Here is a 527,809-nt window from a genome sequence, read left to right on the forward strand (position 1 = left end):
TCTCAGGGTTCGAGGATGGAATTCTTTAGTTGGATACTGGTCTGAAGGTCTAAAGGTCAGTGCTTCATAAAGAGGAAATCAGATTTCCAAAGCTCTTTAAATTAATGCCTTTCCCAAGAATTCTGGGTATCCTGCTGCCTTCATGCAGTTCCCATATAGCATCAGGAGTACCATGTGGTAAATAACCAGGCTTGGGTTTGGAACTGGCAGTTTTTGTTTATTTTTCTATGCAGGTGCATGGGGTTTGGGATTCCGTTGCCCGTGTTTCTCTTAATCAGGGTTACAGGAGGGGTCACTGGTCACTTCCATTCATTTTCCGCCTCGGTGAATCTATCTGTTTGGATAACTAGATAACTTGAACCTATTTCCTCTCAGTACAGCTTTTCGAGGCTATTATCCTCTCTTTGGGTTTTTATTGCTCAATTAAATGATATTCAATACAGTCGATTAAAGACAGACTTTGGTTATGAGGAATTCCTCCATGCTGTAAAAGGAACAGGATTCTGCCTAAAGAAAATGGGAAGCGATAAGTCATCCTGTTCATTGTGACCTTTCCATGTACAGGAGTATCTCCATACCCACCTACCCCCAAGGAATAGAGGAATAAGTCTATTTGCCTCAGTTTCCTTGTCTGTAAAATGAGCTGGAAAAGGGGATAGCCAACTTCTCCAGTGTACTCTCTCCAGTATGTTTGCCAAGAAAATCCAAAATGGGTTCACCAAGAGTCAGAAATGACTGAACAACAATATAGAGTGCTTTAAAGTTTGCAAAGTTAGCACTGTACAAATATTCTTTTATTCTCACAGCAACCTTAGGAAGGCAAAACTATTATTTTCCCATTTTACAGATAAGAAAACTGAGACAAATAGATTAAGTAACTTGCCAAGGATCACGCAGCTAGTAAATGTCTGAGGCTGGTCTTCCATTCCAGGTCCATCACTCCATCCATTCTGCCACCCTGCTGCCTCTTCCAGAAGAAAATTTGCTTTTCCCTCTGCAGGTTCTTGATAAATTTTATAGAATTAGGCTCTTCTTGTTCCATCCTCTTGCTCTTCAAGGAACTCCATGAAGAAAATTTTATTAACATGGTTGTATGTAGAATGTTTAAGTTCTGTGACTTGTTCCTATCCACAAAGGGGTTTGGGATTCCGTTGCCCATGTTTCTCTTAATTGGGGATACAGGAGGGGTCACTGGTCACTTCCATTTCTCCTATCTTCCTCTCTATGCCTTTTCAACATGCATTTCTTTTTTTTAATTCTCTCTTTTTAATAAAAAATTTGCCATCAACACAAAAATTTAAGATCAAAGAACAAGAAAAAACAAAAACTATTAAGTAGCCTTAAAATGAATGTACATATATAGATAACATTCATTTTAACCAGATAGTAACATGATTATTGTATTTGTTTGTAATTCCCGTCCGTATTTCCTTTTGTTTTCTTCTGAGCATTTAAAAACATTTTTGATGGTCATTTTTCATATAGGTCAGTATCCATTAATTTGTCATGTCTCATCATCAAGTATCATACACTTGTTTTTGTAGCCCCACCCTGCCCTTGCTTCACATTATTCTCTATTTTATTTTATTTTTTATTATTCTCTATTTTAAAATGCAGGTGCTTGCTCGTGGTGATGCCATCACATGTATACCCTGCCTCTCATCATAGTAATCAAACTGTAGGACAGCAACACAGATTAACTGGAGCCATATAAGAACACAAGTGAATAAGAATGAATGGATAAAAAGATGATCACAAAAAAAAAACTTGGAAAGACTTCTATGAAGTGATGCAAAGTGAAGTGAGCAGAACCAGGGAACATTGTACATAGTAACAGTAATAATGTCTGATCAGCACTTGTGAATGACGTAACTTTTGTCAACAAGGCAAGGTTCTAAGATAATTCAAAGGGACTCGGAACAAAAAAACGATATCCATCACCATAGAAAGAACTAGATAGAGTCTGAATATAGATTTAAGCATACTATTTTCTTTATTTCCTCCATGAAGTTTTCTCAAGTGTAAGTAATATGTGTCTTGTTTCATAACATGTCATAACATGGAAATATGTATTGTATGATAGCACATGTATAGCCAATGTCATATTATTTTTCTTCTTGGGTAGGGGGAAGTGAGGAGAGGAAGGGAGAGGACATGGATTGCAAAATGTCAGAAAATTATTATTAAAAATAGTATCAACATGTAATCTGGAAAGAAAATTCAAATTACTTATTTATTTTATTTAAATTAATTTATTTAAATTAATTTATTTAGTCAATTTAGAACATTATTCCTTGATTACAAGAATCATATTATTTCCCTCCCTCCCCTCCACCCATCCTTCCCATAGTTGATGCACAATTTCACTGGGTATTACAGTTGTCCTTGATCAAAACATATTTCCATGTTGTTGGTGTTTGCATTAGGATGTTCATTTAGGGTCTACATCCCCAATCATTTCCCCTCGTCCCATGTATTCAAACAGTTGTTTTTCTTCTGTGTTCCTATTCCCACAGTTTTTCCTCTAAACGTGGATAATATTTTTTCTTGTAGATCCCTCCAAGTTGTTCAGGATCACTGCATGGCCATTAATGGAGAAGTCCATTGCGTTCGATTATACCACAGTGTATTAGTCTCTGTGTACAATGTTCTCCTGGTTCTGCTCCTCTCACTCTGCATTACTTCCTGGAGGTTGTTCCAGTTCACATGGAATTCCTCCAGTTTATTATTCCTTTGAGCACAATAGTATTCCATCACCAACATATACCACAATTTGTTCAGCCATTCTCCAATTGAAGGACATCCCCTCATTTTCCAATTTTTTGCCACCACAAAGAACACAGCTATGAATATTTTTGTACAGTTCTTTTTCCTTATTATCTCTTTGAGGTACAGACTCAGCAGTGCTATGGCTGGATTAATGGGCAGACAGTCTTTTAATTCCCTTTGGGCATAGTTCCAAATTGCCCTCCAGAATGGTTGGATCAATTCACAACTCCACCAGCAATGAATTAATGTCCCTACTTTGCCACATCCCCTCCAGCATTCATTACTTTCCTTTGCTGTCATGTTAGCCAATCTGCTATATGTGAGGTGATACCTCAGAGTTGTTTTGATTTGCATTTCTCTGATTAAAAGAGATTTAGAACACTCTTTCATGTGCTTATTAATAGTTTTGATTTCTTTAACTGAAAATTGCCTATTCATGTCCCTTTCCCATTTATCAATTGAAGAATGGCTTGATTTTTTGTACAATTGATTTAGCTCTTTATAAATTTGAGTAATTAGACCTTTGTCAGAGGTTTTTGTTATGAAGATTGTTTCCCAATTTGTTGCTTCCCTTCTAATTTTGGTTGCATTGGTTTTGTTTGTACAATTGTCAATTATGTGGATGGTTTTCCTAATATTGAACCATCCTTGCATTTCTGCTATGAATCCTACCTGGTCATAGTGAATAACTCTCGTGATCACTTGCTGGAGTCTTTTTGCTAGTATCCTATTTAAGATTTTTGCATCTATATTTAAGAAGATTGGTCTATAGTTTTCTTTCTCTGTTTTTGACCTGCCTGGCTTTGGAATCAGTACCATATTTGTGTCAAAACAGGAATTTGGTAGAACTCTTTCTTTGCTTGTTCTGTCAAATAGTTTGTATAATACTGGGATTAGGTGTTCTTTGAATGTTTAATAGAATTAATTTGTGAATCCCTATGGACCTGGGGATTTTTTATTACGGAGTTCTTTGATGACTTATTCAATTTCTTTTTCTGTTGTGGGGTTGTTTAGGCAGTCTATTTCTTCTTCCGTTAGTCTAGGCAATTTATATTTTTGTAAGTATTCATCCATATCACCTAGATTGCCATATTTATTGCTATATAATTGGGCATAATACTTTTTAATTATTGCCTTAATTTCCTTTTCATTAGAGATGAGGTCTCCCTTTTCATCTTGGATACTGTCAATTTGGCTTTCTTCTTTCCTTTTTTTAATTAGACTGACCAGTATTTTGTCTATTTTATTTGTTTTTTCAAAGTACAAGCTTTGACTTTCAATTTTATTAATTTCTACTTTGATTTTTAGGATCTCTAATTTAGTCTTCATCTGAGGCTTTTTAATTTGTTCACTTTCTAGTTTTTTAATTTGCATGCCCAATTCACTGACCTCCACCCTCTATAATTTGTTTATATATGAACTCAAGGATATAAATTTCCCCCTGAGTACTGCTTTGGCTGCACCCCATAGATTTTGAAAGTATGTCTCATCACTGGCATTTTCTTCAATGAAATTATTAATTTTTTCTATGATTTGTTCTTTAACTAAACAATTTTGGAGAATCATATTGCTTAATTTCCAATTAATTTTTTATTTTCCTCTCCATGTGCCCTTACTAATTATTATTTTCATTGCATTGTGATCTGAGAAGGTTGCATTTATTATTTCTGCTCTTTTGCAATTGTTTGCAATGTTTTTATGCCCTAGTTAATGGTCAATCTATGTGAATGTACCATGTGTTGCTGAAAAGAAGTTGTGTTTCTTTTTGTCCCTTTTTATTTTTCTCCACATATTGGCTAACTCTAATTTTTCTAAGATTTAATTCACTTCTCTTACCTCTTTCTTATTTATTTTTTGGTTTGATTTATCTAGTGTAGAGGATATATAGAGGAAGGTTCAGGTCTCCCTCTAATATAGTTTCTCTATCTATGTCATCCTTGAGCTCCACTAGTTTCTCCTTTAGAAATTTGGATGCTATGCCATTTGGAGCATACATGTTGAGTACTGATATTTCCTCATTGTCTATACTGCCTTTCATCAGGATGTAATTACCTTCCCTATCTCGTTTAACTAGATCTATTTTTACTTTGGCTTTGTCAGATATCATGATTTCAACTCCTGCCTTCTTTTTATCAGTTGATGCCCAATAGATTTGGCTCCATCCTCTTACTTTATGTGTGTCTACCTTCTTCATGTGTATTTCTTGTAGACAGAATATGTTAGGGTTTTGGTTTCTAATCCGCTCTGATATTTGTTTGTGTTTTTTGGGTGAGTTCATTCCATTCACATTCAGAGTTATGATTACTAGCTGTGTATTTCCCAGTGTTTTGATTTCTACTCCTAGTCCTACCTTTTCTTATTTCACTATTTCCTTTTACACCAATGTTTTGTTTTTAATCAGTCCCCCTAATTCCCACCCTTATTTTACTCCCCTTTCTACACCCCCTTCTAGTTCCCCTCTTATTTTATTTACAGTCTTTTTATACTACCCCCACCCTCTCCCTCCCTTATACTGCTTGCTTCCCTCCCCACCAGTCCGTTTGTTACCCTTCTACTTCCCTATAGGGAGCAAATCAATTCTCTGCCCCAGTGGATTGGATTGCTCTTCCCTCTTTGAGTCAATTTCAATGCACCTAAGAGTTGCATATTTCCTATCTCCAAACTCTTTACCCTTCCAGTGTATTGATGTTCTCCCTCCTACCACCATGAGCTTCTTTGTGACATATAAATTTACCCCCTTTTGTTTCTTTTCCCATTTCTTTTAGTATTAACCTCTTTTTTTAGCTATAATTATATGTATGTGTATGTATTTATGCATACATATACCTACATACATATTTATGTCTTGGTATTTCATCCTATACAGTTTGTCACTGTTCCCTCTAAGTGTAATTCTTCTAGCTGCTCAGGAGATAATAATTTTTAAGAGTTACCAATGACCTCTTTTATAGGGATACATATCATTTTAACTTATTGGATCTCTTTAAAAAATTGTTTGGGTTTTTTTTGTTTTATTTATCTTTTTCCCCTCTTTCTTAATTACCTTTTGATGATTCTCTTGAGTTCTGTGCTTGTACATCAAATTTTCTGTCCAGGTCTGGTCTTTTCTTTACAAATGCTTAGAATTCTTCTATTTTGTTAAATGACCATACTTTCCCCTGTAAGAATATAGTCAATTTTGCTGGGTAATTGATTCTTGGTTGTAGACCTAGTTCCCTTGCTTTCTGGAATATCATATTCCATGCTTTTTGGTCCTTCAGTGTAGATGCAGCCAGATCCTGTGTTATCTTCATTGTGGTTCCATGGTATGTAAATGAATTCTTCTTAGCAGCTTGTAATATTTTTCCCTTGGTCTGATAGTTCTTGAATTTGGCTATAAAATTCCTGGGTGTTGTCAGTTGGGGATTAAGTACAGGACATGATCTGTGGATTCTTTCAATCTCCACTTTTCCCTCTTGTTCTAGAATATCGGGGCAGTTTTCTTGGATAATTTCCTGTAGTATGATTTCCAGACTTTTTCTTTTGTCATGGTCTTCTGGTAGACCAATGTTTCTTAAGTTGTCTCTTCTGGAACAATTTTCTAAATTTTCTGTTTTGTGAATGAGGTGTTTCATATTTTCCTCAATTTTTTTCATTCTTTTGATTTTGTTTTTTAGTGTCCTACTGCCTTGTGAAGTCATTTGTTTCTAATTGCTGTATTCTGGTTTTTAAAGGCTGGATTTCATCCCTGGCTTTTTGGTCATCCTTCTCCTTCTGGTCTGGTCTTCTTTGGAGGTCATCTTTCATCCTCTTTGCCTCATCTTTCATCTTCTTTGCCTCATCTTTCATCTCCTTTGCCTCATTTTCAAGCTGATTAATTTTGGCTTTTAAGACACTGTTTTCTGTTTCCAGATGACTTATCTTGATTTTAAAGTTCTTTTACCAGTTGTCTTCAGCCTCTCTTAATGTGTTTTGAATTGTATTTTGAGTTCTTCCAAAGCCTGTATCCAATTCTCTGGGGTTTCTGTTTTTTTGCTTGGTGTTCCCTCATCCTTCTCTGTTCCATTTGCTCTTTGTTTATTGCCTGTATAGAAGCTGCCCATTACAATTTCTTTTTTCTTTTTCAGTTGTTTGCTCATATTTACCCCTTCTTTACTCCCTCCAGTTGCTTGTGCTCTTGCTCCTCTCATTTATTTTTATTTTTTTGTGGTTTTGGGCTTTTCTTTCAGCCTTCACTCTTGGAGCTTTGTCAGCAAATCTCTCAGCACAGTCTGTGGGGGAAGGGTGTTGGAGCTTGATCTTCCCTGCCCTCTGAAGGCTTTGGTGGGATTAAGTACAGCTGGGTTGAGCTTGATATGTCCTGAGGCCAAAACTTCAGGAAGGGGGGCCAATATGGAATGTCCCTGCTGCTGCAACTATGCCTCTCGCTTTGTGCTTCTTCTCTAATTGGTTCCTCACTGCCTGTGTTTGATGTTCTGAGTGTGGCACAGCTTTGCCAGCAAGGTACTCCCTCCAGACCAGCACCCTTGCCTGCCCAGAGGTTCTAGCTGCCACTGGAGGCTTAGAGCTCTAGGTGGGGGAGGGGTCCCTGAACCTTCCTTCTTCTTTCCCTTTAAACCCCAGTGTTCTCAAATTCCTGTTTTGGGGGGCATACCTTTTAAGTTGAGTCCAGCAGGAGAGTTCCTTGACTCTGTCTTGTTAGATTTGATTTTCAGTCCCCTAGGAGCATTTAGTTTTTAATCGGTAAGGAAGGGTTTTCAGAGAACTTTCACTGCTTCTATACCACCATCTTGACTTTGCCTCCTAAATTTCTTAAAAGAATGAATGCACATAAAATTTAAATGTAGAAATAGCTGAAAAAAATTTACTGTACTTCAGGCATTAAAAAATATTTATTTAAATGTAAAGAGTAACCGAACAGTTTACTTGGTTGTATTGCTATCTAGGATTTTAAACATTTCTAAAACATTCAAATTAAGCAAATAAAAAAAAATAAGAAAGTCAAGTTAGACCAGAGAACAAGGTGGCATTTATGTGTTCAGAGCTCTGGCTCTGTGGAGTGGGAAGGTTCCCACCTCTTCCATCTGTCTGTAATCTCTAAGCTTTCTCTCTAGGAAGGAAGCCAAGTTGCTATATTTTTTCCTAAGGCATTTTTTCTTTTTCCCAGACTATTATTTCCTATTAATATGAAACACAATCAGAGAACAGAATTAAGATATTTGGCAATATGTCAAGATGCAATACTAACATGCCCTTTGGGTAACGTTGCATTTGCTTTACCCTTTGCCCAGTAATCCATTTTGGCATTCTCCAAAATAAGGAGACTCTTATTTTATTTTACATGTATATAGGATCATAGCTTGAGAGCTTGAAAGGGCCTCAGAGGTCATCTATTTCAACCCTTTCATTATTTGATGAAGATGAAGATGAAGATGAAGAAAAGGAGGCCCAAGGTGGTGAAGAGGTTGTCCAAGGTTGCACAAGAAGCAATCATCAGAGTCAGAATTTAGACCCAAGTCTAATTGGTATTTCATATTGTTAAGGTTCCCAATTAGAGGAACCTTTCAAGGTCTTTGTAAATAAGATGAAGAAATGTAGAACAGAGGCATCTTCCTACTGGTAGGTGAATTTCTAGCTGGTTATTTTCATATTCACTATTCATTTTTTATCTGAACATTTTTATTTTTATATTATATATTTATATATATTATTTAAATATATTATATAATTATTTATATATATAATATATATATATAATATATATATAAATAAATATAATATATTTAAATAATATATAAATATATATATAAATAAATATAATATATTTAAATAATATATTTATATAATAATTATATAAATATTATTATTTATATATATATATATTATATATATAAATATATATATATAAATATATATATTATATATAAAAATTAAATAAAATAATATATTTAAATAATATATATAAATATATAATATAATATAAAATATATAATATAATATAAATATATAAATTATATATATATTTAGATTTATTTTAATTTTATATGAACATTTCATATTCACTATATTCAAAGATGGATGATAAACTACTAGATGGAGAAAGATCTCTAATGATGGAGTAAAAGGCTTTATCCTGCTTAAAGTTTTTTCAAGGACTTGGTTCAAGTCTGGGGCAATTGTATCAAAATTATGGATGCTAGGAATTAGAGGAAATTACTGAATGATGAAATCAAGTTTATCAATGCTCTTAATGCATTGTTGGTAGAACGGTGACTGATCCAACCATTCTGGAGGGCAATTTGGGACTATGCCTGAAGAGCTATAAAACTGTGCATACCCTTTGATCCTATAATACCACGACTAAGTCTGTATCCCAAAGACATTTTTTAAAAAGGAGGAAAGGGCCTATTGTATAAAAATATTTATAGCAGCCCTTTTTGTGGTGGCAAAGAATTGGAGATTGAGGGGATATTCATCAGTTGAGGAATGACTGACCAAATTGTGGTGATGGAATACTACTGTGCTATAAGTAATGATAAGCAGATAAGAAATGATAAGCAAGGTGATTTCAGAAAAACATGGAAAGACCTACAGGAAAAGATGCAAAGCAAAATAAGCAGAACTGAGAGAACACTGTACACAGTAACAGCAATATTGTATGATGATTATCTGTGAAAACTTGGCTACTTTCAGCAATGCAGGGATCTGAGACAATCCTGAAAGATTTATGACATGGAATGTTATCCACCTCCAGAGAAAGAACTGTTGGAGTCACTTTCACATCAGGGTATTCATGGTTTTATTTTCAGGTTCTGGTTATGTGAGTGTGCTCTTATAACAATGACCAATATGGAAGTGTGTTTCACAGGACAATAAAAATTTAATTTAATTTAAAAAAAGAAATCATAAGCAGGATGATCTCAGAAAGATCTGGAAAGATGGACATGAACTGATGCTGAGTAAGACAAGCAAAATCAGGATTACATTGTACACAGAAACAGCAATATTTTGGGATGATCAATTGTGAAAGACAACTGTTCTCAGCAATACAATGATCTAGGACAATTCTAAAGGGCTTTTGACACAGAATGCTATCCAGCTCCAGAGAAAGAACTGTTGGAGTTGGAATGCAGATCAAAGCATACCATTTTTCTCTTTAGTTTGTGTTTTTATTTTGGAGTTTGGGTTTTATATGAGTATTCTCTTACAACAATGAACAATATAGAAATAGGTTTTGCTCAATAATATCCCAGATTAAATTTTTTGCCATCACCAGGAAAGGGTAGGGAAAGGAAGGAGGGAGACAATTTGAATCTAATAACTTCAGAAAAATGATGTGGGAAATTGATGTTACGTGTAATTGGGAAAATAATATATTTTTACCAAAAAAAGATTCTCAGTGATCTTGACAGCTAAAATGAGATGCCAAAATAGGCAACTTAAGTTTTTTAAAGTGATAAATATTTTTTAAATGAGGTTAAAAATGAGTTGCACAAGGAAAGAATGGCAATGACATGGTTTAATCTTAGTTCTTGAGAAGGAAATTTAGGAATTTCTGTTGACTAAAAAACTTAGGAAAAGTCAAAATGGCTTTCAAAAAGCTAGCATAGTCGTACTTAAAAAAAAAAACAAACATTATTTCATGGCTGTGAGTACTCTCTCCATGGACACAGATTACAACTCTTCCATCCCTTAGTATATGATTTATTTTAACTTTTGTATAATCTTTTATTGATAATTTCTGCTCCTTATATCACCAAAGTTATTTCAAGTATTCCTCTTTCTTCTCTTCCAAAAGAATCATCTCATATGACAAAGGGGATGTTTTATAGAGTGGAAAAAAAATAAGCACAATTGATTGATACATTGAAAAAGTCCAAAACCATGTGCAATATGTATCAATTGACCTCCCATCTCTATCAAAGAAGAGGATTGAGGATATCTCCTCATATGTCTTCTTTCAAGTCCTACTGGGACTTTATAGTTTTGATGTTTACTTTTTTTTTTGGTGTGTTCTTTCCATTTATGTTATCATAGTTGCTGTGTATAATGTTTTCTTGGCTCTACTTCACTCTGCATTAATTCATATAGATCTTTTCATGCTTCTCTATATTCATTACATTTAACCATTTCTTTCATGTATTACAATTTGTTTAGTCATTCCCCAGTTGATGGAAATCTACTTTGTTCTTGATTCTTAGCTATCACAAAAAGTATTACTATAAATATTTAGAAATAAATGGGGATTTTTTTTCTTATGGATGGCTTCCTTGGGGCACAAGCCCAATGATAGAATCTTTCATCTCTACTAACCAATTTAGAGGAGTGAGTTGCCATGGTAAAAAATAAAAATAAGAGAATTTTTAAAAAGAAAAAATTCATCTCCTGGAAGTCAACTGTCTAATGAGAATTCTCAGAATTTTGCTAATTTGAACTTTGTTTAACTCTTTTTGAGGTTGAGAATTTTCCATTTTATGGGATCTGTCAGAGATTGTACTCTGTTGTCATAAATTTTAAGAACCTATCATCACCAGGGTTTTATAAGGCATTGGAAAAAAACTTTAGTGAGGAAAAGCCATTTCTTAATTAAAAGTATATAATATATAAATTAGAAGTTAATATAGTCTCACAGAACTCTTTTTGGTCTCATTAAATCTCAAATTTCATGTTCCATTTTGAGGATGTTGGTAAATATTTAACAATTTGTTTTGAGGAGGAATGTATTTATGGCATTCTTTTTTTCTTTTCTTTTTAAACTCAGCTTCTTTCTTGGAATCTATACTAAATATTGGTTCCAAGATAGGGGAGAGGCAAGGGGTAGGCAATTGGGATTAAATGACTTGCCCAGAGACAGACAGCTAGTCATGACATACTTTTAAGTTTGATATGCATTACTAATTGTTTCTGTATCACTTTATTAAGTCTACACAATCAACAAAACAATAAATCAAGTCCAGATTTGTAGCATTTCTTCATTTCTGAGGAGAAATTTCTGAGAAAGCAAAATTGTGCACTATATGGATGACGTTCTTCTTGCATCCCCATCTGCTAAAGTTTGTTACCAGGACAGAAAAAAAAAAAACTCCTCCTAGAGGTATATAAGAAAGGCCACAAAGCTTCCAAATCAAAGCTACAATGGGTCATGCCTAAAGTGGAATACATAGGATTTATCTTGGGAAAGGGGACAAGGAAAATTTCCAAGAAAAGAGTAGAGGATATACAAAAGCTCAGCATGCCAAAGACTAAGAAACAACTGAGAGCCTTTTAAAGAGTAACAGGTTTCTATAGACAATGGATCCCAGGCTATAGCCAAATAACAAAATGCCTTACAGACTTAACCAAAAACAGAGTCACAGAACCTTTAAAACTAACAAAAGAGTATCTCAAAACCTTCACACAGCTCAAAGAAGCAATCATAATAGCTCCAGCCTTAGGATTCCAGACTAAAACAAAGAATTCCATCTCATTCTACAGGAAGCAAGAGGCATAGCTTCTGGAGTGTTGGTCCAAACTTTAGGACCTAATTTTAGGCCACATATTATAGTACACAGCTGGATATAGTTGAGAAAGGAATGATTCTCTGTTTGAGAGCAATCACAGCCACAGCAACCATGATTCAAAAATCATCTGATTTGGTATTAGGATAAAAACTTAATGTCTACTCTTCACACCAACTAGAATCCATAATGAAGAAATGTCATTTACATGCTTGACACAGCAAAAACTTTCTCAATATGAAATTGTGTTACTAAACAACAAAAACATCACTTTAAAATGTTGCCAACCATTGAATCCAGTAACCTTTATTCCAGATCTGCCATTTGAAGGGGAATCCACACATAATTGCCAGGAAACAATATCATTAGTAGAAAAACCAAGAAATGATTTAAAAAACACTCTCCTGGAACAACCCAGCATTGAAATATAGACAGATGGTTTGAGCATGATAGTTAACAGGGAAAGGTACATCAGAGCAATAGTAGTAACACAAACAAAGACATTATAGTATGCCTCCTTACCAAAGCACATGAGTACTTAAGGGGCAGAGCTAGTTGCTTTATTAAAAGCTTTACAAATTGGGAAAGATAAACAGGTCAATATATACATAGATTCCTGGTACACATTCTCAGTAATTCATGCAACAGAAGAAATTTGGAAACACAGAGGATTTTTGACAAGTGCAGGCAAAGAGATCACATATGCCAAAGTCATAATGCAACTTCTTGAGGCCATACAACTGCCCAAGGAAGTGGCAATAATCCACTGGAGATCATACATGGGGTCTAAAGATCATGTGTCTTTAGGAAACCATAGAGCTGACATTATAGCAAAATTTGGAGCTAGAGAAGGACCTCTCTATATATTGAATTTCTTTTTTTTTTAATATTTTATTTGATCATTTCCAAGCATTATTCATTAAAGACATAGATCATTTTCTTTTCCTCCCCCCCACCCCCCATAGCCGACACGTAAATCCACTGGGCATTACATGTTTTCTTGATTTTAACCCATTGCTATGTTGATAATATTTGCATTAGAGTGTTCATTTAGAGTCTCTCCTCTGTCATGTCCCCTCAACCGCTGTATTCAGGCAGTTGCTTTTCCTCGGTGTTTCTACTCCCACAGTTTATCCTCTGCTTATGAATGGTGGTTTTTTTTTTTTCCTAGATCCCTGCAAATTGTTCAGGGACATTACACCGCCACTAATGGAGAAGTCCATTAGATTTGAATATACCACAGTGTATTAGTCTCTGTGTACAATGTTCTCCTGGTTCTGCTCCTCTCACTCTGCATCACTTCCTGGAGGTTGTTCCAGTCTCCATGGAACTCCTCCACTTTATTTATATTGAATTTCTTAATAGTTGAACAGGACACTCTATCTAATGCCTACAATGAACAGGAAACTCAATCATGGATAAAGAACTTAGAGGCAAAACAAATGAGGGGTATATGGTTTTCACAACTAAGTAAGACCATCCTGCCTAGAACATTATTCTATCATATGTGTGATGCAATACATGCACACGAACACTATGGAACCCAAGCCATGAACAATTCAGTGAGATGATTTTGGACTGCACTAGGAATATGCTCATATGCCATAAGAGTCTGTCAAAAATGTAAAATTTGTATGCAATTAGTTTATAAGGGGAGTTTATAAGACCAATGGGTTAGGAGGTCATCCCTTAGCATATACTCCATTTTGAATGCATTTTATCAATATGCTTAAAGACAAAGGGTTTAAGTATTGCCTTGTCATCATAGACAGACTGACTAGATGGCGACAAGTTTTTCCTGCCAAAAAGAACAATGCAGCATTTGTGTTCAAAATCTTATTAAAAGAAATCATTCCTAGATTTGGGATTCCCACAAAATTGGACTCAGATCATGAGAGTCACTTTACTCAATCAATATTAAATGAAATTTATAAAAATCTAGGAATACAAGCAATATACCACACACTGTATCATCCCCAAGGTTCAGGGCAAGTGGAGATATTAATTCATTAATCAAAGACATTAATCAAAGGAAAATTTTGTGCAGAAACACACCAAAAATGGAAAGACATCCTACCATTATTTCTGTTCCATCTTAGAACAAGACCCAGTGGAACTCTGCACATATCTCCATTTGAGATGCTATACGGACACACAATTTGACAGGTAAGGACTTGTAAACCAGCTTACATTGCAATGATAGGTGGAGATTGCCAATTAACAAAACATATACAAGCTTTACAAAAAAGAACAGTAGAGTTGCATGAAATGGGCTTGATACAACAAACAATACCCCTGGATTGCAACTTGCACAACATCAAACCAGGAGACAAAGTATACTTTAAAGATTTCAGTAGAAAATTGGCTACAGACATAAAATGAACTGGACCACATGAAGTATTGCTTACTACCCTGACAGCTATAAAAATTTTCAGGGAAAGACTCATGGTTCCACTGTTATCACATAAAACCAGAAAAATCCAACATCACTGTAACAGATATAGAAGAAGAAGTTAAAAGATAGTGCTGAGAAATGAAAACAAAAACTGATTAACATCAAAAAGTACACCACAAAGAAACAATAGTGACACATAATGTTTGAGACAACAAGATCCTGGCAGTCAAGCATACCACAGCAACAAAGAGAAGGCAATTCTCCAGCCCAGAGGAAAAGATTTTAAAGCATCCCAGAGGAAAAGCATAAAAAAAAAGCTGCTAGGGAGAAGAAACAAAGAGAAAAAGCTGAAATGGACATCTAAGACATTGTTTGTAAATTTGTTTAAGTAAGAAGAGGACAGATGGAAAACAAGAGTTATATGTAAGACTGAGTGTGGCAAAATCATAAAACAAAATCAATTTCACATATTGGGGAAATAGCTTACGCTACATAACTTGGAAGAAAGAAGAGATTCATCAATCAACATGAGAAGTGGAAATCTGAAAAAACTTGATAAGTATTCATTCTACACAACACTATTAGACACAAACACAAAAATCACAAACTGACTTATATTGGGAGACCTTGTGTAAATAAACAAGTGTCTGAAATTGCATTAATGCAAAATGTAAATACATATATAGTTAGTTCCATAAGGTCTTAGATAGAAAGATCAACAAATATTTCTATTTGACTGACATCAGGATGCAGAAACAATGTATATTATCGTATTACATGTAAATAATCTCTATAAATAATGTATATACTATAATTAGGTTAGTAACATAGTGATCGGGTCTATAAATATGTAGCACAGCATGTATATATGTTGTACATAAGATTAGGTTATAGATTAAGCTAGGGACTATTATGTTGGGATGTTGGATGAGGAAAGAACAAGAGGGAACATATAAATAATTAAGATTTATTGGTTGGGAAGGGGAGGAAGTAACAGGTTTAGGAGGAAATTATACTAGTTATCTAACATCTAATATCTATAAACTATCTAAACCTATCTTATTAAACTAAGCAATAAAATCCCCAATAGCCAATTCTCACACCAGGAGTCCAATCAAATGGGCCAGGATCTTCAGTTGGTTAGTCTATCTTCAATCTCAAAGCTGTCAGAAGCCAGATCCAAAAGATTACTTTCCTTATGTTGGTCTCAGGAGAAAGCCTTTCCAAGCATCAACCTCAGATCCTTCTAGGAGAGATCTGATGAAGTCTGTTGGGCATAGAATCTTTCTCAGATCTTTGGACTCAGGCTCCCATGTGACCCTTAGTCACATGCACCTGTCAATCACTCACTCTGATGTTTGCACCTCTCAGTTTTTGCAAACCATTCATCTTTATCACAGTACTTAGAGAATAGTTATAATAAGTAGGGAATAGTTTAGAAGTAAGTTAAGTTAAACAGCATAGACAGTTATACTTAGGAATAGACTTAAGCTGCATTTGAAGATAGTAAACTTTTAATTGTTTATTGTAAAGCTGTTGCTGAAATTGTGTTTAATGGAAATATATATATATATATATAATAGTTTGCAAATAATTATAGTTAAATAAAGTAGGAAAACTGTTTGTATTAGTTTAACTTAGCAAGAGTAAGTAGTATTAGCCTTAAGATTCAAATTTCTTTGTAATGGTTTTGTTCAAACATTTATTGTACTGAATTTATTGTAAAACCTTAAAACTACCCTTACCCAAACTTTCCTGCATAGAATTCCTTAGAGTAGATAAAGTTAGCATAGAACAGTGAGAGAGTAATTGAGGGAGGTTTATTATTTTGGGGAGAGTAGTTAGAAATTACATTTAGTAGCTTGGTAAGTATAAGAAATATGTGACCTTGGGAAGGTCACAACAAAAAAAGAGGATGATTTTGGAAAGGAAAACTGAATCAAGGTCTGTACTTTCTGCCACTGATTTGGAGCAAATAGCAGCTGCAAGATTAGAGTGAAATTGATGGTCAGCAATGACAGTTGGTGGGGGTAGGGGGCCTTGGAGAGTGACAGTTGCTCTTTAAAGGAGGCTTGCTCTTTCCTAGTCCTCGGACTGGAAGGAGCGCTCTCCCTGTCTCTGAATAGAACTACCTCTATTCCTGGATTTTCCCAACTGTGTGCTCTACCTGCGTTCCTGTGATCTTATCATTGAACAAAAGGATTTAAGGGGAGCAATTTGAACTGTAAGGCCAGTCTTTAGGGGCATCAGCCCAAAGAGACAGACCCAATCAGCTCTGAAGGTCAGGACCTTTTCTTCCTCTTGCTGTCTACTTACTGCTAAAGGCTTTGAATTCAAGAAAACTAGCACAGATTAGCATAGACAGGAATAAAATAAACCCTCCACCAGCCTGTGAGGCCTGGCCTCAGCTCAAAAGCTGACAGAGACTCAAACCCAATCTAGGGTTCTGATTCCCTCTTCCCTGATACCTTCCCAATCCAAACTTATTAAATGTCATTTTTATTTAAATAAACCACAGTAAGATAAGAGAACGACTATTTCAGGGGAACATAGAGGGATCTGAACCTAAGGACAGACATTCAACCATAAATGGTCCTTATCGGACCCCTGCTGGGCAACCCTTGGTGGGGTGGAGAGGTTTATCCCTCAGGGGGTCCATGCTTACCTGCTCTGGGGTATTTTCAACATCAATCAATAGAGAATACATTCCCTCAGGCTATCATAGTTGGCCCATTTCTCAGGAACCCCATTTTTCAAAGACAGCCTCTCAGCAGGGCGTATCTCCCTCTTTTAAGAGGATATTCCCTCTATCCTTTCAAGTCCTCCATTTCCTGTTAAAAACCTTCCTTATTTGCTATACCTTTTCAATCCTGTACAATTTCCTTTAACTATTACACTGAGGAGTAAATGTTCACATGGAACATTTAAAAATCAGCTCTCCTCAGCTGGTTCAAGCTAGCTCCAGCACACCACTGCTAATCAACATTTTAGAAGAGCATCTTAGCAAAAAAAAAAAATAGAAAGTTGGCTTCAGAAATAGAAAGCTCCAAGTTCAAGTCTCATCTCTGACAAATATTGCCTGAGTGATCTTAGGTTAAGTTCATTAAAGTCTTAAGACTCCAATCAATGCTCCAAGATTTAAAGTTGAATGGTTTTAGATGGGCACTGGGCCAGAAATTCCTCATTGGGAATTCCTGACATCAGTGGCTTCAAAACTTTATTTATTTTATTTTATTACTAATTTTCTTTTAAAATATTTTCCATGTTCACACTATTCATTTTCTTTCTCTCCCCTCTTCCCTTCCCCCTCCCAGAGCACACAAGCAATTCCACTGGGTTGTATAAATGTTGTCACCCGATACTTATTTCCATATTATTCATTTTTGGTATAGAGAAATCTTTTAAACCCTATATCCCAAATCACATAGCCATATATGCATGTGATAAGTGATGTCATATATTTTTCTTTTGCATTTCTACTCCCATAGTTCTTTCTCTAAATGTGGTTGGCATTCTTTCCCATAAATCCTTCAGGTATGTCCTGGCTTGTTGCATTGCTACTAATAGCAAAGTCCATTACATTGGATAGTTCCACAGTGTTTTACTTTCTGTGTACAATGTTCTCCTGGTTCTGCTCATTTCACTCTGCATCAGTTCATTGAGGTTCTCCCAATTCATATAGAGATCCTCCAGATGATCACTCCTTATAGCACTGCAGTATTCCATCACCATCATATACCACAATTTGTTCCTCCATTCCCCAATGGAGGGACCCCCCCCCATTTTCCAATTTTTTGCCACCACAAGAGTATAGCTAAGAATATTTTTGTACAAGTATTTTTCCTTATTATTTCCTTGAGGTACAAACCTAGTAGTGGTATTTCTGGATTAAAGGGTATGCATTCTTTTAAAGACCCTTACGCATAATTCCAAATTGCCTTCCAGAATGACTGTATTAATTTACAACTCCACCAGCAATGTATTAGTGTCCTGATTTTGCCACAACCTCTCCAACATTTATTATTTTCCTTTACTGTCATATTGGCCAATATGCTAGGTGTGAGGTGGTAACTCATCATTGTATTGATTTGAATTTCTCTATTTATGAGAGATTTAGAACACTTTTCCATGTGTTTATTGATAATTTTGATTTCTTTATCTGAAAACTGCCTATTCATGTCCCTTGACCGTTTGTCAACTGGGGAATGGCATGATTTTTTTTTGTACAATTGACTTAGCTGCTTATACATTTGAGAAATTAGATCTTTGTCAGAGGTTTTTGTCATAAAAATTTTCCCCCAATTTATTACTTCCCTTCTAATTTTGGTTGCATTGGTTTTGTTTGTACAGAAACTTTTAAATTTGATATAATCACAATTATTCGTTTTACATTTTGTGGTGTTCTCTATCTTCTGCTTGGTCTTAAATTCCTTCCTTTCCAATAGATCTGATAGGTATACTATTCTATGTTCACCTAATTTGTTTATTATTTCCCTCCTTATATTTAAATCATTTACCCATTCTGAATTAATCTTGGTATAGAGTATAAGATATTAATCTAGATCTCATTTCTCCCATACATTTTCCAGTTCTCCCAGCAGTTTTTGTCAAATAGTGGGTTCTTGTCCTAAAATCTAGGATCTTGGGGTTTATAGAGCACTATCTTGCTACTATCATTTATCCCAAGTCTATTTCATTGATCCACCCTTCTATCTCTAAGCCAGTACCATATTGTTTTGATGATCACTGCTTTATAGTATAGTTTGAGATCTGGTAACACTAGGCCTCCATCCTTTATATTTTTTCATTGGTTCCCTTTATATTCAAAACTTTTTGAATATATATTTGTATCAAGAGAACATTTTTGAATATGATCCCCAACCTGTAAATATATACTTATTTAAAACTATATGCATTCATTATTATACTGATACTTACATATGGTATAAAACTTATGAAAAAATAGAAATGAGAAAGGATGAGTTAAAGATTAAATATCTGATCTTTACACCAATAGGGAGATGCCTGAGTTATGTATTCAGATTTGAGCTTTAGGAAAATCTGTGCTATGTGAAGGCAGCTAGGTGTAGAAGTGGATAGAGTACCAGGCCTGGAGTCAGGAAGACTCAAAATCTGTTCAAAATCTGGCCTGAGACACTTATTAGCTGTATGACCTTGGACAAGTCATTTAACTTTCTTGACTCTTAATTTCCTCATCTGTCAAATGAGCTGGTAAAAGAAATAACAAACCACTGTACTATCTTTGCAAAAAAAAAAAGCCAAATGGTGTTGTGATGAATCAAACACATTTTAAATGACTAACAACTCACAACTAACATCCTTCTATCTGAAAGATGGATTACAGATGAGAGACACTTGAGGTAGAGTGATGATGAGGGTTTGTATAAGTATATAAGGAGATAAGTGGACGTATAAGGAGAAAGGGTCAGATGGTGGAGAGACTTGGGTGTAAAACTGACAACATTTGCCAAGTGTTTAGATACGTGGATTAAGGGAGAGTCAGGCTTGAAAGCTTATACCAAGGTTGTGATTAAGGGTGAACACAGATAGTGGTGTCCATGATAATGACAAGAAAGTTTGGGAAAAGGGCATATTTAAGAGGAAAGATTATGTTCCAAGTCTATGAACTGCCACAAATCATCCATCCAAGCCTTGTTCATCCTGTGCAACCCAAATCTAAAAGGAGGGAGATGGGATTTTTTTTCATTACCACTGCCCTAGAGGGTAGGGATGGGGGAGACTTCTTTAGTCACATGTGATGGTGGTAGGGAGAGAGTAGGTATCCAGGGGGTGGGGATGGGTGCTGGAATTTTCCAGCTGCTTCTGTAGGTATCCCAGGAGAGCAGTTAGGTGTTAAATACCTTGAGGGTCCCAAAGGAGTTCTGAAGGAAGGAGATTGGGAGTTTGCACTGCATCAGGAGGGAATGGAATCAAAGGGGCATTGGGAAATATGGTAGAGTGGTTTGCATTCACAAGTCCAACAATTGGCTTTTGGGGGGGAAGATGGGATTCATTTTATCATTCTCCCTTTGATTGATTACAGACTCTATAGGGCAAGACCCCAGACTGCCTTGCTCCCTTTTCCTGTTTTTTTCCTTTGGAGATCACTGACCGATTGTAATGAAATCATAGGACCCGATTTTGTTTTGTTGTTATTGCTGTTTTTAAGGACAAATTAGAGCACTTCTAGGGTTTGATGATCAGGTTGGTGTAGGTTCTGAAAACAATGTCACATTTGGAATGGAAGGGAAATTGGATATTTAATATAGAAAAATAAGAGATTGTAGATATGATATCTGTTATCACACCTTAAAAGTTTCTTCATGAGGTATCTGACTTCAGCTAGCATTGACAGGTATATGAACTGTACGTACTATGTATTTGAATTTGGACAAAGCACTGTTACTTTGTAAAGACTTGTCCACCAAAATATCAGGTTTCATTTCCCAATAAGGGGAAAATATTACCAGCATTTAAAAATAAACTGCCATATAGTGTGCATTAAAAAAAAATTGTGAAATTATAAGGAGACAATCTTAAGACAATGGATACAATCTTCAAGGAGGTAGATTTTGTCCAGTAAAAACTCTCCTCTACTGTGGTTGTTCAGTCATTTCAGCCATGTCTTGCTCTTTGTGAAACAGTTTGGGGTTTTATTGGCAAAGGTACTGGAATGGTTTGGCATTTCCTTCTGCAGCTCATTTGACAGATGAGAAAACTGACATCAAAAGGATTAAGTGACTTGCCCAGGGTTACACAGCCAGTGTCTGAGGCTAGATTTGAACTCAAGCTGAGTGTTCTTGACTTCAGGCTTGACACTCTTATCTACTGTACTACCTAGCTGCCCAGCCCCTTATTTTAACTAAAAAAAAAAAAAATTTTTTTTGTAAATGTTGGAGGAAATGTGGCAAAATTTGCTCAGTCCTTTCTAATAGTTATACAAAAAGGGCAGCCTTGTGAGTTGATGAGTTTCCCATTACTGGAAGTGTTTAAGCAGAGACTGACTGACCATTTGTGAGGAATGTCATAGAGAAGAATCTTGCTTGAATGGCAATTATACTTGGATGATCTCTAAGATGCCTTCCATTTCAGAGATCTTGCTATTTTCATTTTCATGAAGACCTGAGATCTAATTGGCAGGGAAACTTTCAGTGAGGAAACACCTTACACTCCAAGTCTATGGAGATCTGAAACTGTTCTGTACCTTGGAGTTCGGGGGCACTTTTACTTTCCTAGAGTCACTTAACTAGTATGATTGTCAGAGTTGGCTTTGAACATAGCCTCTTGAAACCTCCTATCCACTAAAAAGCCACTCTGTCCCTATTATTGCCAGTGCTTTTCAGTATTTGCCCATCTATGGCTTATGATGCTCTATTGCAAGATTGCATTCTCCTTTTTGGTCTTGACCCTCTTCTACTAGGTGAGCTTTGAGTCAGTTATCTTTCATTTTGAAAGAAACTAGAATTCAGTGCGGCTCTTCTGTTCACTAACAACTTTCACAGGGAATATTAACTGCTTGGTCAAAGCCTAACGGCCTGTCTTGCTGCGGACAGAGAGACCGGGACGACAATGTCAGTGACACTGTCCAGCTGAGAGCCCGCATTGTTGCTGACACGCGGCGGCAGAAACCCTCAGGAAGCTTCACAAGCCAGTTGCTGTTTATTTCTCTGAATAAATAAATACTGGAATGGTAGCTTGCCAAAATGAAACAAATCCCAGGCACTCTTCCAGCTCCAGCCAGTAGATCAAATTCAGCTGCAACTTCACTTCTCTTCTTTTAGGGAGACCAAAACCAATCACCCACTCCCTCAAAGTTTATTTGGATGATGTAACAGAGTAAGCAGGGCGGGCAGGCAATGGGCAGCTAGGTGGCACAGTGGATAGAGTACTGGGCCTAGGAGTCAGCCACACTCATCTTCCTAAATTCAAATCTGGCCCGTACTTAGTTGTGTGACCCGGGATAAGTCACTTAATCCTGTTGACCTCAGTTTCCTCATTTGTAAGATGAGCTGGATAAGTAAATGGCAAATCACTCCAGTATCTTTGCCAAGAAATGGGATCACAAAGAGTTGGATGCGATTGAAAAATGACTAAACTAAAAGACAGGCAAGAAGACAGGATTCGGGGCTAAGTAGTAGATTGCTAAATGGCTTTTAAGTGAAGTGTTTGGGGGAAACAAAAAAAAAAGTTGTCAGGGGGCGGGGCTAAAGGCTGCTCTCTGCATTAAAACCACTGACTTCAGGTACAATTTAACTTGCATCTGAGTCTTCCGGAGAAACATTTTCAACTTTGCCATGGCAGATAAGGTGTGTTAGGTACCAGTCCTTTGTTAATAGGACTTTGTATAGGAGTTAAAGAGGGGAGGGGCCCGGGGTTTGGCGGGGTCTTCAGATTCGGGAAAGTTCTTTTCTCTCGCTTTCAGTGACCCCCCAAAAGTACTTTTGCTCCCTCCTCCCATTCCCCAGCTTCCCACTGGTGCGGGTGGACTTGGTCAGGTTCTTCCACCGAGAAGTGGGCGCTCCGTAGCGTCGGCGGTAGCCTAGGCAAAGGCTGAACAAGCCAGTGCTGGGGTATTAGGGAGGCGGTGCCAAAGCCCGCCCAGGCGCAGCGGAGGCGGTGGCTCTCCCTCGCTCCTAGTTCCTCGCCTGCCCGGCGCTCAGCAGAGCCAGCCGGTTGCTGCTCTCAGTCGCAGGTTGTTAATCTGTAGCCGTTGCTGTCGCCCGCTGGTTGTTAATCTGTAGCTGCTGCGAATCCGAGTTGCCAGTCCATTCCAGCCCTTCTCCTCACACGTTACTTGGCTGTGAGGAGCGCTGCCCGAACCTCCCGGCAAGGACTCTGCTCCGAGGTCAGTACTCACGCATGAAGCCTTGGGCGCTTTGTTTGTCTTTTTCTTCTGCTTCTCTAGTCCTTAAAGCTTGTAAGTGGGGAGTGCCGACTTCTCCCCTCGGGAAGACCATCTAAACTCTCCTCTCTGCCGCTTGCAATGGTTGCAACTGCCGCGGGGTTTGCGCGGGCTGCCCCTCCGGCTGAGCGAGGCGGGAGCCCTGGGCTCAGCCCCAAGTTGCTGGCGCTGCAGAGATCCCATCCCTCTCGCTCGCCCCCTCCACCTGCTTCCAGGCGCTTCGGTAAAACACCTAGAAGAAGAATGAAGAGCCGTGGGTCTCTCACTTTCCTCTTCCCCGCCAAGGCAACCTAATAAAAGCAACCTGTCAGTGCGAATCTGTGGGTGATGGGCACGCATTCCTGCTTTTGTTTCTGGGATGTAAAGCATGGACCACCATTGTTTCCTTTGGAGCGGCCGTTAGGAAACAAACTAGTGTGACTAGGGATTGGTCCCTGGCTAGGGGAATCCACCCTAACATCTTTGAAAGTCAAACTACCTGGCAGCTGAGCTAGTCGATAAATAGTGTAACCAGCTCCGTTTCTTTTGGGGGGGGAGGGGAGGAGTGGCAGGTGAAAAAATGAGAGAGGGTTGTGCTTTAGCGTTTAAATTACTCTTCTTGCAATAGTGACTTCTGGAGAAATATTTTCAACATTTCTGCATCTTTTGGCAAGCTTTGGAAATAGAGAGGGTTTGGGGAAAAGAGCCTTCCTGGTATTTAAAATAGCACCCCAAAACATAAGAATCAGAGGGACAGGTTAGTTGCATTCTTCTTGATTCATTTATGGCTTTGTGGATTCATGTTTAATTAAATCTGAACCTTTTCATGAGAGTAACTGAGAGATTGGAACTAGGCTCTCTTGCAGTTTTTCAAGGAATCTTTCTCTTGACTGCTTATGCCTTCTCATTTGGAAGAGGAGCAAATTACTGCATTACTCTCTTCATTTTAGGGTTCCCAAGGAAAGGAAATTCAGCCTTAAGCTAATTGTTGTTGTTTTTAACATCAAATACAAATTGGGGAAAAAAAACTTTATTTGCAGTATTTACAAAAATTCTATAGTGTTTTCCATGCAACTATTTTTTCTTTTTGGAACCCTCCTGAGGTATTATTACAACCATTTTTAAACTCCCAAATCTGGTGACAGAAGTCAGAAATATATGGGTGTAGAATGGCAAAGCTCATGTCCCAGAATAGGCAAGTTAACATCAATCTCTTAATTTTAGGGGGAAGTTCCCTATTCAGAAAAAATCAATCTTATTGTTGAACCAAAGAGCAACAGGTCTGTCAATAGCTCTGTGAAGTGTGAAAGGGAAACTCTAGCTGTAGTAAGGGCAGGATGTTCAGAAGACTGATGAGTGGGAGGCTACCAGGATATGTGACAGTAATAGGCAGGGTCAACATTATAAAAATAGAAAAGAGTTTCAGAAGAGCAAGTGGGGATGCCTCCCTGGTCACTTTGTCCCATTGGAATTTCAAGAGCACTTAGATTCCCTAGAACTAGAGATTTTCATACATCAAAAAATACTATTGCCTCCAGGAACAAAGTAAAGATACTGTTTGGCATTCAAAGCCCTTCATATACTAGTTCCCTCTTACCTTTTGAGTCTTCTTCTACCTTACTCCATGATATGAACCTCTGTGATCTGGTGGTCCTGGTCTACTAGCTGCCCTAGGAAGCACAGAACATTTTCTCTGGCTGTCCCCATTGCCTGAAAGGATCTTCCTCCTCTGTTTTGACAAATCAGAAGACCTGGGCTCAACTCTTGGCTCAGCTACTTTCTACCTGTATGACCCTGGGCATTTTGTTTCTGGGCCTCAGTTTGCTTATCTGTAAAATGAGAGACTGAATTAGGTGACTTGGAAGGCCCCTGCCATCTCTAAATCTGTGATCCCAAAAGGCCCAGCCAAAAAAGGTCACAGGTTATCAAAATAGTAGAAATGTGCCTCTTTAACAGTGGGGGAGGTAATAGGAAAGGAACCATGTTCAGATTTAGGAAACCAAGATGTAACTTCTAGTTCTGGCATTAATTTCATAACCTATGCCAAAACATTTAAATTCGGTGTCTCAGTCTTCTTATCTGTAAAATGGGGGTTATAATAACATTTATCCTTTTCATATCACTGGGTTTAGGCACAGTACTCTCATGATCTGGGAAATCCACTTAAATTCATTTTTCTTTTTACCCTCCCTTCCTATCAGAAAAAGAAGTTTGATTTTTTCTTTTTCCTTTATAGGATGTTTACAGTACCTTATTGTAAATTTTAAGTTAAGATTGCATTTCTGATTTTCTAAACTTTTTCTTGATTATCTACTGGCCTTCACAAGTTGTCAACAGCTTCAGCAAGACTCCTCATATATTCCCATTGAATTTCTTAGGCCCACCTGGGATATATCTAAACCCTGACAAGAAAAGGATACCTGTTTTTCATTGCTCATGTCACTGAGTTATAAGAACCAAATGAGAGTTATGAAATCATTATGAAAATATAAAGTGTTAATATATAACAAGGTAGTAGCATTAAGCCACTTGACATTTGCTAGCAAATGACTTCATGTTAAATGCTCCTTACTATACTTAGTTTTGGGACATGGACCCTTACATATGTGAGCATGTATTTTAACTTTCCTTATTCTCCAAATGAGCATGCATTTGGAGAATAAGTTAAAATTTGGTTGCAGAGGTACCCTGTATATGAATATGTATGAAGGGAATAGAAATGACAGAGAGAAAGTCTGTTAGCATATGAATATTGTGAGATTTGCATATTGGAATGAACAGAGTACACCTGAAAGATGAAAGGATTTTGTGTAATTGGAAATCATGTCTTCCTATAGTAAATTGAACTGGATTCTCTCTCTATATTCCTTTGAAGACTGGTAAAGTCTCTACTTAACATGTTGCTTTGACTGCTCTGAGATTAACTTTCTCTTTGAGAGCCTTCTTTAGTGAGATTTAGAATCCTATTATAGAAGACTTTAACTCAAATTTGAACATTTATCTGGGAAAAGTAAAATGTTTAAGTCATTCATAGCAATAATTATAGTTAACTTCAAAGGAGAAGTTCTTAGTGTTTTAAGTTTTAAAAACATTTAAAAATATAACCCCCTCTCAGTAATGGAGATTTCAAAATAAATGTGCACATGAAGGTTATATTTAGTTAAGGATGCTGAATGGACAGAATTTTGTTTGTCTGATACTATATAGTATGATTAAAAGCACTTAACCAACAGTCAGGAGATATTAATTATAATAACTTCTTCTGCTGAAATTTCCTGTTAATTTCAGTAAGTCCTACTCATTCAGGTTTTAGTTTTATACTCTGTTATGAATCTGGGCTCAAGACTCACCTTTGACGCATGCTGGCTCCAAGCAACTCTCTAAGACTCTTGACCTGCATTTGTGGAGGGAAATTCCTCACTGGGAGTTCCCTCCCCCAACAAAAGCATGACTTTTATTTAAAAAAAAAAAAGACTTTGAAATCCTTTTGAGCTTCTGAATTTTATGATTTTTATTGTTTCTTGAGATATTATTGTATGCATAGTTACTAATCAAGAAAAGGCAACACCTTGGAGTAGTGAATAGAGACCAGCCTTAGAGTCAAGGAGACACAGGTCAAGTCTTGCCTCTGACAGGGACTAGCTACATGATCCTGGGAAGGTCTTTCACCCAGGAGCTCTCCCAGAGTTCTTGATCTATGTTGTAGAATGGTGTTTACATACAGGGAGTTCATATCTCTCTGAAGCTGACATGCAGATCTGGATCAAAACCCTTCATCAATAATCAAATATATGATAATAAAAATAGCAAATGTTTCAGCTAGTGCTTGTGGGATAGAGAGAAGAGCACTAGTTTTCCAGTCAGAGGCTCTGGGTTCAATTGCCACCTCTGATTTTTAACCTCCCGCAGCCTGTTTCCTCATCTATAAAATGAAGGGGTGTGACAATCTACTTAACAGGGTTGTTGTGAGAATCAAATGAAATAAATATGTAAAGAGAGTGCTTTGAAAATATGAAAGTGCTACCCAAAAGCATTATTAGATGGCCTCTGAGATCCTTTCCAACTTCATCATTATCCCATGTACAAATCAGTTCTGTGAAGTAAATGTTATGTATTATGACTTTCATTTTGTAGATGAGGATAAGAGGAGTGGAGGATTCTTTCTATTTTGCCAGTTGCATGGTAGTAAGTGTCAAAGCTAGAGTTCTTATCTGTTGCCAAATCTAGCAGACTTTTTCAACTAACCATTTTGTTTCATTCAGTAATAAGGAATAAAAGCCTTATTTACTTTGGTGTATACCACACGGGATATTTATCTAAGGTACTTCATACATTGTTTCTCTTATAGGACTATTTTCTATTCAAGTGAAATATATGTAAATCGGTTAAACTTTTAAGTACTTTATACATATTATTATTTAACAGATACAATTTCAGATGTTTTCAGACCAATTACCTGAGTGTAATTTAGATTGCAACAAATTCATTACTAACCACTCCCTTCAAACTAAAGGTTTAACCTGAGATCACTCTATTTTATCTGATATTCTAATTCAAAGAGGAGAGGTGGGAATAGTTGGGATTCCCCAAAGGAAGGATAAAATTCTTTGTTGCTTAGAACACAGAACTTTCTCCTGTGCTTAGATCTCTGTCTATTGCTAGAAAGGTTTTGTTATTGTTCTTTGGTGGGTTTGGGTTTTGGCTGGAGTTGGATGGGGAATGGTTCTCAAAAGGTTCTCAAGGAAATAATCTACTACTGATGAGATGTCAGTAGCTGGAAATATTAGTTGATTTCAGTTAGAGAATTCCATTAGGGGTTCATCCTTGATGTTTGTAAACTGCTTAAGGACCTGGATGTGAGTTCTAAAACAGGTCTGAATGTTGCCTTTCAAAAGGTTACTTTGTTGAATAATCTCAATTCATTGACTGTCTAGAGTACTCTTTATTGTTTTAGGCATGCTGGAAGAAACAGTTAGAGGGAGACATTCTCAATCCACATAGAATTTGTGGATGTTCTCTTCATTTGTTGTTGTTCAGTCATTGATCTATGTTTGTTGACTTAGTTTGAGGTGTCTAAAAGGCAGTCTTCTTGACTCTAGGACTAGCACTCTATACTCTGTTCAGTCCTTTCAGTCACACCTGACTCTTTGTAACCTCATTTGGGGGCAAAATACTGAAGTGGTTTGCTATTTCCTTTTCCAGCTCATTTTTTTTAAACCCTTACCTTCTGTCTTAGGCTAGTCAATGGGGGATGGGGGTGGGGTTGGGGATTAAATGACTTGCCCAGGGTCACACAGCTAGGAGGTGTCTGAGGTCTTTAAACCTAGGATGTCCAGTATCCAGTACTGGCTCCCAATCCATTAAACCACCTTGCTGCCCCCTCCAGCTATTTTTTACAGATGAGGAAACTGAGACCAACAGGGTTAAGTGACTTACCCAGAGTCACATAGCTAGGAAATGTCCAAGGCTGGATTTGAACTCAAGAAGTTTAGTCTGCCTGACTCCAAGTCCAGCACTCTATACACTGTACCACTTAGCTATCCCCAACAGACATTAAGTGGTAGAGATAGAAAGAAAGGCAATTAGGAGTCATTTAAGGATTTTAAGTAAAAGAGTGACATGCTTATATCTATCAGGAGGAAAATTAGGCAGACAGTATTGTAAAAGATGATTTGGAGAACAGATATGGAAAATCTGTAGTAGAGGTGGACAGTCCTGAAGACTTTGACTAAGGTGTTGGCTCTGGGAATAAAGAGGAATAAAGAATAAAGAGTGGATATGTGAATCAACAGGAATTGGTAAATGTTTGGATAATAAGAAATGGAGGAGAGGAAGAATCAAAGATACATCTAGGGTTTTGAAGAGAGAGATCTGGTGAACTTTTTGGCTTGGCTTTGTTTTAGTAACAGATTGAAATAATTGCCCATGGCTATTAAACAGACTCTAAAACAAAATTAGGCCTACAAGTTTTTATTAAAGGGACAAAGCAGAAAAGGAAGGAAAGTATATATAATTTGGCAAATAAATGGAAAAATATTTACAGGGGTCAAGATTCTCTGTGGTAGGAAATTGGCAAATATTTTTAATAATAAAAAATATTTTTATATCTAACGCATTCAGGATCTTGACTTTAGAGAAAAGTAAAAATGCAAAACAATATTGATAAATGCCCTAGGCAAACTATTTCTTTTCTTGGCACTGATGGAAAGAACTAAAAAGAGGTAGAGAGACTGTCAAAATGTTCTTTTTCTCTTTCTTTCTTTCTTTTATTCTTTCTTTCTTTTCTTCTTTGTTTGTTTCTCTCTCTCTTAATCAGCTGAACAGCAGGTATGAAGACTTGGAGATCTCAGGAGACTAGGATGATCAGCACATTTGCCTTCTGTTTTCTCCCCCTATCTCAGGGTTAATTTGCTTTTTATTTCTTAAAACATGCATATCATACTAAAAATAAATAAATAAAGACCCCCCCCCCAAACAGTGGAGTATAGTGGAATGTCTTTGCTGAATTCCCCTTGGGCACCTCCCTCTTGATGCTAGACATGAAGTGAAGAAATAGGTACTTTGGGGGTTGATTGATAACCCTGATATTAGTAGACAGAGATCAAAACTGAGTTATGTCAGACATTCACAGAGGGAAGTTACATAGCTAGGAACACAACTGACTCCAAAGCTATCTGATTTAGTGCTCTGATGCATCATCATACTTTTTTTGAAGCCCAGGGAGAACTATTAGTTACTTTTAAAAATTAAGAACCATTATGATGATGTTGCTTTTCTAACATCATCTAAAATTTTCCAGAAAGTGAAGCCTCAGCTTGATTGTCCTTGAGATTGGAGCTTGGCTTTACTCTTTTGGGAACATGTTAGCTCTTTCAAAAATCCATTTTTTTGTGCCCTTGCAGACATCTTCTTCCATGGAAACTGCTGACTTGCTCATTCTTTAAGGTCATATTTTATTGTAGTGTCTTTCTAGCCCATGTTTTTCAGAGTAGATATAGAAAATCCACAGTAGAAGTGAACAGTAATGAAGGCTTTGACAAAGATGTTGGCACAGGGAATAAAGAGGAAGGAGTGAATATGAGAAATAATGGAGAGAGAATCAGCAGGACTTGGTAAATGTTTGGAGAATAAGAAATGGAGGAGGGGAAGAATCAGAGGTAATTCTAGGGTTTTGAAGAGAGAGAGATGGTGAATTTTTTTACTTTCTCCGTTCTTACCCTGTAATGATTTCAAATGCAGTTGTCCAAAAGACATTAGCTCTCTCATCTGTAGTGAAGGTACTAATGGGATTTAGAGATAGACAATGCCTTAGACTTAATCAAATCCAACCCTCTCAAATCTATATATAGACAAGCAAATGATGATGCAGGCAGTCCACATGATTTGGTTAAAATTCACACAGCTCATGAGCAACAGAGCTGGGATTTGAACCCAGATCTTAAGATGCCTGAGTCCAATATTCTTCTCATTTAGTATGCTTTCTTTCCCTAGATGGTACCTCCAATTCCTTTCATATAGCTACAAAGCTTTATCCTAAGTACCTAGTCCTTAAGAAATAGAATCTTACTGGACAAAAGATAGGGGACCTTTTGGCAAGGCAGCTCTGACCTTTGTTTCCTTTTTCAGCTGGTTTTATTATTCATAGAATTAAGATTTTTTTTAAACTAATACCTATTGAGTCCACCAACTTGGGGAAATCCTGTTTTTAATACTTATCCCTAACATGAAGTTAAATCCAACATGCTCATTTTTCCCAAGGAGATTCAGCTGCCACTTATTACCTGTGACCTTGGGCTCATTATTTGATAGCTCTTGGCCTTAATTCTTCTTCTGCAAAATGGGGGGTGGGGGGTCTGGATTACATAACCCTGAAGTTTCTTCTCAACTCTAAATCTATAATCCTGTATGTGATCCTTTCTTTTTTTGTTAAATCAGTTGTAGGACTTGATACACGCACATATGTGTATGCTGGATAGCCATATTGAAGGCCCTTATTCTCCTACATTTGTATCAAAAGGACTTATAGCATTTTTTTAGGCACTGGAAATAAATATGAGCAGAGACTAGATGAGATTTTTTTCCCCTTCTTATGGTCAAATTGGCTGCCAGTAAGCCCATTTGAAAATTTCTTGGAGTAGAACTTACAGAGGACAGTGAGGTGTCACAGTAGATAAGAGTGCCACGCCTGGAATAAAGAAGATCTGAGTTCAAATTTAACCTTAGACACTTACTAGATGCAAGACCTTGGGCAAGTCACTTTACCTTGTTTGCCTCAGTTTCCTCATCTGCAAAATGAGCCAGGGAAGAAAATGGGGAAACCCCTTTTTATCTTTGTCAAGAAATCCCAAAATGAAGTCACAAAGAGTCTGACATGACTGAAACAACTGAATATCAATAACAGCAGACTTAAAGAGCCACAACTAGAAAATTTTTCACCTAGGTCAAGGAACGAACAGAGCGGGGATGGAATGTACAGTACTTACATAGAGGGAGGCCCTTTTGGGTAGGAAGTGCTACCAAGGATGCTACTGATTTCAAAATCCTTTAAAGTACAATTGCCTTGAAAAAAACCAAACCCTTGTTATCCCTCTTTAGCTTTGACTCTGAGTAACTGGGGGGAACTAAAAACCATATGGATGCTAAGCCATGCAAATAAATGGCTTACACTAGTATTTTTTCTTTAGACTTTTATGATAGATAGCACAGTGCTTATGTGAGCTCTACCTGAATAAAAAAAAGAGCCCAAAATGCTTACAGTGAGCAAAACTGACAAATGAACAATGAAGAAAATTTCAAACCAAAAAAAGAGAAAAGAGAAAATGTTAAGTAGAAATGAAAGGATAATTTTTAGGGGAGTGACAAATAAATGAGAAGCCATGGAGAGAAGACATGAGTAGAAAAATTGTGCTTGTGGTGTGTGTGTGTGTGTGTGTGTGTGTGTGTGTGTGTGAGAGAGAGAGAGAGAGAGAGAGAGAGAGAGAGAGAGAGAGAGAGAGAGAGAGAGAGAGAGATCCTACCACAGAATTGATGGAGGAGGTGGGATCTCAAGACTTACTTAAGTGAAGAAGAGATGGTTTAATTGGGATGGAAGGGAAGAAACCCCATATGCAAGCTATGTTTTGGACGAAACCTCAGGGAGGAACAAAAGATAAATGTTTCCTTATGTTTGTTTGTTTGTTTTTTACCCCCACCTATCTTTCCTAAAATCATTGGCTCTAGAAATTTTTCACCACATGACTTGAAATAGCTCTCTTGTGTTCAGAGATCTTTTGAAATTACCTATGCGCGAACATTTCATCATGTCTGTTTTTTTGTATATTGCTTTTAAATATTAAGGGATGCTAAACAAATGCTATGCTTTCTAGTATCCATTATTTTGCCTCCTATTGTCATGACTTTTACATTTTTGGTATGTTAATGTCAGAGAATGTTAGTGTTAGAGAAAAGTCTGGATTTTAGCACTAAATATTATTACAATATCATAGTCTTTTGTGATATTGCAACTTTATAATACCACTTATTCTGCTTGACATCTATACATTTTTTACATTTATGCTTTGAACATTTTAAAGATTAACTTGATTGGTGTGGAATAAATAACAACATTAAAGGACTACATCCAAAAAGAGGGAGATTACGGTTATGAAATGTTTTGCACACTATCAGACAGAATCAGTGGATTTCAAGGATTCAATACTTGAATCCATTCTGAACAAGAATTTCCATTTTGACATCACCAATTAGTGGTTATCCAGATTGAAAACTTCTGCAGAGGAGAAATCTCTCCCTTCACCTCTCTACCTCTTAAGGCGTCTTACTGAACTTGTGAATAACTGATTATTAGGAAGTTTTTTCTTATATCAAACCAAAATCTTTTCTGCAACTCTTACCTGTTATAATGTGCCTAGTTGTTTACTCAATGCGTCTGCAGAACAGGTCTACCATAGCATTGCCTTTCAAACAATTGAAAATGGTCTTCCCCTTCCCCATTTAAAATAATACTATTCGGGGGCAGCTGGGTAGCTCAGTGGATTGAGAGCCAGTCCTAGAGACGGGAGGTCCTAGGTTCAAATCTGGCCTCAGCCACTTCCTAGCTGTGTGACCCTGGGCAAGTCACTTGACCCCCATTGCCTAGCCCTTACCACTCTTCTGCCTTGGAGCCAATACACAGTATTGACTCCAAGACGGAAGGTAAGGGTTTAAAAAAAAATAATAAAATAAAATAAAATAAAATACTACTATTCTCTGCATCCATTTCTGGGAACAACAGTTAAAGAAAGATGTTGGTACTTTGTGTGAGGAACAAAGAAAAGGCTAGTTTGAATGGAACATAAAAATCTAGAAACTTGAAGGTTAGTAATGTTGCATAAGCTTAGAAAGGTAGGCTGGAACCAGATTATGAAGGGCCTGAAAAGACCGGTATATGTATCTTACCTTAGAGCTTCTTCAACAGGTATGATGTGCTCAGACCTGTTCTTTAAGAGTATCCCTTTGGCTTTGGGAGTAGAAAGTGGACTAGAGTGGTTGTAGGGGGAACAGCTAGGAGATATATCATATTGATATTGATATATATATTGATATCATATATCAATAATGTAGACCAGTGCAACTCAAAAGGTACTTCAGGGACCACTGGGGTCTAGGAGACCATTTCAGGGGGCATCTGTGGTCAAAACTTTGTATAATAATAAGATTTTGGGGGTAGCTAGGGGCCACTGTAGGTAGAGTACTAGGCTTCAATTAGGAAAGACTCATCTTCAAGATTCCAAATCTAGTCTCAGATATTTACTAGCTATGTGATCCTGGGCAAGTCAACTCTGTTTGCCTCAGTTCCTCATTTGTAAAATGAGTGAAGTCCCAAGCCACTCCAGTAGCTTTGCCAAGAAATCACCAAATGCAGCAATAAAGAGTTAGACATGACTGGAAGGACCCTACTACAACAACAGTAATAAATTATCTAGGCCAGTGGAACTCAAAATGTGGTTCAAGGACCTCTGGAGTCCTGGGGACGGTTTCAGGGTACATCTGTGAAGTCAAAACTATTTTTATAATAATAATGAGATATTTTTACTTTCTAATATGATAAATGTTAATAGATGAAACACACATAAACAAAATCTTTTTGTGGAAGCCCACGATAATTTTAAAGAGTGTAAAGGGGTTATGACACTAAAAACTTTGAGAAACTCTGGCTTAGCCAAAAAGGTCTGAAAACCTAAGCTAGGTTGGTGGTTTTATGAGTGGAGAGAAAATGAAATAGAAAGAATATTGTGGATATCGTATCCAGAAGATTTAACAACTGGTTGCCTGTGATGGTGAGGGAGAGGGAAGTATCAAAGACAATACAAATCTAGGAGACTGGTATGTTGGTCGTGTCTTCAGTTGAAATGGGAAAGGTTGGAAGAAGAAAGGTCGGAGGGCTGTATTCTCTTGCTTTTTTTTTTTCTTAAATGGAGACATCTGATTCCCTTTTTTCTCTTATTCTCCAAGGTTTCTCACAGCACTGATTGTTCACCATTGCTCAGAGATTACATTGTCTAGTTCTCTTTGTACCCTAGGATGCGGTCCATCTGGCTCTAGTAACTTGAAATCTTTGAGTGGAGATGGAGGCTCTCTCGCTGTCTTATCCCTTATCTCAAATTTCAAATCTCTATTAGTCATTTTTGTCCTATCCTTCCCAGTCCAAAGATCATTGTTCTTAGAATACAACACAGAAGGCAAACATGAGTTGCGATTCATTATCACTATCCATTACCATCATTAAACATACCCAACCAAAGCTTTTTTTTTTCTCTATCTTAATCTTCCTTATGCCCTGAAATAGCTTTAAAAATCTTTTTTGTTGTTAGTAGTATTCACTGCGAGCATCAGCTCATTTGGGACTTTGACCATTTTCATGCTTTTTTATTTTCCTTAAAAAATGTTACAAATTTAATCGTGGTCAACCAAAAAAAGCTAAAATATTCCAAACAAGGGATAAAATGTATTCACAAACTGTTAGCCAAGACAAATGAATAAACAGCCAATAAGCAAAAGATGCACTTTTGTTCTGTGGCCCACAGGTCTGCTCAAAGATTTGTCACCTTTGACTCTTTCAGTTCTTCCCTTGTTAGCTTAGAGTTCTCTTTGCCTTATAGATGAAGGGATTGGACTAGCTGAAGCCTGAGGTCCTTTATAGTTCTAAATTCCCAGTCCGAACTTCTTCCTTCTTTTATTTAAAACACACACACAAATTATACATAATATAAATATAGTTGTGATCTGTTCATATAGTTCCAGTCTGCTGACTTTTGTTTTCTATCACCTTATATAGGTCTTTCCTTATTTTACTGTATACTTTATAGTTATCAGTATTTTTAAAATAGTTCCCAATGCCATTTTTTCCCCAAGATTCTTAATTGTTTTTAATTTTAAGAATGAATTTCCACAGGAGTTTTCCAAAGTTGTATAATCCCAACTTGTGTCCCTTTTTTCTTCCCTTTCCCTTCCCAGAGCTGACAAGCAAGTCAGTCTGGGTAATACATGTATTATCACACAAAATATTTCCATGTTATTCATTTTTATAAGCAAATAATCATATAAAACCAAACTCCAAAACATTTACCCAAATAAATTAATAATAAGTCATGGAAATCAATATAGATTCTAAGACAAAATAGTGGTACGGGCTAGGCAATAGGGGTTAAGTGACTTGTCCAGGATCACATAACTAGAAAGTAAGTGTTTGAGGCCAGATTTGAACCCAAGACCTCTCCCCTCTCATCTCCAGGCCTCACTCTTCATCCACTGTGCCACCTAGCTACTCCACAAAGTAGATTCTTAATAGTTGTTACTTATTTTGCTACTTTTTAAATAGTATGTCCATCTTTCTTTGTTTCTTTTTAAATTTTTATTAATTTGTTTTTAGTGTTCCCTTTAAAAAATGGAGTTCTAGATTTTCTCCTTCTCTCATGCCTCTCCCTCACCTATTGAGAAGTCAAGCAGCATATCAGTTATACATGCGAAATCATATGAAACATATTTCTATATTGGCCGTGGCACAAAAAGCAAGAAAAATAATGGTGAAAACATTTTATCTTGCAACCTTAAACACATTGTCATTAGTCCTTTGCCCCTTTCCCCCCATCTTCTGTGTATGGGTTTTTACAAAATCTAAGATGGTAAATGAGTTTCCTGAGTAGTCCTGTTGGTCTCTCCAGGCAGTTTTCTTCCCCCAAATCATTCCTGTTTGGGTGTCTTTCAGTGAGCTTTTATCGTCTTGGGTGACTTCAGGCAAGGCAAACAGTAGGGAAAGTAGGATTAGAATTGGAGCCTCCAAGCTCAGTGCTCTCTCGATTAGAGTATTCTGGGAGGTTGGTGCCAGGTTATGAAGACCAGTGAAAGCCAACGTGCGGAGATGGGCTTTACTTTGGCCCAGTGTGCACAGTACCTTGTATGTATTGTAGTGGTTGCTTAATGTTTTATTGGATTAAAGCAATTGCTAGTAAAGAGCATTGTGTAATCTAGGTAAATTGAGACTGGAAGTAAAGCAAATCGTCAAATTAGTAACACTTTATTATGTGTGTCTGTTTGATACACACACCTACATCGTTTTGGGGAAAAAACCAGAACCAGCCACATCGTCTTTAGCCCTTGTCTTTCCCCTAATTTGTATCCTTGGGCTATCTCGAACCACTCAGAACTACCACACCGGACCACACAGATGCCTGTCTCCTCAAACTTTCCCCTCAGCAATCCTAGAGCCCTTCCTGTAACCATCCAGTGGAGGAACCCTGCAGGAGGAAGAACTGTCAGTGCAGAGAACCCAGCCCCACTGACTTTCTCTTTTGACCTTTCTATGATTCAGGGCATCCAGAATCTCTTTGGGCTACTTGACTCTTCCCTTGGCTTATATGAGATGAGACTCCATTCTGGCAATATGGAAGACCACCAGGCTTTACCATCTACCCTACCTCTAAGTCCTCCAGACTCGTGGCACTGTCATCTTACAGACTGAGCCTTGCCATCTACCCTGCTGCACCCTTAGAACTTTTAGATCTTTTCTTCTGCTCCAAATTCAGATCATTTTTTCTTTTGTTGTCTTTTCCAATTAGAATATGAAGTCCTTGGTGGCAGCTGGGTAGCTCAGTGGATTGAGAGCCAGGCCTAGAGATGGGAGGTCCTGGGTTCAAATCTGGCTTCGTGTGACCCTGGGCAAGTCACTTAACCCCCATTACCTAGCCTTTACCACTCTTCTGCCTTGGAGCCAATACACAGTATTGATTCCAAGATGGAGGGTGAGGGTTAAAAAAAAAAAGAATATTTTCCTTGAGAGGTGGGTATGTCTCACTATTTCAGTTTGTATGTCTGGTGCTTAGCAGAGTGCTTAACCCGATGTTATAAAATTAATAATGTGTTTTTTTTCTGTCATACAGAAAATATTAATCTAAAAAGTAAAATATTTATGAGCCATAAAAGATAAATAACAGATAAACTTCTAAAAGAATTTAACCATAAAGAGGTGGTATACATGGCAGACAACTGACTATTTTGTCTAGAAGACTTGGGATTAGCTTCCATTTCATTTTTTTTTTAAACCCTCACCTTCCATCTTGGAGTCAATACTGTCAATACTGTGTATTGGCTCAAAGGCAGAAGAGTGGTAAGGGCTAGGCAACAGGAGTTAAGGGATTTGCCCAGGGTCAAACAGCTAGGAAGTACCTGTGGCCAAATTTGAACCCAGGACCTCCTGACTCCAGGCCTAATCCTCTAGCTGCTGCAAGGTAGCAATTTTTTTTTTTGTTGTTATGCAAGTGATTTTGAGTAGGGAGATGGTAGATTATTTAGTAAACCAAAACTGTGGGAATGCCCTATAGCAATGAAATCAAAGACCCAGTCCCTTGTTCCTGACCCTAATATTTGTTTTTCAAATTCTTTCAACTGATGTGATGTATACTTTGAAATATGACTGCTAACTTTTTAAAAATTCAGGATTGTTAAAAACTTCCCATGAGTTCATTCCCTAAACTTTTTCATGGACAAAATAATACCTTTCTTGTGTATTCTGAACTTCAAGCATTGCCTTATTTACATAGAAACATTGAAAAAAATTTGAGGTCATCTTAATAGGCAGCCAGAAACAGTTTTGAAAGCTTGCCAGGGAAATGAATTAGGAAATGTCACTTGAAACTAAGAACCTAGATTTTTGGAAATCAGTGAAACAAGAGCCTAAATGTCAAGGTGAAAACTAGAATTTTAAGCATCGAAGGTGGGAGGTACATTTTTACTACCCTTTTCCACTGGTTTTTAGAGTAGTAAGAAAAAATTTGCTGTTAAAATTATTTTATGGAGTCAACTAGGTGGCTTAGTGTATGGTCAAGCCTGGAGATGGGAGGTCCTGGGTTCAAATTTAGCCTCAGATAGGTCTTCCTTATTTCATCATATACTTCATAGTTATCAGTAATTAAAAAAATACTTCCTAACACTATTTTTTTTACAAGAGGTGTCAGTATCCTGTCTATATTGTGTTTGTACAAGAAATATTCTTCTGGTCTCAGATACTTCCTAGCTGGGTGACCCTGGACAAATCACTTAACCCCAGTCACCCAGCCCTTACCACTCTTCTTCCTTGGAAACAATATACAGTATTGATTCTAAGACACAAAGCAAGGGTTAAAAAAAAAAAGGAAGACTATACGGATACAGGATGAGACATATTTGGGGGTATCACCAATATAGGAATTTATCTTGCTTGATTATTCATATTTGGGTTTTCTTTTTCTTTTTCAATGGTTGGCAGGAGGGTAGAAATAATAGAGAAAATAGATTACTGTTAACTGAAAATAAATAAATTAAAAACAGAAAAGTAAGAATAAGCCTGTATATCTCTTAAATAGAAGAAAAGTTGGACACAAGTAGAACATGTGGGTTCTCTCCAAAAAGAATTCCTATAAGAAAAGAAGAAAGAGAGAACAGTCATGTTTTCCATCAGTTTTATGTCTACCTTTTCATAAGATCTTAGATTTAGATCAATAAAAGATTTTTATGGTCATCTGGTCCAACCCCAATTGCCTGATCCTTCCTGCTCTTCTGCCTTGGAACTGATATTTCCTATTATTCTGATACAGAAGGTAAAAAAAATTATTTTGTGGGTACAGTAAAAATACAAGGAAATAACTTTTTAAAAAAGATACAGTACTCATTTCAAAGTGAATGTGGCCAGAACCTACACCCAGTTTATTGAAATAATTTTTCTAAACAAATGTCAGAGACAAAATACTGTTTTAATGAATTATAGTTTTGATCACTTGATTTATCTCCACGACGTTTATTTAAATTGCAGGTAACAACTCACTTTTTCATGTTCGACTGCTGGAGGTTTATCCTGTGTAAGGAAACTGGAAGCAGCCATTGTTCTTCACCCCCACTTCAGACCAATGAGGTCAAAGAGGAAGAAACTGAGCATCAAATTGATGTGTCTGATGTCATCCAGCTGGTTCAAGATAGACAGCAGGTGACAGTTGTACAACCAGGTAAGAGCTTGGCGGTTCACCACTTATATTGTAGAACTCTTGGATTCTTGTTAATCAAGCTTCATAAGGGACCCCTCCTGGGTATCAACTCCTTAGTAGGCAATGAGGTGCTTTTGAAAACTGATTAGCTCTTATGCCATAGGAAATAATTTGATAAATTATCACTTCTCTCAATGGTTACCCTAGTAACTTGGAAGGGTTGAAGGCAGAATTGCCCAAGAATTGCATTATGGGAGAATCTGATGCTACATATTATAAGAATCTCAAGGTGTAAGTATCCAGTATATGGGGGTAAGGAGGTATTTAAGGTATTTTAAAATAGAATAAATTGTGAATTTTGAACTACCTTAAAATCATTTCAATTAATTCAGTGATACAATGAAGCATTTCGGTGTAGAGGAAAGAATGCTGGATTCAGAGGAAGAGGACTGTAGTTTGAATCCTTAACTAGCCAGTTACTCGGGATGTTGGACAAATCACTTTAATGTCTCTTGATCGTCTGTTTCCATATCTGTAGAGTGATCTTGTTGGACTAGATCATCCAGCTCTTACATTCTGTTTGTGTGTATAAATAAAGTATAGAGTACATACACTTCAGGGAGGAATATTTAATAGGCTCTACTTTATTTTGAAAAACATAAAAGAGCCATTGTTCAGGTGTGATGTGTCATCAGGGCAGATTCCATGGTGCCAAGCCAGAGCCATGAAGTAGACAGGTGGAGATAGTCCTAAGGCTGTAATCAACTTTAAAAGCTCCATCTGGATTAAGGAGGTAAGGTCAGGATAACACCCTTCTAGCTGGCCCCCTCACCCAATTTAAAGCTCTCAATATACTTCTTAATGAAGGTCATTGCTTACCTTTTATTTTTGGCCACACTTCATTTCAATGTTTTTGTTTTTGATCTTCTTCCATCAGTTTCCCAAATGAAGTTTAATTTGTTTTCCAATGAGCATTTGTGGTTCCCCCCACCCCTTTTTAAATGAAGGAAGCCATTTGTTGAACTGATCTATTAGTGGAATACTGTGATATTATATGTAAACTGGCGCTTCCTGTTAAGGGCTTCTTAACATTGAGTAAGATGGCCAACGTAAAGAGATCAGGACTTCCTAAAGAGGATGTAATGTTTGATCTCAGGTTATAGCACTTGTTTACAGTGAAGCACTTAGACAAACACCAGCCTCTCTGAATGAGTGGCAGGGCCATGTAGAAAGAGCACTAATCTGGAGGCAGAAAACCAAGGCTCTCAGTCTTACTGGCCAGGTCACTCTGGGCAAATCACTTAATCCCTGTAGCACTATGTTTCTTCACCAATAAAATGGACACAATAAACCCTGCTCTACTTAGTTAATGAGATTGTTGTGAAGAAAGGTTTAAAAAAAAATCTATATGTAAATGTGAGTTATTCAGGATATTTTAGTGTTAGAGAAACTAGACTTTTTTCCTTCTTATTTTAATTTGAAGGCAGAATTGTAGAAAAGGCATGCTTTAGGGGCATCTAGGTGGGTGGTTCAGTGGATAGAGAGCCATGTCTGAAGACAGGAAGTTGTGGGTTCAAATTTGGCCTCAGTCACATACTAGCTTTGTGCTCCTGGGCAAGTCATTTAATCTCAGCTGCCTAGCCCTTGCCACTCTTCTGCCTTGGAACCATACTTAGCATCAATTGTAAGACAGAAGGTAACGGTTTCAAAAAAGAAAAGATGTCTTTGGTGAGTGGAAGAGTATTATGATGTAGTGGAGAAATTGTTGGAGTTAAGTTAGGAAAAGATGCTATTAAGAATCCAATAGCTCATTAGTCATATGGCTAGGGGCTAGGCAATCTTTCTAAACCTCATCTTGGTCACATGTAAAAATGGATATGATGACACTGAAATTACCCCATTTGATGGTTGTTGGGATCAGATGGGAATCATCTTTGCAGAACTTAATGTTATAAAATTCAAGAGACTGTGCAACATAGTGGATAAAGATCCTCCAGAGGCCTCCGAGTCAGGAGACATGGGTTCAAGTCTTGCCTCCAAGAGTGCTGACTTTTCAACCCTAGCAACTTCTCAGCACCCCATCTATTGTATAGTTATTGTTATTTTAAACCCTTACCTTCTGTCTTAATATCAGCTCTAAGCCAGAAGAGCGATAAGGGCTAGATAATCAGAAATGTCTGAGGCTACATTTGAACCCAGGTCCTCCTGGTACTCTATCCACTGTGATATCCAGCCCTCCCACCTATTGTATTATTAAGTACACTTTTCAGATAAGTGATACATAGTTTAGCACAAGATCTTATAGAGAGCTATGTCCATTTATACTTATGAACGTTCTTCAATAATCTTTAACTTAGTTACTGCTTAAATGAAGCCTGGTTTTCCCCTAGACTAGAGTGGATCTTACATTGAGTATCTTAACATGAAGATTGATCTTATCCATAGGAGAAGGAAGGGGAAGGGAACATTCATTTACTAAACACATATCATATGCTAGTCACTGTGCTAAGTGCTTTACATATATTATTTCATTTGATCCCCAAAACAACTCTGGGGGTAGGTATAATTATTATTCCCATTTTACAGTTGAGAAAACTGAGGCCAACAAAGCTTGAGTGATTTGCTCAGGGTCATTGAGCTAGGAACAATATGAGGCAAGATTTGAATTCAGGTCTTCTTGACTTCAGACCCAGCATTTTATCTACATAGCTTCCCAATGCTTTAGGTTGCAGTATGCTTAGGTGGTTTTAGTATAACTCTGGAGGGGAAATCCCTAATAGAGTAGATATAGTAAAGTCTTTGCTGTCTTGTGAGCAGAAGAATGTATTGGTTATTAGGGGAAAGACTCTGGATTCATTTATTCATTCATTTTATCTGTTCATTTGTGTATTTGTTTGTTCATTTATTTATCCATTTTATTCATTCATATGTTTATCCATTTTCTTCATTTTATCTGTTCATTTATGTACTCATTTGTTCATTTATTCATTCATTCATTCATTTTATATGCTTATTTTGTTCATTGATTTATCCAATCTTTTTTCTTTCATTCATTTTATCTGTTCATTTATGTATTCATTTGTTCATGTCTTTGTCCACTGATCCACTGATCCATTGATCCATTGATTCATTCCTTAGTTTATTTATTTGCTATTCTCCTTAATTCCTTGTCCTAATTACTGACATGGCCCTTTTTCAGTTGGAAACTATTTCCATGCTGTTGGTGTCTGCCCAAGGATGTTCATTTAGTCTACATCCCCAATCACATCCCCCTTGACCCACGTGATCAAGCCGTTGTTTTTCTTCTGTGTTTCTATTCCCACAGTTCTTCCTCTGAATGTGGATAGTATTCTTTCTCGTAGATCCCTCCAGGTTGTTCAGGATCACTGCATTGCCACTAATGGAGAAGTCCATTACATTCAATGCTACATACACCCTTTTAAAAGGCATGAAATTAATGAATTCTCAGCTTTTATTTGGGAGTTGTTTCATCTCTCAAAAACTCATTTAACTGCACGATTTTAGAACTAAAGATATGAACAGATTTTAGTGCTTATAAGGATAGAATCTGGTTTTTAAAAATCAGGATGTAAACTCATATCGTTAGAGAGCTCTATTTGTATCTGCAGCACTTAACACTATGCATTTCACATAGTAATATTTAATCAATGTTTCTTTCATTTGTAGAACCCCACACTCTCCTGTTTTAAATGGGCAGGAAAAGATTAGACTACATGACTTTTGAGGATCTTTCCAATTTTATGAACTAAATATTCATGTCTTTCTCTTGGATGGTTCTAAATGAAAGCTGACAATATCATACTCTAAAATTCACTCTTCTAGTATCCATACGCACTACGATCCTTCTGTTTGCTTTTTTTCCCCCATCACCACCTGTCTTCATTTTAAAATGTATTCATAACATGTTCCAATTTCCAAACTTGCAGATTGTTTTTCCTTGATTATATTTCAGGCTGGCTGTTTCCTGATCAGTAGCACATCTAACAATAATAATGATATCTAGCATTTACAGAGCACTCTCAGGCTTGTGGTATCGTGTTATTTCATTTTATTCTCACAGCAACCAAGGGAGGTAATGCTATTATTATCCCCATTTCACAGATGAGCAAGCTTTACCTTCTGTTAAGTAAATGCCCTATTGCATTTCTAGGGGGAAGAAATATTTATTAGGTACCAGGCATTGTCCTAAGGACTTTCCAAATAACATCTTGCTTAATTCTGACAATGACCCTGTGAGATAGGTGCTTTTGTTAACTATTTTATAGTTAAGGAAACTGAGTCAGACAGAAGTTAAGTGGCTTGTCCAGGATCACACAGTTACTAACTGTAGCTGGAGGCAGGATTTGAACTTGGGCCTTCCTGGCTCCAGGTGTGGCACTCTCCAGTACACAACCTAGATGTACTGTGAAATCTCCATTGTACACCGGGGCTCTGTAGACAGATCTATCTAGGTGTTTGTTGTAATTTGGAAGATCCATCTTACTCTCTATCTGCTCCCTGCAAAAGTTCAGTTTTATAAAACACTTTAAAAAATCCAGATAACCCTTACCTTCTCCCCCCTCCCCAATTAATGTTCTTGATTTTATTTTATTTTTATTATCATTTGAAAATATAATTCCATATTGGTCATTGTTGTAAGAGCAAACTCATGCAAAACAAAACCCCCAAAATGAAACCATAAATATACTGATGTGAAAGATAGTGTGCTTGGATCCAAAACCAACTGATTCCAACAATTCAACCCTTACCTTCTGTCTCAGAATAGATACTAAGTATGGGTTCCAAGGCAGAAAAGTTGTAAGACTTAGACAAATGAAGTAAGTGACTTGCCCAGGGTCACACAGCGAGTAAGTATCCAATGCTAGATTTGACACCAGGACTTTCTGTCTCCAGGCCTGGCTCTCAATCTGCAGAGCCACCTAGAAATTCCTATCAAATAATTTTACATAAAATAATTCAGTTTTATAAAATTGTTTTATAGAATACTCATACTTTTTTTAAAAAAATCTGAATTTTAAGGTGACAACAGGTCTTGAGTCACATTTATAATTGTGACCTTCAGATTTACACTTTGTAGAGATACTTGCTAGGGCAGGAAGGTGCTCAGTGGATTGAGAAACATGCCTAGAGATGGGAGGCTTTAGGTTCAAATTTGGCCCCAGACACTTTCCAGTTCTATGACCCTGGGCAAGTCACATACTCCCAGTTTCCTAGTTCTTATCATTCCTCTGTCTTGGAGCCAATACAGTGTATTGATTCTAAGATGGAAGATAAAGGGAAGGAAGGAAGGAAGGAAGGAAGGAAGGAAGGAAGGAAGGAAGGAAGGAAGGAAGGAAGGAAGGAAGGAAGGAAGGAAGGAAGGAAGGAAGGAAGGAAGGAAGGAAGGAAGGAAGGAAGGAAGGAAGGAAAGAAAAGAGAAAAGGAAAGAAGGAAAGGAGAAAGGGAGAGAAGGGAGAGAGGAAGGGAAAGAAAGAAAAAGAAAAGGAAAGAAGGAAGAAAATAAGAAAGAAAAGAAAGAAGAAAGAGAAAGAATGATTTGTATATCTAGATGCCCTTTATGAAATTAAAAATTGTTATTATTTTTTATTATGTTTTTTTCTAATACGTTAGTGTTCAAATGCCTGATCTAGGTCTGGTGTGAGAATTATACTCATTTCTTACCTTAGAGTGTTTAAATCTTCCAATCTGACATTTGAATTAATTTTTCACATAGATAACTTTGTGTGCTAAAGGATATTAAATAACTATTGAGACACAGGTGCAGTTTTGGTTCTTCCTTATTTTTTTACCCTTCTCCACCAATTACATTCCTTATAAAATACATACCAGGCAATAAGAGGCATTTCAACATAACAAAAATGTATCTTAGTTTGGGATCCTTTCTGTTCTTTTAGCCTTTCCTTTTTAGTAAGTTCATTAGTGATATTTGTAGGCTTTGTGGCAGGTCATGTAATAGGATGATGATACTGATCACTGAATTCTGTGTGAATTCTCATGTATATTATATACCATTTGCTGAGAGATACTGGAGAAAGCATTGGACTTGGAGTCAGGAAATTCTGAGTTCGGTGCATGCCTTAGGCCCATGTTGGTGAGCCTATGGTACATGTGCCAGAGCATGCCAAAGCGGAATTTCCCCTTCCCCCTCTCCTCATGCCCCTGAGGACATTTTTCACTTCACCCTCTTACCAGCAGCCCATTGGGAGTACTTCCTCCCTCCTTTGTCTTGGGTACCTTTGTCAGTGGTTTTTCTTATGAAATTTTTCCCCCAATTTGTTGCTTCCTTTCTAATTTTGGTTTCACTGATTTTTAATTTTTAAATTTTTAAATCTTTTTTAAAGATTTTTAAATTTTAATTTTTTAAATCTTTTTAATTTAATGTAATGTAATTAAATGTAATTTAATGTAATGTAATTTAATGTAAAATTTTAATTTAATGTAAAATTACTTATTTTACATCTTGTAATTTTTTCTAGCTGTTGCTTGGTCTTAAAATCTTTCCTTTCCCAAAGATCTGACAAATATACTATTCTGTGTTCACCTAATTGACTTATAGTTTCCTTCTTTAAATTAAGTCATTCACCCATTCTGATTTTATCTTGGTGTAGGGTATAAGATGTTGATCTAAACCGTATCTCTCCCATACTGTTTTCCAATTTTCCCAACAGTTTTTGTCAAATAGTGGATTTTGGTCCTAAAAGCTGGGATCTTTGGGTTTATCATAGACTGTCTTGCTGAGATCATTTACGCCAAGTCTATTCCACTGATCCTCCCTTCTGTCTCTTAGCCAGTACCATATTGTTTTGATGACCACTGATTTATAGTATAGTTTGAGATCTGGTACTGCTAGGCCACCTTCCTTCACATTTTTTTTTATTATTTCCCTAGATATCCTTGATATTTTGTTCTTCCAAATTAACTATGTTATATTTTTTTCTCATTCAGTAAAAAAAGTTTCTTGGTAGTTTGATGGGTATGGTACTAAATAAGTAAATTATTTTGGGTAGGATTGTCATTTTATTATGTTAGCTTGTCCTACCAATGAGCAATCAACGTTTTTCCAATTATTTATATCTAGTTTTAATTGTGTGGAGAGTGTTTTGTAGTGTTCATATAGTTCCTGTGTTTGTCTTGGCAGGTAGATTGCTAAGTATTTTATGTTGTCTAGGGTGATTTTAAATGGGATTTCTCTTTCTAATTCTTGCTGCTGAGCTGTGTTGGAAATATATAGAAATGCTGATGACTTATGTGGGTTTATTTTGTATCCTTCAACTTTGCTAAAGTTGTTGATTATTTCCACTAGCTTTTTAGTTGATTCTCTAGGATTAAGTAGACCATCATATCTGCAAAGAGTGATAGCTAGGTCTCCTCGTTGCCTATTTTAAATAGCTTCAATTTCCTTTTCTTCTCTAATTGCTACTGCTAGTGTTTCTAGTACAATGTTAAATAATAGAGATGATAATGGACATCCTTGTTCCACTCTTGATCTTATTGGGAATGCTTCTAGTTTATCTCCATTGCAGATGATGTTTGCTGATTGTTTTAGGTATATACTGTTTATTATTTTTAGGGAAAGCCCTTCTATTCCTATACTTTCTAGTGTTTTCAAGAGGAATGACTGTTGTATTTTATCAAAGGCTTTTTCTGCATCTCTTGAGATAATCATGTGATTTTTGTTTGTTTGCTTGTTGATATGGGCCATTATGTGAATGGTTTTCCTAATATTGAACAATCCATTCCTTGTATCAATCCCACCTGATCATAAGAAATATTTGTGTCATAAAATGAATTTGATAGAACTCCTTCTTTGTTTATTCTGTCAAATAGTTTATGTAGTATTGTGATTAGTTGTTCTTTGAATGTTTGATGGAATTCACTTGTGAATCCATGTGGTCCTGGGAATTTTTTCTTAGGGAATTCTTTGATGGCTTGTTCAATTTCTTTTTCTGATATGGGGTTATTTAGATATTCTATTTCTTCTTCTGTTAACCTAGACAATTTATATTTTTGTAAATATTCATCCATATCACCTAGATTGCCATATTTATTGCTATGTAATTGGGCATAATAGTTTTTTAATGATTGCCTTAATTTCCTCTTATTTAGAGTTGAGGTCTCCCTTTTCATATTTGATACTGTTAATTTGTTTTTTTCTTTCCTTTTTTAAATTAGATTGATCAGTACTTTTGTCTATTTTATTTTTTTTCAAAGTACCAGCTTCTAGTGTTATTTGTTAATTTAATAGTTCTTTGACTTTTGATTTTATTAATTTCTCCTTTAATTTTAAGGATCTCTAATTTAGTTTTCTTCTGAGGATTTTTAATTTGTTCACTTTGTTTATGGTCTTTTAAATTAATTTATCATCTTTAAATTTAGTGGCTATATTTTTAGGTGACTGATTATTTTGGTCATTTTCTTGAAAAGTTAGGAGTGACCTATGGTGAGCTTGTGTCTTGTTGTTGTCATTGTTGTTTTTCTTTCCACGTGGTTTTTGTGGCAAGAATACTAGAGTAGTTTGCCATTTCCTTCTCCAGTGAATCCTTTTGTTAGACAACCAGAGGTTATTACCTAACTTATTATTATTACCTTGACTAGGTCACACAGCTAGGAGGAGTGTTTGACCTTAGGTCTTTCTGACTCCAGACCCAACACTCTATTCACTACACCACTTAGCTACCCCAACTAGGCAAATAGAGGTTAAGTGACTTGCCCAAGGTCACACAGTTAGGGAGTATCTGAGGCTGGATTTGAACTCAGGTCTTCCTGATTCTAGGCACAGTGCTCTTAACCATTGAACCATAGCTGTCTCTTTATAACATCCTGTAATATCTGGACAGACATCAAATTGATAGGTTCCCAGATCTGCTGATTTCCAAGTGTTTGCCTATAAGACTATTCTTTTTCCAGTAAGATAAATTGCATTGCCTTGTGCATTATGATAAAAGATAAGGACTAAATTAAATGATATTTCACTGGGTAAAAAATTATACTTTAGAGAAAAAGCATAGATTATATGCTTTAAAAAATCTCTCCCTACATTTTGCATGAGTGGTTTTTAATTTTGAAAAGAATATACCTTTTTCTGACTTTATTTTTGCACAATATGAAATATAGTTCACAGCAAAAAGATACTTGACTGATTATTCAAAAAAAACAATCAAGCCTCAACAAGCATGTTTTTATACAGGATTTTATTATTTTGCCCAACAAGCTAATAACTGGTTTTGGCGTTGGAGGCCAAAGGTGAAAGGAGGTAGGTGCCCAAAGTCATCCGGTGTTTAGTAGAGAAGTAGGATTTTCTTAAGATGATGCTGATTTAATGTGTGTCTATGAAAACAATTTTTTTGTTTTCTTTTGAAAAGGAAGTCAATGAGACAGGGAATACAAGTACAATGACTTGTTTTATATAACGCCCTTTCCTCCAAATGAACAGCTTCCACAGGGAGAGGCTTAGTCTAATCCAGAGGAACAGATTAGATTCCCAATTAACTTCCAAGGTAAAAGCTTGTTGGTGTATAACAGGAAATAAACTTCTGAGATGTAATCTCTAGAGCTTCCGATGGTCTAAGGTTGTTCAGCTAGATTGAATCCCATTAGTAGCCCACCGGATCTTTCCCATTTTCTTTCTAAACTAAAATGAACATAGCATATTATCTAAAAGCTTGGTAGTTGAGGGTAATTATTTTGAACTATTAGAAAAAGACCCTCTTCAATAGATATCTGGAAGGAGATCAGGAAATGAAACAGCTGATCGGTTCTCATAAGTTTTCCTTTTTATAATTAATTCTAGCATCTAGCTTCTGGCTATCGCCATGGCTTCTGGAGCTATATCAATAAAATATGAGCTATTCTAAATGTTTTATTAGACAATTATTTTCCTTTTAAAAAGCCATGATTTTCAGGAGGTTTGTTGTATTCTTAAGTATGTATATGTTAGGATAAGGTGATAATTTTGTCCTTTGAGAAATGTCCCTAGAGTTAAGCAGCAATAAAAGAATAATGCAATAATAGCACCATTAACAAAAGAGCTATATTTCGATGATTTACACATCAGAAGCTTCATGACCATGAGAAAGAATAGTTCACATTTATATAACTCTTTAAATTTTAGACAAAGTTTTCTTGGCAATTTTGCCTTTTGGATATCTTGAATTGGATGTCTTATTGGTATTTCAAACTAAATAGAACTCATTAGATTTCCTCTCAACATCTCCTTTCTTTTTAACCCTTCTATTTAAAAAAATTCTCATAAGTGTCCCTTCCCACCTTCCCTTCCTCACAGAAGATATCATTCAGGAGACAGAAATGTGTCCCGTGCCAGATTTGAACTCAGATCTTCCTGGCCCTAGACCTGGTGCTCTATTCACTGTGCTATCCAGCTGCCCCAAGACAGAGGCATTTGTTTTCTAGTCGTGGTTCTGCTACTTTCTGTGTGGCCTTGGGCAAGTCACATAATGTCCCACTGTATATATTTGAGGTTTGTTGTTCAGTCATGTCTGTCTCTGCTTGTCCCCATGGACCATAGGTATTCATGGGGCTTTCTTGGCAAGGATACTGGAGTAGTTTGATATTTCCTTCTCTAGTGGATCCTTTTGTCAGGCAAACAGAGGTTAAGTGGCTTGCCCAAGGTTACACATTTAGGAAATTTATGGGGCTAGATTTGAACTCAAGTCTCCCTGACTCTAGGGAAAGGGAGAGGGAGAGCCCATTGCACTCTGGATTTGAATATAGTACTTATCAAGGAAACTGTACTTTCAGATAATGGGGGCAGCTAGGTGGCACAGTAAAGAGTGCTAGCTTTGATGCCAGGAAGAATCACTGATTTCAAACTTGACTCTTACTAGTTGTGTGACCCAGGGCAAATCACTTAACCTTGAGTTCTTAATACAACAAATGTGCTGGAGAAGGAAATGGTAAACCATTCTAGTATCTTTACCAAGAGAACCCCAAATGGGGTCATTCGAGTCATACAAGATTGAAACACAACCAGCAATCTGATGTAACAGTTCAAAAATGACGTGTGATAGTGCTTGTGACCTTCCCAGTTCCCATGTTGTTGTCTCAATGACATACCTTTATGGAGGGGGAGAGATAGCCTCTGCACTTGATTTCTTTTTTGAGTTTATATGTTGGATTTTGTATATTTCAAGTTGACAGCCATTGAGATGCCCAAATGGACCAACCATTCACAATGTGCACTGCCTACACAAATTGTGTCCCTTTTCTCAGCTCCTGAAAATTGTGTTTGGAGGTAGAGGAGTTTTATGGTGATATGTATTTCTGGATTACTGTTAGAATTTTCTCTAGGCCAGTTCACCTCCTGATTTTAGTTGATGGTGGGCTTATTAGGAACTAATGATACAACAAAATTAGCTCCAAATCTTTTGTGACCTTAAGCTGTATCAACAAAAATGTTGTATTCAGTACTCAGGATGGTGCAGCAAATAGAATGCTGGACCTGGACTCAGGAAGAGTCATCTTCCTGAATTAAAACTTGACCTCAGCCAGGACCTTGGGGAAGCCACTTAACCCTGTTGTCCTCAGTTTCCTCATCTGAAAAATGAGTTTGCGAAAGAAATGGCAAACCACTCTAAAACTTTTGCCAAGAAAACTTGTTATGGGGTCACAAAGAGTTGGCCACGACTGAAACGACTTGATTAACAACAACCATACATTCAATACTCATCAGGCCACATCTAGAGGATTATACTGAGTTCTGGATGCTACATTTTTTTTTAAACCCTTACCTTCCGTCTTGGAGTCAATACTGTGTATTGGCTCCAAGGCAGAAGAGTGGTAAGGGCTAGGCAATGGGGGTCAAGTGACTTGCCCAGGGTCACACAGCTGGGAAGTGTCTGAGGCTAGATTTGAACCTAGGACCTCCCATCTCTAGGACTGGCTCTCAATCCACTGAGCTACCCAGCTGCCCCCCAGATGCTTCATTTTAAGCCGGTACATGTCCAGGGATGGGAATAATGTCATATGAGAAATGGTTTCAGCAACTGGTATTTTTGTGAAAGAGACTCTTCCCCCCCCAATTTTTGAAAGCTGTTTTTATTGTTCCAGAGAGTCGATAAAGGATCTATTCAGGGTGGGGCAAATCGGAAGATTTTGGTTCTGCTTTCAAAGGAAGTTTATAACAACAAACATTATACCAAAATAAGATAGACTACTCAGTGCAGCAAAAAAAACTATTTTTTTGCTGGAAATGTCTAAACACCTTCAGCCAATTCCTTCTATGACAACTATGAATTACCTCACCATCCTTGTCATTTTCCTCTGAACATTGTTCCGCTCATCACTATCCTGCCCTTTGTATGTTTTTAACAGCTTGAATAGAGTTTGTTCTGTTAAATATGTTAAACATTCTCCTACAGCCTTGTTTGTTCTACACTGTTAATTTAGTTAGCAAACTATTCAGAGAGTTCAAACTTCAGTAGGCTCTGGATTAGGGTGAATTTTGAGTAGTGGTTGTCGACGCTGTTTTTTAAAGTTATACTTTCAGGGGCAGTTGGGTGGCTCAGTGAATTGAGAGCCAGGCTTGGAGTTAGGAGATCCTGGTTCAAATCTGGCCTCAGACCCTTCCTAGCTGTGTGACCCTGGGCAAGTCTCTTAACCTCCTTTTTGTAGCCCTTACCTCTCTTCTACCTTACAACCAATACACCGTATTGATTCTAAGATGGAAAGTAAGAATTTTTCAAAAGAAAGAAATTTATAGTTTCACTGATATTAGTGAATTTTCCAGCAGGAAATTCCTTCTACCAATGAAGATTCCAACTGTTCTATAACTTATAGTTTTAGAGACTCATTTGGATGTATTGAAACATTAAGTTTCTTGTCCAGGATCACATAAGCATAATGTGCCTGAGGTAGTACTTGAACCCAGATCTTCCTGATCCTCTCTATTAACCACTGCAAGATGCTTCTCATTTTTCTGAGTTAGAATGTTTTGATTTTCAGAATATGTATGAATATGCAGACTAACTAGGTTTAATTGCTAATCGTGACTTTTTAATTAAGTTGTATATATCTACATTGGCTTTTGATTTTCGATATGTAGTTTTAGGGACATATTTTATAATTGTCCGGTTGCAAATCATGCTAATCTGAAAGTCTTTACCCCTGAAAATTTCAGTAGCTACAGTTGAAAATCTGAGAACTGATCTCAGGTTGAAAAAGAAATAGACTGTGAAGCTTTTGGGGAGCTAGGTATCTTGGTGGTTAGAATGCCAGACCTGGACTCAAAAACACTCATCTTCTTGAGTTTAAATATGACCCCAGACTTACTGGTTGTGTGACTCTAGGCAAGTCACTTAATCCTGTTTGACTCAGTTTCCTCTTCTGTACAATGAGCTGGAGAAGAAAATGGCAAACCATTTTAGTAGCTTTGCTAAGAAAATGCCCAACTAGGTCCCAAAGAGTTGGTCAAGACTGAACAATTAACAAGTTACTTTAGATTGTTTGATTTGTTTTTGCAGCACTAAGGGAACACTTCGTGGGAAGACTTCTTTATTAGAGGTGTAATTTTCACAGGAAATGCTCTAATGATTGTGGGTTATTGAAATTAAGCTAGTAGTTATTAGCAAAGCGTTAGGTCCTGTAATGTTTTGCAAAGGTGAAGAGAAGATGTTTCTAGTGACTTGAAATTATGTTGTTGTCAATGTGCAGAAGAGGCTACAGAAAGCAATAACTTCTGCCTAGGGTTGTTAATATATAAGTAGAATGTAAAAATAATAATACAAAGGGCCTATCAAGGCCCAACTAGTTTCCTTTGGGCACTCTGAAGTTGTTTTTTTGGGGATTTAGAAATCATTAGAGCTATCTGCAAAATGGCTATTTGAATGAATCAGTAAAGAAAACACATGGAAATAATGGTCCTTATTAGGCTCACATTTTGGCAAATGCCATTTGCTTAAGTCCTAAGGCATTTCTAAAGACAAGGGAATAGGTATTTGGCTAATATCCTAGAGAATTTGATGTAAATAAATATTCAACCTAGTTATAAGCATTTAAGGGCAGGGTGTGCTGTACTCTATGCTTTAATCAAAGTGCTTGTCCTATATCATCAGCTTGAATTCTTGCTGGATGATAACTAGGATGAAACAGGCATTCAGTTTACAAGATGGCAGTGTTTCAAGAAATACAAGTGTTCAGTAAACTGGTAAAATCTGTGTATTTTGCTTTCACAAATCTTAAAGCTATGACCCCAGCCTACTTCTCAAGGTGAGTAGCTCCTGCCCATTTCTCAAAAGCTCTTTTTATCAGAGATCTTTAAAGTGAGATTGTGGTTTGACTGGAAGGGATGTGATCATATAGAAGGAAGATGGATCTCTTTATTTTTTAAAATTCAATTTTATGTTATTTTCATTTCTAAATTCTCTCCCCATCCCTCACTCCTCTGCACACTGAGAAGAAAAGAGAAATAAAACCATTACAAAGATGTATAGTTATGTAAAACAAATTTTCACACTAGTCAAAAAAGAAAGAAAGAAAAAAGGGAAAAATAAATATTTCAGTGTCTGCACTCTTGCTCATCAGTTCTCTGTCGAGAAGAGATACCATGTTTCATCAGCAGTCCTTTGAAATTATGGTTATCATAGTGTTGATCAGAGTAACTAGATTTTTCAAAGTTGATAATTTTCACTTTATTGCTATTGTTCTATAAACTGTTCTCCTGGTTCTGCTTACTTTACTTTGCATCAGTTCATATAAGCTTCCCAATTTCTCTGAAACCATTGTTTTCATTATTATAGCACAATAGTATTCCATCACATGCATATACTGCAACTTATCTAGTCATTCCCCAATTGATAGGTATTTCCTGGGGTTTGTAAACCTCAAATTTCCTTAGACTTATAAATGTTGGAAATTTCACCATTGGGATATTTCATACTTGGAAAATTTCTTACTGATAGTCTATTGGAATGGGAACTCCATTGGCATGGGAGGTTCCTTCTTTTCCCTTCTTAAGATTACTTTAGGACAGAAACCCTTTGCTGAACAATGTAAAGAACTTTGACCTATGCTTAAGCATAGAACAGGAATTTCTTTGAGTCTTGATTGATTTTAGAATTGATACAATGGAGATACTTGGAATAAATCTCCACCTTATTCAGTCCTAATAGGATTGAGTAAGGGCTGCAGCCTAGATCAAAATTTAATTATTCCAATCTCTACCCTACTCAAGTTAACAGGATTTAGAAAGGGCTGTAGCAAAGGAGTAAAGATTTAATCATTTGAAAATATGACCTTCAACAGACATGTGCAAAAGCCAGAAACCTCTGGGCAGTCCTGGGTTAAGCGAGAGCCTCCATTGACAGGGAAATTGATGAAGAGTGATTGGTAGATGTGAGGACTGAGGGGAGGCAACTTGGATGGTTTCCTTAAAGATAGGAGGGTCTGGAGACTCGAGAAGGTGGTTGAGTTTTTGAGCGGTGTGGTTCCTGGGCTCTGAGGAAGCTTGCTCTGAAGGAAGCTGAAGGTGGGGGCCTCTGAGACTGTTTCTCCATTTTGGACACGTGAGTAATAGGGACTGATCTCTTTTCTTTGCCCCAGCTATCTAAGGGCTTGGGCCTTTTGGCCCAGCCTAAACAGAAGGGGTATTTAAGCCCTATTCCCTTCTCTCCCCTTTCTCTCTCTATATATATCTCTAATTCCTTTCTTGCTCCTATTGTAATTAAACTCCAAAAAAGGCTGACGGCTGACTTGGGTTTTTCAATTAGGAATTACATAGCTGATTCCTTGGCGACCTTAAATTAATATATATCAGTCTTTTAAAGTGATTCCCTTGTAACAGGTTTCAGTTCTTTGCCACCACAAAAGAAATTATTATGAATATTGTTGTATATATGGGCCCCTTTCCTCTTTGAATACTTTGAGTTATAGTCATAGTAGCAGTATTACTAGGTCAAACAATATGAATAGTTTAATAACTTTTAGGACATAATTCCAAATTGCTTTTCATGATGGTTGGACTAATTCTCAGCTCCACCAATATTACATTTTTGTACCTGTTGTTCAGTGTCCCTAACAGCACTTGTCATTTTTCTTTTTTTGTCATCTTAGTCAATCTAATGGATGTAAGGTGGTACTTCAGAGTTGTTTCAAGTTTTATTTCTCTTGATTATTAATGATTTAGATCATTCTTTTATATGGCTATCGATAGTTTTAATTTTTTCCTTCCAAAAACTGTCTGTTTACATTTGGATCACTTAATCAAATGGGGAATGGCTCTTAGTTTTAAAATTTTGACTCTTTTCCATATATGTTAAAAATGAGATTTCTAAGATAAATTTCTTTCTTTCCTTCCTGATGCAACCAAATGTACCTTTTGCTCTCAACAGTCACTACAGTGTCCTGTCCTTCTGATGTTCAAGCTATAAACTTCTCTTTTCCTCTGCAGGATGTGGGCTCCTCTAGGCAGTTATGATCTAACAACTTCCTCAGGCACTATGGCAGCCATGCTTGTCCTATTTGGGAAAATTTTATACATCCTTCCACTATGACATGATGTACAGTATGAACAAGCATAAATGGGTTCTGACAGACATAGTTTCATTACATCATCTTTTCTCTCAAACCCACTTTACTGTGCTAAGCATTTTACAATTAAATATTATTATTACCCCGTTTTACAGTTGAAGAAACTTGAGGGAAACAGAGGCTAAGTGACTTACCAGGGGTCACTCAGTTAGGAAGCATCTGAAGCCAAATCTGAACTCAGGTTTTCATGACTCCAGACCCAGCAATTCCAAATAGGGAAAGAGGGAAGACTCTATGGAGGAGGTTGGCACTTGTGTTGGGCTTCGGTAGACCCTGTGTGGTAAACTTCTGGGAAGATGCACATGAGTGTAGCCCAGGGTGGGAAGACACAGAAGGGTAGCAACTTGTACCAGTGATCACCTACAGAAACATTTGAATATTATTTTAAAATATGAATCAGAATTCAGCAAGTGAAGTAGTTGGGGAGGGAAGGATGATTTGGGGTCATGGGATGCAGTTTGGTCAAAAGTAAGGAGGTCATCCTTACTTACTTACATACTTACAAGGACAGAGTACATCCAGACATGCCTTATTTTCCCTGCCAAATTTTAAGTTCCTAAAGAGTAAAAACCAAAACTATGAAATCTTATATTCCCTCTCCTTCAGCATGCTTCATAATGCTTTGCACATAACAGGTGCTCAATAAATACTGAATGAAGGCTTTGTAACTCTCTAAACCAAGACAGTAAAATTTATCAAACTGCCCTCACAACTGTTGTTTTTTAAATAATGCATAAGAAAACAGGAAAAGTCCAAAGAATTTTGATTTATGTTTCTCCGGCATGGTTGCTTGAATAAGCACTTAAAAAGCATTACTAAATTTGCTCATTAGTAACTAGGTTACCTAATGCAGCAAAAATTTGGTTTTTACTTAATTATTAGAAGGAAAACAGTTATAATTTTTAATGAAATTATAATCACTATCATTTTAAAACCAGGAGTAATAATACTGTCCTTAATCTTTAAAAACAAGAAAAAAATCTCTTACACAGCAGCTTTTTACCTGATTGTTTTCACTCTCAGGGACCCCAAAGGATGCCATTTTGTTTCTGTTCTCCTAACTCAAGACACTTCGGAACACACTTGGAGATTCCCCTGGAGTCCCAGATACAACCAAATCCTGTGACACAGAGCCATTCACCTTGTCTGCAAACACTGAGCCAGTTGCTTATATATATATATATATATATATATATATATATATATATATATATATATATATATATATATATATATATGCTAGCTCTGGGCTATTGGCATCCACTCAGGTGTACCCTGAAGATGGCTGAGGGCTCAGAAATAAGACCCTTGGCAATCTCAGATCTGCCTGGACTGGTTTTTTATATTTGGAAGCTATGATATTGCATCACAGGGTACAACCCCGTTCTGAAGCCTTGTCTACAACTTCTCTGGGCAGATACACAGGCATGGTGACTGCCTCACCTTGAAGCTTTTCCCTACAGATACCATAACTCATTCTGATCATGGAACTGGCTCCAAGGATGGACCCTGGGTACTCTCTTCACTCATATTCATTCTCTTAATATTCTGCTGCTGAGAATTGGTTCTGAGGAGTTTTCCTTGAATGTTATTCTTCTCTTTTACTCAGTAGTTTCCCATGCCTGGCATTTAAACATACTCCATCCCTTGTTCCCAACTCCACAATCATTTGTACTCCATTCTACTTTACTCATTCAATAACTGATACATCAGAAGCATACCCAGGAGCCAGGTCTTCTCCCACCACACAACACAGTGATCACCAGCATCAATGATGTTTTTTTGCTCTTTATATCCCAGTAAACACCTTTTATTGAAAAAACAACTGTGACACTCTTTTGCTTTCCCTTTATGGGAATCTCTTTCAAGTCTGTTGTCCCTGGGTGTAACACCAAGGGCCTACTGAATAATAATTTGAGGGAGATCCAGGAAGGGAGAATTGGGACAAAAACAAAACAAAACAAAACAAAACAAAACAAAACAAAACAAAACCAGTGTCATGTAGTCAAAGGAGCTTAAGATTTTCCATCAGAGGATCTGAGTTCAAAACCTACATTTGCCATTCTATAGGGAAAGACCTGTGGAACCTTAAAAACAAGTCAGTTAAATCCTCTGAGCCTTACTTCCCTCAGCTGTAAAATGGGAAAGTTAGAAATGACCTCTACAAGTTTCTTTTTCATTGTGGTGACGGCCATAAAGTAAAGTAAAATGGCATCACCTCAAAGCAGCACTCAATCATTTTGGTTGGAGAGCCACTGGAGATCTCTTAGGAGTTTGGATTTAGAGCTAGAAGAAACTTGTAGAGGTTTTTTCTCTTTGGGTCCACGTGACTTAGTGGTGGTTCAAGGGAATTCCTAAGGATTTGGACTCACTTTATTATAAATATTTTCTCATTAACAAAACTTTTGGAGTTAGGGGCAATCTGAGAGGTCATCTGTCTCAAAGCATTCTTAGAGCATTGACTTTTTCCTATGATATCTTTTATAAGAAGTCATCCAGGCTTCACTCGAAAAAACATTAGTATGAGAAACTCGTTGCTTCATGAGACAATTTGTTGTATTTTTTGGATTGCTCTATTTTTTACGAAACATTTTGTTATATTGAAAAAACTACCTTTCTTTGCTTCTACCCATTGATGCTAACTCCACTATTAACAAAATAAATCTTATTTCCGTTTTACATGATGCTCTTCAAATATTTGAAAAAGGTTGGGGGTTTTTTCCCATCTCACCTAAGTCTTTTCATTTCCAGACTAATTATTTCCTATTGTTTCATTCCAAATGGAACCTTCCAAACGAACCTTCTGTGATGTGGTTTTGAAAGCCCTCATAATCCTGATGGTTTTCTTTTTTTTTTTAAACCCTTACCTTCCGTCTTGGAGCCAATACTGTGTATTGGCTCCAAGGCAGAAGAGTGGTAAGGGCTAGGCAATGGGGGTCACTTGGTAAGGGCTAGGCAATGGGGGTCAAGTGACTTGCCCAGGGTCACACAGTTGGGAAGTGTCTGAGGCTAGATTTGAACCTAGGACCTCCCTGCTCTAGGCTTGGCTCTCAATCCACTGAGCCACCCAGCTGCCCCCTCCTGATGGTCTTCTTCAGGATACATTCTAGCATGCCTGTCCTTAGCAAAATATATCTCCTAGAACTGAATACACAGTTTCAGACAGTCCCAAAAGGACAGTATCTAATGGGAATACAACTTATTTGGAACTTTTTTTATTAATGCCACCCAATATTGTGTTAACTGTTTTGGTTTCCATGATATACTGTTTTGATGTATGTTGAAATTGTTCAGAAAGAGTCCATATGACAATCCGGTAAGTTTTAACCAAAAAGTCAAGTATTTTTCACATATACTATTTTCTAACCATTTTTGTCCTATCCAGTGCTTGAGTAGATTTTTATAAACCCAATATAGGTCTTCCCTTCTTTTTAGTATTTGGAGCTAACATCTCATCAATCAATTAGGCAATAAACATTTATTAAATACTACCAATATTCTAGGTTCTGTGTTAAGTTCTATCGATACAAATGATCCCTCTTCTCTCTTAAGTTCTTTGCATGCCTTTTCATATTAATTTCTTTTTTATTTATATGTTTTAACCTAATTACACTTACAATGTACTTTCCATAGTTTTTTTGACACCCAAAATTTTGAATCTGTATAAACTCTAGTATTTCATAACTCAGTTACATATGATGAATACTAATATTAAAAACAATGGTCTTCCTCAACTATGGTGCCATCTGCAGGAAGCCCATACTTGCCCCATCTTCCCAGTTGGTAGGACCTTCTTGCATACAAAATACTTTGACATAGATCTCATATTTAATTTTCCATATATATTGTTTTCTCCTCGAGAGAACATAAGCTTTTTAAAAGCATGGAATGAATCACAACTATTTGAAAGTTGGAACAGACTTTAAGAATCATCATATATAATCCACAGAAGAAAGGAATTCCCAATATAATGTACCCAACAAATGGTTATCCAACCTCTGCATGAACATTTTCAAGGAAGGCCAATCACCTATTGAGTTAGTTCACTCCCTTTTTGAATAGCTCTAATTGTTAGAAAGCTTTTCTTGACATGAAGCTTAAATTTGTCACTTGGCAATTCTTAATCACCATCACCCCTTGTTCTGTCTTCTGTGACCAATTGGTCCTGCAACATAACAGCTTTTCAAGTATCCGAAGACATCTCTTGTGTCCCAACTGAACCTTCTTTTTTCCAAGCTAAAAAGGCTTTCATTCCTTCAACTAGTCCTCATAGGACATGAACACAAGCTTTTCACATCCTGGTTGTCTTCTTGTAGACACTCTTCAGCTTTCAACAACCTTCCTAATCATGGCATCCAGAACTGAAGACATTATACCACATGAGTCTTGACAATGGCAGAGTCATTGTCTACCTATTCCTTGAAGCTTTGCCCCTTATCCTGTCTGGGCAGGCAGTGGATAGAGTGCTGAGCCTGGAGTCAGAAAGACCTGAATTCAAGTCTAGCCTCAGACACTTATTAGTTATTTGACCCTGGGCAAGTCACTTACTCCTGTTTGCCTCCATTCTTCATCTGTAAGGAAATGATAAAGCATTCCAGCATCTTTGCCAAGAAAACTCGAAATGGAGTCATGAAGTGTCAGGCATGTCTGAAATGACTGAATGACAAATGCCCCTCTTAAAGCTGTCCAGAATGGTATTAGCATTTTTTGGCTGCTGCATCAGACTCTTGGCTAAATTGATTCTGTATTCTACTAAAACCTTTAGATCTCTTTGAGAACAATCATGCTCTAAGCATGCCTACTCCATTTTGTACTTGTGAAGATGATTTTTTTTGTACCCATGTAGAAGACTTTATATTTATCCCTATTGAATTTAATCTCATTAGATTCGGTCTATTGTATTAGTAAAATCCTTTTGGATCCTTCCTGGAGTCCAGTATGTAAGCCCTCCTTCCTGGTTTTGTGTCATCTGCAAAAGTGATGAAAATACAGGGCAGCTAAGTGACTTGGTGATTTGAGAGCTAGATCTAGAGATGGGAGGTCCTGGGTTCAAACCTAACCTCAGATACTTCCTAGCCCTGTGACCCTGGGCAAGTCCCTTGACCCCCATTGCCTAGCCCTTACCACTCTTCTGTCTTAGAACCAATACACACAGAAAGTAAGGATTTAAAAAAAGTGATGAACATAGCATCTCTGCCTTTATCCAAGTTACTGATAAAAATGGCAAATAGAACAGAGCCAAATATAGATCTCAGTGGTATACCTTTAGAGACCTCCTGCCATCTCGATATTGAACTATTTCCAACTACTTGTTTAGTCTTGTAAATCCATTGAGAATTCATCTAATTATATTTTCATCTAATCCATCTCTCCATCTCCCCCACAAGAACAGCATGAGGCATTTTATTAGTCTTGCTATAGTATAAGTAAATTTTATTCACAGCAATTTCTTTATTTATGTTATAATATTGTCACAAAAGGAAATTAAGTGGTCTGATCTCCTCCTCCTTCTTCTTTTCCTTCTCCTCTCCCTCCCCCTGTCACCCACTAACTTTCTGTTTTAGGATTAATACTAAGAATAGGTTCCAAGCAGAAAAACAGTGAGGGCTAGGCAGTTGGGGTTAAATGACTAGCCCAGGGATTCACAGCTAGGAAGTGTCTAAGGCCAGATTTGAACCCAAACTCCCTGTTAATCATTTTTGTCTTACCTTTTCCAGTGCTTTGTGCCTACTGTATAGACCGTATAGTGAAGCCAAGAAGACCTGAGTTCAATGCGACCTCTAACACACACACTGTCTGTGTGATTCTGGGAGAATCATTTAACCTATTAGTTAAACAATAAACAATATAGAGGTTCCTAACCTGGGTCCATTTTGGTAAAAAAAAATTAATTAGATCACTTTATTTCAATATAATTGGTTTCCTTTGTAAGCTTTCATATACCCTTATCTTCTGTCTTGGAATCAATGCTGTGTATTGGTTCCAAGGCAGAAGAGTGGTAAGAGCTAGAGGGTTAAGTGACTTGCCCAGGGTCACACAGCTAGAAAATGTCTGAGGCCGTATTTGAACCTAGGACTTCCCATCGCTAGACCTGGCTCTCAATCCACTGAGCCACCCACCTGCTCCCGATAATACATTTAAAGATGCTATACTGATGTATGGGTATCCCTAGACTGTTAAGGGGGTTTATCACAACAAAAAGAAACTCTGGGTAAAAGGTAATAAACTGAAGAGGAGGCATTAACCCAATTTGGTAGAAGAAGTTGCCTTACCTCGAATTTCCCTATAAAAATAAAATCACAAGTTCAGTTTCTATCCATTTTCCAGTGGAAAGGTCATTCTCTATGGTAGAGAAGACAAGCAAATTATGAAGCAAGCACCTCTGCTTTCCTAAACAATAGTCCTATCCCTTCTTTGATCTTTTCTCTCCCAATATAGCTTAAAACAAAACAATTTTTCTTCTTCGTTTTCCTTTCCAGTCTCTTTAGCATCACCCACAGTGTTTTTGAAGGGCCATGCCACACTCTTACATGAAAATGTCATGTCCTTGCTTCTATCTATTGTACATTTCTTCTTTAAAATGTAAAGTGGTTGGCAGAATTCTGTGCATTGACTTTAGTCTCTTCAGCCTAATCCCATTTTTCTTCCGCAGTAGAATTATTTCTCGCTATGTCTTCAGAATTTCATTCTTAAACACTCTGGATCAACCCTTTCCCTGTAGCATTTCAGTCCATGAGATTTTACCTTTCTGAAACCTTTGAAAAATAGCTTTTAAAAAATTAAGGGCATGTGCCAGATTATGCCTTGCTTTCCTTTTCTCTATTAAAAACCATAGGAGGGGAAGTCGCTGCCTTCCTCCATTGCCCCACCAGAGTTACCATTATTTTTACTATGGCAGGTAATCTTTTCTTGTTAGGAAGAATTGGATCCAGAACTGAATTTCCCATTTGGTTCCTTCCCCTTGTGAGAAATGAAATGATCTATCAAGCTAGAAAAGAAGTTATTACCTATTCTCCTTTTGGATAAAGAACATCAGTAAATGCCTGGATAATTGGCATCCCCCTTCACTGTAGTAGCCTGACTCCTTAATAGGCTTATAATCTGTTTCCCAGCGTCCTTATTTATTTCCTCTTTTTGTTTAGGTGGTCTATAGGATATTTCAGGGACAATATCCTGATTTTTTCCCCAAGACTAAAATGATCTATCTCGTTAGCTGGCATGGCACACGGCTCTGTTGGCCAGCTGGCAGTGAAATGTGCCTCTCTTGGGGACAGCTAACATGACTCTGCCAGCCACCTTAGAGAAAGAAAGTCACCACGTGGCTGACAACATAAACCAGTCAGAACCCACAGCAACAGTTTCTTTCAAGTTTTGCTGGATGTGAAGGGAAAGGCTCAAGCGCATTGTCATTCACTGAACTACTAAGTTAGACAAAAGACTTATCCAGAATAAGAACATCTCGAACATTTCTTTCTCATTAATATTCTGGAATTAGCCTTTTAAAATAGTGGTTGGTTAGCTTTGAGGTTAGGCTAGTGGGGATATAGTTAGAAATCAAAGGGATTTAAAAACAAAAGATTTCAATAATTTAAAATAGGAAATTAATAATATTTAGCTTTGACATCAACAGATATATGAAAAGGGTTGTTTAATGCTATATATAGAAATCTGGAATGAATATTAGTCACTGAAGTAGAATTATATATATTTCTAACACCACTTGCTTACAGAGCAGTGAAGAGTAATACCAAATTTGGACAAAAAAATAGGAAACAAAAGTGGATGGCTGTTGATTGGGGAAGGGCAAAAAAACAACAACCAAAAACAACCCTATGCTTTACGAATAGCTTGGAATTCTTTTTTCAGGTAGCAGTATTTAGCTATGATGTTCCTTCCAAAGTCTTGTCATCTTCAGGCTAACCATTCCCAGTTCAGCCAACCAATGGTATAACTCAAGAACTTCACCACTCTGGCTTCTTTTTATCAAAGTCCTTTTGAAGATGTGTCTATAACTAAAGACAGTACTCCTTATTGAGTGTAGTCATGGGAGACTACAGTAGAATATGTACCTTTATTTTTTTTGGAAGTTAGACCTCTCTTAATGTAGTAGAAAATTGCATTAGTTTTCTTGGCGGCCATATTTCACTGTAAACTCATATTGAACTTTCTATCCATTAAGATTTTTAGGTCATGTTAATTTAACTACTTTCAAGATATAATTTTCAATTTTGTACTTTTGAAATTACATTTTTACATGCAATAGTACTGTTTTTCATTTATCCTTATTAAATTTTATCTTGGTCCAAATCATGTACACATTTTAACTATATCTTGGCATATGGTATGAGGTGCTGGTCAATACCAATTTTCTGCTAAACTGCTTCCCTTTTTACATATTTTTGTAAAAAAGTGAATTCTTATCTCTAAACTTTGGATCTTTTCATTTATTAAACACTAGATTACTATGGTCATTTACTACTGTGTATTTGGGGCCTAATCTGTTACACTGATCCACCACTCTATTTAGCCAGTACCAGATTGCTTTGATGATTACTATTTTACAAGACAGTTTGAGATCTGGTACAGCAAGGTTACTTTTCCTCCCCCCCTTTTTTTTCATCGATTCCCTTGATATTCTTGACTTTCTTTTTCTTCCAGCTGAATTTTGTTATTTTTTTTCTAACTCCATAAAACCAGTTTTTGGTAGTTTGATTAATATAGTACTGAATAAATAAATTAGTTTTAGATAGAATTGTTATTTTAATTATGTTGGCTCAGTCTACCCATCAGAAGTTAAAATTTTCTCATTTGTTTAGATCTGATTTTATTTGTTTGAAAAGTGTTTTATAATTGTGTTCATATAGTTCCTGGGTTTGTCTTAGTGAGTCAGCTCTCAGGTATTTTAATTTGGATTGCAGTTATTTTAAATGAAATTTTTCTTTTTATCTCTTGTTGCTGGATGTCGTTGCTAATATATAGAAATGCTGATGACATATGTGTGTGCATTTTGTATTCTGCAACTGCTGGAATTGTTCATTATTTCAACTAGTTTTTTTAGTAGATTCTCTAGGATTCTCTAATTAGATCGTCATATCATCTGCAAAGAATGATACTTTTGTTTCCTCTTTGCTTATTCTAATTCCTTCAGTATATTTTTCTGTCAAGTTTTTTTTTGAATTTTGATTGTGTAACCAAAAAAATGGTTTAGTTGTAATCATGAGAAGGTTTGGTCTTCCAGTATAGAGAGAGAGGGAGAGAGAGAGAGGTGGGGGGGGGGGGAGAGGGAGAAAGAGAGAGAGAGAGAGAGAGAGAGAGAGAGAGAGAGAGAGAGAGAGAGAGAGAGAGAGAGAGAGAGAGAGAGAGAGAGAGAGAGGAGACCTCCCTTCTCAAAGTGGGGTTCAGGAGAGACAGCTGATGTTTAGGGGTTGCTCAGAGAGAGGAGAGGGGGTTTGAAGATTTTCCCCCTTCTGCCTTCCCTCCTTAACTATGACTGCTCTCCCAGATTTGCTCTTGTCCTCTTGTCCCTCCTCCACTACGAGAGAGCAGAGGCTTTCTTCTTTGGAAGATGTCTCTTCCCTTGATCTGTTCACTCACACTTGATTCACAGCTTGGGGGAAAAATAACTACTTTAATGTCAACTCAATTAGGAATAACTGGCAGGGAAAGAATGGGAAAGGAATGTGGAAAAAGGGGTCCTGGTCTCTGTCTAAAACCCTTTTCCCTCCCTCCTCAAGTTTGGGGGGAACTCAGGCCTTGGCAGCCTGAGCCTCCTGAGAGAAAGTCAGGTTGACTCACCCCTGGGTTTGGCCCCTTGGCCACAGTTCAGACCCAGGGCACCAGGAGCTGAGGTAAAGTCTGACATATTTTAAATGCCTTTCTCAGGTTTCTCTTTGATAGTCTTTTTCAATTTGGAAATGTTGGGGGGAAGGATTTCTAGTCACAAGCAGGAAAAGTGGGTAAACTTCAGGAGAAAGTCTTATTCAACCTTCTCTCTTTGGCTTCTCTAGACTGAGAGACCAATAACTCTTCCAAAGGAGCTTCCTGCTTCTCCTCAAGATTCCATCCTCCTGGGGCCCCTCCCCCATCAAGGAGATCAGTTTCTCACACTCTTCAGCCTGTCACTTTCCTTATGTGCCAGCCTCTGTCACAGTTGTCAGCCAGTGTGTTAGCTATCTATCCAAAATCTGTGTCAACTGCAGATTTGATACACATGCCATTTAGGCCCTTTTCCAAAGAATGGATGAAAATGTTCACTAGCAGAAAACCAAGCACAGATTACTAGGGCCCTCCAGTAGAGAGTTCCTTCCAAATTGACATCAGCCCATTAATGGATCCTTCTGGCCAATTGTGAATTCAACTAATTTAATTATAAGTTAACCCATATCTTGACATCCTTTCCCTCCTTGTTCACTCAATCCATCATCCTGGCTCTGTCTTCTCCTTCTTTTACAGTTGTGACTCAGTTTGCCATTCTCTAAATAGCGAAACCATCCCTAATTCCAAAAAATCTTACATTCTACTGGGGAGTCAATAATGACATTTCATATCTATCTCTCCATATGTAATATATGTGTGTATGTAAACATAAAGAGATTAATAATAAATACAAAGAAATTAATGATAAGGTAGTTTGAGAGGATGGCATTAGAAGTGGAGTGGACTAGTCAAAGCTTCCATAGAAGTGATGCTTATAATAAGAGAGGAAGTCAGTGAGGCAAGGGGAGGAAATGGCATTTCAGACTTGGGAAATAGCTCGTATAAAGGCATGGAAATGGGAAATGGATTATTATGAGCAAGAGCCCATTTAGCTGCACAATAGAGGATAGAATGGAAAGGAACCTGGAAAAGATAGGTGGGAGTGGGGTAATAAAGAGTTTTAAAAACTGAATTGTTGTTGTTCAGCTGTTTTTTAATCATGTGCGACTGTTCACAACCCCTGCAGATGAAGAAACTGAGGCAGACAGGGTTAAGTGACTTACCCACAGTTACACAACTAGTAAGTTTCTGAGGCTGGATTTGAACTCAGGTTTTTCTGATTCCTGGCCCGGGGCCCTGTCCCCTGCACCACCCTGCCCAGAAACCAAATAGAAGCATTTTTATTTTATCCTAAAGGCAAAGGAAGCCACTGAAGTTTATTGAATAAGGGAGTGACATGATTAGTTCTGTATTTCAAGAAATTTACTTTTATAACAATATAGGAGATGGCCTGAAGTGGGGGAAAAGACAAAGCAAGGAAAAGAATTTGGCATATTGTGCAATAATATAAAGGAAAGACAATGTGGACCTGAGTTAAAGTGTTAGCTGAAAATAAATATATAGATTTGTGAGTCATCATAATAGAAATAATCATTAAACCCTGGTTTTAATGGGAGCTGGTAAGAGAGAAAGGAGAGAAGCATAGGAAGCCTAGGTTAAAGCCTTAGAGGGGCATTCACTATCACAGAGAATGTATAGATAATGAGCCAGCAAAAGAGAGTAAGAAGGAACAGTTGGACAAGTAGGGGGACCAGGAGAATAGTGTGAAAACTCAAAGAGGAGGCAGCGAAATATAAGATAATAGCTTAAGGGGACGGGAGAAATTAGTGAAGATTTTTTAGAGGATAAGGGAAACAAACATAATTGTGGGGGGAAGGAACATGTACAAAGGGAAAGGCTGAAGTTTTTGAGAGAGGATAGATTTATTATAAAGATATTCTATTCTATTTTATTTTTTAATCAATGACATTTATTAAATTCCCACAGAAGTTCTCTAAAATACAATCCAAATTGTCTCCTCCTGCCCCTCTCAGATCTGGTAAGAAATTTTACCTGGATTATATGTGCAGAGAGAGAAGGACAGGGAGAGACACTGGTTGAGGCTATATGATCAGTAGAGAAAGAGATATAGACTTTGGTAAAGATAAGGGTAGTATCAGCTCAGGGATGGGAGAAAAGAGTAGAGAATGAAGGGCAGAGATTTTGAGATGAAGAAAGAGGAGAGAGTAATGAGTTCATACTGAGTAGCCTCAACTTTCTCAGTAAAATAGATGAAATCTTCAGCTGAGTAAGAGAAAGGAGGTAGAGGTATGGGCGATTTCAGAAGAAAAGCTTTGAAAAGGTAATAGTGGGTGGTGGATAAAAACCAAACCAAACAAAGTGCTCAGTCTTTAAGGGATGGGGTGGGGGTGGGGTTGAATTTATTTATTTATTTTACCTTGAATTTTGTTGTTGTTCAATAATGCTTGACGACACAAAGAGTTCTTTATAACTTTTTGGAATTTTCTTGGCAAAGATACTGGAGTAATTTGTCATTTCCTTCTCCAACTTGTTTTACAGATGAGGAAACTGAGACAAACAGGGTTACCTTACTTGCCCAGATCACATGGCTAGAAAATGTCTAAGGCCAGATTTAATTCAGGAAGTCTTTCTGACTTCAGGCCTGGTATTCTATCCACTGCACTACCTTTATCATATGTGAAACTGAATCTTTTATATTTTTTTATCTCTTTAAATACATTCAACACAGGACTTTGAGTACTTTTTTTCATGTGGTTGACTAATAATTTGATTTTTTTTTCCTTTGAAAACTATCTGTTCATATTCTTTGACTATTTATTTATTGTGGAATGGCTCCATTTAGTTCTTATAAATTTGTATCACTTTTTTTCTTAGATACACTATCTTGGATAGAAGATGTATATCAGAGAAACTTGCTGCAATTTTTCCCTCCATTTAATTGTTTCCTTCTAACTTGAAGTGTATTGATTTCCAAGAAAGCATTATGGATGGTTAAGGGCCAGGGATATTGGACTGCCCAATACAGTGGGTACATCTGATGTGATGTATGATACTTTGTGTAGTATTCCTCTGCATCTCTTGTTTCGTGGAAAAATAAATATATCATTACTTATATCACCTAGCTTTCTTTTAGTGATCTCTTAATTTTTGTTGTTGTTTTTACTTTTACATGGGGGAGCTAGGTGATAAAGTGGATAGAGTACCTCCATCACTAGCTGTGTGACCCTGGGCAAGTACTTAACTCTGTCTCAGTTTCCTTAACTGTCAAGTAAGCTGGAGAAGAAAATGGCAAACCATTCCAGTATCTTTGCCAGGAAAATCCCAAATGGAATAAAAAAGAGTTGAACATGACTCACAATGACTGAACAATTAAAACAATTATTGTGTATTTTACTTTTTTTACTTGTTTTGTTCTATATCACTTCATAGAAATTTCATCTTTTAATATATATGTATAACCCAGTGGAATTGCTTGTCAACTCTGGGAGAGGGGGGGAAGAAAACATGAATCGTGGAACCATGGAAAAAATTAAAAAGAAAACAATTCATCTTACGCTGAATTCCTCATATTCATCATGTTACTGAATAATAACACTCCATTACATTAAGATATCATGCTTTTTTTCAGCTAATCTCTAATCAATGGGCACTTTGTTTCCAATTTTTTGTTACCACAAATAGTACTTCTGTGAGTGTTTTGTGTGTATTGGACCTTTGTCCTCTTATCAGATCTTTCAGAGAATTTATTTACCTCTTTATCCTTTGTCACTTAGACAAAAATATCTTCAAGGGGTCTTTCTTGCAAATGTCCATCAGGAATACTGTAATATGAGATGGGATCACATGTACCAGGAAATGTTCCTTTTTTCCCTTTGAATGCTTGGTTAATTTCTTTGTTTGCCTTTCCAACAAGTCTCTTTGAGGCATCATTCCATTCAGTTGCAACTTCCTTTTGTCTTCTTGTTTCACTTGTATTGAGAATGAGAGTGATTCCAGTTCTCTACTGTATAATCTCTTAGTTGGTCATTAAACAAAAGTCCCACATGTAGAGTACCAGGAGCAAAGTTAATGTTGATAAAAATCCTGAAATACATTATTTATAGGATCCTTTGCCCCCTTTTTCACTGCTTTGCTTCTGTCATTGAAGAGTTAGGGGCCATCTGGGATTGAGCATTATTTTATAACTATCTTTGTTCTGTGGGCTTTCATGACCAAAGCATACATGATCCTATGACTATTCTTAGCTAGATTGGTCTTTGGAAAGCAACTATCATCTGCTACTAGGACTGTATTTCAAGCTTTTTCATCATTTAGAACCTGCCAGTGCTTGTGCTACTCTGATAAAATCTTCAAGAATTAAGATTCAACTGATCCAGCCATTCTAGAAAGTAATTTGGGACCATTTCCAAAAATCTATTATATCTGTTCCTGAAACAGATCAAAAAGGAAAGAGCATTTATGTACAAAAATATTTATAGTAGCTCTTTTTGAAGTGACAAAGAATGGGAAACTGAAGGGCTGCAAATCAGTTGGGATATGGAATCAGAGCATATGAATATGATGGAATAGCTGTGATGGTGCTGTAAGAAATGATGAGGAGGATGGCTTCAGAAAGTCTTGGGAAGGCTTGTCTGAACTGATGCAGAATGAAGTTAGTAGAGCCAGAAAACTAATTTATACAGTAACAATATTGTAAATATAATCAACTTTGAGAAGCTTGGTAATAATTCCGATCAGTACACTGTTCAATCATGTTTCCAGAGGACTCATGGTGAAACAGACCACCCACTACTTGATAGAAAGGAGATGGAATTAGTGGGGAGATTGTGACATGTTTTTTGGACATGGACAATAGAAGAATTTGTTTTGCTTGACTATACATATTTGTAGAAGAGTTTGGTTTTTTCTTTCTCATGGGAGAAAGAAAGGGGAATGAGACAAAGAAAAAATAAATATTTCTTTGAAAAAAATTTTAAAATTTGAATTCTTTCACATTGCGATGAAACATATTTGATATTATGAAAGTTTTTCATTTTTTTCCATTAAATTTCACCTTATGAGATTTGGACTGTTATTTTTAGCTCATTGAGACTTCTCTACATACTGATTCTGGGATCATTCCAAGCTTCATAGCATCTGCACATTTTATAATTGCACCTTCTGTGTTTAGCTAAGTTATTACATAACAAGGCTAACCAAAGTACATCTTTAGGAATTCCATCGGTCCTTCCTTCCAGTTGACTCCAATCTATTAATCAATGCTTGTTGAAAGCAGAAGTCATGGCAGAGAGATAGCTTGGAAGTGACAGAACTTGGGCCCCAGCGAGATAAGGCAGAAAGCCTACCTATCAGAATCAAGGGATCTTGGGCAGAGTTTAGGGTTCTGATGGGTGGAATATGAGGATAGTGGCCTGAAAGCAGAAGGCAAAATATGGGGATAGGAAGCACATAAAAAACGCTTTTAAAAGTATAACAAATCTGATCTGTTGTTGTTATATGGAGTTCTATAGATAATTAGAGCCACCAAACCCTGGAATGATACCCTTCAGGCTAGCAAAATTCAAAATCAATCCCATGTTATTGTCTTAGATCCTGATTTCTAACCACAAGATAAATCCTCTTCATTGTAATCTCCTTTTCAACTAATAAAAATTATGAGTTTATCTCATATATCTTAACAATTAGGGATCTGGTTATTGTCTCTGGGCACCATTTATATTCTGCTCACTGAGCAGCCCTTAAATCACATAATGTCATCTCTTGTCCAACCACAGCAAAGGAAACAAAGGCCATATAGAACAAATAACTTCTGCAAGGTCACAAAGTTGGAGTGGAGCTGCTGCGGGTGCAGATCTGCTGATTCCAGTGATCCTTTCACACTTATCATGCTATTTCCCCTTAACTGGACTCTATGGGGTATCTCTCTGATTTTCCAAGTTTCCTTGAGCACTTTCTGTGATTATGTTTTCTGTATTCAGGAGTCTTAGTGAGTTACTAAGCAGTTCCTTTTATCCCTCACAGTCCCTTTGGGATCACACGAGGTCTGGAAAAAAGTATTATATTGGAACCTGTCCCAATGCCCTCTCGGCCATGGCTGGGGAAGGTAGACATCAATCCCATTCAGCTTTCTTGCCAAGAATTTAGTGCTTTGATTTTTTTATATTAGCTTCCCTTGGATTATGAACAGTAGGCTGTGTGTGCATAGTCAGAACACATCTTTAAACTTACCTGGTGAAGTGTAAAACAGCCAGGTAGATGCTCGGAGGTTTATTACATCTCAACTGCAGGAATTGTTCCAAGATTCCATTAATACTGCACCTCGTTTTTTGTGTAGTTAGCTGCTTTGTTCCAAGGAGCTAAAGTGGGCTTTGTTAATTCAGTTAAAAATAACATTACACAACCATTTGGAAGGGAAAGAGAGGCCAATATTTGAGTGCCCTTTGAGCTGCTCATGGCAATCTTGTTAATGCTTTCATACCCACACACATGGATTATATGGTGGTTTCATAACAGAATGGAGTTTTAGGATTTGTATGTATGAATAAAGGTGGTGCAGAGGATAGAATGTTGGACCTGGAGTTAGGAAGATTCATCTTCCTGAGTTCAAATCTGGTCTCAGACACTATTTGCTATGTAATCCTGAGCAAGTCATTTAACTCTGTTGGCTTTAGTTTCCTCATCTATAAAGTGAACTGGAGCAGGAAATGACAAACCACTCCAGTATCTTTGCCAAGAAGACTCCAAATGAGATCACAAATATTTAAACATGACTGAAATGATAAAATATCAGCAATATTAAATGTGTCTAAAAGTATTCATATATCCCTCATATGGAACATACATTTCTTTGGGGACATTCTTTATTCTGTTATAATGGAAATTTTAAAAATGTACTTTTTAATCTCTTTAGAAAAGTGACAGAATTCAAAGATCTCTGTATTAGGTATTATATAGACAGCAACATATTATAGTGAATAGAATCTGTTAGGGTCCAGTACGTCGCCCACCACCAAGGAAAGACCCACAGACAATGCAATCAAGCAGGAGGGTCCTTTATTCTAGTACACGCCAGGGGAACCTCAGCACAAGAGTTCCGCCTGCAGTTGTGAGTGCAGTCTTTTATACCCAATGCCTGACAGCATATCACTAGCCACCATACGTGGCCCACAAATTCTCCTGGAATCTATGTTTTGGGCGTTGGTACTAGTTTCTCCTAGACTCTACATTTTGGGTGTTGACACGTTCGTGTTCCCTGACAGGGGTCTGTTGGCCAGATGTTCTACAGTGATACGTGTTGGACTGAGTAGCTTCCTGCTTGGGGCTCCCTCATACTCAATCTAAAAATGTCTGTTAGACATTTCTTGTTTGTATACAGTGTCGTTTGGGAAGGTAGGGAAAAGGTTTTTCACTCTCAGTCAGAACCTCTCAGTTCTGATCAAGCAGGAATTTCATCTTATTTAAGGGCAAAACAAATTGCCTCCTACTGTTCAGATTTCCTAACCCCCCAATTATATAAATTCATAGAATTTGTAACAGAAGATACCTCTAGAGGTCATCTATTTCTATTCCCTTATTTTATAGATAAGGAAATTAAAACCCAACAGGGGAAAAGTCACTCATTATTCAAGGTCACAGAACTGGTTAGTGGTAGATTCAAAGCAAGAACCTAGGTGTCCTGCCTCTCAATTCAGGGTTATTTACATCATATCATGCCACCTCAGGTAAAATTACATTCTGAACTTTAATTATGACACAAAGAATTATAGAATATAAAAACTGAAAGGAACCTCAAAAGTCATGTAGCCAACTCCTACCTAAAGTATGACTCTAATTTGCTACGTCCTAGACAAGTGGTTATCTGTTCTCTGCTTGGTGACATCCCAGAAGTACTAGATCTATTTGAAAACTCTCTGGAGTACAGGAGTGGAGTTTCAATTACTGCAAGATAGCTAAATAAGAGGTCATATCTAAGATCAGCTCTGTTCCATCATCTTGAAATAGCAAGAAGTGTGGAAAATAGAGAAAAGGGAAAACAAACTGCAAAGAATGGGAACGAAATAATTCCCAAGAAAGATATCACACACACACAAAATCCCAACAGAAGTCATTAACAAACATTTTTAATTTAAACAAAAAATTTAAAGGATCTAAAATATTGAATAAATACTTCAGAGTATAAAAATTAGTGATCTAATGAAGGGGGAAAACTGAAATACAATACTCATCATTAATATTTTTTTTAAAAAACAACTCCCAATTCCTAGATGGAGCAAGTCAAGTAATTCCATTTAATGATCCTTTTCTACTCTTCTGCCTTGGAACCAATACTTATATTAATTCCAAGATAGAAGGTAAAGGTTTAAAAAAAAAACTCCCAAGAACATCCAAAATGGTTCAGAAGAATGCTAAAATAACTAATAAGAAACAATTATGGAAAATAATGTTCTTAAATAAGAAATAAAAAACAAATAAGAAAATAGGTGAATGGAGATGCCAGTAAATCAGAACAGTAAGTTCACAGGTGATGAGGATGTATGTTAGGTTAAAAACATAAAAATGCAAAGATTGGGGCAAAATTAACAGAACAAAATCAAGTATCAAAAGGGTGGATGACAAAATGAAATATCTATAAGTAAAGGCAACTAATTTTGTAGATAAAAATGTGAAGAGAGAATCTAAGATACAGATCTTCCAAAAAAGCATTATGAAATAAAAAAGTTTAATGCCATATTTTAGGAAATAATGAAAGGATTGTTTATAAAGATGAGTCAAAATATAGATTGGTAGAATCAAGATGAAAGCAGAAAAAAAATCTCAAGTTGAATTCACCAAGAAACATCCTGGTCAATCATTAAGCAAATATTGTAATATTAAGAAAAAGTAGTGAAACAATGTCTGTTTACAAGAAATTAAAGGATAAATTATCATATTACATTATGAAAAGCAAAGGAGATTCATCTATAACCCAAAATAATATACCTTACAAGACTGAACTTAATCATCAGTGAAAAAGGGTAGAAAAATTAACAATAGGAGGAAATTAAATTTTAGTTTCTTTTTGAAAAGAAACCAGTACTGGGCAGGGAATTTGACACACAAACTCAAGCAGAAGACATAGACGAAAGGTAAATAGATTGGGGGAAGGAAAGAATTAAATAATTACATAAATTATTAACTCTTTCTAGAGGATATTCCCCCCCCTAAAGATTCTTATCTTATTTGATGGTTATTGAGAGAGTAAGGGGAGTATCTGTAATAGTTCTTAACCTTTTTGGCAGTCTGGTGAAGGCTGTGAACTCCTCAAAATAAAGTCTTTAAAATAATTGAAGGGTATGTTAAAGGTCAGCTTTCAGTCAAAGATTAGTGAAAATAAAGATGTATTTTTTTCCATCCAATTTCACTGACCTCTTAAACTCTACTCATGAACTCCTTAGGGGACCTCTCACATATGTTAAGAACTCTTCTGGTGTGGATAGATTTTAAAGGGATTGAAAGAACTGGTAGGGGAGAATTGAGTTTATACTTCTTGGACCTTGAAATGTATATTATTCAGTAAGTAACATTTGTGAGACTGATAATGGACAGAGGAAGGTCTTTCATGCAGGAAGATACAGAGAGGAAGGATTAAAGGAATAGGAAGATGTATTACCCCTGATCTTGGAAACACAGAAAAAAGGTTTGTGGCCCCCTCTCTGCCAGTAGAAATGAGAGTAATGCAGGCTAAGACACTGGTTAGGGATAGAAAAGAGAGTAACAAATGGGAGCCAGGTTCTCAATGTAGAGGGAAAATATAACAAGATCCACTAGGCTTGACTGGGCAAAATATACTCCCTACTGAAGCAGATGACTTTCTTTTTAGGAGAATGTCCCACTCCCAGGAAAGGGGAATTTTGGTTCCCAAGGGAGAGGGAAAGAGGTCCAAAAGGATAAATTATTGAACTTATTATGAACAGGTAATGGGTAGAAGTTAGGTTATATAAGTTTTATTATTCTCATTTTTATAATTAGGGAAGTCTCCAAGAAGTTAAGAAACTAAATTAAGCTTTGCCTACTATTGCAGATTGACAAGTATTAGAGACCGGATTGGAGTCCAGATATCCTTGATTCTAAGTCCTGGATTTGAGGGAGCCCCAAGCAGGGAGCTACTCAGTACAACATGTATCACTGTAGAACATCTGGCCAACAGACCCCTGTCAGGGAACATGAACGTGTCAACACCCAAAACGTAGAGTCCAGGAGAAACTAGTACCAATGCCCAAAACATAGATTCCAGGAGAATTTGTGGGCCACGTATGGTGGTTAGTGATATGCTGACAGGCTTCGGGTATAAAAGACTCTGCACTCACAACTGCAGGCGGAACTCTTGTGCTGAGCTTCCCCTGGCGCATACCAGAATAAAGGACCCTTCTGCTTGATTGCATTGTCTCTGGGTCTTTCCTTGGTGGTGGGCGACGTACTGGACCCTAACATTTGGGGGCTCGTCCATCTGCCTCGTCCCCACCTTGGAACCCCTGGACAAAAGGGCAAAAGGCACTGCCTTGGACCAGACCTTCAGGTGAGCCGAGTGGGGTGTGAGAGTGTGTGTGAGTGTGGTGACCGGATGTGTATGGGGGAGAAGAGGACCCTCAATGAGCATACAGCTTAGTGAATGACATGTGCTTGCAATTCAAACAGGACATTCAATGCCAAGCTCTGAGGCCCATCCCGTTCTGGGGTGAGGGGGCTTACCCCCGCGGCATCGGTCCAACCCTTCCACCTGTTTCTGAGTGCGGACTTGGGAGTACCGCAGTTCTATGTCCTTTGAGAGAAGGCCAGTCGGGAAACTAAGGAAGCATCTGTGATCAGCGGGGAGGGAAAGGATACGGTCCAGGGCAGGTGCCGAGATCGGAACTTCCAGGTGCTTAGAGGCCCCTGAGGACAGAGGTCTGACTCTGTCATACAGAGTTAAAGTCTCCGTCAGGTCTGACTCTGTCATACGGAGTTAGAGTCTCCGTCAGGTTGAGAGAGCCCCGAGTGCGGAGCTCTGTGTCTCTACCAGGTGGACACTGCTCTCCACTGGTTTGCAGGGAAAGGGGTTCAAGTCCCCTTTTGGGAAGATACTGCACCCCTAAGGGAGACCAGGGGATGCCCCACAATTTCTAGGCGATTTTTACAGCCCCAGGAGACCCTCATAAACACACTGGGTCTTTTTGGTCGCACGGGAGAGACTGGGCAGCCAGCCTCTGATGAGCCGTCTCCTGTATCGGAATTTTTTTCCCTTTCCAGCATCACCCCCCTCCTCGTCCTAGTCTCCTTGACCTATCTCCTCATCCTCTCCTTAACCGCAGGACCCAATATGGGTCAAAGCCAGTCCACCCCCCTGGACCTGGTCCTCCAACATTATGATGACTTTAAGTCATGAACCGAAAACCTAAGCCTGATAGTTCATAGGGGAAGGTTTTAGACTCTCTGTAACGTATAGTGGCCCACTTTTGGGTGCGGGTGGCCCCGAGGAGGTACTTGGCAGAACAGTATCATCTCTGCCATCTGGGGGCGGATCCTCCTCCCTGGACCAGAAGGGCACCCAGATCAGGTCCCTTATATTTTGACCTGGCAAGACTTAGCCCTAGATCCCCCACCTTGGCTGAAACCTTATACGGAGGCTGTCCACATCCTAGTGGCTTCACTAGACGATAAGAGCAAGTCCAGGGAACAGCCTGAGAAACCTGATCTTGAAAAGCCCTGTCTGCCTCCAATCCTCCCGCCACCCGAGGAACCCCTCCCTGACCTGCCTCTACCACCCCCTCCCTATAACCCCCAGTTATACCCTCCCCTCCTCCTTGATGGAAATGAGGCAGCAGCAGTACAGGGAGCAGGCTTACCCAGCCCTCCCCCAGCCCATCGCACCAGAGGTCGAGTACCTACAATGCAACTGCCTCCTCCCATTCCAGCGGAAGCCCCCTCCTCTACCACCATCCTACTGGTTCGCAGCGTTGGACCTATGGTGGAAGGAGTTCCCCTTGTTTTTCAATACTGGCCTTTCACTTCTTCTGACTTGTATAATTGGAAACATCAAAAACCCCCTTTCTCTGAGCAGCCCCAGAAACTAATAGACCTGGTTGAGTCCATTTTTCTCACCCATAGTCCCACTTGGGACGACTGCCAGCAATTACTCCGTACACTTTTCACTAGTGAAGAGTGAGATCGGATCTTTGTGGAAGGGAAAAGGCTGTTCCTGGGGGACGATGCGAGACCCACCACTAATCCTGTGCGCCTCGCCGCGGCGTTCCCCACTGAGCAGCCTGACTGGAACTTCGCCACTGATCAAGGTAGGGAGCGTCTTCAGTCCTACTGCCAGACTCTCTTTGCTGGGCTTCGGGAAGCAGCCCATAAACCCACCAATTTGGCTAAAATTGATTCTGTTAGGCAGGGCCCCAAGGAAACCCCCGCCGCATTTCTTGAGCGGCTGCAGGAAGCTTTTTGCATCTATTCCCCGGTGGACTCAACAGCACCCAATAGCCAGACAGCTGTTCTCCTTGCCTTTGTCAATCAGTCAGCCCCTGATATTCGCAGGAAGCTCCAGAGGGCCGATGCATTTACAGCCCAATCTCTAACCAAATTACTTAAAGTAGCTGAGAAAGTTTTTAACTCCCGCGAAACCCCTGAGGAACGAGCTGACAGGCTGAGACAGGAGGACATTGCTAGACAGGAACAGAGACAGAAAGAGACCGAAGAACGGGAACTCAAGAATTTGCAGGACCTCCAGTCCAGGGAAGAGAGGGCTAGGAAGCAGCTAATATGGACCCAACAACAAACAGCCCGGGTCCTCGTGGCAGCTCTAACCCAATCCCAACCTCCTCCCCTTGGTGAGCAACCGCCTGACCAGCGCCCACAGGGCCCTTGTTTCCTCTGCGGGAAAATTGGCCATTGGCAGCATAACTTCTCCCAGAAGATGCAAGGTGGAATGAGGCAAGGCCGGCAGGGCCCCCCTCCCTCAAGGCGCTGGGATGGCCCCTCCAACATAGATAGGGTACGGCCCAATAGGAATGTTATTGCCTTTGCTGAGGATGACTGAAGGGGACGGGTCTCAAGCCCCCTCCCTGAGTCCTGGGTAACGGCTTATATTGAGGGGAAACCCCTTCCCATGCTTGTGGATACAGGAGCCGAACATTCGGTCCTCCTGTCACCCTTGGGGAAGACCAGCTCCAAAACCTCCTTGGTCCAAGGGGTGACGGGGTCCAGCTGATACCCTTGGACCACAGCACATACCGTCAACCTAGGAACCTGCCAAGTTTCCCATTCCTTCCTCGTCATCCCTGAGAGCCTGGCCCCCCTTATCGGGCGGGACCTCCTCCACAAGATCGGGGCCTACATTCACTTTTCTCATGGGATCATGTTCCTTACGGATGATTCGGGGGCCCCCCTCATGGTCCTCACCCTAGCCCTCCAAGATGAACACCTTTTATATTCAGACCCAGCCCCCCTAGACATTCCCCCCCATGTGCGAACGTGGGTGGAATCCATTCCTAAAGTTTGGGCGGAACTTTCCGGAGTTGGGCTGGCCATAAACCAACCTCCCATTATCATCCCCCTCAAGAGTGGGGCCACCTCTATACGGGTTAAACAATACCCAATGTCAGCCGAGGCCAGAAACGGCATTCAACCTCACATTAAGCGCCTTCTGGCCTCCGGAATCCTTACACCTTGCAAATCTCCATGGAACACCCCACTCCTCCCCGTCCGTAAACCAGGCACAGGGGATTACAGACCCATTCAAGACCTACAGGAAGTCCACAAGCGTATTGAGGACGTCCACCCCACCGTCCCAAACCTGTATACTCTCCTTAGCAATCTACACCCTTCCCTGACCTGGTATACTACTTTAGACTTGAAGGATGCCTTCTTCACCCTCCCACTGGCCGCTGTTAGTCAGCCCATCTTTGCCTTTGAGTGGTTCTCCCCTGAAACCCACTCGACTATTCAACTCACCTGGACTGGACTTCCCCAAGGGTTAAAACTGAGCCCGACCATCTTTAGCAACGCTTTGGTGGAAGATTTGAAACCTTTTCACCAGCTACACTCCGCTGTGACTCTTTTGCAGTATGTAGACGACTTGCTGATCGCCTCTCCTACAGAGGAATCCTGCAAGGAGGCTACAAGGGACCTCTTGCTCTGCCTCGAGGCCGCTGGCTACCGTGTCAGTGCCAAGAAAGCGCACATAGCCCGCCGAGAGGTCACCTTCCTTGGCTATCGCCTGCACAATGGCCTCCGCTGGCGCACCCCAGCCATGACCCAGGCCATCCTTTCCATCCCCACCCCCTCTTCGCCTCGGCAGGTACGGGAATTCCTGGGATCTGTGGGGTACTGTCGCCTTTGGGTGCCCAACTTTGCAGAAACAGCAAAACCCCTCTATGCTGCTGCCTGGGAAACCTCAAACTGGATCTGGACGAAGGACATGGAAATAGCCTTCCAAGACCTCCGAAAGGCTATGCTGCAAGTGCCGGCCCTGGCCCTTCCTGACCCAGAGAAACCCTATCAGCTGTTCGTTGACGAATGTCAGGGGGTGGCGAAAGGGGTCCTCACTCAGAAACTGGGACCCTGAGACCGGCTGGTGGCCTACCTGTCCAAACGGCTCAACCCTGTCTCGGTGGGATGGCCTTCCTGTCTCCGCATTATCGCAGCCGTGGCCCTCTTGGTCAAGGATGCTGACAAACTCACACATGGCCAGCCGCTTCTCATCACCACCTCACACGCCATTGAGAGTGTCCTCCGTCAGCCTCCGGTGCGCTGGCTGTCCCACGCTCGGCTGACCCACTACCAGTCACTCCTCCTGAATGAGGCTCGGCTGTCCTTCCGGGTAGTGTCCACCCTGAATCCTGCCATGCTTCTCCCCACCGGGGACGACGACACCGAGACGCTCTCCTGCCAAGAGATCCTTGTGGAGTCGATATCTGCATGACCTGACCTCAAGGACGTCCCTCTGGCCAGTCCGGACCTCCTCTTCTTCACCGATGGCAGCAGCTTCATGTCCCCACAAGGCAGGAGAGCCGGAGCCGCGGTAGTAGATCACACTGGCCAGGTCATCTGGGACGCTTCCCTCCCCGAGGGGATGTCCGCACAGAAAGCTGAACTAGTTGCCTTGGCAGCAGCCTTGAGGGCAGCAAAGGACAAGCGGGTCACTACATACACTGACAGTCGCTACGCCTTCGCGACTCTGCATGTGCATGCACCGATATACGGGGAAAGGGGGTTTGTCACTTCAGCTGGGAAGTCGGTGGCCCACCTCGAGGACATCCAAGATCTCCTCGCAGCCGTCTGGGAGCCCCGTGCAGTCGCCATTGTCCACACTCCTGGACACCAAAGTGGCTCGTCCCTCCCCGCCATGGGGAACCGCTGGGCAGACGAGGCAGCTAAGGCAGCGGCAACGTGGGATCGGGCCCATACCCTAGTGCTGCCCATCCAGGCCGACCCAGAGCCACCGGGCCCCCCATCCCTCATCCCAAACCCCCACCGGACCCTCCACAATATTCGGACAGTGACCACCGATGGATAAAAGGGAAGGAAGGATGGCCAGTTGGGTCTTTCTTCCAGGACCCTGCTGGTAACCTGCTTTTACCTAGAATCGCTGGCCAACTTTTGACCACCCACCTCCACCATCTCACGCACCTGAGAGCTAACAAACTCCATGAACTACTCTGGAAAGGACGGATTTGCTTCCAAGGCTCTCGGTCCTTCCTAACAGAATTGGTCGACAAGTGCACCGCCTGCCAGCTGACCCGGCCAGCAAACGCGAATTCTCACTTCGGAACCCGCCTCCGCGGCCCCCGACCCTGTGAGCACCGGGAACTCGATTTCACTGAAGTACGCCCTGGGAAGTTTGGATTCCGGTACCTCCTGGTTCTTGTGGACACCTTCACAGGGTGGCCTGAAGCCTTTGCAACAAAGACTGAGACCGCCCAGGCAGTCGCTAAAATCTTGCTGGAAGAGATAATCCCTCGGTTCGGGGTGCCCTCCTCCCTAGGCTCGGACAATGGCTCTGCATTTGTGGCCAAGACTCTACAGGCGCTGGCAGGGGGTCTCGGGGTCCAATGGAAATTACACTGTGAGTATAGCCCCCAGAGTTCAGGGCAGGTAGAAAGATTGAATCGGACCCTAAAAGAGACCCTTACTAAACTCTCTTTGGAGACTGGCCGGGACTGGGTGACGCTCCTTCCCCTCGCCCTTTTTAAAGCCCGCAATACTCCTGGGCCCCTCTCCCTTACCCCCTATGAGATCCTTTATGGTTCCATTCCCCCTGTCCTCTCTGCCTTCCCGGATGCGACCCCCAGCAGCCCCCCACTGCGGGACTTTGTCCTCTCTCTCTCCCAGATTCAGTCTGACCTCTGGCCGAGGCTCCAGGCATGGTTCCAACCTCCTCCCCATGACCCTCAGCCCTTCAAACCCGGGGACTGGGTCTGGGTGAAGCGACACCGTAAGGCCAACCTTCAGCCGCGGTGGAAGGGGCCCTATGTAACCCTCTTTGTCACCCCTTCAGCCCTTACGGTCGACGGAATTGGCCCTTGGATCCATCACTCGCACGCGAGAGCCGCAGAACCGCCAAAAGCCACTGAAGTCTGGACAGCCACATCCCATCCTGACACTCCTCTGAAGCTTAAACTTCACCGGACAGCATGACTCTCCCCTCGCACCCCCTTTCTCTCCGTTGTTTTCTCTCCCTTCTACAGGCAGGGTCCTCCCACCAGCCATGGAAATGGACCCTTAGTAGCTGGGAACAGGACAAAACCCTGCTCTCAGTGGTCACCTCTACGGCCCCGACTTTTGCCATCCACCCCTGTGACTTGGTCCCATCTGGACCAAGTACCCCGGACCGAGGAAACCAACCCCCATCCCAGCTTCCTGGGAACCTCGCCCCAATATAGCTTTGCCCCGCCTCCAACCCTGGGAAGTCATACTGCAACTCCCCGGGACATTATTACTGTGCGTATTGGGGATGGGAGACTTATGCTTCCTTATGGACAGCTTCCCACCCAGAGGAATGGATCTCAGTCCACAGAGTCTCCAGCGGGGACCAGATTCAGTGCACGAAACCCCCATCGTACCCAGAATCTGTCCATCCTCCAGCACGGCCCTCTTACTGCTCTAAGATCACAGTGATGTCCCCCGACCACAACAGCTGGGTCGTAGGACGAACCTGGGGCATGAGGTTCTGGGAAGACGGGGCAGACAGAGGCGGGAATTTCCTCATCAAAAAGGAACTTTATAACATCGCAGTGGCCTTGGGGCCCAACCTCATACTTAACCCAAACCCCCCTGCGCCTCCCCTACCGAATAGTCCCCATAAACCAAACCCCCCTGCCCCTGCCAAGCCAACCCCCCCTGCCAAACCAAGCCCCCCTGCCCCTGCAGCCCCCATCCCTGCCAAACCAAGCCCCCCTGCCCCTGCAGCCCCCATCCCTGCCAAGCCAACCCCCCCTGCCCCTGCAGCCCCATCCCTGCCAAACCAAGCCCCCCTGCCCCTGCAGCCCCATCCCTGCCAAACCAAGCCCCCCTGCCCCTGCAGCCCCCATCCCTGCCAAGCCAACCCCCCCTGCCCCTGCAGCCCCATCCCTGCCAAACCAAGCCCCCTCGCCCCTGCAGCCCCCATCCCTGCCAAACCAAGCCCCCCTGCCCCTGCAGCCCCCATCCCTGCCAAGCCAACCCCCCCTGCCCCTGCAGCCCCATCCCTGCCAAACCAAGCCCCCCCCGCCCCTGCAGCCCCCATCCCTGCCAAACCAAGTCCCCCTGCCCCTGCAGCCCCCATCCCTGCCAAACCAAGTCCCCCTGCCCCTGAAGCCCCCATCCCTGCCAAACCAAGTCCCCCTGCCCCTGCAGCCCCCATCCCTGCCAAACCAAGTCCCCCTGCCCCTGAAGCCCCCATCCCTGCCAAACCAAGTCCCCCTGCCCCTGCAGACCCCATCCCCATTAACCTGAACCCTCCAACTCCCCCCAAGCCAGGGACTACCAAGCCCTATCTTCCTTTGCTATGAGCCTCCTTTTCAGCCCTTAACCATTCCTCCCCCAGCCTCACCGAGCACTGCTGGCTCTGCCTAGTCGCATCCCCGCCCTATTATGAGGCTTTCAGCCTTAATGTTTCCCACAACATCTCACAGGAAGAAAACCCGCCACAGTGCCGCTGGAGTGAGTCAGGCCCGGGGAACCCCAGCCATGGCATAACCATTTCTGCAGTGATCGGGCGTGGCCACTGTGTAGTGGAGAGAGCCAGCCGCCTGACCCCCGCCACTGTGCAGCCAGGACTTATCCCTCAGCTGGGAAGTACCTTATCCCGCCCCCGGGAGTGCACTGGCTATGTTCCCATTCCGGCTCTCTTAATGACCGCCATGAGTTCTGCACCCCTGTCACAATAGTACCCCGAGTAAACTACTACGCCGAGCAGGACCTCCTGCGAACGTGGGACCACATCTCGACCCGACGGTGGAAGCGAGGACCTGTCACTGTAGCTGTTACCGCGGCCACCCTCTTAGCGGCGACAGGGACGGGGTGGGCATCGCCGCCCTCTCCTTGCATACACAGGGACACACCCACCTGCGCAAGGCAGCCAGGCTTGAATCCTCTATCAACTTCCTTGAGAAGTCTCCTGCCTCCCTAGCCGAAGTAGCCCTCCAAAATCTGCGCGGTTTGGACCTCCTCTTCCTTAAGGAAGGAGGACTCTGTGCAGCCTTAGGTGAGGAATGCTGCTTCTACGTTAACCATTCAGGGATCATCAGGGACTCCCTGAGCAAACTGCGGGAGGGGCTAGAAGCCGACGGAGGGAGAGAGCAGCTATTGGCCCCTGGTACGCCAACCTTTTTAACACCTTCCCCTGGCTCACTACCCTGGTCTCGTCCATCCTAGGACCCCTCACCATCCTAATCCTACTCTTAACATTTGGCCCCTGTATCCTCAACCGCCTTGTTCGGTTCGTGAAGGATCTCTGGATGCGGTCCAGGTACTGGCCCTCCGACAACAGTACCAATCCCTAGCCACTACCGAGCCCAAGCCGAGGGCTGCGAGATGCCCCCACAGACAGGCCTTCCCTCTGACCCTTGAGAGAAAAAGAGTAGGGAATGAGGGAGCCCCAAGCAGGGAGCTACTCAGTCCAACATGTATCACTGTAGAACATCTGGCCAACAGACCCCTGTCAGGGAACACGAACGTGTCAACACCCAAAACGTAGAGTCCAGGAGAAACTAGTACCGACGCCCAAAACATAGATTCCAGGAGAATTTGTGGGCCACGTATGGTGGCTAGTGATATGCTGTCAGGCTTCGGGTATAAAAGACTCTGCACTCACAACTGCAGGCGGAACTCTTGTGCTGAGCTTCCCCTGGTGCGTACCAGAATAAAGGACCCTTCTGCTTGATTGCATTGTCTGTGGGTCTTTCCTTGGTGGTGGGCGACGTACTGGACCCTAACAAGTAAAGGAGCCAAGAAGTTACTTCAGAAGACCAGTTGGAACAATAAAGCAATCATCCAATCCATTGTGCTAGGTTAGGAAAGTAGGAATGTAGGATGGATAGAAAGAACATTTGTATAATTGGCTGAAACTTGATTTTATCTTATGACTTAGAAACCTGAGCAGCATTAGGGAAACATAGATAGGGAAATCCTATGAACAAGTTCCCCTTCCCTACCAAAAAAAAAAAAGTCAAATAGTGCATTGTGCTTTACTCTTCTACCTTTCAAAAACCTCTATTTTCTCTTTAAACAAGATATATGTCAGCATTTGTAATAATACAAACTCTAATAATAATATAGATTGTAATTTTTCATTACTAAGCCAAGTTTTTGTTTTTTCTTGTGCTCATTTTTTTTACTTTGAAGAGTATTATTTTGACTGTTCAAAAAGTTTACCCCACTTTCCTACCTAGACGATGTGAACTTTTGTAATTTTTATAAGAAGAGTCTTTAGTTAGTTTCACATAGACCATCTGTAATTCTGAGATGCAATTTTCTCTGCTTATTAGGTTAAGTAGACCATGAAATGTATTTGAACTATGATATTACATTTCTTCATGCTTTGAAGGACACCAGCCATCCTATAGTGTTCCTCTACCATTTTATCTCTCAGAATATTACAGTGCAACTGAAATGTTTATAATAATAACAATTTACATGTGTGTCATACCTTAAGGCTTAACATGCATTTTAAAGTAATAGTCCTTGAAGATAAGTAAAACAAATATCATTACTCCATTTTACAAATTAGGAAAGTAAGACTTAGAAACTTTAAAGGAACTTGCCCACTACTGTTGTGTCTTCCTGCTCCCTCAAACTTAAAAATTCATAACATTTTGTAGTAAAAGGGACCATTAGGGGTCATCTATTTCTACTCTTTCACTTAATGGGTAAAGAAATTAAAACTCCAAAGGAGAAAGTTGTTCATTCAAGGTCACACAACTGGTTAGTAGGTCACACAGCTAAAGGGTGTCCAAGCTAGGATTTAATACTAAATTTCCTGACTATAAAACCAGTGTGCACTTTGCTACACTGTGCTATCTTCTATTTGAAATGGCTTTGAGATTTTTCTTTTAACAAATTGTGATCTATAATTATAATGGAATACTATTGTGCAATAAGAAATGATGAGCAGGATGATTTTGGAAAAACCAGAAAAGACTTACACAAACTGATGCAAAGTGAAATGAGCAGAACCAGAAGAACAGCATAGACAATAACATCAATATTGTACTATGAACTACAATGAATGACTTAACCATTTTCAGCGATATAGTGATCCAAGACAATCCCAAAGACTCGTGATAAAAAAAATACTATCTGCTTCCAGAGAAAGAGCTGGTGGAGCTTAAATGCAGAATAGAACATTATTATGTTTCACTTTCTTCTCTTTTCTTGAGTTTTTTTTTGTTTGTTTTTCTCTAAGTTATTTCCCCCAAAGACTAATCTGGAAAAATGTTTTACATGATTTCACATGTAAAAATTTAATCAATCGCCTTCCATCTCAAGCAGAAGAGGATGGGAGGGAAGTGGAGTGAGGTGTGAGGGAAGGAGAGAATTTTTGACCCCCCAAAACTAAACCATAAATATTAAAAATAATAAAGTATTGAAATAATTTTTAAGAATAGTGTTTTTCTGATTTTTATACCATTGCTTGTTCCATTTTTGTGAATCTTTCTGATTTTTCTTTTTTTTTTACCTATAAATGAAGAAGTAGCTCTAATACTCTGTTAGGAATTTTTCCTTTGATCTTCAAGTTTTAGGCAAAAAAAAAAACTAACTCAGTTTCTCTCACTCAAGAACTTAAAGTACATAATTGAGATTAAAATGCCTGTAGTATTTTGCTATGCATCACAGCAGGTAAGCTATACTAAAGTGGTGAAATAGTAAGGAAAGAAATTTGGGAGAAACAAAAAATATATGAACCCTTTACTTTAGTCCTTAACTAAAAAAAGTGAAAGGTTCTATTCTCCCCTTCAGCATCCCCTCTAAGAGTATAGGAAGTAGTGATAATTGTTATTCTTCATCTCCATAGAACATATCAAACACACAGTAGTAAGTAATCGATAATTCAGTGGTGTTATTCAGTCAAATGATAAATATTTGTTTGAATTCCAGCTATGTGTAAGGCACTATATTAGATACTGTGAGGTTATGGTTTCTGGTCAGAGTATGAAGTGCCTTTCCTAAGTTTAAGACAATTTTACAAAAGACCTATATATGATAATAGTTATATTATTAATAGTTGAGAAAATATGGGCAGCTAGGTAGTTCAGTGGCCTGAAAATGGGAGGGCCTCAGTTCAAATGTGTCCTCAGACACTTCCTAGCTGTGGACCCTGGACAAGTCACTTAAATCCAATTATCTAGCCCTTACCACCCTTCTGCCTTGGAACTGATAGCATCAATTCTAAGTCATAAGGTAAGTGCTTAAAAAAATAATTGAGGAAATGCATAATGACATAAAGAGGTAATAAACTCATTGATGGTTTTGGGTAAATTCTCATTTTATTAATTAAATTCACATTATTATTAATTTAAGTAAATTCACATATCAAATTTTAAATTCACAAAGTAAAAATACTTGGAAAATGTATAATATATATTCATATGTTTTTTTTTATCTTGGAGCTAAATGAAGATCAAAGTAACCAGCTTTCATGAACATATGGATATGAAGATACCTTGATTTATTTATTTATTTATTGAAATTTTGATTTCATTAGTCAATTTAGAATATTTTTCCTTGGTTACAAGAGTTGTGTTCTTTCCCTCCCCTTTTCCCACCTTCTCCTATAGCCAACATGAAATTCCACTGGGTTTTACATGTGTCCTTGATCAAAACCCATTTCCATATTATTGATATTTACACTAGGGTGATCATTTAGAGTCTATATCCCCAATCATATCCCCATCGACCCATGTGATCGAGCACTTGTTTTTCTTCTGTGTTTCTATTCCCACAGTTTTTCCTCTGCATGTGAATAGTATTCTTTCTCATAAATCCCTCTGAATTGTTCTAGATCAGTGCATTGCTACTAATAGAGAAGTCCATTACATTAGATTGTACCACAGTGTATCAGTCTCTGTGTACAATTGGTTCTGATCCTTTTACTCTGCATCACTTCCTGGAGGTCATTAGAGTTCTCATGGAATTCCTCCAGTTCATTATTCCTTTGGATACAATAGTATTCCATCACCAATATATATATATACCACAATTTGTTGAGCCATTCACCAATTGAAGGGCATCCCCTCATTTTCTAATTTTTTGATACCACAAAGAGCGCAGCTATGAATATTCTTGTACATGTCTTTTTCCTTATTATCTCTTTGGGCTAAAAACCCAGCAGTGCTATGACTGGATCAAAGAGCATACAGTCTTTTAGCATCCTTTGGGCATAGTTCCAAATTGCCATCCAGAAAGGTTGAATCAATTCACAACCCCACCAGCAATGCATTACTGTCCCAACTTTGCCACATCCCCTCCAACATTCATTACTTTCCTTTGCTGTCATGTTAGTCAATCTGCTAGGTGTGAGGTGGTACCTCAAAGTTGTTTTGATTTGCATTTCTCTGATTATAAAAGATTTAGAACACTTTCATGTGCTTATTAATAGTTTTGATTTCTTTATCTGAAAATTGCCTAGTCATGTCCCTTTCCTATTTATCAATTGGGGAATGGCTTGATTTTTTTGTACAATTGATTTAGCTATTTATAAATTTGATTAAGTAGACCTTTGTCATAGGTTTTTATTATGAATATTTTTTCCCAATTTCTTGCTTCCTTCTAATTTTGGTTGCATTGGTTTTGTTTGTACAAAACCTTTTTAATTTAATGTAATCAAAATTATTTCTTTTACGTTTTATAATTTTTCTAACTGTTTCTTAGTCTTAAAATCTTTCCTTTCCCAAAGATCTGACAAGTATACTATTCTGTGTTCACCTAATTTACTTCCATAATTTTCTTCTTTATATTCAAGTTATTCACCCATTCTGAATTTATCTTGGTGTAGGGTGTGAAATGTTGATCCAAACCCAATCTCTTCCATACCATCTTCCAATTTTCCCAGCAGTTTTTGTCAAATAATGGATTTTTGTCTCAAAAGCTGGGATCTTTAGGTTTATCAAAGACAGTCTTGCTGAGGTCACTTACCCCAAGTCTATTCCACTTATCCTCCCTTCTGTCTCTTAGCCAATACATATTGTTTTCATGACCACTGTTTTATAGTATAGTTTGAGATCTGGTACTGCTATACCACTTTCCCTTTCATTATTTCCCTGAATATCCTTGATCTTTTGTTCTTCCAATTGAACTTTATTATATTTTTTTCTAATTCAGTAAAAAAAGTTTCTTGGTGGTTCAATAGGTATGGCACTAAATAAGTAAATAAATTTGGGTAGGATTGTCATTTTTATTATGTTAGCTCTTCCCACCCATGAGCAATTAATGTTTTTCCAATTATTTAGGTCTGATTTTAATTGTGTGGAAAGTGTTTTGTAGTTGTGTTCATATAATTCACAAAGTCCTCTATTTGTCTTGGTCGATAGATTCCTAAGTATTTTATATTATCTAGAGTGATTTTAAATGGGATTTCTCTTTCTAATTCTTGTTGCTGAGATATGTTGGAAATATATAGAAATGCTGATGACTTATGTGGGTTTATTTTGTATCCTGCAACTTTGCTAAAGTTGTTGATTATTTCCACTAGCTTTTTAATTGGTTCTCTAGGATTCTTTATGTAGACCATCATATCATCTGCAACGAGTGATAGCTTGGTCTCCTCATTGCCTATTTTAATACTTTCAATTCCTTTTTCTTCTCTAATTGCTATTGTTAGTGGTGGAGTACAGTGATAAATAATAGAGGTGATAATGGGAATCCTTGTTTCACTCCTGATCTTATTGGGAATGCTTCTAGTTTATTTCTATTGCAGATGATGTTTGCTGATTGTTTTATGTATATATTGTTTATTATTTTTAGGAAAAGTCCTTCTATTACTATACTTTCTAGTGTTTTTAAGAGGAATGAGTGTTGTATTTTTTTTAAAATATATTTTATTTGATCATTTCCAAGCATTATTCGTTAAAGACATAGATCATTTTCTTTTCCTCCCCCCCACCCCCCATAGCCGACGCGTAAGTCCACTGGGCATTAGATGTTTTCTTGATTTGAACCCATTGCTTTGTTGATAGTATTTGCATTAGAGTCTTCATTTAGAGTCTCTCCTCTGTCATGTCCCCTCAACCTCTGTATTCAGGCAGTTGCTTTTTCTCGGTGTTTCCACTCCCATAGTTTATCCTTTGCTTATGAATGGTGTTTTTTTCTCCTGGATCCCTGCAAGTGTTCAGGGACATTACACCGCCACTAATGGAGAAGTCCATTACGTTCGATTATACCACAGTGTATTAGTCTCTGTGTACAATGTTCTCCTGGTTCTGCTCCTCTCGCTCTGCATCACTTCCTGGAGGTTGTTCCAGTCTCCATGGAACTTCTCCACTTTATTATTCCTTTTAGCACAATAGTATTCCATCACCAACATATACCACAGTTTGTTCAGCCATTCCCCAATTGATGGGCATCCCCTCGTTTTCCAGTTTTGGGCCACCACAAAGAGCGCAGCTATGAATATTTTTGTACAAGTCTTTGTGTCCATTATCTCTTTGGGGTACAGACCCAGCAGTGCTATGGCTGGGTCAAAGGGTAGATATTCTTTTGTCGCCCTTTGGGCATAGTTCCAAATTGCCCTCCAGAATGGTTGGATCAATTCACAACTCCACCAGCAATGAATTAATGTCCCTACTTTGCCTCATCCCCTCCAGCATTCATTACTTTCCTTTGCTGTTATGTTAGCCAATCTGCTAGGTGTGAGGTGATACCTCAGAGTTGTTTTGATTTGCATCTCTCTGATTATAAGAGATGTAGAACACTTCTTCATGTGCTTGTTAATAGTTTTGATTTCTTTATCTGAGAACTGCCTATCCATTTCCCTTGCCCATTTATCAATTGGAGAATGGCTTGATTTTTTATACAATTGATTTAGCTCATTATAAATATGAGTAATTAAACCTTTGTCAGAGGTTTCTATGAAGATTTTTTCCCAATTTGTTGTTTCCCTTCTGATTTTAGTTATATTGGTTTTGTTTGTACAAAAGCTTTTTAGTTTGATGTAGTCAAAATTATTTATTTTACATTTTGTGATTCTTTCTATATCTTGCTTGGTTTTAAAGCCTTTCCCCTCCCAAAGGTCTGACATGTATACTATTCTGTGTTTACCCAATTTACTTATGGTTTCCTTCTTTATGTTTAAGTCACTCACCCATTTTGAATTTATCTTGGTGTAGGGTGTGAGGTGTTGATCTATTCCTAGTCTCTCCCACACTGTCTTCCAATTTTCCCAGCAGTTTTTATCGAATAGTGGATTTTTGTCCCAAAAGCTGGGATCTTTGGGTTTATCGTATACTGTCTTGCTGAGGTCGCTTTCCCCCAGTCTATTCCACTGATCTTCCTTTCTGTTTCTTAGCCAGTACCAAATTGTTTTGATGACTGCTGCTTTGTAATATAGTTTTAGGTCAGGGACTGCAAGGCCCCCATCATATGTGTTTTTTTTTTCATTATTTCCCTGGATATCCTTGATCTTTTGTTCTTCCAAATGAACTTTGTTATGGTTTTTTCTAAATCAGTGAAGAAGTATTTTGGTAGTTCAATGGGTATGGCACTAAATAGATAAATAAGTTTGGGTAGGATGGTCATTTTTATTATATTGGCTCGTCCTATCCATGAGCAGTTAATGTTTTTCCATTTGTTCAAGTCTAGTTTTAGTTGTGTGGCGAGTGTTTTGTAGTTGTGTTCATATAGTTCCTGTGTTTGTCTTGGGAGATAGATTCCTAGGTATTTTATTTTGTCTAAGGTGATTTTGAATGGGATTTCTCTTTCTAGTTCTTGCTGCTGAGCTGTGTTGGAGATATATAGAAAAGCTGATGATTTATGTGGGTTTATTTTGTATCCTGCAACTTTGCTAAAGTTGTTGATTATTTCAATTAGCTTTTTGGTTGAATCTCTAGGATTCTTTAAGTAGACCATCATGCCATCCGCAAAGAGTGATAACTTGGTCTCCTCCTTGCCTATTTTGATGCCTTCAATTCCTTTATCTTCTCTAATTGCTACTGCTAGTGTTTCTAGTACAATGTCAAATAAAAGAGGTGATAATGGGCATCCTTGTTTCACTCCTGATCTTATTGGGAATGCATCTAGTTTATCCCCATTGCAGATGATATTAGCTGTTGGTTTTAGATATATACTGTTTATTATTTTTAGGAATGACCCTTCTATTCCTATGCTTTCTAGTGTTTTTAATAGGAATGGGTGTTGTATTTTATCAAAGGCTTTTTCTGCATCTATTGAGATAATCATGTGGTTCTTGCTAGTTTGCTTGTTGATGTGGTCAATTATGTGGATGGTTTTCCTAATGTTGAACCAGCCCTGCATCCCTGGTATAAATCCTACTTGATCATGGTGAATGATCCTTCTGATCACTTGCTGGAGTCTTTTTGCTAGTATCCTATTTATGATTTTTGCATCTATATTCATTAGGGAGATTGGTCTATAATTTTCTTTCTCTGTTTTTGACCTGCCTGGTTTTGGAATCAGTACCATGTTTGTGTCATAAAAGGAGTTTGGTAGAACTCCCTCTTTGCTTATTATGTCAAATAGTTTGTATAGTATTGGGATTAACTGTTCTCTGAATGTTTGATAGAATTCACAGGTGAATCCATCAGGCCCTGGGGATTTTTTCTTAGGAAGTTCTTTGATGGCTTGATGGATTTCAATTTCTGATATGGGATTATTTAAGAATTCTATTTCCTCTTCTGTTAGTCTAGGCAGTTTGTATTTTTGTATATATTCATCCATTTCTCCTAAATTGGTGTATTTATTGCCATATAATTGGGCAAAGTAATTTCTAATGATTGCCTTAATTTCCTCCTCATTGGAGGTGCTGTCCCCCTTTTCATCTTTAATGCTGTGAATTTGCTTTTCTTCCTTCCTTTTTTAAATTAGATTGACCAGTACTTTGTCTATTTTGTTTGTTTTTTCAAAGTACCAGCTTCTTGTCTTATTTATTAAATCAATAGTTCTATCACTTTCGATTTTATTAATTTCTCCCTTAATTTTTAGGATTTCTAATTTGGTTTTCTGCTGGGGGTTTTTAATTTGATTGCTTTCAAGTTTTTTCAATTGCATTTCCAATTGATTGATCTCTGCTCTCCCTTGTTTGTTAATATAAGCTTTCAGGGATATGAATTTGCCTCTGATTACCGCTTTGGCTGCATCCCAAAAGGTTTGAAAGGATGTTTCGCCATTGTCATTTTCCTTGATGAAATTATTAATTGTTTCTATGATTTCTTCTTTAACTAAACGGTTTTGGAGTATCATATTGTTTAATTTCCAATTGGTTTTAGATTTGGTTTTCCATGTACCATTACTAATCATTATTTTTATTGCCTTGTGATCTGAGAAGGCTGCATTCATTATTTCTGCTTTTTTGCATTTGTGTGCTATGTTTCTGTGACCTAATGTATGGTCAATTTTTGTGAATGTGCCATGTGGTGCTGAGAAGAAGGTGTATTCCTTTTTATCCCTATTTATTTTTCTCCATATGTCTATTAATTCTAATTTTTCTAAGATTTCATTCACTTCTTTTACCTCTTTCTTATTTATTTTTTGATTTGATTTATCTAAATTTGATAATGGTTGGTTTAAGTCTCCCACTAGTATGGTTTTATTGTCTATTTCTTCCTTCAATTCTCCTAGTTTCTCCATTAGAAATTTGGGTGCTATATTATTTGGTGCATACATGTTGATTAATGATATTTCCTCATTGTCTAGAGTCCCTTTTAACAAAATATAATTACCTTCCCTGTCCCTTTTGATCAGGTCTATTTTTGCATTGGCTTTATCAGATATCATGATTACCACTCCTGCCTTCTTTCTATCAGTTGAGGCCCAGAAGGTCTTACTCCATCCTTTAATTCTGACCTTGTGGGTGTCAACCCGCCTCATGTGTGTTTCTTGAAGACAACATATGGTAGGGTTTTGGATTCTAATCCATTCTGCTATTCGTCTACGTTTTATGGGTGAGTTCATCCCATTCACGTTCAAAGTTATGATTGTCATTTGTGGACTCCCTGGCATTTTGATTGCCTTCCCTAATTCTAACCTTTTCTTCTTCGGCTCTACCTTTTAGTCCAGTGATTTACTTTGAATCAGTCCCCCTTGTCCCCTCCCTTGATGTTTCCCTTTTTAGTCCCTCCCTTTTTCTTCCCTCCCCCTCCCCCCTCTCTTTCCCTCCCTTTTTGTTCTCCCTCTCCCCCTCCCTCCCTTGGTTTTCCCTTCTCCTTACCCTTGTTGGGTAAGATAGAATTCAAGATCCCAATGGATCTGGATGTTTTTCCCTCTCAGAGTTGATTTTCCTGAGATTGAGGTTTGAGTAAACCCCCCCCTCTCTCTTCCTCTCCTTCTTATAGGAGTTTTCTTCCCCTCCCCTTCCCATGTGAATCTTTGTGTGAGAACCATTATTCTATTTGGTCTTTCTTTACCCCCTATTTATACATTACATTTTCCCCACATGTTAGTATACATGGATTGATATAAATGTAGTCCTTATAGAAGAGAGTTTGAGTAAAAGAAGAAGATAACATTTTTCCCCTTTCCTTAATATTTACCTTTTCAGGTATTCCTTGCTCTTTGATTTTCGGTATCAAACTTTCCACAGAGCTCTGGTTTTTTCTTTGCAAAAAGTTGGAAGTCTTCTATTTTGTTGAATGCCCATACTTTCCCTTGGAAGTATATAGTCAGTTTTGCTGGGTAGCTGATTCTTGGTTGGAGACCCAGCTCTCTTGCCTTTCTGAAGATCATGTTCCATGCCTTACGATCATTCAGAGTAGAACTTGCAAGGTCTTGTGTGACCCTGATTGGCATTCCTTTATATCTAAATTGTCTTTTTCTGGCTTCCTGTAGGATTTTTTCTTTTGTTTGATAGCTTTGGAATTTGGCAATTACATTCCTGGGAGTTGTCTTTTGGGGGTTTAGTGTAGAAGGTGTTCTGTGAGCTCTGTCAGTGGCTGTATTGCCCCCTTGTTCTAGAATCTCTGGGCAATTTTCTTTGATTATATCTTGTATCACCATGTCCAGTTTGGTGTTTATTTCTGGCTTTTCTGGGAGTCCAATTATTCTTAAATTTTCTCTTCTCCCTCTATTTTCCAGATCTATCACCTTGTCGGTGAGATATTTTATGTTCTCTTCTAATTTCTTGGTGTTTTGGCTTTGCTTTATTAGTTCTTGCTTTAAAGCCTGGTTTTCTTTTACAGTTTGGTCAAACTGGTTTTGTAGATGTGTGAATTCTTTTGCATTATTTCCCACTTTTCCTCCCAGAGGGCTTCCATCTTTTTGGTCATTTCTGATTCAAATTCTTCATGGGTTTGTGGAGAGTTTCTATTTCCTTTGGAATATTTTGGAGAATTTTCTTGTATATCTTCTTCTATCTGCTCTGTATTTTGTATTTTGGCTCCATAGAATGTGTCCAAAGTCGCCCCTTTCTTCTTATTTTTCTTGGTATTTTGGGGCTTCTGTGCTTCTGTGGAGTTTGTCATCTCTGAATGTGGAGGATTAGCTTTTCTTATCTCTGTCTGGTGTTCAGAGGCTTTAGTCCTGGGCCGATGGTTCTATGAGCTTTCCCTGGGTTAAACTGAATATGCCTCACTGGAACTGGAATGGAAGGGTCGGACCACGAGGCCACACTCTCCCCCCGGCTCGCTTTCCGGAAGTTGCCTTCAGACCGTGAGGCTGTTTCATTGGCCTGCGGGGGGATGGGCTGCAGCTTCCCCTAGCTCCGAGGGCAAGGACTTTCACTGAGACTTGGATAGTAGGATCCAGCCCATGAGGCTGTCTTGCCCGCCCTGAGGGTTGCTGTTGTTTCGACCAGCTCTCTGCAGCGGGAGCCCCAGGCAGTAACTTTCACCGGGACTTGGGTAGAAGGCCCTGAGGGTTGTTGTTCCGAGGACCCTGCTCTCTGAGCCCGGCCGGGCTGCAGCTTCCGGGAGCCTTGGACTCTGTGCTCCTACCCCTGAGGTCCGAGTGATCTCGGGTTCTGGCTTTTGAGGGGAGCCGTACCTTTTGAACCGGGTCCAGGTCCAGGAGGAGGGTTCCCAGGGTTTGTGCTGTTGATCGTTTTGAATTTCGGCGCCTTAGGAGCTTATAGTTTGAGATCGGTCGGGAAGGGTTTTCCGGAGATCTGAACTTTAGCTTTCTCTAAGCCGCCATCTTAACCAGAAGTCCCTAGTATCTGAGTGTTGTATTTTATCAAAGGCTTTTTCTGCATCTCTTGAGATAATCATGTGATTTTTTTTTGTTTGTTGATATGGTCAATTATGTGAATGGTTTTCCTAATATTGAACAATCCTTGCATTCCTTGTTCATTCCCACCTGATTCATTCAATTCCCACCTGATCATAAGAAATGAACCACATGATTACTTGCTGGAGTCTTTTTGCTAGTATTCTATTTAAGATTTTTGCATCTATGTTTATTAAGGAGATTGGTCTATAGTTTTCTTTCTCTGTTTTTGACCTGCCTGACTTTGGAATCAGTACCATATTTGTGTCATAAAAGGAATTTGGTAGAACTCCTTCTGTGCTTATGATGTCAAAAATAGTTTGTATAATACTGGGATTAGTTGTTCTTTGAATGTTTGATAGAATTCACTTGTGAATCCATCAGGCCCTGGGGATTTTTTCTTGGAGAGTTCTTTGATGGCTTGTTCAATTTCTTTTTCTGATATGGGATTATTTAAGTATTCTATTTCTTCTTCTGTTAATCTAGGCAATTTATTTTTGTAGATATTCATCCATATCACCTAGCTTGGCATATTTATTGCCATATAATTGGGCAAAATAGTTTTTAATGATTGCCTCAATTTCTTCTTAGTTAGAGGTGAGGTCTCCCTTTTCATCTTTGATACTGTTAATTTGGTTTTTTTCTTTCCTTTTTTTTATTAGATTGACCAGTACTTTATTTATTTATTAGTCTTATTTATTAATTCAATAGTTCTTTCACTTCTGATTTTATTAATTTCTCTTTTAATTTTTAGGATCTCTAATTTAGATTTCATATAGGAATTTTTAATTTGTCCTCTTTCAAGTTTTTTTATTTGCATTTCCAATTCGTTGACCTCTGCCCTCCCTAATTTGTTAGTATATGAACTCAAGGATATAAATTTCCCTGAGTACTGCTTTGGTTGCATCCTGTAGATTTTGAAAGGATGTCTCATCATTGTCATTTTCTTCAATTAAATTATTAGTTGTTTCTATGGTTTGTTATCTAACCAATTTGGAGAATCATATTATTTAATTTCCAATTAATTTTTTATTTGGTTCTCCATGTTTAAATTGTATTGTGATCTGAAAAGGTTGCATTTATTATTTCTGCTTTTTTGCACTTGTTTGCCATGTTTTTGTGTCCTAGAACATGGTCAATCTTTGTGAATGTACCATGTGCTGCTGAAAAGAAGGTGTATTCCTTTTCCCCCCTATTTATTTTTCTCCATATATCTATTAACTCTAATTTTTCAAAGATTTCCTTCACATCTCTTACCCCTTTCTTATTTATTTTTTGGTTTCATTTCTCTAGATTTGATAGAGGAACATTCAGGTCTGCCACTGGTATAATTTTACTCTCTACTTCCTACTTCAACTCCACTAGTTTCTCCTTTAGAAATTTTGATGTTATACCATTTCGTGTATATATGTTGATTACTGATATTTCCTCATTGTCTATACTTCCTTTTATCAGGATGTAATTACCTTCCCTATCTCTGTTATTCAGATCTACTTTTACTTTGGCCTTGTCAGATATTATGATTACAACTCTCACCTTCTTTTTCTCATTTGAGGCTCAATAGAGTTTGCTCCAACCCTTAATTCTTACCCTGTGAGTGTCTACCTTCCTCGTGTGTGTTTCTTGCAGACCACATATGGTGGGATTTTGGTTTCTAATCCACTCTGCTATTTGCTTTTGTTTTATGGGTGAGTACATCCCATTCCCATTCAAGGTTATGATTGCCACTTGTGTATTCCCTAACATTTTGGTATCCTCTCTTAGTTCTGTCCTTTATTCTTTTGCTATATCCTTTTAAACCAGTGGTTTGCTTTTAATCAGTCCCCCTAATCCCCACCCTTAATAGGCTTCCCTTTCTGCCCCTTCCGTTTTTGTTCCCTTATTATTTTTTTAGGGTCTGTTAAGTTCCCTCCCCTCTCTCTTTCCCTCTCTTTTTGTCCTCCCTGCCCCTCCCCTCTTAGTTTTTACTTCTCACTTTCCCTGTAGGGTAAGATAGAATTCGATATCCCAATGGATCTAGATGCTCTTCCCTCTCAGAAGTGGTTTCACTGAGAGTAAGGTTTAAGTATTATTTATTAACACTCTTCTTCCTTTCCTTCTTATAATAGTATTCTTCCTCTCCCCTTCCCATGTGCCTCTTTGTGTGATTATCTTATTTATCTTATTTCTTCAAGTTTCTCTTTGTGCCATCTTCTGTTTCCCCCTCTCTTTTTCTTTTTTTGCATATCATCTTATACCACTTATGGCCCCAATCTCTTACCTATGAATGATTCTTCTAATTACTATAATAGTGAATATAATTTTTGAGAGTTACAAATAACATTTTCCCATATATTAATATAAACAATTTGATCTTATTTGAGCCGTTAAAGAAGAAAATTTAAATAAAAAACATTTTCCCCTTTCCCCTCTCTTTCTTATTTACTTTTTCATGTTTCTCTTGATTTTTGTGTTTGGATGTCAAACTTTCCACTTAGTTCTTGTCTTTTCCTTACAAATACTTGGAAATCTTCTATTTTGTTGAATGCCCATACTTTCCCCTAGATGTATATAGTCAGTTTTAATGAATAGTTGATCCTTGGTTGAATACCCAATTCTCTTGCCTTTCTGAATATAATATTCCAAGCCTTGTGGTCCTTTAGTGTGGAAACTGCCAGATGTTGTGTAATCCTGATTAATGCTCTTTGATATCTGAATTGTCTCTTTTGGGCTTCTTATAAAATTTTCTCCTTAGCTTGGAAGCTCTTGAATTTGGCAATTACATTCCTGGGTTGTCTTTTGAGGATTTAGTGTAGAGGGTGTTCTATGAACTCTTTCAATGCCTATTTTGCCCCCCTGTTCAAGAACATCAGAGCAGTTTTCTTGGATAATTTCTTGTAGTATGATGTCAAGATTTATGTTTATCTCTGGGTTTTCAGGAAGACCAGTCATTCTCAAATTGTCTCTTCCAAACTGGTTTTCATGGTCTATCATCTTGCCAGTAAGATTATTTTATGTTTTCTTCTATTTTGTCAGTCTTTTGATTTTGCTTTATTAATTCTTGTTGTTTTGTGAGATCATTGGCTTCTAATTGCCTAATTCTGGTTTTTAAAGACTGGTTTTCTGCTATAATCTTTTAATTTTCCTTTTTGGTTTGGTATATCCTGCTTTTTATGGCTTCCAGCTATTTCTCCAATTGGGAGTTCCTGTCTTTTAAACTGTTATTTTCTTTTTGAACTATTTCCCACTTTTCTTGCCAATATTGTTCCATCTTTTTGATAACCTCCAATTTAAATTCTTCAAGAACTTTTGGCCAATTTCCATTGTTTTTGGAAGGTTTGGATGCATTTATTTGAAGGTCCTCTTCTGCTATTTTCTCTGTAGTCTGTGTTTTTCCTCCATAAAAATTATCCAGGGTCAATGCCTTCTTCTTATTCTTCTTGGTGTTGGGAAGTTGTTTTTCCTGGGCATTATTTGCCATCACTGTGGTGGTTTTTCCTTCCCTTTCTGGTCGAAGTCTAAGTGAGGAGGGCAGGCTCTCAGTGTTTGGAGCTAAGGAGTGAAGTTTTTGCCTGTGGCCACCTCTGGATTCTCAGCAGCTTCTACTATATGCTGCCCTTCTTTGCGCTATCTCTGTGCACACCCAAGGTCTGTGCTCTTCAGCCTGCTGGAGTCTTAGGTCTAGCTGCTCTCAGGAGTAGATCTTTGGTGGTCTTAGTCAACTTCCAAGGATCTAGAGGTGTCCCTCACTCGATATAGAGGTGACCCTTGCTTGCTCACTGATTCTAGCATGCTGGCTCTGCCTCTGCCTCTATAGGTGGCGTGGGGGAGAGTTGATCAGCTCACATTTTGGTGGAAGATATTTCACCCCCTTCTAGTGTGCAAATACCCAAATACCATGTACCTTCATTGCTGCACCCTATTGTGGAGTCCCTTCGTTCATATCAATTTGTTTTTGTTTTTTAATCTTTTGAGGTAGTATATATTGATAGGTGGTGAGGGGAAGAAGAGTCTTGGGTCTACAATGCTGCCAGTGGGAATCACTGCTTTGGGAGAATTCACTGAAACCCAAAATTAAATCTTTACCAAAAAGAACTTTCAATGCAATTGAGAACATACATAAAGATAACTGGAAATGGTAAATAATTCATTATTGCAGCCTAAAGAGTGATTTGCTGACTCTAAGTGTGATGAATTTCAAAGGAAAGAGAAGGCATTCAGGGCTTGGGGAATTCTTTGAAACAAATCTCTACTCTCTCTCTCTCTACTACCCCTTTAGTGTATAGATACCTTTTATTTAGTCCATTTGTTTAATAGGAAAATTAAATTGTGTGACATAATTAACATAAAATATATAATATGGGTATTACGAATTGACCTCTTTTTGAAAAAGGAGTAATTGTTAGAGTTAAGAGTTATCATATACCCAACTAAATAGATGGCACAGTAGACAGCGCAATGGGACTTGTGATAGAGGCTGGCACTAAAGAAAAAGTGCCAGGCTGAAGAATGTGTGAAATTCATCACCTCGATGGGGGAGGGGCCCCAACGGATTGGAATCTGAAGGAGGAGAAGACTCTGGCTGGCAGAGGAGTTGGTTGCTCTTATTCTTGAGAAGCTGAAGAGATTAGGTGAGAAAAGACTTTCTCCTGAGGGTTACCCACTTTTCCTGCTGGTGACTAGAAATCTTTCCCCCAAACACTTCTCAATTGAAGGGAATTTCTGAAGAGAAACCTGAGCAGACTTTACCTCAGCTCCTGTTGTGCAGGAGTGAGTCAACCTGACTTTCTCTTGGGGGCTCAGACTGCCAAGACCTGAGTTCCCCCCAAACTCGAGGAGGGAGGGGAAATGGTTTAGAGACAGGGACCCCCTTTTCCCACTCTTCCCTGCCTGTTATTCCTTTTGTATTACCTGATTGAATTGACATTAAAAATTATCTGTTCCCCAAACTGAGTGTGAGTGAACAGATCAAGGGGAGACCCTATGGTCTCTAGTAGTGGAGGGGGGACAAGAGGGACAAGAATGAATTGGGGAGAGCAACTTTAGCTAAGGATGGAAGGCAGAAGGGGGAAAATCTTCAAACCCCCTCTCCTCTCTCTAAGCCAACCCTAAACATCAGCTATCTCCCCTATACCCTGCTTTTGAGAAGGGGAGAGGGGGCTTCACTCTTTTCCCCTCTCAATACTGAAATGTCAAACTTCTTGAAGTACAACTTAACCGCCCCCCCCTTATAATATAGCCTCTAGTCAGGAAGGCTGAGTTCAAATCTTGCCTTAGAAACTTACCAGCTGGGAAATCCTGGGAAAATCACAGCTTCTGTCTCTTTCCTCATTTTGTTTCTTTCTTTATTGGTAAAATGACCATGGTTGTGGTGATGATAAAATGACACATTCCTCATACAGTGCTTTGCAAACTTTGCAAGCCTTAAAGGTCTATATAAATGCTAGCTATGATTTGATAATTGATGATGACAAAGTGAAATGGACATCTGCTCTGTCCTTTTATCAATGGGAAATGCACTCTTCAAGTATGGTGGATGTGTAGTGGTCCAATTTTAAATCTGCTGTGACAAGTGGCATTTATTCACAAGATAGTAGGTAAGGGTAAGGAATGGAATGTAAGTCCTTGAAACACTGTAAGGCTAACTGGCCATCAGAGGATTTAACTCAGACAATTTTAGAGCTGGAAGTTCATGGATTCTAGTGTTTCCTAAGGCTAATTTAGCCACACATCACTATAATAGATCACAATATCATGAGATAGTGTAATATTAAATAGTACTTATAAAGTCAACCTCACGATTAGGAAGTCTTGGTTAGTCTTGGGCAACTAGTTATCACAGTTGATAGATTGCCCAGCTTAGAGTCAGAAAGACTCATCTTCCTCATTTGAAATCCAGTCTCAGGTAGTTACTAACTATGAAACCCTGGGCAAGTCACTGAACCCTGTTTGCCTCAGTTTCCTTATCTGTCAAATGAGTTGGAGAAGGAAATGGAAACCCACTCTGGTGGCCAAGAAAAATCCAAAAATGAGGTCGCAGAGAGTTGAGTCTTGCCCCTGACACATCCTGGCTATGTTACACTGGAAAAGTTACAGAGTAACTAGCAACTTTCTAAAATAATAAGTTAGAGAACAGTTTTAGATTAGCATTGGCAAGAGGACTTTCCTCAATGGGAGGTTTACTACTCTAGTAAAATCAAATGTTCAAATAAAAAATTCATATCTAATAATAAATATGAATAGATAATCTAACATATTGCTAGTCCAGGGGCATGGAAAAATCTTAAAACAAAGGGTAGTTGAGGAAATTTCAGGGCTAAATATAGACAGATAAACCTATTTTCATGCTCAATATTACGGTATATATGTTTATTGTTATATAACTTTATATTTAGTCATTGAGTGGAAGAATACTATTTACTTTTAATCTTGTCATGGAGCCCTTATTTACATGGCATGAGACATCAAGGTTTTGAGGCATAATTTGGAGGTTGCTGTGATCTAGGTAAATGACTTTATTATATAAATGAGGGAATAGAGGCACAAAAACATTCCGATCTTTATGGCATTTTCAGAACTTCTTAAGCAGGTTCTGAAAAAATATAGTCTGACGCTTCATTGGTGCTCTTCATTGGTGTCCATTCCAGTGGAATTTACTCATCTGTAAATGCTACCAAGTTTAGAAGGCTTTGAACATGTGCCCAAAGTTTTACTGTGAGTCTGACATCTGAGAACCAGCCTACCTAATTTTTAAAAAAATCCTTACCTTCCATCTTAGAATCAATACTGGGTATTGATTTCAAGGCAAAAGAGTAGTAAGGGCTAGGTAATAGGGGTTAAGTGACTTGGCCAGGGTCATATAGCTAGGATGTATCTGGAGCTACATTTGAACCCAGGACCTCCCTTCTCTAGGCCTGGAGCCTGTCTCATTTTGGAGTAGCTCATGACCACTGCAGGGTGACTGTTCTCATAGCCACAGCAAGTTTTGAAAACAGTCTATTTAGTGATAGAAGAGTTAAGTATCTGTATAACTACTCATACCATCAAAATTATGCATTTTGGCTTTAATATGCAGAGATTCCCTATTGTGTTTTCTAATTATCTTAGCAACACAAATGGTGGAGCAACTTTACTGAAGTTATTTATATAGATAGAGCCGGGCTTATGATTTAAAGCTCTACATGTTAACTTTTATAGTTGTCTCTCTTTCCTATTAAATGGAAATTTAATTATAAATAATTAGTATAAAATTATTAAATAATTAATTATATATTATATAAAATTAATATAAAAATAATTAAATGGAAAAACGGATCGAATTTGGCTTTCTTCAGATGTGGTGTTATTCTCCATGGTTCCTGCAAGATTTCTCCTCTGGAATGTTGTTAGTTGAGAGTTTATAGAATTTTATTTTCTCTTGGGCTCTGGTCACTCAGGCTGCCTGTCTTGGCATCTCAGCTGGTCCCAATAGTGCTGAATAACTGAATTTAAAACATGAATCCAGGATATTCTCAACTCAGTAATCTCATTTGGGCAATGTTGATAAAAGGCAGGAAAATGGAATAAAGTGATTTATCTTTCATTGAGGATATGCATTTGTCATTTCCTTCTTCCTTTAAACATATTAGTAAATTTTTATTTTAGAAAAACAAGTGGGGAGCAGCTGGGTGGCTAAGTGGACTGAGAGCCAGATTGAGATGGGATGTCATAGGTTCAAACTTGGCCTCAGACACTTCCTAGCTGTGTGACCCTGGGCAAGTCACTTAACCCTATAGGTTTCAACTTCCTCATCTATAAAATGAGCTGGAAAAGGAAATGGCTAACCATTCTAGTATCTTTGCCAAGAAAACCCCAAATGGGGCCACAAAGAGTTGGACACAACTATAATCACACCTACTCCTTCCTCTAAGAGGAAGAGTTCTATCTGAAGAATGGAAACATAGATCATGTGAAGATTTCGTAAGCTATTGTTTGCCTTAATGAGCTGAGGGAAAAGAAGTCAGCTGTTATTTGTTTTTAGACAACCTGTGATCATACCAGAGAACAAGATCTATCTGGACCTTATACAGAGACCTCAAACTCTTAGAATTACACTAGTCTTCTTGGGATGATCCCTTCTCCAAAGAATCTTAGGCAGCCCATTGTTCTTCTTTTTGAAGATTGTGATAAAGGATGAAAGGTTTGCAAAAACTGAGAGATGCCAACCTCAGAGTGATTGACAGGAGCTAAGGGTCACATGGGAGCCTGAGGCTAGAGATCTGAAGAAGGATTCTATGCCCAATTGACTTCTCTCCTGGAAGAACCTGAGTGTAAGGCTTGGAAGAGATTTTCTCCTGAGACCAACAGAGGAAAGAGGTTTTGGATCTGGCTGCTGGCAGCATCAGTAAGAAGATCTCTGGGTCTCTGGAAGATCTGCTTGGATATCAACCAACTGAAGATCCTGGCCCATTTGATTGGACTCCTGGTGTGAGACTTGGATATTGGAAAGTTAATACTTACCTTAATAATATAGTTTAGATAGTTTATAGATATTAGCTTATAAGATAAGTAGAAGTATAGTTTACTCCTAAACCTTCCTTCATACCCTTCCTAACCAATAAATTTGAATTTATTTATATGTTCCCTCTTGTTCTTTCCTCACCCAAAATCCCATCATAACAAGATAAACAAAAGATTTATATATTAATCCAAGAACTACATGCTTAGGGGGAAGTAGGTGTAGATAGAGAGTCAGTCCTGGAGATGGGAGGTCATGGGTTCAAATCTGGATCCAGACTCTTCCTAGCTGTGTGACCTTGAGCAAGTCACTTAACCCCCATTGCCTAGACTTTAGAGCTCTTCTGCCCTGGAACCAAAACTTAATATTGATTCTGAGACAGAAGGTAAGGGTTTAAAAAGAAAGGGGTGGGGGACACACTACATATGTAGAATAAGCATGCCTGGCTTTAGATACTTAAGTTTTAAAAAATGTACACTATAGAATAGGAATGCAATGGTAAATAAGACAAATATAGCTCATGAAACCTATACCTGCTCTATGTTTCTATCCTATAGATAGAATTCCTTCTCTTAGCAGGATTAAGTGTGATTTTTTTTTAAACCCTATCTTCTGTCTTAGAATTGATGCCACTTCTAAAACAGAAAAATGGTAAGTATTAGGCAGTTGGGATTAGGTGACTTGCCCAGGGTCACATAGCTAGGAAGCTGTCTGAGATTAGATTTGAACCTAAGTCCTACAACTCCAGGCCTGGAACTCTATCCATTGTGCTACCTAGCTGCCCTAGTAGATGTGATTTTATGTAATGTTCCGGCTCTACAGTCCCAAAACAAAAATCATCCAGCCTCCTTTATTTGCTTGCTTTTGTTAATATTCTGTAGTATGTGGCTTGACTCCTGTTAAAATGCAATAGAGAGAAATGGCTCCTTTTTTGGTCATGTCTAATTTGCTTGACTTTGCATATATTTGCTTCTCTTGTTCTTCAGTCACTTTTGACTCCATGAATACTGCATATATTGTTAGAATCGTTCACTGGGTTGGTTAGTTTGAGTGAATGTTTTGTTCCTATATTTTTATGCTTTCTTATGTGAGATTGCTCTCTAAAGGGGAGGCAGAGGGGATATTCAGGGAAAGGAAATGTAAAAAGAAAAGATGTCAATAACATTTTATTTTTATTAAAGAATATGGCTTTTGGATGTATTTCTATCTTTACTTTTTCTTTTGAAGATGACCTGTATTATGAGTAAATGTGGTAAAAGCTTACTATTCTAGGTCTTTACAGACCAGCAATAATCATAGTATATTAGTATAGCTGTTTCTGTGTTTGCCATTGCCACTTTAAGACTATTTTAAAGCCAGGTGAAGATATGTGCCTCATGCCTGTGAAGTAGGTATGGATCTCCTCTCCTTCAAGTCTCAGAATAGGAATTAGCATGTATGATGGGAAGAGCGTTCCCTGATTCAGGGTTCAGAGATCCAGGTCAGAAATCCCACCTTATATCAGTGTGACTTTGAGCAAATGACTTACCATACATGTGTGACCTTGGGTAAATTTTTTCTTTAAGAAATTTATCTTTATTTTATTCCAGTGACAAATTTACCCATTAGTTTTCCAAGGTTACATGTTGTCTCCCTCCCCTCTTCCCTCCCCTTTCCTGGAGTTGACAGACAATTCCACTGGGTTATGCATGTATTATCTCTCAAAACATATTTCCGTATTACTTCTTTGAGTAAGTGAGTAATCTTTTAAAACCAAACCCCCAAACCTCAAGGTCACACAGCTAGGAAGAGTCTGGATCCAGATTTGAACCCATGACCTCCCATCTCCAGGACTGACTATCTACACCTACTTGCCCCTAAGCATGTAGTTCTTAGATTAATATATAAATTTTTTGTTTATCTTGTTATGATGGGATTTGGGGTGAGGAAAGAACAAGAGGGAACATATAAATAAATTCAAATTTATTGGTTGGGAAGGGTATGAAGGAAGGTTTAGGAGTAAACTATACTTCTAATACCCAAATAAGCAAGTGATAGATCGTGTTTTCCTCAGCATTCCTACTCCAACCGTTCTTTCTCTGGAGGTGGATAGCATTCTTTTTCACAAGTCCTTGGGTAAATTTCTTAATCTTCCTGGGCCTCTGTTTCTTAATCTGGGAGGTGAGGGACTAAGATTCTCTGGCCCTCTCACATCTTTCTGTTGAAATCTATGCTCCTCTACTTTCTAGTCAGCTGAAATTGACTATCCGTGGACACATTTCCACCATTTGGCCACTAGGTGGCTTAAACAAGTATTCCCACATTCTAAGTAGGGAATCTTTTCCTTTCCCTGGCTTGATTTGACCCAATTGATTGATTGATTGATTGATTGATTGATTGACCCAATCTCTTAATTCATCTGTTGGAAGAGGGTTCAGGTCCTTCTCCTAGAAACTGAAAATATCTTCTTGTCCCTTATACCAACGCCTGTATTCATACTCCCAACCACAGAAATACTGTATAAAAGTCCCGTGATAACATACCAGGGACTGTAGACCAATCCATTTTAGGTCCTAGTAATTTGGAGGACCACAATTTTCTTAAATGAATTCATACTTAATCAATTTAATTAGTGTGTGATGCAAGCCTTTAGCACTTGACATAAGCAATTAGGGAAAAGGTATTTGGGGAAAGGCGGAGAAGGGAAATTGAGAAACTGCTTTTAGTGAATTTAATTTGCTAAAATTGTGGTCAAAAGGTTTTTGTCTTCTAGCCAGAATAATCACAAAGACCTCTGAAGGTATGCCCTGCTAGAAATGATTTGCTAGTTGTTGGAATATCATCATCTGTCTAATGCTTTAATACAATTTAATGTGATTTTAAAAAATATTCTGTTCGCACAGAGCCATTATTGTAGAGAAAGAGCAAAAATTTTAATGTTACATCAACATCTTATAAGTGGTTGGCTTTACACATTACATTGTCTTATTTCTCACATAAAGTATCATTCAAATCTCTACCTATTTGGGGAACTTCTTTAAAAATCATTAAACTAGTATGTGTTTGCAATAAAAAGTGATTTGAAGTTGATGCTGTTTTCGGGGTCCCCTTGTGAAGCAAGTGCTGTGACAGTATTTCCAAAGACCCCGTGTTAGCACGGAAGCTAGATAATGCAAATTTAGGCAGATGGCCGGCTGGGTAATCTATTCTGTGCCACTTGACATTGCAGAAAGGGACAGAAAGACCACCTGAAGGTCTGCCCATGTGTCTCTCTTTTCCAGTTTCCTTGCCAACTGAGCATGTGGGTCAGCTGTCAGGTTTCAGAGGTCTGACTTTTTTGTCCTGGTTTCGAAGCCTAGTATATTGATGCTTAAATCATGCCTGGGGGTATGTATACAGGTCAAGTGATAAAGTGGCTTTATTTTTTGTGTGAACAGGCTTGATGAGTAAATTATCTTTTGTAGCAAAATTCCTCTGTGTTACCAAACCATTATGGGGATTCTGTTGTTGGTAGTTACGCCTATAGGTGCCAAATTGTTCCTCAGTTTGATGACTTTTTGCTAGTTAAGCAAATGCTCTTTATAGGGTTACTATATAGCTTAGGATACTCTTCAGACCTTCTGGAGTTACTATGTCCTCAGTGATTTTGATGAGTTGTTGAGAATCTAGTCTCCTTCCCCATTCATTATCCCTGAAATTCCCCTGGTATCTTCCTCTCGAGCATAACATAAGCGAACCACTGGTTCTCCATGCAACAAGCCTGCCAACCTTCCCCTTCATCTGAGCAGCAAACCAGCTGACACCATTTTGGCTTTGCCTCTCATCTGCCGTGTCTATCGCCCTGTGTCCTACTGTTGGAAAGACCCCGGTGACAAAGCTTTGAAATGAACATGAAAAGGAAACTGCCAGGTCCAGGGCAGCTGACCACCGTGCTGAGAAGCAGGCTATTAAATGTGAGGGGATGTGGTAGATGCAGGTGGTTGGTTAGGCACTTACCCATCGTTTGTCCTGGGCCAAATAGAGTGACCCTGCAAAAGAAATCTGATTCTGTCACAAAAGTCTGATCCATGTCAGTGGTTCTCTTTCCTGTTCTCCTTCCCCTGGATAGACACAGCCCATTTGATTTAAGTTAAGCACCAAGTCTTCCTGTCTTTGATGTTTTTACTGCCCCTCAATCATAAGAAAGGTAAAGTCCCCAATATTGAAACTCTGATGTAAGCTTAAAAGATCTGGGCATGGTGGGCAGCTATGTGACTCAGTGGATTGAGAGCCAGGCCTAGAGAAGGGAGGTCCTCATTCAAATCTGGCCTTAGACACTTCCTAGCTGTGTGACCTTGAGCAAGTCACTTAACCCCTAGCCTAGCCCTTACCACTCTTCTACCTTGGAACCCATATACAGTATTGACTCTAAGATGGCAGGTAAGGGTTTTAAAAGATTAAATAAAGAAACAAACAAACAAATAAATCAGCTGGGCATACTCAATGACTAGAAAATACTTTCCTAGCCAAATAGGTGTCTTGAAAGACATATCATGTGACTTTGTGAGGTACAATTTGGGAGAGAAGGGTATGAAGAGAAAACGGGGCTCTTCACTTTTTTCATGAATATAATGCTGCATTGTCTATATGCCTCAGAAATAAAATGATTCTTCAGAGCATTAATAAATCCCTTTCTGCAATGTTTTGATGTTAAAAGCTCAAGTCAAAAATGGAAAGGAGAGAGGTATGTTTAATTATACATACATTGGTACATATAAGCATATTTGTACATACATGAATGTAAATAATTAGGAAGCATTTAAGTTGGCCAAAATATTGTAAGATGTATGTATGTACCTAGAAAGGGGTGCATTATCCTAGCTCTTATCTCTAATAATTGGAAAGAAGAGCACCATAATAGATAACTGAAAACAAAATGGTTCACTTTAGTTAGCTGCTTTAACATTCACCAGCTTATCTTTTTAGCCCATCCTCATAGCCCTCATTGCTTTAACTGCTACCCAGGAATGTATTCTGCATGAGGGAAACGATGGATGATAATGATATGTTGAAAATGGCTTCAGAAAAGGTGGAAGACAGAAGACCTAGTGTACACTCTCAAGGGCACTGGATTTGGAGTCGATGACCTGGTTTTGGATCTCAGGCTACCTGAGTAACTGTGAAACGGTAACTGCTTTTCATTAAGGCTCAGTTTCCTCTTTTATAAAATCAGGTGCTTGGACTAAACCAGGGCTTGTTCTTAACCTAGAGTCCACAACCTTTCAAAAAACTAATAACTGAATTTCAGTATAATTGTTTTCCTTTGTGCTCCTAGGTATCTTACTTTATGCATTGAAAAGCAATATTCCAAAAAGGAGTCCATAGATTTCAGCAGACTACCAAAAAGATCTGGAACAGGAAAAAAAATACCAACGCAAACTAAAAGCCAAAACTGAGAACTCTTGGACTACGTGATCTCTGAGGACTCACGTGGCCAAAAAGCGTGTGTCTGTGTGATGGGGAGACATCTTGGCAGAAGGTAGCTATTGCCATTTATGTGGCCAACAGAGAGTCACCCACAAGTTCAAGTGAGACAGCTGGAGTCATTCCTGTGCTTGCCCACCATTGTTTTTTGTTTTGTTATTTAATCTTGGGGAATGAGGGAGCTATCAGTCCCTGTCATGCTCCCATCAGCCAGCAGGTGTTGCTGTTGAATGATAAAAGCAAGACAGTTTGACTGGGGGATTTTCTTCTAACTTGGAAAGAGGAGAATCACAATTGCATACAAAAAAAAACAAGTCCTTTCAACAGGGAACATTATATTTTAGGGAAACGCCTTTTTAAGGAACTAGCTACATAATATATATTCTAAACACATCCTTTGAGTCTGCCATCTAGCCAGTTCTTTTTCTGTGGGACTTCAGAAACATGAGCAAAAGGGGCATTTCTTGTGAGATGATAAAAATGCCTCTAAATTCATAGTCCTTGAACCAGTTCTGAGTGGGCTCTGCTGCAGTGAGTACCACGTCTTAGCATCTTCACACCCTGCAACCTGAATGAAGCAACGGAGAATGCTGTGCACTCAATAAGTGCTTTTGTACAGGAGTTTGTTTTCGTATGTGTCTGGTCTGTTTGTTCCTCTGAAATGAATTTTCTAGATCCTGTATAAGAAGGAGAAATAAGTCACAAATAAGGAAATGGCCAGATTTTCTTCCTTAGCTCTTATTTCAATGAAGGCAAAACCACTGAAATGATCAAGGCAGGGAAAGAGGTTGGCGTTTCTTACTTGGGACTTCCAAAATCTCCCATCGATCAAAATGACTTAGGTTACTTAGAAAAGTTCATATAGCAATAATGTAACACTATGAAGCCTAGATTTGAAATTCCAGACCAGATACTCCTCCTAAAATGCCTCAGTAATTTTCAAATAAATTGCTCCTTTGAGTAGCTATAAATTAAATTCAGTTTTATATGCGGAAATCTTCTTTGACTTTTAGGAGTTTGCCTGCTTTGAGTTGGCAGCTGTGGGCATTGTATTGTCTGAAGCAGAATTAGTTTATTATCACCATAAATATTTTTTTTGTTTTTTTTTTATAGTATTTTATTTGATCATTTCCATGCATTTTTCATTAAAGACAAAGATCATTTTCTTTTCCTCCCTCCCACCCCCCGTGGCCGACGTGTGATTCCACTGGTATCATATGTGTTCTTGACTTGAACCCATTGCCATGTTGTTAGTATTTGCATCAGAGTGTTCGCTCCGAGTCTTTCCTCTGTCATGTCCCCTCAGCCATTGTAGTCAGGCAGTTGCTTTTCCTTGGTGTTTCTATTCCCTCAGTTTGTCCTCTGCTTTTGGATAGTGTTTTTTTCTCCTTGATCCCTGCAGATTGTGCAGGGACATTACACCACCACTAATGGAGAAGTCCATTACGTTCGATGATACCACAGTGTGTTTGTCTCTGTGTACAATGTTCTCCTGGTTCTGCTCCTCTCGCTCTGCATCACTTCCTGGAGGTTGTTCCAGTTCACATGGAATTCCTCCACTTTATTATTCCTTTGAGCACAATAGTATTCCATCACCAACATATACCACAATTTGTTCAGCCATTCCCCGATTGATGGGCATCCCCTCATTTTCCAATTTTTGGCCACCACAAAGAGCGCAGCTATGAATATTTTTGTACAAGTCTTTTTGTCCATTATCTCTTTGGGGTACAAACCCAGCAGTGCTATGGCTGGATCAAAGGGTAGACATTCTTTTATCGCCCTTTGTGCATAGTTCCAAATTGCCCTCCAGAATGGCTGGATCAGTTCACAACTCCACCAGCAATGAATTAATGTCCCTACTTTGCCACATCCCCTCCAGCATTCATTACTTTCCATAACTGTCATGTTAGCCAATCTGCTAGGTGTGAGGTGATACCTCAGAGTTGTTTTGATTTGCATCTCTCTGATTATAAGAGATGTGGAGCACTTCTTCATGTGCTTATTAATAGTTTTGATTTCTTTATCTGAAAACTGTCTATCCATGTCCCTTGCCCATTTATCAATTGGGGAATGGCTTGATTTTTTGTACAATTGATTTAGCTCTTTATAAATTTGAGTAATTAAACCTTTGTCAGAGGTTTTTATGAAGATTTTTTCCCAACTTGTTGTTTTCCTTCTGATTTTAGTTACATTGCTTTTGTTTGTACAAAAGCCTTTTAATTTGATGTAGTCGAAATTATTTATTTTACATTTTGTGATTCTCTCTATGTCTTGCTTGGTTTTAAAGTCTTTCCCTTCCCAAAGGTCTGACATGTATACTATTCTGTGTTTACCCAATTTACTTATGGTTTCCTTCTTTATGTTTAAGTCACTCACCCATTTTGAATTTATCTTGGTGTAGGGTGTGAGGTGTTGATCAATTCCTATTCTCTCCCACACTGTCTTCCAATTTTCCCAGCAGTTCTTATCAAATAGTGAATTTTTGTCCCAAGACCTGGGATCTTTGGGTTTATCGTATACTATCTGGCTGAGGTCGCTTTCCCCCAGTCTATTCCACTGATCCTCCTTTCTGTCTCTTAGCCAGTACCAAATTGTTTTGATGACTGCTGCTTTGTAATATAGTTTGAGGTCTGGAACTGCTAGGCCCCCCTCATTAGTGTTTTTTTTCATTATTTCCCTGGATATCCTTGATCTTTTGTTATTCCAAATGAACTTTGTTATGCTTTTTTCCAAATCAGTAAAGAAATTTTTTGGGAGTTCCATGGGTATGGCACTAAATAGATAAATAAGTTTGGGCAGGATAGTCATTTTTATTATGTTGGCTCTTCCTACCCATGAGCAGTTAATGTTTTTCCAATTGCTCAAGTCTAGTTTTAGTTGTGTGGCGAGTGTTTTGTAGTTGTGTTCATATAGTTCCTGTGTTTGTCTTGGGAGGTAGATTCCTAGGTATATCACCATAAATATTAAGTGACTGTGATCAACTTTTTTTCACTTAAAGAGCAATCCTTTTGTATAACTTCACTTTGTCAATATGGTGAGCACTTCACATGCTTTTCAATTAGTGCCAATCAGTTGGGGCAATGAGAATACTGAACTTGCTGTAAAGAGACCTGTTTTTGAAAATTAGCTTTGATATTTCTTGGATAATCACTTAACCTCTCAGAGCCTCAGTCTCCCAATCAATTAAATTGGGGTGGTAAGACTTTTATAGAGTTGTAAGCAGAATACCTTTTAACCTCTGTATTTGATATTACACAAAAGTATGGGTATAACGAATATCACACTATTCACTGCCTGGGTGGGGGAGAGGAGCCGAGGAAGGCAGAAAATCCGAATTTTAAACTGTCAGAAAACAATTGTCAGAAATTATCTCTATGTGTAGCTGAAAAAATAACAAAAATAACCCTCCAAATTAGCCTTTGCGAGATATTATACCTGGGATTAAAAGCATATAATCAGTGGTCTTGAAGCAGAACAAAACTAAGTGTTCCATTTGGATACCGAACCTGTTGTTTGTGCTTTGTTTTCAAAAAGGATCAATGACATCATGGGATTATGTCTTAACTTGTGCAGGAATTGGATTCAAGTGAGGTAGATTATTAATACAGAGTTGTCAGCCTCACACTCTCTTCTAGAATAATTGAAATTCAGGGTGAAGACAAAAGTCAGGATGATTGGCAATGGTCCAAGATCCGGGAGATGACCTTGACATCCTTGATATCTGACCAAGTTCTAAGTGCTCTTTCGCATGTGCTTCAGTTGTTTTTATAGCCTTTGAACCCCAGTATTCTTATCTGCCCTTTCCTGGAAGTCTTCACCTACTTGGGATCGACATCCTCCCAATTCAGTCATGGGTTCAGCCTGATTTAGCCCATCTGCTGAAATGGTTTACTGGAGTATGGCTGCCGAGCATGCTACAGCTTCTTGAAGCCACGTGTGGGACTTGGATGAGAGGTGGACACCAAAGGTGAATGAGACCCCTGGAGAGGGCTTGGCAAACTCTCACACCAGAGGTGCTAGTCCTCCCTCAATACCCAGACATCCCAGTAAGGACACTTAACCTAAGACTGACCTCATTAGTGATTTGCTCAAACCAGACGACACTTAAGGTGGTTAGCATACTATAGAGGTTGGTTCTATGTATGTTTAAGTAGGAGTATCACGATATATATATATATATCTGTATGAAATTGAAAATTGACTTTCCGTTCTTTAGTTTTTGAAGAAAATGATCCTTAAAAGAAAGTGAGATCCTTTGGAGAAATACAGTAGATTAGTTTCAATTCACCTCACCATTTATTAAGCACCTAACATATCCCAGACAGTGTCCTTTCTTTGCCCAACAAGTATTTTAAAAAACAGCTCTCAAGGAGCTCACATTTTACTGGAAAGATCCAAGGCAACAGCTCCATAAATATTTACTAAGTACCCACTATATGCCTATAAATAGGCTTGGGGGTTAAGATTTTTTTAAATGCCCTGCCCTCAAGCAATTTTCATTCTACTGGAGAGAGAAAATGTATACAAATATGTATTCACATATTACATTTCTCTAATGTAAGCAATATAGGTCTTGTTTCACAATGTGATGAACAGGGAAATATATATATTATAGATCATATTACTTTGCCTTTTTGGGCAGAGGAGAGGGGTGGGGAAAATACAAAATGAGACATAGATTTTTAGATATAGCTAATGTGAGAATTTGTTTCTCTTGGATAAACATATTTATTGTAATTTATTTCATATTTACAATAAATTATATGCCTAACATTATTATTACATTACATATTACATTATGTTGTATATTTATAAATTTAAAAAGCAAATATGATAGAAAGAAATATTTAGAAGAAAAGGATTACATATAATGATGGGCCAAGAAGGATCAGGACTTACAATGTAGGAGGTGATACCTGAACGGTGCTTTGAAGGAAATTAAGGTATCTACCAGGCTAAGTAGAGTCCCATTAAGGCAGGAATTTTTTCATTTTTGTCATTGTATCACCACCACCTTCATGGAGCTTTGCTCTCGGTAGACAATAAATGCCTTGTCAATTAACGAGGGAACATTTCTGCAAAAACCCAGAGGTGAGAAATGGAATAGCACGGATAAAGAACTGCTGCCAGGTCAACAGAATGTGAAGGAATATATCAGAAAATATGACTGGAAAGGTCGGTGGTAGCCAGATAGTAAAATTCTTGTCTGAGGAATCTATATGTTATCTCAGCAGCTACAAAGAGCCATTGAAGAATTGGGATCAGAGAAGGGAAAGGACATGACACTGATATGTAATTAAATATTCCAGGCACAATTTTAAGTGCTGAGAACGTTAAGATTAAAAAGCAAAATTACCCCCGCCCTCAAGGAGTTCACATTCTCTGAAGGAAGAACAGGGTGATCTTGAGCTGAGCTCTCTCAGAACCATGAGGTACTAACGAGGGCTGGGTTCATTTCAGCTATCGGGGACAGTTTGTGCAAAGGCACATAGACTGGAAATAGAATATTGTGTTGCAAAACCATGTGGACCATTGACTAGAATGTCGTTGATAGTGGTGCTTTCAGTAATTAGTTTTTCCCACTTCCTTTGGCTCACCAAATGCACTTTTCCTCAAAACTCCTCTTTCTAAGTCTACGTGAATGACCTTAATGCCAAAGATAGACCTGGGGAACAAGGAGAAAAAAAGTTTAAGGAGTCGAGGCTGGTTAGCCTGGGGTCACAATTTTTCATCTCCTCAGATAGTTATAGAGAGAGCTTTTCACTGGCTTGGAGAACTGAATAGGAGGAAGTGACTCAAGACAGAAGGACTTCCTGATATGGGGGTGATTACACTCTGAAAGAGACAATCAGTGGAGGCTAGGCAATTTATGTCTCCTAACATCTTTATAAATAGAATCCGATAGTTCTCCGTTGGGAACAGTTAGGTGTAGACCTTCCCAGAACTCTTTAACTGTCATTCTGCTAGAGAGGGAAAAGGTGACCCTACGTACATATTTTTTCCTTATATTACCTCTGCTGCCTAGTTAGGAAAATGCCATATTTTCCATCTCAGATATGATGAATTAGGTCAAGAGTTTAATGAACTAATGTATTAGTACATCCTTCGAGTGTGTAGTAGCCCGAACAATTCCATAGCTGTAATCTTGATTTTAAAAATAGGGTAATGGGATAAGGTATCATTGATAGCTCACTCACTGCCTTGTGGGAGCCAGCACATTTTTTTCCCACTAACTTTTAAGATTCCAACGTTGTTGACTTACTGCCTTTAACAGAGTGAAGCAAACACTATATAAACAGAACATCATGAATGGAACTTAAATTAAAAGTGAAATTTCCATTTTTGAGAACCCTTCTTCCCCTTGTAAGATATTTTCTGTGATTTAAACAAGCCAAAAACCTTTCTCAAAGGTAACATTCCTGTTTTCTGTTATAACAGTAAAACTGATCTCTTTTGTTCTCTTAGACATGATTTTGGAATAAAATTTGTTTGTCAAAGTAACCACTAGAAGAAAGTGGCATCTGTTCATAGATCTCATTGGTTGAAGGGTTACCCTCAGGATAACCATGCTTTGAAAGATAACCCCAGAAATCTGCCTTTGCCAAGTGTTCATCTCCACTGTAAACAAACTAACTTAGGTCTTTTCTGAGAAGACTAAATTCTTGCCTCGCTTGATTTCAGTAGAATATGTAGTTTGTTTTGGGTTTTTTTATGGGGAGATTGTGAGAGAGGGAATGGTGAGGGAACCGGTGAAGATAGTCTTTGTTTTCCTGCCAAATTAATTACCTAGGCCTCCTGGCCTGGCTTAAAATAAACATTGTCTACACATCTTTTAAAACTCAATCTAAAAGTTGGAATAGGTGTTAGCTTACCACGAAGACATACATAAAATCTAAAAAATACCACATCTAGGTCAAGACCTGGGGAACTGACACATTTTAAAATGAATTCAGATAGGTGTTGAAATATTTAGTCATAGGCAGAGAGGATGTTGAATGGAAGATGGCAGGGACTGGAAGGCAATGTTCCTCATCTCATTACTTTTTGAGAGGCATGGCTAAAAGATCAATGGTGGAAACAGTGATTTTCCCTTTAATCCCTTCACAGTATGCCCTGGAGAGACAGGCAGTGTGTTCTGGTGATGAGGGTACCAATATTTAGAAATGAGAAACAAGGCATTTCATCCAGTTTTGGTAACAGTGATTTGAATTTCTGTTGTTTCCATTTCCCCAAAATGTCAAAATGATTTTGTGTTCATTGTATTCACTTTAATTTTTGCCATGTCTCTGTGAGATAGGAAGGGAGAATATCACCATGTGGCAGAAGAGTGAGTTTACTTGCCCAAAGATACACATTTAATTTATTGTAGAGCCCTGATGAATTCCCCTTGACAGTCCAAGTTAAATCTAATACTTCTTTGTTTGTTTGTTTAACCCTTACTTTCTGTCTTAGTATGAGTTCTAAGATGGAAGAGTAGTCAGGGCTAGGCAATTGGGGTTAAGTGACTTGCCCAGGGTCACACAGCTAGGAAGTATCCAAAGCTAGATTTGAACCCAGGTTCTGATGACTCCAGGCCTAGCTCTCTATTAGTATGCTACCAGCTGCCCCTAAATCTAATACATCTTACTTTAATTTCATGGAAAACTGGGTTGATCCATATTTACCTTTATTTTAGTATGGTTAGAGGACTGAGAATGTCTGTGAAGTGCTGTGATTCTTTGGAAGCTTCCTTTTATTATTCATTTCTGCAAATGTTATTTCCTGTATTTTGAATATAAGCTTTTTCAGGGCAGGAATGGTAGCATAGTATAGTAGGTAGCTCTCTGGATTTTCAGGCAGAAGGTCTTGTATCAAGTTCTAGTTCTCATGCTATGTAACCTGGGGCAAGTCACTTAATTCTAAGTATCTTTTTTCTTATCTGTTGAAAGGTTACTATAATACTGTTTCCCTTATAGTGTTACTGTTATGAAAAACAGCTGGTAAATCACAAAATTAAGCATTTATTAAGCACCTACTGTGTTTGAGCCATTGTTACAGGTCCTGGAGATACGAAGACAAAAATGACATACCATCCCTGCACTTAAAGAACTTACTTTCTCTAGTGATAGAAAGATACAGCATGCTCTCAGATCTGTAATATCAGGATACAGACAAAATAAATACAGTGACGGGAGGGAACTAAACTGAGAGAATGCACAGAGTCTATTGAAACAAGTGACAGCTGAAGGAAGGTAGGCTCAGAAGGTGCTGGGATTCCAGGAGGCAGAGGTGAGGAAGGAGAAGTTTTTAGGAATGGGCTGGGAGGGAAAGGAACTGGGGAGACAGCTCTTGGCAAAGGCACAGATATAGGAGATGAAAAATGGGTATGGGAAACTACAAGTGGGCCAGTTTGGCTGGAATATGGGTGTCGTGGAGGCAAGTGAAGTAATATATTTACTATTAAAGATGAAATGTTCTCGAAATAGGAATGTTGTTAATTCTTTTTTTTTTTTTAACCCTTACCTTCCGTCTTGGAGTCAATACTGTGTATTGGCTCCAAGGCAGAAGAGTGGTAAGGGCTAGGCAATGGGGGTCAAGTGACTTGCCCAGGGTCACCCAGCTGGGAAGTGTCTGAGGCCAGATTTGAACCTAGGACCTCCCATCTCTAGGCCTGACTCTCAATCCACTGAGCTACTCAGGTGGCCGGAATGTTGTTAATTCTTCACAGAACCTACCATGATAACTTAATCGTACCAGGCACTCAAGAAATGCTCAGAGAATGAATCGATGAAGGAAGGAGGGAAACTGTAAAGTCTGCTCTTGAGATATCAGGAAGACTGAAAGCAGAACAGCCATTAGCATCCCGATTATAAATTGGCATGCTTGCTGGTGTTTACTCTGTGGAGTAAACAGTCATGTGGAGTGTTGGGAAGGGTGATGATATACGTCAATGCCAAGGCAACATTGTGCTCCCTCTCCTGAAATTACGTCGGTTTATCTTTCCCATCAGTGTTCTTTATTGTTTTCTGTTTCCTTTTGACTTACATATCAAATTTACTGGCTGAAGGAACATGGTGCACTCTGTGTGATGCTTTGATGAAAGAATAAAAGCATTCAAATATGATGACAAGTGACAGATAGAACCATGTTCTCCCTTTAAAGCATGAACTTGGGTTTTTGTTCTAAAGGCACCTGTTGGTACTCAATCACTATAAAATTAACAATTGAGCATGTAGGATAATGCTCTTTCTGTAGAGGAGGACTGGGGTATTGTGGAACTAACATCCTTGGTAAGACTCCTACGTCTAATACTGTTTCTACTGCACCCCTTTCTATCAGAATTACTGTCTGTGTTACCTTGGGCAAGTCCCTTTCCCACTAGAGACCTCAGTTCCTTCATCTGTACAATGAGAGAGGGTGGACTAGATAATCTTTAAGGTCCCTTCTAGTTCTAACTGATTATTCCAGGAGGTTCTGCTGAGTGGCTCTCTTTTGAGCCCTATTTCATTGCCTTTTCTGGAATCTGATCTCCCTGTCTGTTGGTGAGGTACATTTAGATAAACAAAACATATGAAAATGTAACAAAATCTGCAGATAATTTCCTACCCTCATTTTAAACACTAGTTTGTTTTTTTTAAAACCCTTACCATCTGTCTCAGAATCAGTACTAAATATTGATTCCAAGGCAGAAGAGCTGTAAGGGCTAGGCAATTGGGTGTTAAGTGAGTTGCTCAGGGTCACACAACTAAGAAGTGTCTGAGGTCAGATTTGAACCCAGGTTCTTCAGACTCCAAGCCTGGCACTCAATCCACTGTGCTACCTAGCTACCCTGAAACATTAGCTTTAATCACAATCTGCCCCTTCTTAAACACTCCTCACTTGTGCCTACTAGACTCTTAGAGCTACTTACAAACAATAGATTTGGATTTTACCTCTATTTCCCCCCTTATCTGTCTTCTAATAAAGATGCTTCAAGTTGGCACGTGACCTTTAGGTAAAGAGGCTGAAGGAAGAAGTAGAGAAATGGAGGGAATACGTTATTCAGATGAAATAACTGACCCCGGAATTGACTATATCTTTAAAAGTAAAAACTTAGTTGAATTTGGGAGGCAGCAGGAAACACTGAGAAGGACAATGTCTCAAGTCAAAGGTTCTCACTTCCCATTCTGTTTCTGCTGCTCACTCACTACTTGTGTAATCTTGGACAAGTCACCTATCCCCACTGGCCTTTGGTTTTCTTGCATATGAAATGAAGGGGAAAGACTAGATGATCTGAGAGTTCTCGTCCACTGCTAGGCTAGATAGAAATGGAAGGTCCATGATCCCATGATCTATCCTGAACACCAAAATTCTGATGTTCTCTAGATTAGTGTGTGTTGCCTGACTCTGGGGAAAGGAGGATCTGTAGTACAGAGGAGCTAAATGGGCCCAAGAGAAATCCTTGACCACCTCTGTTCTGTCCCAGTACCTTTCTGAATCATAGCATTCATTTAGCTAGTCACACACAACTGCTTATTGACACTTCTGTTGTTTGAAATCGTATATTTTTGGAATTCTGATGTGTTCATTTTGTCTTCCACTTGAGTACTTCCTGGTTTTCCCCTTGGTGCCTAGGATGTAGCAAATGCTCTATAAATAAATATATTATAGATTAAATTTAATTATAAATTATATTTCTAATTTATAAAATATTATAAATAAGATATTTAGCTTTTTTAATTGAAATTTTTCTTTTCCAGATTACATTTTTTTTAAACCCTTACCTTCTGTCTTGGAATCAATACTGTGCATTGGCTCCAAGGCAGAAGAATGGTAAGGGCTGGGCAATGGGGGTTAAGTGACTTGCCCAGGGTCACACAGCTGGGAAGTGTCTGAGACCAGATTTGAACCCAGGACTTCCCATCTCTAGGCTTGGCTCTCAATCTACTGAGCTACCCAGTTGCCCCCAGATATCTTTTTTTAATAATTATGTGATCCATGTTCTCTCCCTCTCTCCTTCTCTTCCCTCTTCTCAAGATGGCAGATAATATGATGTAGATTATACATGTGTGACAGAGACAAACCAAGTTTGGGGCCTATGAAGTTAGGCAAAGGTTCAAATTCGGTTTGTCTCTGTCAATGTGCTCTCATGCAATACTTATTTCTGTCATGTTGTGAAAGAAGATGTCACACATGCAAGAAAAAAGCTAACAAAGGAAACAAAGTGGATATGCTTCAATCTACATTCAGATTCCATCAGTTTCTTCTTTGGTGATGGATAGTCTTTTTCATCATGAGTCTCTTGCAGTTGTCTTGGCTCCTTGCATTACTTATAGGGTTAAGTCATCACAATTGGTCATCGTAGATTATTGCTGTTACTGTGTACTTCACTTTGCTTCATTTCACGTAAGTCCAGGTGTTTTTGTGATCATCTTATTTCACAATAATATTCCATTACAATAAAAGGCCACAACTTGTTCCGTCATTTCCCAATTAATGATCATCCCTTCAGAAGTATTTGTTACCTAAACAGATTCTCATTGAAAAGAAGAGGCATTGGCATGACTCTAGATAATGAGTTGTATAACTTCTTTAAGTGGAGCAGTATGCAACATGAGGATGCAATCTGATGCTTTGTTTCACAACTCTAGCATCTTAAAAAAATTTTTTTTTAAATTAAACCCTTACCTTCCGTCTTGGAATCAGTTCTGTGTATTGGTTCCAAGGCAAAAGAGTGGTAAGGGCTAGGCAGTGGGGGTTAGGTCAAGTGACTTGCCCAGGGTCACACAGCTGGGAAGTGTCTGAGGACAGATTTGAACATAGGACCTCCCATCTCTAGTCCTGGCTCTCAATCTACTGAGCCACCCAGCTTCCCTCTCTATTCCAAGATCTTTGGTCATTGGAAAGGAGAAAGGCACAATGGTTCAGAGAGACCTCTGTAAGCCCTCAACTATAAGACAAAATCTTAGCAAAAGTGATATGGCCCATGTGAGATCAGTGTAAGGTCTTTAGAATGACTCCTAGTTGGATTGTGAATCATAAATCAAATCTCTTTGTAGGTAGCCTTAATAATGTAATTTTCTTGGAAACTGGAAAACAGATGTTGAGCCTCATTTAGCTTCTAGCATTCTTCTATATTGGACTTCTGAAACCATTTTCCGTTTCTTAGAATCTTTACTTTATCCCCAGCTGTATTTATTGGCTTCCAATTATTTGCTCCATAAAATGTCCCATATATAATGAACAGATAGTTAGGTCAAGAATGATTGGTTTGGAATTGAATAAGGCAGCCAATAATGTGCATTACCAATTAATGAATGAAGGAGAATGAAATCTACAATTTTGCCACCAGGCCCTTCCTGCTAACATTTCATAGATACAGAGTTGTTTGAACTCTTTGAGAATTTCATTTTAATTTATTGGGCCATTTCTTCACTACTGGAGAGGCAGCAGTCAATCAGAGAACATTTATTAAGCATCTACTATGTGCTAGGTACTGTGCTAAGACACTGGGGATACAAAAAGAGATAAAAAACAGTCCTTACCCCAGGTTGCTCACAGTCTAATGGAGGAAACAACAAGAAAACACATATGTACAAAGCAAACTATATATAAGATAAATGGGAAATCATTAATAGAGGGAAGGCATTGGAATCTAAAATTCTTCTTAATTCATCCTTATTCTCTTACTGTTAGAAACTTGGCTTAGGATTGAGAGTTTGTGTAGGGATCTGGAATGGTTGTTTCCCATTTTACAATTCAGGTGTGCATTAACTAATTTCTTTTGGAACCTATGATAAATTGAAAAGGTAAACTTTAGTTGCTGTAATATATGACTTGGTCACTGTTTCCTGAGACTGAGCTCAAAAAACATGATCTGACAGAGACTCGTGTGTGCTTCATTGCTCAGGATCTTTACCTCAACAGTTTCCATTAATGTTAGGAGAGGTAAAGACTAAAATAGAACCTCTTTAGTTGAGATACATTCTAAACATAGTCAGGATTTTGTCATATGATGGTCAATTTTTAAAAATTTTATTTTTACCCAATTATGTATAAAAACGATTTTAGGATCCATTTAAAAATATTTTTGAACCAAATTCTCTCCCTCCTTCCTACTCTCTACCTCTATCAACTGCCTCAAAATGTAAAGGTGAAAATTAATGCTTAGACAATTTTATGAAATTATGTGGTCACCAATATTTATTATATCTCGAGTCAGAAATTTATTTACAAGTATTTATAAATAGAGAGGAAACAACAAAGAAGAGAAATGTGAGGAGGATAGAGAAGTTATCTATTCTATATCAACCAGGAAGGCTGGTGGTGAGTAACCACATGACCTCCTCCAAGATGGAAGCTAGTCTCTTAGGAAAGTAGGAAAGTAGTCAGCCGCTCACTCACCTAATGAAGTAATCCAGGAGTCAGAGCCTAAGTTGAATCTGAGCTCCAAGCAACAGTCTCCAGCAAAGCTCCCTCAAAGACTCTCCCCAGTTAGAAGACTTTCTCCAGAAGACAATCTCTTCAGACTATTTTCTCAAAGAGCATCTGCTCTGAAGAAGTTCAGGCTTGCCTTTTTGGTGGCTTCTTGTCTCCCCCCCTCCCCTTCACAGGGGCCAATCATAGTTTCCAAATTGTCTAGCACTGCCCAGGGGTGGTGTCTGTGGGATTGACTTCTCAACTTCTGAAGGTCAATTTCTCATCAAAAAGGTTCACAGTTTCCTGATTGAACAGTTTTTGAGGGTGTGAACTCTTGTGTGAATTCTTAAAAGAATTCACAGGTTTCTGACTGATTGGGTTAAAAAAAGCATGGAGCTCTCCAAGTATCTTGCTGGCTTCTCACCTAGCACTAAGTAGAGTATTCAATCTTTTGTTGGTTCAATTTAAAAGGTAGACAAAGGAGAGTTAATCCTGTCTTCACAATCTAGCGAGGTACTTAAGTTAGTGTTAACTCAGGAGAGACAATAAAGAATTTTCTTTCACTACTCTTCTCCCCTCTCTGAGACAATCAGCAATCTGATATAGATTTTACATGTGCAGGTCATATAAAGCATTTCCCCATCTTAGTCATTTTGTGTAACAGACCTCAAATGAAGAAAAAGAAGGAAGAAAAAGAAAGGAGAGAAGGAAGGAAGAAAGAAAGAAAGAAGAAAGGAAGGAAGGAAGGGAGAGAGAGAGACAGGGGGGCAGAGGGACAGAGAGGGAGGGAGAGGGAAGGAGGGAGATATTGTACATTTCAGGATGCACTCAACCTCATGATGATCAGTTTTAAAATATATGTGGGATATCATTGTATCCAAAAGCCCAAACTATTTGTTACCAAAGGGTTCTTCCTTGGCAAGATAGGATGAGAAATAAGCACCTATTTAATAAGCATCTACTGTGTGGCATTGTGGTCAGTTCTTTATAAATATTATCATATTGGATCTTTATAATAACCTTGAAATGTCCATAATAAATCCTATCATTATCCCAATTTTATAGTTGAGGAAAACGAGGCAAACAGGATTAAGTGACTTGTGTGGGGTTACACAAGTAAGTATAAGTAAGTGTCTGGTTGTATTTGGATTGAGGTCTTCCTGACTTTGGAGCTCTCTAAATATTGAATTCCCAAATGCATTGAAAATTTTATTTATAAATTTTTTTCTTTCTACAGCTTCTCAGAAATGCATCTTTCAAAGGTAACTCTTACCTCATACGCCTTAGTTTCTTGGGTGTCCTTTGGACTAGGCGTGATGCATCTATTCTAGTCTGGACTGACTAAGCTATATAATGTCCTATTCTGTGAACAGTGGGAAAACCCATGAATTTGGAGTCCAGTGATCTAGGTTCAAACACAGGCTTTGCTACTTACTCCCTGTGTGACCTCGGACAAATCATTTCCCTTCATTGAGTCTTAGTTCCTTCATCTGTAAAATGGCAAGGTTGGATAAGCTAATCGCTAGGTTTCCCTTTATCTCTCCATTCTATGAAAAGCTTTCCTCTTCTTCACCCACTTAAGTGGCAAATAAAAAATGAAATTTACCCTTATTTTGGTTTGTAACCTATGTGTGGACGATTATGGAAAATCTTTTATGTTTGGAGGTTTGAAAGCTTTTAGTAAGGCGACCTCCTGTAGGAGTGTAATAAAGGGTAGGAAATGAGCAGTGCGTTACCTTTTATGAGACTCTGGAGAGTTAACTGAGTAGTGAATCATGTCAACTGAATGATTTTCAGCATGCTGGCTCATTGATGTTTTATGACATATTATTCCATTTTCCCAGGTGTCTCACATTGTAAAGTTAGTGCAAGACAGGTGGACACTTTGTAAATATTTTTCATGAGGCTTTGACAAGTTTTTTCTTTAAAATTTTTTTAATTTGCGTTTATATTGAGGTCTTCCTGACTTTGGGGTCTCTCTTTAATATTGATCTCCCAAATACATGTACATTTTTTTTTCTTTCTACAGCTTCTCAGAAGTGCATCTTTCCAAGATAACTTATTGGCATCTTATTTTTCACCACCCTAACTCCCCAATCTCTCTCTCTCTCCATCCCTTATAACAAAGAATTTTAAAAGTTGGAAATAAAAGGCAATTCAGCAAAACTAGCCAACATGTCAATTGAGTGTGACAGCTCATGCCATATGTTGCCTCCATAGTCTTCTACCTCTTCAAAGAAGGAAGGAAAGACACTTTCACAGGTTGCTTCTTTGATACCAAGCTTGGGATTTAGAAATACCAGAGTTAAGTTTATTAATCTTTTTTGTTCTTTGTGTTTCTATTACAATAGTATTTTCTTGTAATCAAAATTCTCTATTTGAGATTTTGTGATCACCTCTATCCTTTGCTGGCCTCAAAACTCTTCCTCTTCTCCCCCAGCCATAACTCAAAAAAATGTACCTGAACTAGTTTTCTTTTAGAAGACAGGAACTATATTAGCCCCATTTTACAAATGTGAAAACTGAGGCTGGGAGATACTAAATGATTTGTCTAGGCTCACACAACTAAGTGTCTGGGGCAGGACTTAAATGCAGGTCTTCTTAACTCTAAATCTGGTGCTCTATCTATTATAGTTGTTGCTTGTTCCTTGTCTTTGAAAAAGGACCAATGACATCACAGGATAAGGTCTTGACTTGTGCATGAATTGGATTTAAGTGAGGCAGAGTGGCATAAAAGCATTCGCATCACTCTGTTGCAAAACAAAAGTCAGGACAAATGGCAATGGCCCAGGTTGCAGTAGATGACCTTGGCATCTTTCATATCTAACCAAGCTCTAAGAATTCCATAGCACCTGCTTCAGCTCCTTCATGGCTTTTCCCTTGCGATAACCCCACGAGATGGTCTTCATTGTCTTCATTTTATAGATGAGGCTCAGAGTTGAACTGACTTGGCCAAAATCACATCTAAGTGTTGGACCTTCATCTGTCAAATCCAGGTCTCATATCCAGTTTCAAAGCTCTGTCATCCAATTGCTGATATTTAAAGTTGTTTCTATCAGTTTATTGATGTAAACTTTTCGAAATCATAAACGCACGTCTGTTTCTTGACTTTTTACGTTTAACACTGCCTCCAGTAGAAACGGAGCGATAGAGCGGATGCTATTGAAGCGATGAGGGATTTTCATGAGAAGGAAACCTAGCTGCTCCCTATTTCCCTTCTGTTGGGCTGGAATTGGGAGGTGTGAAGTGGATACTTGATGCTGGTGGGGATGGCTTCTGGCTTGTATAACAAATGGATGATGACTAGGCACTGATGACTTAGCCAAATCACCTTGTGCTACCTCCTATTACTCCCCTTATACCTCGTAGAGATTGGCAAGCAGAGCAGACGGAGTCCTTTCCTTACCTGATGTGTGACATACATACATACATTTTAAACACAACAACAAACTATTAATTTCTCACCTAGAATATATAACTTGCAGCCAACATTCTCATTTATAGCAATATTTTTACTTTTAATAAGCATAAACTATTTTCAAGAGCCCAAAGAAATCCAGTTATGAATTTAAATCCAATTTGCTTTAAAATGTTTTTTTCTTTCCAAATCTCTTACCTTAGAGTCCATGTACACTGTCTACATTCTGACTGTTAAACATAGTTTATTCTTCCTTTAGGTTCTTAAGTGGGTAGATCTTTGAACAACTTTGTTTTCATACTTGTGCTGACCAGTTGTTATGTCAGTCCTGCAATCTGGAATCCTCATTGAGAATTTCTTGAACACGGTGTTATTGATAACATCCTTTGTTTAAAAACAACTTTGTGTGTGGTGAGGCAGTACTCATCTGCACACATGTTCTCAGGGCACAACAAGCACTCGAGATCTGCTTTTTTCTGGTATACTTTTCCCTACTTGGAAATAATATTTAACAATTTTTTGGTATGTGTGTTTAGAAAGATCCCCCTTTGGGGGAAAACTTTTGAATTCCTTTAAGAACTATTCTTTACAAACTCTCAATAAAAATGAAGAAAAACTTCCCCAAATCAAAAACAAATATATTAAATCATCCATAAAAGAGAAATTATTTTGTATCAAAATGTGTCATTTATTTGTAACTAAATGATATCAAATAGAAACTTGGTTTTTAAAAAAGTTCCTGCAAATTCAAAAGAAGTCCTTATAACTCTATGTATGGTGATTTTAAGATGTTAATAGTTACCATATTATTATGTGCAAGATATGCAGAGGTTTGCACATTTAGAAGTGGAAGGCATGTAGTCCAAGGCACTTATTTAACAGATGCAGAACTGAAAGCATAAGCTAAGTTCCTCTAAAGAACACAACAAATTAAAGAATGCCTACTTTTTCCTTGCTGCTGACTTTCCTATGGGAAGTCTATTCTTCTGTTTTTATGCTCCAACCATAGACAAGCTCCTTTAGCATTATCTGGGGCAGCTGGTAGCTCAGTAGCTCAGTGATTAGAGTTTGGGACCTGGAGTCAGGAAGACTTATTTTCTGAATTCAAATATAGCCTCAGACTCTTACTAGCAGTGTTACTGTGGGCCACTCACTTAACTCTGTTGGCCCCAGTTTCCTCATCTGGAAAATGAGCTGGAGAAGGAAATGGCAAACCACTCCAGTATTTCTACCAAAAAAAAAACAAAACAAAATAATGGAATGCTGAACAAGTTGTGGTATATGATTGTAATGGAATACTATTGTACCATAAGAAATGACAAATAAGATGATCACACACACACACAAACAAAAACAAAACCCAACAACAACACTGGAAAAACTTTGATGAAGTGATACAAAGTGAAGTGAGCAGAAGCAGGAGAATACTGTACACAGTAACAGCAATAATGTATGGTGATCAACTAAGAACGACATCTATTATCAACAAGGCAAGGATCCAGGACAACTCCGAGAGACAAGTGATGAAAAAGGCTATCTACCATTATGGATGGAACCTTCACTCTTTCCTCTACCTATCGAAAGGTAAGAAATACAATACCCATTATCCATATGGAGTCATGCAAAATATTCCCACATTAACCATATTGAAATAAAAAAGCAAGAAAAATAAAATAAAAAATAATAAGCTTCAGTCTGCACTCAGAGTTCCCGCAGTTATCTCTCTGGATGTAGATAGAATTTTTCATTCTGAGTCTTTGGAATTGTTGTGGATCACTGTATTGATCAGAATAGCTAAGTCTTTCACAGTTGGTTATTGTCACAATATTGTCGTTACTGAGTACAGTATTCTCCTGCTTTTGCTCTCCTGGTTTTGGCTTTACATGGGTGATCATTCTAAGAGTTCTTGTATGAGACTTGCTCAAAGCAAGATCCTCAGTTCTCTTTTGGCTAACTTTCTGTTTGCTGAGGTAGGGGTTCCTGAATAAAGCTTTATTAATTTATAACCCAGGCTTTCTGTAACATGGCATTGCTTTTTTTCCATCTGCCTTTGGCAATGATTAGATTACTGCCATGGTTCAGAACAAAGAGAAGTTTCCTTTAGCTGATTGGGGGGGGGTGGCTTCTAAAGTAGAGCAGTCTCAAGAAAAATCCAATTATCACCCACTTCATACCTTTTCTTCTCACTTCTTCCACCTCATATGCTTTTTATCTTACCAGCTTCTAATAGCCTGTCACTGTTCAGAATCATCTTGAATCTTACAGGGAGCTATTTTGGATGACTTTCATTGACCAAATCCTGGATTCTCCCCACCCACATCATCTTTTATTTGGGAATGATTGTGGATCTCTTTATTCAAGAAATAATATGGTCTTTTACTTGGATTGATTGATTGGTTTGTTATTAATTATGAAAACCAGAGCTTCTTCTGAACATATAACCTTATCAAAGAATTTATATCCTGTTCTTCTGCTTGGATATAATTATATATTTAGTAGAAGAAACGTTTCCTTCTATATCCCATTTACTTTCAACGTCTTTATTTTCCATGAAAATAGAAGAAGAGTTGACCTAAGTTAATCCTCAACCTTAAGTAATCTAAAAACTACTTTTATTCTGAGTTGTAAGAAATTTGGGGATACCACAACTTGCTTTCAGAAATGAAAGGTTCATTCCCAGTTATGTGTGGCATTCCCAGTCCCATTGCTTTGTTTCCTTGCCAATCGGTATTTTATCTAACCAGTTAGTGCCATCTACTGGGATTGTGTCAGCACCACTCCCCCTAATTTTATCAGGTTGCTTAAATCCAAGCATCCCTCCCAAGGAAGAACATACTGGTTTCCTTTACAACCAAATTTACTATCCCTTCTCCCCCATAAAGAACTCCAAATATTTAATGACATTAGATGGAAGGGTAATAGTAATACAGATTGTAAATAATCCTAGTTCTCAATACCAAAAACAGGAATCTCGGACTAATCTCCTTGAATTCTTTCCTACCTAAAATGCTGAGGGTACATACGATGATATGAAGTTCCTTCTCACTCTAACTTTATTATTAGAATGGCCAAGAATGCCATGCTTCAGTCCATCAACTCAGACCTCTCCTTTTAAATTGTTCCCAGCCCATCCTATGATTGACTTTATCCCAACTCAAAACTTCTAGCAAAAATGGTCCTTTTCTGATCCCTCCAAACTATCTAAGAGATTCTAGGACATTGTTAAGCACTTCTCATCTTCAGATGAGTCCCTTGAACATTGTCAAAGATTAATTCTCCTGGGCCATTTTATTCAATTAGGCAAGTGGCAGGTTCCTTAATTTATGGCCTTTTCACTTGTTTCCCTTTTGATCTTTGGTGAATCTATGTTGACCTTCATTAGTCAAATATTGGAGTGATTCTGCTTTTCTTTCCAATGTGACAATAGAGAAGATCTTTTGGTGCTCACAAATATTGTGCTAGGCGAGCAGTGCTATGATCCAACACTTTAAAGTACTGAGTGACCATAATTGGCTACCCATTCCTTTGTTAGATCAGGTGGTAAGTCAGATAAGTGACTATATCTATTGGAGAGCACTGAGTAGCTTGGGCTCTGGTCCCATGATTATTGCTCGGGACTTGCCAGTCACAGGTATCTTCACTCTCTATGCTTGTTTTCAGGTGGGGGTCAATCCTTTTGTTAGGTTCCTCAATCTGGCTTCAGAACATTCCCTTAAACCTTCTTTTACACCAAGTCCATGGAATTCCTCATTCATATCTCTTGGCCTAAAGAACTAGAAAAGCCCTCCTGCCATACCTACCTAATCCATCTTTCTGGGGGTTTCCACATAATGTCACCTCAGAGCTGTTCTGTCATTCACCTTGCCTTATCCCCTTCTGTAAAGAAGTTCTGTTAGGTAGATCTTTTGACCAGTTTGGTCTTTGATGGGACTAAAATCATGTAGACTAGGAGCTAGCTAGGTAACCTTGGCCAATCCAGGTCTATCTGAATCTTGGCTTCCTTACTGTATTGTTTTTCCTCTTTTAATTATTTCCTTTTAATTTGCATATAGCTTCCTTTGCATATTTTTTTCATGTCCTTCCATTAGATTATCAATTCCTTGAAGTTAGGGACTGCCTTTTGCCTCTTTTTTGTATTGATATTTAATCAATGTTCATTAATTGATTGATTGATCTGAATGGGCCTGGATTTCCTCATGTATTAAGACTAGAAGACTAAACTCCTTCCCCCCAGCTCCCAAGGCCCTCCCATATCTTCCACGTGACAACTGGGGTTATGGTTGACTACACCATACAGTTAGGCTTTCCCCAGGCTTTAATAACTAAGAGCTGAAATAAAGTCTCTTGGCTTCTTTCTACTTTTTTTTTTCAATAGTAGCTTAAAATAACAGCACAAATATTTAACTGGTCACTATTTACTAAGCATAAACAAAATGATCATTATCAAGCAAGATTTAAATAAGAATAAATGCCATAAATCACGTGACACCTTTCTCATACTAAGCAATGATTAATAACAGTTAAAATTTAACTCTAGTTTTCCCTTTTCTTCCTTGAGTGGCATCTTGTTCTTTTCTCACCTGTATTACTTGGTTTTAGAAATACTTCAAGTCTTCATTGAAGTCTTTTTTCTTGAACTTGTTAAACACTAAATACACATTTCCATATACATTGTAGAATAGGAAAGTATTGTACATAAAACTGAATGTTATGTAGATCTTGCTTTAAAAAAAAAAAAGAAAGAGGGGCAGCTGGGTATCTCAGTGGATTGATAGCCAGGCCTAGAGATGGGAGGTTCTAGGTTCAAATGTGACCTCATATACTTCCTAGCTGTGTGACCCTGGGCAAGTCACTTGACCCGCACTGCCTAGCCCTTACCACTCTTCTGTCTTGGAACCAATACACAGAATTTATTCTAAGGTGTAAGGTAAGGGAAAGAAAGAAAGAAAGAAAGAAAGAAAGAAAGAAAGAAAGAAAGAAAGAAAGAAAGAAAGAAAGAAAGAAAGAAAGAAAGAAAGAAAGAAAGAAAGAAAGAAAGAAAGAAAGAAAGAAAGAAAGAAAGAAAGAAAGAAAGAAAGAAAGAAAGAAAGAAAGAAAGAAAGAAAGAAAGAAAGAAAGAAAGAAAGAAAGAAAGAAAGAAAGAAAGAAAGGAAGGAAGGAAGGAAGGAAGGAAGGAAGGAAGGAAGGAAGGAAGGAAGGAAGGAAGGAAGGAAGGAAGGAAGGAAGGAAGGAAGGAAGGAAGGAAGGAAGGAAGGAAGGAAGGAAGGAAGGAAGGAAGGAAGGAAGGAAGGAAGGAAGGAAGGAAGGAAGGAAGGAAGGAAGGAAGGAAGGAAGGAAGGAAGAGGGAGAAAGGTATGTAATGAAATCAAGATGGAACTTTTCTGGCCTTCTTTCTATTCTCTTTTCTTCTGGGCTGCAGAGGAGTCCTATTCCTACTGACCACATGAAAACATACAGAAAAACAAAACAAAATCCTTGTCACAAAATTACAGAGTCAAACAAAACAAGTCCCCATTGTTGGCCATTTCAAAAAATCCAAGTGTCATTCTGCTTCTTGGATCTATTACCTCAATGTTAGGAGGTGAGTAGCATCTTTTATCATTGCTACTCTGGAACTATGGTTGGGCATTACATTGGTTAGAGTTCTTCCGTCTTTCCAAGTTCTGTTTTTCTTTTCTAGTAGTCTTCTATGGCTTTCTGGGTTTTGGATCTTTAGAGTCCCTGACTTTTGTTTTGCTGGTTAGTATCTTTAATTATTAGATTAAGTTTTGTGAGGAAGTGAGTTTTGCCATTTTTTACTTTTGAATCTTTAGTACACAAAATAACCAACCCCCAAGAGGCACATAATATGTATTTTTTAATTGTACTGAATTGAATGTTAACCACTTCACCAAGGGAAGATTGGATTTTTTCTTCTAAGCTCTAAACTCTCAGCTAATGTGTGCTTTCCGTCTCTCATGGCAAACAGAGGTTAACCATTACACCCTACTCAAATCAACTTTTATCCTAAATCTGCTGTGTGCAAAGCATTTTGGTAGGCACCAGACTAAAATATAACGAGAAACGTCTGGAATTCGTTATCCGTTGGATCATTTTTCTGGGCAGGTGCTTCACCAATACTTCCTTATCTACAAACTATGCCTGAAGCAAGGGAGCAAAAATCGGTGGAAGTGATTACCTCATACCAGCCACAGATTTAAGGGATACAAAGGCAAAAATGAAACAGAGCGTTCATTCTCTCAAGGACCTTATAGAATATCAGGGGAAACAACAAGCACACATAATTCCAATACATTTTAGTAGAGAACCATACATGGTTTCTTGTTCTAGAAATTCTAAAGTTTGTTCCTATAGGGAGCAAATAAATAGAAAGTAGTTAGGATGTTGACTTTTTTGATGTCTGTGTAATGACGAAGCATTTGCAGATGTCCTTGCTGTGATTCACTGTACTGTTTCTGGATCTAGGAACTCACTTACATGCTGTGATACTTCATTTTTCCTCTTTTACCATCAGACTTACAGAAACCTTTTTCTATCAGTCAGTAAACATTTATTAAGCATTTACTATGTGTCTGGCACCGTGATAACTTCTGGAGCTACAAAAAGAGTCAAAAGATAGTTCCTGCACTCAAGGAGCTTACAATCTAGTGGGGGAGATACTACACACACAGAGCAAGCCATATGCAGGATGAATAGGAAATAATTAATGGAAGGAAGGCGCTGGAATTAAGAAGAGTTAGGGAGATTTTCTCATGGCAGAAAGTGAGATTTTAGTTGGAACTTAAAGGAAGCCAGGGAGGGTCAATAGTTGAAGCAGAAGAGGGAAGGCATTCTAGGAATGGGGAGCAACCAGAGAAAATGCCCCGAGTCCAGAGATGGAATATCTTGTTTGTGGAATAGCCAGGAGGCCAGGATCACTGCCTCAAGGGAGCAAGGTATAAAAAGACTGGAAAAGTAGAAGGTGACTAGATTATGAAGGGCTTTGAATGCCAAACAGAGCACTTTGTAGTTGATCCTGGAGGCAATATAGGAAGGGTAACATGAATGGACCTGTGCTTTAGGAAAATCACTTTAGTGACCAAATGGAAGATGGATTGGGGCAGGGAGAGACTTGAAGCCGGTAACAGCAGTGGGCTATTGCACTATTCCAGGCACTAAAGTGAGGGAAGCAGAGGTATATTTAAGATATGTTGCCAAGTAAGTTGGCCAGCCTTGGCAGCAGATTGGCTATGAAGGGTGAGAGATAGTGAGCAATTTTGGATATCTCTAGGCTGTGAAGCTGAGGGATTAGGAAGATGGTGGTGCCCTTTACAGAAGGGAAGGTGGGAGAAGAAAGAGGGTTTCGGAGGAAGGCTGAGGAGCTCTGTTTTGGACATTTTGAGGTTAAGATGTCTCCTGGAATACAGTTTTAGATGTCTGAAAGGCAGTCAGAGATGTGAGATTGGGGCAGGATGAATAGATTTGGGAACAGAGAGATTATGGATAGGTATAAAGAATAGGTATGGTGTGGATAGGACGAGCCAATATAATAAAAATGACCATCCTACCCAAACTTATTTATCTATTTAGTGCCATACCCATTGAACTACCAAAATACCTCTTCACTGATTTAGAAAAAACCATAACAAAGTTCATTTGGAAGAACAAAAGATCAAGGATATCCAGGGAAATAATGAAAAAAAAAACACATATGATGGGGGCCTTGCAGTCCCTGACCTAAAACTATATTACAAAGCAGCAGTCATCAAAACAATTTGGTACTGGCTAAGAAACAGAAAGGAAGATCAGTGGAATAGACTGGGGGAAAGCGACCTCAGCAAGACAGTATACGATAAACCCAAAGATCCCAGCTTTTGGGACAAAAATCCACTATTCGATAAAAACTGCTGGGAAAATTGGAAGACAGTGTGGGAGAGAATAGGAATTGATCAACACCTCACACCCTACACCAAGATAAATTCAAAATGGGTGAGTGACTTAAACATAAAGAAGGAAACCATAAGTAAATTGGGTAAACACAGAATAGTATACATGTCAGACCTTTGGGAGGGGAAAGGCTTTAAAACCAAGCAAGATATAGAAAGAATCACAAAATGTAAAATAAATAATTTTGACTACATCAAACTAAAAAGCTTTTGTACAAACAAAACCAATATAACTAAAATCAGAAGGGAAACAACAAATTGGGAAAAAATCTTCATAGAAACCTCTGACAAAGGTTTAATTACTCATATTTATAATGAGCTAAATCAATTGTACAAAAAATCAAGCCATTCTCCAATTGATAAATGGGCAAGGGACATGGATAGGCAGTTCTCAGATAAAGAAATCAAAACTATTAACAAGCACATGAAGAAGTGTTCTAAATCTCTTATAATCAGAGAGATGCAAATCAAAACAACTCTGAGGTATCACCTCACACCTAGCAGATTGGCTAACATAACAGCAAAGGAAAGTAATGAATGCTGGAGGGGATGCGGCAAAGTAGGGACATTAATTCATTGCTGGTGGAGTTGTGAATTGATCCAACCATTCTGGAGGGCAATTTGGAACTATGCCCAAAGGGCGACAAAAGAATATCTACCCTTTGACCCAGCCATAGCACTGCTGGGTCTGTACCCCAAAGAGATAATGGACACAAAGACTTGTACAAAAATATTCATAGCTGCGCTCTTTGTGGTGGCCCAAAACTGGAAAACGAGGGGATGCCCATCAATTGGGGAATGGCTGAACAAACTGTGGTATATGTTGGTGATGGAATACTATTGTGCTAAAAGGAATAATAAAGTGGAGAAGTTCCATGGAGACTGGAACGACCTCCAGGAAGTGATGCAGAGTGAGAGGAGCAGAACCAGGAGAACATTGTACACAGAGACTAATACACTGTGGTATAATCGAACGTAATGGACTTCTCCATTAGTGGCGGTGTAATGTCCCTGAACAACTTGCAGGGATCCAGGAGAAAAAAACACCATTCATAAGCAAAGGATAAACTATGGGAGTGGAAACACCGAGAAAAAGCAACTGCCTGAATACAGAGGTTGAGGGGACATGACAGAGGAGAGACTCTAAATGAACACTCTAATGCAAATACTATCAACAAAGCAATGGGTTCAAATCAAGAAAACATCTAATGCCCAGTGGACTTACGCGTCGGCTATGGGGGGTGGGGGGGGAGGAAAAGAAAATGATCTATGTCTTTAACGAATAATGCTTGGAAATGATCAAATAAAATATATTTTAAAAAAAAAGAATAGGTATGGTGAATAGATAAGAAGGTCTAAATGGTAACTAAATCCAAGGGGGCTGATGAGATCAATAAGTGAAGTTGTATAGAAGGAGAAAAGAAGCATGCCTGGGACAGAACCCGGAGGGACACAGATGGTTAGATGCAGTGATACCGTCAGAAGCCAGATTGTAAGGAATTAAGAAGAGAATAAAAGGAGAGAAAGTGGAGCCACCTGTTGCAAATAGCTTTTTTAAGGAATTCAGCTACAAAGGGCAGAAGACATATGAGATGATGGTCAGGTTGGAAGGATCAAATGAAGTTTTTTTTTGGGATAGGAGAGTTATGGGCATGCGTATAAGCAGTAAGAAATCAGCCAGTAAATAGGGAGAGATTACAAATAAATCAGGGGAGGGGGCCAGATAGATGGCTCAGTGGATAGAGAGTCAATCCTAGAGGAAGGAGGTCCTGGGTTCAGATCTGACCTCAGACACTTCCTAGCTGTGACTCTGGGCAAGTCATTTAACCCCCAGTGCCTTGACCTTACTTCTGCCTTGGAACCAATACACAGTATTGATTCTTAGACAGAAAGTAAGGGTTTAAAAACAAATAAATGAAAGAATGAGAATGACAGAAGGTGCTTCCTTGGATTTATCTAGGTCCTACCTGGCTCAGGTCCACCCTTCCTCTGTTAACCATCTCTCCTTTTCTGCATCAAATTGGGAGTTGGGAAACATGACTTTGCTGCTACGTTTCCTGAGGCAACTTACATCAGTCTCTGGGTCACAGGTTTGCTCATCTGTAAAATGTGTAGATTAGAATAGATCTTTCTTTTCCAACATGAATTTCTTTGAATTTTCTATAGTCCTTGATACTAACTATAAATTATGGAAATTTGGCTTAGATCTTTCAGAATATACTCATGAAGATGCCCTTCAGTATAAGTATATGTGTATGTATATATATGATATAGATAAAATTCTATCCCCTAAATATATCTATACTTATTTATATATGTATTTACATATAATATATGCACACAATATAACATAGTGTTTATATGTATATCTATGTGTATATATAACATATACATATATGTATATAAATTTTATAGTTGTGTGTATATCTTTCCATCCTCAAAAAAATAAACCAGTCTGGAGGGAGAGGAATTTAACTGAGCTTCCTTTTCTTAAGTGGACATAACAAAACAGGTGTGACTTCAGAAGGAAAGTCTGCTATGGAAATTAATACCATCATCTTAGTAGAGGTGAGGCAGGTCAGGCCATTGACTCTGTCAAGTATTCCTCGCTCTCTTAAAGCTTGTACCTGCTCTTTCACATTTGTCTTCAGTGACAGCTCCTTGGAATTTTATGCAATCACATTTTCTCTGGGTACTTCTTGAAATAGAGCAGTGGTTCTTTAAGTGCAGTCTGGACACCCCTGGAGGCCACCTTAAAGAAGGTTCTTGAGGTCAAAACTACTTTCATAATAATACGAAGACATTCCAATATTCTAAATTTCATTCGATATAAGACACTAAAATTTTTGGGGAGTCCTTAAATTTTTAAAAAACTCTTCTCTCTTAGATTTGATACTAAATATTGTTTCCAAGACAGAAGAGTGGTAAGGGCTAGGCAATGGGAATTAAGTGACTTGCTGAAGGTCACATAACTAGTGTCTAAGGTCAAATTTGAACCCAGTACCTCTCTTCTCTAGACATGGCTCTCTATCCACTGAGCTGCCTAGTTGCCCCAGGTCCCAAATAACTTTAAAGGGTATAAAGGAATCCTGAGACCAAAAAGTTTATGAGCCACTGGAGTATCTTCTCAAGATTCCTTTCTGCTATAAAGGTTGATATTGATTTATTTTCAAATTAGTTTCATGGTAGAATTGATGTGTAACTGAATGGAAAGAATTTAATTATGAAATTAAATTAGGAATCCTTTCCCTCATTCTGGAAAAACAAGTTGTATGGGAGACCGGTTGTGAGTGTTTCTTAACTGTGTATTGCTCACCCTAACCCTAAAAGTTGAAGGAAAGGCATTTGGAACTAAGCATTAGAGGACCGCCTCCTGTGACAGAGAGCTTCCCTCTCCATAAATCATTCCAGCCTTGTAAAATGGATGTCTTGCTTTTAGTGCATTTTTCATTTGGAAAATCCATTATTTTGTTGAGAAAAATTATCTGGATGTGCGGCTGAAAGAAGAACACAAATGAGTGATCGTAATAGAGTTTTATCATTGAAAGAAAGAAAGGTATTCACTGCAATAATGAAATCCCTAGAGAGCATTCAAGCTGAATTTAGGAAGGAAAATGGTCTCTATTGATTCCATTCAAACAATCTACATAAAACACTATAAGCTGCACAAAACGCTTTTCTTGCAATAATTCAATAAGGTAGAAAATGAAAGTAATATCGCCATTTTTTTTCAGTGAGGACACAGGACTTATCCATGGTCAACTAGTGAGAGTTTAAGGAGGAATTTGAAATCCAAGTCCCTTGATTTTAAGTCTGCCTCCTCCTGCAAACCGTACTATACAGAAATAGTTGTTGTGGTAGTTCTTCTTTCTTTTAGCAAGCACTTATTAAGTGCCTGTTGTTTGCCAGGTTCTGCACTAAGGATAAAACATGGTCAGATTCTTGCTTTTACAATATCTGGCTGGCAGCTTTGGTTCAAACACTGGTGAATGGGCTAATGGTGGTGCTCTCAGCAGAAATAGGGAAATTAAGGTAGGAGAGAAAGATAATGAGTTGTATTTTGGACATAATGACTGGAGGCTGCCCAGCAGGTGTCCAATACAGAGCTGGAAATGGGTGAATCCAACTCAGGAGAGAGGTGAAAGTTTGATGTGTAGATCTAGGAGTCTTCTGCACAGAGACAGATGATAGATTGAGAACAGTTTGTTCAGTTGTGTGACTTCCTGCAGCAGTATGACTAGCAGGAGGGGACGTATATGATGGGAGTAATAGAAGATTGGAATTTGGAAAGGGATATGAGTCTTATCACCATAAGACAAGGGATGGGGTGACACACTGAAGGGCAGAGGACACTGGAGTTGAACTAGCTAACTATAGGTTCACAATTTTGAAGTGAAGAAAGTGGTGTCAGAACAAGTTAATGTAGCAAGAAGGGATGGTAAAGAACAAATGAAGTAAGGTTTGTAAAGTACTTTGCGTACTCTAAAATGCTATATAAACCTTATATCGTACGTCAACTGCTTATCTGTTGTCTGATCCTCCATTTCCCTTCTTCCATTCCTTTTCATTTTTGAAACTTTTTCCCCTTTTTTAATTAAAAATTTTCTTCTTTTCAAATTATATATTTCTGATACAATTTTCAATAATTATTTTCTGACATTTTGTGATCCATATTCTATCCTTCCCTCCCATCCCTCATCCTCTACAAGATGACAGGTAAGAAGATATGGCTTGTACAGGTGTTCTATAATACATATTTCCATGTTCATTAAGTTGTGAAAGATCTTAATGCTTTTTTGAAGGACAAGGTGTACTTTGTCAGTTTATTTGACCATCATTTCTGGATTCTATTCACATGGACTGCATTACTATAACCACTCAACTTCATCATCAAAACCATCTAAAATATGGATAAAACATATGATCCTTCTCTACCTTAAGGAACTATTCTGATCATTTTAAGTCATCAGTAAATTTGTTTGGAATTCCACAAAGATCTCATTTTTGAAGCAATCGTTTTTTCCCCTCCCTCAGGTGGCTGGGGAAAAAGTTATGATAAAATAATGTTATTTTTACATTCCCCCTACTGGCCACCTCCTGCCAAATGCCCAGAAGGCATCCTAAATTCAATATGTCCAAAATAGAATTTATTATCTTTTTCTTTAATTCATCTTCTATCATAATTTTTCCATTTCTGTTGAGGGCACTACTATTAATCCATTCACCAAGTTTGAGATACAGGAGCCAGCAACATAGTATTAAAACATGAGTCTAACCATGCCTCTATCCAAGAAGCTTCAGCAATTCTCTGCTACCTCTAAGATCAAATACCAGATTTGACTCCAATCTGTCTTTCATGAAAGATTACATATTTGTGTTACTTTTTAAAGTAACAATATACACACGTTGACTTTTTTTTTAAATCCTTACCTTCCATCTTGGAATCAATACTGTGTATTGGCTCCAAGGCAGAAGAGTGGTAAGGGCTAGGCAATGGGGGTCAAGTGACTTGCCCAGGGTCAACATGTTGACATTTTTGATAAGCAAGAACTTAGTTTCAGTCATTGGATTCTGAATACCTATGTATCATAATAATATACCCTGCTGTCTCATATTGCTCCTTGCAAAAATGCTGAACTGACTTGCTCTAAAGGCTGCCTTTTCCTGGCTCAAGAGGAATATTGTTCCCATCCTTAGTCCTTCTTCCCCCTAGGATTTATTTTTTTAACATCTTTTGTTAAATATCTTCCAATTGCATGTGAAAAAATTTTAAACATCACTCAAAAAATTTTGAATTCTAAATTCTTCTCCCTCTTGTCCTCCTTGATCTGAAGTTAGGTGGGGTCTTCTGCACTCCTTGTCTATACTTTGTTCCTTACCCAGGAAGGGTCCTGACCCCTTGGGATTCCAATCAATGCTGCACCTTAGGGCCACTGCTTTCTTGGGAACAAAAGAGATATTGATCCTCAGTGCTTCCACTCCCTCTTGTCGAAAGTGTTTCTTTCTGCCCTTGAACCATGAGTGGGTAGGCAATGGAGTTGCCAAAAAGTATCTGATGCTATATCCAGCTAGCACAGGGACCCCTTGTTATCTCTTTCTGACCAGTTGCTTTAACATTTCTGGCTTGAGAGCTCCCAAAGTTGCTGCTGCTTCAACTACCATCATCAAGACCCACACTGGTATTTCATCCACCCGGGCTCTGGGCCAGCCTAAACCCATTTCAGAGATTTCTCTTTCCAACCTCCTAGGTTATTTAGAGATGAAAGAATGTCTCACTCTGACCATTTGTTGGCTCTCCTACTCTAGAATTAGGTTTTAAACGTTATTTTACAATTGTTTTGAGGGAACTGTTGGGAAAGATCAACTGCATATGTTCTCTCCTCTGCCATCTTGGCTCTACTCCCCAAAGGCCCCATAGGATTTAAATGTCTAGATCTAGGGCCTTTAAATGAATCTTGACTTGACCTTCCTTCCTGCTTTCCTCCTTTCTATTTCTCATCTACCTTTCATGTTTACACTGATCAAAAGTTGAGAAAACATTGCTTTTGACATGAAGACGTATTACCAATAAACAAGCATTAACTACCTCATGTGTGCCAGGCATCACATCTCTTCTACCTATGAGGAGATAATAAGATTATGTAGTGGGGAAATAGGAAAGATGTAAAAATCATGAAAAGGTGTGTGTGGGGGGGCTCTTCCCTCTCCCCTTCCCTCTACCAACTTGGTGTCATTTTCTGCAAGAGGAGGCGTAGCAGAAATTCTGTGACTTGTTTGCTTTGAATTTGGAGACACGCAATTTAAGCATTCTGGTTGTAAAACTTATATCTATATATATTTCCTATTTTAATTATAAAGGATTTTCTGGGGAATAGTAAATCAAGATAGGCCAATTTGCTCTGGAGGAGAGAGCTATTTATATGTATCACTTCCTTAAATAGAGATGTGGGGGTGTTATAATTTTAATATATGTAATAACTTTTACTGAAAATGGTTCTGCTTTGAGAGTTGATATTTTAAGTTCTTGCCTACCAAATTAGTCAAGCATTTATGTGAGTCAGGATTTGTAATAATGAGAATTTTAATCCCTGTAAAAAGCATGCTTGCTTCCCACATAATGGAAATTTTGGCTTGCTTTGTGAAACTTATTTTTATCATGAAGAACTGTACATTATTTAGTTGGGAATGAATACTTTTTTCCCTCTTAAGTTTTTTTTTTTCCCCTATTCAAGGAAAATCACACCAGAGGACTTATTCATCACATTTTAACTGGCAACAGTAGAAAATAAGTGATATAATTGTAACATATCTAATAATCAAATTATGATTACCCATTGAACATTTTACTTAATGGCAATTTTGTGATTATTCAATAATCAGTCTGTTAATGGACATTAAATACTTGTTATGGCAATACAAATATATAAGGGGGGAAATAGTTTTTGCCTTCAAGATGGACATTATATTCTCATGGAGGAACACAGCTAAGTGAAAAGATGCTAAGGAGATGGGTGGAAGATGAGTAGAACAGGGTCTTTACAAGTCCACATTGCAATCTAATGAGAAATAAAGAAATGACTGACCTGGAACTCCATAAGTCAAGGTTCTGGGAGGAGCCATCCGATCAGAGGGAACAGATCTCAGGAGTTGAGATTCTACTCTGTTGTTTTATTTCTCCAATTGTACTGAGCCAGATCACCTTCCAGGGCAAGACTTTTGACCAGTGTCTTGCAGGGAAACTTAAATTTTGGAAGAAACAAACTTGCCACTTCAGGAAAACGATTGCCATTGAGAGGTTTGACCTCTATTAACATACAAAGGACATTTGAACATGATCTATCTAATTACAAGGATGAAAAGATGCTTGTCTTTTCCAGCACATGTTAGACACCACTTTATGTTTTCTACTAAATATCTAGATATCCTGCTATTATTTTCCTTTAACAAGGAGCAAACCAAACGCAGAAGCCAAGAGAAAACCTGGGAGGAAAAAGAAGAGAAAACATTTCACTCTCTAGGTTTCTAGGATACGGCAATCTATTTCCTAAAAACAAAAGCCCTTTTCCTTAGCTAAATTAGTTGGTGTTGATTGTGGAAGTCAACATTCACTTGTCAAGCTGGCATTTGAGGATTTCAAGAGTGCAGACTGAAAAATCATTTCCCTGTTCTCATGCAGGAGGCTTCTGGTGAGGTAGTCTCTGAAGTCTAGAACAGACAAATATTAACATTAGCTGAATAATGTCATAATTAACTGAAATAATTGTCTATAAGTAAAAATACTTCAGGGATGAAAACTAGTTTGTATCAGACGGAAGGCATCAATATTATCTAAATAGCTGATGCAGACTTTATTCTTAGAACTGTTGACTTTCTAAACATGTTAATCATTAGCCAGTGAATGAGACATGTCAACCTTAGCCACATTGAACAATTTAGTCCTTATTTCTTACATGTCGGAAACATAATATATAACTGGGGAAATTTTGGTTAGACAAAGGAATATATGAATGTAGCGGGATAATTGATAAATTCATTTCAACCTTAATTTTCAGTTACTATGTGCAAGTCACTAGGCTGGTTAGCCAAAGAACAAAAATTACCCCTTCTTGCTCTCAAAGTATTTGTTTTCTGCCAGAGGGAATGCAACATATATGGACAGACAAAATGCTATTTGAAAAATTTGAAGGCTATTTGGGGAAATAATTTGTATAAAAGAAAAAAATCAATAAAACAATCTGTTAATTTGGAAAGAAGAGAATCAGGGGTATGCTGAGCCCATTGTTAAATTTTATTTTAAAAAACCCTTACTTTCTGTCTTAGAAGTGATACCAAGTATTGGTTCTAAGGCAGAAAAGTGATGGGGGCTAGGCAATCTGGGTAAAGTAACTTGCCCAAAGTCACACAGCTAGGAAGTGTCTGAGGTAGATCTGAACTTGGGACCTCTGGACTCCAGTCCTGGTGCTCTATCCACTGTGCTACCTAGTTGTCCCTCCCCATTGCTAAATATTAAGTGTGAGGATTGGCGCCTCAGAAATCAGCAAAGCTACAAATCAGGGTTTGATTTATTTTGTTGATTGTCTAGACTTAAAAACCTGACAGAGAAAATGTTTATAATGCAGATTAAATGTAAAAGTGTGTTGGATTATCAGAGAGCCTGGTTGTCAATCATTTACCAGACTTTCCCTGGAAAGAATACATTATCTTGGAGATTCTTGAAGGAAGAGGCTCTTGAACAATTCAGCGAAAATCGCGCTTATACTGGACCTTGAATGAAGAGAAGGATTTTGACAGGCGGAAATGAGGAAGGAATATATTCCAGGGCAGGGGAATGCTCTATTTGAATCCATGGAGACAAGATATTACAGGGTTTCTTCAGCATTTGGCCATCAGTCTAATCCACTACAAACCCAAGTTCTCTGCCTAAATCCATTAACTTTCTCATACCCGAGTACAGGAAAGGGTGTGATTTTTTTCTAATTCTTACCTACAGCCTTAGAATCAATACTGTGTATTGATTCAAAGGCAGAAGAGCAGTAAGAACTAGGCAATGAGGTCTAAGGGACTTGCCCAGAGTCACACAGCTAGGAAGTGTCTGAGGCCAGATTTGAACCCAGGACTTCCATCTCTCGGCCTGGCTCTCAATCTGCTGAGTGACCCTGCTACCTCCTCTGGGGAGTGATTTTAAATAAGGATTCCAAAATAGGTAGGAAGCAAATTGTCGATGGCTTTCATTGCTGAGCTAAGAAATTTGTATTTTGTTTTTGAGACAGTTGGAAGCTAATGAAAGTTTTGAGGAGGGGAGCATCCTGGTCAGATATGTACGTTTGTGCCTAAGGGAAGATTATTTTTTAGCAGCAGTATAAAAGATGGATAATAGAAGCAAGAAACTGGACTCAGACTTGAAGAACACGAGAAGCTGTGAGCCTACATTAAAAACAAAGGCTCACCTTCTGTCTTAGAATAGATAAGAAGCAGAAGAGTGGTAATAGCTAGGCAATGAGGGTTAAGTAATTTGCCCAGGGTCACAGCACTAGAAATTGGCTAAGGTCATATTTGAACCCAGGTCCTCTCAGCTCCAGACTTAGTGCTACATGCACTGTGCTACCTAGCTACCCCAAGCCTCCATTTTTTCTACCCCATCACTTTAACAGAAGAGGAAGCTCAATACAGTTTTTCTCCTCATATTCCTCTAGCTACACTGCCTTGGACTTCTTTGGAACTCTTCACAATGTCTTTTTTCCCGGGGAAACTCATCATCAGGAAATGCAAGATTAATCTGCCTGATGCTCCGTAACATCATTACCCTCTGTTTGGACCCTTTGACTGGAAGTGTAGGGCCACAGCACCAGAACCTCTATTAAAAGAAGGGGTACAGCACAGTTTTCTCTTCCTTTTCCCACCAGTTACACTGCTTTGAGATTTCTTTAGAACTTGGCATTTTACTTCCCCCTCTGTTTTTAGCTTCCTTTTATGTGTTTCTACATTATTTGTTAGCATTAATTATTATTATTTGTTACTATTATTTATGTCTTCTCTCATTCGATTTTAATCTCCTGGGGAGCAGGGATTGTCTTTGTTTTTATATACTCAGCACTTAGCATAGTACTTGTAACATAGCAAGTGCTTAATAAATGTTAATTGACTGACTGATTCCTACTTGCTTGATCTGCATGGAAGAACATACATTTGGCTGCCTAATCTTAATTTTGAAGCATTCCTTGGTCATTATTCTTCAAAGACTTTTTCTCTTGAAATTCATGAATCTGTCCACATTGCAACTCCCTCCATTCTTGTTGTTGTTATCTATTAACTCATATCACTCTTGCAATTTTCTGGATTGCTTCATAAAAGTCCCCATCTCAGTTTTCTTTTTCATCCCATCCCTTTTTGTGATCATGGGGTGTTTCAAGAGTTCTCACATTGGAAAGAGTTGGCTCAGAATTAAACTGCAAAAAAGTAGTCTGGATTGCCTTCTGGAAATTGCAAAACTCCTTTAAAGACCCGAAAGTTCTCTCAGAAACAAAGGCTTATTCTTCTCCAAGTGGTATTGTATCACTGGGAGACATGTAAGACAACACTCTAAAGCAGAGGTGGCCAAAATACTCCTGGGTAGAGCCAGAACCACATTAAAATGCCATTGGGAAATGTTTAACTAATGAAATAAAAACATAGATAATATTACCTTTTAAAACTGTCGATATACATCCCATAGCAATCCTGGTATATGGCTCGGTGGCCCCAGCATCAATTTGTTTGACACTGTTGCTATCAAAGTTGAAAATTGTTATGCAGGGAGTGATGGAGAGGTAGATGGTAGATGTAGGCAAGTTACAACAATAGAAACCTCAAAGAACAGGAATAAAAGATGTCATCGAAGAATATAAAATAGGAAAAGTTGAGCTGGTCACATGAAGAGAAACAGCAAGTAGATATTCCTTGTGATCTAATCAAAGCATCAGGGGAAGGGAAGGAAGTTCTCCAATATATGGGGTAGATTCCTTGTAGGGAATTTATGGGAAGACAAGAATTCCACTAAATGGACTGTTATAGATGGGAACTGTTAATGATGTCAACATCTCAGTGGTGATATCACAAATCCATTTGAGTATTTTAACTTCCAATGGTGAATTTACTAATGTCAAGATGGATTTATAAAAGACCTTACCAGAAAAGTCAGTATGGTATAGGGCAGCATTGGTGAAGGTGTGGCACTCAGGAAGCTGCTCTGTTCCCCCTCTTCCCAGTGCCCAAGGACATTTTTGGCATGCTCTGCCCCTCTGTCCAGCTGCCCAAATCGAGGACTTTCTTCCCTCTGCTCTCTGGGGTAATGGAAGTGGGGCTCACAGGCAGCTTGAAGTTGCAGTTTGGGCACCCAAAATTGAAAACCTTTGCCAACACTGATATAGGGTATAGAGTAGAGTGAGAAGATATGGATTTGAATGCTGCCTCAAATATCTAATAGCTATGTGACTCTAGAAGCATGATTTAACCTCTCCAAGCCTGTATTTTCTCATTTGTAAAATGAGAGGATTGGACTCTAAGATTCTTTTTGACTCTGAATCTATGATCCAGTCTAACATCATATTTTACAGATGATGAATGGAGAACAGAATGATTTGGGATTTGAACTCAAGTCCTCTAAGCCCCAATCCAGTTATCTTTCCTTTATACTGTATTAATCTTTCTACTTATTATTTAACTTATTCAAAGTTAGTCAATTAGCATTTGTCAAGTACTTCTATATGCCAGGCTCCCTGTTAAGTGCTAGGGATACCTAGAAAGGCACAAATTCATCCTTGGTCTCAGAGGGTTTACAATCTAATAAGGAAGGAACATGCAAACAACTATGTTCAAACAAGATCGGAATGGAGGCACTAAGATTAAGGTCTGAGAAAGCCTTCTTGCAGAAGATAGGACTTTACCTTTAATGCACTACCTATCTCAATTCTTGCTACATCCATTCCAAACTTTTGTTCTTTATTCTCATGTCATCCCACCACAATTATAAAAGATGACTTAGACTTCAATGTTAAGAGAGAAAACTGGAATAGTGTGAGAAGCATTGGATTTGAAATCCCAAGACTTATTAAGATCCAAACTCTGCTAACTACTATCTCAGAGATATCACCTTTTCTTTGAGCATCAAGTTTCCTCTTTTGTAAAATGAAGGAATTAGATTAGATCACTGATGAACAGGTACCTGGGCAAAGGGAGGCTTCTAAAAAAAGCTAATCATGGAGAGAGTGCAGTAGTAGCAGCAGCGGTAAAGCTAGACTAAGAAGAAGAATTGGTATAAAGTAGTTGCTAATTGCATTTAGTAAAAAAAAAATCCCTTCTCATATACCATCTGGGCTCACCTGTTGTTTTCATTGGGCCTCTGGCAAGAAGCTGCCAGTTGCCAAACACCAACTAACCTCATCTTGCTTGGGGTGGGGGAAAACTATCAATAAATAAAGCCTCTTTTAGGAGTCATGTTCAAACAGGAGGATACAAGTGGCCAGTGGGAAGATGGACACAGCAGGTAAGAATGAGATGAGGCCACAACAACCTTCAGAAATAATGAAAGGGGACTGATGATCTGGCTTCTAGCAATTATAGAGGGCAAAAGGGAAATCTGAGGTGACCTAGATAGAATGCATAATGTTACTCTTTGCCAAATGACAGCAATATAAATACAAAATGCAAACTGGCCTCCTTCCTAGAGAAGAATGCATGAGGGCCAGTGGAATGTATCTCCTTTTTCCAGGTTATCAAGGTATCCTATTGGAAAATGGAAGAAAAGACTTCAAGGTAAAATAAACCCAATCTAGAAGAAAATGAAAGTAAAGAAACAGAAGATTCGAATCTGTGAAGAGGCTGGAGATAGAAGGATGAAGGGAGGAAGGATGAGTGAACCCAGTGCTAATACGAGGTTTTATCCATGGAGGGGAGGAACTGGAATTATGGGGATGAAGAAGACATTTGAGCTCCAAGGGATAGTGGAGTCACAGGTGGATAAGGAGAGAGAAATTATCCCTTAAAGGTCAGGTGAAGAAAGGATGAGCAGTGAAGGTTAGTACTTGCTGATGGGGAGCCAAGGCAGTTCTTTGTTCATATGACATTACCAGTAAAGAGGGCTCTGAGACACTTGTAAAGACAACAAGACTTGTCCTCCTTTATTACCATTATCTCCTTCTGGTGATTTATATAGGGACAAATGATATTGTCAGAAGGAAGCTAGAAAGCAGTATGAAATGCTGGGCAAGAAGCTGAACCCACTTAGGAGCACAGGTGGTATTCTCATCACTGCTACAGTGGCCTTCACAGAAGAGGGGCAGATGTGGAAAGGGAACAGCTGATTAAGAAGATAATGCCAGAAGATGAAATCTGGATTTTTGCACCATAGACTAAAAGTACGGATGACAGTCCCTTGGTTAGGGGAAGGAGAGTGCAACTGACAAAATCTGGTGAAATATTTATTTGTTTGAAATCTTGCAGAGCTAATTCAAACTGAAAAGGGAAAATAGGAGAAATGTCTCTGAATAATCTACCCATATGGATACTACAGACAGAGGCTATTTAAAATATAGGAAGAATGACCCATAGAGATATACAGTAATTTACAGGGGATTTTTTTAGAAATCTAAGAAAGGAGAACTGATATAAAGCCCATGATATGAGCTATACAAAGTAATAGCAAGATAGACTAGACATCCTGATACAAGGAGGCAAATTTGGCCTCATAAATTTCATTGGATCTTCATGAGATGGAACTTATAAATATAATATAACCTTGGAAGGAGTGGAATAGCATTATTATCAAGAAAATATTTTCATATGAGGAAATCTAGGGTCTAGAAATGGGGAGATTGGTGCAAAACATTTGATTAAATATAAACGAAGAGAGATACAGAAGCTGTGTTTGTGTGAGGCTGTCGAGACAACCTGAAGTATAGGAAAAAATGAGTGAGTTCAGGAAATGGATCATTTCGAGATCTGTTTAGTGATGGAAGACTGTCTCACCATCTTTAGGAGGTGTCTTTGTTTCTCTAAAAAGAAGAACTGGGAATTCCTGAACCTGCTTTAATGATAATTTCTTCCTGCAAAAGATGGAGAAAATAATAAGAGGAATTATTATTCTGGGTGTAATTCTGTTTAACAATGAGGAGCTAGTTGCTGAAGTAAAAATGATGAGAACTTTGAGTTCATGAAAGAGAACAGGAAAGGTGAACATAGTATGGCCTCCATCTTAGATTTGGGAAGGGAAGATTTCATAGGGTTCAGAGAAGATAGCAGTACGTGACCTAAAATTATATAAATTAAGTCAATATAAGAGGGATGGATAGCTTTCAAGAATAAAACTCTGAAGACAGAAAGGTCCAGATCTGAGAAAATGTAAGTGGGGGGAGAGGTATTTTAAAAGATTTTTAAAGGACTCCTCAACCAACTTTATATTTTTAAAAGATGCATATAATATGGAATGCATATAATATGGATACAACATGCATATAATATGGAACCCTAATTGGAATGCATTCGGAGGAGAGCAACCAGGTTACGAGTTTTTGATAGAACGTCATACTTAAGTGAAGATGTTTATAAAACATCATCTGTTGAAGAGAAGACATCATGAGGACATGATAGCTCATTTAAAAGGCTATATTGTGAAAGAAGAATTGAATTGTGCTGCTTAGTTATAGAAGATATGATTAGAATTAGAAGCTGTAAGGCAGCTAGGTAGTATAGTGAATAGCATGCATAAAATAGCACTAGTCAGAAAGAACTGAATTCAAATTTGACCTCAACTACTTATTAGCTCTGTGGCCACTTTGGGCAAGTCATTTAATCCTGTTTCCCTCAATTTCCTCATCTGTAAAATGAGCTGGAGAAGGAAATGGCAAATCTTTTCAGGATCCTTGCCAAGAAAACCAGAAATGAAGTCATAAAGAGTCAGACAGGACTGAGCTACTGAGCAGCAATGATTGGAGAAATAGATCCTGGGTGATATGCCATGCACTTTGCTAAGCACTTTGCAAATATCTCATTTTATCTTCATGATCACCCTGAGAAGTAGATGCTCATGATTATCTTCATTTTATAGTTGAAGAAACTGAGGCAAACAGATTAAGGAAGTGCCCAGGGTCACATAACTAGTAAGTAATGAACTCATTGAGTATAGAAGGGGGTCAGCAGACAACATCTACCATGATAAAATCTATTATTAAAATTAAAATGAATTAATTAATTAAGATTAAAATCTATGTGAACAAGACCTAGAAATAAGTATTAAATCAAATCATTTATAGGACTAAATATCATTGTAATCAGAGCCACTATGAACATATAATATTATAATATATGTAAATATAATATAATTATATGTTACATATAATAAAGATTAGGTACTGTTGTTTGGGAATTGGAAATACAGGGTGTCCCAAAACTTTTAATGTAGATTTAAGCTATTAAAGCTGTATTTTTGTGATAGAGAATTTCTCATACAAAGTCTGTTTATTGATGGAATTTGCCTGTAGTGCTAAGGAACATAGTGATTATAAAATTCTTTAATAAAATGAAAAATTTTGCAATTGCTTAATTGCTACCTATAGAATACACTCCAACTTATAACATTTAAAAACTTTTTCTGATGAACATTTATTTAGCACTTACAATGTACCAGGCTATACAAATATTACCTCCTCACAACTACTCTGGAAAGTAGATGCTTATTATTATCTTCATTCTACAGTTTAGGAAACTGAGGCAAACAGGTTAAGAGATGTATCCAAGGGCATACAGCTAGTGTCTTTGAACTCTGTCTTCTTGACTTCACAAGTCCAGGCTGTAATCATGGTGTCACTTGATGCCCTAAAAGACCTTTGTATTGTGTGGTTATATTTAAGTTATATCATAATCTTGGTGTACAGCATGGAGTTAAAGGAATAACTGGTATGGAGTTGGGAGACCTGGGTTGGAATCTTAGTGCTGAAACTCTCTTGCATAATCTTGAATTAGTCACTTAACCTAGTGTCTGTTTTCTCATGTATAAAAAGGAAACAACAGTGCTTGACCTTTTACTATTTACTTCACGGATCACTGTAAGAGAAGACTTTTCTAAGCCTTAAAGGACTAAATCAAGTGAGACTATTAGTGTTGTTTATTGTTATTTATTAGAAGTAACTTAGTGTCATTGAAAGAGTACACTTTGGGCAGCTAGGCCTGGAGTGGAGAAGACCTGGGTTCAAATATGACTTCAGATACTTCCTAGCTGTATGACCCTAAGCAAGTCACTTAACCCTGATTGTCTAGCCCTTGCCACTCTTCAGTCTTAGAACTCATACTAAGGGTTTGAAGGAAGGAAGGAAGGAAGCAAGCAAGCAAAGGAGAGAGAGAGAGAGAGAGAGAGAGAGAGAGAGAGAGAGAGAGAGAGAGAGAGAGAGAGAGAGAGAGAGAGAGAGAGAGAAAACGAACCTACCTTTACCTTTGGATCTGAAGTTTTGAGTTAAAGTACCAGATTTGACACTTGCCAGCAGTACAGCCTCAGAAAACTCAACTTTCCTGAGCCTCAGTTTCTTTGGCTGTAAAGTGGTGATAATAATCAGGGAAGAACTCTGGAGTGTTAGGAAAGCACTTTGTTGCCATTTGTCTCCAAGTTAAAATCATTTTCTTTTTTTCAGAGAGGTAGGAGAAGGGGGAACAGTTGGCTGTCTCTTTATCGTGGCTTGGTCCTGAAGTACGAGTTATTATTAATATTCATCTCATTCTCATCAATTTTTTCATTGGGGTTCAGAGAGAAATAGTCCTAGGACAAGCCTCTTTTCTGCTAGTAATCTATAGATTATTACTATGACCATTGTTCTTATAGTTTTGATGACATTCCTAGAGAAATGACAGTAGCTCTGCCTCTTCCTAATAAAGCAGTACTGAACTCAAATGGGTTTACATACCACAGTGCTCAGATTTGTCTTTTGAGGAAGCCAGTTTCTGGAGTTGAGTGGGAGGACTTCAAAAGCATTTGGCTGAGCAAGCTTGGCAAATGGGGGTCCGTCCACTCTTCTGTAGACGCCAAGAGTGGGACTTGGGAAAACCGTGACGGTGGAGAAGACGATGCCGTCGGGTCGGAGACCATACTGCTGGGAGAGCCTCCTCTCTGTGTGCGTTGGAGCGATTTGAGGTGTTGCTAGCATGCATGTGCTGTGCAGCCGCGTCCTGCTTTTGTGCCTGAGATGGAACTGATAAATCTCAAGTGACTGCTTTGGTAGCAGCTGAGTTGGCAAAAGGTTTAAAAAAGAAAAGAGGAAAAGAAAGAAAAGGCTGTGAGCAATTTTGGCGTGTGTGTCCTGGGGTGGGAGGTGGCGGGGTGAGAGCGGGAGGGAAGTTGGTTTGCTTTAGGCTGGTGCTGCTGCATTATTTGTTTAAGCTCGATCAGCTGCTCTTTCCTTAGAGCTCTTCCCTAGAACCTGCTCGATTCAATCAGAGCCAGTGAAAGAGAGAAGGGTGGAGGACCCAAAGAGGGGGAGGAGAGAGACCGGTAAGCCTGTGTGTGTAATCGATGTTCAGCATTAATTCGGGCATTTCATAGTGGCGGGGTAGGCACACGCCGGCACCAAGGAAGGATGGCAAGTTTTAAATGGCCTTGATGTGGTTCCCTACTCATGACCGACCTCGCGCACTACCGGCTTAGTGTGGGCATTGCAGTGGGAGAGGGAGGGAGGGAAGGAGGGAGGGAGAGCGCGCTTAGACCCCTATTTCTGTTGGTTCGGGAATCTGGATGAAGTCATTGAAATGCAGAGCCGGGAAGCACTGCTGTAGTCTTTTTCTGCCCTTCTTCGGGAGCACAGGAAAACATGTGCACTGTGGATGATTTTGATTTGATCGGAGAATGAGATTTGGGCTGAGGAATGAAGAAATGGCCCTGGAAGAAATGGTGCAGAGATTAGATGCTGTTTCCCAGGATACTGGTAGGAGGAGCCGCTAGTCTTAAATAATATGTTGTTATGCTTGACACAGTTTGTAGGATTTGGGGAAATGCATAGAATGTGAATAGTGGTCTTCATTTCTGTCCGGCTGGGTTAACAGGAAAAGCAATGACCCGGGGGTGGGGCGGGGGTATTCGCCCCGTAGCAGGCCGGCCGGCAGGAGTCATGGTTCCGGAATCCAAGAATGGAGAAAATGATCACATATTAATGAGACGGCTTTCTAAGAAATCTGTTGAATACGGTTTTCACCGAGTTACCCGGGCAATTTAGACTGCCTCAAATCCGCTTGCTAAGCTTACCTCGAGCATGGTTTTCTGCAGTACTTTTAGCACTGTGTCAAACATTTGTGAATTGAAAATCGGAGGATGTTAATGGCTTAGTAAGAAAGAAAGATTTATTTATCCAGAGTCCTGGGTAGCTCCTTTTTTTAAATGGGTAAAAAAAAAAAAGATCAGGATTAGATCTCGGAGGTTTTGATTCTCCTTTAGGTATGCATAAGGCTTAGAACAGATGATGCTCAGAAAAGATATGACTGTTGGCAGTTCCTCATCACTGGACTTTAATTTTATGTGTTAATTAAACTGAAAAGAAGTTCCCATTGATATCATTTGGATTAACAGCAGAGCAGGGGAACTTCTGTGGGGTTGTTCCTAGGCATTTGCAGTGTCTTCACAATTTCCCTTTCCATATAGTGGGTCTATGCTGACTTTGAAACAAAGAGGAAATAATCTTTATAACGTTGAAAATCACTTCCTTTTGTCCCTTACACCTAGAGAATTGGTTTAGGAATTCAGACATAACCCTTTCCTTGGCTGACCAATGAATGAATGGTGCCTTTCAGAGGCTGGATTTTCAGTTGTAATGATTTCAATGAATCTCTTTTCATGAGTAATTGAACTTAAAGGGTGTTTCCTCTCTGAACAAAGCAATTAAATCAGTGTTGTATTTGTAGGGTTTAAAGGGTGTGGTCTAATTAAACCCTTTCCTTAGACTTTTGCCCCACATCCTATTTGAAGCATTCATTTTTGTGTGTCTATCCAAGAGCTTTGTTCTTCTAGATTTACCTATAGGTGAGGGAGAGGCAGCAGGGTGAAATAAAAACAGCTCATTTTTGCTCCCCTGTTTTTCCCTTGATACTTCAGTAGATAATTTAAAAGAGTTGAGATTTGGTAGGTGCAAATATGTTGGATTAATATCTTGAGGACAAGGGCAAAATAAATAGCACAAATCCATTGGGAGTGGGGCATAATTGAATAATGGGGGAAGGGTAAAGACATATAAAACTGAATTCACCTGGTTCTTCACACCCTTTCCATTTGATTGAGGCCGGAACTGAATGGGAACCATTCCAATTAGTGATATCATTCTTTTGGATTCGGAAGGAAGGGTTTATTTCTTCTGAAGCAATGAAGGGTGTGTTGAATGTGTATGGGTGGTTAAAAGGTTATCTCAAAAGAACTGCGGGCATCTATCTACCAGATAGTTGAAGGGCAAGTTTTTGTTACCTTTGATCCTTGTCAGCCTTGCCATGTTTTGTTTTGTTTTTTTTTAAATTTCAGTTACAAGAATATTTTTCTACCTTCATGTATGGTGGAAATATGATACAGTGGAAGAACATCGGTTTTGGATTTAAATGACCTGGGGGCACACTTTCATTCTGTCACTACCTTTGTAACATTGGGCAAGTCATTGAACTTCTCTGGCTCTCAGTTTATACCACTGTAAAATCAGGTGGTTGGCATCAATTTCTAATTTAAGGTCTTTTCCAACTGTATATCTTATCAATCTCCTGATTCCCCATCTCATGACCTCTATGTGGGGGAGGAATCCTCCTGAGAAACAAATATAGGAACAAAACTGTATAAACTCAATAGCTGCTTCCTCATTCAGTCATTCTACAAATTTCCTCTGTACCAGACCAGGCAGTTTCTTCTAACTTGACACTGATTTCTTCATTCAATTTAGTTTTATTCTCCACTTCTGGTATAAAGAAGGCTACCAAGTAGACAGAAATAAGTTTCTTTCCTTTTCAGCAAATGTTTCTAAAGTGCCTTCCATGTGCAAGGTACTAAAAGAGCAGCTGGTGGTGTGATGATAGATAAAACATGAGCCCCTGCCCTCTTATTGCTGCATTTTATTTTTAGCCTATGAAAAGGATTAATGTGGTTGTGCATATTACTTGGTATTAACTTGCTATCCTTTATCCAAAGGGTTGTGGGGAAAGGAGTATTTATCACTTCCCTTCTTCCAATGGGGAGACCGAGGCCCTGAAAACAAAGAAGCTCCTTAAAGGGAAATGTTCCCAGATGTCATAAAATGAACTTTGGACTGAGTCCTGTGACTATCCTTAGAGCTAGATTTAATATCAAGACCAGGGTGTTTTATCTGGCCAACTGGTATAGTTATTTAAAACAAGAAGGCCGTAACTCTTTAGGAATCAATTATAGATGAAAGCTTGGGTAAAATCCTATTACCTTGAACAGTGCATGTTATGTCTATTTCAGACACTCACAGCTGTATCCTGTTTAGTGTCCTCACTCTGAACTGTCTCTATGGACAACTCCTTTATCTTTTTCTTGGTCACTGCTGCTCTGTTTTAATTTTGGATTAAAGAAAAAACTCACTCGTAGTCCAGTCAACTCATCCCATGCATTTTATCTGCATAAACCAGGAAAATAGGCTTCAGCAGGTCACCTTGTGATGCTGATATTTCTCATGACTTCCTGTTCTTGTATGACCTTGGAAATGTGCTTTTTATGCATTCACCTAAATCCAAGCTTTAAATAGCGAGACCTGCAGCCTCTGTCCAATAGCAAAAGCTCTTCTCCCTTTTGGAAGGCTTCCATTTTTAGGGCTTCCATCTGGTTTTGTTTTCCCTCATCAGATTTGCAGTGTAAGTCCATGCAAGATCGGGGAACATCTGTGAGATAAACGTTGCTGATAGAGTTGAAGCATGCATTTGGGGCAACATAGGCTAACAGAAGGAGCACAGAAATGTGCCTGGGAAACCAGGATTGCAATCCTACCTCTGTGGACTGTTTGACCTTGAAAGGGGCTCCAAACCTCTTTGTTTCCCCAGTTTGTCATTGTGTAGCAAGCATAGTAACATGTTACCAAAAAAAGTGAAGATGAACAAGATGTAGAAAAGTAATTCATTGAAAGGTGGGAGAGAAGCACCCTGGACTGGTAAATTGTTGCCCCAATATTTGCTTAGTTGATTTATATCTTGTCCTCTACTCATTCCTTTCCATGTCTATTGCCTTTTGAATGCCTCTAGTGCCTTAGCTACTCTAGGGCATGTAGAAATGTTAGAAAGATAGCTTTTAAGGAGCTCTTCTTCTATCAGATACTGGTTACTTCTTTAGAGATAGCTCTAAAAGTTCAGTGGGGGATTCACAAAAAAGTGTAAAATATGATCTCTGCCCTAAAGGGACCTTAAATTAGTTATTCAGAGGGGATGTGCACACATGGGAAAAAAAGCAAGCAAGCAAAGAGATTATGGTGTAATGCAGATGTCCTTGGTTAAAGAAGGGTCATATTAGATTAGGTGGAAGAATGCAAAGCCTTCCTGGAGGAGCTGAGATTTGAGCTTCATTTTATAAGATATGAGGCTTTGTATAGGTGAAAGAAAAAAGGAAAGTGTTCCAATCCTGGTATTAGGAAAGGTATGAACACAAAGATGGAATATGCTTTTATATATATATATATATATATATATATATATATATATATATATATATATATATATATATATATATATATATATATGATAAGGGAATTGTCTTGATTAAAATATAAGGTCTGTATTGGGAGAAGAAATTGGAGTGGGGGGAAATCAACTTGAAGAGAGAGAGTGGAATCAGATTATAGAGAGCCTTGAATGCCAGAAAGAGAGGTTTGGACTTGATTACATAGGCAATAGGGAACCATTAATTTGAGAAACATTAGATGAGCACCTATTAAGTGTATAGCTCTAGACTAAGTAGTATTTGCCCTCCTATTCCAAGTGATTACTGGGCAGATGATTCATCCTTGTTCTTTTGGATACTCTTTAACAGTCTTCATGGTGAACAAATGAGGATAGGGACTGGATCAGTATTTTCAGTGGTCCCCAGGTGAAGAAATTCCTTCTACCAATAGAAGCTAGCACTTTCTCTATAACTTATAAGGTGAATTGAAAACATTCATAATACATGCCAAATTCAAATTCCAGTGATCTTTTTAAAAAATTTTTTACCTTTTTGAATTGTCTCTGCCACCATTTCCTTTCACTGGTATAAATAATCAAGATTAGGTAGCTTATATCTGTAGTCATGAAAAAATGCTCTAAATAACTATTGAGAAAAACTCAATTTAAAAACAACTCTGAGTTATCCACTTAACACCTATCAGATTGACTCATATGGTAGAAAAGGAAAAATTGGTGCACTAATGCATTGTTGGTAGAATTGTGAACTGGCCCACAACCACTCTCAAGAACAATTTGGAACTATATAGGAACCCCAAAAGTTAAAAAACTGTTTATACCCATTGACCAGCAATACCACTACTAAGTCTATATTTTGAAGAGATCAAAGGGAAAGGACTTACAGGTACAAAAAAAAAAGTATAGCAGCTCTTTTTGTAGTGGCAAAGAATTGGAATTCGAGGGAATACCCATCTCTTAGGGAATGACAACAAGTTGAAGTATGTGTTTGTGGGGGAATACTATTGTGCTGTAAGAAATGATGGGCAGGATGCCTTCAGAAAAACCTGAGAAGATTTATTCTGATGCAAAGTGAAAAGAGAAGAACCCAGGAGAACATTGTACATCCTAACAGCAATACTGTAAGGTGACCAACTATCAAGACTTAGCTATTTTGATCAATAAAATTCTAAAAGATTTATTATGAAAAATGCTGTCTACCTCTAGAGAAAAAAATTGATGATATATAAGTGTAGAATTAAGAATAATTTTTTCATTTCCTCCTCTCCCCCCACTCTCCAGCATGAATTTTATGGAGATATATTTTGCATGATTTCACATGTATCATTGATATCACAATTCTTGCTTTCTTAATGGGTGAGAGAAAGAATGCAAACCTCAAAAAAAAAAACAAATTTGAAAAATAAATTATATTCCACAAAACCTAAAAAAAAGAGTAAATAGCTTATAGATAGTATCATGGAAAGGGACAGACGAGATGTCAAGGCCCAGGTACCAGTTCATGGCAGAACTAGGAGACGGTAGCATGGAGTAGTGGCTAGAGCACCAGACATCTGGATTTGTGTCTCTGCTTCGCCACTACTTTACTGTGTCCACAAGCAAGTCACTTATTTTCTTCAAACTATAGGTTTTTTATCTGCAGAATAAGGGGATTAGCCTTGGACTCTAAAGTCTTTCTAATTTTGTTTCTGATTTTAAGATTTTTCGTTGTTGAATCATTTAAATTGTATCTAACTTAGTAACTCTATTTGGGGTTTTCTTGCTAAAGGTACTGGAGTTGTTTGCCATTTCCTTCTGCAGCTCATTTTATAGATGAGGAACTGAGGCCAACAGAATTAGTTAAATGATTTACCCAGGGTCACACAGCTAATAAGTGTCTGAGACTGAATTCGAATACATGAAAATGAATTTTTCTGGCTTCAAGACCAGCACTACCCTCTATGCTACCAACTGCCCCTATTGTTTGGTATCATCTCCCTGATAAGTACTATATTCACTTTCAGAGTCCAATGGGCTCTTCCTGTCCCTCCCTGCCCAACTCTCTCCCCTCCCTTCTTTTTCTTCTTCCCCTTTCCCCCTCTCCTTCTTCCTCTCTCTCCCTTCCCTCCATCCCTCCCTCAGCAAGCAAGTTATGTGTATGTTGTTCTTTTGTTCTGGGCCCACCTTAAGACCACATCTCAGTTTCCCAGAATATCCCAATAAAAACATATAAATAAAACATCAGAGACAATATTGCTCAGAGCCAGAAAGACTTGAGATCAAGCTTTACTTCAGACACTTTTGAGCTGTTTGACTCAGTCCCTGTTCCTCAGGAAATGCTATAAAGTTAAGGGGCAAGAGCTGATTTACAGAGTTTTCTCTGTAATACAAGGAGTTTTCTACACCCCTGAAATGACAGGTTCCCACCCCTAAGTGTTCCTAAATAGGTAAATAGTGATGTCTTTACAAAGATATTAACTCATCCAAAAGGTAATTGGAAAATTTTAAGTTTTTTGAGGGCAAGCGAGTGTTTCAGTTTTGTCTTGGAATCCTCAATGTCTTTCACAATTCTTAATCACATCAATTGCTTCTTAAATGTCCTCCCAAGGAGAATTTCCTGGCAGCGAGATGGCTGAATTTAGAGTCAGGAAGACCCGAGTTCAAATTTGACCTCAGATGTTTACTTGCTGTGATCTTGGGCAAATCATTTAAGCTCAGTGCCTCAGTTTCCTCATTAGTAAAATGAAGATAATAATAACACCGATCCACTAGAGTGGTTGTGAGGAGAAAATGAGATAAAAAGAGAAAAATGAAATTTGTAAAACATTTTGAAAAACTATAAGCTATTAGCTATCTCTTCAACTAGACACTGTGGCCAAAGTGCTGGTCATTACCCACACTGGTCCTTAAGACCTCAGGTTTCAAATGTTACCAGGGACCATAATGAAAACCTTTCTAGTTATATATATATATATATATATATATATATATATATATACACATATATACATATCTTAGTGATGCCAGAGCCTTTGTATTTTCCCAATTATATGTAGAAACCATTTTGAATATTTGTTTTTGATAATTTGAAATCCAAATTCTCTCCCTCCCTCCCTCTCATACCAGTAATATGATATATAGGTTATACCTGTGCTATCATACAATGCATATCTCCATATTCGTCATGTTGGGAAAGAAGACACATCATACCATACAAGAAAAAAAAACTCATGAAGGAAATAAAATGGGAAATGGTTTGCTTTTATCTGCTTGAAGAAAGAATAATTTTTTCTTAAGTATTGTTGTTTGGTCATGTCTGACTCTTCATGACCCCATTTGGGGTTTTCTTGGCAAAGATACTGGAGTGGATTGCTATTTCTTTCTTTCTCCAACTTATTTTATAGATGAGGAAACTGAGGCCAACAGAGTTAAATGACTTGCCCATAGTTACACAGCTAGTAAGTGTCTGAGGCCAGATTTGAAACTCAGGAAAATGAGTCTTCTTGACTTCAGGCTTGGCACTCTATCCACTTTGACACCTAGCTTCCCAGTTGATGGTACATGGCCAAAATGATACATCAGAATGCAAATAGAGTGAGAATGTACATACGTTGTGGTAGATTTTGCTACTTGTGTTAAAAGTAGTCAGAGAACTTGAATTTGATTGGAGTTCATAGCTGTTAAATCAGTTTACTGTTTTATTCCTGGTTTAAGATGTGTGCACACCCATCTAAGATATGGGCATCTACATGCATTGTCTAAATTTGGTTTATGGGAAGCATTAATAGTTGGAGTCTAAGGTCTAGGCTATTTCTGAGGGAAGGAGAGCCAGCCGATATATGGGGGTACAGGGGGAAGGAGCAGGAAATCCCCTGGAACACTGCCAGGCTGGTCACTCTTGCCACCATTCTCCAAGGGAATAAGGGACTAGAATGATTTCTTCCACCGAATTATTGCTGATCTAGAGGTACAAAAGGCTCAAGACAAAGACTACTTCTCTGCCTATCTCTTTAAAGGGAGAGGTTAGTCTTACTTTACACTTGTCAAGTTGATTCTTTCCCACCAAACACTATTTGCCCAAAAGAACATGACAAATAGAGTGAATTCACTTAACTAAGCAAATAGCAAATAGCAATCAGAAGTTGCATGAAATAGAAGACACTAGAAAACACATAGTAAATGAGCTTATGGGACACAAGCTGAGATTTCAGTTCACCCAAGGGGAAATTCCTTGAAGTCTCAAGGGAGGCAAGGTGGAAAATCAGCGACATGTTAAGAAGACAGCTACCTCTACTCGAGCAAAGCTTTTTTTTTTTTTAATAGTCCACCATTATTCTATTATTATTTTAATTTTTAAATTAAATTTAAAAAAAATTTCCCATGGTACCATGATTCTTGTTGTCTTTCTCTCTTTTTCCCCTCCCTCCTCCTGAAGTTGATAAGCAATTCCCCTGGTTATACATATATTATCACTCAACTTCTAGTTCCATATTATTCATTTTTGTAATAGAGCCATCTTTAAAAATCACAACCCCAAATCATATACCCATACAAACAAGTCATATGTTTTTCTTCTGCCTGTCTACTCCCACAGTTCTTTCTCTAGATGTGGATAACGTTCTTTCTCATAAGTCCCTCAGAGTTGTCCTGGATCATTGCATTGCTTTTAGTAGCAAAGTCAGTCACACTTGATGTCCCATAATGTTATAGTTTCTGTGTATGATGTTCTCCTGATTCTGCTTATTTCAATCTACATCAGTTCATGGAGGTCCTTCCAGTTCTTATAGAAATCAAGCAGTTCATCATTCCTTATTCCATCACCATCATATACCACAATTTGTTGAGCCATTCCCCAATCAAGGGATACCCCCCTCAGTTTCCATTTTTTCCACCACAAAAAGCACAGCTATACCTATTTTTGTACTAATAGATCCTTCCCCCTTTTTACCTCTTTGGGGTACAAACCCAGCAGTGCTATGGCTGGATCAAAAGGTATGAATTCTTTTAGCGCCCTTTGCCCATAGTTCCAAATTGCCCTCCAGAATGGTTGGATCACTTCACAACTCCACCAGCAATGTTTTAGTGTCCCAATTTTACCACATCCCCTCCAGCATTTATTACTTTCCTTTACTGTGATTGAAGCTTTTAGAATCTTTCTGTATGTCTATGATCCTTAAGAGAGTTTAACACTAGACATGGTCAGAGCAGGAATGTATCTTGTCTTCCAAGCTGTCATACCAAACTCTACTCTCACCTAGGTCATATTCATCAACATTCTCTTCTTCAGTCTTTCAATTCAAGACACACTTAACCTGTAATCTGCACAGTACACTAGACTTGACTTGAAATACAGCTAGCAGGGATGTTAGGTGCTCAGTGAATTGAGGACCAGACCTGGAGATGAGAGGTCCTGGGTTCAAATTTGGCCTCAGATACTAGTTGTGTGACCTTGGGCAAGTCACTTAACCCTAATTGCCTTGCCACTCTTCTTTCTTGGAATCAAGAGTTAGTATTGTTTCTAAGATAGAAGGTAAGGGCAGAAAAAAAAGAAAAGAAAAACAGTTAGCACTAGCATACTCTTGATAGTATTCTATACTACTGAGTGTAATTTTTCAAAAATAATTGTGATTGTTCAGTGATGTCTGACTCTTTGTGATCCTATTTGGGGTTTTCTTGGCAAAAATACTGGAGCTGTTTGCCATTTCCTTCAATTCAATTTACAGATTAGGAAATTAAGGCAAACAAGGTTAAGCAACTTTCCCAGGATCACACAGCTAGGAAGTTTCTGAGGCCAGATTTGAACTAAGGAAAATGGGTCTTCCTGACTCCAGGCCTGGCACGTTATTCACTGAGCCATCCAGCTGCTTATAGAAATAGCTATTGATGTTGTTCAGTCTTGTCTGACTCTTCATTTCTCTATTTAAGGGTTTCTTGGCAAAGATATTGGAGTAGTTTGCTCTTTTTTTTTTTTACCCCAGTTAATTTTACAGATGAGAAACTGAGGCAAATAGTCACACAACTAGTAAAAAAAATGAGGCCAGATTGAGACTTGGTCTTTAGCCCCTGTTGGGTCATTCATTGGCTATTTGGGTAAGCCATTTAACTACTTTGTGATTTCCCTACTCTGTAAAAGGAGGGGTGAGATTATGTGATCACCGATATCCCTTCTAGCTCCATCACTCAAGGATTCTACAGCTATTTGTGACTTCTCATTTTTAGAGATTGCCTTTGAAAGAGAGCTTCGCCCGTTACAGCGACTGGTGCCTCTGTTAAGCCAGACCGCTGATGTAATACATTTAGCTAACGTCATTTCAAACCAGGAATTTGAGAACCTTTTGTGAAAGACATCAACCGTGTTGTGTCTTTGTAGTGAGAGTAAATGTTGCTGGCTAGGAGGAGACTTTACACAAAAGGCAGAATCGAAAGCCTGGACCTGTCAAAAGCTACTTACTCTTCAGGGAAAAGATGGAGTCACATCCAGAAGGTTCTATTCTGAGCCATTGTTTTTAATTGGCAAAACCAATTCAGAGTTGACTGAAGTGCTTTTAGAGACATTAGGGTTTTGTTTGGGTGTATGTCTGTTAGTTTTGTCCTAGAGACTAAGCTTTTCAATTGTCCTTACGCAAGTAGTCTTGTCTCACATCATTCTTTCTTTCCAATCCCTTAGCATTTTAGTCAAATATCTTATGAATAATAGTCTTTATCTTTTCATCTACATTCTGGTCAAATAAAATTGTTTTTGATTTTGGGGACATCCTCTTAAATAAAAGCTAGCAAGACTTTAATTCTCATGTGTAACCTGGAAGTAGGCTCTTAGAGTAGGGTTGAATTTCAGGAACTCAGTAGTGGTCCAGCAGCTTCAAGTTAACATCTATATTATAATTAGCCTTTCAGGGAATTATTTTCCCCATGAATGGTATAAATCTAAATCCAACCAACTCTCAAGTGAAGCATTTGTTGTTGTTGTTCAGTTGTTTCTGATTCTCTGTGACCTGCAGTGGGGATTTGTTAAGTTTATTTCTTTTTATTATTTATTATAAGTTTATTTATAAACATATATTATAAGTTTAAATTAATTATAATCTTTTAAAAAATGGGTTTGCTTTAGAGAGTTGAGTGATCGAGAAATGTATAGTGAAAGAAAATGAGAGTACTCTCCAATGAAAATAGAACGGAAGCAGGAAGCAAGAAACCTAACTTCTGCTGGCTCTTCTGTGAGTTAAGAGCTGAAATGGAATGGTCCCAGTGTAAAAAAAAAATGGAGGAAGTCAAATAACTCTACCAAATGCTTTTGTTGCACTGCATTCAAGGGAACTTTGTATTCAGTGTTCTCCCATGTTTAAAGATTATCTTACTGACATTGCTAGCTGAGCCTGGGAGTATGGATGAGAAGATAGATGGTAGTGGGCAGTGGTTCTTCTCTACGCTGGTAAAGGCCTTTCTTTGGCCATTTTTTAAGTTGCTTTTGGTAGCTTTGCCTTTGTTTGCTTCATGGGATATATAGGACTCTTGCTCAGGAGGGTGATCCCTTTTCTGACTCTTGCCCACCAATATGCTGCTATTTCCCAGCATCCTCTGAGAAAGCTGTATTTCCATAAGTTGTGAAATAAACGTGAGCATAAACTAAACTAGTATCTTGATAGAATGAGGGCTCTATGAACAGCTGAGTGCTCTCTAATTCAGTATTCCAGATTGTTGTTCAATGGACGATCCAGGATTTTGAATGACCTTGAAGCAAAGAGACATTTCTAAAGCCGGAGTCAGCAAAGTAGGGCTTTTTAGCTCGAAGCCATACAGTAACAGTTGGAGGTTGGATATAGCCCCAGGGTCATGCTTTGCTGACTACAGCAAGTCCATGTTCCTTTTGCCTGGGTCCAGATTCCTTTGGGGGTTTCAGCTGGTTGAAGAACCAATTGCAGAAACGATTTTATAAATATATCACACGTAGGTTTGTCCTTTGCCTCTACACTACACCAGATTTAAATTCTGAGGAGATTTCAAAACAAAACTCATTTCTCATTTCCCCTCGAGAGGCTTATTTTTACCTCTGCTTCTTGTGACTTAAAAGGAAACTACAATCAGATCACATTCGTTTAGCTGCGTGTACTGCAGAGCACTGAAAGATACTAGAATGCACCAATGAGAGTCCCAAATGCTTAGGTAAACAAAAAGGGGATCAGTCATCTGTAAGTAGAAGGACAGTCACTGTATTCAGTGCTTACGTTCATATATACACGCCTTCCAAAGTAACTACCGGTATTCCTAGATGCAAAGGCAAAGGAGGAAAGTGGAAAGAGCCTTTTGGATTTGGAGTTAAATGACCGGAGTTGAAATCCTCTGTGACTTTGGGCAGTTAAGTCATATCTCTGGGTCTCAGAAGATTGGACTGAATGGCTTCTAAGGTCTGTCACAGCTTGCAACCTGTGGCTCTCCGATCATTTCCCTTTCCTAGGTATTACATCAGCAAAGCTTAAGAGAAGAAATACTCTCTTCTTGTCGCTTAAATAGGGCACACCTTTAGATTCGTCTTTGGCAAATTGCCAGGTGATTGTGCTGTCCAGCAGGCTCTAGCAACTTCCTACTTCAAGGAACACTGGCTCTTCTCTAATTGTTCTTCCACATATCGCCTTGCCAATGGCGGGTGGTCACAGTTCCAAACATTTGGACTCTCCAGATAGAGAGGAAGGCCACTACCCTCCAAATGAACTTCTTGCATGGCTGATGACCTGGCATTTGGACCTGAATCTTTCTTAGTAGTCCTGCATGCCTCCCTCTGTCTTGGCACTTCTGACAGCAGCAGCCTCTCTGCTGCATGGCATATTTTATTTCTTAATGCTCTCTTCAGAATGGCATTTTTCTGACACCCCCCTGATGCTTTATCATCAAATCTCTTCCTCTCGGCTTTCTATAGTTGTACCTCGACAAAAAGAAAACCATAATGGATAATTTAGTCCTAATAGCGTGGGCTCTACCAGCTTTTCTTTTATCCTCTTGTCAGATTTCTTCTTTATTTCATGGCTACCACTTTAGGCTGACAGATTAAATGGTTCACCCAGAAATTTCCATATTCTCTAAAGAAACCACTACACAAATCTTGGAAAAATTCTTCAATGAAAGATGTTATTATTGTATTGATCCAAAAATAAGCTGTGAGCCTCCCCTTCAAAATTTTACTTTATCACATAGTGTGCAGCCTCTGGAAAGGCAATATGCCACTCAGTTACCCAATGAAAGCCCAGAATATTGAAGTTGTTGACTAGGTTTCATCCCACTCAAACCAGCAGCTCAACAGACCAATGGAGAACCTTCCCAAAAGCTTTTCGGTATTCCATGTGGCCACCAGAGGGCATTCGCCTTGTAAAATCCCAGGTACTCCCCAGGAACCTGAGGAAATGGCAAGAATTTTTCTTTCTCCTCAGTGCAATTCTGCCTAGAACGCCTTCAGTTCTTTCCTCTGAGTTTAGCCTCCAGAATATTTTAGTGAACAGCTTTTGACCATGTCTATTTGGTGTTTCATTAAACAGAGAGAACATTTGGGAGCTATGTGTCTGAAGAGCTCATGGATGCCAGTGGACAGTCTAACTGGCCATGGGAAGGAGTCGCAGCTCTCTCAAAGCTCTCTCGCCTTGTATATAGGGCTGAGAACATAACTGGTCTGGACCTGGGATGTGACCCCAAAGCATGGTTCCCTCCCACCTCTCTTCCTCCACCTGACCATGTGGAATTCTCGATTGCTCTCTTCTTACAGTCCATTTTTATTATCTCTCTTGAGAGGCAACATAGCATAGTGGATAGAATGCTATATAGAGTGTACTTGAAACTATGCTAGACCTGGAGGCTGATAGGCATGATGGGAGAATTAGACCCAGCAATAGTAATTGCTGCTAAGCCTAAGTCCAGGAAAAGGTAGAGAGCTTCCTTCTTGCTCCAGAGATGGACCAAAGTACCATACCAAAGCAGGGCATTTACAGTCGCCATGATGTACCAGCTATGTTATCTGGGTCATCTGCTACTCCCTCTGGGAAAGCTTGCTAGCTGTACAATGTATGTCCCTTCATTGATTCGGACTTTTTTTTTTTGCTTTGTTTTACTTTGTTTTTAAAACCCTCACCTTCCATCTTAGAATCAATACTGCATATTGGCTCCAAGGCAGAAAGAAGAGTGGTAAGGGCTAGGCAGTGGGGGTTAAGTGACTTGCCCAGGGTCACACAGCTAGGAAGTGTCTGAGGTCAGATTTGAACCTAGGACCTCCTGTCTCCATTCAAACATTTTTATCAGCACTAGTCAGGAGATTGCCTTTTTGTTGGATCTTTAATTGACTCATTTCTTGATCACCTGGAATCTTTGAATGCTCTCTTTTGTCCCTTTGATTTCCATCATCTCTCTGAGAGTCAGTGTGGTGACTGGATGAGCAGGGTCTGGTTTTGATCATGTGTCCCCATTTGATGTTACTAAAGGAAGTTTTACTAGGCTAAGTTGTGATGACAAGCTACCAGTGAACCTTGGACACAGGTACCTGCTTGCCCTAACCATTGCCAAGTATTCATATTACTGAATCCTATCTCATATGCATAGACCATGAATTCAGAACCCTTATTAGAAAAAATTAACTAATATTAGCTTACACTTTTATTGCCCTTTGTGGTTTTCAAAGTGCTTTATGTACATCAGTTCATTTAATCCTGCAGTATTACACAGACATATTTATTTGGAATGAGGAAGACTTGAGTTTGAATTCAGCATCAGATACTTATCAGTAGCTGTATGATCCTGTGTGTCATTTAATTTCTCTGTGTCCCAGTTATCTTATTTGGAAAATTGTAGTAACAATTAAACCAACCTCCCAGGGTTGTTACGAAGATAAAATGAGGTAATATTTTAAAAGTGCTTCGCACTGTGCCCAGCACACAGTAGGCATAAAGTAAATATTATTGCTATGTTTGGGAACAATCTGCATAAAAATTCATACTTATGTGTATGCTCTTATTACAGTAGAAACTGACACCACGCAAATTTTTGAAAAAATACTAAATGGAAGGAGTTAATACCATATTGATCTAACTATAAACTGTGCTCTTCCCCCTGAAATCTGGGTTTCATAAAACCCATCTATGTTTGATGTATCACAATTGAATTTTGTTATTGTTGTTTTGTTTTCAGTTTTTTTTCTGACTCTTTCTGACCCATTTGGGTTTTTTTCATTAAAGATACTGGAGTGCTTTGTCATTTCCGTCTCTAGTTTATTTTATAAATGAAGAAACTGAAGTCAACAGGGTTAAGTGACTTGCCCAAGATCACACTGCTAGTGGGTGTCTGAGGCTGGATTTGAACTCAGGAAGATGAGTCTTCCTGACTCCAGACCTGGAAGTCTATGCACTATGGTACTACCTAGCTGTCTGCCCTTACCTCCACTGTGCTATTTTCAGTCTGTTCCCATATACCTTTGTAATGGCCCCTTTTGCCCAAAATATGAGTGACTAAGACACTTTGTGTTGCTGTCTATTTTGGGGTCCTTCACCTCAATCTCAGCCAAAGCATTTCTTAACTGGGTACATAGCCTCATGCCCTCCTGCTTTACTCATCCAACCTCAAATGAGATAATAGTTTGAAATGCTTTGGAAACCTTGAAATTCTACGTAGATGCTACCTATTATTTCTAGTAAATGTTATTATGTAGTCATTTCATAGAATTTTTTAAAATGTGGGACAGCAAGGTGGCTCAGTGGATAGAGAGCCAGGCCTGGAGAACAGAGGTACCAGCTTCAAATCTGGCCTCAAACATTTCCTAGCTATGTGACCCTAGGCAAGTCACTTAAACATAATTGCTGAACCTTTATCACTCTTTTGCTTTGGAACTTACACTTATATCAATTCTAAGATAGAAGGTAAGGGCTTTTTACAAACATGTACTTTCCTTGTTGAGAAAGCTTATTTTTGTGGAATGATATCTATATCTGGGGGCATCTTTTAGCCTAAAGGAAGTAGACGACCAGAGAAAGAACGGAGGGAGTCTGAATGCAGACCACAGCATACTATTTTCACTTTCTTTTCTTTGTTTTTTAATGAGTCTTCATCCACAACATGACCAGAATGGAAATATATTTTGCATGATTGCAATGTATAACCTAGATCAAATTGCTTACCCGCCCAGGGAGGAGAGAGAAAAAGGAGGGAACTGGAACTCAAAATTAAAAAAAAATTAATGTTAAAAATAGTTTTGACAAGTAATTGAGGAAAAGTAAAATATCCTATTAATTTTAATTCATTAGAGGAATTCATTAAAATAGGATTTGTGAAGTAGGACTAGAGAACAGTACTCCTGGGGAAGTAGTAGAGAGTAGTACTGTGAGCTTACAGGATGTAGATTTTGAGTTAGAAAGGAAAATAGGAAATCATGTCGTCCAGCCTTTTCATTTTGCACAGGAGGACAGGGATTCTGAGAAAGGTGAAATGACTTGCTCAGTCATGCAGCTAGTGCATGAGATAGGATCTGAATCTAGATCGTCTTGACTGCCCAATGCCCTATTTCAATGACCATATTGCCTCTCAGAAAAATGATGAAAATGGAAGGGAAAGAAGAGAACATTCAAGGCTTCTAGGTAATCAGGAAACGTGGCAATTGAGGATCCAACAAAAGGATAATCTCTTGACTAGTGCTGATAAAAATGTTTGTATCAATGAAGGCACACAGGCTGTCCCTGTTGGGGCAGCAGATGGCCCAACGTTAACATAGCTGGTACATCATGGCAACAGTAACTGCTCTGATCTGGCATGATACTTTGGACCATCTATGGGCAAGAACAAAGCTTAGGCTGGACCTAGGGGTGGTAGCCATCACTGTTGCTGGGTCTGTCTTTTTTATTCTCCCATGATGCCTGCCATTCTCCAGTTCCAGCATCATTTCGCCTACACTCTCTAAAGCTCTCTATGCCCTCTACTGTGATGACCCTGAAAGAGAGAGTAAAGCTGATGACTTTGTGCTATTCTGCCTCACTTAAATCTAGCTCATGCTTGAGTCACAGGGTGCTGTCATTGGGCGTCTTCAAAGTGAACGATGGCCAACACTTGCCTCTCAGAGAGATGATGAAAAGGGAATGTGAGAAGAGAGTATTCAAAGAATCCAGGTGATCAGGAAGAAGAAGAGAGGTGGGATGGCACAGTGCCTTGGGACCATATCCCAGTTCAAAAATAGTTACGTTCTCAGCCTTATACATTAAGGCAGCAGAACTTTGAGCCCAAGCAAGGTGGCTACTACTGCTTTGCCAGTTGACTTCTTCATAGGCACACATGAACTCTTCAGACACTTAAGTCATATATCTCCAAAACATTCTTTGTGCTTTATCGAAACACCAAATAGACATGGTCAGAAGGTTTTAAGCAAAATGTTATTCTACAGGCAAAACTCAAGAAAGGAATTGATGGCATTTTTAGGCAGTTTTGAACGGAGGAGAAAAGTAAGAACTCTTGGCATTCTCCGGAGTTCCTCAATGAGGCATTTAAGTGATCATAAAAGAAAGAAAAGGAAAAGTGGAATAAGAAAGCTATCAAATTCACCAGGACCATGTTTTAGCCTAGGACTTGTATTCGAATCAAAGGTTCAATCAAATGTATGGTTTAAAAAAGTGGTGCCTCATTGTACTTACTTTGTGGATCTTTAAAGCTATACATCTCCTATGATACAATGTAAACGACTTGAGAGGTACTTTTGGTCTTTTACCAGTGCCTAGCAGTTTGTGACACATAGGCACTTCTGTGCTTGCTTCGTAGACACTTAAATGATCAGCTGCTTGGCATGGAAGGCATGCTCAGTTTTTGAAAGATATGCCAGGAGAGCCCAAAGTCTGCCATCCTGTGAAGCTGGAGGAATGTCAAATAGGTCAAATACTGCCATCATATAGGGTGCCACCCTAGCTATATTTAATTTTTTTATCTGAGCTATATTTAAGAATAAGAAATGAACCTTAATTTCATTGGAGTAATAATAAATTCCTGGTGACACTTTTCCTCTTGTAGTTCTGGTCAGCTGTGGCAGTGGGCATCAAGGGATTAAGTGTTAATCCTAGGATCAAATAATCAATGTATCAAAGGCAGTCTTGAACCCAAGACTTCCTGGCTCCGAAGCCAGCTCTATGCATTACAGCAAAGTGACTTCTCTGAAGTTTAGAGGCAGCTGGGTGACTCAGAGGATAAGAATGCTGAGCATGGAGAGAGGAAGAAGAGTTAAATCCAGCCTGGAACTAGCTGTGTTTATCTGGCCGCATCACTTCATTTCCATCTGCCTTTCTTTACTCAACTGAAAAATGGGGTTAATAATAATACCTGCCAGGGTTGTTGATGAAATGATGTTTGAAAAGTTCTCAGCACACCTAAGCACACGTCATCTGTGCCTTGGGTAGGAGAGGGAGGAAAAGAACTTGGATTGTAAAATGTCAGAAAGTGATTTTTAAAATTAAACTAATTAATTTGGAATAGTTTTCCATGGTTGCCTGATTCATGTTCTTTCCCTCTCCTCCTCCCTCCCCCCTCCTATAGCCAACATGCAATACAATTGGCTTTTACGTATCATTGATCAAGACCTACAGAAAACCATTATTAAAAATCATCTCAATATGTAATCCAGCAACAATTTTCAAAGCTTAAAAAAGTTTATAACACAGTACCTGACCCAGAATAGGTGCTTAATAAATAATTGTTTTCCCCTGCTCTCTTGAATTTAGAGAGACTCATTACCAGAAGCTTGGCTAATAAGTAATGAATTTTTTTGGCCACTCCTGAACATCAGCTGCTAAGGCATGGAGGGATTGTGATCTGTGCTGATGAAGGGAATACCAATACCGATGAAATCAGAGGTGTTTTGAAGTATTAAAGGAGATCATAGGATCAAAGACTTGGAACTGAAAGAGATTTTACAGGTCATCTAGTCGAACATTCCCTCCCATTTTAGAGATGAGGAGCCTGAAGCCCATAGAGTGGCAATGAGTTGCTCAAAGTTGTACTAGTGGGACAGTGGCAAAGGTAGGAATTGAATCCGAGTCTTTTAACTTTTAATTTGATAGTTTTTCCACTGTGCTGAATTTTCTCTCCATTAAAAATAATACTAAGGAGAAATCATTAAAAAACTAATTACATTCTTCATAAGTTTATAGACAAATTCCTATATGACAAATACAGATGGGAAAATAGCCTTCTGGATTCAACAAATTGTTCTGTTATAGACAAAAGTGTTTCCCATTATCATCCCCAAATAAAATTTAAGAGCATTTTAATAGGTCACCATATCAAGCATTCAGACTCCACAATTTTTGTAAAAGAAAGCCATCGAAATATGCAGACATAGTGGAAGAAATTAAAACTGCTTGCAAATAGGAAGAACATGTACAGCATCCCCTATATCTTGGATTTATCCCAAAGATGCTTTATAGACAGACATTCTCAGAAAATGAAGTTGCGTCACAATTTTTCTTTGTTACCAAAATGGAATTATTTTATCTATCTGTATAATCGTTCAGTTTCCAGACATTAAATAAAAAGGAATAGTCAGTGATTTTTTCCTAGGACAATTGCATTTTGAACTTCAGAAAACAAACTTGAGCAGAATAAACAGATAATAACAATGACTGTAGTTGACACAGGTAATGTTTATGAGATTTCCAAAGTACTTTAAATACATTATCTCATTCAATTTTCATAACAACCTTGTGAGATAAGGACCATTAATATTATCCTCCTCTTACAGATGAGAAATCCAAGTCTCAGGGAATTTAAATGACTTGAGCATAGTCGCTAGTAAGTGCCAAAAGTGGGATTCAAACCTTGAGGGATCAAGGAGGCAATTGAGGCAGTCAAATAAGATGGAGGTCTCGGAGTGATTTTTGTTATATTTTTTATGTTCTTAAAAGAATAAAGGCAAGAGAAAAGGAAAAGTATATAATGGGAAAGAAACAATTATTTGGAAGGAAAGACTCTTCTCAGTCAGTTTCTGGTGTCATTTCTCTGACATATAAGGAACATATTTAGATTTATAAGAATAAAATCTATTCCCCAATTGATAAATGATAAACAGGCAATTTTCAAGGGAGAGAAATCCAGGTTATGGACAGCCATAGGAAAAACCAACTCTATACCACTAAATTTTAGAGAAATTCTAATTAAAACAAGTCTGATGTTCCACCTTCTACCTCCCAAATTGGCAAAACTGAGAAAAAATAAAGTTGCAGAACTGTGCAAAAACAGGTGCACCGATGCTCTGTTGATGGAGTACTGAATTGGTTGAGCCTTTCTGAGAAGCAATTTGGAAACTATGTCTCCAAAGTTAGTCAGTGACCATTGATTAAAATTGTCCTAACTGTTAGGCACTTTGCTAAGCACTGGGGATATAAATACAAAAAGAGAAAGAACCCTTTACCTCAAGGAAGACAAATACACAAAAGAGTGCTGAAAAACAGGAGATGAGAGGGGACTCAAACTTGAAGGGGTGAGATGGAGACATCCACAGGAGTGTAGCCTAATGGGAAATGAAGAGATAGATAGCCTGGGTGACTTCCTTAAATAGAAACTATGGGAGGAGCTCTTTAGTCCACTCTCCATTCAGAGGATTCCTTTATTGATGAAGTGTGAGTTCTAAGGCTGAGTAGTATGCCATTTCTTTCTCCAACTCATTTTACAGGTGAGGGAGGCAAACAGGGTTCAGTGACTTGCCCAGGGTCACACAGCCAGATTTGAATTCATCAACATGAGTTCTTCCTTGATTTCCTCTATTCACTGTGCCACTTAGCTAGCTGAATTCTCTTATGAAAAAGTATTCATAATGAATTTCTAACTGGTCACCATTTGGTCACCATTTCTTGTGTTTTTTTTTACCTTTCCAAATAAATTGAGAATTTCCCTATGAATAGTTACCATGTCTTTGACCAAGAAAATATGTTATAAACATGTTTTGTACCTCTTAAAAGAATTTAATATATAATGACTGTAATTGTAATAAATTATAATGAAATGGTATTGTAATAAATTATAATAATTACATGTCTATTATTATTATTATTATGGTAAATTGACTGTTGGTTGATTGATGTAGTTTGCTTCATTTTCTTTGTGACGGGGTTCATTCTATTCTGTTTGCCCATTAGGCTGCTTTAAATAGGTCTGATCCCATAGGAACAAAGGTATGAGGCAAACATAGTCTCTTAGTAACTATTGCTGCAGACCAGCTACTAACTTCTCTGATGAAATGATCTGCTTCTACCATTAGCAAATTATACATCTATATGTAAATAAATAAAAATATGGGTATATATGTGCATCTATTATACAATGTCTGTGTATATGTGTAATGTCAAGTGAATACTCCCAGTAATGGACCTTTTAAAGACCAGCGAACAAACAAGACGCTATGTACAGGGTGTCCCAAAAGTCTCAGTGCCATTTTATGCTTTAATAATTTAAAATGCACTGACACTTTGGGGCATCTTGTATTATAGACCAAATCATATTCCTGCATATACAAAAATGTTCTCAAGCACAAATGTTGTTTCACTGATACAAGAGACTTCTAGTAAGACACAAGATTTTTAGCCAGTTTTGTTGCATTTTGTTTCTATGATATTTCACCAGTTCTATCAGAACTAGTCATCAGGAAGGGTCTGAGCAGTTTAAATATTTTTTTTATTCAAAAATATTTCATTTCCCCAATTACATGTAATAACAACTTTCCATGTATGTTTTCTGAAATTACAAGTCCAAATTTTCTCCCCTCTTTCCCTTTTGAGATGGTAAACGATTTAATTTATTTAATTTTGTTAGCTAGGAGGGTCTTTAATCAGGGCAGGGAAATTGCAGTTTGGAGTAACCAGCACACCCAAGGAGAGTGCCAGAACGCTTACTGTGAGGTGGAAGGAGCTGGTTTAAATATGCTTCATCAAGGAAGAGTGATCAGAGGAGAGGAATGACTAACATTTGAAGAGACTGAAGGCTCTAGATGTGATTGAGTGGCAAATGGCATGAGTGACTGGGAGGATCGACCAAGACCAAAGCCATTAGATTAAAGTCTGATCAAATCAAAGGCTCTAGGAGGGGTCAGTTTCCAGACATGTCAAAAAGCCTACTCCAGATGGTAAGCAATTTGATCTGGGTTATACATGTATTGTCATGCAACACATTTCCATATTGGTCATTTTGTAAGAGAATACTCATATAAAACCATCCCTCCCAAGAAAAACTCTAAATAAGCTCATGTGAAAGGTAGTGTGCTTTGATCTGCATAGCAGTTTGAATATTGTAATGGATAGAGAGCCAGACCTGGAGTCAAGAGGTGTCCTGGGTTCAAATATAGCCTCAGATGCTTCATACCAGAGTGACCCTGGGCAGGTCACTTAACCCTAGTTGCTTAGCCCTTATCACTCTTCTGCTTTGGAACAGATGCTTGGTATCCATTCTAGGGCAGAAGATAAGAGTTGAAAATATATACTTACATAAATGAATGAATGAATATTGTGGTTGAGAATATTTTTATCCCCTGAGGAAGACTAAGTCTGTTTGAAACATTTAATGTCTGCTGTTTCCAGTGATTCAGATTCACCGTGTTTCACGAGTGGTCCTTGTTGTTCAACATATATCATCGTTGATTTCCATCAGATCTGCACCCTCATCAAGACTGCTATTGCTAAATTTTAATCATTCATGTCAACCAAGCATATATGCCAAAGGAGAGCTTTTATATGTCTGGTGGAAAGAGATTTGTTGTTTTTCATACATCTTTTGAATATGATTTTTTGGTAACTATCCTTGTACCAGGGACATAGGAATACCTGATTTCTTCTCTTGAAATCCTGATTAAGGGTTTTCACAGTAAGCTTAGATTAAAATGTAGAAATATTTTTAAAGCACTGACTAGAATTGATGGAGTCTGAATGTGGATCAACAAATATTGCCTTTCTCTTTATTTTTTCCATGTTTTTCTTCTTTGGTGGGACTTCTCTTTTACCACATGACTTATATGAAAATATGTTTTACATGATTGCATGTATATAATATATATCAAAATGTTTTCTCTCTCAGAGGGGAGGAGAGAAGAGAATTTGAACTCAAAATTTAAAAAAAAGGATGTTAAAAATTGTTTTTACACGTAATTGGGAAAAAATATTTTTAAAGCCACCTACTATGTGTAAGCTACTGTAATAGGAACTGGGGATATAAAGACATAAGGGAAAAGTCACTATCTTTGAGGACATTTTCTTCTACTGAGAGAGGAAAGAGTAGGAAGAGGAGAGAGGATAGAGAGTAGAGAAAAGGGGAGAAGATGGAGAGATTCAGAGGAGAATGAAGGGAGCAGAGAGTGAGTAAAGAGCTTTGCCGCCAAATAAAAAGAGAGGTTGTGTTTGGCTTGTGGGTAGGACAGGGAGGTAAGAGGATGTAATCCTATTTTTATTAGCTGTCTTTAAGGTGAAAGGACCTTAAAAATCTTTAAGGTCCTCTAATATGTTGAAACCTGTGTGATTTTTACAAAGGTCTCTTTAATCTCCTACGTCCTCAGTTTCCACCCTTGTAAAATGAGGGGGTTGGAGTTGATGACCTCCCAAATCACTTCTAGCTCTAGATATTTGATTTTATGATCTTATGAATTATTAGATGACTTCTCAGGTTCTTCCAGCCCTAAGCCTGTGATCCAGCTGATGATTTATTGACCTCCCAGGTATTTTCAGCTCAAAATCTGTGTCCCTCTGTTCATAAAGTTGATCCTCTGCAAGACAGCCATTGGTAAAAAAGAAGAGTCTGATGGAACAAGAAGCTTAAGTAGTTGGATTTTTTTTTTACAAAAGGGTTTCTTTAAGAATATTTTCTCTCACAGAAGAGCCATTGTATCAGCATAAACTCTGAAAGACAGGAACTAAAAGGAGGATCAAACTTTTGGAGAAGAATTTCAAGAAAATTTCAGATAGTAAGCTGAAGCTTGTAAAAGGGGCCCTTTATTACTTTCTAAACTATTTAAAGAGAACAAAATACAGTGGCTTTTCTGTATCCAGACCAGTTGTCTTTGAAAAGTTGCTTTTTGTTTCCCAGTCAGAATTTTTGGGTAAATATATGATGTGACTTTAAGATTTTGAGACCATTTCTCAAAACTTCAGGAAAATCAGCCTCTGTGGTTTTAGGCATGTTTCATATTATAGATACTAGTTTACTGTAGAAAAGGAAATGAAAGTCAAAGTATACATGTGCTGGTTAATAATAATGATGATGATAGAGTGTTTTACATATATCTCATTTTATTCTCATACCAAACTTGGGAGAGAAGTGCCATTAATTTTTTCCATTTTTCAGAGGAGAAACTGATGCAGAGGTTAAGTGACTTGTCCAGTATCACAAGTGTCTGAGGCTGGATTTGAACTCGGGTCTTGACTTCAGACCCAATTCTCTATCCACTGCTACCACCTAGCTGCTTTAGGTAAACTATAAAGGAGGAAAGGAACGTAGATTTTGTCAAGAATTATCTCACTGGTGGTTTTGCTTAATTGTTCTGGGGAATGCATTTTGGATGGACATTGTCTAGGTGTCGGAAAGTATGTCAAACAAAAAAAAAATTGTGTATGTATAAAAACCTGTATACATGGGTATACATATATGTGTCAAAATGTGTGTTTACACACATATACATACATACAGAGAGAGATTAAGAGAGAGAGAGAGAAAGGGAGGCAGAGAGAGAGATTGAGAGACTGAGAGATGGAGGAGAGACAGACAGACAGAGAGAGAGAAGGAGAGAGAGAGATTGAGAGAGAGAGAGAGGGGGGAAGGGAGAGCGAGAGAGGGGGAGAGAGAGAGCAGGAGAGAGGGAGGGAGGGAGAGAGAGAGAGAGAGAGAGAGAGAGAGAGAGAGAGAGAGAGAGAGAGAGAGAGAAGGAAAGAGGGAAGGAAAGGGGGAGAGAGAGAGAGAGAGAGAGAGAGGGAGAGGGGGAGAGAGAAAGAGAGAAGGAAAGAGGGAAGGAAAGGGGGAGAGAGAGAGAGAGAGAGAGGGAGAGGGGGAGAGAGAGAGAGAGAAGGAAAGAGGGAAGGAAAGGGGGAGAGAGAGAGAGAGAGAGAGAGAGAGAGAGAGAGAGAGAGATGGCATAATGCATAGAGGGAATCGGGAAAAACTCATCTTCTTGGCCTCAAACACTATCTGAGTAACCCTGGGCAAGTCCCTTAACACTATTGGTCTCAGTTTCCTCATCTGTAAAATGAACTGTAGAAGGAAATGGTAAACTATTCTAGTATCTTTGCCAGAAAAACCTCAAATGGGGTCACAAAGAATCAGACACAAATAAAAATGACAAAATATCTATTTATCTACCTATCAAGAGAAAATTTCAATATGATGCTTGAGTAAAGTTGTAAAAGCAAAAGAAAAGACAGTGAAAAAAATCTGCTCTGCACATTTTTCATATCTTAAGGCTACTTTATCTTTAAGGATGCAAAAGTGAAACACGAATGTTCATTTTGGAAATTATAAAAAAAAGATGTCTGTTATTTTATATTTTTTAATTTCATAATTTCCAACTCCTAGTTTTATGTGGAAAATAAACAAAGATTTCAGATTTTGCAATGTTTAAAAACCAGCTCTTTTCATTTGTTATGGAAAAGCTCACAATTTACGTCCCTGTTTAGTAACCTTATCTGCAGTGCTATTATTAATAGGGTGCTCACCACTGAATCATTCATTTATGCTTACAGAGACACTGGGTAGAATCTTAATGACTGAGCCTGGAGTTTCACCAATGAGACATGGTTGGAACACAGAATCCATTGCTAAATTGCCAGACAGAAGAGTAGTGTGGGAAGATTTACAGCTTGAGATGCAAGATATAAATTATTATTTAAAGTTCTGAATGCTTGTTGCTAATCAACCAAAAAATAGGTCAGCTTCAACTTTTTCCCTCTGTATCATAGTTTCATGTTTAGGCTTGGGTTTAGGAAGCATATTAATAAATCCTCTAAATCAGTTCTGAATTAGAATCTCTATATTTTTAATATATTTTCACACTCTGATAAGAAAGCAGCGAGATGTAACAACCAATGGATCAGATTGTAAGTCAGAAAAAACAACCCTTACATTTTTGACTCTGCTGCTGTGTGACCCTGGCCAAGTCACTTAATTTCAGTTTTCTCATCTGTAAAATGTGGAGAATATGTATAATTTCCAGCAGCATAGGAGATAATGAAGACTGCTATGTGAAACTTGAAGTGTTATAATAATGCAATAATTAGATAAGATTTACTATCTGGCCCTTTCTGCTTTTTGATACCTAAGAAATTTTCTTTTGTGCATTTTGAATCAAAACATCACCTGTTTAGAACAAAAATTCACATGATTATAATTCCTTTTCCCTTTGTACTTCCAGAAGATTTTTAGACAAAGTGCTTCTTTGCAAAAATTTGGCCTAATAGCTGTGACTGAAAGATTTTTCTAGATAAGACAAAACATTGTGTGAAACTGAACATTGTGTGAAACTGAACAGATAAGCGTTATGTGCTCTAGGAATCATAAGATCAGTCATGTAGAGCTAGAAAGGAGCCTTAAGGAGCCATCAGGACTGGTGTCCTCATTTTAAGGATGAAGAATCCAAGGCCCAAACAGGTTGTGTGACCCCTCTAAGATGGCCCATAGGTAGGAAGTGGCAGATCTTGGCTTTAAATCAAGGTCCTCTGAAATCAGATCCAGGGTTCTTTTCAGCATGATGTACACCTTTCTTTTAGGGAGCTCTAAGAACTTGATTCCACTGAGAGTGTCAACTTGCCTTTAAATCCATAGATTAGCAAACCTTTGGTGGATGCCTTCCATGTGCAAAGCACTTCCTTTAGGGAATGATCTTGGTCTGGTCTTTAGAACACATTTGTATGCATTTATTGGTTTCAGTGCTGGACCTCAGAAAATGCTTCGTCTGTAGGGGAAGCCTCCTTGGGTTGAAGATGATTCAGCTCTCTTAATGTGCCTGAGTTCTGTAGTTGGGTATTAGATTCTGGACATATAGAGTAGAGGAAGAACAAAAAAGTACCCTGTTGGGGTGTGCCAAAGTCTTTGGTACCCCTATATTGCCTGCATGTTGCCCCAAAGACAGTAGTAGAATGGAAGATACTAGCGGAATGGGGTTGATGATGAAAAAGAAGTATGCTGTTTTTATAACTTCACTCTTCCATGATGGCTTCTCTCTTCTCTGGCTGCCTCTAACATCCCAGTACTCTTTTTGTTGTTCCCTCAAATAAATATTACCAAAAGTACTGAATTTCAGGTTACACGGTGTCTCAACTGAGCAGTTGCATGAAATAATTTTTAAGTTTAAATTTTTATTGTTCTGCAGAATACACTTCTATATTGGTCATCATTGTAAGAGCACACTCAAACATAACCAAAACCCCAAAATAAAACCACAAATGCACTGATGTGAAAGATGACTCCAATAGCTCTTTCCCTGGAGGTGTATAGCATTCCCCGTCTTCAGTATTTCAGGATTATCCCTGATCATTGCACTGCTGAGAATAGCTAAGTTTTCAGATAATTTTCATATAATATTGCTGCTATTGTGTACAATCTTTTCCCACTTATTTCATTCTGCATCAGTTCCTGCAGATCTTTCCAGCTTTTTTCTGAAATCATCTTGCTTATCATTTATTATAGCAAAGTAGTATTCCCTCACTGACACGGACCACAGTTTGCTCAGCCATTCCCCAATTGATGGACATCCCTTCAATTTCCAATTCTTTGCTACTACAAAAAAGAGCAGCTATAAATATTTTTGTATAAGTAGGTGCTTTCCCTTTTTTATTATCTCTTTGATATACAGACCCATTACTGGTATTACCAAATCAAAAGGTATGTACAGTTTTATAGTCCTTTGGTCACAGTTCCAAATTGCCTTCCAGAATGGTTGAATAAGTTCACAACTCCACCAACAATGCACTAGTGTCCCAATTTTGCCACATCTCCTCCAACATGTACCATTTTCCTTTACTGCCACATTGGCTAATCCAATAGGTGGTACCTCAGAATTGTTTTTATTTGTATTTATTTGTATTTCTCTAAACAAGAGGGATTTAGAACATTTTTTCATATGATTATTGATGGCTTTGAATGAAATTATTTTCTGATGAGCTATTAGAGATATCATCATTAAGGAAAAATGTTTGCTATTTAAAATAATTCCATTTATGGTGAATTGTTAAATGGATATAATTGCAGGTGGTTGGCCTGATCCTAACAAAATTCAGTTAAGACCCTTTGGAAAGTATAGCAACCTGTACAAGATAACCATTATCATCATCATCAATCTTATTAAACATCTATTCTATGCCAGACCATGAAGTAACACTCATTATATAGAGCCCAAAAAACCAGATCTTGTCTTTCTCACCTTCTAATGAAGTAGGCAGCTATGACACATAACATACAAGCAACCATGTACATAAAAGATCATGGGTATGGGTGGCTATGCATGTAGTGTTAATGGGGGTTATTCTCAGAAGAAAGGCACTAGTAGTAGATGGGACAGAGAAAGACCTCCCACAGAAAACAAGCTTTGAAGAAAGCAAAGATGAGAGGAAGCAGAGATAAAGAACAAATGGAGGACTGCTAAGTCTGGGGATAGCTGCTGAAAAGGCATGAAATGGGGGAAGATGAAGCTTATTGTGTGAAGAGCAACCAATGCCTATGAAGGTGATTGAAGCAGGTGTTCAGAAGTGCTTAGAGCTTGGTCAAATGTCCAAGATGTCACGGTCATCCACTGCATCTTGGACCATCGCCAATCATCTTGACTTTTGTCTTGCCACTGGACTTCGATGGCTGGGGGAGGGGTGAGAGAGAGAGAGAGAGAGAGAGAGAGAGAGAGAGAGAGAGAGAGAGGTTGATGACTTGGTGCAACTTTGTCTCACTTAAATCCAATTGACTGGAAATTCTAGTCATCACCCCAAGATGTCATTGGTCCTCTTTGAAAAAGAATGATAACACCAAAACCACAAGTGCCTTGAGGGGTCACCACCCCCATTCCTGACACAGGAACATCCCAACCACATTTCTGGATGAATGACCTTAACAGCAAGAGAGTCAGTGTTGCTGTATCAGGGTATGTGGAAGCAGTCTAAAATGTAAGAAGACTGGCAAGATAGGAACGGGCCAGGTTATGGCAGACTTTTTCTATTTTATCCTAGAGTTAAGAGGAAGTCACTGGAATTAGCTGAGTTCAGGAAGTTATAATTAGATCTGTACTTTTGGTAGCTGAATGGAAGATGGACAGGAGGGGCAGGGAAGCCAACCAGAAAGCTATTGCAATAGTGTTGTTGGGAGGTGATCAGCAGCTGCTCCATAAGCTAATCGTCTGCAGCACTGAGCTTTGTGATTCATCAGTTTTTAATAAATTATACTTAGAGAAAAGTATGCTGAAGTAATAGAAGTCTCATGGCTTGTACCAAAATCAAATGCAAAATGAGGAGATGTAGAAAGAAGACATTTTTTACTCTCTGATTCTCCAAAGAAACCAATCTGTGAACCCTTCCTCCCAAAGATCCAAATGCCCAAGCATTTTGGTTTTCGGTGATTTTCATTTATTTTTCTATTCACAACTGACTGTGCCTTTTATTTCGGGGCCACTCTGTCATCTCATCTTTCCTTAGAGTCAGTATCTCAGTTAGACTCCTTTGAATAACATCCATAACACCTGTTAACCTTTGGCTCCTCTGTCTTTATGTGATGCCCATATAATTTAAGCTGCCATGTACTTAGAACTTTTCATTCATTGGTGAAAAATTAATGAACAATTCAAGGACAGTTGTGTTATTTTGATCTTTCTGCGTTCACAGAGCATAGAAATGGAAGAGATTGGGCAACCATTGGTTTTTTGTTTGTTTTATATTTCCTCTGCTTCAAAGCAGAATTGTACATTAAAAACAACAAAAAAGCCTTTCCAACCCACTGACTGCCTTTTTTGTTCTTATATAGATCTCTAGGTTTTAAGTCCAGTCTCAGAAACCTACCAGCTGTGTGACCCTGAGACCATTATTTTTCTTGGTCTCAGTTTATTCATCTTTGAAATGGGAATAATAATAGCAGCTACTTCAGGATTATTGTAAAGATCAAATCAAATGAGATAATCTATCACTTTGAAAATCTTAATGTATGCTTTATGACAGCTATTGTCTCAATTAGAAATAGGCACTAGACCTGTGGTTTAACTGATCTAGGGATTATCATTGCTAGGATAGATTAGTACCTTCTCTTCAACTTTTCATCTTAAAAGAGTTGCCTAGAGCACTGGGACGGAATTTAAGGAAACAAGAATGAATGCATTAAGTGACTACTATGTGCCAGGTACTGTGCTAAACCTTTCACAAATATTATCTCACTTGATCCTTTGTAACAACCCTGGGGAGTGGGTGTTATTATTATTCCAATTTTACATTTGAGTAAACTAAGGCAGACAGAAATAAAGTGCTTTGTCCAAAATCACACAGGTAGTGTCTGGTTGGATTTGAATTCCGGGTCTAGCGCCTAACCACTTTAGCCCCTTAAGAGCCTCTAGAGCTAAGGAAATTTTCCAGGATCACAGTGGTAATCATCATAGCTATCATCAATCTCCATCCATCATCTTTTTCCCTTAGGAACCTGTTCCCCAAGGCTTAATGGTTTTGATTTTTTAAAGTTTATTCTTTAAACTGGTCCTTTCACTTCTGGTCTCTGGGGAGATAAAGGGTGACTTGAAATATTTCTTGCTAATAGCTCTCAATTTGCTTGAAAATGATAGTAAATGGCTCCCTTATCTTTCCTGTGCTAAATAATCTTAAATAATAAATAAGCAAATGCTAAATAATGAATTGTCATGACTTCATATGATAGACATCTTTTGTGTTTGGTTCCTGCTTGAGTATTCTCACTAGGGAGCTACTGGTGCTGAGGAAGTTTGGGGAAGAAAAAGCCAAGGAATGTCTGGAGAGAAATCACATGAGCATTTTGGTGATTTTCAGGGAAGACAAATACAACCTACTGCTGTTAGAGCTATGAATAGGACCAGGCTATACCCCAGGGAGTCAAATTTAGAGGGTGCTGACAGGCCAGCCCTTAGAAATAATCTTAGCTAGCATTAGAAATACCATCTAGCTTTATCCTCACAGCATTCTTGAGAGGGTAATGTATTCATTTTACAAATGAGAAAACTGAGGAAGATAGTGGCCGGCAGAATTGCCGAGGGTCACATTGCTAGTATGTGTCTGATTCCAGGTCCAAGATTCTATCCACTGGGCCACTCTAACAAAAATTAATGTCCAGTTAGCCAGAATTAGTTAGAATCAGAAAACCATCAGAGAGAAACTTACTTTCTTTACTATGCTACTCTATTCTCCACTCCTTACCCTTCTGCACCCTATGGGGTATATGTGTATTCTGGGAGGACTCGCATTCCTCATGTGAGGGTTTGCTGAGCCTTTTCCAGAGCTATTCATCCACCTTTGGTGCCACTTTGCACTCAGGACCAACCTAAGGCTCCAAGAAACTATAGTATGCACCATGGACACACCCCAGTAAATGAAGACAGCAGATGGGCTATACCAGGTGAGGGTAACTGATGGGTCACCCATCAGTGGGTTAAGAGGGTGTCTACCCCAAGCATGTGAAGACTTCTCCCAGCAGAATGGGCGGATGAGAACTTTTGTTCCAAAGACCATGGATGGCTGAAGCAGGAGTGCTTTGAGTTTGGTCAGACACTGAAGTCACCACAACCATACAGTGCATTCTGGACCATCACCAGGCATCCTGATGGATGTCTTGCCACTGGACCTGGTTGATTCTGGAAGAGAGAATGAGGTTGGTGACTTTGTTCAACTCTGCCTCACTTAAATCCGAATAATTCACAAATTAAGATGTCACCCCATGATGTCATTGATTATCTTCAAAAACAAAGGACAAACAAAGCCCTATGCAACTTAGCCTTATGCTAATGCAAAAGATTCTCTGTGACTCCCCTCCTTTAGTTGTGAGAAATCACCTCTTGTTGCTGCCTCTGGGCTCAACCTCTAGGACTTGCCTCCAGAACAGCAATTCCTAGCTATAGTTTTGTTGTCCTAACAAAGAAGAGGAAAAAAAGGAACACCAAGACAGTTTACTCCCATGTAATAAGAAAAGAAAGCAGAGAATGCCACCTAAACCAGAACTATCCTAAAAATGTGAGCTGTTAGGGGCAGTGAAGTGGCTCAGTAGATTGACACTGGAGGTCCTCAGTTCAAATCTGTCCTTAGACACTTCCCAGCTGTGTGACCCTGGACAAGTCACTTAACCCCGATTGGCTAGCCCTTACCACTTCTCTGCCTTGGATCTAATACACAGTTTTGATTCTAAGACAGAAAGGAAGAGTTAAAAAATGTGGACTATTAGACCTTCAATAATCTGAACTTTCAGTCTCTTCATTGTGAAAAGAATCCAGTAATTTACTCAGAGAATAAACTTGGTGGCTGAGAACAGGTTGTACTCATACATACATGGATGGGGAGCTTTGGGGGTTGGAGTGTGACTCTGCTACTTAGAGAAAGGCATTTCCTATCTCCGTGTGTTCCCTTTACTTGGTGATGAGAAGGTAATCAGGTACTTGACTCAAGGGAGCTTCCAATTAGTGACTGGAGGATATTGACGTCACCAGAGAAGTTAATTTAACTGCTTGATGGCTGATCTCAGGTTTGGTACATTTGGGCATATATTTTCATAGCTACGTTTCCAAATGAGGCTTTACAAGATAAACAGTGCTAGAGTGCTTTATTTTTCCGGGTAGTTTGAAGATGGCTTCGATTCTGGAAGGGCTGCATCACACTCACCATCTGTTTCCTCCTGATTGTGTGTGGCTCACACTGAAGTTGTTATGATTGATTTATTTATTTGCAGCTTGGAAACCAATATGAAAATTTCACACAGACTCGGGGAAGGTGTGTTTGGTGCCTCAAACTGAGGCAATAATGTTCATGTGGTTTTTTGATAAAGGAGGAAATGATAGAATACAGAAATGGACCTTCTAACAGTTTCAAGAACTAATTTTTTTCTTGAAAGTCTTATAAAAGGTTGAATTTGTTTGTTGGAGTTTTGATGCAATTACTTCACTGTTGTTTGTATGAAATAACTACCTGAGAGGCTTCTGCTTTTAAGTTAGATGACAGTCAAAGTGACGTATGTGTATGAGCTTAATGAGGTGTTATGTTGTTGTTCAGTCGTCTTAGCCATCTCCAACTCTTTGGGGTTTTTCTTGGCAAAGATAATGGAGAGGGTTGCCATTTCCTTCTCTAGCTCATTGACAAATGAGGAAACTGAGTCAAATAAGGTTAAGTGAATTGCCCAGGGTCACATGGCAAAGATACTGGAGAGGGTTGCCATTTCCTTCTCCAGCTCATTGACAAATGAGGAAACTGAGTCAAATAAGGTTAAGTGAATTGCCCAGGGTCACACAGCTACCAAGTGTCTGAGGCTGGGCTTGCACTCAGGATGATGAGTTTTCTTGATCCCAGAGCAGGCAGTCTCTCCGCTGCCTCAAGTATTAAACATATAGCCTTTATGTTAATTCCCTGCTTATACATACATACATACATACACACATACCCCTACAAATTTATTCTGAGTAACTTTTGGGTTTTTGATATTTATGTGAACTATTCTGCATTCAGAAGCTAAAGCCTTCAGAGTGAATCCACAGCGTGTCAGTCAGCTAGCATTATAAGTACCTACTATGTGCCCCAGGTACTATGCTAAGTGCTAAGAATTCAAAGAAGGGCAAAAACAAGAATGAAAACGAGTCACAGTTTTCAAGGAGCTGTGTCTTTCCATTGACAGAGTACATCAAGGTTATGGGAAAACTTCTGAAAGGAGTGAAGCATAGATAGCAGCTTCTTGATTTCTTTCAATCAAAAAGATTGGTTTTGCTCCCATCTACTAGTCTTATTCATGAGTAAAGAAGAAATCAGTTCAGGGCATTGAGGTGAACAGAATGCTGGGCTTGGAGTCAGGAAGACTCCTATCTCAGATAATATGTTAGCTCTGTGACCGTGGGCAAATCACTTAATTCCTCTCAGACTCATTTCCCTCATCTATAGAATGGGAATAACATAGCACCTTCATCAGGAGGCTGTTGCAATGATCAAACATGTAAAGTGCTTTGGAAACTTTAAATAAAGATCAATTGCAGAGAGTATGTTCTTGTCTGAATTCTACAGGAAAAGTAAAATGATTTTTGTTTCTTAATTGGGGATAAAATGTAATATGGTTTGACCATAAGTCAGCCCAACTCGTTCAAATGAAATATACGCCTTTTCTTATTAGAAGTTAAACAGAAGAGTAGTGAGTAAATGCAAGGGTTTGTTTTAGGATTGCCTTTTAATTCATTTATGAGACTTGTGAGAGAGCAGGGAAGCACAGTGCATCATTAACATTCAGTGCTCTCTTAAACGCCAACATGCCTGGGGACACAGTGGGGGTATTGGCAGAACTCACTGCAAACCCAGGACATAGTTCAGCACATCTGAGTGGAAAGTGTTGCTTGCCAAGCAAAGCAGTGTTATCAGTTTCCTTTCTCCTCTCCTCTAAAACAGACAGGGGGTAACAGACAGTGTAGAATTTCCCGGTTTGTTTCAAGAAATCCAGCATCCATTTCCCCTCCTTTTTGTAGTTTGTTTGAACTTGAAACTTCCTGAGATTTCATGAAAAAAAAAAAGCCAACTACATTTGAAAAGTGTATTTGCTTTCCACTGTCAGAGCATGTCCATAAAGACGCACAGTCTCACTTGAGAACAAATCCTCCTTCTTTAGGAAGGAAACTTCCTAGGTTTAAAAACAAATCATCGAAGAGAGAGGTACTTTTTTTTTTTCCAACAGCCCTTCCTCTTCTATTAATAATTTGCTTCTGTTCTCCTGGCCCCAGAACAGTGGTAGCCCTAGGGGAACACCGGATGGTGTAGTCACAGGAATGAGAAGCAAAGTGAACAAGTATCGGCTTTAGATTTCTGCTTGGGTGAATACTGATGTGTGAACTTGAGAACAAGAAACTAAAAATCTTACTCTGGGACTGTACCGTCCAAGAACGCCTGCAAGATGGAAATGAATCAGAGACAGCACTCAAAGCGAAGCTATTTGGGGATCTTCGGTTCCAGCTTTGGCAATGACTTCTCTTCTGATGTGGATTCTTCCCTTTCCTAGAGAGCAGCCTAAAATTGCTTAGGTAATTATGGCTATGAATGACATCAGGAAGCCAATAGATAGATTTCAACTTTGTTAATAGGGTTTGTCCAAATATTATCTCGTTTGGGGACAAAGAAGAAATTTTGGCTGCTGGGTAATGAATGGAAATCAGTGCGTGTGCTCAGATGGAAGAATCAATGGGTCACTGTCAGGTATGAAGTGGTTTTGCCATAGAAAGGACTGTTGTTATCACTTTGAAGCTATTTTTGCCTGATTTGGTCTAATGGAGGCAATTACAGCATCTGTCTATTGCTCATGTTTGGCAAAGAAAAATATGCAAACCATTATTTGAGGGAAACAGAGGTGGTTCTCGCTAGCTACATTTCTCCACATGCCCCTTCTTTTTTGCATTTCAATTCCATAAAAACTGGGAATTATCGAAAAGGGAGGAAACTATTGCCACTGGCACTGGAAACTTTGATTTGTGTATTTCATGAGCCCAGACCTTGCAGAATCTTTCCTATTGAGTGACTGAAAAAAACAACAGAAAAAACCCACTCATGTCTCAGCACGGATCACCAAGAGAAGGCCAAGATGGCCATCAATACCGAATCTTAAGGAGGGTCAGTCAGGCTCTTCATGGATTTTCATCAGTAGTCCTGCGTCCTTTTCAAAAGAGAAACTGGAGAAGTAACCCAAGGCGTACGTGTTCTGGTGAGCTGATATTGTGTGTGTGTGTGTGTGATTGCTATTTGTGGACTCCTCAGGGTCAGACAATGCATGTTGGGAGTAGGCACGAGAGGGGACCTCCTCATGTCAGGGCTATTTCACCTACTGACTAGTGTGCTGAGTTGAGAAATGGAAGGACAAATGATAGCTCTTTTATTCCAGTTGGGTTTTTTTAAGACTGATTTCTGGATTATCCCAAACCTGACGTTAGGTTACCAAGTTTCTTTTTATGGTATGGATGAAATAGCATTGCTATGGTTCAACTATAGATTTATTTTTCTTACTATGATGGAAAGATAGCTCTAATCAAATTAATTTGAGTTGCTTTGATCAATAGATATGTTTACATGCATGTACATATACACATACATGAATGAAGAAAAGGGAATAATCTTTAACTTACTTTTACTTGATTGAAGATATTTATATTGTTGTGCAAATAGCTGATCTCCTCCAGATGTCAGTTTGCCCATCTTAAGGTCAATTATTTTTGGTTAAATTTTTCCCTCCCCCCAGTATCTCAGTCTGACTCCAGTTCGTGGAATCTGTTTCTCCTCTGTGAGAGGCTAATAACATGCCATGTACACACATTGTAGCATAGTGTAATATGGGTCCATGTTAATGTCATTTAAAAATCATTTATATTTTATTCTTGGCTGGGGATGTAGGAAGCAAAGTAGAATTAAATATGTATGTACAAATATATATATATATATATGTACAAATCAATTTACAGTTTACAATCAGAAGACTTTAGAAGAGGAAGTCTTCTGAAAATTTAGTAATTCATAGAATTTAAATGTCTTTAAAGAATTTTTTCAATAATTTGGTGGATTAGATTGTTCTAATCTAAAGGATGAATTTGATTGACTCAACTCAGAAGGAATATGTCTGGTCCAATCCTTATTTTTTGCTCTAGGTACTATTTTATTTGTTATTCCTTAGAGGAGTGGATCTAATTAATAGATGAAATCCATTCCTTGAAAGGAGGTAAATAGCATATTGATGAATGACAAGTGAGGTATATGATTTTGGCATGTTGAAATTCTTTTCTGATGTCTCAATAAGGAAGTCCCCTCAGTGTATTTGAACAGAAAGACATTGGGAAGAGGGATTTATTGGCCACTAGCTCCCATCAAGATGCTTAGCCTAACCCAATGCTTTGGGATATAGTTGGGAACTTCCTTCTCTCCCATTTGATCATTATCTTCCCATTACTTAGAATAACTTATTCTTTTTTACTCTGGTTACAGAGGGTATGTGTATGTACAGACGTGTTGTTGCATATAAAAGGGGGTGGAACTTGGAAACACATGGAAAAAATTATTCTAACATATTTGCATAACATTGTACACAAATATGTTGGCCACATTCATCTCTAACTCATAACTATAAATAGAAAACAAAAAAGAATTATTTCAATTTATAAATTTAGATATGAATTTAATATTCCTTATGAATGTATGATAAATATGAATTTAGATCTTGGACTTGAGTCAGGATTTCAGGATGGTTCCTTTTTAATAATTAATTGTAAGGTAAATATGTAGGGACATGCAATGAAAGGGCTACTTACGTGGTATCAGTGGTTATCAATAATTTTAACCCTAAGAGTAAATTTTAGAGCCACTAGAAAAGAAATCCAAGAGGCTTATTGGTTTGGGTCCTTGAAACTGTGCCACTTTTGGGATCATTGTAAATCCAGGAACTGATAAATAAAATGGTACTTCATCACTTATAACTTATGATACAAAGCTCTATTTGTTTTCTGGAGAGCTTTTGCATTTATTATCTCATTTTATTCCAGTAATATTTGGAAACCAATGTAGTGTTTACTTCTTTATGGTCTGTTTCTGTGGCCATTCTTGTCAGATGTGTTTTTTGATACCATGCAAAGATCTCTCCCCTCGATGGGAATTCCTACATTAGCTTCTCATTGCTACCTATTACATTCACCCAGGAAGTAACTGGGATCCCTAAATACCATCAGATTGCTCCCTAAAAGGGGAACTCCAATTCCCCTTCTCTACAAATGATTTTCCTGGTACTTTCCTTTTGGGAATCCAGACAGATAGAATCAAAGTAATTTTCCCCATGCCTCTGTAGAAGGGTTATAAGAGAATGCCTTAGAATTGGACACTAGGATAACCAATGAATATTTTCCTAGAGCAAATTAATTTTAAGAACACTCAGAACAAGAAGCGAGAGCAGCAAGAAATTAAGACTTATTTGCTATGAATATGGGTTGGGTTTTTTTTTTTTAATCTTTAGAATGAAAGTAAACTAACAGGACACCAAGGTGACAATCATGATTTCCCACCAATGTCTGTTTGGGGGGATAACATAGGAGAAGGATCCCATGAAACACTGAACAAAGTCCTCTAAACTATATCACCATCTCTATTGATATTGAGTTGACTTCATTGCAAAAGTTGACATTGGATGAGAGCATTGAAAACTTTATTGGAACAAGATTTGGGAATAGGAAATTAAATGGGAGCAGGTAGGTAGTACAGTAGTTAGACCACCAGGCTTGAATTGAGAGGACCAGAGTTCAAATCTGGCCTCAGATATGCCCTACTTTTGTGACCCTAGGCAAGTCACTTAACTCCAATTGCCGAGCCCTTGCCACTCTTCTGTCTTAGAATCGATACTAAGATAAAAGGTAAGGTTTTAAAGAATGAGATGAAATACTTGCAGCTTCTCAGAAATCTCAAGATGAGTAAACTATGAATACTTCCTTTGAAAAGAGAATCAGAAATTGTGGAATTTGAGGAATTCTGAGTAGCATCATGAAAACATGACTCTCTTAAAAGCTCAAATATTGATGTAGCATTCATTTCAAAAATCAATTGCTTGTGTGCAAGTCAGATTGCTTGCTTATAGCCAGTGGGTTCTTAACTTCATTTATGTCATGGATCACTTAATTAGTCTTGTAGAGCCTTTGGACACCTCAGAAGAGCAGTGAATTGTCTATGTTCATAATTAAATGAAATGTCAAATTATAGCCAGAGATGAATAAAAATATAGATGTACATTTTTTCCACCAAAGTTCACAGACCTCTTTCCCACCTTGAAATCTATCTGCGGACCCTGAGATTAAGAACTCCAGGCTTAACTTGACTATTGAAATAAAAGTCATATTAGAAGCAAGGATTTGGAAGGGATCTCAGACATTCTCAGTTTTACAAATAAGGAAACTGAGGTTGGAGGGGGACAGTGACTTGCCTAAAGTGAGACAAGTAGTAGTTGGGAAAGCAATAAGAAGAGAGTATATGGGATTATAGCAAGATGAATCCTTCCTGTTGAAAAAGCTCTCAACTTCAAAAAATGGGAAGTGGACAAAATGGAAACATGAATTTGGTCTCTATTTCTTAGAGGCATTTGACCAAGGTAGTCTTCAAAAGGAGGAAGTCAAAAGAGGCAGGAACTGCCTCAGCCATCAGAAACAAATTTAATCTTGCCAGTGGAATTTAAGTTCCTTGATTACAGGGACTGCTTCATTTTGGTCTCCATACCTACTGCCAGGGCTTTCCATAGTATGTAGCACATGGAATAAGTGCTTATTCAATTCAATCAGATTTCCAGGTGGAGACATGTGACAGCCAAGGACCATACTGGCTTGGAGTATGAGCCAATTTGTAAAACCTTGTAGAGGAGGGATGGATATATATATATATATATATATATATATATATATATATATATATATATATATATGAAATTGAGAAGACAGTAGACATGAAATTGAAGAAATCTGATGGCATTTTAATAGAAGCTGTTTTCTCTGGAACGATCATATATGTATTATACAGCCTGAATACCTTAATTAAATTAAATGAAAAAAGAAATTTCTCCATAGGGAAAACTAAATGCTTAAGAAAATAAACATATTTTCCAAACTATGATTTTTAGCAAAACAGATAGTTGAGTTAGTATGTGGGTTATGTGTTACATACATGTGCAGATGGACATTTATTTACAAATATTGATTATGCATAAACCCATGTATGTGGCATTTATATGTATGTTAGTCTACATATGTGTGTACAACTGTAGGTGATCCAGGTGAGAATGGAAGAACTAAGCCCATAATTGAATAGGAGGAAATCCTCCATCGGAAGGCATTGGAGAAAATTCATGCAATTCTCTATGATCTTTAAATGATCCCTCCAGTTCCCACCACAAAGCCCACCTCTTCAGCATCATTGTTCTCCTGGTGATTGCTCCATGACTAAAAATCATGGACCATGATAACTTCCAAAGAATCAGACTGACCAGGAGTCCTAAGGACAATGGGAAAAGCTACCGTGGACATGGACATATCACCAATGATGATTTGCAGGGAGAAATGGACAAAATAAATTGAGGACTGAAAGGATTGGCATATATAGTTATGTAGCAAGAGAGAGGATAGGTACTTAACCAGGTTGTACGTTAACTCCAAGATAGTGAAGAAATAAAAGTGGGAAACTCCCAGGATAGTGAATGGCTCTTCTATGTAGAATTTATGCAAAGACTTGGATGATGATTATTTAACATATATATGTAATACATATAATAACATATGATTTCTTTACATATTTAGATTTACAAGACATTTTGTATATATTATCTTTTTTCTTTCTCATAACCCTATGAAGAAGATGCTGTTAATATCTCTATTTTATAGGTGAGGAATGTGAGGCCAAGTGAGGTTAAGTGACTTGCCCAGGGTCACATACCCAGGTTTTCCTGACTCCATGGCCAGCATTTTACCAATTTACCTTTTAACTCGTCTAGATTCAATCATCTGTGCTGATGATTCCAGGATTTGTATATCCAGTCCTAGACTCACAGTCTTACATCACCAGTTGACTATTGAACATTTCCATCTGGACCTCAAACTTAATGTGTTCAATATAAAATTTATTATCTTTTCCCTCTCCCTTAGCTCCCCTTCTTCCTTTTTACTATTTTTTAAAAATTTGTTTTTATTGATGTATCTTTTTAAAATCTTTTTTCTATTACAGTTGGGGTTAGCAACATCCTCTCCATTTACCCATTTCTTCAACCTTGGAGTCATCCTCACTTCTTTAGTCTCATTCATCCAATATATATCCAATCAATCACCAAATCTTTTCATTTCAATCTCCATAACATCTCTTACATGTGTCATTTACTCCAGCAGCTACAACCATATTTCAAGCTCTTGTCCCCTTTGTTTGAGGGTGCTATCATAGCATTTTTATTAGAATGCCTCAAATCTGTCCCCACTTAAATTTGTCCTCCACACATCTGCCAAAGTGATCTTCTTCAAATGTAACAATGTGTGACAGTTTTACCCTTCTAGATAATAAATCCCAGTGATTCCATATATACACTTCTCTCTTTACCATTTTAAGCTCTTCATATTCTGCACTGTTGCTATATTTTGTTTTATCACACATCATTTCTTTCTTTGTGCTCTACAGTCCACCCTTTTTGGGCTACTTAGCTCCTTTAAAAATCTAGATGCCAAACCAAATGCTACCTTTTGGAGGATGCCTTTCCTTGTCTCTCCAGCCGATAGAACTTTCTCCTTTATTTTATGTCTGTCCATTCTTTATGTATCCTGTATTGCCCATTTAGGTAATGTCTCTCTATTAGCACAGAATGTCCTTGAAAGAAGGGGCTGTTTGTAATTTGTGTCCTGTGGTTAGCACTCATCACGGTATCTGGCATAGCAAGCACCCACCACTTAATAAATTTCATTGATCATTCAGGATGAGTACTGAAGTGGCTGTATTCTACACTGGTGAAAAAAGTATCCATCCTGATAAAATGAATACATCAAAGTAGCAAGAAATATGAATATTGTTTTTATCTTTGAAGACTTCTGAAATATCTTTTAAAGACATCAACAACTCTCCATTGGGATGAGACCTTTTTGTATTTTATATTTTTTTAATTGGGTCTCCCTATTTCACTCTGCCTAGCAGTGTAGTGGCCACTTCCTGTTACTAATTGACATAGGAGTTTTTATATAGTTTTCTCCTGACTTGTGTTGCTTTGCTGCTCAGGTAACCTGGTGATCTCTTACTCTCAGGGGCTTACTTTATATTGGTGCTAGACTTAGTGTAAACCAATCGTGTCAAACTCAAATAGAAATTGGCCCACTAAACTAGTAAGACAGATAGGATATTGACCTAGAAAACCACATATCAGCATTATCCATGATCTATTGCATTTTTTATTTTTATAGATATTTCCCAATTATATTTCATCCAGCTCAGGCAGAAGTGTTGCTGGCTGCATTGACCTGTGTGTTTAATGCATCTGGTGTAGAAGGTAATCATCTGAGTCTTCTCTACCTCAGAGCTCTCTAACTCAAGTGATCAACTTGCTTGAATATCTTCACTACTGGAGATTACAGACACGCACCAGCATGCCTGGCTTTTGCCCTTTGTTTTCCAAGGTTATTCCTGATTTTGAGACTGCCTATGTATTTTGGCATGTTGCTTATCTACTATTGATTCAGCTGATATGAAACATGATGTCTCTCTTCAGTATTTTGGAGAGATAATGTGAACATTAGATAATGGTTGGTTCTTGTTCCTGGTCCTAGTTCCAAATATCCTAATTCTGCCAGTAGCCAATATGGATAACTTTATTTTGGAGGTCGTATGTGGTGAAATTTGGACAGCAAATTTTTAGAGCTTACTTTTGAGTTTTTTATCCATGTTTTAGATTTCTAACCTGTCCTCATTTCTTTGGCTCCTGAGCACAAGAGATAAAACAAAATCCTTCCAAATCTTCTGTCTTGCCTATTCAGTTCTAGTAATATGTTTGACTCCCTGTGGAATCCAGATCATGCAGCTAAGAGGACATTTATAGATTATTTTATTTTTTCGACCATATGAAACATTTTTCCATATTGGTCACTTTGTGGAAAAGATCCTGAACAAAACAAACAAACAAAAAAAGAAGAAAAACATATAGTACATCTCGATCTGCATTCAGACTCCATTAGTTCTTTCTCTGGAGGAAGATATTATTTTTCATCAAGAATCCTTGGAGATTGTCTTAGATTTCTGAGAATAGCTAGGTTATTCACAGTTGTTCATCACAAAATATTGCAGCTACTGGGTACAATGTTCTCCTGATTCACTTGTCTTTCCAGGTTTTTCTGAAATCATTCTGCTCCTCATTTCACAAAGCATAATAGTATTTCTTAGTTGGTGGCTTAAACAATTCAGAGTTGGAGGTTAGGCTAGGAGTTGTTAAGTAGGACTTGCTTGCACATCTCAGTGATAGCATATTCTGGGATCTTGTATGCTCTGGCTTATTCAATGTTCCATCAAACAAATCCACTTGCCATCCTTCTTAGGCAGTGTCTGTCAGTCTCTTGTTCTATCTGGCTTTTATTCACTTTTTTGAGCCCTGAAAGTAGAAGGAAAAACTTGTTTTTATGATACTAAAACAATAAATTTAATAAAAGTTCAAAAATAAAAAAGTAGAAGAGAAACAAGTAGCCCAACCGAGAAATTAGCTAATCTTTTATTTGACTTTACTTTGAAGTAAAAATGATTCTTTCTTCAAGACAGTGTGAAAAGCAATTCTCTATTCTCTATCCATTGGATTTTAACAGAGGTGAGGCCTGTGAGTCACACCTAATGTAATTCATGGGGTGTGCCAAACTGAACACACTAATAAAACTCTAGATTGAGGCAAAAGTGGCACAAATTAAGGGCAGAGCCAAACTTCACAATGGACTAGATGTTAAGCATATTTGGAATATCATGTGTAAATATACAGGGTGGAGTGCAGACAATGTTATTCTTTGAAAGATTAATTACTTTTTAGTGTATGGTTTTAGTAATTGGAGGAAAAGAAAGTCAAAAAAGTCAGCTGGTCCCATATGCAAATTTTAGGGAGCAAAGTTCAACCATAAAAGAACTAATAGTTAATCCGTGACAGGCTAGTGTGATTCTGGAGTAATTGTTTTCCTCTAGTGATCTTGAGTCATGGAAGAACGGAATTGTATAAGAATTTCAGTTGCAGAGATGAAAAGCTACTATTTTTATTCTCAGTGGTGTTCTTTGCTTTCGGGACCTGAAGGTAAGGGTTTTTGTAGAGTTATTTGTAAGAGAGTTGTCAAACTCATGCAGGTATTCTTATAATGGAGTATGTTTCTGCATAGCCCTGACTCCAGATGTTGTGTGGTATGTTTGAAGTGTGCAAAAAGAATAATAAACATTTTGAGATATTCCTTTCATTAGTTGAAGATGACTTCTGGAAGTCGCCGATACTGTGGCCCGCTGGAATTCTGACTATTAGGATTGGGATGAAATAGTCATCCTAAATTCCCAAGGTGAATTTTTGTTGTGGTTGAGTTTTTCAGTCGTGTCTAACTTTTTGTGACCTCATTTTGGGTTTCTTCTCCAGTTCATTTTACAGAAAACAAGGCAAAAAGGGTTAAGTGACTTGTCTAGGATTTCACAACTAGTTATTGTCTGAGACTGGATTTAAACTGAGGTCTTCCTGACTCCAGTTCCAGTGCTCTTTCCATGACACCACCTAGATTCTTGCTCATGTCATTAGTATCTGAAAATATATAATAATCCTTTCTATAGATATCTTTGGAATTTACTAGTGGTTTCAGCCTTCAGAAGATACCTGTCTATTTCAGACACCCACCTATAATGACTTAGAGGTCTAATATACTTTATTTAAAAAAAAAAAAAAGCTAACAGCAAAAACCTTCTTTCTTAGAATGGATACTAAGTATTGGTTCCAAGTCAGAACAGTGGTAAGGACTAGGCAATTGGGGTTAAGTGATTTGTGTAGGGTCATATAGCTAGAAGTGTTTGAGGTCAGATTTGAACCGAGGAATTCTCATCTTCATGCCTGGCTCTTTATCCACTGGGCTACCTAGCTGCCCTTCTAATCTGCTTTATTTTTAAAAAATTTTAAATATTTTTCCATGTTTCCATGATTCATTTTTCTTTCCCTCCCCCTTCCCTCCCCCAAGCAATTCCTCGGGGTTGTACAAATGTGATCACTTAATATCTATTTCCTTTTTATTCATTTTTGCTATAGAACGATATTTTAAAACCTAAACCCCAAATCACATCCCCATATATACATGTGATGAGTGATGTCATCTGTTTTACTTCTGCATTTCTACTCCCATAGTTCTTTCTCTCAATGTGGTCAGCATTCTTTCCCATAAATCCTTCAGGAGTGTCCTGGCTTGTTGCACTGCTGCTAGTAACAAAGTCCATTACACTGGATTGTTCCACAATGTTTTACTTTCGGTTTACAATGTTCTCCTGGTTCTTCTCATTTCACTCTGCATCAATTCAATAAGGTTCTCCCACTTCATAGAGAAATCCTCCAGATCATCATCCCTTACAGCACAATAGCATTCCATCACCAACATGTACCACAATTTGTTCAGCCATTCCCCAATTGAAGGGCATCCCCTCATTTCCCAGTTTTTGGCCACCACAAAGAGCGCAGCTGTGAATATTCTTGTACAGGTATTTTTCCTTATTATCTCTTTGGGGCACAAACCCAGCAGTGCTATGGCTGGATCAAAGGGTAGACATTCTTTTATCGCCCTTTGTGCATAGTTCCAAATTGCCCTCCAGAATGGCTGGATCAGTTCACAACTCCACCAGCAATGAATTAGTGTCCCGACTTTGCCACATCCCCTCCAGCATTTAGCACTTTCCTTTACTATCAAAATCATTACAATCAAAAATATGGAATGCTTCATGAATTTGTGTGCAAATTTGCACACTAATCTTCTCTGTATCGTTCCAATTTTAGTATATGTGCTGCCGAAGCAAGCATCCTGCTAATCTACGTTAAAGAAAAAATGCTAGTGTACATTAAAAAATGATAAGTTATAGTGGTGTGATGGTTATTCCTCCCAGAAAAGGATGCTTTGCTTTTTAAAAGGATTGTCTCGAGGACTCAAACCCCAGATATCTAGGATAAGATTCATGATACATGACTGACATATGCCAGTCAATCAGCCAACTAGCAGTTAAAAGTGCCTACTATGTCAGGCTCTGTGCTAAAGACTGGAGATACAAAAGAAGACTAAAAAATAGTTACTTGAACTCTTAAGGAACTCACAGTCTAATGAGCTCTCTCTTATCCCAGAATATGGCTTGCTTAGGAAAATGCGTCTTTAATCAACCAGCACACACAAACCCCTTTGAGTCTAGCCATTGGTCCACCACCACCTTTATCTAAATGAGTATCACCAGTTGTCAGACCAGCAGATTAAGATCAATTAAGAGACAATTCAGTATAGAAGAAAGAGCACTGGCTGTGGAGGGAGAAGGCCTGGGTTCAAATTCTGTTTCTGATAGATTGTCTTTGTGACTTTGAGCAAGTAAATAAACTTTTTGGGTCTCAGTTTCCGCGTGTATAAAGTGAAAGCTTTGGGCTAGGTAGCCTCTGAGATCCCTTATAGATATAAATTTGTTAATATTTGTGATTTCATTTGAAGCTGGATGGAGTAATTATATAATTTAAAATTTGAAAACATCTACATAAATGACTTTCTAATTATATATTTTACTTTAGAAAATTTGGACATCCCTTCTTTAAAAAGGATGTTTTGTTTGTGTATTTGAAATATAATTTAATTTATGAAAACATCATCTATTTCCTTTTTTTTTTAGCAAGACACTCGTTATAAAGCATGATTTAGCTGGATGTGTAAACCTCAAAATTATAAGTCTAAGAAATTTTGAGGTTTATAGATGCCAGCAGAGATGAGCTAAATAATGACTCTTTTTAAGAAGAGAATTTCTTCTATTTACATGGTTAAGAATGATCAATGAGGAAATCATGAGGGATCCATCTATTAATAGAATTGAGCTTTTGAAAGATGATCGCATTGTTGGTTCTGTCCATTTGGTATCTTTTATAACCATTATGGGTGAACCTCTAGAGCAGTGGTTCTCAACCTTTCTAATGCTGTGACCCCGCAATACAGTTCCTCATGTTGTGGTGACCCCAAACCAAAAAATTATTTTGGTGGCTACTTCAAAACTGTCATTTTGCTACAGTTATGATTCAGAATGTAAATACCTGATATGCATTATGTATTCTCATTACTACAAATTGAGAGGTTGAGAACCGCTGCTCTAGACAGTGATTTTTGAAAGCATAAATAAAATTGGAAATTTTATGTTTAACATATTTTCTTTGACATCTAGGAACAAAGAGAACTTATAAAATGGTGGAAAAATAAATCAATGCTATTTTAATAAATTATGATGAAAAATATTCATTCACACAGGATAATACATTTGGGGGCCAGAACTCCAGGCTCTTCATCTTACAAATGAAAAAACTGAGACCCAGAGAGGTTGTCACTTTCTAAGAACTGCACAGGTAGTAAGTGAGCCAGGATCATAAAACCTATGCTTTCATACTACAGGTTCGGCATTCTTTCCACTTCTACTTAGGGACTCTTAAAAGTAAAACTTCCAATTTTTGTTTGGAGTTTGGGCGGGTTCGATAAAGATTTGAAGCTTCTGTTGACACTCCATCATGACAAAGAAGGAGTTAGCAGGTGGGTGGTACAGCTTTAGCATTATTAAACTCGAATGCTGACTATGTGGGGGAATTAGGGCAAATCGATGTTTTGAAAGGCTCAACATAGGAGAGGTCAGAGAGTGGCAGAGTGTATGAGACAATATGGAAGACTGAATGGAATCAAGATGGGGAGAAGAATTAGACAAAAGGATCAACAGCTCATTGGCTTGAATCGAGTATTCAAATATATAAATTTCTGCTTTGTGACAAAATATTAAGAAAATGGTTGTCCTAAATGGTATGTTCAAGGCTAGCATTCCATCATGTCCTTCTCTCCCCAAAGGAAATTAAACTCATTCTCTCTCACTCTCTCGCTCTCTTGCTCTGTCACACACACACAAATTCATTTCAAATAACCACCTGAAAATTGTATTCAAATATATGAACTTCAGCTTTGTGACAAAATATTAAGAAAATGATCATCTTAAATGGTATGTTCAAAGCTACCATTCCATCATGCCCTCCTCTCTTCAAAAAATACACCCAAATGAAACAAATTCACTTCAAATAACCACTTGAAATTGCATTCAAATGTGTGAATTTCTGTTTTTGTTTCTGAGTGACAAAATATTAATTAAGTGATCATCCTGAGGACATACATAAAAGGATTTGGGATTGATTCCCCTATAATGAGGTTTCGATGGATCCTACAGGCAGTCTCTGATTTTTTTTTTCACTTTTTGCTCAATCAGACTTCAAAGAATAGCAGTAAGGTGACCAAAAAACCCTCCCCCCAACAACAACAAAAACCCCATAGTACTTAAAGCTGGTGATAGGAAACCTTGGAAGAAGTCTGTGAGTGAGGGTCTTGCAATTTTTATGGGGATGTGTTGTTTCTGTGATGTTCACGATATGATTACAAGCCACTGATGGTAGGAGGATTCTCAGAGCAAAGGGCAGGATGGTTTAAAAAATAATAGATAGTTATAGCAGAGGCACAGTAGATTCTCTCATTCTAATCATTCTCATTCTGCCCAGGATGGAAAACATATGTAACAACGAGTATACTTTCTGTTGTTTCTGGAGTTCCCTTTTTTAAATTTTCCAACCAAAGTTTTCTCTCATGATGCTCCTGAAAATTGTTCTTCTCTTAGTTTCCTGGGACAAAAGAATCAGGCAAAGAGTTGCTATTGGAAAGGCCAATATTTTTTTTCTCCCCTCAAGTTAAAAATAGTTGGCTGATAAAGAATTAAGATTGAGCCAGAGGAGAATAGGGACACAAAAATGAATGCTGTTCGGAGCTTGTAAGCCTGGAACTGAAGTAGTCTTGTCTTGCAGTCCACAGTTCATGAGAGATGAATGGTGTTCATAACGCTTTTTTCCTGATGACATATGGTAAGGAATGAAGGGATGGAAGGTAATAGACCAGATAATGGAACAAAATTTATGGCACGTTTACCTAGCCAAATGATAAATCTTGGGATGGCTCACAGAAGGTTCATTTTTTTCTTTTAAATGTTAATGAAATTTGATGGATGAGTATTGTTTGCTTGCAGGTTTGTTGTGAATATATTTTTAAAATATCTTCCACGCTTTAAGTGGGTGAGAAAAGTTGAATAACTGTTCCTGTTAGCATAATAGAAAAACAAAATAATTTATTTTTAAACTTAGGTTTTTATTCTCAAGATGCATTCTTACTAATCTTTGAAGTTGTTCAAAAGAGAAAATGCAAGGATCTAACCCAGTTCTGACAGCATGGGGTAGGGCAGGAGTAGAGGATGCACGAGGCTGCTTCTGTGAGCCTCAGTTTTCTCATTTGTAAAATAGAGATGGAGAACATGAGAATATCTACCCTCTTTAGCTCTCAAAGTTGTAAGGAGGACACTCTCTCAGCTCCTGGTATTTTCATTGGCTCTCTCTGATTCCCAGAATGTTCTCCCCCCTCATCTTGGCTTCCTTTAAGTAACAACAAAAATCCCATCTTCTATGGGAAACTTTTCCCAATCCCTCTTAATTTGAAGTATCTTCTTTCTTTTAATTATTTCTTATTTATCCTTTGTATAGCTTGTTTGTGTAGATTTATTTGCTTGTGTCCCCCATTAGATTGTTAACTCCTTGAAGACAAGGCTTGGGCTTTTTTTTTTTTTTTGCTTCTTTATGCATTCCCAGCACTTAGCCCAGTACCTGTATGTAGTAGGTGCTTAATAAATGTTTATTGACTGACTGAATTGAAATAGCAGGAGGGAGAGTGTTTTGAGAACAAGATAATAGTTGAAAAATTCTTATATGGATGACAACTTCTCTCAGTGTGCTCAGGCTAGCTCACCATGCCTTATTCTAGTCTGAGAGATGCCTTTATGCCAACATGTAACCCCTCTTCAATTCTGAGTTCTTCCATCAATGTTCATGCCTTTTCCAGTTCAGCCAGAGTCCCCAGTCATTTGCACACAACTCTGTCACTTCAGAGGAAAATCAAGTTTGAGTTTGGCAGCAAAAATTTTACTCCGGACATAAAACTTCAGTCAAGACAAAAAAATACCAGGAAATGACAACAGGAGGAGCGAAAAAGTAACCATCTTTATATTGTAGGAGGAAGTGTATTTATTTATTATCGATAGTGCCCGGCACAGGGCGGAGACTCCACAAATAGCTATTTATTTATTGGAAGTTGCTCTTGCTTTATGAGTAAAATAATGAACATCTGATATCAAATCCATTGTTTACTATATGGGAAAGGCAGCTGTAGATTGGAGAACTTTGATGCCATTTCTGTTCATTCTCTGCTAGGTTCGCTGCCTTTCTCATTAGCAAAGGCTAAATGTGAGATACTGTGGGGTGTAATTTTGCTATCCTAAAAATATATATAAATGTTAAAATCTGCCTATCTGGAATTTGTGAAGAGCCCCAAAAAGAAGGGCCAAGAATTCAATACATCCCCAATTCTCTGGTGTTCAGGACCAGTTTCCTAGGTACAGTTTATGTCACTCTTGATCCTCCTTTGTAAAAAGCTGCATCCCTAAAACCTGGCTCCATGTGGCATAAGTGTCATTGCTTATTTATACTTTACCACCACCACCATGGAACTGTCCTGGCTAGATGACAGCCCATCAGCTTTCATGCCATCATAAAGGGATTCAGAGCTCGTTTCCTCTTTGGAGATCCAGAGCTTTACCACCACCACCATGGAACTGTCCTGGCTAGATGACAGCCCATCAGCTTTCATGCCATCATAAAGGGATTCAGAGCTCGTTTCCTCTTTGGAGATCCAGAGCTTTACCACCACCACCATGGAACTGTCCTGGCTAGATGACAGCCCATCAGCTTTCATGCCATCATAAAGGGATTCAGAGCTCGTTTCCTCTTTAGGGATCCGGAGAAGTGATTTGCCCAAAGTCACTCTGTAGCAGAAACAGCAATTAGCCCTCTGACTCTCAAAACTCTTAATCTAGTACTCTTGGGAATTGTAGGAGGTTTTGGGGTTTTCCCCCCAAAGAGAAATGGTGGAAGCTGAACCAGATTCTTTGATCCTAGGCATTATATGCAGAGAAATCCAGGTTCTATTTCCTAGAAGAGCCTTATTTTCTCTATAGAGAAGACATAACGGGACAAGGTCAATATGGCCACTCCTTGGTTTTTAAGGACTATTAGGTCTTTAATAGAAGAACTTAATGGAACTAATGTCTCCAACACCTAGTGTTGCTTTTAGTTTCCAAGTCCTCCGGTTTTAGTTCAAAAAGACATTCATTTTAGAGCTCGCTTTCTCTGCATCACTGGAGGGAGAATTGTTCTTTCAAGGTCAAAACGCAAATGGTATTATGTTAAGTAAAACCAGCACCAGCCTCACACAGAACAGCATCGCCTCCAGAGATGTAAGATGATAGGTCATTCGGCTCAGATGAGAAAGGAGACACTGGGCTGAATAAAGAAGATGCCTGATTTATGATTTCACTGAAAATGTGCTTAAGCAATTGAAATGCATTTTTTTGTTTGCTATGGACTCTTTTCTTCTCTCTTTGTTGTGCAAAAAAAAGTTCTTAGTACATGGCTTGTAGTCTAGCAGAATCCTCAGAGGAATAAACTACAGACTGAGTCATCTCTGTTTTACTTGATGAAAGAAAAGAAATAATACAAGATGCCAAAAGGGACCAGTTTTCTTGCCCTTGTGGTGACCAGAGCCATATTGGTGCCACCACACATGTTGTCGAGTCGTAGGCTCTTCAGAAAAGCCATTTGGAACGCATTAAGTTCAGAGAGCTGAATTCAGGTAATATATCCTAAGACGTGGTGAATTTTTAGGGTCTGTTATCAGACTGCATGCAGTCCCCACGAAAGTGTGAATTGTTCTGGACTAAAACAACTCTTCTTGGAAAACATTTTATCCCTTTCCTGGATATCAGACCTTCTGGTAGGCATTTGGATATAAACAAGGTCTATTTTAAAAAACTCACCATGTTACCCAACAGACAAAGACAGAAGACAATCAGGGACCGATAGGTGAAAGAGAATGGTAAAAGTAGGAGAATGAGAAGGGTGGCTTTCAGAAGAACTGCTGGCTCTCACCCAGAGCGGTGTCAAAAGATCACATCCCTGGACAAGAAGATGGGTGCTTGGGTTCTTGCCAGCTCCCTGAATGGAGGAGGGAAGCAATCATTGTGACCTTTTTATTTGGAAAAGGAGTAACAGGTGTCCTCCCTCTCCTCTTAAGAAGAACAGTGTCTATGGGCAGCTAGGTGTCTCACTGGACAGAGAGCCAGGCTTGTAGACAAGAGGGCTTCGATTCACATCTGGCCTCAGACACTTACTAACTGTGTGACCCTGGGCAAGTCACTTGACTCCAGTTGCCTAGCCCTTCTGCACTGGAATCAATAATTAGTATCAATTCTAAGACAGAAAGTAAGGGTTAAAAAAGTCTATTCTGATTGAACCTCAAGAATAAACAGAGATAGTTCACTTGGGTTTACGTTCAAAGTGAATCTCTAAAAAATTGATTCAATGCTTCCCACCTATTAGCCAGTTGAATATTATATTAGTTCTTTCCTGACCATCGTGGCTTGGTTTCTGGGTACCATGTAAACTGTAAGGACAGTTGTCAAAAATGCCCTGAAGTTTCATTGTGTCTATTGTGAAAGAAGACAAACAGGTTTGGTTAGGAGGAGACCAGTTTGATTTCAATGTGCTTAACAGTGCCTTCAGAAATAAACATTTCAAAATCCCTCTCTTTGCTTAAGGATGGGGAAAGGCAGGAATTCATAGAAAAAGTAAAGATTTGAAAAACAGAATGTTAACTTAACTAGATGTTTACACATTTAAAAAAGGCTTTTGAGGTTTCAGATTTCCAGTGGGCTAGTGGCGTGAAGGATGATATTACCTGCCGGTAATAAACCATACACTCAGACAAAGATCGTGATTCAATACTAACTCTGAAGACTATTTTCCAAGTGTAGGATTTCCCAGAACTGGTGGGAGCCACATGCTGACTCGACACCTTTCCTAGGAAAGCTGAGATGACAGTCCAATATATTTACAACTTCTGTTCATGGAGAGCGCTAATAAGATGTGGTTTTCCTTTGGTTTTCTGTTACAGTTCCTACATTGTTTTCAAAGGGCATTTGAGGCTTCAGTTATATCAATGTGCGTGTGTGTATATTCTGTATTTAAATATGCATGCATTAGGTAACTGTACACTTCGAGTGAAGAGAGAAGCAGTTTTGATGTTAGGAAGTTCAGTCAAGTAATGGTTGTATGACCTTGGACAAGCCACTTACCTTCTCAGTGCACTAAATAATTAGCTTCGGTTTTGCAGACCAGAAGCTGACCTGAATTTATAGACAGAGTTTCCTCACTGGTAGTTCCCTATTTCAATGAAATTATAGATCTTTTTATTAAAAAAGGCGTACCAGGGAAGTTGCTTGTTGGCTATGGGAGAGGGGTAGGAGGGGGGGAGGGAAAGAATATGAATCATGAAACCGTGGAAAAATATTCTAAATTTATTAAATAAAAATCTCAAATTAAAAAAGGCGTGTAAATGAGATGTGGTTATTTTTAATAAACATGCCAGCACTTCTGTATTTGAATGGGGATTTTCCTTTCATAGTAGTCACCTTATGAGGCTGCATATTGCAGTGATGTGTCCATTGCTCAGAAAATTTTCAGATGACTTCTTTTGGAATAATTTCAAACCTTTTAAACATCCTTGATGGTAGCAAATCTTCACCCATGAAGAGTAGGTTAGATTTTGGAAATAATCAATGAAATAAAGTTCCTCAATAGTATTATCTAGGTGGGTAATTCTGAATCTGACTGAAAAGAGGAATGACTGCATGGGGAGTCTCTACGGATAGTTCCAGAAAGGAAGTTGCAAAAATGTGGGGATTGGAGTAATGCTGTAGTCTCTCAGGTGAATGCTTTCAAAAACAGGACACCCTGGAAAGCAATAAAGTTTTTATTTGCTTATTTAGAAATTACAGGGTTCATGATTTTGTAGTCACACTTCACATCCACTCTGGCACAGATGACAGCGATCTCTTGAGCCAGACAAATAATTGCCTTGAAGGGCTATTATCTGAGTATAAAAATAGGTCTGGAGAATTGTCCCCATTCCCCATACTTGAATTATTGTGCAGAGTTGTTTTTGTGCTATCTGATATGGTAACAAACTTTAGCAGCTCGCTGGTTATGAATAAAAAGATGAGATCTTTCTGTGTACAGGACAGACATTTACTGGCTCTTGGTTTTGACAGCTTATGTACTTTGAATGTAAGTACAAAGAATCCAGACCCTAGGAGATCCAGAGAAAGAGTTTTAAGAGTTGAGCTTGATCTGGAAGAAAAATAGATTTGGGTAGCTGGAAAAATATATCAGCTGGGAGAAAGTAAAAACCATAATGAGTATGTAGGCAAATAGATCTTGAATTGATTGGACTCAATGGATGGGCATTCTGTCTACAATACTAAAAAAAAGTAAATTTTCCTAATTTTTGTTTTAGTTCTCCTAAGAGAACTAAAGTTATTTCCTAGGAAATCAAAGGAGCATACTATGACTAGACAGTCTAGCTCTGGAGAACTTCTAGGATTTTTTTTCTCCTAGGAGAACTAAAGTTTTCCCTGTTCTCTTGGGAAGTTCTCCAGAGCTTCTCCAGAGCTAGACTGTCTAGTCATAGTATGCTCCTTTGCGAAGAGTTATAACAATATTGTCCTTTTGGCCTCTAGACATATTAATTGGATGATATTTTATCTTAGTTTATTTCTTTTTTTAAAAAAATTATTACCCAAATGTAACTCTCCCCAAAGAGACAGACAGAATCAAATTTTCCCAGATACAGAGAGTTCATGCAACAATCTGTTGTGCCAATTTTAAGAGAGAAGAAACTAGTTCTAAGGCTGCTGTGAGAAAGTAGAGCCCACAAGTCCTTGTGGCTAATGAAGTCAGGGGTCCTGGTGGCTGCTTAGAATGACTGTCTTTTTTAGATTTTAGATAACGACTTTCATGTTTCCTCTTAATTCCTTAAACCAACATCTGTGTTATTTGTGAATGATAATGAAGAGAATTAATATGTATGTAGCTGTCTGTATCTAAAAGGAACCTCAAATTTCATCCTTGAAGAGAGATTCTGGTGGGGAACTTCCTCTACCAGGGAAAAGGAATAAATCTCGTCTGGGACAATTAGAAGTTGTGACTGTGGGAGCCTGGATGTGTCAGAGGCTATCCTTGAACCCACGTCTTCCTGACTCTAAGGCCACCTCTCAGTCAAACCATGCTGCCTCTTGTAAAAGAGATTATAAATCACTTCATGGGACCGACCTGAAGAAAGGAGCAGTTAACTTTTCCTTTTCTCTGATATATTCTGTTCCCACAGGGCAAATAAGTGACTGCTCTAAAACCCCAGCTTTAAAATTCCCCATTCTCAGGATTCATCTCCATACCTACCTATACATTTCCATGGTGATGGTTGCTAGAGGATTCTGCCTCTGGAAGAGAAGACGTATAATCCAATAAAAACCAGAGCAAAGCTCTCCTGGGCTTTTATACTTTTTACAAGAAAGAGCGGGAGTACATTTATTATGAAAGAGTGAAATGTGCTGAAAGCTTCTTTTTACAAGTCAGACCCACACTATCATGAAAATTGCCTTAATATTTTGTGTGGGACGGATTTTCAAATTATTTAGTATGTCTGTCAATAAAATAGAGGCTCCTCTCTCTAACTAGGTATTCCAGTTTTAGATACCAATAATAGTACGTCTCCACATACTTTATGGCAAGAAAATGAGAATATGATAGGACCATCATGCTTTCCTTGCAATTCTACCCTAGACATATTAATTGGATGATATTTTATCTTAGTTTCTTTCTCTTTTTTAAAAGAAATTATTACCCAAATGTAACTCTCCCCAAAGAGACAGACTGAAGGAACAGAGGTTCAGGAAGTTATTGAATTTCATGGTAACTAATCTGAAATGTTTCCTGTAATCATTGGCAATTTGTGTTTTGCCTCGGGTTCTCCTAGGAGAAAGGAATATATGCTAGTTCAGGAGATGCAGATTTTTATTATTTTCCTTTAAAATTATTCATTTTAAGGGGAAATGTTAAATTCACTTGTATAGTATCCCCCCCCTTAAACTTTGATATTAGAACTTCCTAAAAATCTCACTCAGCAACAAACCTATAATAAATAGTAAGTGTGGTAAGAGGGGGAGAATGCTTGTTTCAGAATAAGAACTAGGCTCAAATCATGTTTCCTGGCTAGGTGACCTTAGACAAGTCATTTAACCTCTAAGGGACTCATCTTCTTCTGTAAAATGAAGGCATTGGTTTAATATCCTCTAATGCTTTTTCTCTATGTTTTAGGCTATAAATTTTGGCATTATTCCAAGGACTGGCAAAAAAAAAAAGAAAATCCAATGTTAGGATCTCGCCCCTATGACTCTGGCATTGGGCCAACTCAAAGGAGTAGAAAGTTAGAGACCACATAAGCTCTACTCTCACAGAGCTTGCTGTCTAATGGGGAGACCGAAAGACAGGTATGACAAATAATTGGGATAAGGAAAAGTGAGATAGGACAAAAATCTAGGCAAAGGATCTTGAGAAGCTAAAAGGAAAAATTATACCTGGTGATGAGAGTCAATTGAGAGAATCAATTGACTTCATAGAAGAAGCAGCATCAGAATTCATTCTTTTAAAAAAAAAAAACAACCCTTACCTTTGGACTTGGTATCAATACTGTGTATTGGTTCCAAGGCAGAAGAGCAGTAAGGGCTGGACAATGGGGGTCAAGTGACTTGCTCAGGGTCACATAGCTTGGAAGTGTCTGAAGCCAGATTTGAACCCAGGACCTCCCATTTCTAGGCCTGGCTCTCAATCCAGCTGCCCCCTGAGTTTGTTCTTGAATGAAGCAATTTCAGATAAATATGAGTCAAGGGAAAATCCAGGCACAGGAGAGCTAATGTGAGCAAAAGACATGGAGGTGAAAAGCAATAGGATGAGATAGTACATCAAAGAGCAGTCCTATCAGAATGGAGACTAGACTATATAGATGGGAAGAGTAGTAGACAAGGCTGGATGGATGAGATGGTGTTAAATTATTACATGGGAATTTGGGAATTGGAGCTGGTGCTGAATAAGACCATGAAGAAAAACAGCACCATTTATATTAACAAAGAACTGGAACAAAATAGATGTCCATTGATGGGGGAATTAAGACAATGTAAGATCATGGAGAGAGTGCTAGATTTTGAGTTGTGAAAATCTGGGTTCAAATCCTGATTTAGATAACTTATTTGTTGCCTGTCTTTTTGTAAGTTACTTAAATTCTCTGGGTTTCTTTTTTCCCCATACATTAAAATAAATAAATAGGTAGGATTAAATGGCTTCTAAAAAAGGGGGCTTCTAATGTCCCTTTTAGCTCTAAATCCATAAATGATCTATGGAATATTAAGCAAATTATGATACTTAAATATAATAGAATATTATTGTATTGTAAGAATATTATTGTATTGTAAGAATATTATTGTATTGTAATAAAGAGGAAGAATTCTGAGAAGCAAGATTTCACCAGATTGATACATGAAGAAGTAAACATAACCAGGAAAACAACATACATGTCTAAAACAATGTAAATGGGAAGAACAACACAACAGAACTGAACACTGTGTTCCCATAGAAGGGGGAGGAAAATTCACCTCCTTCCTTTCTTTGCAAAGGTCAGGAACATTGTATATACTGGCCATTCTTGGTAGCATGACTAGTTCTGCAGAATTGCTTCTCTCCTCCCCTAATATTTTGCTATACGTTAAGACCTACTGAGTAGGGGAGCGGGGCAGAATGTATTCAAATATGAGTATAAAGAAAACAAAAGACATCAAAGTGGTAGGATTTTTGAAAGTCGGGTGATTTTTGAGTGGAGAAGTAACGTAACAGTCATGAATTAGGGTTTTTTCTTCCTCTTTTTAAACTATGTCTTAAATCAAATGAAGAAGGACTGGGAGCTTTTTAAGAGTAAGTGATGATTTGTATGAGAAGATTGATAGGTGGAACAAATACCTGGGTCTTTCTCATTCTCAAAAAACCCTTCAATTGACCTATCCATCCCCACTAGCTATTGTCTCATACCTACCTCTTCTTTTTTTGTGTTTAAACTTTTTGAGAAGCCCATCTATGATAGAAACCTTCACTTTCTTTTAACTCAATTAAAAGTGCACTCCAGAGTTGCTAACAATCTCTTAATTGCTGAATCTGATGTTGTTATAGTCTTTATCCTTCCTGCCCAAGTATTTGGGAGTCTGCTCCACCTTGCTGCTTTCCTCATCTGAAGGAGTTCAGCTGGACAGCTCCTTGCTGCCCCTGGGATTACTTGATGGGGAGCAGTTGTTTCTACATATTACAAAGCAACAATGACACTCATTCTAATTTTTTTTTTGCACTACTGAAGAGAATTTTTTTCAATTTATAATAAAACCTAGTGATAAAATAGGAGAGGAAATCAAGAAATTTTATATTCATAATACTTTATTCATAGAGTCCAGAAATAATCTTTGAAAACATCCTTATAATATTATCACAAAATTGCCCGGTTTGACAGATGAGGAACCTGAGGCACTGAGAGTGATTTGCTGAAAGTTGTATAAATAATTTATAGTGATAGTTGTTGTCTAGTCATTTCAATTGTGCCCAACTGTTTGTGACCCTGTTTAGAGTTTTCTTTTTGGCAAAAATACTGGTGGGGTTTGCTATTTCCTCCTCCAGCTCATTTTACAGATGAGGAAACTAAGGCAAACAGGTTTGAATAACAATATATGAGGCTGGATTTTAACTTGGGTCTTCCTGACTCCAGGTCCAGCACTCTATCTGCTGTGCGACCTAGTTATTTTAGTTTATAATGGAGCCGGGTACAGAACCCTACCTTCCTGACTCTCAATCCTGTGCTGTTTCTGCTATACCTGTGTGAGATCCCCCTCCTGGTCTGCTAGTATTCTTCTACCAAAACAGCACTTATCTCAGAATCAAAGGATTATAAAGTTGGAAGAGAATTTTTAAAAGTCATTTGGCCCAAATCTCTCATTTTTCAGATGGCTCAGAGCAGTAAAATGATTTGCTCCAGGTCATGCAACCAGTTAATAACAAAATCATGTCTAGAACTGAGGTTTTCCAACAATAGCTTGAAAAGCATCAGACTCTCTTATACTGTCATCACCAACAGTTCTGGTGCCAGATGCAAACTAGCACCATGATCACTGCAACCCCGATCTAGAAACCCTACGGGAAAACTGATTACAATCATTTCTTGAAAATCTCCTAAATTTGGCTAATAACCCTTGTCACCAAATGCAATGTAGATTTTGTGACCTGTAGCTGTAGATGCCACCATTCTTGTGTAAGGTTTGATAAAGTCCATAGAAACTCAATCATAACTTTTAACAGTGATGTTTGATGGCTCTATTCAGACTGTGACTGCTCCACCTTCCAACTGCAACTTTCCTAAAAGCTATTATTTATTGTTATAGCATATAGATTTCTAGGTATTGGCAGATAAGGGTAAGGTACCAATAAGTCTGGGAAATGGAAATATCCTTATGAATTATAGCAATTTGACTTTGCCTTGAGGCAAAACAGGTGCCATTAATAACACTTTTTATCATTCTTGACTTCTATTTCTACCTCTCTAACAGGAATTTTAGAATTAGAAAGGATATGATAGGTTAGCTATTCTTTTAAACAATGTCTTTTAGGAAAGAAAGGAAGAAAGCAAGCAAGAGAGAAAGAAAGAGAAAGAAAGAAAGAAAAACCACTTACTAGATACCTAGTATATGTCAGACACTGTTGAGGGCTTTACAAGTATTAGTTCATGCTTGTTAGCTTCGGGAGGAGGGAGGAAAGAGTGGAGGGAAGAATCATGAATCAGGTAATCATGGAAAACTATTCTAAATTAAAAAAAAAACAAGTATTTATTTAATACCTTGTGAGGTAGGTGCTCTTTTTTGAGGGAACTGAGTCACAGAAGTTAAGTAACTTGTTCAGAGTTCTATAGCTGGTAAGTACTTGAGGCTGTATTTTAATTCAGATCTTCCTGAATCCTGGCCTAACATTTATCTACTGTAACACCTAGCTGCCTCTAAATTCTTCTTTTTTGTTCTTAAAATTCTTTAGGCCTGTTGACCATTAAGTTGGAGAACTCCATGGTAATTGGTCAAACATCAGAAGTGTTCTTTATCCCGAAAAACCTGTACAATTTTGTTAATTCACTGTTCTCTTCCTGGTCCAGGGATAGGAGCAGAAAAGATGATGGACCACTCATATCGATAGAGCAACAGGCTCTCTGTGGCATAATGATAACTTAAGGACTCCTCCCATGCTGGATGAACCTGCTGTCACGAGAATTCATGGGACAGTCCCATGGAATGATTGTGATTGGCATACACACACAGCCACTGGAGTATCAATCCACTGCTTTTGCTGTTCACTTGCCATCTGTAGAGTCTGTAATTTTAACAGCATAGTAGTAGTCACTCAAATTTATTAGGTTAGTAAAAAAAATTGTCACCTTAGCTGGGAGGAGGAAGGCTACTTCTCAGGAAAGGTTGTTCTATTTACAAATCATGCCAATAATTCCATCCCCAGTTGCTATTTTAAATTGCCTGGGAATAAGCAAAGTAATTACACATGGAGCTGTAGTTAGAATAGAAAAATCTAAGATCAAGTTCCTGCTAAGCCCTTTGGTTTCCAGGCTCCCTCACTGACCTGGTGTCAGGAAGGGCATGGGGAAATGCGAACAGAGCAAAAATGTTCATTGTTTAGTAAGATTAGATCTCCTGGATGCTGTGTCTGTTATTTCAATCAGGTAAGGGTGGTCTTCCTGTTTAGTTTGTGAAGAATGTTGTTCTAGAGGTTGTGATTTTGGAAGCTGCAAACAATTTCTGTTGATATGTGATGTGTCTACAACAAAGAGAATGTTTCTAAAATATTTTAGTCCAAAGGGACATGATTCTCCGGGCTTCTGCTAGGTGGTTATCTTAAGTTGTGATTCTTTGCACTCATGAGAACTGCTCTCTTTTTTGTTTTGGGAGATGGTAATTCTGTGACCATGAGCATGTATCTCCTATATAAACTCCCCAAGAAAAAGTATTTCCCCCCTTGCCTTGATGACCTTTTTAACTAAATAAGATGGTAAGCTTTCTGAGGGCAAGATTATATCACTTGATCTTTGTATTTACAGAACAAGGCATGGTGCCTTACCCATAGTATATACTTAATAAATGGCTGTTTTTATTCACAATGGTATTAAGTCAAGTCAATGTACACTTAATAAGTACTAACACTTTGTTGATATAGGAGTTATTAATATGATCATGAGAAAGTCTGTGCTTTTAAGGACCTAATATTATTGGTAGGACAAGACTTAGGAATGTGAAGCTCTGAAAAAATATTATATATTTTGGGTGCTAAAAATGTTCAATCATGTACTGGACTTGTGCTGGTGAGCCAGTTTGGGCACTTGGTCTCTAAAAGGTTCACCATCATTGTACTAGACTCTGAGTCCTATATTAAGAGCAGAGAAAGATCAATGCCAGTTATAGTAAAGTGAGGAAAGCATGGAGAGGAATGAATTTGAGTTGTCTTGAAGGACAAAAGGTTTTTAATGGATTGTAATAATAATGATAATGGGGTTAATAACTGGCATTTATATAACACTATAAAGTTATATAACACTATAAAGGGGGATTTTCATATATTTTCTCTTGTGAAGTAGATGCTATTATTATTTTTTTACAGATATTTACAGATAAGAAAATTGAGGTAATGAGAGGGTAAGTTGGTTGCCTAGAGTCACATATATATCTAGTCAGTATTATGCTAAGATTCAGATTTGACACTGTCTCTACTGAGCCACCTGGCTAAGGAGAAGAATGTTCCTGATGAAATGAGTGGTGCGTGTAGATAAAGGAGGATGTTGAGGTTTGCTTTGGGGACAAAAACAACAGTTTTTTTAACAGTTTTAACAAAAAAAAAACAGTTCAGCAAAAGTAATCAACATATATTATTACATACAACATCTAGTACTAAATAGCATGTAGATCATTAATAGCTCATAAATTTGGAAAGGTCAGTTGGTGACCGATTTTAGAAGTTGAGAATGCCAAGATAAGGAGTATAGACTCTGTCCTGATGTATTTCTGGTTTTGCTAACATCAGTCCTGATGGTTATGTCTCTCACTCTGCCACATTTGCAAAGAGCATTCGGGCAGACCAAAAAAGAGCTCCTCCCTCTCTCATTCATAGTTCTTTTAACTGTTGGTCTAAATGACTGCTTGTAATGATGAACCTTCAACAAGGAAGAGAACAAATGATGTCTAACAGATATGGCTTCTTCATTTATTTGGAACAAATCGAGTTTTATTCATCAAAATGTGCTATGCTTGAATACAACATTGCTTGTACTGTTGCTTACTGAACACAAGTGTGGCTGCAAAGACTGGTGTGTGTCGGACAGTCAGGAAAACGACAATATTAGGTCTATCTTTCAGATAACACTGCTGCTATTTCCTTCAGGCACTGATGCTGTTTCCAACTGTATTCTAGCCTCCTGGTCGGAATGTTGATTTAGTTGCAATTAAGGGTCCCTTCCCCCAGACACATTTGATTCTTCTATACTGGCATGCTATGTATGGAATAACTGATAAACCCTACAATGCTTTAGATTGTGCCGGACTGCAGCATTTCCTCTGTCTGCTGTGGCTAATGCTCCATGCCTTGATTGTACTATTAAACACTGCTGTGATATTTAAATGTCTGAACTCTTCATTCAACATGAGGATGAATGGAGAAAAAAAGATATCAAAAGGCCATTTTTTTCTTGAACCAAATTTATAGAACCAAAATATAACATGGAAACAACAAAATCTGGAGAATGTCATGATTCTTGGTTCTTCCCCTGAAATCACCTATAATGTGTAATAATAATAAGAGGTATTTCTGAGCTAATATCTGACCAGAGCCAACTTGACCAGCTTTTATCAATGGTGGCTTTACTTCATGATCTGATTGGTGGTGTCTCAGTGGGTCTTGTCCCACTCATCCCATATTTTCACTTCCGATGTTCCACTTCTCCCAAGAATACTCAGAGGTGAAATGGCTCCTTGGACCCAAGCTCTAAAGAAAACTCTTGAGTCTCATGAAGAGAAAGGCTACCTCCTTTCAACACTTGTTGAGATTTGGGTTTGATCTAGAGAAGAGGGAGGATTTCATCTCCCCAGTGTAACCCAGCTTTAAAATTCCCAATCAATAATGATCTTTTCCCATACCACTAGAGCATCTTTTATTATATATAGTTTTCCCTTCTCTTGTAAATTTATAAATGATTTGTGTATGTGTGAGCTTTGTGAAATCAGGTCATATGCTCCCATGGTGCCTAGCATAGGGTTCAGCACATACATATGCTTAATAAATGTTTATTAGAGTTGGAACACTATGCATGGCTCCAAGCCAGATCATTGCTTACTGGGCTTGCCAGGTGGTGGTGGTTGGCTTTTCCCCCTCCAGTTTTAGTGATCCCTTTTGTTTTGGGACAGTATAAGTATTAAAAATGAACACTCATTTTGACACTTTCGATAATTATCCTACCAGTGAACTCTTCCTTGTAACAAAAAAAAAGTTCAGCAAAAGTAATCAACATATATTATTACATGCAATATTCAGTACTAAAAGTCTCTCCACTCCCTTACCTCTCTATAAAGAAGAGGGAAATTTATATTCGTCACCTGTTCTCCTAGATTAAGATTAGTCATCGCAATGAATGAGTCCAGCTGCCTTTTGGGGTGGTTTTATTTACATTATGGTAGTTATTCAGCATATTTTTCTCTTTATTCTGCTTATTTCATCCTGTTTCTGCTCATGCCATTTTTCTCATGTTCCCTTTTCTCACATTCTCACATCCCATTATGGATGCCCACTTAGTTTTGAATTTTTTGCTACTACAAAAAGCAGCTGTTGATTATTTTAGCCTTTATGGTGGGGAAAGGAGGAGCCTTTGTACTGTGTGTAATTTCAGTGCTTTCTCTGCCTTCTATGCCTGCTGGCTTTCTTTTTTCTATATGGCTTTGTGTGGGGCCATGGGGGAATGGTTTTTGGCAAGTGCAAGTTGTTTCTGTCTTCTGGGTGTCCTTGAAATGGTGGGGATGAGAGTGGAGAGAGTACATGAGGAAGGGAGGATATGACTTTTCAGAATAATTCTCCACTGTCTTTGCCTCTCTCATCAATCACATAGGCCACTTCTAAAGTGAATTGCTTACGGAAATCCCAACTGCCCTTACTTGGTTCTAGCTTATTGGATTTAATCTAAAGCTGGATCTAGCTTACATTGCATCGGTACAGTTGATCAATCGTTTTAGGACTTCACTGTCCTACATATTTATCAATCTTCTTGTAATTCAGTGCAGGTAAGTCAGGATGCCTATAGCTTCAGCACCAGTGAAGTAGATCAATAGACTGTCATTTTTGGTGACTCTTTATTGCCATTTTATTCTTTAAAAAACAAACAAACAAACAAACAAAAAAAACACTTCTCCCCAGGCATATGAAAACAAATCGAGAAGGTAATTGTACTTCAGAAAGAAGGTTTGCCATCTATTCAATGCTTCATTCTCCATGAACATCATCTGGGACTTCTTTAGGCTGATTGAAACAACATATCTCACATCCGTCTGTCAGAATAAGGGGCTGGGAGACCTTTCTGGTCAAAGAGCTGGCTTTATGGTAAGCAGAGAAATGACAGACCCAGAAGTCTTCAGATTTCTCACCCAGTCCAAAAGCTGAGATGCCAAGTTGGAAAATGCACATTCTTTTATAGTTTCATGTCTCTCGCTAACCCCCACGAGCCTTCTGAGGTCTTGAGCTCTCTCCTGAGGGCCCTCTTGGGGCCCCCTGGTCTCCTGTATAAACCCTACTAACCCACTAAGGGTCACTGCTCTTCCCTAAGGGTCCTGCAAGGGCCCCCAGTGTCCTATCTAATCCCCCAAGGCCTCTGAAGGTTCCTGTGACCTCTTATTTGAATTATTTTTGTATAAAGTGCATTATAAAATGGATTCACACACCTAGTATTAACATAGTAACTATTTTATGATTAATATGATAATGTACACAATTAAGATTATAACTCGGGTAGTATTCTGGTACTACATTCTTTTTTTTAGTTAATTAATTTAGAATATTTTTCCATGGTTCCATGATTCATATTCTTTCCCTCCCCTCCTCTCTCTCATGGCTAATGAGCAATTCCACTGGGTTTTACATGTCATTGATCAAGACCTATTTCCATGTTGTTGGTGTTTGCACTAGGATGTTCATTTAGGGTCTACATCCCCAGCCATATCTCCATTGACCCATGTAATCAAGCAGTTGTTTTTCTTCGGTGTTTCTACTCCCACAGTTCTTTCTATGGTACGACATTCTTAAGCTGCTTACATACACAGACTCTTGTCTGGGACTAAATTCTTACTACAGAGCACATAGATACATCTCATAATTCTAAATCCAAGCATTGATTAAGCTATTAATTATTGGTCTTCTGATTACACAGCCGCCATTTTAGCTCAGTGGCTCAGTAGATAGAAAGGAAGGCCAAGAGAAATGGGTTTTCTTGCTGTTTCTCACATATGATACCAAAGGTCCAGTCTCCTCCACTTTGCATAGACTGGTTCTCTGGCCTGGGATGTACATTTACCTCACATTTGCCTCCTAGATTTCCTAGCTTCCTTCAAAGCTCAGATGAAATACCATCTTCGATATGAAGTATATCAGCCTAGCTAGTTCCTCCTCTATTAATTTGTATTTGCATTTTGTATATACATCATATATTTACCTATTATACATACCTTTTGCATATTAGAGGCAGAATATAAAGAACCAGTCTTGGGCTAAGAAAGATCTGTGTTCTAGTCTTGCCTTTGAATGCATACTAACTGTATAAGTCTAGGCAAGTCTCTTCATCTTTGAAAGGCTCCAGATAATTCACTAAAACTACTTATCTGGAGTTCACTGGGAATTTCTTATGCCAATTAGATAACAGATGTGGAGATCCCACTGACACACATCAGGAAATGTGCTTAAGTAGGTATCATAGATGTGTATCAGTAAATATAGACTACACATGTGTTGCAACACATACATGTATTTGTGTGTATGTGTATGTATACATGGCTACCCACTTATACAACATGTCTCATGATAGAATAAAAATTTCTTCAGGGCAAGGATAGTTTCCTATCTGACTTTGTATCTCCATCACCAGCATAGTGCCCGCCATATTTAGTGTTGCTTAGTGTTTTTCAGGCATGTTCCACTCTTTATGACCCCATTTGAGTTTTATTGGCAAAGATATTGGAACGGTTAGCCATTTCCTTCTCCACCTCATTTTACAGATGAGGAAACTAAGGCAAACAGGGTTAAATGACTTGCCCAGGGTCACTCAGCAGGTATGTGTCTGAGGCCGGATTTGAACCCAGAAAGATGAGTTTTCCTGACTCTAGACCTAGCACTGAAACTGTCCATAGACCTATGTCTCTAGTCATATAGAAACTTAATAAATGCTTGTTGATGATTGGTTTCAAAGGGTGTCTTTGCTTCAATGCTGAACTAGAGCCTTTGTTCATCTAAGGAGACATGACACAAACTTCTTTTTATAATATGCTTCAGTGAAGCAGTCATGGAATATCCATTATCTATCTGGGGGAGGCAGAGGAGGATTGGGCAAGGGAGAGGTATAGCAATGATGAACACATTTGGATGTGCTGAAAAGTATTTTATCCTGATTGGACAATCTTTTTGCTGTTCTTTGTATCTGCTTAAGAAATTAATTTGGAAAAAAAAAAGAAAAAATTGGAAAAGAAAAAAAGATGAGGGCAGCTAGGTGGCTCAGTGAATAGGTAGCTAGACCTGGAGATGAATGGTCCTGTATTCAAATTTGACCCCAGACATTTATTAGTTCTGTGACCCTGGCAAGTCACTTAACCCCAATTGCCTAGCCCTTAACACTCATCTACCTTGGAACTGATACTTAGCATTGATCTTAAGACAGAAGATAAGGGTGTTTGTGTTGTGAAGAACAAATTATGGATTGGATAGGGTCAGCTAGAGGCTCAGTGGATAGAGCCAGACCTGGAGATGGAAAGTCCTGGGTTCAAATCTGACATGATATTTCCTAGATATGTTATTTTAGTCAAGTCAAGACTTTTACTGTTCTTCTACCTTGGAACTGATACTTATAATTGATTCTAAGACAGAAGGGAAGGAAGGAAGAAGGGAAGGCATGGAGAAAAGGAAGAAAGAAGGAAGGATGGTTGGATGGATAGATGGATGGAAGGAAGGAAAAGAGAGAGAAAGAAGGAAGGAAGGATAGAAGGAAGGAACTAGATGCTAATTAGATCTTTATAGAGATGGATGTTGATGTTAGAGATGTTACCATGAGATATCCTCCACCTATTCTTCCTCAGAATCATTCGTCATTGCCTTTCTTGTTGCCACCCTGGCTAGTATTTGCTAAAGGTAAGCAAAGCATTAAGTTATTGTATGGCCATAAGTCATAAGTGTTAAAATGGTACCCCTCCTAAGATGGGAACAATAAAACATATATTACATCATTGAAAACACTGTTAAAGTTGCTATTCAAATATTTGTATGAAACTAGGAGCCAGCTATTTAGATCCTTCCATATGAGACAAATAGCACAAATGTTCATGAAGCTGTTACACAGCATCTTTCTGGATAAACCCACAAATCATTTTATATATGATTCTCTCTGCTCTGTTTTGTTCTGTTTTAGTTCAAATAGATTTTCCCATGTTTCCCAGAATTCTTCAGAGAATTGTGAACTAATGGAGATCAAAATAAGCAGAATTAACTGTCTATAATAATGTAAACAAGATCGCCAAGAGGAAATTGAAATCTAAATCTGTTGTTTTCTCATCTGTAAAGAGCAATAAGACAATGTGCAACCTACCTCAGAGAACCTCTGTGGCAAAAGTACTGTAAAATACATCCTACAAATGACCTTAAGAAGGTGGTGGGGAGCAGAAGCTATAGCAGGACAAGGATCCAGAACCGCTACTTTACTTTTTTGTCTGTCATGTCAGCCAAGCCTACTAAACATTGGCTCTTGAATATCTTCACTATGGACCAGATTCCGTTGCCTTTTTCTCCACTTTCAACCTTTAGGCTCGGGTTCAATGATTAGCTTCATGTCATCCAGATAATAAGCGAGACTGGATTCTTAACTTCAAGTTTAACAGCTTATCTCTCATACCATCTCTCATCTATATACACCAACCCCCTACATGTAAAATGAAAGCGCTGGGCTAAGTTACTTCTAAGTTCCCTTCCAGATAAAAATTTGTTATCTTAAGGAGAATCCTAGCTGCTGATCTCCTTGAGTTTATGATTGAGTTGGGGGAGACTCTAATGCCATCCTTCTCCAGCATCCATACATTTTAAAGCAGTAGCTCTCATTTATATCATAGAATTTTAGGATGAGAAAAGACAGAGAAATCTTCTGAGTCTAGCTATCTTTAGATAAAGTTATTTATATGTGCAAGATATAAAAACATAAATATTATATAAAATAATATAAAATTTATATATAAATAGAGTATAGAGGTATAAAGCTGACTTTAGACCATATTAGGTTATTTATAGATATAGATACATGCAAACATATATAGCTATCTTTAATATATATGTGTGTGTGTGTATATATAAAGTTATTTAGCACATGTGTTCAGAAGGTGGTAATCTATTTTAGGAATATTTTAAAAGATTTATGCAATAGATTTTTTTTGCAGTGTCTTTTAAGCAAACTGACAATAGCTAGAAAAATCTCAGAAAGGAATAATAGAGATTCTGGTCCCTCAGTCATACAAATCATTTAACTTGCAAAGGCATTCTGCTGTGTTTTCAAAATGGAAGAGTCAGAAGGAGGCATTTTGGTACCCTAAGCAAGACTTGAAACTTATCACCCTTCATTTAGCTTTTAAAATGATAAATTTTGCTTGTTAACAACATGATTTTAATCATAACTTGAATTATAGCTTTTTGTTCTTGGATTGCTTTTTGATTATACCTTGAGATTTGTATTAGGATGCCATAAAGAGTTAGTTTTTTAAAAGATTTTTAAAAATAATTTTGGTTTATTTTTCTTAAGTAATAACTATGGCCAAATATTCTGTCAATAATGTCATCACTAAATTGTTTTTTAAAGCATTTCAAAATCAAATTTTAGAAAACAAAGGCAGAAAGATATTCTCTATGTGTATTAACCTTCTGAATATTCAGATCAGATCTTTCTTCATTGACAAGAACAATAACCCACCAAAACTTGTCCAATTTATTCAAAACATAGAAACGTACAGAAGTTTCTAAGTATCTCAGTTCAAGAGTAGGCTTTTAAGAGACAGCTCAAAAAAGTCAATGGTATAAAAAGGCACTAGAAATAATGAACTCTTTTGATCCTTCAGTGTAAAACTAATTTAACGCAGATGAAAACAAATCGTATTTTGTACAATAGAAAGCAGAAGTCAAAACATATACCTTCCTTGTGCCTCATCGCACCCTTTGAAATATTACTCCCTCCCGCTATTCCTACTTTGGTCTTAATTCTGGCCTGAAGCGTTATCTTCTGTAGTTCTGAGAGAACTCACTCCTAGGAAAGTTAAGAGGCTTACAAGTTCTTGACCTGCCAGTTCTAAAGGCTTGATAGTTACCACAGCCTGAAATTGTGGATTTTATTTCCCCTCTTCACCTCTCTTCCTGATTCTAGTCAGGACACCATGTTTGCCTGCTTTTAAAGCATACTCTAGAGACAACATGACTTCCTTCTATGTGCAGAATGACAAATGATTGTCTCTAAGGGATTGGAAATGGGATGTGGTGCTTTTGGTTTCTGGTTCAGAATGTACCATCAGGGAATAGAAGTGGCTTAAGGCACTTAGAACTGTCTGGAAGCCCCTTTGCTTCATGGGTAGTTGGTTTCTATTCAATTTCTGTTGTTCAGATACCCACAGCATGAAAAACCATTATCGAAATTTATTGATTTAGACAAAGGTGGAGTAACATTCCCATGCCATATGTACACTATATTTGTGCATCATAATAAAACAATTAATCGCTTAAGAAACCACATACTGCCCACAACACTGATGGGTTGTCACCTGGTGAATGGAGCTAGAACTCACAATCAGAAGACCAAAAGCCAACTTAGTTTTTGCTTAAGAATCTGTTTCTCTCTTGAGCCAAGAGAAGGCCACTTCCCACAGTTTCTATTCTACTTAAATGTCAAGGACATATTTGTTTATTCTTTTTCCCAGCTCTGGTAAAGAAGAATTCATCTTTCAAGTCTTTAAACCTGGAATCTGCATTACTCAAAGAAGCCTTTATTCTGACCTTACAATACCTATGAAATCTTAATCCTCATCAAGTGAGAGATTAAGATTGACTGGTACCAATCAGATCAATCCCTTTGCTGTACTCAGGGGATGGAATATTTAATCCAAGCCCAGTATCTTTGTTCATACTGCTTTATCCATCCAGAATGCATTCCCACCCACCCACCCACCCCCATGACATTTTCTTTTGAAAAAGCACCTTTTCCTTAACCCCACCTCAAATGCCATGGCCTTTGAAATGTTTTATGATGCTCTCCTTGGATGCCATCAGCCAGAAGTAACTTCCCTTCCTCCAAATTCCCACAGAACTTTGCTTAGACTTCTTTTAAGGCATTTCTCGTTCTACCTTCTCTGTATTTATTATGTACTTGCCTTTTATTCTAGTAGATCATAATATCCCTGAAGGCTTGTTCTTTCCCTCAATACTTATTCTCAGTAGGTAGTCAGTTCAGTAAACATTTTGAATTGAATTGGAATGACACATCAAGAGTAGGAAAATGCCTCTGTCGTTGCCATCTGCAGAAAAAAAGGGAATATGTTCCCTGTTCTTCTAATTTGGCTAAACAAGTTGTGGCATATGATGGTGATGGAATACTACCACGTTGTAAGAAACAAGCTGGCTAATTTTGGAAAAACACGGAAAGACCTACATGAAATTGTGAAGAGTGAAATGAGCAGAACCAAGAGAACATTATATATAGCAAGCAACACAAATACTGTTGAAGAATGCCTAGTATAAGTCCACTGCCAGAGAAAGAACTGATAAATAGAAATAAATGAGACATAGTTTTGTCAAATGATACCTTCTCTATGATGGGAGAAGTAGGGAGTTAATTGGGTATTTTAATGTTACAAACTATTGCTAAAGAAATTATAAATCAGGCTGTCCATTCCTAGTGAGGGCTTAGTCATTTGAGAGCATTCAACTCAGAAATAAGAAATAAGTTTCTTTTTCTCGTTCTGCCAGTTAATAATAGGATGCCCTTGTTAAAATTGTTATTTAGTTGTTTCCATTTTCTGACTCTTCATGACCCCATTTGAGTTGTCTTAGCTAAGGACTGAAGCAGTTTTCATTTCCCTTCTCCAGATCATTTTCCAGATGAGGAAACTGAGGCAACCCAGGTTAAGTGGATCACAGGGTCACACAACTAATTAAGTGTCTGAGACCAGGTTCAAACTCAACTCTTCCTGACTCCAAGATTCTACCCACCGCACCACCTTGCTGCCTGTCTTCAGTACCTGTTCAAGATATAAATTCCTGATGGACTGTCCATCTATCCTAACTGCCCTTATTCATAGTAGGGGTTAAATAAATGCAGGAATAAAATGATAACTTCTCCAAAGCTCCATTTCCTAACTGGTAAAATGAGAGAATTAGACGACATAATCTTTAGGTCTAACCTCCTATGAGTCTCATATCTACTTTATAGCTTTGAACCCCACTTGAATGTGGCTAATATAATCTTCAAGGTTTACCAAATCTGGAAAAGAGACAAAGAGCACAGGCAGGACTTCTGGACTGATGTGATAAAATTAACCAAGGACCTTTGCTAGCATGTCTACTGTAGATCTGCCCTTTACCTGCTCTTCCATTCCTTTGGCTATCCAAAGCTCATCAGTACCAAGATTCAGGTACTTCCATACCTGGTGAAATTACTGGCACAGTCAGTGTGGGAGAGGAGACAGAGAAAGGAGAGCTGCCAATTCTAAGTTCTGCCAGAATTGATTTTAAGCAAGGCTCCATGCTGAGTGCACTACTACCCAACTCTCCTGGCTGCCTTGATTAATGATGCAAGAAGGAATTCAAATTCAGTGTGAAGCATCATTGACAAAACGATGTCCCTTGAGCATTATATAGGCTCTAAGTGACTGCATCAGTCATCCAGGCAGTTTTCTGTGCTTATGACTGTACCTACAATGCATGGAAGCATCCGTGATAATAAATGTGGCTAGTTTTTTCTTCCTCTAAATCATGAGAATGCTAGGGTCTGTGAAATATGCCTCAACATAATTTTATTGCAGAAAGACATCCCTAATATGATTTCCTTTTAGAAATTATTATGGTGTTTTGAACAGTATAGTAGCATTAACTTAATTTGAAAAAACAACAGAGTAGCCACAAAAACAAAAAAGACCTTGTAATTATGGCAGTATTAAATTCTGACTATACAAAAGGATTAAAAATCAAAGAATTCCTATTAAGAGGACCACTGTTGAGATGATATGAACTCATTGTGTACATTGTGAAGTTGTTGGGTTTTTTTTTTTCCTGATCAAGTTTATTTTGCAAACAAGGAAATGAAATGTTCCAATCTGTAGCCATTGCTATCCTGTGCCTATAAATGCCATACTATTTGTTGAATGGATTAACTTTTTCTTAAGGAAAATCATGTCTTAAGATCACAGAATTGGATGGGACTTGAGTGATCTATAAATCAGAAGGACAAGTTCTGTGAGAACAGGATAATTTTGTCACTGCATAACACAATGTATTATATACGCAGAAGACACTTTGTGTTTATAGAATTGAATTAAATGTAGCCAATCCCTTACCTGAAAAAGAGTCCCTTTTATAATGTCCCAAATAAGAAGTCAACCAACTTCCTTTGGGACTGCCTCTTGAGGCAGGCCCTTTTCCTTTTGGGATAATTCCAATATTTTGAAATTTTATCATTTCATCCAGCCTAAATCTGATTCTCAATAATTTTCACCTACTGATCCTGCTGGGGTCAACCCCAACAAGTCTGATTCCTTTTCTGGGTGATAGATTTTTAAAAATCTGAATACAGCTATCATGTCCTCAGGTCCTTTATTCAGGCTAACCACTTTTACCTTCAGGCTAACCACCCAATTACCTTTAATAACAATTGTCAGCATATATTTTCCAAATGTCTCCCTCCTTCTCTTCCCTCCCACGCTTCCCAAGATGGTAAGTAATTTGATCTGGGTTTTATATATATATATATATATAATCATGCAAAACACATTTTCATAATGGTCTTTGTTGTAAGAGAATAATCATAATACCAAAACCCCCAAATAAAAACACAAATAAACTCAAGAGAAGAATAGTATATGCTCTGATTGACATTCTGACTCTCAACAGTTCTTTCTCTGGAGGCTGAAAGCATTCTTTGCCATAAGTCCTTCAGAATTGTCCTGGATCATGGCATTGATGAGAGTAGCCAAGTCTTTCACAATTGATCACAGTACAATATTGCTAGTACAGTGCCCTCCTGGTTCTGCTTATTTCACTCTGCATCAGTTCCTGTTGGCCTTGCCAGCTTTTTCTGAAGTCATCCTACTTATCATTTCTTATAGTACAATAGTATTCCATCACCACCATATACCACAATTTGTTCAGCCATTCCTCAACTCATGGATATCATCTCAAGATTCAATTTTTTGCTACCACAAAAGGAGCTGCTATGATTATTTTGTGCAAGTAGGTCCTCTCCCTCCCCCATCCCTTTTTTAAAAATGTTTTTGGTATACGGACTTAGTGGTGGTACTATATGATCAAAGGGTATACACAGTTTTATAGTCCTTTGGACAAAGGTCCAAATTGCCCTCCAGAATAATTGGATCAGTTTGCAATCCAAGAATGCTTTCTTGTCCCAATTTTGTCACATCCCTTCTAACATTTATTACTTTACTGTCATATTGGTCAATCTGATAGGTGTGAAGTGGTATCTCAAAATTGTTTTAATTTACATTTTTCTAATCAAGAGGGATTTAGAACATTTTTTCACATGATTATTGATAGTTCTGATTTCTTCATCTGAAAACTGCTTTTTTAAAAATATTCTTTGACCATTTGTCATTTGGGGAATGACTTGTATTCTTATAAATTTAACTTTATTCTTTATTTGGGAAATGAGACCTTTATCAGAGAAACTTGCTGTAAATTTTTTCTCCCATTTTGTTTCCCTTCTAATCTTGGTTACGTCAGGTTTGTTTGTACAAAACTTTTAAAATATGATATAATCAACATTATTCTTTTTATAACTTAGAATGTCCTCTGTTTCTTGTTGGGTTATAATTCTTTCTTTCTCCATAGATCTGACAGGTAAACTATTCTGTTTTCCTGATTTACTTATGGTATCACCCTTTGTATCTAAATCATATTACCCATTTTGACCTTATATAAGTAAAGGTTGTGAGAGATTAGTCTACACCTGGTTTCTGCCATACTATTTTTTCCAGGTTTCCCAGCAGGGTTTTTTTTTTTTTTCCAAATAGTGAGTTCTTATCCCCAAAACTGGGGTCTTTGGGTTTATCAGACCCTAAGTTACTATGGTCATTTACCCCCATTTGTTGTACATATAATCTGTTCCTTTGTTCCATAATTCTGTTTCTTAACCAGTACCAGATTGTTTTGATGATTACAACTTTATAGTACAGATTGAGATCTGATACAGTTCCTCATCCCATACAGGCTCCACAACACTTGGTCCTTAGAGATGCTAGAAGGTCAGATAGTTTGAACCAGGAGAAAGCTATGGCAGGTAGAGGGAAGTTGTCAAGGAAAGTTGTGCCCCTATTTTCTGGGCTTCCAGAACTTTTATAACCTTATATCCACTGCTTCTGTACTCCACTAGACTTGGCAGGCTCAGTCTTGAAAATCAGTTGAGAGTTATAGATGAAAATAAGAAGCAAATATGGCACTTTTCTTTCCTTCTGGCTATAGCAGACCCGGAAGAATCCATAGTAAGAGGATCCTTGAGTTCATGATGTTCCTTTCAGAAGCTCTTCTTCCTTTCTCTATCAACTTCCTACCTCTTATTCATAGTCCTCTAAGTCCCACAACAGTTTCAGACTTGAGTCCAGGCCTATTTCACCAGTGAGAATTTTTTTGGATGTAAGACATGGGATTTTTCCAGATATTCTCATGTCTTAGATCTTATCTTGTGATTACATTGGTTCTTATCCACCACACCCATTCCTATTGCCCTTAAGTCAGGCCCCTTCAACTTAACTCAACAATATTATCTGACTGCTGTGTGCAAGGCACTGGACCATGTCCTAGGTATACAAAGACAAAAATTAAACTATCCCTCCCTTGTCCTCCTTGGAGCAAACAGTATGCATACATAAAAGTAAATACAGGTTAATTTGAGGAGAGAGAATGCTAACAGCTGGGTGGATCTTGAAGGAAACTAAGGATTCTAAAAGGGAGAGGCAGGGAAACCCTCCCTTAGGGATCTATCATCATTGGTCCCAGCCCTGGCCCCCGGAGGTATTCCATAGCCTAAGAGGACCTGTTCCATTGCTGCACCGTTTCCCCCTAGTATTTCTGGTTAACTAAAATGGGCAGGTAATTCTTTTGATGGCCACTTTAAACAAAGTCCTATCAACACTGACTTTTTTTTTTAATAGCATTCTATGATTTACAGAGCACCAAACTTTACATTTTCACTAGTTTTCCAAAACAAATGTGTATGGTAGATATATATATATTTTTTTTTTGAGGTGTCCTTACTGCAGGGCTGAGAAGCCCCAGAGAAGCGAAATCTGCAGGAGGTAAATTAAACCCAGATCTTTCTAGACTCGGAGTTCAACACATTCCCCAATAGCACATGGCCCTCGTGCTCATGTCCATTTCCCTAGCAGCTAAAGGGTCATTTTGAAGTCCAGCCCCATCCTTAAGCTGCTGTCCAGCCCCACAAAGGTGTTGCTGCCTACAAAATTCGTGCCCGTCCTATTGGATTTCTCTTCCCCTTCCCGATGAAAGCACCAATCCCTGCTACCCTGCGGACAATTCTCCTGAGAATCCAACAGTCACCTAAATAGTATGGATGAAGCAATGTTTTCCAGTGTATAGCTAGATGAGTAATGATACATGTGAGCAAATTGAAAGCTGCCTCCTGGCTACACAAGTGCTGTCGGGATTGCGCTCCTTAACCTGCCCCTTTCTTCTCTGCCTCAGCCTTGTGCAAAAGATGGAGAAGAGGCTGAGTCAGTGATCTCGGGGGAAGAAAGCAGCCTGTTTTACTGTATGTTTCCCGAACTGCGGCAGCGGCAGCGAGGAAATACAGCTTTACTTGAGAGGTTACCATTTGCTAAACGTAGGGCTCCTGCAGGGAGGCTTTTGACGTACAACAGCAAGGGACCTGGCGCTGCATGTCCAACGGAGCTCTCGTTCTGGTAGTATTTCAACAGTTAACACGTCCATACAGCAGATAAATGAGCCGAACTGAATATCGCCGGGTTCTTCACGCCCCAAAGCAGAAATTAGCTCTTCGTCTGGAAGCCGCTGACCCTGTCGGGGGAGCTCCGTCCCGTCGGAAGGCACACTTGATTTTGTATGTAATTTGAAGAAAGGTATTGTATGCCCCGTGGCTTGGCTTTGACTGAAAGATGGAGTTTTGCTCTCTCTTTGTGTGCCGAAGACAGGCTTACAGATAAATAGGTCACTGGCTGCCGAAATCCTCGAGCAAATTGAGTTGTGACAATATGACTTTAAGTCTGATCTCCCTGATGTACCGAGATATTGCAGAATTGTGGCTCTTCCTGAAGAGAAGTACAGGTGTGTCTGCTTCTTGTGTGGAGTTTGTTTGTTTCACTGGAGCCGCCTCATTGTGCAGTGGTTTGGGGGCATTGGGGTTGGGTGATGGAAACCTAAGCTTTTAATGTACGAAAAAGGAGGAAGGAGAAAGTTTCACTTGTCCTTATTGGAAGAGGACGGCAAAAATCGGTATATCGGGCAAATACAGTCCTATTTGAATTTTGTTTAAGCTACATTCATGGTGGAGATTGTGTCATTCATTATTTGTTATTAGCTAAAGATTGTGATTCTCCGCCTTTTCGATCTAGAGAAATTGCTATTCTTCTGAAACAGTATTTCTGATCCCTGAGATCATTCCTTTCTTCTTCTGTGCCTGCTTTGGGCTCTATGAGCTGGGATGTTGTCATTGTTTTGACCTCACTTAAATACGGTCTAAGGCTTTAGAAGTCACTTATTACATGGTTGCTTTTGGAAAATAACGATTGAGAGTCTCTAAAATGGTAAAATTGAGAGCACACAATAAATTATTGCTAGAATTTCTTTAAATTTCCTCTGGAAACATTTTCATTTGGAAAGAGAGAGAATGCAGAGGAAATATCTTTCATATGCAGATTGCAACTCACTTGTCTATGAAATCACAGATCATCTGGCAAGGCTGACAACAGAAATAATTTCCTCATATTGTGGGTTTACTTGTTTTGTACTTGTTCTGTTCTTGGTTGCTCTTGGCCATGTCAGAGCAATAGATCTAATGAACTTCTTTTGAAGAATGGGATTCAGTATTTGGTGTTACTACTTCTGGATGATTGCCTTTAAACTAGCTGACTTGATTGATAGGGCAACTTCCTTTGCAATAGTTAGCTAACAGCCCTACCTTAGGGTTTTTAGTTTTTAGTTCAATGATGTGTGTGTGTGCATGTGTGTGTGCACATTCAGCATTGCCTGTGTGCTTACTATGAATGATTCATTGAGTTCCAGAGAATGTCAGGGAAAAAAAGACAAAGGAAGATCATATTGGTGAAGTTTAAAGAAAAGGGGTTGGGAAATTTGAGATTAGGAAATGGTGTATGTTTCCATGGTTCAGTCAGAGTTGTGTACTTCTAAGAAAGCCCCAAATGCCCCATTTTCATGTAATCTAAGTGCTGATCCCATCAATCCCTAATTCTGCCAACTGCTTACAAATAATTCATGAAACAAGCACTTATGTGAATTTTAATGAACGAGCAAAGCTATAACCATGACCAGATGCCATGAAATAAAGGCCCAAAGTTTCCAACTTAAAGATGATAAATGTGGATAAATAATGAATGAATGAGCAAATGAATTTCTTTAAAAAGGTTAGATCTAAGGTCCCAGGGCAGTATTAACATTGGAATCGTTGCAATGGTAGTCTTAGCCTTTGCCAGATAGTCACATATCACCAGAGTAGTAAATATTTTTGCAAAATAAGTGGAAGTGAACAGTTTCATATGTGAAATCAAATTCCAACTTGAAATGCTGTAGACAGGACTGGGGGTGGGGTGTGGGGAAGCCACTTAAAAAAAGGAGGAGCCCCAGAACAGAAAAGATTTACTAGAGTTTGAGAAATTTCAAACACATGGCATGCTTTCTTGGGATGCTTAAGGGGTTTATCATTCATATTGTAACTAGACCATATAAATAAAATTTTAGGGCAGCTGGGGAAATAAATCCTGCGGCAATTAGCTGTTTGCTGGTATACTCACTATATTTTACATCCTTAAAATTTGCTAGCTTTTACTTTACTACTTTGTACTTTATTCTTTGAAAGACAATCATGGTATCAAATGAATCTCCCAAGAGAGTTTGTTATAATCAAGGAATGGATTTCCCTTCTGCTTCTCCAGAATCAATTTCCTGCTTTTCTCTTAAAACCCACATTAATTTTTTTTAAAAAAAAGTAAACATTCTGGGTCTTATCCAAGTAAACAATAGATGTTTTCTTTGAATGTTTGAACATCTTTATTGATAGAATAGGCTAAGTTGGAGCGTAGAAAGGGGCATGGTAAAAGTTATATTTTTGTGGCAGCATTAAAGCCTTTTTGTATTACATGAGATTTCAAGAATGGAGACTTTGGTGGATTTTAGACATCTTTATGAAATTATCAGGAACCACTGGTGTAGAAAATTGGGTGAAAAAAAATCCTGTGGATATTGTATCAGAAAAAGGCAAAAGCAAATGAGAATATATTGAGCTATAGGGCTTAGAATTCAGGAGAGAGGGAGAGAAACTGAACTAAGATCCAAGTTCCAGTCTTGCCTTTTTGCTGCTTATTCATTGTGTGATCTTAAGCAAGTTATTTAACTTCTAAGGATTTCAGTTTCTTCATCACATCCTATTTTTATGATTGGGTTAAGTTAGATGATCTCCAACACTTCTTGCATCCCCAAAATTCTGATTCTATGATCTTTTTCATTTCATTAAAAAGAAATATGACTAAGAAACTGATCCTCAGTTGAAATATTTCATGTCAATGATACTCCAAATATACCATAATTTTTTTTCAAAGGAAAGAACTAATCTCACAAGGAGAGAAACTGAAAGCTTCCCTTTAAAATATGCCCTCATTTAAAATGTGGTATTCTGATAAAGTTCTACCTGAGAAATACTTCTTTAATTATACCATGATAATGAATTAATATGCAGAACTTTCAGAGAACATGAAGCCCAAACCAAAAAATTGGCCAAAGACTTGCAAGTTGGAACCAAGTGTTTGAACCTCCTTAAATCTGTGTCTACTACTCAAGGGAAGTAAAGCAAAAATTGATCAAACAAATTTAATCCAAATGTCTAGCCATACTTTTTTGGCCTACATTATTCAGATAATTCCACCTGTCACTTGATATCACTTTACTTATGGAGACACAGCAGGAATTTTTAATATTATGATATTAAAAGTTAAGACTGAATTCTGGTTCTTGTGATGATAGTGCTACTGTCTAATTGGTTAGATTTGGGGGGAAATACTCAGTGTCTCAATTTATTGATTTGTGCAGTAATCATGGGACTTTTTGCTTTCTCATGTTTAAAATGTAACATAATGCATTTTAATCATGTAAATGGATTCATTCTATTCTCCATCTTATATACAACCCACAAGTCACATCTTTATATTTAGACACCTCTATACACATGCACACACACACAAATATTAATTAATAGAGAATCATTGAATGAAGTTATCTCTGTTTAATCTTTTTAGGAATTTTGCATGATTTAGACATAAACAATTTAAAACAAAAAGTGAAGGAAAGTTCCATACACACTCATAGCATAAAGGAATACTAATTCCTCATTGATGTAATGTCATTTTCATAGTCATTTTCTGTCTAAGCTTACAAGAGCTGGAAGTGAGTCTCATACCCTGCCCCTTTTGTAATCAGTATCTTTGTTTAAAAGGTGACTAATCGTACCAACTGGGTATTAAATATACATCTTTGACCTCATCAGCACTGACTTTGACCAACATTTGAAGGAAGTCATTGAAGAAGAAGGAAGAAACAAAGAGAAATTATGCCCTCAAATTATCTTCTTTCTGCAAAGGCTGACTAATGGGTTCTGTGATGACAGTGTCACCAACTCGTATACCTATTAAGAAATGTGACTTCATATATTTTAATCATGTAAGCCAACTCTGAGGTGAAATTTTCTAGAAAAGGCAGAGATTCTGAGCATCTTGTCCCTCCATATAAGCATGTGAAATAGACTTGTATATTGGGCTCATTCATTTTGGTGTCTGCAACAAATTTCCAAGAGTATCTTGATACTGTACATAGGGGTTAGAGAGATTAGTGAAACAATAGAAAGAATGTTTTAAGGAACTCAAAGAATGATCAAAGGTTTTGACCACTGGTTCTCCAGCCAGGGCAGAAGCCATAACCTGATTCAAAGCAGTCCAAGACCTTCCAATGATTTCCTGGGAAACACACTTCATGGGGCTTCTAAGCACTAAGCACGCCAACCTAAGCTTTTTTTCAGCTTTGGAAGGGATCCCATTTCTAATGTAAGAAATCCCATTTTTCTTCCATAATCAAATTTGAAGTCATACTCACACTTAGGGGAAAATGGAAACAAGAAAACATTTGTTTATAGTTCAGTCCAAAAAAAAATAGTACTTATAAAGTATGGGGATATGTGATGGAGACACAACTGGATCTTTCATTATTTTCCCCATCTTCTATGCAATCCATGAGCAATGTCTTTATTTTTACACACACACACACCACACACACACACACACACACACACACACACACACACACACACTTTACATTTAGAATCAAAGTATCATTAAACAAATTTATCCTTGCCAATTATTACTTCATAGGTATAGGGATAAATGATAGACACAACTGGATCTTTCATTCTGTTCTCCATCGCATATGTACCCCATGAGCCATATCATATATTTAGATATCTCTACACACACACACACACACACACACACACACACACACACACACACATACATGCACACACGCCTACCCTACCATACATTAATGATCAATATCATCAAACAATTATATTTGACAGGTCCCAATATGAAGTAGAATTAAGATCTTAGCTTTTTAAAAATAATTTTTATAATAAAATCTTCCCCGTATTGTCAAACTATACATTTGGATTCTAGAGGAGTTGCATAAAAATTCAAATGATTAGAGTCCATGACTTGCAAAGGTTGGCATAATGACTGCCCATTTTTGCAAATCCATTTAGCATCTTATTCATGACTGCCAGGACCATCTCTTTTTCCATGGCTCCCCTCTTTGAGGGAGAATTAGGTGAATATAAGTTGAATCCCTTATTCTAAATACCAAATTCTTTAGTAGGACACATCACAAACTTTGTTTTTAAGAAGTGAAAGAATAGACTGATTAGAGGAAAGGGATAAAGTGGGATTCAGCATGCATTTTTAGAACAAAACATATTAATACTTAGATGACCTAAGAGAGAGGGGCTTATAAACTAAAAACTGAAAGGGACCTTGAAGATCATAGATGGAAAACCAGAAGGTGTCTTTGGTCTCCTTTAGCACAACCCCATCATTTTACAGATGAAGAACTGGGACCCAGAGAGGTTTGGTTGCTCAGAGTCATACACATGCTGAACAGCAGAGGCAAATTTCAGAACTAGGTCATCTGACTTTTAATCCATATTAGAGGAAATTTGATTTACACAGTAAGTTAGTGATAGGGCTGAAAAATTAATCTTGCTTCTAGACTTTTTGCAGGTAGGAGATATTGGAATATACCTTGTCTGTAAAAATTAAGGCTACTTTAAATGTAGGATAATATTCAAGTTTGTCTAGTAAAGGATGACTTGGGAAGCTGGTAGCCCAGTGAATAGGGTGCTGGTCCTGGAGTCAAGAAAACCTGAGTTTAAACGTGGTCTTAGACCCTTACTCAATGTGTGATCCTGGGCAAATCACTTAGCCCTAACCCTATTTACCTCAGTTGTAAAATGAGCTAGAGAAAGATGGTAAACCACTCCAGGACTTTTGCTGAGAAAACCCAAAATGGGGTCAGGAAGAGTTGACCATGACTGAAACAACTCAACAACAAAAGTAAAGGATAAGGCTTATAATGTTTAAGAGCAGATAAAACCATTCATATAAATAGGCTATAATTAAAGTTGATATATAGCCAATTGTAATATCAACAGTGTGGTGTAATGGATAGTGTGTTGGAGACCTGCATTTAAATTCCATCTCTGATAATGTATTATTTTGTGACCATGGGCAAGTCACTTAATTTCTTTCAGACTTGGTTTCTTTATCTGTAAAACTGGGGATAATAATACTTGTAGTTCCTATCTAATAGAATGGTCATGGGGGTCATATCATGGATAGAAAGCACTTTAATGACTTTTGAAATATCTATACAGGTTAGTTTTTAGAGAAACTATCCCAAAAATCTTAGTTTAAGCTTTAAAAGGACAGCCAAGTGGTACAATGGATAGAGTAGACTAGGTAGATAGAGAAATGGGCTTGGAGTCAGAAGGATTTGGGTCCAAAACCAGCCTCAAACACTTACTAGATAGGTGACCTTGGGCAAAGAACTTGACCTCTATTTGCCTCAATTTCCCTAATTATTTTTCAGTCTTTTTTTTAGTCATGTCTGACTCTTCATGATCCTATTTTGGGTGTCCTGGAGAAGAACTACTGGAGTGTTTTGCCATTTCCTTTTCCAGCTCATTTTACAGATGAGGAAGTTGAGGCCATCAGGGTTAAGTGACTTGCCTAGGGTTATACATACAGTACATGTCTGAGGCCAGATTTGAATTCAGGAAAATGAGTCTTCCAGACTCCAAGACCAACTCTCTGGAGATAATAATAGCATGTACCTCCCAGGGTCATTGTGAGGATCAAATGAGATAATATATTTATAAAGCACTTAGCTTAGTGCCTGGCACATAGTAATTGCTATATAAATGCTTACTCCCTTCCCCATAACTTAATAGCTTAAAACTGCACTGATACTTTTGGGATACTCTGAACTATTATTTTAAATTTTTAAAAATATTTTATTATAAAAGATATTTTAATTACCAACTATTTGTTATAACAAATTTCCATGTAAGGTTTCCAAAGTTATATGATCCAAATTGTCTCCCTCTATCCCTTACTTCCCTGCTCTCTGAGCTGACAAAGTTTATCTGGATTATACGTGTATTATCATACTAAACATATTCCACATTGATTACTTTTGCAAGATAATATTTATATATAAAACAAAAACCCCCAAATAAACTAATAAGTCACATGTTTTGATTTGCGTTCTGATGCCAATGTTCTTTCTCTAGAAGTGGACAGAAATCTTTGTCATAAGTCCTTCAGAATTGTCCTGGATTGTTTTATTGCTGAGAGTAACTAAGTCTATCACAGTTGATCATTGCACAATATTGCTGTTACTATGTACAATATTCTCTTGATTCTACTTATTTCACTCTGTATCAGTTCACGTAAGTCTTTCCAGTTCTTTCTGAAGTCATCCTGTTCATCATTTCTTTCAGCTCAATAGTATTCCATTGCCATCATATACCACAATTTCTTCAGCTATTCCCCAACTGATGGACATCCCCTCAATTTCCAATTCTTTGCCACCACAAAAAAAAAAACTGCTATAAATATTTTTGTACAAGTAGGTCCTTTTTATTATCTCTTCAGGATACAGATTTAGTAGTGGTATTACAGGATCAAAGGGTATGCACAGTATTATAGCACTTTGGGCATAGTTCCAAATTGCCCTCCAGAATGGTTGGATCAATTCACAACTCCACCAACAATGCATTAGTGCCCCAATTTTGCCACACCCTTTCCAACATTTATCACTTTCTTTTTCTGTCATATTGGCCAATCATATAAGTGTGAAGTGATACCTCAGAGTTGTTTTTATTTGTATTTCTCTAATCAAGAGGGAATTAGAACACTTTTTCATATAAATATTGATTGCTTTGATTTCTTCATCTGAAAACTGCTTATTTATACCCTTTGACCATTTGCCAATTGGATACTGACTTGTGTTCTCTACATATTTGAAAAATGAGACCTTTATCAGAGAAATTCGTTATAATTTTTTCCCCAGTTTGTTGTTTCCCTTTTAATCTTGGTTACATTTGTTTTGTTTGTACAAAACTGTTTCAATTTAATATAGTCAAAAGTATTCATTTTGCATCTTATAATGTTCTCTATCTCTTGTATGGCCATAAATTCTTTCCTTCTCCATAGATCTTACAGATAAACTAATCCATATTCTCCTAATTTATTTATGGTATCATCCTTTATGTCTAAATCATATAGCCATTTTGACTTTATCTTGATATAGAGTGTGAGATATTGGTCTATATCTAATTTTTGCTATACTGTTTTCCGGTTTTCCCAATAGTTTTTGTCAGATAGTGAGTTCTTAACCCAAAAGCTGGGATCTTTGGGTTTAATCAAGCACTAGATTGCTGAGGTCATTTACCCTTAATCTATTCCGTTGAACCAACAGTCTATTTCTTAGCCAGGACCATATTTGAACAATTATTTTAAAACAAACTTGTAAAGAAGAATTAAAGGCCAAGTTAAAAAGGATCCTTAGTCTTACAATTGACCTGGAATGTATTTGTTGTCATTTCAAATGCACTCCAGTGTATTTTATTCCTTTGTTTGAATTTTGGACTTAGTTCATTTTCTGTCTTCAATACCCATGGAAGCCAATAGGTGGGCCTGTTATATTTAATCATGGTAAAATTCTGGAGATATTTAATTTCCTACTATCTCTTTAAGAATCCTTGGTACTTAAGAAAGGTGTTCCTAAGTGAAAACTTCCCCCCAGTCCCCAGTAATATTCCTGGCTGATGAAGCTCCTTTGGATAAGGTTGAAAATGAAGACATACCCCCAAAGAAAAATATTAATTTTGCAAACTTTTGTTCATAATCTGTTTTTAAAATTATTTTATTTATAAAAATTTTACTTATACAATTTTGAAAGACACATGGAATATAAGATATATTTGAAATACATATACATTTATAAAATTTCATATAAAATAAATGTTTTTATATTTTATTTAGAAAAATGTTTTTCTATTTTGTTTACAAAACTTAACTTATAAAAATGTTTAGATTTTATTTATAAATAATTATAAAAATAAATACTTGAAAATAATTTTTTTAAAAAGAGACTTTATTGCTGCCATTTTTCTTTATATTAAAGCCATTTTTACCACCACCCCTTTGTAATGAACCCTAATCCCTGTGAACAAAGAAACTTAAGTTAAAACATCCACTACAGTCATTCCATCTATCAGTATATGTGGTATTCTTTACTGATAATCCACCACCTCTCAATTATAAAGACTGGAGTGGAGACATAGGTAGGTTTCATTTTTTGTTTGTTTGTTTTTTAGGACCATTGATGCTTTTTCTGTTAGTCATGGCTTCTCTTCCTTTTGGTAACATTTTCAGAGTTATAATCATTATTATTGAAACTTGAATATTCTTTCCCTGAAATCTAAAACATCCTCTTTAGTAGCCTGTGGGAAACCATCTTCTTTCAGGTGATGCTCCATTAGTGCTGTCCATGGGGGTTGCCTGAGGCTGTGAGACAAGTTCTGCCACATCCAAACTAATGGACTTGACATCCCTCTCCCCACAGGATACTCCCTCCCTCCCTCCTTTCTCCACCCTCGCTCTGTGTTTATGGACTAAAACAAATCCCGAGTTTTGACTGGTTTGATTTTCAAAGGAATACTGGGTTTCAGCCAGTGTCTGTGAACCTTTCTGCTTTGTTTTCTTGGCTATCTCTTGTCCTTTCCCATCCTTTCCCCCCCTAACAGATTATAATCAGCCTCCTGAGAGTATGCCCAGGTCTAGTTTTCTTATTTAGATCCTGTCCTAAATTCCTGCCATGAATCTTCAGTTTCAACTACTGGGAACATCTTCTCATAAAATGGGCTAGCTAGCCAGCCCATTTGGGCTGTTCACAGAAAGAAGGTATTGGGAGACCGGACGGCTTTCTAGTATTCAAAGGTTAGCAGAGACCACAAAGAAGTAGATTCTTCCTAATTGGATGCCAAGAAAAGGTGTTGAAAGAAGCAATAAAAACAGATTTGATATCTTTCTTAGTAGGTCATTTGGCAAAAACAACTCTAACGATTGACAAAAGCGGAGACTTTGCAGGCTTCTTGATGTGAATGCAGGTTTCTTTCTCCAGTGACCTATAAACTTTAGCCAACAGTCATGCATTTCAGTTAATTGGACAGCGCTCACACTGTGAGCTGCATTCTCTCAGGGCACGTTGACCCTTGGAGAAAGATGGCACGTTTAGAAACTGCCTTGCCTCTCTGGGGTCACTGCTTAACATTTAGCAAGTTACAGCCTGAATGTACAAAATGATGTCTTGAGGGTTTGAAAGACAATCAACAGCTTCCAGATGTACCTGGCTTACTCCAAGAGACTAGTTTAGGCAATGGGGGAAATGAGCTGATTGAAACAATTTCCAATTCTTAAACCATACTTGGTTAGCCTAGAAGAGTTTTGGCCTGAAGAATTGTTACCATAAAGGACTAATTTATATAACTTGGCCAAGAATTGCATGAAGTCCCTGAGTGACAAAGCGCCAGTTAATGGCACGCCTTCCATGTAGAAAGTATGTGGTCAGAGGTCCCACTTCCCCTTCAACCTCTTGTCTCGCCATTACCACAGTGATGGCGGCCATGTGGCTGATGAACCAAAGTCTAGGGCACGCCCCAAGGCTGATGCTAATTTGAAAGCAGGTGGTGGAATCTCCTCTTTGGACGTCGGAGAGAAAGAGGCCCCACAATCCCTGAAGTAGGTGGGAGAGGCAGAAAGATCCTACTATTAGCTACAAAGGGAGAAGAAGAAGGAATAACAATAATCCACATTGATGAATTCAATTCAGCAAACATATATTATTTGCTGCTGATCAGGGGCAAGGCACTGGATACATTAAGTACAGGAACATTAGCAATACAGAGACAAAAATGAAAGGAGGAACAGTTCTTGTACCTCAGGGAGCTTCCATTCTAGCACTTCAAGGTTCCTAAAATCCTTTCTTCACCATAGCCCTGTGGAGATATAATTCTTGTTTTACAGATTCTCATTCACAGAACTGAAGCTCAGAGTTAGAGGTAGTAAGTATCAGGGGTGGAACTCAAACCTATGTAAATCCATTAAGCAAGCAGCATGGCATAAGAAGAAAGCCCACCAAATGTTCTGGAACATGATATTTTCTGTGAGTTTGTACCTTGGTTTGTTTGGCTTAATTGCTTCTCTCCTCCTCTGTTCTCTCCATTCTTTGTTATAAGAGATAGCCACTTACCTGCCTATCTTCAGTACCTTATGCAAGACATACATACCAGATGGACTAACTCAGCGGACTGTCCATATCATAGACTTGGCTTACCTTGGTTGTCGTCCATTTGGTTTGTGATTTTTTAGGCACCCTCTTTTGAATGGGCATCGCTTATTCTATCATATATTATAGGTCTTATAAATATAATCGGTGGTGTCATCACACACAGAAGATTTTGGAAGAAATTTATTATTGATCAGGAATATGGTTTCTATTTGAACTAAGGACTGGACATCCCATGATAGTGGTCAGCACGTACCTATCTTTTATGAATTGCTCGATGTTAATAGAGAATCAGAGGATAAACTGTCTCTGTGAATACTTCTTTAAGGATTCCTGCATTATCACAGTTTGTGCCTGGGAGATTCTGAAATTATTTAAATGTTCATTAAGATATTGAGATTTATTTATTGCACTACTAAGTCCTTGCCATGTCCAGGGCTTTTAAAATCAATCGACGTGGGGTTTCTGACCCCATTTTAAGCTCTTCTTTCTCCCATGTCAGACCATTTTCCAACATCTGCATTCCCCAGGGATTTAAAAATCCCCTAACAAAAACGAATTGTGGACTGAACTTTGGCAGCAAGGCTGCACCCGCATCCAGTCCAGAGGTATCTTGCTGCTGTTTCAGTCTCTTGGTGAGATTTTGTTTGCCTCCTTCTTTAAGCCACCCAAGGAGACCTGCTGCTGTGTCACTGTTAAGGTAATCATTTCACAATTATTCCCAGCTGTGTGAGAGTCCATTACAGGGCTCTTGTGGTAAGCCTTCTACACTTTGGGAGTGCAACAACTGAGAAGAGCCCTTGAGCCAGAGCAGGAGAAAGTAACCTGTGCTTAGCCCTGTGGCACGCACAAAATCAAATAACAGTCAAGCTCAAAGGATTAAAACAATAAAAACGAGCTTCACATTCCAGCAGGGGGACCTGGTAGGACCATAGTTTCAGAAGCTGGAATGATTCTCAGCAAGTACTTAGCAGCTAAGTGGATAGAATTCTAGAGTTGGAGTCAAAGAAAACTCATCTTCCTGAGTTCAAATCCGATCTCAGACACTTACCAGCTGAGTGACCGTGGGCAAGTCATTTAACCCTATTGACCTCAGTTTCCTCATTTGTAAAATGATCTAGAGAGGGAAAGGGCAATATCTTTGCCAAGAAAAACTCAAATGGGGTCATGATGAGTTAAACACAACTGAAACAACTGGACAGTAGCAATGAACTTAGCACTCCCTGCCCAATTCAGCATCTTGTGCTACCAAAATGATAACATATCAACAGACCTATATATTCCATAACATTGCTTTTAATCTAGTATTTTCCAAATGGATTTTGGTATATCACCCTTTAGCCTTGAAATATATGAACAGGAATTGCCTATACTGAGGGTGAGCAGAGGGCATGAATTGCATTGAGAACCAATAGGGGTGAGGGAAATTTGGGCACAAAATAGAGGAAACTGAGCCTATTCCCATACTGAAGATTTGTTCCAAGTAATAAGTATTTTGATACTTTTTCCCTCCTATAATGTAATTGTGAAATTATGTATCTCTGGTGTCTGAATTTTCTCGTAGCACTTATGTTTACAAAATATGAAAGATCAGGATTTTATAGAACAATTTTTGAAAAAAAAAAGCTACTTTAAAGTGATAAATTTTAACCTGCTAACCCAATTTGCTAAACACATTTCTTCAGTGACTAATATGCCCTCTCCATCCAAAAAGACGGCCTTGACTCAGTAGCTCCCTAGCACCACCTGTTGGAAAAATTAAAGATCTTACTCAGATGCAACAATTTCTCCCTAACCTCCACCACTTCCATCAAAGTAGGAGGGGTTGTTCTGAATCCAGGGACCTGGGTGTGAGAGGACCCAGTATGGGGCCTGAAAAAGGGCTCTCCGGGCTGATTACAGGCTATTTCTTTGCTTACCAAGAAGTATTTTGCTCCTTCCAAAGTGAAGTCTTGGCATTGCTAGAAAATGAATTTAAAAGCCTAATGGTAGGCTAGCCAGCAGGGTAAGAATAGCCTTGTGGGAGGTTGATTTGTAAGACTTTGATCTCTTAAAAGAAGAAAAGCTCAAGTTCTCTAAAAGAAGGCTCCTTACCTCCCTAAGGGTTTTGTTAGCTGTTAGATAAAGGAATTTCAGAAATTTAAGTTTTACTCATTTAAGAGTCGCTTCCTTTTAAAAAAATGACTTCAGAAGTATTTCTTCTTGAAAATCTCTGATGTTTCTCATTAGTTTTCTACAGTTCCATATCATTTTAGAACCTTGTTCTCATGGCTTTGTTTTACCTGGTGGCTTGCTTTTCTGAGACAAGCCCACAGAAGGTGAATTGTTTGCTACGATCTGATTTCAGACTGGTGGTGATGGGCTTTCCTCAGAGATATGGCCTTTTTGAACAGAAAGCACATTTGGTATCAGACCATCCCCTACTTTTTCTTTGTTGAAACTACAGGATGTCAGGCTGCACATTAACAAAGTTGTATCATCCATTTGGAATGGCTCTGACCTCCAACTACTCCAATTGTGTCTCTGAGAAACTCAACTCTTCTGTTGTGGTCTTTTTAAATTAAACATGATGGATACAATGGAACAGAAATTCTTCTGACCTTTAGTATCTTTAAAAGTTTCCTGGTAGTTTCCAAAAAACATTTTCAACTACAAAGAGCTTTGGCAAGGAGAAAATGGCCTTAGATGACCTCTTTTCTTCAATCATCAGTTCAAAAAGAGTTTAAGCAATTCACAAGTATGTATTAAGACTGGACTCTGGTCTAGGAATCATGCTGGACTTTAGGGATACAAATAGCCAAGTGACAGTTCCTGCCTTCAAGAAGTTTCTATTCTGTTAGGAGATATAGCATGTTAACAGATATTAATACAGATAAAAATTATACAAAATAAATGCATATGAAGGGAGGCAGAGTATGGATAGTTGAGGGAAACAGGAAAGCTTTGGTCCCTAGGATGAGTATCACTTGAGCTGAACTTGAAAAGGGGCCCAAAGAGGTTAGGAAGAAGAGCAGTAATCGAATGATAAAAGAATAATCTGGTAGCTTGATGTCAGGATGATGACAGGAGTTTGGAGACCACAGATGGAAAACAGTAAGTAAACCAGTTTAGTTCATGTTTAAAGTACATGAGAGAAAATAATGTGCAATTATCTTGGAAAGCAATGCCTGAGCCAGATTACAAAAGCCTTTACATGCCAAACAGAGGAGTTGGTATTTTGTCTTAAGGTCAGTGGAGAGCTTCTGAGGCTTCTTGAGCAGAGGAGTGATATGGTTAAATCTTTGCTTTAGGAATATGGTTTTTGCAGCTTTATAGAAGATGGATTGGAAAGTGGAAAGACTAGATTTAGAAAGCCCAATTAGAAGGCTATTGCAATAATCTTTTGTTATCTCTAGAAAGAGTTTCTCCAGATTTATTATGTATCATGACTATGAGAAACTCTTTCTAGAGATAACAAAAGATTATTGCAATAGCCTTCTAATTGGGCTCCCTAAATCTAGTCTTTCCACTTTCTAATCCATCTTCTATATAGCTGCTAAAACCATATTTGAGTTATTTTATTAAGATAAATTGTCAGTTGCAAAAACTGGAGGTTAGAGTAGATGAGCTTTAAAGTCCCTTCTAGGTCTGTATCTCTCCCATTAAGATGTAAGATCCTTGAGGGCTAGGACCTTTCCTGATGACTTTATTTATCCATAGCTCTTAACATACATAAGTCAAGCATTTATTAAGTGCTTACTGTTTACCAGGAACTGAATGAACAAAAAGGGCAGTCTCTGCCTTCATGGCACCTATATTCTCATGGAGGAAGGCAACAATAAATAGAAGCTGAAAAGGAGCCTGGGACCCTGGTAGAGAAGAACATGAAGTGTCGCCCAGTGAGGAATGTTGTTGACATGGCTGTCTTAGGCATCCTCCTTAAATGAAAGTTCTGAGAAGTGTTAGCCAGTTAGAGGAAGGATATTTCCAGGGTATGGATTCCAAGGCTGGAGTGGTCTTCAAGGATGAAGAAGTTGCTGGGGTATGGCAGATAGGAAGAGCTTCATAAATACTTTCAAGTGGGTAGGTGGCACTGTGGATAGAGCACCAAGGTAGAAGTAGGGAGGACTGTGACTCAAATCTAGCCCCAGAGGCATCCTAGGTATGTGATCCTGGGCAAGTCACTTAATCTCATTTGCCTAGCCCTTGCTCTTCTGTCTTGGAGTCATTGCTAAGACAGAAAGTAAGGGTTTAAAAAATTCAATAAACACTTTTATAACCAGAATCAAGTGCATAACTGCATAGACATAGAGGAATTATATTCCAAAGGTGGAGTTCTTCTTGAAAATTCTGACCCTGGGCAAATCACATAAGCCCAACTGCCTAGTCTTTCCTATTCTTCTAAGACATAAGGTAAAGGCTTTAAAAAAAGGTTCTGTTATTCTTCCTATGGACCATAACTCCTATAAAAAGACCAGGCAGCCATTTGCTGATACCTAATTATAACCTGATGATGCCTTGCTGGTAATGAGTTTTTGAGAGAGATTGAGAGGATCCTTGAACAACAGACATACAGTCCTGGATGGTACTTGAAGCTTTTTAGGTATGGTAGAACCTTCCTCAAAGCAGAGAGGATAAAATGCTGGGCCAAGAGTTTTTGCAAGACTCATCTTCTTAAGTTCAAATCTGACCTCAGTCATTTACTAGCTATATGACCCTGGGCAAGTCACTTAACCTTGTTTGCCTCAGTTTCCTCATTGATAAAATAAGCTGGAGAAGGAAATGGCAAATTATTCCAGTCTCTTGTGACACCAAATTGGGGGGGGGGGGAGTGTTCCAAAGAGTCAGACACAATTAATTAACAGCAGCAACAAAATAGCATTTTTGTTGGTATTTCTATACCAAGAAAGTATTTTGACAGATTTTGCTGAATTTACCACAGACATTCTTAAAAATGCATTGTCTTCAGCTGTCATTTGCTAGATGCCTCTACATTGCCATCAGAAAGTAATTTTAGTGAGGAGATGGAAAAATATTTGATCTGAATCCATTCTTAGTTCTAGGAAATTGATGATATTGATGTTATCCCAGGAATCTGAGAACAAGTTCCAGGCTTAACACTGTGCCTAGAAAATGATAGAGTCTGGATTGACTGATTAATAGACACAGACAATAAACATTTATTAAGCCCCTGTATGTCAGGCATTGTGCTAAGGGTTGTAGAGACAAAGACAGGCAAAAGTCAGTCCCTGTCCCTGAGGAGCTCATAATTTAATGGGGGAAACAACATACGAACATCCACGTACAGAATAAATGGGAAAAATCAACAGTGAGAAGGCTCTAAAGTGAAGAGCAATCCTTGATCATAACCTTGACGGAGAATTAAAATAACCAGAATTGGGGGGAATGTAAAGTTGTCTGGGGGAAGATGAGACTAGCAAGCTTTCCGGTGCCCTCTGTACCAGTGGATCCTGAGTCAGGCCATGCCAAAGGGGTCAAGTTTTGCTTCATGACTTTGGGCAAGTTATTACATCATCTCTGAGATTTCTAGCACAGCCACTGAGTAAGTAGAGATGAATGGCCTCTCTCCATGCTCACTCACACAACGTTAGTCCCAGACCCTTTGAAAAACCACTTCAGAAAGATAAAACATAGCAACAGCAACTAAAAGAGAGGAATAAGCATTCTTAGCAAAGAAACAAGGGTCCAATAAAACTTAGGGAAGAACAGGCAAGGTTAGAAATAGTTATCCTTTAGACATAAACTTTTAATAATCCACTCTTCATTTGGGTTCTAAGGTTTAAAAAGGAAAAAAAAACACTTAGGAAAGCCTGTGTAGTAGATTAGTTTATTATTCCCATTTTATAGATGAGGAAAAGGAAATTTAGGTGGGATGGTTTGTTTAGAGTCACACAGAGAAACCAAGATTTAAGCATACGTCTTCTGATCTCTCTGATATCTCCAAACCTAATGCCTTCCACTTTTTGAAATGTTTTCAAGTTTAAAAAAGCGTGGTATAATTAAGGAAGTGGATAGAGTGGTGGACCTGAAGTCAAAGAAACCTGAGTTCAAATCCAATAGCAGGCATTTGCTAGCTGTGTGACCCTGGGCAAGCCCACTTAATTTCTGTCATTTTCCATTTTCTGGTCTTTAAAATGGGGATAATAATAGCATCTACCTTCTAGGGTTGTTGTAAGAATCAAATCAGGAAAAAAACACTTTGCATGATTTAAAGTTTTTAGAAATGCTAGCCATTCAATGGGGAGCTATGAAACTCTATATTAACTTTAATATTTTAAATGCTGATTTTATATTTTGGGGTTTTTACTATTTTAAACTGTGATAGCTTCTCATATAAAGTAAAATTTCCAGAAGAGGACAATGTTTATTAGAATTTTCAGACCACAAAAATAAAGAAAAGATGCAGCAATCCATGGTAAAACAAAATGTCACAGTGTTTTGCTGAGAACACCAGATTATAGAAGCTAATAGGAAGCATCCCGTCCAGTTATGGTTTTAGATAGTTGCTGCTGAACTTAATTACTATGTTTAATATAATTTGCTTGGTAATGAACAACATTTGTTATTATTTGGATTTTTCTCTTACGAGTTTCCTAGGGGGATTTGTGTGCCTGGTGGTATACTCCCTGCCAGCTCTTAAATACTTCAGAGATCTGGATGGGAATCCACTGGAAAGATCCTTGATCTTAGAATCAGAAGTCCAGGGCTGCAGGAGACCACAGATCAGCCACTAGCTTCTCTGAGCTTAAACTTTCTTATCTGCAAAATGGGGACAATAATACTTATGCTGCCTAGTAATGGATATGTTGAGGTTATGTGAAAAGTATAAATAAATACATTTTGTAAACCTTTCCTTATTAATGTAAGCTATTATTGGGGCAGCAAGTTGGCACAGTGGATAGAATGCAGCTGGAGTCAGCAAGACTCGTTTTCCTGAGTTCCTATGTGGCCTCAAACACTCGCTCGCTTGCTGTACAACTCTGGTCTAGTTATTTAATTCTGTTTGCCTCAGTTTCCTCATCTCTAAAATGAGCTGGAGAAGGAAATAGGAAATGGTAAACCACTCCAGTCTCTTTGCCAAGAAAACCCCAAAGGGAGTCACAGACGTAACTGAAATGACTTGACATCAACAACATGGCAGCCCATCTAGATTCTTCCATGGAACAATAAAATGGGGAGAGGGGATTCCAAATTAGAGCTGCTTGATCAGGAGAGAATAAGGTCTTATGGTAGCATTGTTTGGGGTACCAAAAGAGCTGGAGATTGTGCAAACGATAGTCATAGTGACTATTTAAATGGAAGGGGAAAAATTCAGGCCACTGAGGGGGGATGGCCATTGTCATTACATCCTTCAGACAGATGAGATGGCAGCAGCCTAATTGGAGGAAGGGTCAGATTTATAGTGTATTCTCTGTTTTTAGCTGTGGCTACAAAGTAGAGCCACTGAGGGGCATCATTTTTCTCTTCCTCAGTCTTCTCCATCTTTTTTAGATGCGAGGAAACCCTTCTAGCTGTGTTCTTGTTCTAGTTTTACTCTTCACTGCTTTCTTTCCTGTTTTCTAAGACTTGGTCTTTATAAATTTGTTGGTGACCATCTGAGTGTACATGAAGGGATGGACAGTCCTGAGAGGGATTTTGTTTTTCATAAACTACACTAGAATCTTGCAATTATAGCATGGGAGGTCAAAATATCTCTGATGAGTGGGGGATGGAGGGAGATATTGAGTCACAATTTAGTTTCACGAATGATCTAACTTTATTGAGCAGAAACCTAAAACTTGAGTATCCTTTAGATTTCCCCTAGAAAAAATGAGCCTTTGAAACTTGAGGGCAGGTGCCCAAGTCCCAGAAGTGTCCCCTTTATCTTAAGGGAGGAAAAAAGTGAAGAGAACACAGACCCTCTTACTCCACAATGACACCTAGTGTTATAAAGTAGAGATCTCATTTTTTCTCCAATAATTTTCTTTCTTCTGTTTTGTATGGGTAGTTATTGCAATGGCTGTTTCTTTTGCTTCCTAAGTTGAAAAGTTTGCATAATTGTATAAGAACTTACTTCATTCTTATTACAAGAGTTTTATTTTATCCTAAAAAAAAGGTTTTCATCTTACTATTTTACTGATGTATTTTTTTCTTTTTAGTCTCAGCATAGTTTAGGCTAATACTGGCTCCTTTTGCAGAAGTTATCACATGTTGAATTTTCTATTAATCTTAGTTTTGTATTTTACTGAATTTTGAAAAATATTTTGATATGCAATTTGATTTCTAGATTATCTTATTTTTATCTTTCACTAGAATCATTTGAATTTTCTTTTGTTGTACATGCTTTTATTTTAGAATTCTCCTTTGACTTCAAATTTAGATTAGAATTCTGCTTATGAATCCTAATGCTTGTTATTTGGTTATACAAATGAGAATGGCAGCTGTTTTATGATTGCCATTTTAACGTAGCTGTTTATTTGCATTGTTGTAGTTTAATCAAAATTTTTGGTTATTTGGGGCATTATTCTTTGGCATTTGGCTAAATATTAGCATTGTGGATCAAAATGGTAAAGATATAAATTGAAATTTTGAAGCTCTTCTCCATTTATAGAGTTTATATAAGGCATTGTCAATATGTGGAATATATGTATAGGGAGCAGAATATTTTATCAATTCTAAGACAGAATTGTATTCTGACATTCTAATAATTCTAAAACAGAATTCTAAGATGGCGGCGGGGAAGAGCCCAATTAGTTCCTCTCAGTTTATATAAGATTCTTTATTTCAGTGTAAGAAAGGAGAAAGGGCTGCAAGATGAACCAAAAAAGCCCTGCTTGATGCCAAGAAAATCTGACAGAGGAATACCACTGGCCAAAATTAGGGTACTTCCTGGTGAAACAAGGATGGGAAATTTGTATTATGGATATATCAGTAACACTGAAGAATTGTAATGTCTCCAACACAGAAACGAGGGGCATAGTGATAGAGAACCTCACTGCAAACATTTATGAACTAGTGGGGTCCTTGATGGGTGCTATCAGATAGGAATTGGCAAAACTTGCCTTTGGGGTGATGAAATACAAAAGCAAGCATAAATTATATTTGAAGCATCTTTCTTTCAGCCAGAGGGGAGAAGTCAGTTGACATTTGTAATTCATGTGCACACAAGATTGATAATGAGGGGAAGAAAAAGAAGGTACTCTCCAACTAGCCATGCACTTTATAGCCTAGCTAAAGGGGGAGAATCCTCTATGGATCATATTCTTCTTCTGGTTAGGTTGCTGCCCCATTTAGGTTGTCTACAATGGATGATGAATCGAGGCTTTTAAATGGTCTCTGTCTTTGGTTCGTTCCCAGTCTCCATGGCTGCCGTCTCTCATCTTCTGATACCCAAATCTCAGTGATACCCTATTTCATTCCTTGTCCGCCAAACCCTAGACTCCATTTCCCAGGGACCTATCTTATTGGTCTGTGGAACCTTGTAGAATGGTTAATGTTGTTAACCTTATAATATCATATACTAAATCCAGATTTCCACAGTAGAGGACTAGGGAAATTGGTTTTCTGATAGGTAAAAATTCATCAAATAAGCACACCGGTGTTCTTGACATTTAGATATAAAATTGGAGAGTTTATCTCCGGATGTTCTCTGCTGCTGGTTATCCTTCAGTACGAGGTCAAGATGACAACTGGTCCAGGAAAGATGTAGTGTCGTGTGAATGAGATCCCAGATTTAGAAATTGATCCAATTTCCTGCTTCCCTTCCAACTCCAAGGTTGCTTCTTTCTACCTGTCTTGAATGAAAAAGGTGTATAAACTTGACTATTTCTTTCCAGACACCTCCTTTGGAATTAGGCACCAGGTCTTAGGGATATCTTTTAGAACTCTCTTTGGCCACATCCTTCTTCCAAATAGGTTTTCTCACTGAAAATTTCAAGATCCAAAAGTTCATGGTCCGTTCTTCCTCTGATCATAGCACCAAGTTCATCAACAGCACCAACTTCCTGCATCCTTTGCTGCAACTCCAAACAGCTTCCTCTGCTGTTACCTAATGGCAAGAGGAAAAAAAAATGTTTCCAGTAGGATTTGAAAGCAAAAAGCTATTGAAATGAAAACTCAGGAAGGCTGTTTACTTATGTCAAGCATTTGGGGAGAGAAAAGGTGCTTGTCTCTGTAATGATGGCCTTAGTTTGGAGAGCAAATATCATAGAATAAAGAGATGATGAGAGTACGTGAGCTGACTCAGTGGATTGAGAGCCAAGCCTAGATATGGGACGTCCTGGGTACAAGTGTGGCCTCAGCTATTTCCTGCCTGTGTGACTCTGGGCAAGTCACTTAATCCCCATTGCCTAGTCTTTACTAGTCTTCTGCCTTGGAACCAATATAATAGTATTGAGTTTAGATGGAAGGTAAGGGTTCAAAAAAAAAAAGACGGGCAGAGACAAAGACAGAGAGGATGATGATGATGATGAATACACATTACTTTTACAAAAGAGAGGAGAAATGGGTAAATACACTCTCCTGAGATCCTTAAAACTTTTAGCCAGTCATATAAACGTAACCAAATTGTCCCAGGAAAAATAGATTCAGATGTGCATAAGAATTATTGTAGAACATAAACTCCACTCTATGGCCCAACATAGCCAGTCACAAGTAAAGCTGAAACAAGGACCTAGATATTTCTAGTTTGTGCAGCTCTCCTAAACTGTATCATTCTCTCATAGAATCCAGAGTCCTTATGCTATGGTAACCCCTTTCTTAGGCCTGTCTTCCCCAGACACTGTCCCATTTTATTGGACCTTTTCTGACATTTTATATCTCAATAACATTTACCTGTCCTGATCCATCCAGTCTTACTTCTCTATTACTCTCCTTATTTGCTCACCATCACCCAGTTCTACTCTGGTCAGGAAAGTTTCTTTGCTCTCCCTCTAACTCTTTGCCTTTCTCTTAGGGTGCAATGCTCCAATTCTTGATTCTTGCTCTTCATTGTGCCTCCTACCAGATTCACCTCCCTAGAACCCTCCTGTGTGTACCCTGCATAATCATTAACTTTCTTAGGTTTTAAGATTTTTTTAAGGTTAAGTTAAAGAGCCAACCTTGAAGCCAAATGACTAAAAAAAGCACTCTAAGTGCTCTAGGCAGCTAAGACTATAAATAGCAGAGGAGGTGCCATCCTACGTTGGTAAAGGGAGTTTCCTTACCTTTGAGAACATCTAGGTGGCACAGTGGAGAGAGTGATGGGTCTGGAATCAGTTCAAATTTGGTCCTACACACTTACTAGCTAGGTGACCATGGGCAAGTCACTTAACTCTGCCTCAGTTTCTTTTTAAACCATTATTTCTGTCTTAAAATCAATACTGGATACTGATTCCAAAGCAAAAGAGCAGTAAAGCAGTAAGCATTGGGCAATGGGGGTTAAATGACTTGCCCCGGTCCACACAGCTAGGAAGTTTCTGAAGCCACATTTTTATCTAGGACCTCTCAAATCACTAAGCCATCCAGCTTCCCCCTACCTCACTTCTTTATCCACAGAATGACCTGGAGAAGGAAATAGCAAAGCATGCCAGCAGCTTGTTAAGAAAATTACAAATGGGGTCCCAGAGAGCAGGACACAATGACCAAACAACAACGAAAAAATTCCCTTCCCTATTCCAATGGAACCACAGGTCTAACCCCTAGCCATATTGTTTTATAATCCTTAATTTTTCACTGCTTTAATTTTTAAAACTGAACCCTACCATAAACTGTAAGTTGAAAAAATCAGTAAACAAAATGCTTAAAGGAAGGTTTTTGAGAATAAATTTTTTTAAGTAAAGACATATTTGAGACCATCTCCCAAATTTAATTTCATCCTTATAGACATACATCCTTTAGGATCCCATCAAATCTTACCTTCTTCATCTGTCTCTGATGGTTACAGCACTATTTCCTAAATTGTGATTCAATGACTATTGAGTAACAGTCTAGAATTTGTTCTCTAATCTTTTCATGAACTTACGTGTTTGTGTTCCCAGTTAGACTTCTGGACAAGTAAACGCTGCCTTGCTCCTTGCCCCTTACATCCCCTACAGTTCTGGTGGTGAATATCAGATGCTCAAATGATAGTGGCCCAATGTGCCCATGCCACTTTAGTTCATCTGTAAATTAAGTTTACTGGTATTCACTTCCACTGAGTTATTATTATACAATATACAATAATATGTTATCATACCATCTCTTTTAGAAGTAATACTGTAACTCTACATCCCAATGTTAACAATTCAAATATGGCAGACTGGTACACTTTGAACAACTATAGCCTCTTTCATTAGCTCTCAAATCACATTGGGAGGGCAGTTGCCTACTCCTTCTATCAGTAAAACCTGATTTGAGAGAGTAGGGAAAAGCACTAATGGAAAGCTCATATTTTATAGCTTTGCCAGAAGGCAGGAGAACAGAATTCCCAAACAGGGTGACACCAAGGTTACAGACAGTAGAGATATATGAGAGGTCAGGGTTGAAAATCATACAAGAGATGGAAAAGCATTTCATGAATGCCCCTCTTGCCTTAAAGCACTTTCGACTTTGATGCATTAAGTTGAAAGAAGGCACACATTTAACCTCTGTCACTGGAAGACCATTATTTAGAGTTGTTTTAGTGTTTCAGTCTTACAGAAGTGGCAGTATTTGACGGATTCTGTTGAATCTATAAATTGAATATATAATATTGTCTTCTAGTACCAGTTATCTTCAGGATGAGAAATATTTTTATGGTTTGCATCTGTGGGCTGAGATTAACTTGAGTGATGAAAAAATGAATATTTCTCTGAAGAGCACAGGGATTTCATTTTCTAGGTGGCAGGGCTATGGTATGCTGCAGTCCTCTGAATTTACCATTTCACCATTTGCCATACCAAAATACCATATCTATTTTACCATTTCTTATTATCTTCATCATTTTTTCCCCTGTGATAGCCCTTATCAGGCAATTATTTGGTAAAGGGAGATTGGGAAGTTGTCTACACTGGCCTGAAAGCTTTGTCCTCTAAAACAAAAAAAGAACACAGATATGGAAATTTTAAGTTTTTTTAATTATTTAAAAAAAGCAGCAGAATTTATTTGACTTCTCTGAGTGATCTATAGGAGGGTCGCTCAGATTAATCAGATATTAAGTTGATATACCAACCTATCAAGAAGGGCCTACAATTTATATATGTAGTTACTGACAACTATCATCTTAATATGGTTTTAGGTTTAGATGGAGGAGGACCTTTAATGTTCATTGAGTCTAATATCCTCATGAAGATGAGGAAACTTGGGCACACAATGGTTAAGTCACTTACCCAGCATCAATCAGAGGCAAGATTTGAACCTGAGTCTTCATGGTCCCAAGTCAAGCAATATGTCTGCCTTTTTTTCTCCGGTAAAATTTATAAGTAGTCATTTTCATTTTTCAACTCAAGATAATCACCTTTTCCTTATAGATGTGCTATGTGGACTAGGTAACTCCTGTGATTTTGCTATTGGTTCCCATCCCGTATGTCTTGTTCAATATATAAATAACAGACTTAAAAATTGAAGGAAGTGAAATTCCTCTCTTGATCTTTCAGATTGTAACTCCCAGGAGGTAACTAATTTCTCTGTAATGAAACACTTTTTTTTAGCACATCATAATAGGAAAAGATGGAAGGCAATATAGTTACCCAGAGAATTCTCCAAATCCAAATTTTAAAAGCATATGAAATTTCAAAATAGAGTACAGGAAAGCCTAAAGACAAGACACTTATAGCAATTTCTAGTAAAATTCAGAGCTCAGAAAGTCATAAAATTGATGCAGCATATCAGGGAAGGTCCTCAATACCTCCTATCTCAAATGCTAGAGTAACTCTTACCTTATCTGCTTGTCTGTATCTCTCTCTACTCTAGTCAGTCCTCCACATTAATTAGCCACAGATTCATCTTTTTTAAAAAACACCAATTTCATTGTGGCATTCCTTTGTAATACTGCCTTAAATGGCATTCCTCCCTTCCTCCATTGCCCATAATATAAAGGTAAAGCTTCTCAGTCTAACATCCAAGGCCATCTTTAGTTTGGCTCCACCCATCCTATCCAATCTTATTTTTACCTTTTAAAAGCGTATCATCCTTCATGGTAAAGTTCAAATGTCATCTTCTTTATGTCCTCTCTTGAGCCCTGTCCTCTGAACTCCTATGGGATTTCTTGTCTGTGCCATTGATCTTGCCATCTGCCTTTCATAGCAATTGGAATATCTCATGTCTATTTCCCGTTTTATGACATTAGGAAAGAGCAATCTTATGTTTTATGTCTCGTGTCTTTTCTATCCTCCTTATATGGGCATGGGAGCTCAAAAAATAAAAGCCATTGCATGAATGAATTTAATTTAAAAAATTTCAAGAAGAAAAAAATGTCAAGGATTTCTTAGATTTCATGGAATATTTATGGGTAATCAATTCCTGACTTGAAAAACTTATGAGTAGGGGGCAGCTAGGTATCACAATGGGTAGAGTGCCAGGTCTGGAGATGGAAGGACCTGGGTTTAAATCTGGCTTCAGACAATTCCTAATTGTATGACCCTGAGCAAGTCACTTAACCCATTTGCTTAGCTAACCTTTGCCACTCTTCTGCCTTAGAACTGATACTAGGACAGAAGGGAAGAGATTTAAAAAAATGAGTAGTGTCATATATAAACTGGCAGCAGGGAATTCATACTTCTGTCCTCCATTGGAAGCACTATCTACTGTTTCTCCATTTCAATTTCCTAGATAGTAATTAGTTTGAAGCACTGACGTATTCTCCTGGTGCCAGATGGGGGTTTATCGCTGCCTTCAATCCCCCTCCGTCTTTAGCCTCCAGTGTAGATCGTAGGGGGAGGAACCTTTCTATTTCTTCCCTCTGATAGTGGAGATCTGAAAGCATGCTCCCGTAGTTAGATTATGCATGGTCTTTGAGAGTTCTTCAAATATTCCCAACTTGGCAAGTGTCAGCAATTAAATGGTTTCAGGGCTATCCTTATTGGGTATATTAAGTTTTAAACAGACTTTTGCGATCTGCTCTGGGGCATCTGACCGCAAAGTAGGACACTGCTGTATGGGAAAATGCATTTCAAGTTCCAAATGACTGATTTACAAATAAACTTTTGGATTGTAACCCATTTGTACACTTTGAAACTCTATGCAAACAAGAGTTACTATTATTTTTATAGGAGACTTCCTTACATTGACATCCAAATTAAGGATTTGGATGACTTGATCCATACTTTTGGCTATTATGAAATGTTTATGTTTTGCAAACTGAAAAGAAATAGGAAAGCTATATAAAAAGAGTTTTAAAACAAAAACTAAGACAATTTTCTTGCTGTTCTATAATTTGATCACATTTGTCTCAATGACAAAACACCAAAACAACAACAACTACAACAAAAAACCCTTATGTGTTAAATTCTTCAGCTTTTGTTTTTTAGGGAGGAAGTTAGGGGAAGTCATTTCCCCTCTTCTGACTTCATTTTCCTCACCTCTAAAATGGCATGTTATGGTTAAAAATGGTTCATTAGAGAAAAAGAAAAAAATACTAAATGATCTCTAGGTTTCTTTCCAGCTATAAAATACTGTGAACTTATTATCTCATAATGCAAACTAAAGGAAATTGACCAAAATACCTTAACCACTGAGCTATGGGGCTGTCTTGATCAGAAGAATGTTGTTCTTTATCACTGGATAGGGAAAAAAAAAAACAACCAACACCATAGAGAGCCCCACTGACATCTGCCTACCTTTAACTAGCAGTGGGTTTGCTAGATATTTCTGAGTATTAAAAATAAAACAATGACCTAGAGCAAGAGAAATAGTCTGTCTTTTGTGTCATTAAATCAAAGTTTCCTTAAGATTAGGTAAACAGCATTAGTTTAAATCTCCATGGAAGCTTTTTATAAAAATTGGATTTTATAATCTTGGAAGAAAAAACTAGATCGAAGAGAAAAATTAGATTTAAAACAAAGAGTCAAGGGGAAAATATGATGAAATAATGCTTCTTTAAATGTTGACATCGTGGAACTGACTGTGGAAAAAGGGATAATAGAATTCAGTTTTGGCATTGGCTTATTGGCTTAATATGAAAAATGTAAGCTCATGATTGAAGAATCATCTGGCACATCCCTATGGATCCAAACATATATAAAACATGCACTTCTGATTAAATATGTCGGGAATGATAGATTTCTTCTTTTTTATTGTTTTCCATTATTGTAATGTACAAAATTTGGCTTCAAAAGTCATGCATGAAAAATAGTGTGTGTCAGAGATGTGCATTCAACTAAAGAGAAATGGGGTGAATGGGAAATGTGTAGAGTAAATAATAATGGGAAAATGCTACTTTGTGTTGCTTATCTATATGTGTTTTGACAGATTATATGCATGTTAAGTGGAAAAGATAGTGTCTTCTTTATCAGCCATGCGGTGGCTTATACATAACCCAGAAAGTTCTCAATATAAGGTTGCTTGTCCATAAGCATTTGCACACAGTACTTACATTTCTAAGTTCTGGGAATAACAAGAATGGCAGAAGACAGCCCCTGCTCCTGAAGACCTTAGGGTACTGAGGAACTTGTTAGTTCTCTTTTTTCTCTTTGCAAAGTTAATACACTTATTTAAAGTACCCCAGCCATCCATGTCTATCATTATAACTTCCATTGGCATCATTAGGAATCTGAATAAAGGTCTTTATTCTTGTAAGTGCACTCACTAGTGATCACAGCCAAGTTTTCCATAATAAATTTTAAGACTTGAAGATTATGCTTTGAATATTTTGCCTGTCCCTTATGAGTGTTTCACACTTTAATAACTCATACAAGATCATAGGATCACACATTCTAGAGAGTAATTTGGAAGTATGCCCAAAAGTTACTAAAGTGTATGTAGCTTTTGATCCAACATCTACAAGGCCTAATCCCAAAAAGATCAAAGAAAAAAGAAAAGGACCCAGTGTACCAAAATATTTATAATGGCTCTTTTTGTAATGGCAAAAACCTGGAAACTAAAGGAGTGCCCATCATTTGGGCAATGGCTGAACCAATTATGTTATGGTAATGTAATAGAATAATACGATTGTGCTGTAAGAAATGATGAAAGGAACCTGTAAGGGCTTGTATGAACCAATGGAGAATGAAAGACTGAAGATCCCTGATCAGTGAGATGATCAACTGTGATTCCAGAAAACCAAGATGAAGCATGCTATGGACCTTTTGAAGAGAGATGATGACTATTGGGTGCAGAGAGAAACAAAATTTTGGACACAGGAAATGTGGGGGGGTTTTTGTTCAACTAAGCATATTTGTTATAAGGAATCCATCTCCCCTTCTCTCCCCCAACCAATTATGGGGAGGTGAGAAGGAAAGAAAAAAATTTTTATTGAAAAAAATTTTAAGACCATGGGATCATAGATTTAGAGCTGGAGGAAATTTAGAACCTTCTGTAATGATGTAGGACTACAGAACCATTGGGGGAAATGGAGTGAGAATCCCCCCAAATTACACTTCTAATATAGCTACCTCCTTTTAGAGTTAAGGAAACTGAGGCTCAGGAAGATTGATAGCAAGCATTGGAAGCAGACTTTGAACCCAGATTCCTTCTCTTCCGAGCCATTTCTACTTCCACCATATAATCTCACTGAGCCTCCTTTACAAAGCCATTTCCAGTGAAATGTGTAGTGCAGAAAATATCAAACCTCATAAGGGAAAATTCTGAAAGACAAGTTATGTCTGAGGGGATTAGGGAAGGAGAATCTTTTAACTACCAAATGTATTTTCAGCATGCGGTATGCCTTTGTTCATTAGTTCAGTCACTTTTTTGTCACGTCCAACTCTTTGTGACTCCATCTGTGGTTTTCTTGGCAAAGATACTGCACTGGTTTGCCATTTCTTTTTCTAGCTCATTTTAAATGAGGAAACTGAGGCAAACAGGATTTAGTGACTTGCCCAGGGTCATACAACTGCTGTCTGAGGCTGGATTTGAACTCGTTTCTGAACTTCAGGCTTAGCACTCTATCCATGGTGCTACTGATGAGTTTGATGCAATCCTATATGTAAAACAAACGGGTCATAATAACAACAAAACTCTATAAAGCTGTTCAGATGATTATGAAAATGGTTCATTCTCCTCCTTGGAATACCTGGTTTCCTTCAAGACTCAATATTAAATGCTTCTTTCTAAATGAAGTTTTTCCTTGTGCTAACCAAGCAACTAGTGATATATCCCTCCCCAAACTAACATATATATAATATATATGTGTGTATTATATACATATATGAAATATACACACATATATGATCTATATAGAATACATAGAAACACATATATGGAAAATAAGATATAAACACATATTCTGCTTATATTTTTCTGTGAACCCTTCTGTCTATCTTTCTATTAGAATGGAAGCTTCTTGAGTACTTGGCACATAGAAAGTGCTTAATAAATAAATGCTTATTGGTTGATATCTATGTAAATTTAAGACCCCCTTAGAGCTTAAATCAGACAGATTCTTGGAAGATTTGTATACATTTAAACATCTTTATTTTCCATTTTAACTCTTTCATTGACAGCTATTTAACTACTGACTTGCTTGGGAGTAGAATGGTACTTTACTACAGACTTAGAAACCTAGGTTGTTTGATGCTGATTGTTTTAGGCAACAACCTCCTATTTTATTTTTCCTTTGCTGGTGCCTTTCTCTGACTTTTCCATGTCTGTTCCTTAATAAAGATGGCAGTTAAGGATAGGCAGATAGAGAGCCAGACCTGGAAATGGGAGGTCCTAGATTCAAATCAGACTTCAGACATTTCTTACTGTGTGACACTGAGCAAGTCACTTAACCCCAGTTGCTTAGCCTTTACTGCTCTTCTGCCTTATAATCAATTGATTCTAAGACAGAAGGTAAGGATTAAAAAAAAAAAAAGATGGCAGCTACTGAAAGACTTGAGGAATGTTTTACTTGTTAATTTGATCAGAATTTTTGCATTCTGGGCAATTTTTAACCTTTTTAGATATTTGCTTTGTGGTACTTTAACATTTGCTCATATGGTTTTGAATTTGGTACTTATTAATTTGTAGCATATGAATATTATAAAATTGTTTTATCTTTCCTTATATTTCAGTGTAAATAATGGTGAGTCTCTCCAAGGATAAATTGAACTTCTACCAGGCAAATTGCAAAGTCCAAGGGAGTGCCATTTAGGTTTTTTTAAGCCTTTGGGCCAACACAAAGCCTGGTGGCCTTCAAGGCCACCAGGGCTAATACTACTTCCATCAGCTGTCCTTGTGGGGGGGAGGGGGGACTTCTTTGTCCTTTACCCCCATCTTCTTTCCATTTCCGGTAGAATTCTAGTTTTGCATGGATTATGGCACATACCTGTAATCCCTGCTGGATAACTCGAGGTTGAGAATTCAGAAGTTTAGGAGAGTGTAATATAATGGGGAAAGGGGAGAATGGAAATGGAGCCTCTTCCTTTTAAAGCAGGGACAGAGTGAGAGGAGCTGTTGTTAGCCAGAGGAGAGAAAGAGGATGGATTTTGTCTTGTCTCCCTCAGCCCTCTCTGACTAGAGCCCCTCACTATGGCTGCCTTCAATCCTACTGGCAGGCTCTCTGGGATCTTTGTTGGAAGAGGCTTCAGGTGGTGAGCCTCTTTGTTCTGGGGAGAGAGAAACCCCTTCTCCCCCCCCCCCTCAATTCAGGCTGTCTCCTAATAGAGCTGGAGTCAGTTCTGGGTCCCAATGACTGAGTTTATTCAAGGGAGGCAGGAAAGGGACAGGACTGCTGAATGGTGAGGATTGAGATTCAGGAGGGAAAGAGGCAGAGGGGGTCCCTATCTAATGAACACCTTCCCCCCAAAGTTAGGTAGCTCAGGTCTGATACCCTGAACCCCTGAGGGGGTCAGAGTAGAGAAGCCTGGTTTCTTGGCTGGCACAGCAAGTGTCCCCAAGTTCAAGGTTCAAAAGGAGTTGTGGAGATCTTCTTTGTCTCTCAGAGTCTTTGTCTACTGGCTAAAGATGATCTGGTGTCTGAACTAAGTCTGATATCAGTACAATGAGCCTCTTGGAGAAGACCAGCCAAGCCTTCAAAAGCAAAAGCCAGCAAAAGTATCTGAAAAGTCTAATGACTGAGGAGCACAACAGCACCTCAGGCAAGGGAGCCCTCCCCTATCACCCGACCTTTCAGTCCGTACAAAGAATGGCCACCTCTATCCCCTCTGAGTTTTCCCCTTTCTCAAATCAGATTTTTTTGTCACAAAATAACTTCCTTGTTTGGAATTGCCCATTAATTTTGGTGCCAAGGCAGGAATGTTATTACATTGTTTTATTATCTGTGATGTACTGTACTTAGACACAGAGCCACACTGTGACTGGATGATGTCTTTCTTGAACCCTCTTATTAAATCATCATGGGGAGGTGACCCCATTTCCTGTTCTCAGACATTTGACACGAGTTCAACAAAACCCTGAAGATGTGAAAGGGGCCGGGTGGGATATGTTACTTCTTATCCAAGGCACGCTTACTTTTGTACCCACTGATTTTGTTTTCTTAGCTAACTTGTCTATATTAACCAGCCTCTTGCCCCCATTTTAAATGGTCTTCATGCTGGGACCATGTAAGACTTCCAAAAGCCATCCCAGGGTAAAGCGAAAGCCATCAATTAATATTTTAAAAAGTTAAAAATACCCGTAACAACTCAGATCCCCAATTTCTTTTGAACCTTCTCAAAATGGCTTCTCTCTCTCTCAACTTTCTGTTGGCAGAACTTGCATATGTCAAACCAGCATCCTTTTAATGACATTTGGAGGTTGTTGTTTTACTGAGATTTTTATTTCAGGTTGATGAATCATTCTCAGTGAAGGGACAGACACTAGAAAGGTGATTTATTTACGATGATAAATGCTAAAAATTACCCCCTTAATGTATTTAGCAAGGCAGAACTTGCTAGGAGAATAATATTCTGTGCCAAAATCATTTTTTAAAAATCCACCTCGCTCTTGTTATTTCTGGTGGGAAAAAATAAAAAGGCTTATAACCTTTTTCAGACTTGAGAGAGGTGAGAGTTAATGGCTAACCTCTATATAGGACTTACTTCAGGCCAGGCTCTCTACCAAGAGCTTTAGGAATATTATCCAATTTTATCATCACAACAATTTTTAATTGCTATTCTTATCTACATTTTGCAGATGAAGAGGCAAACTGAAGTTTAAGACTTGCCCAGGGTTACACAACTAGTTAAAGCCTAAGGTCAGATTTGAACTCTGAACTCCAGGCTCCACACTCGGTCCACTGTATCACCCAGCTGCCTGTGGTTCAACTTATTTGATAAACTAATTTTGCAGAGAGCTGAGTAGCCAGGCAAGCCATGTAGCTAAAGACTGAATCAGTGGGCAGGTGTTATTACTGGTTCTGAAACATCCACCCCACAACAGAGTAGCAGGCCATCTTCAATATGGTGCCCGTTGGAGATGCTGGTGTGGTAGGGAGGAAGGCGTGAGTTTGGAGTATAAGAAGGTTGGGTTCAGATACTCTCCCTGCCATTTCCCATAGGTGTAGTGCTGAGCAGTCTTAATTCTATGAGCCTCATTTATCTTCATCTGAAAATTAAGGCCAGATCATTTCTTAATTCATTTAAAATCTGTATCCTAGACTAGAAACCAAAAGAAGTCAAGAAGAGCTTAGCTAAAAGGGTCCAGATTTTAAATGAAAGTCAGTCTGCAAATTGAAAATTATTTTTTGGAAGAGGCAAGGTCCCCTGACTTTATTAAAATAATGGAAGGAGGCCTAGGGGAAGAGAGGCTGTCTTTCAATTTAAAACTAATTATTAAAAAATTTAACTACTTTTTATTCTTCTTGTCATTACAAAGGATAGTCTGCTAGGGGCAGACAAGGGAAAAACTTCCGAAATGAAGGCCATTTGAAACAAAAGATATTATTAAAGATTTTTAAATGACATCACGTTTTTATAAACATGTTCGTTAGTAGCTTTAAGTAAAAAAGAGCAAAGAGTTTTGAAATTCATTTACTACAACATGCTTTGAGTGCAGAAATAGCAAAGAGAAACCAGATAGTTTGATGTGAGCTCTAAGCTCAACTTGGGAGGAAATGGGCAATAATGTTGCCATGTTTAGCTCACTAATTATCGGGGCGGGCATTTAGTGAGGATTTAACCTCAGACTTGAGACAGGAAATTTCCTCCCCAGAACCAATATTTATAATCAATCTTGAAGCATTTCCTGGGGACCTATGCTGTGCCAGGCACTCTGCCAGGCGTTGCAGATACAAATACTAAAAAGGAGAAAGTTGCCACCCTCCAGGGACTGAGTCTCATTTAAGAGCGTTTGCATGCTGTGCGGATCCTCCAGATCCTCCAGATCAAGTCCCAGGAGGCTGACCTGAAGTGAGGTGAAGGTGTGGACTAGTGCATAGAGAACTCTCTCAGCAGGCACACAAAATTGGAAGTCTCCACATTCAGGCAGGCAAAATGGAAGAGAAAGACGATTAAATGAGAGCCTAAAGTAAGAGAACCTTTCTTCTAAAGGGGGTCTTGATTTTTTTGTGCTGTGGACCCCATGGGATGTCAGGGGCAACCATAGCCCCTCCTCAGAATATTGTTTTTTAACTAATAATATACAGAGGCATCTAGTCAGCTCAGTGAATAGAGTGCCAGGTCTAGAAATGGGAAGTCCAAGGTTCAAACGAGGTCTGACACTTCCTAGCAGTATGACCTTGGGCAAGTCACTTAACCCCCATTGCCCAGTCCTCATTGCTCTTCTGCCTTGGAAACTGATAGTTGTATCAATTCTACTAGAGAAAGTAAGGGTTTAAAAAAATACATTTTACACACACAGATCCTTGCATTGCAAAGGAAACATTACACTGAAATACAGTTATCAAAGTATTTTTTAAAAAACAAATTCACTGACTCTGAAATGGATCTCCCAGGTTGGTAACCCCTGCTCTATACTCTGATTCTATATTTCCTAGAAGAGATACCAAATTCAGCTTTTAAGGGCAAACCCAGAGAAGATGTCTCAGGCCTTAGACGATAAACCTTGAGTGGATAGGATCAGCACTCCAGTGCCAGGAGGGACCTCTGAGGGGATCTCGCCCAAGCCTCGAGTCTGAAGCCCAGGGGACACCCCACTTGGCTCTTCAAGCCCCATCACATGTAGACTAAGCTGACGTCACCAAGCCCGTTGACTCCCGAGCCACTTAACAAGGGACCATATTTTTCCTCTTCCTGCTGGGTGGAAATGTTGGCCATCATTTTTGACCATTTCCAGATTGGAGTAATGAAAGTTTCTGACTTTGGATCTTGGGATAATTGGGCCCTTCTCAAAAGACCTCTCATATAAGTGCCTCAGAAGTAGAAGATGCGAGTTGCGCACAAAGGAATAGTCTCATTTACCTGCTTTAATGAGTTAGTAAAATGTAGCCATTCTTCCTTCTTCCCTGTGGAAAATAAAATCACTGTCGTGGAAATCTGCCTCATGAGATAACATCTATCCTTCATTTAGAGAGGGTTGTGGGGGAAGATCAAATGAGATCACCAACCCCTGACAGCCTCACCCTGCTCGCTTAATCTCAGATTGGATGTAGCCTGTGGAATTGCTTCACCAACTGAATAAAAAGGGACTGTTTCTGGGAGGCACAGCTAGGCGAAAGGGTGTAATCAACAATTAAGTAGCTTCCAGAGAACCCCCAGGAGCAGAATCTCCTTTCTTATATCAGAGGGGGGGGGGTTGTGATAAAAGAGATGGGGGGGGGTGGAGACAGTGAGAGAGGAAAGGAGAAGGGAGGTGAGAAACAGAAAGGCGGAGAGAGGCAGAGAGACAGACAGAGAGAGTAGGGGAGAGGGAGAGAGGGAGGGAGGGAGAAAGAAGGGAGAGAGAGAGAGACAGAGAGAGTAGGGGAGAGGGAAGGAGGGAGAAAAAAGGGAGACAGACAGAGAGAGTAGGGGAGAGGGAGGGAGGGAGGGAGAAAGAAGGGAGAGAGAGAGACAGAGAGTAGGGGAGAGGGAGGGAGAAGGAAGGGAGAGAGAGAGAGAGTAGGGGAGAGGGAGGGAGGGAGAAAAAAGGGAGACAGACAGAGAGAGTAGGGGAGAGGGAGGGAGTGAGGGAGGGAGAAAGAAGGGAGAGAGAGAGACAGAGAGTAGGGGAGAGGGAGGGAGAAGGAAGGGAGAGAGAGAGAGAGAGTAGGGGAAAGGGAGGGAGGGAGAAAAAAGGGAGAGAGACAAGAGAGAGTAGGGGAGAGGGAGGGAGAGACAGAGAGACAGAGAGAGTAGGGGAGAGGGAGGGAGAGACAGAGAGACAGAGACAGAGAGAGTAGGGGAGAGGGAGGGAGAGACAGAGAGACAGAGACAGAGAGAGTAGGGGAGAGGGAGGGAGAAAGAAGGGATAGAGAGAGACAGAGAGAGTAGGGGAGAGGGAGGGAGAAAAAAGGGAGACAGACAGAGAGAGTAGGGGAGAGGGAGGGAGTGAGGGAGGGAGAAAGAAGGGAGATAGAGAGACAGAGAGAGTAGGGGAGAGGGAGGGAGGGAGAAAAAAAGGGAGACAGACAGACAGAGACAGAGAGTAGGGGAGAGGGAGGGAGAAAGAAGGGAGAGAGACAAGAGAGAGTAGGGGAGAGGGAGGGAGAAAGAAGGGAGAGACAGAGAGAGACACAGAGAGAGTAGGGGGGAGGGAGGGAGAAAGAAGGGAGAGACAGAGAGAGTAGGGGAGAGGGAGGGAGTGAGGGAGGGAGAAAGAAGGGAGAGAGAGACAGAGAGAGTAGGGGAGAGGGAGGGAGGGAGAAAAAAGGGAGACAGACAGACAGAGAGAGTAGGGGAGAGGGAGGGAGAGAGAGACAGAGACAGAGAGAGAGTAGGGGAGAGGGAGGGAGGGAGGGAGAGAGAAAAAAGGGAGAAAGAGACAAAGAGAAAGTAGGGGAGAAAGAGGGAGAAAGAAGGGAGAGAGAGAGAGACAGGGAGAATATGAATTTATTCCTCGGAAGTCTTTCCCTTTGCTGGAGTAGGGATAAGGGTCCCGAAGTTTGAGTCTACAGAGGCTATCTATGTCCCTCCTCTTCCATTTAACCCACACAGTTGTGAAAGCCTTGGGAATACGCCAAGGTTGTAGCTTCTGATCATCCATAGACAAAAGTTTCCCTGAGCTAGAAACTGGAATTCCTTTTTTCCAGACACGTGACAAGTCACCCTTAGGTGTTTTCAGACATGCACAGCTCTGTGTGTGGTTGGCTAATCCGGCCTTGGCATTTTATAGAGGATGAGGTAAAGTTTTCCATTAAATGACAGTGTGTGTGTATTTTCCCTTTTCTCTTCAGATGAAATCATGCACCAGGACATCGTTCCCCTCTGTGCTGCTGATATTGAAGACCAACTGAAAAAGCAGTTTGCTTACCTGTCTGGTAAGTGCGGAAAGCCCATGTCGGTGATGGGGGGTCAAATGGGAGGCGGGGGGCAGAGAGGGATCGCCTAGCTACATCGTGAGTTCCATGAGAGCAGAAAAAGTCTTGTGCCTTTCTTTCTGGGTATCCTTAGTGTTTAACACACTGCCTGCCACATAGTAGGTGCTTAGCAGATGGTTATTGACTGACTATTAACCATCTGTGGGGGTTAAGCTACTTGGACTATTTGTTCTTCCAGTTCTAACTTAACCCAATTTATGAATATCTCCTCCTCAGTTGCTATTCAGCCTATTCTATAGTCTCTGAAACTAGAATTCTTAAGGATGAAAAATGTGCTCACTGTTGGAATTTGTGAAAGGAAGCGATCGTAACCCTTCTCTGATTAAGTTCAGTTTTAGGTACTGGGGAAAAGAGCAAACTGTTTTGCTAAGGGTGGCATGCGTTGGTTTAAGTGGAGGTAGCAGGAGAAACTTTGCCCAGTGGATCAGTGGTAATGGGAACAAAACGCAGAGGAGAGGAAACCAGCCAGAATGCATGTCCCAGAAGCACTGTTAAAGTTCAGGGTGATTAGGAAAGGAATAAGCATTTACTTAAGACCTACTATGTGCCAGGGACTGTGCTGAGCTCTTCACAGATATTTCATTCAGTCCTCAGAACAACCCTGCAAGGTAGTGACTATTATTATCCTCATTTCACATTAAGGAATCTGAGACAAATGGAGGCTATTGACTTGTCTAGGGTCACACAGCTAGTAATTGCCTGCCTCCAGCTCCAGAGCTGTACCTACCTAGCTGCCTCAAAAAGGAAAAAAGAAAGGAAGAGGGACAAAGGATTAAAGTAATGGTCCAATGGTTTTTTTCAGTTGTCTTTTTATTTACTTTTTTAAAACCCTTACCTTCTATCTTGGTATCGATTCTAAGACACAGGAGCGACAAGGACTAGGTAGTCGAGGTTAAGTGACTTGCCCAGGGTCACATAGCTAGGAAGTGTCCGAAGTCAGATTTGACCCCAGGTCCTCTCCACTCCAGGGCTGGTGCTCCCTCTGCTGGGCTGCAGAGCTGCCCCTCAGTTCTGTCTTAACCCACATTATATGTTAAGTCCCCGTAACGCCTCAGTTCTTATGCTTCTGAACCTTTCTCATAGTGGGACCCAGATTTACCTGAGCAAAGGCAAAAGGATCACAGATTTAATATATTAATAATAATATATAGTACTTTGAGATTTGCATTAGCACTTTGCAAATATTATGTCATCCTATCCTCCTAAGAACTGTGGGAAGTGCATTCTATCATGTGTCAACATGCATTCAGTGTCTACTCTTTGACAGGCACTAAGCTAAATGGTGATAATACAAAGAGAGGCAAAAGACAAAAGTCCCCGACTACCTCTAGGTGGCTTAGTGGATAGAGAGCAAGACCTGGAGACAAGAGGGCTCCAATCTGGCCTCAGACACTTCCTAGCTGTAGGACCTTGGGCTAGTCACTTAACCCTCATTGCCTAGCCCTTTCCACTCTTCTCCTTAGACTCAACATACAATATTGATTCTAAAATGGAAGGTAAAGGTTTAAAAAAAAAAAGACAATCCCTACTCCCCAGAATATCTTGGTCTAATGGGTGGAAACAATGTGAAAAGAATTATATACAAATAAGATATGGGCAGAATAAATTGGAGATCATCAACACAAGAAGGGTAACAGCCCAAGGAGGATGGGAGTAAGTCTTCTGGCAGAAGAAAGGACTTGAGCTGTGACTTCAGGGAAGCCAAGAGGGAGAGATGAGAAGGAAGAGACTTCTAAACGTGGCGGACAGCCAGTAAAAATGTCCTCAGCTGGGAGATCGAGCATTTTGTTCTAAGGATTGCAAGGAGGCCATTGACACTGGATTGTCACAGAAAGCAGACTGTGTGGGGAGAAAGAAGATATAAAAAGAGGAAAGGAAGGAAGGAGCCAGGTTAGGAAGGGCTTTAAAAGCTTTTATCTTTGAACTTCGGCTTTAAAGGGAGCCTCTGGAGCTGACTCAAAGTGGGGATGACATGGTCAGATATGAAACTCGGAAATTAATGTCACAGTTGAGTGGAGGATGAACTGGAGTGAGGAGAGACTTGAGGTAGGACAACCAACCAACAGGCTATTGGAGTAGTCCATGTGTGATGGCAGTCAGAGGAGAGAAGGGTAATGGCACACAAGAAATATTTTGTTCCATCATTTTCAGTGCTGGCCGACACTACATGACCCCATTTGGGGTTTTCTTGGCAAAGATACTGGAGTGGTTGGCCATTTCCTTCTCCCTACTTTATAGGTGATGAATCCAAGGCAGATAGAGATTAAATTATTTGCTCAGCATCCAACAGTAAGTTTCTGACATGAGATTTAAACTTAAGTCTTCCTTATTACAGGTTCAGTGCTCTAGTGATTACCCCTTTCAGGCGGGGATTTCAATGGACATCTTGTCTAACCTTCCCTCCATTTTAAAGATTAAAAAAAAAATGAGGCCCACAGAGGTTAAATAACCTAAATAAGGTGGTTGGTTTTTTTTTTTCCATTTGACTTAAACATTTATTAAGTGCCTACTATCCATACCTCTGCCTTCCAAGAATTCAGTCTAAAGTCTTCCTTTAAAGAAATAAGTAGGATACAATGATATTGTAAAGGAGAACGGGCTGAGATCTGAAATCGGAGGAAGGAGAGATCACTTCACGTGGGGTGATCATGGAAGGCTTCTTGGAGGTAACATCTAAGCTAAGCCTTGAAGGATAGTGCAGAGCCTGTATGGAAGGGAGAAGGTTCTTCTCAAGACTCCTTGGACCCATATAAATGAACAATTCTAACCTTTTTAGAGGCCAAAAGAATTGACTTACCCAGGGTCAGGGACTGAACAAGACTCTCTGTCTCTCTGTCTCTCTGTCTCTCTGTCTGTCTCTGCCTGTCTCTGCCTGCCTGCCTGTCTGTCTGTCTGTCTGTCTGTCTGTCTCTCCCTCCCCCCCCCCCTTCCTCCCTGCCTCTCCATGGTAGATGTTTACTGGGCAAAATATTCTATTAATGTAGGTGCTCTGCGGAGCACCAGACCCAGGTCCTAGTTCTCCATCATCCTCTGACCCACCAAGTCACCCTGGGCAAGTTAGTTCCCTATTTGGGATCTGATTCCTCTACTTTGAAATGATAGAATGATACACCAGGTTCACTAAATTCCCTCCTAGTTCTTTGGATCTTTGATTAAAAGCCAGAAGGAATAGAATCCCACATGGGACTAACAAAAATTCATTGCAGAGGACATCTCTTATACTGGTTAGTCTATGAGTCTGGTCCTATAGAGAAGAGTGGGGGGGGTTGTGGGGGGAGGAAGGAATAGGATAATGAATAAGGGGAGAGAGCGGGGAAGGGAGAGAAAAGGAGGGAGAAGGAAATTATGAGGAAGGAGAGGAAGAGGGTTAGAAAAGAAGAGGAAGGAGAGAGGGAAGGGAGAAGAGGAGGAAGGAGGTGGGAGAGGAAAAGGAGGGAAAGGAAGAAGAATATTCTTGAGGAGGATGACAGAAATTCCTGCAGCTGTGGCTCACCTGTGCCCAAAGTTGAGCATCTCAGGGCAGAAGCACAGGTGCTAATCTCAGGAGAATGAAAGGGTGTGATTTAAACCTGGGTCCTTAAGCTCCCAATCTCATTTTTTTCCCATTGTACCACACTGTTTTTTAACCCGCAAAAGGATTCAATCTAGGGCTCACCAGTTAGAGACTAAAAGATAAATGAGAGGGAGACGGGGAATAATTCTACGTATATAATACAAGTCTTAGTTCCTGATTCAGATCCACTGGAGTAAAAGTACTTGCAGTATTGGTTTTCTTTCTTCGAGGATGCTTTCCCACTGTTGTCCCCTTGAACTGAGACCTGATCGTTCTCCTAGCTCCCTCCCCCTCTTCCATCCCACATAATAGACATCAGACTGATGTAACTAGTAGAGACCTGCAGCCTCCATTGTGACGCTGCGGCTCTTGTTTACAACAAGGAGTCGGTCAGGTTATGATCTCTTATTTCCCAGCCTCTGGGAAAATTTTCCTGCAATGAGGTTTTGAACGCCCTTCATTAGCAGATCGCACAGAGAATGTACCCCATCAACAGCTCTGATAGATGGTTGTTACATATTGCTGCTTTATCTAGATTGGTCCATCTGCCAAGAGTAAATCAGAAAGCTATCCTTTCCTGTCACTGATAAAGGATTGAGGACTGAGATGGAATTGTTTCAGCTGCTCTCTTTTATCACATTCTGACTGTTGCTGTATCTATTTTTCTTTTTCTTTTTTTTAAACCCTCACCTTTCATTTTAGAATCAATACTGTGTATTGGTTCCAAGGCAGAAGAGTGGTAAGGGCTAGGCACTGGGGGTTAAGTGACTTGCCCAGGGTCACACAGCTGGGAAGTGTCTGAGGTCACAGTGAGGACATCCCATTTTTGCCTGGATCTTAATCCAGCTCTTTGCTAACAGAGTAAGATTCTTCCTCACTTGTCATGTTCATACTTCTGAGACAGTTGATGCAAATTTTTACCCCCAGCTAGAGCCCATTGGGACTCTCTTTCCTTCTCTCATCTATAGAGTTCTCCTAAGGCTTAAATGTTCTTGCTGGATATTTCTCTTTCTAGGAAATCTGCCTTTATTCATACTACTTGTTCTTCAGTCATTTCAGTCTTGTCTGACTCTTTGTAATCTCTTTTGGAGTTTTCCTGGCAAAGACTGGCATGGCTGGCCATTTTCTTCTCCAGCTCATTTTACAGATAAGGAAGCTGAGACAAATAGGGTTAAGTGACCTGCCCAAGGTCACCCAGCCATAAGCATCTGAGGGAAGATTTGAATTAAGGAAGATGAGTCTTCCTTACTCTAAGAGGCTGCTCTAGCCACTGTACCACCTAACTGTCCTATATGGGTAAAAATTTAGAAGAAAGTCTTACAACACATATGTGGGTCCTTTGAGGTCCAGAGCAGAAAGCACCAAAGAGCCAGTAGTGTTGAGACAAACTGTAATACTTTCTAAGGATATTGTTGGTTAATGGAAGAGAATCCAAACTGGAAAAGACAAAAATTAAAATAAAAAAGTAGACCCTCTCAGAAATAAGTTTGTCCAGAGTAGAGAATACCTTAATTAGTATTCAGACAACCCGAGGGGCACTAATCCACTAGTCTCTGTCAATGACCAAACAATAGAACATGAAAGAATATAGAAGGGGGAAGGGGAAGGTTTAATCATATCTATCAATGATACCATCTCTTGGCAAGTCATTTGACTCCCAATTGCCTAATCTTTACCACTCTTCTGCCTCAGAATTGATACTAAGTGGAGCAATGAAGTGGCTCAATGGATTGAGAGCCAGATCTGGAGATGGGAGGTCCAGGGTTCAAGTGTGGCCCCAGATACTTCCTAGCTGTGAGACCCTTGGCAAGCCCCTGGAGTCCAGTTGCCTACTCCGTATCACTCTTCTGCTTTGCAATCAATACACAATATTGATTCTAAAACAGAAGGTAAGGGTTAAAAAAATTCATATTAAGACAGAAGATAAGAGTTTAAACAAATAAAATACACTTAGTATAGAATGAATTTTAATACATGTTTATTGTGTGCCAAGCACTGGCACTTTTTCTATGAATGACATAAAAATGTGTATGTGCGTGCGCGCACACACACACACACACCACTTTCCTTACAGTGGCAGGGGTTCTCCAATCTAGTTCCACATCTCTTTGATCTACAGCAGACATTTTTTTCCCCTAAGCTTCTAATTAGGTATATTTTCAATTGGCCTTTAGGTCATCAGACTATAAATATTTACTGAGTGTCTGCTTTTTGTTACTGCGACTGATCTTTCAAGGTGACGGACCTATGGATACTCCCCAATTCCTGACCATTAAACCAAATAGAGTAAGCTTCCTTTCCTTGTGTATCTTCAAGATGTCTTAAGAAACAATGTCTTGGGGCAGCTCAGTGGCTCAGTGAATTGAGAGTCATGCCTAGAATCCTGGGCCTTGGGTTCAAGTCAGGAAACAGGCATTTCATAGCTATTGGACTCTTGGCAAGTCACTTATTCTCAGTTTTCTAACCCTTACCTTTCTTCTGCCTTGGAACCAATAGTATTGATCCTAAGACAGACGGTAAGGTTATGTGTATAGCTATACACACATATGTATGTTGTATGCATACATATGTACATGTGTATATGTGCATGTCTTTATATAAAATAAGTTTCCTTTCCATGTGAATCTAAAATGTTTTAAGAAGTGATGTCTTATTCAAGACTATAACCGTCACATCTTGTCCCAGTAAGAGCAATCCTATGTGATCCTATTTGTGGGTAAATTCTGACACGATTACTACCTTAATTTAGTTTTTCTACAACAAATATTTATTAATAAAATTATTATTATTAATAAATACCACCTTTACTGGGTCCCAGGGCTCCAAGGAAAGCACAGAAATAAGATCTTTAAAAGGCCAATAAATAATTAGGATGCAAAGTATTTAAAGTGCAGCCAAGGTACGACAGGTTAAGAGGAGGTAAAGATTGATTACTTGGGGATAGAGGGATTTGAGAGACCATCAATGAGTAAGCCCTCATTGGCCACCCATTATTTGCCAGGCAGGCTTTGTAGAGGTGAAGTCTTAAGTATAGGCGGGCTTTCAGCAGACCTTGATGGAGGAATGGAGCAGAGGGGAGGAGGAAGGATATTCTGGCTATTAAGATGAGGAGCCTAATATGGTTAGAATACTCAGCGTTGACTGAGGAACAGTTCAAGACAAGGTTGTAAATGAGAGAGGATGAACCTTGACTACTAGACTAAGAAGTTTCAATTGGGAGTCACTGAAGGCTTTTGAGCTATGGAACTATATGATCTGAGCTACGTCACACAATTGAGCAGCTTCCCTAATCTTGCTAACCATTTCCGGCCCACTTACAGGTTAGGTGATCATGAGGTTGTATAGGATTTAGAATTGAAAGGATCAGGAAGTTAAAAGCAGAATTAGGATTTCAAACTTGGTCCATTAATTCCAGTCAGAGCCATCTGTGAATATTATTGGCCCTATTGTCATGTTATTATTTTTTAAAAATATGTACTTTCTACCTTAGAATCAATACTATGTATTAGTTCCATGGCAGAAGAGTGGTAAAGGCTTATGCGATGGGGGTCAAGTGACTTGTCCAGGGTCACACAGCTAGGAAGTATCTGAGGCAAGATTTGACTGTAGGGCCTCTCATCTTTTGGCCTGGCTCTCAATCCACTGAGCTGCCAAGCTGCCCCCTTTTATTATTTTTCTATGCAGTTTTCATCTAGAAATTTCTTTGGTCTATGAGATTTGAAAGCTATGCAAGGGTACTCTTCATTCCCCACCATCATGTATGTGTCTTCTCCCTGTTTATAAAGTATGTACCCTAAAATTCCTTTTTCTTTTAAATAATAGAGTCCAATTCTTTCAGATTGTCATTTCCACAGAGAGCTATCAGGGTCTAGAGTGTAGACTTGGTAATATTGTATTAAATGTGCTTGTCTATATTTTTTAATCCCTCTAGGGAATCCCATTCTTCTGGTTAATTCATCTCTGAGATTTGTTTCTGGATATCACAGATAAGATGAAATGCAAATGACTTTGTCCATAGACATGAAATTTAATTGCTTAGTCTACCCTGCTTTGTAGTGTTCTTCTGGGACCAAGATCTTGAGAGTGTAAGGACATAATGATTGCATTATACAATGAGAATTCTTACCTTGTTGGGAGAAACGAATATAGCAGTAGTGATAGCCTTATCTCAATGTGTCTTCCAACAAGCACCCTGCTTTGTACTTAGGCATTTAATAGATATTTAATTAGTTGCTTGGAATATCAGAGACTTCCCTTTTATATGGAGAGATGTGCTATATGTCACAATCTGTGTAAGAGTAGTGGTCAGTCAGAGGGGTAGCTAAGTGGTGCAATGGATAGTGTGCTGGACTTTTAATCAGGAAGACTCATCTTCATGAATTTAAATCTGGCTAGCTGTGTGACTCTGGGCAAATCACCTGGCCCTGTTTGCCTTAGTTTCTCCTCTGTAAAGTGCTCTAGAGAAGGAAATGCCAAACCATTCCAGGATCTTTGCCTTAAAAACCCCAAAACGAGATCACAGAGTCATACTTGACTAAAATGACTGAACAACAACAACAAAGGATTCAGGATGGCTGGAGCCTATGTGTGGTTCAGAGGAGTGGTTTAAAATTCAGGGAGATTTTTATTAGGACAGTATAAGATGCCACTGAAAAGTAATGAGACTTTTTAAACAGCATATTCCAAGTCTTCCATGTCCTGGGGAATGATCACCCCTTCAAATGACTCACCATAGGTAGATATACATTTTGGTGGCACAACTACTGAATGAAACATTTTTAAAGTTCCTATTTTTAAAATGCCTCCAGATCAGCGCAATAACCAACATGGATCCAAGACCACTGTGATCCCAGACAACCAGTGATGAAACACGCAACCCATCTCCTGTCAGAGGTGATAGACTTCTCTGCCATGCACAGCCTTAGAGGATGACTTAGACCAACTTTCAAAAGAACAATTCCCAAAAATTATTCTGAGCAATGGGATCTCCTAAATCCTAAGGACCCTTTTTCAGAAGGTTTTCAAATGCACACAATACAAAGCATGGGATTACTAAGGGAATCGATTATATTGAAATGAAACTTAAGAGAAAATTTCATTTTTATTTCGGTGAATTCTATCCATACATCTCTTGGTCAGTAGACTCCAAGTTGAGCTTTACTCTCTATCACAATGCCTAGTTAATTGATTGGGCTGCCATGAAAGGGTTTCAGAAGCATGTAATGTCTCCCAAGACCACCCAGCAATCTGTAAGGCAGTACTTATTGGGATGTTTAAGTTTAGGATATATTTGTTCATTCTTTTTATGACCATAGCCCATAGTGTCATGAGAAATCAAATTAATGACTGAACCAACAAGCAAGCAGAGAGCAACCATAGAAAATGGGAGAATGTGGTAGAAAAATATGAGTTTGGAGTGAGTGACCATAGTGAATTCAAATCTCACTAGATGTATGATCTTAGGCAAGTGAGTACCTTTCTTCCTCATGTATAAAATGCATGGGCACAGTCTACTTCATAGATCATTGGCAGAACTGTTCAGAGATGTTTACGTAAAACATAGAGGGCTATACCCATGCTGAATGTAATTATCATCATTATAACTGAATGGTATTTTCTAAGTCTATGGCAAGCTAACAGAAACGAGGAGAATTATTGGGAGATATTCACGTAAACTGTAGAGGACTCTGTACGTGTTGCCTATTATTGTCATTCTTATAACTAAACAACCTCTTTGAAGTCTATCTAAAATTTGCCCCATTCACCAGCTTCTCTGTTACCCAAGCTGGCAGGTGGTACTTTGAGAAGGGCAAAAAGGACTGTAGTGGAAGAAATGTAAACCCCAATTTGAACATCAGGAGGAAATACAGTGTTTTGGTGATGGTAGAATGTATCACTTGATTGGAAAACTACTTCTTGTTATGAAAATGAAACAAAAACTTTCTGTCTTGGGAAACATTGTGTGATGAAGTATAGGATCTGGGGATAGAAGTTTAAGTTGCTGTGACCCTGGTCAAGTCACTTAACCCCCATTGCCCAGCCCTTACCGCCTTTCTGCCTTGGACCCATACACAGTATTGATTCTAAGACAGATCTAAGGTAAGGGTTAGAAGAAGTTTAAATTAGAGTTAAGGAAAGCCAGAGTGGAATTCTTGTTTGCAGTTTTTTTAAATCCTTTATACCCTCAGAGAATGAATTATATGTCATCTGCCATTTAGGTCATGAAACTTGGTCCACAATCTCTAAAATTATTTCATAAGAATGCAAAAATTTTGGAGGGATTATCTAAGAATTTTTGTTTGGCATTAACTTTGCTGCAAACTTTTTTTTAACCCTTACCTTCTGGCTTAGAATCAATACTAAATATTAGTTTCAAGGCAGAAAAGCAAGAAGGGTTAGGCAATTGGAGTTAAATGACTTGCCAAGGGTTACAACAGCCAGGAAGTGCCTGAGGCCAGATTTGAACCCAGGTCCTCACAACTTCCAAATCTGGCATTCTAGTTACTGTGCTACCTAGCTATTCCTGCTATAAATTTCTCTGCCCTCATCCTACAAAGAACTGGTGAAGTCAGTGCTTTTTTTTGCATTGCCAAGGAGTCTATGTTTAAAGAGACCATTTGGCTTGTGGCATGACAGCCAGAGAGTGTTGTAGATTTTGGAAGCCATGAACCTGACTTCATTGCTCCTCACCCTTCCTCTACTACCTATTTACCCTGGAGCAAATCATTTAAACCTCTCTGAGTCTTACTGTTTTCATTTCCAAGATGAGGTGAGCAGACCTGATGATTTCTAACATTTCTTTCAGCTCTTCCATCCCCCAATCCTTACAGTGTAGACTGCTTTTACCATTCCTGAAAATCTCTACTAGACTCCTGAGGTTCTTAACAAAGCAAGTCAGTCAAGCAAAATCTCTGCTGTGAAGTCCAAAAGGTATTATTCATAAATGGAAATATTATTGGGAGGGTGGGTACCTCAGGAGGATCTGGTATTCATTTGACTTCACCAGCACGTTTCATTCAGATTTCTGGACACGAGCCTTGGTTTAAAGCGTATTGAGGGTCACCTCAAGTGTGAGCAAGCCCACTGTCACTCTGCTAAAAAGACACAGGAAACTTGGCAATCGACTTGCTGGGACACAGGAAGACAAACAATTATAGGAGGATCTGGCTCTCTGCGAACTATGATGGGAAGTTGACAAACCAGTCTGTACTCTTGTACTTCCTCTTGGCCTTTAGAATTTAGACCAGCATGCAACAGGGTCCCAACTGGAGGGTAACCTGTCTCATTCCTCAGAACTTGAAACGACTTCTTTGGGGCACAGGCACAGTGGAGATATTTGTGCCTACATGCATCCTGTGAAGGAAGAGATTGAGAAAGTGGACATTGCTGTCACAGGAGATGGCAAATGGTGGATACTGAAAGAGTTCCTGAAGAAGCATATGGCAGAAGCAGACATGTACATGGCCCCTTGTCCCAGAATGGGACAAGATTGAAAGTTCCTAAATTTTAAGGTTTGGGCACCAGCCTTCTAATAGTAGATTTACCCTAATAGTATGCGTCTTGGGAAAAGATGAGGCTTGCCAAGGTGATCCCTTGTAGAAGGACTCTGGAAGAGACTTGGACTTTGCCCCTTTCCACTGTTACCACGTGTAAATCAGACAACATAAATTCAAAAAGATTAGGATTGCTCACTCAATCCCCCAAATACTCTTCTGGGAAAGACTAAACCACAAGATGGTATTATGAGTCTTGGAAGGATTGTGAGACTATGTGAAAAGGACTAAGCAGAATTTTAGTGTTGCCCCAACAGAAACCTTTTAAGTTCACTTCCTCCTGGAGAAACTGATGAGGCATTTAAAGTTTTACCTGTTCATTTTCTTTATTTATGAGTTCCTATGAATCCGTTGAGCCTTTTACATTTTCTTTGGAGTGAAATATAGGTGATTTAGACTACTACCCTGAATGCTAGTTGGGGATGCAGGGTCCCCATTCAGAAATAACTAGGAAATCTTAGATATGGCATGAGAGAGAGAGAGAGAGAGAGAGAAACAGAGAGAGAGAGAGAGACAGAGACAGAGAGAGAGAGAGAGAGAGAGAGAGACAGAGAGAGAGAGAGATCCTCTTGGGACCAGCCCCCAAGAGTAGATCCAGTTCATGTGAATTCAAATGCTTAGGAGACCCCAAGTTACAAGTTATATCAGTCTATATCTATCTGTCTGTCTGTCTGTCTGTGTATCTAACTGTCTACATATGTATGTATCTGTATGTCTATCTACTGTGTATGCATGTATATATTTGTATCCATCCATCTGTCTGTCTGTGTGTCTAACTGTCTATGTATTTATGTATCCGTCTACTGTGTATGCATGTATATATTTGTATCCATCCATCCCATCCATCCGTCCATCATTTGATTCTACAATAGAGCCTTTCTGCCATCCCCAGACAAGTTCACTTGGGAGAGAGAAGCTCAAGGCACACAAAATCTCAGAAACACAATACCTGTGTTTATTGTAGAATGAAAACGATAACCATGGAAAAGCAGAACCCTGTGATGGCCTTTCTAGGCTGTGCCTTTCTCCTGAATTCATTGACTTTCCTGTTGAAATAATCATACCATTTCAAACTGACTATTTCCATGGGTTAAGGAGCCTATCTTTTTTAAACTAATGTTGTATCTGCAGGACTTTGGCCCCTTCCAATATTCTATGATCCCTTAAGTGAATTTTTAAAATTTGGGTGTTTTTTTCTCATCTTCTTTCCTGAAGCCTCCTTGGCTTGAGGATTTGTTTCCTTCAGAATTCTTATTCTTTCATAATTTTCATATAGCCTTAGATGCTGAAAAAGGGGTCAATTGGTAGTTGAGCCAAGGTATCTGAAAATACACATAACATAAAATCAATTGGGTGGACCAAAAATTCTGCATAAATAAGAGTATCCTTTCTTATTGTGATTCATTACTTGGCAGAGCATACAGTGGAAGAATACAATAGCTTCATGATGCCCCATTTTTTCAAACTGACATGAGGCTATTATTAATTCAAGCTTTTATATACAGTAATTAATTATTCCACATGCAGCAAATACTTTTCTTTCATGAAAATGAATAATGAGAGAATTGTTTCCATATTTGAGCAATGTGGTTTGGTGAGGTTTTTTCCAAGGTATGAATAGATAGGTTTGTGGATATAAAAGGAAAGATGGATTCTTGTTTTCCTCCAAGTTGTTTTTATTCTTTTTAAGTTTAGGAGAATATAGTTTCCAGGCATAGGTAATCTAGAAAAAAGAAATCTAGTAATAGCAAGCGATATTTAAAATTAGGATCTCTACAAAATGGACTTCTAGTTAATGTTTTAGCATAATTTTTATTATGGTACTTTTTACTGTATTGTAACTCATAGACTTAATAGTTTAGGTTTTTCAACTATTGACCCCAAAGAAAAAGACAAAACTTTTGGAAAAGAGCACATTAAAGCTTGAAAAAAGTTCCTCTTCAAATCAAATCGTGATTTTGTGTGTGCCTGATTTGAACATTTCCTTAATTTTCTTTGTGTAATTTTCTTTCTATGATTATTCTGTCTCATATTTATATTCCCCCATTTCAATTTTTTTTTGCTGAAATGGATAAATTTCTTCAAGATTTTCCCCCCTTTTATATTAATGTACTACCTAAACTCAACAGACTCATAGGAACCTATTAACAAAGAAAGAATATGGAAAACTTTAAATACCTCATCAGCTTCCCCAGGAGGGAAGTGAACTTAACATTACATTCTGTAATGACATGTATCTTTACAGGTTTGGATTGTCATAGATGAGTTGAAACTTCCAGGAAGAGGTATTCTTTAGCTCTTATAATTATTGATTCTCAGCTATTTTATTTCAGTGAGAGAGATAAGGGTCCAGTGGCAGAGCTGCCATCTCTACCGCTATACCCATTTGTGTAGAAATTAGCCTACCTTTGGTTCTCCATATATGGTGCTAACTGGGTTACCATATTGCCTCAAGTTTTAAGTATATCATTGTATAATTTAAAAACCAATCTCCATAGCTCAATAAAGGTAAAGAGGTTCTACAACCCTAGTATGAAGTAGAGAGGGGGTGGCATCTCAAGTGCATCTCATTGTTTTGTGTAGGAGGTAGGTATAATCCTAATTAAAATTACTCTTTTGGGATAATTTACAGATAAAAAAGATTTCTAAGATTCACATTTCTAGTCACTAATAAACCTTTGCTTTTCAAATTAAATGTAATATAGAATTTTTTAAAATGCTAAGTTTACCCCCTCTCAGTTTTATCTCTGAAACCCATTCAAATGGATCTATGATCTCATCTATATTGCCTTCAACAATTTTGCCAATCACAACTCATCCTTACCTGCCCTTCTGGTACTACGCCAGTCCCTCTTCTCCCATAAGTTAGCCATTAGTTGGCTCCTCACTGTCCTAGAGAATTCCCTTAATTTGTCTTGTTAAAGTGGGGATGTTGGCAGAACGCTATCGCCCTCCAGGTACTCACTTTTATTCCTTTGGAGACTATATATAGTGGTACATGACTAGCAATTTCACTAGCATACTGCTGCTATTAACAGCATGGGCATACGCTACTAGAAGAAGTTCAGAATTTGTAAAAGAATTTGTAATTTCCCAAAGACACTCCAACATACTTTCCTCTTCCTGTTCAATTTCGGGTCCAACTTTTCCCTATTTTCAGTGACTATTAAACATATATAAGGAGGAGGAGGAGAGAGAAATGAGAAAGAGGAGGAAAATAAGAATTAGAGAGATTTGGGGGCATAGCTGTGAGAATTTTTTTTCTTGGATAAACATATTTATTATAATTTCTTACATATTTATAACATCACATGAATTTTATTATTTTTGTATTACAAATTATATTGTTTTAAATGTTTTTTTAATTGTTAAAAATAAATGGGGGACAGCTAGGTGAAGAGAGAGCAGGGCAAATCTGGACTCATATATGTCCTAGTTGTGTGACCCTGGGCAAGTCACTTAACCCCATTTGCCTAGGCCTTACGGCTCTTTTGTCTTGTAACTAATACTTAGTATTGATTCTAAGATGGAAGGTGATGGTTTAAAATTTTTTTCAAGAAATTATGTTGTAATATGTGTATATATGTTTACCTATATAGTGTGTATGTATATATAAATGTATATACATATGTTTCAGCTTTGTTTTACTCTGTCAATGCTTTTGTTTTTCTTCCAACTCTCTTATTTTATATCAATGATCTTCAAACTTTTTGACTATATACTTTTATCAATAAAAATAAATGAGCCTTTTTATTTTTATTTATTTTATTTATTTATATTATCATTTATTAATGGATTCATTTCTATGTATTTTTTTGTTTTGTTTTTATTATCAAGCAGAACACATAATCCATATTGATCATTGTTGGAAGAACACAGTCATAGAAAACCAAAACCCCTAAGTAAAACCCTAAATACACGGATGTAAAAGAGAGCATGTTTTCATCCACAACCATCTGACTCCAACAATTCTTTCTCTGGAGATAGATAGCATTCCCTGTCATAAGTCTTTCAGGATTGTCCAGATAATGGCATGGGTGGGAGTAGCCAAGTTTTTACAGTTGATCATTGTCCAACATTGCTGTTACTGTGTACAGTGTTCTCCTGGTTCTGCTTATTTTTCTCTGCATCAGTTCCTGCAGATCTTTCCAACTTTTTCTGGTCACCCTGCTTATCATTTCTTATAGCACAATAGTATTTTATCACCAACAGATACCCCAATTGGTTCAGCCATTCCCCAACCAAAGGGCATCCCTTCAATTTCCAATTCTTTGTCACCAAAAAAGAGTAACTATAAATCTTTTTGTACAAACAGGTCCTTTCCCATTTTTTAAATTATCTCTGGGATATAGACTTGGTACTGATATTATGGGATGAAAGAATATGCACAGTTTTGTAGTCCTTTGGGCAGAGTTCCAATTGCCCTCCAGAATGGTTGGATCAGTTCACAACTCCACTAACAATGCAGTAGTGTCCCTATTTTGCCACATCCCCTCCAACATTTGTTACTTTCCTTTGCTGTCATATTGGCAATCTGATAGGTGTTGAGATGGTATCATTTCTATATATTTTTAAACTTACATAGAAATAGACATTTTTAAAAGGATGAGATATTCTATCATTTTTAAATGAACCCTTAACTAATTAGCAGTTCCAAGGTGGAAGAGTGGTAAGGGCTAGGCACTTGGGATTAAATGACTTGCCCATGGTCACATAACTGGTTCTTTCACTTCTGTATTCATTTTGTGGCATTATTTAAGTTTGGTTGGAGAGAATTCTCATGGTGATTTTGAGCTTCTCTGCTTCTACTCTGCCATCTTGACTCTACCCATTTAGTTCCAGAGTCACACATAATTGAGAGCCAAAGCTGGAGTCGGGAGGACCTGGATTCAAATTTGACCTCAGACACTTTCAACTCTAGCCTTGGCTCATAATTTGCTGATCCACCTACCTGCCTCAAGATTTTATAATATTTGATCCTTGAATCAATGTAGAGCCATTCAAGCTTATCCAATAGGAGAGTGCCACAGACAGGCCCTTGGTTTATTAAAATCATTTTGGCAGTATCAGTCAATGGATTGTGGGGGAAGAGACTTGAGGCATGGAGACAATTAGGAGGTTATTTTGACAGTCTAGGTGAGAGGCAGCTAGGTGGCTTAGCGGATTGAGAGCCCAGCCTGGGAATGGGAAGGTATCGATTCTAAAATGGAAGGTTAGTTTTTTTTTTTTTAATGGACTAGGTGGAGGGGAGAGAAAGAACAGGAGTTATGTAACCATGGGAAAATATTCTAAATTAAGTAAAATTTTTAAAAAGACAGAAGATAAAGGTGTTTTTTTTTTAAAAAGGGGGCATTGTCCTCCATGTAGTATTGCAATAAATGAATCTATATTGGTGCAAAAAAAAAATGGACTAGATAAGAAGTGATAGGGACCTGAACTACAGAGTGGCTTTATGAATGGAGAAGAGGGAAGAGATGGGGGAAGTAGACAACTGGTTGAATATAAAAGATGAAGAATGGGGAGTTGAAAATGACAAAGAAAATGGCACCCAGTTGTGAACCAGGAAGTCAAAAGAATGGGATTGTATTTGACGATAGGGGCTTTTGAAAGAAAAGTAAGGGAAAGAAAATGAGATCTGAAATCTGTTACAACCCATCCCTGTCTGCTCATTCTGTGTAACCCACTGGCCACCAACCAAAATGGAAAAGCAGGAGATAGGGCATTTAGCTATTCCTCATTACCCTGGAGCACCAAACCCTCTGTGGAGGCCAACAACCAAGTATGCAGAAGGGGAGGGGAAGGGGGAGTGAATTTGGTTTGGAATTTTTTCAGTGGTGCCTGTATTACTGTTGCTATGGGGGTCTTCTAGCAATTTGGCTATAACCCTATGGAATAATTAACTCCTGGCTCATTAGGGAGGTTTAGAGCTTAAAAAAGAGGAAGAGGGGAGGATAGGGAATGTTGAGGGATAAGGGTAGGTACGGTTACATTGGACACCATTCTCATGAGGGGGCATTAGGAGAAAGGTGTTTGTTTGGGTTAGATTATCATCCTGTTCTCACCCAATAAGTATTTGGAACCCTCAAGGTTTTATCCTGGGCCCTTTTATTTTCTTTGTCTATACCTTAGAGCTCATCTCCATTCATGCAACTCCACAAACATTTATGAAGTGTGTTCTATATGTAAGGAACTGTGCTATGTGCTAGAGATACAAAGACAAAACTCCCAAAATCTCCTGCCCTCAAGAAGCTTATATTCTACTGGGTGAATGAAACATAGGAAAGGAAGCTCAGTGGATTGAGAGCCAGGCTTAGAGATGGGAAGTCTTAGGTTCAAATCTGATCTCAGATACTTTCTAGCTGTGTCCCTCAACCCCCATCCCTAGCCCTTACCGCTCTTCTGCCTAAGAACCAGGACACAGTATTGATTCTACGATAGAAGGTAAGGGTTTAAAAACTAAAAATTTTAATAATATAAAATTAAACATAGGATCAAAGATTGAGTTAGAAGGCACTTTAGAATAAACAAAACCAGAACATTATACACAGTAACTGAAACATTGTGGGAGGATCAGATGGGATAGTTTTCTACTAGCCACAAGGCAATGATCCAGGACAATTCTGAGGGATTTAGGAGAAAGACACTATCCACGTCCAGAGGAAGAACTGTGGGAGTAGAAATGCAGAAAAAAAAACATGATTGATCACTTGTTTATGTGGGTATGGGATTATTACAAAAATGAATAATATGGGCATGGGTTTTGAGTGATAATACAGGTATAACCCAGTGGAATTGCTGACTCCAGAAGAGGGGAGGGAAAGAACATGAATCATGGAACCATGGAAAATGTATGTGTAAATTTGTTACTGAAATAAAGAAATAATTTTTTTTAAAAAGGAGGCTCCAACTCACTTGACCCCCATTGCCTAGCCCGTACCACTCTTCTGCCTTAGAACCAATGCACAGTATTGAGTCTAAGACAGAAGGTAAGGGTTTAAAAAAAATAAATCAATAAAATAAAAAAGAAGGCACCATAGAGATCTTTTAGTGTAATCCTTACATTTTACAGATGAGAAAATTGAGACCTGGAGAGAGAAAATGGCTTGATTAAAGTCACATAGGCAATGAATGAAAAGCAGGATTTAAACATGAGGATATTAAAAAACAAACAAACAAACAAAAAAACAACCCTTGCCCTCCATCTTGGAATCAATATTGTATATGGGTTCTAAGGCAGAAGGGTAGTAAGGATGAGGCAATGGGGGTCAAGGGATTTGCCCAGAGTCACATAGTTAGGAAGTATCTGAGGTCAAATTTGAACCCAGGACCTCCCATCTCTCAATCTATTGAGCCATCTAGCTGTTCCTGAACCTAAGTTTTTGAATTCCCAATTATTTGCCCTTTCTGCTCTACCACATGGCACCCAAATAAATCCTTTATTTTTTTTTAAGATGGAGGGAATGAATAACCAGGAGAGTCTAGAATGTTCTCTTCTAGCTAATTACAAGTTTAGTTCCCAGTAGTTGTTTTAAGTCATTCCCTGAGATCAGCTCATTTATTGGCCATTTGCCTTCCTTATGAAAGAGTAGGGAGAAAATGCCCTCCTTCCCTAATCCGACTTCAACTTTTTCCTTGTTTGGCTTCTGGGTGAACTAGAGTTTGCTGTGCACTTTTGTTGTCTTTGGAGCATGATGAAAAGGCTGAGAAGGTATTCGGGATTAACAAGGAGGAGTAAGAATCTATGCTGTTGCGCTTCTAGAGGCGTAGTGTCTCAAAATAGGGAAAGCAGCTATTTTTAACTGGACAGCCTTGCTTAACTCCATCTCTCAAGGAGAACGGAACCAGGAGGCTACTGCTGTTTTCTTGGTCATTTGTATCAGACGAACTTCCTTTCCCAAGCATGACAGTCAAATGTAACTATGGTTTTTCTATTCCTCAGTGTGACAGGAAAAGGAATGCAAAATTACTACATTCTACCATTGTAAGAGAGACGGTTAAGGATGCAGTTGACAGAGCACTTGCCTGAGAATCAGGGAGATTCATCTTCCTGATTTCAAATCTGGCCTCAAATACTCAAATACTATCTGTGTGACCCTGGACAAGTCACTTAACCCTATTTGCCTCAGTTTCTCATCTGTAAAATGAACTGAAGAAAGAATCAGCAAATCAATCCACTATCTTTGCCAAAACAAACAAACAAACCCAAATGGAGTCAAGAAGAGTCAGACACAACTGAAAAACAACAGAACAATGACTAAACAAAAGTAAAAGAAGATAAATCACCAGAATTTTCCCCCTTCCTGTCCTTCAGGGTCCCCATAAGTCAGTGGCAATGTGACAGAATTATGTTTTAGGCACTTACATTTAGAGCAAATCACTCAATTCAATAAATATTTATTGTATCAAATACACAGAAGTATAGAGAAGATAATGTAGTGGGAACATAACAATAAAAAATGATAGTTCCTGACCTCACATGGCTTATTATCTAGCAGGTTGGGAGGCAGAGAGGGAAAACATTTACAGAAATAGATAGGTGGGTTATCAAGGATAATGTGAATAGGGCAAGAGAGGCGTCTTTAAAAATATGAGAAACTTTCATTTTTGTCGATGATCACGGTAGCGTTCCTGGGGCAGCTGACACCCAAGCTAGTCCTGGAAGGAAGACAAAAATGAAGTATGGCAAAATGGAAAGAGGGACAAGTTTGGAGCCAGAGGACCTGGGTTCAAATCCTGGTTTTGTCCTACTTTCTCAAGGTAGCTTAGAGCAAGTCTCTTAAACAATTTGGGTATCAGTTTCACCATATGTAACATGTGGGAGTTGTTTAAGATGATTTCTAAGGTCTCGTTCAGCTCTAACTCTGTTAAACAGGGCAACTAAGTGGTACAGTATACAGAGTGCTAGACCTGGAGTCAGAAAGACCCTAGTTTAAATCGAGCCTCAGATACCTTCTATGTGACCCCTAGGCAAGTCACTTAACCCAGTTTGTATCAGTTTCTTCATCTGTAAAATGAACTGGAGAAGGAAATGGCAAACCATTCCAGTATCTTTACCAAGAAATCTTCAATTGGGATCATGACTAGTCGGATATGACTGAAACAACTGAAAAACAAAATTAATAGGCACTGATATATAGGAAATAGGACCCAAAAAGAACCCAAAATAGGACCCATAGAAATAAAGGCCACCAAACTACATATACGATTCTTTGTGTCTTCCATGTGGACCTAGTATTTAAAATGTATTTTTAAATATCTAAATACTTGTATGTTACATATCATGTTAAATAAATGTAATTATGAATAAATTCAATAATGTTTAATAAAATGAAATATTTAAAATATATAAATACATACTAAAATTTTTTATATTTATGTATATATTTTTGGTAAATATTCTCCAATTCCATTTTAATCTGGAGTGTTGAAGGCTCAGTCCATGTTGTGTGTTTGCTCCTCTGGTTTATACAAAGGAAAGGAGAGAGCAGGAAAACACTGAGAAACAGTCATTCTAGTTTTGCTGGAATAGTTTTAGTCTTGTTCTTGCCCTTAGCCATTCTGGAATTCATATAGAAACAACCTTTTTTCTTTGTCCTATTACTGTTCTTGTTTCCATCTTTCTTCCCACACCTAGAGGGTGTAATGGATAGAGTGCTGTCCTTGGAGTTCAGATCCTAACTTAGACCCTTGCTGGACAAGTTAGTTAATCTCTCTAAGCCTCAGTTTCCTCATCTGTTAAATGAAGTTAATAATAAAATCTACCTCCCGGGCTGTTGTGAGCACCAGTGAGAAAATCTATGCAAAGTTCTTTGTAAACTTTAAAGCAAATATTAATAATAGTTATTCTTTTCTGTCTATATCATTTGGAAATATGAATTGGTCAGTAATTTTTTTGGTGCATTTTCTTCAGTTTGTTTAGACGCACCCCTTTTTTCTCATTGGAATAATTTGTGCATAAGTCAAAATTAATTTTTTGAAGACTCTTCCTTCTTAAGCTAATTTCCCTTGGAGATACCTCAGCTATCTTATCTCTGAAATACACTGTTCTAGAGCCTCGGTATTTATCAGATGTCCTAAGTGTCTTAGCCACAAAGTGGAGTGGACTGCCTTGGGAGGGACTCCCTCTTACAGAAGTTGTTTTCCAGTGATGACTAGACAGTAGAAGTGTTTCAAAAGGAATTCTTGTAATTCTTGTTCAGTAGACTCAAATAAGCCTCAAGATTCTGTATTAATAAAATCAATCTATACATTTTTTCCAAGCTTCCCACCAAAGATGACCTATAGGAATGCAACCCACATCAATTTCAAGCTGAAAGAGACCTTAAAGGTCATCTTACCTGATGCTCTCATTTTACATGTAGGGAAACTGATTTCTCCATACCTTCTTTTAAGAATTGGAGAGAATAAAGGTATGAAGTAATATATAAACTGTTGAATTTGGTTTTCTGGACAATTTTTATGAACATTTTTCCTTTTTTTTTTTTACTATAAGGGATAGCTGACTGGGAAGGGGAGGGAAATGAGATGCCCAAAGATGAAAGTATTAGTAGATAGGGAATATATTAGCATTATGGAAGGATTTAAATGAAGAGCTTTAAGAGTGATTTTAAAATGCTGTGATACATTATAGCTTTCATTTTTCCTTAAGGAAAAAATGTGTGTCACTAAGAACAATCTTGTAAGGATGATCCACTGTAAAAGGCTGAGCTCCGCTATCAGTATGATGATCCAAGACAGTTTCAAAAGACCCATGATGAGAAATGCTATCCACCTCCAGAGAGGGAAGTGATGAACTCTGAGTGCAGATTGAAGCATACATACTTTACTTTGTTTATTCATAGGGAGAGGCTCCTCACACAGTAGGTGTGTTTCTTATGCAACCTGAATAATATGGAAATATGTTTTGTAAAACTTCATGTATATATTTATTCATAATCAATAGCATATTGCTTGCCTTCTTTATTAGTGGGGGAGGGGTGGAAGGGAGGAAGAAATTTTGGAACTCAAAATTTTTTTAAATTCAAAGATATTTTCTTTTCCCAGTTATGTGTAATAATGATTTTCAACATACATTTTCCAAACCTATGATATCCAAATCATTTCACTCTATCCCTTCCCTCCCCCCTCCCCCAAAGAGTAAGCAATTTGATCTGATCTATACATGTATGATCATGCTAAACACGTTTCCATATTGGTGGTTGTTGTAAGAACACACTCAGATAAAACCCAAACTCCAAAATAAAGCCATCATTTCATTGATGTGAAAGATAGCATGCTTTGATCTACATCCGACTCCAACAGTTCTTTTTCTGGAGATGAAGAGCATTCTTTGTCATTAAATCCTTCAGAATTCTTCTGAATCATTGAATTGCTGAGAGAAGCCAAGTCTTTCACAATTGACCATAGTACACTTTTGCTGTTAGTGTGTGCTGTTTATTTCACTCTGCATCAGTTCATGCAGACTTTGCCAGCTTTTTCAGGAATCATCTGGCTTATCATTTCTTATAGTACAATAGTATTCCATCACCACCATATACCACAGTTTGTTCAGCCATTCCTCAACTGATGGATATCATCTCAAGATTCAATTTTTTGCTACCACAAAAAGAACTGCTATAAATATTTTTATACAAATGGGTCCTTTCCCCTTTTGAATCTGTATCTGCATCTCTTTGGAATACAGATCCAATAGGGGTATGACAGGATCACAAGGTATGCTCAACTTCATGGCTCTTTGGACATAGGAACTCAAATAAATTTTAAATGTTAAAATAATGTTACATGTAATTGGGAAATATGGAATGAAATAAATAAGATTTTTTTAAAGGAAAGAAAAAATGTGTGGGTAATGCAATGCAGGAAAATGTGGAAGAGAAAAATGGCTTTGCCTAAAAGTTCAAATTTCAAACCTTTTTAACTTTGTCATGTATAAGCAGATCATTTCATTAATGAACATCAAAGTTAAAACTTGTGTTTATGATGATACTCAGATTCCTCATCCCACTGGTGTGGAGACTCCATTCTTCAGTGCCAATCACAGTCCCACAGTGGCTTTATTAGATCTTTGGGTGTCACTATGGCCCAGGAGAGTTCACTGGGTAATCAGTTTTCCAGTTGATCTATTCGATCTATTGATCTATTAGAACTTAGTGAAGCTGGTCTCTGACAGGAATGCTGCCTTCTACTGGACTTGCATTCAAAGCTTGGAAGAGTCTGCCTTAGGTTCCTATCCACTGACCCCCCTTTAGAGAATGCAGAGGCCTCTGAGGAGTATTTTAGAGGAGGATAAGAAGATTGTCATCATAAATCTAAACACTGGGGGCAGCTAGGTGGCTGGATGGATAGAGAGCCAGGCCTCAAGACAGGAGGTGCTGGGTTCAAATCTAGCCTCAAATACTTCCTAGCTATGTGACACAGGGCAAGTCACTGTAACCCAATTGCCTAGCCCTTACCACTCTCCTGCCTTAGAACCGATTGAATTTAGGACAAATGAGAAGGGCTAAGTATATCTTAAAACCAACACACCCAAACACTGAACCCCGGTACCGATACTTTTTGAAAAGTACTTCTCGATCTCTTGAATGTTGGCCACACTGGATATCTTATGTGAATAAGAGTTCGTTGGTATTTTTTTTTTGGCAGTAGAGGAGTAGGTGTCATTTCTAAGACTATGTATACTATTCCAATGAAATCAGGAAATAATACAATAGCTTTCCTTCCCTCCAACATTTTTAACATCTCTATTTTCATATCCAGATAAGAACAAAGATAGCCAAGAAACAGGAAAGAAACGCATCTTCAAATGACCCATTCTCACTCTTAGTGGATTCAAAGAAGGTTCAGTAAAACCCGAGAAACTCTTTACCTCTTCTGAAATCCTTCATTGTAGGGACCTCTTCCCAATGGGAAAAGAAATTTAAAGGGGTCAGTTCTTTCCATTGTTTAAAAAAAAACAAAACCAGGAACTTCTAAGCTGCTCCTTATTTTTTTTAATGTTTTGAGTTTCTAGATGTTTTCTGCTGGTATTAATGTTGCTCAATTGGAATCGTTTGGATTTATTTTAGCTGCTTCATATTACAGTTGTTGTTTTTTTTTATTCTTATTTTTAGGTGGACGGGGACAAGATGGATGTCCAGTCATCACATTCCCAGATTACCCAGCTTTCAGTGAAATCCCAGAGAAAGAGTTCCAGAATGTCCTGACCTACTTGACCAGCATTCCCAGGTGGGTTTTTGTTGCTCAAAACACGTTAATGCCCTGCAATCAGTTATTTGGCGGGATAGTTCAGGGAAAGCCTGAGAGGCTGAGAATTGGAGAACTTTGGATCAAATCCTGGTTTTGTCATCCATACTCCTTTGTGTGTGACCTTGGACAAGTCACAACCTCACTGGGCTGTACGTTTCCTCACCTCTAAAATGAGGACTTGATGACTCTTTGTAGTCTTCCAGTCTGATCTACAAACTTAATACATTTCAAAGAATCATCTCGCTCATTTGTCGTCACCCTCATCAGGTCACCAACACAAGTATCGTTGTCCTATTTGACTCTTAAAAACCCCAAGCTTTAGACAGTTGTATTAAGTTCTGCAACCAACAGCTGGGTAAAAGCACTCTATGCCCACGTTTTCTCAAACTCGTCACCCAGTTCTGTTTCTTGCACCCCAGAAGGATTCTAAAACGTGGCTCCGAGGCTCTTGTGCTCATTTTTCAGCGTTCTGGACAGCTTCCATCACCTGAGTGATCTCGCGCATTCTGATATGACTCGATGTGGCTTTCACAGAGACGTTTCCCCGCCTCCCTCATCCTTCATAAAATGTTGACAAGCACCTAAATTAGAAAAGGAAACCTGAATGCTAAAATTGCCCTCCTTTCGTATTTGAGTGGAAAGACAATTAGAGTTTACTGTTGGTGCCCGATATGTGGATTGTGAGTTTAATAAGATGCAAACCGAATGGTACATCCCAGGGATTAGGAACACGACAGTCTCAGTTCACATGAATGGCGATCGAGTAGTATATAGTTGGGTTATTCCTGAGGAGGAGTCCCAGCCATGCAAGGTTCCCCCATCCTTTCCCAGGGACCCAGGAGGTGGAAAAACCTAAAGGGCCTCCCTCTGCTGCTTTTCTCCAACTCAGAATTTTGTCATCGGTGCAGTAACTGTCTAACCAGTTAAGCAGGAGATGGCTTATTGAGTTGTGACACTGTGAGAAGCAGAAGTCTATCTACGCTACACCAAGAGAATTAGAGCGTAGCTTGTCTTTGCCCTGGGACAAGGAAAGCACCGCCCTTTCATTGGCTTGTTTTTATATCTTTAAAATAGAAGGATCGGTGTTTTCTATGGGGCTGCAAACTGAATAAGAAAGTCTTTCGAGTTTCACGATGTCCTAAGAAATGACGATGACTTCTGCCAGTCACTTAAGTCAACAAGGCGATTGAGGTCTGGCATACTATCGGCCCCTTGCAGGTCCTCTGAGTGCACATTAGCAAACACGAGCTACCTTCTAACTGGGAACCTACGATGGCTCTGAAGAGAAAGATATAATAAAGTGATTACAAAAGCGCTTTGTCAGGAAGGGAGAGATCAAGCAATGAGTCATGAGATTGCAGCATGGGGAGGAGTGTTTACATGGGGAAACCTTCATGCTGGTAATGAATGGGCTTTTAAACATAGCTTAGGACACCGATTCTTCTTTTTTATATGTCATGGACTACTTTGGTAGTCTGGTGAAGTCTTAGGACACCTTCCCAGATTGCAGTTTTTAAATTCACAAAATAAAATACGGAGAATTGCAAATAAGATCCATTTTACTGAAATAGTTATCAAATATTTTTAAGTTAAGCTTCTAGAGCCCACTTTAAGATCCCTTGATTTGAAAGAGGAAAGGCGTAGGGTAGAGTTAGTTGAAGATATGTTCTTCTTTTCACATGGTAGAGTTTAAGCAAAGGCTCTTAGATGAAAAAAAAAATAGATTAAACGTGAAGGGCCCATGTAATCTAGTTTAATTGGAATAACAGCTGCATGATCAAATAGAGAGGAGAATGGTAAAATAGACTAAATTAATGGCAAGTTTCAGAGTTAATTTGATCTGGAGGCAAACAGGAAACCTCTAGATTAGTGAATGTGAGTAGTGGACTTATTGCTAAGTAGACCCAGTTCAAAGCCAGCCTCAGATATTTCCTACCTGTGTAACCTTAGACAAGTCACTTGATCTCTACTTGCCTCAGTTTCCTCACATGTAAAAAAGGGATCATAACATCCCCCACTTACTTCTCAGATTGTTTCAAGGATCAAATGGGATAATAATTCTTAAAGCACTTAGTGCAGTACCTGGCATATAAATGTTTTTATTATTATTGCTATATTATTGAGTTAGTAAGGTAACTTTGGAGTTGTGTGGGAGGCATTTTGAAGTGGCACTGGATGGTTAGGGGTCTAGCAAGAAGGTTGTAGCAGAAGCAAATGGCTGATTCTGGCAAATAACTGATATTTGGTTTTAAGAACTATTCTCTCTCTCTGTCTCTCTGTCTCTGTCTCTGTCTCTGTCTCTGTCTCTGTCTCTGTCTCTGTCTCTCTCTCTCTCTCTCTCTCTCTCTCTCTCTCTCTGTTTCTGTCTTTCTGTCTCTCCCTCCACCCCTCAAGTTTCTTCCACATTGGAAAAGGCTTCTAAAGCAAGTAGCCTTTCTGTAATGAGTGCATCTATACACAATTCCAGATCCTGTCACTGTTATAGGTCCCTAAACCTTACAGGTTGTTCCACTTTGGCTTCCACTGGTTTCCATAATTTGTGATAGTACTATATAGGTATTTGGATCCCAGCTTGAACCACATTTCTGGACATGTAACATGCGTCAAGATTGATGTGGTTTTTGTAATCATCTTTGTTTCATCAAGTCACTTTACTTGTGGAGAAGGTAGTGAGAGCCTCAATATTACTTCCCAGGGATGTGGAGCACATTGAAATTGTTTGTGTTACTTTGTGAGATATTAAAATGATGTGGCATAGGAAAGAGATCAATAGCTTTCTTTTGGGGAAAAAAGTCATTCTTGCCATGCACATATTCCTTTTTTTTTAAATGGATGGAACCATTCAGATTTCTAATTAGTGTGTTCCTAAAAATCTACATTATCAGGTAAAAAACATACACCTAAGCATGAAACCCACAAAAATTGTGTTTGGCATTTGCATCATTTCCCTCATCCTTGCTCATTCTAACTCTCTGGTTCCCAAACCTTTTCATTCCTTACTCCTCATAAAGAGCCCCTATGCAGAGCCCTCTTCCTCCCTTTCTCACTGTGGGAGCTTCAAGTAGGCAGCAGGGCCACCAGGTAAAGGAAACTGATTTGTCAAATTCATGTAGCCTACCATTTCCACACTCAAAGACTTGCAACAGTTTTCCGTTCAGACCTTTCATCAACTGACAGAGACTCTTGTGTTATTCCAGCTTGAAGAAGTAGTTTAAGTCAAGGAGAACCTCATTTGGGTTTACCTGCATTACCGTCACATGGGAGGAAGTTGACTATATTAACCTTGTTTTTCAGTTGGAAAAGTTAAGACTAGATGAATCCAAATTGGCAGGTATCATCTGAGCCCAAAGACAGAGAGTTTTGGGAATTTCATTCCTTTGTTTTCTCCTTTTTTCTGACTAAATTTTTTTTCTGTGCCAGTCTTTGTGCTAGGGATGCAGAGACTAATGAAACTATTCCTGATCTTGTGGATCTCAGATTTAATTGAGAAGAAACAATATGTACTCAGAAAAGTAAATACAAGACATATATACACTTCCTTGTAAGGGAGGGAATCATTACCATAGTAGGGGAATCCCTTTAGAGTTACAAGTGGGTGGCTTAGGACAGATTTTGTGTAGGAGGCAGTACTCAAGCTATGTACTTGAAAGATGCTAGAGATCCCATTGTATTCCTTGATAGCACCCTCCCCATGTTCTCATCAAAAATTCCATTCCTTTCATCTTGGGTTAAATTAATGAAGAAGTTTATGTGTGTATGTATATATGTGTATACATATATGTATGATATATACTTATAACCACCCCTTATAAGTTAAGAAGAAGCATTATATGAAATATTCATTTATATATGTTATCTTTCACAAAACTACTTTTTCCTTATTTAGTAAAGAAAAAAAAACTATGGGAGAAAGAGAGGAATGTGGAGTGGGGAAAATAGCCACACAGCTCTTGTTTTATTGTAAAGAGTGAAGGGGAAAAAATAAAAAAGAAGACTTTCCTCCAGAATCCTTTGCAGAACCTGGGACTTCCAACTTGAGTTCAATGGAGAAGAAATGAAGTACACTGCCACCTGGTGGAGAGAATAGTCATAGCCTAGCTGTTTATAAATGTATAAAGTATTATAGTGATGTTCTCTCTCTCTCTCTCTCTCTCTCTCTCTCTCTCTCTCTCTCTCTCTCTCTCTCTCTCTCTCTCTCTCTCTCTCTCTCTCTCCCTTCCTTCCTCCCTCCCTCCTTCCCTCCCTCCCTCCCTCCCTTCTTCCCTCCCTCCTCCTTCCCTCCTTCTCTCCTGTCATCACTAGCCTTTCTTTCTTCCCCAGTTCCTTCCTCAAGAAAAAGGAAGCCCTTGGAACTTATATGTGTAGTCAAATAAAACAAATTTCCCCATTATCCATGTCTGAAAACACGTTTCATGCTATCTCTTGAATCTGTCACCTCTCTTTTCAGAGATAGGTAGTATTCTTCATCCTTGGTCCTTTTAAACTGAAGTGTATCATGGCATTGATCAAACCTTTTAAGTCTCTCCAAGTTTGCTCTTTTTACAATGTTATCGTTATTGTATAATTAATATTTCTGGTTCTATAGCATTTCATATAAGTCTTCTCAAATTTCTCTGAAACTGTCCCTTCTTTGTTTTCTGTGGTACGATAATTTCCCATTATAGTAATATACCATAATTTGTTTAACTATGTCTTACTTGATAGGTACCTCTTCCTTTAGTTTGTAATTCTTTGCTATCACAAAAAGAGAAGCTATGTATATTTTTGCTTCATATTGGCCTTTTTCCTCCTTATGTGATTATTTTTTGGATATCACTGAGAGACTGATTGCCAAGGATCTCCCCCAGTCTGTCAGAGGCCAAATTTGAACCTAGATCTTCGGTTAACTGTCTATGTGTTATACACATTGTCTCCTTAAGTTATGTTGACATATAGCTGCTTGAAAAGAATTTTATAAAGAAGCCATCAGGTAGGAAGTAGCCCATCCTAAGCATAGTGGTATTTGGAGATTTTATTCTTCTTTCAAGAAAAGTACTTCCTCAAATAATTCCTCAAATAATCATGAGACCAGGTGAATACCTTGGTCCAAAAGGTACATGGGTAGCCATTCATCTAAGGAAGAATGGAAACAATGTCTATTTTTAAAAAGTGTATTTAAAAATGTGTATCTCTCTTTCTCGCCAACCCTGTCATAGCCCCCTTCCTCCTCAATTCCTTCCCCATTGAAAAGAAAAAGGGAACTTTGCCATAAATATGTAAAACAAGATGCATGTATATTTAAAAACCACAAATTCCATGTACATTATTTCATAATGTAAGCATCAATTTTGAGTCACTTTTCCCAAGAAAAGTTTTTTTAGAAGAAACGAATTGTTTAGTTCTCCACAAAGAATCTATTTGAACCATTAAAAATGAATGGTGTCTGCTAATTTTAGCATTCCTGCTCCTGTAATCACATGCAAATGACAAAAGCACATATTTAAAACATTACTTCTGATTAGCAGCTGCAAGATAATTAGGAAAGATTAAATAGAATTAAAGAGGCAGATGGTATGAAGTTTTTAATCAGATGAATAGTGTAGGTACATATGTAAATGTAAATGCAATTTTAGTCAAATGTATGGTAATTATTGAGCACATAATTAGTGAATAATAACTACTCTTTTCATTCGTTCCTTTGCCTATATATTTCATCTCCTCTTCTCCATGTTAAGTTTCTTGAGGGCAAGGGCTAGTCTTCCCTCTATCCTCACAAATCCCAAGTCAGCATTGGCAAAAACATGGCATGCATGCAGAGCTGCCACTTGGGGAGCTACTCCATTCCTCCTCTTCCCAGTGCCTGAGGACGTTTTTTTGCTTGCCTCATCCCTCTGTCCAGCAGCCCAAGGCAAGCGCTTCCTCCCTCAGCTCTCTCCTGTAATGCAGGGACTCACAGACTACTTGAATTTGCCCTCTGGGCACTCAAACTCAGAAAATGTTTGCCAGTGCTGTCCTAAGATAAGGTTTTGCAAATAAGATGTATTCAATATTTATTGAATAATGAAAGAATAAATGGAATTGGAAATATTGTTGCAGAGGAGTGGTCAGAGAGCTGGACTCAAAGCTCAGAAGACCTAGATTCAAATCTAAATACTGTCCATATACACACATACTGATTATAGGATCTGAGGCTAGTATAGGATATAGTATAGGATATAGGATCCTAGTGTCAAAGGCAACTTTCTAAGATTATAAAATGTAGAGCAGATATTTATCCAAACTGTCAAACCTTCCTCACCAAGAACTCCCTATACTGGTGAAATCACAAGTTCCTGAAATGCACATGCACAGGCACATGCACAGTCCCAAAAGTCTTAGTGCAGTGTGTATTCAAGAAGTTCACACTTCCCTATCAGAGAACACACTATGTACAAACAGGATTACAAAACAAACTGAAGATTTCCAGGGGGGAGGTGCTAGCATTAAGGGAGATCCAGAAAACCTTCTTGAAGAGTTAATCATTGTCCTTCATACTCAAAGAGAACCAAAATGACGTTACTGTGTTGGAATTAGTGTACATGCGTCCAACTGTGTTTGATCAGACCAATATGAGCTCCAAAGATTCTACCACGGATCAGGCACAAATATCCTACATGAGCATTTGAGATGGAGATGTCTCTAAATCTGTGCATCTCAAGTTTCTTTTGAGCCACTGCAATTCTGCTTTGCTCATGGAGCACAGTCCTTCTTTGATGCACACATGCTGGACAATCCTGGACCGGCGTCTACCATGTCTCACAGTTGATACCAAAGTTCTTCTGAGAGACCTTAAAAGGGTCTTTGTGTGCCTTCTTCTGACCTGTGTGGGAGCACTTATTTTGTGTGAGTGCTTTGTAAAATAATCTTTTAGTTTGGCATTTGAACAAAGTGGCCGGCTTGAGAAAGGACCCAGTGGAATATTAACTGACACTTGGAGGGAGCCAGGAAGCAGATAGGAGAAAGGAGAGAATTCTGGGCATGGAGGACAGCCAGTGAAAATGAACAGTGATTGGAGATGGAGTGTTGGGAGCAAGAACCCCAGATCATCATCATTCTCCTCATCATCACCATCTAATATTTATGTAAGCTTGCATAGTATATGTATGTATGTATATATACATATAGGGTTTTTGTGTGTATATATGTCTATATATACATATAATCTCATTTAATCCCCATAACAAACCCATGATGCAGGTGCCATTACTGTTCCAATTTTTCAGATGAGGAACACGAGATTCAGAGAGGTGAGGTCAGTCCTCCAATATTATCCTAGACTTTCTCTCCAAAAAATCTTACTGAAAGTGAAAAGTTTCAGAATGTTTGGTTAAGCAGACCAGTGTAATCAGTCAAGGGTAAAAAGCTTTTGGTGCCCTTAAGTCTTGGATCTTAGTTCTTATCTAAGGAAATAGGTTCTTGAAATTCTGCATGGGGTCCAGAATGATTGCGTAGACAAGCACCAGGTCTGAAAGGGGGAAATAATAATAATTTGATACATTATTCAACTTTTCTCCCTCCTCTGATCTAGTGTCTTCCCATCCTCTGCTCCTAAATTCATATCCTATCTTCTCTTGACCTATGTTGGAAGACAGCCAAGTATTTCTTCCTCTTAAAGGGGAAATAACTGGAGATGATTTTCTTGTGGAAGGAAGTTACGTGCAGGACTTTCCCTTTAATTTCCATTAGACCATTGTAAACCTGGAGAGCCATCTATCATCAGATCTTGGGGTTTATCTTGGAGACAGGGAAGACGAGGTTTTTTTTTTTCAGTAAATATTTTTGAGTCCCTAGAACAAGATATGTTGGAAAATAAATAAATACTATATAGAAAGGGTAACTGAATGGCTCAGTGGATAGGAGTCAGGCTTGGAGATGGGAGGTCCTAGGTTCAAATGTGGCCTCAGACACATTCTAGCTATGTGCTCCCAGGCAAATCTCCTAATCCCATTTGCCTAGCCTTTATTGCTCTTCTTCTTTTGAACCAACACACAGTATTGATTCTAAGACAGAAGGTAAGATTTTTTTTTTATTACATACATATATGTATATGTATATATATGTAAGCCAGTCAACGTTAATGAGCTCATATATATATATATACACATACATATGTATACATACACACACACACACATATATATATATATATATGTTTGTATCTCAGTTGCTCCTTGGCCTCTGGGACTATCAGGGAAGTAGGGAAAAAGTAGGGAAAATAAAACACTGTGGCATCCCCTGCCAGACCTGGAAAGGAGGGAGCCACTGCTGCCTCTCATCTTTCTGTTGCCTGAAGGGACAAGAACTCTTTCTTGGGTCAGCAAAGTCTCCAGAGCCCGGGTTAATGATGCCTTCTACTGGGTTTGTCAAGCCCATCATTTCCTCTAATCTTCCTGGGTTCCCTAATATATAGCTATATAATTGCCTTTCAGGGGAAGAATACAGTTTCCTCCTTCTTCCTCTCAGACTACTTCCTAAAAACAGCACAGTACCCTCTGAAAGTATCATGGGGACAGAGGGGAAAGCATTACCTCTGGAGTCAGAGATCTGAATTTAAGTCCTGTCTCTGATGCTCACCTATGTGATGCTGGACAAGCCAGTTACCTTTAAGGAACTCAGTTTCCTTATTAATAAAACAAGGACATTTCTAGTTAAAAGCATACAGATTTCTCAAAAATATGTTTGTTTAATTTTGTTGATCAAATTATTTTAAATGTCCTAGAGACCTGGATATTTAAAGGAATATTGTGAAGAATGTGCTTGGAACTTGCAGACTTTTTAATAATGTAAATAATTCCTCCTAAATTGGTCCTCTTGTTTGTGTACATTTGTAGAGTATTCTTAAAATGTGGCATACTGTACAGGAAAAATAATTAGAATATGTTGAAGTTGAATATATTGGAATTGATCTGTGAAAACCTTGAGTAGAGTTCATATAGCTTAACTTAGGGAGTCTATAGAGAATCTACTGGCTGGGAGTAAAAAAAAATTAAAAGGTTTACAACATGGATGTGGGTTGGATTAAGTGGCTTTTGAGATTCATCCTACTTTTAGGTCAGTGTTCCTATGAGATCAACTAAGGTGAGATTTTAAAAAAGAAAACTGACTATAAATCAGTAGAGCAGAAAAATAAAAAGGAGGGAGCAGGATAATGAATAGCATAAAGAGAGGATAAAGTATATGGGTTGCAAAATGTATTAAGGATTCATTTTGGCGCTGTAGACAAACTGGTCATCCAGCTTTCTTCGGTTTCCCACTTCTCTCCTACTTGCCCTTCTTTTGCCAGGCCTTATCCATTGTTCGCAGAGTTCTAGCTCTTGTCCTAGATTCAGCTGGCAGTACTTCTAGTGTCTTACCTTTCATGAAACTGGTCCCTAATCGCAGGACTTAAGGCAAGCACCTCTCCTGTCCTGTCCCAAATCTATCTACATCACAGGGTATCTTACCCTAAGCCTATGTTTTCTCAGCATAAACTGTTCCATGAACCAGGAAACTATCCAAATCTTCTATTTTTGCCTCCATTTAGCCCCTACTCCAGGGCTGATTCTTAGATTCTCAGAGAAAAAGGCCAGGAGGCAGAGTTGGGAGGAGAGGGACAAAAGAGAATGAAGGAAGAGAAGCTCTAAGGAGTAAATAAGAACCTTTGGTGTTTTAGTTGAGAAAAACAGCCCTAATTTCTGTCTATGGACCTGAGCCCATAAAGAGAATAGAATCGGGATCAGGAATTCAACTTTCTTCTATGTTTATTAGCTATATGACTCTGATAAGTCAGTTTTCTCATCTAAAACGGGGGTAGATACAACTCTATGCCTAAGACATCTACTTTCTAGGGTTGTACTAATGGTGACCAATTTAGCAACAACTAAAAGCACTCCAGCATCTTTAATTTAATTAAATCCTTGGATATTGATTCAGTTGCAAATGCTTCCAAGGAGCAAAGAAACTAATGCTTTGTGGTTTGGCTATTGTTAACCAACATCAGGTTAAGAAAGAGCATAATAACAAATGTTGACTTAAATATTACAGAATTTTATCTAAATTATATCTTACCTTGTCAGGCAGAGTAATTGATTTTGCTACATTAGAAAGATGATGACAGATACAAATGGAATCATAAAGAGTCAGAACTTCTCAGGTGACAGGAGGTGGGGATACAGTTACAACAAGGAAAGAATTCCTGGCCACAGGGAGTTTATAGTCTATCAAATGAGACAACATGCATATTAATAAGTACATATTATGTGTTTGTGTGTATACACATAGATGATAAACACATAATAAGTTTTTGGAAGGGAAAGGTACCAACAGGTAAGATCAGGAAAGGTAGAAGCTGGTGTTTTAGCAGAGTTTTCACAGGAAATGAGACTCTACCAGACAGGGTAAGAGGGAGTGCTTTCTAAAAATGGGGAACAGATAGCTGGTGCAAAGACACTGAGATAGGCAATGGAATGGGGGATGTATGAGCAACACTAAGAGAATAAGCTTTCTGGACCGTAGAGTACAGGAAAGGTCTATCATATATCTATCTATCATTGGAAAAGATGGTGAGAGCCAAATTGTGAAGGGCTTCAAAAGCAGAAGAGAGAAGTTTATACAGCTGTCCCTTCCTTCCCCAGGGAGGTAAGGGCATGGTGCCCCCTTAATCTGGAAAATCCAGGGGAAACTGCCATAAACATTCTTGGCATCCTCAAACCAGTGCATAGAACAAATTTAATTTTAAGGGAAAAAAATCATGTATCTGTTCATTGATGTTACTAAACAATAAAATACATAATATATAGGTGATATTATGTGACGTACATTTTATGTAGTTATAAGTCATTAAAATATCTCTACATTTCTGCCCTTTGTGTGTTGTCCACTAAGTTCTGCATTTTTACAGACTTTAACTTTTCACTTTTTTAACTCTAAAAGTAATTGTGTATATTTATGGTATAAAAAGAGAAGCTATGTTAATTAAATGTCACAATACTATACATATTTTTATGCATTTCTGAGTTTCAGAACTTGTTCTGTGTCATCTGCTGGCCTTTGTGTGTTATCTGCAGCTTTCACAAAACACCCCCCAAATTCTCATTTGATTTCTTACGTTGGTCTGTGATAAAGGAAACCACAGTGGGAAAAGTCTCGGTGTGGAAGGGATACCTGTATTTGATGTTAGAGACATTAGGGAACCGCTGGAATTTCAGGTATGGGGAGACATGATCACACTGTGCACATAAACGTCCATGTAGATTTAAATACACACTATAAGCTAATTGAGGGTAGAACCTTTTCCCCCTAATGTTTTTCTTAGTAAACTTAGCCTCTATCACAAAATATACTTCAGAAAAATCACTTTGGCAACTATATGTTAAGATACTGTTGGATAGGCTAGAGTTTTGTAACAGGAAAACTGGTTAGAATAGTCCAACAGGAGAAAATGAGGGCATGTATTCTTGGCCATAATGGTGGCCACTCTTGTAGAGAGGAAAGGATGAGGAAGATGTTCTAGAGGTAAAAATGTAAACGTCAGTGACGTACTATCTGCTTCTCTATTTCTCTGGACTCCTCTACCAGCTCTGAGAAGATAGTCTTGCTTATCTGAACCCCAAATCTACCTCCCACTCTGTCCTTTGGGGAAAAGCATGCCTCCCTTTCCTTTCTTCTGCAAATCAAATCCCTAGGTTGAATGTTATGCTCAGGTGCTGCCTAATGCAGGATTCTTTTCATTGCCCTGTCCCTTCTGAAATTACTATGCACATACCTATCTACACACACTCTCAGAAGACTGTAAGCTCTTTGAGGAAAGAACCTTTTTTCCCCTGTTTTTTTTTTCTTTGTAAACTCAGCATCTAACAGTATTTTACATATAACAAGTATCAGTTGAATTAAAATGGTGAGTAAAAAGACATATGGTGGGAAGTTCACCCAGGCTTGGAGGGTTATACAGGCCACAAAATTTGTTGTGCCCAACTTCAGGCAGGTCCTTTTATTTTCCCTGAATAGCCCTTTTTTCCAGCCTGCCCTAAGCATCTGGCCAACTCCCTCTGCCCCTGGTGGGTATTACCTTCTCAGAGGAAATGACTGTTTCCAAGCAGCAGCAAAAGAAAGAAGCCCCAGGTGTCTCAACAAGAGGGTTCTTAAGGTGTGAATAGGAAAGTCCCCAGGGAGAAATATTCTGCACAGGTATCAAAGGCCAGAGTTACATTACTCTGCAATTTGTACCAGATGTTTAGGACGTAGCAGATGTTGTTGATTAAGTTTCTTTTGCTTATCACACCAATTCCTTTTGTGTCTTGGGATAGGAGGAGGAGTGAGAGGAAGGCAAAAAAAAAAAGACTTTTTTTAGACATAGCTAATGTGAGAATTTGTTCCTCTTGGATGAAAATATTCATTTTTTCTTGAACCCTTACCTTCCAACTTAGAATCAATACTATGTATTGTTTCCAAGGCAGAAGAGTGGTAAGGGCTAGGCAATGGGGTTAAGTGATTTGCCCAGGATCACACAACTAAGAGTCTGAGGTCAAATTTGAACTCAGGACTTCTCATCTAGGCTCTCAATCCACTAAGCTACCTAGCTGCACCCTAAGACTATTACATATTTAAAACAAATCATATGTATCATATTGTTATGTATTATGTTATATATTTTAAAATAAAACTAAAAAATAAGAAGCACCATTTATTACTGTCTCCAGTGTAGGCAATTAGAACACCTCCATGTTGTTGCCTGGAACTATGCTTGAAGTAAAAGGGACTAAACTCAGTGGTTGCAGCTACAATTCCCAAGGAGGCATCTGGGTGAATAGAATAGAAAAAAGGGGGATGAGTTATATTTCTCATAGTGCTAAGGAACTAGAAGTGTAATTTCACTGGAATAGGGAACTCCCAGATGAACTCACTTTCTATCAATGAAGGTTGGTGACTTTCATCTAAAGTATTAGACAAGTTTCTTAGAGCCCCAAGAGGTTAGATGACTTGCCTAGAGTCACCCAGCCAGTTACACACACACACACACACACACACACACACACACACACACACACACACACACACAGAGTTTCCGTGTTATTTATAGGTCTCAAACCTGTCTTCCTAGCACCAAGGCCAGTTCTCTATACACTCCACTGTCCTCTTGGTTGGTTGCCCTTTTCTTTCTTAAGATATCCTTCCATGTTCATTTTAACCTAATTTCATCAGAATCTACGCTGCTCACTGTTGCTGTGACAGTCAAACCCACAACAACTGGCTTTAACTCCTCATCCCTCCTTATACTGTTTGGAATTGAGTTGTGAAGGGGACAGAATTGGGCTCATCTAGTTAGAATTCAAGCTTTTGTGAGGCATCCTTCTAGCTTTGTTCTTCTTTCTTACAGGAGGCTAGTAAAATGTAATCTCTATTCCTACACTGTCCTATTCAGCTTAAGAGGAAAGGGTTTTTGTATTTTAAGAACAACAAGAAAGGGAAAGTCTAGGCTGGTGGCAGTTATGAAATGGAAACCAATGTGGATCTAAGATAATGTGAATCTATTAAGGAATAAAGAAGCTCCTAAGGACATGGTCTGAGGTTCAGTCATAATATCCCCTTACTCCAGGGGCACTTCTTTGTAATAATTCTCTCTCTCTTTTTTTTAACCCTTACCTTCTGTCTTGGAATCAATACTGTGTATTGGTTCCAAGGCAGAAGAGCAGTAAGAGCTAGGTGATGGGGGTTAAGCGACTTGACCAGGGTCACAGAGCTGGGAAATATTCTGAGGCTAGATTTGAACCCAGGACCTCCAATCTCTAGGCCTGGCTCTCAATCCACTGAGCCACCCAGCTGCCCATATAATAATGCTCTTAAGTGGAAGCATTTTTACTTATATTTTTCCCTAGAAGAGACTTTTTTAAAAGAATTTTAAGAAAACTGTTGCTTTGGTTTGGTACAATAGAGGCAGAAAACTTCTGGAAAATTGTTGATGGAATAATTTGTTAAACTATTGCCTGCTAGATGGAGGGAGTGAGATACCTAGGAATTTTAACATAACCAGCAACAACAACAAACTACTGCCTATCATAAATTTAATTTTTAAAAAGGAGACCATCCTCACTTAAATTTTAAGAATTTTCTTCTTTGTTGGCAAGCCCTTTACTATCTTCCCTATGACTCCTTTATTTTGGGAATCATAATTAAATAAATACATCTGTTGCTTAGGGAAAGGGTGTCTCATTTAGTTCGATGCTCTGGCTCCACTCATCATGCCTGGTATGTCGATGTTTTTCATTCATTCCTTAACACTAATATAGAACTTTTCACTCTTAGAAACATAAAGGATAGTTGGGAAACTTCCTTAAACAAAATTTACATTCTTGATTTTGGATGTGAAAGTTTCTTTAGACTCAAAGAAAGGGCTATACTTTGGAGACAAAAGTAGAATTGAAATTTCATTTCATTCTATAGATTGAAAATGGGATGACTGTGAATCCTTAGTCCAGCCCCTCATTTTACAAATTAGAAAACTGAGGCCCAAAACATCTCTTCCCTTCAGAGAAGGAATCACAGTTTAAAAAAAAAAAAAGATTAATTCCTCCTCTCATTTGTCAAAAGCATTTCACCCTTCCCTTATAGGTCTTTATTTTATTTAAGCAACCCTTTTTAATTCTCATCCACAAATTATGTTAATATTTGCCTCCAGGCTGTCTCAATTGCTTTGTGTGTGTATTCGCCTCTCCACAGCTGTCATTTAAACACACTGCTGGTTAAATTGCTAAAACACATCTCTCCTTAGAATATAAATGTAAAGTATAGGGTGCGGAGGAAGCACTTGCTTCCAAACAAATGCATAAATTACATAGCAGAGAGTCCAGGCAGGGTGCCTAAAGTCTGTGGCTTTGAAGGAGACTGGGAGCAGGTTCTGGAGTAATCTGGCACTATAGGAAGAGGCTGGCGGACATTCTGCTTGGTCCCAGCCAGTGGTATTTTATCCCACCTCCAAGTGACTGGACTTTCTAGGTTAGAGCCCCTTTGGGTAGCCTTAACTTTTCAATCCCCTTCAACGTTTGGAACAGAAGTAGGGCACAAACTTGGGAACTCGTATATATCCAGAATAGGGGACCAAGATGACAAATAGTTTAGAGACCATGCCATAATTAATCGCAAGGACTGGGGACAGTTAGGCTGAAGAAAAGGAGCCTGGGGAAAGGGGATTGGAATATATGATAACTGCTACTATTTAAAGGGAAGCATTATCACAGACCTTGTTTATCTTGGCCCCAAATAGCTGAACCTAGAGTGTTTGTTTGCTGCAGAGAGGCAGATTGAACTTCTTTTTTTAAGTTAAATTGGAATTTTATTCAGCATAGACACATCTTTCTTGCATCTTTTTTATATGAACACTTCACAGGGATTTCTGGAAGTTTCCAGCATCAGAAAAAGAGATAAAATATAAAATGAAAAAACTTTACTCAGAAAATTGCTGTCAATTCAAAGTTTCTTCTTAGAAAATAAAAAACAAGATTCCATCATTTTTGTTTTACATAATTTGACTAAAATTTGATTAAACTAAATTTTCATATCATCACTGATTGTCTCTTTTAAGAATTCAAATGAACTTTATTTTTTTAATTTTTTATTTAAAAAACACTTTTTTACTAATTACATGTAATAACAAATTTGCCCGTAAGTTTTCCTAAGTTAGTGATTGAACTTATCTCCCTCCCTCAGTTCCTTTCCCCTTCCCAGTGCTGGCAAGCAATTCACTCTGGGTTATACATGAATTATCATGCAAAACATATTTCCATATTGTTCATTGTTGTAAGTGAGTAATCTTATAAAACCAAAGCCTCAAAACATAAATCCAAATAAACAAGTGAAAGATCATCTTTCTAAATCTGCATTCTGATTCCAACAGTTCTTTCTCTGAAGGTAGATAGCATTCTGTGTCATAGGTCCTGGGAAAGGAAATTATTAACAGTTACTGCTATGAATGGGCTCCCATGGGAGATGGGAGTCTGCCCCTCTCCGGCAGTCCTCAAGCAAGGTGAGCCTGGATACATGCTTGTGATTAGTCCTGGAGAGGAGAGTCTTATTCAAGTATGGATTAGATGAGAGAAACCCTAAACTCCCTTCTAGCTCTGAGATTCTCTGATTCTGTGATACTCTGTAATACATACAAATCATAGGAGTCTAGATTTATAGCTGGAAGGGACCCTAGACATCTTCTACTCTGCCCACCTCATTTTAGAGCTGGGGAAACCTGAGCTTAGAGAAAGCAAATGACTTGCCTAGCATCACAAAGTATCTGAGGTGACATTTGAACTTGTGGCTTCCTGATACAAAGCTAGACTTAAGCATGGATGGCCCCTTCCTGTTCTAAGATCATAAAAAAAATCTACATGAAGCCATATAAATCCATGACATAGCAGAAAGAACAGCTTTCTAACATATTCCCTAAGTTCAAGGACCATGTGGTATAGTGGGGGCTGGGGGACAGAGAAAGAAACAGATTTGGAGTCTTGACTTGAGTTGAAGTCCAGCCTCTGCTCCTTGTCAACCATGTGATCTTGGGCATGTCTTAGAGCCACAGTTGGGCTGAATGAGCTCCAAGGCCTCTTCTGGGTCTTTATCATAAGTTCCTGTTATTTTTGAATAACAAAATGGTAGCTGTACCTCCAGCATATAAGAAATAATGAAAGAGGAGACTGGGTAGCCCAGAGGAAAGAGCACCAGCATCTGGACTGGGGGGGACTTGAGTTCAAAGGTTGCCTTGGACACTTCCTCATTGTGGGACCCTCAGCAAATCATTTAACCCCGATTGCCTAGCCCTCGCTGCTCTTCTGTCTTAGAATCAATACCATGGCAGAAGGTAAAGGCTCCAAGCAAACAAACAAAAAAGAATGAATGAATTAAGTATATGTTTTGGTGCCAATCTGAAAAAATAAAAGGTTCTATTGCTAGCTATTCTCATTGCTTCCTTACTCCAATCTATTATTCTTCCTGCCACCAGGGCACGTAATCCTATCCCCTTGTTGGAGCCTTATAATCATGGCCACTGTCCAGCTATGAAACCTGTCAGTTCAACAGTTGAATTAATCAATTTTCCTCTGAGAGTTTGGGGGGAGATTTGTGTTCCTTTAGGCAGTTTGAACTCTTCCTCCCAACTTTTGACATTCACAGCAATAGTAACTTTTTTCCCAGTGGTTAGTTTAGTTAGTTTTGGGGAAATGGGGTGTGTGTGTGTGTGTGTGTGTGTGTGTGTGTGTGTGTGTGTGTGTGTGTAAGCAACTTAGTTTTCACCAAAATCAAAATTGCTTTGATCTTATTTCAAGTAGGAAAAAGAAGGTACAAAGGAGGCCTTTCTTTTCTTTTCCAGGTTGAAAGTTAATCATTAAAAGTGCCTGGCGTGGTTAGCGGAAATCTACCTCCTTTTAATTTTCCATTACTACTTTGGGGAATTGGGGGTTGGATAATGATGATTGATGTTTTTACTATCCAGGTGAGGTAGAATTGATGATAACCATTTAGTTTCTTTTCTAAATTCGCCACCAGGAAGAAAGACAGCCAAGCTTTCTTTCTGGAGCCAGAAAAGGGGGTTTAATAACACTGATGTTAAAAATCAATCATAGAAAAATTGACTTTCTTGGCATTGTGTTAAAAGACTACTAAAGCCCATGTAATAAAAATGCTAGTAAAACCCATTAGTATAACGGAAACTACTAGACTCAGCAACTATATTGTCATCCTCATTATCACCCAGGTCACTCTGGAAATCTAGTGGAGAAAGGGAAAAAAGGAAAATTCCAAGGCAGCGATTGCCTTTTGAAAAGAAATACATAAAATACCAGGGACTATTTGAGAGGGTAGCAGAAGTGATGGAAACAAATGAGATGAAAATAATTGCTATCACCTAAGCACAGCTGTTTGCTTTCAGCCAAGAGATCTCTAAAAACAGTGAACCAAATGGGGCTCAATGGCAGTGCCTTGAGTTCAGTTTAAGCTATCTAGCGAGCTAAGTTGCGCTTTTCAGGTTAGCCTTCTTAACAGTAGGTGCTACATTGAATAATGGCTAGCTTTAATTGTGAAATTGCCCTCTTGGAATCACTAGCCTCACTACAATAGAAGACATTAAAAGAACATGGAAATTCATTATAGCTAACAATGGTGTACGTTTAATTCTGATTCCCAAAGAAAAGTTGGAGTATAAAGCCTTATTTTGGAAAAAATAACAACATAAACATTATTATTGTAACATAGAGACAATTTTCCCCCATATCTGTTCCCTAGTGGCCACTTGGGTGTTCTTTATGGAGTATAGACTGTATTCCTTTTTGTACTATCACAATTTAGAGAAAACCTTGAAAATCTGGTGTATTTATTGCTATTTTTAAAAGTAAATCTAAAGAAAAGGGCCCCCATATACATTAAGATGTATATAGCAGCATTTTTGCCCTGGGCCAGGAACTGGAAACAAAAAGAGGATGCCCATCAAATGGGGCAAGACGAAAACAAATTGTGGTACCTGAATGGGATGGAATATTTTACCAGGTTGTAAGTAGTAATGAACATCATGAATACAGAGAAGCATAAAAAGATTTGAGCTGCTGCAAAGTGGTGCAGAGCCAAGGAACATAAAGACAACAATGTAAATGGAAAGATCTACCACATAACAATGAAATGTAAATGTAGCAAAATTATAAAGAACAAAGTTAAGGAGAACACACACTCCTTGGCCTTTGTATAAGTAGGAGCTTTTCAGGTGTGAATTTTTTTTTCTTTTTTCAGTGTATTAGTTTCTTTTTTCTCTTTTTCTTTAAAAAATGCTTAGTTCTATAATATGGCTCTCTGGGAATGGAAAGGAAGAAGACTACCAGGGATATGTAGATAATGTAAAAAACATTTATTTTTATTTTTAAAAGGTAGAGCTATACATGGGACAACTTACATGAACTGACAGAAAGTGAAATAAGTGAAATAAGCAAAACCAAGGAAATTATATATATATATATATATGATGCTGATCTATAGAACAAATATCTACTTTTATTAGCTATCTCAGAATTGTGGGGTCAAGTAAGCTAATGGGTATAAAGTGCTTGGAAAACCTTAAAACATGATGTCTATGTCACTTGATATTATCATTCCAAGAGCCAGAGGTGATGCTTAAAATGGAATTATGGAATAATAATAATACCAAAAATAGTAGATATATAAATTTGGGAAACATTCTACATTATCTAATCAGGCACATACAAGGGCTCTGTCTTTTCTTCCTATTTTACAGATGAGGAAATTGAATCTCAGTGAAGGCAAGTAGCATTTCTTTAGTGGCCAACAATTGGAGTGGAGTTTAAAACTTAATCATCCTGACTCTAAGACTATCACCCTACCCATTATATCATACTGACTCTCTATGTATTCACTCCCATTATATAGTAGTAGTAATAGTCTCTCAGTAACCGAGGATGATGAATGTCTTTGTGCGTTTTCATCTATGATAGATGAGTGTGCAGAAAGACACTTGTGGGCGAAGGAGATTTAAGTGTAAGAGTCGATGCACAGAGACAGTCCCACCCTCTCGGTGTTGGAAGCCTGGGTCCAGAGGCACGAAAAGTCGTTACATCTGGAGACTTCCTCAGCTGCATTGGATGGCCGTGTTGTCTTTTGTGCTCCAACATGCCCTAAGCACTCCACAGTGCTTTGCTGCGTCGCCATCTCAGCCGTTGAACCTTCTTGTTGGTGTCTTCCACCTGTTCCGCCGAAGCAGTCTTTACATGCTGGGTGAGCAAAGCCCTGGTTCACCAGAGGTCGACGAGACCCGATGGCTACCCTCACAAGGTTTAGCCAGCCTGTCGAAGCCGTTGCCCAGGGTGTGGCCGCTGCCGCATGCTAGCAGCTACTGGGAGCCACAAGTGAGAGCTGGGTGTCAGGTGAGGGTCATTTTACATATATATATATATATATATATATATATATATATATATATATATATATATATATATATAGTGCTTAATCAGGACCACATATCCAAAATAAAATAATTGTGGTTGGTATTATTTCTTATTTCAAAGGATGTGTCAGTTATGGAATCTAGTTTTCCTTAATACTATGAGATTTCATGATACATTTCTCCCTTGATAATAGTCCTTTCCCCATAGCCATTAATGTTATTGGTGAGTACAAATGAAATGCTGGGCAAATGAATTCCCTCACCTAGCCAGATAGTTCATAATGTTCAGCTTTATTCCTTTTGTCTTTTTTTGGTAAGTTGCCTACTATGTCAAGTAGCTAAATTCCTGAGTGAGCAACTTATCCTGTATTTCTTTTGGGGAGGATAGAGGTGAAGTGATTACATTTCTCACTCTATGATGAAGCTGACAAATAATGTGCATATTTGCATAGAAAGTATAGGAAAGCTGTTCCTTATTTTCAAAGAGTTTATTTCAGTGGTACTTTGACAGAAAGAAATTTAGGATAGGGATCCTTTCCCACAGAGGAGAGGACTAGAACAAAGTAAATTTCAATAATTCCTATATCAGTCTTTGGTGATCATGGGGTCAGAGACTTAGTCCTGGAAGGAAGGTTAGAAGGCAGTTAATTCAGTCTTCTCATTTTAAAGATAAGGAGCCTGATGTTCAGGTTTAAGTGACTTGTCCAGGGTAATAACTACTAAGTGTCTGAGGCAGGATTTGAGTCTTCTTGTCTTAAATTCCAGTGTTCTTTGAAGGTATTACCTGACGTGTGTGTGTGTGTGTGTGTGTGTGTGTGTGTGTGTGTGTGTGGCACTTAAGTTATCTAATTGAATCATCACAATGATCTTGTAAGAGAAAGCCAGGCAGGTATTATTATCCCCATTTCATAAATAATTTTGTCCCCCACACCCCAAAATAGTTTAGATGGCTTTCCCAAGGTTACAGACTGACCAGTTCAGAATTAAAACTCAAGACTTCTGATACCTACCTATACCAGTGCTTTTCCCATTATAGCACAACTTTTCCTGATACCACCTATGGCACTTTCCATAGGTGGATTGGAAAAGGGGATGGAAAAGAGGGGAGATGCTAAGAGTTTTATAATCTTCCAGTTTCCGCTTCAAGTGACGGTGAAGCAGCCTTCCTGATCAGGTGGCAGCTCTTTAAGAGGCAGCCAACTAAATGACTTGGCATGCCAAATGCATGGGAATGGATAGCTTAAAAAGTAGATGGTGCTTTGCTCCCAATTCATTATGCTGTGAGTAGACAATTGTTGAGGGGAATCGAAGCACACATGGAGAAAGACAGAGAAACTTCCAGCTGAAAGCCATGGTCATGCTAACGACTCAAGGTATGTCGAGATATTCAAGATGAAGAAATGCAGGATGATATAATCAACCTTTGGTAAATGTCTGAATTTACTCAACCTTATTATGACTACAAAGGACCATTTCACTTTCTGATTATAAAGTAAAGCAATGTAAATGTGTATTTTAAAGGACAGTGTTTTTTAAAGGTATATTTATTGCCATCTGCGCTCCAAAAAACAATTGATGGCGTCTCAATGCAGACTGAAACATAGTCTATTTCATTTCTTTCTTTTTCTTCTTTCATTTGAGATCTCTTCCACAAAATGCCTAATATGGGGAAATGTTTTTACATGATTGGACACGTAAAATCCATACCAGATTGCTTACTGTCTTAGGGAGGGGGCAGGACAAGGACAGAATGAAGGAGGAAGGGCTAGAGGAAGAGAGAATTTAGGACACAAAACTTAAAAAATTGAATGTTAAAAATATTTTACATGTAGTAGAGGGAAATATTATTTTGAAATCTTTAAGCATATATTTTAGTTTATGTAGGAGTCTTTTGATATTAATATAATGTTTTTGAGTCATGATCCATTATTTTTCCTGTTGTCAGAGTAATATAATGTTGATGAAGTAGAGTGCCTGTAAAAGCAGAATTATTGTATTTTCATTAAGAGAAATGCCTATATAGTATACATATAATATTTATATATATGTGTAAACAAAATTCTTCTCTCTTCCTAATGAGCTGTGATACAACAGGGGCTAACACAGAAGGACAGTGGTAGCTTATAGGAAGGAACAGTAGATTTAGTAGCTTTGATAATCACTTCTCAGACATGTTGCAGTAAGGATTCCTGTAGGGGTTGGACTAAATAACCACAAAGATCACTTGTAACTGAATTTTGCAATTCTATGAGTCAAGACTTTAACCCTTAAGAGCTTCAACCAGTCTCCTGAGCCTTATTTTCTTCATTCGTAAAATCAGGATAATAAACCTTACATTACCTCACGAGCTAAATATGAGGAAAGTGTTTTATAAAACCTTAAAGGAAAAAAACTATCAGTGTGAGCAACAGCTATGAATCTCTGCTCAAGTATACCAGTTGAAATTTTATTAATGGATTTTTAAAGAATCTGTAAAGGAAAAATGGTGACTCAAGTTGACTTTTGGTGCTATGAAGAGAAAATCTTGTATATAGAAGTGGAAAGTGCTGAGTTTTAAATTACTTACGAGCAAAAATGAGAATAGCTGTATTGTGCTCTGAGTGAAAAAGGATACCTCCTTGGGAACAGACTGTCTCCTCATCTCTGCATGGGAATAACTCCTCATTAGCAGTAATGGAGGTTGTGTGTGACTCTGAGAGGTGAGTTACAGAACCTGTAGGAAGACAGCTTGGGAATAGTGTTTATCCATGATGGAGGTGCTTGCTATCCTGGAGGTCCTCAGACATTGACTGGGGCAGATTAATTTATTGAATAATAACAGAATGACCCTTGAAGTTGATAAAGTATAGCAAGTCAAGTCGAATAACCAGAAAAGATCTGAGATAATGAGCCAAGGTTTCCTGATCTGAAATTATTTGGGCAACATTTGAGCTTTATGATTCCTCAATAACAACTGGGCAGTGGCTCAGCGCTACCAGGATGACTCCAGAAACATGACTCAGTGGTTAACCAAAATGATTTCCTTGCTGTTGCTTAAATGACATTCCACTTCTTGTCTTTGCACAAGCTCTCTCCCCAAGACTGGAATACATTCCTTTCTCCCCTCTACTTTGTAGGGTTCCTAGCTTCCTTCAAAACTCAGATCAAGTGCCACCTCCTATATGAAATCTTTCCTGATTCCCTTCAACAGCTATTGCTTCCCCCCTCGAAATTATCTTGCATTTATTGGTTATATCTTTTGTGTGTACTTGTTTCTCCTTGAATGCAGGACTTATTTTATTTTTGTTTTTGTATCCCCAGCATGGTGCCTATAGGGAACATAGTAGGTATTTTATAATTGTTGATTGATTGATGTAGAAGATATAATTTCTGCCCTCAAGAAGTTTATAGTTTGGTCAGAGAAACAGAATTAACAGTCATGAAAAAATAAGGGGAAATGTAAGTGCCAAATGTTTTGGCCCCTTTTGGGATTTTCTTGGCAAAGAGATTAGAATAGTTTGCCATATCCTCCTCTGGCTTGTTTTGTAGATGAGGAAGCTGAGGCAAACAGGGTTAAGTGATGTGCCCAGGATCATACAACTAGTAAGTGTCTGAGGCCAGATTTGAATCCACCTTTTCCTGACTCCAGGCCCTGAGTTCTATCCACTGAGTCACTTCGCTGCCTCCTAGACAAATAGGGGTTAAGTGACTTATCAAAGTTCATACAGTCACACAAGTCTGAGACTGTATCCACTCACCCACCTAGCTGCCTCTACTATTCTTACTAACAATACCTTATAGTTTCTGCAAGTATCCAGGAGTTATTCAGACAGTCAGCAAGAAGAGGCTTAATATTTCCTGTGCATTGATAATGTAGAGTTGTTGTAAATTGTTTTTATAAGCCTGAAACTAACTCTCTTTTAAGGTAGGATTTCTTAACTTTTTTAATCCCACGAATTCCTTTCAACAATAACACAATGTGTAGAGAACACCCAGAGTAATTTAATATACTTACTCATTCTAATTTTTTTTAGATTTACCCATTAAGTACTTTTTAAACTTCAATAATAATCCCTGTCACCAAAAGCTCCAAATTAAAATGTACATTTCGTAATATAATTATGAAATTCATATTTTATTCTATGTACAATTTTGAAAACTAAAAATCTAACTTCTAAATAAATCATCTTATGCATGATCACGATTGTTTTGAGCTGCTGCAGAAATTCACATTTAAACCTTTAATGTTTTAAATATGCATATGCTTGTTGCCACAGAGGGAAAATATCTTTTAATATAATTGGGCAATTATTTACTGCTTACCAGTATTATTATAGAATTTTTAGCATTACCCTTTGGCCCTTCATCACAAACCCCCAAGGAGTTAACAGATCATTAAATGGGAACCTCTATTGTAGGGAAGAGAAATATATGATTTAAATGGTAAACTTTCTATCTTTTAAAAATCTTTGTCATAAAAAGATATGGATAGGGACTTAACCTGTGATTAACCAGCATAAGGAACCCCCCATCTAACTCTTCTAAACTGTACTCACACTAGAAGGAAGGAAATTAGCATTTATTAAGCACCTTCTGTGTGCCTAGAACTGTGTTAAGTACTGTATAAATATCTCATTTGGTCCCCATAACCATGGGAGGTAAGTGCTATTATTATCCCCATTTTATGATTGAGGAAACTGAGGCAGACAGGAATTAAAATTGTATTTATTGAGAAGGTATAGAAGTAACAAAACATTGATCTCAAAGCTGGAGACTGGGGGAATGTCTTTTCCCTCCACGCAGACTTGGTCTCCAAGATCAAAGGGCTTACATTTAATACACAAAGGTAATGAGTTACACATGTAGGGAACACATGAGGCTGAGGAGTACCTCGTGACTCCTGGACCTGGGAGTCCTTTTCTCCCCTCACAGAGTCTCCATCAAGGTCTCTCCAGAGCAATGGACAAGTCCCTTGCTCAGCTGCCTAGTTCTTCCAGGACACAGCATTGATGAGCTAGATCAGTCCATTGTGGGCAAGCAGCTCAGTCAAGTCTCCACTGGCTCCTCACTGGATTTGGCTTAAACCACTGCTACCAATTCTGCTTGCTGAAGGGACTTCTAATGGCTCTTCTGATCTTTTAAAATTTACAAGGTCTTAACTTTCTCAGTTCGGTCTCCAGACATTCATTCACCTGAAATCACAGAAAAATAAACATGAAAGAGCAAACAAAAAGTGGCTCCCTGTCTATACAAACACATGGTAGCCAGGTGAGGAAATAAAGCAGTACTCCTCACTGGACAGCCACCAAGGAAAGAAAGTGAAAGATCAAGGGTGGGCTTGACCCAGCTTGTGTTGAGTCAATTATTACATTTTCATCATGAACATTAAATCTTGGAACTGTTGATACTTTTAATTGGCGACCACAATTATTATTTATAATTTTCATATATTTTAGTCAAACCATTAATTTTTAATTCCTACAAAACTCATCAAATGCTATGAATCAGAACTGATTTTTATCAATTATCTAGATTTAAGAAATTAAATTTTAAAATGTATCATGCACATACTTTTTGGAGAGCTAGTTGTTAAACATTTACCAACCTAATCTAGATGTATCATCCATTTGACCTTCTTGTATGCACACTCAATTTTTTTAAATCCTTACCTTTTGTCTTAGAATCAATACTGTGTGTTGGTTCCAAGGCAGAAGAGAAGTAAAGGCTAGGCAATGTTGCCAAACTTCACCTGGCTAGAGGCCATATTTGAACCCAGAACCTACCATCTCTAGATCTGGCTCTCAATATTCTAAGCCACCTAGCTGCCCTCTTGCATGCTCAATTTTTACTTGACCTCTACTGAATCATCATCAGCCCTTCCAGCTTCTTTCCAAGCAGAAGATCATTCACCATTACATGGTACTAACCTTGACTCATCATGGCTGAAATAAGTTTCTAAAGTTCAATATGTCAGACTGATGGCAGGCACAGAACATTGAATATATTCTGTATAACCCAACTTCAAAACCAAATCTGGACATGCACAATAGATTGGACCCTCACTAGCCTGTCTACTCATTATACTTCTCTGTGTACCTCTTGTCTCCCCAATAAGATGGAAGCTCTTTGAGAATGGTGGTTATTTTGTTTTTGTATCCTCCAGTGACTAGCACATTCCCTGGCACATTATAGATGCCTCATAAATGTTTATTGACTGATTGTGAATCTTAAAATGAATTGACTTAAATTGGGTAGTGTTATTTCAAATTGTTACCCCTTCTTCAGGCTGAGATCAGCAGCAGACATAAGGAGAATATCAGAAGGTCCTTAAAGTGTTTACAAGAACCAAGGAGAGGAGTTGGATTCTCAGAGAGCTCAGTTTCATCTTGGAGCTGTCTCAGGAGTGGGCATAATGTGACTAGAAACAAAGAGGCTATGAAACCTCCTTCTGTTTTCCTTTTGGCTGCCTTTTATCGATCTCCTGTTCTTCCAGCAGTCCTCCAAATTTGCAACAAGTAGAGGAAGTAGAGAGACTACCATATATGATGGTCCAGCCCAGCATTCCACAACCTACTATTGTGACTTCCATATTGATCTCTTAGGACCCATTCAAATCAACACACACACACACACACACACACACACACACACACACACACACAAATCCATGGAGCCCATTGAGTGGTAGTCATGGAAACATGTTAAGTATTAAGAATAAACTTGAAGCCAAACATTAGAAAAATATAAAATTGAAAAAAATTTCCACATGATTAAGGCATTTATTCCTGAAGTAAAGGTATTTTGATATTAGACTAGCAAGTAGTATTTGGTAAGTCATCACATGTTGTAACTAGATAAAACTGTGACTTGGAGTTAGATTGGAGATCTGGCACCTTTAAATATTATTTGTGTGGCCTTGAGAATTTCACATACGTTCTAAGTTGAGTTCTTTTGATATTTTTCCTACTTGTGGACACTGATTATAGGAATGTAGATCTAGAGTTGAAGAGATCAGATGAGCCATTTATAACCATTTTACAAATGACGCAGTTGAGGCTCTTACTTCCCAAGGCTCCACAAGGAAACATATTGCTGGGTCAGTATTCAAACAAAGGCTTGAACCAGAGTCCTTGGACCACAAATTCAGCAACTTTTCCACTATACCATAGTCTATGAAAACATGCTACCTATACCAATGGGGTTGTGACTATCTATTGAGTTTTAAGTTCTGAGGATTTATCCCTGTAGGGATAGCATAGTCAACAGACTGCTCAATGAAGAGTTGACACAAGCCTTCAATTTTGTAAAAAACACGGTATCTGCAAATTGCAAAAAAAGGGAAGCTCAATACAGCAAAATTTTTATTTATATTAGTTTACCTGGTCTCAAATTCAGCCTTCTTGACTTGTTAAAACTGCCTCGGGTCTAAAAATAAATGAAGGGAAAACAATAACAATAATGACTAGCGTTTTTTTGTTTTAATAGGTAGCATTTATAAATCACCTACTCTATGCCAGGCTTTGGGCTAAATGCTTTACAAGAATATTAGTCATGCAATCAAAGGACCAGAGTTTGCATCCAAGTTCTAATCCACACTCTCAGATGAGCAAATTCTCTGTACCAATGGAGGCTGGTCTCTTATTTGAAACTTATTGGGGGTGGGGCGCAGCTAGCTGGCTCAGTAGATTGAGAGCCAAGCCTAGCGAGAGGATGTCCTGGGTTCAGATCTTTTCTCAGATACTTCCTAGCCTGTGTTACTCTAGCTCTGAGCAAACCACTTTTCTGCCTTGGATCCAATACACAGTATTGAGTCTAAGATGCTTGTGTGTGTGTGTGTGTGTGTGTGTGAGAGAGAGAGAGAGAGAGAGAGAGAGAGAGAGAGAGAGAGAGAGAGAGAGAGAGAGAGAGAGAGATATTAAATGCATATAGGCATGTGCCCTGCAATTTTTAGAATTAAAGAGAGAAGCCTGACTTATTGAGAAGTTAGAATACTTGTCCAGGATCACATAGCCAAAGAGAGTGCAAGTGCCGTCAGACCTGGCTAATGAGAGTCCAGCCCAAGGCAGGTGAAGAGGGGGCTATTAGTCTCAACAGGGAAGGGGAAAAAGAGTTTTGGTCCCAGGATCTATAAGAAAGAAAGAAAGAAAGAAAGAAAGAAAGAAAGAAAGAAAGAAAGAAAGAAAGAAAGAAAGAAAGAAAGAAAGAAAGAAAGAAAGAAAGAAAGAAAGAAAGAAAGAAAGAAAGAAAGAAAGAAAGAAAGAAAGAAAGAAAGAAAGAAAGAAAGAAAGAAAGAAAGAAAGAAAGAGAGAGAGAGAAACTAAAAGACTGATCAGGTGGTGGTTACTGACTATGGCAATTTTTTTAAATTAAAAATAAAACTAAAAAATAAGACAACGGGGGCAGCTAGATGGCTCAGTAGGTAGAGAACAAGACTTGGAGATGGGAGGTCCTGGGTTCAAATACATCCTAGATGTGTGACCCTGGGCAGGTCACTTAACCCCAATTACCTAGCCCTTGCTGCTCTTCTTCCTTAGAACCAATACTTAGTATCCATTCTAAGACAGAAGATAAGGGCTTTAAATAAATAAAATAAAATAAGACAACATTGAAGTTTGATGCATTGTTTGATTCTTCCTTTCACTTGAATACTTAGAGACCATTGCAGGGTTATTCACTGACCCAATTTCAATATTGTGTGTCAGGCAATAGGAAGGCCCAAGGGGAGGGGGAGAGGGAGAGAAACAGAGACAGAGACAGAGGCAGAGAGAGACAGAGAGAGACAGAGAGAGAGAGAGAGAGGGAGGGGGGGAGAGAGAGAGAGGGAGAGAGAGGGAGAGAGAGGAGAGAAGGAGGGAGGGTGGGAATGTCTGGCCAGTGGAACATCAGAACACACACAGCATTTATCTATTAAGTTTGGTGTCTTACATGGGCAACATTCAGGGTACCCCAAAACAATGACAAAAGTGCCATCCAAGACCATTGATCTCATATTGCTGCAACAGATATTATAATAATAATGAACAAGTTCAAAATATTGCAATAAGTTCCCAGAATGTGACACAGAGACATGATGTGAGCACAGGCTGTTGGAAAAGTAGTGCCAAGAGATTTGCTCCATCCAAGATTGCCCTACACTTTCAATGTGTAAAATACTGTGAAAGCTAATAAAGCAAATTGCAATAAAATGAAGTATGCCGATGCTGTGTTACTTACAGCTTGTTAGCATATCTGGTCTCAAATTCACCCCTATATCAACTTACTACGTTTCTGTGGGGTTAAAAAAAGAAGTAAAAACAACAGCAGCTAACATTAATCTATCACCTCCTATGTGCCAGGCATGGCCCAAGTGCTTTACAAATATCTCATTTGATCTGCCAAACTGCCATTCCCATTGCCACAGATCTTAGCTAGAATCTCAGCCATACCCTCTTGCACTAAGGTTACTCAATGAAAGCGGAGTTGAAGCGAATGTAGAAATGGGCTTTGCATGATTTCACATGTATGATATCCTATTGCTAGCCTTCCGGAGGGCGGGGAAGGAGCTAGAAGGAGAGAAAATTTGGAATGCAAAAAAAATTTTAATGAATGTTAAAAATAAATCATTTTAAAAAACACCATGGCAGAGAAAGAAAGAAAGGAAGGGAGCTAGGCTGGATTAGCACAGGCGCAGTCATCACAGAAAAAACAGAAGCATCTCCGTCATGTACAACAAAATAAAGCAGTTTATATTTTATACATTGTAGTTTTCTTCTTGTACCACAAGAGGGTAGGATTTCCCCTAACAAAACAATTTTTCAACCACAAACAGAGACCCTGCTGTCTCCATTTTCCTTTGGCTGACATTTGCATTTTCACCCACAGCTATAATATACAAAAATGGAGATTTTTCACCCACAGCTATAATATACAATAAAAATGGAGATTTTTTTTCAGGGACATAGGAAACCATGCGGATCTTTGATGAGTCCCCAGACTCCCAGCCCTCACCCCCATACTCCTTTGGGGATGGAAACAGAACCAAAGGGCAGGCTGAGTCAGACATTATTCACATCATCTATATACAGATCTCAGCCTCAGTGTTCTTAGTTGGTATCCTCCCCGGACTTAATAGAGAAACCAATTCTCAAATGGAAATGAAACCTCATAAACACATTCCCTTCCACAAAGAAGCGATGGTACAGAAAAAGGAGATTTTGCTGAGGCAAAATATGAGCCATTTCCCATCGCCAGGGCTCCTTTCCTGAACTTAGCCCCTTCACACTGAGTAATGCACTATGAATCATAGCCCCCAACCTTCTCTAACATGTCCCACATTGGTTTCACATCTATTATCTTACTCAGTTCATTTAAACTCGATAAGCATATATTAAGCACCTACTGTCTACCTAGGGTGTTTTCAGAGGGAAATAGCACTTCTGGGGTGAGGGCTTCCCAAACCTCTTTCAGGGATGATGAGCTTCCACCTTTGATGTACATCTTTCACCCAACATTCACCTGTGGCTCCAAGAAGCTATAACATATGTGGTAGCCACCCTGCAATAAAATCCTCTCAGTCGATGGACTAAATGAGGTTGAGGGTAACTGGCAAGCATCAGATCTGCACATGAAGACCTCCCTCCCTCAGAATGGGTGGATATGAACACTTTATTCTTAAGGGGGTGCTTACACGGAAGACACTAGTGGCATCCAGTCATCCAATGCATCCCGGGATGTAGTTAGTTGTCATTACTTTTGTCTTGCCCCAGGACTTTGATGATGTTGGGGGGGGGGGGGTGGTTGAGGAGAGAGAGAGAGAGAGAGAGAGAGAGAGAGAGAGAGGGAGGCAGGCTGAGGATTTTGTGCAACTCTGCCTCATTTAAATCCAATACATGCAAGTCAAGACATTACTCTCATGATGTCCATTAGTTCTCTTCAAAACAAAGGATAAACAATAACTAGGTACCAGGCATTGTGTGAGGTGCTAAAGACACACACACACACACACACACACACACACACACACACACACACACACACACACACACAGAGGCAGGCAGGCATAGGTCCCTTCCCTCAAGGGGCTTTGGGAAAAATTAATTTTGAATTGGAATTTTTGAAAAATGGTTCTCCCTTTGGCCCCCCAAAATAGTTTGATAACTAAAAAACTGTCTCTCCCCCAGCTATGAAACTGGCTTGGATTCTCCTTTCTTTTGTCCAGACATAAAAACTGGCAGGGTGGAGACCAACTCCTTATTTATCTGAATATAAGGACTTGATTAGGTAATGAAGTCCACTAGACAGCTGCAAGTTTGTGGGGAGGCACGTGTGCAGCTGCATGGCAGGGAGGAAGAGGGCCTCTTGGTGTCCTCCTGAGACCAGCCTCTTTCTGTGATAAAGTGGTTGGGAAAGAGATGAGTCCTTGTGTGACTATTCTCCAATCAGAGATGAGCTGGAGAGGGACCGAGTGATGATGTCAGGAGGGATAGATATTGGCTTGTGTGTGCTTAGCCTGTTTTCTCTCTCTCTGGCTGAAGTTCTGGGACATCACTTTGGACTGTGAGAGAGTCCACCAGCTAGTTAGATTTTTCTGGATTGCCAGATTAATATATTGATATTTTAAAACTAAAAATACGGCATCCAGAGAATTTCATTCATTATAGCTTACAATGCCACATACCAGTACCATTCCCATTTCCTGACATTTCTAGGTAACACCATAGAAATATAATCCATCTCCCCCCCCCCCAAGCCAGCCCCCCTTGAAGCAAAGAGCACAGGTGGGAAAGGAATCTTTCTTCATTGAATGATATTATGAGATAGGGGAGGAGGAACACGGCTTCTCTGCATGTCTCAGGGAGAAGAGACACTGCCTAGCCTAAACCACAAGTTCCTCTACTACTAAAAGGGAATGGACATCTGGCTGTTCACTGCCTTGGGTGGGGACTGCTGGGTCTGTACAGGAAAATGATCTGATGATCTTTTCTGTTGATTTTTTTTTCTCAGAGGATTAAGGAGTTCTTGGAAGCCTCCCAATTATTTTCTCTATTCTTTTATGGTCAAGATGGGTCAATCTGATGTGGAGCTCTGATTTAGAATCACAGGATCATGGAATGATATCTGAGAGGGACTCTTAAGGCCATCTAGTCCAGTTAAAGGTACAATCCACTGAAGTTTCTCTTTTTTATCTGCATGTGCAAGGCTGAAAAAACCACACTGAATTTGGAGTCAGAGGACATGGACTCTAGTCACAGCCCTGCCACATAATACCTTTGTGTCCTTGAGCAAGTCATCTTATTTCTTTGAGTCTCAGTTTCCTCGTTGGTAAAATAAGGAGGTTGGGCTAGATGACTTTCTAAAATCACATCCAGTTTGAAATCTCTCATCCTTTCCTCAGGACATGAGGGTCATTGGTCAATTCTTTCTATCCTCCCACTTCATCTTGGATAATTACAATTCCTTCTCCCCAGAAACTTGGAAAATGAGCCTACTGTTGTGGTTGGAACCTCTGGAAGGGTCTCTTACCTACTTTTCTGAGTCCTGACCAGATCTTCTATCAAAGTGGAAGAAGCTCTGCCTGTTCCATTGGGCCACTTGACTTATGGGAAACATGGAAATGGATGTGTCCTGGGAAACTGAGGTCTCTGGTTTATTTTTGGTAGCCTTTTCTCTAACTTTCCTACCTACCCATAGGCTTCACTTTCCCCATATCAATCCTGAGATAGTAGGAGGACAGTAGGACAAACTGGAGCTGTACCCTCCAACTCCAACAATGACATGTCCTGTGCTAAGCCCAGCTAAATGCAAGCTCTTTGAGAGCAGTGCCTTTTTTTTGGTTTGGAATCATCAGTGCCTTGTACATAGTCGTCAGTTATTAAGTGTCCGTGGAATTTGCTAGATAGCCATTCAGTAGTATGGGACAGAATTCCATTGGTTACTGAACAACATCCCCCAGTTCTTTCCGTCCTACACTTACCCCCAAATACTGGTGCTCCAAGTCACCATTTCCCCAGATGTCTGTCAATTAGGCTTACTAAGTTGTCTGGAGTGAAATATTGATTTATGTCCTTGAATTCCTTGTGGAAAAGCCTTTCTCAACAACTTCCATCAAGACCACCTTCTTCTTACCCCAAATGCTCTGGATTGCACAAATTCATTTATATAATCAAGTATCTTGTGCAATTCCTCCTCTTCCTGTGAGTCATAGACACCTAGTATGGCATTGCCACGACTCTACTCTTCCCATCTCCGTTTTAAAGACTGAGTCAAGCAACTCCGTCTCCCTTTCCATTTTCTCTCCTATTATTAGGGAGCCAGGCAGCTACCGAACCTCTCTCACAGTCTCTCACAGTAGCCTTAGCTGGTTCTTAAAAGATGTCCAGAAAGTTGGAGGAAGGGACAATCACCAAATCCCAGTGGCTTGTCTCAGCATCCCGATGACTCAGAGGTAATGAGTGACTCACCACATTGCCCAACTGAGGCAAATATCTTTGAGCACATTCATGTCCGTGCATATGTATGTACACATACACGAAATCTAAGGCAACTTAAAGGGTGCCACCACCACCAGGATACATCAGAGCAACTCCTGTTGCCTCCTGCTACTCAATTAGCATCTCACAACTGTAAAATACTGCTAGCCCAGCCACTTTTCATGCTAATTTTTTTGGTACCAAAGGAGGTTAGACCTCCACAATTGTTTTCAATATGCTGTCAATCTGCCTAATTCCCAGTACATCTGAATACACCCCTCTTACCCTAGGAAATTGTGATGTCTCAGTAGTGAGAGCTAAGGGGGAAAAGCTCTCTCAACAAATAACAAACCCCGTGTCTCTCAGCCTTACCTCAAAGCATCTTGGTCCTCCGATGTTCAGTTTCGTGAAGTATTACAAGTGTTGTGCCCTCCCCAATCTACCATCACCGCGAAAATTAACATCTTTAATTTGCACTTATTTTATCACCTCCTGGACCAAATATAAAATTCTCTGCCATCCAAACTTCCCTTCACAATCCCCACCCCATGCAGACCTAGTCCTTTTACAACCTACCTTTCCTCATACCGTATGATACAATGTCACTAGCCTCCTTGCTATTCTTCCCCAAAGATATTCCATCTCGTAACTCAAGGTGTTTACTAGGACTATCCCCCATGCCTAAAATGGCTCTCCCTCCTCATGTTCACCTCCTGACTTTCTGGTTTCCTTCTGGTCCCAGTCTAAATCCCATCATCTATAGAAAGCCTTTCTGAATGCCTCCTAAATCGAGTGCCTTCCTTTTGTTGATTATTTTCAATTTATTTTTTATATATCTGGTTTGCACAAGGTTGTTTACATGCCCTTTTTTCCCATTAGCCAATAAGCTACTTGAGGGCAAGGACTGTCTTTTGCCTTTATTTGGGTCTACAGTGCATGCTAGGAATATAACAAATATTTACTGTATTTCTTATCTATGCAGACACTATCTTCCCAGTAAAATGTCAGCCCCCTGAGGACAAGGACTATTGGCTTTTTATAGATCACTAGTAGATGTTTGATCAATGCTTGTTGAAATTAATGAGATACAAGAAGGTCAAAGACTTTTTACTCTTCCTGGAGACTATTATCATAGGTTTTGTGGCTTTTTGTTACATATTTTAAAAAACCCTTATCTTCCATCTTGGAATCAATACTGTGTATTGGTTCCAAGGCAGAAGTGCAGTAAGAGCCAGACAATGGGGATTAAGTGACTTGCCCAGTATCATATAGGTAGGAAGTCTTTGAGGTCAGATTTGAACCCAAGACCTCCTGTCTCTGGTCTTTTTGTTACATTTTTAAAGTAAACATATGAAAAGAAAAAATTTAGAATAATGATATTTAATTTGCTTTTGGATAGCATTTTTAAAAAGAAAAATGATATTTTGTAGACTTTTAAAAATAGTTGACTTTTAACTTTATACATTTTCTATCAGGATGCTACTTTGATTAAAAATTCAAGCATATATCTTGGTCAGCCTTTTTTCCACTCTCTAATGTTTTAATATTTATATAACTCTACTAATATTGCTGCATTCTTAAAGCTCTTAAAATGTATGGAGGAAAAATCTACCTTTTCTTAACATCTTTCAAAATATACATCTTTGACTTTCATGTTGGTTTTTTTCATGTTGTTTCTGTTATATATTTGTCATAGAATCCTCTCTGGGGTACTAGACCATTTTGCATTCACAAATTAGAAACCTAGAAGATATCTATTACCTCAGGTTCTAGAGAGAACTCTGTGTGTCTGCACACCTGACACTCTCGCTCATGAGCCCCCATCAGTGTACTTCCTCTTAACAATTAGCCAGTAGGCATAACTTTCAGCAAATGGATTTACTTAGATAGCAAAGTAAAAAATGTGGTTATGAAACATTTATTTCCATAATCCTGAAGCACACTTTTCCATAAAGACTCATAGAGTCCATGGGAAGAGTGGACTTACATTGAGTAGAATGGTAGTGAGATACTTATGTAATATACACATTTGGCAAAGACAGTTCACAATTCCTAGTACCGTTGTACTGGAAGTCCTTTACAGAATCCTTATACATAGCTCCCATTGGCTTGTGGCACCTCTACTATCTATGCTGGCTGTTCATCTGGGTCTCCAAAGTCTTTTCCTTTCCATAGCCTCCTTTCTTCTCCATGGTCAAAATTTATTGAAGTGCCTAACTTCCTTGAGTTCCTGCCTCTCTGTATCTACATCTTTCTATAATTTGTATTTCTGTTCCCTCCTGGATGCAATGTTTTTTACTGATTGAGTGACTTTACCTCAAAGCAACAAAGCTGAGGAGTTAGGGAAAAAGGAGAAAAACCCTTTCTTCTCCACCCACCCCCAAGAGTAATTCCATCATTAGTAGTCTAGCTATTCCTCCACTTCTGATTTCTGTTATCCATAAAGCTTAGCTTTTAAAAGGAATGTCTAGTTTTTTGTTGTCTAGTGAAGTTACTCCTTCTGACAATTCTGTCAGGAAAAATGTTCATATATAATAAAAGGACCATAGGGTATTATCCTTTGTTAGCAGATTAAACTTTCATCTTCTGTGACTATATTCTGTGTCTACACCCACTGAAATAGGGGAAGGAAAGCACTTTCCCTTTTATATTTATTAGGAAACAAATCAAAGGTACTGTTTGCAAGAGAAGGCCATATTGCCTCTGCTTAATTTCTGCTAATACCATCAACTGTGGTAAGAGTGGTATTCTTGATATGTTGTGGCCTTTTTTATCTTCTCCTCTTTAAAACCTCTCCCTCCTTTATAGTAATTGGTGACATAAAACCCAATCCACAGGTCATATGGAGCAAGCTGTGTTTTTACTAACAGCTTGAGGAAGCTAGTAAAGGACCTAACCTAACCTGATGCTTCAGCATGACAGTGAAGTGACCCTATGTTTGTTTTTTTTTTAAACCCTTATATCCCATCTTAGAATCAATGCTGTGCATGGGTTCCAAGGCAGAAAAGCAGTAAGGGCTGGGCAATGGGGGTTAAGTGACTTGTCCAGAGCACACAGCTAGGAAGTGTCTGAGGCCATATTTGAACCCAGGACCTCCTGTCTTTAGGTCTGGCTCTCAATCCACTGAGCCACCCAGCTGCCCCCAACTCTATGTTCTTAGAAACTATACCAGTAGAGGACCAGATCTTGCAGCTTCTACCAAGCTACAAAGACTATTTGATGAACTGTGCCTATCTGAGGATTAGTTTAGCTAAGTATAGAGAAAACCACTGTGAGAAGAAACTCATGAAAAAGACATTTTAAAAGCCAGAATCTTTTAGGTTATTTGGAAATATCAGGTCTCCTCATCACCAATAACTTCTTCATGAAGAGAATGAAAAGGCACTGAAGCATAATGAACTTTAAACATCATCAGAAAAGAAAAAATGAATTGGCTTGATCTGAATAGGAAGCAACTGGTTACCAGCATAGTAATCATTATAAAATAGGGCCATCTGTGCCTGGGAGAATCATTGGCAGGACGGAGGAGGGTTAGGCACAAGTGAATCCCAGATTGGCAGAATGGATAAAGATCAAAAGAAATTGTTTACATTTCTAGTACTTCCATCACAGCCTGTCAAGGGATCCGCTCCCAAACCAGAGAAGTGAACAGAAGGAGTTCCTGTCTCTATCTTCATTTCTTAGAGTTGCTGAACTAGCAGAAACTAACAGAACAAGGAGCCTGAATGAGCTAGGAAATCAACTCAGCCAGAGCATACTTGATCTTCTTTCGAGGATAAGAAACATGACGGCCAAAGGCAACATGGATTTAGGGCAGGACCTCTTAACCTTTTGGCAGTATGGTGAGTGTAGATCTCCTCAAAGAAGTATGTTTAAAATCATAAAATAAAGAATGTGGGGTGGACAGAGCACTGGGCCTGGAATCAGGAAGGCCTGAGTTCAAATCCAGCTTCATATTCTTATGAGCCAAAGGACATTAGTCAAGTCATTTAATCCTGCCTGCCTCGGTTTCCTCATCTGTAAAATGAGCTGGAGAAGGAAATGCCAAACCACTCTAGTATTTTTGCCAAGAAAACCCCAAATGAGGTCACAAAAAGTTGGACATGGCTGAAACAATTAAAATATGGAATTTCATAGGTAGTACTTACATCGAATTACATATACATAAACAAGTTATACTGAAATATTTCACAAAATTCATAGGCCACTAATTAGGACCCCTGGCTTAGAACTTAAGTTATGTAAAACATAAAGAAAGAGAATATCTGATTATGAGCAGTGTCAGCCCACAGAACAGTTGAAGAAAGAAGCCGGCAGAGTTGATTGCACAACTGTAGATGTCAGAAGCTGCCTAGTCTGAACAGAACCTGACAGGAACTCCCCCAAAAACACTCTCAGCAAGTGGTCACTTAGCTTTTGCCCTTTGGAGCTTCAGTGATAGACGATTGGTCGAAAGATGTGTGTGAAACGATTCCAGGCAAAAGAAGGCAGAACCAGAATATACATTATGACTTCTTATTGTTTGGTCATTTTCAGTTACGTCCATTTCTTCATGGCTTCATTTGGGGTTTTCTTGGCAAAAATAATGGAGTGCTTTGCCATTTCCTTCTCCAGCTGATTTTATAAATGAAGAAACTGAGGCAAACAAAGTAAGTTGCCTAGAGTCACATAGCTAGCAAGTGTCTGTGGCCAGATATGAACTCACAAAGATGTCATCCTGACTCTTGGCCCACCACTCTATCCACTGCTCCACCTCACTGCTTTATATATTATGACTACATATAAGTAAAAATGAATGAGAATGAACAAATGATCCTGATGGGAACTCTAAAAAAGGCACTGAAAAATGCTGATATTTGTAGTTGAAATTAATTTAAATCCACAGTTACCAAGTAAGCATTGTTGCTTTGATGTCCAATGATTAATTTTTAATAAAATATTTTTCTTTTAAAGGGAGAGTTCTTGGGAAGGTCACTGACTATCTCCAGAGGGAGCTCATTTTTTTATGGATCGTTTTAGTTGTTAGAAAAATTTTCATTAGCCCAAGCCTAAATCTGCCTTTCTGCAACTTCCACAACTACTGTTAATTGTGTCCTCTGAGACCAAGTAGGACAAGTCCAATCCCTCTTCCAAATTATAGCTCTTCAAATGCTGCGAGACAGCTATCATCTCTAAGTTTTCTCTTACTTAATACAAAATGTCCTGGAAACATTTGTAAGTGAAACTGGAAAAGCAACAAATAAATGTGAAATAGAAAATTATTTTTTTTAATTTTTTAGAACATTTCTTTATGAATTTATATAATGATCTATTCTTCTTGATAATATTGGTGGAACTACCAGTTCTATCTCTATCTCTATTCTTTTTCTCCTTCCTAATGAATTTTCTTTAACTTTAATACTTCTTCTCAATGAAAGTCTGTATATCTAAGTGGTAGAAGAAGGAGGGGAATTTCTCTGATCCCAGAGCATCTTAGAACATGAAATCCAGATTAGACTCCCCAAACGTATATGTTCCTGCCCTGTAGAATTCTGGGAATTGGTACATTTCCAAAGACATTCCTTACATTTGCAAAATTAACATAGGGAGGGCAAAGTGAACACAGGAAAATAATTTAACAAAAGGAAAAGATCCAGTTGAGATGGAGGAAATGATCAATAAAGCAAATAACATGGGCAAGTGGCCGAAGAAGGGGTCAGAGTTTGAAAGAAGAAGAGTTAGCTTTGGCTGGAAGGAGAGCCACCTCATCCTTTGAGAGTGAAGAAAAAAAGAAAAAGGTGGGGAAGAGCAAAATAGGATTTAATGTGTGGAGGAAGACATTTCAGCAAACTTCTGAGGGAGCATTTGAATCTTATTTCAGCAAAGTTATCTTCTGAGAAAGAAGAATTGGGAAGAGTTGGAGACGTAAAGAAAGATGAGAAAACTAGGAATAATTTATATGGGGCACATGAAAAGGAGTCAATTACAGAAAAATAATAGTGTTGCGTCATGGTTGTGGGAACACCAATTAAAGCAAGATGGCATATATTTATAGTGGATCTAACCAATTTTTTTGTGACTTCATTCACCAGTAACCTACAGTTTGGGAGCAAATGCAATGCAGATTTAAGAGAGATCTTAAAGGCTATCTAGGTGATCCTATGAGGTAGCTTAGTGGATAGAGGGCTGGGTTGCTATTGCTATATTTGAGGTGTATGTCTCAATGGATAGAGTGCTGAGTCAGGAAGACCCGAGTTCAAATTCAGCCCTCAATACTTACTAGTTATGTAACCCTGGGCAAGTCACTTAACCTCTGTTTGCTTTAGTCCACTGGGAAAAGAAATGGCAAATTATTCCAGTATCTTTGTAAAACAAGCAAACAAAAAAAAACAAAAACAAAAACAAAAAAAAACCCTATATGGTCCATAGGTCATGAAGAGTTGGAGACAATGGAACAACTGAACACTTCAATCCTATCCCATTTTGTAGATGAGGAAACTGTGGCAAACAGAGATTAAATAACTTGCCCAGAATCACTCAGATGGTAAATTGCAATGCCAGGATTCAACGCCAGCTTCTCTAACTCTAAATCTAGTATTCTACCATACTGTGCCAAAAAGGCAGTAAGAGGAGGTGTCGCAGGATTTGGGATTAGTAAATCAGGAAATATTAAAGAACAAAGTAGGTGAAGGATTCATATGTGGATGACAATATCTTTTTGAGAAGCTTGTCTTTTAAGGAATAGTGAGAAGAGAATAATGGGCAGCTAGGTGCCTCAGTGGATTGAGAGCCAGGCTAGAGATGGGAGGTCCTGGGTTCAAATCTTGCCTCAGACACTTCCCAGCTGTGTGACCCTGGGCAAGTCACTTGACCCCCATTGCCTAGCCCTTACCACTCTTCTGCCTTGAAGCCAATACACAATATTGATTCTAACAAAGGGAGAGAGAGAGAGAGAGAGAGAGAGAGAGAGAGAGAGAGAGAGAGAGAGAGAGAGAGAGAGAGAGAGAGAGAGAGAGAGAGAGAGAGAGAGAGAGAGAGAGAGAGAGAGAGAGAGATGTTAACCTGTCATAGAGACAGTTAACTGAAACATGTAAGAATCTGGACAGAGTGAAAGAATTGTGTAAACCTTAAAGAGGAGAAAGTTAAACTTTAAGTTAAAGTTTAAGATAGAAGTTTAAGTATGGAAGGAGCAAAATGTGTGCTAATTTTTGACCAAGGAACTGAAAATTGGGAGAGACATGAGACAATGGGCCAGCATTACAGAAGGTGGCAAACAAGGGAGGTGCTAATTCCAGTAGGGTGCTCTGGGCCCAGGGCAGCATCCTTCCTTTAGATACTCCATTGGAGAAAGTGTTACTCTCTTAACTGGGTATCTAAGCATTTTAGTGCATTAAGTATTAAGAGAAAAGTCATCCCCAAGTTATTTCTTCCCTAGAGCAGAAAAGTAGTTACTGAAGCAATAAATATTTTTTTTAAACCCCTGACCTTCCATCTTGGATCAATATATGTATTGATTCCAAGGCAGAAGAGTGGTAAGGGCTAGGCAATGGGGGTCAAGTGACTTGCCCAGGGTCACACAGCTGGGAAGTGGCTGAGGCCAGAATGAACCCAGGACCTCCCATCTCTGGGCCTGGATAAGCATTTTTCAAGGACTATGCGAAAAAATAGTCCAAGTCCTTAAAATTAGCTGGGGAGAGGTAAGGGGAGGAAGAGGGCAAAAGGTAGTGTTGCTGCCAAGAAATAAAAAATCATTGCCAAGTAAAAGCTCCGCCCTCATTTCGTTATCATACTAATGGGGTATCTGGGCTTTCCTTAGCTTTTGCCCTTCTTGTAGAGGAACTTCTTAGAAGGCAGGATTCAGGAAGCTGGTAATAGTGCATGCTCCCCAGCCTGCCAGGAGGTTTGGGTGTATGTGACCCAGTCAGAAAATGGTAGACTAAAGATGAAATGAGCTCCCAAAATAAAATGAAGACTGAAGACTTAGTTCATGATCTTGGAGGGGGAGGAGTGATACAGATTTTTGAGCTGTCTCTTACATATTCATTTTCTGGGGCCAAAAATGAAGTAATCATTCTCCAGCTCAGCTGTTGGAGCATTATGGCCAGCCACAGCGCCAGCTGTTGGGATGTGAGAGGACTACCAGTGCTGAGATCAGCAGAAAAGCTTTCATGGAGTAACATACCAACAAAGAGCTGTGTGTGTGTGTGTGTGTGTGTGTGTGTGTGTGTGTGTGTGCACGCGCATGTGTGCATGTGCTTGGTTATTCATTTCCCTGGTTCCTTCACTACCACTCAGCACACTTCAGAGAAGCCAGGAGCTTTGATAAGAATAAGAGTTAATCCCCGACACCCACCCTGGGAACACTTCCTTCCTGAAGCACCAAGTATTGTGAATACCCGCCCTTTCCCTTAGGCATATGAGATCATCAAGAGTAGATACTGAATAGTCTTCCTGCTGAATTTACAGTGACCAAAATCTGAAGCCACCTCCTTGACCATCTTGGAGACACTCGTCTGTCCAGAGATACATTCAGTTCAGTGAGTTTTAAGAACAAACAGGACACTCCACGCAGTGTGGGATCCAAATGAGTGTACATCGTCTGTGTCCTTATAAAGCTAACATTATCTTTGGAGAGATAAATAGAGTTACATGAGAGTTCAATTAAAAAAATGATTTAAAAAGCTATCACTTACAAAGAGAGGTTGTTCAGATAAATAAATTCAGAAGATCGGTTTAACTGGTTAAATGTTAAATGAGCTATAAGTGACCAAAAGTTAACTCTTATAATTAAGTGATCGGAGTATGGCACAGTAAAAAGCTCACCAGACTTGAGTCAGACCTGGATTCAAATCCTGTTTCTGTGATTCACTAGCTCTGTGGCTCTGAGCAAATCACTTTTTCTCTCAGCCTCAATTTCCTTTTCTGTAATATCAAGAAATTTAGACTCCATAATATCTATGGTCTCTAATAGCTCTAAAATTTATTATGAGCTGAATAATGAGACAATATCCCTGTAATTTAACTGTTTATAATTATACCATAGTTCATCCTAGAACAGAATGAATCTGAGAGCAATAAAATTCATATTACAAACTATACCGGGCAATTGAAATATAGCTCATGTTTATATAGCACTTTCAAGTTTGTAAAGTACTCTGCTCATTACAAGGTATTATAGGAATCATTGTCCTCATTTTGTACAAGAGAGAGGCTAGTGAAGTGACGTGAGGGTTAAAATCTAATATTTGACTCTAGCTCTTTCCTAATTCCAAGTACAATTCTTTCCCACTATACTATACTTTCTCAGGCATGGAATGATCCATGGTGGGCAAAAGCACCATTAAACCCATTGAACCTGGATCATGGTTATAGAGCTAGAAGGTTTCTTATAGAGTATCTCTCTATAGATCTATTATCTATCTGTTAATCCATTTCAGGTTCAAGTTCACAGAAGAAGTAAGTAGCAGAGATGAGATATGAGTTCCAGTCTTCTGATTCCAAATGCAATGTTCCTTCCATAATACCAACATGGATTTTCATGGTCATACTGCTTACCTCCTTATCTGAATAACTGGGTCTCTGACTCTGACTTGTCCCCCTTTGAGCTTCCCACTATTATTTAAGGTAAACCAACAGATACACGTATGATCCAGTGGAAACGAAATAAATTTCCTTGTCTTCAATTAAGAACTCCACTATTTCCCTATCCAGAGTGATGGATCCATTGGTTTCTTTTAAGATCCTCCCTGGGGATAAGTCTTGAAGACTATGCAATTTTTAAGACACCATCAATGTGTTGATTTGTTTTGCTCAACTGCTTTTCTTTGTTAAAAAGAACTTCAGTTATTGTGGCAGTGGGGAAGGAGTTAGGGCCTGATTGAATGAATGGTGATGGAAGAAAGGGAGTAGAGAAGAGACAGAGTGAGCGAATATAGTTAAATATTTGTGAAGATTTGAAAGCTTTATTGAAGATGAAGTTCATCATTCAGTATTAGCTGGCTCCCCCCTTTGGAAAATGGGTGCCTTCTCCCTTCTCCCCTCTAACCACACCCCTTCATCTTCTAAAAGATAGAACCTACTTTCTTTGGTTGTTGTCTTACATGGACAATAGCATAACAGGTCCTTCTATATTCCACTATTTCTCAAAATCTGCCCAAGTCCATATTCATTTGTCTCCATGATCCTATTTCTCCATCTCATCCCCTGAAGTTCCCCTCTCCTTTTGCCTTCAATCTTCCCAACATCATGGTCTTGTCTTCTCATTATGTGTTCAAAAGTATTTAAGCTTTAGCATTAGTATTTGACCTTTCAGTAAATAGTCTGATCTCTTGCAGTCTAAGAAACTCTAAAATGTTCCACAATTCGAAAGTGTCAATTTGTGGTACCCAGCTTTCTTTATAGTCCTGTTCTCATGGCCATACATTGCTACTGGAAAAGCCACACCTTTGACTATACAGACTTTTGTCCCAGGGTGATGTCTCTGCTTTTTAGTATGCTGTCCCGATTTGTCAAAGCTTTCCTTCCCACAATCCTCTTTTAATTTCATGGCTGTAGTCCCTGTCTGCAATGATCTCTGAGCCCAAGAATATAAAATCTGACACTGCTTCCATTTATTCTCCCTCTATTTGCCAGGAAGTGATGGGACTGGTAGCCAAGTCCTTAGGTTTTCTTTTCTTTTTTTTTTATATGTTAAGCTTCAAGCTAGCTCTTACATTCTGCTCTTTTACCATCATCACAAAGAATTCTTACTTCTTCTTTACTTTGCCATCAGAGTGGTATTGTCTGTATATCTGAGATTGTTGATACTCCTCTGGGCAACCTTAATTCTGGCTTTTGATTCATCCAGTCTGGCATTTCACATGATCTACTCTGCATAGAAGTTAAATAAGGTGCCAATATACAGCCTTGTTGTATTCCTTTCCCAATCTTAAACTAATCAGTTGTTCCTTGAAGCATGTAACCAGAAAAAGATGGGATCACTCTATTATCCACCTGGCATTGGAGTGAATTAAAACTTAAGGTATGAATTTAACTTTATAGAGCAGGCAAGCTTTGGTACATGAATTCCCTCCCTTAGAGATCAGGAAAAGAGGAAAATGTTATCGTTATTGGTCCCAGCAGAATCCAGCAGCCATGTTGTCTCTCTTTTTAGGACTGGTGATCTCCATGGATTAGTCTCCTGATTGTGATAGCAGCCTCCAGCACTCACTGGGTTGCTTGTGCACCCATGCCAGTGCTTAATTCAAACCTTCTGGCAAGAAGGAATTCCACCTTTGCTCCTTTCTTGCTCCTCAAGGTGTTTTGCCTCCAGCATAAGAGGAAGTGAAAACAAAATTACCCTTTTACTATTCTCAACCCCTCTTCATCCATAGTTCTTCATCCAAGCCAAGGGTTTGCATTCTTACCAGTAGGACTTCATTTTTACTGAGCATTTCTCCTTGGTGGAGATGCATACCAACAGCTCAAAACAATATATTTTAAATATACACAGAAGAAAAATATAATGTTCAGAAGATGACATGAACAGGGCAATCTTGTTACTACTTTGTTAAGTATAGAACTTATATTGATCATGCCTAATGTCTATAAGTGAATTGAGGGCATTCTCAATTGAAGGCATTCTCAAGCAGAATTTCATAAACCCCATTCCACAATGGATCACATCTTTACCATCTCACAATTGACTTAAAGGTGCAGAGAATGTGAGATCCCATTATGCTCATTGTTTATTGATTGCAAAAACATATTCAGTGTGATAGAACAAAATGCTGACTTTCAGCCTCCTTTATGACAGTGTCTCCTATCTTCACATTCCTTAGAAGCTGTCACAACAGAAAGAGCCTTGTTCAATGACCCTCTCATAATAAATGTTAGGCAAGCCTTAACATATAGATAGAAGCTCAGCAAAAGTATTCTCCATTGTGGTAGAAGAAATCCATCACAGAAGGGGAAGTTTGCGAGGTCCTCTGGGTGCTCCTGTTTGTTCACTTAGGGCATAAAATCCAAAGAAATTTTAGTGCATCTTGGAAGAGATGCCTAATCATTAAAAGGAATTGGCCTACCCATCCACACAGGAAAAGACCAAATGAATGAAGAACGTCGCTATTGCCCAGATTTTTATATAATCTGACTAGAAATCCTATAGTGCTTTTCTAACAGTATGTCTATCTGAGACAGACAATATAGGTGGACAAGTTTGCCCTTGGAATTGGAAGGAAGGAGAGAAGGCTTTGTTGCTTTCTGGAAACTGCTGATTCCAAGCTTTTTTCTTTTTTTTTAATTTGGACATTTTTATTTAATTAATTAATTTAGAATATTTTTCCATGGTTTCAAGATTCATGTTCTTTCCCTGGCCTCCCCCAATCCACCTCTCATGGCCGACACGAAATTGCACTGGGTTTTATGTGTGTCATTCTGATCCCAAGCTTTAGATTGCACCAAAGGCTTGTCTTTTCAATATTATAATTTTCTTGTTATTGTTGTATACTAGCAAGACCAGAAACACTACTATTTGTCTTTTATATATTGAAATGCTTCTGTTCAACATTAAGTTAATAATAAGATAGTTACATTTTTACAAATTAAAAAAAGTTAATGTAAATTTAAAAAAATTTTAAGATTATATGTTAGAAGAATTAGGGCAATAAACGTGTCATAGTCAAAGAATATGATCAGTATTTCCCTGTCCTGGGATCATTTCAACCAAAAAAGTTAAAACTTAGTTACAAAATGATATTAGTAAAAGATCCCAGGGGCCATAGACCATATATTTTTACATTCAGAAAAGTATAGGTGCATACACTAGAATGAGATTTTATGATATGGATCTTTGAAACAACATAAGCAATCAACCAACGCTAATGTAGGAAGGGACCTCAGAGAACATCAAGGTCAATCTTGTCATTTTATAAATGAGATTACTGAATTCCAAGAGATGAAGTGATTTGTTATAAAACTTGGCCCAGATTTGAATTCAAGCCCAGGACTCTATCTACTGAGCCATTTAGCTACTTCTAACTTTGCAGAGAGGACATTCAATAAACATCTGTTAAATATTCAATTGCTACTTGTTAAAGCTCTGTGTAAAACTGAGACTAGAACCCAAATCTCCAAATCTCCTGATGTAGGTCTTGCCTAGTGTAACTTCTTTCTACACTCAATATGTTCTATCGATTGACTTTTTAATTTTTAATCAATTGTCATCATTCAAAACATTTGTTTACAAAAATTAGAATTTTTAGGTTTCAATATTCAAAGAGAATATGATATAAAATGCTGTTGAGTAAGACACAATAAGTCTTGTTAAAATTAAATTGTTGGTTGGGACTCTGAATATATATTAATTAGGTGGTTGCCAGGGATTTAATTTCTAAATCCCAAAATGAATTACTAAAGTAAATGGAATTTATGGTAGTTTATTTACAATAGAAGGATGATATTAAGGAATGAGAGAAAGAGAGAGAAAACTCTGGCTTCTTCTAATACCAGTTAGAATCTTTAAGCGCCAGCCAGGGGAAGAGAGTCTCAAGAAGGGGCCTTACCTGGAGGCTTCACTCCTCCAGAAAAGTGGAGTCACTAAGTCAGCTTTTCACTCACCAACTGTAACAGTCTAAAAGAAGTCTGGGTGTCTGCCTCCCAGTCACTCCCCCAAGTCAGTACCCGAGTCTCCAAATGACTGTCCAAATGTCTTAATCTGAATGCTCTGAATGTCTGAATCTGAATCGATGATCCAAATCCAAATGATTGATTCAAATGTCTCTTTCTGCCTTTTGGTCCTCTTTTTAAAGATCTTTTTATCTTGTGTCACCTCTCCTCGATTTTCACATCTATCAATCACATCAGACGCTTTTCCCCAGGACTGCCCATTCTTTAGTTCTCACCTTCTTTGGTTAGATTTTCTCCAGGACTGTCTATTCTTTAGTTCTCACCTTCTCTGGTTAGATTATATCTTTTTGGGTTACTTAACACCTCTTTTGGTAAATTCACCTTTTGTAGTTATTGAACACCTTTTTTGTGGTTAATTCCCCTTTTTTAGTTACTTAACACCTTTTTGTGATTAATTCCCCTTTTGTAGTTAACACATTTTTGTAGCTTACAATTCTAGCTTCACTATAAAGGAAGAGCTAAGTACCTTCATTGTTACAATTAGGAGATTACAATTTTATCTTCACAATAAAGAAAGAGCTAAGTATCTTCATTGTTACAATCAGGAGATAGCTAAATCCGATCTTCACAGACTATTCCTTCCCACCATAATCATGTCATCTTTCAATAGATTCTGAAGTTAAAATAGACTTTTTTCATTCTATCCAATTTTATATCCACTAGAACCATCAATCCCCAGAACTTTAATAAATAACAATTTAATATTTAACAAATATTTGTTGAATGCCTACAATGTGAAGTTAAAGGCAACTAGAAGTAGATAGAGCAACAGGCCTGGAGTCAAGAAGATCTAAGTTCAAATCCTGACTCATATACTTACTAATTATGTGAATCCTGGTCAAGTTACTTTAACCCCAGTTTGCCTAGGTTGCAGCTAGGTGGCTCAGTGGACACAGCACTAGTCCCAGAGTAGGAAAGACAGGAAGATGTGAGTTCAATTCCAGCCTCAGACACTTGCTATCAGTGTGACTCTGGACAAGTCACTTAACCTGTTTGCCTTAATGCCCTGGAGAAGGAAATGGCAAACCACTATATCTTTGCCAAAAAAACTACGTGGACAATATGGTCCACATTTTGGAAGAATCGGACACCACTGAACATAGGCATAGTTATTATGAGATGCAATCAATCAACAAACACTTATTTAGTTGTTTGTTAACATTTATTAATTTATTATTATGTTCCAGGTTCTGTGCTAACAGAAGGGCATATACAAAGACAAATATGAAATAGCCCATTCCCTGGATATATTAGTCATTTAGAAATTCAGAGAAAAGAAAACCTGACAAAACCTAGAGTAGAGAGGATATAGATTTTGAGTTGGACTTTAAGGTGAGGGATAAGATGTTAATAGGAAAGAAAAGTCCCAGAGAACAACAGATTCCTGGGGGGCAATGAAGAGACTGTTCTGATCAGAATAATGGGATCATCTTTGGATCCATTTAGGATAAAGCCTTGTCTAGTTAAAAGGTGTCCTGGAAAGTTAATTATGAACAATCAACATTCTCTTCCATATATTTTAAACAATCCACTAAGGAATTGTTTAAAAATGAAAAAAACCTAAAATTAAAATCTCAGCAATTTGTTGGAAAGCATTATGTCTCTCTTTGACTGAATAATGCTCATTTTTCTTTTAAAAGAAAATGCTTCCATGATCTAACATTTTCTGTTGTTTATGTTTCTAATTTATAAATGCTAAAGCTGGTATTATTCACCTAGAGAAATAATTTTAATTATTAAATAAATAAATAAGTACATTTTATATAAAAGAAAACTGGGGTTCATTCATAGTGGCTGGTTTGCTTTTGGTCAAAAAGGCAATAAGTTTCCAAGGCACAATTCAAACTCAGTTGTCTCCTACTTCCAATGTTTTTCCTACTATATCAAGGTAGTAGTAGAAATAATAAAATAAATACTACATTTTAATAACATACTAGAAATTTAGTGATTCCTTTCCAACTGGTGTTTCATTATCAGCACACACTAATCTACTGCTCTATTAATCACAGCAAGGAAGCCACACAGCCTTGCAATGTTGAATTAAGTTGGCGAATGACCCCAGTTTAGAAAGTGGAGGGACAAGAATTGTGCAGGAAATTTTGTATTTTCAGTAGCCTTGATTTGTTGAAATAGTCTACAAGAATTAGAAATGAGGACTGAATCATTTATGCAAATGTATTTGGCATGACATACAAATAAAGTTGGGGACCAAAATGCCATATGTGAATAAGGAAAAGGGATCTGAAAATCATAGTTATCCATAGCTAATATGGAAATATGTTTTGTATGAACTCACGTCAATTAGCTGTCATATCATGTGCCTATTCAATGAGTGGAAGAAGGATGAGATTTTCATTTTAAATTTGCAATTAAAGAATTTTTTAAAGGATGTTATAAATGATTTTTTAGGAACTTAAAAATCAAAATCATAGCTATCCAATAAGTATGACTATTCTGAGTAAGAAGATACACAGATGTAAAATTAAGCACATGATGCTTTGGGCATACAGAAAGTACCATTGATAAAACTTAATAAAATCTGTTTAAAATTTAAGGTTACTCTAGGACTACCCAACTTAAGAAGTTGCAGAGACGGAGAAAAGAGTGGCTAAAAGTAATTAAAAAGTGATTTTGCTTAATTCTTTGTGTGAGCCATGTACTTTTGAGAGGGCAGGAAAAAAATTGTTTAGAAGTATCTATTTTGCCAAATTGTTTAGAAGTATCTATTATGTCAAAGTTTTTTAAGTAATTTAATTTTGGGATGGGGGCAGCTAGGTGACTCAGTGGATTGAGAGCCAGACCTAGAGACAGAATATCTTGGGTTCAAATCTGACCTCAGATACTTTCTAGCTGTGTGACCCTGGGCAAGTCACTAAATCTCTATTGCCTAACCCTTACTGCTCTTCCACCTTGGAATAAATGCATAGTACTGATTCTAAGATGGTAGATAGAGTTTTTTAAGTAATTCAATTTTTTATATTTGGAGGATAGAAATTAAGAGAAAAAGTTAAAGAACTTGTCATGGCATAACCTGAGTAGGGAAATTGATGACTGATTCCCAAAACCTAGAGAGCATAGTTGATAAAGAGCAGGTTATGGAATCAGAAAAATGTCAGTTCATGTCCTGCCTCTGTTTGACCAGGAGCAAAGTAAGTTAAACTCTCAGTAATTTAAGCAATTCTCCAGGACTCTGTAAGCAGAGAATGTGTCCGTCTGAATTGACAAAAAGCCAGGAATTCTTTATATCCATGAAATGACAGATCAAAGCTTTGTCCCTATATCTACATAACTAACCAAGAAATAAAACAGCAGATTAACTTAAGTTACATGTCAGTGAAGAAAAAAGGAATTTCCTAATAAAATTATTAAGCAATGAAATGAATCATTAAAGGAGCTTGGGAGTAGAGGTCTTTAAAGATAAGATAGATTCGTCCTTCATTAACTTAATAACAATAATAATGATAATAGCTAAGATTTATATAGCATTTATTAAATTCCAGAAGCTGTACTAAGTGCTTTATCTTTATTATCTTATTTGATCCGTACAACATCTCTGGGAAGCAGGTGCTATTATTATTATCACCATTGTGTGGATCAGGATACTGGAGAAAACATTTTAGGTGACTTGCCCAGAGTCACACAGCTAGTAAGAATCTCAAGACAGATATGAATTCTGGTCTTCCTGACTCCAGCCCCCAAACTCTGTCTGCTGTGTCACAAAATGCAATAGGGAAGGGAAGGGAAGAGGACAAGGAAGGTAATACACATCGATAGTGTGCCTACTACAAATATTTTCTCGTTTGATCCTCACAACAATCCTGGGAGGGAGATTTTATTATTATCCCCATTTACAGATGCCTTGCCCAGAATCAAATGTCTGCGGCTGGGGATTTGAATTCAGCTCTATCTAATCTCAGGCTCCATACTCTTATCTACTGCACCATCTAGACTTGTCAGAGTACTAGAAGGATAAGTGGAAGGTGGCTGCCACAATACTTGGCACAGTGTCTCTACAACTCAATATGGTCCCTTTGGCATTATGAAAGCTTAATAAATGTCTGAATTGTATTCAGGATCTGAATTGAACTCAGTAAGCAATTGTTGATTAGAAAAATGAACAAGGAGGTTAATGGCCAAAGAACTCCTTCCGCTCTAGTCTCCCACAGCTCAATAGGCTGTATATAGAATAAGTCCTCCACAGTACACTATGTGTAACTACTAGAGACACAGCTGGACATAGACAAAGATGAGTTATTCTATACCAGGACATTTAAATCTAGTAACAACGTAGTTATTGCTACCAATAGGCTGAAGTATTATGTAGGTGCTTGACATCAAACTTGAATAAAAACAACATATGCCCTGGAATGGTTCCTGCTCTAAGAAATAGATATGGGCTAATAAAAAATCAAGGCTAAATCGATGGGGAAAGGGTTGAAATTTAGTAAATAAAGGACTTAATAGGTCCTCTAGAGTTACCTTTCTTTAAATCTTTCTTTAACTAATATTTTATCTAGTAGTGGAAGGCAAAAATTAATAGCATTACTTCAGATTATAACATTTATTTATATAACACTCTAGGATAGCTAGCATTTACATAACACTCTGAAGTCAACACAAAGCTTCACATATATTAGCTAATAATATCTAGCATTTATATAGTACTTAGTCTATGGTAGGTACTTTAATCCTCATAATAATCCTAAGAGGTAGATAATATTATTATTCCCATTTTACAGAGGAGGAAAACAAGTCTTGAGAGTTGTTAAGTGACTTGCCCGGGTCACAAAACTAGGAATTTTCTGAACCAAGATTTGAGCTCAGACCTTCTTGTATCCAAGTTCAGCCCTTTATCTACTGTGCCAACTATTTGCCTTTATGAGGGGGATCCCAAAAGTTTTAATGCGGCTTTAAATGATTAAATAGCAACTAAGTGCTCCAATGGCTCAAATATGGCACTGGAGTCCAGAAGACTTGAGTACAAATCAAGGTTCAGCTGTGTGACCAGATCGGATGAGGCACTTAATAACCCTGGTTGTCTCAGTTTCCATATCTGTAAAATGAGTTGGAGAAGGAAACAACAATCAATTCCATATATTTGCCCAGAAAACCACATATATAATAAGATGGCAATTTTCTGGTGATGAGCTGAACATTTTCTGCTTTAGTTAGTCTGATAAGTGAATGATAGATGTATAGAATCTTAAAAGCTCAAAAGGGGACCTTAAAGAGTTCAACCTTCTCATTTTACAAATAAAGCAACCGAGGTCCAGAAAGACTAAATGAATTGCCTGCATCAAGTCACACAGATGGGAAGTCTAAAAGTGAAGATTTGGATGGGCTCCTCCAACTCCACCTCTAGTGTTTTTTCCATTGGATCATGCTGCTCCATTCTTGTCTCATACTCTAAGTCTTTTCCAGCTTGTGTTATTCCACTAATATGGCTGATCCTTGAGAGCCTAGAGTTGTCTTCTTGCCATGATGAGGCACTGGGGAAGGATTTTTTTTTCCAAGAGAAGGAGATGAATTTTGAATGATTATAGGTTACCGAGCCAGTATGCCAGAGAAGATAGAAAGTTGGCCTCAGAGTCAGGAGAATATGAGCTTCAGTTCTGCCTCTAAATCTACTGAGTCACTACATTTTTCAGTAATTCAGGCAACTCTGTAAAACTTAAAGTTTTAGGACATTTGCCTTTCTGTACTGGCAGAAGATGTTTCCTCACTAGGAATTCCCCATGGTAATTCAATCAAAGGCTCCATGGTAGATGATTGAGAGGAGAATGTTGTTATAGCATAAATTGTCAGAAGGACAATCTATAAAAACAACTTTGAAAGGCATCAGCTCTGATCAATACCATTGCTTCAATTTCTTCTTCTATAAAATGAATAAGCTGGAGAAAGAAATGTCAAACTACTCTATATCTGTACCCAAAAAACTACGATTGAAGTCACAGAGAGTTGGTCATGACTGGAAGGACCCAACAACGACAAAAGCAAAGCTATTAAAATGATAACATAATTCCAAAGGACTAGAATGAAGAAGCATGCTGTCTACCTCCTGAGAGAGGCAATGAAGGAGACATATATTTTCTGCTCATGGACCATGTGGGAATTTGCTTTGCTAGACTATCCATATTTGTAATAAAAGTTCTGTTGTGGTATTTGTGGTGGTTTTCCCAAAGTGAGGGGTGGGAGAGTGGAAAGGCGAGAAAATAAATGCTTGTTAATTTTTAAAAAATTAACCTATTTTTATGGGGGGATTTTGTGTGCTATATTACAACCTAACAAGTAAAACAAAATAATAGTAGAATGAATCCTAGATTAAAATGCTTTTTTAGGAATTGCTGCTTCTATTTCTTGACTAACTAAGATGAGAAAGTATATTTAAGCTTAGACTGACTTTTCTTTTATTTAAAACCCTTGCCTTCCATCTTGGAATTAGTACTAATTGTTGGTTCCAAGGCAGAAAAAGGTGAGGGGTAGGCAATAGATAGGGCTACACAGCTAGGAAGTATTTGAGGTCACATTTGAACCCAAAACCTCCCATCTCTAGGTCTGGCTCTCTATCCACTGAGCCATCTAGTTGCCTAGTTTCAACTTTTCTTAAGGAAAAATCAGATTTTTTTTTCAAGTCCCATACATATTATGGCACAAAGACTGTAACACTGCCAAACACTTTGATTTCTTTTAAGAAAAGCTGCTTTACAAAGCAAGATAATGATCATTTTGCTATTTAAAAAGAAAAGTATATGGGGCAGCTAGTGCCTCAATGGATTGAGAGGTAGGCCTAGTAACAGGAGGTTCTGGGTTCAAATTTGATCTCCTTGGCAAATCACTTAACTCCCATTGCCTAACCCTTACCACTTTTCTGCCTTGAAATCAATGCACAGTATTGATTCTAATATGGAAGGTAAGATTTTTTTTTTTTAAAGAAAGAGAGGGAAGGAAGGAAGGAAGGAAGGAAGGAAGGAAGGAAGGAAGGAAGGAAGGAAGGAAGGAAGGAAGGAAGGAAGGAAGGAAGGAAGGAAGGAAGGAAGGAAGGAAGGAAAAGATAGAAAGTTTGTTTTTTAACTCAAGATGCTAATCTAATAATTGACCATAAATCAAATCTATTGCTATAGTCAACCACAGAAATATGAAATAATAGATAACAGAATTATTCTATTTTGGCAGAGCATATGTGTTTAAGTTTACAGTTTAATAGCTACTGTAGCAAGATGATTTTTTTTTTTGCGTTAAAGAAGAGGCATTTTGCCACTGCTTAGCAATATTGCTACAAACATTTGGGAGCCATCATCAAGTTATAGATAGATGGGTGTGGTAAGCCAATGATATATGTATGCTTTTTGTATTATCATCGTTAAGTTTTTAGAACTGCAAGAGACCATAGAAATCCTCCACATCCATGTGCATCCATTAGTGTTTGCTATATATATACACTGACACAAACAGCTTCATCTGTCGGTGCCTTTCCTCCATAATTTTCTTTCTTACTTAAATTCGGCAATGGCTCTCACTTAAAATTACTCCTCCAGCTTCAGAAATTAGCAATTCAAGGCAGTCCGTTCTGAGCTTGCCTGTCACGTTCCCTTCTGATTGGGATTGGCTGCCAGTCAGCTGCTGGCATTACACAATTGGCTTGGAAGTGGAATCACCCAACAGAAGCCGACCTTTTCATTTGTACTCGGCGACTGTAGCATGCTCGCTCGCTGGCTCGTGCACTTAAGCTGAGCAGAGGAGCAGAGGGCATCATTATACAAGAGTCCAAGTGTGTGATCTCTCTCCTACAGATGTGGCTGTTTCAAAGATGCATATCCTCTATCTTCTTTTGGACAAATGCTCGTGAGCCTTCCAAAGCCTTGGGGATTTTTTCCCAAAGTGATCGTAACAACCCCATTGAGAGCAAATTGCTAACATGGAAGAACAAGAAAACCTCAGAGTCTAGGACTAATGTGATATTGGCATCTTAAAGCTTGTTTTGAAAGGGTTAAGCAACCAAAGCACAGAGAAAGAGGTTGACATGGTTTTTTCCCCGTGGAGCACCAGTGTGTTTGGCTTCATGGAACATGGGCTTTACCAAGGTCCTGAAAATGTGAAGTGGTTGATACCAAGCTAAAAAAGGAAATGGATATCTGAGCTGGACAAAAATCTGTTTGTCTGTGGATGAGGACTGCTCCTGAACTGACTCAATGAGGCTGCATGGGAACCCTCTGGAAATGCTGCAGTCTTTCCATGGGCATATTTTTCATGGAGTTATACGTTGCAATGCAGAATGGTAAAAGATTTATTATATAAGGGGTGTCATTTTACTTTGAGGTTTTCTTAGAGATATCTTGGAAAAGGCTTGTCTTCCTGCCTAACTACCCTAATAATTATGTGTCCTGTCTTCTTGTTTTAGTTTACAAGACACTGGAATTGGGTTTATCCTTGTCATAGACCGGAGACAAGACAAATGGACTTCTGTGAAAGCCTCTGTCCTTCGAATAGCAGTAAGTTCAAAAAAGATCCTAAAAGTCCTGCAGGCTGTGGTTAGCTTATGTTAAAAGTGCCAGGTGGGTTTGGGCTTTGGTTTTGGTTTTGGTTTTGTTTTCCTTGCAGGGCATTCTCTTTTTTGAGATTTCTTCTGCAGTGGTCCATCCTCCTACTTTGGCTCAGCAGATAAGGGCACAGAGCCATCTGCCCAGACAGGAACTTGCAATTTAGACTCTGCAATACTGCTGAGATGGATACAAAGATGTATATGAGCTCGGGGTACTTATAAAGGCAATTATCCAGTGTATGGATGCTGAGGGGAGCAATTTTTTCAAACTACTTACAGATCCATTTTAATTCTTGTTTTTCCCCAGACGTGGAAGTTCATTGGTGTGGGTAACTACCTAAATAGTGTTTTTCCCCATCAGGAGCATCCCATTTATTAATAAGATTATGCAAACCATTTTCGATTGCTACTCATTCCATTACTTTATCTTAATGATAAAGTTTTTTATGTTAGTTTTTTCCCTTTCTTTTCCCCCTAATAGACACTTCCTAAATTGCGAAGATAAGAATTGCCTATACAAATTGCAGAAAACTCAAGGGACTTCCATTCAGATTAAAAGGTTTTAAGTAATACCACAGGGAGCAGCTGGGTAGCTCAGTGGATAGAAAGCCAGACCCAGAGAGGGAGGTCCTGGGTTCAAATGTGGCCTTGGATACTTCCTAGCTGTGTGATCCTGGGCAAGTCATTTGACCCCCATTGCCTAGCCCTTACTACTCTTCTGCCTTGGAACCAATACCCAGTATTAATTACAAGGTGGAAGGTAAGGTTTAAAAAAGGGAAAAAAAGAATTAACACCACATTTTTGCTGGATTCACCCTCATCAGTCAACCTGTCATGATGACAAAAGATGCCACATCAATGTAGATCTATTAACTTGTAGCAGTGGGAGCCTTATGCTAGTATGGGTTAGAGGCAGAACTTAACCTAAGTCTTTCTACCCCCAAAGGTCACTTTCTCTCCCCTGGATGATCTTAGGGACCCATAGAGCTGGGGGGGTGGGGGTGGAGATTTTTAATTCACCCGGGCAATAAGGTAAATTGAGGAAAATAAACAAATGCTTTAAAAAAATAATTACTTTCTTGATGTTTGTAGATTTTGTTATATCTTGAGCAGAGAAACAATTATCCATCTGGTTAGAATTGACTGAATAAAATGCCAGCGTAGGATACTATCATGCTTTTTATTCCTTAGCTGACTTATTTTAAGTAGAAACTTTTGGCTAAATTTTTTTTTAAGATAGAATTTTTTAAGGTTTTTTTTCCCCTAATTGGAAAAAAAAAAAACATATCCTGAGCTGGTCTCTTTTTTGCCTCTTTTGCTTATGGTTTTTGTTGTTGTTGTTGTTTTTGAGCTCTTAGAGTGCTCTAATCCTAGGGATGGTGACCTTTAAGAAAACATCAGCATTGTAGACATACCTCCCTTATGGCACTTGACATTTTCTCTCTATGCTGGAGTTTATCTGTGTATATGTCTTATCTGTCTTCCCCGAAAGTAAACTCTTGTGAAGTGCCTAACCCAGTACCTTATGCTCAATAAAGGAATGAATCTAGTTGTTAACAGATGCTTCCCAAGTTAACTCAGAGAGAAGCGAATATATACTTCATTTGCAGAGGCAGAAAAAGATGTCCCATCCTACCTTGGTAACCCCTTCCCATGTTCAATGACACTGACAGCTATAGAGCTAGACTTCTTGAAACTTTATTCACTGATGCTGCCTAGCATGAGTCCTTGTACCTAGTGAGCATTTACTTAATATTTGTTTGAATTAATGAATGAGCGATGCCCTCAGTGAACATGGGAAACAGCAGGTTGGCTAGTCAGGTTGTCTTTTCACATAGTAATAGATTAATACAGACGAATGAAATCAGCAGAAAATCCAAAATCTTTCATTTCAGTAGATATTTTCCATCTCTCCTTCAATTAAGCTTGTCATCAGAGTTAGAGAAGACAAATTTTAGTGATTTGAAATTTTGCCTTTTCCCCCTTTACCTATCAACCTATTGAAAGAGTGGCCTTTTACATCATAGCAATATCAGGATTTTTCCTAAATAAGAATCACAATAGCTATCATTTACATAACACTTTTAAGTTTTGCAAAGTACATTAAATATGTTATCTCATTTAAATAAGGAAGAATTGATGATATTCCATCATAGACTTAAATGCTTTTGAGGATAATTCACACCAGACTAAATAATCAAAGTTCCCATAACCTTTCAGTGTCGGTCTTGTTTTCCAGTGTTTTAATCCTGAGCCCCGTCTGAGGGTTTCTTCTCCTTTTAAAAGTGGGGCACCTCAACCTGGAAGCAGTTGCTTTGAGGCTATAGTCTAATGCAGTAATGGCGAACCTTTTAGAGATGAAGTGCCAGGCCCTGCCCCCCTCCCCCAGACTGAGTGCCAGGTGTGCCTCCACCCCTTACTCCACACAGGGGGCGGAGAAAGCATTCCCATTGGGCTGCTGGGCAGAGGGGCAGGTGATGTGAAAAAAATGTTGTCAGGAGCAATGGAGAGGGGGAAGGGAGCATCCCTGCCCAAGTCCCTCTGCTTTTTTAATAACAAACTCGGAGGGTGGAGAGGAAGAGGAGGAGGCACCTGTGCTATGGGTTCACCATCACTGGTCTAATGACACTCCTACATGTTCAGCTTCTCTTTATGTACTTTTGGCTTCTTTGAACAGCCTACCTACATTGAGTCCTCTATCTTTTTGATGTGGTTAGATGGAGCCCTCTTCATCTTTAACTAGAATTTCTTCTGGTTGTCTTTCTTCCCTACCTCGTCCTATAGAGCTTCTTCACCAAACTTTTTGGGGATTATCATTGCAATTGACAATATTTTCCTACTCTGAGGCTGCTTCCTACTTTGGGAAGCATACTTGATTATAAAATCCTTTGAAAGGGAATTCAACATATCAGATAGTTTTGAGAGAATTTTATTTCTAAAGAATTTTTAAAATAAATGTTTAAATATTTTACACTAATATATTATATATGATATGTACATCATATATAATATAAAATTAGATGTCCCATTAAATATATATGTTTTAAATGTATTTGAAATATTTTAACTAAAGTAATGTAAACTAATTTAAAAATTAAACATTTAAAATTTTTTAGAATGCATTTACATAAATTATACATATATGTATATATGTGTGTCTGTATATATGTATGTACATATACATATGTATATACACATTACCACTATCCTCATCAAACATTAGATTAAAGCACCCAGATAATATTTAAATTCAGTTGGTTTTCACTAAAGTCCAACTCTTCATGACCCCATTTGGGATTTTCTTGGCAAAGATCCTAGAATGGTTTGCCATTTCCTTCACCAGCTCATTTTACAGATGATGAAGCTAAGACAGAGTTAAATTAGTTGCCCCTGGTCACACAGCTAGGAAGTGTCTGGGGCCAGATTTGAACTCAGGAAGATGAGATTTCTTGACTAAATTCACTCTGTTGCCTAGTTTCTTGATATTAGACCATATGATAAATATGAGAGGCAGCTAGTTGAAGCAGCAAATACAGATTGAAACTTCCAGTCAGAAAGACCCAAGTTTGATATAACACTTAATCACCGTATGACCCTGGGCAACTCATTTACCTTCTAGTTGCCACAGTTTCCTTATCTAAAAAATAGAAATCTATTATTATATGTTATTAATCTTCTTAAGTTTGTGTGAGGATGAAATGAGATATTTGTAGAGTTTTGCATATCCAAAAGCATTATGTAAATGCTAGTTATTATTATCTGCCTCTGCTCCCCTTCCTATCTTTATCTATTGGCGTCTCTTCATTAAGCCTTCTCCATGAAGCTTTCCACAAACCCCTCTACATCCCATTGCCAAATGAAACTGATCTCTCTCTCCTCAGATTTCTCCCATCACTTTACCTAAATAGCTGTCTCCTTTGCATCCTAATTATTTGTCTACATAGATCCCCTTTTAAGTTCTGAAGAAAAGGAGAAAGTGTAACATATCTCTCCCAGGTATCCCCAGGGCCTTGCCATAATGCCAGGTGAAATGCTAATTGAATAAATTAATATTATAGGGCAAAAGCCAAAAATCTAAAGCTGTTTTACAGTCTCTTAAGTGTGATCTAGCCTACCTTTGGCAGTTCAGATCAGTTACCGGCTTCTTCTATTTCCACATTCCTACTTCCTTTTACTTCTGAGCATCCCAGCATGTGGGACATGTTATATCACTCTTCAACAATATGTATTTTCCTTAGAATGGGTATCCTCACCACCTCTTCCAGCAGGGGTTCTTAACATGTTTTTATCATGATCCCCTTTCACACTCAAATCTACATATCTCTTATAATATATTGAATTAAAACATACATGACTGCAAAGGAAACAAATTACATTGAAATACAGTTATAAAACTACTTTTAAAAAATAAATTCATTGGCCCCAGGTTAAGATTCTCTTGATTAGAGGTTGTAAACTAAATGCTAACAACCTAAGGATGCACATACTCGAAAGAGAAAAGGAATTGTGGGAAATGTAATCCAAGGGTTCAAGATTCTAATTAATACAAGTTTAAGTGCCTTGAGAATAATGATGATGATGATAATGAACATTTATATAGCATTTACTATGTACCAGACACTGTGATATAAACATTTTACAATTATTATCTAATTTTATCCTCACCATAACCCTGGGAGGTAGATATTACCACTATTTTACAGTTGAGGTAACTGAGACAAACAGAGGTTAAATGACTTGCCCAGGGACACACAGTTATGAAACATCCGAGGCTGAACTTGAACTCGGGTCTTCCTGACTCTAGTCACACACCTCTATCCCTCTATGCCACTTAATTGCTTGTACTGTCTTGGCTTTATAGTTGTATACCTAGAGTAAATATCCGCCATATGCATTTGCCATATAGTAAGCTTAAATAGTTTTTCATTTATTCATTCACTTAATATGGATTACTTAATATAGATTTCTATTTGATTTAGTGTGAATGAAGGACAGGAAAAACAAAATATTTATTATTAAGTGATTACTATGTGACAGACAGAGTATTAAGTGCTACAGGTATGAATATAAAATATGAGACTGTCCATGCCTTCAAGAAGCTTACATTCTAATAGGGGGAAGACAACACATATAGAAGAAAGATGTCTAGGAATGAGTATTTTATTCTAGGAAATGATGTGAATAATGAGAGAAACTACAGAGCAATTGAATGACTTAATTTTTGAGGGCCCATTATGTATTTTTATTTTTATAATATATTATTATTTTGTTAAAAATTTCCCCATTACATGTAAATTTTTAACATTCTTTTTTTTTAATTTGAGTCTCAAATTATCTCCCTCCTTTGTACCCTTCTATCTCCCCATGAGAAGGCAAGCAATATGTCAATTTTACACATGAAGTCATGAAAAACATATTCCATAGTAACCATATTGCAAAAGAAAACATGGGAAAAAACCAACAAGAAATATAAAGTGGGGAGGGCGGGGAAAGCCTGCTTCAGTCTGCACTCAGAGTTCATCACTGGAGTTGGTGCATTTTTTCATCCTTGGTCCTTTGAAATGTCTTAGACCATTGTCTTGATCAGATTAGCTAAATCTTTCAAGGTTGATCATCTTACAGTATTGTTGTTACTGTATAAAAGGTTCTTCTGATTCTCCTCATTTCACCTGCATCAGTTTATAGAAGTCTTCTCAGGTCCAAGAATAGTATAGTTGATAGAGTAACAGTTTGGTTACTGCTCCAAGAACAAGAGTTAAAAAGGAGGCGGCAAGGGATAGGGCCAAGCAGAAAGGGCAACATGGGATAAAGATGGTCAGAGAATAATAACTTGGGTGAGACAGGGAGAACTGTTGCTAATTAGGAATCCAGGGTTCCAGAGTGGGAGGCTTGAGGTGAATTTGGGATAAGGAAGAGTGGAATGAAGATGACCAGGGAGCAACTTTTAATAAACTTTTAGAAAGTTGCTACATATCAAAAAATATCACTTTGTAGCCTTGTTGATGATATACTATGGTAGGATGTTCCAGGGTGAGAAGGCAGTTCCAGTGAGAAGTCATGGTGGTGTAGTCTGGAGAGAGTTAGAAGCACAGCCCAGGGGGGGAAAGTTTTTCTTTTCTAAAATAAAAATTTTATTAAGCATTTCCAACTAGATTGTAAGCTTATGTTAGTGACTACGTCTTCTACTTACCGTAGCAGATTTGTCCATGAATTAAATGTTCACAATGACAAAGAAGCCTAGACAAAATTGCAAGGCTCCTTAATTGGTGTGTCACTAATGTAGTAGAAGTACGTTATCATGGACAGTATCCAAGGTTAGGATATGCTGCCGTCACCTAGAAAAGTCTGTAATTTAGGATAGAAACAGGTTAGGATATCAAGGGAGAGGAAGAATGTTTACATTCATCAGAGAATCTTTGAAAAACTTCCATTCCCCAGGTCAAACTCGGCCTCTTTACAGCCACAAAGAAAGCAGTTCTGGCCATGTGGAAATTCTAAAAGGACACTCTTTTGTCTTCTTGCTTAGAAAATCCACATCCAAAACCTAAAACATTGTGTTGTAAAAAAAAAAATGAGTTGGGAATAAATATACTTAAGTTCATCACTAAATATTTTTGACAACCACAGTGAAATTCAACACTTATATAATGTGCTCTAATTTTAGAGCTATTTTTAGTGCTATGGACTGAGTTAATAACACAACCTTCTATTTTGGGACTCTTGGTTTATTTGGGGGGTATTTTGGGTCTCATGAACTTGACATTGAATGGACCAGTTAGAGGCTTTGGGGGCAAGAATTTAGAGTTAGTAAAGTCAGATAGCCCCTTTCATTTCTTTTTCCTGGGGCATGTTTCCCAATATTCCTTGCTGCCTTTACCTATTTCTTTCTGTGCATTCAAGTCACTGAGTTAAAGTGTAAATGTTGATTTAACTTGGAGACCACATTAAAATCTTCATAGGATTTCCTTTCTTCTTTATTCTCTGCAATAACTGTTGGTGCATGAGCTGCATTTTCAGGGTAGTTTTATTTTAGTCATTCGATAACAGTTCACTGTGTCTATTGATGAACATATTCTCTATTCTTTGCTAGGTTGGTTCTCAGAAAACAGGCTCAGTCTGTTTTTTGAAAGCTTTCTAGTATAAGAGTTACTTACCTACATGCTATGATGGACCATCAGGATATGACTTCATAGAGGATGCTCATATATCCAAACTTCAAAATAAATAAGCATATGAAATCTATGAAAACATGAATCAAGTTCTCACCTTCATTGAAAGAAGCTTTGATTTTAGGAACCCCACCCTTTAGCCCATTGACCATATAGGAAGATACCAAAGTATAGCTGTAGAAATGACTTACTGCTGGATATGTGTGTGTGTGTGTGTGTACATATATAGATGTCTATTTGGTTACTTTTCATCTTAGGAATAAATATGGAAAGTTTGACCATATGTTTATGATAGTAGAGCTGGAGGGATCTTAATAATCATTTCCAGGGGTTCTTAAACTGTGGTCCATGAACTGAAAAATATATTTTAATAACTATATTGCAATGTTATTGGCTTCCTTTATAATCTCTATATTTTATTTTATGCATTCAAAAACATGATTCCGATAAGGGATCCCTAGGATTCACCAGATAGTCAAATGGCACAAAAAAGGAAGGAATCTCTAATCTAGTCTACTCTCATTTTATAGAAGGGAAAACTAATACTTAGATTAAACAGCTTATTCAAAGTCATAGAAAAAATAAGTATTATTTGAACCTAGATCCTTTTTCTTGAAATCCACCACACATAGGCATGGACAGTGTCCTGAGCTATAGCTGGATTTTTAAAAATAATTTTGCCACCCCCCGGTGTCTCCAAGAATTGTGGTTGGATTTTTTGGAGTACTGTATAAGAGGAGTTTGACCTTAAGCAGTGGTATGAAATTGCCATCCTAAAATAAATATATTCTGTGTTTGTAATCTGTCTCAATTCAATTCCATTGTCTTCCTTTTATCTCTAGCTTATACTCACATTAGCAAGTTTCATTTAGCACATTTGTTAGATACCTTTTCCCTTCAAGGCATTGTATGATGATAAGAATACAAAAACAAAAGAGGAAGTCATGTCGCTCTCAAGGGGAAACTATACTCTCCCCTTCCTCCTCCTAAATTTGTGTTTACAAACAAGAAGACCCATATAATAATTTCAAACTTGGAAAGGACCTTACTATAACTTCTACACAAAAGCAAATAATATAAATGAGCTTTCTCTAGGTAGGAAATGTGTTATGTTGGTCTTACTAGTACCTAGACAAAGCAAAACATAAGAAAGACTGAAATATTATTACAATTGTCAGCCTCAAATACACTACTATTTACTTATCATTTGAGCTCTAACTATTTTTATGGCTTCAGCAGTTGAAATTTGGGGAGTGTACCATCAAGTGGCTACTGAAGGGGTGGAAGAATACTAGAAGAGGGGAGAGCTCAGCTGAGAAGCAGCCAAAGCAGGAATTATTCTTGCTAACTGGATACTAAATACAATTGGGTCTATGCTGGAAAAGGAATGCAAGTGTTATTAGTATTTTCTAAATAATAATACTCTGGACTAAATCCTCACCACCCCAACCTCGTTATATCTCTATTTTTTTTAAGTGAAGGAAAAAGCATTTACTAAGCACTTACTGTTTGCTAGGCACTGTGATAAACTCTAAGGATATAAAAATAAAATGCAGGATATTATCTACCATTAAAGGAAATTATGCTTTTTAAAAAATAATAGATTTTTATTAATATGTTTTGTTTTTACATTTCCCCCATATCCCTCCTTCCCCCTCCTCCCAGAGAGTCTTCTCTTATAATAATTTTTTTGAAATAAATAAAAAAAATTTTTTAGTAAACCTGACCAATAGAATCTAAAAGCTGAGATTATATGCAATGTTTCCCCTCTGTAGGACCCTCCCCCCAAACATCTATAGTTGTCTTCTCATATCTCTTCTTTGATACCAAGATGATTTTTTACACTTTTACAACCTTCATTTTTTATTATTGTGGGCATTCTTTCCATTTATATTTGTGGTTCATGAAAGATGAAATGACAAGAAATGAAAGTCTGATCTTCTGACCATATTGATTTATTAAACAGTGCATGACAATTACTCAACAAACCGGGACCAGGCCCCTTCCTCAGCTTGGGGTTGGACCCTGAATACTAGGGGAGGAATTGAAAACAATCAAATAAGGCCAATTAATTAAAAAGGAAACAATATCATTTTAAGTAACCTGTTTTCTAATTAGAGGAAAGATATGGGATTTCTCAAGTTGAGACAGGGAGAATGAATAGTAAAATATTCTGAATTCAGAAAAAGAGGTGTTCCACTCTCCACCTTCCACTCCTCTTATCTGTAATCAATTAAAGGAGCATGGAAACAATAATTAATTCATCAATATGGGGCCTGTTTTCAGATAATACATATGGATTGCCTCAGATGTATAATTGTAAGAAAACTTCTTGCATCAAATCTTTGGACCTAACAGGGTTTCTGGTCAGCACAACCTTTGTTCTTAGTTAAGGGTCTCTAAGCAGCAAGTAGAGATGATCCAGTTTTACAACTATGCAAGACTAGGTTCAAATAATGCAGAAACGTTTTCTCCAAATTTCAACAATTGAATAAAGTTTTCTCACAAATCAGAAATTGGACTAGATATATAATTTAAAAGGAAGAAAACTGAGCTACCTTCAGAACCGAGTCACAAAATGGGATCAGATTGGTTCATTCAATTCCCACTTGTTGTCCTAATTCCTTCAATTCCCTCATATTGTTATGTATATATTATTTGTATGATGCTACTTATTTCACTTCATATCAATTACATACTTTTCTATTTATTCATCATGTTTGTTGTTTCTTACAGCATAGTAATAATATTCCATGATATTAATGTAGCACAATTTGTTTAACTACTCTGTAATTGATGGATATCTTCTTTGTTCTTTGCTATGGCGAAAAATCCTGCTATAAATGTTTTGTTGTATATGAAGAGTTTCTTATTGCAAATGGCCTCCTTGGGTTATGTGCCTATTAGGAGAATCTCTGAACAAAAGGATATGGACATTTTAGTCACCTTATTTGCATAATTCCAAATTGCTTTCCAGAATATTTATACCAAATCAGAACTCCAGTAACAACATATTAATATGCCCATCTTTCCACTATCCCTCTATCATTGACTTCCCTTCTTTTGTCATCTAAGCCAATTTGATGGGTGTGAAATGAATATTCAGTTATTTTGATTTACATTTCTTGGATTATCAGTGACTTAGAATATTCTTTCATATGACTGTTAATCGTGATTCCTTTTTGAGAATTACTAGTTCATATCTCTTACCACTTATCTATTGGAGAATGACTTTGGGTCTTCTATATTTTTGTAATTAGATTTGTACCTTAGATATCCTCTCAGGGAAATTTGATACAAAGATTTTCTCCAGTTAACTATTTCCATTTTTATCCTAAATCATTAGTTCTTTATATAAAAAGGCTTCTCAATTTTATGTAAGTAAAATTATCAATTTTATCTTATATAATTGCCTCTGTCCCTCATTGGATAAGAATTCTTCTCTTAATAATAAATATGAAAAGGTATAAGATCTTTTGGAGCTCTGATTGTTGAGAACAATATTCTCTCAAATAGTCCAGATCTGCAAATCTTTTTGCCTAAGGGTCTCTGTCTCCCTCTGTGAGGTGGTATTCATATCTTCTTCCTCCTCTATTGTGAGGCTGATGGGCACAAAAATTCTTCATTAACCCTTTAATCTCATGGCTTTAACTTTCATGTCTATTTGGACGACCTCCAAATTATCTTCATCATCATTCCTGTATTTCCAGCCATCTGCTCTACATCTTATTTGATGTCACACCAATATGTCAAATTGAACAAAGCTAAAACCAGTCATCATCTTTCCCTGAAATCTGACCCTCTCCATAATGTTGCTCTTTCTCTTTCTAAAACGAATATCTTCCGTTAATCCAGCTTCAAATCTCAGGCTCCTCTTTAACTCTTTCCTCACCATAACCCAGTTACCAATAAATACAGTTGTTTATACCTCCAGTGTCTAGTGTTCCATTCCCTTTGCCGCCATTCTAGTTCACATATTCTCATAGAAACTATTACAATTTCCTCCTGCATAACCTCCTCAACTCCAGTTTCTTCACTATGTGTAATACACCATTGCCAGAGTAGATCTATTAATACACAATTTGGATTACAATATTTCTCTGCTTAACCTTCAGTGATTCCCCATTTTCTGCCAAATGAAGTCTAAACTTTCTAACCTGGTATTCATAGCCTTAGGCATTCTGTCTACATCTTGCCTTTCCAGGCTTATTTCTCGTCTCCTTAATGAAGCCTTCCCTGACCACCTGTCCATCCTCCCACCCCTCCACCATTAGTGAAAAGTAGATTTTTCTTCCCTCTAAAATATCTTAGCCCTATATCACTTTTATCTCCTCTTACATTCTAATGTATATTTATTCTCTACCATCTCCTCTGCCTTATTATAAACTCTTTGAGAAAAGTGAATATTTTACATATTTTTGTCTCTGCAGCACCTAATGCAATGCCTTCCTATGACAGATAATTTGTTGAATTTTCTAAATTAAAAAAAGATATGCAAAATACTGAACTAGAGGATAGAAAGACAAGGAAATTTTTTATAATGTTGCCAACCATTTAGGTGGCTGGTTTATCAAAATATATACAGAGAAAATTAATCAAGTTAATAATTTGATACTCCGCCTTTTTTTCTTGCCTTTATTTAAAATTTTAGCCAAAGTAAGCTTCTTGGAACATTGAGCATGGATCAATGATGTCAGCCCTTCTTCCAAGGAGTAATAATAATGATTAAGCTAAACCTGCCCTCAAGAAGCTTACTTTTTTAAATATGGCATCATTGCCACCACTTAAGTAGCCTTGTCGTATAATCATCTGGAGTGCCAAAATTGTATTTATGGGAATTCAGAAGACATGATTCGGCGTCATCTCAGAAAATAGATCAGTAACAATTACTTTCCCCAAATAATGGTGTCAGTTTCACAAATAAAGGTGTAAGTTTGTTCTTGACTCATTAAAGGTGACCCAGAAATATCTAAAGTATTTAGACTTAAAACATGACTCTTAGCCTTTCTCTTTACTGTTAAATTTGTCATTCTTTCTTTTTATATTTGTTTCTTGTTTTTCACTAAAAAGTTTCACTTAATGATCTACATTTTAAAACTCATCAAGTTATTGATTCCATGCACAGTATAGATAAGACCAGTGAATGGAGTCTGTCCAAAGATATTCTTTTTTTTTTTTTAAACCCTTACCTTCCATCTTGGAGTCAATACTGTGTATTGGCTCCAAGGCAGAAGAGTGGTAAGGGCTAGGCAATGGGGGTCAAGTGACTAGCCCAGGGTCACACAGCTGGGAGGGGTCTGAGGTCAGATTTGAACCTAGGACCTCCCGTCTCTAGGCCTGGCTCTCAATCCACTGAGCTATCCAGCTGCCCCCTGTCCAAAGATATTCTAAGATTATTCTACCACATATATTTTATCCACATTTACTTATAGAGCCCTTATTATATGCTACATACAGATTGCTATACTAATATCTGACTGAGTAAAAGTACCAATTCTACTTTTATATTTTGTGCTAATATTACTTTTAGACTCATTTTTAGAAGTAATTTACATGACTTCATCATTAATTGAATGAAGGAGAAATTTGAAACAACCCACTCAACCTTAGCTCAGATTTTTAGATAACAAGAGAATTAAATAACTTTTGACTTTTCAAAAAGCATAACCAAATCAATCCTCTAATACTTTCAGGATAAAGTTTGACTCCAGAAAGTGAATTAGATTTTTTTTTGTTGTCATATCTGCTTTTACAAACTATACTTTGAGGTATGTAAATTGGGGTTCAGTGATACCAGGTTACTATTTAATAGGAGCTCCAATCAAACCAATCCATCAAAAACGTATAAATAGCTGAGGCTACAACATTGCTCTAGGTCACTCTATTTAAAGAATACAAATAATCATATGAAAGATGGTACTTATTGTGATAGAAAAAAGGATGAATTGATGGATTTCTATAAGAACTGGGAAGATCTACATGAACTGATGAACAATGAAATACGTAGAACCAGGAAAACATTGGAAACAGTGACTGCAACATTGTGGGACAATCAAATGTGATTGACTTTTCTACTAAAAGCAACGATCCAGGACAATTCTGAGGGACTTATGAGAAAGAACACTATCCACATTCAGAGGGAAAACTGCGGGAGTAGAAACACAGAAGAAAAAATTGTGATTTATCACTTGTTGATATGGGTATGTGATTTAGGGTTTTGATTTTAAAGGATTCCTCTTTTACAAAAGTGAATAATATGTAAATAAAATGGAAGTTTGATTGATAATATATATAACTGTATAACCTAGTGGAATTGCTTGTCAATTCTGAAAAGGGGGAGGGATGAAGGGAGGTAGAAAACATAAATCATGGAACCATGGAAAAAATTTAAAAATAAAAAAAGAAAGATGGTTCTTGCATTCAATGAGCTTATTGTGTAACTGAAAAATAAGGGGCTTCATGAAAACTTAAATAATAATACAAGGCAGAGCATGTCCAAATGCCAAGTCAGTGGTACATTCAGTAAAGTGGATTTTAGAGAAAGGAGAGATCATTGTCAGCTAGGAAATTTGAGAAGGGCTTTGTAAAGGAGGAAGAACTTGGGGAAGTCAGGGAATTTTCAGGCAAATGTAAGACTTGAAGTGATCCTCAATGGGTTTTATGGGTAGATAGAAAAGGAAAGGCATTCCTGGTTGGAGCACAGCATGATCAAAGGTAAGAATGAATAAAACACGTAAATGGGTCAGGTTGGAGGGAAGGTAGTTGAAACTTCTGGCTAAAGTGAATTAACTAGGAATTATTTTTCCATTTTCTGTTTAGCCTCCTTTGCCACAGATAATAAGAGTTGTCTGAGTAAAGGAGTCTTCTGTTGTCTTTGATGTTTTTTGCCCATGTGTCTAGGATTGTAAATCTCCAGAAATGTATGGAAGAAAATATTTTTTGCTGCAAAATAAAATTAAGGAAATGTTCATTTGTGGTCTAGTTTTAGGGAAGGAGTTGATTATCCTTTTTTCAAGTATATTGATTTCCTTCTGCCCTGTGCTTCTTAGTTCCAAAAACGCTTCCTCGCTTTAATTAGCAGAATTTTCCACACAGGCTTCTCTGATGTATAGGAATCCAGTGAGGGAAACTTCAGATCCTAACACCATGAGGTCATCTGCCAACTAGGTTGTTGTGTTTTCTATTACTGGTAGATTGAGGCTGAACCCTACAGATTTGCTCATTCTACAACATTTACAGTTGCAATCAAATAAGGCAGTTAATTGATTTCACTCACATTGTTCCTTAAATCTCTTAGAGGAAATGGGGGAAGGAAAGTCTTTCCTTTCTTGTTAGCTCTCAAGGAAGGAAGCATTGCTGTAAGAAGAATCCCTTCAACTAACCCTGCTTTTGGCTACATCAAACATGTAGATGCCTTGGGGATTGGGCTTGTTCAGGAAGGCAGCAGCAGAAGCAAAAGCGCAGAATAATGAGCTGGAATGGATTTCAGGTTTTCCTTGCTCTCCCTGCAGAAACTCAGATTGTTGGCTTTTATGGGCCCAAGTAAAGCCAGAAGGCATTCAGTCCCAGCAAAACAATGACATTTTTGCACCCCATGAGGCATAGAATTTTCAGTCTCACCATTACAACCACCACGGTGCCTCCCAAGTCCTTCACCTCCTCATTCTAGCTCACCTTTATAGGATGGGGAAGGTGTAGCTAGACTGTAAGTTCATGAGAAAAAGATGAGAAAGTTTTAAAGGACTGTGAGTTCAACAGTGTGAAATGGCTTCCAAAAAACCCAATTGAGTCCTTGGCTCCTTCATAGAAATCTAGTGTTACAATGAAGGAAGGGGTTGGTTCTTCTGAATTCTGAACAAGATGGATCCTATTTAGAGAACTTGGTCCCAGGGGAGGTGCTGCTTTTTAGCAGAGACATTGATAAGTTAAATAACATCCAGAGTGACTAGGCTGATGGAGATATTCTGAACAACCATGTGAAGATCAGTTAAAAGAACCATGGATATTTGTTGCTGTGTTCAGTCGATTCCATCATGTCCGACTCTTTCTGACCCCATTTGGGGTTTTCTTGGCACAGATGCTGGAATGGTTGGCCAGTTCATTCTCCAGGTTATTATATAAATGAGGAACTGAGGCAATGTTAAGCATTTTGCCCAAGCAAATAAGTATCTGAAGCCAGATTTGAACTCAGGAAGATGAGTCTCCCTGACTTCAATCCTAGCACTCTATCCACTATTTAGGCATGCCAAAAAAAAAATAAAAAGTAAAGCTTGGTCAGCTAGGTAACTCAGTGAATAGATATCAAGGCCTGGAAACAGGAGATCCTGAGTTCAAATGTGGCCTCAGACACCTGCTCATTGTGTGACCCTTCACAAATCACTTAATCCCAGTTGCCTAGCCCTTACTGCTCTTCTGCCTTGGAACCAATAAAATTCTAAGACAGAAGGCAAGGGTTTAAAAAAAAAAAGGAATAAGTGATAGGATAGTTATCTTCAAATATCTGAAGGGCTGTTGTATGGGAGAGATTAAATCTGTAAATTTGTTTTCCTTAAAACAGTGGGTGTGAAGTTATACTATTTACTGGGAAGCAGTTTTCAGCTCGCCATAGGAGAGAATTTCCAAACAGAGCTGTCTGGAAAGTAGAAGGGGCCCACTTAGGACGGCAGTGAATTCTCCATCCCTCAAATGAAGGCTGTCTGACCACTTGTCAGAGATGTGGTCAAGGAAGATTCATGCTTCACGTAGGGGTTGGCGTAGATGCCTTGTGAGGTCTCTTCTAGGGGCTTAGAATTCTCTTGCTCTCTGCTGTATGTGACTGCAGGTAGCTTTGGGTTTTGGTGCGGTGTCCCCGTAACCAAATCAAGAGGCATTTCAACTGATAGATGCTCTGATGGAGAACCAGTCACAGAAGGAGCTGGTAGAGACGCCTCTCTGAGTATCCAGGAGTTAGCAACAAGGTCCTCAGTGTCTATTGCAACATTTTAATGGATGGTGTTCTAAACACTTTTCCTGAGTTATTGTACTCTGCTAGATTACTGTAACACTGTTTACAACATAGCTGGCTTGCTGTATTAACATCCTTGCATCACAAAAGCACAAAGGTGACACCCCAAATTGCATTGAGCCATGAAGAACTTTTTTTTAAACATGTCTTTTAAGCCTATCTAAGGAGTTCAGTGGATTGAGAGCCAGACCTAGAGAAGGAAGATCCTGGTTTCCAATATGGCCTCTGATTAAGGCGTCCTGGCTGTGTGACCTTGGGCAAGTTACTTAACCCCCCCCCCCATTGCCTAGTCCTTACTTTTTTTTCTGCCTCGAAACCAATAAATATTATTGATTCTAAGATGGAAGGTGAGGGTTTTTCTTTTTTAAAAACCAAACCAACATGTAAACATCTTAGCCCTAAAATTGATTTGCTCTAAATAACATCTAAATCAGCAAATCACCCACAATAAAAATTGGCTTGTCTAATCTAAGACTCTTTCCCCAGTGAACTCTGGAAAGGGAAGTCATCGTGGACCTATTTAGTACAACTGTATGTTCAGTTCCCAAAACCTGGAGCAAATTGTTCATTTCAGCCTCTTTGTGCTTAGACTAATGTTCAGACAGAACACATAGCTGCAAAGTTCAGCAATGGAACAGAGAAAGAATTATAGGTCCAAGCCTCAAAAGCAGAGTACTAACTTAAGGTCCATTACCGATCTGTGAATAAATGCACCTACCATAGACCCAAGGCACAGCTAGGTGGTGCAGTGGATAGTGTATCAGTTCTAAAGTCAGGAAGACTCCTGTTCTGGAGTTCAAATCTAGCCTCAGATACTTAGTAGCTGTGTGACCCTGGAAAAGTCACTTAACCCTATTTGCCTCCATTTACTCATATTTAAAATGAGCTGGAGAAGGAAATGGTAAACAACTATGGCATCATTGCTAAGAAAACCCCAAATACAGTCATGGAAAGTTGGACACAACTGAAAAAATGACTTGACTGAGCAATGGACTCAAAGTTGTCCCAAGGCTTGATTTGGTAGGGGAGAGGAGCAGAGGTACTGTAGGTGCTCAGAAAATACTTAATGATCTTTCTGAATTGGTGTTTTTATATTATACTTGGGACTTTAACTACACCCGAGAGCTGTGGTAACATATGTTGTTTATAAGGAATGTCTTCTTTTTACTTCCAGGCATCTTTCCCAGGGAACCTACAACTTGTCCTTGTTCTACGTCCAACAGGATTTTTACAACGGACTCTCTCAGACATTGCTTTCAAATTCAATAGAGATGAATTTAAAATGAAGGTACCTGTAAGTATTTCAATACTTCACCTTTCTCCCCAAAGAATATGGGAAAGGAATCTCTTCCCTTGTCACCGACGGAAATTGTCCAAAGTATTTATAATTGTTATGAAATTGCTTTGATAAGATTCTGGACTCATTTTCCATGGAGGATCCCAAGGCTGTCGGTAAAGGGATGGGGAAAAAAGTGTTTGGAGCTGGTAACTTGACCTGGGAAAGGTCTGGATGATTAGTCTTTGAGTTCTAAAGCTCCAGATATATTAGCTAGAACTTGAGGTATGCCCCAGGTTGTAAAATGGAACTTACTGAGAGGTCCTGCAGGGCATGAAGATTCTGAAATGGGAATAGAAAGTCATTTTATGTTTGGGCTTTTCAGAGAAGGGTTCACAGAATTCAAGGGCTTGTAGTGATTGATAATGGTCAGTTTGTGAATAAACAAGAGACTTGTACAAGGCGTGGTGGGAAGGTAGAAATGACAAGACTGATGTGAAATGTGCGGTGAGGGAAAGGGAAGAGTCAAAGATAACACCAAGATTGAGAAACTGCCTAAATGGAAAAATGGTCATTCTCTCTTGCAGAAATCAGGAAGGCTCACGAGAGGTGGTTTTAGAGGAGAAAACAATGAGTTTTGTTTTAGGCGTAGATACCTAATGAACATGCAGTTCAAAATACCCAATAGGAAGCTCATGATGGAAGACTGGGTGTCAACAGAGAGCCTGTAGGAGGGCTATATAATTCTGGGAGTTATTAGCATAGAAATGAGAACTGGACCCATGGAAGTAGATACGGTCATCAAGTGAAAAGGATCAGACGCGTCAGCTATGGAAGAGGTGGTGGGAGGGGAGAGGGAAGAAAAGATAATGATCTTTGTTTCCAATGAATAGTGTTTGGAAATGACCAAATAAAATAATGTTTAAAAAAAAAAGGATCAGAGAGGAAATAGAACAGGGACTAGGACAGAACCTTGGGGCACCTGCAGTTGGTGGGGTTGGACCAAGATACTGTAAAAAAGACGGAGGTCAGAGGAGAACCAAGAGAGCAATATCATGAAAACCAGAGAATATGGAGGAAGAGTAAGCAGTCAGCAGGGTCAAAACTGTACAGAAAGCATCAAGGATGTGAGGAAGATGAAGCTGAAGAAAAGACCATTGTCATGAGAGAATTAAGAAAATATTGGTAGATTCAGAGGGAGCCTTTGCAGTTGAGTGAAGTCAGGAGCCAGATTGCAAAGAGGTTAGAAGAGGGTGGCTTAGTGAGTAGAGCACTGGGCCTGGAGGCAGGAACACCTGAGTTCAACTGTATCCTTGGATACTTACTAGTTGTGTGACCCTGGGCAAGTCACCCTCTTTTCACCTTTGTCCACTGGAGAAGGAAATGGCAAATTCCTCTAGTATCTGCCAAGAAAACTCCAAGGACAGTGTACTCCACTGAGTCACGAAGTGTCTGATATGACTAAACGACTGAAGAACGAGTCGATTGATTAAGTGCAATAGACAAATGGACATTTGAGTGAGACTAGACCTAGATGTTAGCCTAGGACCATAGGTTAAAGACCCGGGCCTCATGACAGGAAGTAGAGTCAAATTTAAGAGTCTGCTAATTTTGCCAGATAGGATTGCGTGTAATAAATAAATACAGAACAGGGTATCCCTTTAAGCCATCTGAGGCTAGATCATAATATTTAGAATAGGATTTCCTGACACTATAACTCATAAATTTTGGTTTTGGTTGTGCTTTGTTTTACCTTCCCCTTAGTAACACTCCTTTGGAAAAAGCCCACCTAAACTTATCTCAATCAAGACTAAGTTCTTGGGGCAAGTAGATCATTCAGTAGTTAGAGTGCCAGGAGGTTCTGGGTTCAAATATAGCTTCAGCTACTTCCTAGCTGTGTGACCTTGAACAAGTCACTTAATCTGTATTGCCTAGCCCTTACCACTCATCTGCCTTGGAACCAATACTAAGTATTAATTCCAAGGCAGAAGGTAAGGTTTTTAAAGAAAGATTGTTATTGTTGTTGAGTCATCTTTTTAAATTTTTTGCACATTTATTCCCACTCATCCAGATATCCCAAGGCATTTTACAAACTATAGGTAATTTTTCCTTACATCTTGCCCCTTGCCCTTGGGAGAAGTCTTCAGTTAATATAGCACAAACTATTTCATGAACAGAAATGCCCTGTTGAGTCATTTCTTCAGTCATAACTGACTCTTCATGACCCCATTTGGGGTTTTCTTGGCAGAGATACTGGTTTGCAATTTTCCTTCTCCAGTTCATTTTAAGATTAGTAAACTGAGGCAAACCAGATTAAGTGACTTGCTCAGAGTCACACTACTAGTATCTGAAGTATCTGAAGCCAGATTTGAACTGAGAATGATGAGCCTTCCTGACTCCAGGTACGCTGGATCGCTTAGAAGATGTAAAATTTACTACAGGTTTTAGGAGGTAAACATTAAATTAAGTTAAATTTAAAGAAAGTTGTATTGATTAAAGAAAAGTTTTACTGAATAGGTTCACAATGGTTTCTCTTTCCTAAGTTCACTGGGGAGAGATTGTTGGATTGCATATTCCACTTCTTGTGGCTGACTACCTGATTTGGATGTTATTTTTGAGTATACTAATTTTAGTGGGCTCATACGTTTCCATGTTTTTAAAAAAGTTCTGCGTGACTCAGGACAAAACAGGCAACTCTATCCAGTGTGCTACCTTGCCTGTTAATCATAACAGTAAGAAGATGGTAGGCAGGTTGCTAATTGACTTCTAATCCAGTTTCATACTCCCTTTCCCATTTCAGGACAAGTACTTTTCTCTATCATCTTTCCCCAAACCAACCTGTCCACAGAGATCAAGATAAAAGCAAAAATAATCCTGAAAGGCAAAGGTGAAGAAATGGTAGCCTTTATTCCCTTTGCTCCCCCCTTACTCCACTTGTCCCCTCCCTCCAACAGATGGAATCACTTCCTTCTTCACCTTTCACAGAATCATTGCTTTTGTGCTAGGAGGGACCTTTGAGATCATCTAGTTCAGACCCCTCATTTTACAGAGAAGGAAACTGAGCCTCAGAGATGGGCAGTGAGTTGTGTAAGACCATGCAGGTAGTAAAGTGGCAGAACTGGAATTGGAACTCAGAATCTGACTCCAAATTCAGCACTCTTTACACTGTACCACTATGAACTTCCTCCTAGTCCACGTTCAAATCATTGGTCAAAGAACTACATTCCTGTTGTGCTAGCCAAGTAATGGCCATATCAGAATTACATGTCTCCCTTCCATGTCACGTGAATTAGGGGTGAGGTGCCCCCAAGATCTGGAAAATCCAAGTAAACATTTTAGCCCTCCCTTTCTCCCAGAGAAGTCTGATTTTTTTAATGGAGTGTTTACACTACCTTATATGCATTTACGAGGTACTAAACTTTTTAAGATATTGCTACATTTCTAACCTTTGTGTGTCATCTGCTGGCTTTCATGTTCTTTTCACAAACTTTAGCTTTTTACTTATTTTAACTTTACAATGTTTGTGGCATTAAAAGATAAAATCTGCTGATATTGAACTATCCATGGAGTTTATGCCTTTCAGAGTTCCTACACTTTTTCTGTGTCATCTGCTGGTCTTTTGCACGTCATCAGGAGCTTCTGCAAAACCCTTGAAAAATTCCAATTTAATTTCTTACACACGTGATATGTCAAAAGTTGTAATATGAAAGGGATGTCTGCATTTTTATTATTAGTGATAATACCAGATACGTTTATAGCATTTTAATCGTTTTTCTCTTTTGAATTTCAAAAAAAAATCTCTGTAAAGAGTGCTTTCTTCAGTTTTCAGACAAGGAAACAGACTCATAGAGGATAAATGTCCAAGTCACATAACTAGTGACTAGGTAGGATAAATGGCCATAGTCCCATACCAGAAGCAGAGTTCAAACCAAAATCTTCTTCCTTACTCTGAGTTTAGCATCCTGTCCTTTATAACTGAAGCCACAACCTCTTTCCCTCAGCCATTCATATTACTAGAAGAGTATTATTTATAGCAGCGTTGGAAAGTATGGTATTTTCTATGGGCGCAGTGGGCTATCTGTGAAAGGCGTATGCTGCAGGGTAAATGCCACGCTGAGTCCCTATAAATAAAAGCATCAGATGCTTTGGGATTTTTGAGAATAGCATATTCTGTGACCATGATATGGATGTTATTTATGGTAAACCATTGCTTTAGGTTTCTTATATACATCATCCTCTGGCACACTTTGGATGGTTAGAGCCTTTGTGAGCCAAATGGGCATAGAAGTCACTTTAAAGTTCCATGTTCCATTACCACTTCTTTGGAACCTTCTATACCTCTTAGGTCCTTTGGAGCAGAAACATTTCCATTTTTATGATACTCACGATGAACACAAAATCTTTTCTATCAGTAACTAGATTGCGCTTTATTTTATATTTGGCAAGTAAGCCACAGCAGGAACTATTTTCACATACATACTGGTTCACAGGAAGTAGTTTCCTTTGCCGAGTGACATATTAATTAATAGTCAAGAGCCAGGCTTCAAAAGGTATATTAACATTAAAACTGCTGGTCTTTTCTAATCAATCTGCTGGGTCATCTTTAAAGTTTTTCTCTCTGGCTTAGTACAACTGTCACGTGGAATTAGTCATTTTTTGGTCATGTCTGACTCTTTGTGACCTCATTTAGGGTTTTCTGGGCAGAGATACTGAAATGTTTTGTCATTTCCTTCTCCAGTTCATTTTATAGATAAGGAAACTGAGGCAGATAAGATCGAGTGACTTGCTGGGCACACAGCAGTATCCTGGGCCAGATTTGAACTCAAGTGCCACCTAACTGTCCTACAGACCTTAGATCAGCAATTTACTCCCAACATTTCTAGAGTATCCCCAACTCTGGAAGGTAGCATGCTAGAAAAAAATAATCAATAAGTGGATTTGCTTTTATACCCATTAGTAATTGTTGATAATGATTATTTTTTTATTAATTTATCAATAGGATACTAGTGATGATATATGAAACATAAAATAAAAGAATTCAGAAAAGTTCCCCCAAAAAAAAGATGAGTAATGAGAAAAAAGTTTAGAGAAGTTTCGTTGACTATTTTTCTCTGGGTTAGGTTTGCTTGGAAGGCACAGAAGAATGATATAGAAGGACAAAAATGGAGGTCCACTGAATCTCTTTTTTACCCCAACTAAATCTCTTTTTGAGAGTTTCATTCTTATATTAAAATACATTTGTTTCTGATTTCCTAATATAAATTACGTTATTTTTAATCTCAATGAATAGTTAACAATCACCAGGGTGGTAATATGGAACAGATGTGAAATACATCTAAGGTCCTATTTTGGAACACTTACTTGATATCTTACAGTGCTATGACTTTTTTTTTTTAATTTAAATACTTGGGAGTTTTATGAAGTGAAAAATAGGGGAAAAAATTAGACATAGCAAAAACTAAAAATTACCCCTTGTTAATTTGGTTCTAGGGTTACTAATAAAAACCTTTCCTCTCCTAACTGTGTTTGTAAAGAGGAATCATTAACATACCACAACCACATATTTCTGATGTGTAACTAGAATCTAAGCCCCTTGAAGGTAGGAACTATTTTGTTTTGCATTTGTATCCCTTGTGTGCATTCATAACAGGGACTTAATGGATTCTAAAATCATAGATCTACAATTGGAAAGGACATGCCAACCCTCTTCCATTACTGATGAGGAAACTGAGGCTAAGAAATTTTTTTAAGACTTTTCACATAAGTGTCAGAAATATTCATTGTTCTTGTTGCTTGGAGTATAAAAATTGATGATTGCACACATGTTTATTGTTTAGCTCACATTTGGGGTATTGTGCAAACACTAATTGGTACCTGATAAAACCAGATCATTTTCTTCTGCAATGGGTACATACAAATTGTCCTTTCTCAAACTGAACAGCTATTATTTTGGCCAACTGTGTCCTTTGCAACAGTAAAGACATTTTCCCCGATAGATTACTGGGTCAGCCCTGTGGATAGATGTTCTATTTGTGGGCTTTGCTTTGTTTTGCTTTTTCTAGATCATAATGCTCAGTTCAGTACCAGAATTGCAGAGTTATATTGACAAAACACAGCTGACAGAAGATCTTGGTGGGACCTTGGACTATTGCCATAGCAGGTGGCTATCTCACCGCACAGTAAGTGACCTTTCTGATTGGGTTTTGGTGGGTGGAGGGGAGGGATTTCCCTTGATTACATGCTTACTATATAGTTCTGCTTCTGCGTTGTGGCATTAACTTTTCCCCAAACACGTTCATGTTAACAAAAGTTTACTTCCAAAGAATGAGGAGATGGTCTCAATGGAACTTAGTCATCTTAAAGAAATACATGAGTAATAAGTTTGGGAGTGGTTTTCTGCAGGCTGTGCAAAGGCTGTGTTGTGGTGGTTTGTGTGTGTGTGTGTGTGTGTGTGTGTGAGAGAGAGAGAGAGAGAGAGAGAGAGAGAGAGAGAGAGAGAGAGAGAGAGAGAGACTGTGCATGCGTGCTCATTCTGCTCTTAGGAGGGAGAGAGAAAGAAAGAATGACTCTGAATTTTGAAATGATGTTCAAAGTTTGTCTGATGTGAGCCTGGGAGGAAAAAAGCATGCAATCAAGGAACGAATGGTGAAGGTATTTGTCTATGAACGTGATGTTGTTCAGATTTTCTTTGAAATCTTTTACTTTGGGAATGAGATGTTTAATTTCTTAACTGTTATGAGACCACGTCTCATTTTAACACCCGTGTGTACATGGAATGTTTTGTGATCGCCTCTTTTCCCTCCTTATTTCAAAAGGCTATTGAAAGTTTCGCCGTAATGGTTAAGCAAACAGCTCAAATGCTCCAGTCCTTTGGGACAGAACTGGCCGAGACAGAATTACCTAATGATGTACAGTCAACCAGCTCCATTCTTTCAGCCCACACAGAGAAGAAAGGCAAAATGAAGGTAAGTAAAGCATAGGAAGAGGCAAAACTTGTTGAGATTAAACATTCTAGGGTTCTAATCATTAAAGAGAAATTTGAGAGGGGGAAAAAGCATGATTTCTTTGATTATACCAAATTGAAGACTAAAACATGGTTCAAAAAGTCGCCCATATTAGATACTGTTCATTAGCTTTTGAGATGGAAGGTTCGCATTTATCTCTGACACAAAAAGAGCATTTTTTTACTCTGATATAAAAAAGACAGCCTTAGTAGAATGCAGATTGAAACATGTTCTTGTGGTGGCACCAAAAGGGTAATAAATCCTTTGCATCACTGAGTAATGATGAGATCTACACTAAAATATGAAGTTGGGCTTTTAAGATATCTTTCTTCAAAGTGATTCATATTGTGGTGGTAACCAAGACTCTTGGTCAATTTAGGGACATCTGATGCTCATCAGTAAAATTTAAAGGTAAGATTTCTATAATACCTCAAGATAGAGATTAGACTGGCAAGTGGGGACAATTCCAGAAATCCAAGGTTCTTAATCTCATGGTATTTACTTACTGATTTTCTCCCCAAATGTCTTCCCCTTCCCCACTTTATTTAAAAATTCCCTTTGTTGGCATAAGCCCACCTATACCCCACAGCCACACACTGGCTAGATTTTTCTACTTTGAAATAGCAGTCATTACTCTTGGTAGAGGCTTTTGATACAAACCTGCGGCCATGTTTTACTTTAAGCAATGTTTTGCTGAATGGTAAAAAAAAAATCTAGGTTCCTGTGGGGGGTTTTTTGCCACTAAGTGATGTGTAACTGACTGAGACTATGCTAATAAATGGGGGCAAGTCAACCTCTGCATCCCATAAAACTCTCTAAGACCGTACATTGAAAAGAAAGCAACAATCTACACTGAGTGGACTTCTTTATCAAGTATTTTGCACCAATAAAATCACAAACCAGGTTTAAAAAATCCTTGTTTGACAGAAGGAAAACATTTGACTTATCATTTGTTTATATGGTTATATTATTTGGGGTTTTGGTTTTAAAAGATTGCTTTATTGCAAAAATGACTAATATGGAAATAGGTATAAGTGATAACATTTGTATAACCCAGTGGAAGTGTTTATTGGATCCAGGAGGAGGGAGGGAAGAGGGGAGGGAAAGAAAATGAGTCATGGAAAATATTTTTTAAAATAAATTTTAAAAATTAAAATAATAATTTAATTTCAAAATCTTGTTTGAGATACTTCACAGCATTGCTGTGAGGAAAGGACTTTGTAAATCTTAAAGCATCATAGAAATGTAAACTGGTATTATTATCATCCAGATGCTTGCATAATTCTCCCCACACACCATGTTATTATAGAAATGTCAAGGGAAAATACTCCTTAGAGCATCACTTGGGGGAGATGCTTGCCCATCTGGTATATTTGTCTAGCTTTTGTTTGTTTCCCAGAAAGAATTATTTATGCTAACCAGAACTTCACATACATTCCTAAATTTTCCATCTGACTCAGCTGATTTATAAAACTCAAGGGTCTTTCTAACAGGTAGATCTAGATTCTATTTCTAACTCTGCTCTTTAGATGGAATGAAACAACCATTTGTTAAGCATTTACTATGTGCCAGGCACTGTGCTAAGCACTTTACAAATATTATCTCAGTTGAACCTCACAACTATAGGAGGTAGGGGCTCTTATTATCCCAATTTTACAAGTGAGGAAACTAAGGCAAACAAAATTTAAGGGATTTTTGCCCAGGGTCCCATTGCTAGCTGAGGCTTGATTTGAACTCAGGTCCCAGTGCTTTATCCATTTTGCCACCTGGTTGCCTAGCTAGTCTGGTGATATTAGTCAAGTAACTTCATCTCTCTAGACTTTAGTGCATACTAAAAATGGAAAGGTTACCCTAGACAATCTTTAATGGGGTTTTATTGTATTATTGACATGTATAACCTGACACATGGTAGGCACTTAATAAATGTTTGTTGATTCACTGGTTGTGTAATTATTAAGGAAGTCATTAAATTTCTCTGAGTATAAGTTTTCTCATAAGTAAAATGAGATGGTTGGACTAGTTGATGTCTGTAGTCCTTTCTAGCTCAGAAAATTCAATGGTTCTGTGAAATTATTCACATGATACCTCAAAGGCAATTGCTTTGTCATTTTCATCAATGTCACTTTTTATTGTCATCATCTTTTATCATTTTTCCCTTTTCTCTTCCGACTCTACTCTTTAAATCATCCTTTTTTTAACCCCTTACCTTCTGTCTTAGAATCAATACTGTAAATTGGTTCCAAGGCAGAAGAGTGGTAAGAGTTAGGCACTGGGGTTAAATGACTTGCCCAGGGTCACCTAACTAGTGTGAAGTGTCTGAGGTCACATTTGAATCCAGGACCTTTTATCTTTGAGCCACTGAGCTGCTCCCATAAATCAGTCTTTTCAGTATCAAATTCCTAATAACACAGGTTCTAAGAATTCATTTTGTATTATATGTTGGATCTCTAAAATTCTGATAAGCAAATATTTGAGTGAGCTGATGTCCCTTTGTCTTTCCACAGGAAGATATGATGTTAGCATTAAAAGAGGGACACGCAATCCTCGAAAGCATTCGAGAGCCACTGACCAAGAATCCCGAGTACAACCTTAACCAAGATCAGCTCGACAATCAAACCACAGTGCAGAGGTGAGAGAAGCCATGAACTCTTTCCAGGTGTTCTGTTTTCTTTTTCTTTTCTCTTTTAATTAGCTTTTATCCCAATTAACATCTTCATTTTCTTTCCCTCTCAACTCCCCCCTTATCCCAACTGGAATAACAAAACCCTTAATTCAAGAGATTCTAGAAGGCTGCTCATATTGGCAAAGGAAACTGAATTGCACTTGAGTAATCAGGTAGACCAGAGGCAGGATTGTGCAGTGGCAACATGTAGCCAACTGGAAGTGAATCAGAAGAAATGGATTCTAGACTTCATGCCGAAAGCAACCAGCAGGATGACTGAGCAATTCACTCCATCTCTCTGGGCTCCCGTGCTTCCACCTATAAAATGAAGAGATGGCAATGTATTTTCCCTAAGGTCACTTTAGCTCAACATTCCAAGATTTTATGAAATTCTCAGCACTTATCCCCCGAATTCCAAAGGAAGCCTCCTTTTGTGGTTCGGAATATTCCCTGCAATGGAAACTGCTCTATTTCAAAGTTATGAGAATCCTTGATTGCCAAATAGTAATGAGAATAATGTCTTGGTCTACCAAATCCTCCTCATTCAAAGTATTTTTGCATTTACTTTCTCTTTTATACTTATAGTATTCTTACTGAGTGGGAGGTTTTCAGTTAATAGAAAGGGAAGCAAGCACAAAGGAGTCACTTCTAGGGTGAGTTTCTAGGTCCACAGGCAACTTCTCACTTTTTTTAAAACTCAGAACTTGTATTCAAGTCAGTACTGTGTATTGGTTCTAAGGCAGAAGAGTGGTAAGGGATAGGCAACCGGAGCCAAGTGACTTACCCAGGATTACAAAGCTAAGAAGTGTCTGGGACTAGATTTGAACCCAGGACCTCCTGGTTCTCTATCCATTGAGCCACCCATCTAACTCCAGCATTTAACTTTTTAAAATGTTAGATAAATGACTTAGTAGATTGAGTGGATTCCTAGCTCTGTGACCTGCTTTCATTGCATAGCCTTGAAACCAATACATAGTACTGATTCAAAGATGGAAGGTAAAGGTTTTTTTTTTTAATAAAAATAAAAAATATCATTTAAATGTTTTCAATTGAGAAGCTACATGATGGAGTAACCATCAGAAATCTAGCTATGCAACTGTGGACAAATCATACAAGATAAATGCTTTGGAAACTATTAATCTATTAATTACTATTTATGGGTTAGCGTAAATCAGAGGTATCAAACTTGCTGTGTCTGCAAAACACTCAAGGGGAGTCAAAAGCAGATTAAAATGTAATTAGGAAATTTTTAACAAAGTAAATAAAAATGCATGTTCAATTGTTTTAGTTGTGTCTAACTCTTCAGGGACCCCATTTGGGGTTTTCTTGGTAAAGATACTGGAGTAGTTCTCCAATTTCTTCTCTAGCTCATTTTACAGAGGAGGAAACTGAGGCAAAGTTAAGTGACTTGCCCAGAGCCACATAGCTATGAAGCACCTGAGGCCAGATTCGAACTCAGGAAAAGGAATCTTCCTGACTCCAGATGCAGCACATCTACTGTGCCACCTAGTTGCCACAATACAAACAGATAAGATAGATTTGTGATTTTCTAAGGCAGTGTGTGGCTGTGGGGATCCTTTTTGAGTTTGTTTTTTGAGTTTAACACCACTGGATTGAATGACTTCCAAAGTCCCCAAGTCTTCATCCATGATCTTATGTAAATATGAATTGTTATTAGATAACTAATAATCTTATTAATCTATTGCCATCAGGGTATAGAAGTTTCTTTGGGCTTTAGATTTTTCTATAGTATGTAAACATATATTTGCTTTGGTAAAATTAGCTTCCCAGGTCATCAAAGTAGAATCTAATGTCCTTTATTTTTTAAACCCTTACCTTCTGTCTTAGAATCAATACTTATTATTGGCTCCAAGGCAGAAGAGTGGTAAGGGCTAGGCAATGAGGGTTAAGTGACTTGGGGATTAAGTCACACAGCTGGGAAGTGTCTGAGGCCAGATTTGAACCCAGGACCTCCCGTCTCTAGACCTGGCTCTCAATCCACTGAGCCCCCCAGCTGCCCCCCTAATGTCCTTTAAATAGAACCAAACAGTGGACAGCAGGGATAGGAAAAGAATAGAAACTGCCTAGCACACAGCTTTCACCAAGGTGTCCGAATTCCAATTCATCCCAATCCAACAAAGATCTAATAAGTCACTTCCTTGAGCAAGGCATTTTGTTAAATACTAGCAATATATAAAGTGCTTCGCTCAAGGAGTTTGCATAATAGTAAGGAGAATACAGCATGTAAACCAGAGATGTGTATACATAAGAATTTGATAAAGAGAGGTTAAGAAAGACTTAGTGTAGGAGGAACTGAGCCTTGAAAGGGTCAGCTTGTGGCATAGTGTTTTGAGAGCCTGACTTGAAATCAGGAAAACTCATCTTCCTGAGTTCAAATTGGCCCTGTGTGCCCCTGGGCGAGTCACTTCACCCTGTTTGCCTCAGTTCTTCATTTGTAAAATGAGCTGGAGAAGGAAACCACGCCAAGAAAACTCCAAATGGGATCCCAAAGAGTCAGACATGACTGAAAAATGACTGAACATCCTTTCTGAGCCTTGATAGAAGTGAAGCATCCTCAGAGAGAAAGAAATTCTATTCCCACATAGAGGACGTCCTGTACAAAAGCATATGGAGTCAAGCAGGTTACAGATAACAGTTAATGGGAACATAGAGGGCATGAAGGGGAGCAATATGAAATCTGTCCAGAAAAGTTGTTCCAAGCCAGATTGTGAAGGAAATCAAATGCCTAACTGAGGACTCTGTGTTTTTTCTAAGGGCAATAGGGAACTGCCTCAGGTTCTTGAGGGCCAGAGTGGCATGATCAGACTTGTGCTGTAGGAAGAGAATTTTGACAGCTAGATGAAAGCTGGATAAGAGAAAGAAGCTGGAAGTCAGGCGGCCAATTGGGAAGTTGTTTGAATAGTCCAGATGAAAGTGAGAAGAGCTCAGTCATCCAGGGTAGGGCCATGGGTGGAGAGGAAATGGATGCAAGACATGTTATAGCTACAGAACCAAGCACATGTGGCAATAGATTAACTAAATGAAAACCGTGGAGCAGAAGAAAAGGTGGGAGAGAAAGAGGAATGATTTGAGAATGATGCTGAAAATGTGAATTAGGGTCTCCAAAAAGTTAGTGATATCCATCCACTCCTGAAATGGGCAAATTGAGAAGAGAAATAATTATAATGGAGGAAGGGTGAAGGGACGAATAAGATTGGTTTGGAATATGTGCTGTCCACTTTGAGATTTTTGCTGCTTGGTGACTAGAGATCGGGAGATGGGGGCTGACTGTCTAGATCTGGGAGGCATCTGAGAAGAGACTGTGATGATTCTTCTCGTAAAGAAGGCTGAGTTTGAGAGATCAGACAAAAAAGGAGAACCAAAGAGAGAAATGTCCCTAAAGAAGAGAGAGTACACAGGATGAAGAGGTGGTTAAAAATCAATCAAGATGGACAGATATCTCAGTGGATAGAGAACCAAGCCTGAGTTCAAATTTGGCTTCAGATACTTTCTAGCTGTGTGACACAGGGCAAGTCATTTAATCCCAATTGCCTCACCCTTACCACCCTTCTACTTATATAGATTCTAAGACAGAAGGTAGGGTTTAAAAAAAAAAGTAAGTCAGTAAGCATTTATTAACCATCTACTGTGTACTAGTTACTGTGCCAAGCACTGGAGATACAAAGGGCAAAAGACAGTCTCTGCTTACAAGGATCTCAGAATATAATGGTGAAGAAACAAGAAAATGAGAGAGAAGCAAGATATACCTGTAGGATAAACTGGAGATTTTCTCAGAGAGGATGCTAATATTAAGGAAGACAGGGAAAGACTTCTTGCAGAAAGTGGGATTTTAGCTGAGAGAAGGAAGCCAGGAGGCAGAGATAAGGAGAGAGAGAATTCCAGGCATGGAGGACAATAACCTCATCATATGCAGCAGAGGGGTCGAGAAGGATGAGGACTGACACTAAGCTATCATATTTAGCCAAATAGTGATTGGTGCTGTTCTTGGAGAGAGCAGTTTCAGTCAATCGGTGGTAAGATCAGGCAATAGACTACAAAGGGTTGAACAGTGAGTGGGAGGAGAGAAGTATTGGCCATGAGTGTGGAGAGTTGGGGTTGGGAGTTTGGTTGCAAAAGGGGGGTGAAAGATGGAATTTTAGCTTCAGGGAATGATAAGATCAGGTGAAGACTGCTTCAGGGTAGTGGAAACATTGGCCATGTTTGTAGGCTAGAGGAAAAGAGACAGTTGGATAACATTGGAAACTTGGAAGGGAATAGAGATGATGGAAGGAATCGAGTTTACAAAAGAAGTAGAAGAGTACAAGACCAAGAGCCCAAGTAGAGAGGTTGACCATGGCACAAAGAAGGGCCCTTTACTTGTAAAGAGAATGGAACAAAGCAAGAGAAAATGGGAAACAATGGAGAGGCATTATTATAAAGTAGGAGAAAGGAGGAAAGGAAGCTCACGATATAGGACCTCTTTTCTCCGTAAAGTAAAAGATGTCTTTTGGGGCAGAGAAGAAGATAGAAATGGTGTGGGAGTCTTGAGAGGGGGAGAGTTCTGGAACAGTTGTTGTGGAGAATATAGTAGAATGTCAGGGAAGAATAAATGGCTTGCCTACTGTGATGGTCAGCAGCACACTTGTAGGATTAGGAAAGATAGTTAGCATGGTAACCCAGGATTGGGGTTGGACAAGGCATGAGTGTCAAAGGGACAACATGACAGATGAAGTAAGCCTGGAGGGCAGTGTGTGACTGAATTGTTTCTGGGGATCAGGATTAGAAAAGGATCTCTAAGTTCAACTCCAGATCTAAATCTATGTTTTTATGGCTAAGTTAAAACCTGATGGGAATCCCAGAAGCCAAGCAATAGAAATAAAATAGTTGGCCCTTCTTGCTATATAACAAATGAAAATGTCATTTTGGTAAAATTAACTTTCTTCTCGGTACAAAGTCTTCTATTTTACTATATGTAATAATAAGGAAAGCAAGTTGACTGCTTTTGAGGGAGAATTTGCCATAGGCTGATACACATATATATAGTATAGAATGATTCTTTCAGGGACAGCTAAGTGGCTCAGTGGATAGAGAGCCAGGTCTAGATATGGGAGGTCCTGGGTTCAAATATGACCTCAGATCCTTCCTAGCTCTGTGACTCTTGGCAAGTCACTTAATGCTGTTGCCTAGCCTTTAGTGCTCTTCTGCCTTAGAACCAATACATGGTATTGATTCTAAAATGGATGGTAAGGGTTTAAAAAGAGTTAAAAAAAAAAAAGAAAGAATGATTTTTGCCCTTCCTTTTAGGCTTTTGGATCAGCTGGGTGAAACCGAAGCTGCTTTTGATGAATTTTGGGCAAAGCATCAGCAGAAACTCGAGCAGTGCCTACAGCTCCGGAATTTTGAGCAGAATTTTCGGGAGGTGAGTAATCACAAGACTGCAGTGAAATGTGAGGGGTGCTCCTCAGTACTGCCATTGTCAAGCAGTGATTTGCTGTGAGGGAGAACAATATTCATTGCAATGGGGTTTGGGGGGCAAAGATACTGGAGAAATCTGCCATTCCCTTCTCCAGCTCATTTTACAGATGAGGAAACTGAGATAAACAGGGTTAAATGACTTGTCCCAGCCAGTTTTAACTCAAGAAGACGAGTCTTCCTGACTCCAGGCCAGGCAAATAGTAATGGACAAATTTGTGTAAGGCTTTAAAACCATTTCTGAATTTAAAAACAACAACAACAATTTGATCCGATGGTGAAGGAGAACAATGTTAAATTTGGTGAGGAAAAAAAGAAAAAAATGTTATGTTTGGGTTGTCTTTGGGGGTTACACTTATATATCATGTGTTCTAAAGCTTGCTGAAACATGTCAGCCATTTCACGTGACAAGGCATGTTCTTCAGTTGGTATATGAAGCAACAGAGACCAGAACTCTTTTACTTATGAGATCTTCTCCAGTTTTGAACACAAAATTAGCCAAAAAGTGACCTCAATGAAGTCTGACCTGGAAATATTCTGAGCTCTCTCACTTATTCGCTGTATGACCTTGGTCAAGTCCTTTAGCCTCTTCATGGCTAAGTTTCCTCATCTGTAAAACTAGAGTTGAACTGAATGGCATCCAAGTCCCTTCCAGTTCTAGATCTATATTCTCAAGCTTCTAGAACTGTGATCCAGAGGGTTCATTGATAAAGATTCAAGCCATCTACAGAAAACTTAAGGTTTAGGTGTCTCATCTGAACAAACACACCAGAAACCAGTTCAAATCATTGCCAAGCCCTGTGCCAGGCTCTCAGGATACAAAGACAGAAATGAAAATATCTGCCCTCAGGGAGTTTGCAAAATTCCATGGGGATTCTACAGATAAATCAAAACAAAATATATATTAAATAAAAAAGCACCAATAACTGAGGGGGGAAGAAGGGATCAATCAGTGCCTTGTGAAGGGGTTGGTATTTGAGCTGAGCTTTGAAGGGAGCCAAGGGTTCCATGAGACTGTGGGGGGAGAGAGAGCAAATAGACTCTTCCAGCATCCACAATAAGTCCAAGTGAAAACACAAAATGAAAACAAAAGTTGTTTAATTTGAAAGGAATGTGGGCCCAGAATTTTAACTTTAGTCCCTGATTTCATCCTTTGCTGTCTCATGAATCACTCCATTTCAGTGGCTAACTTGATTTTAGCAAGCTTCACATACTTATCCCTACCACCAAAAATGCTGAGCTATGAAAAAGTCAAATCTCCCCGGGCTTAGAAGTGCTTAAAAGTACTGCAGCAGGCTTTCATGCCTTTATCCCAAGAGGGTTTTTAAAACCCTGCCAGCTCCTTCCTTTGTTCTACAGGACTAAGCAGACCTCAGGGGACTACAAAATCACTTCGCTCGACATCTTTGTACAGCTTTTCTTTGCTTTTAAACTTTTCTTCATTAAGGTCAAAAATGAAATGGAAATTGAGGGAATTAAAATGTAGCTCAGGTTCTAAAATTAACCTAGAATTTCTGGTGACATGGTGCTGCAGTGAGAAGACGGTTAGACTTGAGAGTCAGAAGACCTGGGTTCAGGTGCTGGCTCAACCTCTTAGAGAGACAAATGACCACTAACATGGCACCCTCACTCATCAGTAAAATGAGAATAATAATCAACCGTGTACTGCACTCCTCACCAGGAGGAAGCAATTCTTTCTTTTTCTCCCTTCCTTCCTTCCTTCCTTCCTTCCTTCCTTCCTTCCTTCCTTCCTTCCTTCCTTCCTTCCTTCCTTCCTTCCTTCCTTCCTTCCTTCCTTCCTTCCTTCCTTCTTTCCTTCCTTCCTTCCTTCCTTCTTTCCTTCCTTTCTTCTTTCTTTCCTTCCTTCCTTCCTTCCTTCCTTTTCCTTCCTTTCTTCTTTCCTTCCTTCCTTTTCCTTCCTTCCTTCCTTCCTTCCTTTTACTTCCTTTCTTCTTTCCTTCCTTCCTTCCTTCCTTCCTTCCTTCCTTCCTTCCTTCCTTCCTTCCTTCCTTTTCCTTCCTTCCTTCCTTTTCCTTCCTTCCTTCCTTCCTTCCTTTCTTTTCCTTCCTTCCTTCCTTCCTTCCTTCTTCCTTCCTTCCTTCCTTCCTTTTCCTTCCTTCCTTTCTTTTCCTTCCTTCCTTCCTTCCTTCCTTCCTTCCTTCCTTCCTTTTCCTTCCTTCCTTCCTTCCTTCCTTCCTTCCTTCCTTTTCCTTCCTTCCTTCCTTTTCCTTCCTTCCTTCCTTTTCCTTCCTTCCTTCCTTTTCCTTCCTTCCTTCCTTTTCCTTCCTTCCTTCCTTCCTTCCTTTCTTTTCCTTCCTTCCTTCCTTTCTTCCTTTTTTCTTTCTTTTCTTTTTTCTTTCTTTTCTTTTTTTTACCCTTTCCTTCTTCCTTAGAATTGAAACTAAGTATCAGTTCCAAGGCAGAAGAACTAAACAATTGGGGTTAACCTACTTACCCCAGGGTCACACAACTAGGTAATATCTGAGGCTACATTTGAACCTAGCACCTCCCGTCTCCAGCCTGACCCTCTATCCTTGGTGCTACCTAGCTTCCCCTGAGGTTGTTAATTAAATAGCCTCTAAGGTCTCTTCCAGTTTTTAATCTTTGACTAAGTACAGCCATCTAAAAATAGCAAAGAAGTCCTTTTTTTGGTTAAATAATAAAATTTTATTTAACTTTGCTTAAGTATTTTTTCACTAATTATTCCCCAATCAATGTAAAAAGTTTTAACTTTCATTTTCAAATATTTTGCGTTCCAAATTCTCTCTTCCCTCCCTCTCAACCCCTCTCTGAAACAGTAAGCAATTTGATATAGGTTACACATGTGCAATCATGCAAAACAGATTTCCATATTAGTCATGTTATGGAAGGAGACACATATCCAAAAAAAATCACCAAAAAAAATGAGGTGAAAAATCAAACTCTTCAATCTGCATTCAGGCTCCTTTTGTTCTTTCTCTGGAGGCAGATAGCATTTTTCAGCATGTCTCCTAGTTATCTTGGATGTTTGAATTGCGGAGCATAACTAAGTCATTCACAGGTGATCATCATACAGTATTACTGTCAATGTGTACCATGTTTTAGTGGTTCTGCTAACTTCACTTTGCATCAGTTCACTTAAGTTTAAGTAAGAAATTTTCAAAAGACCCTGACCTCAGTGTACTCGCATCGTTAGCTTGGCCCCCTTTTGGCTTGTTGATTTGATACCATCAGACACACATATCTTCTTAAGATTCTTTTTCTGTGCCCTGACCTCTCTGTGTTATATCTTAATTTTCCATAGAAAAGTATGCTTTCATGTGAATGTTCTGAAATGGGTTGCTAATATTGGATGTCTCCATCTCAGCTCTCTCTTCACATCAACTTCCCTTTCCCCAGGTGAAAGCCATCTTAGATGTTGTATCAGAGAAGTTATCAGCCTTTACAGACGTGGGAAATAGCTATGCTCATGTGGAACATATGCTGAAGGACCTTGCTAGCTTCGAAGAAAAATCCAATGTAAGTTACATAATGTGTCAATTCCACAATTACCTCTTTTTTAAACCCTTACCTCTCTGTCTTAGATCAATACTAAGTACTGGTTCCAAGGCAGAAGGGTGGTAAGGGCTAGGCAATGAGGGTAAGTGACTTACCCAGGGTCACACAGCTAGGATGTATCTGAGGCCAGATTTGAACCCAAGACCTCCCATTTCTAGCCTTGGTTCTCAATCCATTGAACCACCTAGCTGGCCCCCTACAATTATCTCTTAATATTAAAAAATAGGGTGGCATCTAATTAATAGAAAATGTTTCATTCTGGTTCCTAATATCCAAAGTTCACTTTGAAGAGGCAGAGGCTGCCTCTGATACAATCATTTGGATTTTATGTTGGCCATTTCTACAGTGGCACAGAAAAATTTTGTAATTTAACAATTCCGTCTTGCCAGATGGACTCTGAACAAGGTAGGAAATGGCTTACTACAAATATTTTCCACCCACCCAGATTCTCCCTCCAGACCATTTCAACACTACTGAATTAGCAGTGTGGAAATTAACTTAGTTGCATATGATGCTGCCTCTTAGCCTTCCTGGCTGCAAATCTCCAGTGAGCTACTGATTTTTGCAAAGTTCTACTTTTTGCCATACAGATTCTCTAGTCTAAAATATTTGACTCTTATAGCTGCGTGTGTGTTAGAATTTTATATTGGTGCATTTAAAGGTTTTCTTTATAAAAGCACAGATTGAGGGAAAAAAGAAGTTCCACCAAGACAATGTGAAAATACCCCAAATGAGTGAACTTTTGATGATGATGTTGTTTTAGCCTTTCCCATCACATGAGCTAGTTTGTCTCTAGCTGGCTACATGAACCAGAGAGCATGTAATCAGAGTAGTAAGCCAAGAAAAAAGGCGCTCATATATATCTTGGCTAATACTATCCCAATCACAGTGTTTTACCTTGCCCTGAAAAAGAGTTTCCCAAATTGCACATAACTTAAATAAGGTCCAATTGATTCTGGTTTGTTTTCTTTTTTTTTTTAACTCTTACCTTCTGTCTTAGAATCAATACTGAGTATCAGGTTCCAAAGTAAGAAGACCTGTTAAGGAATGGGGGTTAAATGACATGTCCAGGACCACACAGCTAAACTAATTTTCTTATGATGTCTTTCTCTTTCAGGAAGCTGTTCAGAAGGCTAGAGCCTTGTCTTTGGAAGGTAACCAGCTCATCCAAAGCAAGCATTATGCTGTGGACTCCATCCTGCCAAAGTGCAATGAACTTCAGCACCTCTGTGATGAATTCACAACTGAAATGAGTAAAAGGAGGAATCTCCTCCACAAGTCACTGGAACTCCATAGCCTTCTTGAAAAAGTATGTTGGCAAATGAAAACCTCTCCCTTCCCTCCTGCACCATGTTCTCTTGTTTAAACAACCCGGGCATGTGACTTCATATCCCCAATTTCTTGTCTTCCCCATCTCAGTGGTATCAATAGTATTTCTTTGAAGATGACATGATGCCCAGACTTCCTGTAGTTCTTCATTTTTTTCTTGGGATCTAACAGGCATGTGCTGGTATATTTATCTGTGTTTGTGTAATCTCGTATATATTTATGAAATCTTATAAAGAGCTGGCAGCTCATCCATGATTACAGTTTTCTATTGTCTGCCATTTGTGTTTACGGTTTATTTTTCCTTCAGTAGACTATATAGCACTGAAGAAAAGCCATTTGACTTCAAACTGTGTTTTTCATGGGGACAGCAAGGTGGCTCAGTGGATTGAGAGTCAGACCTAGAGAGGGGAGATCTTGAGTTCAAATCTGATTCAGACATTTCCTAGATGTAGAACCCTGGGCAAGTCACTTAACCCTCATGGCCTTGCCCTTACAACTCTTCTGCCTTGGAACCAATGCACAGCATTAATTCTAAGATGGAAGGTCAGGGTTCTAAATAAATAAATAAGACTTTCTATCCCAAGAAACATGTAGGATGTTATGGCAAGAGTATTCATTCAGTGCTTTGGATCATAATTCTAAAACTTATGCATTCCATGGGCTGTGTGTTAATCAGTGAAGAGTTACTTTCAAGAAAATATGCCTACAAAATGACAAATTTCACGCACCTTCCAGCTTCTCTGATATCTTCTTTTCTCCTCCCTCTCCTATGTTTTATGTGTCTAGTCTATGAAATGGTGTGACGAAGGCATTTACCTGCTAGCTTCCCAGCCCGTGGACAAATGTCAATCCCAGGATGGAGCTGAGTCAGCCCTACAAGAGATCGAGAAGTTTTTAGACACTGGTACAAAAAACAAAATCCAGGAGCTCAATAAAGTTTACAAAGAATATGAATCCATTCTCAATCCAGATCTAAAGGTAATATTGACATGTAACTATGGGCAAAATAATTTTTTGTGAATGGTTCTTTTCATAATGCAAAACCATATATATTTACCCTACTAAGTGCTTAATAAACATAGATTTCCTGAATCTTACTATTTTAAAAGTTCATTATGTGAATTTTTGAATTCTGAACTTAAAAACAAGAAGTATTTTTGTACACAAAGCAGAACTCAAAGAGAATTCAACATCAAATTATTAATTTCCCCTTCATGTTGCTTGTATATAAATGTGTATGTGTATAAAATTTTATACGTTACTTCCAAGACATGTTTTAGAATCAGGTTTTTAAGAGACTTCAGTGGTGTCAAATCCAATCTTCCTTTCAATGGATGACTATTCCTACAATATCTCTGATTGATGACTATCTATTCACGCTCTCCTTGAATGTTTCCAGTTGTAGGATTTTAATAATAATTAAAAGAGAAGAAAAAGAAAAAGGGTTCTTTCAGTCAAGCGAGCAGAGCAAAGAGAGCTAGACTCACTCCGGCAGCACTTTAGCAAAAGCACAAGCTCCCAAAAAAGAGCCTCACAGCGTGGGTCTCAGCCAAATTTATCTCCCAAGTCTTCATGTGTAAAATGAGGATGTGACTTAAAAGGATGCTGGGAATGTAGCTCAGGTGTGGCAAATTTTCCACCTGCACACAGTAATGAGAAGCTCACTACTTTGTAAATTTCTCTCCTGCCATTGTTGGTCAGCTGCTTGGCACACAATTATTCTTTATGTCCACTTGGAATCTTTCTCACAACAGCTCCTCCCAGTGGAACCCAGTTCTACCCTATACTCACAACACAGAATACACCTACATCTCTTCTTCCCATGACAGCCCCTTGGGTGTTTGAAAGCAGTTGATTTTATCCCTCCCTCAGTCTTCTCTTCTCCAGGATGAGCAATGTACAATCATCAGCCCTTCATCACATGACTTCATTTCCAGATTTCTCACTCTCTTAACCATAATCCTCTACGTGGACCTTGGTTATCAATGGTCCCCTTCAGGTACATCACCCTGAACTGAGTCACAGGAGTTGCTACAGGGTTAATAGAAATATTTTAAAAGACCACTTTTAAGGAGTTGATTTTGGGCAAACTCCTCTATTTGTATGACCTTGTTATGGTTTCTTTTTTCCATCAAATGAGGCACCAGCCCTTAGCATCAATCATTAGAAGCAGGACCGTGGATTTCATAACTGGGGTACTGTCATTTCAGGAGCATGTACAAAAGGTCTTTCAGAAACAAGAGAGCATGGAAGAAATGTTTCAGAAGAGGCAGGTGAGCCTGAAGAAACTGGCAGCAAAGCAGACCCGGCCAGTACAGCCCGTGGCACCAAGACCTGAAGCATTTACAAAGTCCCCCTGCCCTTCTCCAGGTATACTATTGTATATTTCCTCATTTACTATTTATTATTCATTCATTCAATAAGTGTCCTGAATCCCCAGTGTGGTTTGAGGTGCTTTAAGGGCATGTGCAATAATAAGGAAACAACATAAGACAACATTGAAGCACTGTCTCTGGTATCTGTCCCCTCCTTTCGTTTGCTACTGACACTTTATTTCAAATCAATCAGTCGACCATTTCCATTGACACCTTTTTTCAAGTCAATCAGTCAACAAACATTTCTTTTTTTTAAACCGTTCTCTTCTGCCTTAGATCAATGCTAACTATCATTTGCAAGATGGAAGAGCAGTAAGGGCTAGGCAATGAGATTTAAGTGACTTGCCCAAGGTCACATAGCTAGGATGTGTCAGCGGCTAGATTTGAACCTAGGACCTCCCAATTCCAAGCCTGGTCCATCCTCTGAGCCACCTAGTTGCCCCACAACACACATTTCTCAATTGCCTACTATGTGGCATGCAGTAAGGATGCAAAGAAAGGCAAAAAACAGTCCCTGCTCCCAAGAAGCTAACAATGCATGAGGAGGGTTGGAAGCGAATCTCTCTCACTCCTTCTCTTTGCTGCTGTTCAGTCATTTCAACCTTGTCCAACTCTCCATGACCCCATTTGGGGTTTTGTGCAAAGATCCTGGAGTGGATTGCCATATCCTTCTCCAGATCAAAACAGTCTAGTGGGGGAAGACGCTATGCAAATCCCTATGTATAAACAATATGTAGGCAGGGTAAATTGGGGGTAGCTCAGTGTGAGGCACTGTGCTTAAGTGCTGGAGTTATGAGGAAAGACATGAGCTGCTCCCTACTCTTAAGGTACTTATAATCGACCATGAAAACAACTATGTACAAAGAAGATAAATCCAGGATAAATTGGAGATGGTCATGAAAGGAAAGGCACTCACTCACATTTAGAGGGAATGGGAAAGTCTTCTTGCGGAAGCTGGGATTTTAGCAGAGATTTAAAGGGAGCCAAGGAAACCCAAAGGCAGAGATAAAGAGGGAGAGAGAGTTCCCAGCACTGGGAACATAGTCACTGAAAATGCCCAGACCCAGAATTGGAGAAAGGGGTTTTTGATCTATTCCCTGGACTTAATAACTTAATTCTCCTTGGGCACCCCCACCTCCAATTCTGCTCTCTCCCCAATACGTTCTATGAAGCCATTTTAGACCAGTCTATCCAAAATAGGTGACCAGATGAAACCCTCTCTCCTTAGCCTGACATTCAAGGCTACCTGTAGCCTGACTCTAATCTACCTTTCCAGCCTGCATTTCCAATCCCCTTCTACTTCTACTCATCTTTCCCAGACCTCTCCCTAAGGTTTCCCATTTCCTTACCTTTGTTTCTGCCCATCTTTGCGTTAGGAATGGCTTCTTTCTCCCATTTCCCAATGTGAAATCATGCTCGTCTTCCAAAACTGAGCTTATATGCTCCCCCCTCCAGGAAGCCTTCTCTGATTCCCAACTTGAAAGTAGTTTCTTGCCTGAGCTCTTTCTACACTGTTCTCTTTCCTTCTATAGTATACTCCACAATGATATATCTAGTCACCAGAAACTTACTCCTCTTCCCCCAGATGCTACTCCATCCATGGTCTCTCACCACAGTCAGTCAACTAGGATATAGTAAGCACCTACTATATGCCAGGAACTGTGGCTGGATCCTAAGGATTAAAGAAAGGTGCAAACAGTCCCTGCTCTCAAAGAACCCTCATTTTAAGGGGGGGAATAATATGCAAACAACCATGTACAAATGAGATATACTCGAGATAAATTAGGGCTAATCAGCTAAAGATTATATATATATATATATATGTGCATATTAAAAGCATATTATTTATATGTATGCATATGTTATATATTTTCTTGTAAAATTATATGTATACAACACACAGGCTTCTGCTATAGCTTCATTTCTGTAGGAAAAGTTAATCGTGGCCAAAGAGAAAAGAAGAGGCAGCTAGGTGACACAGAGTACCAGGCCTGGAATCAGGAAAACTGATCTTCCTTGGTTCAAATCTGGCCTCAGACATTTACTAGCTGTGTGACTCTGGGCAAGTCACTTAACCCTGTCTGCCTCAGTTTCTCCTCTGTGAAGTGAGCGGGAGAAAGAAAATGGCGAACCATTCCAGTATCTTTGCCAAGAAAATCCCAAATGGGGTCAGGAAGAGTAGGACGTGACTGAACAACAAAGAGAAAGGGAGTGAGAGATTCACTTCCAACCCTATCCATTCCATCCATCATTCCCTGCCCTAGAGGCCATGGTGGGAAATAAGCCAACAACCTAAAAGCAACCAGGAAAACTTCCTTCCCTACCATGCCTAAAATGGAGAAGAGCCCTAGTTTAAAGGGTCCAGAAGTACTCTGACCTTCCTCTCCTCCCCTCCCATGTCGATGCTGATTGAGGCGTGGGCAGATGTTCAAATATTAGTGCTGGCATTGGTTTAGATAGCAAGCAACTAGGAACAGCAAAGATATCAATGAGTCACAGAATACATTGAGGGTACAGGAAAACGAGAAAGGTAAGAGGGGTCCAGTTTGTGAAAGTAGGAGGAAGAGAAAGGCTGAAGGTTCCTAAATATTCAAAATTCTCCAACCAAAAGACACCCATAACACAACCATTGTTTTTCCATACCAGGTCTTCGAAGAGGTTCTGAAAACTCCCCTAGTTCTGAAAGCAACATACCGAAAAGAGGAAACTACAAAAGAGCAAAGGTAGTACGTGATGATTTTCTCTCAAAATTCTTTTTATTGGTTCCTGACTTCCCAGACCACCATCTCCTATATTATTGTCTTTCCTTATTAGAATATAAATTCCATGAGGGCAAGAACTGACATTTGCATGTGTCCTGGCTTATTACACTACACAACACATAATAAAAACTTTTCATTCATTCATCCTCAAATCCTTTTATCTAGAAGTTTGTCTGCCCTGGAACTTTCTAATAAATTAGGTAATAGTCAAAATAGCAAAAAGGCCCATTGGCCTTTGCATTGCATTTCCCTTACTCCAGGAAACTTCTTTTGCTTTGCTTAGATTTCTGGGTCCTTATAGGACTTCCATCCACTTTGTTCCAAGGAGCAATCTGTAAGTGTTATAAAATCACTTTCCTCTCTTTTTAGATAATGGTCACATCTAAGAACCTAACAGTCATTTGACTGCTAAGTCAACTTTTAAAATAATTTAATTTAATTTTTTCCTCAATTACATGTAAAAAGTTTCCAACATTCTTCAAAGGATTTTGAGCCTCAAATTCTCCCCCCTATGTTTGTCCCTCCCCACCAACTCCCTATCCCCTTTGAGATGGCAAGCAATCCTATAGTTTTTCATGTGCAATCATATAAAACATTTTCCATATTAATCCTTTTGTGGAAGGAAACTCAAATAGAAAATATATTAAGTGGAAAAAAAGTTTGCTTGGTCTGGATTCAAACTCAGTTTCTCCCCCCCCCCCCCAGAAGTAGATGGTGTGTTTTGTTTTTTTAATGGGTCCCTTGGAATTGTTTTGGATCACTGTATTGGTGAGAGCAGCTAAGTTATTCACAGCTGTTCATTGTACTGTATTCTTGTCACTTTGCAATGTTCTCCTGGTTCTGTTTATTTCACTCTGCTTCAGTTTGTGTAAGTCTTTCCAGGTTTTTCTGACTCCTTCCTGCTTGTCATTTCTTACTGCACAACAGTATTCCATGACAATCATATACTATAACTTACTCAGCCATTTACCAATTGATAAATATCTTCCCACTTTCCAAATCTTTTAAGCCAGATTTCAAGGAGACACCATGATGGAATTGCCTATTAACTTGTGGCTTCTTTCTCTCTCACTCTGCTTAAAGACAGACAGCATGAAGAATATTCCAGATTTGAGCAGTTCAAGAGAAAAGGGACATGAAATAGTGAGATGGAATCTAGTACTTTTAAAAAGCAAGAAAAGGAAAAAATCAATACAAAGGCCCTGATTAATTACTCTTTTTGTTTTAACTTGTTTAACAGTGCCTGACTAGTGTTTAGCACATAGTAGGCACTTTATAAATCCTTGCTGGTTCATTGTTTCTTCTCCTGTTTCAGAGTGAAATGAGCGATATCCAACAGGGCAGAAGTGGCTCAGTGATGGATGATGAAGAAAATCTGGCAATATTACGAAGGTGAGTTTTGCCTCAGTTAGGACTGATTGCCTTTGAATGTGGTTCAGGGATAAAGCAAGTAATATCCAGGCATAGCCTTGAACCTAACAGAATTTCTTGATTGAAATAAGCTGCTAAATCAAAAGATAATCAAGACCTGGTTCTCTGAAGAGGGCTGACAAAATTCAGAGACCAGTGTGGGAACAGATTACAGACAACTAAAATGGTGACTCTGAGCTGAGGACCTACCCAATGGTTGGAAAGGGACTGGGAAAAATGCCATTTTGTTCCTCAATTCTGACAAGCAGACTGTTGTCTGGGACCCAAGATTAGAAAATGGTTTTACTTCCCCAGATCCTCAGTTTCCTTCCTATATCTGCAACACTGACGAGTCTCCTTTGACTAACTCAGCAGTTTGGCCATTCTCCAGCTTGTCACTTTTATGCATTTGGCCAGTTATCAAATCAATCTCTGGAAGGAGATATCTTGGGATTGAAGTTATCCTATAGTTTAGCCAGAATTCATGAGTACTAACAGAAAACTCTTTCTGGAAAAGCCAGTGGTAAAGAATGGATTAATGACTGAAGGAATGTGCTTTTGCAGAACTCAGTTACATATATCCCATGAAGACAAGCATCGAGCAATATACTATGAAGGAAATTTCCAAGGATCAAATACAGCTAGCTCTACTAGACCTTGAGGGGGGAAGCCTAAATTAACAGTGACCTTATTGGTATTCACCTATAAGACATAGTGTTTGCAGATAATATACTGGGTAGAGCACTGGGTCAGGAAGACTGTAGAATAATGTCTTATGTGTCTTCTTTTTAAACCCTTACCTTCTCTCTTAAAATCAATACCTAGTATTATTTCCAAGAGAGAAGAACAATGCTCTTCTGTAAGGAGTAGGCATTTGGGTTTAAGTGACTTGCCCAGGGTCATACAGCTAGGAAATATCTGAGGTCAGATTTGAACCCATGACCTCCTGTCTCTAAGCCTATCTCTATCCACTGAGCCACCTTGCTGCCCCCCTTGCATGCATTTTTGAAGAACATTCCTGTAAGGAGTTAACATTTTTCCTTGTTTACAGACATGTAATGAATGAACTTATTGAAACAGAGCGGGCATATGTAGAAGAGCTCCTTTGTGTCCTTGAAGTAAGTATATGTATTGTGAATAGCTTTGGCCACCTGTCCAAGAGTTGAACTGGACTTAGAATTTTAGACAGAGAAAAAAATTTCCTTTTTATTTATTAACTTTATCTTTTTGAGTTCAGAAATTATTAAAATGCTTCATATTCTGTGTTTTTGCAGTCCAATATGTACCCTCAGGGTCCTTCACAAATAGATGTAAAGTTTATTAGCTTTAAAAATAATACAAAGTGGCAGGCATGGTGGGGTGTTTGAACTCAGAAGGTCTGAGCTGCAGAGGGGCTAAGCCAATCAGGTGTCCAAACTAAGCCTGGCACCAATATGGTGAGCCTTCTAGAAGTGAGAGACCACCAAGCCTAAACAGGAGTTGAATTACTTCTTGCTCCCCATTGCCATTTCCGGGGCTCCTCCCCTACCTTCATCACGCAGGAACTCCTGTCTTAAGGTTCACATTTTTCATAGCAACCACCCAATAAAATCCTGGTAGCTATTGTCTACAGACCACCTCCCTGCCAGGTCATCTCCCTTCCTTCCTCTAAGAGTTCTGATGTTGGCTTACAATTTTTTTCTCCTCCTCAACTCCTATTCCTATGGAATTCTAGACAGTCATACATATTGACTCTTCCTCAAACACCCAAAACACTCAGCTTCTCAATGTACTTCCCTTTTAGCCACACACAAAGATGGTTATACACTTGACCTTGCCATCACCCACAAATGTACCATTCCCACGTTCAAGAATTCTGAAATCAATTTATTCAACCATAATTTATTAGCTTTTCACCTCTCCCCCTACTTTCTCTTTCCAAACTATACTCTGTCCCCACTGTGACTGCCAATCCTTCATCGCTCCATTCTCTCCAGGACATTTCCCCTGCTCTAATCACTCTCTCCTCTTTTCCTCTTCTTGAATTGGTGGACCAGTTCAACTTGACACTGCCCTCCTCAGCCCTCTCCCCTTTATTATTTGTCACATGCCCCAGTAAGCCACCGCCTTTGGATCATCCCCATGATTTTACCACCTTAGCTCCTACACTTTTGAATAAAGATGGAGAAAGTCATGTAACCATTTTGACTGGGTCCACTACAAATGTATATTCTGCAACCTCAACTGGGTCTCTAAATTGTTTCCTACTTCTCCAGAACATAGCTTGCTTGCTTATTTATCATCTCCCCATTAAACTGTCAGCTCTATGAGGGCAAGACCTGTCTTTTGCCTCTTTTTAAATGCCCAGTGCTTAACACATACCCTGCTGCATTCCTAACATGGGTAAGGAAAGAAGCCTAATATCAAAAACAAAACAGAAAACAAAAAAATAAAACACCACGTTATGTTAATTTTTTATTGCTCACTTTATGCATACCCCTCAGATGACTTTCCAGAGTTCTTTGTGTTGACCTAAGACTTATGTTGACTTCCATTTCCCAGCTGAAATTCCACCAATCAGACAATAGCTGCAATAAGGGTCATTCACCTGCCTCTTTCTGCACCATAGGGATATGCCGCAGAGATGGATAACCCCCTAATGACGCATCTCATTTCACCAGCCCTTCAAAATAAGAAGGATGTTCTATTTGGCAACATGGAGGAGATTTATCATTTCCATAACAGGTTAGCGGCTTTGTTCTTCTGCGTTTGAGAAAGTACGTTGTTTCTTCTTCTCTATAAAATAAGTGATCTATCTTAATGTCCTGCTTCGTTGAAAGAGTTTGAAGTTCACATCCGCTGTAAGATTGTGCCAAGTGCAGATTTTTTATTATAGATTTTTTCAGTTTAGAGATATTTCAAGTCATAGATTCTTGAAGTGTGTTGCCAACTAGAAATGACTAAAATTTAGAGACGATTATAAGTTTAATGGGAAAATTCAAGAGAACGAGCACATTCTCTTGCCTGAATATTCAAGTGTTGACTTTCCCTTTTGGCATCAATGATTGGTAGGACAGAAATTCCCGTAGAATTGTCTTACATCTTGAGAAGACAAAGCCATCTCACCCAGTGCATTGAGATGTGCCCTGTCTTTCCCCAAGTCATTGTCCTTCTTCTCTGTAATGTTGGTAAGCAGAAATCCTCCCTTTCATCAGTCTCCCAATTTGGCACTTTGAGGAGTCCTCTCGGGTTAACACTAGCGGGATCTATCAGCATCTTTGTTTTTGACCTTTAGGACCCACAGAGCAAGGGCCATCTGTTTTCCTGGGCATGACCAAAGGAGAGCAAGTGAATGTGGGGAGTTTATTGCTTTCCCCGTTTCATCCTCCTGAGGCTGGGTGCGGGCTATTTGTTCTGAAATGCTCGTTTCTGCCTGCTTCAGGCTTGTGGGGAATAGTGTGGGTAATTTCTTCAGAGTTGCCTATTATGGAGGCATAATCCATATTTCCATGTTCTCCTTCATAGGAGAAGGAAAGGACAGTCCAAATTAGAGGTTGGAGAATTATATAAGCTTGGGGTAAATGTTTTGGAAATGACTCTTTTCTGCATAAAAAAATAAAAAACAAATCCTAACTGAACCTTCCCCAGACATCAGCTACGATGGCTGAGAGAGATGGATGCCCCACCTTGGGACTTGGGAAGTGCAACAGATCATGGGAATACATTACCGCCCTTCTCTAGTATTTGGGAGGAGAGCTTTAAGGGAGTTTGGGGCTTTCTGTTTCTTCACATGCTTTTTTTTTTTCCTTCTGTCATCTGTATCTCCCACCCTACCCATTCAGCAAGGCAGTGCTTTGTAAGCAGCTCAACCCTGATGTTTTATTTCCTAAGGTCACAGGGTACTTTGCATTAAGAGGTAAACCAAGTAGACATGTACCAGCAGGCTTAGCTCACTCCTCATTTTTGCCATCAGTCACTTCATAGACAATGACCATGCAGAGGTCACTGGGGTATTTTTAATTAGGACAATTAAGTTCATGGATTTTTTTTTTTACATGAAGCTCAAGCATGCTCTCCAATTACAGATTGACAGAAACTTCATCTTTTGGCTATGGCAGATGAAAAGAGAATCATATTTAGATTTCTAGATGTGAATGGATCATAGAACAAGGTAGAAGTGGTAGAATGGTATGAAAAAAAAAATGGCCTGAGAACTGAGTTCAAGTCCTAGATTGGTCAGTAGCTAGATGGGACCATAATGCATAGAGTGCCAGACTCATCTTCCTGAGTTCAAGTCTGACCTCAGACACTTCTCAGCTGTGACCCAGGGCAAGTCATTTCACCCTGTTTGCCTCAGTTTCCTCATCTGTAAAATAAACTGAAGAAGGAATTGGTAAACCATTAATATCTCTGCCAAGAAAAGCCCAAATAGGTTCACACAAAGTGTTGAACACAACTGAACAACATGAGTAATACTAAATTTCCCTGGAGGTTTACAATTCATTTATCTTTTGTTAAAAGGGGTTTGCAGAACAAAAAATGTTGGTTACCACTATCATGGAGAAAAGATAAGAGCATTTGGAGTCAGGAAATCTGAATTTGAATCCTGTTATTTACTTATCTGTGTGACTGTAGTCAATCTATGAGTCTCACTTGTGAAATGAAAGATAGACTATATGTACCCCTAAGTCCCTTCTTGTTCTCAATCCTATGATGCAAAGCCCATCTCTCCATTTGCAACATGACACTCTGATGATCTTTGAGCAATCAGCTTCATGATTGTAAAATTTTCTTCCACCCACATTTATGAACTCAAGAAGCTCATTTTATCTCAAGGGAACTTTGCATGGCAACAACAAGCATCTTAAGGGAAAACTAGAATGTGACCCATTTTTTTAATCTAAAAGTTTTGCCTAAAGACTGAAAAAAATCCAACCCCTGCTTACTTAAGTGAGATTTTGATGGAATCTATTTCTGTAACTATTTTCTTTAACCATAAAAAAATCTCAGTGATTTTTCATTGAAGGATGAGAGATTTTTCATAGAGGGATAAGAAAAGATCTTCAGGAAAAGAATACTTTTTGGAAACACTTTCCTTTTTTAGGTTATTTTTTTCTTCCATAAAATCTAATAAAAATTTCCTCTGTTTAGAATTTTCCTGAGAGAACTTGAAAACTACATAGACTACCCAGAACTGGTAGGAAGGTGTTTTCTGGAAAGGGTACGTATGTATATATGATAAACTAGTAATAGATAACGCTTCTTCACATTGTGTTTTTTATCTTTCATCACTAGTTAAAACAATAGCCATGATGACATTAATTTCTTTTGTTTTCATCATTCTCATCAGACAATTTGCAAGTCTGGTGAAAATGAACCTTCAAAGCTCACTAAAACAAACCATTTGAGTGTTATAAAATTAGTGTTAACCCTTTTTGTCATTCATCATCAGCTAATGATGAATAATAAACTAATTTTGTTAAAAAGGAAACTTACTAGTGTATGCCTAATTGGGCAGTTCCTACAGAAGAAAGTAGCCAAAGGTCCAAAGAAAAATGTGGTTAGGAGTTCAGGATAATGTGTGAATGCTAAGCAGTTGGCCCAGTCTAGTGGGTTGAAAGCTCTCCGTTGCCTTTTGAAGTTTTACAAAACCCTATGTTGGGGGGGGGGGGGGGGGGAAGGAGAAGAGAAAGAAAGAAAAAAATATATATTGCTACTCTTGAAATGTATTGCCCTCTGGAGAGCTGGTAATTAATTTTTTTAATTAAATGGTCTCTCTCATATTTGTTTTAATCCTTTTCCAAGGCAAAAAAAGCCAATCTATTGGACTGAGTTCAACTAAGGAAATGAGTGTTTTGACTACAAACGCTAGATTGAAATAGTCTGTTGAACAAAGTTATCACATGACTTCCACATTAATGAACTAGTAGGTCATAGACTGAATGGGGCAAACTGGAATTAAGGAATCTATGCCAGGCCAAGATTAAAACAGAACTTTTTGAAGTTACAGAACAAAATGATTTATTACATTTTTTTAAACCCTTACTTTACATCTTAGAATCAACACTGTGTATTGGTTCCAAGGCAGAAGAGCAGTAAAGGCTAGGCAATGAGGGTTAAGTGACTTGCTCAGGATCACACAGCTGGAAAGTGTCTGAGGACAGATTTGAACCCAGAACTTCCCATCTCTAGATCTGGCTATCAATTCACTGAACCACCTAGCTGTCCCTTACATTTTACAAGAAGCCAGCCAGTGGAGTCAGAAAGACCTGGGTTCAAATTCTACCTCAGATACTATGTGACTGGGCAAGTCAGTTAATTTCTCTTGCCTTGGTTTCTCCTCTGCTCCCCTCCTTCTAGCTCTAAACCTGTGATCTACGTCATCTCAGGTTAAAAGTGTGTATGAACCTCATTAAATCCAGACAAACATTAGGTCCCATTTAGATTTGATAACAGCAAAGCCTTTTGTTCTGTTTTTCTGTTTGCTTCCTCAGCAAATGATTAATGAGGAATAGTATTTTGTTTGTGTTGTTATAAAAAAGAATATCTACAGGCATATCACCCAGTTACAATTTTAGAGAATATCAACTGTTGTCATGGGTCAATTCGAAAGGATAAAAGATAACCCAAGTCACCTTGCTAGAAATCAGTTTCACTCTCATGATAGCAGCTCCAAATACTGTGAAGTTTTGTAAATAATACAGATCATGCCAGTATGGGAAAAAGCCTGAGATTATTAGAACATGATCTATCCTAGGCTGACCAGATGATTAACTGACCAGACTGAAAATGTTTTATTCCCAAATGCAGATGGAAGATTTTCAGATTTATGAGAAGTATTGTCAAAACAAGCCCAGGTCAGAAAGTCTCTGGAGGCAGTGCTCAGACTGTGCGTTTTTTCAGGTATAGTTCCGTATATTTGGCTTCTTTCCATGTACTGACTTCTTTGGCCTCTGAAGTATCCATTAAGGACACTGTGTAATCCAAAGTTTCCAACTTGATTACAGGAATGCCAGAAGAAACTTGATCACAAACTCAGTTTGGATTCTTATTTGCTGAAGCCTGTACAAAGAATAACCAAGTATCAGCTATTATTAAAGGTAAGAGGACATGTACATTTTTTAAAGGTCCAATTTTGATTTCTTGTTATTGTTGTTTGCTAAAAACTTAATAGAAGAAAGTGCCAAAATTGTTCATAAAAGCCAAAAGAACTAACTAGAAATGCCAAAAATAATTAATACAAACCAGAATAACTTAAGCTATAATTGTTATTAAATAACATTGTTGTTTTCTAAAATTATGATGTTATTTGCTGCAAACCAAATCCAAAAAAGTGCCAAAAATATTTAATAAAACCCAGAATAATTTAAAATTATTGTGTCTGCCTAAATTATGTTGTATGCTAAACATTAAATAGAGAATGTAACAAAAAGTTAATACAAGCCATTGTTAAAGAGTTCAATTATGTTGTGTGCTAAACACTAAGTAGAAGAAAGTAACAAAAAGTTAATAAAAATCATTGTTAAAGAGTTCAGTTATGTGGTGTGCTAAACACTAAATAGAAAAAAGAACAGTTAATAAAAGTAAGTTGTTATTGTCAAATAATGAAATTATGTTATTATTGTTATCTAAAACTAAATAGAAAAAAGTGCCAAAAATAGTTAATAAAAATCAGAATAATTTAAGCTAAAGTTTTTGTTAAATAATTAAATTGCTGTCATCGTAAGCGGAAAACTAAATAGAAGAAAACGCCAAAAGTAGTTAATAAAAGCTAAAGCAAGTTAAGCTATAGGCTACCTTTGGCACCAATGAGACTAGCCAATCAGTATTAGTCTTACAGACAGAGCCACCAGGCTAACTTTACTTCAGGAGGTGCTAAAATTAATTAATTAATTAAGTTGGTGAAACTAATTAATTTAATTAAGTTGGTGAGCTGGTGAAAGAAATCAGAAACCATTCCAGTATCTCTGCCAAGAAAGCTCCAGATGGGGTCCCCGAGAGTCAGACATGACTGAAATGACTGCACCAAAAGAATAAGGATAACCATCTACATGATCATTTGAGGAGGTAGAGACCACTAACAAGGAGGGGGATTGAGGGAGCTCGTGAACTCAGTCTCAGGATTCTGCAAGGCAATGAGGACTGTTTCTCTAGACACAAGAAGCCCTACGAATGATTCTAAGAGTCAGCCTCTGGGAAGCACCTTACAGCTGAGTAATGTTACTCACAGCCCAAGATGTTGGTCTATTTGGGTGCGCGTTTCCCAAAGATACCGATGTGGTTTTGGTGATGATTGTACAGCCCTCAGAACATTTCTTCTTGTGTCCACTGCCCTACAGGAAATGCTGAAATACAGTAAAAACTGTGAAGGAGCTGAGGATCTACAGGAGGCACTGACTTCTATCCTTGGAATTCTCAAAGCCGTCAATGATTCCATGCACCTGATTGCCATTACTGGCTATGATGTAAGTGGCATTCCTTTAAGTGGATGGCATTTTAATTGAAGAACCAAACCTATCCCTGTCAAAGGAAACAGCCATGAACTTCCCTGAAGTGATCTCATCATTACATAATAAGCTTGAGGAGCACTTAGATGGCACTGTGGATAGAGAACCAAGCTTAGGGTCAGCAGGACCTAAATTCGAATCTGGCCTCAGCCACTTCCTAATTGTGTGACTCTGGACAAGTCACTTAACCCCAATTGCCTAGCCCTCTATCTTAGAGTTGTTTCTAAGAGGGAAGGGAAGGTTTTGTTTTTTTTTTAATTACAGGGTATATGGCATTTCCTTTAAAGTTAAAGGAAGCCCCAAGTGAATATTCCCCTCTATCTCACTTGCTAGGCTAGATATGGCAGCCATAGAAACTGATGTCTACAAATTTCATAGGAATTATTTCACCTGCTACATGAGAAGTGGCATGGTGTGGCCAACAGTGAGGTAGCTTAAAAACCTAAAAGACCCAAATTCCAGCTTCTAGTATAAAATGGCTGTGTGACCCTAGACAAGTCACTTAATTTCTAAATGCTCTAATGGCATAAAATTCAAATAGAAAGGGAGACAGACACCTGCTAGTAGCATTGGGATGCTGGATGGTGTAGTGGACAGAACATTGAATCTGGAGTCAGTTAGATGTGAATTAAAATCCAGCCTCAGATACTTTCAGTGACTCTAGACAAGCTACTTAACCTTGTTTGCCTTAGTTTCATCATCTGTAAAATGAACTGGAAAAGGAAATGGCAAGCCACTCCGGTATCTTTGCCAAAAAAAAATCCCAAAATGATTCAGGAAGAGTTGGACATGACTAAAAAATACTGAACAACACCAGTGGCATGCTGACAGTCTTAAAATATAATATCATCTTTGCTTTATTATGTTTTTATTTATTGTGTTAAATAGCTCCCAATTACATTTTAATCTGGTTGGAAGTGCCCTTGGCAATGTTGAGTGCTCCATGTTTGGTACTTCTACTCCAGGCAATCCTCCCAGGCAATAAAGTTGCCAGCCTTTACTGGCAAAGGGCATTTCTTCATCCAGGTGTTCCCTATATGAAGGTCTAGAAAGTTCCTCTCTTATAAAGAGAGTCAAAGTCAACCTTGCATACAAGGTTTCCCATTAACTTCAGTCATAGGCATAAATATGGCACCTTTTGGCATTGCATCTTGTTGTTGTTCAGTTTTTTCAGTCTTATCTGACTCTTTGTGACCCCATTTAGGGTTTTCTTGGGAAGATCTTGAAGTGGTTTGCCATTTCCTTCTCTAGCCCATTTTACAGATGAAGAAACTGAGGCCAACCAAGTTTAAGGGACATCTTAGGGTCACTCCACTAGATTTGAAGTCAGGAAGCCCTGACTCCAGACATGGCATTCTAATACACTACTGAAAACCAACTCAATTGCCTTCTTGGTGGATAGTAGATAGAGAGCCAGGCCTGGAGACACGGGGTCCTATATTTAAATCTTGCCTTAAATGCTTCTAGAAAAAAAAATTAAAGCTCATTCATAGGAATTGTAGATATGTGGTTTTCTCAAGGGCTACCTCTGAGGAAGCAGTTCCTAAGAAGTGGTACACAATACTAATTAATATTCATATGCCAACTTTCTGCTTTTCATGCCTATTTTGAACTAGCCCCCCTCTTTGCCTCTCTTTGTCTCTCCCTCTCTCTCTCTGTGTCTCTCTGGGTCTCCCTCAGTCTTTTAATAATGGCTAGCATTTATATAATGCTTATGTGCCATGCACTTTACAATTATTCTCTCCTTTGATCCTCACAACAGCCCTGGGAGATAGGTACTATTTATTATTCCCATTTTACAGATGATGAAACTGAGGCATGCCAAGGTGAAGTGACAATTCCAGAGTCACATAGTTAGTGAATGCCTAAGATTGGATTTGAACTCAGGTTTTCCTAATTCCAGGACCCACGCTCGATCCATTACTCAGCTTCATACCTATAATTTAAAGCATTAATTGACACGTTTTCCTTTCTTTCTTTTTTGTTTTTAGGGAAACCTAAATGAATTGGGCAAGCTCTTAATGCAAGGCTCCTTTAGTGTTTGGACAGACCACAAGAAGGGCCATGCCAAAGTGAAAGATCTGGCCAGATTTAAGCCAATGCAGAGACATCTGTTCCTCCATGAGAAAGCAGTTCTATTCTGTAAGAAGAGAGAAGAGAATGGAGAAGGTTATGAAAAAGCACCTTCCTACAGTTACAAGCAATCCTTAAATGTAAGTAAAAAATTAGATTAAAGCAATGAGAATATTTTAGTTTTCAACAGAAATACTCCTTTCTCTCAGGGTGGAAAATCTAACTGAGAAAGAAAAAAAGTCATAAAGAATGTATCTAATTATGATTTATCTGAGTTCAAATCCAGTCTCAGACACTGACTATTTGGTGTTGCCCTGGGCAAGTGACTTAACCTCTGTTTGCCTCAGTTTTCTCATCTGTAAAATGGAGATTATGAAGGTTGTGAGATCAAAGGAGATAAAAACTATAAAGCACAAAGTTCCTGGCACATAGCCAGTGCCTAATAAATACTTCTTTCTTGCATTCTTCCTTAATTGAAAAATAATAAGTTTTGTTTTGTTCTGTTTTATAATCGAGTTATCTCCCTGCCCCTAGGGTATGTCAGAATAGGACTTAAAAGGATGGGGGAAATCTTAAGAACTGAATGCTCTCTTTGGTATGTTTTTAATAAAATGGCGGATTTCCTGCATGTATTTATGCCTCTTCCCTGTGTCTTGGGTTTACCAGATGACGGCTGTTGGAATCACAGAGAATGTGAAAGGGGATGTTAAGAAATTTGAAATCTGGTATAATGCAAGGGAAGAAGTTTACATCATACAGGTAGGGGGTGGCATGCCAATGACTGTTTTTCAAATAAGATTTTCATTTCCTCTCTTGTTCCTGTGTAGAATTTTATAATGTTTCCCTCAGCCTAGACACCCAAATGCAGTAAGAGTAGCCATGTCACTCCTAACAGGAATTTGGCAAAACAGGGAAATGGGTGTCAGGTAGGTGGAAAGTGTTTGATAAAACGATATATCTAAAACAGAAACGTGTCAAAGTATCTGGACAGTGGAGACACCCACGGGGTGGAAAGCTGAAAAGTCAGCCTTTAGGAAGACAGAAACTATTGAGTCTACCCAGGCTCCCTGTTACTCTGTGGATGTACCTAGATGAGGGGAATAGCCAAACAAAGTTTCTCCCAATGTATTGGGCCAAAGTATCCAAATTATACAGGATATTTTGGCCCAAAACATTGGGATAAACTTTATGTATCCCATACCCTGAAAATGAAGTCACCACCCTTGGACACTACATGACCATCTTTGAGAATGCCTAAGCCTATTTTCTAAGTGAAGGCTGCAGTTTATTGACTCAAGATCTGGGTCTTTTTAGACATAGAGATCAGGGCTCCTTGGACCTGACAGAACAAACACAGGTCCCTTTCCCAACTTCTGATTCACCCATAATTTGAGCTGCTTTGTAAGGTCTCTTGGAGTCCTCAACTTTTTTGTCTCTTTAGAAATCAGCCATGTTCCTCACCTTGTATCCATCAGCAGCTGAAACAGGGCTCCAAAAAACATAGCTGAGCCTTATTATGGTGGAACCCTAATTCAGTCTTTACACAGTCTTCTCCCCCTAGGAAGGGAGAACATAACTAAGGAGCTGGAGGAGCATGCTAAGCAGGCTGTAATGGAGCCGTGGACTCCTCTTAGTTATAAATATAATATATGTTTTATATACATTATGATATATGTAAATATAAGAATCCTAGAATAAGAATCCTAGAAATAAGAATCCTAGAATTAATCCTAGAATAATCCTAGAATCCTAGAAAAAGAATCCTAGAAATGAATCCTAGGCTTCAAAGGAAGGGGTTGGACGGCCCCTGGAGTCAACACCAGAGGTAGAACAGAGTGACAACAGTCTCATTTAACTATGCCTTTCCAGGGACCCCCTTGCCCACCCTTACCCCTATCAACTACAGAAGTCCCAGACGTCCAAGACTCTGCTGCTATAATTCATATTGTTGACCAAATCTCTCCCTTCCAGGCATGGGGAAATATTTATGGTGGCTGGATTCAGAAGCTTATAAGAGTAGAATAATCAAATTTTAATGGAGGGAGGGTTCTTCCTCAGTTTCCCCAAATGACTCATTTATTATCACTGTAATTTATGTAGAATTATTAATTCCATTAGCTTTGAGCCATTATTACCATTGTATGGAGTTCTATAAGAGAGACCATGTGCTATTAGAGGATCAGCCTGGGAATCAGGAATTCCTGGACTCAAGTCCCATCCCTTACACATACTAGCTCTGTGATTCTAGTCAAGTCAGTTACCCCCTCATTGCCCAATGTATAATTGAAAATCTGTTACCCTAAAAAAGAACTACATATCCCAAGAGCCCACTGACTTCCTGTCATTATGTACTTCCTGTAGACAGAGGATAAAGGGCGTGGGCTTTGGAGGCTCCCGCTCTCTGATGTAGAGTCAGCATTGATGGTGGTGAGTGAAGATGACTAAAAATGGCTAACCAGACATGGGAATGTGGTCTTTATTTTGTATCTTCTTTATTCCTTGATTTCTAATGATCATTAATAAATCTCTTAAAATATAATATTATTATTGAGATTTAATTTTAACTTTTACATCAACCTCTCTCAAAAACTATAAGTAAGAGAAAAGGTAGTGAGCAGCAAGGTGGCTCAGTATTTTGAGAGCCAGAGAGACGGGAGGTTGTGGGTTCAAATCTGGTTTCAGATACTTCCTAACTGTGTGACCTTGGACAAGTCACTTAACTCCCATAGCCTCGCCCTTACTTCTCCTCTCCTTTGGCACCAATACACAGGATTGATTCTAAGATGGAAGTTGAGGGTTTAAAAAAAAAGAGAAGGAAAAGATGACAGCCTATATTAGTAGAAAGAGTTCTTACTTCAAAAATCATAGATCCAGTGTTGTTGTTGTTTTTTAATGAGTCCATATTTTGAATTGCTATTCTCATGTGCAAAGGAAAAGTGTTCTAGCAAAGTTTGAGCATTTCTAAGCCTCTCTACAATTGCAAAAGGAAAATTACTCTATTTCTTATTTTCCTAGCAAGAAACTTGGATTAAATAGTTGAATAACTTGTCCAGGACCTATCCATTTCTAGCATTCATTTGGAAAGAACAAAAGGGATGGTATCATTTGCTACCAGAAAAAAAATGATACTAGTGGGTACCCTGGATTCAGACACCGACCCATTCCCACCAATCCCATCATCCCACTCCTTTTTTACTCTTATATTGTCATTCCCTTCAGATGATCTAAAGATGCTAAGGTTACATCTTTGCATATGTAGTTAAAGGAAGAAAACTAGAGTTTATTGTCCAAAGGAGATTCATTGCTTACATGCTGACTTTTCACTGTCTTGGCAGGCTCCAACTCCTGAAATTAAAGCAACTTGGGTAAATGAAATCCGGAAAGTCTTAACCAGTCAGCTCCAGGCTTGCAGAGGTAAATAATTCTTTTTCCAGCACTCTGCGCACCCGGATGATTTATACTTTTAATAACAATAAATTTTCTTCTTAATTTCTCACTACAAAAAAAAAATCTCCAAAAAGTCACACCCATGCAAGCTCTGCCTTGTGTTTCTCCTTCCTTACAGAGGCCAGTCAGCACCGAGCATTGGAGCAGACTCAGAGCTTGCCTTTGCCCACATCCTCAAACACAAGGTGGGTGGCCATAAATACAGCACAGGAAGCAACAGTTTCTTAGAGCAGTCAGGCATGCTCGGCTTTTGTGTCTCAGAGTGGGGTCTCATTTTGTTCATTTGACCCTTTACTCTATGAGTGGTCACAAGGATACTTCCATGAGGGGACTGGATGATCTCTAAATGCTTCCAACTCTAAAAATACTATGTCTGGAGTATTCTCCACCAGGATGGTGTTTGACACCTACCATTTCTTTCTTTCTTTTTTCATTTTTTGGCAGGACACAATTTTAAGTTTAATCTGCTTTATTAACATTTTGCCATCATTTTCTTAAGTCTAGACAATCAACAAAACAGTAAATCAGACCCTAATTGGCAGCATTAGCTGATTTCTGAGATGTAAATGCTCCCCCTGAAAGTTGAACAGTCTGCTCTCCTACATGCCTCTGGCTTGTACTTACTTGCCAATCAGTACAGCTCAGGTCTAGGCTGCTGTTCCAAAGCTTCATGTCCCAACTCTCCCAAGGAAAGTGGAGAGGAGGGTCATCTCCGTAGGTCCAGACTGGAAGGTGCTAGTGGCAGTCATCTACCATTTCTACCCTTCAGTCTGATGGCTTCTCTCCATTCCTACAACTTTAACTTTCTTGACTACATTATGGCAACCCCCTCGGCCAAGTCTCTCCCCACACTCATTTATCTTACATACTATGATCAAAGGAATCCAACTCTTTCAGTTTCTAATTGCCTCTAGAGTAAAATATAAAATGTGTCTCGCTTTAAAGCCCTCTACAATGTGGCTCCAATCTATTTCCTCCTCCTGCCCTTCGAGATTCAGTGTAATTGGCTTTCTGTCTGCTCTTCTCCATCTCTGTGCTTTTGACTGGTTTTCCCATTTCTAGAATATGTTTCCTCCTTATCTCTAGTTTTAGAGTCTATCTTCCAAAGAAGCAGCTCAAGCACTATCTTATGCATGAACCCTTCACTGATTCCTCCAAGTATCTGTGCCCAAATTCCTACTCTGTCTCACTCACTCCTCCTCAAACCAAAACTTCAACCTTGGCAGCATTTATCCCAAAAAGTATGTGTTACCTCCTGTCTTAGAATCAATATATGTATTGGTTCCAAGGCAGAAGAACAGTAAGGGCTAGGCAGTGGGGATTAAGTGGCTTGCCCTGGGTCACACAGCTAGGAACTGTCTGAGGTAGATTTGAATCCAGGACCTCTTGTCTCTAGGCCTGGATCTCAATCTACTGAGCCACCCAGCTGCCCCCCAAAACCATGTTTTTTGAGAGAGAGGAGACTCTACTAGCTGGTAGTATTTTCTGATGCTTTATCCACAGAAGCATTCATAACTCAACAAGAAAATGTTGCTGAGGTATAAAATAGAGAAGAAGTTTAAAACATCCAGTATTTTGAACAATGATACATGTAAAAACCAATAGAATTGCTCATTGGCTCTGGGAGGGGGAAGGGAGGAGGGAAGGGAAAGAAAATGAATCATGTAACCATGGGAAAATATTCTAAAATAAGTAATTACATAAACTTAAATAAATAAAATAAAAGCATCCAGTATCCCAAGATCCTCAAGAGAAATCCTGAGTGACTACAAAATAATAAAATCATTATTATTATTATTCATTATTGTTATCATTTTCCTCACCCATCAGTCCCTCAAAAAATCAAACAAAGAGTATTAAAAAATTAGAAGAAAGAAAAACCGATCCTGCAAGCCTGGAGGGATATGTCAGTTCAGCATCTGTGCCGAAGAACCCAGACAAAAGCAAAGGTGAGGTTGCCTGCATCCATTCTGTGTACTCACAGATACACATCTAGCAACTGTGTCCAGTTACTGAGTTAAATGGAACATTCAACTTAGAAATTCACTATTTTTTATTACAAAGCAGTGTTTACGCAGATAACTCTCAGGCTTCTCCTGTTGCCCCAGGTCTGCTTTCATTAAGCCAGTTAATATTTCCTTTAACCCCATTAAAAAAAAAAGCTTTCTGAAAAAAAAAGAAAGAAAGAAAAAACAAACAAAAAAGAAGCTTCCTGGAACCTGATGCTCCCCTGGAACTGGGCTCACAGCCCTGAATTTACCCCTGAGAATGCTTTGACTATAGATAGATATCTAAACAGTAATAGTAAGCCACAGTCCTCACTCTTTCTTGAATCCACCTCTACTGTCTGTATGACTGTCTCTAACCCTGAACTCAGAGCTCTCTCATTTACTTGGGGTTTTGTGTCTTCTCTCCATTTTCTTTGTCTCTCTCTTTTCCTTTATAGATGACACAGTAACTAGCTCTACCTCAGAAAGCTCTGCTCTGTCCAAAAAGCGCTTTACACTGCAGGGCTTTGCTAACCTCAAAAGTCAGAAAGGTAAACACTACCCGTACTTGGACTCTTTCCCGCTTGTACCCATCACATCGTACTTGTGCAGCAGATCCTTGGTGTATTGTATGTACATGTTGTCTGTCTTCCTTGTCCTTTGGTAGCATATGAGACTTAAAAAGAAATTTTAAGCCCAATTACCTTTTCATTTATTGAAGCTCAGATGTCTGAAATATATCAGCATTAAATAATAACCTACAGTGTTAAATATTTACAAAAATGATTTTTAAACTCCCTTTTTGAAAAAGAAAAGTGTTCCAAAAGAAAACTTGCCTAGAAACTCTTGGTTTCATTTTGCTTTTTTGGTCCTAAACTCTTTTTTTTTTCCTGGTAGGTCTTTTATTAACTTTTCCTATCATAATTGTTCTTTTCTGATAAATGATGAGCCTCATGTCACCAGGAAATTCAACTGCTCTGAGTCTTTACTGAGCATTCTGGGTAATTCAATTCCATACAATTGAGAGAGAAATAGTAGTAATATTCCATGCTTGCCTTTGCAGGAACTCTGTGTCCTACTGTTAAGGGATGAGATACAGCAGTAACCCCCTTACCAAGACCAGGTTTCCATATAGTTAGTTCCCTTTGCCAAAAAGAAAAAATAATTGTAACAACTTAAAATCCTGTTTAATTTTTCTACCTTTAAAAAACATCATTGTTTTGTTTTTCTTAAAAATCATACCTGTTTGATCATAAAATAAAGACTCGTTTCCATAAGCTCCCTGTGGAAATTGAGTTGCATTCAATGAAATTTACAGGCACTAGAAATATGAAATAGCTCCTGCCATCAAGGAGCTTATATTCTGCTGAAAATGATCGCCTTCCTTTAGTGCATTATTTGTTTATACTTTTCATTCTCATGATAGTTTTGCAATTACATCCTGTGTTTCCTAGACCCATTTTTCCAGATCTGCCTTGATCAAGAATTCCAAAGCTCAGGGGCCTGAATACTTTTTTTCCACCAAAGCAGATTGAAACCTCCTCCACCCTTCAGTACATCTTTCTAAGATTCTCTGGCCAAGAAAATCAGTCCTCTCGTGCTCAACCCTGGAGAAAGGAACCTCTATAGAAACTCAGTGAGGCTAGTACACAGGGCCCCTGCTCTAACACATTTTTAGTTTAGTCAGACCTGCCAAAATCAATGCATCATTTTCTCAGTGACTTTTGAGAATCTAAAGAGTCATCCCATAAGGAGACATCAGAGTAAGACTTCATTGGAAACAAACGTCTAAAGGAAATCTGCATCCCACTCTAGAATGAACTCAAACTCCCTAATAGTTCTCCCTCCTATTCTTCATTATCTCTCTTCTGTGTTTTTGTTTTGTTGTTTTGGTTTTTTTTTTTTGCCTGTTCCTCCTACTGCAGCTTCTCCTACCAGTCCTGACAAAAAAGCTAAGCGACATGAAGTTAAGAGTGATCCAACTCCTTTTGGTTTAAGAGGTAGAGTGATGTCATTTTTTGTACACAAAATTATAATCCATTTTCTCGTCCAATCAGAGAAGCCTGCAAGGCACTTCAGATTTCTCTTCTGTATTCGTTGTCAGCTATTGCCTTGTGTGAACTTAACACTTCCTTCCCTGCCAACAAAAAACTTCACATGTGTTTATAACCATAAAGTTCTAGTTATGTCATCAAAAAAACACAAGATGACTTCAGTTCCATTCGGCACAATATCATCAGTTCTGCTATTAAGCCAGGTTTTCCCTAGAACTTAAGTCTGGCCCATTCTGTCCCAAACCAAGATATTCCTAGCCTCCGGAGACATCCTAGGGTTCAGGTTGAGAACTTTCTACTTATTAATCTATCAATACATTCCAGCTTTCCTGAGCATCCAAAACAAATTGTCACAGAGTGACATAAGCAGTAGGGAGGAAAAAAAGAGTCCATTCCAATCCTTCTATTTTCTTGTACATGCCTATTTATGTTTATTAAACAATTCTTAATAAGTTATCTGGAGAAAACAAATAATTTTTTTCATCTTTTTCATCCAATTGTAAGGCTAGAATTGACACTAACTATAAGCCCTATTACTTAATGCTCTTCTAGCCAAAACCCAAGCTCAGTTAAATCCCTTCTTATCCAGTCAGTTTCTTCCATTTGTACCTTAAAAAGAGATGCTACAGAAATTAGAGATGGCACAGACTTATTTGGTCCCTTCCTTTATTTAAAGCCCCATTCTACTAAAAGTTTCCCTAGGTTAAGTATATAAGTCATAGGACTTTAGCAGTTTCTGCGAAAACTACCCTAGGAATGTTTTTATGTAACATTCTTTCATATTTATTACTTTCTAGGGATTTTTGAATGTCAGCCTTTATATATTTGTTTCCTTGCTTCTCTATTTTAATGTCGTGACAGCTTCCAGGGGTCTGTTAAAGAAGGTTTGTCCAGAGGACATTTGGCAGCAACATATATTCTCAGGGCCAGTAATAGAATGTGCTATAAGCAGAGATTTTGGCATCAGAAAAACAAGTGCTCCACTTTAGGTCCAACCAGTAATTTTATCTTTGAAAAATGCTGTCAGACTCCTATAGACTTGTGAATGAAATAAGATTAGTCACACTTGTACATAAAAAGTGCCTTGAACTTTTTACATAAGAGCTTATTACAAATGAAACACCCCTTTCTCCAGCAAAAGGGACCACCCAATTAGCAGTCTTTTCTATTTTATTGCCAGCTATGAAGTTGCTGTCCAGTTTTGTCAAGGAGTCCCATGCTCAAAAATATTTAATAACCAAACTTGGTTGAGACAGGTAAGAAAAGGAAAGCTATTAGATTTAATTAGATTTATTTATTAATCCAGTCCTCTTAGCCTGCCTTTTTATGGGCAGGTCTCAATGGAAGTGTTAAGAGAAGTGATAGATTTCCACTTAATGCTTTGTCTTGGCATTTCACTAATTGTTGCTCTTCCCAAAAGTAGACTCCCTAAAGCATGTTAAATTATACTAAGATTTATCCTAGAAAAACTCATGATTCCCAGTTCTTTCACAGATGCAAGCTCAGTAGTAACCCTGACCAGGGCCAGGTGGTTCAGCTCATCTAACTTGGCCCCAACAGCCCAGCCCAGGAAAGGTAAAGTCCAGGACCTGCCTGGCCCTGCCCCTGCCCCCAGATATTGCTGTCCAGTCCTGGTATGCATTGGGATGGCATTGGACATAGCTATGGCTCTTTCTGGCTCTAAGTAGACTATTTAGAATGCTTCGTTTGCTTACTTAAGACACTCTGCGGACAGCTAGCCAAATGAAAGGAGAGAGTAAGCAGGAATGAGGTTTCTTTTTCTCCCCATTTATCTTTCCCCTCTTTACTTGCACAAAGGGATCTTTTAACCTCCTGTTTAAAGCCATGATTTTCACTAAGATTAAAAGCTGGACTCTTATGGAGTGTTGAGCTTCGGCCAACTCTGTTCCCTACCAACTTTCCAAAAATATTTGTGTTTGGCTATTTTTAGTTGCTTGCAGCCAGTGAAAATCAGGCTGCCCACAGGACTGGAGTATAATTTGGGAAATGCATGCTGCATATTCTGGTTGGGTCAAGAAACTGGAATGGCTTTGCTTCTCATGTCTGCTTATTCCCAATCATGAGGAGCATGGCCCTGTGACATGGTATGGCTCTTACTCCCACAGGATCAGTGTAAATTTGGTAACAGAGAATGGATTTCTCTTACAAGGCTATCTGGACTTCTTGATGTCTATTTATATTTGTGGTTTCCCTATCCTAAAATCTCAGCAATAAAAACAAGATGCATACACACATACACTTAACCAAGTGTTATATATGTGTGAGTGGGTATAGACATTAAAATACACATATATATCCATATGTAGTAATTGTCTATTTTGGGGTACATTGACTCATTATGGAGGTAATATAGTATAGATCAACAGTTCTCCAATTTTGGGGGGCTCAGGATCCTTTTACACTCTGATAAATTAGTATTTTTTAAACCCTTACCTTCCATTTTTAGAGACAATACTGTGTATTGGTACTAAGGCAAAAGAGCAGTAAGGCTAGGGAATGGGGGGTAAGTGACTTTCCCAGGGATACACAACTAGGAAATGTCAGATTCTTATAGACTTTTGCATAAAATAAGATTGGTCACTAGTGCATAAAAAGTGCCTTGAGCTCCAGTGTGGAAACATTTTACAAAAGAAATTATTACAAATGAAACACCCCCTTCTCCAACAAAAGGGACTACCCAATTAGCAGTCATTTCACTTTTATTGCCAACAAGAAAGCTGCTGTCCAGTTTTGCCAGATTTGAACAAAGGACCTCCCATCTCTAGCTTTCAATCCACTGAGCCACCCAACTATAACAAATTATTAAAGGTCCAGAGAACTTTTGTTTATATGGGTTTTATCTATTTATATTACCTATATTCAAAATTTAAGCTGAAATTCTAAAAATATTTATTAATTCATTTTTAAATAATTATAAGCCCATTGTGTAGACCCATTATATAATATATAAGTATCATTTTAACCTCATTTTCCAAAACAAAAAAACATTTTTTAAGAAGATGGCTTTGTTTTACCTGTTTTCGCAAATCTGACTTAATGGAAGACAGTGATGTTCAGTGTATTGTGAGAAGAGTGCTTTGGTTGAAATATATGAAGAAAATCTGGCCTTAGATATGTAATTGAAAAGAGGAGGTCTACTTTAGTAGTGAAATAACATCTTAATATTATGAAAATGGTTTTGACCCCATAGATACCCTGCAAGAGTTTCAGAGTCCCCCAGGGGTCCATGAACCACCCTTTGAAAACCACTGGTTTTCAAATAGAAAACAGCCTCAAAGTCAAGAGGGTTCGGCTCAAGTCCTGCCTCTGACCCACACTGACTATGTTACCCTGAATAAGTCATTTAACCACTTAATGTCCAGGCCATTCTCTCATTAAGTAGATGCTGATCTTCTTTGCTAATGGTAGTTTTCAACTTCAATGAAATCATGGTCCAAAAAGAAAAAAATAGCACAAATGCTTGCTTTGTCCTTCATCGGATTTTTAAAAAATTAATGTACTAGATTAGAAAAATTACTGTTTTCTTCCCCCAGTTCTGACTGATATATGATGGTTTTTTAAAAGCAGATGCCCCAAATGGTCTCTTTCTTTTCCTTATACATCGCCAATGTAAGCCAGAAGTATTGCTATCCCAGGTGTCCCTGGTGAATTGTCACTAGTGTTACTCGTGTTCATCAAAGCAGACTCGTAGAGAAATCCCTGCTGCTAGAAAAGGATCTCCTTCCTTTCCTTATAGAGAACAGATGCAATTTTGCAGGGTCCCCAAATAGATAGTATGGCATGAAGAAGAGATCTGGAATGAATTTCTCTCCATTGTGCTTGCTTGGCAGATGGTAGCATCTGTCAGCTTTTAATTCTTATTTGCCCAGTATTTATTTTTACAACTGGGCTCTAAACAACTTGTGCCAGATATTTCTGAAATCTGAGGTCATAGAGAGACACAATACATAACAGAATTTGGGAAAGATATATGTGTGTCAAGTTTTTTGAACTCCAAAGTTTTGCTCATAAATGCTATGCCTACATGGACATGGTACAACTTGAAGTCAGGAAAGCTGAAATGATTCATATTATGTCTCCGACTCTTGCTAGTTGCATGACTCTGGACATATCCTTTTATCTGTCTGAGCCTCAGTTTCTTCATCTGTAAGTTGGAGATAATGATACTTTACCTACTTCAAAGTTGTTATGTGAAAAATACTTGATAGTTCTTAAAATTCTTTAGAAATATGAGTTCATATTGATCCAGTTCATGTGGGGCTATAAAATCCCGCCTACCTTTTTTCCCCAACATTGGTGTCTTGTGTGTAAAGTGTTAGTTCTAAGTTCTTTACTTCTTTATCAGGTTGGACTAAAACTTCCCATTCACTTGATGCCTCTGAAGACAATGATGGCTGGTCAAGCGCTGAGGATCCCCTGAATTCATCAGATGCAGAGGAAGAAGGTGGAGCAGGACTCAGGAAACTGGTAAGCCCGATAAAGCATTTTCTTTCTGATTGTGGCATGAAACAGGCGAACTTCCCTGTATTTCGGAGATATACTCCTGAAAAAATTTACCCAAGCCCAATTTTGAGCATCTGAATCCAGTCTCCTGGTTGACAATCTGATAAATCACATGAGAAAGGATGACACGTTCATGAGACTGTGTAATCACTAACACTGGAGAAGAGAGTTTCTCAGCCCTCTGAGCAGCATCTCTGCCAAGGAGTTTTTCAATGAAAGCCTTAAATTCCAAAGAGCTGCTATTTTCTAATGCAAATTACACCTTCTTTTTGGTAAATGACATGTGCTGAGTTTTTATAAAGCAGAGAAGACCTGCACAGACCCACAAGGTTGTTTGGAATACAGGTCTTTCTTCTAAGTAGTATGTCATAGTTCAGGTCAGCTGCAAGGAAAAACTGTCATCGGATTTATTCATGAGGAGAAATGTGCATTTTTGTAGTCAATTGGAGTAATTTGTTGGAACCAAAAAGGTCTTCAAATGTGGCTCATTAATGCTTCATAGCAAGAATTTATAATAAGGACAGCTCACATTTCTATCGTGCCTACTACGCACCAGGCACTGGACTGAGTGCATTATAGTTACTGTCTCCTTTGATCGGGTGTTTGAAGTTTATAAAAATGAGAAGATTCCACCCTCACGCATTTCCTCCTAGTGATGACTTCAACTCCCTCATCTTCCAGATTCCCCTTCAGTCCCTTCTTGGTACCTATAGGACCTGGTCCACAAAATCTTATACTGCCTTATAGTCTTTCTTTCATTTATGTTTTCTTATATTCATTCTTTCACAAAGCTTCGACTTAGAGTCCAACCTTTACTCTGCTGTCTCTGAGGACCAGACTCTCAAAGTCTTTTCTGGCTCCATACCCTATCACAGGTGTAGCTGCTCATTAAATACCTACCAATCAATCACCTCTCAATAGGCGTGTGTGTATACATGCTTTATATTACATATATATACATATATGTGTAATTTGTTGTTGTTCAATCATTTCAGTCGTGTGTGATACTTTGTGACCCCATTTAGGATTTTCTTGGCAAAGAAACTGGAGTGATTTACTATTTCTTTCTCCAATTCATTTTACAGATGATGAAACTGAGGCAAAAAGGATTAAATGATATGCCCAAGGTCACATAGCTTTTACACTGTTTGAGGCCACATTTTCTTTTAAACCCTTACCTTCCATCTTGGAGTCAATACTGTGTATTGGCTCCAGGACAGAAGAGTGGTCAGGGCTAGGCAATGGGGGTCAAGTGACTTGCCCAGGGTCACACAGCTGGGAAGAGGCCACATTTGAACCTAGATCTTCCTGACTCCAAACCCAACATCTTATCCACTTTGCCATCTAGATACCCATAGTTTATATATTGGTTTGTTTGTTTTTTTTAAACCCTTACCTTGTGTCTTAGAATCAATACTGTGTATTGGTTCCAAGGCAGAAGAGTGGTAAGGGCTAGGCAATGGGGGTTAAGCGACTTGCCCAGGGTCACACAGATAAGAATTGTCTGAGGCCAGATTTGAACCTAGGACCTCCCACCTCTAGGCTTGGCTCTCAGTCCACTGAGTCACCTAGATGCCCCCCATAGTTTATAATGTCAAAAGACAATGTTTTCCTACTCATATACACAGGAGCAAATAATTTGTTGTTGATGCTCTCTTTCTTCATTCCTTTTTTGTCCCTTCTTCCAAAACTTTAGGTTCCTGGCAAATATACAGTTGTGGCCGACCATGATGAAAAAGGAAGTCCAGAATCCCTTGCTGTGAAAAGCGGAGATATAGTAGAATTGCTACATGAGGGAGAGGAGGGACTTTGGTAAGGAGGAACGTCGTCTGTGCTTTTTCCCTTTTTTAAGACATTTTTTAAACACTTGTACCAGAACCATTTGACAGACACCACCTTTCTTAGGTTTGTAAAGAACTTGACCACAAGCAAGGAAGGCTGGGTACCAGCGAGCAACCTTTTGGCATTGATTGGCAACTCAAAATCTGCTCAGTCTTTGAGCAGCTCAGGTAAGACCATACTGCCTGCATGGCCAGGGTTGTCTGCTTTCCATTCCCCAAGCATGTGTCTATCTATTTAAAAGCCAAGTAAAAAACAAAAGCAGTTAAAATATCTGTTTGTTCTTCTCATCATTTTCCCTTTTCTCTAGAATCTGGCACTGGTTCCACCTTTCTGAGCTCCTCCTCAAGCTGTAGTGAGAGTTGCAATGCCACCTTTTCAGACATCAAAGGGTAACCACTAAGGGCTTACTGGTTACGATTCCTGAAAACCATGTGCAAACTTCTGAAGGCCAAATTGCAGGAGGGAAAACCATCATGTCCAGTTTTGTCGTGCTTGGAATTTACTTAGTTTAGAGAAGGAGAAGTTTCTTTTAAAATAGAAGAGATTCAGAAGATGAGTTGGAGGATATGAAAATAACTTACTGGGAAAACTCTTGAGCTGTTTGTAGAACAACAGGTGGTGTGAGAATAAGAGGAAATGTTCTCAAGTGGGACTTCTCATCTCTACTCTTGATTCCACAACTCATTCCCTAATGTATATATTCCAGTCCTCACGGAGACACCAGTTCAATCATGCCACATTGGAAGAAATGGACAGTGGTGAATATCCCAATAAAAATAAAGCTCTGTACAAAGGATGGCTAAGCAAACTTATGCTACTAATCATACTCCCAATGAACATTCTTTCCCAGACACTTTTCCTTGGTTGACAGTGTCTTGTTATAAATAACTAGAAATGATGCTTCGATCCAGTCATTCTGCTTTTGTTTTCTTCTGCAAGAATATGCATCCTTTTGAAGCTGATCACTCAAGAAATGAACAACTCATTGACCCAACAGTTTAGAGACAGGACTATTTTATCTTCTACAACTTTTTTTAAGGGAATTATTTGGTGGCCATTTTTTTGTGTGTGTGGTACTTTGGCCTCTAATCAAGAATCACTGTGTTTACAAAAAAAAAAAAGACAATTTGATACCACTTTGATACATAACTATTTTTTGTTACTAGGATTCACATTTAAACATATTTGTAAAGTTAAATATGATCTTACCTGTCTATAATACCAAGGTAACTGTTGTTTTGGGGTGAAGCTCTTTGGTTGTCCTTGAATGAAAATGAGCTAATTTTCACCCCCAGAAGAAAATACAAACTGAAAATATTCATCATTTCTTTTTCTACCAAAAAAAAAGGTATGGGGGAACTCTTTCTGTTTTTTAAGAACTTCTCTACGTTACACATATTTTTTACTGTTTTTTAAAGAAATGGTAAATATGACATTTTTTCCAGCTATTAATTCAGCCAATACTCTTTATATAATCTGAGATTCTCTGGGACCTAGCCTTCCACTATGCAGGCTTTGACCTTAGCTGGTCTACTCCAATTCTTCTGCTTAAAAAACAAATCTCTGGTTGTCCACATAACATTATTTTACAATACCTTGGATATATGGATGTAAATGCAGAGGAAAATGGTTTGTGTGCAAGGCAGAACTGAAAAGGAAATGCCTCATTTTTTTTTTGTTTGTGTCTATGTGTGTTTCAGAAAACAAAACTCCTGTTCTACTGACTGTTGAAACACACTCTAATTGGTTGGGGCAGATTTTTTTATATGTATGTATATATGTTCATGTGTGTGTATATATGTATATATAAATATTGTAAAGGATGTATTTATAGTCTCCATGCTGCTGAGAGTATGCCACTTTACAGTCCATAAATACCAGTTTTCATGAACTCCTGCAACATGAGACTGATCAGGGTTTTCATTTCCTAGACTGCATCTCATATGCTCTACCAGAAGGAAATCAGCCCACATTTCCTATGGTCTGTGAGTCTCTCCTTAGCCAGAAACCTCTTGCCTAAGACATGCAGTATTGAACATTGGGAGGAGGCATAATGGCTTTTCTTCAGGTTTGTAAATTATTTGTAAATGCCATGTAACATAATTTACTCAAGTCTATTGTTGAGATGCTTTCCTTCCATCTCCTTGCAGCAGACTTGCTACTTGTGATTGTCTCATCTCAGCACTTTAAACCTCGCATTTCATTCACCGTTCCTTTTTTTTTCTACTGCTAATGTAAATGACGTACAAAATTAGAATTCTTTATTGTATGTATTATGGTTGGATGAATAAACTTCAGCAGCTTTTGCTGCGTGTATACCCCTCACATTTTATAAAGAGCACCATAGCATTCTCTGTGTCATCTTATTGTATCAGAGTGTAGTTTGGGGTTCCCTCCAGGGTTCTCATGAAGTGTCTGTCTTTTGGGGCGGGGTATATAAATCTAACCCTAAAAAGGATTTGTTGAAGCTTTCTTGTTTTTCTTAAAGTTGTTAGACCTTTCAGAAGGGCTCAGCCTCTCGTTCTATGTGGCATTGAAGAAATCGTTTGTCTGTCATGGTCTTTTGGTTCCTTCCAATCATCTGTAAGTTAAGGTGACAATGTAGCCCATTATGGTTCCTCGCTTTCATTCTCCCTTATTTTCTTTATTAAGGGAAAGATTGAAAATGTACGCCAAGGAGAGGTTCCATCATCTTATTTCTAAGGAACTGGGTATTCTGAGTCATAGCAACATGGATCTGAATAGCGTAACAGTGACACTGCTAAGGCTGCACCAGTATGCATCCTTCTTATTAACTGTCTTTAAAAGTTTGTCATCTGGTTTGGGGTCTGACTGAACAATCCAAGACCTTTCAGTGCTTGTGCCTCATTGGCTTAATCTTTTAGGACCCAAGGCTACCTCCCCTGGATGAAAAATTACGGGAGCAATCTGGTTGAGATGAACAAGGGTTTTACACTTAGTTCTTTTTATCCATTAATCAAAGGTGTTACAGAAAGAAACTCTAATATTTCTTTGAACTTTATCTCCTTTACTTTTTCAAGAAACACTTAGCATGTACCTACTAGGGAAGTATTCTGTTAGGCACTGGCAAAGCAAAAATGAAAAAATCTTACAATGACTCAAATAGAGACATTATCCTTATTTTCTGAATGAAGAAACTATGACTGAGCAAGTTTAAATAATTTTCTCAAAACCATTATAAAGGGGCAGCTGGGTAAGTTAGTGGATAGAGAACCAGGCCTAGTGATAGGAGGTCCTGGGTTCAAACCTGGCCTCAGATATTTATTTCCTAGCTGTAGGACCCTTGGCAAATCACTTAACCCCAATTGAATTTAGTTGGCCATGTAACATTATTTTAATTTAAATATATCAATATGAATGCAAAGAAAAATGTTTCTGCTCAAGACAAAACTGAAAAGGAAATGCTTCTTTTTTTTGTTTGTTTGTTTATGTCTATATATGTGTTTCAGAAAACACTCTTCTGCCTTGGATCTAATACTTAATATTGATTTTAAGACAGAAAGTAAGGGTTTAAAAAGAAGCAGCATGGTAAATCTAGACTGAAAACCTGTTTTTAAATCCTTGTCCATGATTCCATTTTTTATGCCAAAACTATGAGTTACACAGAGACTTAGAGGTGGAAGATACCTCCGAGATGATCTAATCTAACCCTGTTTTGCAAAGACACCAAGACCCAGAGAGGTTTAAGTATGATTTGCCCAGCATCACAAATCCACAAGGTATCAGAAATAAAATTCAAATCCAGCAATCTTTCTACCATGCCAAAGTATGATATGCCAAATACAGAATATTTCATCAATTACTTGATTGAATCAATTGATTAAGTATAATTTGATCATTGAATGTATTATTGGCCCAATAATGGACATGAGTTTCATAATTTCTGTTCTAATATCACCCATCAAATTCACATGGGAGAGAAACAAGCATTTAAAAAACAAATGATTATGGAGAAAGAGAGCATTAAACCAAACAGAGATGGCATTATGGAGTTTTTTTTTTGGGGGGGGGGGAAAGCACTACAAACTTCCCCATACTAGTAATCTTGCTTTAATATTTCTGGCACTCTGCATTTTAAATAAAGAAGCTGTACTGGATATCTCTAAGGTCCTTTCCATTTGCAACAATCTGCCTTTAATCTGATTTTATTTTGCAAAGTCCTTTGACCCATAAGGATTACAACCCCTCCACACTTTAATAAGGGATTTTCCCTGGTCAAAAAAGTTTGTCATCTGGTTTGGGGTCTGGCTGAACAATCCAAGACTTATCAGTGTTTGTGCTTCATTGGCATAACCTTTTAGGATAAAAATTACAGAAGCAATTTGGTTGAGATGAACAAGGGTTTTATACTTAGTTTTTTCATCCATTAATCAAAGGTCTTACAGAAAGAACTTAAACAAGCCTTGCTGCTGAAGGCTGAGCACCTACAGACTGGGAAAGCAAGCGTTGTAGGTGAAGATTTGAAAGTGTTAGAAAAATTGGAATGCTGCCTTGTGCTAGCTTTCTGAGGGTAAGCAAACCCAGCTGACCGGAAGGAATGGGATGTGTGAATAGAAACCCCAGGTCACAGAACTCTGCTGGGGAAGCTATTTTTAAATGGGCCAAGCACACAGTGTGATGCCCTCCAAGCAACAGGATAGGATGGCAGCCAGCTGCTCCCACTGCCACTTCCATCATGGGAGATAAGCTGCAGGCCAAAAGCCAAAGACGTTAGGTCCCCTCTGCCTGTTGGGGGTCATGAAAATGTGGCAAAAAGCAACAAAACTTTTTTTTTTAATTTCTCTTCTGACATCAGTTTTTTAGTTTGTGTACTGATAGATGGTCTCAAAAGAATAAAAATTTTATGCTTTATTGTATGAAATGAAAGGCATTGAAAAACCAAATAGCCACCAAAAGGGTAAATTTTCCATGCTGTATACACTTAATATCTTGTAGAGGAATGTAGACAATGAAAAGAGTATCCAATGTATAGCCAAAGTCCCTCAGTTCAAATCCTACCTGTATGACCTTAGGCAAGTCCTAAACTCCCTGGGTCTCAATTTCCTCACCTATATAATCAAGAGATTGAGACTAGATGATCTCTGAAATCTCTATGATCCCATGAATCTTAGAACCTCCAAGACGATCTATTCCAATGTGTTGGGTGAACCAGAATTCCTTCCACAAGTGGCTACTAAGCTCAGCTTGTCTACCTCCAATGAGCATCCAATGCCATTTCTGAACAACAACCTGTTTCATTTGTTGTAGGGCAAGATAGTTATAGTTTAATAATTATGTTAACTAAAAGCTTTGTCCATTTGTTAGCAGTCCCTACTATTCCCCTTGTGCAGGAAGGCCTGGAAATTTTATTTAAAAACAAGCTCCTGAAATAGCATTTTATTAATTCAAATTAATTCAATTATTCAATAATATATATATATATATATATATAATTCAATCAAAATTCAAAGTTGCTGAAATTAGTTGGAACCTGTTACAATTATATGATGGGCATTTCATTATTCTCTTTCAAATAGATGCCTTGCCTCGGAAGGAGATGACCAGAGGATATTTAAATAACGGTAGAGCTAGTTAGGTGAAGAAACAGATACCAAGGAATGGATCTACCTTATCAAGGCACTTTCCTCTCTGCTCCTCTGCCTTCTTAGCAAAGCTCATTGCGGGCTGTGAGCCTGAACCATGGTGCTTCCTCTATCCTTCTGGCCCCCTCTTCTCTACTCCTGCCCTAACTCCCCTTTTAAGGTCCTGTTGCACCCTACTTCCTGCCCTCCACATTCCTGACCCGGATCTACTAACATGATCTTTCCTCCTAATTATTCCCACTCCTTCATGATTTGACTTTATTCATAATTTCAAGTCACCTAATCATAACAATGGAGCAGAAAGGGCTGAGCCCTTTCCCCAACACAAAGATCATTGTCTGAAATCACAAAAGCATCCCTAGAATTCTTCAGAATTTTCTTTGGCCACCTCCATGTTTCTTCTCTACCCACCTTCCTGCTCTCCTCATGACTTGGGTAAGCACATGGCAACGTTTTTGTCTGTGGCCAATGCTCTATTTGTGCTTTTCCCACAAGCAGGGTTCTTGAGCTTTAACCAGTAGGTGGCTCTGTGTGTCCTCGATCAGTCAATAAACATTTGGTTAGCCCGTACAATGTGCCAGGCACAGTGCTGAAGAAACAAATAGAAGCAAAAACTGCTTCCTGTCCTCGTGGAACTCGAATGGGACTTCTTAGGATCCCAGCTCCCTTCATCACATTGTTAAGTCAAATTAAATACATTTCCTTTTATGCCAGAAAGAAACCTTACATTCCATACATGTTTTCATAAAATGGACGAGTTAGTATTATGCAAGACTCCTTGGATTATTGATATGCAAGGCATAAACCAAGGCAATGGCCTGCCAGAGCTTCACTCATGGCTCTTGTATTAAGCGTCAGAAAATTACAGGATACCTCAAAGAGACACGCTGTGGCCCAAAAGGAATTAACCACCCAAGAAAAAGCAAAGAACACCTTATCCACAGTGGTGGTGTTACTTTGACCAGTCTCGGGGACCTGTTACAGCTTCAAGTGCCCAGGGGGCAAATCCAAGCTGTCCGTGAGCCCCCATTGGTTATGGAGAACAGAGGGAGAAAGGGTTGGCTGGACAGAGGGGAGGGGCATGCAAAAAATGCGGGGGGGCGGGGGGGGACGGAATGGAGCAGCTCCCCAGTGCGGGTTCTCCACGTGTGCCCCGTCTTAGCCAATGAGGACTTAGTCCCGTAATACTACCAGTATTTTGGATAGTGTGTTTCACTTTGAATAATTTCAAGCTGTTCCTAAAACAAGGGTTCATTTTTTTAATGCAAATAGCCTCCCGGTGATGCTTTATGGCTACACGCCATGATGTTTAAAGGATGGAAACTGCAAGTGATCCAAAAATCAATGGAGATTACCTGGGGTGATTTGGGAGCAGGGGGTGCTTTAAAAGCTATATTTGAGGAGATGTCATTAGGAAACTAAGTGGGCCAGACATATAGCAAGCCCCAGGGATAGAGAATAGGACAACTGCTCAAGTACCAGTGAAAAGTTTAAATACCTAAAGAGCTATTTGAGCCTCCTGGGTCAATCCTTTGGGGAAGATATCCTGAGGGCTTCATAGGGAGTTTAGAGATTAGAAAAAAATGGAGAAACATTATGCAGAATTTTTTTTAAACCATGGAAGGGTTAGGATCTCCCTTCATGGATGGAATATCAGCAGTTCCAAAGCTCCACTACTAATGTATGTGAGGGGGGAAATCCCTTAAATTCTTTATAAATTATAATAAATAAAATAGATATGTATTAATATAAGTAAATCATATTCTCTCATAAAATTAAAGCTTCAAACTAGTCCTAGCCCAAATTAATCTTTCAAAGGTTACTTTAAAGTTTAGAAAGAGTGCTACTTAACTCTGAACTCCAATATAATAACAATTTAACAAACATTTGTCATACTTGCTGCATGTAAACCACTGCCCTAGAGACCAGAGAAAATAGTAAAACTAGTATAAGACTGTCACTCCTTTCATGTCATTTACTATCTGATAGGCAACCTTGCTTTCCAAAACTACTTATGGTTATGTTCCAATTTAATTATCTAGCCTTTGTGTTTGGAGAAAAATAATAGCATTCTTTGTAAAAAATAGTTATTCTTCTCTTTGGTTGTGGAGTGTTACTGACTTTCCAATATCTCCTGATGTTTTCTTATTTACCAAATCAGTAAAGCCATGACTCCCTTACCTCCTATCCTTGCTTTAAAAAAATGTAGGCACAAGTCTGAAGTCTCATTTTGAGCAGTCAAAAAAAAATAGGAGCTATGTTTTTTTAATAAAAAAAATAACAAAAGTGATAATCCAAAAACTAATTTGATCCAAGATAGCAAGGTGACAGGGGATAGAGCTCTAGACCTGGAGTCAAGAAGACCTTTCTTCAAATCTAACCACAGACACTTACTGGACAAATTACCCATATTAAAAATGAAAAAGGTAAATTCACAACCAGTGAAGAATTTTTTTAAATGAATGATTTATTTTCCCCAACTACATGCCAACAAAACTATCTAAATGAAATGGATGAATATTTACAAAAACATAAATTGTCCATATTAACCCAGTAGGAGAGTACTTAAATAATTCTGTTTTAGTAAAAGAAATTGAATAAGCCATTAATGAAATCCCAAAAGGGGAAAAAAAAAGATCAAATGGATTTACAAGTGAATTGGATGAAACACTTAAATAACAATTCATTCTAATACTACATATAAAGAAATCTGAAAAAATAGAAAAAGAAGAGGTTCTACCAGAGCCAAAGAAAGAAAGAAATTGTACGCTTAAATCCTTAATAAATATTGATGCAAAAATACTAAAGTATTAATAAGAACATTAAAGCAATATATCACAAAGGTTGTACATTATAAGGCTGTATTTTTATCATAAATGCAGGCCTGATTCAATATTGGGAAAAGTTTAAATAAATAAATAAACAACAAAAATCATATGACCATAGATGCAGAAAAACTTTTAGCAAAATTTAACATCCATTTCTATTTTGAAAGAACTAGAAAGCATAGAAATAAGTGGATATTTCCTTAAAATTATAAGGAGTATCTACCTAAAACCTAGAACAAACATCATCTGTAATAAGGATAAGCTAGAAGCTTTTCCAATATCAGGGATGAAAGAATAATATCCACTATCACTAGAGGGTCATTAAGAGTCAGACAAACAACATATTTGGCCAAAAAAAAGAAGAAGAAGAAGAAGAAGAAGAAAGGCAAATTACCCACATTAAAAATGAAAAAAAGATGAATTCACAACCAAAGAGGAACTACTAATGAGCTACTTTTCCCAACTATACACCAACAAAACTTAAAATCTATTTGAAATGCATAAATATTGTGATTGAAATGCTAGCTATCACAATAAGAAAAAGAAGTTTAAAGAATAAACATAGGCAATGAGGAAATGAAAGGTTGGCTTTCTGCAGATTACATGATGATTTACTTACATAATCCAAGAGAGTCAACTAAAAACCTAGCTGAAAAAATTAATAACTTCAGCAGAGTTCCAGAGTATAAAATACATTCAAAGGAATCAACAGCTTTTCTGTATATTACCAACAGAATCCAGCTCAAAAAGATAAAGAGACATTCATTTAAAATAACTACAAACGATGCAAAGTATTTGGGAAATCCCCTGCCAAAATACACTTAAGAATTATATGAGCACAATTAAAAACACTTTTTAAACAAAGAGAAACATCTAAATGACTGAAGAAATATTAATTGCTCACAGGTAGGCTAAGACAATATTATAAAAATCATAATACTACCTAAATTAATTTGCTTATTCAGTGCCTTACAAATCAAACTACTAAAGCATTTCTTTATAAAGCTTGAAAAATAACAAAATTCATCTTGAATCAAGACTATCCAGAGAATAATGAAATAAGTAAGACTGCCTAGCTGTACTAGATCTCCAAATAGATGACAAAGCTGTAATCATCAGAACAATTTGAGTAGGTAAAAGGTTGTAAAACTACATTACATTATGACTCAAATGTACGGTCCTCACTTATGCCATCCATGGTTATTGCAGTGGAGAGATAAGGTGAGAGCAATCATTTGATCACTGCTAGGTGATATGCATTACCTAAAATTAGAAGAAATTTCTTTCTTTTTCTTAGTAGCACTTATAAGCTGGTAGAACAAGACTAAGAAGAGGTATAAAATACAGGGACTATACTAAACCTTGGCTAACCTAGCACAAGTCCTATAATGTCCATGAAATTCACTTTTGTGTGTCCTTGACCATGGTGATGTGACATCTCAGCATGTATCTGAGTTGAGGTTATTGTCTGATGCAGCTGGATGTCATGATCATCCAGATTTAATCATCAGGATGGGATTCCAGTAGCTTTTGCTGAAGATAAATGTAAATAATACCCCTTCCTCTCATGAAAGAAGGAATGATGTTCCATAAGACCCTGGGCATTCCTGTACTCTGCATAATCTCTGAAGAAAGACATCCTGTCTGCTGGAAGCAGGGGGGAGGGGAGGAATAAATTACAAACACTACATATAGAAACAAATATGCAATGAAACCATTGACTAATGTCTCACACTGTACAACAAAACAAGCTCTAAATGGGTACTTGATGTAGATGCAAATGATGACATCATAAACAAATTAGGGGAACATGTATTTTTACCTGTCAGATCTATATGGAAAGGAAAAGAGTTCATGGTCAATAATCAGAGATGTAAAGGTTCAAAGGAGGTAAAATAAATACTTTTTAAAAGTTTATTTAAGTAATTAATTTGGAATATTTTCCCATGGTTACATGATTCATGTTCTTTCTCCCCCTTCCTCCCATACCCCTCACATAGCCAATGAGCAATTCCACTGGGTTTAACATGTGTCATTCATTGATCAAGACCTATTTCCATATTATTAATATTTGCACTAGGATGATCATTTAGAGTCTATATCATCAATTATTTCCCCATCAATCTATGTGATCAAGCAGTTGTTTTTCTTCTGTGTTTCTACTCCCCCAGTTCTTCCTCTGGATGTGGATAGCATTCTTTCTCATAAGTCCCTCAAATCATTGCATTGCTGCTAGTAGAGAAGTCCATTACATTCAGTTGTGTCATAATGTATCTGTCTCTGTGTATAAGGTTCTCCTGGTTCTGCTCCTTTCATTCTGCATCAATTCCTGGAGGTTGTTCCAGTTCACATGGAATTCCTCCAGTAAAATGAATAATTTTGATGACATAAAACTTAAAAGTTTTTGCACAAATCTACTGCAACTAAAATTAGAAGAGAAGGAAGAAAATGGGATAAAAATTCTTCATAGTAAAGTTCTCTGGTAAAGGATTTATTTCTAAGATATATGGGAAAATGAGTCAAATTTATAAAAATAAGAGCCATTGCACAATTAAGAAATTATCAAAAGATTTGAATAGGTAGTAATTTTCAGAGAAAGAATTACAAGCTATAAATAGCCATATGAATATGGCTATACTCTAAATCACTTGTAATTAGAGAAATGCAAATTAAAACAGTTCTGTTACTACTTCATACCCAAAAGACTAGCAAAAATGATTAAGAAGAGAAAACAAAATAATAAATACTGCTGGAGTTGTGGAAAAACTGGTATATTGATTCACTGTTAACCTATCTAACCATTTGGGGAAGCAATTTGGATCTATTTCCAAAAAGTTTTTAAACTATATATACTTATCTACTCAACCATATTACTAGACTCCAAAGAGATATACATATTTCAAAAGATCAAAAAAAAAAAGACCCACATACACAAAAATGTTTAAATAGCTCCTTTTGTGATGACAAAGAATTGGAAACAGAGGAGAAACTCATCAATTGGGGAATGGCTGAACAAATTATGATATATGTATGGGATAGAATGATATATATCATATAGTAAACCCAAGTCCATGACCATTAACAGGAGCTCTTTCAGCTTTACTTTTAACCTCAGGAATAATTATATGATTCCATTATAGTTCAATAATACTTCTAATAATTGGATTAATTTCAATTAATTTCAATCAATTAATTTCAATATTTTTAAAAATATATCAATGATGACGAGATATTATCCGTGAAGGAACATTTCAAGGACATCATACCCCTGTTGTAAGAAACTTTGTTGTAAGAAAATATGAAGTGGACTGTCTCAGAACAACTTGGGAAGACTTATAGGAACTGAAGCAAAATGAAGTGAGTAGCACTAGGAGAACAATTTACACAACAAAGAGCAATATTGCAAAAACAAACTCTGAAAGACTTAGGAACTCTGATCAGCATAATTCCAAAGGATTCTGGGTGAAACATTCTATCCAGCCCTAGATAGAGAGGTGATGGACTCAGAGTACAGGTTCAAGCATTTTTTTTTAGACATTGCTTGTGGAGGAATTTCTATTGAAAAAAAAATTGGTACAGCTTTTGGTTTACTTGATTTCTCATTCGGGTAAATGGGGAAGATGGGGAGAAAATCCCATACTGCACATAAAACAGTTTTTTTTTTAAGTTTGTAATTGATTGAAGATTAAAATGAGGCTTTCTGAAATGTCAGTAAACAAACATATATTAAGCATATACTATACTTTTCCTATAGTCATTAGTATGGCAACAATCTGTAGTTGAGTTTCAGCATGTTCGTGCTAACAATGGTCACTAAGGTAGAGGAATATAGTATTCATACTGTATCCTTGATCTATTTCACTGATACACTACAATATCGGCTATGCTACAGTATCGGATTTTTATGATTACCACTTTGCAATATAGTTTCAAATCTAATACTGCTAGGCTTCATTTATATTTTTTATTGATTCCCTCAATATTTTTGACCTCTTGTTCTTCCAGATGAATTTTATTATTTTTTCTATCTCTATAAAATAATTATTTGGTAATTTGATTTGCATAGCAATGAATTAGTAAAGTTATTTAGATAGAATTATTTTTATTACTTTGGTTCAGCCTACCTAAGAATAAGTAATATTTCTACAGTTATTTAAATCTGTCTTTATTTGTGTAAAAACTATTTTGTAACTATGTTCATATAGTTCCTGGGTTTGTCTTGGTTGGTAGACTTCCAAGTATTTTATATTGTCTATAATTATTTTAAATAGAATTTCTCTATCTCTTCCTGCTGGGTTTTGTTCGTAATATATAGAAATGCTGATGATTTATGTGGGTTTATCTTATATCCTGCAACTTTGCTAAAGTTCTTAATTGTCTCAACTAGTTTTTTTTAGATGATTCTTTGGGTTCTCTAATCATATTGTCTGCAAAGAGTGATAGTTTTATTTCCTCATTGCTTGTTCTTATTCCTCTCATTTCTTTTTCTTGTTTAATTGCTATAAATAGCATTTCTAATATAATACTGAATAATAGTAGTAATGATGGACATTCTTGTTTTACTATTGATCTTACTGGGAAATTTTCTCATTCATCCCCATTACAGATCACATTTTCTCTTTATTTTAAACATTACTTATTTTAAGAAAGGTTCTTTTTATTAGTGTTTCCTAGTGTTAATTTAAACTTTTTTTAAACCTTTACTTTTTGCCTTAGAATTGATATTAAATATCAGTTCCAAGGCAGAAGAGCAGTAAGGGATAGTCAATTGGGATAAAGTGACTTGCCCGGGGTCACATAAAAAATTTCTGCAGATTTGAACTGAGGACATCCCATCTATAGACCTGGCTCTCTATCTACTGAGCAACCTACTTGCCCAGTAATTTAAACTTTTAATACTATGCCAATCAAATTACCAAGAGGACAGGTCTTAGAAGTTGATAAAATAATAACAAAATTAGTTTGGAAAAACAAAAGCTCTAGAATATGAAAGGAATATTTTTAAGGCAGGGGCAAAGAAAGAATAGCACTTTTAGATCTCACAGTAAATTATAAATCAACAGTCACCAAAATCATTTGCTATTGATTAAAGAACAGAAAGACAGATCAATAGGAAAGAGTAAACAAAGATTCAAAACAATGAATCTCAATAATTCAATATTTGATAAAGTGAGAAGCATCAGTTAGCTGGAGGTGGAAATTTCTTACTTGATAAAACTTACTGTGAAAACTGGAAAGTAATCTGATAGAAATTATGCTTAGATCAACACTTTATACCATATTCAACATACATTCTAAATGAATACATTATCTTAATATTAATGATCATATTATTTTTAAAAACTAGAAATTAAACAAATCATGAATATCTCACAGCTATGTATAAAAGATGGACTCTTAACTAAACAAGAGAAAGAGGTGATTATAAAAGATAAAACAGATAATTTTTATTAACTTAAACTAAAAGCTTGCATACAATTTTAATGCACTAAGAAGAGAAATGACTGGAGTAAAAAAAAATTATCAATCAGCTTTCTCACACATATACACATATAAAATAGCCATTCTTGATTGCCTATTACTGGTAAAAGGATATAAACAGTTCTCAAAAGAATTGCAAAGTATTCACAACCACATGAAAGAATGCTCTAAATCAGTAATAAAAAGAGAAATACAAATCAAAACCACCTTGAGGTTTCATCTCACAACCTACAAATGATCAAAAATAACCAAAAAATGGCAACTTGATGTTGGAGGGGTTGTGGAAAGATAGGCTCACTGACTTGAAGAAATATTCTGAGCTCAACCAAATCTACCTCCAAATAACCACAAACAAAATGAATTCAGGAGCAGTAGAACCAACGAAGGAAAAGACAACTTAATATGAGGAGACACTCAAGAGTTGATACAAGAAAGGGGAAGAGAGGGGCATTTCAAGAAATGCTTTAATCTTTCACACTAGAAAGCACAAGAATCAAGGGAGCTTTCCTTAAAATGATAAATAGTATCTATCTAAGTCCATCACCAAGCATTATCTGTAATGGGTATAGTTGGAAGCCTTCCCAATAAGATCAGGCATAAATCAGAAATGCCCATTATCACCACTATTATTCAACATTGTACTAGAAATGCTAGCTATAGCAATAAAAGAAGAAAAGGAAATGGAAGGAATACAAATAGGCAATGAGGAAACAAACATATCACTCTTCACAGGTAATGTAATGTAATACTTAAAGAATCAAATATAAAACTAATTGAAACAATTAACAACTTTAGTGAAATTTCAAGGCATAAAATAAACCCACATAAGTCATCAGCATTTCTATACATTACCAACAAAGGCCAGCAGCAAGAGTTAGAAAGAAAAATTCCATTTAAAATAACTTTAGACTTTATAAAATACCTGGTGATCTATCTACCAAAACAACCCAGGAACTAATTGATCAAAATTATAAAACACTTTTCACACACAGTTACAGCTAAACAAGTGGAAAAACAGCAATTGCTCATGGATAGGTTGAGCTAATATATTAATTCTCCCTAAACTAACCTACCTATTCATTGCCATGACAATCAAACTATTAAAAAATTATTTTATAGAGCTAGAAAAAAATAATAAAATTCATCTGAACAAAAGGTAAAAAATTTCAAGGGAATTAATTTTTTTAATATAAAGGAAAGTGGCCAAGCTGTACTACATCTCAAACTGTACTACTAAATAGTAAACATCAAAATAATGAGTGGTGGTGAAAAATATTAGGTACACATCTACAGCAGAAAATTACCATAGTTCTTGATCAATGACACAAGTAAAACCCAGTGGAATTGCATGTTGGCTGGCAGGGGTGAGGAGGGGAGGGAAATAACATGAATCATGTAACCATGGAAAAATATTCTAAATTAATTAATTAAATACATTTTTTCAATTAAAAAATAAAAATAAATAAAAAGTGAAAAAAATTTTTAAAAGAAAATGATCATAGTAATCCAGTGTTTGATAAAAACAAAAGTCTAAGTTTCTGGGATAAGAACTCACTATTTGACAAAAACTTGAAAATAATGTGGCAGAAACTAGGTATAAGTCAACATTTTACATTGTATAGCAAGATAAGTATAAAATGGACACGACTTAGATATAAAAGGTACAAGTAAATCAGGGGAGCATGGAATCATTTACCTGACAGCTTTATGGATAAAGGAAAAATTTATAGCCAAACAAGAAATAGAAAGCATTACAAGATATAAAATGAATAATTTTGACTATATTAAATTAAAATGTTTTCCCACAAACAAAACCAATTCAATCAAGATTTGAAGGGAAACAAATAACTAGAGAAAGATTTTTATAGCCAGCATCTCTGACAAAGGCCTTATACCTAAAACATATAGAAAACTGAATTAAATTTATGAGCACTACACATTCCCTAATTGATAATGGATCAAAGGATATGATAGACAGTTTTCAGATGAAGAAATCAAAGCTATTTATAGTCATGTGAAAAAATGCTCAAAATCATTATTGATTAGAACAATGCAACTTCAAACAATCCTGAGGTTCTACCTCCCACCTAGCAGATTGGCTAATATGACATAAAAGGGAAAAAATACATGTTGTAGGGGATATAGGAAAATACACAAATATAGGGAAAATACCCAAAAATACCACTACTAGGTCTGTATCTCATATAGATCAAAGGAAAAGAGGGATGGACCTACCTATACAAAAATATTTAAAGTAGTTCTTTTTGTAGTGGCAAAGAATTAGAAATTGAGGGATGCCCAATAACTGAGGAAAAGCTGAATAAGTTATGGTATATCCTTATAATGGTATAATATGTTGTGCTATAAGAAATGAGGAAATGAGGAAGATTTCAGAAAAACCTGGAACTGATGAAGAACAAAGTAAGCAGAATCAGAACATTGTACATAGTAACAGCAATACACTATAGAGAACAACTATGAAGGACTTCACTGTTCTCAAGAATACAATAATCTAAGACAGTGATGGTGAACCTTTTAGAAGGGCAGGTGATATAAGAAATGTCCTCAGGCACCCATGGAGAGAGAGAGGGGAGCAGCCTGGCCCTTTATGACTTTCTAGTCATAAATTCTGGTGAACTCTGTGTTGGGGTGACAGCATGCATGCCCACTGAGAGGGCTCTGAGTATCCCCTCTGGCACACATGCCATAGATTCACCACCATGGATCTAAAATAATCCCAAAGGATTTATGATGAAAAATTCTATCCACCTCCAGAGAAAAGTCTGAATGCAAACTGAAGCAGATCATGCTTCACTTTATTTTCTTCATGGGATTCTCTTAATGTGTCTTCTACAACATGATGAACATGGAAATATGTTTTATATGATAGCACATAAATAACCAGTAGCAAATTGCTTGCTAACTCATAGAAGGAGGAGGAAAAGGAGGTATGGGGAAAAAAATGTAGATCTCAAAATGTTAGAAAAAAATGGCAAAAAGTGTTTTTACATATAAGTGAGAAAATATAAAATGTTACTAAAAAAAAAACAGAAAAGAAATATATACATACTGATACATTGTTAGCGGAATTGTGAAACAGTACAAAAGTTTTGAAAGGCAATTTGGAATTATGCAAATAAGGTAACTAAAATGTACATATCCTTTGAACCAAAAACTCCATTCCTGAATTTATACACCAAGGAAATCATCAATCAGAATGGCTTATCCATGTACACCAAAGTACTGATAGCAGGGGCAGGTAGGTAGGATAGCCAGCCTGGAGTTGGGAGCACCTTAATTTAAATCTGGTCTCAGACAAGTTGTGTGACCCTGGGCATGTCATTTAACTTCATTTGACTTCAGCCCTTGCCCTTCTGTCTTAGAGTTGTTACTGAAACAGAAAGTAAGGTTTAAAAAAACAAAATATTTATAGCAACACTTTTTACTGATGGCAAAAAACTGACAACAAAGTAGATATACCCATTGATTGGGAAATGGCTAAACTGTGGTATGTAACTATAATGGAATATTACTATACTATAATAAATTATGTATGTGATAAATTCAGAGAATCATGGAAAAATCTTCATGAACTAGTATATAGAAAAGTAAGCAGGACAAAGAAAACAATGTTAATAACTACAACAATGTAAATGGAATGAACGACCACATAACACACACACACAAATCAAAAGTGAATATAGGGAGCAGCTGGGTGGCTCAGTGAATTGACATCCTGCGTTCAAATCTGGTCTCAAACACTTCCTATTTGTGTGATCCTGCAAAAATCACTTAAACACCATGACCTAGTCCTTATTGCTCTTCTGCCTTAGAACCAGTATACAGTATTTTATTCTAAGATGGGAGGTAAAGGTTTAAAAAAATAATCAGAGGGCTGGATATAGAACCCAACCTTTGAGTGGAATTATTATTAGGCAATGTAATTATTACATTGCTAGTTTGCACATCTAAGGACTCTTCTGTGGGAGGAGTTGAGCAACTATCCTACAGTCAAAAGGTTAGACCACCATCTTGAACCTGAATCAAGGTCTTCTGAATCCAAGTAAAATCAAATGTTTAAGAATAATTCTTATGATTTAAAAGAGAAATTAATGTTTGTACCTCCAAATTAATGTTGGACTACAACATCGCCACATAATTTTATTAAGATATCCTTATAACTCGAAAGAAACTTAGAATTAAGGTACACAGTATCCTAAGAGAATGCAGAGAAGTGTTCTCCTAAGGGCAGCTTTTAATTCTCTGTGTTTACAAAGCTCTCCTATCTCCCCAGAAGTCCCTTCTCCCTCTCTCCCTCACTCTCTCTCTCCCTCACACTCACACACACACTCACACACACACACACACTCACACACACACTCACACACACACTCACACACACACTCACACACACACTCACACACACTCACACACACACACACACACACACACACACACACACACACACACACAGCCTTTGAAGTGGAGAACTTTGGCCCAACAGTTCTGTCTGGAATGTCAACAGACGGTTGGAGACTAGCATTGAGATCTTCATCATGGTTTCCAGGTCCTGCATGGTCCAGTTTCTCGGTTTCATGCTTATGCTTCACCAGTCCCTGACTTCAGGTATGTTGGGGGAGACATTTTTCTTTCTAACAAACTTCCTTTCTCTGCTTGCCATAGAATGATTGAATAAAGGAGAAGCCACCATGAGCAGTAAATTCTGTGTGTGCGTCCCTCAGCACCCTCCAAAAGTTAATCTTTATTCTGTGTATCGATGTCACCCACTAGGAACATTTGCTTACAGGCATACACACCAAATATACGCACAGAGAACAACAAACAATCCCCAATGGTGGGGGTTTATTTTTTTCCTTTTAACTGTTAGAGATGTGCTTTCAGAGGACTAGCAACCATAGCTGATGCCTCATTTAATTGGTGAGAACTTTTCAATGAGAAAACAGAACAAAACTGAAGGAAAAAAAGTCATCCATTCTAGTATCTTTTTTTAGTGTTATTTACCATAAGCCAAGAGGTCGGTCCTAAGCTATCAAACATCTAACAGGGAATACATTGATCAGGGCTCTGATCTTTCATCACCAAAGCTGGAAAGAAAACAAGATTTGTCAGTGTCGGGTGACTAGTCATGGCCCCTAGCAACTGGAAACAAGCTAGCATACTTGATTTTCTTGACTTATTGGTCTTTTGTGTTTCTTTAATATCATTAAGAGAAACTAAGAGAGGAATAATAACTCAATCTAAAAGTTTACAAACCACTTTCTTTGTCGGGACTACACTTGTGATTGCATGGATATGGGAAACTCCTAGATGAGTAAAGTCTCATTACAATGCATGTCAGCATTTTCTCTGCAACTCAAGATCACTGAGAGATGGATCCACTTGTCCATAATCAGTACGCAGACTGATGTGGAGAGAAGGCGGGTCTTGAATCCACATCTTCCTGACTTGAAGATCAACTTTCCATCCACGATGGCGCCCTTTTCAATACTCCTTTCTTTTGTAGGTTTGCCAACAGGTGATCAATGGAGCCTTTATTTCCAGTGAAGTTAGTGCCACAAATTATACTTCCTTGGAAATATCAAGCACCATGCCTCTCTCTGATATTTCTCTTATGACGGCATTCCCAGGGAGAAGCTGTATTTAACATGTCTTATCAAGGAGAGCAAGTTAATTAGTCAACAAGTACCTACTGATGACTGTGTCTTTGCTAAGCACTGAGCTGGGTGTCAATATGAACAAAAAGAATAACATGTAGCACAAATAGCACCGAATGGGGGATGATTGTGATTTGGAGTCCAGTCCAGGGTTTTTAACCCTGAAGAGGGTGACATAAGGCAAGTTACTTCATTTGCCTTTCCGTACCTTCATGACCTTCTTTGTAGAATTAGGGAGCTCAACTTGATCAATATCTACAATCTCCTTTTTGTTGTTGTTTTTCAGTCATGCCTGATTCTTAGTGGCCCCATTTAGAGTTTTCTTGGCAAAGACATTGGAGTGATTTGCCATTTCCCTCCTCCTCGAATGAATTATATTTCTAAAGAAATCTTTTGGCCCATTATCCTCAGAGAACAGTCAGTCTAGTTAGAAAGACCAAAGGAAAATACAATCTCACTCTACCATTATATGTCAGGAGGCATATGAATTGGCAAGAGAACGAGGCTGAGACACATTTTAACAAAATTAGACAACTCTGGGGCAACTGGGTGGCACAGGGGATAAAATACCAAGCCTGGAGTCAAGAAGATTCATCTTCATGAGTTTGAATCTGGCATCAGAACTTACTATCTGTGTGATCCTGGGCAAGTCACTTAACTCTGTTTACCTCAGTTTCCTCATCTGTAAAATGAACTGGAAAAGGAAGTGGCAAACCATCCTAGTTTCTTTGCCAAGAAAACTTCAAAAGAGGTCCACAAAGAGTCAGACATGACTGAAAAACAACTGAACAACAGAGACATTCTTCTAGTACTCTTGGCAAAAAAAAAAAAGGGGGGGGCGCTTTTCTATAAGAAACATCCTAACAATGCCTCAAGCAATTTTTCCACCTTTACTTAACATTGCTTCATCAACCAAAACAGTCAAGAGCAACAACAGTTTAGAATACAAGTTCACAGGATGGAAAATTATAAGAAGCACCTCAAAAAACAGCAACCATGGAGGAAGCTAAGTGGTTCAGTGGATTGAGAGCCAGGCTTAAAAATTGAGAGCCTCCTGAATGCAGGAGGTCCTGCATTCAAATCTGGCCTCAGACACTTCCTAGCTGTGTGACCCTGGGCAAGTTATGTAGACCCCATTGCCTAACCCTTACTGCTCTTCTGCCAATACATAGTATGGATTCTAAGATGGAAGGTAAGGGGATTTTTTTAAGCCTATTAAAATGTTTGTGGGCCTTCATTTGTGAGAATTGGGCTCTAGGTAGCCAAAGGGCAAGGCAGCTAAGTAGTGCAGTGAGACACTTACTGATTTTGTGACCCTGAGCAAGTCACTTAACCCTGTTTGCCTCAGTTTCCTTGTCTGTAAAATGAGCCAGAAAAGGAAATAGCAAACCCTGACGATAACAACTGACCAACAACAAAACCAAGGGACAACATAAGGACTTGGGAGCTTGGGAGTTTACTACTAAGGTGATGAAGGGAGCTAGAAAGCAAACATAATAATTGTTTATAATTCTGAGGACAGTTAGCTTTTACTTCTAGGCCTGAGCCAACATAGGCTAAGCAAGGTACAAAATCTATATGAGTTATGTTCACTTAAACACCATAAAATCTTTTGAGTGCTTGGAAAGAGGGTGATGATAATTATGTCTCCCATTTATGTAGTGCTTTAGAGCTTACCTGGATATAGTGCTTTCCTCATAAACACTCTGAGAGATTAGGAATATGAGGCAGCTAAGCGATGCATTGGATAGAGCACTAGGACTTGGAGTTAAGGAGACCTAAGATCAAATCTGAGTATCAGATACTTCCTAGTTTTGTGACCATGGGCAAGTCACATAACCTGTGTTTGCCTCAGTTAACTCAACTGTAAAATGGGGCTAATAATAGCACCTACTTTGCAGAGTTGTTATAAGGATCAAAAGAAATAATTGTTTAGCACAGTGTAGGCACTTTAGAAATCCTCATTTCCTTCCTTTATATACTCATTGTAGAATAAACTGAAGCACATAAAAGCCAAGTGACATCCCCATGTCACATGCTGAACACAGTGGAAGAAGAAACCCTCTTTAGTTTATACACATTCATTCCCTTAAACCTCTTCTCCTCTCTGATGGTGTGGGATGAAGGGCGGAACACCAAATTCCTCCCAAAGCCTTCCTTTATAGAGACTGAACTTTGAGTTGGCTCTACTCTGTATCTGCTTCCCTGCCTGGTTTTTTCAAATCCATGGAGCAAGATGCCCTATATTGGGTAGCCCTGGTGTTCTTCCCAACACACACATTTTCCTCTTCCCCCTACTCCACTTCCTGTGTTTTCTTCCCTCTCCGATTGTAAGTTCCTGGAGGACAGAGACTGTCCTTTTATTCATTGTTATGTCCAGCGCTTAGCACAGAGCCTGGTACATAGTAGATGCTTCATAAATAGTTATTGGACTGGATTAGATTAGATTAAAATAAAGTACACCCAATACATTTCTCCAGGGCCTTGGTGAGACAGGGAGGCAAGCCATTTCATAGGATGTTCCTTTCTCAGTCTTCCTAAATCAGGAGGAAGCCAACAATGTCTTGAAAAGAGAAAGAAGAGCCAACTCTTTCTTGGAAGAGTTGAGATCAGGCTCTCTGGAGAGAGAATGCATTGAAGAAAAATGTTCATTTGAAGAAGCCCTGGAAATCTTCAAGAGCAAGGAAAGGACTGTAAGTAAACAGTCATTCTGCCTGAATAACAGTGTTTTTCTCCTTTTCTGTTTTGCATAGTTTTTCCCAAGATTCATGTAGATGCTAGAAGTTGGTCTACATAATTTTTTTTTTAAAACTCTTACTTTATGTCTTAGAATTAATACCATATATTGATTCTAAGCCAGAAGAGAGCTATGGGCTAGACCCTTGGGGTAAAGTGACTTGTCCAAGGGCACCCAACTAGGTAGCATATGAGGCCAGATTTGAACTCAGATCCTCTCAGCTCCAGGCCTGGCTCTCTATACACTACACCATCTAGCTGCCCCCTACATAATATTTTTATTTTCATTCCAGTTCTCCATATCTATGCTTCTTTATGTCTGGATCCCAGAAGGAAAAAGAATATCTAATGAAAAGAAAAATTCTGAGAACAAAACTTCAGAGCAAACTAGATTTAATTTAATATGATAGTAATCAAGTTACACAAGTCAGTGTTTAGTGGCTTAACCATGTTCCCAAGTCAATGGGACTGCAGACACATTCGCTTTAGTCTGGGACCCTGAGCATCAAATGTGACAGATCTTTATAGACAAAAAAAAAAAGGAACTTACAAACCTATTTACTGTTCTCCCCCAGTGGAATTTCTCGTTGGCTATAAGAGAGGAGTGGGAGGAGTGGAAGAAAAGAACATGAATCATGTAACCAGGGAAAGTTTTTCTTAATTAATCAATTAAATAAAATTTAAAAAAGAAAAAGAAAAGAAAAGAAAAGGAGTCCTGTGCTTTCTGAGAGCCCAGGTCTTGGGTACTCTTCTTTTCTAGAGAGCGCATGACTAATAATGGTGGTGGAATGTCCTTAGGAGAAAGTCTGGCAGTAAACCATAACGACTGAGTCTCTACAGTCACCTTATAATTGTCATTTCACAGACAAGCTGCTCCATCACAGGAGCTAATTATCAAATCAGGGAGAATACTTGTTGGGTACACTAAAGGAAAGGTCAGCACAGTATCGGTTCTTACCTTTATAGGTCTCTAGAAATATAGGGGTATATACAATTACAGTTCAAATGATTGGCTTATTGTTACTACTACAAGTTAAATGTTTTGAATAACTCGACAGTTATTCAATCAACTAATAATTAGGACTATCTCTTAATTTTTTTAAACCTTTACCTTCTGTCTTAAAATCAATACTGTATATATTGGTTCCAAGGCAAAGGGAAGGAAGGAAGGAAGGAAGGAAGGAAGGAAGGAAGGAAGGAAGGAAGGAAGGAAGGAAGGAAGGAAGGAAGGAAGGAAGGAAAGAAGCAAGCAAGCAAGCAAGGCTCTCAATCCACCGAGTCACCTAGCTTCCCCCTTCTCTCTCTTACTATTAAATCAGCAATTACAAATTAATAAATCTGCTTCACAGCAAATAATTTCTAATTAACAATCAATCCTTTTTTATATGCCCCTCCCTTACCTCCTAGAATCAATACTATGTATTGGTTCCAGAATAGTGGTTAGGGTTTGTCAATGGGGCTTAAGTGACTTGCTCAGGGTCATACAGCTAGGAAGCATCTAAGGCCAGATTTGAACCCAGGAGTTTCTGTCTCTGGGTCTGGCTATCAATCTACTGAGCCACCTTGCTGCCCCGATGAGCAATCTTATCAATAATACCTTTCTAACCCTTCCAACTCTACTGTGTTGTTTTTTTCTTCCTAAGGAGTCACAATGTTTTACTTGGTCATAAATGGGGATGCATTTTGCTTTACCAAATATGATATTCACACTGCAAGATTACAGACCAAAAAAATTAAGTGTCACCAGAAGCAAGCACAAAGATTCTCAGAATACATGAAAACTGAGTGAGATGCAGTAGGGGAAGGGGCAGCGGTTCAGTGGGTAAAGAGCCAGGCTTGGAGAAACAAGGTCCTGGGTTCAAATTTGACCTCAGACATTTCCCAGCTGGGTGACCCTGGGCAAGCCATTTAACCTCCATTGCCTAGCACTTCCTGCTCTTATGCCTTAGAATTTATAGTATTGATTCTAACATAGAGGGTAAGGGTTTTTTTTTTAATGCAATGGAGGAAAAGTATTGACTTAACTGGAGGACCTGGGATACCCAGAATTTCCCAACCTTAGAAGTATTCCAGCCCCAGGGAATTTGGGGGGAGAATTTGACGAGGAACTTAAATCTAAAGCAACCATTTCTTTCCCTACAATTATACTTTCATTATTGCTTATAATTTTTCAAAACCATTTTCTCCTTCCTTTTTTCTAATAGACATATTTACAATTTTAGAGTGCACTTCTGTCCCTCAGCTAGGTGGCACAGTGGATAGAGTGGTGGGCCTAGAGGCAGGAAAACTCATCTTCTTCAGTTCAAATCAGCACTCAGACACTTACTAGCTGTGTGACCCTGGGCAAGTCACTTAACCTTCTTTGCCTCAGTTTCCTCATCTGTCAAATGAGCTGGAGAAAGAAATGACAAACTACTCCAGTATCTTTGCCAGGAAAACCCCAAATGGGGTCAGGAAGACTCAGACACTACTGAACAACAACAAAGATTCCTTCTAATTCCAGAATCGAATTCCATGGAATTCTGTGATGCATTTAGTAATCCTGTGGGATGGGTGGGGCAGGTATTCTTATTCTTAGTTCATATGTGAAGCTGACAAGCCTGGAGACATCCAGCGATCCCATGTCTCCCAGCTTCTATGAGACAGAGAGGATTCTCCAAGCCCTTCTGCTTTCCGTTAGATGTATTGCCTCTAGTGGACATCAAGAATTCTGTGGAGGAGGATTCTATCCAACTTAACAAACCTTCATTAAGTGCCTACTTTGTGGAAGACACTGGCTATGTAGCCTTTGTTGATATAAAGGTGAATAAGATACAATTCTTAATCTCAAGTTTAGAATCTACTAGAAAGAAAATAAATTCTCCACTTAGCCTCTGGGAACCAATACACTTTCTCTATACATATACACAAAAACACACACACACACACACACACACACACACACACACACACACATTCCTCTGCTTTCCATCTTTCTGAGTCAGAAAAAATAATAATGTCAAAGATTTATGACTAAGTCTCTATGGCATCTCTTGTGAACAAAAGCACATATGTTGCCAGACTGACAATTTCACTACATGAAAACATTGATTGGTAAAAATCCAATGGACTGCTCCCTTAATGGTATCTTCTCTTCTTTTCTCAGAAACAGTTTTGGATTTATTACAATGGTAAGTTGCTCTGTGGAATTTTTTTGTAACTCACCTCTTTCTCTTAGCTATAACCTCCTTCTCTCTAACTTCACTCATGCTCCCTGTTTCTACAGATGATGATCAATGTGCTTCAAATCCCTGCCAGAATGGAGGAACCTGTGTTGACCAGTTCCAATCCTACATCTGCTTTTGCCCTGCCAGGTTTGAGGGCAGAAACTGTGAAACAGGTCAAGCATTATTACCTTAAACCACCGACTCCTCTAGGGATGTACAATAGTATGGCACTAACTCATCATGTAGTGTGAATATCAGCTCCTGGCCATTAAAATATTGCTTTCAGAGAGTGACCACTAAGAGACACAGTCGGGACAAATTCCCTATTGGCTCCTGCCAAACAGGAAAGGAATTTCTTTTTCTGACTCTTTGTTAGAATGGACAATTGTTCCCCATTTGTTCCTGTCTGAATGGCGTTGTATAGTGGAAAGAAGTGTTGTCTGAGGAGCTAGGAGAGAGTTGGATTTGAATCTTGCCTTTTAGTTAGATGGATGATGATTAGCTAAATGGTTTAATTCTCTAAGCCTCAATTTCCTCATTTGTTACATGGGGAAAGTAATCACTGTATTATGTACCCCAAAGTTTGGTTATAAGGATCAAACAAGATTTCCAAAGCATTACATGAATATCAGTGACTGTTATTAATAATTGTTATTATTATTATTATTATTAAGGGAAGGGGGCATTATTATAGAACATTTTCAATTATCTGGACATCTGGACATCACTTATCAAAGTCTCTGATTTATCTGAATCCTTTTTCTATTGTAAGATTTAAATTAATATTTTAATTTAATATTTAATATAAATTTCTTTTAATTAATATTTTAAATTAAAATTCAAATATTATATTTTATAAAGTTTATTAATAATCACTTGAAGTAGAAGGAATGAAAGGGAAATAGAAGTAAAAAAACCTAATTATTTAACAAAATTAAAACCACATGAGCAAAACTCTCCAGGCACTCACCCACACCACCTCCACCAAACAGATCAGGGCAAGAGCAAGTAGGAGCTGGGGCTACACAAAAGTTATGACCTCCCTATGTCAGCACATAACATGATGAGAGTGGGATGCTGGGAATTGTGGTTTCAGGGTACAGGAATTCTAATTACACAAAACAGAATATCCAGATTTTGAAACTATCTGGCTGCTGGGAGAAGTTCTTATGTTCCCCACCTTTCCAATTGTGCTCTGCACTAGGGAAATATTTTGAGATCTCTCTAGTCATCTTCATATTTGTGTCTAGAGCTTGCCTGGGGCTCATCAATCCAGATTTTTCCTAAATTACAAGTGTGCTTGTAAATGTTTAACAACCAGCTAGGATGGAGAGGGCAGGGAATGCGTACAAGGCACATTTGAAGTGTGTTTAGTTTAATGTGATTATTAACATTTCTTTCATTACTTTCTTAAGTCTAAATGAGAAAAATGACAAATCAAATCCTGATTAGTAATCTTTGCTTTGAGATATAAATGAAACTGAAAATTTAACAACCAGATCTGTCAGCCACTATGAACTGGCTCTAGCTCATCCCTAATTGTAGAGAACAACTTCTCAGGGGAGAACAACAGTGAACCAGTCCCCAAAGAACAATCTACATGTCCCTTGTTACAACAGATTTAAGTGACTGAATTGCCTCTCTTTGACCAAAGATAGTGTCTTGAACTCATATGTTCCCTTCATGTTCTCAGACAAAGATAGTCTGCTCATCTGCAAATATGAAAATGGGGGCTGTGACCAGTACTGCCTCGATAATCCTGAAACTGTACGCCAGTGCCATTGTGAGCCCGGCTATGCTCTGGCCCCAGATGGGGTATCCTGCAATCCAGTAGGTATGAGTCCTCCTCTTTGGAGCCTTGTTTCTGCCTTCCCTGAGTAACACTCCTTTTATGAGCAAGCTGTTCACCACTGTCCTTTTCTGTTAGAACATGAGTGATCAGTGGGAATTAGAGTGGAGGTTAAATGTAAAAATCTGAAAGGGAGCGGAAACTGACAACAGACTGCAGATGGCTTTAGAGAGTTGTCTGGAGGCATTGTGACTTGTCTAGGGTCACACAGTCTATATTAATCAGAGGCAAGATTGGAATCCAGGACCTTCTGCCTCTGAGGCTGGTCCACTTCCAGTTCTTCCTTACTTGGCTTTGGTCTAGACTGAAATACAAGTCCCAGATGTAGGACAAGACTTAAGAGGTTGGCAACAGCTGTCATTCCTTCTTGATCCATTTTATTACCATAAGGAGCCCCGGTCCCTAAGCATTCTCTTGTAAATCTCAGCATTCTCCTGCTGTGTGACTATAAGAAACTGAATGATTCCTTCCAAGTCAGTTCCTCATCTATTAATTCTCGTGATGCTGTTTGAGAGCTCCCCAGTTGTCAAAATGTCATCAAGCTTTAACTCGTTTGCCTTTTGTCTCCCTTTCCCATATAAAGAATCAAGGACTTGACTCACCATAAGCAATCAGGGGACAAAGGAAATAGTATTGGGCTCAAAGTCAGAAGAGACCTGAGTTCAAATCCTGTCCTGGATATTTACTAGCTGAGTGACCTTGATCAGAACACTTAAGCTGTCCCAGTTTCAGCTTCAATTTCCTCATCTGTAAAATTGACATAAAAAAATAGCACCTACTTTATAGAGTTGTTGGGAGGATTTAATAGATATTTCATATATATTATATATTTCATGTTATATAAAATTTATACTTTATATAAATTTTATATTTTATATAATACAAATTTTATATTTCATATATCATATAAATATTATATTATCTAAATTATGTTGTGTATTATATAAGTTATATACTTATATATGAAATATAAGTAATATACTTTATAATATGTTATACACTTTATATATTATATAAATTATATCTTTATACATACATTTAATATATAACATATATCATAAAATGCTTTTCAAGCCTTAAGGTGTTATATGAATACTAACTACAGGTGATATTATGTTTTGCTAAAAATAATTTTCCATGTTATCAGTGATTAGAAGTAGTTATCTAAGTGGTGTCATGGATAGAATTCCAGGCCTAGAATCAGGAAAACTGATCTTGAGTTCAAATCTGACCTCAGACACTTATTAGCTATGTGACCCTGGGCAAGTCACTTAAGCCTGTTTGCCTCAGTTTCCTTATATGAGCAGGAGAGGGAAATAGGAAGTCATTCCAGGATCTTTACCAAAAAACCTCCAAATGGGAGTTGGGCACAAGTGAACAATTGAACAAGGACAACAGCAGCATAGTCTAAATTCCAAGCAACAGATTTGGAATACAAATCCCTCATATATTTTTGTTGATGAGGTTAAGGGACAAACCAATCCATCAGAATAACTATATAGTTTTATTATACTATTAATTATATATACATATATGTGGCATTTGTATATCAAGTATTGTTCAATTCTCAGATTTCTGTATAACCTAAACACAACTTGTAAACAAAGTTTTGAGTAATGCTTTCCTAGAAAAAGGAATAGATTTCCTAGGGGGGAAAATGCCAGGGATTAGGATTAGAGGATACCATGCCCATTTGACTCATTGGTTTCTCACTCCCACCTCCTACCACCGTTTTAGTTCTACCAAAAATTCAGCTGTGGTCCCAATAGATCTTTACCAGCATTGTACCTGTCAAAGCTATCAGAATACAGCAACTCTAGTACCAGGCAAACAATAGCAATGGAAGCCACCCCATTCCTGTTCCACAAACCCTTGGTATCACCACCTGTTGTCCTTTTCTCAAGAATAATGGAGCTCTGTCATTTATGGTTTTAATTGTCATCCCTATAAACCAAAGCCAAAATCTCTCTCCTTGGCCACCTCTACCCTCTATGGGTTGTTTCCTCCATTAAAATAGAAACTCTGGGACAGCTAGGTGGCTCTGTGTATTAAGAGCCAGGTCCTGGGTTCAAATTTGACCAGACACTTCCTGGCTGTGTGACCCTGGACAAGTCATTTAACCCCCATTGCCTAGCCCTTACTGCTCTTCTGCCTTCAAACCAATACATGGTACTGATTCTAGGACAGAGAAGAAAAGGGTTTAAAAAAAAAATATATATATATACATATATATATGTGTGTATATATATATATAAGCTCCTTGAGGGCAAAGACTGTCTACATTTTTGTATTTGTATTCCTAGTCTTAATGTGGTAAGGACATAATGAATGTTTTTCATTCACTCTGAATATTAGAGAAAAAATCAATGGCAACCCAAATGTAGAGGTGGAAATTAAGGACTTCAAGATATCAGAACATGAGATACAAATGTTTCTTCTAGCTATGTGGGGCAGCTAGGCAATGCAGTGGATAGAGTGCTGAGCATGGAATCAAGAAGACTCATTTTCCCAAGTTCAAATCCAGCCTCAGGCACTTACTGGTTGTGTGACCCTGGGCAAACCACTTAACCGTGTTTGCCTCAGTTTCCTCATCTGTAAAAGGAACTGGAGAAAGAAATAGCAAACTACTTAGTAACTTTACAAGAAACCCCAAACTACAAAGTACTTAAGTACAAAATGTTGTATACACATTATCTAATTATGGAGATGGGTATTGCAAATATCATCCTGATTTTTACAGGTGAGGAAATGGGCTCACAGATATTATCATAGAAGCATAAATTGAGTGACAGCTGGGAGGGTGCTCAAAAATCATCTAGACAAACGACCCAGAAAGCTTAAATGACCCTCCAAAGACATAGAGGTACAGTAGAAAGAGTAGTGAGTCTATGGTCAGAGGACCTGAGTTCAGATATGGCCAATGTGATCTTGGGCTACTCACAACTTCTCTAGACCTCAATTTCCTCATTTTAAAATGAATGGCTAGGACTAGGTTATTCCAGCTATCACTAGATTTATAACCCCAGGAAGGAAAATGCTGAAATTTGAGTTCAGGATTATATAGTTTCTGAGTAGTGAAGCCAGGACTGAACCTTCCAATTAATTCTAAACTTGACACTCTTCCCACCATAATATACCATGCTGCCTCTTGACAGTACAGTATGAGATATCATATTCTTCTGTTCCCTACTATTTAACCACACATTTGTCATTGGTTCATTGTTTCACACAGTTGACTATCCCTGTGGGAGAATACCAGTTTTGGAAAAGAGAAATAGAAGCATTCCAGAAGGCAGAATCGTAGGTGGTAATGCGTGTCCTAAAGGAGAATGTCCATGGCAGGTGAGGAGACCACTGGCTTAATCCAAAATTTGTTCAGTAGTCTTATATATCAAGCCTCATTTGTCAGACTCATAATATATATGAGCCATTCCTCAACTGATAAGAAGTCAAAAGATATGAACAGATAGTTTTTATTTATTTTTTTATTTTAATTTAATTTTTTTGGTTACAACACTCACTTTATTTCCCTCCCTACCCTCCATCCACCCTTCCTGCAGCCGACGCACAATTTCACATGTGTCTTTGATCAGAACTTATTTCCATGTTGTTGATGTTTGCACTTAGATGTTCATTTAGAGTCTACATCCCCAACCATATCCCCTCGACCCATGTAATCAAGCAGTTGTTTTTACTCCCACAGTGTTTCCTCTGAATGTGGGTAGTGTTCTTTCTTGTAGATCCCTCCAAGTTGTTCAGGATCAGTGCATTGCCACTAATGGAGAAGTCCATTACTTTCGATTGTACCACAGTGTATCAGTCTCAGTGTACAATGTTTTCCTTTTTCTGCTCCTCTCACTCTGCATCAATTCCTGGAGGTTGTTCCAGTCTCCATGGAATTCCTCCACTTTATTATTCCTTTTAGCACAATAGTATTCCATCACCAACATATACCACAATTTGTTCAGCCATTCCCCAATTGAAGGGCATCCCCTCATTTTCCAATGTTTTGTCACCACAAAGAGCGCAGCTATGAATGTTCTTGTACAAGTCTTTTTCCTTATTGTCTCTTTGGGGTACAAACCCAGCAGTGCTATGGCTGGATCAAAGGGTAGACAGTCTTTTATCGCCTGTTGGGCATAGTTCCAAATTGCCCTCCAGAATGGTTGGATCAATTCACAACCCCACCAGCAGTGCATTAATGTCCCAACTTTGCCACACCCCCTCCAGCATTCATTACTTTCTTTTGCTGTCATGTTAGACAATCTGCTAGGTGTGAGGTGATACCTCAGAGTTGTTTTGATTTGCATTTCTCTGATTGTTAGAGATTTAGAATACTTTTTCAGGTGCTTATTGATAATTTTGATTTCTTTAACTGAAAATTGCCTATTCATGTCCCTTACCTATTTATCAATTGGAGAATAGCTTGAGTTTTTGTACAATTGGTTTAGCTCTTTATAAATTTGACTAATTACAGCTTTGTCAGAGGTTTTTGTAATGAAGATTGTTTCCCAATTTGTTGCTTCCCTTCTAATTTTGGATGCATTCTTTTTTTTGTACAAAAACTTTTTAATTTGATGTAAACAAAATTATTTATTTTACATTTTGTGATTATTTTTCTAGCTCATGCTTGGTTTTAAAGTCTTTCCTTTCCCAAAGATCTGATTTGCTTATCGTTTCCTTCTTTATATTCAGGTCATTCACCCATTCTAAGTTTATATTGGTGTAGGGTGTGAGGTGTTGATCCAAATCTAATTTCTCCTATACTGTCTTCCAATTTTCCCAGCAGTTTCTATCAAATAGTGAGTTTTGGACCCGAAAACTGGGATCTTTGGGCTTATCATAGACTGTTTTACTGAGGTCATTTATGCCTAGTCTATTCCATTGATCCTCCTTTCTGTCTCTTAGACAGTACCATATGGTTTTGATGACCACTGCTTTAGAGTATAGTTTGAGATCTGGGACTGCAAGTCCTCCTTCCTTTGCATTTTTTTTTTCATGATTTCCCTCGATATCCTTGATCTTTTGTTCTTCCAAATGAACTTTGTTATGTTTTTTTTTTCTAATTCAGTCAAAACGTTTTTTGGTAGTTCAATGGGTATGGCACTAAATAGATAGATAAGTTTGAGTAGGATGGTCATTTTTATTACGTTAGCTCGTCCCACCCATGAGCAATCAATATTTCTCCAATTGTTTAGATCTAGTTTTAATTGTGTGGAGAGTGTTTTGTAGTTGTGTTCATAAAATTCCTGTGTTTGTCTCGGCAGATAGATTCCTAAGTATTTTCTATTGTCCAGGGTAATTTTAAATGGAATTTCTCTTTCTAATTCTTGCTGCTGAAATGGGTTGGAGATATATAGAAATGCTGATGACTTATGTGGGTTTATTTTGTATCCTGTGACTTTGCTAAAGGTGTTGATTATTTCGACTAGTTTTTTGTTGATTCTCTAGGATTCCTTAGGTAGACCATCATATCATCCACAAAGAGTCTCCTTTTGGTCTCCTCATTGCCAATTTTAATACCTTCAATTTCTTTTTCTTCTCTAATTTCTACTGCTGGTGTTTCTAGTACAATGTTAAATAGTAGAGGTGATAATGGGCATCCCTGTTTCACTCCTGATCTTATTGGGAAGGCTTCTAGTTTATCCCCATTGCAGATGATGTTTGCTGATGGTTTTAGATATATACTCTTTATTATTTTTAGGAAAGGCCCTTCTATTCCTATACTTTCTAGTGTTTTCAATAGGAATGGGTGTTGTATTTTATCAAAGGCTTTTTCTGCATCTATTGAGATAATCATGTGATTTTTCATCATTTTTAATCATGTGAATGGTTTTCCTAGTATTGAACCATCCTTGCATTCCTGGTATGAATCCTACCTGGTCATAGTGAATAACCCTTGTGATCACTTGCTGGAGTCTTTTTGCTAGTATTCTATCTAAGATTTTTGCATCTATATTCATTAAGGAAATTGGTTTGTAGTTTTCTTTCTCTGTTTTTGGTCTGTCTGGTTTTGGGATCAGTACCATATTTCTGTCATAAAATGAATTTGGTAGAACTCCTTTGCTTATTCTGTCAAATAGTTTGTATAATATTGGGATTAGTTGTTCTTTGAGTATTTGATAGAATTAATTTATGAATCTATCAGGACCTGGGGATTTTTCTTAGGGAGTTGATGGCTTGTTCAATTTCTTTTTCTGATATGGGACTGTTTAGGTAAACTATTTCTTCCTCTGTTAGTCTAGGCAATTTATATATTTTGCCATATTTGTTGCCATATAATTGGGTATAATAGTTTTTAATGATTGCCTTAATTTCCTCTTCATTAGAGATGAGGTTTCCCTTTTCATCTTGGATACAGTCAATTTGGTTTTCTTCTTTCCTTTTTAAATTAGACTGACTAGTACTTTGTCTATTTTATTTGTTTTTTTCAAAGTACCAGCTTCTAGTCTTATTTATTAAATCAATAGTTCTTTGACTTTCAATTTTATTAATTTCTCCTTTGAGTTTTAGGATCTCTAATTTAGTCTTCATCTGAGGATTCTTAATTTGTTTACTTTCTAGTTTTTTAATTTGCATGCCCAATTCATTGACCTCTGCTCTCCCTAATTTGTTAATATATGAACTCAGGGATATAAATTTCCCCCTGAGTATTGCTTTGGCTGCAAACCATAGGTTTTGAAAGGATGTCTCATCATTGTCATTTTCTTCAATGAAATTATTAATTGATTCCATGATTTGTTCTTTGACTAACCAGTTTTGGAGAATTGTATTGTTTCATTTCCAATTAATTTTTTATTTACCTCTCCATGTACCCTTACTAATTACTATTTTCATTGCATTGTGATCTGAGAAGGTTGCATTTATTATTTCTGCTCTTTTACACTTGTTTGCAATGTTTTTATGCCCTGATACATGGTCAATTTTTGTGAATGTTCCATGTGCTGCTGAAAAGAAGGTGTATTCCTTTTTGTCCCTATTTATTTTTCTCCACATAGTCAACTCTAATTTTTCTAGGATTTCATTCACTCCTCTTACCTCTTTCTTATTTAGCTTTTTGGTTTGATTTATCTAGTTCGGATAGAAGAAGGTTCAGGTCTTCCACTAGTATAGTTTTTCTATCTAGTTCATTCGTGAGCTCCACTAGTTTCTCCTTTAGAAATTTGGATGCTATGCCATTTGGTGCATACATGGTGAATACTGATATTTCCTCATTGTCTATACTGCCTTCCATCAGGATGTAATTACCTTCCCTTTTTCTTTTAACTAGATTTATTTTTACTTTGGCTTTGTCAGATATGATTGTGATTCCTGCCTTCTTTTTATCAGTTGATGCCCAATAGATTTGGCTCCATCCTCTTACTTTCACCCTATGTGTATCTACCTTCATGTGTGTTTCTTGTAAACAGCATATGGTGGGGTTTTGGATTCTAATCCACTCTGCTATTCGCTTGTGTTTTATGGGTGAGTTCATTCCATTCACATTCAGAGTTCTGATTACCAGCTGTGTATTTCCCAGCATTTTGATTTCTATTCCTAGTCCAGCCTTTTCTTCTTTCACTATTTCCTTCTACACCAATGTTTATTTTTAATCAGTCGCCCTAGTTCCCAACCTTATTTTACTTCCCTTTCTACCCCCTCCCTTCTTATTCACCCCCCTTATTTTCTTTGCAGTCTTTTTAAAACTACCCCCCCACCCTCTCCCTCCTTTATACTGCTTTCCTCCCCACCAGTCCATTTGTTACCCTTCTACTCCTCTATAGGGCACGAATCTATTCTCTGCCCCAATGGATTGGATTGTTCTTCCCTCTTTGGGTCAATTTCAATGCACATAAGAGTTAAGTATTTCTTGTCTCTGACCTCTTTACCCTTCCAGTGTATTGATGTTCTCCCCCCTCCACTCTGAGCTTCTTTGTGACATATAAATTTACTCCTTTTGTTTCTTTTCCCATTTTTAGTATTAGCATCTTTTTTAGCTCTAGTTGTGTGTGTGTATATATATACACACGTGATAGAGATTAGCCATTGTCCTCCATCTCCCTGTCTCAGAGTCACAGTTTGTGGCTAGAAAACTTACTCAAACCTTTTCTAAATTATCCCCATAGCCTAGGAAAATCCTCATCCCTCTTGCCTCAGTTTCCCATCCTGTTATGTCAATAAACCCCTTGACTGAGAAAGCAACTAGAGTATCATTATAGTTCAACTCAGGAGGGAGAGAAGGAGCCAAAGGCTTCAAGAAGATTGGGGAGGTGAGGGAGGCAAAAGGGAGAGGTTGGTTAAGGGAGGGGGTGAGGTAGGAAGGGGGTTAGGAAATAGATTGATCCATCGGCAATCAATAGGGATCAATGGGCAAACCCCAGAGCAAACCCTAGGGCAAACCCCAGAGCAAACCCCAGAGTAGTCCTCAGTGTACCAGCATTTCTGTTCTACCTCCATTACCATTAAGCAGTCTCAGGTTCCTATAGGCAACCCTCTCTAGCCACAGCCAGCCAGAAAACAACAGTCATTGCTGAAGAAACAGGTTCCCCTCAGTTTACCTTTCTCTATTTCAATCAGTGATAAGTTTCTCTCAGTTTACTCTTTATTACAACACATGTATATGTATTTATGCATAAATATAACTATATACCTATTTATGTCTTGTTATTTCATCCTATACAGTTTGTCACTGTTCCCTCTAAGTGTAATTCTTCTAGCTTCCCAGGTGATAACAACAGTTTTTAAGAGTTACCAATGACCTCTTTTCTTATAGGGATACATATCATTTTAACTTGAATCTCTTTTTAAAAATAGTTTTTTTTCTTGTTGTTTTGTTTTGTTGTTGTTTTGTTTTATTTTTCTTTTTTCCCTCTTTTTTAATTACCTGTTGATGGTTCTCTTGAGTTCTGTGCTTGGACATTGAATTTTCTGTTCAGGTCTGGTCTTTTCTTTACAAATTCTTGGAATTCTATTTTCTTGAATGACCATACTTTCCCCTGTAAGAATATAGTCAGTTTTGCTGGGTAGTTGATTCTTGGTTGTAGACCTAGTTTCCTTGCTTTCTGGAATATCATATTCCATGCTTTTTGGTCCTTCAGTGTAGATGCAGCCAGATCCTGTGTTATCCTCACTGTGGTTCCATGGTATCTGAATGACTTCTTCTTGGCAGCTTGTAATATTTTTTCTTTGGTCTGATAATTCTTGAATTTGGCTATAACATTCCTGGGTGTTGTCAGTTGGGGATTAAGTACAGGAGGTGATCTGTGGATTCTTTCAACCTCCACTTTTCCCTCTTGTTCTAGAATATTGGGGCAGTTTTCTTGGATAATTTCCTGTATTATTGTATCCAGGCTTTTTTTTTTTTGTCATGGTCTTCTGGTAGACCAATGATTCTTAAATTGTCTCTCCTCGAATGACTTTCTAAATCTTATATTTTGTGAATGAGATGTTTCATATTTTCCTCAATTTTTTCATTCTTTTGGTTTTGTTTTATAGTGTCCTGCTGCCTTGTGAGGTCACTTAATTCTAGTTGTTGTATTCTGGTTCTTAAAGACTGGATTTCATCCCTGGCTTTTTGGTGATCTTTCTCCTTCTGGTCTGATTTTGTTTGGAGATCATCTTTCATCCTCTTTACCTCATTTTCAAGTTGGTTGATTTTGGCTTTCAAGACATTATTTTCTGTTTCCAGATGACTTATCTTAGTTTTTAAATTCTTTTCCCAATTGTCTTCAGCCTCTCTTAATTGTGTTTTTAATTGAATTTTGAGTTCTTCCAAAGCCTGTATCCAATTTCCTGGGATTACTGATTTATCTTTTGCTGATCTCTCCCCCTCTGTTCCATTTGCTCTTTGCTCATTGCCTGTACAGAAGCTGTCTATTGTAATTTCTTCTTTTTCTGTTGTTTGCTCATATTTACCCCTTCTTTGCTCCCCATATTTGTCTCTGCTCTTGCTCCTCTCATTTTTTTGGTTTTGGGGGTTTCTGTCATTCTCCCCTCTTGGAGCTTTGACAGGAGATCTCTCTGTGCAGTCTGTGGGGGAGGGGTATTGGAATTTGAGCTTCCCTGTCCTCTGGAGGCTTTTGACTGGATTAAATTAAAGTCCAGCAGTCTGTGAGGGAGAGGTGTTGGAGTTTGGGTTTCCCTGACCTCTGAAGACTTTTGATGGGATTAAGTTCAGCTGGGTTGGGCTGGATGTGCCCTGAGGCCAAAACCTCCTGGAAGGCTGGAGCAATATGGAGGGTCTCAGCCACTTTGACTAGGCTCCCCTGCTCTTCCCTCCCTCTCCAGCTCCTTCCCCACTGCCTGTGTTTGACACTCTGAGCCTAGCACAGCTCTGCCCACAAGGTATTCCTTCCAGACCAGCGCCTTTGCCTGCCCAGAGGTTCCCGCTGCTGCTGGAGGCTTAGTGCTCTAGGTGTGGGGGGAGGGATCCTGGGACCTTCCTTCTGCCTTCTCCTTAAACCCAAGTGTTCTTGGATTCTGGCTTTTGGAGGGGTGTACCTTTTGGATTGAGTCCAGCAGGAGGGTTCCTTGGCTCTGTCCTGTAGTTAGGTTTAAGTTTCAGTACCCTAGGAGCATTCAGTTTGTGATCGGTAAGGAAGGGTTTTCAGAGGTCTGCACTTCTGCTGCTTCTAAGCCGCCATCTTGACAGATAGTTTTTAGATGAAGAAAACAACATTACATATAACTATATGAAAAAATGCTCTAAATTATTGTAAACCTTTTTCTGATATAGAATGAATAAATTTTCTTCTCCATCATTCTCTATCTCTTCTACCCTCACACATAAATCAAAACACATTTACCTACATCATTTCAATAAAACTGGGAATTTTACATTTTATATCCTTACCCCCTCATCTACCTTTGTTTACTATGTTCTTATGTGCAATGTTCACTGTGTTCTTGTCAGATCTTTTGTCTAGGGAAGAGTTATTCAGTTAAATGCATATGATTCAGTTGAGCATCCATTACAGAGGAGGCTAAGTTTCATAGTGGCAAAAATGCTAGAACTGGAGAAGATTTTAAGAAGATTTTAGTCTAAATTCAAATACCTATTAGTTGTATGACCCTAGACAAGTCCCTTAGCTTCAGACTGTCTCAGATTCTTCATATATAAAAAGGGAATAATAGCAGCACCTATTTTCCAGGGTGGTTGTGAGGATAAAATGAAATATTTATAAAGCATGGTACAAATCTTTTATTTGTTTGTTTTTATTTATTTATTTAGAATATTTTTCATTGGTTACATGATTCATGTTCTTTCCCTCCTTTCTTTCCTCCCACCTCCTTGAGATGATGAGCAATTCCACTGAGTTATACGTGTATCATTATTTAAAACCTATTTCCATGTTATTCATATTTGCAATAGAGTGATCATTTAAAGTCAAAATCCCTAATAATATACCCATCAAACCACATGATATGCCACATGATATGTTCTTCTTCTGCCTTTCTGCTCCCACAGTTCTTTCTCTGGATAAGAATAGCATTCTTTCTCATAAGTTCCTCTCAATTGTCCTGGATCATTGCATTGCTGCTAGTAGAGAAGTCCATTATATTTGATTGTACCACAATGTATCAATCTCTGTGTAAAATGTTCTCCTGGTTCTGCTCCTTTTGCTTTGCATCAATTCTTGGAGGTTGTCCCAGTTCACATGGATTTCCTCCAGTTCATTATTCCTTTCAGCACAGTAGTATTCCATCACCATCAAATACCACAATTTGTTCAGCCATTCCCCAATCATTGCACACCCACTTGTTTTCCAATTTTTTGCCACCACAGAGAGTGTGGCTATAAATATTTTTGTACAAATCTTTTTCTTTATTATTTCTTTGGAGTACAAACCCAGCAGGGGTATGGCTGGATCAAAGAGCAGGCAGTCTTTTAAAGCCCTTTGGGCATAATGCCAAATTGTCTTCCAGAAAGGTTGGACCAATTCACAACTCCACTAGCAGTATATTAGTGTCCCAATTTTGCCATATCCCCTCCAACATTTAGCACTTTGCTGCCATATTGGCCAGACTGCTAGGTATGAGGTGGTACCTCAATGTTGTTTTAATTTGCATTTCTCTAATCAGGAGAGATTTAAAACACTTTTTCATGTGCTTATTTTTAGTTTTGATTTCTTCATGTTAAAAACTACCTATTCATGTCCCTTGACCATTTGTTGATTGGGGAATGGCTTGGTTTTTTGTAAATTTGACTTAGTTCCTTATATACTTGAGAAATTAAACCTTTGTCAGAGAGTTTTGTTATAAGATTTTTTCCCAGTTTGTTGCTTTCCTTCTAATTTTTGTTGCAATGGTTTTGTTTGTACAAAATCTTTTTAATTTGATATAATCAAAATCATTCATTTTTACATTTTGTAATGTTCTCTATCTCTTGTTTGGCCTTAAATTCCTTCCACTCCCACACATCTGACAGTTACCCTATTCTATGTTCACCTACTTTATTTATAATTTCATTCTTTATAATTAAGTCATTTACCCATTTTGAATTTACCTTGGTATAGGGCATAAGATGTTGATCTAAGCCTAATTTTTTCCATACTGTTTTCCAATTTTCTGAGCAGTTTTTGTCAAATAGTGAGTTCTTGTCCCAAAAGCTGAAATCTTTGAATTTATCAAACACTAAATTACTGTGGTCATTTACCCCGAATCTATTCCATTGATCCACCTTTCTGTCTCTTAGCCAGTATCATATTGTTTTTTTGACCACTGCTTTATAGTACAGTTTAAGATCTGGTACTCCTAGGCTCCCATCCTTCACATTTTTTTTCATTATTTCCCTTGATATTCTTGATCTTTTGTTCTTCCAGATGAACTTTGTTATATTTTTTTCTAATTCTATAAAAAAAGTTTTTTTGGTAGTTTGATAGCTATGACATTGAATAAGTAGATTCATTTGGGCAGAATTTTCATTTTTATTATATTAGCTCATCCTACCCATGAGCAATTAATGATATTCCAACTATTTAGATCTAGTTTTAATTGTGTGGAAAGTATTTTGTAGTTGTATTCATATAATTCCTGTGTTTGTCTTGGCAGATAGATTCATGGTGAAAATCTTAAAGTGCTAACTAAATGCTATCATCGTTAGTATCATATTGTTTTTCTTCCTAATCTAGTCCTTTAGAAAAATGGCTCCTACAGCCAATTGGTATTTCCTTTGGTCTACTTTTCAGGCAAGAATGACCTTAGAATTGAACATAATGCAAAGCCCAGCACACAGTAGGACCTCAACAAATGCTTGTTGATTAACAGATATTCAATCCGATATTTAAACTCTGAGCTAGTAGTTTTCATTCATTGTTGATACCCTTCCAAAAAGTTCTGGATGGCAAAGATTTGTGTGTTGAAGATGAAGTTGATTAAAATTAAGAAGAATTTGAGGGTTTAATGCAACTCCCTGAAAACAAGGAAATTCTCTGGAATATGGCAAACCAGAGCTGAGACACATCGGGGTATTGCAAAACAATCACTATGGGTTTTCCATTTCTCTTTTTTCCTAAAAAAAAGGGGGGGAGGGAGTGGGGAATAATCAACTAAATTTTTTTTTACTGCAATTTACCAAATTCCTTCTAATTCCTGCATTTGTGGCATTCATACTAATTGTGAACTTGCCTTTATTCAATCTTTCCCTTGATGGACAGAAAGTGGGTCTTCTATGTAGGTAGCCCTCAAGGAGACTCTTTTGATCAAGTCTCAATAGTAACAAGAAAACTGAGTTATATTCAAAGAACTATATTTTTTTCATCTTAATGCAATTCTTCATTCCAGTTGAGCAGAACATCACTACACCACCATCATATCTCACAGTTTGAAATGAACCTTAGAAAAGATTGCTCCTGGTTAGATTTGTTTACATCAAGGCAACCTTTGACTCAGCCCCAGCTAAAGACTTCTTGCATTATCCTTAATGCTTCCCTTTGTCTTGAATGTATATGTCACAGGTCCATAGATTTAGAGCTAGAAGAAACTTTAGAGATCATTTAATCCAACACCTTTGTTTTTCAGATAAGTCCCTGCCCAAGCTCATGCAAGTCAGAGCTAAATCTATCTCCTCTGATTCCCAATCCAGTGTTCTTTCCAACAGACTATAAGATTGCAGCATGGGCAAAACATTTCTTTTCACCTTTGTCTATATTCTTCATCAGAATAGACCCTTATGTCTATGTCATCCTCACTTGTAAAAAACTTTGTGAAAGAATTGTTACTACTAAATCCAAAGAAAATTCATTTCAGGACCAATCCTCTGGATTTTTTTACCAATTTTCAAGCGTGTCAAGTCATTTTGTAGATCTAAAGCTCTTATTTGGCTCCACTGTCCCTACTGCTGAAAATATCACTCTCATCTCTCAATCTTACTTTCTGTTGAAGTCTTTTACTCACATATCCAAAGTTGTATCTGACACGATCCTCCATCTCACTTAAAATGAAGGCTATCTGAGCAGCAAGAATAGCTCAGTGGATAGAGAGTTGGGCCTAAAGACAGGAGGTGCTTAGGTTCAAATCTGGTCTCAGGCCTGTCATTCCAGACAAATCACTTGACTTCAATTGCCTAGCCCTTATCACCTCTTCTGCCTTGGAACCAATACTTAGTATTGATTCGAAGATGGAAGGTGAACTAAAATTAAAAAAAAGAAAGAAAGAAATGAAACCTATTCATGGCTCGCCAGCCATCCTGGGCTTCCTTTCTTTCATTATCTGATTTCATTCTTTAATGACAACATGTATTTCTAGAAGACCATTCTTTAATTCTGAAAAACTGCTTCTGGTGGCAAGGCTAATGCCAAATTAAGGCATGTGGCATAGAATCTGGACCAAAATAGAGATTCAGGGAGAGGCCCAACAATTAAGTCCTAATCTTTCCATTTTAAGAAAACTGATAGCAATGCAATGATCCAAGACAATTCTGAGGGACTTATGAGAAAGAAGCTATTCACATTCAGAGGAAGAACTGTGGGAGCAGAAACACAGAAGAAAATATATGATTGATCACATGGTTCGATGGGCATATGATTAGGGTTTTGGCATTAAATGATCACTCTATTGCAAATAGTAATAACATGGAAATAGGTATTGAACAATGATACATGTATAACCTAGTGGAATTGCTTGTGTGCTCTGGGAGAGGGAAGGAGGAGGAGTGGGGAAAATAATAAATCATCGAACCATAGAAAAATATTCTAAATAAATAATATTTTAAATAGAGGGACCAAAAAAACTAATAAACTTAAAGAACAATCTAGAGGGTCCCATACAAAGAAAAATAATTCAACTTTTCAAGAAACTTTTTTTTGTCTTTGAGCAGGCTCTGATATTACTGAAAAATGAATTGTTATGTGGTGGCACTCTTCTTACTGACACCTGGGTCGTCTCTGCAGCTCACTGCTTTGATAAACTATCCCATGGTTTTCAGAATAGCGTAACAGTGGTACTTGGTAGGTATTTCCATCATTTTCTTTGATCTTTAATTATTTAAATTCTTAACTTACAACTAATTTGTAGTTTGCTTAGCGAAAATCATTATAACAGCATTTGTCTTATAGCATATGGATTGGGAAGTAGAATGGTCCGTCCCATGCAGGCTTCATGAGGTACTAGAGAGATGGAAGCAAAAGTGGAATTGATATGGTTAAGGTTATCAGCAATAATAGCTTTAATTTTCCCAGCATAATCGTATCCATCACAGCATCCCTTTAGCAAAGTAGAAGATGAGTAATAATAGCCTAGAATTTATGTAGGATTTCCCCTCAATGTTCTATAAAATTCCAGAACCAGATCTTTGCTCAACACCTCTAGGAAGTGATCAAGTTTCCTCAGTGGCAAAGGACATTCAGTGCTAAGTGGACTGAAGTTCAAGCAATAGGATCAGAACCAAGAGGCCCAAGGTATCAGATCCAGGGATTTCAGGCCAGAATACAGTCAGGAAGTCAGAGAACAGCAAGCAAAGGAGTGTTATAGAAAAGCCAGAGGGTCTAGTTGTTTCAATACTGCTCTGAAGCTGCCTGGAAATTTATAACGCAGATATTTTGGCTATATTAGTCCCCACTGGAACTTCTACGACTTAAAGGACCAGTAGTCTCTTTCACATTAGCCCCATCTAGCAGCTCAGGACTAAAACAAACAGGGTGAGAGGAGAGTGGGCTGACTCTGGATTGAGTTGCAGAAGGAATTTGTGGTCTTTATTAGCTCCCTGTGGTTTCCTGAGGTGGGGAGGGGACAGAATTGGTCCCTCTAAGGCCTAGAAATCATACCTCCAATTCCTACTCTGGGTTTTAGGTTCTCTACCCACTTAGCCAAGAAAGATCCATAGCTTTCCCAAATTAGAACTCTTATTCTTTGCTTTGTAGCTCTCCTCTGTTGAGAGAACAAGGGAGAGAGACAGTTTGGTCTCTCTACTCATCCCCTACTCTCTTCATCCAAAAAAATCAACCAGCATTTGTTATCTACCCAACTATGCGCCAAGAATGACACAATCCCTACTTGCCACGTGCTTACACAAGGTCTGTATTCTGAATTCAACAAAAATTTAAGTGTCAATTATGTGCAAGACAGCAGGGATACAAAGAGAGATCCAACACAATTTCTATTTCAATTACAATTTCTGTTCTCAAGGAGTTTCATAATGAATAGGGGGAATGTATGCAAGGGATACAAGAGAGAATATATTAGAAGCAACACCCTCACAGCCCTATTAGCCAAGAGTTGCAGTTGAGTTTAGCCAGAGTTTAGCGACAGCCTTGTCGCTAGGAGGGCTAAGTCCCAACAGACCTTACACCAGTGGCAAAAACGAGCTTCTCTGGAGACATCCATCATGCCAGGGTTATGTCAGAGGTAGTTGGGGAAAAGGGCAGATGCAAGGAAGACTCCTTTAAGGGCAGAAGTTGAAGTAGTTTTAGTTCTAGAACTGATTTCCTTGACTGGGCAACTGATTCTTTCTTCCTTCCTTTCTTTCTTTCCTTCCTTCCTTCCTTTCTCTTTTTCTTTTTTCCTTCCTTCTTTCCTTTCTTTTTCTAAACCCTTACCTTCAATCTTAATATTAATTCTAAGAGTGGCATTGGTTAGGCAGTTAGAGATAAAGGATTTGCCCAGGTTCACAAAGCTAGTAAGTATCTGAGGCCACATTTGAACCCTGATTCCAGCCTGACTTTCTATCCACTTTGCTACCCAGCTGCCCCAAGTCAATGATTTTCTTTTCTTTTTCCATTTCTTTTCTTTTTTTCTAATTACGTGTGGAAACAATTTTATACCATTGTTTTCTGACATTTTGTGATTCAGAGTCTCTCCCTCCTTCCCTACTCACCTTCCCAGAGGGACTAAGTGGTCCTTTATAGGTTATACCAGTTTTTTTTATGAAATGCATATTTCCATATTCCCAATGCTATAGCAATGATTTTATTTCTTAGAATTTTTATTTCTTAGAATTTCTTCTGTCTTAGAATCAACACTTCATATTGGTTCTAAGGCAGAAGAGTGGTAAAGATTAGGCAATGGGGTTAATTGACTTGCCCAGGGTCACACAGCTCAAAAGTGTCTGAGGCCACATTTGAACCCAGGAACTTCTATCTCTAAGGCCTAACTAGCTGCCCTCTTGGGGTTTTCTCAACAACTATACAAGAGTGGTCTCCCATTTTCTTTTCCAGTTCATTTTACGTATAAGGAAACTGAGGTGAACAGAGTGATGTGACTTACCCAGGGTTACACAGCTATGAAGTATCTGAGGCCAGATTTGAACTTGGGAAGATGAGTCTTCCTAACTTCAGGTCTGGCACAATATTCACTGTTCCATCTAGCTTCCCTTTCCTGTGGATAGCTTAACAATTAAAGTACAGAGAAGAGAAGGCAAAGAGGGTATACAGAAAAACTTGAAGACCAAATTGTCTACTTCACATGTAAAGAGTGATCCAAACAGGGTTTTCTATTTCTTGCCTTCTCAATGGGTGGAGAAGGAGACTATCTAGGGCTGAAAAAAAGTAAAATTTAATGTTGTTGTTTTTTTCAAAAGTGCATCAAAATCCCTCTCTGAGCTTTGGGATGACCATAACTGGACAAAAACAGTCCTAGACTACAGTTAGACAGACAGAAAAGATTCTACTGTGTAGATACATATTTTCATATACAGGGACAGGTAGATAGGGAGCAGACTTGTCATTTCATTGATTTAGGTTACTCATGGTGAGGAACTCCTGGTTTAGGTTGGCACTATCTCTGCAAAGTTATAGCCTTGAGAGCTACCTACAAAACTGAGATGTTCAGTGACTTGCCCAGAGTCACATAGTCAATATGTATCTGAGGCATGGCTTGAATCTATGTTTTCCTGGCCAGGCTGACAACAAGGTGGCACAGTGGCTAGAGTGCTGGCCCTGAAGTCAGGAAGTCTCATCTTATTCAAATCTGGCCTTAGACACTGTAATAGATAATATTTTGAGGGTGTATATTTGATGGATACTAGATAACTAATGGATCAGGTAGTTATCTTCTTTTTGCCTAACCTCCTCCCTCTTCTCAGAAGCCTTTCAGCCTCCCCTCCCCCCCTTTTCAATCTCCCTCAAGTCACTCAGTATAAGCTGTGAGGTTTCAGTGAAATAGCTCTTAATCTTCTTTGTCAAACAAGGAATTTATTTGGGGGAGACAGATCAAGGGTGGAGGATAAGGTAAGAGGGTTGGGATATCCCTATTCTCTACAGTGAATGTTAGGTTGGAGGATATTGAGAGAAATGGCAATTCAGTCACTAGCATGAAACAGATCCAGTCAGAGAAATATATAAGGACAATTGTCCTTCTTCTGCCTTCAAATCAGCCAAGCCACCTCCAACTTGATTATACCAAGTCCCAAAGATAACACTAGCTTCTTCCTTCACCTCAGCCAGCAAACCAAAAGCCTTAAATCCACTCAAACAGTTGGCTCTTGCCTCCAACTGTTTCCCAGGCACATTCCAAATGGAATCTTCATTTGACTGATAGCTGACCCATCTCCAGCTTCTTGTCTTGCTGCATGCCTTGTAAATTTTCTCTTCCACAACACTTATTCGCTCGTGATCCTAGGCAAATCACTTAACTCTGTTTGCCTCAGTTTCCTAATCTGTAAAATGAGCTGGAGAAGGAAATGGGAAACCACTCCAGTATCTTTGCCAAGAAAACCCAAAATAGGTTCAGGAAGAGTCTGACACGAATAACTGACTCAACAACAACAAACCTCCTAGCTCCAGGTGATTTTCTCTCCAGTTCACCACACTGCCTCCGAGTCTATGTAATTATGTGCAAAATTTAAATTTAATTTAATTTGAAATTTAAACTAATATGATTTATTAATTTTACTTTAACTAAACATTTAATAATAAGTCATTCTATGCAAAAAGAAATTCAATTCAAACATTTTTTTAAATGCTTACTTTGTTCTGGAAGCAAATACAACATAATTTGGGAAGGAGGGGAATTTGATGAATTTAATTCAGAGAAAGATGTCTATGACCATCTTTTCCAGAAGAGAATATACAAATTACTCTACTGTTCTTGGGATGAATCCTTTCCAAATCAAGCATTGTCTTAAAGGCCATGCAGTAAGGAATGTATCAACCTATAGAAATACAGACCTTTAGGTAGAGAAGCTCATGAGGATGCTACAGAGGTCACTTTATTCCCTCCCAGGTGAGCACAAAATAGACAAAGACGAAGGAACGGAACAGAAGAGAAACGTTGCTGATATCATCATTCACAAGCAGTACGTTAGGCTGAAAATCAACCATGACATCGCCCTGGTCCGTCTGCAAAAGCCCGTAAACTTCACAGACTATGTGGTGCCCCTGTGCTTGCCTGAGAAGGCATTCTCTGAGAACCATCTGGCTTATATCAGGTTTTCCTCAGTGACTGGCTGGGGCCAGCTCCTGGACAGGGGGGTCACATCTTTAGAGCTCATGATGATTAAGGTGCCCCGGCTAAAGACCCAAGACTGCCTCGAGCAAATGAAGAGGACGCCCCAAACACCTGCCATTACTGAGAACATGTTCTGTGCAGGCTTCCTGGATGGGACCAAGGATTCCTGCAAGGGGGACAGTGGAGGACCCCACGCCACCAAGTACAAGGGCACTTGGTATCTAACTGGGATTGTCAGCTGGGGGGAAGGTTGCGCATCAGTGGGGCACTATGGGATTTATACAAGGGTCTCCAAATATATCGACTGGCTGAATACACACATAAATCCCAATTCTTCCTTTTCAGTTAGTTGACACTAATCCTCTCCTACACCAATGGTTACTCATAAGATGTCTTTAGTATCTACTGTAACTGGAATAAAGTACTTACCATTTGAAACCCTTCTTAGCAATAAATCCAATCGCATTATTGTGTGTGTGTGCGTATGTGTCAGAAGAAAGGCTTGTATTCACAAACTACAACTGCCCAATTATAGGTGGACTCTCTAGGAGTACTTGCAAAGCTAGACTGACAATGAATAAACACCTTTTATAGTTTATATGTAACATATTTATTATATGTTTATATGTTGTTACATTTATATACTTACATATTGTTACATTATACTATGTTATGTTGCATTGTACCACATTTCCACAGCTCTGCTGTATGGATGAACAGAGAACTGTGGAGTAAAATAACTTTAGGAAATAAGGCAACCAGAGAAGGCTTGCCACACACTCTGTAAGGCAAGACAATAGAGGATGCATAAGAAGACACAGGGAAGCTATATTTCCCTTTATTACAGTTAGACTGTCACCAAGAAATATGAACACAGTCACCGAGAGAGTCAGAACTAGGGTATGGCTATCAGGGTTTTGATTCAAGGCATCAGATTTTAGAGATGTAAAAATAGAATGCACTCTTTCAGTAGAGGAGGAATAAGTAAAGTTAACACTTAACAAAATACTTCATTAAAATAGGAGGATACAGGTTATCCATTTGGAAGGCAAGACAGTGATTAATTCCGTCTCCTAAATTGGTATTACTTACACGATTATTTTCACATCATGAATTAAAAGGATCCTTTTATGCTGCTTGATTCAAGTGGCAAAATAACTAACCTTCAGATAAGGAGGCCATTTAGTAGCAGCATAAGAATTAGTTGTCATTGATCATATTTCTTGAAGTCATCACAAATCTTGTATATGAGGCATACTTAAAAATGAATAGCTTGACTTATTGTTAAAACCAGCTTCTGTGATCCTACTAAAATAAGATGCAAAAAAGCATGACCTTTGTCCTGCTTAGGAATGATGACTTGAGGATCCTTAGGATGCGTCTGGCACTTGATGGCATAACCACAAACCAGAATAGTTTGAGACCCCATCGTCTGGCTAAATGTTTGTGTTAATTGTGTGATTACCACTAAATCCATAAAGTTGAGATCACAATGGGTGAGTTTTATCCATGAATTCTCATGGGAAAGTGGGGGTCACTAAAGAGCATCTACTAATCTTTCTGTGAACTGTAGCAATGGACAGGATAAGAGAAAGAATGCAATCAGGTAGTTTTCAATATCCCAAGAACTAAGAGGAAGCTAAATAGCACAATGAATAGGGAGAGAACTGGGGTCAGAAATCCAGCCTTGTTGGCTAAGTGACCCTGGGTAAATCATTTAACCTCTGTCTATTTTGGTTTCCTTAATTATCAATCAATAAGCATTTATAAAATGCCTATTATGTGCTAAATACCAGAGATATAAAAAGAAGTTTAAAAAATAGGCCCTGTCCTTAGGAAGCTCAAGTCTTGAGAGAGACAAGCTAGAGACAAGACAAATAGGAAATAAGTAATAGAAGGAAGGCATTAGAATTAAGAGGGATTGAGGAAAAGTTTCTAGTAGAAGATGGAATTTTAGTTGGGACTTGAAAGAAGCCAGAAAAGTGAATAGATGGAGATAAGGAAGGAGAGCATTCCTGGCCCAGAGGACAGCCAGAGAAGCCCTTCATGAAACAGTAAAGGCCAGTGTCCCTGGATTGTAGAGGTCATAGAGGCTTATCCTCTCTCTGATTTCTTTCTTCACTCTTTCTAAAATTTGTAAATAAATTGTTAATAAATCTCTTTGGAATTAATTAAATTCCTGGTGACCACTCTTAAACAATCAAGTCCAACCCTTCAAAAAATAACCCCTTTTAACCCTTACACTCCTCTCTCATCTTCATATCAACTAGTTCCTTCACTGCTACCTATAAGCACTCCTAGGGTGGCCCCTTCCTTAATCATCCTTCCCTTGACCTTGTCGTTTCATCAAGTTATCATTACAAATCTTCCTCCTTTTGAAAGTAAAGTTTTTGCCCTCTGGCCTTGGATTACTCCACTCAAGTGAAACTGGTCTTTCCAAAGACTATCTCAGTTGCTACATCTGTTGGTCTTCTTTCAGCTCTCATCATTTTTTATTTCTCTGCAGCTTAAACAAATTTGTAAACTACCATTCTGGTAACATTACCGTTACTCTCACAACAATTTCAGGTATCCTTTATGGTAGTTTCAAGAATCAAAAAGTGAGAGAACTCACTTATTCCAAAATAATTCTTGTGTTCTGAGAAAAATGAGGCAGCTAGGTGGTGAGGGGATAGAGCATCAAGACTGGAGTTAGGAAGACTTACTGACTTCAGTATCTTCCTAGCTCTGTGGCCCTGAGCAAAAGTCACTTAAACCCATTTGCCTCGGTTTCCTCGTCTGTTGAGTGAGCTATCGAAGGAAATGGCAAAGCACTTAAGTATCTTTTTTTGCCAAGAAACCCCAAATTGGGTCACAGAGTTAGACATTACTGACACAAATGAACAACACAACAATCCGAGAAAATATGCAGCCTTATTTGCACTCCTGAATCATAGTTTTGCATCATCAACTGATGCACTTGATCACCATTTGTCTGTCCTGTAAGAGCCTCAAACTCAACAGATTCAATACATTATCTTCCTTCCAAAAACTTGTTCGACTTCCAAATCTCCCTATTTCTGTTGAAGGGATCACTGTCCTTCTGGTCCCCCAAGCTCAGCACTTCAAAGTCATCCTTGACTTTTCCCATTCTGTAGTCACCCCTCTATATCCAACCAGTTTCCAAGTGTTATCATTTCTACCTACCCAGTCTCTCTTGTGTCTTGCCCAAGGTCCCACAGCTAGTAAGTATCTAAGGCTGAATTTGAACTGATGAAGAAGTATAATTGCATGTCTTCTATTATGGTAATCCCACCTTAATTCCCAAACCCCTCCTAAATTGTTCCAGTGAGACCCTCTATCTAACCCAAGAATATTGGGAAATGGGAACCACAGTATACTGTCTTTTAGGTTACCTCAGTCCAATACAGTAAGAGGAGCTCTAGGATTACATTTACACAATCAATATTAACATCTTGGCTTTGACACTTAACAGCTGTGCTGTAATTGGTAAATTGTGTTTCACAACTGTGAAACTGAGTTTCATCTGTAGTCTGGGAATCTACCCCAATTACCTCACAGTGGATATCATGAGGATCAAATGAAATAGTGTGTAATAGTCTGTTGTAATCATAAATGTCTACACAAATAAGGTAGTATGCTTATAATTATTTTTCTGTGTAAGCTCCAGACTCTGCTTCTGCTCATGACAGTCTCATAAAGAAAAATGAAAATGTCACAATCCCCTGCTATGCCATCTTCTTACTATGATGATGAACTCTGTCTGTATGAACCACTCCTCCTAATACCAGATGGTGTTGTCACATTCCAACACACAACCCACCTGGCACATGCCATTGTACCAGAGGGCTGCCTGATATCCCACTGACCCTTGGAGAGTACTTTGGGACACCAAGTCATCTCCAGGGTCCTAGAATTTAGAGTTGCTCTAGGAATGGAAGTATCTGGAGACCCAGAGAAGATAAGAATCTTCGCCCTCTTCTTTTTCTGAAATATATGAGAAAAAAAAAAAACAAGCTTCTTTGGTGTCCTCTACTTCTTAATCTGGACTCGGTCCTGGTCTAAATTCAAGCCGATATTCTCCCTTTCTTTGTTCTTCCCCTCATTTCCCCTTCCTCCTTCCTCTCCTCTAGTCTTATCCCAGATTCAATCTCATATAAATCCCTTCCCCTCTTTGTCCCCCATCTTTCTCCATTTTCCTCCCCTTAATTCATCTCCTAGCTAGGAAAGCTCACCTTCCTTCCTCCCCATCTCTCCTGCCCCTAAATAACTCCAATTGAATCAAATCACTCAGTCTTCACCGATATTGATAAGAGCAAGTGAGGAGTCCCAAACCTCAGGGACAGAAGAAAGTGGGCACTACCAAAATCAAACTTAAGAAGCAAATTATTGCAATCTACCAAGTCATGTAGATATAATCAACAGATTATATATCTACGCATACATAAATTATATGCATCAATAATACTCATTATATCTGAATAGTTTCATCCAATATGTATTTTTGAATCTTCAAAGTTTCTATCAATGTCACCATCATTCTCTTAGTCATTCAGACTCTAGACCTTGAAGCATCATCAATTCTTCCTTCTCTTCTCCCCTGTCCAAATAGTATCTGTCCCCTTTTCTTCATTAGCACAGTTGTTAAACATTGGCTCAGCCTCTTATTACATTGTCTTAGGCAGCTATAACAGCTTCTTAATTTTCTCCCATTTTATACTATCTCTCTTCTCCAATTCATCCTCCACAAAAGAACCTCCCTAAAGAGTAGTAATGACCATGTTCCTTCCTTGCTCAAAAATCTTCAAGAGCTCCCTATTACAAAACAAAGTCTCAGCCTGCCATTGAAATCACTCCATAGTTGGCCTGTTGCGTATTTATCTAGACCTATTTCACATCAGTCCTCTTTACATGCTCTGTTCTAGCCAAACTACAGATATCCTGTCCCCACACTGCAAGGCATTAGAAATGCATAAACTTTTTTGGCACTCTGTGCCACAGAAGAAGTCTGAATTATTTTTTCTTTTATGGGGTGTTTACAGTAAAAGAAATTGCATATATTTGTGGTATTAAAAGATAAAATATGTTGATATTACACAATACTATACATATATTTTATGCATTTCTGAATTTTCAAACTTTCTCTTGGCGTCATCTGCTGATCTTTGTATATTGTCTGCAGCTTCCACAAAACTCCCCACCAAAATTACCATTTAATTTCTTATGGCAATCTGTGATAGATCAAAACCACAATGGGGAAAGTCACAATATGGAAGGGAGACCTATATTTCTTAAACACAAGATGCCACCCCCCCACCTACATGCATTTACATAGGTTGTATCCATGCCTAGGATATACAGTCTATTCATCTCACCTATAAACAATCTTTTCTCCTCTTAAGGTTCATATCAGGAACAATCTCTTCTGAGAAGGCTTCCCTGGTCCACTCCCACCCCATGAAAATATTTTTCTTCTTCCTCAAATTTTCCTAGGCCACCTTTTCTGGACCTCTCCTTGTTCCCAACACATTCTGATTTTTACATATGCCACTTCCTTCCCAGCATATTATAAGCACCTTGAGGACAAGAATTGTTCCATTTTTTTTTCATCTTCATGTTAGTAGGTACATGTGTTGCCTATATAGATATGTCCATGTGTGTCTATTTAGATGTGACTCCACAAAAAAAAGTATGAAGAAATATCTCTAAAGCTTCCTCTTTTTAAAGTCCACTCTCCTGGATGTGGCAAAATTGGGACATTAATACATTGCTGGTGGAGTTGTGAATTGATCAAATCATTCTGGAAGGCAATTTGGAATCATGCCCAAAGGGCACTAAAAGAGTGCCTGCCCAAGAGATAATAAGGAAAAAGACTTGTACAAGAATATTTATAGCCACACGCTTTGTGGTGGCAAAAAAATTGGAAAATGAGGGGATGCCCTCCAATTGGGGAATGGCTGAACACATTGTGGTATATGTTGGTGATGGAATACTATTGTGCTAAAAGGAATAATAAAGTAGAGGAATTCCATGGGAACTGGAATGAGCTCCAGGAAGTGATGCAGAGCGAGAGGAGCAGAACAAGGAGAACATTGTACACAGAGGCTGATACACTGTGGTACAATCAAACATAATGGACTTCTCTACTAGCAGCAATCCAATGATCCAGGACAATTCTGAGGGACTTGTGAGAAAGAGCGCTATTCACATCCAGAGGAAGAACTGTGGGAATAGAAAAATAGAAGAAAAACAACTGCTTGATCACATGGGTCAATGGGGATATGATTGGGAATGTAGACTCTAAATGATCACTCTAGTGCAAATATCAATAATATGGAAATAGGTCTTGTTCAATGACACATATAAAACCCAGTGGAATTGCCCATCAGCTATGGGAGGGGGGAAGGGGAGGGAAGGGGAGGGAAAGAACATGAATCTTGTAACCATAAAAAAAAATTGTAAATTAATTAAATAAAATTAAATATTTTAAAAATAATGATAATAAATAAAGTCCACCCTCCTCCAAGGAGTATTTTGGTTCCTGTTAGGATTGGAAACAGGAGATTAACACTAGAGTCTAGCCTCTGTGCTCTTCTTAAAGAAATGGCATACGGCTAGAATTACATCTATTTGTCCTAAATATTATTAGTATAAGGGAGATTTTTTAGGTTCAAGCTATACTCTTGATTGTATTACTTAATACACTGTAATAAGGAAAGAGTGCCCCAGGTCACATATTCAAGACTTTACTCCCTTCCCATGAAAAAACGCCAGTTCCACAAAGATCACCCAGACCACAGCAAATAAACCCATTTATCTAAGCTGAAAACGAAAGAAAGAAAGAAAGAAAGAAAGAAAGAAAGAAAGAAAGAAAGAAAGAAAGAAAGAAAGAAAGAAAGAAAGAAAGAAAGAAAGAAAGAAAGAAAGAAAGAAAGAAAGAAAGAAAGAAAAGAAAAGAAAAGAAAAGAAAAGAAAAGAAAAGAAAAGAAAAATCGAAGAACTGAGAATGTACTGAAAAGGACACAGAATAAATGAGCACTCTCAGCTGGGAGCAAGCTAGCTCAACCAAGCAGATTTCAGCCCCTCCAGATCTCACCCAAGAAGAAAATTCCTTGAAGTCTCTAACATAGTAAGTTCCCTGGTATAGAAAGTTGGTCCATCATCAATATACCAGTTCTACATGCTGGCTTCTTTTCAGTCTTTCTCTCTCTACTGAGAATCTGGAACCAAGGATATCCTACCCCAAAACTGGAAGCCAAAAGACTAAAATCTTTCCTAACCCAAGCTCTCACCATCCCCCAGCCCCTTACCCAGGTATGATGGATTGAATAATCAATCTCCACCAATGAGAAGTCTTATGCAAATGGCTCTTGAACCACAAGATGTATTTATAGCTATAGTACCCGCCCCTATTTCTTGCAAATAGTAGGAATTACCAAATATTGAATTATATGTTAATGATAGAAGCTTCTATGGACCATAAGAAACCAGAGAGTAGTTTTGTCCAATATTATCTAAGTCTCTTTAGAAACAACCAAAGATGATGTCTCTATTGAGGTGCCAGGATCATGAATCTTGCAATGCAAAGAGGAATTCAGCTCTGATCAAGAGCTTATTTGTCTTATCAGGCAGAGCAAAATGTGCAATATCATTTCCTTTTCTTTAGAAAATTTTGTTCTCTTTCAAGCAGTACATATATATATATGTATATATATATATATATATAATTTTGTAATTAATTAATGATCTCTCTTTTCTGCAGATTCAGTTTACTCTAAATTTGGCATTCAAGGAAATATTTCCTAACTATGGCACATTATTAAGAATTGATTAGAGACCCTGAAATAGAATCTTGCAGTCTGATGAAGAGACTGACCTGGGGGGCAGGGAAGAGGAGCTGAGGATGCTGGGAGAATAGGAGCTAAGAGAGTTCTGAACCAATGGATGGGCACTTCCAGCCAGGGAAGGTGACTGCCAGGAGCACTTCCTGAGGGTCAGAGAGATTCCTGAAGCTAGGAGGACAAAGAACCTGATTTCCACCTTGCTATATACCTGCCTCCTGCTAGAAGATCCTCCACAAACCCTCCCCATTAGACTCCTCAAGACTGACCTAGAGTCAGTTGGACTCTCAGTCAGGGGCCAAGCTGCCCTCTCATTTGGGTCTTTTCCTCTTTCCACCATTCCCTGGTTAGATAATAAAGATATCAGCTTAAGTTAGTGTAAAGTTAAGAGATAAGGAACCGGGTGTTTGGACAAAAGGCTTTGAGGCATCAAGCCTCCAGCAAAGGACCTTAGACTTCAAACATCTGTTGAATTTAATTATTAGGGATCTCCTAATCCCTCCATCCTGCTTCCTGATCTCTCCTGCCTTCATTCCTCATCCCTTTCAAAATAAATTTCAGTTATTGTCAGTTACAGATTGGTTAGTTTTCTTGAAAGATAGAGATTGGGTGTGTGGGCACAGGATCAAAAGGTGAAACCCTTGTTTCATCTGGGACAAGCAAAGAGCCAGCTTGTCACTGGGGTTATAGGGAAGGGTCTCACAACAAAGACTTGTACCCTTGACAGGGACTGTCTGGGATATCACATCCTCCCAGCAGTTTGAGCCCACATTCAAGGGAAGAGAAGTAGACAGATTCCTTCTCTTTCTCTCTCTGTGGTCCTTAGTTCTGAGGTCAGCTAACCCTGGGGAAGGAGAGATACAACCATCTCTTCACAGACTTCCAACTTTCCCCACATCCTTTTGCCTCCATATTTCCTTTCAACCCCTCACTGGAGATAGTCATAAATCTAGTGAGTTAATCCATCAGTAAGAGAGGAAAGAAATCCCCCTCCATTTTCCTCCTCTTTTAGACATACTTCTGTCCTCCCAAGTTTCTCCATGTTCTCCAGCTCAAGTAGTCTTGCCAAAGACATGGCAAACTTATCCTATAATTAGAAGACACCAAAGGATGACTTCAGGAGACAGCCCTAGGCTTCAGTGTCTCTAACCTATGTGGGTCTGCCCTCCTCTTTCTGACCTAGAAGATCCCAAGCATTTTTTTTTATGAGAATGACTCTCCTTTCAGAAACTTATAGAATAGAGGGCATCCTTAGGAAAAGACATGTCAACCTAAGATTTCTAAAAGTCCTTCTCAGAGATGGAATGAATGGACAGAATAAACAAATAAATTACTACAAGAATGAATAATAATAATAATAGCTGAAAGGAATAATGAAGTGGAGGAATTCCATGTGAACTGGAATGACCTCCAGGAATTGATACAGAGAGAAAGGAGCAGAACCAGGAGAACATTGTACACAGAGACTGATACTCTGTGGCACAATCAAATGTAATGGACTTCTCTACTCGCAGCAATGCAATGATCTAGGACAATTCTGAGGGACTTACGAGAAAGAAGCTATCCACATTCAGAGAAAGAACTGTGGGAGCAGAAATACAGAAGAAGAACATATGATTGATCACATGATTCAATGGGGATATCATTGGGGATATTGACTTTAAATGATCATTCTATTGCAAATATTAATAATATGAAAATAGGTTTTGAACAATGATACATGTAAAACCCAGTGGAATTGCTCGTTGGCTCCGGGAAGGGGGAGGGAGGAGGGGAGGGGAAAGAACATGAATCATGTAACCAAGAACATGAATCATGTAACCATGGAAAAATATTCTAAATTAATTAATTAAATTTTTAAAAATTTAAGAATGAATAGACATTTATTAGGTACCTACTATGTTCGCAGAAATAGAGACTAAGGATCCAAGATCCTGGAAGGGTCCTGGAAAGTGATGTCCCAAATTGAATTATAAGAACCGATAGCACAGGATATGAGCTCACCTAGGCACATTCAAGGAATCATAAATCATCCCATTTGGAAGAGATTTAAGAAGCCATTTGCCTAACCTATACATTTCTTAATACATCACCATAAAAAGATGCTTTATATGATTGCACATGTAAAATCTATATCAGATTCCTTACCATATCAAGGAAAGAGGAGAGAAGGAGGCAGGGAGAGAAATAATTTGGAATTCAAAATTTTAAAAAATGTTAAGGAATATTAAAATTGTTTTATATGTAATTGGGGGAAATAAAATATTATTTAAAAAGCATAATCATAAGTGGTTGCCCAACCTTTAACTAAAGATTTAAATTAATTTAGATAATATTTAAAATAATTTGAATAATAAGTGAATTCATTTAAATTAGCCTTTAATTTAACCTCCTCTGGTGAGGGAGAACCAAACAAGTAATTCAAACTAAGGAGGAGCATTAAGGAGGGAGGGCATTGAGTTTGACTATGGTGTATGCTCCAGAGGTTAGAGCCACTCCCCTATCCCCCACCCTCACTTCCAGATAGTCTGGAAAATTCCAATCTAGTTTTTACTAAAACGAGAAACCAATGAATCGTCTAATCTCCACCCCAGACGACCATTTCACAAGTTAGAGTCGTCATCCCTCACGGAAAGTGATTCATCGTGACTCATTAATACGATCATAGCCTTCTGTCTACAGACCAGAATCCCTTTGTTTCAGCCATCATTGTCCTCCCTTGTAGCCACTAGAGGTCAGAATTTTATATCGCTCCACTGGCAGGTTGGCTTTGTTTCCTGAAACATTACAACCCAGCCTTAGACAAACGGACTTTTTATCCAGGAGCAAGCTTGTTATTGAAACAAATCTGTTTCCATTTGGGGCAGATAAATCCAACCTTTAAAAAGAGGAGAAATAGACAACTTCCTACGTGGTGTTATTTCAAGGGCCAAAAAGACCCAAGAGTGCACCCCCTCTGTTAGACCCCCAATGGGGTGAATGCCTGGAATTTACAATGAAGTTAGAACTTCATTGCTATGCTGAAAACTTTTGATTCCTGTTACCACAAAGATAAATTTCCCTCAGGGAGGTACTCTTTAAGATGTCATTTACACTTCAGTGTGAATGAGTTTGAGATCCTTTCCTGACAGGTTTTGATGGAAGCAAAGCCCTGGGAGGTATGGAAAGACAACAGTGATTTAAAAAAAAAACAACAACAACAACCAAACTTTACATTTCTGTAGTGCTTTTATTATCTCATTTAATCATCCAGATAATCACATAGAAGGAAGACAGTAAATACTATAACCATTTTAAAGATGAGGAAATAAAATCTCAAAGGAAAAAATAACCAAATGGGAGCCAGAGTATGAGTCTAAGCTCTGCTATTACTGATTGTGGGATCTTAGGCATGGGACATCTCCTTTATGCCTCAGTTTCCTCACTTGAAAAGTGAATAGTTAAAAAAAAATTATTAACTAGAGGGATAGCTAGGTAGCCTAATGGATTTAGCAGGATCCAGGATGGATATGGTAGATGTGAATACAGGATACAGTCTTAGAGTCAGGAGGACCTGAGTTCAAATTTGACATCCAATTTGCCTAGCCCTTACCATCCTTCTGCCTTATTATTACAGAAGGTAAGGGTTAAAAACAATAGAAAGTACATTAGAAATTATCTATATCTAATCCAATAAAAAGTTATTTAATCCCTACTATTTGCAAGCTTCTTTGCTAGAAGATACAAAGACAAAATGAAAAAAAGAGTCCTTGCCCTCGAGGAGTTTTCATTCCACTGAGGGGATATACAGATAAATATGTAGACCATAATTTGTGAGGAAAAGAGACAAGAGAATCACAAAAACCTTTCTGCAGGAAATGTATGATCTGAGCCTTAAAGGCATTCCAGGCATGGGGGATTACCTGTGTGACCACTTTGGCCTAACTTAACTAAGTACCTTTGTATAAACTATTCCCCCTTGCCTGAAATGCATTTCCATCTCACACCCACTTCTTAAAATCCTTTGTATCCTCTAAAACTGTCCTAAAACAATACTTTCTATATGAAATCTTTCCTGATTCCATACTACCTGCTCTTAGTACCATTCCCACAGAAAAATGTGCTTTGTATTTATTTTGTATTGACCTATTTAACCATATATTGTCTCCTTCAATAGACTATTGAGCTCAAAAAGTTTTCTAAATTAAAAAGGGGGGGGGGGGGGAGAATATTGTGCTCCTTGAAGGCTTGGACTATTGACCAATGTCTAAAATAGGATTTAGTAGAGGTATGTTTAATATAAAAGTATATTTAATAAATGTTTATTTCGTTTTTGATTGCTTATTTGTATGTGTGATTAATTGAGGAAAAAAAGTAACTTACAATCAACATGGATAGAAAGACACTTCATTTTGCAGCTGTTGTAATTCTGTCATTTCAGTTGTATTTGACCCCATTTGAGTTTTCTTAGCAAAGATATTAGACTAGTTTGTCATTTTCTCCTCCAGCTCATTTTATGGATGAGGAAACTGAGATAAACAGGATTTTTGGCCACACAGTAAGTGTCTGAGACCAAATTTGAACTCAGGTCTTCCTGACTGCAGCCTTGGTACTCTATCCTCTATACCACTCGGTTGCCCCCATCAGATTGTGAAGGATCTTACATTTCAAACAGATTCAGAGAGGTCAAAGTCCCATTGCCAGAGTCAAGCCTAGAGTTAGTGATGATAAGAAACAAGAATAAGGATGACTTCACAGTCTTCTTAGGGCCCCACCCTGGGTGTCCCAAGTGGAAAAGAAGCCAGGATGCTACATGAGGGCCAAAGAAGCAAAACCATTTGATAACGTATCATTTAACACTGCCTTTCTTCCTCTGGCTATTTTCTAATTTTGCTAGCACCTAGTTTGGACTTCATCTTTCTTCAAACACACCCTAGTACCTGTGTCCCAAATCTGAAAGAAAAAGGTTTATTTTGACCTGAAATCAGTTGTGTATACATTTTATTAAAAACTGAAAACATGATTCACAGAACTTCAGGCTGCCAAAAAAGACAGCCATATTTGAACTGTAGTAAGAGTAAAGTTCCCAAGGGGGTTTTATTTGTATCTGAAGTACCCAGAAGAAAAAGGAGAACTCTCTTTGCATTCTTATATATCTTTACATATCTACCTATCTTCTAAGTCTCCATAAGATGCATTACAGATGATGTCTATCTTCCACTTCAGAATTACCTCATCCTTACTTTTGCATATGCTATGTGTGTGTGTGTGTGTGTCTACATCTTCCATCTCCTACAGATCCAGTCAGTCAGAGAGGAGGTGGTCTCTTAACTAGATCTCAACTTTTCTCCCTTTTCCTAAGCTGCCTTATCCTTCCCCTAATTCTCATGAGGTTCAGGTTCATGGAGTAGTGACAGGAGAAAGATTGGTCCAGACCAGCTCCTCCCTTCTCCCAACCTCTATGGCCAGGAATCCATGGCCTTGGTCTCCCTAGGGTTCACCTCCTCCCTCCAGTTCTTAAGGGGGTAGAGTCGGCTGTAGGAGAGTCATGGGGCATGAGAACAACAGTTTCTAGCCTGAGTTGAAGAGGAAGTGTACCCCAACTGCACCAGAAACAGCACCATCCCTTCCCAGCATCATTAGGGACATCAGGAAAGCCACAACTTCCCAGCCCTAACTGCAGCTGTGCTGATAACGCTATCTGGCATTTCTATACATTTTCCCAGAAAAACTCAAAATGACATCTATAATTTAAGAGGGTTGGAACTCTAAAGGCCCTTCCAATTCTAATTCTATGAGCCCATATCCAGAAATGCCTTGAAAGAGTGATAATTCCTAACTCCTTGAGAATAAATTTTATCTTCAGAATGTTCCACACGGGTCCTGATGAACATATATGTACCCAAACTTCATTCTGCATTATAATGTTCAAGATGGAAGGGAAGGCGAAGAAATATGTAAAGTGATGAGAAAGGGGATTTTCCATTGTCAGTTAGTGAATAAACATTTATGAAACACCTACTATGTGCCAGTTGTTTTGTGTCTGATTCTTCATCACCGCATTTGGGGGCTTCTTAGCAAAGATACTGGAGTGGTTTGTCATTTCCTTCAAATGGGAAAACTGAGACAGAGTTAAGTGACTTACCTAGGTCATACAGCCAGTGTCTAAGGCTATATTTAACCTCAAGTCTTCCTGAAACCAGTCCCAGTACTCTATATACTATAGCAGATGTACAATGTGCCAGGCACTGTGCCAACATCAAGAATGGAGGGGGGAATGCAAAAAATAGTCCCTGGTCTTGAGGAGCTCACAGTCTAATGGGGATCCAAGGCCAAGGCATTTAAAATGTCAACTCATATTTACATAGCCCGTTTGGATTTATGATGTACTTTCCTCAAAAAGAGTCCTTTGGAGGGCAGCTAGGTGACTTAGTGGTTTAAGAGCCAGTCCTGGAGATGAGAGATCCTAGATTCAAATCTGGCCTCAGACACTTCCTAACTATGTGACTTTAGGCAAGTCCCTTAATCTCCATTGCCTACTCCTTACCACTCTTCTGCCTTAGAACAGAAACACAGTATAGACTCTAAGATGGAAAGTAAGGGTTCAAAAAAATTCCTCTGAGAGAAAGTAGCATATTATCTCTATTTTACAGATGAAGAAACTAATCCTCAAAAGTTAAAGAGATCAGAGGAATGACTTGCCAAGGTCACACAGTTGGTGTCAGACCAGATCTCCTGTCTCCAAGTCCAGTGATTTCCTACTTCTGAACCTACAGGTCTTTGATAAGGATATCTTTCAGCTACAAAATCTGGTCTCATGAGCTCCTCTCCTGAAAAGGTTCTAGTAAGATTGAAATTCCTGCCAGACCTTCTTCTTGAGGGAGAGTTGCAGAATGTGATGTATCCTAGGGAAAACAAGCATAAGTGCCCTACTCACCTATCTCTAATTCTATATCCTAACTGTGTAACAGTTGAAACCATTCCTAGGTCCTGACAGCCCCACCTCTACAAGAGAGAATTGGGAAAAGAACTGCCTAGCCATGCAGTTGTGGAATTGGGCTCCCTTTTTTCAAATTGTCATCTTATTAAAACTCCTCTAGTATTCATGTTTGGGTCTCCGCAAACTGGGTAGTAAAAAAGGTATCAGAGCACAAAATGAATCATGTATGGGATAGTTTACTCCTACACAGAGACAATTGCTAATTTATAGAAGGGGGAAACATTGTTAATTATTAGAATGATTTCAACAGGATTCAATAACTTAACTGAAAACTACAGTTTTAATTGATTGAGTAATACCTAAACACCATTAGAACACAAAATGGAATTAAAAAGCTAGGAGGTAAAGGAAGAGATGAAGGAAGGAAGGAAGGAAGGAAGGAAGGAAGGAAGGAAGGAAGGAAGGAAGGAAGGAAGGAAGGAAGGAAGGAAGGAAGGAAGGAAGGAAGGAAGGAAGGAAGGAAGGAGGAAGGAAGGAAGGAAGGAAGGAAGGAAGGAAGGAAGGAAGGAAGGAAGGAAGGAAGGAAGGAAGGAAGGAAGGAAGGAAGGAAGGAAGGAAGGAAGGAAGGAAGGAAGGAAGGAAGGAAAGGAGGGAGGGAGGGGGAAGGAGGGAGGGAGGGAGGGGGAAGGAGGGAGGGAGGGAGGGAGGGAAGGAGGAAGGAAGGGAGGGAGGAAGGGAAGGAGGAAGTGAGGGAGGGAGGGAGGGAAGGAAGGAGGGAGGGAGAGAAGAAAGAAAGAAAGAAAGAAAGAAAGAAAGAAAGAAAGAAAGAAAGAAAGAAAGAGAGAGAGAGAGAGAGAGAGAGAGAGAGAGAGAGAGAGAGAGAGAGAGAGAGAGAGAGGGAGGGAGGGAGGGAGGGAGGGAGGAAGGAAAGGAAAGAGGAAGGAAAGGAAAGGAAAGGAAAGGAAAGGAAAGGAAAGGAAAGGAAAGGAAAGGAAAGGAAAGGAAAGGAAAGGAAAGGAAAGGAAAGGAAAGGAAAGGAAAGGAAAGGAAAGGAAAGGAAAGGAAAGGAAAGGAAAGGAAAGGAAAGGAAAGGAAAGGAAAGGAAAGGAAAGGAAAGGAAAGGAAAGGAAAGGAAAGGAAAGGAAAGGAAAGGAAAGGAAAGGAAAAAAAGAAAAAAGTTGTAGAGCAGAGTTCCAACCTGCCTTGGTAGAATGAGTTTGTTTCCTCGTTAAGTTCTCATTACCAATGAAGTCTCAGATCCTTTCCAATAAACATGCAGACATGCACAGAGTTATATACACATACTATATGTTTATGCATGTAATGTCCTTCTGGCAGTTCATAAAGCAGTCAATTTTCTCTCGTATCCAGCTCTTTGTGACTCTATGTGGGGTTTTCCTAGCAAAGATACTGGACGAGTTTGCCATTTCTTTCTCCAGGTCATTTTACAGATGAGAAAACGGAGGTAAGCATGATTAAGTAGCCCAGGATCACGCAGCTAGGAAATGTCTGAAGCTGGGTTTGAACTCAGGGAGATGAGTCTTTCTGACTCCAGACCTGATGTGCTATCTATTGCAGCACCTAGCTGCCCTCATGCAACAGGAGGACCGTTTTATAGATGCATGCATACATTTGTAGTATATGTTTTAGGCTTGTCCCCCCCCCCACCCCAATACATTTAAGCTCATTGAAGGCTTGTGATGCTTTGTTTTTGTCTTGGTACCCATGATGCTTCACACTTAATAGACTTAGTAGGCATTTAAGAACTACTAAGTTGATTGATACTCGCCTTTGATTTTCCTGTGCTTCTGAAATGGTTTCTCCTTGGTGCCTGGCATTATGATCAGGTAGACAGGGACCAGACAGGGATAAGATAACAGAATCATAAATTTCAAGCTGGAAGGGACCTTAGGAGGTCATCTAGTGCAACCTCCCTCCTTTCCATTTGACAGATGAGAAAATCAACTGGGTCTGCTGTCTTCTTCCTCCACCCACTTCATCTAGCCCTGCCTGCCTGACTTCACCAGGAAGCCCCATCCACCAATCAGATGCCTCATCCTATTTATGATGATAAGTAGAAGGACAACAGAACAAGCCAGGGAAACCCAGTGTGAGCTGAGCCTTGCCCGGAGTCAGCCTTGCTGCAGAAGAAGTGGCAGAGCACCACTCTTTCTCAGCCCAAAGACTATGGCAAGCTGGTTGTACCTCCTACTGCTTGGCACCTCAGTGGCAAGCCTTCTGAACTTCGGAGAAACCGGTAGGATCCTGCATTTGACTTCTCTGCCTTTGTTCCCAGCTGATTGTCTCTTCATCTTGAGATGAGGGTGGACCTCTCCCCAGAGGAGGCAGATGGGAGAGTGGGCATGACCTAGGCAGCTTTGGTGCCTGTGTTTTAGCCCCCCTTTCTAATCTGAGGCAATTGGGCTATTTCTCTCTGGGGATAATAGTGAAAATAATACTTGATTTGGAGTCTGTGGACCTGGATCTGAATCCCAGCTTTGCTATTTACTACCTTTATGACCCTGATCAAGTCAATTCTTTTTGGACCTCAGTTTACTCATGTGTAAAATAAAGGATTGATCGCGATTCCTTCCAGCTCTAAAGTTTTCACTTTATTATCCACTTTCTGAATATCATCTAAGAATAATAACTCTGCTTTGAATACTAGGGATAGAGAAAAGTCCTTCCCGTCTGCCAAGATATGTTGATGAGAAACAGAAGTGGGTGGTAGGGAGGGGGAGAATGACGGATGGAGAGTAACCCTTGGGCAAGTGGCAGAGAACAGGAAAAAGACTGACTGAATCTACGTCAAACCAGGATCTGGATTAGCAAGGCAGCATGGTAAAGTGGGATAGAAGATGGGTGATGGAATCAGAGGAGTTGAATACAAATCATAGATCTGATACTACCTGACCAAAAAAAAAAAAAAACTAGCTTCTCTGTGCCTTGGTTTCTTCATCTATAAAATGAAGGGACTGACCTCTAACTTTCCTTCTAGCTCTAAATCTTTTATCCTAAAATAGGAGTAGCTTCTCTCTTTGGGTTTATGTAATCAAATAGGGATTTTGTCTCCCAGAAAAGAAAACTGAAAGAAAAGAAGAACTCAGAGAGGGAAAAAATCTGGATAATTGCAAGAAGCCAAGGTGAAAGGGACACTGTATTTGTCTGGGATGAAAACATAAGGAAGCTTGTTTTTGTTTTCATCAAAATGAAAGACAATGTTCAAAGATGAGCAGAGAATAAGAATTGACTGACCAAATGTTCCAAAAAAGGGAACAAAATTGATAAAAAAATTGGGAAAAAGGTATACTGGTAAGAATCCAATAATAATAACAGTAATGATGCATCATAACAGAACTAGCAAAGTGGGCATTAATCCATCCATATGTTTGGATTTTTTTGTTGTTATTGTTCAGTCAATTTTCATTTTTGTCTCACTCTTCATGATCCCATTTGGGGTTTTCTTGGCAATGATACTGCAGTGATTTGCCAGTTCTTGCTACAGTTCATTTTACAGATGAGGAAACTGAGGCAAACAGGATTAAGTGACTCACCCAGAACCACACAGATAATAAGTGTCTGAGGCCAGACTTAAACTCAGGAAAATGAGTCTTCCAGACTCCAGGGCTATCATTCTATCCACTGGACTACTTTACTGCCTATGTGTTAGGAAGGGAGTGATAAAAATAGCACTCGAGGTGCCAGCATCAAATGGGTTGTAAAGAACTCTTTAGAGAAGGAAAAAATGGAAAGAATTCTTTACATTTCACAAAATGCTTACAAATCTATCATCTTGTTTGATCTTATAACCCTGTGAAGTGGATAGGGTGGCTATTGTTAACCCCATTTCACAAATAAGAACACTGGGATTCAGAGAGTTTATGTGACTCATACAGTGTCACACAGCAATCAAGTGGTAAATGTAGGACATAAACCAAATTCTTCTGACTACAAGTATTCTTTTCACTACACAATTCAAACTTGCTCTGCTGGTAAATACAGGGGGTCAAAGCAATATAGATAAGGACTATGGTAATACACTTTTATTTAAATAATTTACCTCCTTCCTACACATAAACACTAGGTACATCTTAAAATACTATTTTCTTCACATCATTTACTCTGATCTCTTGATGACCTACAATGGCTCCCTTATTGTCCATAAGATAAATTCCAAATTCTTTATCCTAGCATTCAAGTATTTCTATAATCAAGAATTTCTATAATTTTATCTAACCTTATCTTCCTTCTGTTCCATAATACATACTCTTCATTCCAAAATAATTGGAATCATTGTTCCCAAAACATCCCATTCTCATTCAAACTTTTATGTCAATTTCAGAAAAATGGGTCTTGTACCACCTGGATTGTTCTCCTTTCTTTCCACCAAAGTAAAGCTCACTACCACTTTTATTGGGAAGGCTTCACCCCACTGCAGGTGATACTTGCTGATGGTCTGGGGTTTTGTTTTGTTTTTTTAATAAACCGTTACCTTCGATAGTAGAATCAATACTGTGTATTGGTTCCAAGACAGAAGAGCAGTAAGGGCTAAGCAATGGGGTTTAAGTAACTTGCCCAGGGTCCAACCATAGCTAGGAAGTATCTGGGGTCAAATTTGAACCCAGGACTTCACATCTCTAGGCCTGACTCTCAATCCACTGAGTCACCAAGCTGCTGATGGTTTTAAATAAACACTACTTCTTATATTGAGGAAAGGCACTTCTATTCCTATACTTTCTAGGGTTTTCAATAGAAATGGGTATAATATTTTGTGGAAGGCTTTTTCTGCATCTATTGAGATAATCATGTGACTTCTGTTAGCTTGATTATTGATATGGTCAATTATGCAGATGGTTTTCCTAGTATTGAACCAGCCTTGCATTCCTGGTATAAATCTACCTGGTTATAGTGAATAATCCTTATGATAAATTGCTGTAGTCTCTTTGCTACTATTTTATTTTTTAAGATTTTTGCATCTATGTTCACTAAGGAGATTGGTCTATAGTTTTCTTTCTCTGTTTTTGGTCTTCCTGGCTTGGGAATCAGTACCATCTTTGTGTCATAAAAAGAATTTAGTAAGACTCCTTCTTTGCTTATTTTGTCAAATAGTTTGTGTAATATTGGAATTAGTTGTTCTTTAAATGTTTGATAAAATTCACTTGTGAATCCATCTGGCCCTGGAGATTTTTTCTTAGGGAGTTTATTGATGGCTTGTTCAATTTCTTTTTCTGAGATGGAATTATTTAAGTATTCTATTCCTTCTTTTATTAATCTAGACAATTTATATTTTTGTAAATATTCATCCATTTCCCCTATATGGTCATGTTTAGTGTCATATAATTGGGCAAAATAATTCCTAATAATTGCCTTAATTTCCTCTTCATTAGAGGTGAAATCCCTCTTTTCATTTTGATGCTGATAATTTGATTCTCTTCTTTCTTTTTTAATTAGACAAATCCATACTTTATCTATTTTTTTCAAAGAATCAACACCTAGTATTATTTATTAGTTCAATAGTTCTTTTACTTTCAACTTTATTAATTTCTCCTTTGATTTTTAGGATTTCCAATCTAGACTTTATCTGGAGATTTTTAAGTTGTTCTTTTTCTTGTTTTTTTTGGTTTTTTTTACATGACCAATTCATTGATCTTTTTTCCCCTTTATTTTATTGATATAGGCACTCAGGGATATACACTTTCCCCTGAGTACTGCTTTGGCTGCATCCAACAGATTTTGATATATTGTCTCCTCATTGTCATTCTCTTCCATGAAATCAGTAATTGTTTCTATGATTTGTTCTTTGACCTACCAGTTTTGAAGAATTAGATTATTTGGTTTCCAATTAATTTTTAATTTGTCTCTTTTTGAGCCCTTACTAATTATAATTTTAATACATTATGATCTGAAAAGGTTGCATTTATTATTTCTGCTTTTCTGCATTTGTGATGTTTTTATGCCCTAGTACATGATCAGTCTTTGTATATGTACCATATGCTACTGAAAAGAAGGTATATTCCTTTTTATCCCTATTCAATTTTCTCCAGATATCTATTAACTCTGATTTTTCTAAAATTTCAGTCAGTTCCCTTACTTCTTTTTTTATTTTTTTTTTGGTTTACTTTATCTAGTTCTGATAGGGGAAGGCTGAGGTCCCCCACTAGTATACTTTTACTATATATTTTCTCATTAATTTCCTTTAGTTTCTCCTTTAAAAATCTGGATGCTATACCATTTGTTACATATATCTTTAGTACTGGTATTACTTCACTGTTCATAGTACCTTTAGCAAGATGTAATTTCCTTACTTTCCTCTTTTAATCAGATTAATTTTTTTCTTTAGCTTTGTCTGAAATCATGACTTCTACTACTACTTTCTTTACTTTAGATGATGCATAATAAATTCTGCTCTAGTCTTTTGCCTTTACTCTTTGTATGTCACCCTGCCTCAAATGTGTTTCTTGCAAATAACATATAGTAGGATTCTGGTTTTTAATCCACTCTGCTATCTGCTTCTGTTTTATGGGTGAGTTCATCACATTCACATTCATAGTTATGATTACTAACTGCGTATTGCTCTCCATCTTATTTTCCCCTTTTGATCCTGCTTTGTTCCCTTTCACTCTCTTCCTCCTCACTGGTGTTGTGCTTTTTATCACACACTCCCACTTCCCCTTCCCTCCAATTACCACCCCTCTTCCCTTGTCTTATTCCCCTTCTAATTCTTTATAGGGTAGGATAGAAATCTATACACCAGTGAGTGAGGTTGTTATTCCCTCTCTGAGCCAGTTATAATGAGAGAAAAGTTTAAACATTGCCTGTCACCACCCTCATCCTCCCCTCCCCTGTAATAATTTTAACACCTCTTTGTTTTATATAATGTACCTCCATTTAATCTCTCCCTTCCCTTTTCTCTCAGTGCAATCCTCTTTTTTACCCCCTTGATTTTTTTGCATATCATATCAGCATAATCAGCTTACTTCCTCACCCTCTGTCTAAGTATACTCCTTCTATCTGCTCTACTACTAAGAATAATGTTTAAGAATTACAGATCTCCTCTTTCCATATTGGAATACATGTGTGACCTTATTGAGTCTCTTAAATTTTCTCTATCTTATTTGCCCTTTTAGGTTTCTCTTGGGTCTCATGTTTAGATTTCAAATTTTTTATTTAGACCTGTTTTTCCCCCTCAGGAATGCTTGGAATGTTCTATCTTATTGATGACTGTTTTCCCCCTGAAACAGTATACTCAATTTTGCTGGATAGTTGACTCTGGGTTGTAAAGCTACACTTCTTGTCTTCTTGAATATCATATTCTGTGCCTTCTGATTCTTTAATATGGAAGCTGCTAAGTACTATGTGATCCTGATTATAGCTCTATGGTATTTGAATTGTTATATTCCTTGAAGTTGTCATTTGAGGATTTCTTTATGGAGGTGATCTATGGATTATTTCCATTTCTACTTTATTTTCTTGTTCAAGAATACCGGAGCAGTTTTCTTTGATAATTTCTCATATTATGATGTCCAAGCCTTTTTTTTTTTTAATCATGACTTTCATGTAGTCCAAAAATTCTTAAATTGTCTCTCCTGGATCTATTTTCCAGGTCAAGTTGTTTATTCAATGAGATATTTCATGTTTTCTTCTGGTGTGTTTTTTTTTTCATTCTTTTGATTTTTTTTATTGTTTCTTGATGTCTCATGAAATTAGTTTCTAGTTTTTCCATTTTAATTTTTAAGGCCTAATTTTCCTCCATCAACTTTTGAGCCTTCTTTTTCATTTCTTCTTGCATTGCTTTCTTTTCTTTCCCCCTTTTTCCTTTGCCTCTCTTAACTGGTTTTTGAAGTCCTTTTTGAGCTCTTCCAAAATGTGTCCAATTCATATTTTTCTTTTTGATTTTACATGTGTTTGCTTTGCTTTCATTGTCCCTTTCTGTGTCTGCATCTTGTTCTTTGTCTCTATAAAAATTCTCTCTAGTTAGGTGCTTTTTGGATTGTCTGCTCATTTTTTCCAACTTTTTTATAGGTAGCTCCATTCTCTGGAATGTTAGGGTAACCTCTTAAACTTCAGTTCCTCCTTGGAGCTACCCTTACCTTTATTTCTAGGTTTCTGCAAATTTCAATTCTTCCAAGATGGTATGATGGCCTGAGGGATAGGAGCTCTGAGGGCTTCTGTCCACTGCTGATTCATTCTGAGATAGCTGATAGCTGAAGTTCTCACCTCATATCTGGGTGTCGATTTTTGGTCTCATTCTGTGCTTGAACGGATATCACAATTTGCCTAGCCATTTGTAATTATTGGACATAGAGTGAATGAGAGGTAGATATAATGATCATTATAAGTACATAGGTGCTTGCTGTCCTAGCTGTGTGACCCTAGACAAGTCAATTAGCCTCAATTGCCTAGCCCTTGCTGCTCTTCTGTCTTACAGTTGATACTAAGCCGAAGGTAAAGATGTATATGTGTGTCATATATGTGTGTGTACCTGTATATATGTAAAAACACCCACATAGATTTATCTTCTCACATGAATTAACTGCTACATTTGGGTCACCCTCAGGTTCAAAAATGCTATGCAATATGTAATTCTTCTTTTAGATCTAATTGGTGGAGAGGTTGGAGAGAGGCAGTCACTGGAAAATTACAGTGTGTCTGAACTTCTGTTCCATCTTTGCCATTACCTAGCCAAATGCCCTTGTAACAAATCACTTTGCTTCAGTTTCTTCATGTGAAAAATAGGATCCACTATCCTTCTGCTACACACCTCACCAGGTCATTGTGAAGAAAGTGCTTTGCTAACTCTAAAGAGCTCTCTATAAATGTGAGTTATTATAAGTGTATAGTAGAAATACACAATGATCATAGGCTTTTTATAAGAAAAGAAAGTTTCCAGGGTAGATGCAACAGCATGGACAATAGCAGAGAGCTAGAAATGAGCATAGCTGGTGATGAACATGATTGGTGCAGCCAGTTGCATGAAGGTCAGCCTCACTGGGACAGACAATACACATCCAGGAACAACAGCAGGTAACACTGGAAAGGTAAATCGTGACTGAACTGTGGAGAGCCGTGAATTCTAAACTGCACACTGACTTGGTTCTGGAGACAAAGAAAACCAGATATGGAGGTGTTTCATAAAAGACAGGATAGAAGAGGTATTCATGAAAATGTTTAAAGTACATACAGTAGTAGCTAAAATTCAAGGGTTTAGAAGACAGGCCTGAAAGGCAGAAGACTTGCATTTAAACCTTGCCTCTGACACACTAACCACGGGTGAGTTACTTAAACTCTTAGGGACCCTGGAAACTCTCTGAGACTATCAGTTATAGGGAGATTGTTAATATGCATCTGTAGAGAGTTTCCAAGTCAGAAATTCCCCAACATCAATTTAGTCACTGGCTTGGGTCCAACAACCTGGCAAAAAGAAATTTGAAGTCATAAAAAACCAATTAGGAGGTAATAAAGTCTTCATATAATATTTATATAATGAATGAGGTAATAAAGATTTAGATAGGGATAACCTCTGTGGGAATAGAGAAGAAAGATTGAATCACTGTTATTTTAAATTTATCTGAATAAAAATCAAATATTTGTTCAAAACTATTTAAAATATATAGACTTGCAGGTACTATTATTATATAATATCATTATAAGGCAATTATATGATATATTATTATGTTAGAATATATTATATTTTATATAATGATACATATAAAATTTTCCTGATACATATATTTGATACTAGTCAAACATGATAATGTGATAAACATGTACATTCAAATATTATCTTGAAATCATTTTAAAACAGCAAGATAAAGTAATTTATGGAACAAAACAACCAAAATCATTTATGGAGATAGTAAATAAAATAATTTATCAAACAAGGGAAATAAAATAATTTCTAGAGACAGAAAACAAAATAAAATAATTATAGACCAACAAACAAAATAATTGTGGATAACCCACACATGAGATGATAAAGATTTTGGGACTAACCACAGGAAAGACTGGATATATAGGATATTACATAGAAAGAATTACAAATTACACATTTTTATACTACATTTTTGAACCTCAAAGGTCTTGAAGAATGGTAATTGATCTATATGTACAGTCAATTCAGGTAAGAAAATGAATTCACCTTTTAACTTAAATAGTTTTAAGATTAAGATTATCAAGGGAGTCCAAGGAGAGATATCCTGAAGAGAACTCAAAATATAGACCTGGAAATCAATTGGAGGGTCCCATGAGAAGTTACATTCCAGCTAAATGCTCCTATTTAGGAATCAACTTAATAGAGGCAAAATATGAAGCCATAAAAATGGATGAGTTTCGCTTCATGAGTTCATGTACTTAGTAAATATTTACTAAGCACCTCTTAGGTGCCAGGTGCTGTGCCAAGTGCTGCGGATAATAATCATTTTTGTTTAGCCATTTTTCAGTCATTTCTGACTCTTCAGGACCCCAGCTGGGATTTTCTTGGCAAATATACTGGAGCGACATCTTTACTTAGACTCCCTCCACGATCTTAACCATAACTCTTTTCCAACTTTACAAAGGAGGAAGGAAACAAACGTGCCTTGTCTCAGTGGCTGTGGAAAACATGCTCTTAAAGACTCCTCTGGGCAGTTTTGCTGTCCCTGATATGAGGCAGATGGTTGTAGTTGGTGTCATCAAGGCAGTTGACAAGAAGGTTGTTGGCATGGTCACAAAATATGTCCAGAAATACTATTGTACTGTAAGGATTGATGATCTGGAAACTTTTCATATGAACTGGGAGAACCTCAATGAACTGATCCAAAGTGAAATGAGCAGAACCAGGAGAACACTGTACACAGAAACTAAAACACTGTGGAACAATCCAATGTAGTGGACTTTGCTACTAGTAGCAATGCAACAAGCCAGGACTCTCCTGAAGGATTTACGGGAAAGAATGCTGACCACATGGAGAGAAAGAACTATGGGAGTAGAAATACAAAAGCAAAACTAATGACATCACTTCTCACGTGTATATATGGGGATGCAATTTGGGGTTTAGGCTTTAAAAGATCACTCTATAGCAAAGATGAATAATATGGAAATAGGTATCAAGTGACAACATTTGTACAACCCTATGAAATTGCTTGTTGGCTCTGGGAGGGGGAGGGAAAGAAAATGAATCAGGTAAACATGGGGAAATGTTCTAAAAAATAATAGGAATGTAATAAGAAGGATAAATGAATATCCTATACAACACCGACCATCCCAGTCTTAATCAGTGGCGGAAGAACAGTCACAAAGTGGTTTGTCTCAATTGGCCATTTAAGTTTAATAGTAAAAGACTACAATGCATCATAAAAGCTTCAGGAGGAAAGGAATGTTTTGTGAACTATTTTTATGGTATTTTTAAATTATTTGTTTTTAAAATAAGTAATTTTAAAATGGAAACAACTCGACCAAAATCTGTCACAGAATTTTGAGACCATTAAAACAGTTTAATGGGGGAGGGGGGGAGGATGGGAGGAGGAGAAGGTAAAGAAACAGCAGGAGGAAAAGATTTACACCAAAGGAATCTCATACAACTAATTATTTGTTGTTAATTGTCTTCTAGTTTTCCTAAATCAAGAAAAGGCCAACAATGTCCTAAAGAGGACCCGGAGGGCTAATTCATTATTTGAAGAGGTGAAGAAAGGAAACCTTGAGAGAGAATGTATAGAAGAAACATGCTCTTATGAAGAAGCCAGAGAAGTCTTTGAAAACCAAGAAAAAACGGTAAGGATTAATGGGTCAGGAATAATTTGCTTCATGCTTCATCTAGGAGATGTTCTGTATATTAAATGTGTGGGAAAGGTTTGTTTGATCTCCTCTTCACTAATTGACTCAGTATCAAAAGTGGGGGGGGGGGGGGGCGAGGAGACAGCCAGGTGGCTCAGTAGATTGAGAGCCAAGTCCTCGATTCAAATTTGGCTTTAGACACTTCCTAGCTATGTGACCCTGGGGAAGCCTGTTAAATCCCATTGGCTAGCTCTTACTGTTCTTCTTCCTTGGAAACAATACACAATATTGATTCTAAGATGGAATATAAGGGTTTTTTATAAGTACAAGGGGAAAGAACACTGGATTTGGAATCAGGAGACCTGATTCTTAGCCCTAGCACCATCCTTTACAAGTTGTGTGACCATGGAAAAGTCATTTCCTCTCTCTGGGTCTCAGTTTTTCATCTGTAAAATGGACTATCTGTTTTAAAAAAATGCCTATATCATAGGATGTAAGGGCAGAACCTTCAATGCCCTATTCTAGTTCCAAATCCCATAGTACTCATCACTACTATTTCATCCTCTGCTTAAATATATGGAAGTGAGTTATGTTAATATCTCACTTTTATTAATATTAATATATATTAATTAATATTTTCATTAATATTAATAATAATTAATAAATATTAATATGTAATAATTATATAATATCATCTAGGAGGGGCAAATTAGGTGGCACAGAGCATATTATGACAGGTCTAGAGTCCAGAAAACTCCTGTTGCTAAGTTCAAAACTGGCCTCAGACACCTACTAGCAGTTTGACACTCAGCAAGTCTCTTAACCCTGTTTGCCTCAGTTTCCTCATCTGTAAAATAAACTGGAGATCAAAATGGCAAACCACTATAGTATTTCTGCCAAAAAAAAAACCCTAAATGGTATCACAAAGAGTCAGACAAGGCTGAAAAAATGACTCACCAACGAAAAACCTCTAGGAATTTTGATTCAAATTAAATAACGTGGGCATGGGGAAAAAGAGAAATGGAAATGTGTCTACATTAACATGAGGCATGTTTCCCAATGCAGAGAATTGCAGGGAGAGTTTTGAAAGAAGGTAAAGTTAGCTTATTTTAATGACTTTCTTTTTTTATTTGCAAAGGCATGAGTTCCTCCTCACACATCCTGTGAGGTAAGTCAGTATTGCTCCCCTTCTTTTATAGATTGGGAAACCGAGCTCAGACAGGGGAAGTATTTTTTTCTCTGTAATCAAGCCACAAGTTGATAGAGGAATTGAAAGGAAATCTGAGATCACGAAGAGAAGACTCCAGTGGTAGATTTATCTGAAATCAAATTGACAATTTTTGTCAACTGTTGAATGATTCTTTACTTCACTGGTTTATTCTAATAGAGTATAAGCTCCTTGTGGGTAAGGACTGTTTTTCATCTTTTATCTTTGGATCCTCAGTTCTTACATATAACAGGTGGATAATAAGGGGATGATAATCGTCTCACAGCGAATCTAATATCCAAATTTTCTAGTTTTCTTTATCTAATATTCTTTTCTAACATCCTAATAGTTAATCACCAAGCAATTATCGCTTCCATGAAAGATTAACTTAGACAACTTTGCCAGAATAACTCTTTTTAATCGAGTTATATTCTGATCAGAAAGAATACTACAATCATAGTATTATGGTGCAATGGCAATTGTATTTGTGTTTTGTTGATGGATCCATAAGAGGGTAACAGAAATCGAGTTCTAGGTTCATTTAACATTCAGCAAACATACATTGGTTGGATGCTGAACAAAATAGAGAAATAGGGAAGAGAGTCTCTGTTCTCAGGGAGACTATAATGCAACTTTAATCCTTATAATTTTTTTTATTTTCAAGACAAATTAAAGATATTTTTGTAATTATTATGCCAATGATTGTGGTATCGTCTCTGCATTCATAGGAGTAGGAATGATTTTGCACTCATTCACTGTCATTTGGGAAGATCCACCTGAGGAATGATGAGAAAGAAAATACCACTTTGAGCCTCTCCCAAGCTCCACATGGCTTAACACTCCTTAATTGTATGAAAATATGTAATAGTCTATGCTTTTCTAATCTGTTTAAAACTATTTTTCTTCATCAGATAGAATTCTGGAACAAATATGTAGGTGAGTTATATTTTGTATCTTATTCTAACATGAAATGGATGAAAATATATATGTTTATATATATATTGGATTCATATTAAAATTCAAAGCAAAGCAACTTCATCTTGTTTTTAAGCCATTGTGGCTCAGTCTTATTTGATGGAAAAGGAAAAACAATATTTATCTGTGAGCAACTCTCTCTGCTCTAGACCCTATTAAACAGATATTTCTTAACTACAATCCATAGTGCAGTTTTAAAATGGTTATTTAAGCTCTTTAAAATTGAACATGAATACCTAATCTATGAAAGCTTAAGACTGTACTAAGACTTTGGAGATACTCTATATATTATATACGGGCAGTTGGTTGCCACAGTAGAAAGAGTGCCAGGGCCGGAGTCAAGAAGACTTCTTATCTTCCTGAGTTCAAATCCAGCCTCAGACACTTACCAATGTTGTGACCCTAGAAATATTTGACCCTGTTTGTCTCAGTTCCTCATCTGTAAAATAGCTAAAGAAGGAAATGGCAAACTACTCCAGTACCTTCACCAAAAAAAACCCTCAAATGAGGTCATGAAGAGTCAGACATGACTGAAACACTAAACAAAAATTGCTTTAATTAACTATGTCTGCATCCCCTGTATTCTGCTTTAATTGTTTGAGCCCACATATCATCTATGTCTCCTTAACAGAAGCTTCTTAATAATGAGAATATTTTTACTCCTAAGAATTGCTGATGTTTCTTAACAATAAGAATATTTTTACACATATATTTCTGAGTCCTGTTTATAAAATGGTTTGTTATTGCAAAATACTTGATTAGTATAGCCAAGCAAAATAGAATCCACATTTCCTTTTTTCCTCCTACATAAAAGAAGCTCATAAAATTCAAGTTGAGTTAATAGTCAGACATATCTCCCTTTGTGGAGATATGCACATCCTTTGCAGAGCAAGTAAAAAAAAATCCCTTGACTACTGCTTGTATCTCAGAATTTTATTTCAGGTATCTAGTAATGTATATGTGTGGGTGGGTGTAGATGAGGTGTCCCAAAAATCTTAGTGTAGTGTTAAGCATGTACGTGCATATGTGTGTGTATTTGTTATTCAGTCCTTCAGTCACATCCAACTCTTTGTGACCCCATAGATCATAGCATGCCAATGCTGTCTGTGAGGTTTTCTTGGCAAAGTGACTGGTGTAATGAATAAAATTGTTTTGAGAGACTGATTTGGGGTAAGAAATATCCATTTATTGATTGTATCAGTTCATTGGTTAGGCCAGCATCATAACCAATAAAGTACCATGGGTCAATGGCCCTTTCCCAATGACCAGAGACCTCAAAACTTGGTTAGGTAATTCAATAAATAGAATTTTAGGAGCTCCTCCATTAAACATCTCAAAGCTTCTCTAACTGGTAAACAGATCATTAAGAAGTGATCCATCAAACTATCCACCCTTCCCCATCCCCATGTCACAGGAGACACTTACACAGGAAAAGAATCCTTGTCCCCTTAATTTAGTAACAACACTCTTAAATGTAAAAATTATTAAATTTAAAACTATAAAATTTTTTAGATTCATAAAGTTAAAATGAAAGGCATTCTTTGGGATTTCTAAGAACAAAGAATATATGAATCGCAGTAGATTGGATGAAATCTCTGAACCAGACCCCAGACATGGGAATATCCAATAATTCTCCCTAATATACAGGAACTGGGACCTTTCTATTCCAGTGGCCCAATATAAGAATTACTACAGAATATAAAAAATCAATTCTTACACTAGAGTGGTTTTCCATTTCCTTCTTCAGTAAATTAAGGCAAACAAAGGTTAAATGATTTGCCCAGGATCATAAGGGTCAGAGGCTGGATTTGAACTGAGGTCTTCCTGACCCCAAGCCTAGCACTCCATCCACTAAAGCCATTTAACTGCTTCTGTACATATATATACCCACAAATATATGAAACAAAGTGACACCTTGAGCAAAGGGAAGAAATTGCAGTCAGGGATGACAAATAATATAAACACACAAAAAACCCCTAAAAAGACCTACATGAAGTAATGCAAAGTGACCTGAGCAGAACCAGGAGAAAGTTGTCCACACTAACAGCAATAAAGGACACTGATCAAGGGTGAGTGATTTTGACGTCTAATAATAAAGCAAGGATCCAGGACGACTCCAAAAAGGTTATCCACCACCATAGAAGGAACTGATGGGAGTCTGAATACAGATTGAAATCCTACCATTCTTTACTTTATTTCCTTCATGAATTTTTCTCTGGTGTAAACAATAGGTATCTTGTTTCATAACATGATGAACAAGGAAATATGTCTTACATGTTAAAATGTGTACAACTTATATCATATTACATGCCTTCTTGGGGATGAGTAGGAGGGAGGGAAGAATGTGGATTTCAGAATGTCAGAAAAAAAAGTATTAAAATTTGCATTGACATGAAATCTGGAAAAAAATAAAAATAATGAGAAAAAAAGAAATCATATTCTACATCACCACAATGTTGGTGACATAGGACACACAGTTTGTCACTCTCAACAAACATTTATCAAGAACCTACAATGCATGAGGCATTGCGGATACAAAGGGGAGGGGACTGTTCCTAAACTCAAAGAACTTACATTTTTCCTCTATGTTTTATTTTTTCTATTTTTTCCCGATTGCATGTCAATATAATTTTTAATAATTGTTTTCTGATATTTTCTCTCTTTCTCCTGCCCCATTGTTCTCCCCAAGATGGCAGATAATATGTATATGTGTTATCACACATGTATATTTCCATTTTGTCATGTTGTGAAAGAAGATACATATTGCTTATACTAGAGAAAAATCCATGAAGGAAGTTAAGTGAAGAATAGCATGCTTTAATCTGCATCCCAACTCCATCAGTTCCTTATATGGCTGTGGACAGCCATTTTAAATGGATTTTAAGAATTTGTTTAAGATTATACTGTAAACTAGTGGCAAAGCCAAGACTAGAGCCAAGGGCTTCTGACCTCCTTTCCAGTCCCTTCTATTTACGATGCCAAATTCTACTAGCGTTTCCACTAGCTCCCTGATTAGTTTTGAACACTCAGTTCCTCTCTCTGGGCCCCAGTTTCTTCATTGACAAAATGAGGGGTTTGACCTGGATGATCTTTAAGGGCCCAAGCAGCCCTTTCCATTTATGATCTGTTTGGAAAGTCGAGTGTCATTTGCAAAGGAATCCTGGGGACTTGCTACCCAAACATAATGATGTCTATACTCCTTTATGCCTAAACAGTGGATAGAATTCTGAGACTGGAGTCAGGAAGACTTGAATTCAAATCTCCTCTCAGACACTTATTAGTGGTATGACCCTGAACAAGTTATTTAACCACTATCTGCCTCAGTTTCCTCAAATGTAAAATGCAGGTAACAATAGCATTATCTCTCAGTGTTGATGTGAGAATCAAATGAGATAATGTTTATGAAGTGCTTAACATGGTGTCTGATACATAGTAGATACTTTAAAAATGCTTTTTAACTTCCTTTCTTCCCTTTTACCAAATCACATTATTTTCACAACTTTAGCTTTACCTTCAGGCTGTTTCCACAAAAAAACTTTCTTTTGAAAAGCACTCAGTACAATTCAGGTATTCCAATAATTGTCTATATATCAAATATCCAAATTTGGGATGTCATATAACAGTGACAGCAAACCTTTTAGAGACCAAATGCCCAAACTGCAAACCTTATGCCGCATGTGAGCCACCCCCTTCCCCTAGACAGAGGAGGAAAGAAGGGCTCCAATTGGGTTGGTGGGCAGAGGGGTGGGTCATGGGAGAAAAGTTTTCAAGCACAGTGGAGAGGGGGAAGGGAGCAGCCCCCTCTGGCATGAGTGCCATAGGTTCACCAACACAGTTATATAAGAACAAACACAGAAGGATCCTACTGACATGGCAAGGTTAGGACTTGAGCCCAGGAATTGGTCGATGGGATTCTTTCAGAAACAGCAAGTTCATTGGGATTGTCTGAAAATTTCATCATCAAAGCCAAGGATTTTCCATTAGGGATTATGGAAAACCTTTGCAAATTTGGGTTTCTAAGGCTTTTCTTTGCAGATGGTGACCAGTGTGAAAGCCAGCCTTGTCAGAATCATGGGGACTGTAAAGATGGTGTTGGTGAATACACCTGCAGCTGTATGGAAGGATATGAAGGCAAAAACTGTGAATTTTGTAAGTCCTATTTATTATACTGCCTTAAAGACTGGGATTATCTAAAGAGCAAGCACCAGGGAAGGAGGATGAAGGAGAAGAGCTTAATATACTAGTCCTAAATGCTATGTCTTTCAGATTTCCAAATTATATTAAACTCTTATCTGTACTAATAGATTTTCAGAGAGGAAAGTGGAGGGGAAGGAGACTTTCAGAGAAGAGAAGGGGAAAGAAGAGAGAGGGCAAGATAGGTGGCACAGTAGATAGGGCACTGGGCTTGAAGTTAGGAAGACCTGGGTTCAAATTTAGCCTCAGACATTTCTTAGTCATGTGACCCTGGGCAAGTCACTTAACCCCATTTGCCTAGCCCTTACCCTTCTTTCCTAGAATTATTACTAAGATAAAAAGTAAAGGTTGAATTTTTTTAAGAGAAGAAAAAAGGGAGAGGAAGACTTTGGAGGGAAGGGTAACATATACACAAATTAAAAACTCTTCATCCAAAATGTGTTTTAGTGTTTGTTTCCACTGCTAAAGGAGAGAAAAAGATCCCTTTTAGAGAAATTTGGAATGTCACTAATTAGACAAATAAGGAATTTATAGCAAAGTTTTCTATGCATCAAGTATATATTATTAAGTATACAAATCACTTAATTGTCATTCAAAGACAGTCAAACTTTGGAAAGACTTTCAGGCAATAGAATTATCAATCAATCAGCAATCATTTATTAAACACCACTAAGTGCCAGGTACTCTCTAGGCACTGGATATACAAAGTTAATCATTAAATAGTCCCTGCCCTCAAGGAGGGTACATTTTATGGGGGAAAACTATGTTTATAAATATGTATGTATCCAATATCTCTAAGGTAAATGTAAGGGCTTCCATAAATATATTCATTCCTACTTTTGTGGTCCATGTGTTTATGGATTATTGCCAAATATTACCCCAGTCATCTGACCTCCACCTTTCCTGGCTAAGAGACTTCCCATACTGTATCCTATGTTATTTTAAGTCCTCAAAACATTCATGCAAGCAAAAATAAAATAAAATATCAAAAGGCATAAAATAATACAAAACATTGTAGCAATTCACTAGGTAAACTAGGATAAGATTAGCATGGGACACTGGAAAAGACATTGGACTTGGGTTAGAGGAACTGTGTTCAAGTTTGGGTTCGCCTATGTACCAGCTATGTAGCCTTGGGTGAATCATCTGATGTGTCTAGATCTTCACTTCCCCATATGTAAAATGAGACTGTTGATCTAGCTGATTTCTTCAAGCTCTAAATTTATGGTCCTATGGATCTTCTACACAGAACACCTGAATGCTGCTGCTGATAATACTATGATGGGAGGATGGGGGTGTCATTTGAGTTTCCAGCTGATTAAAACATCTGGGAGAGCAGATGTTTCAGAATTGAGGGACAGGGGGTACAACGTGGTATTGAGGGACATGGGCACAACATGGCAGCTTGCTGCTATTATCATTCCTTCTGGATTCCCCTAGAACACTCAAGTAACTGAGTTTGGGGCACACTGACATTTTCACCAAATCTAACATGCTTTTCTCTTGGGCAGCATCAGTAGCATACTGCAGTTTGGATAATGGAGAGTGTGATCAATTCTGCAAGGAAGCAAAAAACACTGTGGTATGTAGCTGTGCCAAAGGCTACATCCTGGGAGATGATGGCAAATCCTGTATACCTACAGGTAGGAAGTTACATGGGTCTATGAAAAACAGAAGTAGCTGGGGATGTCTTCTCTAGAAAACCAGCTTAGTAGAAAGGCAGTGTGGTTCAGAGGAAAGGGATCTAGATTGAGAGACCCTGGATTCAAATCCTCTTAATTTGAATATCTCTAATATTTACCATCTGTGTGATCTTGGGCAAATCTTTTGAATTCTCCGGTGTTGATTTCCTTATTCTTGGAAATGGGGGATTTAGAGGTGATAGCTTCAGAGTTAGCTCCCAGTGCGGTCTATAAGATGGTGGAGTATGGGTCACATAGAAGAGAATAGTTATGTTTTTATTTTGAGAGGGATAGACACATTCTCAAAGGGTTTTTTGGTGTGACAAATAGACCCTCAAATTAGTTAGAAACTAGAAGATTATTGATGTTTCTCCAAGTACTCTTCATTCCAGCTTTTGATTTTTCCAGCCAGGCATTTCATGTGATACTCTGCAAATGTTAAATAAATAAATGATTTCATACACCGTCCTTAAAAATCACCATGGCTTTAATAATCCTAGAGCCAACTTGGTCATATGATTAACTAACCTTACTAGACTTGGAGTCAGAAAGACAAGTTCAAATTCCTCCGGAGATGCTTAGTAGGTGTGTGACCCTGGGCAGGTCACATAACCATTCTTAGCTTTAGTTTCCTTATCTATAAAATGGGATAATACTAACACTAAAGACATAGAATTGGTGTGAGAATTGAAAGAGAAAATATTAGGGCAGCACTTTGTAAAACCTTGAAGTGTTATATAAATACTAGCTCTTATTGATAGCTAGCCAAGTCTCTGGAGAACAATTCTACAATGAGGTATCAGAGAGGAACTTTAGTGAGGACATTTTTATCATTTGATGTATTTACTGAATAAAGTTTCCTGTTCTCTATTATTCATTTTGAAAAGTAAGAAAAAAAAATCTGTTTCTTTCCCGCTGAGCGGCTTTTTAACTTGTATGTAATTAACTTTTTTTTCTCCCTGGGAACTGTAAAAAGGTAGTAAGGAGCAAAGAGGAAAAGCATAACATTTGGATAATCAATCCCAGAATTACTATATCTAAGAATTGATTTGCACCTAGTTGTGAAACTAAAACTTTCCCTTTGAAAATCAAGAGATAGAGTAGCAACTAGGTGACTTGACTGGATTGAGAGCCAGGCTTAGAGACAGGAGGTCCTGGTTTCAAATCTAATCTCAGACACTTTCTAGTTGTGTGACCCTGGGCAAGTCACTTAACCCCATTTGACTAGCCCTTACTGCTCTTCTGTCTTGGACCCTATATTTAGTACTGATTCTAAACAGAAGGTAAGGATTTTTTAAAAAGGAAGAAAGTAAGTCAAGAGACAGAATCATTGTAATAGTCTCTGAAACCAACTATGACAGAGGCATTTGTTGTGTCATTTGGGAACATTTTCAGATATCAAATCTTTTTTCTCTCTCTCAGAACCCTACCCGTGTGGAAAAGAAACACTAGAAAGAAGAAAGCGGTCAGTCCCAGAACCTGACATGCAAAGTGTCACTACTCCGAGCTTAAGTGAGAATCCACTTACAGACCTGGAAAAAGAGACTCTGCCTCCCACAAAAGCGCCTTTGGAAGGATTCTTGCCAAATCGCACAGAACCTGAAAACAATGGGAAAGATCACAGAAGAATTGTTGGAGGAAAAGAGTGCAATGATGGAGAATGTCCTTGGCAGGTAATTGTGGTTTGTATTTATGCTACTAGGTCAAAAATATGAGTTGATGCCTCTCAATTCCAATAAAGTTAAAGTGGTCATCAATGGCTATTTTTTAAAATGTCTTATCAGGGAGCAGCTGGGTGGCCAGTGGATTGAGAGACAAATCCAGAGATGGGAGGTCCTGGGTTCAAATATGTCCTCCGACACTTCCTAGCTGTGTGACCCTGGGCAAGTCACTTGACCCCCATTGCCTAGCCCTTATCGCTCTTCTGTCTTAGAACCAATACATATCATTGATTCTAAGACTGAAAGTAAGGGTTTAAAAATTTTTTAATAAAATAAAATGCCCCATCAATATTTATTATCAACCAAGCTATTCTTATTGCTGTGACAAGTGTTGTCCAAGGAGAACAAGAGTCCTAATTCTATTTCAATTTGAGGGGGGGAAAGTAGTGTGTGTGTATATATATATATATATATATATATATATATATATATATATATATATGTATGTGTATATGTACATATATAGAGCAGAATTTATTATGCATCTCAGATCTCAGAAGAATTGTTGGAGGAAAAGTGTGTGTGTGTATAGTATATGTTAGAAATTGAAGAATGCTAGATTTATAGCCAGAGGGTCTGGATCCAAATCCCAGCTCTGCCACTTGCTCAGTCTGGGGCCTCAGTTTCCTCATTTGTAAAATCAGAAGGTTAGACTAAGTGACCTCTTCTGTAAGCCAATCTAGCTCTAAGTATGTGATCCTGTGATCTAAGCATTTTCTTTCTTAACTAGACACATTGACATAGAGGTACCCATAGAAGAAAGATGAGAATAAATACAGCTGTGTAAATATTCATAGGTGTGACCTACAAAATACAGGGTTCTGTATTTGTTCCTTAGCTTAACATTGGTGCCCTTTCCTTAGGAGACAATCACTCAATGAAAAAGAGGGTAATAAGAATACATTAAGCCAGATCATCAAAGAAAGGTGCTTTTTTAAAGGAGTTCCTGAAACCAATCATTCAACAAGCATGTACTGAGTGCCTGCCAATAATTGCCAGGAATTGTGCCACGCACTAAGGAAACAAAGACAAAAATGAAACAATCCTTTCCTTGCTTATTTTATCGGGACAGCAAAGTGATAGAAGGCTGTCCCAGAGGAAGACTAAAGTTCAAATCCAGTCTCAGACACTTATTAGCTATGTTACCTTGGACAAGTCACATAATCCTGTTTCCCTCAGTTTCTTCATCTGTAAAATGACCTGGAGAAGGAAATAGCAAACATCTCCAGTATCTTTGCAAAAAAACCCTCAAAAAAACCAAATGGGGTCACAAAGGGTCAGATAGACTTGAAAATAAATAAACTGTAAGGAGAGATAAAATATACCTAAATGAATACATACAAATTAAACAGAAGGTAAGTCAGGTTGGGGTAGGAGGTAAAAACATCAGTTGGGCAGAATTTTGAAGGCAACAAGGGATTCTAAGAGGTAAAGATGAGGTGAGAATTCATTTCAGGAATGGGAGAAAGCCAGTGAAAATGCAGAGAGATAGGAATGTCTAGCATGCTAGATAGAGCACCAGGAGGTTTTCTGTTCAAATATAGTCTCAGACACTTCCAAACTATATGACCCTAGGCAAGTCACCTCACCCCAATTACCTAGTCCTTACTGTTTTTTTGTCTGAGTATTACTTCTAGGATGGATGGTAAGGATTTTTAAAAAAAGTTAGTGGTAAGGAAAGAGAGAGAGAGAGAGAGGGAGGGAGGGAGGGAGGAAGGGAGGAAGGGAGGAAGGGAGGAAGGAAGGAAGGAAGGAAGGAAGGAAGGAAGGAAGGAAGGAAGGAAGGAAGGAAGGAAGGAAGGAAGGAAGGAAGGAAGGAAGGAAGGAAGGAAGGAAGGAAGGAAGGAAGGAAGGAAGGAAGGAAGGAAGGAAGGAAGGAAGGAAGGAAGGGAGGGAGGAAGGAAGGAAGGAAGAACATATGGAGGAGACCGAAATTGTATATAAGGAATAGAAAGAAGATTACTTTGGGTGGATATTATTGCAAAATAAGATTAGAAAGGCAGATCGAGATCAGTTTATGAAGATTTTCAAAAGCTAAACAGAACAGTTTAAATTTTTGTAGGCTGGAACTTTCTCCAAGGGAAAAGATACAGATTGTTTATGGATGTTCTCCGTGGCCTCACTGATTGATTTTTCCTAATACACTTCAGTCTGTCAGATTACCTGAAGTACATTTGAGCATCATAATAGATGATAGCTAACATTTATACAGCACCAACTATGTGCCAGATTCTTTCAAAGTAATTTACAAATATTCATAAATACTGAACCTCACAACAACCCCAGAAGATAGTTGCTATTATTATCCCCATTTTACAGATGAAGAAACTAAAGCAAAGAGTTTAAGTAACTTGCTCAAGGTCATATAGCTAAGAAGTGGGATTTGAACTCTGATCTTCCTGAATTCTGACCCAGAACTATATCCACTGCAGTATCCAGTTACTGGTATACAAGGAAGGCATGATAACAAGCAGCAATATTCAAAACAACAATAATAATTATCCCAACTTTATGGGCAATCATTTCAAATACTATTTGTATCACCTTCATATTAACATTATAGGAATTAGACATAGCACAATGCAAAGTCCCTCTGGACCAGCTACTTCATTAACTAAATTGCTAAATTATATGCAGGACATTTCAGGTACACACATAGTAATGGTACCCAGAGCAAGTGAGCAACTAAGCATGCACAGCCAGAACAATGAATAGTTAGTAGCAAACAACGCAGGAGGGAAACAGTACTTATAGGTGTCCTCAGTAACAGTCCACTAGTGAATTAAGAAATACAGAAGTCTTCAAAAGAATGCATAACTAATAGTCAAATATGGCCACAGTATAAGCAAAAGACCAGCACACAATCAAAGAAATACTAACAGCAAAATAACAAAAATCTAAATAAGAAAACATGCGATAAAAAATGGATACATTTATCAACATCACAAATATGTTCATTTACATGTAGAGATATGTTAAATGCATGTGTCAAAGTTGTCACCTGGCAGCATGGTAGGTTACACAATTTTCCCAACTTTCCCCCCAAACCCTCCTCCCACTTCCCACCCCTGCCCACTAGCATAACCTCCGGTTAGTCTGGTAAGTCAGGTAAGATAGCTCTGCCTCTCTGGGGACCAGCTGACCTTTTGGCAACTCTACCTGAGCTGATGGAGCATCAGTGCTCTAGACCTACAGCCTTCCTGTACAAACCTGGGTTCGTAAATGGTCCAGGCTGGCAATCAACTTTTTAAAACACTCTACATAATTTCAGCCGAGCCATGAAGCACAACAGGATATTAGAAATGGGGATGGAGTAAGATGATAAAGGACATTCCAATAGAGAGGGAATGTCAGGAGGAATTTGGGGGTTTTTGCAAATGTAAATATTAAAAGAAAAATATCCTTTTAATGTTAAAAATAAATAAATAAAACACTCTACATAGCCTTGGAGTCTCCACAGCTGAACTTTTGGGTTCAGCCACTCCTTACTCTAAACTGAGTCCAATGTAGCTGTCAATCTAGGGTAGCAAGTGATTATAGTATGTAATATATACATTATGCATATAATATGCATTATAAACCTCATCTTCTGACTCATTATCTGACTCAACCTCTCTACAATTATTGGGAAGACTCTTTGAGTCATTTTAGTCAATTGTCCATCACTTCTTTTGTGTTGCTCATCAGCATATCAGAGAAACTTCCCTATTGTCAATAAGTGGGTTTTGGTTTTGATAGTAGTAGTAGTAGTAGTAGTAGTAGTAGTAGTAGTAGTAGTAGTAGTAGTCATCGTCGTAGTATAGTAATAATAATAATGATAATAGTAATAACTAAAATTTATATAATAATATCATCAGGTATTACATATCAACTATGGTCTACACACTGAGCTAGAATACAACCATAAAAGTGAGACAGTCCTTGTCCTAAACCAACATGTATCCTTTAAAGGATAAAAGGTCTAGTTCTATTTTGTTTTAATTAACTTTTTTAATGAGCAGAAATCTATTTTTTCCTTCCTATCTCTTACCCCATTGAGAAAGAAAAAGATGAACAAAATCCTTGTTTCTAATATGCATAATTATGCAAAACAAATTCCGTCATGTGTCATGTTCAAAAACGATATCATTCTATGCTTTGAATCTATCACTTCTTTGTCAAGAGGTGGATATCATCCTTTTTCCTTGGTTCACTAGAATCATGAATTGGCATTTGCATTGATCAGAGTTCTTCCAACTTTTGCTTTTGCATCCCATACATAACATGTTATGGAGGAAGTAGAATCTGGATTTTCCTGAGTATGGTCACCCTTTCTGTACTCAAAGCAGTCATCAAAGTTTTCTATTTTTCTCAGCAACTGGTCACAATTTGGTCATCTATGAAAGAGATCATTTGAGCATCTGAGGCAGGATTTGAGCTGTGGTTGTCTTAATTCCAAGTCTCCATTCAACCCAGGGCATCATTTGGCAACCTGTTTCAGCAAGGCAAGGGATTTTCCCTAGGACCACACAGCTTGTGAGTTCAGGATTCAGAATTTGAACTGAGGTCTCTAGACCCGAGTGGGCCAAGGAGACAGAGAGTGACCAGAGAATGTGGACAGGAATTGGAGAGTAGCCCATGACTCAGTCATCATTCTGGTCCTCCAAGAGCAGCCTCTCTCTACCTCAGTGCTGGGAACTTGGTCTCTGGTGGCCTGTATGGACGGACTCTGTCTGTCTCTGTCTTCCTCCTTTAGAACATCAGCTCCTTGAGGGCTTTCTTTCTGCTTTCTGCTTTCAGGACTTAGCACAGAACAAATACTAGATAAAGGTCTGTGGAATGCAGCCTGCCTGGCTGGAGGGTGGGCAGAGATGCTTTTGTTTTGAGGCCTGGGCAGGGTGGAGAATGCTTTTGTTTTGAGAGCTCTGATGACTGTGTGTGTGTGTTTGGAGATGAACCAATACTCACCTGAGAGTTGGCCAATGCCTCCCACCATTCCCGGTTCTCGTAAGCCCAGGGTGTCATCCAAGCCCTCAGCACCTCTGATTCCAGGAGCTGCCGGTTCTAGACGGGCCACTGCTCAGAGAAATGAGTGCTCGATGTCCTCTCTCTGAGACCTGCTTTCAGGAGGATCCTCCCTTGCTCTGCTTCAAGGCTTTCCCACATGCTTGTGTGGTGTCTTCCCTCTATGGACCATCTTTAGGTTATCATGTACTTGTCACTGGGGGTTTACAGGCAGTCTCCTCCCTAAGACTGTGAGCAACCTGGGAGCAGGGATTGTCTTCACTATCGTTTTGTATCCCTTTTAGCATTTAGCACATTGCTTGGCACCTTGTAGGTGCTTAATAAATGCTCCTTGACTAGGAAAAAAAAAAGAAAGATCATTTGATTAGTAGTTACAGATTTGCCAAATGCAGGGTGGCAGTTCAGAGAAAAGTATTGTAATTATTTAAATAATTTTGGAACATATGCTAGAATTTACTCCTAGATCTGTGTTAATGAACCTCTGGCACACATGCCAGAGGGAGATGCTCTCCTCACCCTCTCCACTGTGCCTGAAGACATTTCTTACTTCACCCACCCTTCTGCCCAGCAGCCCAATGGGAATCTTCCTCTTTCCCCTGTCTAGGGTAAGAGAGGCAGTTCACAAGAGACACGAGGGTGAGGGCACCCAGTCTCTAAAAGGTTCACCATCACTGTCCTAGATCATTACTGAATTTGAGCTCTTCTGTGGAGAGAGGGGAATAGGCTGAGTATGAAGGTTGAATACCCTCTATTGAACAAAAGGGAAATAGCTATCTTTAGGAAATCCAGAATATATGTGGTGAAAACCTCCTAATGTAGTCACTGGACTGGTGATCTATGGGGAGCACTATCTAGTGGCCAAGATATATATTACCCTTCATACCTGGTTATTTGATTAATCAATTAAGTGACAGCCTGCTTCTCTGGAGGCTAGAGAAAGTAGGGTAATAACATTAACAGTTGCTGATCATGGTTCAACACTGATAGTCTTATTATTTTCATCAGAAAACAATTCTCATCAGGGAGGGATTTTGCCAATTTAAGATTTTAAAGAATTTCATTACTTCCATGGGGGGTGGGGGTGGGGAGTACTGTCAAATTTTTATAAAGATGATCCTTATGCAGGTCAGATTATGAGTTAATAGACCCTTTAAAATGTTTTCTATGCTTGACTATGCTTATTTATTACAAGATTTTTCTCTCAATTTTTAATTGAGCAGGAGAGATTTGTGGTTTTTATGGGACAGTGTAGGGAGTGGTTAATGATAATGAAACCCTAAAAAACTACCTTTGCAACTTGTTTTTTTAATGAACAAAAGTGAACAGAAAGAAGTTCAGAAGGAAGCACAGGGGGAAAAAAAGGATAATTTTGAAAGTAGTATGTGGAATTTACTATATATATGTATATATATATATATGTATATATATATATATGTGTATATATATATATGTTTATATGTATGTATTTTGAAAACACATGATATTGGGGGCAGCTAGGTGACCCAGTTGATTGAGAGCCAGGCCTAGAGACAAGAAGTCATGGGTTCATATTTGACCTCAGATACTTCCTAGCTGTGTAACCCTGGGCAAGTCATTTAATCTTCACTGCCTAGCCCTTACTCCTCTTCTGCTTTGGAACTAATACACAGTATAAATTCTAAGATGGAAGATAAGAGTTTTTTTAAAAATGGGACATGAAAAGAAGATTCTGTTTTACCCATGATTTTTTTTATGTGATAATTGCCTATATGGAAATATTCCCATGTTTTAGCATTTAACATTAAAATTTAAAAATTAAATAAAATTATTTATATAATATATATAAATATAAATATATAAAATTTAAAAATTAAATTAAAAAATAAAATAAAAAGTTGCTAAATAGACTATAGTAATGAAAGCCTTTAATAGTTGTATTTTCAGAGTATTTTATAATCATTAAATTCATGATTCACATGGGATTTAACATGGACCCATGATTATAGTTGAAGTATCCCAAAGTATCTAGTGGTAAGTGGTTTAAAAAGAAGAGAGAAAATGATAGTTCTATCTCCACAGCTTACCAGCTATATAATATGGGACAAGTCACTTCAAACTCTCTGTACCTCAGTTTCTTCATCTTGAAAATGGGTAATAACATTTGCCCTATCTGTTTCTCAGCATTGTCACAACATCTTCATAAATTATAAAGCACTGTAGAAATATGAACTATTTGCCTTCTGATAAAGAAAGTGTGATTTAAAACTGTTAATACCAAAACCAGACTTTGGCAAAACTATGACAGAATTGAAATTTGTCTTTGATATCTCTGCCACCCCACTTTTTTTAGGATCTTTTACTCCGAGACACCTGAGCCCTCATGTTATTCCTATGAAAAGCAGAATTAGATGTCATTAACTGGGAATCAGTCTGATGTTACCTGTTTGAAAATATTTGCATTTTAAAGATGGGCAGCAGGAAAAAAATATGAGATTAATCTCTTATGATTGAACTTTAGACTCTATAGCACTTGAGAGGGCTAAATATTTGAGGGTATCACAACTTCCCTAATGCCCCTGAAATTACATCACACTGACAAATACCTCTATTCACTCCAAAACCATCACATTTGCCTAGTTCTGTATAGCAAGAACAGATAGATTCTGAGAACATATTACAGAAGTAGAAGAAAGTTCCCATTCTTCACATAACAAACATATTCTAAAGACTGGCCTCCTTCAGCAAGATTTAGGGGAAAGCATCAACTACATTCACACTCATACAGTAAACTAATACAGGGAGCCATTTTGAGTTCTACCATCAGGGAATAGTATGATAGAAGTAGCATTTTAGGAAGGCTAATATGACAGTTTCGTTGATTAGAACAGGTAGCAGGAGTCAGGGAGATTAATAAGGAAGGTAAAGCAATAGTCCAGAAGTGAGGTCATTAGATCCTAGATTCAGATTGTACAGTTAGATTAGAATCTCAGGATGCCAGAATGGTAAAGACCTTCAGAGGCTCCCTACAACAGACTAACTGAATAGGGCACCCCTTCTCATCCTCAACCCCTGACGTGCTTCATCACAAATTCCCACCAAAAAGAATCAGTAAAATTTAGCACCCTCCATTCACCTGCTGCCCCAAATTTGTTACAAACTATCTATGATTTCTTAATTGAAAAAAAAATAATTTAAAAACTCTTTGTGATTTTTTTCATTATGGAAATTATAACCCCTTCACCACATATGACTTTATACATTCTGATCCAAACTTGTTTTAGTCTGTGTTTAATTTTTTAATTAGAAAAAAATGTTAATTCAAAAAAACCCCTGTGATTTCTTTAGTAGGAAGACTACAACTCCTCCAACCTATATGACTTTAAAAATACAAGTTAATCAATCAATAGATATTTGTTAAGTGCCTACGATATGCCAGGTACTTTGCTAATCACTGGTGTGCTAAATAGATCAACAAAATTCAGCTAGAAATGTCTCTTCTTCCTTCCTTTCTTCCTTTGTTCCTTTCTCTTTCTTTCTTTCTTTTGTTCTCCCTTCCTTTCTTTTGTTCTTTCTTTCTTTCTTTCTTTCTTTTTTCTTCCTTCTTTCCTTCCTTTCCATGAACAGTGATGATTTTTGCCTTCAGCAGTCTTCTCTTAAAGCAATTAAGCAAACATGTACTTATTATTAAATTCCTACTGTGTGTCAGGCTCTGTGCTAGGTGCCAGGGATACAAAGACAAACATGAAATAGTATCTGCCCTGAAGGAGTTTATAATTCTATTTTATTTTTAAAGATAAAATTTTATTGATGCTTTTTGTTTTTACATCACAGCAATCTCTGAATATATCCCCCTAAATCTAACTTACCGAGTTTGCATTCCCTTGTAATGAAGAAAAAACAACTAAAGAATACCAGCTCATTCAGGGATATCATCTGACAGCATTTGCAACCCTTTGGCAGTGATGGTGAACCTTTTAGAGACTATATGCCTTGCCCTGCTCCCCAGAGACCCCAGACAGGGGAGGGACAAAAGGAGGGGGTGGCCCAAGGCCCCTGCTCATGGGGGGGAAATAAGTGCTTCCATTGGACTGCTGGGCAGAGGGGTGGGGAGGCATGGTGGAGAGGGGGAAGGGAGCAGGTCTACCCGATTCCCTCTGCTTTTCTAGCCTAACTCTGTGTACATGCCCACAGAGGTCTCTGTGTGCCATCTTTTGCACCCATGCCACAGGTTTGTCATCATGGCCCTATGGTGTTCTCCCTCTCCAACAAAAGGAGGAAGGTCTAGTCTTCTCTTTTGAATATTCATTTTAAAAGTAATTATCTTTTTCCTTAAAGGCTCTTCTCATAGATGAGAACAAAGAAGGATTCTGTGGAGGTACAATTCTGGATGAGTACAACATCCTCTCCGCAGCTCACTGCATGTTCCCAATGAAGAGATTCCAAGTGGTGGTAGGTAAGTGACTATAATTCATGTGCATCTCAACAACTGAAGAAAATATGAACATGGGCCATAAGTCTCTCATTGTGTATGTCCTTCCAATCCAATGAGTATTTATTAAGTCCTTACTATGTACAAGACATTATGCCCTCAAGGAGCTCACATTCTTTTTTTTTTTTTAAATAAAAACCCTTACCTTCCATCTTGGAGTCAATACTGTGTATTGATTCCAAGGCAGAAGAGCAGGAAGGGTTAGGCAATGGAGGTTAAGCGATTTGCCCAGAGTCACACAGATGGGAAGTGTCTAAAGCCAGATTTGAACCTAGGATGTCCTGTCTCTAGGCCTGTCCACTGAGCCACACAGCTGCCCCCAAGTCTTGGTAAAATCCAAGGGAAAATTTCATATTGAGTTTGAAATAGTATACTCTGGGGGCAGGTAGGATTGAGAGCCAGACCTAGCAATAGGAGATCCTGCGTTCAAATATACCTTCAGATACTTCCTAGCTGGGTGACCCTGGACAACTCACTTAGCCCCCATTGCCTAGCCCTTACCACTCGTCTGCCTTGGAACCAATATATAGTATTGATTAAAAAAGAAAAGAAAAGAAGAAATAGTATACTCTCTGATTGAATTGAGCTATAGTTCAGCTCCAACCTTGGATTAAATTAAGAACAAAGAAATGAATTTAAAAAATAATAAATTAAGAACAAAGGCTGAAGCTCATCTCCTCAGATAAGGGGGACCAAAGGCCACTGGTCTCAGTGGCTCCCTGGCACCAGGAAGACATCTTGTCCCAGATGACTCCTTGTATCTGAAGACTAGACTGATCTGAAATGAGATCAGAGACCCTTAAAACAGAGGGACTCGGCAAGAGCAATGTCACTTGAAAGTACAAGTTTGAGTCCCGAAAGGAAATAAGCCTCTTTTGCTGAATTCCAGTGAGGGGAGGCGGCTCGGGGAGCAGCACTGGCACTCCTGTAGGTGGACTGCGAAGGGGGCTCTGGGAAGGAGAGCTCAAGCTTTGGGAAGCTCCAGCCAATGGAACAGGCTCTGTGTGGCTAGTGCACTGTCCTTCTCTGACGCACTCTTTTAATCTATTTTACAAATCATTATAAATTAAGATACAGTCTCCAGAGAATTTTAATCTTAGCCCAAGCTAACGCAGACCTTACTCCCTCCTAGGCGAGCGGAACACTGAGAAAGAAGATGGAAACGAAGAGGCCCACGAAGTGGACAAGGTACTGGCACATAAAGGTTTTGTGAGAGAAACCTACGACAACGATATCGCTCTCATCAAGTTAAAGAAACCCATCCGGTTCCGAAAGAACGTGGCGCCCGCGTGCTTACCAGAAAAGGACTGGGCTGAGGACGTCCTGATGAATCAGAAGGTGGGCGTGGTCAGCGGCTTTGGCCGCGTCCACGAGAGAGGTCGCACCTCCGCGGTCCTCAAGATGCTGACGGTTCCTTATGTGGATCGGAACACATGCAAGCTGTCCAGTACCTTCACCATAAGCTCCAACATGTTCTGTGCTGGCTATGACAACCAACCTGAGGACGCATGTGAGGGAGACAGTGGTGGCCCACACGTGACCAAATTTAAGGATACGTATTTCGTCACTGGAATTGTCAGCTGGGGAGAAGGATGCGCCCGGAAGGGAAAATATGGGATCTATACAAAAGTCACTGCCTACCTTGGTTGGATAAAAAAATACATGAGAACAAAGAAAATTCAGTAGAACTGCCTGCCTTCTGCAGCAGTGATCAAGTAGTTCCTCTTCTAATCCTCCACATTTGGCCAAATGCTTCCTTTATAGGTTAGTTCTAGTGACTGTAGAGCATTCTGATAAAAAAGAATTCTACTCAAGTGACCTTCTAGTAGCCTTTGGGTCTATTTTATGCTCTTCCTCTGTGATTTGAATCCATGTTTAGATTTCCAGGATTCAAAATGGAAGATTCGGTGCAATTCCATATCCTCTCAGAGAAATATCATTATTCTAATTCCACTTCAGATTTTTTGTTTAGTTCCAGAATTGCCATTTGATCTGTTGTTGACATCAGTTTTCTCTTACTCAGTTTAACTGGGAAAATTTCTGTCTGCATGGCTCGTTTTCACCTTGTCCTTGTCAGTTCAGATGTATTTTCTTTTAGAAATCTCATCACATTTTGTTAAAGAAAAAAAAAACTAGAATATCCAAACTGTCCCTCATGTTTCATAAAAAGTGCCATTTAAAAAGAAAATTAAAACATTTAATATTAGCACAGTCTTTTTCTTTACTTGGCAATGTTTTATTTAATTGACCAGGTATGAAGGCCCTGAAAGATAAGTAGTTTATTGTTCAGTCATTTCAGACTCTTTGCAGCCCTGTTTGGAGTTTCCTTGGCAAAGATATTGGAGTGGTTTGACATTTCTTTCTGCAAATCATTTTACAGATGAAGAAACTGAGGCAAACAGGGTTAAGTGACTTGCTCAAGTTCATACATCTAGTGCCTGAGGCCAGATTTGAACTGAAGAAGAGATTATCTTCCTGATTCCAAGCAAGGCACTCTATCCACCGTGCCACCTAGCTGCCTCCTAGGATAGGTCATAGCAGGGCTTCATGAAGGAATTTCATTGTAATGGGCACATAAAATGTAGGAAGAAGAGACCACTCTCCCTTAACCTAACAGATTATCCAATCTAAGCATTTTATAGATGAGGAAACTGAAATTACTATAGTGAGACTAGGATTTTACCAATGTCCGGGATGGGAGTGAGCATCTTTCCCATGGTGATAACTACCCTCAATCTCATGTCCATCTCACCGTGATCCTGTCATCTCCCAGAAGTCATCTTTTTCCTGTCCCAGCACCCATAACTTGTGCTAGACTCTCTAAAGGCAGGGGTTCTTAACCTTGGGAGCATTAACTTGATTTAGAAAGCCTTATTTGATCATTGTATTTCAATATCATTGGTTTCCTTTTTACCCCAATTATTTTATCTTGAACATTTAAAGCATTATTCTGAGAACAGATCTCCCAGACAACCAAGGCCGTCCATGACTCCAAAAAAAAAGTTAAGAACCTGGCTCTAGGAGATAGGCTGCTTCTGTGCCAGTAATTTAATAGTCTTCTGGGTCCCATCTATAGCCCCCAATCAAGTAAATTTGTCCTTAATACAAGAATCTGTAGTTACAGATTGGGATAAAGCTGTAGAAGTACTTCCCTGGCATCTTGGAAAGCACCGAGTACCTGGCTCTGAAAAACCTGAGACATAGAACAGCTGAGTGTCAATGGAGAGAGCGAGAACATGCCAATAATGAATCTTGGGTAGCTGTGGAGAGCATCGGTTGGACTGAGGGGAAATAAAAGTTTTAATGTAGAGCTAGAAAATAGGAGAGCAAGAGGAGGGATAAGCTAAGGGCCCCAGGAGAACAAGACCTGGTCTTAGAGAAGAGAATACTTTGGGGAAGAGACTGAAAGAGAGGGAGGTACAAACAAGATAAGAGTTCACACTGAAGGCAAGCTTCTACTAAACAGTTTACCTAGAGTGATCCCTATAGGAAATTCCTAAGGATCTCAACCACAACTCAGACTCTCCAAGCAGATGAACTGGTCATCTGACCCTTGTTTGCATCCCGTAACTACAGCCAATACCTGAGTTACCTTGTTAGACTAAGCTCTAAAAAGTAGGGTGATGAAATCTATCCTCGGATGTCATGAGAATGCTCTAACCCATAAATGTTTTGGGGTTTTTAAAAAGCCACTTTGGAATAAGAAATACTATGTAATGACTAAACAATAAACTTCAAATTCCTGAAGAAAAGCCAAAGGCCCATCTGTTGGTGTAGCAATAGAAATGAAAACTCAGCTTCTGAATTTTGCATTCCTTTATTTTCTATTGTAAGGAGAACAGAAATAGCTCTAAGACCTCTGATTGCATTGGCAGGGAAACTCAAAGTTGGGAACACTCCTCCTGTGGATGAAGGTCTGCACCTTCAGTCCAATTTACATTCTTGGTGTATATGGGGTGTCAAGGAGTTAAATTGCCTGGCAGTCAAGCTAAAAACCAGGCTGAGAGTAACCAGTATCAGTGGACTAAGGGGGATGTCTATCCCAAGCATCTCCAGACTTCCCCCAGCAGAAGAGGCACATGAGAACAATTTGTTCCAACAGTCATGAAGGCAATCAAAGCAGATGCTATGGAGCACGTAGAGCCTGGACAGACCTCAAAGATCCCCTGTATCCCAGGCCATTGACAATCATCCTGATTTTTGTCCTGCCACTGGACACTGATGACTTCGTGCAACTCTGCCTCCTTAAATCCAATTCATGTTCAAGTTAAGGTATCACCTGTGATGGCATCGGTCCTCTCTGAAAAACAAGAGAGAACGATAACATTCTGAGCCAATTGCCTAGAGCAATGAATGAGAAGCTAAACATTTTGCCCAGGATCATACAGCCAAGATATATCAGAGGCAGGAACTGGATCCAGGCCTTCCTCACTCCAAAGCCAGCTTTCTAACCATCACTCCAGGCGGTTTCATGAACTATGCCACATTTCATTTGTTTTAAATGATTCAGCTAACTGGCCACAACTTTTTGCAGCCATAAAACTCTGGCTCTGGCCCCAGAACTTTTGGTTTTTACTAGGGCAGTGATCTCTAAACTATTTTTGTCAATAATCTCTAACAATAAACATGTTTTGAGTGTGCATCACCAATGTGTGTGTATTTACACATGTATAAGACAGATGCATTATTACTATATGATTACATATTGTAAAATATATAAACATTTAAGAGTGATATAAAAGGATATATTTAGAATACATTTTACTTCTTATAGGTAGAACTTTTTACTCTCACTTAAAAATTATTATCAAAAAAGATATATTCAATAAAAACAATGTTTTTGGCTTCAGTGTTTTTTGTTTCATTATTTTTTAAATCTCCATAAAACATTTGTTGATATGGCAATTCCAAAGTCTACTTATAAATTCATTATAAATTTATATTGTAGTTATATTTATATTAAATTTACATTCTAAGTTATAGATATCTTAGAATATAAATCAAAATATAAATATATGAATTATATATTAATATATTATAATAAAATTATTATTTTGATTCATAGTATTAATAGCTGTCCAGCAAAAAAAGATAGATCACAAAGATTCCTGGAGTTAAGTGAAAGATATATTATTGGCTGCCTTTATTAAATCACAGTGGTCATTTTTCATTCCCATCCAACATTTATATAAAGGCTTTTGTTGGAATGTAGGCAATTATTACCTTCTTTGATGTCAATTGGTTATTATTATAAACTAATTAGAAGATACTGAATATTTATATTTTGAATAAATAGATTCTAAACCTACTTCATTTGGAAGACTTTTAAATAGATTAGAATACTGTTGTCAAGGTTTTTGAATGTGCAAGTATGAAAGCATTTTATAAATAGTACATTTAATGTTATTTTCAGCAACACAGAAAAAAGAAAGTAAGTATAAAAAGGAGAGGATGGTCAATACTGTCAAATGCTAGAGAGAGGTCAGGGAGGATGGGATTGGAAAATGGTTACGTGATTTAACACGGGCAATCAATGAGGTATCTTTCTCACTTAAGCGTAGGAATCTTTCTTTCAGTATTTCAATTTGTAACCTCATCATTATCTTCAAACTTTTACTCTTCCTTCTCCACATATCTAATCATTCGCCAGATTTTGCCATTTTTATCTTTCAAAACATCTCTCAAACTCTTCCCCCTTCACTCCATTCACATAATCATAGTACCTTTGTATAGAACCTTTCCACCAATTTATTACATCCTCCTAATTTCTCTCTCTGCTTCAGGTCTCTAACTACTCCAATTTATTACATATACTGTTGCTAATTTTTCTTAAGAGCCAATCTAACCATGTGACTCTTTGACTCAAAGGATTGGCCAAAGGTGGGTCAGTCAGATGGTGGAAGTGAGGAAGTCTCTTCCTAGTAACTGCAAAATCAAATATAAATTCAGTTTAGATTTTAAAACCCTACACAACATGACCCCAACCTACCTTTCCAGATTTGTGGAATATTAATTCCCTCCTATACTCTGTGATCCAGAAATTATTATCAAAAATAGGTCCCCTAACTTATTTTTCCGGGATCTGTACATGTTTGGCATTTTACACAATTTTGCTAAGCAAAGTTTAAAAGTTCTAGTACAAAGACTTCAAACAGGGTCATTAGAGGCACAAAACTATACAAACAAGGCAATACAGAAAAATCAACAATAATCAAGGTGAGTGAGTAATCCATTTCCCAGAAAACTATTAAGAAATCATTGGCAAAGGCACATTTACTCTAAATTCATTTGGAAAGAGGACTAAATATTTTTTAAAGTGTCCATGTCTCTCTGATTTTTGATGTTAAGATTTTTTTAAAGTGAAGAACAGGGGGCAGCTGGGTAGCTCAGTGGATTGACAGGCCTAGAGACCGGAGGTTGTAGGTTCAAATCTGGACTCAGACACTTCCCAGCTGTGTGATCCTGGGCAAGTCACTTAACCCCAATGCCTGGCCCTTACCACTCTTCTGCCTTAGAACTTAATATTGATTCTAAGACAGAAGGTAAGGGTTTAAAGAAAATGCATCACAACTGATCCAACCATTCTAGAGAACAATTTCAACTATGCTCAAAGGACTCTAAAACTACATATTCTTGATGTAGCAATAGCACTAATAGATCTGCATCCTAAAGAGATTTTTTAAAAGGGAAAAGGACCTATATGTAAATATATTTAGAGCAATTCTTTTTGTGGTGGCAAAGAATTGAAAATTGGGTAGATGTCCTTCAGTTGGGGAATGACTGGACAAGTATATGATTGTGATGGAATACTATTAGAAATGATGGTGGGGGTGCTGGTTTCAGAAAAACCATGGAAGGCTTTTAAACTGATGCAAAGTGAAGTGAGCAGAGCTGTACATAGTAAGAGGAATATTGTACAATAATCAACTGTGAATGACTTAGCTACTCTGAACAAGCCAAGGATCCAAAACAATTCTGAAGAACCTATGGGGAATAATGCTGTCCATCTCCAGAGAAAGAACTGATGGAGTCTAACTGCAGATAGAAGGATACCTTTTTTTAACTTTCAGTTTTCTTGAGGTTTGTTTGGCTTTTTTATCTATTTTTTTCCACAACATAACTAATGTTTTATATGATTACACATATATAATCTATATAAAACTGATTGCCTTCTCAAGAAGAAGGGAGGGGAGAGAGGGAAGAAGATAAAGAATATGAAATTCAAATTTTTCAATAACAAATGTTAAATGGTTTTTACATATAATTAGGAAAAAATTAAATTAAAAAAAAATTTTAAGAATTATATCACAGAGGGGGCAGCTGGGTAGCTCAGTAGATTGAGAACCAGCCCTAGAGACATGAGGTCCTAGGTTCAAATCTGGCCTCAGACACTTCCCAGCTGTGTGACCCTGGGCAAGTCACTTGAGCCCCATTGCCTAGCCCTTACCACTCTTCTGCCTTGGAGCCAATACACAGTATTGACTCCAAGACGGAAGGTAAGGGTTTAAAAAAAAAAAGAATTATATCACTGAAATGGTGCAAAGGATATAATTAAAAGGATACATGAATGGAAAAGAAGGTAGGGAGAAGGTACTTGGCTTAGTGGATAGAGAACCAGACCTGGAGACAGGAAGTCCTGGGTTCAAATCTAACCTCAGACACTTCCTAGCTATGTGACTGAGCAAGTCACTTAACACCAATTGCCTCACCCATACCACTCTTCTGCCTTGGAACCAATATTTAGTGTTGATTCTGGAATAGAAGGTAAGGGTTTAAAAAGAAGAAAACCCAAACTCTTCACTAGTATCCACAAAATAACAAGAGGCAGACTTGAAACACTTTGGCTTGGGCAGCTATAAAAGATTTACAGGAGGGCATAGGCAAGAGACACAAAGAACAAAGGGGCATGGAAAGGGAGGAGAATTGCATCTTCATCCCTGGAGTTAGTACCATCATGGATACATGAATAAATCAAAGTTATTACTGTTGCCTTTAGTAACTATTGGAACTCTCCTTGAATAAACAATAACTAAACAGAAAAGTCTACCATGATTTCATGGGGATGGGAGAGTAGGAGGGAGGGCAGGGTGCTTGTGACTCCCTGTAGTTCTGCATGGCAACCCTGAGGATTAGGGGAAGAACCTAAGTAAGGAAGAACCCTCCCACTCAAGTCCATGCTTTTGGAGCAAACTCTGGGTGCATTCAAAGAGTCAGCACCCCAGCAGTCCTCATAATTTTCATCTAGATGACTCAGTGGATAGAGTGCCATACCTGGACTCAGGAAGACAAAAATTCAAATCTGGCCTCAGATGGGTTATAGCTATGGGAACCAGGGCAAGTAACTTGACCTCTGCTTGCCTCAGTTTCCTCATATGTTAAATGGGAATAATAATAGATAGCACTTCCCTCCCAAGGTAAATGAAATAATAACTTTAAAGCACTTACCATAGTGCCTGGCACATAATAGGTGCTATATAAATTCTAGTTGTTTATAGTTAATATAGAAATATGTTTTGCATGATTACATATGTATAATCTATATCAACTTGCTTGCCATCTCATGGAAGGAGAGAGAGAAATGGAACTCAACTGTAATTGTTTTTACATGTAATTGAGGAAAATAAAAGATGATTTTAAACCAAATGCTAGTTATTAGTATTATTATCATTCTATCTTTAATAAGGAATCGTCTTGTTAACATTAGCTGGTGGCCATAATGCTCATCTCTATTTTGATACTAAAATATACAGGAAACTGAGGCACACTAAAGAAAAGCATAGGAAGACTTTTGGTAGATAAGGACAAGTAAACCTACTTCTTGAATTCAGAATTTAAACAATCTCTATGTAGATGTCCAAGAGTTGGATGAACTGAAGGAAAAAGGGATGCAGCCTAAGACATAAGTTGAAAGGAAGACTATGATATTTGTTTGGCTTCTCTAAAGTGCTTTGCTTCAATCAAAGGGGTGATTATAACATATCATTTTTTAAATCTTTATTTCTTTATTTTTTCATAGTTACGATTCATGTTCTCTCCCTTCCCTCTCCCAGAGTTGACAAGCAATTCCGCTGGGTTATACACATATTATCAATCCATTCCTATTTCCATATTATTCATCTTTGCAATAGAGTAATCTTATAGAATCAAAATCCCAAATCCTATTCCCATATAAACAAGTGATCAATCCTATGTTTTTCTTCTGCATTTCTACTCCCACAGTTCTTTCTCTAGATGTGGATAGAGTTCTGTCTCATATGTGCCTCAGAGTTGTCCTAGATCATTGCATTGTATAGCATTTCATTTAAAAAATTAAAGTGTTATATTGATGCATTAGGGAAATTCTGAAATGGTCCTTCACATCTATTCTAATATCCACTGATGCATTTTAGACAGATTTTTGAAAATCCAATCTATTTCTTTTGTTTTTAACACATTTTATTTCATTAAATATTTCCTACTTATATTTAAATTTTTTAATATTCATCTTTTAAATTTTTGAATTTTAAATTCTCTCCCTCACACCCACCCCTTGAGAAGGCAAGCAGTATATCACTTACACAAGTGAAGTCATGTAAAACGTTTCCATATAACAAGGTACCAAAGAAAACACAGATACACTGAAAAGAAAGAAAGAAAGTGAAGGAAGTCTGCCTTGGCTTGCACTCGGAGTTCATCAGTTCCCCCTCTGGAGGCATGCGGCATTTTTTATCATGAGATTTGGGGCTCGTCTTGGCTCATTGTCTTGATCAGAGGATCTGAGGCTTTCACAGTTGGTCGTTGTTACAATATTGCTGCTACTGTGTACAATGTTCTCCCCGTTCTGCTCACTACCCTTTTTCTACCTATAGAGAATAACTGGGAGGAAACAGAGAGGAGGACTAGCAGCTGTGGGGACTAGGAAAGTCTTCTTGTAGATGGTGCCACCTAGCTGAGTCCTGAAGGAAACTAGAGGGAGGTCAAGGGGGGTGAGGGAGCATTTCGGGCTGAAATATAGAGTATATGAAGGAAGGTGGCACACAATAAACTTGGAAAGATAAGCTGGATCCCAGTTGTAAAGGGCTTTCAACGTTTTATCTTATCCTCAAGACGAGGAATGACTGGAACTTCCTGAATACTTCTCAAAAGCAAAAGACCACTGTGAGCTCAGTATTGCTTCCAAATGAGTCTACGGTGAGCATCAGAATATGTGAAAAAGAGTAATCCATTTATTTCGTAATGGTCCTGCTGAGCATGCTCAGAGTGCCGCGGATACAATTCCCCTAGACAAGAAGTCGGAAAGCCTGTTCCCTGAAGAGTTGTGACCGCTTGTCCTGGAAGGGTCTTGGAAAGACTTTGGAACATTCTGGATCTGGTCGCAGTCTGCCATCCACATGATATGGAGAAAAATTTTGATTGGTTGCATAGCTGGAACTGAGAGGTGCATTCAAAAAGCACTTGATGACTAGACCCTCGACCATCCCATTTGGCTTAACTGCCTCTGGAATGCTACTTGAATGTGTTCAAGATGTGTTATCAGCAAACTCTTTAGAGCCAAAATGGCTGTTAAGTGGTACAGTATATTAGAGCACTGAACCTCAGGTCAGGAAGACCTGGGTTCAAATATTGCCTCAGACACTTATCAGCTATGTGACCCAGGGCAAGCCTCAGTTTCCTCATCTGTAAAATGGAGATAATAGTGGCACTTACTTCTCACAGTCATCATAGGGATGAAATGAGATATTTATAAAGCTTTTAAAGTGTTTTATAAATGTTAACTAATATTGTTATTATTAGAAGGAACCTTAGATGTTATTAGCTTATTTATCATACAAAGTCATATAATGAGATGGCTGATTTACATGTGATTTTGAAGACGTTGTCTAGTTCTCCCACAACCCACACACTGAAACCCCTACAGTAGACATTACTGAATGATGAGACAGTAACTCTCAATAACCCTAACATTACAAATTATTGTCTGATTTAGGTTTCATTATCAGGTCCTGTGAATATGCTGACATCAAGTGGTTGACATAAAGAATGAAAATAATCTGAGCTGCGTTGACTAAAAAAAATAATCAGCTACTTATCCAGTTCCCAAAGTCCAGGTAGAAAAAAACAGAGCTGACCCAGACATTGGTTGAAATGGGAGCCGCACTGAGAAATCAGAAAATCAACCCTTTTCAAATAACAAAAATCCTGAATTTCAAGTTCTTTAAGTTGAGGATGGAAAATACAACTAAGTTGTATAATTCCGACAGTTATCAACACTGAGCCCAAACAGTAGCATGAGTCCAAATCCTTCTGCTCTCTAAACTTTTGCCACAAAAGAGTCTGAACTACTGCTCTTAGAGCACTTGGTATGTTGGCTAATGACTTCACTGGATTGCTTTGGTTCAGATGGATTTTATCTTAGAGTATTCTTTTTTGGTACTAGAAAGAAGACTTAAAAATAGACCCTCCCAATTAAAAAAAAAGCAAGAAAAGAGTTGCCCAATTTGTGGTTAACAAATATTGACTTTTTTATACATAGGGTACAAATACTGCCACCAACAGCTTTGCAAGCACTGCAAGGAAAAGAGGAGAAAGAGAAGAGAGGAAGGAGTGGTTTTCCTGAGGAAATCTGCTTCTTTGGTATTTGGATGAATTTTTAAAAAGAAGGTCATATGAAGACAACATTGTGAAACCGAAAATTGATCCGTTCATTCTGGAAAGCAATTTATAGTTATGCTAAAAACTTGTCTAGAACACCTATTTTCCTTGAGCCAGAGATTCCACAACTAGGCAGATTCCAAGGAGGTCAAAGACAGAAAGGTCAAATATACATGAAAATATGGAGAGCAATATTTTTAGGAGCAAAATATTGGAAACAAACTAGGCGCCCATCAACTGGGGAATGCTACTAAATGAAAACAAATTTTTTTAGTGATCCAAATGGTAAAATTATGCAACTGGTTTATTCAGACTTTTGTTTGCTTCTCTGCAGAGAGCATGTGAGATAACACAGAGCCCTCAAAGTTATTCCAAGTCAAAAACAGTCCTAGACTAAGAGAAAGAGACAATTCATTTCAGGAGTCAAATAAGAAAAAATTGCCCTAATCCTATGTCTCATTACCAGATCTTTGAGTGAAACATTTGAATGTCTCACAACCAGATGGTCTTTTTTCTATTTTTGTAGTATTAAACGGATCATTAGACCAATAAATTGACTCATTTTTCCATTCCATCTTCCTTCCTCTATTTTTCTCTTTTCAGCCCTCTAACTTGAAAAACTTTCAAGTCATGGTTGGTCACATGGTTGTCTAAGAGCTGACTACACTCTAACTCATAGTAGCTTATCAAGGGTAGCAGACACAACTGATATTTTTTCTCTCCCCCAACATGAACTTTTCTTTGGTCACTGTTTTCATTTGTGGGTGAGCACTTAATTCTTGTTCATTGACTTATTAGGTTCATTTAAATGTGGACAAAATTAATCATTCTGGTGTTAGTGTTCCCTTAAGTTAATTTGTCTGAGATGGCTGGCACATAGTCCTATGTTTTCCCATATTGTGGTGTTTTTCAGTTTTTCTTCAGATCAGTGATATATATATCACTGTATATATATATATCTGTATATATATATATATATATCACTATATATATATATAGTAGAGATTCTTGCCTTGAATAAAGGTAAAAAAGTGTATTTATTGAGTGCTCACATTGGCTATGCCAAAAAGAAAATAAGATTGGTGACCTCTTGCTTTGTTCTTCAAGTCAACATCAAAATAGATTTAGAAAAAAAAAATGTAATTTAGTATTAGAAAGAGAAGGGGGCAGCTGGGTAGCTCAGTGGATTGAGAACCAGGCCTAGAGGCGGGAGGTCCTAGGTTCAAATCTGACCTCAGACACTTCCCAGCTGTGTGACCCTGGGCAAGTCACTTGACCCCCATTGCCTAGCCCTTACCACTCTTCTGCCTTGGAGCCAATACACAGTATTGACTCCAAGATGGAAGGTAAGGGTTAAAAAAAAAAAGAGAAATATATGGATATAAAACAAGCTTGTAGGATCAAAATAAAATGAGTAAAGATTTACATTAGCCATAGGTTTTACTAATGTTTCTGAACTTGGATATAGAGGATAAATATCTCAATAGCTTATAAAAAAAAAAGCATGCTTTGGAGAGCTCTTTGAGAGAGAAAAGAGAGGCAATGTAATGAAATTGGAGAAAGAAGAGATCCTTTCAGTATATGGAGCTACATTAGACTAGGAAAACTAGGCCAAAGGAATCATTAGTTATTTTTATTTTGCAAAATAAGCAGAAAGATAAAAGAGTTGAGAGGTTAACTAGACCTGGGAGAATTGAAAATAAATAGTAAGATGAAAAGATTCAAGAATAATGGAAAGGAAAGAAAAATGAAATCATATATGTAGATGAATCATCTGTTGACTTATTTGAGGATCCAGCTGAAAGGTAGGAAAACTCTGACTTACTAAAATTTGTTCAATTTTATGTAGCTCTTGGAAAGTTTTCTAACTTTAATTCTCTGTTGGGGACCTTACCCTAGATAGTAGAGAGAGTGTATTTGGTATAGATGTGTGATTTGGTAACCAAAGAGAATTCTCAGATGAGATATTTCCTTCTATCAATGCAGGTAAACATCTCCCCTGCAATTTATAGTTGTAGAGAACTGCCTAAGCCCCTGAGCAGTTAAGTGACTTGCACAGGGTCACATGACTGGTATGTGTCCAGGGTAAGATTTTAACTCATTTTCCTGGCTGAGGGCTAACTATCCACAATGACACATTACCTTTACAATTATTCATTTGCATTTTAAAATATTTTTTCTTCTGTGTATCAGTTAATATGAGCTGATGTACCCCCAAATAGGATATATAGAGAGAAATGTGCATATATATATATATATATATACATATATATACATATATGAAACCAATAAGAAGGTTCAACGGCTGAGATGGCGACGTAGCAAGGCACTGTGGAGTGCTCAGGGCGTGTTGGAGCACAAAAGACAACACGGCCATCCAATGCAGCTGAGGAAGTCTCCAGGTGTAACGACTTTTCGTGCCACTGGACCCAGGCTTCCAACGCCGAGAGAGTGGGACTGTCTCTGTGCATCGACTTTTCCACTTACATCTCCTTCACGCACAAGTGTCTTTGAACACACTCATCTATCATAGATGAAAACGCACAAAGACAATCATCATCCTCAGTTACCGAGAGACTACTACTACACATATATATGTCTGTGTGTGTTTATGTATGTGAATATGTATACATATTTATTCCTTTTTACTGATAAGTTATTTCCATGCAAGTGACTCTCATCAGTTATTAAAATCCATTTTCCATGGTGTCAAATAGACAACATTTTTAAGTTTCCAGCATTCATACTCTAAAAATCCACAAGATGGGTATGCTGCGCCAGCATAGGAGATGTTTTTCTTTGTGGTTCAGCTCATAACTAAATTCCAAAACCTGGTAAAAAAAAAAGATAAAATAAAAGAAATTCATTATGACACAATTATCTAATTTGAGAAAAAGACACTATCACTCCACCACTTTGCAAAGGCAAGAGGTCCACAAATGTTGGATATTGAAAATATTCTCAGACATTTTTGATCTATTGATTGGCCTTGCTGATCTTTTTCATCTTTTCTTTTTATTATCTTTAAAACATTATTCATTATATGGGATGACTTTCTGAAAGGTGGAAGGATACTGGAAGAAAATGCTGATGATGCTTTAAAATACATCAAGAAAATCTTATTTAAAAATAAAACTATTATAATATGGATAATTTTGAATACATTAAATTGAAGAGTTTTTATTCAAATAAAATAAATGCTATTGAGAATAGAAAGAAAACAGAAAATTTGGGGGATACTTTTTTATAGACAGTCCCTCAGATAGAGGTCTCATATATAAAATATGTAATGAAATGTTAAATTTATAAGAATACAAGCCATCTCCATAATTGATAAATGGGCAAAAGATATTAACAGACAATTTTCAGATGAAGAAATCAGAGCCATATATAGGTATATGAAGGCTCCAGATCACAACTGATTTAGAACAATGCAAACCAAAACAATTCTTAGATGTCACCTTATACCCGTATACCAGAGTGATTAAAATAACAAAAGGACAAAGTGACAATGTTGGAGGGAATGTGGAAAAACAGGGACACTAATGTGTTGTTGGTGAAGCTGTGAACTGATCCATCCATTTTGGAGAGCAATTTGAAATCATACCCAATGAGTTATAAAACTGTGTATACCCCTAGACCCAGAAATACCATTGCTGGGTCTATTTCCCAAGGAGACTAGGGAGAAAGGAAAAGAACTCCTATGTTCCAAAATATCTATAGCAGCTCTCTTTGTAATGACAAAGAATTGGAAACTGAGGGGAAGCCCATCAGTTGCAGAATGGCTAAACAGTTCATGGCATATGTTTGTGATGGAATACTGCTGCACCATAAGAAATGAACAAACTGATTTTTTTAAATCTGTAAAGAAATATACAAGATAATGAATAGTGAAATGAGAACCAGGAGAACATTATACACAGCCACAGACATAATACTAGAAGAATAAATTGAGAATGTTATCTCCAGAGAGTGAACAGAAATATAAAATAGGAAAGGCTTAATTTATAGGGCCCTATTGGTCTCCATGATGATATCCTATATGATAAAGGGAGAGTGGGAAGGAATTGGAACACCAGTGAAAAGGACAATAAGTAAAAATTTTTAAATATTTTAATAGTTCAAGTGAGAGGTAATGGGGCTGTTATTGTTGCTTGTCCTTCACTTTAAAGAGGATCAATAACTTCATGAGGATAATGTCTTGACTTGCCCAGGAATTAGATTTAAGTGAGGCTGAGTTGCACAGTCATCAGTTTCTCTCTCTCTCTCTCTCTCTCTCTCTCTCTCTCTCTCTCTCATCAAAGTCCAGTGATAAGACAAAAGTCAGGATGACTGGTAATGGTCCAGGATGCAGTGGATGACCTTGGTATCTTTACCAAGCTTTAATCTCTCCACAGTGCTTGTTTCAGCTGCCTTCATGTCTGTTGGGACAAATTGTTCCCATCTGCCCATTTGGGAAGTCTTCACATTTTGGGGGTAGACATACCCCTAAGTCATCAACAGATCTGAGGACTATTGGTTACCCTCAACCTGGTTTAGTTCCTCTGTCCATTTGGTTTTACTTGAGTGTAGCCACTGTGCATACAGTGGTGGTTGTATGGGTGGGGAAAAGGTGTATGGAGAGAAAAATTATAAAAGTTTTGCCCTCTGCCAAAAAAAATCACATAAATCCTCTAAATTGCTTTTTCTTTATGCATGATTTTCGTGTGCATAGATCAGTTGTTTACCTTGCCATGTCATTTTAGAATGATCTTGAATTTAGTCTTTAGTTTTTAATATACAAAAGGTGATTCAGAGAGTTCCCAGATCCACTTGACAAGCTTACACCATGATGAACCCTTGAACATAGGATCATAGACCTCTGAGTATTGGTGAGCTGTTTTGTGTTTTGTGTTTTCTATTTTTATTTGCCCTTTTTCCCTTTCCTGAGTACCAGAGACCACAGATCTGAGAGTAGACTTTGGTCAGTGCATTTATAAGCATTGACACCCCTAAGTACCAACAAGTAATCCCCACCAGTCTGAGAGATAGATAGCAGCTTCAGTCCAAGAGATAAAAAGATGGGGCAGAGAATTTCTAGACCAAAATTCTCAACTGTGAGTGCCTGGATCCAATCCTGAAAAGGCAGAGTCAGAGACAAACATGTTCTCAGCCATAGGACAGCTTTGGAAAGAGGAACTGTGGTCCAAGTGATAAAGGTTCCCAAACCACAGTCTTCTGGAGAGAAAAAGCTGGGGGAAGGGGCGAACTGCACTTCCTAGAGTGTACAATCTAAGAATTCAAGCTTCTAGCAAAAGAAGAGGAGTTTCTTGAGTATGATGAGGCTCAGGAGTTGCCTTTCTCTATTAATTTCAAAATCTAAAGGGTTCCGGGATCTAACTTATACCTTTTAGAGGAAGAAGGGGTATGCATAGGCAATGACAACCCTCAATCAGTCAGCAATATTTTTTATTAAATATAACATTTTATTAGTTTTTATTTATTTTGTGCAATATACTTATTTTTATTTGTTTATTTAAATGCAATAAGTGCACTGCAAGGTACTGAACTAGAGAAAGAAAGGCAAAACTGAGGTCCTGCCCTTAAAGAGTTTATATATTCTACTGGGTGGGTACAGATGATAGTATATAGCATAGAAACAAAATAAATAGACTGTGCTGGAGAAATGGAGGATTAACAACTGGGAGAATCAGAAAATCCCTTTTGAAGGAGGTAAAATCTATAGTTCCAAGGCTCTACTGAACCTTGAAGGAGTTAGGGATGTCAAGAGTAGAAAGTCAGAAGGAAAGTCATTCTAGGAATTGCAGAAAGTTTGTGCAAAGCCATCAGATAAGAAATGGTGAAGAACCAACAAGGAGGCCAGTTTGGATGGACTATAGAATGTTGTCATGGGGACAATGAGTAATAGTCAGTGGGTAAAAGATATGCTGAGGGAGCAGCTAGGCAGCTCAGTGGATTGAGAGACAGGCCTAGAGACAGGAGGTCCTAAATTCAAATCTGACCTCTGACACTTCCTAGCTGTTGGACCCTGGGCAAGTCACTTAGCCCCATAGCCTAGCACTTCTCTTCAACTTTGGAACTAATACACATTACTGATTCCAAGATAGAAGGTAAGGGTTAAAAAAAAAAGATATACAGAACTAAAATTAAAAGGGAAACAATTAAATGGGAGGGAAATCATTTTTTTAAATGTCTTTGGTCTCATTTGCCAGATTTATAAGGTACTGGTTCAAATTTACAAGAACAAGTACCATTCTCCTTTTGATATATGGCCAAAGATAATTTTCTAAGGAAGAAATTCAAGCCATCAACATCCATATAAAAATGCTCTGAGTCACTAATAATTAGGGAAATGAAAACAGAAGCAACTCTGAAGTTTCACTTCCTACCTATCAGTCTGGCCAAGTTGACCAAAAAAAAAATAGAAAATGACAAATGGTGCAAGGGTTTGAAAATAGGCACATTAATGCACAGTTGGAACAGTTGTGAAGTGGTCCAGCTATTCTGGAAAGCAATTTGGAACCATGCCCCAAAAGCACTAGATTGTGTATTCCCTCTGACTTAGCAATGCTATTACTAGAATTATGCTATGATGAAGTCAAAGAAAGAAGAAAAGGAATCAGAACTGCCATATTTTTGTGGTCACAAAGACCTGGAAACAAGAAGATAGTCTATTAACTAGAGAATGACTGAATGAATTATTGGCATATAAATGTATTCAAATTCTATTGTAGTATAAGAAATTACAAAAGAGATAGATTTAGTGAAATTGAGAAAGACCTGTATTAACAGATGAAAAGTGAAATGAGGAAAAGCAGGAGAAAAAGTTACATAACGACAACATAACACAACAAAGTGTTTTCAAACACTTTGAAAGACCCTGTTCAATGGAATGAACAACTATGATTCCTCTGTTACCTGCCTCCTAAAAGAGAAATAATGGATTCAAGAAGTGGAACAAGGATGGGATGTGGCAAAATTGGGACACTAATATATTTACAAACATTTGTTTGTAGAGTTGTGAACTGATCCAACCATTCTGGAGGGTAATTTGGACCTATGCCAAAGGGCTATAAAACTGTACATACCCTTTGATCTGGTGATATTACTACTGGGTCAGAATTCCAAAGAGATTTTTAAAAGGGGGGAAAGGACCTACTTATAAAAAAATATTTATAACAGCTTTTTTGGTAGTGGCAAAGAATTGGCAATTGAGGGAATGTCCATCAATTGGGGAGTGGCTGAACAAATTGTGGTAATATACTGGTGTTGTACTATTGCGCTATAATAAATGATAAGCAAGATAATTTCAGAAAAATCTAGAAAAATCTGCAGGAACTGATGCAATACAAAATAAGCAGGACTGGGAGAACATTATATACAACAATAGCAATATTCAACAATGATTATCTGTGAAAACTTGGCGACTCTCAGTAATACGATGATCTGGGACAATCTTGAAAGATTTATGAGGTCATTATCCTGTGAGAAGAAAGTGGCAGATGAAATAAATTATATTGAAAAGATTTAGCACAGAAAATAAGTGTGAAGAGTCATGGATACCTCCTAGGTTGTGAACCTCGGTGACTAGACAAATGATGCTGCCTTCAACAGAAACAAGGAGGAAAGGCAGGTTTAGGGAGAAAACACTACATTCTATTTTGGACATG

General features: G+C 38.2%; 3 protein-coding genes, 1 non-coding gene and 1 pseudogene across 36 annotated transcripts; 4 read left to right on the top strand and 1 right to left on the bottom strand.

Moving 5' to 3' along the window:
• Nucleotides 1–23,188: 23,188 nt before the first annotated feature.
• On the top strand, nt 23,189–417,849 carry MCF2L (MCF.2 cell line derived transforming sequence like). Of its 33 annotated transcripts, none has more exons than XM_007501253.3 (34): nt 23,189–23,506; nt 39,864–40,053; nt 267,069–267,152; nt 291,428–291,542; nt 346,954–347,044; nt 364,442–364,555; nt 370,606–370,722; nt 371,359–371,508; nt 374,052–374,176; nt 379,514–379,628; nt 383,060–383,179; nt 384,336–384,527; nt 385,334–385,525; nt 386,758–386,917; nt 389,569–389,645; nt 391,000–391,076; nt 392,146–392,212; nt 393,703–393,818; nt 396,225–396,294; nt 397,884–397,976; nt 398,081–398,173; nt 399,413–399,538; nt 401,572–401,793; nt 402,320–402,412; nt 404,989–405,067; nt 405,219–405,285; nt 406,931–407,049; nt 407,547–407,639; nt 409,014–409,088; nt 410,637–410,717; nt 413,509–413,630; nt 415,363–415,478; nt 415,572–415,675; nt 415,816–417,849. In XM_007501253.3, the coding sequence occupies exons 2-34, from the start codon at nt 39,882–39,884 to the stop codon at nt 415,899–415,901; spliced, it is 3,723 nt and encodes a 1,240-aa protein (XP_007501315.2). In that variant the 5' UTR covers nt 23,189–23,506; nt 39,864–39,881; the 3' UTR covers nt 415,902–417,849. The 33 variants fall into 33 exon arrangements, with proteins under 33 accessions (XP_007501315.2, XP_056662812.1, XP_007501314.2 ...); XM_007501252.3 differs by having other exon boundaries at nt 23,256–23,506; nt 364,442–364,561; XM_007501256.3 differs by lacking the exon at nt 410,637–410,717 and having other exon boundaries at nt 23,257–23,506; nt 364,442–364,561.
• Nucleotides 175,426–175,486, top strand: MIR7341 (microRNA mir-7341). The gene has a single exon (NR_127561.1). It is a non-coding gene; the product is annotated as a microRNA mir-7341 (primary transcript).
• Nucleotides 199,633–199,729, bottom strand: LOC130456060 (U6 spliceosomal RNA; annotated as a pseudogene).
• A 15,916-nt stretch (nt 417,850–433,765) lies between the features above and the next one.
• F7 (coagulation factor VII) lies at nt 433,766–463,214 on the top strand. The gene is made up of 8 exons (XM_001374240.4): nt 433,766–434,046; nt 437,628–437,788; nt 440,977–441,001; nt 441,097–441,210; nt 442,731–442,871; nt 446,119–446,228; nt 458,182–458,311; nt 462,522–463,214. The coding sequence occupies exons 1-8, from the start codon at nt 433,977–433,979 to the stop codon at nt 463,097–463,099; spliced, it is 1,329 nt and encodes a 442-aa protein (XP_001374277.3). The 5' UTR covers nt 433,766–433,976; the 3' UTR covers nt 463,100–463,214.
• Nucleotides 463,215–479,576: 16,362 nt separating this feature from the next.
• Nucleotides 479,577–513,357, top strand: F10 (coagulation factor X). The gene is made up of 8 exons (XM_001374223.5): nt 479,577–479,763; nt 489,094–489,254; nt 491,376–491,400; nt 495,475–495,588; nt 497,145–497,276; nt 498,738–498,988; nt 508,355–508,472; nt 509,641–513,357. Exons 1-8 carry the CDS (start codon nt 479,694–479,696, stop codon nt 510,192–510,194), a joined length of 1,425 nt encoding a protein of 474 aa, XP_001374260.3. The 5' UTR covers nt 479,577–479,693; the 3' UTR covers nt 510,195–513,357.
• The last annotated feature ends 14,452 nt before the right edge of the window (nt 513,358–527,809 follow it).

This window comes from Monodelphis domestica, chromosome 8 (genome assembly GCF_027887165.1).
Source record: "Monodelphis domestica isolate mMonDom1 chromosome 8, mMonDom1.pri, whole genome shotgun sequence".
In the NCBI taxonomy this organism is placed as follows: Eukaryota; Metazoa; Chordata; class Mammalia; order Didelphimorphia; family Didelphidae; genus Monodelphis; species Monodelphis domestica.

What these genes read in the sequence shown, in the direction of transcription:
- MCF2L (XM_007501252.3), top strand. Translation starts at nt 39,882, where the DNA reads ATGTTCGACTGCTGGAGGTTTATCCTGTGTAAGGAAACTGGAAGCAGC. An exon ending in TCCATAGCCTTCTTGAAAAA is followed by an intron (nt 384,528 to 385,333) that starts GTATGTTGGCAA and finishes TTATGTGTCTAG; the next exon opens with TCTATGAAATGGTGTGACGA. An exon ending in ATTTATCATTTCCATAACAG is followed by an intron (nt 393,819 to 396,224) that starts GTTAGCGGCTTT and finishes TCCTCTGTTTAG; the next exon opens with AATTTTCCTGAGAGAACTTG.
- F10 (XM_001374223.5), top strand. Translation starts at nt 479,694, where the DNA reads ATGGCAAGCTGGTTGTACCTCCTACTGCTTGGCACCTCAGTGGCAAGC. An exon ending in ATTCTGGAACAAATATGTAG is followed by an intron (nt 491,401 to 495,474) that starts GTGAGTTATATT and finishes TTTTCTTTGCAG; the next exon opens with ATGGTGACCAGTGTGAAAGC. An exon ending in AGGCAAAAACTGTGAATTTT is followed by an intron (nt 495,589 to 497,144) that starts GTAAGTCCTATT and finishes TCTCTTGGGCAG; the next exon opens with CATCAGTAGCATACTGCAGT.
- F7 (XM_001374240.4), top strand. Translation starts at nt 433,977, where the DNA reads ATGGTTTCCAGGTCCTGCATGGTCCAGTTTCTCGGTTTCATGCTTATG. An exon ending in GTTTTGGATTTATTACAATG is followed by an intron (nt 441,002 to 441,096) that starts GTAAGTTGCTCT and finishes CTGTTTCTACAG; the next exon opens with ATGATGATCAATGTGCTTCA. An exon ending in GGGCAGAAACTGTGAAACAG is followed by an intron (nt 441,211 to 442,730) that starts GTCAAGCATTAT and finishes TCATGTTCTCAG; the next exon opens with ACAAAGATAGTCTGCTCATC.